The 576716-nt window shown below is 40.7% G+C and overlaps 4 long non-coding RNA genes and 1 pseudogene across 9 annotated transcripts, besides 18 other annotated features; 4 read left to right on the plus strand and 1 right to left on the minus strand.

Annotated features, from left to right (window-relative positions):
* Window positions 9821-10515: an enhancer, noted in NCBI's record as "OCT4-NANOG hESC enhancer chr2:65861277-65861971 (GRCh37/hg19 assembly coordinates)". NCBI's record gives its function as "activates a minimal SCP1, AML or CMV promoter by ChIP-STARR-seq in primed H9 embryonic stem cells {active_cell/tissue: H9 hESC(primed)}" and the evidence as "EXISTENCE:reporter gene assay evidence [ECO:0000049][PMID:30033119]".
* Window positions 33745-34245: an enhancer, noted in NCBI's record as "H3K4me1 hESC enhancer chr2:65885201-65885701 (GRCh37/hg19 assembly coordinates)". NCBI's record gives its function as "activates a minimal SCP1, AML or CMV promoter by ChIP-STARR-seq in naive H9 embryonic stem cells {active_cell/tissue: H9 hESC(naive)}" and the evidence as "EXISTENCE:reporter gene assay evidence [ECO:0000049][PMID:30033119]".
* Window positions 38108-39307: an enhancer, noted in NCBI's record as "P300/CBP strongly-dependent group 1 enhancer chr2:65889564-65890763 (GRCh37/hg19 assembly coordinates)". NCBI's record gives its function as "activates an origin of replication core promoter dependent on BRD2, BRD4, P300/CBP, MED14 and CDK7 cofactors, with strong dependence on P300/CBP, by STARR-seq in HCT116 cells {active_cell/tissue: HCT116}" and the evidence as "EXISTENCE:reporter gene assay evidence [ECO:0000049][PMID:35650434]".
* Window positions 42106-43472, plus strand: KRT18P33 (keratin 18 pseudogene 33; annotated as a pseudogene).
* Window positions 42146-42195: an enhancer, noted in NCBI's record as "active region_15938". NCBI's record gives its function as "activates an Ori minimal core promoter by ATAC-STARR-seq in GM12878 lymphoblastoid cells {active_cell/tissue: GM12878}" and the evidence as "EXISTENCE:reporter gene assay evidence [ECO:0000049][PMID:35858748]".
* Window positions 42286-42335: an enhancer, noted in NCBI's record as "active region_15939". NCBI's record gives its function as "activates an Ori minimal core promoter by ATAC-STARR-seq in GM12878 lymphoblastoid cells {active_cell/tissue: GM12878}" and the evidence as "EXISTENCE:reporter gene assay evidence [ECO:0000049][PMID:35858748]".
* On the plus strand, window positions 46220-56083 carry LOC107985889 (uncharacterized). Its single transcript, XR_001739513.1, has 3 exons — window positions 46220-46892; window positions 48160-48301; window positions 55908-56083. It is a non-coding gene; the product is annotated as an uncharacterized LOC107985889 (long non-coding RNA).
* Window positions 76306-76496: a silencer, noted in NCBI's record as "fragment chr2:65927762-65927952 (GRCh37/hg19 assembly coordinates)". NCBI's record gives its function as "represses an EF-1alpha promoter that drives an FKBP-Casp9 reporter gene in an ReSE screen in K562 erythroleukemia cells {active_cell/tissue: K562}" and the evidence as "EXISTENCE:reporter gene assay evidence [ECO:0000049][PMID:32094911]".
* LOC105369167 (uncharacterized) lies at window positions 101010-130581 on the plus strand. 5 transcript variants are annotated; one of them, XR_940198.2, is made up of 4 exons: window positions 108484-108634; window positions 108841-109067; window positions 109551-109661; window positions 130427-130581. It is a non-coding gene; the product is annotated as an uncharacterized LOC105369167 (long non-coding RNA). The 5 variants fall into 5 exon arrangements; XR_940200.2 differs by having other exon boundaries at window positions 108484-108612; XR_940196.2 differs by lacking the exons at window positions 108484-108634; window positions 108841-109067; window positions 109551-109661 and adding exons at window positions 101010-101443; window positions 102258-102300.
* Window positions 122953-123247: a silencer, noted in NCBI's record as "tiled region #8914; K562 Repressive non-DNase unmatched - State 3:PromF". NCBI's record gives its function as "represses a minimal TATA promoter and a strong SV40 promoter by Sharpr-MPRA in K562 cells {active_cell/tissue: K562}" and the evidence as "EXISTENCE:reporter gene assay evidence [ECO:0000049][PMID:27701403]".
* Window positions 149745-150013: a silencer, noted in NCBI's record as "fragment chr2:66001201-66001469 (GRCh37/hg19 assembly coordinates)". NCBI's record gives its function as "represses an EF-1alpha promoter that drives an FKBP-Casp9 reporter gene in an ReSE screen in HepG2 liver carcinoma cells {active_cell/tissue: HepG2}" and the evidence as "EXISTENCE:reporter gene assay evidence [ECO:0000049][PMID:32094911]".
* Window positions 153919-154119: a silencer, noted in NCBI's record as "peak3734 fragment used in MPRA reporter construct". NCBI's record gives its function as "represses an SCP1 promoter by STARR-seq MPRAs in K562 erythroleukemia cells {active_cell/tissue: K562}" and the evidence as "EXISTENCE:reporter gene assay evidence [ECO:0000049][PMID:32103011]".
* Window positions 165496-165996: an enhancer, noted in NCBI's record as "H3K4me1 hESC enhancer chr2:66016952-66017452 (GRCh37/hg19 assembly coordinates)". NCBI's record gives its function as "activates a minimal SCP1, AML or CMV promoter by ChIP-STARR-seq in naive and primed H9 embryonic stem cells {active_cell/tissue: H9 hESC(naive and primed)}" and the evidence as "EXISTENCE:reporter gene assay evidence [ECO:0000049][PMID:30033119]".
* Window positions 165753-464163, plus strand: LINC02934 (long intergenic non-protein coding RNA 2934). 2 transcript variants are annotated; one of them, NR_187140.1, is made up of 6 exons: window positions 165753-165812; window positions 297616-297747; window positions 347226-347297; window positions 448182-448330; window positions 460188-460372; window positions 460778-464163. It is a non-coding gene; the product is annotated as a long intergenic non-protein coding RNA 2934 (long non-coding RNA). The 2 variants fall into 2 exon arrangements; NR_187141.1 differs by lacking the exon at window positions 297616-297747 and adding an exon at window positions 391947-392087.
* Window positions 210171-211410: an enhancer, noted in NCBI's record as "HHc2:065915". NCBI's record gives its function as "enhancer in forebrain, eye, otic vesicle, larynx, lens, hatching gland" and the evidence as "EXISTENCE:transgenic organism evidence [ECO:0001131][PMID:22448256]".
* Window positions 239833-241496: an enhancer, noted in NCBI's record as "HHc2:065944". NCBI's record gives its function as "enhancer in rhombomere, hindbrain" and the evidence as "EXISTENCE:transgenic organism evidence [ECO:0001131][PMID:22448256]".
* Window positions 305687-306186: an enhancer, noted in NCBI's record as "H3K4me1 hESC enhancer chr2:66157143-66157642 (GRCh37/hg19 assembly coordinates)". NCBI's record gives its function as "activates a minimal SCP1, AML or CMV promoter by ChIP-STARR-seq in naive H9 embryonic stem cells {active_cell/tissue: H9 hESC(naive)}" and the evidence as "EXISTENCE:reporter gene assay evidence [ECO:0000049][PMID:30033119]".
* Window positions 333363-334151: an enhancer, noted in NCBI's record as "OCT4-NANOG hESC enhancer chr2:66184819-66185607 (GRCh37/hg19 assembly coordinates)". NCBI's record gives its function as "activates a minimal SCP1, AML or CMV promoter by ChIP-STARR-seq in naive H9 embryonic stem cells {active_cell/tissue: H9 hESC(naive)}" and the evidence as "EXISTENCE:reporter gene assay evidence [ECO:0000049][PMID:30033119]".
* Window positions 419225-420424: an enhancer, noted in NCBI's record as "MED14-independent group 3 enhancer chr2:66270681-66271880 (GRCh37/hg19 assembly coordinates)". NCBI's record gives its function as "activates an origin of replication core promoter dependent on BRD2, BRD4, P300/CBP and CDK7 cofactors, and independent of MED14, by STARR-seq in HCT116 cells {active_cell/tissue: HCT116}" and the evidence as "EXISTENCE:reporter gene assay evidence [ECO:0000049][PMID:35650434]".
* Window positions 446071-447758: an enhancer, noted in NCBI's record as "VISTA enhancer hs205". NCBI's record gives its function as "enhancer in: genital tubercle[8/9]" and the evidence as "EXISTENCE:transgenic organism evidence [ECO:0001131][PMID:17130149]".
* Window positions 464164-498087: 33924 nt separating the features above from the next.
* LOC107985890 (uncharacterized) lies at window positions 498088-502639 on the minus strand. The gene is made up of 2 exons (XR_001739519.1): window positions 502462-502639; window positions 498088-499313 (listed from the first exon to the last, which is right to left on the minus strand). It is a non-coding gene; the product is annotated as an uncharacterized LOC107985890 (long non-coding RNA).
* Window positions 546205-547404: an enhancer, noted in NCBI's record as "MED14-independent group 3 enhancer chr2:66397659-66398858 (GRCh37/hg19 assembly coordinates)". NCBI's record gives its function as "activates an origin of replication core promoter dependent on BRD2, BRD4, P300/CBP and CDK7 cofactors, and independent of MED14, by STARR-seq in HCT116 cells {active_cell/tissue: HCT116}" and the evidence as "EXISTENCE:reporter gene assay evidence [ECO:0000049][PMID:35650434]".
* Window positions 553135-553743: an enhancer, noted in NCBI's record as "H3K27ac-H3K4me1 hESC enhancer chr2:66404589-66405197 (GRCh37/hg19 assembly coordinates)". NCBI's record gives its function as "activates a minimal SCP1, AML or CMV promoter by ChIP-STARR-seq in naive H9 embryonic stem cells {active_cell/tissue: H9 hESC(naive)}" and the evidence as "EXISTENCE:reporter gene assay evidence [ECO:0000049][PMID:30033119]".

Below are 576716 nucleotides of genomic sequence, written 5' to 3' on the forward strand. Positions count from 1 at the left end.
CAGCTCACCATAGTGTATTTAAGTTCTCAACATCCAAGTTATGTAGAAGACTCCAAGTTGAGGAGTGGGCATTCACACTTGTTCTTGTTGCTCAGGAAAATTAACCTCATTCAGACTGAGGAGAACAGAAATACTTTGAGAAATCTCACAAAATAGGTGGGTACCTTATTCACATGCTAGGGGTTTTCATGTTACTGGAGGAGTTTGGGTGTAGAGTGATCCTTGTGTCCAGATCTTTGGAGCCAGTCAGCAATCGATATTGAGCCATTGGGTTGACTTTGCTACCTAGAATTCAGAGACAGTCCTCAGTTTCTTAGATATGGCTTCAGTCTCAAAAGTCAGGGTTGGCCAGGCGTGGTGGCTCATGCCTGTAATCCCGGCACTTTGGGAAGCTGAGGCGGGCAGATCATGAGGTCAGGGGTTCAAGACGAGCCTGACCAATATGGTGAATCCCTGTCTCTATTAAAAAATACAAAAATTAGATGGGTGTGGTGGGGTGTGCCTGTAATCCCAGCTACTCAGGAGACTGAGGCAGGAGAACTGCTTGAACCCGGGAGGCGGAGGTTGCAGTGAGCCGAGATTATGCCATTGCCCTCCAGCCTGGGTGACACAGTGAGACTCCATCTCAAAAAAAAAAAAAAAAAAAAAAAAAAAAAGTCAGGGTGGCATTTATTTGCTGTTGATACAAAGGTTGCCAAAAAAGCTCATTCTGGCTTCTGGGAGGCTACCTAAAGAGTGAGTGATTGATTGGTAAGATCTGCCACTGGTACAAAGATGGGGCTTGTGCCCATCCTCATTTAGATTCAGATCTTGGAGGCAGAAGCTCCTGAAGGGCACATCAAGGTTAGCCCTACCTTCACATAGACTTACAGGTTTCCCTTGGGCAGATGAAGTAGCCAAGACTTACGTTGCCTCTTTGGAGCCCTCAGTCCAAGCCAAGACTGAGTATAGGCCTTGAATTTTCATTCATTTCTTAGCATGAAATCCCTGTGATTTGAGGGGATCTGACAAACTGTTCTCTGTTATCTCTGTTGTTACTCTACAAAATATTCTTTTTAAAAGACATTTATAAATCAACAATTATAGTTATTTTAAGACACCAGGGTTAGAAACTGATAACTCAAACAAAAGTAAGCAGAGGCATAGATAATTTGACTAATATAATAACAAGCTCATGCTATTAGAATTATGTAGAACACTATGCACAGCAATAGAGAATACATTTTCTTTTGGAGCATGCAAAAAACATTTGTAAAAAGTGGCCACATACCAGGCTGCAAAGGAAGCCTCAATAAATTCCAAGGAATGATAATTATGCAGATTATGTTCTTTGAACATAACACTAGAAGACTAAAAGTTACCTATAAAAATCCCATCTGAATAAAATTAAAAAATGAAAAATCTCATATGTCTGGAAATCAAATAATATTACTAAGAAACTCTTCAATTAAAAGGGAGGCTTACTTGTTAAATTCCTAATGAGTATAAGATAAATTAGTAAAAATAAATAATAATTAACGCTAAATGACAGTAAGAATCCTTCCTATCCAAATAAGCAGGACATAGCTAAAACAGTTGTCAGAGAAGAATCTATTGCTTTAAATCTACTTTTCTGGGAATAAAAAAGTTAATATCAAGTGAGTTAAGAATTCTACCCAAAAGGTTTGAAAAGAATAACAGAACAAATCAAAGTACACAAGAAGGAAAGAAATAATAAATATAAGGACAAGAATCAGTGAAGAATGAACAAATAAATACAAGCAATAGACAAATTAGACAAACACAACTTTTTGGAAATATAAACAGCAGGAACTATCTTACTAATAATTCATAGTTAATGAATATGTGAATCAATAAAGACTAATCAGCAAAAAGATTAATAAACAAGATACTGATGGAAAAGGGAGAAACAGCTATACAATACAGCTGGTAAGATAACTAAATTATGAATAACTTCATCCTGCTAAATTTGGAAACCTTATATGAAATGAAAATATTTAGAGAACATGATTAAATGCCTATATTGGTAAAAGAAGCAATAGAAAACTTAAATAAACCAATAGGCACCAGAACAAAGACCTCCACTCCAAAAAGGCACCTGGCCCAGACAGTTTTACAGTAAAATTCTAGCAATCTCAAGTTAGAAAATAGAGAAATAACAAAAACTACCACTCATTTTTGAGCTGAACATAACATTTGTTCCACAATTAGATAAGGATAAGAATAGAAAATTACTGACCACTTTTGCTTATGATTCCAGATACCAAAACCCTAAAAAAATTGTTGTAGCTTATTAAATGTTAATATTAAGAGTATTAATTTATTGTCATTTGATAAGTTTGTTCAGAAGTAAAAGGATGGTTTAACATAATTCACCACATTAATACACAAAAAGAAAAAATCACATAATTATGTCAGTAAATGTAGAAAATATTTAATAAAGTTAAATACCTATTTATATTGAAAAACCTAGAGCACAAATCATACTTAATGGAGAAAGATGTATTACATTTTAAGACTAGTAGTAGGACAAGGATACCCATTACCCCCCACTATTGTTAGCATAACACTGGACTTTCTAGACAACTGTAAATGAAGAACAAAAAGAGATAGGAATTAAAGGGGAAGGAATGAAACTATCATTATTTGCAGATAATGTGATAATCTACATAGCAAAAACAACAGATCATACTATTAGAGTTAAGCAAGGTTGCCAGATGCAAGATCAGCTTATGTATTGCAACAGAATTTCTCAATACCAGCAAAAACTGATTAGAAAATATAGTTAAAAAATAATATTCATGGAAGCAACAAAAACTATTAAATATTTAGGAAATAAACAAGATCTCTATAGGTAAAATATTAAAAATTAAAAGCTATAAAAAGCATGAATAAATGGAGTAATTTTTACATATTTTAATCAGATGACAATATAAAGTTGTGTTAATTCTCCCTCAATTTTTTTTTTTTTTTGAGACAGAGTCTTGCTCTATTGCCCAGGCTGGAGTCCAGTGGCGTGATCTTGGCTCACTGCAACCTCCTCCTCCTGGGTTCAAGTGACTCTTGTGCCTCAGCCTCCTGAGTAGCTGGGATTACAGATGTGCACTACCACGCCTGGCTAATTTTTCTATTTTTAGCAGAGATGGGGTATCACCATGTTGGCCAAGCTGGTCTCAAACTTCTGACCTCAAGTGATCTGCCTGCCTTGGCCTCCCAAAGTGCTGGGATTACAGGTGTGAGCCACTGCGCCTGGCCACAGTTCTCCCCAAATTAACTTATAATTTCAAGGCAATCTTAACAAAATTCCAGTAGGATTTTTTTAAGGAGCTTGATGATGTGTTTTAGAAGTTGTATGGAAGATTAAGAGGTTCATGAATAACAACTTTGAGAAAGGAAAACACAGAGGAAACTTGCCCTATCAGATGTTAAGACATATTGTGTCAAGATATTAAGACATAGCCTTATTGTGGCAAAATACAAATAGAACAGAGTAACAGAGTAGAGCACTCAGTTGACAGACCCATGTGTGTAAGGAATTTAACAAATGATAAAGATGACCTACTAAGGGAATTGGATCCTGTGGCAGATTCCCTTCCCAAAGAGGATTGCAGCATTATCTCCCTCCCACGTGTGCTTCTTTACAAAGTGACTTTGAGCCCTTCCTGTTAGAGGTGAAATGTATGTTTCCTCGCCCTGATTCTGGGCAGGTTTGTGATGACAGTGGAAGTCATGCTAAATGATTTCTGAAGCTATATATAAAGCTAATATAGCCTAAGCAAGTGTTACTAAGGTTTTATAAAGTCATACAGCCTTTGAATTTTTCTTTATCTTGGAACTCAGCCATCATAATGTGAAGAAGCCGAAGCAGCCTGTGAAGAGGCGCTAGTGGAAAGGAACTCAGGTGCCCCTGCCCTCAGTCCCAGCTGAACTCTCAGCTGACAGCCATCACCAACTTGCCAGCCACAGGAGTGAGCCAACTTGAGAGTGGATCTTTCAGTCCCAGTGGAGCCATCTCAGCTGACACACCATGGTAAAAAGATGAACCATCCTTGCTGATCCTTGCCAGTGCTGCAGATACATAAGCAAAATAAATGTTTTTGTTGTTTTAAGCCACTATATTTTGGAGTGTTTTGTTATACTGGTGTGTTAAACAGGCCTCTATGTCACACCATATACATATATTGGCTCTAAATGTTAAAGATAATACATACAGTTTGTGGAATATTATATAATAGACTATCTTTGTAACATAGAAGTGGGGAAGGATTTCTTAAGCAAAATCCCAAATACACAAATTATGTGCCCAAAATGGATGACTTTGATTAAATAGGAGGTAAGCAATTTTGCCCAATGAGAAATTGATAAAATGAACAGAAAGATAATTGTTTGGGAGACTATAGTTGTAAATATCAACAATCTAATATTTGGAATTTACAAGGAACTGTTGCAAATCAACAAGAAAAAAACAGCAGCCCCTATGAAAAAGCAATCAAAGACTAAAAACTTTCAGTTTACAAGGAAGCTCATATGACTAAAAAGCATATGAAGAAAGTATGCAAACTCACAAATGAGTAGAAAAACAGAAATAAGAATATCAAGATTTTATGTTACACCTAGCAGAGTGGCAGAACTTGGAGAGTAGAGGATATTAGTTTCCTAGGGTTGCCATAGCAAAGTACCAAACACTAGGTGGCTAAAAGTACAGGAACTTATTTTCTTACAGTTTTGGAGGCTAGAAATTCAAAATCGAGGTGTCAGCAGGGTTGGGGTCTTTTAAGAGGTGTGGGAGAGAATCTGTTCCAGGCTTCTCTCCTAGCTTATGGTGTTTTGCTGATGATCTTTGGCCTTCCTTGGCTTGTAGATGCCTCACCCCAGTCTCTGCCTTCATCTTCACATGATATTCTCCTGTGTCTGTCCATATGGTCTTCCCTCTATACGTGACTGTCTTTGCATCCAAATATTTTCCTTTCTACAAGGACACCAGTCATGTTGGATTAGGACCCTCCCTAATGACCTCAACTTGACTGCATTTTCAAACATGATCACATTCTGAGCTACTGGGAGTTATGACTTTAACGTATCTTTCTTGGGGGACATATTTCAATCCATAACACTGAGTATTGTGCGACGTTGGTGGGGATGTGAGCCTTCAAAACCCTCAGGCTATGCTGGTGGCAGGGAGAATGGGAGCAGCCTGGCAGTACTCAGTGAAGCCAAGTATACTGACACCACATGACGCAGCTTTCCTGATCCTGGGAATACATGCTGGAGAATTTCCCATATAGTTTTTTTTTTTGTTTCATTTTTTGGTATTTTTAGTAGAGATGGGGTTTGTCCAGGCTGGTCTCAATCTCCTGAGCTCAAGTGATCCGCTTGCCCTGGCCTCCCAAAGTGCTGGGATTACAGCTGTGAGTATACCGCTCCCATCATAGCCTCCCATACAGATTCATAAGTGACATATATGGGAAGATAATCACAGCATTGTTTGTGGTAGTGAGGAGTTGGGAACATTCTAGTTGTCCATTCTTGGGGGGCTGGATATGTTAAATCTGGTGGGTACAGAATATGGAACAGTATGCAGCATCTAGGAGAAATGACTAGATGCATGTGTGGCAATATGGATAGATCTCAAAAACATCATGCTAGGTGAAAAAAGGAAGAGACCGGATGATACCTAAAACATGAGAACATAACCTTTCTATACATTAAAATATATGCATACAAGACAATAGTCAAAGCACATATACAGATAAGCACAATACAATGCTTGTCAACTGTGGGGAGAGAAACTGGGCTGTAGAATGGAGATGAAAGAGAATTAGTAAAAAGCGGGGCATGTGGAGTTGTGTTTTGACTTCAAACAGTAATGTCTCATGAACAGAAGAATTTGTTCAAATCAACCCTGAGTCCTGAAACACACAAACGCTTACCCATGAAATACTCCACTTCCATTGATTGATTTATTGATTGAGATGGAGTCTCGCTCTGTCACTTAGGCTGGAGTGCAGTGATACTATCTTGGCTCACTGCAACCTCCACCTCCCAGGTTCAAGTGATTCTCTTACCTCAGACTCCCAAGTATCTGGGATTACAGGTGGCTGCCACCATGCCTGGCTAATTTTTTTTTTGTATTTTTAGTAGAGATGGGGTTTCACCATGATGGCCAGGCTGGTCTCAAACTTCTGATTTCAAGTGATCTACCTGCCTTGGCCACTCAAAATGCTGGGACTACAGGCGTGAGCCACCATGTCCGGCCTGAAAATACTTTTATCCTGTGAGAGTTTTAAGATCTTAAGGTTGGTGGAATGGGACATCAGTTTTGCAACGTTAAGAATTAAAAAAGAAAAAAAAAAAGAGATCTTAAGGTTGGAAGAGACCTTCCCTTCAACAGCCCTGTCTTGCCCTGCACTGCTTGTTGAGAGAGATACAAGAGAAGCAAGATGTACTTCCCATCCTCAGGATGATTCATCTAAATGGGGAGAAAACATGCTCAAGAAACAATTCTGTGATGACGCAAGTCAGCACGCAGCTCAGCAAAGGGAGAGGGACTGGGGAAGAGCAGAATGTCTGTTCAAGATAAAAATAGGTAGATGGAATGTATTGACTTCAGAAGAATTTGCTTAAGTACAAAGGACTCCCCAGGCCCTCAGCTTGCTGCCCACTGCCAGAAGCCACAAATTTCATCTGTTTCTACCAGGAAGCTCTGAGGGAGCTGTGACCTGCCGATGGTGAAGAGGCTTTGCAGGAGGGTGGGCTCACCTCCCAGCTTCAATCAGATTACTTTTATACCTAGGGCTCCAGATTAAGATTTTCCTTGGCCAGGTACGGTAGCTCATGCCTGTAATCCTAACATTTTGGGAGGCTGAGGCAGGTGGATCCCTGAGCCAAGGAATTCAAGACCAGCTTGGGCAACATGGTGTAACCTCACATTTACAAAAAATACAAAAATTAGGCATGGTGGTGTGCGCCTATAGTGCCAGCTAGTTGGGAAGCTGGGGTGGGAAGATCACTTGAGGCTGGGAGGTCAAGGGTGCAGTGAGCCATGATTGCACCACTGCACTCCATCCTGGGCGACAGAGTAAGACCCTGTCTCAAAAAAAAAAAAATATTTTCCCTGAGGACAGATTTCTATGTTGAAAAGTTTGAGAACCACAGATCTACAGGACAAAGTCCTAGTGTTGCAGCGGGGTCTTCTGGGCCCTCCCCTCCTCCCAGTCTGGCTCTCGCTGACCTCTTGGACTTCCTCAGATCCCAGGCACTGCCATTTTATGAATACCTCCTCACTCTCTTGTGCCTCTGTCTGCTGAGTGAATTCCTCATCTCCCTCAAGCTTTATCTCCAGCATCTTTTCCTCTTTGGACTCTCTCCTCATCCATCACCTTCCCCTACCTAGAGCTGATACCCCGCTCCTTTATTAAAGCATTCACCACACCCTGTGCTGCAACTTTCTTGCCAGCCAGCTATGAGCATCCTAGAGACCAGCCACACCCTTCTCCATCTTTTTCGCCTCAGCAACCAGCATAGTGCCTGGCACTTAATTTGCGAAGGCATTGTGTGAATTGCTACATGTTTGTTTTTCCGAGTTCCCGTATTCACTTGCATAAAAACATATGACACTTATTTATTCATTTTTATTTTTTACAAAAGTTTATTTTTTATTTTATTTTTTGAGACGGAGTCTCAATCTGTTGCCTAGGCTGGAGTGCAGTGGCACCAATCTTGGCTCACTGCAATCTCTGCCTCCCAGGTTTAGGCAATTCTCCTGCCTCAGCCTCCCGAGTAGCTGGGACTACAGGTGCGTGCCACCACACCCGGCTAATTTTTTTGTATTTTTAGTACAGACAGGGTTTCACTGTGTTAGCCAGGATGGTCTCAATCTCCTGACCTCATGATCCACCCGCCTCAGCCTCCCAAAGTGCTGGGATTACAGGCGTAAGCCACCATGCCCAGCCAAGTTTATTCTTAAATGTGCAATAGGCTCCAAGACAACTCTTTATTCTAGTTATATGTGGTAAAAGATATTATGGTAGAGAATCCAGATGTTTAAATAGGAATGGAATTGAGGGTCATCATCATCTCAGGCACAAGGAGCAGCTTATTTGCCAGATTTCTTTTTTTCCCATTATAATACTTCTAAAAAAATTGGCACATTGTACATATTTATGGGAACAGTTTGATGTTTCCATACATGTGTATGTTGTATAATGATTAAACTAGGGCATTTGGCATATTCATCACCTCATATATTTGTAATTTCTTTCTTTTTTTTTTGAGACAGAGTTTTGCTCTTGTTGCCCAAGCTGGAGTGCAATGGTGTCATCTTGGCTCACTGCAACCTCTGCCTCCCAGGTTCAAGTGATCCTCCTGCCTCAGCCTCCCAAGTAGCTGGGATTACAGGTGCGTGCCACCACGCCCAGCTAATTTTTTATATTTTTAGTAGAAATGGGGTTTCACCATGTTAGCCAGGCTGGTCTTGAACTCCTGACCTCAGATGATCCACCGGCTTCGACCTCCCAAAGTGCTGAGATTACAGGCATGAGCCACCGCGCCTAGCTGCATTTGTAATTTCTTTGTGGTGAGAACATTTAAAATCCTTGCTTCTAGCTATTTTTTTTTTCTTTTCTTTTTCTTTTTTGTTTGAGACAGGGTCTCATTCTGTGGCTCAGGCTGGAGTGTAGTGGCACAATCATGGCTCACTGCAGCCTCGACCTCTTGGGCTCAAGCGATCCTCCTACCTTAACCTCCCAAGCAGCTGGGACCACAGGTGCGCACCACCACGCCTGGCTAATTTTTAATTTTTTTTTTTGTAGAGATGGAGCCTCTCTATGTCGCCCAGGCTGGTCTCAAATTCTTGGGCTTAAGTGATCTCCTGCCTTGGGCTGCAAAGTGCTGGGATTATAGGTGTGAGCTGCTGTGACCAGCCTTCTAGCTATTTTCTAATATGTAATACCTTACTGTTAACCATGATCACCCTAGTGTGCAATAGAACAACAGAATTTATTCCATCTTTCTAATTGTAACTTTGTACCCATTGACCAACCTCTCCCCATCCTCCCTTCTCCCCTTCTCTTCCCAGTCATAACCACTGTTCTGTTCTCTGTTTCTATGACATTAACTATTTTTTTTTTTTTAGAGCCCACATATGAGTGAGATCATACAGTGTTTGCCTTTCTGTGCCTGGCTTATTTCACTTAACATGATGTCTTCCATTTCAACATTCTGTGGAAAATGACAGGATTTCATTCTTTTCTATGGTTGAATAATATTCCGTTGTGTATATTTGCCACATTTTCCTTTTCCATTCATCCACTGATGGATACTTGGTTGATTTTATATGCTGCCTATTGTGAGAAGTTCTGCAATAAAAATGAGAGTGCAGGTATCTCTCCAACATACTGATTTCATTTCCTTTGGATATATACCCAGTAGTGGAATTGCTGGTTCATACGGTAGTTCTAGTTTTAATTTTTTGAGGAACTTCCATACTGTTTTCCACGGTGGGTGTACTAATTTTTTTGCCAGATTTCTTAACTCCACCTGTATCCAGGGCCCCTTCAGCCTCTGTTTGTTTCTGCTTGAAAGCCACATCTTCCTTGTCCATCTCCTTGGCCTGTTCCTTGTGCTGTTTCAGGGGCTGCTTCTTGCCACCTTTGTGTCCAGACATGGCACCTGCTGCCTCTTTAAAAACATATGGCATTTAAAATGGGGCGCTCTCTATCTAGCATGGGGGTTAGTAAACTATGGCCTGTGGGCCAGATCCAGTCTGTGATCTGTTTTAGCCCACAGATTAAGAATGGTTTTTATATTTTTAAAGAGATAACAAATAAAAACTAAGAAAATTATGGGACAGAGACCTGTATGTGGCTTGCAAAGCCTAAAATATTTATCTGACCCTTTACAGAAAAAAATTGCCAACCCAGGGGACACTATCAGAGGACACTATGAAAAGTCATGGGATTCCATAGGCTGTGAGGAGTGGATTTGCACTAGTTAACACTAGCTGACACTTAGCTAACATAATCAATTTTTTTTATGTGCCAGCTGCTGTTCTAAGGACTTTACATATGTTAACTCGTTTAATTCTCCTCCAAACCCTGAAAGATAGGCATTATTGTTAGTCTTATTTTATAAATGAGGAAACAGAGATACAGAACATTTGATGTGGTTAAGGTCCCACAGTGGCTTTCTTTCTGATGGATTTGAGACGCAGCGGGCCATGGTGGTTGAGAACAATGGGCTCTTGTGCCACTCTGCCTAGTTTCAGTCCTGGCTCCACGATTTAAATGAGTCTCTACTTAAAGTGCTTACCTTAGTGCCTGGTATAGCATGGGAACTAGGTAAGTATTCCCTAGTATTATTGGGGTGCTGCAAAGTCACATTCACAAATAGCTTCTGTTATTATAATGGAATAGAGAAGATCACTCACTAGAACTGGAGAAAAACAGTCAGATTGGGAGAACTATGTTTCCTAGCGCACTGTGCATGATGAGGGCAGTCATGGATAGAGAGTGTGGTGTTGACATAAAGGTGTGTGAATTGAATGAGGGAGCAGAATGGTGATGTAGGATGTGTGTGTGTGTGCGCGTGTGTGCATGTGTGCGTGTGTATATGAATGTGGGGGGACAGTGAGGGAATGTGAGAGAAACGTTTGTGTGTTTAGCTATTATCGTAAGTATAAAACTTTGGAGACAGAATGAGAATGTCTAAGGAGGGTTGTTGATTGGGAAGGTTTTGGGGTAAAACACTTGCATAAAACTTTATAAGAAAACCCCAAGACTGATACTGTTTTTCAAAGCTTCTGAAATGTTATACATGTTTTCTTTGAACACATCTTTGAGAGTGGATCACTCAGAGGCCAGGATTTATATGGATTATGTTGTGTATTGACTGAACACAGGAACTAGTATTGGCCTCTCCACCCGTGATCCTAGAAAGTGATTTTTCGCCCAGGAAATTGACAGGCATGTCTGAAAACATTCTAGAAACAGATGGCTGAGAGCAAACTAGAAGAGCTCTATGAACTAGAGTGCCTCTAGAACCGCTGCCGTAGGTCAAAGGTGCTGGGAACATTTAAAAATCTCTGAGATGAGTCCCAGGCATCTGGTGGTGGTGGTGGAACTGGCTTGTACCACCTTGGAGGAGCCAATTGTGCCTAGATATTCCCAACTCCATTGTTCAGCAACATCCATTTGGTAGCTTGAAATTGGCCATGATAAAGGTATTTACATTATAGAAATTGACAAATGCTACACATCAGAGTTTTGTTCCCTCACTTGGGGCTGGTTGTTAAATATTTACCAGTGCACCACCACAGACATCAGGCTTACCTCTCTTATCAGTTCCAAAATCCTAAGAATAAAAGGAGCATGGTAACAAGAGCAGAATCACTAGGAGAAGAAACTTATTTTAGTGGTAACATTTTATTTTTAACAGGATAAATAGCAGTTCTTAGTTTTGAGAGGCTTTTTCAATGCTAATTGATCTAATTTTGTCCTATTTTGACATCAGACATTCTAGGGAAACATGGTGGATGTAAAATGATTGGGTTATGTTTAAACGGTATGTGTGTGTGAGTGTGTGTGTGTGTGTGTGAGAGAGAGAGGGAGGAGACGGAGGGAGGAAGGATGTTTGTGTGGTGGGTGGGTAAGAGTTTTGAGCAGATGCAAGACAAAGAACATAGTATGTGTTGCACGAAATATAACATATTTTAAGATAGTTATATGAAATATGTATATATATTTTTTGGTCAATTGTTTCGTTCAGGTTTTTCTTTGTTTTCTGGTCTTTTTTATAATTGTGCATTGACTTATTGTCTTTTCACTAGGATATTACAGAGAGAGAAGTGGATTTTTAAAAGTATATTTATTTAATGCAAGTCATACCCTAGGAGAATAAAAGATTACTGAGTCATTGTCCATGCAAAGTTGAGTATTATGTTGAGATTTTGAGTTTTCAACAATAGCTAATTTTCAGTGAAGAGATTATGCTGTAAAATTGAAATGAGTTTGGAAAGGAGTCAGTTAAAGTTTCACACAGTTATGATGTAGAAGTTTGTTATTATCAGTGGTTAACGCTAATTAACACAAGAATGTGATTTCAGATGACATTGAAGGGGTATGTAAGTGCCTTTTTTGTGTCTCTTACTGTTTATGGAAGAACCAACTCTTGTGGAAAATGTAGACTTTGCAGCCATTGGAATATAATTATATGTGTTTTGTTTGTTTTTATAGAACAGATGCAAGACAAAGAACATAGTATGAGATATTGGAATGTAATTTCAAAACATATGTTTCCAAAATTATGGAAACGTTCTGGATGGTAAATAAATCCTTTCAGTCTCAGAGGGTACAGGCTGCAAGGCTGAGGGAGAGCTGAGTGTTGGATGGGGAAGAACGTGGTTTAAGTAACAGGCTGAATAGTAAGCACATCAAAGCCATTAAAGCATAAACCCCCAGATTTAAAAACGTGAGAGGCGAAAGATTATGTAGCATGGTCTGGCGGCTTTATAGAACCCGTTTCAAATGAGGTATAGAACAAAAGAATGTGTGATTGAAGCTCTTGAAGAGATTTATTTCAGGAGAGAGGCAAACATTTTGCTCTGATACCAATTAACCAGGAGAAAGCACCACGTCATAAATGCCAATATTAAAAATGTAAATCCTACACCCGAGGGTGTATTGAAGACAGGTCAAAATTCTTTGAAGATGGAATGCATAAAGAGATAACAGGAAGAGAGCCTTCCAGCTGCTCAGGCTACCTGTTTAGTTCTGTGTCCTGTCTGCTGATGAGATTTTCCACGGGGAAGCGGGCTCTTGTTTGGGGTGGTTTGGCTACTTGACCTATTATGCGGGATTTAGATCTCCTTCAAGAGAATTTATTATGGGAACTCTAGAAGATCTTGTTTATAATACTCCTTTATCTGTAATGACTTGGAGATGTTCCAGGGTTTTTCTAGCATAGTTTGGATAGCATAGTTCACATAATGGATGTGTAAAGGTATTTACAAAATGCAGAGTGAAAACCATCAAGTGCTATGTATAGCACTTTTATGCCTTTTAAAGTATGTTTACTTCCATTAACTTGGTTGTTCCTCTCCATAATTCTGTGCAAAAGGAAAGGCATACAGAGTCATAGTCTTTAGAGCTTGGGATGAATTTAGGATGATTTAACCCAGCCCTTTCATAGTAGAAAAGAGGCCCAGGGAAGTTGAGAGATTTCATCCCCATTAGCCTCTTGGGGAAACTAAGCAAGGAGAGATTTAAGCTTCTTGGCCACCAAAAGCATTGCATGTTGAATCCTGGATTTCTGTCATTGGTAATAAGGCAGCCCAGTCTTCTGGGAAAGGAAATACACAAAAAAGTCAAACAAAAAGGTTGTCTGGAATAGAGATGTCTGTTGCTACAAAAATATTCAACTTCTTGTCACTGAACCAGGATAATAAATCTCTTTACCTTCTGTATTTTGGTGCATTGAAACATTATCTTTTATGATCATAGGTGTTGCTTCATTATTTAAAGCATACTTGTTATTGCAGGAAAGACAAGCTTGCATTTGATTTATAATGGAACCATTGTGCTTTGAGTTAAATGAAAGTTCAAAGGAAAATGAATTCTAAATAAGAATAATTGAAGAGATTCAAGGTTCATTTGAGTTTATATTCATCAAGGCAATTGTCTCCGAAATCCTCTTATTTAAAGCAACAGGACAGATCGTAACTTACAAACTTCGCCTTTATGACATCACTTCATTCTATATATCATAATCAGAAATGTTAAGCCTCAGCAGTAATTTATACAAAATGTATTGTTACAGAGTTATAAATGTCATTAAGTGGTAGACTTATGCCTCAGTGTCATGCAAGTTGAATCTTGGATTTAAAAAAATTACCCATAATGCAAGTATTCTATAAAAATATTCTTAGTACTCTCTCCTCCACTGCAGCCTCATATTAAAAGTTCAGTTCCATTTTCCACCTGTACTCTGCTCTGGGAAGTGCAACCTTTATTTCTCCTTCATGTTTTTAAAGTCACCTTCTTAATTCTGGTAGAACATAACTCAAACAACTGAAAATGTTAGGAATGGATTTACAGTCCCTCTGGCTACTCTCTATCTGGGATGGAAAAGAAAGTGAAGCTGGAGATAACTTTTCCTGCCATCAAGGGACATCTATAGAGGAGAGGCAATTAATTGTAATGTGCCAACTAGTTTTGATTATTCAGGGACTTGTGATGGAATTTGTGGATTATTCAGGTCCCTGGTTTTCTGTTTTGGCTAATTTCACTGCTCAGTGGCACCTCCAGAGGTCAGGGACAGCTATTCTCCTATGGAGTGTCCCCAGAGAGACAGTGGCAAAGGAACCACCCCCTTTTGAGCAACTACTCTGTGTCAGACACAGGGAGGATTTTTTTTTAACATTTGTAGTCTTTCATTAATTTCACAACAAACCTCCATTCTATTTTACAGACAGTAAAAACTCAGTGTAATTCATTCATTTCTCAAATCTCTATCAAGTGTATTCTGTGTGCTAGTCCCTGGGATAAAACAGTGAATGAAAGAGATGGGTCCCGGCTTTCTCTGAGCTTAGGATGCAGGAAGGAAAAAAAATAAAGTAGACAAATCATCAAATATATAAAATATAAAATTACAAACAGTGATATATGTAATGAATGAAAATTTTAAGGGATCACAAAATTTGTAAACAGGGGATCTGATCCAGTTGTGGAGTCAGAGATGGCGTCCCTGAGGGCATAAGCCTCTGCACTGGTGATTGAAGAATGGAATAGAAGCTGTCAAAGCTTGCACGGCGAGCCCACAGCAGAGCTGGGATTCAAACTCAGGTCTGCCTGACACCAGACTCTCTCTGTATTGCACTACTACAGACAGTTGAAACTATGCCCTGACAGGGAGACCTTTGACTCCCAGCCCCTAGCCCTGCTCCACCAGCTGCCCCAGAGATGCCGTGTCCGTGGGAGTTGGTGATGGTGGATTGGAAGCTGAAGAGCTCCTGTGGTTTCTCAGCAAGTTTAACTGGCAATATGAAGGAGCCCTCACTCTCTGTGCATTCTTTCCATTTTCTTCATGGTTCTGTCTAGATTGGATTTCGGCACTGGCAGGAGGGGTGTCCTTCTGGCATGACTCCTGATGGGGTTGTGTGGCTAATTTCAAACATTGGGAGGGGCTTGATTAATGACCAGCCCAAACCAGAGTTCAGAAACATTGCCTGGAGCCTCTGTAAAACTCCCCAGATCCTGCCTCCTTGTCTACCTCCCTTTACTCAACCCTGCCTCCCCTGATCTAAAGCCATCTTAGAGATTGGCTACCTGCCTGAAAAACTCCCTGACCTGCTGAGGAACTGCAGCAGGGAGTCCTGTTAGCAGCTGTGGGAGGGTTGGAGTCTGACCAGAACATTCCTCGCTCATGTTTCCACCCACTCCGTGTCTGCAGGGTGAAATGCCCCATTGGATGCGGTGGCCACCCCAGAGCTGCACCTTCTAGCTGGATACAGGGATAGGAGTGGTTGGGATTGAAGGTGAGAAGTCTGGGAAATGAACCATTTTCTTAGGTCTTCTGCTGATTTCCACCCCTCTGACTAATTATATAGCAGGGGCAGTGATTTACCAAAAGGAGGCATTGTATGACTTTTTAAGGACATCTTTCCAAAAAAACAAGCAAAAATTCTCCCCCAAGCAAAACCAACCGCCCCCCCCCAAAAAAACCTAAAAGCCAAAAAACTCAAACATCCAGGGAAAAGACCTTCTCTTTAAGCCTAAATTTCCACCATTTGTGACTTACCTTTTTTTTTTTTTTTTTTTTGAGACGCAGTCTTGCTCTGTCGCCAGGCTGGAGTGCAGTGGCGCGATCTCGGCTCACTGCAACCTCCACCTCCCGGATTCAAGCGATTATCCTGCCTCAGCCTCCTGAGTAGCTGGGACTACAGGCACGCGGCACCACGCCCAGCTACTTTTTGTATTTTTAGTAGAGACGGGGTTTCACCATGTTGGCCAGGATGGTCTCGATCTCTTGACCTCGTGATCCACCCGCCTCGGCCTCCCAAAGTGCTGGGATTACAGGCGTGAGCCACCGCGCCCAGCCTGTGACTTACTTTTTTGAGTTACACAACATTACTTTCTTGCTTCAATGTTTTTGTGCAAATGCACGCCGTCTGGGGAGAAGCAAATTTCTTGAAATTGAAACCACCGAAATGTGAATGAATTTATCATATCCCTTGTTTGTATCTGGTGAACGGGTAGCTAGAGGGCCTGAGGTATCTTGGGGAACAGGTCGTTGAAGTGGGTACAGGACGGGGCAGTCACTTTAATCGCTGGTCCGAGCTCCCCAGCCTCCCTTTTGCAAAAAGCAAAAATACGTTATCGTCACTAGGGGGCGGAAGTAGGCCAGCAATCGGTCTCTAGTACTTGTTTGGTCTGAAAACTAAAGTTGGCAAATCTGCATTATTAGTGTTTTATTTTTCTTAAGAATCCCAAGTCTCTCTGAGATGGTATGAGTGTGAGAGTTAGGCTACTGTAGTGTAAAGAAGCCAATCCCAAGAAAATAAAAGCCCTGTGTAGGTAAAGCAGATACCCGACAGATTCTATCAATGGACTTTGAAATTGTTCTACTGTTTTTATTATGATAATTTACTGAAAATTTCTCAGATCTAAAATTCAAATAAGAATGTTTGAAACCAGCCGGGTTCGGTGGCTCACGCCTGTAATCACAGCACTTTGGGAGGCCGAGGCGGGTGGATCATGAGGTCAGGAGGCGGGTGGATCACGAGGTCAGGAGATCGAGACCATCCTGGCTAACACGGTGAAACCCCGTCTCTACTAAAAATACAAAAAATTAGCCGGGCGTGGTGGCGGGCGCCTGTAGTCCCAGCTACTCGGGAGGCTGAGGCAGGAGAATGGCGTGAACCTGGGAGGCGGAGCTTGCAGTGAGCTGAGATCGCGCCACTGCACTCCAGCCTGGGCGACAGAGCGAGACTCCATCTAAAAAAAAAAAAAAAAAAAGAATGTTTGAAACCAAACTGGTTTGTCAAATGCATAACAGCGCCCTTGATTTCACAAAGGGATGAAAACTTACATGTAGATGTATTTTTTTCTGATTATAAAGAACAAATTCTCTTGAGGAATGGTTAAAAAAAAATCCGCCCCCCCGACAGTAAAATTCGTATTGTACTGTTACGGGTAGCTCTGTTCTTACTGAATAAATCTTGCTTAGCAACTTACCTCCAGAGTAAATAATAAATCACTGCTGAAAGCTTCAGGCATTTAGCTCCGTCTGGGCAGTAAAACTTTGTGATGGTCTTGACAGCATTTTGTAAAATCATAATTGCTTAGGGAAAGTGATTCTGGATGTCTTAAAATGTTCGGAATTAAGGAGGAGCTGTTCCTTTGAGGGAAGTTATTCTAATGCCGTGTGTGTATGTGTGTGTTATTCTTTATACGAATTCTAGATTATAATTTACACACACTCATCATTTCTATTAAGAATATGTAAAAATTCGATTAGAAGCACAGCCACATGTATCACACCAAGGTTTTATAAAAAAAAAAACCTTGAGGCAATTAGGGCAAAGATGCTCAGTTATCTGTGCACAGTATACTATATGCAGGCCTACCTTTATATACACATATAGTTATGGATTGAATTGTAAGCCTCCCCAAGATTCATAGGTTGAGGCCGTAACCCTCAGTATCTCAGAATATGACTGTAATTGGATATAGGGTCTTTAAAGGGGCAAAAGTGAGGCTGGGATTAGAGCCTCTTTAAAGAGGTAAAAATTAGTGGCTTATCCCTGCCATCCCAGCACTTTGGGAGGCCAAGGCGGGAGGATTGCTTGAGCCCTGGAGTTTGAGACCAGCCTGGGTAACATAGCAAGACCCCATCTCTCTAAAAAAAATTAGCTCAGTGTGGTGGTATGCCTGAAGTCCCAGCTATTTGGGAGGCTGACGGGGAGGATTGCTTGAGCCCAGAGGTTGATGCTGTGGTACGCTGTGATTGCACCGCTGCACTCCAGCCTGGGCAACAGAGTGAGACTCCATCTCAAAAAAAAAAAAAAAAATAGATAAAAAAAAATAAAAAAAAAGTGGCTGGCTGGGTGTGGTGGCTCATGCTTGTAATCCCAGCACTTTGGGAGGCCGAGGCAGGTGGATCACGAGGTCAGGAGATCGAGACCATCCTGGCTAACATGGTGAAACCCCGTCTCTATTAAAAAAAAAAAAATTAGCCGGGCTTGGTGGCGGTCACCTGTAGTCCCAGCTGCTTGGGAGGCTGAGACAGGAGAATGGTGTGAACCCGGGAGGTGGAGCTTGCAGTGAGCTGAGTTCGCGCCACTGCACTCAAGCCTGGGCCACAGGGCGAGACTCCGTCTCAGGAAAAAAAAAAAAAAGTGGTAAAATGAGGTCATTAGGGTGGGCCCTAATCCAGTGTGACTGGTGTCCTCCTAAAAGGAAATGATGCCCCAGACATACACAGAGGGAAGACCATATGGAGACCCATGGACCAGGCAACCCTCTACAATTACAAGCCCAAAAGCAAAGCCTCAGAAGGAACCAACCCTGCTGACACCTTGGACTTCCAGCCTCCAGAACTGTTTGATGTGAAATTGTTTTCAAAATAACAAATACAACATTGTTTTCAAAAGTCAATGTGTTAAAATGATATATTGGCATGTTTGAAATAGAGCTTGTGATTTGGTTGTAACAATTTTAATATCAATAATTTTTTTTTTTTTTTTTTGAGACAGGGTCTCATTCTGTCACCCAGGCTGGAGTGCAGTGGTGCCATCTTGGCTCACTTCAACCTCTGTCTCCCAGGTTCGAGTGATTCTTGTGCCTCAGCCTCATGAGTAGCTGGGACTACAGTCACGTGCTACGGCACCCGGCTAATTTTTTGTATTTTTAGGGCATCACCATATTGGCCAGGCTGGTCTCAAACTCTTGGCCTCAAGTGATCCACCCACCTCGGCCTCCCAAAGTGTTGGGATTACAGGCATGAGCCACTGTGCCTGGCCTAATATCAGTAATTTTTAAGTAGAATTGTTGAAAATGAAATAAAATCTTTAAAGAGACTCATATGATTGAACTGATCACCCCCCTGTAAGTTGCCAGTGAACTTAGTATGCGTGTCTGGATTCAACACAATTACATGGCTGTTTCAATTTCTCATCCTTTGGAAGTAGGAAGACGCCTTTTTAGATGTTGTTCTTCTCTATCGTTCCCCAAAATTGTCATAGGACATTTAACCCCAAGTCTTGCATAGTAAGTGAAGTCTCTTCCTTTGTCTTATTTTTCCCAACCAAACAACAGTTTATTGTTTCCAGGTTCACCTCTGGAGTGGGACGTGACCAGGAAGGCTCAGGTCTAGCCCAGCCTGAGTCATGGTAACGTTCTGGAATCTTAGCGTCTTCCTGTAATGTGTAGGCACCTCTCTGAGTTTCCTATAGCACTAACTTTCTCTATAGTAACTAAGTTTTTGAGGCCAGTAAGTGCAGGGCTGGAAATAGTGATGTACTTGACAAAACTGCAAAGTTCAACATTCCCACCCTGGCCCATGGCCTGGTGTCTCCTTTCCAAGGCTGTTTCTGTATCCAGGAGACCCGCTAACTTCACCTGTAGGTATCATAGGCTGATTCTCTAGTATGCTATTCTTTTCCATCTCTCTCCCCTATCAAAACTGGTCCTCCAGAGAGTATTGGATAGGAATCATTTATGATGTAGTGTAAATTCCTCAATAGGTTCCCTTGCCCCATGGCAAGGACACTTAAAATCACATCTCTTATCTTCAGGACTTCCTCCTTCTGAGAGCAGTTCCAAACATCTAGGAGCAGGTGGAGAGGCATCTTTCAGGGGTAGGAGATTTTTCCTATGCATCACATCTGGAAGGCAGTTCCCTTCTTTGTTGGTGGAAAAAGCCAGGTGTGAATAAAAGAACTATGTTAAGTAGTTGCTCTGAACTCATAGTGAACAAACACACGTTTGTGACCAGGATTAGCAGCCTGGGTCTGGCTGACCTCTTTCGTCTTCATCCTCTTAGGAGGGGGTGTGTATTTGGATGTATGTTGCTCACTCTGGGCATGGGAGAAGTAGCTAGTGTTATACACTGGCTGCCTGAGTCCTGTGGGTAGTGAGACAGGACAAGCATGGCAAGCCTCTGAAAGATGCTTTCTTCACCACCTCTGTCTGATGTAGTTTGGGCAACAGAGCCTGGTGTACACAGGGAGATCAATAAAATATTTTTTTGGATGGATCAATGAATGGACAAATGAATGTATGAATGAATGAGTTCTGGGAGCTCACAGGTAAGACCCCACTTTGGATCTTTCCTTTTGCTTTCTTGCTGTCCACTCTAGTTAGCCATCAGTATGATGCCTTGGTACCATCACTGCCGTGCTGGTACCACTACACTTCCTACACTATGTAGTATGTTATACTGTGGAGTATATATTACATATACACATACAAATGCTGTAACCACCATGAGATCTATACAAAAAATTGGAACATTTAAAAGAATGAGAAAATTAAGTGTAAACAAGTTCTAATATTTTTTCCTACACCCCAATGGATATAAATGCACACCCGGGTGGGAGTTGGGCATTACTTTGGAAAGCACTTGCTGAGGGCAGTGGTTTTATGTCTGACTTTGGCTAGAATCTGCATTACATCTACTAGATGAAGTGAGAGCAGGATTCAATTTAAATATTCACTGAGGGCCTGCCTGGTGGTGGATAGTCTGCTAGATGCTGAGGGTGACAGTGACTCCATGCTCTGGATTATTCTAGGCAGACTTGATTTAAAATACTCTCTCCCACTTTCCCACAAGTACACTCATACTGGCTGGTTGCATGCCCAGATTTTTAGTATAGAAAATGTTGGCCAGGTGCAGTGCCTCATGCCTGTAATCCCAGCACTTTGGGAGGCCAAGGCAGGCAGATCACATGATGTCAGGAGTTTGAGACCAGCCTGGTCAACATGGTGAAACCCTGTCTCTACTGAAAAAAACAAAAATTAGCTAGGTGTGATGGCTCATGCCTGTAATCCCAGCTACTCGGGAGGCTGAGGCAGGAGAATGGCTTGAACCTGGGAGGTGGAGGTTGCAGTGAGCCGAGATCAAGCCACTGCACTCCAGCCTGGGTGACAGAGTGAGACTCTGTCTCTTCCAAAAAAAAAAAGTGTTGTGACAAGAGCTTCGGAAGAGATAAAAGATGTAGAAGACCGCTCTTGTTTCTCAGGTCTTATTTTAGGTTATGTTGTTAGGAGAGGCCTCCAAGAAGGGGCACACAGGAGCCTCAAATATCTTTGTAATGCCTGTTTCTGAACCCAAGAGGAGGGTGCTCAGGTTTCCTTTTATTCTTTATTTTTATTTTTTGAGACAAGGTCTCGCTCTGTCACCCAGGCTGGAATTCAGTGGTATGATCTTGGCTCACTGCAGCCTTGACTTCTTGGGTTCAAGTGATCCTCCTGCCTCAGCCTCCTGAGTAGCTGGGATTATAGGTGCATGTCACCACACCCAGCTAATTTTTTTTTTTTTTTTGTATTTTTTGTAGAGATGGGGTTTTGCTAGTTGCTCAGGCTGGTGTCGAACTCCTAGGCTTAAGCGATGGTCCTGCCTCGGCCTCCCAAAGTGCTGGGATTACAGGGGTGAGCCACTGCGCCTGGCTTCCTTTTATTATTCATACCTAATTTATACATGTATGCCATAGGTATGCTTCTGAAAGTTGAAGTATTTTATGAAAAGCAAAAGGAAATAAAAAAGGCATTTAAAAGTGTGGGGCCCTCTGGGACCAAGTGCAAATGGAGTGAAGCAGATAGTACATTACACAGATCAATGGGGCTGGGACGGTCTGGGGAAATTTTGCCAATGAGGTTGTCAACTGCGGGGCCTAGCAGCACAGTGGAACGTGGGCAGGTAGAGAGACACTGGGGACACTTGGGTGACTTGAACAGTGAGAGTTAAGCATGGAGGTGGAGCCTGGCCTGGAAGGTAACATCAGCAGGAGGGCAGCAGCCAGGTGGTCACATTGGGTTACAGTGGGGATCCAGTAGAGAGATGGGCTAAAACTGGTTGGAGCATGTTTTGAAAACCAGATTTAAAAGTTTCAAAATTGTATTGAGGTCACTGAAGAGCCCTTAACCAAAGTGAGTGAACTTTTGGAAAGGTGAATTTGAAGCTATGGTGAAATGACACCTGTTGATGGCGTCTACTTGATACCTCCTGATTCCATTTACTTAGCTGTTTGTACTGCAACAATAGCCTCCTTATTGGCCTCTTTCTCTCCTATCTTAATCTCTGCTCATCCATTTCCTATACTTTTCACTGACAGATCTTTAAAAAACACTGTCTGAACATAATATATCAGTTCCCAGCGCAAAGTCTTTTAATGGTCCCTGCTGTCTTTTGAATGAATCCAAATGCCATCGCAGAACATACAAGGCCCTGTGTGCCTTTGTCCTTGTCCTCCTCTCCAGCATTGCCCCCAACTTCCCTCTCTAACCAAATGGAAGCACCCGTGCTTTCCTGAACTCTCTACACCCTCCCCTTTGAACCTGGGTCAGGAGGCTGCTCCCCAACCCCCAACTTCCTCTTACTCTGACTTCTAGCCATCCTTCAAGAGTCAGCTCAGGTATCAGGTCCTTTAAGACCTTTCCTACTCGAAGGCAGGCCTGTGTATCAGCAGCATCTTAGCATCTCCTGGGAGCTTGTTAGATGTGCAGAATCCCAGGCCTACCTCAGACTTACTGAGCCAGGAATCTGCATTTAACAAGAACTCCAGGGGATTTAGGTGATGATCCAGAAGCCCTGCTGTGGGCAGGCTGGTCTATTCCTCTGCACCACCCACAAGGTCAGGTAGTTGAGCCCCATGTACTCTCTTGAAACCTTCAGGGGAAGGCATTGTTATCTTCTGTTTACTTCCCTGTCTTCCTTACTAGGTCCTGAATTCTGAGGGCTGTGATCATATTTTATTTATCTTTGGTGACTCAGTGACTATTCTAGTGCTAGCATACAGTAGGTGCTCAATAAATGCCTATGCCCATGTGAACAATCAGTAACTGACTTTGGTGACTCAGTGACTATACTAGAGCTAGCATACAGTAGGTGTTCAATAAATGTCTGTTGTGAAAATCAGTAATTGAACTTTGGTGACTCAATGACTATTCTATTGCTAGCATACAGAAGGTGCTCAATAAATGCTTCTTGCCCATGTGAACAATCAGAATAACAGTGGTCTCTTACTCTTGCACCATCAATGACCAGCTTAAGGAGGAACCTGTTTTAGATCCTTTGTTGAGACTTGGTTTAACTTCCTCTTTTCAAGCATCTCTTTACTTCTAAGTGAGCTGCATGGCCAGTCAGGCCCTTGGTACCTGCCAGAGCCCGGAACTAGTACTGGTGATGCTGATGCCCAAGAGACTCTCATGTCTGGGAATGCTTTAAAATGGCCACCCCTTGGGCATGCATCAACTAACTGTGCCTGAAAAGCAGCTTTTTCAATTAAACATTTTCCTTCTGATCAGAGATCCACTTTGAAGACTTTTAAATTTGGCTTAAAGTGAGGATTAAGGGACTAAGTTAGGCATGGAGCACCACCTTTGCCTCTGTACCCTGGAGAGCCCTCATCAGGACCCTTGACTCTGTGAGAAGAATGGGGAAGCCACTCCAGTCCCAGAACTATTTTTTTTTTTTTCCTTTTATCTGGGAAAGGGAGATGAGTGACCCTAATGCCAGAACTTTAGCAGAGAGAAACCTTCCATTCAGCATTAGATTCGAAGGGACATGTTCATGGTCCAGTTGAAAGAGCCTAAAGCACCATCCCATATGGAGGCAGGGAGGAGAGGACTTGAAGGTGGAGGCTTGGCTCAGACATCCTTGGAAGCCTTCTTTACTCTCTGCAGTAGAACAGATTTTTGATTCCTTTTCTTCCTGCCCTACCTTCCTGAATTTCCTATCATATTTGGACTCAGGAAAGTGTACTGTATTTGTGACAAAAATAACGCCTTGCATTGCCAAGGACTTAACTCTTCAATGTGCTTCCCAATCTTTGATTTCATTTGCCTGTCATGAGAGGTGGCAGGACAGTTTTGTTGACATCGTTTTAGACACGTGGGAGTGATGGCACAGGGAGGGGAAGAGACGAACGTAGAGTCCTGCAGGTAGCTGGGGACAGAGCTCAGGCTGGGATTCAGGCTTCTGACTCTTGGTCCAGAGATTTTTGCAGCCTGTTTCAGGTTTTATAAGGTGGGTTCCTGCACATACATACCATGCGCCAGGATTTAAATACGTACTCTCTTAATTCTCCCTTCTCTGAGAGATGGGTGCTCTATCTTTCCCACTCGATAGACGAGGGAGTCAAGCAGACATCCCTGTCTCAATCAGGCGAACTTTCTCTCCTGCAAGACCAAGCTCAAATGTGACTCCTTAAGATTCTCTCTCCTAATTTTCCCCACAGTGATGGCAGCTCCTCCTTCATTCTTCTTTAGAACGTCTTTGTCTCTCCTCAATTGCATGCATCCTATGGGATCATAATTGTTTGGCCTATGAGTGGTTTCAGGGTATCATTTCTTTTTGTGACAGGATTCAACACTGGGTAATGATATTCTTTCTTTTTCCTTTGCAATTTCATCTAAAGTTTTGTTTCCTTGGGGTCCTCTGGAGTAAAAGAAAGCATATGATACATCAGGGCACATTTGACAGATGTAAGTGATTATACTAATAGTGGGATTATTTCCCAACGTGTCTAATGTATTCAGACTTATTTCAAATGAATTGAGTTTAAAACCCATCCCTAAAAATGAAATGAGATCTTTAAGTTGTTCCTACCTACCTCCTTCTTTTATCTGGATTTTAAAACCTTTTTGTTTTTAATATGAGAATATTGTATTGCCTGTAATTTACTTTAAAATACTTTGACACAGATTGCCTTATATATATATTTATATGCATATACATCATATGCATATATACACACACACACATATATATACACACACATATGCAATTCTGTGCATGTACAAATGCAACTCATGTTGGCACATGTGATGTGTGTGTGTTTGTGTGTAGATTTATTTTGCTCTATATCCTAGGGAAAGTCTGTTGCCCTAAAAGGGAACATACACTTTTGGGGTAGGTATTTAGTGTTTTGAAAGCTTCTAATCAGAAACTCACACTTCAGAGATAGACTTTAGCTATCTTTATATCTAACCAATACCAGAGGCTTTGTTATTTTTCACAGGTGAAAAAAGTGGTGTTCAAATCTATTGATTGGCCAGAAATATTGCAGAGGTCCTCTACTCTTGTATATATGGGCCATAGAAATCTGGTCTCGTAGTCTATACCTTTCAGGTATGGTGCCTGAGACTACATTCTGAAATGACCTTAAGCCCAGTCATTGATCAGATAATTTTGGTCTCATAAATCTAATTGTAAGGTCAGCTGAAACCTGCTGCTAGATGATTGTTAGGTTTGCCTTTGGTGAACTTCAGACTTCCTACAAGGGCAGAAAGCTGGAACTTCTTCAAACTTGCAGACTAGATTATATGATTGTTTGGGGGCCTGCTTGCTAAATGAATAAATGTATATGTGGCAGAATTCAGCCTAGACTTAATTTCATTGTTATCAAATGGTGAGGGGAGGGATCTGTAGACTCCAACCACTTCTAACTCTTGGATGCCATCCATGTTTACTAGGAAGAACATAAAAATTGCTAACAGTTATTATGTACCAAATTGGCTTAGGTACAATCACAAGATTATGGAGTAACTGAGTTCCCTCTTTTAGAGTGGGCTTTGACCCATTAGATTACTTTAGTTCCATTTTCATGATATTCAAGGACCAGCCTTCTCAATTTTGCAAGGGAGGCTAATAAAGTGTCTTCTAAGCAAACAACAATAAGAGCTCCACACCTTTAATAATGTCTTTGCTTACTCTCATCATACCTCCTAAATTTAGTTTTAAAAATGCAGTGGGGCCACAGATGAAATGGATGTCCATGTGACAAGCACTTTTCTTTCCAGAGAGGCGGGATCACTAGGCAGTGTGCAAAAACACAGTAACCATGGCGGCACTACTATCAATCCAAGACCACGGGGGAGACTCTTCAACATTTTTTTTTTTTTTTTTAGCACATTTTGCCGCATGAGGCCTGTTAGGATTGAGGGGAAAATGATTGCTGCAGATATTCTGGGACTCATGAGAATCCATGGAGGCTCAGGATGGGACGGTCAGTTGGGCAAATCCTACCTTGCCAAGATAGGGTTTTCTCTCATTTCCAGTTTTGGAGGATACAGTTTTAAAAATACAGTACAATAACAACTTGACAAAAAGAGCTTATACATAGAAGGGAACTCTGGAATGAAATACCCTAACTGTTAATTATATTTGTCTTTGGATGATGGAAATACATATCATATTTTTCACTCAGTTTTTGTTTTTTCCCCAAATCATTTTAGTGTCTGATGCTATTATTTTGGGACATTCAGCATAGCGTTCTTCAGCTTTGAGTGGATTCAGAGTCCTCTATCTGAGCTCTGATCTGACCACAGGATGAGAGCAACCCAGGCTGACCCCTTGGGTATTGGAGGGTCTTTTATAGGAGGGAAGAGCCCAGAGAGAGAAGAAATAGATTTTCTCAGAGAGGTGGAGGCTTGAATCATCTTAATTTCCTGTTGGAAGTGATGTGATCTTGTTTTATACCTGAAGCTTCTAAAACAGGTCATGTTGGTCATGGAGGCATTTTTCCATGTCATTATATACTTTTCATGAATATATATATATGTTAAAGTTCCATCGTGTAAACACAATCACTAAAGTTAAATGTTACATACTATGTCATTTAATAGCTATGTTATTGTTTAATTAATTATATTCCTGTAGCTGGAAACTGAAATCCCTTTCTTTTTTTATTATATATTATGATGAAGATGATTATTCATACAGCTTTTTTGTCTTTGATAATAATAATGTTGGTTAGTACTTATAGAGACCTTTCTATGTGTTGGATTTTGTGCTAAGCATTTTGCATTCTTTTATGTAATCCTTACCACCACTCTATGATTAGATATAATTATTCTGGCCGTTGTACAGATGAGAAAATAAAAACTTACCCCAGGGTTGTAGCCAGCCTTCTTACACTGTAGCCAACACTACGTTGCCATTTATGCAGTCTTCTACCAACACTGGATGTTGTCCATGTTTTTACTTTTGCCTTTTATCAAATATTTTCCCATCTCAACTAACAGACGTCCACAAAAGCATTCCTAATGGAAACACACTATTCTAAAATGGGGTCAACAACTCTCTCATCAGATGTTTAGATCATTTCAATAGTTTGTCATTTAGTCCTTCACAAAACTTAGTTTTATTACTATTTTTCCTCAATTGCTTTTAGGGAAGCAGCACCAGTGTCAACTCCCACCAGCAGTCTAGGAGAATGCAGCTTCTCTATGATTACAATTTTTAAGAATTGACTGCCAGTATGATAGGTGGAAAATGAGATTTCATGATTTAAACAGCATTTCTTTGATCATCAGAAAAGCAGCATGTTTTTCACAGTGTATTGGGCTCGTGTACTTCTTCTTTGTGAATTGCCATAATGGAGTTTGTTCTTTTGCTATTAGTGTGATCATCTTTTTCTTATTGACACATAGGAACTTTTTATATATGAAGAACACACATTTAATTTTAAATAAGTTTATAGTTAAAAGGAAACGTGATTAACATGCAAAGAAAGTACAAACAACAGTGTCTTGGCTGGTCTCTAGTCTTGTTCTTCTCTAACTCCCTGTCTGTGTGGAAGAAAAAAAATGCAAGTCTGATTAAGCCATTCTCCCTTTAATAGCTCCCAGTTACATTTAGGAGCAACTCCCAAAAGGAGGGTATGGAGCTTTTATGATGATCCTGCTTGACTCTCCAGACTCGGTTTTCTAATCCCCTGTATCTAATTCTAAGAGCCATTCATACTGCATTACTTTCAGTTTTCAGGAAGTGCCAAGCTCTCTCTTTGGGGCCTTTAGCATGTGCTGTATCCTCTGCCTGGAACTCTCTTCCAATTCTTTTTTCTTGTAATGACTACTCATACCTCAGGTCTGGATTGGATACCCCTTCCTTTAAACCAGTGGTTCTCAACCAGGGATGATTTTTGTTCCCAGGGGACATTTGGCAATGTCTAGAGACATTTTTGGTCATCATGCTGGAGGCGAGTTATGCTACTAACAGCTGGTAGAGGCCAGGGATGGTGCTGGATGTTCCTCAGCCCCCAGGACAGCCCTCCACAACAAAGAATTATCTGGCCCCAAATGTCAAGAGTGAGAGTTTGAGGAGCCCTGGTCTAGATCTTAACGGTCTTTACCAACCCTCCCATCCACTCCCCACTACGTATACATACACATATTACATATGCTGTAACCACATAGATCCATATGCTATTCTAAGACTGGTTTGGTGTCTCTCCTGGGGCCTCCCAGGACCACCCTATGCTTACAGCTTTCACAGTTCTACTACCCTGTATTATAACTGTCTTCTAGGCTAGAAGCTTCCTGAGAGAAGGAGCGTGTTTTGTAACCCCAGAGCCCAGATTAGGGTCAGAATATATGATTGTCAGAAGCAGTATAGCATAGTATGGACTAAAGAGACAGAGGGCTGAGATGTGAATCCAAGACTCTGCTACTTACTAGCTGTGTGACCTTGGACAAATTACTAACCTCTCTGTGCCTCTATTTGCTCTTCTGTAAAATGAGGATATTAATAGTACCTACCACATAGCATTATTAGGAAGAATACATGGGCTAATATTCATAAGCTGCTTAGAGAACTAAGCTCTATGTAAGAGTTAAATAAAGGAATGATAATGGAATAAGCATTTAATCCATGCTTGTCGATACATGACGGGTGTAGGCCTCACTCTGGGTTCAGCCCTGTCTCACTCAGCATGTGGTAATTTTTGCCAACAATTTAAAAAGTTTCTTCGTAGTTCTTAATTTTCCTTGGCTCACATTATATCTTTAACTATCTCTGTAGTCACCAGCTGTTAATTCTCCTAAAAATATGTCCCTGTTTCTATTGTGTAAAGAGACAAATGAGAGTGAGCCACCCATCCGATCACAAACACACACCCCCCACCTTGGAAACAACTTTCTTTTCAATAAAATGCACCTCTGGTTCCAAGTTTTGTGTGTGGCATACACCATGGAGACACTTGTACAAGTGAATCTCTTTAGAAAGAGAGATTTACGCCAGGTACGTGGAACACAGTCTGAGCAGCACTGCACACCGTATCAAATCAGGGTGTGCTGTTACATATTTCAAGTTAATTTGACGTTGGAGCAAACAAAGTGTGTTTATAGAATAATTAGGCCTTATTCTCAATGCTGTGGCTAAAAAGTTTTGTCACAATTACTGATCAGTGGTTTTCTTTGTTTTTGAAATTCCATAGCAATACACAAAAATAAAGCTGTTGTGACTACACTAGTACTTATGTAATTCCAGTATCCTGTAGGAAGAGTACCTGGGGATGAAATCAACAAGTTCTTAGTGGAATCTTCTCATTTCTTAGAATGTAATGTGGTTGGATGTTTGGAAATTGGTACGAAAGGGGAGAATCCTTTGTAAGCGTGGTCCAGTCTTCTGAAATAGCTGTAAAATGTATGCTCCTGCTCATCCTTTGCATGTAGGTGCATCTGCCTTATATGTTGTGGCTTTGTTTCCTTGCCATGGGGGAGAATTGGTTCAAGGTCTTGTGAAATGAATGCTTCCATCCAGATCAGCAACAGGAAACTTGACATGAGAAAACAAACTGTGGGCATGCCATACTGAGTCAATTTTTTAAAAGAATTTTTTCTTTCAAGGAAGCTCATTAAGCTCCCTAAAATAGTGTACTTAATCATATATACAATAGAGGGGCCCTTTCATGGAGGTGCCACTCAATGCCTGGAAGATATGTCTAGGAGAGGGGGCCTTCAGGAGGCTGAAGGTATGCTGGAGGGGTAGAGGTGGAGAGCCCCTCTGAGCAATCTCCCTGAAGTCGTTCCCACCCACTGGAGAGGCCTTTTTCTTTTTCTTTTTTGAAATTTAACTTTTATTTTAGAAACCATAAAAGTAATTACGTTGTGCTCTTTTGAAGTTCATGAGCATACATGTCAGATCTTTCTCTTGCACATTGCATGTCATTCCCCCTCCTCCTTAGCAAGGCAAAACCTCCCAGCTGTGGTGGTGCAGACCAGGGACCCCATTCTCAACACCTGCCGTGCTAGTAACACAGGTGGGGGCAGAGCAGATGGATGCCAGGATGTCAGGGTCAAAGTGAGGACAAAGGGAGAAGAGCATGGCTGTTGAAGGGATGGAGCAGGATCGGGGTTGGGTACAGGGAGGCAGTACAGCAGACACCAGGTGTCAGCGCTGGTGTCAGATGTTGCTCTTGTAGGAAGCCAGCCTGTGCCTGATTCTCCAAGGCAGGAGCCAGTGCAGGGCCTGGGTAACTCAGAGCATGCAGGGGAGAGTAGGCAGGTGGCTGCCCAGAAGAGTTAGGAGGGCAGGGCCACCACCTGCCAGCCCATAGTGTTCCCACTGAAGAGGTCTTAAGGCTGATCTAATTCTTCTGGGACCCCCGTCTCCTCAGTTACTTTCTTAGGATATTCTGGTGTTTTTGCTGGGTCCTTCTACAAAGAACTTGTGTCCCTCCTGGTCTCCTTTAGAGTGAGGTGTAGATCACAGTCCTTAATTCTTAGAATTAGTGTCAGTTTCATCTCTCTTCCACCTAACCCCAATCCCCCTTGACCTTGGCGTACAGCATCCTGTTTCCCTGTGGTGTCTTGGTATCCTGAACCTCTCACTACTCATTTGATAACCTTGGGTGATAGTGGGCGCTGTGTGGCTGTCAAACTCTGGAGTCTGCTGCTAAGTGTTATTGTAATTTATCTTCATCTAAATTCCTCGTAGCGCAGCTTTTGAAACATGAGATTGTCTTATTAAGAGGTACTTATTGTAAAGTAGAGTGAGCTGCACCTTTGATGAAGACAGAAGAGGCCAAGTTTGATGGGTTGGACATCGCTAGACAAAGACAGTAATTAATGACTTAATTGCCTCTTCACCCTTCCCTTAAAAAAAAAAAAAAAGTTTTTCTTCTTTTCCTTTAAAACTCACCAGGCTGGAAAGTAGAATTCCCAATGCTATTTTATAGTTTGGTTGTTTTTTTAAAAGACAAATGAAAAATAAATCAGAACACAATTTTTCTATTACATTTTCCTGTAACAACTTCCTCACTTTCTAGAATCATTGTCTATTGATTTTACCTTTAGTGGCTTTAGAAGTTGCAGCTATCTGTTTGTGGAGAGTTCAGTACCTCATATGGATTTCCTCGTGTTAGTTTAAATGCTGATAAGATACGTGGCAAATTAATGAAATAAAAATAGCTTTGTCAATAAACAGAAGCGAAACCACTTTCAACATTTGTTCAGTACTCATTGCTTTTCAGGGCCCAGACAAAATTAGTGGGTAGGATTAAAGAATATATTCGTCTTTTATCCCATGTTTGAGTACTTGATCACAGAGGCATGGTTTAATCCAAACATCAATAGCACCTCGTCAATTCCGTCAGAGACAGCTGTCAAAGTGGACTTTGGGTTTGTTAGAGCTTTGTGTTTTATCCTTTTTTAAGGTCATGGAGTATTTTCTTTGATTTTTGATGCTGAAATCTTCCTTAATCTTCTAAACTTGGGAAACATCTGTTAAGATTTAATGGGATGGCTTTTGTCTTAAAATTAGAGCCAATCTTGCAAATCTTTCCACCTCCCTTCTCTTCCCAGCCCCCAATTAGGAAAATGGGGAGTGGGGGCAGAGGAAATGAAGCCCAGGTTCTTCATCGGATGGAAGTTCTCTGGTCAGTGTGTGAGTGTTAGAATGAATCTTAGGCCAGGAATGACGCTTTTGAGGGCTGAATGCTGTGAACCCAGTGTTCAATTTTATTTTGTTTCCTAGTGACATTAGCAATTTCTCTGTAGCGTGTCACTTAGTCTGGGATCTGAGTGGCAGATTTATGGGTCCTATTGAATAATGAAACAAAAATGATGTAAGGAAGAGAAACGGCTGGAAATAGGAATTTTAACCTTTCCCTGTAAACCTCCTTGTTACTGGATTGCATGGTGTCAACAAAATTTAGTAGTTAAAATAGTTGGAGGTACAGTAACAGCCTCTAAAAATACATGCCTCCAAATATGTACAGACAGCTGTCATGTCTGTTGACAGAATATATTAGTCATTATCCTCATCAGTAGACACAAAATCATTGCAGTTTTCCTAATGTAGGTGCTTCAAAGCACATAATTGCTAGTGATTTTGGAGGTCCTTGGATAAAGTCACTGCCATTGTAATCATGGTGTTTTCATTTAGCTTGCTTTTTATATTCTTAACCTGGATGTTAACAACTCAGCCAGAGCTCTTCACAGGGAAGTATTAAAGTATTCCCACTTACTGCTTCAGACACATTCCCACCTACCCTTGGCATGAAAGTCTGGACTAGAAACTTCTATTCTGAATAAAGAAGGCGATCAAGACTGGGCACAGTGGTTCAAGCCTGTAATCCCAGCACTTTGGGAGGCCAAGATGGGTGGATCATCTGAGGTGGGGAGTTTGAAACCAGCCTGACCAATGTGATGAAACCCCATCTCTACTAAAAATACAAAACTTAGCTGGGCTGTGGTGGTGCATGCCTGTAATCCCAGCTACTGGGGAGGCTGAGGCAGGAGAATCACCTGAACCCGGGATGCGGAGGTTGCAGTGAGCCCACTCCAGCCTGAGCAACAGAGGGAGACCCTATCTCCAAAAAAAAAAAAAAAAAAAAAAAGGTGATCAAGACCTTTCACACGAGAGATGCCCATATTCCAATCTGAAGCTTCTATGAATGTAGTATTAGAAAAACGTGTCTAATTCCTGAAAACTGGATGAATACCACCATCTGAGGATTTCTTGTCCTTTTTAAAAAGCAGGAAGGAGCCCCCACTGCAGAGCATGTGGGAGGCAGAGCCTGGACAGGGGTTTTGGGATTCAAAGCCAATTCAATGCCACATTTAGGAGCCAAGCATTTTCTGAGCCTCAGATTTTTAGTGGAAAATGGGAGTGATCATAACTACCTTATAGCATTGTGCAGACATGTCATGAGAGCACCGAAAATGTGCCTGTTATACAATAGGTGATTGAAAAACTTTGGCTTCATTGCTTTCCTTCCCTATTCTCTTTGTATCTTCCCTCCACTGAAGTCTTACCACCCTCCTCTCCCCACCTTCACACAAGCATGCATCCCTGTCTGTTTTCATTTAAAGGCTTCCAGATTTAGTTATGGTACCAAGTAAATCTGGTACCAGATTTACTTATGAAATGGGAATAGAATGACAACCTCAGCTTCTTCTCCCCTATCCTCGGCTGTTCTCCAATTTGGCAAGATCAAGAATTCTCATTGTTATAAACAAGAGCAAAATATTAAAAGTTATGAATACTGTATCAGGCACTGTATGAAGTGTTTATATGTAAAATCACATTTAATCCTCACAATGACCCTCTGAAATAGGTACAATTCTCATCCACATTTCACAGGGGAAGAAACTGAGGCTCAGAAAGGTTGAATCGCTTGCCCACGATCACACAGCTGAGAGTAGTGGAGCCAGGCCTTGACCCAGGCAGCCTGTCCCCAGAAGCAGCAGGAACAGCATGCTCAGAGAGCAAGGCAGCCCCAGGGTCAGGCAGGGGCTGGAGGACCCCTTGGCTGCATCCTTTCTGATGTGGTAGGCAGCATTTCCCAGAGACTCAGTCCTCAAGGCCGGGAGGAAGGCCTCCCACACAGCCGAGGTGGAGCAAGGGCAGCCCTTCTGGGAGGGCATGCTGCTGTTCATAATATGAGAGTGGGGTCCTGTCAAGGGTTGTTGTTTTTCCCCCTCTGCCTCTTCCTCCCACTTCTGACAAGGTTTTCAATTAGCAGCTTGTAGAGGCCCAGCCTGTGGTCCCCATTTCAAGCTACATGCATAACTGAATTCCCCAGGAGGGGATTAAAGGGCAGAGGAAGGTGGGGGGTGGAGGCTGAGGCCCCTTGAATGGGAGGACTGAAATGTGCTGTGGGTATGGGCTGAAAGCAACACCTTGCCTTGTTTAAACTTGAGTGGGGCCAGGGGTCACCTGGGAGGTGACTCTCACAGGGATGAAAGGGGAGATGGCTGCGGCAGCAGGATATAGGGCCCCTGGGCCGGTGGTTGGGCCTCCCTGCCTCGTGTCTGGTTTCTGGTGGGATGGATACAGAAACTGGTGCAGGGAACTGCTCAAGCCTGTTGGTGCTTAGGAAGAAGGAACTTGCTCTCCATTTTGGGAGGTGAATGAAGCTCCCAGCTCCCTGATGGCTTTTCCCCATGGGAGGCCTTGGTCATCTTGAGCCTAGGTTGTGTGTTTAATGCCTGGGCTACTTTGAGCCAGTGCTCTCTCCTCTCTGTCCAGGGCAGGGAGGATACCACTGTTCTGCAGGCGTTTCTGATGGCTGCTTCCTCTTCACTGCCAGGCTAGGTCTACACTTCATCCGGTAGCCACACTGACTTTCTTTTTATCTTTTGAAAGCAGGATCATTGTTTTAAGGAGGGAAAAAGTCAAGATGTTCATGCTCCCCAACACACATGATATGCATTTGCCACCTCCAGCACGGAGCTTGTGATCCACCTGAAAATGAGGGCTTGTCCTGTGGAATGACAGCAATGTGCTGTGGTCCACACTGGAAGGAATGTCTTGTTTGAACTTTTATGGGGCCAGCAGTCATCTGAAAAATATGATGGCTCAAAGCCAAATGCTGTGTTCTATCATAGAGGGGTAAAGAGGATTTCTAAAAGAGGTTGCGAGTGGCCTTTAAATACCCAGTATGGGGTTGATGTCCCTTTCTTGTGATCCCCAGACACAGTTTGCTCTTGAGAGGACTGATGGCCTGGGATATGTTATTGATGGTCCTGAAAGGGATCTGCGTTTGAATAGGTCAGAGAAGATGTTCTGGAAGTCTGGAGACTGGGATACGCTCCCTTCCCTACAGGTTCGAGAGGGCTCTGAGGAGCAGTTATAGACATGTAATGAGGATCCAGGCTCCAGATCTGTTCTGTGGGAGAAAAAAGTGAGGAAAGTGAGTTTCTGGATAAATCATGGTGATCCTTGAATTTGAAGTTGTCCCCAAAGTTTATCCTCCTCATCAGAGCATATGATCATAGCTTCTGTTTTTTCTGTATTTTCCTTTTCTTCCCCTGCCTTGTTTCCCTCCCCACCTCACCACCCACCCCCTCTGCAGCCTCCCTGCCTCCCTCCCGCAAACACATTTTTTTTCCCAGCCAAGTGCTTGTTGAGGGCTGTGTGGGGGAACTAGCTCCCCACAAGACAGAGGAACATGTGAAAACAGGACCCTGATGAAGCTGGACTCAGGGCCACCCACTGCCAACATTTTCTAGGTGAACAAGAGTGAATTACAAATGCAGGCTGGAGGCCGGGCGCGGTGGCTCACGCCTGTAATCCCAGCACTTTGGGAGGCCGAGGCGGGCGGATCACGAGGTCAGGAGATCGAGACCATCCCGGCTAAAAACGGTGAAACCCCGTCTCTACTAAAAATACAAAAAAAATTAGCCGGGCGTAGTGGCGGGCGCCTGTGGTCCCAGCTACTTGGGAGGCTGAGGCAGGAGAATGGCGTGAACCCGGGAGGCGGAGCTTGCAGTGAGCCGAGATCCCGCCACTGCACTCCAGCCTGGGCGACAGAGCGAGACTCCGTCTCAAAAAAAAAAAAAGAAAAAGAAAAAGACAAATGCAGGCTGGACCTCGGTGCTCGGAGCCACACCAGCAAGAATTGCCTGTGTTGAGGACAGCGAGGGGGACACACACACACACACACACACACACAGAGAGAGAGAGAGAGAGAGAGAAACCTGCCTCCCAGGGAAGACTGTGAATCTCAATGGTGTTTCCCTGTACATGGTTTCAGCATTTAAAACATCCTGCAAATGAGGCTTTTCCTGATCTGCACGAGTGGGCTCTCCCCTCCTCCTGCATCTGACATCCCTGCCACCACCCACTGATTGGGTTGAATGATTTGATGGGGCATTCATCAGGAGGTTTGGGTGTCCCCGATGAGTAAATACACTTGCTGTTATGAGCCCCATACATAAAAGGGAAAGTATCACATTTTTCTCTGAATTCTTGAGGAAATTGCTCTCATATACAACACCAACCTTTGGCTGCGTGACAGAGATGGAGTGTTGTTTGCATGCCATTATCAGGCTGTAAAGTCTGGTCAGGGCTGCCTTTTCGGAGTTTCCAATCTTTTGGGATCCTGGGAGGGTCACCCTGCGGGTCAGGTTTGTTTAGTCTGGTCCGTAATGGTGTAAAGTGGCCTTGACTGTTGAGCCTCCCTAAATAATGCCCTATCTGTTTGATACTTCAACAGTCCCTCGGAGTTGTATATATGTTTCACTTTCTAATATTCGAAGCTGAATTGGATTTCATTGTTAATAGATGGGAAATTGTTTCTAAAAACAACCTCATCTTGCTTTGAAAGTTAGCCAGAGTTCAGAGGGCCCCTGCATTTTAACGGGTGATCTATGTTTTCTCTGGGAAAATCATAGAGCACTTCTGTGTTTTTGTATGCATGTTACTCACTCTGCAGCTTTTTAAAGGGATTCATCTGAACATATGCCACTTTAAAAAGCTTTTTATTAAAATATAATGTACATATAGATAAGACAGCACATATAATAAGCATACAGTGAATTTTAATGAACTCAATACATTGTAGCAACTGGCCCCAGATTAAGAAATAGAACATCATCAGCACCCCAAAAGCCCCCTCATGCCTCTCTATGGGAACATATACTATTTTAAATTTCTCTTATTTATAATTTATTCAAGGTTTTCTGTATTGCACCTTATTCTGTTTTTCTCAATGGTGTAACATTCCCTGAATCATCATATACAAATAAGGGAAAAGAACTTGTCTGATCTGCTGGGTCATAATAAACAGTACCTATCTAGAATCCTTCAATATGGCATTGTAATGTCCTATGGAGCTTTGTAAATTCATCAATATCTTGCCAAAATGGAGTTCATTTTTATAAGAATCCCTCTAGGTGCTCAAAGCTTGCTTCTTTATCTATTAGACACAAGAAAAGCCTGGTTTCACAGATGAGTCTAAATAGCATTGGTCTACCTAGCTCACATCCTAGTTTTGTGAAATACTATCTTTATTTAATTTAATTTATTTTATTTTTTTGAGACAAGGTCTCACTCTGTCACCCATGCTGGAGTAGAGCGGCACGATCTTGGCTCACTGCAGGCTCCACCTCCCGGGTTTAAGCAATTCTTCTGCCTCAGCCTCCTGAGTATCTGGGACTACAGGCGTGCACCACCACGCTCAGCTAATTTTTGTATTTTTAATGGATATGGGGTTTGGCCATGTTGGCCAGGCTGGTTTCAAATTCCTGACCTCAAGTGATCTGCCTGCCTTGGCCTCCCAAAGTGCTGGGATTACAGGCATGAGCCGCTGTGCCCAGCCCTTGTTTTGTGAAATACTATCAAACCCACTTTATGAATGTTAAGTAATTAAGTCCTTCGGGGTAGAGAAAATAGTGGTGGAAGAAAGTTATTCATTGCAAACATTTTTGCTCAGAGGCTTTTGGAAGTAAATAGGTTCTCCTCCCCAGTCCAGCTATATTTCAAAAGGAATCTTGTTCGAAGCCCTATAATTGGACTTCTCCCCTCCTTTTTAAAAGTAGTTCAATTTCTTTCTTCCCAAGCTCCTCAGCTCCCAGAGCAGCTTTCATTACGGCAACATAAATAAAAAGTGACATAAAATTATACAGCCCTGTGTAAAGTAGTTTAAGGAAAATGTCTTTTATGGCAGCTTTTATGGTTTCACCAATTAGTTATTAGATTTTCTCCATTTTTAATTCGCTGTCCTGCATGTGCGTTCTGAAAGGTTTCTTCCCCCTTTCATCTCTTAGTAGTAACAGGGCTGGGGGGCGTTGAGCCCCTGTTTAGCTGACTTTCTTGTTTCATGAAGGCTTTCATGACAGCCTGTTGCTAGATGTGGGCAGAGCAAGTCCCTTGGGAGAGAAGCCAGCATTGAGCCATTCTGTGAAGTGAGCAGAGTTTCACCCTCTTCCTGTATGAACACTCAGTGTCCTGTGTCCCGCTGAGGGTAGCGGCAGGCTGGCTGCAGGATCCCGTCACAGCAGGTGGACCTTAAGCTGATAAATCCTGAATTTTTAGTAACTTTCCAAACATTCCTGGGGAGTGAGAATAACAGAGATTTACTCCTGCCAAAATTTAATCATGCAGAAAAAGCAAAATTTAGAACAGCGTATAGATTATTTTTTAATGCGACTGCTTGACAGCGGAGAACAAGGAAGTTGAATACTTGGTGCAGCCGAGTCTAGACCGCTGCAATTTGATTCATTTAGGGGAATTGTATTAGGTTTTCATTTTGGCTTGGGCTGGGCTGTATCTGTTTGGAAGTGCATGATGTCATCGTATCAAGCGTGTCACAGCCAAGGCATTCTGGTATTTATGTTGACTTCAGATCTAGCCCAGAGTACATGGGAGGCTCAATTTATTGCTACTTTAACTTTGTTTAGTCATGGAGAGGCTTTATTTATGTTGGTAAATTTCAAACAGTGGCCAAAATTAACCGCACAATGAAAAGGCCTGCCAGATTCATCATCGATAAATCATCTTGTTGCTGAGTTTCTTTAATTAAGGAAAAACTCCGTCTGTGGATCCCTGTGGTTGCTGGAAGGAAAGGAGGGTGGGGAGTACTTTGATTAATCCATCTATCAGCCTGGCTTTGGAAAGTGAGTCTCCTGTTTTTGATTGTAGCTGGGCAAAGACCTAAATAAAAATTTATCTTGTCAAAACCTATGGGCTAACTGAAAGCAAATAAAGAAATTTTATGGCATCCACATAAAGTTAAATAAATAACGAGAAAGCGTAGTACGTCCTACAGACATTTTTCAGTACAGTACGTGGCTCTGTTCTTTGGGGAGAACTCATTAACTTAAAAAAAATTACCTTTAATGGGCCACTCGTTATCGTCATCATCAAATGCTTCGCTTGTCTAATGTTCCAGTGTTTAATGCCTGATTAAAACTGAAGATGGGGGCTCATGGCTTGGTGCTGTTGGAACTACCCAGGATAGAATGCATGGCAAGTGGGGCTTCTAAAGGGTAAAATATGGACGTTGCAAACAGCACTGCCAGTATCGGGGAGAACTTTTTAAATGGATCCCTCTGGAAGGTAACTGACCTTCCTGCAACATAATGTTGCAGGGGAGGGCAACAGGGTGAAGCTTTTCGTGTCTGAATGAACAAGGGACTTCATCTCTGGTTGAACTTATCTTTCATGTGGGGGCTTCTCTCTGCTGGAAAAAGTCTAGAAAAATATATTGGGATTGAAAACCTCTTTTCATCAAATGTGGTTTAAGCAGACTTCTCTCTGGGTTCGGTCTCATGGTGGAATGCATTTTATTTCTAGGTTAAAAAAAAGTCCTTGAATCAGACAAAAGACAACAGGTAGTGATGGAGAAGGCCCATTCTCATACTAGCACGTGCTTCACAGTATTTGCTTTTTCTTTGTAGGTTATGGAAAGGAGGCTCTCTTGATACCAAGCTTCAGGATCCACCCACAGGAAAAGGTGATTTCTCAAGTGTCGAGTCTTGGCGTACGATGCATTAGGCAATCAGCCCCTGCCTGTTTGATGGAGTTGTACAATAAACATGGGCTTGGGGGAATCAAGAACATTTCGAGAAGCATCTCTGGTGGAATCCTGATGCTGGAGGCCTCTACTTTGGGATGTGACATTTTTGGGTTGGCTGACTAAAGCTGTTCCTGGAGGTCAGCTGGTGGTTTTGCAAGTTCTTGGCTTTTTCCTGCATTCTGTCATTGTGCCTTGACTTTTTTAGTGGGGCGGGATTCCCCATGACTGAGGATGGTGGTTGTGGTGATGGTGTGAACAGTGAGACTGCCCTCTACCTCAGGTTAGGAGATGTGGGAATGAGACAGAGATGGAGGGGTATGTTCTGGCTTAATCAACTGGATCAGCTTCACTAAACTGGGTAGGTTTCAAGCATTCCTAGACACCAAAGCCTACTCCTTAAATCTGCAATGCAATGTTGGTGATTTTAGCCTTCTGGAAGACCTTTCCTTAGGTTAATGAGACAACAATTTGCTTAAATGTGGGACAATTTCAATATAGAAGTCATAATCTGGGCCATGGAATTTGGTCATAGGTTGATAGAAGATTTCTAGCCACTTCATAATAATAACTATATCTTATGCATTTTTTAATCTTCTTCATTAGTTCCAAGATATAGTTTAAGGCTCTCTTGGAGTCACCTTAGTTTGCCTTTAGTGCATCAGAAAGGACACTTTGATTTATCCCAGCATGGAGGTCAGAGGTTAACAACAGGACAACAAGCATATACTAAGCTCTTGCCATGGGTGTAGCAAGTGCGGTGCAGTGTGCAGACTCCATAGAATCCTGTCATGGCCTTTGCCCAGAAGAGGCTTCTGATTTTGCAGAGGTAGGATTTATATAACTGTTAGATTGAAAGTGAGGACTTCTGCAGATGCAGTTGTAAAATGTTGTCATCCTTTCCTTCTAAGCCTGGGCTGTGGGGTTAGCTCTCCATTCCCTGGGTCAGATCTAGAGAAAGTTCCATCACTTTTCTGGCTACTCCAGGATCTTTTGTTTGCAAAAATGTTTGTAATTCAATATTATCACAGTGGTTTTCAACCCAGGTGGCCCATCAGAATTGCCCGGGCAGCTCTTAAAAAATATTGATGCCTAGGCTACCGCCAAGACCAGTGAAATAAGAATCTTTGGTGATTGGAAAAAAAAATCTTTGAGGATGAAGCCCAGACATCAGTATTTTTAAAGCTTCCCAGGAATTCCAGATGGATAGACAGGGTTGAGAACCACAGAAATGGAATGTGCAATTCCAGATAAATCATGAAAAATTCCAATTCTATTTAAAATGAAAACCTCTCCTGTTCTCTTTCTCTTGCCTACAATTCTGAGTTAGGGAGAAAGACTTGGGAAGCCTTGACTTCTCACCTGACCTTACAAGTGTTTTCCTCCTAGCCAGCTTGCTCACCGATGTTGCCGACTGCTCTGAGGTTGGGGTGGGTAGGAAGGGAGGACAGGTAATGGCTGGGAGGGTCTCATGTGACTGGCATCAATGCCACCTGACATGGCTTCTTCTGGCTGTGGGAGAAGTTTGAAGTTGATTTGCTTTGGGGACAGAAGTAAAAATTTGTATATTCTTCGGAGATTGCCTTTCATCTCTGGGAGTCTCTTATCTGCAGTTTCTTTGGTTTTCCAGTAATCTGACTCACACAGAGAGACTCTGCTGTGTCCCAGTGGCCCCCAGGAGGCCATCTTAGACAAAGTCCCTTAAGAGGGTGCCAGGCTGGCTCTCCCTCAGTCATGCAGGCCCTCCTCTCCTCTCTCTGCTTTCAGCCCTGCTACCCACCCTTTCCCTTTAGGCTCATTCATCCAGCGTTCTGGCAGTACCCTCTGGTACCGCACAGACTTCAGGGGACCTTGAACAAGCTCCATTTTGTCTCCTGGAAGCTCATTCCACCAGGTTTGAGGTGAGGGGAAATACCACTTTGGCAGAAACACTAGTTGTCCCCCAATTTTTTTTTCCATTTTTTTTCCTACAGTGATAGAGTGAGTTTCATCTGCAAACGTGGCTTTTCAGAATAAAGACAACATTTCTCAGTTTCCCTTACAGCTACCCACCATGAGACTAAACCCATTGTCATGGTACTAAATTCTGATCAATGGCATATTGGGTACATGCAGTGTAGGCAACTTCCAGGAAATATCTTTAAAAGGAGGTGGCATGGCCTTCTTCTCAACCCGCTTTCCCACTGGATGGAAGGCAGTTGGCTGAGATCTTGGTCGCAGAAGTGGGAGCAGCATGTTGAGGAGGTTGGGCAGTAGGCAGGAAGCAGCCTGGGCCCCTGATGAGTCATACACACACTGACTACTGAAACTTGCATGTGTGAGAGAAATAAACTTCCATCTTGTAAAACCCACTATTTGTCACTGGTAAAGCCTGAGTTCTGTCCTCTCTCTCTCCTCCCTGGACAGTATGAGCTTCACCACTCGCTCCACCTTCTCCACCAACTACCAGTCCCTGGGCTCTGTCCAGGTGCCCAGCTAAGACGCTCGGCCAGTCAGCAGCATGACCAGTATCTCTGCAGGGGCTGGGGGCTCTGGTTCCCAGATCTCCATGTCCCCCTCCACCAGCTTCTGGGGTGGCATGGGGTCTGGGGCCCTGGCCGTGGGGATGGCCAGGGTTCTGGCAGGATGGAAGACATCCAGAACAAGAAGGAGACCATGCAAAGCCTGAATGACTGCCTGGCCTCCTACCTGGACAGAGTGAGGAGACTGGATACCAAGAATCGGAAGCTGGAGAGCAAAATCCGGGAGCACCTGGAGAAGAAGGGACCCCAAGTCAGAGACTGGAGCCATTACTTCAAGACCGTGGAGGACCTGAGGGCTCAGATCTTCGCAAATACTGTGGACAATGCCCGCATCGTTCTGCAAGTCGACAATGCCCATCTTGCTGATGACTTTAGAGTCAAGTATGTGACAGAGCTGGCCATGCGCCAGTCTATGGAGAGCGACATCCATGGGCTCCGCAAGGTCATTGATGACACCAATGTCACTCGGCTGCAGCTGGAAACAGAGATCGAGGCTCTCAAGGAGGAGCTGCTCTTCATGAAGAAGAACGAAGAAGGGGAAATAAAAGGCCTACAAGCCCAGATTGCCAGCTCTGGGTTGACTGTGGAGGTAGATATCCCCAAATCTCAGGACCTTGCCAAGCTCATGGCAGACATCTGGGCCCAATATGATGAGCTGGCTCGGAAGAGCCAAGAGGAGCTGGGCAAGTACTGGTCTCAGCAGATTGAGGAGAGTATCACAGTAGTCACCATGCAGTCCACCGAGGTTGGAGCTGCTGAGATGATGCTCATGGAGCTGCTTGGAGATCAACCTGGACTCCATGAGAAATCTGAAGGCTAGCTTGGAGAATGGCCTGAGGGAGGTGGAGGCCCGCTATGCCCTGCAGATGGAGCAGTTCAACAGGATCCTGCTGCACCTGGAGTCAGAGCTGGCACAGACCTGGGCAGAGGGACAGTGCCAGGCCCAGGAGTACGAGGCCCTGCTGAGCATCAGGGTCAAGCTGGAGGCTGAGATCGCCACCTACCACCACCTGCTGGAAGATGTGAGGACTTCAATCTTAGCGATGCCCTGGACAGCATCAACTCCACGCAAACTATGCAAAAGACCACCACCGGCCGGATAGTGGATGGCAAAGTGGGGTCTGAGACCAACAACACCAAAGTTCTGAGACATTAAGTCAGCAGAACCCGGGGACCCTTTGGGGAGGAGGAGGCCGATGAAAAGTTCAGAGGTTTAAAAAAAAAAAAAAAGCTGGGTGCAGTGGCTCACGCCTGTAATCCCAGCACTTTGGGAGGCCGAGGCTTGTGGATCACGAGGTCAGGAGATCAAGACCACCCTGGCTAGCAAGGTAAAACCCTGTCTCTACTAAAAATACAAAAAAATTAGCTGGGCGTGGCAGCATGTGCCTGTAGTCCCAGCTACTTGGGAGGCTGAGGCAGGAGAATCACTTGAACCAGGGAGGCAGAGGTTGCAGTGAGCCAGGATTGTACCACTGCACTCCAGCCTGGGCCACAGAGTGAGACTCCATCTAAAAAAAAAAAAAAAAAAAAACCCACAAACAAATCCACTGTTGTTATGGGTTGTCTGACACAACTGAACCTAATACTAAATAATTCAGAATTTTGTCTTGAAATGGAGTGCTGAGCATTAGCTTGGGAAGATGATAGGCTGCAGAAACATAGATGTTGCAGAGTAGGAAGAGGGTCACCCCCATTAGATGGTAGCAAAACAGTAGGTCGAATTGCATCTGCTATACCTCAAAAGGCAGACCACGTGTTAGTGAAAATAGTAGAAAAAGGCTAGAATGTTGGTGGTAGGGCAGCTTTTTGCTGCTTTTAGCAAAGTCCTACAGGAGAGAGTTGAATTCAGCTGAGAGCTAGTTAGTCCACAAGCAGATGTGGAAGGAAATGTCACTTTGCTAGGGGAGGCGCTCTGTGATGTAGCCTGCACTCTAATTTGACTGAGAGTCTAGCAATTTGGAGGTGTTTGAAGTATTAATTAAGCTAACTGTGTCTGTACCCCAACTTGAAGCAGCCCCAAGAGGTGGCTGCAAAATGGCAGCCTTGCTAACATGTAGTACTGTGGCCCCAAACCCTCTTCAAGCAATTTATTTTAAGAGTTCTCTGCCATCATGGGAATCAGCTTAGCTGGCTGCAAAAATCAAATCTTAGCAAACCTTTTGTTTCAGTTGCTACTATGTTGAGAGAGAGAGAGGTGTGGCCAAACACTGGCCAGTAAGTAAAAAGCCTGAGACTTTAGGCTTAAAAGCTGTGTCTAGATGACATTGTTGTCTGTGGTTTTTCACACATGGAAACAGATAAACTGGAAGCCTACTAAAATTTTGAGGGAATCATATTGGAAACAAAAAAGCCTGTGAGCAGCAATCTGTAGAGTAATGCCTGTGTTCCAGAAGCTGCATTAGCAGGAAGAGTGTGGGAAAGGAGATTGTGTGTGCCCTCCAAGGCCCTTTTCAGATGTGGTCAAGAGGATGATGGATAAAGGAGAGGGAAAACCAGGGCCAATGGACAAGGGAATTATTCTCAGAAAGGAGAGTGAGAAGCTGCCAGAGTGTCCAACCAAGGAAGCGACTTCACTATCAAGGACAGGAGCCTTTGCTATTCCTGCCCAGTGGGATATGATAATAGTTATGGGCCAGTGACTTCTGGGCATTTCCCCTTCTCCCCATTTCCAAATGGGAGTCTTTAGAAATTGTTATTATCTTGTTTCTTCTCTACCATTTTAATTTTAGGTATGTGATGGGAAGATAACTTACTATTAGCGTATAGATCACCTGACCACTAAGAGCTGCATCTGGGCCTGATGGAGAGGACTGGGCACCAGTCATACACTCTGGATTTAAGCTGAATGCAGTTACTGGTTGGGTCATTGCCTTCTTTTATGGAAAGGATGGGTATGTTCTATGTATTTCAAGATGGGTGCACATGGGTATTTTTAGGGTTAAAGAGGTAGATTGTGGGGCTAGGCACAGTGGCTCATATCTGTAATCTCAGAACTTTGGGAGGTCAAGGAGAGAGGATTGCTTGAGCCCAGGAGTTTGAGACCAGCTTGGGCAGCATAGTGAGATCCCCTCTCTACAAAAAACTAAAAAGTAGCCGAGCATAGTGATGTTAACCTGTAGTTCCAGCTACTTGGGAGTCTGAGGTGGGAGGATTGTTTGAGTCTGAGAGGTTGAGGCTGAAGTGAGCAATGATGATGCAACTGCACTCCACCCTGGGTGACAGAGCGAGACCTTATCTCAAGAAAAAAAAGAGGTGGATTATGGAAGAAACACCTAGTTTCCTCACTGTATCTTCCACAGTGATGTAGCCTTAGACTTTTGGCTGGGCATGTGGCTTTTCAGAATAAAGATTACATTTCCCAGTCCTCCTTGTAACTGGGGTTAGTTATGTTACTCAGTTCTGGCCAGTGGGCTGTAAAGACTGTGTGTGCAGTGTTCAGGAAGTATCCTTAAAAGGTCTTAGACCTTTCTCCTTTCAACTTTCTTACTGGTGGGAATGTGGATAGATTCACCATATCAGCCTTGAGCCATTACTTTAGATATTTACATGAGAGAGGAATACAGTTCTTTCTCTTAGAAGTCATTTGTTTTGTGTTTTCTTTCACTTGCAGTTGAATCCAATCCTGTGAGGGGACATTAAGACAGAAAGCACACTAATAGGAGAATGAAAACATCTATTTCCCAGGTTGCTCAATTTCAACATTTTATACCATTAAGGACAATGGTCACAAAACTGTTTCTCAGACCATTTTTTCCCCATTTTTTAGAAGTTTTATTTTGTTTTTAATTGACGCAATAATTGTGCTTATTTACGGAGCACAGTGTGATGTTTTGATACATGTATACATTGTGTAATGATCAAATCAGGATAATTACCATATCCATCACCTCAAACACATCATTTCTTTGTGGTGAGAACATTCAAAATTGTGAGACCTTTTCCTTGGGATTCTTGCATAGATGGTTTAACATTTTGCTTTGGAAAGTGAGGATAGCTGACACCTATTTTCCAGGTGCCCTAGAGGAGTTAGAAAGAGTTCCATTTTAACATCCTGTTATAATCATGTATATAAACTAATAGTTCCAGAATATGCACACTATAGTTAAATGACAGCATGTGTGTTATAGACTACAAATGCTCAAGGAATACAGAGAATGGATACATTATTGTAGGCTGGCCTAGTTAGAGAAGTTTCTGAGGTGTGACAGACTTGAAATGGAGGGAATGAAGGTCTGTGATAAAAGACAAGAGAGTGTGCCAGGTAGGTGTGTGTGTGTATGTGTGTGTGTGTGTGTAGGGGTGAGGCAGTTCAGACTGCACAGGTAAAAGCACTGAAGTAGGAATGTGCATAGTTCACATGGGGCCCTTTGTTTGGATCTTTATAGTTCTTGGTAAAACTTGATCTCTATCCACTTCCTTGATTTTTCTTCTCCTTTGTCTTTCAGGGTTGATTTATGACTGCAGGATGGTGTCTTGACCACCTACTGCCTTTATTGATGGAAAGTAACACCCCTCAAAGAACCTTCCATGTATTTATGGGTGTTTTTCAGGAATGGAAGACACCACTGTCTGCTTTTCCCAAATTCATTCCCCCATCCAACCCCAACACCAGTACATGTCCCCAAGTCCAGGTATTTTCCTGCTCACAGACCACAGTTTTGTTTGGGTATCAGGCAGCTGCATTGTTCAGGAAGCTTAGACCCCACTCACATAAAGAGAGAGCATCTTATTCCTGTAAGCCAAGCAAGGGAATCTTGTTTCCCTGTTGGTAGAGGAACTTGGCATGTAGTACAATTCTGGCTCATGAGTTGCAAGGAGGACTGGAGAAACAGGGTGCTTCTGGGAAAGTTATCTTTGCCAGGGATACAAGGAAGGGGTGTTCTGTCTTACGTGTTGTGTGAGCTTGTGATGCCTAAAATATCCACAGTCATCTGGCCACAGAAGGGACAGCCTGAGACAAAAGCCAACATGCCTGGGAGAGGAGAGCAGAAAGAAAGTCCCTGGGTCTTTAATGGTGTCATTGGATTGAGAACCACCCAACTCTGAAATTGCTTGACTTCCAGACTCTTTGTTACCTGAAAAAATAACCCCCTTTTATTGATTAAGCCATTTTAGCTTGGTTCATTTTTATTTGGTGGATATGCCAGAGTGTGGCTCCCTGTTCAGAAATAGCCTCAGTTCTTCTCCCATCAAGGGTGCTATTTGGCAGCTTCTGCTCCTCATACCACCTGAACAGAGGTCACCAGGGCTCCTCCTGCTGGGGAGACCTTTGCAACCACTATATTGACCTCAGGGGAAACAGACCCAGCTGTTACTGTTGACACTTCATTATAAGCATGGGATTAGTCTTTCCAGGAATTATCACTTGTAATTCCTGACAATGCAGCAGAGCCTGGGATGTAACTTTTAACAAGACTTCCCAGAAGGTTCGAGGTTGATGGAGGGGAAGTGCATATGCACAGTAGCTCACAGCTGAGGCATGCATGGCTCAGGCCATCTTCAGGGTGTCTTGGCAGCCTAGCTCCCAGTCTTACTACTGCTTTGTCTGGGGCAACTTAGCTAACTCCTCGCCCCCTGCTCCCTGTACCCTGCTTCTGCCCCCAGAGAGAGTAGAAAGATTTCCCTCACACTAGTCCTTGGGCTGTGCAAAGTGTGGTCCAAGGACTGGCAGCATCAGCATCACCTGGGAAGTTATGAGAAATGCAGAATCATAGGCCCTGCCCTAGACCCACTGAAACATAATCTGTATTTTAATAAGGCTTCTAGGCAATTTCTAAGAACATTAAAGTTTAAGAAGTTATCCTAGTCTAAGGCTTGCCTCTCACGCCTTCATTTCCTATTGCAGGTTTCAACTCTAGCTGGGATGACTGACTATGGGGACTTTTTTTTTTTTTTCAGGGGAAACTGCATCCTCATAGTGATTGTGGACTTTTGGGCTCAACAAGACACTCGTGCAACCCCAACACCAGTACATAGTCTCAAATCCAGGCTGGTCAGTTTTAAAAAATGGTCACTATGTGGCATCAAAAGCCCAGTCCAGGTGGGGGTTAAGCCTGTTCCTTTTTTTTTTCAGTTTTCTTAAATTATAAAAGTAACATTAAAATATTAACATTTAAGACAAAGGTGAATTTTATATAAGTTGATATTACCTTCTCTACATACATATATATTTAATTTTTACATATTTGATTTAATATTTAATGATTCAATTTTATATTCTACACTTTCATTCAATATTACACTGAGATAGGCTTCCATTCTGTTATTCATTTTTTCTTTCCCATAGCTTGTATTTGCTCATTCTTACATCCCTGAGATAATTAATGTTAAAAACTTGATTCACATTTTTGCATACCTTTCTCCATCCTCATGCAAATATATGCACACATGTATATGCCATTTTTTTGGGGTCAGTTTCTCTTTTCTTACAAAAGAAATTATATTAAGCATTTATATCAGGTTGGTTTTTTCCCCCTTAACCATTAAATGGTAGTCTCTCCAGGTCAGTAGGCACAGAGATAACTCCTAATAGCTGCATAATATTCCTTAGTATGGATGTATTATAACTGATGCAACCCTTTTCTCTTACTAATGAACATTCAGGTTGCTCTGGTCATATGTTTCCTTACACAAAGGGTCTTATATATTCCATACTTTTACCTCTAAAGACAGATGCCTGTAAGTAATATTGTTGGGTCAAAGGAAATAAGTTAGAGTAAGCTAACTGCTATAACAAATAGACCCTCGAATATATCATATTTCAAACATAATAAAAGTAAAATAGTCCACATTAGTTTCAGGTACTCAGAGGTCTCTGCTACACATAATCACTCCGGGTTCAGGCCACAGGGGCTTTGCCACCTTCAACAAGTGAATGTAGTGTCATACCTGAGCTAGGACTCAGTTGTCTGCTACAGAGGAATCTGGAAAATGTAGTGTAGGTGTGCCCAGAACAAAAGGAAACAATTTTTTGAATAGTTAGTTTCTGCTACAAAGGGTCAATGAATATTTAATTTAAATATATATTACCAAGTTGCTTTTACAAATGGTGGTAACAGTTTGCATTCCCACTAGCAATATATGAAAGAGTCCATAATCTGGAATTCTTGCTGGTGCTGGATGGTATCATTCTTTAAATCTTTCCAAATCTGATGGATGAATAATGGTATTGCTTTAATTTGCATTTTCTTGATTATTACTGGTTAAGTGTCTTTTCACAAGTTTAACAGTCATCTGGTTAATTTGTTTCTTTCCTACCTGTTCTATGTTCCCTTTTGTCTCCTTTCTTGCCTTCTTTTGAATTATTATTATTATTATTATTATTATTATTATTATTACTGTTATTTTTGAGACAGTCTCTGTTCTGTTGCCCAGGCTGGAGTGCAGTGGAACGATCTCAGCTCACTGAAACCTCCTCCCCTCAGGTTCAAGCAATTCTTGTGCCTCAGCCTCTCAAGTAGCTGGAATTACAGGCATGTACCACCCATGCCTTGCTAATTTTTGTATTTTTAGTAGAGACAGGGTTTTGCCATGTTGGCTAGGCTGGTCTCAAACTCCTGGCCTCAAGTGATCCACCCACCTCAGTCTCCCAAAGTGCTGGGATTACAGGCGTGAGCCACCATGCCCGGCCTGGATTATTTTTTATTATTCTACTTTTCCCCTCTCTTAGTTTGCTAATTTTACATTTTGTTTTTGTACTCTTTTAGAGGTTATCCTAGAATGTAAACATATCTCCTAGACTTATGAAAGTCTAATATACTGTTTCAGGTTGGATCTCCCAGGAGACAGACTTTGAGATGTAGTTATTGTTCAGAAAGTTTACTGGGGGAAATGTTCTTGGCTTAACACCAGTGGAAGGGAAGGAAAGGAAGCAGGTTTGTTAAAGAGAGAAGTTGGATTGTGCTGCAATTAGAATGAAAGACTGAAGCTCTCTCCAGGGAACCTTGGAAGTGGGGATGGCTTTTCAGCATTGTCTTGAGTTTGGGTGAGGGGCCAGGCTTTTATATCCACACATTGAGCAGTTATTGGATGTAGGCCGCCTTGGGAAGGGGGCTTGTCACTGGGCAAGGTGGCCCTTTTCAGCTGATGGCAACTCCTAAAGAGAGGTGACAGCTGAGGGAGTAAGTCCCTATGTCTTGAGGGGGAGGTCTGACTGGCAGAGGTTAGATTACACTACATGTAAAACAGTACTTTTACCTCCACCCAAGCAATTCAAGGACCTTAGAACACTTTAACTTCATTTGACTTCTGATTTTTATTACTATTGTCATTTATATTTATTCTGTGTATATTTTAACTGCCATGACATGATTATTACAGTTTTTACATTATATATTCATTTATGTTTACCCACATACCTTTTCTGTGGCTCTTAATTCTTTCTGCATTTCTAAGCTCCATTTGAGATCCTTTTCATCTTCTCCAAGAACCCTCTTTAGAATTTCCTTTGGTACAGATCTACTGGCAATACGTTATTTCAACGTTTCTTTGTCTTAAAACACCTTTATTTCACTCTTTCTTTAGGGATATTTTCACTGGTATAGACTTCCAGGCTGGCAATTATTTCCTTTCCTCTGAAAATGCCATTATATTGCCTTCATTCTTGAAGTTTATTTTCTCTGCATGTGGAATTCTTGGTTGATAGCTTTCTGTTCCAGCACTTTCAGTGTTTTACCGACGTCTCTGTCAGTTTCAAGTGAGAAGTTCGTGATATTTTGAATCATTGTTTAGCCGTGTGTTTTGTGTTCTTTTCTTTTGTTGTTATCAAGATTTTCTCTTTATCTTTGGTATTCAGCAGTTTGAGTCTGATGATATTAATCATTTTGTGTGTGTATGTCCTGCTCATGAATCATTGAGTTTCTTGAGTCTGTAAATTTATGTATTTCGCTAAACTTGGAAAATAATTGGAAATTATTTCTTTATTGTTTATGTCCTATTGTCTCCTTCTTCTTCTTCTGGGATCCAGTTATATGTATGTTGGACATTTTGATATCATCCCACAGGTATTCAAAGCTCATATTCTTAGCTAGAATCTGCCCCGTGGTTGTGTGCTTTGGGCGTTAGCCAGAGATTTGGGCAGTTTAAACACAGAAATTGTGGTCATTCTTTCTGACTGTATCCTTTCTGAGATTTCCCTCTCCCTTCCAGTGGCTGATTATCGTGAACTCTGTCTTCTGCTTTTTTCAAGCTGGTGAGGTAGAGATTTTCTGTTGAAGTTCTATCAGAACCACAGTGTGCAGCACTGACTTTGGCCTACACTCAGGCAAAATGCTGTAAAAATGGGCAACTCACCCTGTGCTGTTCCTTTTTTCCAAGTGTCTACTTTCTTTCACAATTTACCTGTCTTTGTTTACTTTCCAGTGTCATCAGGTTTTTATTTTTTCTAATTTTGTCCAGAGTTTACAGTTGTGATATGTGGGAAATCTGGGTATGGTAGCAGCTACTTTACCATATTGGAAGTGGAAGCCCAGTTGTTCTTTTTTTCAGCAGTTTGCAAGCATCATTCCATTGTCTCCTGGCTTTGTGAAGCATGTTCACTATGTACTTGTTTCAATCTCAAGGAAAGACTCTAAACACTGCACTAGTTTCAATTCACTTGCATGAGTCTGGTAACACAAGAAATTAAGTGAAGCAACTTTTTTACTCATAGATAGGCAGCAGAGGACAATAGAAGCCTAGGATTCATGATGAGCTTGTTCCCTAAGGCTCAGGAAAGCTGCCCAGGGAGGATGAAGTCTCCTATGCATTTATCCCACTTTTCACCACAGCTGAGGGTCCCTGAAAGTGTGTTCCACTTTGGGTTTTGTTTCAGAGGAAACTGGACTCACTGTGCTAAAGTGTTGTAGGAGATCTTATTCTAGGAGGGACTGGAACAGAGCCCAAGCTGTTTTGGCCAGTTCCTCCTTATCTCAAGCTATTGCATTCCCAGCACATTCTATAGTTATTCTTGAGAATTGTAAGTGAGAAAAGAAAGTAAGAATTGGGGGCCGGGCGCGGTGGCTCACGCCTGTAATCCCAGCACTTTGGGAGGCCGAGGCGGGCGGATCACGAGGTCAGGAGATCGAGACCATCCCGGCTAAAACGGTGAAACCCCGTCTCTACTAAAAATACAAAAAATTAGCCGGGCGTAGTGGCAGGCGCCTGTAGTCCCAGCTACTTGGGAGGCTGAGGCAGGAGAATGGCGTGAACCCGGGAGGCGGAGCTTGCAGTGAGCCGAGATCCCGCCACTGCACTCCAGCCTGGGCGACAGAGCGAGACTCCGTCTCAAAAAAAAAAAAAAAAAAAAAAAAAAAAAAAAAAAAGAATTGGTCACCAAGGTCATCTGGGGACATGTCCAGCAGGCTTCAGTTATTTCTGTTGGGAATTCAGCTGTCAGTCTTATTGTCACTCTATTAAAAGTAATGTGTCCTTCCACCCCTGTCCCATCTGCTTTTAGGATTTTCTCTTTTTCTTTGACCTTCAAAATTTTACTGTGTTTATCAAGATTTGGATTTCCCACAGCCTGGCTATTTTCTTCTGGCCTGTCTTCCAGACAACCATTATCTTTTTAGCTGCTGCTAAGCCCCACTCTTGAATTTTTAATTCCAATTGTATTTTTCTGTTCTAGCATTTATACTTGATCCTTTTAAAAAAGCTTACGTTTGAAATTTTCCGTTTCATCATACAATATCTTGAACAAATTAATCTCAGTTACTTTATAATATGTGAAACTCGAATGTCTTGATTTTGTGTTAGTCTGTTTCTATTGTCTGTTCTTTTCTGTTGGTTTTTGGTTATTTGGTCTCATCTCCTAGCATGCTTAGACATGCATGTAAGAGCTGTAGAGCTAATTTGAAGTTCTGTATGATGTTACATTTTTCCAGAGGACCTGTTTTGTGTCTGGCATGAAGTTAACCCAGGGACAGATCACCTTGATCAGACCTGGGATTGCGATGATTTGAAGGTAGGCTTCAGATTTTGTGAGGTCGGATTAATTTTTGTTCACCATTATGCCAGTGGGAGTCCCAACTGAAAGCATAATGTGGTTACCAGGGCACCTTCTCTTTGGTGATCTCGGAACTCCAATTTTTGCTTCCCTCCCCACCTGAGACTGTCAATGCTCTGTCTAGTCTTTCAGCTGCCACTTTCTGCTCAGGCTTTCAACTTTCAGCTATTGCTTTGAAACCTGTGAACAGCGAGAGGGCAAAAGCAGTGATGAATATTGGACTCAATTCTCTGCAGTTTTCTCTCCAGGAATGTGGCTCCTCAAGTCTTCCTTGGCTTGGTAGTTCTCTGAAGCCAATAAATACATTTTAAAAAGTATCTCGTCCAGGTGTTCTAGTTGTTTTCAGTGGGAAGGTAAGCCTTTAACAAGCACTGCCACCATTGCCAGAAGTGGAGATCATCAGTTTTTTTTTTTTTTTTAATCTCAAGGGGTTTAGTGTCATGGAGGGAAATTTTTTTTTTTCTCATGAGGGGTTTTACATGAGAAAAAAAATTTGTTAATTTTCAAAGCTTATTATGAGAACAAAAGAGAATCAAAAGGAGAAGACACAGGATGGTTGTTCCTTGGTATCCTTGGGGGATTGGTTCCAGGACCCCTGCAGATAACCAAAATCTGTGGACGCTCAACTCCCCTACATAAAATGGCATACTATTTGCATGTAGCCTACGTACAAACATCTTTCTGTTTACTTTAAATCATCTCTAGGTTATTTAGAATACCTAGTATAATGTAAATGATGTGTAAATAGTTGCTATACTATATTATTTTACAGTTTGTATTTTAAACAATTATTTTTCTTGAATATTTTTGAGCCTTGATTGGTTGAATGCACAGATGCAGAACTCATGAATATGGAGGGCTGACTGTATACCTTCAATGTCCACTAATAGCATCAACATTTTATTTTATGAAAATATACCTCTGCTTTATATTATTTTTCTGTCAACAAGGTATTGCTGTTTTTATAGCAATGTAAAATACTAAGCATGGGGGAAAGCTCTAGAATCTTACTATTGTATATAAAAGGTGACCAGTTCTCATGGCAGGGCTCCCGTGTGGGAAGAATAAAGCAGCCATCAGGCTAACAGCTTTCCTAGTACGGACTGCCATAACCGCACAGCCAGATCTGATCTGTCATAACAACTCAAGTCACAATGCATCTCCTACAATGGCTGAGTTGTTTAGAGGATTTTAGTTTGAGGTAGCAGAGGTTGTGTTCACGGCAGAGGAAAAGGTCTTATGTATTCCCAGCCCAAGTGGCCTAATTCCTTATCACCAGGCATGAGACTCAGTGATCATGGCAGAGCCACCACCTTCTCTGTGACACCCCATCACACTCTGTCTGCTCATCCTACCCATCCATAATCCCGGACTCCCCTGCTTTTGGCTGCATCTACCTATTTCCTCACCCTTTCATTCTCCCACCTGTTGCCTTTTGCTGCTAAATCCACATCTTCATCCCCTTAGTTCCACTGCACAGACCCATGCCTGTGTCAGGGAGAGAGAAGGGAGCAGGTTCTCAAGAAAAACATAGTGAGTAACAATGAGGTACACAGAGCGCCTGTGCCTGTGATGTCTTCATTAGAAAGAACATAGGGGAAGACCTGAGGGCATAACAAATCTTGGGCTTCCTCACTCCAGCCTGCAACTGACACGACAGTGATCTTGTCGATTGCATCAGCAGCCTTTAGTAAAAGTATAAAAATGTTCTCACCAGCAGATTAATAGCTTCTTCAGCTTCTCTATCCCTCCTCCTGTTTAGAGGTTAGCTGTGAAAAGTTAAGAACCCTTTAGCAGGCTTTTTGGAAAATCCAGACTCTGGGACACTCACAGAACTGTTTGGTTTCTTTAACAAATAAATTGCAAGGGAAAATATTGAGGAAGATCTATAGATGGAAAAAAGACAGAAAAGAAATAAATCAGTTGAAATGTATAGGCATTTGGATTCTTATTAAAACAAATACATGGTTAAAGTAGTATGACATTTATTAGACAAATTAGAAATTTAAACATTAGCTGGACATTTGATATTAAAGAATTGTTATTAAGCTTTTAAGTGTGAGAGTGATATATGGTTATATCTTACAAATGTGAATTCTTTTAGAGACACATAGAAAATATTGATGGGTGAAATGAAATAATTTTGGGGATGGGCTTTGAAATAATAGGATTGGGGAAAGTGGGTGGGGATCTAGATGAAAGAAAAGTGTCCATGAATTGATAGTTGTAGAATCTGAATAAAGAGAACATAGGGGTTTATTATGCTATTTTGTCTACTTTTGCATATCTTTGAAGTTTTTCATAATAAAAAAAATCTCTGTATTTCTGGACAACTTCGTAGAAAGAATCCCAAACAACTAATAATACAGTTCAAAACCCTGTGCATCCCATTTGCATAATAGTCCCCAAATGAGGTCCCTAGCATAAAGAAGCTTCCAGGTCTAAAGAACATAGCACATATTATGGGGTGGATCTTCAATTTTGCAGAAAATGTGTGTTGGCCTGGAGCCTATTCTCTTTTAGGTTTAGTGCTTGCAAGAGATCATCCAGATTATTCTATTTGTGTGTGTATGTAGTTGGGGAGGGGGTGCCTAATAGCCACTTTAGTGCCTTTGAAATGGGGTTTCACCACTTGCTACAATATTATCCCCCTTCTTTATAGAACAGTCCTGGTCCTGAATATTCCAGACAGAGCATGAGTGGATGAAATGGAGTTTCATGGGATTTCTCTTCACATAGATAATATTAGCTGAATCCATACTCGGTCTCAGGTATTAAACTTAGTATTTTACATGCAGTATTTCCTGAAATGTTCACAATTACTCTATAGAGAGGTGTATTCATTACACTATTTTTTTTTGAGACAAGAAAATGGAAGCTTGGAGAGTTGACATAACTTTTCCAAGGTCACAAAAATTGAAATTAAGATACAGAACCAGCTGGGGCTTAAAATCTAGGTTGCTTGACCCCTAAGGCTGAACTCTGCCATGAATTTTATGGTACCTCAGTTTATTTCAGATTAAATTAACTGTAGATCCTGGGAAACATATATTTGAGCAAAGATTAAAAAAAAGGTTAAAATAAAAACAAAAGCCAAATGCCAAAGCTCTGAAGACTTCAGGTTTGCTAGAATTTAAAGGTATCTTATGGGGCTGGGCCAAATGAAGTGGTTGCCATTCTGGGAATGACCTTCCATAAAGCTTTCTGGAATCTTCTTCAGAGCACCTCACAACTGCATGTGGTACAAATATTTTCTTCTCTTTCTTTGCCATTAAAGGCAGAGGAGAGGTGGCTTTCCTAAGCCACAGGAGTTTGCAACCCTGTGATGGGATGACCTGAGACCTTGTTTTCCATGGATGCTGTTACACTGCTATTGGAAGAACACCAGGAGATGCTCAGCTTCTTGACAGACTGTCAGTGTAAGGCTTTCTCCTGGGCATGAGACAGTGGCCAAGGTGAGTTTAGGAGGGAAATAGAGCAGCCTTTTGTGAAGGGCTCCAGTGTCTCCTAGGTTAGCTTCATTTTCCAGATGGTTGGGGAAACATAAGGCCAGGGAAAGACAAAATGCCCTCCATGGTGGAGGTGGGAGAAATTTTGTAATGCAAATAAGGCCCCAAGATGGAGAATAATTTAAATACATCCCATCCTAGAAAATTCTCTAAGGCTTATTTCACAGTGCTCCAAGTATGCTCATATTTTTGAATTATTTCCAAGGGACCTGGTAGAAGACTAAAAGAAGGCTGTAACTATGTGACTATTGCCATAGGATGTTGGTTTGTCTATGAACTTGCAGTCTTGGATAGTGATGCCATTGAGAGGAACTCTAAAATTGGAGCTAGCCAAGCTCAAAAACACTTGGAAATATGTACCATGCTGGAGTGGCTACAGAATAGACATCAGAAGGAGACCTCTATTCCAAAGACCTAGTATGTGAAATCCCTACCATACAGCTTATCAGCTGTTTGTTGCTGTCTTGAGGTCACTGGGCTATAGTCGAGCACCAGGGGTAAAGAGAAGGTCATTTTCTAAGAAATACTCAGATCACTATGAAGAGCAACACTCCTCAGCAAATGGAATTCTATTGCCCCATAAACTATTTGTTGGCAGAGGCTTTTCCTCCAAGGGGTGGGACTAGAGACTCAGAACTATTGTTTACTCTCCTCCATGCTCTTGGTATCCAGCTGTTTGGCAGGGCACCTGTTCACAGGAACCTCAACAATTTCTCTAGAGAGCTAACATTAGGAGGGCAATGGGATTTGCTCTTTTTTTTCCCACCAGAGAGAGGGAGATGAAAAATCTCCTAGGGATTCTTTCAGGATTATTAAGGTGAAAGTTTTAAGCACTGCCTTTACAAGATGGGACTCTACAAAATAGTTCTTTTAGCAACAATGGTTCTGGGTGCTTCTTGGTTCTTCAACTCCCCCGTTAATGTGCTTACTCAGAGGAGAATTCAGAGAGCATATTTCTTCCTTCTTATCACCTTTTAGTTTTAGTTCAATTGCTTATTTTGCCCAATGACTGATACCACAGAAGAATAGAGTTTTAATGAAAACAGAGCTTTTAAGAGAAGTTGTGCATTTCTCTGTTGGTGTGGACTATCCCGTAACTCTGCCTGGGTCTCTTGAATTCATATGCAAATAATTTATCAAGGCAGTGCTCTCAGGAGAACAGGTAAGGAAGTGGAGGAACCAGGACAGGGAACAGGAAGAAGCCATTCATGTTGCTGTGGCTGCATAACAAATTATCCCAAAACTTAATGGCTTAAAACTATGGCATCACTTACTTTGCCTGCAAAGCTGCAATTTGGGCAGAAATCCATGTATACAGCTTGTCTCTGCTCTACTTGGCATCAGCTGGAGTGGCTCAAGGACTAGGGGTGGGGTTGTGTAAGAGACTCATGCACTCGTATATCTGGTGGTGGATTCTGGCTATAGGGTGATGCCTCAGCTGGGGCTGTCAACTGGAACATCAAAATGTGGCCTCTCCACGGAACATAATATTGAGAGAAAACAAACATGGCAAAATGGTACCATTTTCAATATGATACTGCATATAGAAATTTAATAAACAGCCCACTGTTATTTATTTATAAATCCATGTGTAAGTAGTAAAAGTATGAAAATATGACTAGATACACAATAATCTCAAAATAATTATATCTGGGTGATATGGTTTGGGTATGTCGCCACCACCCAAATCTCATCTTGGATTGTAACTACCACAGTTTCCACATGTTGTGGGAGGAACCCGACGGGAGGTGATTGAATTATGGGGGCGGGCCTTTCCTGTCCTATTCTCGTGAAATTGAATATGTCTCATGAGATCTGATGGTTTTATAAAGGGGAGTTTCCCTGCACAAGCTCCCTTCTCTTGTCTGCCACCATGTGAGATGTGCCTTTAACCTTCCACCATGATTGTGAGGCCTCTCCAGCCATGTGGAACTGTAAGTCCAATAAACCTCTTTCTTTCGTGAATTGCCCAGCCTTGGGTATGTCTTTATCAGCAGCATGAAAACAGACAAATACACTGGAGGATTATAGAGGTTTGAACTTAATCTGTGATAGTTATGTGTCTAAGAAAGATCAGAATCAAATATGATAAACTATTAACATCTGTTATGTGTGGATAAAGACTCTTCTACATACTATTTTTTTTCTTTTTTATGATTTTTTTTAAAATATTATAGAGACAGGGTCTTGCTATGTTGCCCAGGCTGGTTTTGAACTCCTGAGCTCAAGTGATCCTCCTGCCTCTACCTCCCAAAATGCTGGGATTACATGTGTGAGCCACCATACTTGGATCAAATTTTTCTTCTTATAAAGGAAAAATTGGGGGAAATAAGAAAAATTTTTAAATTAGGGATGTTTACATTTGTACCACCTAAAAACAGGCAGTAGTGTTGATGTGAAAACAAAACAATGTAGAATGAATTTAAAAAAGATGAAATAATTGAGTGTAAGGAAGTTAGAAATGAGTTGGAGGTTAAAATCTGTAGTGAAGTTATGCAGGGTGGTGCACAGATAGTACAAAATAAAACTTTTCTCAGGATATGGAGGGAAAAAAGACAAAGATTAAAACGATGTGGGGTAGGGTAGAGATGGAGGCCAGAGGAATGAGAAGAGTGAAAACGACAATTGGTGCCATTGAGGAAGAGCTCACCCTCCATGTTGCACAAAAGTGGCCATCGGAGATGTAATAAGCAGAAAGTTTCCTGAGGCAAAGAAAGACTTGAATGTAGATGGAAAGGACTCACAGAGGTCCTGATACGGTCCAAGAAAAGAGGTCTACCCTTAGACTCTTCCTGTGTCTTTTGAATTATGAGGCTAAAGAAAGCTCTTTAAGCATCCGAGTTCAAAATTAGTCTACAAAGGAACAAAAATCAGGCTGGACTCAGAGTTCTCCCTAGAGAACTAAAGAAGCTGATGCCCACCTCCAGAGTTTTGAAGGTTAAGAATTGGGGACGTCACAACCCAGAATTGCCTTAATTTGTGAAGACAATATTAAAAATTCTGCAATATGCCAAGTTGTGCACAACTGGAAAAATGACTCGAAGTTTTACTCCAGCCAATTGAAGGATTAAGGACTTGGAAACCATGATGTAATAAGATTTACAAATAGCTTCTTATTCCGTTTAGATTCCATAATAGAAAATCTAATTATATTAGATATTTTCAAATGGATTTATAACCCACGGGCAAAGCTAGGGTCTATAACACTTCCATTAATTATTGTTGGTTTTTGCTATTTTCCATTAGTTGTTATTGTTGGTTTTTGCTATTTTTTCAAAATCAGGAAAAACTTTTTTTTGGGGTAATATTCCTTACCTCATGGGTCAGATGGAATCACCTTCTACTTAAAACAATACAACCTACTTCTTTTCTAGTCCAAAAAAGGGCCTGCAATATTTAAATGACAGGGCATTGTGTTTGCAGAATTGCTAAACCCAGAAAGTATTTTTTTAATCCCTCCATTGAAACTGATTTTTATTCAGCAATACAAAAACATTGCATTGACAAATAACTTGAGTAATAATTTTATGCTCATTTTGAATGACCTGAGTATATAGGTTTTTTTTTGTAATTATGAAAAATGAATAACCTACCAGTGGCAGATATAATCTGTGATTAAAACCTCCTTTATAACGTCTTCCAACTAGGAATTGTGAATGACTCTTCTTGGGTTAATTGTACTTAAAATCAGAATATGTAATATAATCTTAACCATGTTAAATTATGCATAGAAAAAGAACTTTAAAGAAATAAAATAGTAAATGAGGATATCTGAGTCATGAGATTCTGAGTGATTTTAATTTTCTTTGTGTATTTGTATATTTTTAATAAACTATATTTCTTGTCACAAAAATGAACGCTGTTATGAAAATCAGCATATACTGTTTTACCTATGCCATATGATAAAATGATGTGAATATTACACATGAGGAGAAGATTGAGGGGTACACTGTTGTGTTAAATGGACAGTCTGAAGCCTTTGGATGTTAGAGCTACAAATGATTTATCTTCTTTTTTTTTTTTTAAAGACTTTATGTGTGGCAAGACTATATATTTCTTTCCAACTGAAAAAGTTCTTTATTTTACAAATATACTAAAATAAAATATATTTTATTCAACATAGCAATGCTAAATGGGCATATATAGGAAAGGTATACTATACTTTCTATTTTTAACTCTTTAAAATTGTAGCCCTCTCCAGCCGGGCACGGTGGCTTATGCCTGTAATCCCAGCACTTTGGGAGGCTGAGGCAGGTGGATCGCCTGAGGTCAGGAGTTTGAGACCAGCCTGGCCAACATAGTGAAACCCCATCTCTACTAAAAATACAAAAAATTAGCTGGGAGTGGTGGCGGGCATCTGTAGTCTCAGCTACTAGGGAGGCTGAGGCAGGAGAATCGCTTGAACCCAGAGACGGAGGTTGCAGTGAGCCGAGATCACGCCATTGCCCTCCAGCCTGGGCAACAGGGGCAAAACTCTGTCTAAAAAAAACAAAAAACTGTAGCCCTCTCCTCTTGCCAATAAGTTGCTTTTAAAATCAGTGACAATCCAAACAGTGGGCTAATACATATTTTTAATACAAATAATTATAATAAAGATAATATAATATAAATAAAATATATAATAAAGCAAATTTTAATAAACATTATATTTTAAGTGAAATAACTACAATGAAGTTAATACTTTTAAATACAAGTATTACAATGAAACAGAAGATCTGAATTTTGGACTTGAAATTCTAAACCATAGGGTTTTAGAGAAGAAAAGACTTCTGAGTTGATATCATATTTAACTTCCTTATTTGATGGATAAGGAAACTGAGTGGGGAGAGGCGAAATGAGTAGCTCTGAGTTTCACATTAATTTGCACTGGAACTCAGGGTTCCAGATTCCCTGCACAGCAATTTCTCTTCCCATAACCATGCTCCTAGTGAGGACTGCCTTTGAGTGTGGATACAGAGGAGAGTGACATATGCAAAGGTGAACAGAGACTGTTCACCTGCCCATCTTCCTATGCAAAATAAAATGTGGACTGTTTTTGTGTTTGCAATTATGTGAAGCACCATTTGATTCTCATGTCATAGCTCCATGGCTAAAGCTGCTTGGTGAGCATCTTGAAAGGAGGCAGAAGGTCTCCAATGCTGTCCTGGCTCAGAACGTTACTGTAGAATTTCACTGGAGGAAAATCTATGAACATTCTGCTGAAAGTTAAGTAGCTTCCAGTATTAAACTATCAACATGTATTTAGTTTTTCTTAACTACTTTCTAGATTAAAATCAGTGCAAAATTTACTTCAAAAGATATTTCAGGTTTTACTGAACCCACTAGGCTTGCAAAATGATTTTTAAAAATTGACCAAAGAACCCATCTCTAGGCTTGGCGCGGTGGCTCACGCCTGTAATCCCAGCACTTTGGGAGGCCGAGGCGGGCGGATCACCCGAGGTCAGGAGTTCGAGACCAGCCTCAACATGGAGAAACCCCTTCTCTACTAAAAATACAAAAAATTAGCGGGGTGTGATGGTGCATGCCTGTAATCCCAGCTACTCGGGAGGCTGAGGCAGGAGAATTGCTTGAACCTGGGAGGTGGAGGTTGTGGTGAGCCGAGATCGCGCTATTGCACTCCAGCCTGGGCAACAACAGCAAAACTCCATCTCAAAAAACAAAACAAAACAAAACAAAACAAAACAAAACAAAACAACCCATCTCTAGATTCTAGAGTCTGGAAGACAAGAAAGAGAAGAATGATGATGATGAGGAAAATGATCTTATGGGCATGGCAGTGGTGGGCTGGTGCTAATAATGATTTCATTTGCAGTGGGCAGGCATCCAAGAGTATTCTGGGCAAGTCTTATTTCCCAAGGCAATGTATTCTAGTCTTATGAGAGCACTGCAGCAATTTTTTTGAGATGTATTTGAGACTGGACTCTGGCACGAAGTTTTTCTCAATACGAAGCACCGTAATGACATATTATCTGGAATCTGAGGCTCTCCTTTGATGCAGAAGTGATCAGATTTACCGTTTCCACTAGATGGCATTAGAAACTTCTGAAGCCATGAACTAATTACTAGTCACCTTTGTTAGGCTGTAAATTACACCTGCAGGTTTAAGAGGTAATTGGCAATCGACTATCTGGTGTGTTTTAACTTTGATGCCAGGTACATGGTTAAGACATTGGTATCAGATCTCACCCTTGACATAAATAGCTTCTGGGATTATCAGAATGTCATTCCACATCTCATGTTCCAAGCAAGAGTTTTGAAAGCAACATATAACCCTCCCTCATTGTAAATCAAAACCAAGTAATACTAGCTCCTCTTATCCTAGCTAGGCAATCAGTTTAGGGCAAACATATTAGGTAGAAAGGGTAAATGAAAATGTTTTCCTAGCATGCAGAGATTTGTTTTTTTGGTTTCTTTTGCCATATTTCAAACATGAGGGAGAAAAACAACAACAGAATCTGAAGATTTATCAGCTTCTCCTAGTGGCGGTTTTAAGAAAACTGGGTAGGTTTTTAAATTATACATGAAAACATCCGGGATCTAGAATGGATACATGTCCCAGTGTTTCTGAAAAGTCTTTGCCTCTTCAGATGCTCTATGTAGCTAAGCCAGGAAATGGTAGGTTCGGTGTGTGCATGTGCGTATCATTTTCTTTTCTCAGTGGTGTGTTTCCGCGCCTGCCGCTGTCGCCGCCACCACCATTGCCTGCTCCCTAGCCTGGCTTTCATCATTTCTTCCTGTTGATTGGTGTCACCTCACATGCTTAGAATGTCTGCCTGTCTGTTCAGAGTGTGAACACATTCCTCAGAATGCTGATCTGTTCGTTTCACACCAGTGTCAAAATGACTTATTAAATTCGGCACCTCCTGATACTCAGTGGCTGATGTGTTGCTGTCCAAACAGTAAATGACAATAAGCATATGCAGCTGGTGGGCCTAGCAAACTCATTTAATTTGATAAAAATGTCACCGCAATATGCTTTAAATCGCTGTCCTTTTCATCATTGCTAATTGCTAGCTATAGACCTTTTTTCCTATGCTTAATACAAGTGTTAGAATACTACTCCTTCCAGCCTGATTAAGAATTTAAAAAAAATGTAGAATTCCTTTTCAGTGGCAGCATTATTTCATCAAGAGATGGATTTTGCTCTTAATTAGGCAACATGCCACTAGGGAAGCTTCAGAGTCATGGGTGTGAAACAGCCTCAAGCAGGAGATCAATCTAAAGGAAAAAAATGGTGGCTGGGGAATAATTGGCAGCTCCAGTGAACGTGGGCTGGTTATAACAGTGACAATATGTTCCAGTGGAATATCACAAACCTCTCTCTCCTATTTCCAACTTGGCACATTTCAAGCTCAACAAAAGCTGAACAATATATCCCGTGGTTATTTATCTATTGTTTTATATTTTTTTCTTGCTGCTTCATTGAAGTTTTTTCATGTGTTGGCCTGACAATCTGGACATTTCTCCAGAAAGGATTAGAGGATTAAGAAGGAATACAAATTCAAAAAATAATAATCCTTCAGTAGCTTGGTGCTTAAAAACAGATCTGGAACTGATCCATACACCAGAATCAGGCAAACCTGCATTAATTTGCTAAACCTGAAGTTGATTTAACACCCCCACTACCCGCCACCCACATACTCATACATTGAACTCAAACTTTTTAAAAAGACGTGCACCAGATTGAACAGGGACTATTTTATTATACAGGCAAAATGGAAAAAATTGCAACATAACTGATACTTAAATTGGTTAAAACCTACTTTTTTTTTCTTTTAAAATAAGCTTTGTGGGTGGAGTCTGACTTCTGGAGCGGGTAAGATTATAGCCACTCAGGCCATCAGCCTCTCTGCCCATCCATTTGCACCTCCTCCCAGCAGGAGGCTTTATCTGGGATTTGACTTATGCAAAATGGAATGAACAAAGGAGGGGAAATTTGCCTTTCCTCCTGATATTCTTGCATTTCAGAGCTTGATAGCCTTTGCTAGAAATGGAGCATGGATTCTGGATTAATGTCTACTTTATTTATGTGGTTGAACGTATATTTTTCAAGTTGCTCATTGAAGAAAACATCACAATCATTTTGGTACACATTCCAAGTGATGCCCCCAGTCATCTTCTGTAGTCTTCCTGCTGTGATTGGCCCATCTAAATAAAATAGTCAGTTAAAGACATAGGTAACCTACTTTTAAATACACTTTTGCTTTGACTCCCAGTCTATATCTAAAGTAAGGAGGGACATTCTGAGCACTAGACAATCTCAGGCTGCCAGAGGTCATTTCATTTTCTCTTGTGCTTGTGTGCTAGTGATACCTTTACCTCTGGTGTATAAAAAAGAAATGTCTTCGGGGTATTTCCCGGAAGGCCCATGGAAGCTCTTTTCGCTTAAATTGAGCAATGCTAAAGAGCTCATCAAAATGAATGAGGGCAATGGGAAGTCTGGGTCCTGGCTCTGAACTCTTCCAGATCAACATGTCTCCACCTAGGCAGTTCCAAGTGAGAAGAACCAAAAGTTCTGTGCCTTGTTCAATATGAGGGCGGGGTGGAGGGTACCATCATTCATATTAGTGCTCCCAGTAACTGGTTTGGGGTGTTGATGAGAGTGTGTATCCCATGCCTGGCAGATACATAGTGGATGGCTCGCCAAGAGGCTCTCTGGTTGACATGCTGGGGCAGAGGGGACCCCCCCAAGCTTTCCTCCCACCCAGGGCTCCCCCAGTCTCAGCTGCAACTCCATTTTACATATCTTGCTTTACAAGGTCCATTTCAAGTAGGTTTTGAGCCCAGCTTAGTAAGGTAGCATACTTACATCATCCTGAACCCAGGGGTTCTCCAAGTTTTGGCCTCATCGTAACCCCAGCTCTCATTTATTGACTGGCAGAGACTTTTCTAGAATTACTAAATTTATTCCTGAAACAAGCTAGATGATATTTTTACTGACCACATAAAAGTTTTCTTCTCTCTTGCATAAGCAATATATAAATATATTCTCTTCACTTGCCCTGACCTAGTTCAAACCTGCTTCCAGAAGAGTCCACCCTTGTACCTTGGCCTGTGTGCCTCAGTCTACAGTTTTGTGTACTCTTACACATACAGCCAGGGGCCTGTAGAAATCATCCAGCGTTGTCAGGGTAGGTTATTTTTCCCAAATGTGAATGGTATTACCCAGTGTGTGTCATTCCATGGCTTGCTGTTTGAACTGAATGCTGTGTCTGAGAGCTGGCCATATTGTTCTATTTAGAGACGGGTCATTTCTCTGAAGAACTGCACGGGCTTCCATAAAATAAAAAGAGCAGAGTTTGCTTAGCACTTTCTCTTCATTTCATAGACGATAAAACCGGGGGCCAGGAAGGTTAAGTGACTTATCCAAGGTGTTCTAGCTACTAAGCATTAGAGCGTGGGTGAGAGCCCAGGCTGGGCTGACTCTCCTGCATGCCTGGCTCCTCCCATATCATCAGGTTTCCTTGCCATGCTGCCTTCTTTCTCCTCTCTGCACTATTTTCTTGCCTGCTTTACTCTTGAAGCTACATTGGGCTTGAGGTCCACATTTCAGCCATGAGTGTCCTAATTCCTGGGGCCAGATCTATACTGACCTAGAAAGTACTTGAGGATGAACATTTTGAACAACATTTTACACAGGCAGGGGGTGTCTTTCAGCATTTTTAACATTTTATTTCATTTTTCTAACCAGGTAGTTTTCTAAACGCTTATGCTATTGTAACCTTACAAATCTTCTAAAGATTTTTCCCCCAGCAGGGTCTGCTTCCCATATTTAACAGGAAAGCATGTAGGAGGGATGTGGGAACCAATTGCTTGGGGGAAATATTGCCCTCACAAACATGAATATGGCAGTCACAGTGGTTCCTAAACAAAGGTTTATGGCGGTATTGTGGATCAACAGGAATTTCTGTTTGTGAAATGGCTGCAACATCAGAATGGGAGGATAGGCTGAGTAACTCAGCTGCTTTATAAATGAATGAGCTTTTATCCTCCCCAAAGCCTTTCACAGTATTTGAGACTCAGTGGCTAGTTCTAAAGGGGACCCATTCTTGAAAATGGTCCATTTAGCAGCAGTTTGAGAAGTCATCAGCGAGTACTCATGGATGGACTGACTCAGAAAAAAAGAATATTGTTAATAAAAGCCCTGTTTGTAAATTCTGCTTACCCATGGAATGAACTAATTTTTGCATCTCAGTACCAAGATTTGGAACTTCACATAGATGTATTCGAACATAAAATTTTAAAGCCATTGTTGCCCCAGCTATGTGCTACAGACCCCCCCACCGACCACCTGGTTAGTTTTCTGAGAGTTTCTGCGGGAAAGGTTTACAATGGCTGGTTCCTGGTTTGATGTCACATCGATAAATTATGGTGCTTTAAACAGATGTGATCTCACAGCATAGAATTCTTCAGGGTAAAGCTCGTGAAAAGGTTTTTTCCCCCTCTTGGTTTCACTGTAGTTTTGTTGTTTGGAGGTTTTATGTTGTTCATTTAGTTCCCTGGCTATTGGGGTTTTATAGTCGTATTTCCTTTGTTTAATATAATTTCTTTTTTTTCTTTTAGCTATTTTTTTTAGGGTGCCCAGAGGCTTCAGTTATGAGTGGCTGTAAAGTAAAATATATTATGATTATTACAATGATAAAGTATACGCTTTTAAGAGTCTGCTTATATTGACCCATATATTCTCTTTTTTCCTCTCTCCAAGATACACACACAGGCACATTGGAAACGCAGTAGAAAATGGCTGCCAATTTAAAACCAGAAGTTAAGAAGAGCAAACTCGAATGTACAGCAAGAGAGCTTCAGGCTGGACTGGCTTCCAGCAGAAGTGGGACTGGAAACCTCGGATTCTATTGTCTCTTCTCTGTGAAGTGGGAAAACATGTCAGTATCTGAACTTGAGCTTGGTAATTACTGCTCATTTCTCAACCTTTTCCAAGCCACGTAACTCCCCTAAGGCTTAGTTTTCTTATCTGTGAATTGCGAGATGGTATGTTCTTCATCACGAGGTTGCTATAAAGACTGAATGAGATAATGTGTGTGGAAGCACCAAGCATGGTCCTTGGCATGCAGTAGATGCTCAATAAATATGAACTGGAGTACACATGCACTCTGCTCCCTCCTGCCCCCTCATAGTGCCTGGTCTGGCTCTGGGCTCCCTGGGATATGGCAGGTTACCAAAGCAGGCACTAAGGCATGTCTACCCTTGGTACCTTATTACCTAGGTTTCCTGTGCCACCTGCTTCATTCTAATCGCAGATTTCAGGCTCCATTCAAACAGAACCTCACTTCTGCTAGCTGTCATGCTCAAAAAGGGACTGATGACCACTGAAGCAGGCTATGATAGTGATTTATGAATGTCATTCCTCCAGACAGCATTTGGATTATTACTGGTTTTGCTTTTATTTTATTTGGCGCTAAAAAGGCATTGAGAGCCAAAGGAAAGTCTCTTTAATGGTGGGATTTAGGCACTATAGCATATTTCTTTATGGAGGGGAAGAAGGATTTTCATCCTGAAACCCTCTATGTCCTACCCCATAGGTCGCTGCTGAGTCTCTCTACTCATACTGATCTCTTTTTGCACTGGGTTGAAATAGTGTTTTCCCCAAATTCATGCTGGAACCTGTAAATGTGACCTTATTTGGAAACACGGCTACTGCAGATATAATCAAGTTATGATGAGATCATATTGGAATAGCATGAACCTTAACTTCAATATGACTGATATCCTTATAAGAAGAAGGGTATTAGGCCACAGACATAGACTCACAAGGAGTCAGGCTATTTGAAGACAGCAGAAGAACTAGGAGTGAAGCATCTATAAGCCAAGGAATGACAAAATTTGCTGGCAATCACCAGAAGCTGGAGGAGGCAAGGGAGGATTCTCTCCTAGAGCCTTCAGAGGAGGCATGGCCCAGGCAACACCTTGATTTTGAACTTCTAGCCTCCAGGATTTGGAGAGAATAAACTTCTGCTGTTTTAAGCCACCTAGTGTGTGGTCCTTTTTTTTTTTTTTTGAGACAGAGTCTTGCTCTGTTGCCCAGGCTTGGGTGCAGTGGTGTGGTCTGGGCTCACTGCAACCTCCACCTCTCAGGTTCAAGTGATTCTCCTGCCTCAGCCTCCCAAGTAGCTGGGATTACAGGCTCCTGCCACCATGCCCAGCTAATTCTTTGTATTTTTAGTAGAGACAGGTTTTTACCATGTTGGCCAGGCTGGTCTCAAACTCCTGACTGCAAGTGATCTGCCCAATTCAGCCTCCCAAAATGCTGGGATTACAGGAATGAGCCACCGTGCCCGACCTAGTTTGTGGTGCTTTCTTCTAGCAGTCCTTGGAAATTAACACACTTGACTAAGCAGGATGCTTGCTGGATGGCCTAGTGGGCCCAGCCACAGGGAGGGGTAGAAGGGAGATGTTGGTGGCAGGTAGCTGATGTTGGCTGGGACTGTGCTTGGCGTGGATAGCAGGAGGAATGTGCTCTTCAGGTGGGGCAAAGACGTGTAGGTTTTGTGGTGGACAGTGTTACAGGGGTTTCTGAGAGCCCAGAAAGTGCTGTGGGAAACAAACTGGGTTCAATAGGAGTGTGCCTCATTTTACAAAAGGAATGCACTCCCGGAGTATTTCAGGGGAGCTAAATTTTTCTTGAACTTCTCTAGGAGAAAGTGAAGTTTGAAGAGATCACTGAAATTTCGAGAAAGTAGAAATCTCCTTGTAAAGTGAAAACCCACCCCTGTCCCAACCTGGGTGTTGTTTATTTTGGAAGTTCCATCCCTCTACTTGTGAAACTGAGGCCTTCCTGAAATGCCAGGTCTCTCCTTCTGAGAGTCCAAGAAGATTTGGGAGAGGGAAGGGAGGCCGACTTGCACTCATTTTCTAGAGACAAGAAAAAAAATACCATACAACTCTTCTAATTGAAGAATTTGAGAATGATCTCTTTAAACATTTGATAATTCATTTCTGAATGTTAAGGAATAGAATTTATCAAGAAGAGGATATTGTGTGTCAAAATAGAGGAGGGCCGTACTTGATCATTTGAAATAGCAGAGAAAACCAGTGCTGTTGAACCATCCATTCAACAGACATTTCCAAGGCACTCAGTTGGGTACCTGGGGAGAAAGATATTAATAAGCTTGACCCCTGGCCTCGATGACATGGTTAATGAGATGGTGTGTGGGGGGATAGACAGATTTGTAAACATGTAATAATAGCAATAGCTAACATGTTTGAACACCTACAAAATACTAGGCCCCATGCCAAGTTCTATACATGCAAGACAGCAACATTTATCCCCCCATAACCATATGAAGTGGTTCTGTTACTCATCCCATTTTGCAGATGAGGACACTGAAGCTTGGAGAGAATGAGTAACTTGCCTAGTGTCATTTCACCTAAGTAAGTGGCAGAGCTGAGATTCACACTCTGGTCTGGGGCCCTGAAGACTCTATTATTCTTCATGACAAGTGGTTAAGATGTATCTGCTGTGTGGGTCCAAGAGCCAGACTCTTTGTGTTCAAATAGCATATACCTACCTGCTGTTAATTTGCCCTTGAACAAATTACTACTAGGTTTCTCCAATGAGGTTATAGAGTTGTTGCGAAAATGAAATGGCCTAATGCAGAACAGGTGCTTAATGCAGCACTTGACATGACAAAGACAGTCACAAAATAGCAGCTTTTGTTACTATATGGGCAGGGGCTACTGCAGATGATGCCCAGAGACCTGTGAAGAGTGAGGGGTCCCAGCCGCTCTCAACTGGGACAGCAGGACACAGCTTGCAGATTGGGGTCTGCCCCCTTCTGCATTATACTTTGCTTCTTCTTTAGGCATGGATTAGGACAAAAAGACATCAAAAGGGAAGTTAAAAGGGAGACTTGTGTGTGTATGAGCTTTGGAATGGTGTGCGGCGGGTGCGTGGTGAGGTGAGGAAACAAACATCAGTAGGTTGACTTTTATAGAATCCCATTTTAAAGGGATATTTAATGGCTTCCATGGGTCTCTTTAAATGTATTCCACCATATTATTTGGTAGATAGGCCAAATAATGGGATGGGGATGCAGGTATGCTAGTTAAGTTCCCCTAGCAGAAGTACTTCCATCCCAAGTGGGTTAAGGGAATTAAGAGCTTGTTGAAAATGAAGTGCTGTATGGTAGCTGCCAACAGTTGGAAACACTTTACCTAAAATCATTTGAATGCAAGAATACTAAAACAAAGTTAGTTCTTTGAAAACAGCAATTGTTTCTGAAATGATTCTGATAAAACGGCAGGTAAATTTACACGATAGGACATTTTGCTTGAGACTGAGAATAGTCTAAAGCTGCTGGTTCTGGTGGCATTTTGAAGTGCAGAGCCTTGAACTTGAAGGCAGTGTTTGGCTAACTCCTATATAACCTTAAAAATTGGGCTCAAACATCACCTCCTCTAGGAAGCCTTCCCTGATCTTCCCAGAGCCCCTTATCTATGCTCTCAAAGCACAACCTGAACACCTCTATTGTAATATTCACCATATTTTATTGGAGTGATCTTTTTAGAAATTTTTTCCTCTAATTTCCACTCCTGTCTTATTTCTAGCACCATCGACTTAGCACACAGTAGGTGCCCAAGCTAGTCAAACTGAAGTAGATATGACTAGGTTACCAAGAGAAGAGAAGGGGGAATGAAGACAGAAAGGGAGGACTCTAAGACCGCCGACAATAGTCTCTCATTTCATCATCTTATATCAAACAGACCCTGGCTCTACATATTTGAATTCAAAATCCAATGTATTGTCAATCTGGGCCCCTTTTATAGAATAATTTTTTATTCCCCATCCAGACCTGGAAAAACCACAAACCTCAGGCAGTTCACGTTACTTTCTTGGAAGCAAAGCAAGCATGGCTGGCTTGGGTTCAAGAGAAAGGAGGGAAATTGATCCATCTTTTTTTTCCTACCCTCCAAGAGAAAAAGGAGACCAGTTCAGCTTAGGCAAGATCCCCTGTCAGGCAGAGACCAAAAACGTAGGAAGAGTTTCTATACTCTCCAGGTCAATGGTGCCACCCTTTGTCTCTGTAATCTGCTTCTCCAACATGGTGGGCAATGGGGGAATTTTGCATAAACACTCTCTGATCAGCTGTGTCATCTAGGGGCAGCTCCACCACCTGTGCCTGAAATGTCAAAAATAATTCTTCTAAGTCTCTTCTCAGGCAGCTTTGGGATGATTTCAAACTTGAGAAAAGAAGCTGAGGGTAAAAAATTACATACCATTCCAAATCAGAGCAGACAGGCTGTAAAGTTCTAGATTTTGTTTGAAATTTCTCTTCAGTGTAGAACAGCATCTTTACTCTGTATTGACAGAAGCAGCCCTTTCCTTAATATAAGCCAAGACATAGCCATAAACCAGATCGACAGGTATAATATGTTTGGCATGTATTGTTATTTGTTACCAGGAGGGCTTGTAGCCCACAACTCACCCTAAACAGATGAGCTCTAAATGCTTGGATTACAAACGGCTGTGAATTTAAACATACCCAACTTGTCTTTGTTAGAGTGAACCCAGAGCACATGGCTTTCCACCCGGACTGGTTGGTTACTGCTGCCCTATTCTTTGATGGAGATAAACAAACAAACAAACAAACCTGATTGCAATGGTGCTTTGGAACCCCTAGATCCTGAACTCCTTTGGGAGAGATCTGAGAGTGGGAGCAGGGCCTTCTGCAGCCAAGTTAGCCTCCCAGGCTGGCTAATAGCTGGTGAGTTTCTTCCCTAGGTTTTGGCGGAGGTGACCACTATGGTGTCAAGACTATGGACCTGGGAACAGACAGACTTGGGTTCAGATTCCAGCTCTACCACTTACTAGTTGAGGGACTTCAGCCCTAATCCAGTTCTCTTTTTCATTATTTATTTTCTCTTCTTGAATGGGGAATACTTTGACATGTTTGAAGACTTAAACAATATAAGGATATGTGTGCTCGGAATCTATTCTGTCCTGTCCTTATCCATCATGCTTACCTATACCCTGACCATTGTCCTTAGATTCTCATTGTTTCTTCTGGTGTTTTTTATGCAAACAAAAGCAAATTTATTATATATATTATTATTTTTCTTCCTTCCCTACCCAAAAGGCATCCTATTATGTATACTGTCCTGAACATTGTCTTGTTTTTTTTTCATTCATAATATCAGAACACAAAGATGTTCCTTATTTTTAAAAATTTAAAAATTATTATTATTTTTTGAGATGGGGTCTCATTCTGTCACCCATGACAGTGAACGAACATGGCTGTCTGCAGCCTCCACCTCCTGGGCTCAAATGATCCTCCTGCCTCAGCCTCTGGAGTAGCTGGGACCACAGGGGTGCACCACCATGACTGGCTAATTAAAAAAAATTTTTTTTGTAGAGAGAAGATCTTGCCATGTTGCCCAGACTGTCTTCTTTATGTTTCATATATGCATATTATGCTATAGCATGGATATATCATAGTTTATTCAACCAGTACCCTATTGCATGGATTCTAGTCTTCTGCTATTAGAAACAATGCTACAATGAACATCCTGGGTTGCATGTCCTATGTTTACTGGTGTGCCTTTAGGAATACCTCTGCTGGGAGAAAGGATAAATGCATCTGTAATTTAAGTAGAGCTGGAATCATGTGGTTCTAACTTCTTGAAGAATTTGCTTTAAGAATGGTGGCTGGAATGATGCTATTATCTCATATTAAAGCATACTGTAGCAACAAGTCATCCAAAACTTATTGTATGTACTCCCAGATAGTACCATGCTACTTGATCATGGAGTAAGCATGGACTTGAATCAGATAGTCCTGTGTTTTGAATCTTAGCTCCACCACCTACCAGATGTGCTATGTTGGATGCACCACCACAGGTTTTAAGTCTGTCTGTTTATCTGGAACACAGTTGCCCTCATATTGGGTGTTTAATAAATATTCCTTGATTGAATACCATAGGGACACTGTTGAAGATGCTGTTGCTTGGTTCATTCCATGTCTTCTTCATGAGGAACCCCAGCCAATCTCTTACTAGTCTGTCTCAGGGTTGACTGTACTTCTAAACAACTGGGATTTGATTTTATCCCATGAACACTGTGGATCGTGCAATGGATTCTGTTTTTTTCTTTTCACTTTGGCTGCTAAGAGGCTCAGAACCAAGTTTCCTGTTCTCCTCTAGCCAGCATCCCGTCTTTTAGGGCAGACATTTTATAAACCAGTGTTTCCCAAACTTGGCTGCATGGCTCAATCACCTGGGACACTTGGAAAAATCCCAATGGCTAGATCACACCCCATATTAATTAAGTCAGGACCTGTATGGGTAGGACTTAGGTGTCAGTCCTTTTTTTTTTTTTTTTTTTTTTTTTAGACGGAGTTTTGCTCTTGTCGTCCAGGCTGGAGTGCAATGGTGTGATGTCGGCTCACTGCAACCTCTGCCTCCTGGGTTCAAATGATTCTTCTGCCTCAGCCTCCCAAGTAGCTGGAATTACAGGCACCTGCCACCACTTGGCTAATTTTTGTATTTTTAGTAGAGACAGGGTTTCACCATGTTGGCCAGGCTGGTCTCAAACTCCTGACTGCAGGTGATCTGCCCACCTGGGCCTCCCAAGGTGCTGGGATTACAGGTGTGAGCCATTGTGCCCGGCTGGCATCAGTACTTTTTAAAGCTCCTCAGGAGATTCTAATGCACAGACAAGGTTGACAACAGGTATTCTAAGCTAAATATACCCCTCCTTTTTCTCATTTTTCCTGTTCTTATTTTTCTTTCATAGTAATGTATATTAGTTCTCTTAGCTCCTGCACTGTTCCCATCATCTTCCATGTAGAAAATAAAACATGGCTTCTTATAAGTCAATGGCAACCAGATGCTTGAGAATAAAGCAAGCAAGGGAACAGAGAAGGAAATCAGGTATGTCACTAGGGGAAAATCATTTATTCATTTATGCATGCATCATTCATTTATATTCAACAAATATTTATGACATGCTGTGGGCTCAGCTCCATGTTATGGGGGAGGGAATTACCTCTCTGGTGAAAATCATGTCTAGGAGAGATTCTTTCTAGGGAATATGTTTTTTAGGTGTATGATAATTTCAGATTGTTTAATAGGAGCTGTGTTTCTGACGTTTCTTTTCCCCTCCAGGGAGAACCTTGGCATTTACCCAGGGAAACATCCTAATGTGTACCGTGGCAGGGCGTGGTAAAGAACCTAGAAACATGTCAGTCAGTAGAAGGTGTGTTGGCCCCCGGAAAGCCAAGCATTTGTCTGATGAAGCATAGAGTGAATTCTGGCTTATATGTTTCATCACTTGGCTGGGTCCTTCGTCAGATGAAAAGGTAGCAGCTGAGAGCATTAGCAGAAACAATTGACGGGCTAAGCTCTCTGTGAGAGCAGCAGACTCAATCGAGGAGGGCTGGAAGCCCAGGCGTGGGCTGTCATGAGAAGTCCACTTGCAGCAGTGGCAGTGATCCTCATAAACACGGGCCCACCGTGCTCAGAGCCCCATTTTCCCACTGACATTGGCCAAGATGCATCCTGGCTGTGTGCAGACCCCAGAGAGAACTGCCCGATAGTGGCAACACTGGCACAGTGGCCAGCCAAGGAGGGAAAAGCAAAGCAAAGAGGACTGAGGCAAAGCAAAGAGGACTGAAGATATGAAGACCCGTATCTCTGCTGAGAAGAGCTCATCATAGAACAAGGACAAATGGCCAGCAAGATGCCATGCCTGAAAATATTCAAACATCAAGTCCCACTTCCTGGTCTTACCTATGTCATCGGAAGTGTGTAGATTCTAGGCTGGAGAGCTACTTTTTTTCAATAGGTGGAAACAAAAATTCATGAAGCATCCTGAAATTATTGCTGAATTCAGGGATGAGGGCAGCTTCGATTTCTTCTCTGAACTTGGAATTGTTTGCTAGATTTTGCAGGCTTGACTCCAGCAGTGCAGTTGTAGAAACAAGCCAGCAGCAGCAGCCACACCTAAGCTGGGTTGCGCCTTCCTGGGAGGTGTCCCTGCCAAGATGGGAAAACCTGAGATGCTCCCCAGTGGATGCAAATATGTGGGAGAAAATTGAATAAAATTTCCCCTGGGGTGCCCCCCAGGAAGCATGCTTCCTCCTCCACTTGGTTTGGCTCTCATTTTCAGTTCGTCTGTGTTCAGGCAAAACCTTTATGTTGTTAAAAATGAAATTAGAACCGAAAGGAAGCAGGGAGCAGTTGTGGCCAAAGATGACACTGAGAAAAGGTGGAAATTGGTGGCAGCATCAGGCTTTCCCTGCTGGAGTCTGCACCCCTGAAATAAGCAGGCAGAAAGTTGGGAGGAAAGCCGAGCTGCAGGCCTCTCGGTCACTGGGTCCCACCACGGGGATACCCGGTGCCGCGCTGAGCCCAGAGCAGATCCAGACTCTCCTCCCGACTCCCCCACCCCTTCCTCTCCTTGAGGGGGCCTCACAGCCCCCCCACCCCCAGCACTTACCCATGCAATGCACAGGCCCTTCCCCAGTTCTGGAGGGATTTATGCCTTTTGGAGGAGCAGGTTTTAAAGCCAAAAGGGCTTTTTGGTGATATGCAAGAGCCCAAAGGATGGCACCACAGCCTGGCCACTGGGTGCAGGCTGGTGAGGTTCAGACTCACTGGCCACAGAGGTTGGGGGTTGGGCATGGGGTGGGGGCTTTCCCTGGATCCTAGGTGGACCAAGTCACCTCAGAGGAGTGAGGACCGGAGTGGATGCTCACGCTTCCTTCCTCAAGGGGCAAGCGCTGCAGGGAGAGGCTCCCAGCTGACATCCTTTAGGAGGCCTGGAATTGGGGCGGCTTTTCCTGACAGAGGGCTGTCTGGCTTGCTGAGCTGGGCTCTGCCAAAAAGCCATCTGAGCCCTGACTTTCATGCTAACGTAAGGAAGTGATTATGACTGGAAACTTGAACTTGGAATGTGGTCTCTCCAGGTCCAGGGTACTTCTAGTGTGCCTCGTTGGGTAAAACAGGCTTTCTCAGCTGCCCAGGTGGCCTTGCCATGGAGCGGGAAGAGCCAGTAGCTGCAAGGTGTGAGCTGTGGGCCTGGCCTGGCCTGTTACCCTTGGTGTGAGGGGACAGCACCCTCAGCATCTCTGGGCCTCACAGGAGGGTCTCAGCCCCTTTCTACCTCAAGAAATTTTATGTAATCAAGTGTGTTATTCATTTGGTGTCATTCTTTCCCCGTAGTTTGTGTAGAAAGGAAGTGGAGTTGTGGTAAAAAGAAACCCGGTGCAGCCAAAACACACATACACAAAACCCCCGGGCATCTCTCCGTTGAGTTTCGCTTGTCAGAAAGTGCCGCGAAAGGACAGCTTGATTTTTCTTTATGCAGCTTGTCTGCAAATGGCACTTGAACTAAAATATTCCCTTTCATCTTTGTGACAGAAATATGATTCAGTAATTCTTTGTGAAAATGTAGATGATACGCTGCCGTAGTTACAGTGAGTTACGTTTAAGTGGCAAATGCCTACTGATAAAGACTTAATTAAAGACACAATAGCAGTGGGAGGTCATTATAGTAATTACAGTCCCGGCTTTATTGTTGGGGTCCAGTACTGAATTGTAGCAGCACATTGCCGCTACATAGTGTCTTGGTCTGATGAGGCAGTGCTCCAACTCAGTGTACTTAAGACTTTCACTTGCCATGGGATCAGGCCTTTCTGCAGTTGCCCTGGTTCCACTTTATTTTTGTGTAGGCTTTGCGCCTCATTTAAAATACGTGATAAAATAAATCGGTAATCTCCTAGGGGTGCGTTCTGTTTCATCTTTTTCTGGTTACGTATTAGACTGGCACCAGTGGCATGTGAAGGATTACGAAGGTACCCTGGAACTTCTTTTATGGCAGCACACCAGTATGCCTGATCTTGGGGAATTTTGAAACCTTGGAGACAAAGATCTTGTGAGGCTAGCAACTTTCTCGTTGCCTGGGATAGGACAATGGGTGGTGCTCTGTGGAGGTCTGCAAGGGATTGACTTTGGTTGATTGTGAAGTACATGAAGCTCTTGTCTCTCATTTCTGAGCAAAGAGGTACAGCTCTCGGCACCTCCTGAGGGCCTCTGCTTCCAGGTCTGTCACATCACTTTGAGGGCACTGCTCCAGGCCAGACCGCAGGCAGAGTGCCTTTGTGGATTTAAGGACAAACCTCATGCTTGCAGGACACAGGCAGGGCCTTGAACTGGGTTGTCATGCAGGTTGGAATGTTGGTATCAAAGAACAAGAGTCATTAGCAGTTTGCTAATGTGGTTAAGAATATTGTCAGCATCATTTACAGATGATGGGAACAATAGTCACTGGGGACTCCAAAAGGAGGGAGGGAGAGAGGAGGGGCAAGGGTTAAAAACTACCTATCAGGTACTGTGCTTACTACTTAGGTGACAGGATCATTCATACCCCAAATCTCAGCATCATGCAAGATACCCATGCAACAAACCTGCATATGCATTCCCCGCATCTAAAATAAAAAATTAAAATTAAGAAAGAATATTGTCAGCTTCATTTCAGAGTTATTCCCAATTGAATACCATAAGGGAGGGGTAGGTTAATCATGAAGGTGCATCTAAATGGTGCCTTCTGCCTCTTAGAAGTCTGGGATAAGTAGTTTGTGGGTTATTAGACATCCTGCTTATCCGTTGAAGTTGTAGAAGGTCTTACCTGTTTTCCTAAAATCACTGCCCCTAGACATCACCTTGCCTAATGACTCTTCAACAGGCATTTCTGCCCCTGACCAGCGCTAATGAGATGTCAGATGAGACTCATTTAGAATGATTTTAGAAAATCCAGAGAATACAGCTCAGAAATATCTTTCTCAATGCTTTGTTGCTATGACAGAAATCATCCCAGTAGCAATCCTTTAGGTTATGTTAGAAGTTATGAACACCTTTAAGGTGAATAACAGTATGGCCCAGAAGGTGTTCCTTGACCCTATCATAGGAGTGCTAGGCCATCAAGGATCAGATAAAATTAAATAAGACCCTCACGTGTCCTTCCAAGTCCTGGATCCTGACACTTCTTGAGCTTCTTGGCTAGTTTCTGACTTCATTGTTGATTGAGACTCTGACTATTGGCTATTCCATTTGGCTTTTGACCTCTCCCAGCCTACTGGTTGGAATTAATTTTGGCTTTGCTTGATTGACTCATCTGCTGTCTCCTGGACTGACTTTGATGTGTGGCTGTGTCTCTTCTGGCACCTACCTTCAGCAAGTCTCAGCCTTGGGTTTTACCACATCTTGCCTGTGCTCAGGACCTTGGTGTAAAGTGCCAATAATCCTCAAGGGAGTGGCTCCCCTACTTTAAACCCTTTAAAGGGATTGGCTTCCAAAAGGCAAAGTATTAGATCCTTGGGTAGAGAGTGGGACTGGGATGATAGATGGGGGACAGGATATTGAATAGTTGGGGACTTCAACATTTTACTTTCAGCAATTGATAGAACTAGTAGACAGAAGATCAGCAAGGATACAGAAGAACTGAAAAATATCATCAAACAATAGGATCGAATTGACATTTATAAAATACCTCACCCAACAAGAGTAGAATTTGCATTCTTTTTAAGTACCCACAAAACAGTCACCAAGATAGACTATATCCTGGATCATAAAACCAGCTAAAATGTTTTAAAGGATTGAAATTGTACAGAATATATTCCTGGAGCATAATGAAATCAAACTAGAAATTGATAGTGGAAAGACAATGGGAATCCATAGATCAGAGAAGAAACCTTAAAGGAAATAAAAAATACAACCAAATAAAAAGGAAAAACAACAACAACATAATCAATATTTGTGAGATGCAGTGTTGACAGGAAATTTATAACACCAACTATTTATGTAAAAAAGATAAAAGATTTTGAATCAATAACCTAAGTTCTCATTCCAAGAAACTGGAAAAAGGAGAGCAAAACAAGCCCAAAGCAAATCGAAGGAATGAAATAATAAAGAACAGAAATCAGTAACACTGAAAACTGGAAAACAATACAAAAAAGTAATGAAACAAAAAACTAGTTATTCAAAAGAAATTAATAAAATTGATAAATCTCAAGCAAGATTGACAAAGATTATAAAAGAGAAAATATACAAATAACCAATATCAGGCATGAAACAGAGGCTATCACAACAGATCCTGTAGCTGTTGAAGGGATAATAGGGGAATATTATGAAGAAATTTATGCTCAGAAATGAGAAACTTAGAAGAAATAGACCAATTCCTTAAAAACCACAAGTTACTGAAACTCAGCCAAGATTAAATGGGTAACATAAATTGTTGTATAACTATTTAAAAATTAAATTTGTAATTAAATAACTACTGAAAAAAATTTCCAGGCCTAGATGGAAGGATTTTACTGGAGGATCTTTATCAAATGTTCAAGGAAGAATTAATACCAATTTTATACAGTTTCCCACAGAAAATAGAAGAGGAGGGAACATCATTCAACTCATTTTGTGAGGTGAGTATTAATTACTGTTGTTCCAAAACCAGGCAAACACAACAGAGAAAAAGAAAACTATAGACTAATATCTCTCAGAAACTTAAATGCAAAAATATTCAAAATATTCAACATAATTTTAGCAAATCAAATCCAGCAATGATTAAAAACAGTAATAGACTATGACCAAGTGGGATTTATTCCAGGTATACAAGGTTGATTCAATATTTAAAAATGAATCAACATAATTTACCATTTCAACATCATTGATAATGTCACTTGGGGCAGAAAACAAATTTAACACAATTTTATTCCTATTTATAACAAAGACTCTCAGTACATTATGAATAGATGAGAACTTCCTCAAGCTCATAAACAGCATCTAGAAAAAATGCAGCTAACATTGTATTTAATGTTGAAGAACTAAATGCTTTCCCTCTGAGACTGGGAACAAAGCAAGAATGTCTGCACTCACTGGTCTTATTAACATAGTATTAGTACTTCTAGCCACTGGAACAAGGCAAGAAAAAGAAAGAAAAGGCATTCAGATTGGAAAAGAAGAGAGAAAACTGTATACACACACACACACACACACACACACACACACACAATGCAGGTGTAAGTGGCAAAATCTGAATAAGCTCTATGATTTGTGTTGTGTCAATTTCCTGGTTTTGATATTGCACTGTAGTACAATAGTTCAGCAAGATGTTAACATTGGAATGGTGGCATGGGGGCTAGGTGAAGGGTGCCCAAGACCTGCTTGTACATTTCTTCTATTTTCAGATAACGTAATTGTGTATATAGAAAAGTCCCCCCAAATCTATGAAAAAACTTCTAGAAATAAATGAGTTTAACAACGTTGAAGGATACAAGATCAACACACAAAACTCAATTGCATTGCTATATACTAACAATGAACTAAAATTTAAAAAAGCTATTTACAAATGCTGCAAAAAGAGAGACACTTAGGCACAAAATATGGGCAAGATCTGTACGCTGAAAATGACAAAATGCCGATGAAAGAAATGAAAGACCTAAATATTTGCAGACATGTCACAGATTAGAAGACTCAACATAGTAAAGATGTCAATTCTCTCTAAATTGATCTATAGGTATAATGTTTTTACTATTAAAGCCTGCTAAAATTCACATGAAAAAGGAGAGGCACTGTAATAGCCAGAATAAATTTGAGAAAGAAGAAGAAAGTGGGAGAAATTATTATTTTAATGTTAAGGTTTATTATATAGTTATAATAATCAAGGCAGTGTGGTATTTACAGAAGGATAGACACATGAATCAATGGAACAGAATAGGGAACTCACAAACAAATCCACACAAATATACCCAGTTAATTGCTGACAAAGGAGCCGAAGCAATTTAATCGAGGAGAAATAGCCTTTTCAGTAAATGGTGCTGGGGCAATTGGATATCCACAGGCAAAAAACTGGATGTCAACCAAAATCTCACACCTTGTGCAAAATTGACTCAAAATGGATCATGGATTTAAATGTGAAACCCTGAACTATACAATTTCTAGAAAAAAATAAGAGGAAATCCTTGTGAACTCAGAGTAGACAAAAGGTTTATAGACTTGACACCAAAAGCATAGTCCATAAAATAAAATATTGATAAATTGAACCTCATTGAAATTTAAAACTTTTTGCTTTGCAAAAGACCATTTTAAGAGGATAAAAAGGCAAATTACAGACTGGGAAAACCTTTGCAAATCATGTATCTGACAAAGGACTTGTATCTAGAATATACAAAGAACTCTCAAAATTGAACATTAAAAAACCAACAATCTATTTAGAAAATGGGAAAAAGACATGAACAGACATTTTTGAAGAGGATGTACAGATGATAAGCACATGAAAAATGTTCATCATCATTAGGCATTAGAGAAATGCAATTTTAAACCACAGTGAGATACATCTCTCAGATGTCTAAAATAAAAAATAGTAATAACTTCAAGTGCTGGCCAAGTTGTGGAGAAATGCAATCATTCATACATTGTTAATGGGAATGTAAGATTATACAATCATTCTGGAAAATAGTTTGGCAGTGGCTTAAGAAATTAAACATGCAACTACCATGCAACTCAGCAATTCTTCTCCTTGGGCATTTATCCCAGAGAAAGGAAACTTATATTCACTCGGAAACTTGTATAGTAATGTTCATAGCAGCTTTATTAATAGCCCCAAATGGGAAACCACACAAATGTCCTTCAATGGGTGGCTGGTAAAACAAACTGTGGTACATTATACCATAGAATTCAACTTAAAAAGGAAAGAGCTATTGACACATGCAACAACTTGGATGAATCTCAGGGAAATTATGCTCAAGGAAAAAAGCCATTTGCAAAAGGATACATACTACATAATTCCATTTATAAAACATTTGCGAAATAACATAATTATAGAGATGGAGTGGTTGCCAAGAATTAGAGATATAGTAGGGTCAGGGGGGTGCAGTAGACATGGATATAAAGGGGTAGCACAAAGGAGTCTTGTGGTGATGCAATAATTCTGTATCTTCATTGCATTGGTGGTTATATAAAGCTACCATGTGATAAAATTGCACAGAGCTACACACACACACACACACACACACACACACACACACACACACAGACAGACACAGACACATACAATGCAGGTATAACTGGTGAAATCTGAATGAGCTCTGTGATTTGTGTTGTGTCAATTTCCTGGTTTTGATATTGCACTGTAGTACAATAGTTCAGCAAGATGTTAACATTGGAATGGAGGCATGGGGGGCTAGGTGAAGGGTGTCCAAGACCTGCTTGTACATTTCTCTACAACTTCCTGTGAATCTATAATTATCTTAAAATAAAAAATCATAAGAAAATCCAATAATCCTTGAAGGAGTGACTTCTAAGCCCTAGATGGGAAAGTACTGATTCTTGGGTGGAGAGTAAGGCTGTCATGGTAGGTAGGGGAGATAATATTGAAAAAGGAGAAGGGAGCAGAAGGGTTTCAAAGAAAAATCACATTTCCCATTTATTTGGGGGCCAGGGATTGCCAGGATGTTATACTGAAATAGTTTTGGGGTTGGGGTGGGTGGGAACAGAGCTTTGAAAGGCATAGGGCATGTTTTAAATTTTTATTTATCTAAAGAACTATTTTTTTGAAAAACTGAAAAATACAGGAGAGTAAAATGAAGAAAATTAAAGCCTATTCGTATTCTTAGTACCCAGAATGATCCATTGTTAACAGATGGCATCTTCGTTTGTAGGCTTCTGTTTTTTTTTCTGTTTGCATTTTAAAGAAAAATCACTGTTGTTTTTTCCAGGGAAGTTATATTTTACGGTGAGAAGCAAGGAAATGGGCTAGAGAGATGGGAGGAAGGAAAGAGATAACAAAAGCCAAAGAGACTTCTTGCATCTTCTTACTTTGTTTCTTCACGTCGATCTTTTCTTTTCTGCCTGAGCAAGGGAGGCTGAATTACTTGAAGTGTTGAAGGGCTCTTTAACTGCACTCGGTATTCAAGGGGATGTTTTATGGCACCACGACGATCTGGTTTACTGCTAAGGAGCAGATGCCCATGGCACAAAACTCAGGTAATAACTGAGTTTGGAGGCTCAGGAAAGACAGATAATTTTGAATGAATGTAGTATTTAGTAATGATTAACCACCAGAAAGTCGGGAAATCATTCATTATGAGTATAGTCTGGGAGGTTAATTTTTTTCTGTTTTCTTTCTGGCTATTTAGATATTTTCCACTTCAGTAACTACTTTTTAATTCCAGCTAAGTGAATTTGGAATTCCAAACATTCCTGGAAATATAAACTTTTAGTATCTGAAAATCAAGTAAGAGTGAGTGTTGTACATTCTTTGTGCAACACACATTCCATCTGCGGCTGGGACATCTCTCTGCTTGGAACAAAAGTTGTAAGACGAAAGTTTGATCTCTAACCTTTTCATCCTGGCCCTTTTGGAAGCAGAGTTGCTATCTATCCTTAAGATACTGTAATTTATAAAGCAAAGAGGTTTAATTGATTCACAGTCCACATGACTGGGGAGGCCTCACAATCATGGTGGAAGGTGAGCAAGGAGCAAAGTCATGTCTTACATGGCTGCAGGTAAGAGAGCATGTGCAGGGGAACTCCCCTTTATAAAACCATCAGATTTCATGAGACTTATTCACTATCAGGAGACCAGCATGGGAAAGACCCATCCCCATGATTCAATTACCTCCCACTGGGTCCCTCCCACTACACCTGGGAATAATGAGCTACAATTCAAGATGAGATTTGGGTGTGGACACAGCCAAACCATATCAGATACCAAAAAGTGATCTTGGAAAAAATGATGGAATTCTGGAAAATAAAATGTGTCTTAATGAGGAATGTTAGGGAGAACTGTGCATATACAGGGAATTTGAAAGACCAAAGGCACAAGGTTGCCGATGTGAACTTGACCTGGAGGGTCAGACAGAGTTCTTTCTTGAAGGGAGAAGTGAATTCTTTCTTGAAGAGGCACATTTCCAGGTTTGTCACTGACTGTTTGTCCACAGGAGAACAAAGGTCACCTGTTAATGCCCCAGGCATGATGCTAGTTTCAGACGTTGCTCACTCTATGGGAAGAGGGAGAGAGTAGAATAGACACATTGGATTTGGGAGGTATATCTGTGGTTGTTGGGATGGGGGTATTTTTGAGTGCATTGTGATAAATCTGAGTTCCTTCCGATGAATGTCAGAGACTTTGGGGAAAGAGAGCATAATGAATGGAGAGCAAATTAGAAATTACAGTACTAGGTGAAACTTGAGTCTTGAGAAAAAGCCAGGCTGTAAAAGACCAGGGGAAGAGTGTTCTAGGAAGAGGGAACAGTGTGTACAAAGCTCTTGAGGCAGGAATGAACTTTGTGTGTTCAAGGAACAGAAAGAATGTCAGTGTGCTAGAGAACAGTGAGCAAGGGGGATAATAACATACAATTAATTCAAAGACTGTAGTTGTTCATACTGTCTACAACCTAGCAATTTTACTCTTAGGTATTTATCTAAGAGAGATGAGTGAATATGCCCATGAAAAGACCTGTACAAAAATGTTCACATCATTTTATTTATAATACCCCCAAGCTGGAAACTACCCAAATGTCCATTAACAATGGAATGAAAAAATTAATGTGGTACATTCATACGATGGATACTATCTAGTACTGAAAAAGACTGAACTCATGCTGTATGCAGTGATATGGATGAATCCCACGGGTATAATACTAAGAAAAAAGAGTCAGACATAAAAGAGTACATACTGTGTAATTTCATTTATACGAAGTCCAAGGACAGGTAAAATACTCTATAGTGATAGAAAGAATCATGGTATCTGTGGGGAGGTATTACCTGGGAAAGGACACCAGAGAGCCTTTTGGCATACTAAAAGTGTTTTATATCTTGGTCTGGGTGGTGGTTATATGAGTGTATACATAAAGATAAAAATTCAGCACGCCGTATACTTAAGACTTGTGCATTTTAAAAATGTATGTTATTCTTCAATTAAAAAAAGTAGAAAACATTTAAGTCATTGGTTAGGCAGACACCAGACTATGTAGGACCTTGTAAGCCATGGCAAGAATTTGGGATTTCACTCTAAGTACAATGGGAATTCATTGGACGGTTTCAGCAGGGTAGGAATGTGTGGCTGGATTGCATTTTTAAAAGATACTCTGCTGCCATGTCAGGAGTGATAGCATGAAGAAAAGTTAGAGACCTTTGTGAAGTTCAGGCAAGAGAGGATGACATTGTGAACTAGCATTTCAGCACTAGAAATGGAAAGAAGTAGACAGATTTGAGATTTAATTTAAAGGTAGAGCTGACAGACCCACTGCTGGATTGTGGGTAGACAGAGGTGCTGAGTCCAATGTGACGCGATGCTGGCAGCAATGGAAGGAGTCTGCTGGTGAGGAGCACAGACTGTTGCTTGGCTCCCAGCACCTGCTGTCCTGGGAAGCACATGGCATCCCTGGTAATGAGGACTGTACAGCATTTCTCTGACTTCCTTACAGCTAGGTACGAGCATGTGACTAAATTCTTGTTTGATCATGCCTTTAAAGGATAAGGGCATGGCTGTCCCTTCCTGGTGGCTGGAATGCTGCTCCATGATAATGAGCCATCTGCAATAGGTGGACAAGGAAGACACCTTAGGGATGACGATGCAGCAACATAGAAGGAGCCTGGACCCTTGACTTTACAGAGCTGAGCTCTCAAACAAGCTTAGACTTTTATGTGAGCAAGAAATAAACCTCGGCTAAGCCACTACAATTTTGGGTTTCTTTTGCATGCAGCCAAACCCACGGCAGATCAAGCATTCTCCCCAGGCCTATAAGACATTGAAGTCTTTCAGCAGTTGGATAGGTGAGTCAGAGCCCAAGAATGGGGGTGGAGATGGAAATCTGAGAATCATTAGCATGTGGCACCTAAAGTTCACCTACTTATCTACCTGCTTCTACAAACTTGACTTATTGCCTAGCCTTAGCTATTGGTGCCAGCATTTGTATCAAACTCATTGCTCTCAGGTCTCAGGCCCTTGAGGTCCACTGTAAAAACAGCTTGTGAAGAGCTTCTAGGTCCCCATGTTCCTCTCTCCTGTACTGAATGCCCTGTGCTCTACTGCCAGCTGGTCACACTCATGTTGGCTCTTAACTATGAACAGCTTTGAGTTGTTGTGGAATTGTTCTAAGTACCTATGCCTGTCTCCACCTAGTGGAGAACTAGTCCCGAGAGGCAGGGGGGCATTTTTTGCTTTATTGTGTTCCTTCTGCAGACACCACACTATGCCTGTAGGCACAGCTCAAGAAACATCCCTAATTATGAAACAGATCTTAAAAAGTGCTTGCAGATAGATGAAAATATTTTCAAGGAATCTAGACTAGGGAGCATCAAAATGATTTCTCTGCTCAACCTACCAACGCTAACCTCAGGAGAGGTTAGTGGAAGCGTATTTGCTGGAGTGCACTTAGAGTTAGAGCTATTAAGGGCATAGATGAATACGGTAATGGGGTTATGGATTGATGTGTGTGCAGGCCTGCACATGGGTGTGCACATGGGTGTGCTGGGAAAGAAGGGCAAAACATTAAAATGTGTGGTATGAATGTCAGTTGCCTTCAGAGAGACAAATGCAACCCACCCATTTCTCCTCACGGGGGACACTCACTGATGGGGAGCAAGGATGCATTTAGTTAGGAATCCCAGTGTATGGCATAATTTCATCTTGGAGAAGCTGATTGGGTTGGGGTATCTGTACAACCAACCAACAGCATGCCTAGCATCCAGCACCCAAGAAAACCACCTTGGAGGGAAGGAAGTCACTAGAAAAACATGTGCTCTCAAAATGTTTCCGACTGTAAGTCCAGTTGAAAACATTTCATCTTATTGGTTCTATTGCCCCTGGGTTTCAGCTTGTCTCTTTTCATGTGCCAGGCCCTTTGCTCAGACTCAACAACCCTCGAAATTCTAAGAGAGAGAGAAATAGCTACAAAACATTGGATTCTAGCCTGAACTTCTGAATAGAGAACAGAGGGAATAAATTTCAGAACAAGTATATCTCTCTGAGATAGAGACACTTGATGTTCTCCCAGATATTTATGTTTTTTATACTTTCTATGTTTTCTTTCTTTTCTCTTCCCTCCCTCCTTCCTTCCTTCCTTCTTTCCCTTCCCCTTTTTCCCTTTCCCCTTTTCCCCTTCCCTTCCCTTCCCTTCCCTTCCCTTCCCTTCCCTTCCCCCTCCCCTCCCCTTCCCTCCCCTCCCCTCCCCTCCCATCCCCTTTTCTTTTCTTTTCTTTTCTTTTCTTTTCTTTTCTTTTCTTTTCTTTTCTTTTCTTTTCTTTTCTTTTCTCTTTTCTTTTCTTCTTTTTCAGAGCCTCACCCTGTCACCCAGGCTGGAGAGCAGTGGTGGAGTTTCGGCTCACTGCAACCTCTGCCTCCCAGGTTCAAGCTATTCTTGTGTCTCAGCCTCCCGAATAGCTGGCATTACAGGTGTGCACCACCACGCCTGGCTAATTTTTGTATTTTTAGTAGAGACAGCGTTTTGCCATATTGACCAGGCTGGTCTCAAACTCCTAACCTCATGTGATCCGCCTTCCTTGACTTTCTATGTTTTCTTGAATAATAGCTTGGCCTCTCTTAACAGGCAAGGAAACAATGTTTTCGTGTAATAGAGCAAACAGGGAATCTGGGGGAATAATGTGGGAGGAAGAGCCGATGGAACACGCATGGAAGCTGTGTCCCCATTCTGCATTGTCACAGTTGGCAGTGTGACTTGAGCCAGATAATAACAATAGTGACTATACTATTTTTCTAGAACTTCCATAATAAAATTCCAGATGGCTTAAACAGCAGAAATTTATTTTCTCACAGTTCTGGAGGCTGCAAGTCCAAGATCAAGGTGTTGGCAGATTTGGTTTCTCCTGAAGCATTTCTCCTTGGCTTGTCTTTTTGCTGTGTCCTCACATGGCCTTTTCTCTGTGCACCAGCTTCCCTGGTGTCTCCTGCTCTTCTTGCAAGGACACCAGTCATTTTGGATTGGGGCTCTACCCTTAGGACTTCACTTAACCTCAGTTACCTCTTTAAAGGCCCTATCTCTAAATACAGTCACATTCTGAGGTATACTCGGGGCTAGGACTTTAACATATGAATTTTGGGGGACACAATTCAGTCCATAATGTTGATAGTAATAATAATAATGTTAATAGAAGGCTGCTGGAAATCCCAAGACATAAAAATGATAACTAATAACTAATAACTAGTAATAATAATATAATGACAGAAGGCTTCATTTATTGAGTTCTTACTTAGCTCAGACACTATTATAATTGCTGTCTATGAATTTTCTCACTTAATTCTGAAAGCAACCTGTGAAATAGTTACTATTATTATCTTTCACAGGAGCACAAAAGCTGTCTGAAGAAACACATCCAGTGAATTATAGGGTTAGGATTTTGACTCCAGAGTCTCAGGTCTTATCTCCTAAGCTATACTAACTCCAAACATCTGGGGGCTTCATGTTATCTGTGTGTACAATGGAATAGATATTGCTTAGAATCTTTTTCAGTTCTAACATTCAAGGCTTTATTTGACTACATTTTTCTTGTTTATTGAACATGCTACTTGGAAGGAAGGCCCAGTTTTTGGTGTTTCGGAAGATGATGAAGCAGGACTGGTTTTGTTCTAAATTTTCAAGGACTCGCCCTTTGCTTGGTCTCTTGCATTATTGCTTATGATCAAATCACCTGCTTGGATCCTGGTCTGTGTTTGGGTGTGATATTCCCCTTGCCTGAGTTTTGTTTTGTTTCCTTGTACTCACCATATACGATGGTTTCTAAGGGATTCGAGTTCTGTGTTGCTTTCAGCAGAGTTTCCAGGAACAGGGGACCTGCCCTTGCACCCAAGTCCCTAGTCCTAGTTCCAGGGTCTCTGTTGCCACCTGTGTGCCTGTGCCTCTACCATTCACTTGCCTTAGGCTCCAGAACCCCACTTTCTCAGATGGGGTACTAGTTGGTGACCTGCTTTGCTCCAGGAAGCCTATGCAATGCCTGACCCCCATTTCTCCTGGCCTGAGCCCTTCTTGGCAGCTGTATTGCCCCTTCCTGAGGCTTGTAAGAAATGAGAAAGAGAAACTTGGTAAGATGGGGACCAAATACTTGGCTTTAAACCCACAATACCCTGGGTCATGAAAATAATGGTATTATAATCTAACTTTCAGCTTGTTGCAGGATTACATTTCAGGAGGTGTCCCAGTTGCCTGCCAGTTACCATTTTTATGTCTTGGGATTTCCAGCAGCCTTCAAGTACATGCTGGCATTTCAGATTCACTTGGTGCAATTAAAGAAATTGCATGACTGCTAGTTTCTCCTCTTTTTTTTCTCCCCTCAAGATAAATTGTAGAATTCAACTTGATTAAAACATTTATTAAGTGAGATTTAATAGATTCCAGTAATGCTCTGTGTGTGTGTGTGTGTGTGTGTGTGTGTGTGTGTGCCCTCATTATCCATTTCTTCCACATGTGCCAAGAATGGCCATGTGCATAGAGAATTGTTCATGGAACTTGCTTTATTCTGCAATTTACCAGCAATGTCAAATTACGGGGTTTAATGGATTCCTGCACAAAAATTCCTAGTGTGGTTGTATTAGCAGCACGTTTCATTAAAAAGGGCTATTTTTCTCTACCGGGATTTCAGTAAAGAGACAATGTTTATTTTTTCAGTGGAAAATTGATTGTAACTAAGAGGATACTTGGCTTGAAAGTGGGGAATTATCATATCATATGATTAAATGAAAGCTTACCTTGTTATAAGGTAACTAGACATATCCCAGTAGAATTGAGACAATGTTTGATTAAGCCAGATTTTCCTACTTTATATTCAAGGAACAAATTAAAGAATAATTGAGATCCTTTTCAGATCTTTTATGAGCTGCATATATAAAGCTTCAGCTCCAGGTGGCAAAGCAATTAGCTGATGAATAAAATCAACCCCACTGTCATTTGTCAGATGTTTAAATTCTATAAACCAGATAAATTAATGTGTTCCTTAAGCCAAATAAACGGTCATGCTCTCCATGTTACCACTCAATTCCCTTGGGGAAAGGTTGGATGCATGCTCATGGAGAGGCTAGAATCTACTTAATCAGAAAGGTTGAAATTAAGTTGCCCATTTGATTTTCTGAAATAATGTCCATCTGGCACAAAATGTATTTTCCAGGCAAAGTTGTTAGACATGGTGGTTTGGTTTGTTTAGTAAACTAAGGATAAAGCTGGACTCAGTGCTGCATGCTGCTGGCTTCATTGAAGATCTTTTCATTTCCTTGTACTTGGCATTGAAGTTATTTATAAGCAACTGAAAGTGCTCTGGTTTCATTTATTCCTTGCTCCTGCATATTAATACAGAGAATTAGAATTTCTGTTGCCTTTCTGCTTCCAGATTTATTTCTCTGAGGTGAGTTTCCTGGACAAGTACAACATACTGCCATTGCATGTTGACATGAGCTTTTCTGACGTTGACATCTAGATAAGGTAGACTTAAGTCTCAGAGGACATTATTTAATTAGCTGGTGACTAAGTTTTGTTGGCTGGTTCTGCCCTGCTATTTTCATTATAAGCATTGCTTTTAGGGGCTGTTGACTGGGCTTTTACTCCTAGCCACCTGCTTTGGTTTGCGTGGCTTTGATATTTTGGTCACTGTGAATGGTCCTTTAGAGTCTTTCTACTCAAAATGTGGTACTGTGACAAGCAGCATTAGAATCACCTGGGAGCTAATTGGAAATGCAGAATCTCTGCTCCACTCTGACCTATTTAATGATTGCATGCATTTTGTCAGTGATATGGTTTGGCTCTGTCCCCACCCAAATATCACCTTAAACTGTAATTCCCATAATCCCTATGGGTCAAGAGCCAGACCAGGTGGAGGTAATTGAATCATGGGGGTGGTTTCCTCCATGCTGTTCTTGCGATAATGAGTGAGTCTCGTGAGATCTGATGGTTTTATAAGCGTCTGGCATTTCCCCTACTTGCACTCATTCTCTCTCCTGCCGCACTGGGAAGAGGTGCTTTCTGCCATGATTGTAAGTTTCCTGAGGCCTCCGCAGCCATGTGGAACTGTGAGTCAATTAAACCTCTTTTCTTTATAAATTACCCAGTCTCAGGCATTTCTTAATAGCAGCATGAGAACAGACTAATGCAGTCACATTCATATAATAATCAAGTTTGAGAAGCACTGTGTTAGACTTTGACTGTGGCTAGGGTTGGAGTTATGAAGTAAAAGCATGTAGCCAGTGGGAATATCCACTTTGTAGATTTTCTAAACCTCAAGCCATCTTTTCTTTTTCATATTTTATTCCCGTTAGCCACTAGCACTTTAAAAAAGGATAACAAAAAAGAGCTAGAACTCATTCATTATAATATTGATTATTGGAGCACAGCATTCTTTAGGAACTGTAACAAAAATTGGCAATTATTTATAGAAATTGAATTTAGATCTTGAGGTCATTATCAAGATGACTCTAGGTGAATTTTCATGTTGAACTGCCAGCTTGCTATCTATTAAGTGCAAACTATTGGTCTCCTTGTGGCATAGTAGAGAGACAACTGGATTGAATACTCAAGCACCAACTCATCATCTGATGACGGGCAAGCAGTTTCACTTTGAGCTTGATTCCCCTGTTTGTTAAATGAGGAATTTGGAAGCAGATGATTCTAGGGTCTCCTCAAGAGCTGAATGTTTATAATTTGATGTGACTATGTGGAAGTCTGAGCAAGACATTCTGAATACATCGACTCACAGCTATTCCAGTGTCTGGAAACCAACCCCACACATAGGTTCTCCTGATGCTGTTTGACTAGTATCATCCCTAGTATTCATTTTACAGCAGTTTGGAAATTAGCTCATCACATGAGTTCCCAGGGATCAAGAAGCTGATCTTTGGGTGTGATGCAGGCATGTGCATGAATGCACATTTGTTGCCTATAGTCTAAGTTTTTATTCATGCTACACAGGGACTGGAGAGAATGAAGCAGCAGCATAAATAGGTTTTAATGTAAGGAAGAATATGAAACTCATGAATAGCAGAATGAAGCAAAACTCAACACACTCTTTGCTATAAATGAATATTTGAAATTTTTCCAACCCCTGGTGTGTTGTATGCTGTTATTGTTTTTTTTTTTTTTTAAACCACAATCTGTCTTTTATTTCTTTCTTTTTCTTCCTCAGTGTGTTTTATTCTGGTTTTCATTTGAAGGTTCACTTTGGGTTGTATGTGTGTACTGAAAATGTTAAGGTGATTATTTTTTGATGCAAATAGGCATGGTTTCAAGATTTAAAGAAGTGCTACTGAGAGAAGTCAGGCAGTTAAAGAAAAGCCTTTTCTGTTCTCTTATATTTGGAAAGCAATCCTGTTCAAGGGCTGTGTGGGGAAGAGATGACCTGGGAAGCACCTTCTCCTTGGGCAAATGATTTGCTCACTAATTCCTTCAAAGTTTCCTTTCCTATTTTCTTCTTTCTTAACACAAAACTGGATTTATTACCTACAATAGGTTCAAAACTAGAGATGCAGAGAGGAAAAAAGATATCATCCCAGCCCTTAAAGGCTCAGATCTAGCCAAGGAATGTGTAGTCTATAATTTCTGTCTCCACTGATAGCTCTCACTCCAAATGTTATTGTAATGTGAGCATATAAGAAAAGTCATAATGGTTATTTGAGAGCAATTTCATTTTCTGGTTACACAGTGTTTACTCAAATTCTTGTAGGGATGTGTGTGTGCAGGAGCATGTGTGTTGAGGGCTTTGAGTAACAGCTTAAGTGATATTAATAAAGCAGATTTCCCGTCTCTGAAGGAAGGCAAATTCTCAAGGCAAAGTATGACATATTCTGGTAAGTGAGTTTATGTCTAAAATTGAATATGTTATATATCCAGGGATCTTTTAGGGATCTTCCTGGGAAACTTCTGGCTCTTAAAGTCGATCTTTGTAGTTTCTCTGTGTTGTAATTTGGGGTGGCAAATTTTCTCTTGTCAAATTTTGCAGGCATAAGGCTGTGCTTTGTGGATACAAAAGTGTGCCAATTCTAAGGAAGTAGTTCTCAAGCCTTGGTGGGGAAAAAAATCACCCAGGGAACTTATTCACAATTCAGATGAGCCCCCTGGCTGCTTCTTCACACCCCAAATTCTGACATGGTAGGTAGGAGATGGGACCCAGGAACCTGCATTTAGAAAAGCTTCCCTCAAGTGTTTCTGATTTAGCAGGGCAGAAGACACACTTTGAGAACACTGGCATGGAATTTCTTCATTTGAATCACAGCTAGGCATAAGCCTGTATATGATATACTTTAAAAAGCATTTTAAAGTTCTTTTTTAAAAAAAATTTATTTATTTATTATTATTATACTTTAAGTTCTAGGGTACATGTACGCAAAGTGCAGGTTTGTTACATATGTGTACATGTGCCATGTTGGTGTGCTGCACCCATTAACTCGTCATTTACATTAGGTGTATCTCCTAATGCTATCCCTCCGCCCGCCCCCCACCTCACGACAGGCCCCAGTGTGTGATGTTCCCCTTCTTGTGTCCAAGTGTTCTCATTGTTCAATTCCCACATATGAGTGAGAATAAAAGCATTTTAAAATTCTTGATTGAAAGAATGTTATGCAAATTTATTCATTTCACAATCTGACAAATGAATAGAAGACCCATGAGGCTATCTTACATAATGTTCAAGAATTTAGGCTCTGCTGTCACGCATTTTATTTCCCATTCCTGTGCTTGCTGGAAGCATGGCCTTGGGTAAGTCACTTAACCTCTCTAAGCCTCAGTTTCCTCAGCTGTAAAATCAGGATAATAACAACAATCTAATCAGGCTGTTGTGAGGATTAAATGAAATAATTTATATCAAATGCTTAGCGCAGGACCTGACACAGAGTAAGTGCTCAATAAACTTTGGCTGACACTGCTATTAGTTTGTAATAGGAATAAAAAATTATAGTAAATAAGAGTGTATCCTTTCATTGCACAACTTTCTTCTTAGGTAACTGTGAGCACTTTACAGAGTCCCAAGTTAATCAGCACAGAATCCCTAGGAAACAGTCCAGGATTCTGTAGTTACTTTACACTGTCCCCTTTGAACTGCTTATGCCATTTTTGTGTTAAGTCCGGTTGGTAGTGGCTTTGCTTCATTGATTAGATGTATAAGCCTCTTCCACGCCTCAGCACATAGACTGATTTTACTCAGAAATGAGTCCAGGAAAGTGCATCTTCCTCTTCCCAGGAGTGCACACATTTTCTTTTGATGTGATTGTCATTTACTTGATAAACTGTCATTTACTTGATAATCCTCTCCAACAAGATGATCTCTTGCTGGAAAGCATTAATGCAATTAACAGTCATGGTTAGGAGACCATGGCTGGCATGGTCTCAGGTCAATAACTGCAGAGAACAGACGATTCTTGGAACGGTGGTGCCTCCTCTGGAGACACTTAGCGTTTCGATTTTGTTTAGGTGTCCATATGCTCATATAATTCTCCGGGAAGTGCATCTAGGTTTCACTTCAACCTAAAGCTTGAGATTTGCCTGATTTAACATGGTGTGTTTCCCAATGCTTTGCAAAATCCTAGCACAGTCTGGGCTTTTGGTTTTCTTATTGATTGAAATGCTAAAGTATTATCAGAATCATAAGAGATAAACAGACTTATTGTTACTTCTCTCTCACACTAAGCTCTCCTGCAGTGGCCCACAAACTGCGCATACTGGAATCACCTGGAGAACTCTGCTCAAACCCTAAGGTTCTGATTCAATTGGTCAGGGGGTTCACTTTGAGAATGGGACTTTGAAAGTCTCCTCAGGTGATTCTAAAACTCAGCCAAGATTGAGAACTTCTGCTTTACAGGGTGATTTCACACGCTCTCATCTTTGGATTTTTTTATATACATTGTTGTCTTGTCTGATACGTCAAACTCATCCCTCCAACCTCTTCTGCATAATTTGTGAATTTTCACAAATAGAACTTCAGAATAACCCTTGAGTAGTGGTTCTCAACTAGGGGTGATTTTGCCCCTTCAAGGACATTTGGCAGAGTCTGGAGACATTTTTGATTGCACCAGCCAGGGGTGTGCTACTGGCATCTAGTGGGTAGGGGCCATGGATGCCGCTAAATATCCTACAACATATAGGATAACCCCTACAACAAGGAAGCATTCTACCGCAAATGTCAATAGCACTGAGGTTGAGAAGCACTGCCTTAGCTTAGCCACTCTCATTTTACAAGTGGGAAAATGTGGTCCGGAGATGATAGCTTGATTTGCTCAAGGATTCATGTGTAATTATCAGCAGAATAAAATTTCTAACAATTGTAACATTATAGTGGAACCCTGCCCTTATTCTCCAACTCTCTCCCTTTTAACCTACTGCCCTAGGGACATTAGTTATTCTTCTTGTTTCCTTTCCCTCCTCAAATATCCCTAGGCTCTCAACAGTAGTTATTTGTTTTCTGTATTTTAGTATTTCAAATTTCTTGACTAAAAAACAGAAGCCAAGTCTACTTAAGCTAAATTGCATAGCCTAATAAGCATCACTTTTCTTTGCTCTAGGATGGCATTGTTGCAACTTGTTGCTAGGCCTGGTTTGTTTTGTGCTGATCAGCACCTCTGATTGGAAGTTATATAAATCTTTGGTTAATTTAAAAAATGGGCAAATGAGGTAAGTGTTACTTCATAAATCTAGTTTGGCGAGCAAAATGTTTCTAATTTAAGGACCCACAAAATGAAATTATAAAGGGGCTTCTTGGCGATGAAAAGAACGTCTCCCCAGGCCTTCTCTAGTGCAGTGTGTGTGTGTGTGTGTGTGTGTGTGTGTGTGTCTGTGTGTCTGTGTGTCCAAGCCCCCAGCTGCTTGGACAGAGTTTAGGAAGGTGATGGAGATTTTGAATTAAAGACCTGTGAGTCCACCTTTCTTCATTTATATGTTCCCTGAATACCTCTCATCTTAACCCCAGGAAAGTAATTAACTGGTTATTTCTGGAAGGTAGGATTTGGGATCATGCATGGCTAAAATGTATTTTTTTTAACTTCTTCTCTCTGTTTTTTTTTCCTGTGCACACATTTTTTTTAATAAAATGAAGCCATTTAATCAAATAATATAATTTTATTCTCAACATTCCGTGCACCATAATCTCTTGGGAGCTTAACAAATCGCTTGGGTACCATCTCCAGAGACTCTGATTGAGTTGGCTTGGGGGTGGGGTGGGGGCGTGGGGATGGGTAGCGTTTAGTGACTTCCCAGCTGATTCTTATGTGTGGCTAGAATTAAAAACTCCTGTCTCAGAGAGCAGTTCTCAAACTTGTCTGCATATTGCAATGTCCCGAAGAACTTCAGAACACCTGTGCCTGGGACCACCATAGAGGTTCTGATTTAATTGGTCTGGGGGTGCTGACTGGGTTTTGGGTGTGTTAAGATTTCCCCAGGTGATTCTGAAATGGAAGGGCTGGGTAGTATCTCTGAAGAGTTTTTTGGGGGAGTTCTTAATGTTGCTGTCTTACTAAGGAGGTGTACCAACCTGCCCCTGCTTTCTGTTAAATGAGAGTTAATAAGGTGGGATTGCTCTAAACCTTGAGCACAACTGATCATAATGCTAGAAACAATAGTCCCTCCTCCTCAGGGTGAAATAACAATGTTACAGGGACACCAATTATGAAGATAGGTTGTGTTTTTAATTGTTGAGAAAATGATGAGCTTGAAGGAGATTTTGCTTATTAAGACTGCTTTACCTTTATAAATGACTGTAAGTAGATTCATCAAGAATTGGGAGCTGCCTTGAGCTACAAACAAGCCTATGCAATAGGTACTAATAGTTGTTTTTAGCCTCCAGTTATTTTTGTCTTTTCTTTTTGCCTTTTTAAAAAGAGGGTGGGAGTGAAGAGGGCTCCCTATACTTCTGTCTTAACAGACTGTCACTATGATGATGTCCAAGTTGAATTCTGAATTTTCTTTGGTTAGACTAGCCCTGTAGCTTTTTAGAATTATTTAAAAGGGCTGCCTTCTTTGTTACAACAAAAAGTCTTCTTGGAGGTGTGAGCGGTTGAGCTCCCCCAGTGTGGTGGGTGCTAGGAAGGGCCTCTGGGGCGAGGTCTGCAGGTGGGCTCTTTAGCAGTGAGGCTGCAGCGAGACAGGACCCTGGGTCTGGAGAGCTTTCCAGCTCCAGCCAAGTCTGGCTTCCTACTTCTCCACAGAAGCCACTTGGGAGCAGTGTGGCCTTGCCTATGAGGGAGGCTCAGGGAACCTTCCTGGAACTGACCGGCACAGCCAGGGAGCCTGGAGCCCCTGCCTGATGACAAGTGAAATATTTCACAGAATATAAATCTTTCCTCTTGCAAATGCTCCTTTGGTGAGAAATCAGACAGCAGGTAAGAATTGGGCAGAATCCTTGTCCCAGCAAATAAAATGAAAGGATAGAGCCTCCCATCTTTGTTCTGTGATATGATAGTATGAAGTTTGTGGAAAAGAAGATTTCCTGCTTATGATGGGTCCATTGATCATAACAGGCTCCTGAATGGGAGACAATGGTATCTCCCTTTATCTCACTGACAATAGAAAGAGGTGCGGGGAGAGGGGGAAGGACAGAGAAAGAGAGAGAGAGAGAGAGAGGCTCCCATCAGCCTGATGTGATGATATTTCACCCTGTGACTGTTTCCAGGTTGTAAGCTCTTCTGACAAAAGTCAAACAGAAGAACAAATGACTAAGGCCTTTTCAGTCTAGTTCTTGTAAGCAACTGTATGAACTTTGCAATGTTATGCTTGTTCTAGGTCTTTGAATTAGACCCTTTACCATGCACACTTCTCACATCAAAGAAGACCATATATAAAGTAGTATTTTGCAGTATTATTATGACATGTCTGTGACTGTGTGATTAGCATTGTATCCACATTTTTGGCCCTCTTTACTTTTTCAGGCTTTTAAGATTTACTTAGAAAGGGAGAGAAGAAAGGATATACAGGGAGCTGGGGGTAAAAGTCAAGGGAGCAGTTGGGAAGAGACACAGGAAAGGGAGAAGAATGAGATGACTAGAGGATTCTCCTCCAATTTGCCAAGGTCATAGGGAAGCAGGAGTTGAAGTGTAAGCCTTGTAACTTGATTTTTTGGCTAGCTGTGAACTACCTCTCAGGTAACACCCTTTTCCAGGTATTATCTAATGCCAACATTTGCTCAATTTCATTGCAGTCATCAATCCTTTGCTGAGAATAAACCCAACTTTGGAAGGAGAGTAGGAGGAGTTGTCAGATGGGAGAACAAACAGATCCCACTGGAAGCTTCAGCTTCTCCCTAAAAGCAGGAGTAGATAAGGACCCCTCACTGCCATTTTTACTGTCCTGCATCTGAGGTGGATTTCCAGAGTTTCTGAGATGCATCCAGATCCTGACAATTCGAGGCTCATGGCCAGATTGGACCCAGCACACAAGCTTGCCTATCTCCTCTGCTGTCCCTTCCTCTGAAGATTAGAACCAGCCAGTGCCAGGTGTGCCAACCAAGATGTGTCCTTTCTTGGTGCTCTTGGGAGCTTCTTACACCCCAGGCTAGAGGGTGCCCCTTTGGTCCTAGGGGTGATCTGGTATCTCTCTTGCTTTTGGGATTCTGAGGGGTCCTGACCTCTCTGGGGCAAAATGGAGATTTCTAATCATGTGCTATCTGAATTTAACCTAAAAGTCAGTAAGCCACCACCCCAGCTGTTTCTTCAATGAATCCCTAGGGAGACATGGAAGCAAACAAATTTGGGCTCCATAACTTTGACTAATAAAGGTCAAAAGTCAACTGAAACCAGACTTACAAGAAAGTGCTTCATCATAGGGGTGAGATTCAGGACTTCCATGACAAACTGTTAGGGGCTCTACAAAAACCATGAAACAAGAGCTTGTCCTGGGAACACAGGTTATACATAAATAACCCATTATATATTATGAAACAGAAAGTTCTTCAGGTAAACAGACGGAAGCCAGTACGGTTGGCACAGTGTCTTTGTCCATCGCTTGGTATGGCAGGATTTATAGCGATTCCATCCTTGAGCATGGAGTGATAATGGAGCCCATGATAAATATGCAAGGCACAGTGCTAAGTGCCTTAGGTATATTTTCCCATTTAATCCTCGTAACAACCTTATGAAGTAGGTACTATTACAACTCTATTATGCAGAAAACACTTTGCTCAGAGAGGTTAAGTCATGTGTGCAGGCTTGGCTGGATGGAAGGTGGAGGAGCCTCCAGAGCTCATATTCTTACTGTTCTCCCCTTTAGAGGTTCTTTGCTACTACTGTGGGGGTGGAGGGGATGTTCCAAGGTGTTGAGCCTCATGGATTTTCCTACTACAGGTTAATGGATGTGAGAATAAAATCCTCCCTTTCATTTAGATTAACTGTGCCAACAAATTAATTGGGAGACCACGAGGCTGAGAGACTCCAACTCTTAAAATGTGCTAGGTGAAATGAACAACTCCTTCTTGACTTCACTGTAGTTGCTTTAAATAGCAATGTTGAATCTTCACGTGGGACTTTGAGTCATGGCTTTGGACCAACTTCCTCTTGAAAGTAAGTTGAGAAATCTACAATTCCTAGATAGATGAACAAACTAAATATCCCCTGTACTCTGACAAACAAACAATCATTTACAAAACCAACAAAACTGCAGTAGGGTTTTCTCATTTTGTAGGGGAATATTTTAAGGACTGTTTCTCTACTTACCTTGAAAATTATGGGCATGTTCACCTGGGATTTGGGCAACAAGGTCCTCAGCGGCACCATCGCTGAATGACCAGACTTGATGGCAGGGCAGTTTGAAAGGTGATGCAGGAAACAGCACAGTAGCGTGGAAAATCTGGCTCTGGCTGTGACACCAATCCATCCCATGACTTGAACTAGCCCCCATCACCTTCCCTCAGCTTGCTTCACTGGCTTGGGATGGGAAGAAGAACACCTGCCCTCCCACCTTGCTGATCATAGGCGTTCCTGGAGAACATGTCAAATAATGAAGGTCCACATGCAACTTGTATATTGTGTGACTCATTTTGCTCATTGTAAATACTTGACTCACACTTTCTAGATGCCAGGTACTGTGCTTTATTTTAACTCATTTAATTCTTACAACAGTCCCACAAGGAGAGATTACTTTTATCTGGATTTTGCAGATGAGAAGATGAAGGCACATAGGAAGCAATTTGCTCAGGGTCACTTACAAATAGCACATTGTGTGATATTGTAATACAATGAGAAATATATTTTTAGTCTTTGTCTCTAGTTCCTGAAAGAGAGCTCCTGAAACTCTTGTGCTTTCCTGAGTGATAGGGGTGAAAGGAGCATCTTTTGTTATTCATGATAAGCCATTTTCAAACATACCTGAGTTATATAATGCTAATAATGCTAATAAGGTAACTCTTGGTGAGCCTCAAGATAATCTCGGAATGGGGGCTGGTTGCTAGAGGAACCAATCACTTGATTAGAGAATTGGAATTTTCAGTCCCTCACCCTGACTTCTGGAGAGGGAGAGGGATGGAGATTGAATTCAATCACCAATGGCCAATGATTTAATCAACCATGCCTGTGTCATGGAACACAGGAAACCTAAACAACATAAAAATCCTTAACAACAGGGTTTGGTGAGCTTCTGGATTGGTGAACACATTGAGGTGGTAGAAGGCTAGAGTTCAGGAGATGACATGGGAAGACATGGAAGCTTTGTGTCCCTTCCCATATACCTTGCTCTCTGCATCTCTTCCATTTGGCTCCTCCTGAGTTGTATCCTTTTGTAAAAAACCAGTATTAGTCACTAAACTGCTTTCCTGAATCCTATGAGCTGTTCTTTCAATTTATCAAACCTGAGAAGGGTTCAAAAAAACCCCCAGCTTATAGCTGGTTGGTCAGAAGTATGGGAAGCTTGGGACTTGTGATTAGCATCTGATATGGGGGCTGTCTTATGGGACTGAGGCCTTGTGGGATCTGATGCTAACTCCACATAGATAGCATTAGAAAATGGAATTAAATTGTAGGATTGAATTAAATTGTAGTTGGTGTCTGGGGAGTTGAAAATTAGTTGTTGGTGTGGAAAAACCCACACACTTGGCGTCAGAAGTGTTGTGAGTATAAACAGATTGTAGTAACATGGTACAGCCAGACTAAAACCCAGGCTGTCTGAACACAGTATGTTTCTAATAACTGCTGTAGTCCTCTATCTGACCTCCTTCAAAGTGTATTCAGTTTTGACGTATCTTTTTTCTTCCGGTGGTAGTGAGGGTTCTAATATTTCTGAATAAAGAGGTAATATGTTTGTGCAGCCTGAAGGAGGCCAGAACTACAGCTTAACTGTTGTGAGACCCTGTGGACTTCAGATTTCAGAATCTTGCCTTGTGGAAGATCATGGTTCAGTTTGAGGACTCTGATGTTTTTATTTTATTAGGTATTCCAAATGCACTACTGTTTTTTTCCCCTAGAGAATATTAAATTGTGTCCATATTGTATTTTTATAAATTGTAAAATTACTTCTGTAGCCACATCATTCATTTATATCATTAATATGTGACTTACAGTTGAGTTAGTGCCTCCTTGACAACAGTGATTATTGGCGTGCCTCTCAACATCCAGCAGAATGTGGGAATGTAAGTTACTCAGCACAAATCTTTTGATTTTATTTGTTTTTATTAATTTAAAAAATTACAACAACCTGCGTTCAGTGTGGAACAAATAAAATAATGCCAAAATGCCAACAAAAAGAAAGATAAAACCTCCTATAATCACACCACTCTGTGATAGTTATATAAAAGCAATATCTGTAGAGTTTTGTTTATAAAAGGCTGTGATTCAAGAATTTTATACCCAGCCAGGTTGTCTTTTATGTGTGAAAGTGACAGAAATATATTCTCTGTAGACCACGTTTCAAAAAAATTATATGATAGGCAATTTTCCTGGGCAAGATTTAACATGAATCTCTGTTGAAAAAATGCTTGAAGATAAATTCCAGGTGACCAAGGATGATAGATGCTAGAGTGAAGGATTAAAATAGGAAAGCTAGAGTATAAAAAAGGTTGGGAGTAAACACTGAAGCCAGTTAATGTATATTTATTTATATATCTAGATAATTATAAATATTAGAGACTATATATAAATGCTTTAATTTCTCTTTATTAAAATAAAAGCAAATATAAAAATATCACCTAGAAGATAATATAGTACAATAATAATTATGTGGTAATCTGAATCTATACCTCCAGCTAGCATCATCAAAATCTAAGATGGAAGCTCTGGGAATGGGTAGGGTGAAGGAATGGGTGGAAACAGTATGAGTGGAAATGAGGGCTGGGATGGATTTCAAGGCATCTGACTTGGACTACTAATCATTTGAAACTGGGGTTTGTTTATGCCCTGAAAATGAAATGTTATTAGTCAAGTGAGGATGATTATTATTTTAGGTAATGCTATTCCTTAAAATATTTAGCTAAGTGACTTCATGGCTTTTAGGCAATTACATAATTTCTGCATTTTGTTTGTTTTTGAGCCTGGTTGTCTCTGAGTTCCTGTTTTGGTGCTAATCTTCAGTGTGTGTTTCTGAAAGTAACCATGATGACAGGAAGCATATTTTTCTGTATGCCTATGACTGGTGTCTGACTACCCTACTGGTACTAGAGATTAAAAGACACTTTCCTGTAATTAATATTTTCCCCTGTGTTTTGTCTGAAAGTCGTTAAGTTGAAGCTGGAATTATAGATGTGTGTACATCTCTCTTTAAGGAAACACACAAAACAAATGGGAATTTACCAAATGATATCATTCTCCACTGACTGGATTTATATATGACACTTCTTGAATGTACTTTTCTCATAATGTGGGGGCACACCTGCATTGGAAATAGCTTCTTTGAGAAATGTTAGATGTTGCAATTTGGTAATATCTTAAGTGTGAATTTGTGTGTGTGTGTGGGGGCAGGGGGGAAGGGAGGATAAGGAAGGATTCACAGTGTTCAGAAGAGGACTGATGAGGCTCCCTCCATGAGCAGGCTAGTAGCGCAAAGCCTAATCAACACTTCTGTGAGGAAGTTAGCAGCCTTCCTTCTGACCTGACTGCTTCCGCTTCTGGTGGTGGCAGCGCTGTCAAGCCTCATTACTGGAAAGTTCATCTTGTTAAATTTCCACTTAGAGCAGGGGATGTGTTAGAAGATAGCTCAGACTCTGTGGCCATTATGACATCAAACTCAGACAGTGACATTCCAAGTGGTAGTCAAGGAGTTTTGTTTCTAGCTTCATTGAAAAATGTGAACATTGGCTGGGCACGGTGGCTCACACCTGTAATCCCAGCACTTTGGGAGGCCGAGGTGGCTGGATCATTTGAGGTCAGGAGTTTGAGACCAGCCTGGCCAACATGGTAAAACCCTGTTTCCACTAAAAATAACAAAAACAATTTAGCTGGGCATGGTGGTACATGCCTGTATCCCAGCTACTTGGGAGGCTGAGGCAGGAGAATTGCTTGAACCTGGAAGGTGGAGGTTGAAGTGAGCTGAGATCGCACCACTGTACTCCAGCCTGGGCAGTGGAGTGAGACTTCTTCTCAAAAAAAGAAAGAAAAAAAAAAGAAATGTGAACATTAATAAACAACTTAAGAAGTCACTGTATCTGCATACTACTGGATTAGATTTAACAGACGCAATCTTGGCTGAATAATGAAAGGAGTTTGGCATGAGTTCCAGTGTCAAAGCAGAAGTAAAAGCAAAACCAGTGATGGGCATAGGCTTGAAATATAATATATTAATACACTCACCAGGTAGTGCTGCATTAATAAATAAACTCAGAAATCTTAGGGAGTGAAGGCAACAAAGGCTTATTTCTTGCTTGCATAAAGTCCTATATGGGTTAGGCGATTCTCTGGGCAGCACTCCCTCTGTCTTGTTATGCTGCCATCTCAACAGGTGGCCTCCAGGGTTGCCAAGGCAAAGGACTAGAGGTCACTTCCTTATGCTGTGGCCCAGGAGAAACTCATATGACTTCTGCATACATTTCACTGGCTATGACTAGTCACATAGTCATACCTAACTGCAAGAGACCTGGGGAGTGGAGACTTCCTGAGTGACAGGAGGAGAGAAGGGTATAGGTGAGCACTAGAAGCCTTTACCACACATAGGAAGCGAGTGTGTATGGTCAGCATGGAATCGGGAATGGCCAGAGTCTGATGTTATTAATATTCAGCATGAGATTAATTTATATTGAACCTAATAATATCTTAATACATTTGTAAAAATAAATCAGCCTCTTTGGTTACCTTCCTTGGCCACTGGCCATGCCTTAGTAGGATTATCTACTATTAACATCCGGGTTCCTTATTCCAGTCTGGCCCATCTGCCTAACGTCCTGGCATCCTCCCTGCCTTGCAAGGGTCATCCCTCACTCTGTTTGTGAAACCCATAGCTGCATGGCACAGGCGGTAAGGGTGTGGTGAGACCTTACCAGGGCATGCTTCTCAACACCAGGAAGTACTTTTCTGATGTCATTGTTCTAGACATGCTGACACAGGCCCTACATAAGCAGAGAGGGCCCCCACCTTCCTCTCTGGTGAACGTCTATTGCTTCTCTGTATAGTGTTGTTGGTTGAAAGAGTGGTTTTAGGAGATAGACTGTCTAGGTCCAAATCTCGTCTCTGTCATTAGCAAAGAATGAGACCCTGAGCAAGGGACTTAACTTCACTATGCCTCAGTTTCCTCATCTGTGGATATAATAATAACACCTTCCTGTTAGAGTTGTTGTGATGATTAAGTGAGTTAATACATGAAAAGTGCTTAGAATAGTGCCTGGTGAGTGGAAAGTGATTAAAAAACATCAGCTATGATCACTCTACTTCAAGACTCAGTTCAAATGTAACTGAAACTTCCCTAAACTTGCTTCTTTTCTGGGTGCCTTCAGCACTCAGCAAATGTCTCTGTTATAACATTTATCATGGTATATAATAATTGTTAATTTACCCATTCTTCTCTCTCGTTAGACTGTGATTACTCAAGGGCAATGTACTGCTCACCATTTACTCTAGTCCTTGACAGAGTGTCTGACATAGAAAATACATTACCAAATGTTTTCTGAATTGATGGGCAGAGCCAGGGTGGTAGAAATTGCTACAATTCACCAATATACAGTTCTTTTGTCCTTCCTGTGCACAAAGCAAAGCTATGTTTCCCAGCTCCCTATGCATCTAGATGAACCACATAACTGAGTTCTGGAATGTGAGCAGAAATGATGTGTGCCACTTTTCAGGCTTGTCATAAACTCAATGCACAACCTTCCATGAGCTCCTTCTCTCCCTTTCATTCAATTGGCTGGATATGGTAGCATTTTAAGATAGAACGAGCCCAAATCTCTGAGTCACCGCTTGGAAGAGAGGGACCTAGACTTTAAAATTGTGTCAAGCTTTTGAAATCTGAACCTGTTTGTTATAGCAGTGAGTGTATTTACCTGGCTAATAAAACAAGAATCTGGACACAACATTTTTTTCTGCAGGTTTCATGGCATGATATGGCTCAATCCACAGACAAAGGCTGCTGAGCCCAGAACAGCTTATTGGACGAGCCCCTATGAGAAGCAGAAATGTATAGAAGCAAACTGAACCCAAGGAAAGATTGGTGATACTTTGGGAGGGATGACAGAGGAAGGGGAAACACACTGTCCATCCCTGTCCCAGCAAGGAGCCAGCTCCCATTCGGCAGTCCCTCTGAACATCTAGGTAGCTTCCCCCTTCTTTCTGTCCAGTTGTGAGCAGCCACCAACTATGATGCCCCTCTTCCAGCAGGCTTTGCTTTCACATCACAAAGCATCATCCTGAGAAACAATTACAGTTCTTTTTAGAGTTCTGGTTCCTTCATAGGTACCTATTGTCCTAATAAATGGAATTCCTTGGAACACAAAAGCATTTATTTCCTCTTTTAGCTAATTTAATTTTTACAGCTCTGGTGAAAAAATATTTTATGTTTTTACTCAATGTGATTTTAAGATAGCTTATTCTTGGATTCAATTTTGTTTTCATTTTCTAGAAAATCAATTTAATTCACAGAAGGTTCATTCATTTAGTGGCTTTCCTTGCACATGGTTAATGCTTAAGCATTTGATCAAGCATTCCTCTTAGCAATATCTTTACAAGGTTCAACCGGAGAAGGTGTTAGATGGGGGAAATCCTCTACATTTGGGCAAAGCCTCTTTCCTCTGGACTAATTGAAATGGAAAATCAGTCTGAATTGGTGAAATTGAATTGCAAACTATTTTTCAAGGAGATTCCTGTGTGATTTCAAGTTGCTCAAACTAAACTTAGAAAAGGGCACACTAACAAAGCTTTTTAAGTTATCTCCATCTAGCTTCCTAGTGAAGAGGCTACATTGTCTGGGTAAATACCTGGGGTTCGTCATCTCATGCCAAGAAAATTTAGGACACGGACCCACATGAGGAGTTTAGGAACGGAGATTTAATAGGCGAAAGAAAAGGAAAGGAAAACAGCTCGCTCTCTAGAGTGACAGAGAGGAGACTTCTGAGAGGAAAAGGCCAGCTGGCGGCAGATGAGCCAGGTTTTATAGTCCGGCTTGAGGAGGCGTCGTCTGATTTATGTGGGGCTCACACATTGGTTCAATCAGGTGTGACGTTTACAAAGCATGTGGGTAAGGCTGGTCACCCCACCCTAATCTTACTATGCAAATGAACATTCCCCTTGGCTGGCGGCTTCATTTTGTCTGCTCCTTAATGTACACGTGGCTGGCCAAGAAGGGAAGATGGAGCCGCCATTTTCTAGCTGCCATGTCTAGTCCCAGGTAGTTCTTTCCTGCCGGCATTCACCGTGAAAGCTCCCAGCGTGCTTGTCTATGTCTGCAGCTCAACTTCACAGGCTGCTCTTTGTTAGAAAATGATTTGGGGCAGCTTTTCATTAAAAGAAAAACGTTACCAAGGACTTCTGGACTATCTGCCTAAGTAATTTCTTCTTAACTCCTGTATCACTAGTAGTTAGAATCTATATTTGTACCTATATATATCTTACAAAATTCTCTTGGGTTCTTGAAAACTCTTTGCTCTCAAGTCCTTTAAACATTCCTCTTGTACTTTCGTTTACTAAATTATGAAGAAAGACTATTAGCAAAAGGAAGTCCCTGTCTGTATAATTGTAATTTGTGAATTATAGGCTTTTTTATTTAAAGTCGGGTGACAATTCATGCTTGGAAAGAAATTTGTTGACTAATTGATCATGAGTTTTTTTTTTTTTTTTTGAGACAGGGTCTCACTCTGCCGCCCAGGCTGGAGTGCAGCCGTGCGATCTCAGCTCACTGCAGCCTCTGCCTCCTGGGTTCAAGCAATTCTCCCGCCTTAGCCTCCTGAGTAGCTGGGACTATAGGCGCACACCACCATGCCTGTCTAAGTTTTGTATTTTTTGGTAGAGACGGGGTTTTGCCATGTTGGCCAGGCTGGTATCAAACTCCTGACCTCAAGTGATCCTCCCGCCTCAGCCTCCCAAAGTGCTGGGATTACAGGCGTGAGCCAGTGCGTCTGGCCTAGTCGATCATGTTTTTAGTGTTATAACTAAGGGATTTTTGGATTGAATGATAGGTGTTTTTGATTTGTTGGTGTGGCTTTGGAAAGGAACACTGGCACTTCTGAAGATATCAGTTCTTCCCTGGAAAGCGAAGTCAGAGATATCTATAAGGCAAAACTTGTGCTTTTCAGTGTCAGACATTGCTCCTTTATGTTTAGGGCACTGCTTGTGCTATAGCACAGAGGAGGCATATTGTGGAATGACATGTTTCTCTGAAGTGAACTTTAAAGTTCAATGAATAGATTTTACTTACACATAGGAAAGTATATGGTGGTCATGTAAAATGGAAATATGCCACTCTTGATGTTTTCTTCTTTGTGTTACAGATCTATGCCTTGATAGGTCTTCAGTTACTCATGGTGAAACATGTAAGCCTTGAAAAACTTTTTGGTGAGCTCATAGGTTATCTATAAGATGGTTTATGGCCATCTGTCTTATAGGGTAACAACATAATTTATCCTCCAAGTTTGGACACTTTTGAGAGTAAAAAGGGGAGTTATTAATCATTATGTCAAGGAAATAAGCAAAAATGGGACTTTTCTAAGCAACTTAGACATATGGTCATTCTACTTATGAGAAATATGTGTCTTTTATAGGTTAGATATTAGGTCCCATAAGAGCATGTGGCCAAGATGGCCAGCTCCACCAAAGATTCATACTTCCCCTTCCATAGTATGGAGTTGTGCTGGGAAGCAGTTTTCCCACCAGGGACAACATCTTCTAGTCCTTTTACATCTAAGTAGTACCATGAGACTGGATCATGCCAAAGAAATGTTTTGGAAGTGAGATGTTTCACTTTGGAACCAAGGAACTGAAAAAACAGGTATGCCTCCACCTTCCTCACCTTCCCCTCCACTCATCTCTATCTCCATCTGTAGGCTGAATGTAGACGTCTCCAGGACCCTAATGGAGGGAAGACCTACAAGATAGAATGATTCCGGGTCCCAAATGACCATGTGAAAGGCTGCCCGCTGGTCAGAAACATCCATATTGCAGTCTTTAGGGCACACAAAATTAAAATATATTAAGCCTCTTAGGTTGTCACATTTGTTATAGCAGCTAACATTACCATAGCTAATACTGAATACTTTAATTCAATACATCCAACCACTACTGAGAATCTACTATCTTTCCATTGGGAATACAAAGACATGTAAGATCTGGTCACTGTCCTCAAGAAGCTTAGAGTCTGGGGGAAGTACAGATGTATATATGTTATGGTAATTAAAAGTTCTGAATAAAAGGAGATGAATTTTGAATGCTGATTTGTCTGCAGCATATTCAAATGGCACTGTCTTCTATGTAGATAGAGGGAGCCCAAGCCAAGAAGAGAGGTCTGGTATCAAAGATTTGCTGAATTCACAATTGAAGAGGCTTATGTCAGTCCCTTAGAAAGAATTTGAGGACTCCTCGGAAAGTAAGAAAACTTCCCTCCACATTCCTAAGGATTTTTTATTTATTTTTATTTAAAAATGTTTTTTCTTACTTTATTTTTTTTTAAACTTTTAAGTTTGGGGTACATGTGCAGGTTCGTTACATAGGTAAACCTGTGTCATGGGGTTTGTTGTGCAGATTATTTTATCACCCAGGTATTAAGCCTAGTACCCATTAGTTATTTCTCCTGATCCTCTTCCTTCTCCCACCCTCCACCCTCCGATAGGCCCCAGTGTGTGTTGTTTCCCTCTATGTGTACATGTGTTCTCATCATTTATTTAGTTCCCACTTATAAGTGAAAACATGCGGTATTTGGTTTTCTGTTCCTGTGTTAGTTTGCTAAGGATAATCGCCTCCAGCTCCATCCATGTCCTGCAAAAAAAACATGATCTCATTCTTTTTAATGGCTGCCTGGTATTCTGTGGTGTGTGTTTACCACATTTTTAATGGCTGCCTAGTATTCTGTGGTGTGCGTTTACCACATTTTCTTTATCCAGTCTATCACTGATGGGCATTTAGGTTGATTCCATGTCTTTGCGATTGTGAATAGTGCTGCGATGAACATGTGGGCATGTGTCTTTATGGTAGAATGATTTATATTCCTTTGAGTGTATACCCAGTAATGGGATTGCTAGGTTGAATGGCATTTCTGTCTTTAGGTCTTTGAGGAATTGCCATACTGTCTCCCAAATAGTTGAACTAATTTACACTCCTACTACTACGGGACATAAACATTCCTTTTTCTCCACAACCACACCAATGTCTGTGTTTTTAAATTTTTTTTTTTAATAATAGCTATTCTGACTGGTGTTAGATGGGATCTCATTATGGTTTTGATTTGCATTTCTCAAATGATAATTGCTGTTGAGCTTTTTTTCTTATGATTGTTGGCTGCATGTATGTCTTCTTTTGAAAACTGTTCATGTCCTTTGTCCACTTTTTAAAGGGGTTGTTTGTTTTTTTCTTGTAAATTTGTTTAAGTTCCTTACAGATGCTGGATATTAGACCTTTGTCAGATGCATAGTTTGCAAAAATTTTCTCCCTTTCTGTAGGTTGTCTGTTTACTCTGTTGATAGTTTCTTTTGCTGTGCAGAAGCTCTTTAGTTTAATTAGATCCCATTGATCAATTTTTGCTTTTGTTGCAATTGCTTTTGTTGTCTTTGTCATGAAATCTTTGCCTGTGCCTGTGTCCTGAATGGTATTGCCTAGGTTGTCTTCCAGGGTTTTTATAGTTTTAGGTTTTACATTTAAGTCTTTAACTCATCTTGTGTTAGTTTTTGTATATGGTGTAGGGAAGAGGTCCAGTTTTAATCTTCTGCATATGGCTAGCCAGGTAAGTATTCCAGCACCATCTATTGAATAGGGAATCCTTTCCCCATTGCTTGTTTTTGTCAAGCTGTCAAAGATCAGATAGTTGTAGGTGGGCAGTCTTATTTCCAGGTTCTCTATTCTGTTCCATTGGTCTATATGTCTGTTCTTTTATCAGTACCATGCTGTTTTGGTTACTGGAGACCTGTAGTGTAGTTTGAAATCAGGTAGTGTGATGTCTGCAGCTTTGTTCTTTTTGCTTAGGATTGCCTTGGCTATTTAGGCTCTGTTTTGGTTCCATGTGAACTTTAAAAATAGTTTTATCTTGTTATGTGAAGAATGTCAATGGCAGTTTAATGGGAATAACATTGAATCTATAAATTGCTTTGGGCAGTATGGCCACTTTAACGATATTGATTCTTCCTGTCCATGAGCATGGAATGTTTTTCCATTTGTTTGTATGATAAAGATGCTTTTAGATGCAGCTGCACTGTACCCTATTAGGGCTCACTCCACCAGTGGGATTTGTGCTCTGAAGATCTCTTGGCCACTGACTTCATATTGCGAAAGAAATGTATCTCTAGATCCTTTTTGTAGTTTACACATTACTTTCATGAACATTGCTTAGTTTGAATCTCATATTCACCCTGTGGTGTTGACAGGGGAGTTCCCTTTCCCACTGAATGTCCCCAGGTCTTGGCCACCGTCAAGTAGGGGACATATTTAATATGACCTAATGGCTCAATTCTGAAGGCACTCAGCCCATTCTTCACCTAACTGTGGGACCTCTTGAGCTCTCTTTGGGATTCCTCTATTGTTTCTGGGGTCCCCCAGGGATGCCTCACTTGGGCTCAGGAGCCAGGACTCACATATTCTGTCACATTGTGCTGGCAAATAGTTTTCCACCCATATTCAGGCTGATGATGGGGCTGCTCCCAGTGAGATTAAAGGAACCTTCTACTCTTCTGTTCCTTCTGTCAGACCCATGTTCGCCAACTCCTACTTTTCTAGCGAAGGAACATCTATCGACACCTGCGAATAGATGTCTGGAGGCATGGGTGTCACCCCCACACTAGATGTGTCAAGCCTTAGTTTTGAAGGTACTAGTTTACCCTTGTATGTACACATAATACACACACACACACACACACACACACACACACACACAAATGCACACAGTCTGAGACTCAGAGACATGACTAACACATTCTAGGCCATCCCATTTGTTTTTTTCATAAACTGGATGTAGAACCCAGGACTTCTTACTCCAAATCTAATGTTCTTCCCTTTGCCTATCCTGATTTAAAGAAAAAATGTTCTATAAAAAAGTTGCTCAGATATGCAGAATTACCTGCTAGAAGCTTGAACCAGTACCACAGTAGAAACTCTGCTTTTTGCTTCATTCTGTAGAACTTAGGGAGGCTGCTGTGCCCATCCCTGGGAACTCTCAGGAGAGATGGGTGAATAATGGGGGCTTTGTCATAGGAGCACCCTGAAATCTTCCCCCAGTGTGAGTGGTGTCAATGTTTTCATTATTTTTGACTGTGGTTTGTAACTTGTCATAAGAATTAGTTCTGGCTTAATTGAGGGCCTCATGTTGGGGTGAGAGAAGGAAGTGTTGTGGCCTCTCAAAATGCCTTTTATAGGATCCTGACACTCTAGGGCTTGGCAGATACAGCTGGGAGCAGTAGCACGTGGGAAGGGGATGATCCCCCAAGCGTTCGCGGTCCAGCCCCCTCTTGGTTTCTGACTTGGAGATTGCTTAAAGGTCTCTTGGGGAGTAGAAACAGTTGTTTGTTCCCCCTTCTTTTCTTTACCTCTTAAAAAAAAGTCTTTATTCTGGGATTGTACTGCTTGAAAGGAAGAAGGCCTCTGGGCAGCATGTGATATGTTTCTTCCCCAATTCCCTTGGAAAAAGGTATTCAGTCCTCGGGTGAATTCTAAGCTCTGCTTTGGACCTTTCAAGTCTTCTTGATCAAATCATGCTAATCTTATGTCCATTCTTTCTTCTCTACGCTAATCAGATGCACTAATTCATACTGAACTGTTAGTAGGTTAAAGTGTGATGCTATGTCAATACGCTAAAAATATCCTTACATTTTTCCAGAGACTTTTATTGTCTCAATGTAAAGCTTTCTCCAACCAAGCCATGGAATCCTCCCTTTCCTCTGATTCCCTGGGCAGATTCTCAAACTTTAGTGAGCAGCAGAGCAGCCTTGGCAGATTGCTAGGCCTGCCCCAGAGACACTAGCCCAAACATAGGTGAAGCCGTTGAAGCATGCCACGGTATCACATGAGAAGTAAGCAGTGAACTATGCAGATCTTTCTCAATACCCCTCCCACCATGCCTGGAAATCTCCCTATTAATGCCTTCAAAAAATGTGCACTTCATACTTGCTATGTGGAAGGCTGTAGGCTTGGGGCCAGGAGCCAATCCTGTACTCTAGTGGAGGAATCAGCACACACATTTACAACACACTCTAATAATTACCAATAGGAGGCAGCTGAGAAGGGAAGTGCGAAGAAGAACCCTAGGGCGGTGTTACTCTAAGTGTAGTTCCTGCACTGACAGCAGCAGCATTACCTAGAAGCTAGTTAGAAATGCAAATTCTTAGGTCCCACCCCAGAGCCTTTTGCCTGTGGAAGTCAGGTTAACCTGTGAACACCCTCCATCCTTTGCTTATACCTCAGGTTGCCCCTTTCTGTCTTGGGCACTGACAGGTCACAGCTTGCTGGTGATGACATAAAGAGAAAATGAATGACCTGTAATTCTGTCATCCAGAGATAACCGCTCTCACTATTTAGTGTATACCTTTTCAGATTTATTTCCATGCAATGTAGGTATACATAATGAAAAACAACAGAGAAACAAAATTCTATTATATCACAATACTGCTTTTTGAATTTCTTTTTACCGCAATTAACACTACGGCGGACTATCTTTCCATGTAAGTAAAGTTATGTTTGCCACCTTAATTTTAATAACAGCATGGTATTTCCTTGTATGGACATATTATAAATCACTTAGCTATTCCCTATGGTACAAGTCTTTCCACATTTTTAGAATCTCTAAACAACTTTCAGAAGAATATCCATGCACATACATCTTTGTGCATATTTGAAATAATTCCATTAAAATTAAGTAGGTTCTTTTCTGTAATGTGTACTTCAGATGTAATTTGCAGAACATTTGTGTCAGAGAGACTCATTTAAGAGATGAAGACTTCCCGTTTAATAAGTACTATTAATCACGATGCCAGTCATCCATTTTATAATCAAAAGTACACGAAGATAGAACAAATTGTGCTGAAGTATTTTTATTTTACATAATTAATGGACTTAAGGCCATTGGTAAAGGACCTTGTCAGTTATCATGGGACAAATACACTCCAGCAAATGTAAGCAGTGAGATAAGACTCTATCTTATGTTTTTCAGTTTGCTGCTTGCTGAAATGCATCTTGAATTTTTGGAAACAAAAGTGAGTTTCTAAAATAAGTGGAAGATCTGCTTATACAACTCTGATTTTAAAATAAGTCTATACACAGTATCAGCAGATTGATTAAGAAGTCTGCTGGTGGTGATATTAAAAAGTTTGGCAGATTTTCAATTCAGATTGACACTATTCAAGACAGAGGCATAGCTGATGTTTATTCAAGAATCCTAAGACATATCACAGATTCCGTGGAGAACATCTGATATCTATAGAGAGCTTGAAGTAAAGTCCTGGGAAAAATATGTTCCAGACGGTTACAGATGTTCTCATATCAAATCATATTTCTATGAAAAGTTATGTAGCATGTTCAACTGATGGCACAGCCAATGTGAAGGAACAATTTAAGGTTTTCTTCCTGTTAAAAAATAATTGATTCTATCAACTTTATGGGTAGTGTTAGTCACATATTTTGAGTGTTGCAATGGTAGATTTAGAAGATGTCTGAACCTCCAGTTAATCCCACAAAAATTTGAGTCTGTGGTATCCACTTAGAACAATATGCATGCTGCAAGCCGTGTAGAAACTCCCTGAATCTTAACTGAATGTTTTACCAAATTAAGCACATTTCGTAAGTCCTCAGGTATCACATCACACCAGTGCATACATGATTGTTTCAGATGTTGGTTCTGAGGCATTAGACATGGTGGAAGGCTACAAAGAGTGCCCTGAAAAGGATTAAAAGGGCTTTGTCATTCCCTTGTGGGAACTAATGGAAACTCAGGAGAACATATTCCCACATTGGAGATTTTGGTGTAAACACCAGACCAATGACAAAGACATCCAAAGAATTATCACGGAGGCTTCTTTTTAGATTAACTTGTCTGCAGAAAAATTTGACCTGGAAATGCCACAGTTCAGAATATGGATACTGAAACCATCAAAATGAGATGAAGTCAAGAAGACAGAAAAGGTTTAAGTATTTTATGAGTAAGAGGGGCTCTTAAAGGCAGATGTGAACTATTGATAATACTCTAGAAGGTTCTTCACCTCAACTGTGTTTGTATGTGATTTAAGGATGATTTGAGAAAATAAGTTGCCATTCAATGATATTTTCAGGGTATTTACAGAATCTCAGTGTAGTTACCCACCTGCCTTATGTTTTGCTGAAGCAAACATCTTTTTAAGAAGTATTCCTAATCTGCTGAAATAATTTCTACTGAGATCTAAAACATCCACTTTGCAAAGCAGAGCTCAATTTGACACTGAGAAATTTAAGGAATTATCCAAGTTTGCTGTGGCTTAGGCTATGATAAATTGATGTGTTTACCCTGTGACTGTGCTGGTGAATGTACAGTGATTTAAGGAGCCAGGAAAGGGAGACAAGGAGGTGGCCTTAGTGCTAAAATTAACCCTGGTGCTAGGGTGATCAACCATCCAGGTTTGCATGGGATTGGGGGTGGAGGGTTTCCTAGGATGCACAACTTCCAGTGCTAGAAACAGGTCAGTGCAACAATAATCGCTCTGTGGGTCATCAAGACTGTGACTTTGTGGGAATGGACCCACCTCTCTGTTTCTTTTAATACCTGTTTCCCCTTCTAAAATGCCACTGAGACCCATTTAAACATAACTTCATCTGGATATCACCGTGGGAGGCAGGTACATGCATGTGTCTGCACACAAAAAACATGCCCACCTCTCTCTCTCTCTGTCTTTGATTGTTTGCCTCAGGCTCCGCCTTCAACATCCATGTTAGGAATCACAGAAAAACAGACTCAAGAAAGATTTTTACAATAAGGGCTTTTACAATATATACAATACAATATATATATATATATATTTTTTTGAGACGGAGTCTCACTCTGTTGCCCAGGCTGGAGTGCAGTGGTGTGATCTTGGCTCACTGCAAGCTCCACCTCCCGGGTTCAAGCCATTCTCCTGCCTCAGCCTCCCGAGTAGCTGGGATTACAGATGACCACCACCACGCCCGGCTAATTTTTTTTTTTTTTGTATTTTTAGTAGAGGCGGGGTTTCACTGTGTTAGCCAGGATGGTAGTGATCTCCTGACCTCGTGATCCACCCGCTTGGCCTCCCAAAGTGCTGGGATTACAGGTGTGAGCCACCGCGCCAGGCTGAGTTTGTCTTATATTAAGAAAAATAAAACACGCTGACAAACAGTTACATCAGCAGAAAGAATGTGATAAATGCCCTAAGAAAGATGCCAACAAAGTGCTATAGGAGTTCATAGTCATTAGGGTTTTCATTTATTTAGTTCACAGGTGGGTGGTATTTGTATTGAGTCTTGAAGAGGGTGGCGATGGGCAAAGATTAGGGAAAGCAGGTTTCTGGGGCATGCAAATTGCTTAAGATTTGGGGGGGGTCCCTGCTCTCAAATCACTTACGTTCTAAGTGGGAGATGGAACAGTGAACAGTAGAGCCATGGGAGGTCAGGGAAAGGAAAACATTGATCTGTGTCAGGTAGAGAGGAAAGATGTAGTGGTGGGTGGTGCTGTGAAAAAGGACTAGGTTTTTAGTGAGCAGAGGCAAGCTGGGGGACACCCAGGTAGAGTCTTGGAATGTAAGCAGAAGGCCAGAGGAAGGAGTAAGCACCGCCATATTTTCTGACACCAGGAGGTGCCTGGGGCATGGTACGTGTGTCTGGGAGTGTGGGAAGAGTTGGGCTAAGAGGATGGCCCAGATGACTGAGCTCTAGAAGGCCACAGTGGTAGTATGGGAGCTTGGCTTTAAAGAAATGAAGCCAATTGGAAATTGTAAAGACTTCTTTGGGACGGTTGGGATGACTTGTTAAAAGTACTTGCTTAGAGATTCTTCTGTCAGTTGTGCACAAGATGGCTCAAAATGTGGGAGGGGGAGAACCTTCTTCAAAGGTTCTTTCAACAATCCCAGAATAAGTAAGTGAGCATGCACTGGGTGTGGGGTTCATCTGGATGGAGAGGCAGGAGGAAATGTGGTAGACATTTTGAAGGAGGATGTGACAAGTGGATTTATGGACAAATTGAGTCAAGGGGATGAAAGAAGAGTCAATTTACTTATCTTTAAAGTAAAGGTTTTTCAAGATGATCTGTAACATTCCTTTCTGTACTGGGAATTCATAACTTCCAGGTTTCTAGACTTAGGTACTGGAAAAATGCCAATACTTTACTTCCTACCTCTTTTCCATCACTTAAACCCTTTTATTCAGTACCAGATATTGTAGGGAGTAAGGATGTAGACCTGTCTATGGAACACTTTTCAGTTTAGGAGGAGCTATGGACATTTAAACATATAACTGTAATTTGGTATGATGGGTACTATTGTGGAGTTATAGTCAAAGGACTAGGAGAAAACCAAGGAAGGAAGCACAACCAACTCTGCCTGGAAAAGTGGAGACGAGTTGACAAGGGTGATTAAGGGTTTGTTAGGCTATATATGGGGGTCGGGGGCAAAGAAAAAACATAATGGGAGAAGCATGAATGAGACTGATGTGCAGGACCCTACTGGTGACTTGTCTGGCTGGAACCTAGGGTGGATTGAAGTGAGAGAGGAAGGGAGGAGGGAAATGGGAGATTTGTTAGCAGAGTTAGATTGTGGTCAAATGAAAGAGGACCTCATTCCATGACAGGAATTTGGACCTCATCTTCTTGCTGATTATGAGTTAGTAGAGATCTTTAAGGACAGTAGTAAATGATCCAACTTGTGTCTTAGGAATTAACTCTGATGACCCTGAAGAGGGTGGACTACAATGGGAAGAGGTTGGAGACAAGGAGGCCAATAAGAGATTATTAGAATTCAGGCAAAAGACAATGCATAAATGGGTTACTTGGGAAGGTATTTGGGGAAAGTTGAGTTCAATTTTGAAACTATGTTTTAAGAGGTGGCAGGGCATTCATTTATAGATTCATTTTTTCCCTTGTGCTCAAATCTTTATTAACTTTGCCAGGTACTGAGGGTAAGAAGATAAATAGATCACTACCGTGACCTCCTTCAGCTCATTTGCAGTGATTCTCACTTTTTTTTCTGTGCCAACACTCTTAAGAGACTTGACACTCAATTTTGGGAGTAGGATGGCAGGGGATGAGAAGGGGATAGGAAAGGAGTAAGAATATGGAGGAGGGAGTATGTCCTTAATGGAGAAATAGCAGAATGTGGGGCGGCATGATGTGCAGATATCCCCCTTCCCCAGGGGGATGAAACACCTGCGCCTGTTTCATTTAGGAGACTTTCAGCTTTCAGTAATAGAATACCCTACTCAAAATGGCTTAATCAATAATGGCACTTATTATGATATATAACAAGAAATTCATGGATGGCCATCTCAGTTGCTCAGTAATGTCACTGAGAAACCAGATTCCTTATGCCTTTCCAATCTGCCATCCTTAGCATGTTCCTCTCGGCCTATTTCCTCTCATGGTTATAAGACAGCTGCTGCAGTTCCAGGCATCACAGGCAGAGGTGACTATGTCTAGCAGAAGAAAGAGGCCTCTTTCTTCCTTGTGCATCTTTTTGTTTTCTTATGAGCAAAGAATCCTATCCCAGAATCCCCAGCAGACTTCTCATATCTCAATAGCCAGAACTGGGTTGGAGGCCCACCCTTGAACCTATCACTGGCAAAAGAAAGGGGGAGGCAGGAAACACTGGAAACAAAATTATGGCTATTAGCAGAGAAGAAAGTGAAAATGGCTTTTGAGTAGGCAAACATTCCTTCTGCTGAAATTTGCTGGATGTGGGAAAGAATTTCTTTGCATTTGGAAATAGAGCATTTGTTGCAGATAAGCAGTTTGGGATTAGAGAGATAGATTTGAAATATACTGGAAAAGAGATAGAGTGTTTTTGTTTGTTTTTTAATTTTTTTTAAAAAAACTAACCTGACATAAGTTTTGTGCTTCTTACATCTTAATTCACGGAACCTCATCAGGACACTGACAGTCAGGCCATTTTCACTGAGGAAAATGAAGCTCAGAGAGGTTGAGGAACTGGGGATGGTCACACAGTTAGTAGATGGCAAAGCTGGCAATGGATATGCTCACTTTCATCTAATTATGGAGAATTTTGAACATACACAGAAGTAGACAGAATGGCATGATGAGTGTCCCATGTATCTGTACTTAGTTCCAATCAACAACAGCTCTTTGCTAATCTTCTAGTCACCCCCCTCCTCCCTTCCCTCTGTTATTATTTTGGAGCAAATTCCCCACCATTGTATCATTTCATCACTAATTATTTCAGCATGAATCTCTACAAGATAAGGTCTTTTTTCTTTTAAAGATAATGACAACCATTATACCCAAAATATTTAACAACACTTTTTTAATATTAAATTTTTAGGTAGTGCTTAATTTTCAAATTATCTCATAAATATCATCTTTTTTTACAGTTCATTTGAATTAAGATCCAAGTAAGTTCCACACATTGCAATTGATTAATAATGTTTTAATTCTCAATCTATAAATTCTTCCTCCATGTCTTCCTGTCTCTCTCTCTCTCTCCCTCTTTCTTTTATATAATTAATCTTTGGAAGAAATCAAATTATTTGACTGGAGAGTTTCTTACAGTCTGGATTTTGCTGGTTGTATCCCCATGATGTAGTTTGACATATTCCTCTGTCCTCTATATTTCCTATAAATTGGAGTTGGAGTGACAGGTTTGGTCAGATTCAGGTTGAATTTTTTTGCAAGGATACTTCATAAGTGGTGCCATCTTCTTCCATTATGAGGTTCTCTTTCCCTTGGTGATGTAGCAGCCACTGATGCTCAATGCCTGGATCCCTTAATTTACTAGAGGCTACACAATGGCGATTTCATCATCAATAGTTTCTTCTTTATGGATTTGCCAGAAGAGCTGAGATTTAAAAGCCTGTCTGACTCAAGAAGGTGCCACTGCTATTTGAGAGGAAGTGTCATGCCAGGGGTGGAAAGCAGAAGGGAGGACAATTTCAAAGCAATTGAGACAGTACAGAAGTATACCCTGAAAAATAAGGTTGTCTGGGTTGTTTATACCCACAAATTAGCTAGTCACAAACATATAACCTGGTTAGAATTGTGGAGTATCATACATCAATCACAGTGATCATATCATGGCGTAACCCCAAAACACATGTTGATTATTTACATTTTAGTGTGCTGTGCTTGAATAATATTTTTCCCTTGAAATCTACAAGTCTCTCTGTCAGAGGGACAGAGAGAACACAAGTGATGATGTTTTAGTGTGCCTAAAGCATGATGAAATAATAGAAGGCATTGCACCACGAGCAGGACAGTTTGAAGTCAGTGAGCGTCTCCGGGTAATCCACATAATTTATTTTGCAGTCACAAAATTACAAAGCACTCTAGCAGGCATTGTGAGCCTCATGAAGGAAATAGAAAACTCACAAACCAAGGAGGGGATGGGGCCGATGAAATATACCTCAAGACAACAGTGGCAGAAACATAAATGGGTATAAACACCATCTGCTCTATTGTACCTCATGGCTAGAGCAGGGCTTTCAGAAGGGTAAGAACGAAAGAATTGAGGGAGGTTGGTAGAATTCTTGTAGGAATTGAGGCAGGTGTGGAAGCTCCCCAGACAGGAGAACCCGGAGCCTGTGTGAGGGAGGAGAAGGAACACCTGAGATAGTCTGGAGTTGGGATGCTCCTGAGGGTAACGTCAGAGAGGGAAGAAGCACCCACTCCATCCATAGATGAAAACACATTTCTGAATTATATTTACAAAAATTATACTTCTGTGGAAGAGGAAAGGGGGTGTTTTTCCCCTCAGAATTACATAATGTTGAAATTATTGATTTGATTTCTCCATTAGATTTACTGTCAATTCTTGTTATTCATGGTAGTTTTGTTCTATAAAGTCAGAAGAACACTGAAATAGCAAATACTGAGCTATTGCTCCTAGGCAAAATATAGGGTTAGGTTTCTGCTAGCCTCTGGTCACAATTTTGTCAACTGATCAATACGTAACCTTGCTTTATGTGTGTTTCTGTTTAAAAACATTTAATATATATTGTTGATTCATTAACATTGAATGATGGTCAACAGAACTATAACTCATGCCTGAGTGAAACTTATCTGACACACTTCTGTTCTCTATAAGGCACCTCAGAGCCGTCCTGAACTTAGGAACACTGGGCAGAACTTCAGCCCTACCCTTGAGGGGCATTGTAAAGAGCAAAATCACTAACGAAAAGCACAAAAATGCAAAAAAAAAAAAAAAAACCAAACTGTGGTACTAAATAGAGTGCAAAAAGCACATTTGTTTACAATATGAGAGCTGAAATAAGAAGGTAGAGCATTGTCTTGTTCAAACCTCAGCTGGGCATATGTGCGTGGGCCAGGTTAAATTTTTTGCTGTTCTGCCCATGTCTGCAAGTAACCTCAAGAGTGCCCACTTGGGGATTACAAATAAAGTTTAGTGAGTTGGTGGATTTGTAAATATGGAATCCATGAGACTCAACTATAATTTGAAAACCAGTATTGAAAGATAAACTCGGGTTGGAGGTGGGGTGGAGAATTGCAACAGGTTTTCTGGGCTTCTCCAGCACGATCAGGTTGTATCACTCAGCTAGGCGTCCAAATCCTATTGATAAAGGCCTTTTTGTTGGAGAGGGAAGAAGAGGAAGAGAGGAGGTGTGGCCTTCAGAGAAGTAAGGAGAAACTGAAGGAGTTGTGTGAGGGCTTAGGAATCCAGGAAGTGGGGGCATAAGAGTAATGGAGGAAGTCTCTGGAATCAGGACAGCTGAGTACAAAAAGCTTGGACAGGGGAGAGCAGAAGGAGCAGGAGGAAGGAGACCACCATGAATGCTAGAACCACACTGTGATTTGGGTCAGTGTAGCGAAAGCTCAGTAAGTCAGATTGGTTTTTTGGCGTAGGGCCGCCGTACTTATCCTTTGCTTGGAGCTCTGTGACTGAGTTTTTTTACTTTTCAACCAATTGTGGTACCCCCTGTGGACTGCTGGAGAGGGAGGGACAGCCATGGGTTCTGGTTCCGCCTTTGCTGGCCACATTAGAGATGGCTTGGGTGGAAGCCTCATGCCACAGAGTTATTTGTGGATGATTTAAAGAAGGATGCAGAACTGTTTTTCACTCACAAAGAGAAAATTAATGCTAGAGATTTGATCCTTTAAGAGGTCTTTGAACTTGTAAACCCAGACACATATGTGTCAAGAATGGAAACTGGCAAAGACTGTATTCCATAGTTTGAACTTAATTGCATTTGGTATGTACTTGAAAAGATAAAATATCCCAAGACGTTTAACTTTAGAAAGTCATTCTGTTGTGCTGCACAGTAAGTCATTTTCACAAGGATCTGGCCGAGATATTCAGTATCAACATGCAGGAATGGTTTCAATATGTGGTAGGCCAATAAAAAGAAAGTCACTCTGACCCACACTTTGCAGATCTAAGAAGGACAGAGGAGCAAGTAGTGATAATTCGTTCCAGTTTCAGGGAAATACTGTAACTCTGCAGCCACATGCCTCTGTCCTGCCCGCTGCGCTGTGTGTCTCTCAGGGAGGGGGGCTTAACGTCCCAATCTATGCTTCTCAGGTGGGCACTGCACATGACGTGGTTACGCAGGGAGGCCTGAAAGTGGGTCCTGTGGAGATAGGGAGTGTTGGTTTGATCTGAAATCATGGGACTCACAGAATTGGCCACTGGGTTTGGAAAACCCTCCGTAGGAGCAAGCCTCAGTGAGAGGAAATAGGACCGTCCCACTCCCCCTTGCTTTGCTGCTGGCTAGCACAGGCAGGAATGCTGCCCAGAGCCTTTGACCCACTTCCCTGCTTCTAGGACAGTCAGAGCCCAAGCAGTGGGGGGTCTGCTTACTCTTCCCCCTGGCCTTAATTCATCAGTGTTCCCTTTCTCCTCTCAGCCTGGGGTTGGAGGGGTGGTGGAAAAGAGGGTCTTTCCTTCCTGGTGTTAAAAAACGGATTTAAGCATATGTGTAGGGCAGGGGAGGGAGGAAGGAAGGGTGGGACCTCTGGAATCATACCCATCGTACTCAAATAGTCCTCAAAGTTTTTGCTGTTCTGCTTATATCTGCAAATGACCTCAAGAGTGCCTGTTTGGGGATTTGTAAATATGGAATCCATAGTCTCCAAAATGGAGACTTTATTTATTTATTTATTTATTTATTTATTTAGTAATTGACATGATCTTGCTGTGGGGTTGCTGTTTATACAGAGTAACCCAAAAGAAGTTAAACTTGCCCGTTTAAATAAATTGATCTATTCCGGTTTGAAGCAATATTTTTCAGGCAAGCTCAGATTCTGTAGGCTTAAGCCTTTTCTCCTTCTCTCAACCCCTCTTCTCCTTCTCCCCGGGTGACATCTGGGCACAGGAAAAGGCTTACGTAACATTGTCATGGTTGGGGCAGGATGTTTTCTTTCTTTCTTTCTTTCCTTCCTTCCTTCCTTCCTTCCTTCCTTCCTTCCTTCCTTCCTTCCTTCCTTCCTTCTTTCTTTCTTTTCTTTCTCTTTCTTTCTTTCTTTCTTTCTTTCTTTCTTCCTTCCTTCCTTCCTTCCTTCCTTCCTTCCTTCCTTCCTTCCTTCCTTCCTTCCTTTCTTTTCTTTTCTTTCTTTCTTTCATCTTGAGACAGAGTCTCACTCTGTCACCCAGGCTGGAGTGCGGTGGCACAATCTCAGCTCACTGCAACCTCCGCCTCCCTGGTTCAAAGGATCTCCTGCCTCGGCCACCAGAGTAGCTGGGATTACAGGCATGTGCCACCATGCCCGACTAATTTTTGTGTTTTTAGTAGAGACAGGGTTTCAGCATGTTGGCCAGTCTGGTCTTGAACCCCTGGCCTCAAATGATCTGCCTGCCTCGGCCTCCCAAAGTGCCAGGATTACAGGCATGAGCCACTGCACCCTGCGGGATGTTTTCTGCTTGTGTTGTCCTTCTCTTCTGGCTTCTGTTGACTTCTTTTTGAGGTGCAGCTGATTTTGTCTCCTCTTTGGGAGTTAGCTTCAGCTACCAAGGTGTCTTTGGTTGGTGTGTCTTGTGATTGTCAGCTGGGTGTGGCTGCCCCTAGGTTTAGCATCCTCTGCTTTGCCTCTTGCTGCCGTAGACCCTCTGGGGCTTAGCCAGGAACTTCTACTGGAAACTGGCTTTATGTGGCCTACTTCCCAGCTTCTGCTATAGGATTCTCTTGCCACACACCAGGCAACTTCTTAGCAAATACTCTTACTTTTCAGCTCCCTTCTTCCATGTCTACCACAGGGCTATTTGGGAGCTTCTAGATGTCCCCAGGCCAGGTATATCTCTGGGAACAAGAGAAGGTTATTTTTGGCCCATCTGCTTGGCATTTCTCTCTGCAAATGATGTTCTAGGGCTCCTGAACTCCAGGGGCCATGCGTGTGTGCATGTGGAGCACAGGAGGGTAGTACACATTAAAGCACCAGCCTAAGTAGTTTTGTATTCTTCCTCAACCTATCTGGAATTTTTGTCTTCTTGCTCTCTTTCTTCCAGGGCCATCCCCCGGTAGGTGAGGAGATAGATGGGTAGAAAGTCTTGCCCCTTCTTCTGTTCAACAGGAGTTGCCCCCACATCCCATCCTCTGTCCTCTCTACACAGTAACTCATAGTAAAACTCTGTGCTTAGTCCCCTGGGCTTTGTTCTTAATATGTGCAAAGATAATTTTTGAATAGAAATAACATATTTTTCTCTTTCAACAAAACTCACTTCTAAGACAATAGTTTCTCTCTGACTTGAGAAATCCAATATAAAACACAAGGTAAAAAAAAAAAGAGTTCTTGGTTCAGGGTTGTGCCTCTTCTTTCCCTGAAACAACAAAGGCCATTGATTCAGTGGGCAGAGAGCTGCAGGGCAACATGATTTATGGGTAATGAAAAATACATTAGTGTAATAATTTCAAAAATATGGTAGAAAGAGTTGGGAACTTCTGGATTAGAAGAAATGGATCAAATGAGGCTGCTTACATGCTGGGGTGGCTGACTCAAAGGAAAATGTAGCTGGATCGCCACAGCTGGATATCCTTGGGTTATGTGGTTGCCTTTCTCAGCCTCACTGAGCAGGGTCAGAAGATGTGAGTCACAAAACCAACTGCAGCAGGAAAGACAAACATGGCCTCTCATCTCATGGCGGCACAGAGGGGCAACAGAAGCTCCTGTGAGCTTGTGAATTCTTCTTGCTCAGAAATCCTTTTCTTCTCGTTTACATGGGGCTACCCCATGAGTCTTCAGGGGTCAGCAAACTTTCTATAAAGAGCCAGATGATAAATATTTTTGACCTTTCATGCTATGGGGTGTATGTCACAACTATTCACCTCTGCCACTGTGATGGGAAGGCAGACATAGATAATATATAATGGGAAAGTGGGCTGGAGTTTCAATAAAACTTTATTTAGAAAACCAGGCGGTGGGCCAGATTTGGCCTGAGGGTGGTAGTTTACTGATTCTTAATCTGGAATAAAGTGCTAGGTCAATGTAGAGAAAGAACTGCCTGAACTGACTCCTCTATCCTGTGTCTACCTGTTTGATCCCCTCCCTACCTCCCGTTCCCCCCACCACCCCATGCACATCTGCCTCCAATTGCACATACAGACCAGACCAGGTTTTTAACATTATTGTGACCCAGCCTTTGGCTTCACTCATCAAGTCTCCAGGATGGAGAAACAGAGGCCCTGAATTTTTTTTTTTAAAACACTTGTCAAGCTTAATGACTGTTATTTACAGAGGTAGTTTAAATTTTTTTTATTGTATTATTATCTTTTGCCCCTGGGAAATTTCCAGATTGGCTCACATTTTGATTTCCAGGCTTTCTGGGCAGGGCTGGATGCTCAAGAGGTCAATATGCTGATGAGTAGGGAAGACAAAAGGGCCAAGTGAGCAGATGCTCCTAACTGACCACAAACTGCAGCACAAGTAAGGCATTCCGCCTCTATTTGAGAGCATATAGTAATTTTCTATGGTTGCCATAACACATTACCACACACTTAGTGGGTTGAAACAAGGCAAATATATTATCTTACAGTGCTGGAAGACAGAAGTCTGGCATAGGTTTCATGGAGCTAAAATCAAGATGTTGGTAAGGCTGTGATTCTTTCCAGAGGCTGTAGGAGAGGATCCATTTCTTTGCCTTTTCTGGCTTCTAGAGGCTGCCTACATTCCTTGGTTCATAGCCTCCACCTCCATCTTCAGAGCCAGGAACATTGTGTCTCTCTGACCATTCTTTCAATAGTCCTGTCTCTCTCTGACTACAGCTGGGAAAGTTTTCAAAGATTCAGATGATTAGATTGGGCTCGCTTGAATAATCCAGGATAATCTCGCTATCTCAGCATCCTTAACCTTAATCCCATCTGTAAAGTCTCTTTTGTCATGTAATATAACATATTCACAGCTTCCAGGGATTAAGACAAGGAGATCTTTGGGGCACCATTATTTTGCCCACCACAGAGCAGGATCCTGCCTTGTGTTTTTCTCATAGATACTTTCTGGGCACATAGAGGTGCTGAATAAATTACTTGCATTTACTGGGATCTAAGCCCCTAGGCTAAGGGGAGCTGTTGAGGAGAAGCCCCAGTCTGCTGCGTGAGGAGGGCATGGCCTTCCTTGGGGAAGGGAGGCTGAGTGGTGTAGGACAAGCACTGAGCTCACAGGCTAAGGACTTGGGCTCTTGTCCCAACTCTGCTGCACATCTCACTTGCTATCTCTGGTCCCTCGTGTAATCTTCTATAGCATGAGGAATGTAGATTAGGCAGTGGTTTTCCAAAGCTTTTTAAGCACCAGGGGCCTTTCTTCAAGTCAAGCCTATAGAATTCCAGGTCAGAGTGGAGCTATAGTGTTTGAAGAAGGGCTAAGGCCCAGAGCCTTCCCTGCAGGCCTTTCCCAAGAGCTGCCTGGCAGCTGCAGAGATACAGTTTCTTTCCAGGTCTCCTGGAACGCTATTTGGAGATCGCTGGACTAGATCAGGGTTGGCTAATTGCAGCCAGCAGGCTAAATCAGGTCTGAGGCCTGGTGTTGTTTGATTCCTGAACTAATAATTCTATACATATATATAGTTTATTATGGTAAAATACATGTAACAAAAATTTACCATCTTAACCATTTTTAAGTGTGCAGTTTAGTGACATTACATACATTTACTTTGCTGTGTATCCATCACCACCATCCATCTCCAGAACTCTTTTCATGTTGCCTAAGACTCTGCATCCATTAAATAATAATTCTCTATTTCTCCTTTCCCCAGTCCCTGGAAACCACCATTCTATTTTCTGTCTCTGTGAATTTGACAGAACTGAGACCTCCTATGTGTGTATGAAATTACACCCAGCACAATGTGTCCTAAGGAAATAGTGGAGGCTGTGCACTACGGTGGCAGTATTGCTTATTTCAGATAAAAATTGGAATCAAAAGTCCAACAAAAGGAGATTCTTTGAATCATTTATGCTGTGTCTATAACATGGAATGCTACAAGGCTATTGAAAAGGCATCATAGATAAATATTTGTCCACATCAGAAGATGGATGTGATTTATTAAGAAAGAAAAATAGATTGTAAAGCATATGTCTATATGTGGGTTTTTAAGTTGTTATATATTTGTTTTAATCAGTAGCTTTAATTAAAATATATACATATAATTCAAAATAAGATATACATGAAAATATTAACATTGATTGGCCCTGGGTAGTGGGATCACGGTTGGTTTTCATTTTCTTTTTGCTGACTGAGTTCATTTCTTTCTCTTGCAGACTTTGGGCCTTTCCTCTGGGTGGGGGCCTGCTAATCAGAGTTGGGAATCATCTTTCTTTTTTAAACCAAACCCATCAAGCATTTTCTTCATTTTCTACTTTTGGGTCCTTTAAAGTAGAACGAGGATGTTAAGTATCCTTTTTTTAAGACTTTTACAACATTTTTAAACAGTTGTTTAGCCTACCCCTAATTCCACAGAAACTACTTAAAGCAACTCATTTGACTGTATCATCTCAATGCAATTTAGTTTTCATAGAAACAACACTGTTTTGGTTCTCCTATTTCATCATTTTTATGCATCAAGCAAATTGCATACTTATAATAGCAGGTACACTTGGCATAGACAATTCGGGCCCTTTGTGAGTAAAACTGGTAGAAGTGGAGGTGCTCAGGAATGATAAGAGCAGCCTACTAGCTATAGGCATTCAGTGTGTCCTGGCATTCATCTGTAGTTTTCAGAGAGGGAATGGGGAGCATTTATTGACCTAATGAGTTGGTTAAATGACAGTCAGTTGAGAGAATTTCTACCACATATATTTTCTCTTTTTTTAATTATTATTATACTTAAAGTTCTAGGGTACATGTGCACAATGTGCAGGTTTGTTACATATGTATACATGTGCCATGTTGGTGTGCTGCACCCATTAACTTGTCATTTATATTAGGTATATCTCCTAATGCTATCCCTCCCTCCTCCCCCCACCCCATGACAGGCCCTGGTGTGTGATGTTCCCCTTCCTGTGTCCAAGTGTTCTCATTGTTCAATTCCCACCTATGAGTGAGAACATGCGGTGTTTGGTTTTTTGTCCTTGTGATAGTTTGCTGAGAATGGTGGTTTCCAGCTTCATCCATGTCCCTACAAAGGACATGAACTTATCCTTTTTTATGGCTGCAAACTCATCCTTTTTTATGGCTGCATAGTATTCCATGGTGTATATGTGCCACATTTTCTTAATCCAGTCTATCATTGATGGACATTTGGGTTGGTTCCAAGTCTTTGCTATTGTGAATAGTGCCACAATAAACATATGTGTGCATGTGTCTTTATAGCAGCATGATTTATAATCCTTTGGGTATATACCGAGTAATGGGATGGCTGGGTCAAATGGTATTTCTAGTTCTAGATCCTTGAGGAATCGCCACACTGTCTTCCACAATGGTTGAACTAGTTTACAGTCCCACCAACGGTGTAAAAGTGTTCCTATTTCTCCACATCCTCTCTAGCACCTGTTATTTTCTGACTTTTTAGTGATCACCATTCTAACTGGTATGAGATGGTATCTCATTGTCTACCACATATATTTTCTACCACATTGCCTTCATCATATCCTCCACTTCTGCTCAGATCTGCCACCCTCCCTAGGTGACCTGACTCTGCAGTTTGGGGAACTGATACCCTCAGGCTCATTTCTAATGCACGAGGGTCTCCTCTCCCAGTATGTAGAGGATCTCATGGCAGCCATACTCCTGAAGCTAAAATAAGGAGTACGACAAAGGATGAGCTTGTTTGGATAGACTCAGACTTTGGGTTTTTAAGGCCTATCACTCTTGATCCTACTGACTTTTTCCCAGCAGCCAATGTTAAGGACCCTGCATTTAGGTGCTGGATGCAGCCATTCCTGCCTGATCCCTGCTGCTATCTCATGGCCTCATGCAGCCTTGTTTTGCCTGGGTTTGCCTTTGAGTCTGGGTTTTCTACATAGGATACTACATAATAGGCCTTCAATAAATACTGACAGACTATGGTATGTCTGGGGTATTTCCAGAGTGACCTGCAGTTCCACTGATGATCGTGGAATAAAATCCCTTTCTTAATGTTTTAATTAGTTGTTTATGCATTATTATTATTATTATTTATTCCAGACTTCTTGGCACTTTATATCTTTCTGCCAGCTGGGTTGTTGACCTCTTCAAAACCAGCACTGTGATTACATTTTGTGGACCAGTTTATGAGTCAGTTGGCAGCTGATCAGTTCCTCACTGCCAAATTCACACATTTTCTTTGTTATCACTTGGATGACCCACTGAATTGGATCACATGGGGCTTCATAAACAGAATCTTACTAGGAATTCTAAGAGGAGTGGCTCTTGCATGAGAGAAAATATCTTGGGTTTGATCAGTGGAAACTGTGAATATAAATTCCAAAAATGCCAACACCTGTGTAAGGTTTAGGTGTTGCACTATAAAAGGTCTTCAGTGTCCAGCTGGAATTCAGGGAATCAACCGAACAACTCCAGAGTTACTGATTATTTAGAGTTATATTATTTGTACTTACTCGTCTCCTTATAACTGCATATTGTTTCTTTTTCAGATTGCTGAGTTGAGTAAATATTTCCTTCCATAAAGGTAAATAAGCATCTCAAGAGCAAGTTTCTACATTTTGTATTTCCCTGTTTTATTTCTGTAAAATTGTGCAACCAAGAATTATGACCTACTGATATTAGAATAAAATTTGCAGAAGTTTGACTACATGAGCCAGATGGGTACTTACACCAGTGATTACTGAGCGTTCACCAGTTAACCAGGGCCTTGCTTGCTGCTTCTTAAGAGACAGGAACATTTGTGTTAAAATAATGTATTGCTAGGTGTGATTCCAAGATATCCTAATTTGTATCATCAGAGGTGTGACTTAGGAGTTTTTATTTGAAAGATGCCCTTCATGTGATTCTGAAGTGTTCTGTACTTGCTTGTTTTGGTGAAAATTGTTTAATTCATGTTGTAGTATGTTCTTGCATTGCTGTGAAGAAATACCTGAGGCTGGGTAATTTATATAAAAAAAGAGGTTTAATTGACTCACACTTCTGCAGGCTGTACAGGAACTGTAACAGCTTCTGCTTCTGGGGAGGCCTCAGGAAGCTTCCAATCATGGCAGAAGACAAAGGGGGAATGAAGTGTCCCACCTAAGGGGAGCAAGAGAGAAGCAGGAGGTGCTACACACTTCTAAACAACCAGATCTTGAGAGGGCTCTATCACGAAAACAGCACCAAGGGAGTGGTGCTTGATATGGTTTTGCTGTGTCCCCACCCAAAATTTCATCCTGAATTGTAATCCAAATTGTAATCCCTACATGTTGGGGGAAGGACCCTGTGGGAGGTGATTAGATCATGGGGACGATTCCCATGCACTTCTCTTTTTTGCTGCCATGTGAAGAAGGATGTGTTTGCTTCCCCTTCTACCATGAGTGTAAGTTTCCTGAGGCCTCCCCAGCCATGTGGAACTGTGAGTCAATTAAACCTCTTTCCTTTATAAATTACCCAGTCTCAGGCAGTTCTTTATAGCAGCATGAGAACATACTAATACAGTACTAAACCATTCATGAAGGATCCGCCCCCATGATCCAGTCATCTCCCATCAGGCCCCACTTCCAACACTGAGGATTACAATTTGACAGGAGATTTGATGGGGACACAGATATAAACCGTATCATTCTGCCCCTGGCCCCTGAAATCTCTTGTCCTTCTCACATTGCAAAATACAGTCATGCCTTCCCCACAGTCCCCTGAAGTCATAACTCATTTAGAGCATTAACTCAAAAGTCCTAAATGTCTAAGTCTCATCTGAGACAAGGTTAGTTCCTTCCACCTATGAGCCTGTAAAATCAGAACCAAGTTAGTTAGTTCTAAGATACAATGGGGGCATAAACATTGGATAAATATTCCCCTCCCAAAAGGGAGAAATTAGCCAAAAGAAAGGGGCGACAGGCCCCACAAAAGGGGGGCTGCCAACCCCACAGCAGGGCTATTATGAAATCTAAAGCTTCAAAATAGTTTCTTTCTTTCTTACTTTTTTTTTTTTTTTGAGATGGGGTCTTGCTCTGTCACCCAGGCTGGAGTGCACTGGTGTGATCTTGGCTCACTGCAACCTCCGCCTCCCAGGTTCAAGAGATTTTCTTGCCTCAGCCTCTTGAGTAGCTGGGATTACAGGCACCCACCACCATGCCTGATTAATTTTTCTATTTTTTTTGTAGAGACAGGGTTTCTCCATTTTGGCTAGGCTGGTCTCAAACTCCTGACCTCAAGTAATCCACCTGCCTTGGCCTCCCAAAGTGCAGGGATTACAGGTATAAGCCACTGTGCACAGCCCAAAATAGTTTCTTTTGACTCTATGTCTTACATCCAGGGCACACTGGTGCAAGGAGTGAGCTCCCAAAGCCTTGGGCAGCTCCGCCCCTGTGGGCTTTTCAGGGTTCAGCCCCTATGGCTGCTCTCATTGGCTATTGTTGAGTGCCTGTGGCTTTTCCAGGCTGAAGGTACAAGCTGGTGATGGATCTATTATTCCAGGATCTGGAGGACAGTGGCCCTCTTCTCAAGTTCTACTAGGCTGTGCCCCAGTGGGGACTCTGTGTGGGGGCTCCAACCCCATATTACCCCTGCACACTGCCCTAGTAGATGTCCTCCATGAGGGCTCCACCCCTGCCACAGGCTTCTGCCTAGACACCCAGGCTTTTCTATACAACTTCTGAAATCTAGGTGGAAGCTTCCAAGCCTCAACTCTTATACTCTGTGCACCTGCAGATGTAACATCATGTGGAAGCTGCCAAGGCTTATGGCTTGGACTCTCTGAAACAGCAGCCTGAACTGTATTTGGGTCCCTTTGAGCCATGGCTGGAGCTGGAGCAGCTGGGATGCAGGGACCAGTGTCCCAAGGCTATGCAAGGCAGCAGGGCCTTGGGCCTGGCCCATGAAATCAATCAGTCCTCCTAAGCTTCTGGGCCTGTGGTGAAAGGGGCTGTTGAAAATTTTTCTGAAATGCCTTTTCCTCACTGTCTTGGCTATTAGCACCTGGCTGTTTTTTACTTATGCAAATTTCTGCAGTCTGCTTGAATTTCTCCCCTGAAATTGGCCTTTTCTTTTTTACCACATGGCCAGGCTGCAAATATTCCAAACTTTTATGCTCTGCTTCCTCTTTAAATATAAGTTCCAACTTTAGGTCATTTCCTCACTCATGCATATGAGCCTAGGTTGTTAGAAGCAGTCAGGCTATGTCTTGAATGCTTTGCTGCTTAGAAATCTCTTTTGCCAGCTACCCTAAATCATCACTCTCAAGTTCAAAGTTCCACAAATCCAGAGGGCAGGGGCGCAGTGCTGCCAAGTTCTTTGCTAAGGCATAACAAAAGTGACCTTTGCTTCAGTTCCCAATAAGTTTCTCATCTCCATCTGTGACCTCATCAGACTGGCCTTTTCTGTCCATATCACTATCAGCATTTTGGTCACAATCACTTAACCAGTCTGTAGGAAATTCCAAACTCTCCCTTATCTTCCTGTCTTCTTCTGAGTCCTCCAGACTCTTCCAACCTCCACCTGTTACCCATTTCCAAAGTCGCTTCCACATTTTCAGGTATGTTTATGGCAATGCCCCACTCCTTGGTACCAATTTTCTGTATTATTCCATTCTTGCATTGCTATTAAGAAATACCTAAGACTCAGTATTGTATAAGAAAGGTGGTTTAATTGGCTCACGGTTCCACAGGCTGTACCAGACACATAATGTTGGCATCTGCTTGGCTTCTGAGGAGCCCTCCAGAAACTTACAATCATGGTGGAAGGCAAAGGAGGAGAAAGGCATTTCATATTGGGGAGCGGGAGCAAGAGAGAGCAAGGGGAAGGTGTTACACACTTTTAAACAACCAGATCTTGTGAAAACGCTATCACAAGAACAGCATCAAGGGGACAGTACTAAACCGTTCATTGAGGATCCACCCCATGGTCCAATCATCTCGCACCAGGCCTCACCTGCAATATCGGGGATTGCAATTTGACATGAGATTTGGTGGGGACACAGATCCAAATCATATCAATTCATATACATTTTTACTTTTTCTTCATTATCAAAATGTTCTAGTTTCCTTTTTGAGATCATTTTTTACTATATACAAATTTATTTAAAGTTATAGAGTTACTATGTAGTTGAAGACTAGAAACTATAAAATAAATTGAAATGGGCATGCTAAAGTGTCAGCTAGGTTTCCTTATTAGCTAAATAAGTTCTATTCACTACTGGTCTTTTAATACCCAAAATTCAAATTCATGAACAGCATCCTTGAGAATTACCAAATAGGTTGATAAGGAATAGTTGAAACTAAGATTGTTAAATCCACAAATGCCAAATATTTGTATCATTATTTAGTTATATGTTCTGCCAGTTTCTTTTTTTTAAAAATATGAATCTATTGAGTTGTATAGAGATGACAATATGATTACAGAGTAGAACAAGTAGATGAGAATAATACTAGGTACTACACTGAGCCAACAGCTTCTTGAGGCATTAACTGATTTCCAATCTGTAAATGATATTCTTGTGAAAAAAACTGGAGAAATTGGAAGTGTGGGATTGTTCAGCTAGGCAGATGTATAGAAGGTAGAAGAATCTGAAAGATAGATGGCAGATCGATCAATACAATAAATGAAGCCTCCAGAGGCATACTGCAGAAATTTGACCAGACCTTCCCATGTTTTTGTATGAATTCCATATTTGAGCATGAAACAAAACTAGAAAGACTAGCAAATATTTAAGATGATAGAATCTGGGACAAATGCTCTTAACAGGCTGGATCCAGGAGTTGAATGTTAAAAAAAATCACACTGATAGTAATAAAGGGAAAGTCCTACATTTACATTATCAAAGCCAACCAACCAACCAGCCAACCAACCGATCAACAAATGATATGAGCATGGAGTGTGGAGGAGTGGCTTAACAGAATTTCTTTTGGAAAGGATTTAGAAAGGAAAGGATTTAATTCACTCATTCATTCAGCCAATACTTATTCACCACTTCCTATGTGTCAGACACTATTCTAGAGGTGCATTCTCCAATAAGGGAGTCACTGTCGAACATTTGAAATGCTATAGAACATTTAAAATGTGGCTAGTTCAAATTGTAGGTGCTATAAGTATAAAATACATATTGCATTTCTGAGGCTTGATATGAAGAGAACATAGAATATATCATTTTTTAATAATTACATGTTGAATATATTGGCTATAATAAAATAGTGAAATATATTTAATGTTTCTCTTTTTCTTTAATGTGCCTACTAGGAAATTTAAAATTGCATATGTAACTCACATTCTATTTCTATTGAGCAGTGCTCCTCTAGACTCTGAGTACACGTAATTGAATAAAACAGACAAGATTTCTGTCTTCTTTCATTCATTCAGCTAATATTTACTGAGCACCTATTATGTGCCAGGCACCATTCTTTTAGGGTGATATATTCCAACAGGAGGAAGATAAATCATAAAAAGTAGCCAAATAAATAAAAAAGATCTTTTCATTTAGTATGCAGTGAAGTGATAAAAATACAACAGAGTGGTTGTGGGGAGGGACAGTCATTTATATTGTGAGGTTGGGGAAAGCCTCACTGTTAAAGGTGCCATTTCAGCCGAGACCTGAGTCACCAAGGAGCCACACATTAAGAAAACTGGGGTGAGAGCCTTACACTCACAGGAAACACCAAGTACAAAGGTCCTAAGGTAGGAACAGTGACAGGGCCAGTAGTATGGGGGCATTACAAGCTGTATCAAGGAGTTTGGCTTTTATTTTAAGGCAATGTGAAGTCACTGGAGGCTATAAATCAGGTGAGTGACAGGATCAAATGTAAATTTTTATAAGATTATTCTGTTTAAAGCGGAAAAAGTAAAAGCAAGGGTGCCAGTAATTTAGGCAAGAAGTGATGGTGACCTGGAGTAGGATGACATTAATGAAGTTGGAAAGAACCCAGGGACTCAGTGTTTTGGGAGATAGGGGCACTGAGCTTTATTGAAGGTTTGATTTGGTGTGCGGGGAATGAAGGAATCAGGTGCAAATGCAGCATTCCTCAGAGTGTGGTGTCATTGCCAGAAACAAAGAAAAGCCACCCAACTCCAAAGGCCAATGTGATCTGATGCTGTTCTGGTAGGGTTACCCTTCCCCAGGGTTGGGGACTTCATATCACACATAGGAGCAATAGCTAAAGAAGACATATTAACCAAGGGAGTGCATACCAAAGGATGCATGTGGGGCTCTGCATTTCATTTTTGGTGAGAACCCAAAGGAAGAAGGAGTAGGAAGGCAGATTTGGTCTTTTTCCCTATTGTTCAAATATGATTGGGCTGACTCCTGGGTTGAGCTCTATGTCACAGGAGGCATTCAAACAAGAACCAGATTAGAGGCCACCAACTGGAGGTCTGTGAGCTACATCTGGCTCATCAATTGTTTTCTTTGACTTTCACATTTCCCCCCCTCCTTAATTATTCAACAAACTGTCAGCCTTTCAACAACTTAGCTTAAGAATTCCAGGATTCTTTTTTCTGTTGAGCAGGAGGGAAGGTCTGATGGCTTCAGACCACCTTTCTGCACTGTACCCGTTGGTCAGGTGTGAGAAGCGTCCGTGCCCTGTCGGGGAGAAAAACCTTCTTCGGTTTTCCTCTGTTCTTGCCTGGTCCCATTCATTCTCTTGACCCTGTAGGCATTGAGTTTATGACTCCTAGACTTTTTAGGAATGTCACAGAGGATATTCTAATTGTCTCTGGGAACTGGACAAGAAAGTCAGGATTTTTATTGCTAAAATTGAGATTTCTTATTTTCTTGACCGATACTACCAGAACGGAAGCTTTCATTTACTCTAGGATCTTTCCTCTACCAGCCTGTTCTGGGGTCATGCATGCTATGGTATGGATGGTGGCTTTGAATGCAGTCTTTGAAGTTAGCTTTATCTTAGTTCCAATCCCAACACCAGACAGTTACTATATGACCTCTGTGGGCCTTGTTATTACCATCTGTAAAATTGATTTAAACATTTTAGTGCCTCCCCCAGAGAGTTGCTGTGATTATTAAATGAAATAATGTATTTAAAAAACCTAGCTCATAGGCAGGGTAGTGGGGATGAGGGTGTGGGGATGGTTAATGGGTACAAAAAAATAGAATGAACAAGACCTAGTATTTGCTAGCACAACAGGGTGACTATAGTCAAATAATTTTTATATTTTATCTTCAAAATAATTTTATAGTCAAAAATAATTTAATTATACATTTAAAAGTAACTAAAGGAGTACATAATTGGATTGTTTATAACACAATGGATGAATGCTTGAGGGGATGAATGCCCCATTTACCCTGATGTGATTATTACACATTGCATGCCTGTATCAAAATATCTCATGTAACCCATAAATATATACACTTACTAGGTACCCACAGAAATTAAACATTTTTAAAAATCAAAAAATAAAAGACATAGCCCAAAGCAAGGCTCATAATGGGTACCCAGCAAACTCTATTATTAAATACTTCTTGAGCATCTACTAGCTTCAGGCTTTTTGCAAAATTCTTAGAGTTGTCAGACTGTGAGGTGATCATTACAATTCTAGTTTAATCCTCTCATTTTACAGCTGAGGAAACTGAGGCCCCAAATGGTGAAATGTTTTGCTCAAGGCTACCAAGTTAGGATCTGATTGACAGAGACTTGGAATTTGAGCTTCTCTGTCGACAGTTGGATTCACTCTATTGTTTGCCCATTCATTTCCTGGTCAACTTCTCCTTCAACCTCTCTTCCCACTGGATTCAACAAGTTTTTATTGAGTATCTAATACATTATTGGAGTCAGATATAGAACAGTGGTTCTCAGTTGGAGGGTGAGTTATCCAGGAGACAGTTGGAAATGTCTAATGACGTATTTGTCACAACTGGGTGGGTACTACCAGTATCTAATGGGTAGGTGCCAGGGATACTGCTAAACATCCTATAATGCTCAAGACAGCCCCCAGCAATTATCTGGCCCTAAAAGTCAATAGTGCTGAGGCTGAGAAACCCTGATATAGAGGATGTACAGATAAGTGAAACTTTTTTTTTTTTTGCTTGCAAAGAGTTCCCATTCCAGGGCAGCGGGGGAGGAGGTGGTGGAGGATTACTCTTGATACATTGTGATAAGTGCCCCCCAAGAACATCAGTACCCCTGATGAATGCTCTCTGAATTTTTGGACCTAACTACTTTCCTTTAGACAACACTTACAACAAATCCACGTGGGCAGAGTAATTATTAAATAAAGTGGAGGGGGCCACAGAGCCAAATGAAGATACAGAGCCCTGTATTGAGCCTCCTTTCCTGGAGGCTCAAACTGGGAAGAAAACCTCTTTATTCATTTTAAAAACAAAGCCTTCACTCCATTATTATTATTATAATGTTCATTATGGGAAATTTGGAAAAATATATAAAAGTTGAAGGCATAAATAATTCTTAATATTTTGCTTTATTTCCTTTCAACTTTTTTTTTCTTCCTATGCTTGGTTTTTTACTTTGCATAGTTGTGATCATATAGAATGGATAAACTTGCAGACTGCCTATAAATTGGCATTCTTTCATTGTGTATGTGTTACTGCCATGGACATCTTTGTGCATAAAACTCCTCTTTATTTAGGGTTAAAAAAATAAATTCTCGGAAGTGAAATAATTAGTTTTAAACTATAAGTAATTTAAAGCTTTTGATATATACTGAAAATTGCTTTCGCAAGAGATTATTTCAATTACATTCTCACTGACAATGTATGAAATTGCCCTCAAAAGTTAATCTTAAAAATCATGAGCTGGGTAATATGATTTTAAGATAGTCAATGGTGAGATCAAGTTATGTATTTCTTGGAATAGATGAGATATATAAAAAGAGAACATAGTAATTTTTTAATAAGCTCTTGCTAATTTAACTTTCAATATTGTTCCTTATTGAATTCAGTGTTCACAGTTCACATTTGTTACAGAAAGTTTAAATATCTGTTTTATAATGTTGAAAATACACTCTTCTGCGTTTATAGTATAAAATCCTTACTGTATTTTAAATTTAGTTTTTTTGTGGCTGTGGCATTTCATACATATATACAGTGGTATTAATGTTTGTGATATCTCTGGTTTTGTGTGGCTATTTTATTCTTGTGTGGAGAACTGTGGATGAGAGTTTTATCTCTATTTCTTTTTCTTTCCTTTATTCCTTTTTTTTTAAAAAAAATTTGGAAACTGCCAAGCAAACAACCATCCCTCAATGAATGAGATAAATTAATTTGCCTTTTCCTGTTACAAGTTGAAACACAAAAATGTTATAGCAAAGAAAAAGTATCCGGTTCCAATTTTATGGTTAAATCTCTTTGTCTGAAGGACCAGAAAAAGCTCTTCCTTGAAGTCAGTATAGAAATATGTTTTCACAACTTAGCAATACACTGAAATTCTTTAAGGGAGCTTTTATTTTTCCCTCCTACTTCAATTATAAAATTGGAGATGTAGCCTCATAAAGAGAGGAAAAAATCAATGATAGACTGAGTTGAAAACATTTGACAAGGAAATAATTTAAGACTGGTTCAACAAAGGGCACAGATTGCAGAAGAAGAAATGTAAATGACTAATATAATATAAAAAGGTCAGCTTCACTAATAATGACATGCAGATTGAAATGAAGTACAATTTCCACCTACCAAATTGGCAAAAATAAAGATATTCTTCAATGTTGATAAGGATACAGTGAAACACATTTGCAGACATCGCTGTTTGGGATGTAAATTCACATCAGCATTATAAAAATCAATCTAGCAATATGTATTAAGAACTTAAAAAGAGTTCACATCCTTTTTTACTCAATAATTTTTCTTTTATGGGGCTACTGTAAATTATTCAAAAATCTCTACAAATAGGTATATCCAAAGATGTTCATTGCATTGTTATTTATAATAGCAAACTATTGCAAAGAACCTAAATATCCAACAATAGGAAATTGGTTGAGTACACTATGGTATAGATACCTTGCTACCTGGAGTGTGGTTCAAAGACCAGCCGCATTGCCCCATCCGAGACATAATGAATAAGAACCTGCATTTTAACAAGTCTCCCTGGTGATTGCTGTGCACATTGAAGTTTGAGAAGACTTGTTCAGGTATAGGAGAAAGCAGTTCCCACCTGATATTCATTATAGGGGATTTTTTCTTTTTTTTTTTTTAAACAGAAAACATTCTCAGCTGGGGCACACAGACTCTCTGATGGTAGAGGCAGATTATCTGTAGTTTTAGGAAGCTCACAGGCAATTCTGATTTACAGCCAAACATGAGAACAACAGATATATAATGTGATGCTACTGTTAAATCTGCTAACCTCTCTTTCTACTGCCTTCCACAGCACAAGTTAATTTAATGAATTACCTGATGTCTTACATTGAACAATCATACCAAAGACCACATATAGCATTTGCAATACGGAGGCCACTGAGGGTACTTTGTAGATATTGCCTAAGAGCCAGAATAGCATTACTTCCTCTGAGAGCAATACCTGGCACGTGAAGCTTGTTGAATATTGTTGAAGGAATGAGAAAGTAGGCAGGAACTCCTATGGCTTGCACACCTACACTCTGACATTCTGTTTCTATACTGTTTGTTGTTAGGTAAGAAATATTTTTTAGGTTCCCTAAATCCAGGCTTTACTGGCTTAGAAATTTGTTGTCAGGTATGATTTTGATTGTATTGATGAGGATGCTGGCAGAAAATAAATGGCAAAGTTAAATTAGGAATTCAAGTTGAGTTTAATAAAGGCACTATTTACAAAGGTGCCAGGCAGAGTTAAAGGAAACCAACCACAGGGAAGAAACAGTGGGGGTGGCTGCCACCCTGAGGTCGAGGTAAGGGGTAAAAGCAGGGTGGGGAGATGGGTAATGTCCCTTGGAGAGGGCTGTCTCATATAAGCTGAAGCCTAGTAAAGAAATGCAATGCATTAAGCAGGCATTTATTTTCTGTATTCTGATGCATTGACAGCATGAGGCCTTGTTGACCCTCGAGAGATTCCCTCTCCCAGGGCTAGCAATTCCTGGAGTTGGCAAGCAATTCAACAGGGAGTACATCTTCTCTATGCAAACCAACCCATCCAGAGCCCAAACTCCAACCACCCCCTTTACTGGGCTTTTACACTCCAGGCCACCATCCCCCTCACATGATTACTCTAGGGCCAGGTACCAGACAACTAGGAATGGCTCCTATGCCCCAGAGCCCACTGAAATTATTCAAATGAGCCCATTCTAAACTTGCTCACCTTGCCTCTCCTGAGCCTTCCAGTGGAAACCACAATGAAAACTCTTGCCCATGTGTCCCCAGCTCTCTCTGGCTCCTCAGTGACCCTGGTGCTTTCTCATATAACTCTCCTTTATGGCCTGCCACATCTGTGGTTTCTAGGGAGCTGTGAGTATAAACACTTCTGTCACAACAATTATTTCCGTGCCTGCATGCCTTAACCACACCTGATTAAAATAAATCCCGGGTACCTGATTAGAACACACAGCCAATCCAGAGGCACGTGGCAGGAAGAAGTGGAAGAGAATAACCACTTTGCTTTCCCTCTCCACCTCCTGTTAGTGTCTCTGCAAGCCAAGCCAATCAGAAGCTAGTGGGGCAGGGAGCCCCAAGTGTAGCCCATGTACGTCAGGCTCTTGTGGCACAGAGGAGGGAGGGGAAAGGTGGCGAGTGCATCTGGAGCCATAAGAGACAAAACCCAGCGTAGCAGCAATGGACCCATGACAGCGAGAATAACATGGAAGCAGCTCTTGCTTTCTGGTCTTCCTAGTCTCAACACATTGGCTAAATGTATGAATCCAGTTTCTGGTAACATCTTTATCTTTGTCTTTGACTCACAACACAGACAAGGAGAAGAGAGCAAGCAGCATTTTTCCCCCCATGAGTTTCTTGTCAAAGCATTAAGGTTTTAGGTGGATAATATCTATAAAAGACAAGAATTACAAACCACTTTATCAAAGGAAAACCACATATGGAGTTTTCACTTGCCAATGGATATGTTCTGCTGAAAGCTCCAATTGGATGTGGTTGTCTTTTTTTGGTCTTTTATACCCAGAGACACAGGCAACAGACACTAAGAATGTAGAACCTCATTTTCCTCCTTCATGAGCGTATTGCCTTTAGAAATATCATAGACTCATTCTTGAACTTCTATCTCTTGCTCTTTGAACATAACTCTCAAGTGTTTTGATGATGGGTAGGTCCCTTCATCTCCAGCGTCTACCTCTTTCAATTTGCAGCAATAGTAGAAAGAAGTTCTGAGTGGAAGAAAGCCACAAGAAGAATAAAACGGTTTTTACACAAATGACAGAAGCTGAAATGGAATTGTCATTTCATGCGGGGACTAGATTTACCCAGGGTAATCAGAACTACTTGGGGAAAACTCAAGTCCTTTTTGGGGGGTGGGGTGGGGTGGGGTCTCACTCTGTTGCCCAGGCTGGAGTACAGTGGTATGATCATGGCTCACTGCAGCTTCAACCTCCCTGAACTCAGTGATCCTCCCACCTCAGCCTCCTGGGTAGCTGGGACCACAGGTGCACACCACCACTCCTGGCTAGTGTTTTTGTATTTTTTATGCAGATGGGGTTTTGCCATGTTGCCCAGGCTGGTCTTAAACTCCTAGTCTTAAGGAATCTGCCTGCCTCGGCCTTCCAAAGTGCTGAGATTACAGGCATGAGTCCCCGCATGAAGCCTAAGGTCCTTTAAAGATCACAGTGTGATGCAATAGTGTTTTCAAGCAAGTGGGGGCCATCACTGCAGCTAACAGTAATCTGGATCTTGACTTAGCCTCTGCATCTCAGGTGACCAACTTAATTCCTGGGCTGTGTATAGTGGCTTGGAATGCAGATACACAAAACTACAAGAAGTTTCTAATGAAGTGGTGCTTGAACTCTGCCTTACAGGCACGTGGGGAGTAGTCCATTGGCATGAAGGTGAGAACGCAGAAATAAAAAGCGGGATGGAGGCCATTTTTATGTATTTTAACTTCCAGTGCATCTTGTGCTTTAGATGACTAATGCCCTCTGTGAACTTCTGCGAGTGGAACCAAAACTGTTTAATGAATAAGTGACTTTTAGTGCTTTATTTTTACCTAGAGCTTCATTTGAAATAGATCATCATTAGCTTTATGGTTTTAATTGTATTGGAATTTCTTATTGTAACCTATTGCTTTATTGCATTAGTCCATTAACCTGGGTGCTACGGAGCATAGTTTTAGAGCCTGTATTTATATCTGGACTAATTGCATGGATGCTTCCTTATAGGGTGAGATATTTTTCAGATAATCACAGGAAAAATCATCTGAACCCCTTTCCAAACTTCAGGGTCTAGGAAATAACCAAACCAAATCCAAAAGACCCTGAAGATTATTCTGAACTTTTCTTACTTTGAAATACCTACCACTCTATCAACAAGGAATTGCAAAATAGTAATTCTCACAATATGTGTTGCTCCCACATGTTTTTCATTTGGCAGTGCTGTGGGACGCTTTGGTTGGCTGGCTCCCCAATCAAATCCAGGTGGTTAATGGTCACAAACTGGGGGACCATGAGGGGAACTGTACCTTGTTCATTAGGGCAAATGGAGATGGAGTGTCCAGGCCACTGGCTGAGGGCCTAGAATCTCAGACAAACTAAGAATGACCAAGGCCCAGCTCTCTCTTCCTTTGCTAATAACCTGGAAGGTGGCACAGCTGTTAACACCAAGTTGACCCAAAGCATTTCTTCCCAGGGTGGGAAAGTGACTGATGGAGACTCCAGCATGTTCAGATCACACAGGGTGTTTTTTACTTCTCCTGGAGGAAGAAACACTGAAGTTAGAATTGGGCCCTTTGTAACCTCGCATATGCTCAACAGCAGGAGTGTTTATAATGCCCATCAACCAGGCTTTCCGCTGCACCTGTTGGTGGACCAGCTGCAGAAAGCAGGTGTATCTGGGGACAGAGAGGACGGGTGACTGTGGAGAATGCTGAGGGCTGCCAGATGTGGTCCACATAAACACTGGGCCAACAGCTGGGAGACAGGAAAGATGTGGATTTAATTAAAAATGACGTGCAAATTTGATTATTAATTTCAAGCCACTGTGTGAATGTAACATACATACATACATACATATATACACATATATAATATGTATTTCAAATGACTGAATAGAATGTGTTAATGGAAGCATGAGTTTCACTTTTCACTAATTCCATGCACTTTATATTTTGTTCATTGGTCCACATGATTGTTCATCATATTTCCATGTCCATTAAAAAAACTTTCCCAGGCAGGAAGCTAAAATTCTAGTTTAATTGGAAATGCCTTGCAATCCCAGGAATACAACCTTGTCAACTGAAACAGATAAACTGAATCAGGTGACCTCTGACACTTGCATTTATAACTGGACTAACATGAATACATTCATTGTAGCATGGGAGACTTTGACCACAACTGTGTGCTGTGGACTCTTATGAGATTGAGCTAACTCCTTAGTTTTCATTTGCCATCTTCACCAGAGCTGAGACATAGCAGTGCCTCATGAGAAGGGTGGAACTCACGGGGCTATTGACACGGCCTTGCTAGACTCCGTAGATGGCCCATAGGATATGTAGGAAGCCTGGGGAGAATTTGCTGTGGTTGGCTTTGGAAGACCAGGTGTGTTGTAGGTCTTACCAGTGATGAGTCTGGAGGCATGAGGCATCCATCATTCATTACTTAAAAGAGCTGAGAGTGAGGATAATCTCTACCTTGGAAACAACACCTGATTGGACAGTGTTCCGTGGTATTTAAACTTAAAACTGGTACTGGCCAAGGAAGACAGTCAAAACGTTTTGGCATCAGAGAGGAGGGCAAAATCAGAGGTCTGAAACATACTGTCTCTTGAGGTTTTCAGGGGGTTCTCCCTCCTACCTTAATGTGTCACATTCTCCATATTCTTTTAGGACATTGGTTCTCATCTGAGCGCCCCTTGAAACTGTAGGCAAAATGTTGTGTACACACACACACACACACACACACGTATATATATATATCTACACACACACATTGAATTGCACATTTTTCTCAATGGTGGTTAGTACGTAATTTTCTTTGGATTCTCAAAGTTCTCAAAAGCTTAAGACCTAAGGAGAGCAGTGTTTCTTTTTTTTTATTTATTATACTTTAAGTTCTGGGATACATGTGCAGAATGTACAGGTTTGTTACATATGTATACATGTGCCTATGTGTATACTATGTGTATTGTTGCTGCACCCATCAACCCATCATCTACATTAGATATTTCTCCTAATGCTATCCCTCCCCCAGCCCCCCAGCCCCTGACAGGCCCTGTTGTGTGATGTTCCCCTCCCTGTGCCCATATGTTCTCATTGTTCAACTCCCACTTATGAATGAGAACATGCAGTGTTTGGTTTTCTGTTCCTGTGTTACTTTGCTGAGAATGATGGTTTCCAGCTTCATCCATGTCCCTGCAAAGGACGTGAACTTATCCTTTTTTATGACTGCATAGTATTCCATGGTGTATATGTACCACATTTTCTTTAGTCTATCATTGATGGGCATTTGGGTTGGTTCCAAGTCTTTGCTGTTGTGAACAGTGCTGCAATAAACGTATGTGTGCATGTGTCTTTCTAGTAGAATGATTTATAATCCTTTGGGTATATACCCAGTAATGGGATTGCTGGGTCAAATGGTATTTCTAGTTCTAGATCTTTGAGGAATCGCCACTCTGTCTTCCACAATGGTTGAACTAATTTACACTCCCGCCAACGGTGTAAAAGCATTCCTATTTCTCCACATCCTAGGAGAGTGGTGTTTCTAAGGAGAGCAACTTATTTCTCTTGAGGAAATGTCTTCATGGCAAGAAATAATGATAACAGCAGTAACAACAATAGTAAGTTAATACTTATGGCATTCATGATGTTCCAGGCATCATCTGAGCACTTTACAGATGTTAGCTTGTTTAATAAGGCATCTGTAGTTGTCAAAAAGAAAACAGAGTATTGTGCCATACTTTATAACTACTCTTCCTTGAAGGAATTCCATTTCTCTAGCATGATTCCAATGCCTTCTCTGCTCTGATTTTGAATGTCAACCCTTTTCAATGTTTATTTACCCAATGTATTAGTTTTCTATGCAGCATAAAACATTACCATGAATTTAGTGGCTTGAAAAAACACCCCTTTATTATGTCACAGTTTCTGCGGGCTGGGAGTGCAGGCAAGGCTTATCTGGGTTTTGTGTTAGGGGCTCACCAGACGTTAATACAGGTGTTGGCTGGGGCCATGGTCTCATCCAAGGTTTTGTTGGGGAAATAACTGCTTACGTGCTCCATTTAAGATTGTGGGCAGAATTCATCTTCTTTTCTTGTTGTGGGCAGAATTCATCTTCTTTTCTTCTTTTCTGTTGCCTGGAGGCAGTTCCTTGTGCTACAGCCCTTTTATAACATGGCAGCTTACTTCTTCAAAGCCAGCAAAGGAACCTCTGTCTCCTGTCTGATAATCATAGGCATCAGATGATCATAGGCATATAGGATGATCATAGGTATAATAGCCTATGATAGCCTATCATAGGCATAATAGCCTATGATAGCCTATCATAGGCATAATAGCCTAAGGCATAGGCTTATAGGATGATCATAGGCATAATAGCCTGAGACTTATAATGTAACCTAATAAAGGGAGTGACATCCTGTCACCTGTAGCATATTCTGTGGATCAGAAACAAGTCACAGGTTCCACTCAAACACAAGGAGAGAGAATTTTGCGGGGGTGTGACTCATTGGAGGTCACCTTGGGTGTGTTGCCCACTATTGAGTGCACACTATATGCTCAAAAACTGTTGATTGGGTGCCCACTATGTGCCAGCATAGCTTTAGTTGCTTGCTTGAAATATACATCAGGGAGCATCATTTTCCTTTTTCACTTTTCCTTCTAGTCCAGAGGGAGCATTATCTGCTTCCCAGATGTGCTGTGTCCACCTGCATTGCTGAGTCTTTGCTTCCAGCTGTGCTCCCAGCTTGGGGTGCCCTTCTATGTCCTCTTTCTCAGTTATAATCCTTGTCAGACTAAAAGGCTCAGCTCAATTTCTGTGGCTTTCCCGAAACCTTTCCTGATCCCTAAATCATTGTGGGTGGCATGGGAGCACTTGGTTGTACCTCTCTTGTAGCAAGCATTTAATTCTGAGTTGTATTGTAGTTACTTGTGTAAATATCTATTTACTTCAACAAAGGGATCATGTTCTACACGTTGTTGTCAATTTTTTGGCCTCATTTTCACATGGGAAGTACTAAATAAATGTTTGTTGAATGAACTTCCCCCAGACAGTTGACCCTACTTTTAATTTTTTTCCTTTTTCCAGGAATAAAAATAATCAACAATCCATCTTTAGCATAGGTTTGAGTTTCTGTCTGTAAAATGGGGACAGAAAGGTTGCCTCTAGCTCTTTTCTTTTCTCTTCCCGTTAGCCCCAGTGAACTATAGCAATGGCCCCTGCAGGGCCCACCTAGGACCTGTTAGCTTAGCTTGAAAAGATCCAAAGGTGAAGGCTATGGAACCTCCCAATTTCGCAGTGTTCTAGTTCTTAGTGAGGTCTTATGCCCCTCTTGCCCTGCATTTCCTTCCTGTCATTTTGATGCCTATAGCAGAACTTACTGCTGAACAATCAGTGCTGGTCCTGCTGAAAACGCATCGAGACTGGGTGGCAGACTGGCTTTCCAGCCACTGAAACGAGTTTCTGGTGGGGCCTGTCATCCCAGCAGCAGTTTAGGTGCTTTTGCTCAATGTGAAGTTGCATTTTATTTTCCCTAATTACTGACTGGATGTTAGAAATGGTTTGGCATTCAATTCTTTAGCTCCGTGTAAGGCAATAAACCGCTTCATCATACAATCCATTTAATTAATTACCTTTCATTTTGCGGGTGCTGTTAGTATGACGTCGATAAAATATAATCCAAATGTTTTCTGATGCAGTGTTGCCTTTCTGTCTCCTTACCCTGGGGCTTATTACCTCCTGGAGCAAGATTTAAAAAAAATTAAAAAGCAGAGGAAAGGGAAATTCAGGTAAAGCAGCAAGAAATATTCCTGACATTGGACTCTGCAAAGGCAAAGGGTCTAGCATTGATTTCTTACATTTAATATGATACTAAAGTGAACCAGATATTGCAAAGCTGGAAAAGAAAATAATCTGCGTTGGCAGAATGGTCCTTTATGGATAATGTGGATGTGATGTAGTTACTGTCCACTGCAGGCAGGATTACTGGCTGTCCTTGCAGTTGCTTTCGCTCTCCACCTTCCCCAGGTCATCCATGTCCCTTTCTGAATCTCCCACAAATGAAAGAAACACATATCAAAACAGCTGTTCCTATAAGGCAACATCAGGAAGACTTGGGATTTGCAGTTCATCCAGTGAATAATTCTTTATTGAGGTGGCTCTACAGAGACGGGCCATGCTCCAAGAGAGCCGAAGAAAGAACTGGTCCATATCTGAGCTTGACTCTTTGGCCATTCAAAAGGGTGTCTAGGGATGGGAAAGGCCGATGGGTCATTTGGAAAGCTCTCGGCATAAGTGGGACCATGAACAAGTTCCAAGCTGGGTCTGTGGTAAACCATTTGTTCAATATTAAGAGAGTGATGATGGAAGACCAAAGGAACATGTAGTCTGTGAAGTTAAGGACTGTTCAGTGTCAGGGAACAGATGATGATGGAGATTTCCTCTAGATATCTTGCTTGCATGTCCCTGCGACACATTAATTTTTTCTTCTTTTTTGAGACAGGGTCTTGCTCTATTGCTCAGGCTAGAGTGCAGTGGCATGATCATGACTCACTGCAGCCCTGACCTGCTGGGTTCAAGTGATCCTCCTCCCTCAGCATCCTGAGTAGCTGGGACTATAGGCATTTGCCACCACATCTGGCTAATTAAAAATTTTTTTTTTTGTAGAGATGGGGTCTTACCATGTTGTACAGGCTGGTCTCGTAACTGCTGGGCTCAAGCAGTCCTCTCATCTTGGCCTCCCGAAGTGTTGGGATTACAGGTGTGAGCCACTGCCCTCAGCCATGACACAATTTTTAAAAGCTCCTGGGGCTGATCCAGGGATAACAGTAACATGGGTTTAGTGGGGGAGAAGGGAATAACCTTGACTTTAAGGAATCATCATGAGTTTTCATAGTTAATTCTCATTTAAAGAATTTCCCAAGGTCTCTCTGTGTGTGTTTTTGTTAGAATACCCAGTTAAATAGGGAGAGTCTTAGTATTTGAATAGACTGAGACAAACAGCTGCTTTCTGACATTTGTGTGTGTGGGTCTCATCACTCTCCCATCAACCTCCAAATATTTATAGAACATTCAGTACACACAGGGGCGAGGTGGACCTCCTTTCCTAGAATGACCACTCCATCTTTTCTGACCCTAGATAGCAAGATCACCCCATCTCCACCTCTGAAGTAAAGGCTATAGTAACTTGCAAACGACTAGAATGTCTCAGCACCCCTGAGTTATGGTTCACAATGGGGATATTAATAGTTTTGGAGATTAAATGAAGTAATAGATATTAAGCCCTTAGTTATTTTTATTAAAGTTATTATTTTTATCATTATTGGTAATGGGCCAACTGCCTACTTGGAGCTGACCTTAACCATGTATCTTTCACACCTTCTCTCTTGCCTTCCTGTAGAGCAAGGCTCATTTTTTCTAGTGTAATCATGAATGATATAATATTTTTTCTGTTTAACTATTTCTTTAATATTTTTCAAAATATAAATAACTTTTTTTGCACTATATTTGAATATTAAAATGATTTGACCCAAAAGTTTGAGGTTGAGTATGTATTTATGTCCTAATGGTTAGAAGAGAATATAATCCTGAAAATAAATAAGGCTGGTAGTCGTAGGGAGTGGTTCTCTGGGGGTGATTGCCCCTGTAAACCCCACCTCCCAGGGGGCACTTGGCAATGTCTGGGACATTTTTTTGATTGTCATAACCAGGGGGAGGGTGCTACTGGCATCTAGCAAGTAGAGTCTATGGATGCTTCTAAACACTCTACAATGCACAGGAGAGCCCCGATTCATTTTTAAACACAAGGATGTCTTTAATGATTGCTGCCATAACAAATTACCACACACTTAGTGGCTTACAACAAAACAGGTTTGTTATCTTCTACTTCTATTGGTCAGAAGTCTGACATGGGGCTCACCAGGCTAAAATCAAGGTGTCAGCAAGACTCCCTTTTTTTGGAGGCTCTAGGGGAGGATTCATTCCCTTGCCATTTCCAGCTTCTAGAGACTGCCCGCGTTCCTTGCCTTGGGGCCCCCGCCCCCATATTCAAAACCAGCAATCCTGAGTCCAGTCCCTTTCGTGCTTCAAATCTCTCCTGCCTCTTCCATGATCACATTTCTCTGACCATCTGTTATGCCTCCTTCTTGCATGTCTAAGGGCCACTGTGATTACATTGGGCCAACCCAGGTAATCCAGGATAACTTCCCTATTTTAAGGATTAGCCTCCTTAGTTCCATCTGCAAACTTGAATTTCTTTCGCCATGTGATGTGACATTCACAGATTCCAGGGACAAATTTGTGGGGGCTACTATTCTGTCTAAACAGCCCAAGATAAAAAAATCATTCAGCCCCAAATACCAAGAGTGCCGAGGTTGAGAAACCCTGTCTTAAGAGAAAGCTTTCTAGTCCTTAGAGAAAGCTGGGTCCTTTATTCAATGTGGATAAAAGAAAAAAGCTACCTTTAAACTGACTCACTTTTGAAGTGTTAACATCACAGCACATTTAATAATTTGGACAATTTGCATTAAAAGCCACTGCTGGCCAAGATATGATGATAACTTAGTCTACACAGTGAGGAAGTGAAAAATCTCCTATTAAATAAATGAAGCAGCAGCTTCTGGTAACAAACATATAACAAACAAACATATGAAACAGAATATTCATCTTTTCTTCAATGGGAATAACACATGACAAAAGTGAGGCTTTCTTCACATTGTTTGTTTATAGAAAATTCATCTCCACCGAGGCCTTATGTTAAATTTGCTCTCTGATGTTAGCATTTCCAGGATGCACAGGGCCACTGGAGTATGTTCTTATGATCTTACCATTTATTTACCTTGATACAAAACTCCAATTACTGTCAGAGATGCTTCTTGTTAAATATGGTAAGATCTCCAGCTTCTGAGAGTGTGAATATGTATTTGATTCTCTGGGGCCAGGCTCAGATGGAAGTTAAGGAATGAGTTCTGGGGACGTGGGTGCAAATTAATTAAATATCTGAAGATAACCATGGAGGAAGCTTGGGCTTTAGAGAAAAGGCTGAAACTCAGGGAGAGAAGATTGTATATCAAGAGACTGTGAGGTTGGTTTTTTTCTTCCACTGACGCTTTCTTTCCTGGTCTTGCATGGTGTGTGTGTGTGTTTGTGTGTGTGTGTGTGCGCACACATGCGCGTGCATGTGCTGGTGTCTGTGTGCATGCTCATGCACACATGCTTGCTCATTTACTCTAAGTGTTACTGTGCTTTTGTGTTGCTTTCTTGTATCTTTCAATGCCTAAAGCAACTCTTGGATTATCCAAAATCGGGAATCAGAATATAACATATAATTTCCAAAGACATCAGGGGAGACTGTTCTCCAGATAAAATGTTAGAATTCTCCTGATATATTCAAACTGTCATATTTAGTTACTGGCTTTCTTTGGCAATCCAACTCTATTTTATTCATGGGCTATTCTAAAAATGTAATCAAAGGACACCTACTGGCTACAAGCAACTTTGCTCATGTCTAGTAGGGCTGTGAAGAATGGTTTGAATTTAGTGCAGATGCAGGAAAATATGTGCTGTCATCAAGAGCCTATCACACTTTCAACTTATAAAATATCTTGACTGGAGTCTGGCCAGAGTGAGTATGGGGTGGAGGCTTTAGTGAGGATGAATGTATTGGGTCAGATAAAGTAAGGACCGAAGCGAGTCTTAAGTAGACTATAAATTGAACAGAATGGGATACTATTATTTTTGGCTCAATAAGTAGAAAAATGGTACTATGCTTATCTTTTCTTCCATTTTTTGACTTGCATTTAGTCTCTATTTTAGGGTTATATATATTTTTTATTTCTGGCAGCCACAGAGACCTGCTTTGGGGAAGCACTGGAGTTCTGTGGTTCTGAATGTGAAAAAGAAATGATGCATCATTGTTGTTGCCATGCTGGGGAATTTTCTGGGGAAACATTTCCATTCCTTCATAGAAATCTGTTCTGTGCTTAGGCCTAGGAGAATGATCGTTTCCTAGGTATAAAGCACATGCCTGCAGCAGCTCAGTTATACTTTATAACCCCATAGCATATAAACAATTTGATTTGGAAAGCCAGTTAAGTTCTTCCTTTGCATTCCATCTTATCGGCGGCATCAGTTGTTTTGCTATCCTCCTCTGGTATGGAGAAGATAAAAGCAATGCATTTTTAGTTATAGGGATAATATGTTTTCAGCCTTATCTGAAGAAACGACCTTTTGCTTGATTGTTATTAGCACACAGGGGTTGTAATACGTCAAAACCCCAAAGACATACCAAGACTCAAATGCAAAGTGATAGGGAAGATTTCAAAAACCAGCAGAACCACGGCATGGTGTAGGTAGTTTCAAATCGAAGCATGCATCGGACTCTCCTAGCATGCTTGTTAAAGCACAGATTGCGGGACCTCATCCCCAGAGTTTCCGATTCAGTAGATCTAGGGTGTGGCCCTAGAATGTGCATTTCTAACAAGTTCTCAGGGAATGCTGCTGCTGCTGGCCCAGGACTGCGCTTTGAGAACCAGTGGCATAGTTGGTACACATAGGCTTAATGATTTTGCATCTGGCTTCCACCATTTCCAGCTGTTTAACCTTTGGCAAGTTCCTTAATCCCTTGCTGCTTAATTCCTTGGACCAATATTACCTGGGACCTTGAAGTCCTGGGTTGGTGTCCCATTCATACCTACTGAATCAAAATTTGCATTTTCTTTTTTTAGACAGAGTCTCGCTCTGTCCCTGAGGCTGGAGTGCAGTGGCACGATCTCTGCTCACTGCAACCTCCATCTCCCAGGTTCAAGAGATTCTCATGCCTCAGCCTCCTGAATAGCTGGGATTACAGGCGTGTGCTACCACCTGGCTAATTTTTGTAATTTTAGTAGAGATGGGGTTTCATCATGTTGGCCAGGTTGGTCTGAACTCCTAACTCAAGCAATCTGCTGGCCTAGGCCTCCAAAAGTGCTGGGATTACAGGTGTGAGCCACTATGCCCGACTTCAAAATTTGCATTTTATCAAGATCCTCAGATCATTCATTTACACATTACATTTGATAAGCACGACTTAGTTTCACTTCTTATTTTTATTTTCTGTAAAATGGGAACAATACTTATTTCTTCCCAGGGTGTTGTCAAGTGAAATGCATGTCAAGGGCTTAGCAGTAGTGCCTGGCACAAAACGTGCCCTCAATGAATGTTACCACTTAAAATTATTAAGCTGATTTGGGATGGAAGAGCCAGCAAGTTCTCTCCTATAGTAATGTGTTTGTTAAAGGTAAAATGTGTGTGTTTCTACTTTATTTTCACTTTCTTCCTCCCCCTTTTGCCCTTAAGCTCATCTTTTATGGGTTTCTAGTTTCTTCGGGCCCACAAATGTTGAGTGACTGTTTTGGGTTTGAGGGCAATAGGTTTCCTATTTTACCCACTTTATCATATAAGCCTTCTACTAAAGCATCTTCAATTATCTTGAGGCAGTGTGGGGAAATTCTGAAAGCAAAATTAGTAATAAATTGAAAGATGTGTCTCAGTCTGTTGTGCTCCCATAAAGGAATGCCCGAGGCTGGGTAATTTATAAAGAAAAAAGGTTGATTTGACTCACAATTCTGCTGGCTGGAAGGTTCAAGATTGGGCATCTGGTGAGGCCCTCAGGCTGCTTCCACTCCTGCAGGAAGACAAAGGGGAGCCTGTGTGTGCAGAGACCACAGGGAAAGAGAGGAAGCAGGCAGGGGCCAGTGGCAGGCTCTCTCAACAACCAGTTCTCATGGAAGCGGTGAGTGATAACTCACTCACTCCTGAGAGAAGGGCACTGCAACATTCATGGGGAATCCACCCCCAGTCCCAAACACCTCCTACCAGGCTCCACCTCCAACACTGAGATCGGATTTCACCATGAGACTTGGTGGAGCCAAACAAACCCTATTCAAACCATAGCAGCACATCTGTCCAGCACTTTGGAAAGCACTATGGGAGAAGGTCTTAAAGCCAGGCAGACTTCAATAGGGTGTAGACACCAAAAAAAGTTGGGAATTGCCATTAGACTCTCTCCCCTTCCCCTTTCCCATTCTTTCCCATTCAATTCTAAAATTGTTTTCAGAATTATGTTAAATTATTTTGCCCAACTATGACCTAGAAAAGATTGATGTGCCTTAAGAAGTTTTCTTTGCGATGAAGCATTTCAAGGTTTCTTGGGGAGGCTCAGTACTCTAACTTCTGAAGACCTGGTCTGGCTCAGGGTGGGCCTCCGAATCCTCTTTGTTTGCTCCTGGGATCTGGCTCTAAACAGCAGATGCTCTAGCTTAGAGTGAAGGGTGTCACCTCTGGCACTGTAATTAGTGGGCCTGGTGTCTGGTCTGGGACTAACATACCTTGGGCAGATTCCTCATCTATGCTGAATCCCAGTTTCCTCATCTTTAAAGGGGAATCCTCATATTTTTCCTACCTCTATTCCAAGGTTGTAGTAAATACAATATGGAGAGATGCCTTGAATATCAGCAACATTGTTTTATCATTGTCAGTTTTATCATTGTCCGTTGGGCAGACCCCTGGGATACAAGAGTAGAGCTGGCTTCAGAGAACATTGGAGTGTACTGGTGTCAGAGGTCTGCTCCCTAAACTCAGATTGGTGAGGTTTTATTGAGAATGGTTGTGAAAACATTGGCTCATAAAGGCTGGGAGTACACACACGAAGAAGGTCTGGGCTGTTTCCAATTTCTGCAGTTTGGGGACTGGCAACCTCCTTTCAATGTCCAGCAGGTGAGACACTGCTGAGAGAAGCCTGAGGAAGTGACAGCTGCAGCTGACATTGCAGAGAGCAGAAGCCAACTTTTTCACTGGATGAGCAAGCCACTTTGTCCTCAGTTTCCCTTTGATGGAACCTCTGCCACCTGCCAAGCCCTGTCTGTTTCCTGAATGCCATAGCAGGTTGTCCCATAGGGAGGGCAGGTTGTAAAGGGTTAAAGAAGATGCCATGACTTGAATTAACAAGTCTATGGCTAGGGGTTCAGTTAAGACCACCTCTTGTTTGACCACCAACCAACGTTCCCTGCTTCAGCTTTGGCTCCTTAAAGGATGTGAGGGATCAAACTAGGAAGCTTTTATATGCCCATTTAGATTAACAAACAAACAAACACATGATATTTGACTGCTAGTAAGCCTTTCCTCTTAGGGAGAAATTACAGTTGTTGACTCTATCACATACCCTCCATGCCTGATTCCTGGCTTCTTATGAAAATTCCCATCCTTGATTTTCCCCCCTTGGGCTAGCCCACCTTCTTGGATAAGAACAGGTTTTCTTCTTTCTTGCATATTATCCTTGTTCCTGACTCTCCCTTGCTGTGTTGCTGATTCAGATTTCCAGTATTGACTCCAACCTTCCCATCTGTGATCTCATCATTCTAACCTCTTGTGCTACAGATGCTGGAAAACAAAAAGCTACTTGAAAAAACTCCCTTAGAGTTCAGTTTCTGTGTACTATGTTGGTCCTACCTATGTACAAGACTAGGTTTCAGAGCTGAGCAGGATGGAGTGAGAGGCAGAGTATGAGGCATTCACTTTTTGGTGTAAATCAGGGGTACCATGTTCTACACTCACACCTTCCTGCTGGCTGCAGTGGTGATATTTTCCTCCATTGTGGCAGGACATTGGGAATTATTCCTGGAAGCTCTGCATGGGTGTTTGAAGCTACCTAATGCCTAGTAATGAATCACTTTGTGCTGAAATTAGCTAGAGTGGTTTCTGTTGGCTGAGGCTGAATCTAACTGATATACTGACTGGATACTTGCCATTTTCCCCAATATAATTCACCAGCTTTCACACCTGTATTCTTGGGCCAGCGAGCCAATCTTACCACTAGAACCACAGCACCTGTTATTTTGGTCTGACAGGGGTCTTCCCCCCTTACTTCCAGGTACATTTCCTGGCATGAACTTTGCTGCTACCACTGCCAATCAAGCCATGTCCTGGGGCTTGAACCATCAAAAAGTGGTACTGAACAGAAGTTGCTTAAATTCAGGATGTGAACGGATGAGTTATCTGTGAGTTTACTTAGTTTCCTGGCCTAATCCTGTTCTGATGTTTCAAATGCATTGGTGTGGTGGAAGCTGATCAGAAATTCTCCACCTTTCTTTCTTATTAGATATCCCAAACTTTCAAGACATCTGCAATTATTTACTCATTCATTTATCATATTTTAAAAACATTATCTTTTTAAACAAATGAGAAGGGCACTATGTTAGTCTGTTCTCACGCTGCTAATAAAGACATACTGAGACTGTGTAATTTATGAAGAAAAGAGGTTTAATTGACTCACAGTTCCACGTGGTTGGGGAGGCCTCATAATCATGGCAGAAAGAGAATGAGGAGGAAAGTCACATCTTACATGGTGGCAAGTAAGAGAGCTTGTGTAGGGGAACTCCCATTTATAAAACCATCAGATCTTATGAGACTTATTCACTACCACAAGAACAGTATGCAGGAAACTGCCCCCATGGTTCAATTATCTCCACCTGGCCCCACCCTTGACATGTGGGGATTATTACAATTCAAGGTGAGATTTGGGTGGGGACACAGCCAAACCATATCAGGCACTTTTCATTTCAAAAATGGCTGCATATGCAATTTTCTAGGTATATTAAATAGTATCCCCAAGAGAATCTTTTCTGAAGAATGGAACATATGTGTACAGGAGTAAATAAAGTAAAATTTGAGGAATCAGGCATATCAAGGAACATCCAGAGTCACACTGAAGACTCTGACTTGAACTTTGGAGTTGTGGATTTTTCAGGTGAGCTCTGTTCCACTGGTGCAAACAAAAAATCTCAAAAAAGTTCAGAGCCTGTCCATCAAAGCCTGTTGGAAGAGGGTGCCTGGTGATATGTTTTGATTAGAGAGGGGTTCTACATACGCAAAACACACACACACACACGTGCACATACACACTTGAGTTGTTCCTTTCAAGGGCACAATTAATCTTTGCCTTTCATCACAATCCATTCCTGGAAATTGTGTTGTAAAGCAGTCACATTTTCCCATAAGAACAATATAATAATTGGGCATTGCAATCCTGACCAAAGACTTGCCATTAAATAAACCATAGATGTGGTAAAAATATGTCGTAAAAGCAAAGATGTGACAGCTGTAAACCTTTGTAATAATTTTAGAGAATAAAATTAAGCTCTGTCATATAAATGGGCTCAAATATACTATACACATTGATTATATAAGAAATTTCGATGAACTATAAAGTCTATATAACATAAAAAGTACAAATCTAGTGCATCATAAATTTGACCTAAAACTATTATTCTAGCTATAATAAACATTAAACATTTAATTAAGAATCATTTTTCTTTCCTTCTTGGAAGTGAGGAAGACATTTACTACTGTATGATTCAAATGGCCTAGGTTTCTCAACAAGAGCCAACCATATGCCTTCTTATCTCAGTGAACTTCCCTTAACAAGTAGAGACATTACAGAAAGCCTCCCAATGACCTTTACACCATAGCCCATGGAAACATTTATTGCCACTAGACAGCAGGTTTCAAACTACTGAATGGGGGAAATGTGGGTGTTATAAAGGATGGTATAGTTTTGTTCTAAGGAGTACTGAATGAATGGATAGTTACATTGGAAAAAGTGAGGTCTGAGGGCTGCATTGGTATAGTTTTGAGACTTGAGCTTGCTATAAACTCTAGAGTTTTCCGTTAACAACACATTTCATGTTTATTCAATGCTTTAGTGCTTAATGACTTAGAAAGAACATCTACACCTTCAGTAGCCATATGGTGCTCTTCAGCTTCTCTTTAGAAGAGCAAGTTCAAGAGATGTCAACAGCTCTGCCACTATTTTCTTAATAAAGCAAAATTGAAAAATCACTAAAAATAACACATTAGCTCATTTCTGTTAAATATAACCTTTGAGTATGTGTTGTAATGCCGTGCTTTCTGGTTCATAGCTTCTAGTACCTGGAATAGTGCCTGGCTTGTGATTGGTGCTCAATAGATATTTGTTGAAACAAAGAAAAAAAGACAGAAAGAGAAAGAGAGAGAGAGGGAATGAGGAATAAAAAATTTCTCAAATATGAGCTTTAACTACTACAGGGCTCCCAGGACAAACCTTAGAGTATGCTTACAGAGAGGATGCCTTGAGGAAGTCAGAAAAACTGGACTCCCAGGAGTGGTTCAGGGTGGTCCAACCAGCAGAAGAATAACCAGCCAATTCAAATTCAAATTCAGCAAGGTGAATATACAGGAAATCAGTTGAGTAGAATCCAGGGTCAGGCAGTTTAAGAACCAATATGATTCAAGAAATTAGGTGAGATATACATCATCTGCCCCGTCTTTCTCATTTAGTCTCCCCAGATCTTCTTGTCCAATCCACTTCTTCTCATCCACTTCAACTTGCACCTATAATCCAATAATCCTTAAACCCATCTTTCGAGCCCAACATCTCATCTCAGCCCTAGAGCCTTATATATGAATATCTACTGGATATATCTGTTTGACTCTCCTGAAGATACCTCAAATTCACCTTATTCAGTACTAAATTTGTTTTATCTTTTCTCACTCCAAATATGAATATCTTTCTACTTTTACTTTCTTGGTGACAGGCTAAAACCTTCCTTCATCGGACTTTCTTGAGTTAAAGAGGGGTGTGTCTGAACAAGTTTGAATTCTTTTCACTGCTGTCATCCTGTCTTAGTTTTCAGGTGAAAGGCACTCAGTATCCAGGGTCTTGGCTAGCAGGTTCTGTTGTGTTGATCTGTGTGCTGGAAACAATTTCTTCAGAGCTGTACATATTGGGAATCATACCATTTTGGAAAAAGCCTCTTGCAATGTGTATCAATGTTGCTTTCAACACATTTTAAGAATAGACTTATGGTATTAAAATGGATTAACTCTGGGGAGAGTGGCTGAAGGAAGATTTAGGAAAAGCCTGGGACGGAGGCGTTTCCTGCGATACAGAATGTTCAGTGTTAAAACCAGGACAGGCTTGGGCAAGCTGGGGTGGCTGGTCATCCTATGAAGGAATGTTTTCCTTACTTTAAGAATAGGAAGACAGTCAATAAAAGTGATGTGTAGAAAATCGTTGGTTGATATAAAGTCTTTTTGGCCATATCAACACATAAGAATGACAAAACTATTTTTATATTAACTTGTTTAGATAATGAGACTCAATAGATTTGTAATGCTGTACCATTTAATAGAATTTTCACTGATAGAAGATATAGATTTGTGATAGTATTTACTGTTGAATTAATGAGCTGCTTGCCTATATCCAGATAATTAATACAGAGAATAAAAAGGAATATTTGAAAATATTAACATTCCAAAAATATATTCAGGCAAATATTCCATTCACTACAATGGGCATTTTGAATTACTTAAAAATAGTTGGCTTTTATGGTCAATTGGCTATAGCTATGTTACTGGTAATAAACCATAAATCTTAATGCATCACCTTTTGAGACCAACAGGGATGATATTTTAAGGTAAAGAGAATATGGAAGAATTTATACAGCATGCCAATTTCATTGTAATTCTTATTAATAAATTAGCAAGGAAGAGGTAGCAAAACGATGAATTGCTGGAATTCATTAATTTGAGAATAACTCTCTTTGTGCTTGAGCCAATTATTTCTAAGATAGAGTGCTTGGAGGAGGCAGTAATATCCAGAGCTAAGATATCATAAAAATGGGGGAGAAATCACTAGTGGGATATCATAGCAGTGACTGTTGTCTAGGAATTATAATCCTAGTTAAAGGCTAACTGAAAATGAACTTGACCAATTTCCCAGAAAGCTCACTTTGTATTTTAGTGGTTAAGTGTGAAGATTGCCTGGGTTCTCATTATTTGTGAAACCTTGTGCATTTTAGCTGTACTCTTCAAGCCTTGATTCTTCCATCTGTAAAATTAGAGTAGTTACCTCTTGAGCTGTTGGGTTGAGACAATGAATATAAAATTGTTAACAGAGTGCCTGAAAGAGTGTTAGTTGATTTTATTTCGCATTATACATTATTATATATTAAGTATAATACAATGTATAACATAACTGTTATGTAATATATTTATAATGTATTTGAGCTGCTATAACAGAATACTATAGACAGGGTGGCTTAAACAACAGGCATTTATTTCTCCAGTTCTGGAGGCTTGGAAGTCCAAGATCAAGGTGCCAGCAGTTTTGGTTCTTGGTGAAGGCTCTCTTCCTGGCTGTATTCTCACATAGCAGAAAGAGAGAAGGCTCTGGTGTCTCTTTCTCTTTCTATAAGGGCATAATCCTACCATGGGGCCCCTACCTTCATGATCTCATCTAAATCTACCTCCCAAGGTCCCCATATCCTAATATTATCACACTGGGGATTAGGGCTTCAACATGAATTTTAGAAGGGATAAAAATTAGTCCTGGTTGTATGAAATATATTTACATAACAAAAAATAACAAAACTAATTTATGTTCGTTATTATTATTAAATAAATTTTGGGATTATCAGTGCTGAGATCTGCAATTGAATGAAATGACATCTTGTGTTACATTAGGATAGTTGGCAATGTCTTCTTTTTTTTAAACCGTTATTTTTCCTTTACTTTAAGCATGCCCTGAATTTGGTGGTTTGAAGGATCACACATTACCAAAAATGGGTTAAATGTATACGTAGTGATTAGAAAGACAAAACTTAGACAAACATCTTTTGGGGGAAAATAAAATCTCATAGTAAATGCATTCATTGAGTTCTGGACAGTAAGCCTTGTGAAAGTTTACCGTTCCTTAGCTTAAAAGATTTTATGTCGTCTTTGAGAGCTATCAAATGGGAAACTCTGGGGTAGCCTTGCACTGTGTTTGAAAATGCAAGATCTTTGCAATTTGCATCCTCTTGGTGAAATGTCAGCAGTTCTTCAAAAGATTTAATGACAGGAATAAATTAAAGAGACCTCATTTCAAATCAGTAGCTGATTGCCATTAACAATGGATGCCTAAACATGACTCTGGGCCACTAATTTACCAGTGGTCTCTTTACAGGGGCACACAAGCATTAGTCAAAGATTAAGAGTGGATTGTAAGAAGTGATAAGCTGAATGACTGATAAATATAGGCAATCCTTATGCCAGAAGGGCTTGGTTATATATTTCACAACAGAGAAGAAGAATGAATACATTTGATGAAGTTTGACCCAGGTTGGTGAGATGATCTGTTTCAAGAATTGAAGAAAGGAAAGGAGTCATGTCTGCTCTCAATGGTGGGTGTTTGTTGAATGAATGCATGAATGGTGACCGGTGCAATGGGGGTTCTCCCAGGGGAATACCTAGATTTACACGGATGCTCTTTCTCAGTAGTAGCCTTTGGATGAGGAAAGGAAATTGAGTTGGGAGACACCCCAAATCGAGGTGTTTTAGCCTGAAAGGGTGGAGGGAGCAAGGGAGCACATGAAGCACGTGAACTTGGCCTCTTCACAAGGGTCTTCACAATAGTCGGTAATCACAAGCTCCATTTCCTGATTGGTGGTTCCTGTGGGAGGGCGAGAGGGGGCTTCATTCCCTGCTGATAAAGTTTAATGTCAAGTGTAGACTGATTTGCTTCACCTCCAGGCCCTTTTTTCTCAACTTAGGGATGGCGGCTGTTTTTCTGTCAGACACAAGCTTCACTTAATGACTGTGTAGTTTATTACCCAGTAGGTCATATCCTGTATATTTTAAGAACAAACACCTCGGAGACTGTGACTTGGTAGAAGGAGATGACATGTGTCACTGCTGTTATTTTCACTAGAGCCTGGTGGAAAAACTAATTACCTTTGCATCTGGGCAAATTCAGAGGTCAGTTTACCACTACTATATCACTACATGACAGGGAACATGGGTAATTAGGTGGGATGTGTAACCTGGATATTCCATGGATCTCATTACATCTTATTTAGAAAGGCTATAATTTGATTGGTGGAAAATTAAGGCATCTTCTCATGGGTCATTTTATCTTTCTGCAATAATAATTCTTGGCTTGATTAAAAATTGATCCAGTGTCTTCAAGTGAATTTATTATTGCTGCAATCTATCAATCACCCCCAGACAGATAATCTAGTTCCCATCTTTATCTGATTTGAAAAATCTGTCACTTATTATGTGTTGTTTTTTTCAATCATTTAAATTGATAGCATTCTAGGAAGGCATTTGCAACCACAGGTTTCTTGGAGAAGAGCTTGCAGACAGTGTGGGTACATCCTTTTATGGTAAAGGATTGGATAACCTGTCAATTTTAATAAATCGATTTTGAATTGGTCTATGGCAACATTTTCGTTATTAAAAATGATCAAACCCCATTTTGGGGAGTGTGAACAATTGAAGGATAGTGGAAAGGCAGATTTGCTTCCCCCTTCCTCCATGTCTCTCATAGCTTCTTTTGTTGAATCAGAAGACTTTAGTTCATTTATAGATTCTGAGACTGTAAAACTTACACTGAACTCTGGAGAGTCAACCAAAATATGTTTAATGAGCCTTGAGAAATTGCACAATATCAGTCCATATGCAAGAAAAACATTTTGAGTTGATTCAGGCATTCAAAGAGACGTGATAAATTTAATTATTCACATTTTTATAGGTTCTTTCAGCTCATAGTACAACTCCAAATAAAAGATACAAAACTCTCAAACATCAAATGTATTTTTAAACCTTACCTTAATAATAATAGCATCTTTTATTAAGTGTTTACTGCATGTTGGTAAGAATATAAGTACTTTATGTGGGTTAGTTTATTTAGGTATCATAGCAACTCTATGGGTGGGGTTTAGGCATACAGAGGTTAAGTAATTTCCTGAGGTCACACAGGTGGTAAGTAAGCAGTGACACCAAGATTTGAAACTTGGTAGTCTGATTCCAGAGTGTGTTGAGTTTCATTACTTTGCTGTCTCCTGCCTTAGAATTCTCTCTCTGAGGCCAGATAGAAGGAAGGGTAAAGCCAACAATTTCAATAGACCAATTAATAGATATTTATTGAAGGTTGCTATAAATGGGGCACCATTCCTGGGTACTTGAGAGATACAAGATTTTCACTGATATAAATAATACAAATAAGAAAAGATAACCATGCGACAATCTCCTATAAGTGACATTTATCCCAAACTGACAACAGGATTGGAGCTATAGAGATTCAGAGAATCAACAATTGTATGTCCAGCAATTCTGGAATGCTTCACCGAGGAGGAGGGGTTTGCATTGTGTCTTGACAAAAATTCTTTGCTTGACCAAACATTAGTGAGGCTCTTAAATCTTCTTTCCCTAAGTCCATCTGTACACTTCCTTGTAAAATCAAGTTGAACAAAAACTCTGCTAAATTGGTTTAGCCAAAACCCCCCACCCTCCATATCTAATCCCCTTCCATATCTGATTGGGTTCCTTTACCATCCCCAGGTAATGTCTGATCACCCTGGCATCTATCTTCAGCAAGAGTCTTGTTTAGCCAGAGTCTCCCTTACCCTTGATGTCTCCTCTTAGTCATTTTCCATCCACCAACCCCCACCCTGCTCCTCGGCTATAAATTCTGAGTTGCCCACACTGTGTTCAGAATTGAGCCCAGCTCTATACTGAGCTATCTTTTCCCTATAGTAATAGTCTTGAATGAATTCTTTTAATCACTTTAACTCTGATTTTTCTTTGACAGTCTTGAGGAACACATGGAATCTAGTGAGGCATAGAGAAGGTAAATGGCTTTCCAGACGGGAGGGATGGTGTAAACAAGCATGGGAATGGGAAGGGGTCAGATGATTTGGAGGATGGATGCCTGGAGCAGAAGACATGGTACTCCGTAGGATGAAATGCCGATAGGTCATCAGGGGCCAGATGTGTAAACCCCGAGCACTCAGGTGAGGGGAATGGAATTTGTATAAGAGGCTGGGGCAAGACATTGGAAGCTTTGGCACAAAAGTGGAATGTAAGCAAAGTAGACCCTAAGAGGGTGAGTTGAACATAGAACAGACTGTAGGGCAGACCCATGATGTCGGAGGGCTGCTGGCTGACCACCTGCAAAAGGCAGACAATTTTTAGCCTTGGGGAAAGGTGGAGCGAAGGTCTTCAAAAGCGTCAGACTGAGGCTGATACAATTTGGCCTTACACCATGGCCTGGGAAACTGGTACCCTCTGTTCTGCCTCAGTTCCCCACAACTGCTCAACCCCACCTTCTGTCCATCACCTCCCATTCTGATTTCTCCCTCAGCTCGGATGTGCCTGGTTATCTCCTCACCCAGCCTGATCTCAGCCTCATGACTTGGCATTCCTTTCCTCGGCCACTTCCTTGGCTGGCTTCAGCCTCGACCAGAACCTGCCTCCATCTGTTACTCAGGTTTATTGAGACTCATGGCTCACAAGCCTGGCTGCCTCCCCTGGCTGCGTGCCTCATCAAGCCCAGCAGGAGCCAGGGAGACCAGCGAGGAGGTAATGGCCTTAAAAATAAATCATGAGAGTGTTGTGAGGGGCCTTCAATAGATCTTGATAGTGGGGCTTTAGAGGAAGGAACAGTTGCCATAAGTATGTAAGAAGTTATTTATTAAAAAATTTAAGGCCAGGCACAGTGGCTCATGGCTGTTATCCTAGCACTTTGGGAGGCTGAGGTGGGTGGATCACTTGAGCTCAGGAGTTTGAGACCAGCCTGGGTAACATGGTGAAACCCCATCTCTACAAAACATACACAAATTAGCTGGACGTGGTGGTGTGTGCCTATAATTCCAGCTACTTGGCAGGTTGAGGCAGGAGGATTGCTTGAGCCCAGGAGGTTGAGACTGCTGTGAGCCCAGATTGCGCCACTGCACTCCAGCCTGGGTGACAAAATGAGACCCTGTCTCAAACAAACAAACAAATGTACATCACTATTAGGATCCTAGGTAGATAGAGCTCTCTCTGATTAATGTATACTTTCATCTGATTTATAGTTTTTTTTTTTTTTTTTTTTGAGACAGAGTCTCGCTCTGTAGCCCAGGCTGGAGTGTAGTGGTGCAATCTCAGCTCACTGCAACCTCCGCCTCCCGGGTTCAAGCGATTCTCCTGCCTCAGCCTCCTGAGTAGCTGGGACTACAGGTGTGTGCCACCATGCCTGGCTAACTTTTTGTATTTTTAATATAGACGGTGTTTCACCGTGTTAGCCAGGATGGTCTCGATCTCCTGACCTCATGATCTGCCCACCTTGGCCTCCCAAAGTGCTGGGATTACAGGCGTGAGCCACCATGCACAGCCTATAGCTTTTATTTAAGAAAAAAAGGAAATAAAAGTTACATGCATTCACACGATTATTTAACAAATTATTATTGAGAGCCTAGATTCCAATAATAGGAATTCTACATCTTTACTTCTGGACGACTGAAAAAACAAAACCTTAAGTTTTATAGCATCTTGTACTTTACATAGCGTTTTCAAATATATTCACTCGACGCTGAGGACATCTCTGTTGGTAGGTGCTGTTATTTCATTTTTTTCAAGGGAAGAAAATAAAATTTGAAACAGTTTCCACTCAGAATGCCACCCACTAACGAACGGTGGGGTCTGAAACCTGGGCTTCCGACTTGCTGAGCAGCGCTCTCCACCGTAATACGGCTGCCTGCGGAACCGGCTGACCGGAAGTGTGGCTGTGGGTGGTTTACCGCCAGACTGTGATGGTGGCGGGGCACGGCTGCGTGACTGGTGAGTTGGTGAGGACGGGGCAGTGGACTGGGAGCAAGGCAGGCCCTGCCAGGGGGACTGACAGGCTCCAAGGTGATCTTCCTAGGAATGTCCACAGAGTGTGGGACCTGGCCTTGGCTGGGTTGGGTCCATTGTGTGGCTGCAATATAATCAAGTGGAGGACAGCTGTGATGAGACTGGGGGATGCTGCTGTTGGGGGAGTGTGCCCAGACCCCAGGGCAGCAAGGCCAGCTCTAGTCACACGGATTAATCAGGCAAGGCCCCTCATCTGCTGTTGAACATGGGCGCGTGGAAGCACCGGCTTAGGAACAGGCTGGCGCCGAGACGGATGCTTGAACGCTTCTATGGAGGCTGGAGGGCTGGGCTGGGGACGGCAAGGGCCCGGGTGCTGAGCTGAGCACTGACAGGCTTTGCTTCCCTTTGTGTTTTCTCACTTCTGTGCGCGTTAGGCGGGGTCCGGGCATTTACCTTGTTTTGGTTTGGTGATAATTCCCTCTCACAATCTGCAGCGACTGTTTTCTGTTTCATGGGCTTCCGGGTAAGTTGCTTGGTGGATGACCTGGTGTATTTAATTTACTGGGCTCTGACTCTGCAGAGGGCGCTAAATGCTATGGGCTACGGTGTTCAGAACTGGGTTCTGGAGCCCCCAGGAATCCCAGCAAGTGTGTTGCTACCAGAATTCCTTCTCTTCCTGTTCTTTTTGTTTCTGATTCCTAAGCCCCTTCAAGTCACATAGAGGAGGCTATTTGCCAAATTGTGTGAGCCCATTAGTATGTCAATCATGATACCTTCCAAGTGCTTGCCGCTTTGTACATTCCAAAACACTTTCATGCAAAGCAACCCTTGGAATGGTTTTAGAATTCCTGTTATATAGATTGGAAGATATTTTTATTTCCATTTCATACATTGGGAAACTGAGGCTCAAAGGCCATAACACAGGAGAGGCATAGAAAAAGTCTCGCTCCAGGCCTCTTGACATGTGAGCAAGTGCCCTGCCGGACATATGTGCTTCCTCCCTGGATTTTCATTAATTTTTTTGGAAACTTGGTATTGTCATTGAGTGAGCTGAGGTGGTGAGGGAGGCTTACTCTTGTCCTTTAACATTAGCTTTTCAATAATGCTGAAGATGATGATGATAATGACAAATCGCCTATAAGATATGCCCATTCAGAAGTCTCTTGTGTAGTTCCCAGCATTTCAAGGAATTCATTAAAAACTGACATGAACCCCAGGTGACCTCAGGTCTCCTAATGTGCCAATCATTCATCTAAGGAAACAGAACTAAATTACTTGTACCTGAAAGAAAGCCTTTTGCAAAACAAGAGTATATACGCACTCTCACCGGAGCCCAGCAGTTACATTCAACGGTGGCAGTTATTATAAATGGCTATATTCCTACGGCAACCCTGGAGAAAGAAAGAAAATTGTGCAACCAATTTAATGAGGTGTGTGTGTAAGAGGGATGGTTAGCAATTTGTCTTTAACAATCTTGTTATACAGCAAGAGGCTCTAAGGGGAAAGAGAGAAAGAGAGAGACCGGGAGTCAATGCTCTATTTTCTAACAATTCTCAAGAGAGAGGAGATAAAGACCAAGAGAATTCACTGAGCAAATGTTTTCTTTGTGGCAACAAATGCAGGCTTCGTGCTTGCAGAACCACTAGGCACTATGTAACGAGAAGGGTTATAAATCTGGATGTAACGAAGGTTTCACCCCAGTGGTAATAGAGTTAGAGGGTGAAAGGTTGCATCTTGTTCAACCTTCTCTGGAATCGTTTTCTATAATGCTGGCAAGTAATTTTGTGGCATTTCTGGATGCTTAACTGAATAAAAAGAAATACTTATTTGGTACTGGAACCACTATTAGCAAGGTGGGCAGTTGAGAATCTACCTAAGTATCCAGTAATGTTAAAATGAAATGGCAGAAAACCATTTTAATTGCATCATCTAGTGCCTCTAGACATGTGGGCACTTGTGTTCCCGGTGGTGACACACAATATGGAGAGATATTTAATTGGGCACTTTTGAAAAGAGAGCCCCTCTCAACAGGGACTACATCTTGGGCTTGTGCTTAGAAGACATTCAGCTCAAGAGCTGCCCTGGTGCACATTTCCTCTGCCCCTTTGGTTGCCTTTAGGTTCATCAAGTTCTAATTAGTTATTCTTTAGTTAATTCAGAAATGAAACCTTTATTGAGCAATTACTATGTTTCTGGCCTTATTCTAGATTCAATGATGTTTAGAAAGATTTTTACAACACAGTTTGCTGTTAGTCTAGACTTTTTGCTCCCTAGTGAAAGGGAACTTTTGGCAGCATCAAGAGGTAATTCAGTAGGATTCTATCTCTTCAACTTCATAATCTCCATTGTTTCCCAAAACCAATTCTAATATTAAAAACAATACAATGTTTTATCAACGTTAAGATGCCCTCTATTGTTAAAAAAAACTGTTATTTTATGTACCACTTGCATAAAGAAAAAATATCTAAGATGGGAGGTCTAATAGGAGACCTCTTCATAGGCAGGACACCAAAGAGCTACGCACTCGGTGAAAGGGGTAAGGAAAATTCTCCAGCAGGGCCAGCAAGGAAACTTGCATGTCTCAGCCTTGGGCCTCTGCAGAGGGAAGAAAATACAAGTCTCTGTGAGAATCTGAGCCATAATCTAATACAGATGGAGCATCCTTAATCTGAAAATTCAAAATCCTAAATTCTCCAAAATCCAAAACTTCTTGAGCTCCAACATGATACCACACGAGGCAAATTCTACACCGGACGTCACACAATAGGCTCCAGTCAAAATGTTATCAAAACTGTTTTGTGTACAAAACTATTAAAAATAATGCAGAAAATTACCTTCACACTGTGTGTCTAAGGTGTATAGGAAATGAATTTTATGTTTAGATTTGAGTCCCACTCCCAAGAGATCTCATTATGTATGTACAAATATTCCAGAATCTGAAAAAATCTGCAAAGCAAAACACTCCTGGTCCCAAGCATTTTGGAAAAGGGACACTCAACCTGCCAACCTGTAGTCACACAGGTCTAAAGTCTGAATTTACACCATTGGTGGGGTCCAATAATTCTCAAGCAGAGAAATCAATTTCCAGTGGGCTTAAGTAAGTTTGGCAGAAACAAATGCAGAATCCTTTCTGGAAGAATTCGACTTCATTTCAAGCCCACAGATTATAAAAACGTATTGATTACGTGATACACTCTGATTTTAGGGATTATGAAAATGTGAGAATAATGTGCATCTAAGAATTGATGAACAGTGATAGTAATAATAATGCTTTTCATGACTAGTATATTAATATAATTTTATGTAATTATTATTCTTTCCATTTGCTATGGACAGTGAAATTTTTCTGAATCTTCTGTAAACTGTGAATAAAAGCATTTTAAGAATTTTCTTGGCTGGGTATGGTGGCTCACACCTGTTATCCCAGCATTTTGGGAGGCTGAGGTGGGAGGATTGCTTGAGCTCAGGAGTTCAAGACCAGCCTGGGCAACATAGCAAGACCTCCTCTCTACAAAAAACAAAACACAATAAAACAAAGCCCCCCAATCCCCCAAACTTTCCTATGTTTATTGATCTGTAATCAACAAGCTTGCTATTCATATTCAGTTCTAAGAAAGTCCCATAGTCTCTCCCCAAATTAGATTGCCCTCCAAAGACCTTCCTATAAAGAAATGAGGGTACCCCAGCTGAAACCCAGTTCTAACCGACTTAAACAAAAAAAGGAAATATATGGTTCATGTATCCACATAAGTCCAGGGGTTAGATATGGCTGGATCCAGACACTCAAGTGTTCTCATCCAGACCTTGTAATTGCTCATCTCTTTTTTCTGCTTTCTCCGGTGCTGTGCTGGATTCAGAGCTTGGCTCTACATGAGGCTTTCAGCACCCTTGGGCCTAAATCTTCATCCCTGTTTGCAGTCTCAGGAGAAAGCAAGGTTCTCTTTTCCACTTCCATCAAAGACCTCAGAATTGAGTCTCATTGTTTGGTTGGATCATGTGTCCATCTCTGGTACAGGAAGATCATGAGTTGGATCCTGTGTCCATTTCTGGCATATGAAGAAGGTTTTGGGTACCCCCAAGTCATAGGGACTGAGAGTGGAGAGGAGTGATCCTCACCAGGGGTGCAATAATCAGAACAAGGGGACTTGGATGCTAATCAAGATGGAAGTCATGAGTTGTATGCTGGAAACAGTGGATGTCCTCTACATGTCCTCCTTGTCCTGGAGGAGGTACAGTTCACTTGTGGGCATACCCACAATGAGGTAAAATGACAACTCAAGATGTCAACTGAAATTAAAGATATCTCTGTGAGAGATGTGACAAGGTTCTATGTAACAGATGCCACAAGAAGTACCACTGTAAGAGCTAAAAGAGGAAGAAGTGCCTGGACTAGGGTAACTGGGAACACCTTGTGGAAGAATTTGACAGGAGGAGAGGATGTGGTGAAGGATGAGGGAGAACCAGAAGGAAAAGAGTAAGAACAATGGTGTGCGGAGGGATAAGCAAGATCATGGTATCCTAACTCTGGAAAATTGGTTGACTTTGTGTGTGCCTAGTGTTCTGTGGACTCCTCAGCTTGTGCTCAACCCCTGCTTCTATTCCTGGACAGAGGACATACTCTCCAGTGAACAGAAGAACTCCCTCAGTCTGGAGAAGTCCACTGGGATGAAAAGATTCCTAGATCTAATTCTGATCCTGTCTCAAACTAGCCGTGTGACTGGAGCAAGGCATTTAATTTCTTTTGGCTTCTGCTACCTTATTGGAAAATAGTAATGATTTACCTGTCACATTTGTCTCACAGGGTTGTTGTGAGAACCCAGAGTAGTGTTTGTGAAGGTGATTTGAAACATAAAGTTCTGACGCAAATGTAAAGCATTGTCTATGGCACACAGACTAGTGTTGGTCTAATTGAAAGCTTGTACTCTGCTTGTTTCACCTTTTATTTTTGTTAGGGACTTTCTATAGATTGTGAAAATAAGCAATAAATTTATGTGGGTTACTAGAATTATGAAAATGGAATTTCTGATCCTGAATTAACCAGCTTTCCCCTGAGCCAGTTTATCTACGGCAGGTAGGGTATCTCTATGCTGTAATAAAATTTCCTTCCTTCCTTCCTTCCTTCCTTCCTTCCTTCCTTCCTTCCTTCCTTCCTTCCTTCCATTCATCCAATATTTGTTGAGTTGGGCACATTACTTAGCATATACGTAGAATGGAATTAAGACAATTAACTTAGAATCGCTTTGCATATTATTGCTTTATTTGTTTTCAAAGTCTGAGAACAATCAAAAGCACAGTACATTATCTTATTGTTACAACTAAAAAGAGTCTTGTAGGGCTTGAAGATCACCATCATGGGCAGTAATTATTGTTGCACTACCAGTGCACTACCAATGTAGTGCAATAATAATATGCTAGTTATCAGAGAGTTGTGATTGGTGAACTGCAAGAAAATTACCTTTCCTTGTTAAAAAAAAAACCCAAAACCAAACCCTCGTATCAGAAAATTGGTTTTCCTGAATCTAAGAATCTTGCTTTGGGCTCCCCATTTGATTGGGCACAAGCTTTCAGAGATTTAGTTTCTCCTCCTTCTTCCTTAAGACATAGTCTTTGAAGAAAGGATAAATTTTTAAAATGCCTATTTAGAAAGATCATCCATGCCTAGAACCTTGATGGCATAATAGCAAGGTAATTTTTTTTTTTTTTTTTTTTTGAGACGGAGTCTCGCTCTGTCACCCAGGCTGGAGTGCAGTGGTGCGATCTCGGCTCACTGCAAGCTCACCTCCCAGGTTCATGCCATTCTCCTGCCTCAGCCTCCCAGCTGGGACTACAGGCACCCACCACCACGCCCGGCTAATGTTTTGTATTTTTTAGTAGAGATGGAGTTTCACTGTGTTAGCAAGGTCATATTTACCAAGCTTGTCATGACTGAGGAAATTCTTGGCAGAACAAGTCTCCATAGAAATTGTCTAAATATGGCAAACTCCTAAGGAAATGTCTCCCGTTGGGGAAAAGGAGTGTCTAACTGGTCCCACATGTTTTCCAGGGGATCTCTTTCCCCCTCTGTCACTTTCTCCAGGCAGTTCTTATCTTTTGCGATGTAAAGGAAAGAAACATGATTTTAGGGAGGGCCTAAATATTAAGCATCCTTTCCCCTGATTCATTCTAATGCAATTGTATGCAGATATGAGGGGATTTTTTTGGGTTATATCTGTCACTTGGAATTTCTCCATTAATGGAGTCTCTGAAGACATTTTAGGAATGAATAATATCTTTTATCTCATTGGAATATGCATGGGATTCCCATCAAGTCTGTCCTTGTGTGACTCTGAGTAGACAGCCAGTAAGATTTCCTCTTTCAAGTCTCTGTCAGGAATAAATACTCAGTTCTTCAGTAGTGCCCAGATGAAAACCTGATAGTGGAGGCTTTGCTCTGAAAGCAGACTGTGGCCCAGCTGTTCTGTGGTTTATGAATTTTTTAGCAAGGCTGAGGCTGGTCGCTGAACAAGCATTGGCTGAGTTCAGGCATACGCTGGGGGTCTGATGACTTCAAGTAGGGGTTAGAAAAATCTGGCTGTGTATTCTGGGTTTCCCCTCTGAGGTTCGGAGGTTTGTTCAACTTTGGTTCAAAGTCAAGCTCAGAAAATGGGGAATGGGGGAAGCCACTGGCCCAGCAACTTGCAGTGACTCTCCTGCAAGCAGTGTGGAAAAGGAGCCACACTGAGGTCAGGTCAATGCCCATTTGGAGAGGGATGCTGCTGACTGGGCCACTCTGAAAATCCTCTCTCCAGTGGAAAAACAAGTACCTGGGGCTCTGCCTCCAGCAAAGGCTGGCTTTCTGTGTCAAATCTCACTTCAGCTGTGCTAAAGGAAGGAGTGGGGAGAATCAGAGTTTGGGCCAATGGGGAGAGAATAAGGACCTAACCGTTAAGAGAAGGTGGCACTTCGAAGACCCAAACTTACCCAGAAATTGAATAACTTTTCTTCTCTGTATTTTACCTTCTTGACAAGGCATCTGAGGGTTGAAGGTCATATTTTTTATACCTTGCCTCAATTTCTTTAAGCAGTTGTAACATCATTGGGCCAAAGGGAAATACTCATTGGCTAGATGTCATTACCATTTAGTGGCCATTGGGAAGACAGGCTGGGAGCCAGGAATTAAGATACATTCTTCCTACCAGCGAGTTCTGACATTTGAGTCTGTGGAAAACAAAGTGAAGTGAGAATAACCTCTTCCAATGAGAACACATGGACACAGGGAGGGGAACAACACACACTGGGGCCTGTCGGGGGTCGGGGAAGGAAGGAGAGCATCAGGATAAATAGCTAATGCATGCTGGGCTTAATACCTAGGTGATGGGTTGATAGGTGCAGCAAACCACTATGGCACACGTTTACCTGTGTAACAAACCTGCACGTCCTGCACAGGTTTCCCAGAACTTAAAATGAAATTTTAAAAAATAACGTATTCCTCAATCTAGTGATGATTGGGGAAATAATTGACCTATCTGATTATGTGGATACTCAAAATAAACCATCCCTATCAAATGACCCCTCAGGCCTGGCTGAGTCTGTTTGACTCACAGCATTCAAGCTTCTCCCCTCTGATCTCGGGGAGATTTAATATGCTCATGCTAGCAGCCTAATTCAAGCAGACCAGGTGAATTAGGATCTCAGTGGGTGGGGCCTAGACAGTGACGTCAAAGCTCCCCAGGTGAATCCAGTGAGCAGCCAGTGCTAATAATCATTCATCTACTGTATCCCAATCAGCAAGGTATTGTGGCTGCCACATCATCATTTTGTGTAGGGAGGCCAGGGTGCTGATGCAGGGATGAAAGTTGCTCTTTTTTCTTGGATTGTCAGGAAAGGCCTGGCTGCTCAAGTAACATTTGAACACGGACATGAAGGAAGTGAGCAAGGGGTGGAGGAAAGGGGTGGAGGAAAGGGGTGGAGGAGGAGGGAAGAGGATTCCAGGCAGCGTTACACCCACCCCACAACAGAAGGCTAGTTTCTGAAGGTGTGTGGGTGGGAGACAGGGGAGGCATAATGGTATTTATCTTGCTACCATCACACTGGTTCAGATAGAATCAGACAGGCGCCTTGAATGCCTCATCAATGTGGAAAAAATCTGATGGTTAGAAATAACCCTTCGGTTAAAAATAACCTGAATCCTATGGTAATTATTAAATAATATGAAAGCACAACTACAGTTCCGTTTAGTTTAAACAGAGTGAGGTTTCACAGAATCTAGCATCATAGGTGCATTTAAAAAGACAAGGAAAGAAAATACGTGAGTGTACAAAAAACAGGGTTGCTAGTAGGGAAAGAATAACGTACTCGCTTATTTGTTTGGCTTTGATCTGCGTATGGTAGAAGCCTGGGGAAGGAGCCCATGGGCAGGTCACGGTTATGCTTTTGAAGGTGACCAGTGGTACTGACATGACCCAAGTGTGACTGCTTCATCGTCCTGGGCCTAATTAGGTAAGCAAGGGGTTCACAGTGCAGATTATTTCATTTATTAGGTTCGAATGAAACCTGTGGGAATTGGTAAGATGTGATCTTAAATTAACATACTTCCTGCAGCACCTGCGATGTGGTATTATCAGAATTAATTAAACAGTCTGAAATCGCAGGCGCGGTGTCAGGCTGGGATAACCAGATGCCTGAGAGCCTGCATGTCTGGGCTGGGTCTCCAAACGCTTGAGCAGTGTCTTTCTCTCCCTCTCCCCACATCCTGACGGGTCTCGCTGTGGAGCCTTTGAAGCTTCTGTAGACGTGGTGGGGGATTCTATGGGGATGCATATAAACAAGTAAACCAGTGTTGCTCAAATTTTAATACTTTTCTCGGTATTGCCCGGGATGCCAATGATTTTCTGAAGGGGTAGATGGAAAGCCTCAGAGAGCTGGCTTTGTTTTTCTCTCCTCTGAGGCTTCGATCAGTTTTATTTGGTGGAACAATAGGAATCCATCTTTTAAAGTCTCTTTCTCCCCCATCTGCTTGCAAAAGGCGCTGTTACCCAGATGAAATGCATGTGTAGAAGCATACAGTAAAATGCTGTGTCTCTGTGTGTGTGTGTATGAGCTTGTGTGCTGTTCTTTTCTGGTGGTTGTGCCAATTAGTAACATGTAGATTTCAATAGACCAACAGAATTTGTCACTAGAGTTCTTTTGATCTGTAAGCCAGTTTCCATGGAACATGGACAGTGGCCCAGTTGTGGCCTGGCTTAGTGGCTAAAATGCAACTTACATTGTGTGTAGGCATTTGCCATGAAAAAAGTCCCCTCTATACTTAATTAATGAATCCGATGCATTTCAGCAGCAAGGAAAGGGCTGGGTCAAGGATCAAATGCCTTCAGACAATAGTGTGCAGAGAGGGGCTGGTTTAGAGGCCCCAGTGCGGTTAGTTTTCTCAAGGCATCCAGGAGCAGAGGGAAGTCTGTTGCACCCAGTCAGTTGTAGAAGCATCATAGGCAGAAGGGTGAGGTCTAGAAGGCAACTAAAATAACGATGACTCATACCATATTGACATATTCACCTGTACCTTCATTGAAAAGTTGCTAATTTTTCAAGACCCAAAATTTTAAACAGTCTCTCTCCAGGTAAGTTCACTTGTTTCCCCTTCTCTGCCCTTGAACACAATCCACACTGCTACAACAGCTGTCTTCTCTTTGCATTGCGATTAGTTTCCTCTTCATTGGATTATAATCTCCTTGGACACAGTGTCTTATTCAAGTTTGTAATTCTAGCATTGAATCTGGGACAGTCTTTTGAACATGTGCTTACTGATGGTTAAGTTGTGTTTTTCAAAAAGAAAGTAGTTGAAGGAGGGATGAGAGGGCAGGAATGAAAAAGGCAACTTATACAAGGTTACTACCTAGCCAGGAGTGGGACAGAGAGGCACACCAAGGTCATTAGGCTCTTTTCACTCCATCACATTGCCAAGAAATAATTAGAACCTTAGCATACTGAAAACTTTTTATTTATTTATTTTTTTTAGACAAGATCTTGCTGTGTCACTTGACCACGGCTTGTAATGGTTAATATTGGGTGTCAACTTGACTGGATTGAAGGATACAAAGTGTTGTTCCTGGGTGTGTCTATGAGGGTGTTGCCAAAGGAGATTAACATTTGAGTCAGTGGACTGGGAAAGGCAGATCCACCTTCAATCTTGGTGGGCGCCATCTAATCAGCTGCCAGCATGGCCAGAATAAAAGCAGGCAGAAGAACGTGGAAAGACTAGACTGGCTAAGCCTCCTGGTCTGCATCTTTCTCCCATGCTGGATGCTTCCTGCCCTTGAACATGGGACTCCAAGTTCTACTCTTGGTCCTTCAACTACAGACTGAAGGCTGCACTGTAGGCTTCCCTACTTTTGAGATTTTGGGACTCTGACCGGCTTCTGTGCCCCTCAGCTTGCAGATGGCCTATTGTGGGACCTCACCTTGTGATCATGTGAGTCAACACTCCTTAATAAACTCCCCTTTATATATACATCTATCCTATTAGTTCTGTCACACTAGAGATCCCTGGCTAATACACAGCTTCTTGCAACTTTGAACTCCTGGGCTTAAGTGATCCTCCCACCTCAGCCTCTCCAGTAGCTGCCATGCCCAGCTGATTTTGAATTTTTTGTAGAGATAGTGTCTATGTTGCCCAGGCTGGTCTCATACAACTACCTCAAGTGATCCTCTGGCCCTGGTCTCCTATAAAAACTTTTATGGGAGTGCTATCTTCCTATTCAGTTGGCTCGTACACTTTACAAGTCACTTTACTTGTGAAAGATTGAGCAAAAAATGATTTTGCTTACATTAATGATGAAAAAGGCATTGATTTTTTTTCTATGTAGTTTTGTCTGCTGAAGGAAATGGAGATTATACATTTGCCTATTGTATTTTCTTTTTTATGTTGTTCTTCATAGAGCCACTCATCAGAGACCCCATACACTTAGCTAGTATCTCTAGGCAAGGCCTTATGCCTTATATAATTCCTCCTTTTCCCTTTCCTTCAAAATGGATGAGTCCTGGGTGCCCGTCTCTGAGCACCCTGCCCTCTGCTGGTGAACCTTCCATGCCTTCTTGTTCCACAGATGCATGTTTATGTTCTCAGGCTGCTCTCTTGAGTGTTATGGGGTTGGATGGGGGACCTCAGGCTCCAGAACTCTTTTGGAACTTTCTGAGTACAATTTTTAGGTCCAGTAATTACTAGCAGAGACTCTGAGCTGTCAGTGGTTAGAGTCCAATCATTTTGACAGAAGAAATTGTAAGTCAGAGTCGTTCTGTGAGATTATAATAGAATTGTAGAGCTAGAAGGTAGCTTAGAAATGGTCCAATCTTTTCTTTCATGGTTATAGAAATTGACGCTATAGAAAGTTACACAACACGGGACAGAGACAGGTCTAGAATCGGGCTTTCTGATTGCTAGCTCATTACTTTCTCTACTACATGCACCAAAGGCAAGTTTTCACTCCTTTGTTGCTATTTTCTGTCTTAGTTCCTGATGGGGTCCCTTAACTCCTCACTTCTTTGGGAAAGAAATTCACCCCCCAATTAAAAAAAAGACAACATATAAAAGTAAATATTCATTTTATAAATATGCATATCAATTAAATATACATTTATTTTAAATACATGTGTTAATTATGTTACATCAGATCACAATTAACAGCAAGTGATGATTTGCATATAATCAAGCTTGTATATTAATCAGTTGTCAATCTCAAATGCCATTTTTCTTCATAGAGCACCTTCCATGGAGGCATATCAGGGCCAGGGATTTGAAGCAAGTGATCCCCCTACATATTTGAGAGTGTGCTGCTCTGTAGCTCTGTGCTACTTATCTTCTGTCTTTGGCCCCCTGGAATCCCATTTTTAGTCCTTCAGTTAGGTCTGGTTGTTCTCAGCCTTCCCTCCTAGAATCTTTTTGAAGGAGGAGAGAAGTTTCTGTTTGTCTGGTTGCTCTTGCTCTGTTCTAAAGGATTTTCTAGACCATGGAGGCTGTTTACTAGGTTACAGGTGTCCCACTGAGAGGGACAGGAAAGAAGAGAACTAGTAAGTGTTTCAACTGGAAAGAAACTTATAAATACTAACACAAATCCTTCACTTAGTAGATAAGTAAGCTAAGGCCCACAGATGTTAAGTATCTTCCATAGGAAGTCTAACCAAAGTCTTTTGAATCTCTAACCTCTTCCTGAAGTCATCAGCATCCATTTTGCTCCTGCAGACCTCCGCCTCCCTTACTTGCCTGTAGCACTTATTAAGATGCAACTTACGTGGCATGCTTGTCACGTGTAACTTGCTCCTCTCAAGAGATGGTTTTCTAACTCTTCTGTAACCACCAAAGTATACAGTAAGTGCACCTGGTATGCAGTAAGTGCTCAATACATATAGCCATAAAGAGTTTGTTGATTGGAAGGGTGTGAATTCATTTGGGAAATAAATGGAAATGTCTCTTCTTTATGGATATCATGGTTTAAAGCACCTAAGTGCATTTTTCTTTCAGAAAACCAGTGAATCGTTTCTTGGGAGGGCAGAGGGGACAAAGAGTGGACCTGTCGCTTTATCACTAGGCTCTCCTCTTTCCTTATGCTGGGCCTGGTTCCAAAAGTAATTAATCAACAAGGACAACTTCTTTGTCCCCCTTGCCCTTTGGTCTGCGGTATGAAAAATGTTATTTCAGCTAGAGGAATTGTGATCACTTAGCATTTCCTCTACATTTGGTCCCTGATCTCATTGTAAGACAGCAGGAAAAGGTTTTTCATTTGATTTCTTGACTAATTACAGTTAGACATTTCCCACTTTTACATTATTCTAGTGAAAATATTCCACTTCAGCATGCCCATCTCTGCTCTCAGACGAAACATTTTTCCTTAAGAAGCATTCATTTAAAAAAATAGTTTATAAGGAAGAACCAACATGTTATAAAACAACGGAGAAGATGGTGATATTAATCCTTTAGAGCAACACTGCATATACCTGGGGTGTCACTACCTTTTGCCATATGAAAAATCCACAGGAGAAACGTGTGGCCCTTTGAATATTTATGGCCTATTTACCATTTGCAGGGTAATAAACTAGGCAATGTGATAGATTAGACATAGTTTTTGTCCCTAAGAGTTTGTAGTATACTAGAAAAACTGAAACATGGTGCCTGAAGGCATTTCTGTCTTTTTAGGAAAATGATTTGTATTCATTTATATATTCAGCACACTTTTATTTGGCACCTATTATGAAAGATACAGTACTGGAATTAGCCAGCTAGGGGCCCTGCCCTTGTGATGTATACTTTGTGGTAAGTTGTAAACGTGAGGGTGGGTCCACAGGCCAAGACTTCAGAGGAAGTCTATGCTTTGACCTACCTTCATAACAATTATGTGTATACACATAATAACTGTATATAAACTATAAAGGACAAAACCGAAAAGACATAGCGAATCCCAGAAACAAGACAAGTAATAGAGCAGCTACCTAAGGTGGTGAGCAGAGCTAAATGAAACCCAGGCCTGGTTAGCCCCAGGTTGAGGAGCAAATAGTGTTGGCTGAGAATTAGGCTCCAACCGGGACTAAAAACACTTACTGGGAGGAAGGGAGGTTGGATCTAGGCTTACTGCTTGAAACCAAAGGCAAGGCTGTGGGTCTCTCTACTCCAACACCTAGTTGTAAAAGAAGAATAGAAAAAAACATACCACTTGCTGCTGTTAGGGCTATAGCTTAAAAGGATCTGCAAACTTAGGGAAGATTGGGGTCTAAGACAGAGCCTTGTGATCCTGAACCAAATCAAGCTGCTCTTTGGGTGATTTGGGGGTATCTGTCATCATCAAGGGGCAATGACCTCAAACTGCTTTGATCAAACCAGGTTCTGGACAGTGGCTATAGGAGGCCAGATGCAGGAAAACACAGAGATGGGTAAAGTCAGAGAAGGGGCGTGAAGACAAAGCAATCACAAAAATTCTCTCACTTAAATAAGCCTCAAAAGCTAAATTTCAAACCATATGAAGAAACTAAAGGCTAAGGAAGATAGCCAACAAAACCAACAATCAGAAAATTAACTAATTCAAATAAAATTAACTTTTTATTATAGCTGGTACTGTTTATATAAGTATTTTGGGAAGGCTTACACGTTAATTAGGGGGAAAATAATAGCCATCAAAATTTAAGATATTTTACAAGAAGAATAGGCAGAAACAAAACCATTTGAATATGAAAAAGAATCAGTTCCAAAATTAGAAATAAATCTTAAAAGTAAAAATATTATCATCAGAATAAGACACTCACTAGTTGAGATAAACTCTAGATAAAACAGGTGATGGAATGCTTAGTGTATTGAAAGTCAACACAGAGCTGGTCACCTAGAATGTAGCAAAGAGAAATAAAAAGTTAGTATTAAAATAAAGCAAAAATGGCAAACAGGCATATGGAAAGATGCTCAACATCATTAATTATCAGAGAAATGCAAATCAAAATACAATGAGATATTGTCTCACCCCAGTTACAATGGCTTATATCCAAAAGACAGGCAATAACAAATGCTGGCAAGGATGTGGAGAAAAGGGAGCCCTCATACAATGTTGGTGAGAATGTAAATTAGTACAACCACTATGGTGAACAGTTTGGAGGTTCCTCAAAAAACTAAAAATAGGTATGATCCAGCAATCTCAATGTTGGGTAGATACCCCAAAGAAAGGAAATCACTATATGGAAGAGATAGCTGCACTGCCATGTTTGTTGCAGCACTGTTCACAATAGGTAAGATTTGGAAGCAACCTAAGTGTTCATCGACAGATGAATGGATAAAGAAAATGTGGTACATATACACAATGGAATACTATTCAGCCATAAAAAAGAATGAGGTCCTGTCATTTGCAACAACATGGATGGAAATGAAGATCATTATGTTAAGTGAAATAACCCAGGCACAGAAAGACAAACACTGTATGTTCTTATTTGCGGGATCTAAAAATCAAAACAATCAAACTCATGGAGATAGAGAGTTGAAGGATGGTTACCAGAGGATGGGAAGGGTAGCAGAGGTCTGCGGGGAGGAAGTGGGGATGGCTAATGAGTACAAAAATTACTTAGAATGAATGAATAAGACCTATCACTTGATAGCACAACAGGGTGATTAATAACTTAATTGTACATTTAAAAGTAACTGAAAGAGTATAATTGATTGTTTGTAACACGATGGATAAGTGCTTGAGGAGATAGATACCCCATTCTCTATGGTGTGCTTATTTCACATTGCATACCTGTGTCAAAACAGCTCATGTACTCCATAAATATATACACCTACTATATACCCACAAAAATTAAAAATAAAAAATTAAATAAAGCAGTGAAGAGACAGCCATGAAAAATGGCTGGAGATGTATTAGTTAATACATCTAATAAGACTTCCCAAAGAAGAGAATGGAAGGAATAGCGGAGAAGCAACATTTGAATAGATAATAGCTGATAATTTCCAGTATTGAAAAAAGACAAAAATTCTCAGATCAAAATATACTCTGAGAATGAAACTATATAAATAAATATAAACCCACATCTAGACACATCCTGTTCAATCTGCAGAACATTAAGGATTTAAAGAAGGTTTTAGAACTGAAAACATTATTAAATTTAATGGAAGTATAATCAAGCTAAAGGAACATTTCTCAACAGAAAAATTAGGTGCCGGAATACACATTATATCCAAAGTGCTTGGTGAAAATATCTGTCCTTCTATAATTTTATATACAGCTAAAATATCACTCAAAGTGAAAACAAAACAAAACATTTTCAGATATACAAAGGCTCAGGAAATTTGATACATGGAGACCTACTCAAGGTTGTACTTTAGTATAGTCAAAAGCAAACAAAAACTGAACCAGAGGAAAGACATAGCTTGGAAGACACAGTAATTGTGTTAGACATAGGATGAAAGAAACATTGATATAATATACTGGTAAATTTACTTATCTGTTGGTTAAAATACTCATTTTATGCACATGTGTTTAAAACAAGTCAAAGTAGAATAACAGACAGTAATTAAATATGAGGGTGTTTCAATGGGTAGTTCAGCAAGCTAAGGTCCGTGTGTTTGCGAAGCAGTTAAAAATTGGTTAGAAAGTAATAGATGAGCTTGGAATAAAAACCAACTGAAACAAAACCAATATCCAGATGTTAGAAACCCAAAGTAAAAGCCAAACAGAAATGTTGAAAACAGAGAGATGGGAAAAAGTATATATTAAGCAAATACTAACTAAAAGAAATCTTATATAGCAATATTAATAACAGACAATGTAGAATTTCAGGATACATTAATAAGTGTAATCATGGACACTGAATAATAATAGAAGAAACAATCTACCAAGAAGTCATGATCATCATAAATCCGTATTGCCTAACAATATAGTCTCAAAATATATGAAGCAAAGTCTTTTTTAAAGAACATCAAAGAACTCTTTTATTTTTAAAGAGTCAACCTAAAGAAAGTAGAGTAAATAATATAATAAGGATAAGAGCATAAGTTGATAAAATTGGAAATAAGATCATCAGCAAAATAAAATTATTTGGAGGGTGAACCCAAGCTCAATGGTACCTATAACCTTCTTTGAAGACACCTCTAAAAAAAGAAAGATTAAAAAGTATAAATACATAGTAAAAAGAATTGTTACTACAGATAGAGTAGAAGTTTAAATAAGAGAATACTGTGAATAACTTTATGGTAGTGAATTACAGACTTAGACAAACAATTTTCTAGAAAAATGTAAATAATATTTTATTTAAAAAGTGATAATAAGCCCCAATAAACCAATAACCATTATGAGTATCTCTTCTTCTTTTTTAAAAACAAAGATGCATTTTATTGCTTTTCTGAGCAACTGGGAACTTTCTCATAGAGAGACATCACTGTGTAGTGATGTACCACTTTGTGAATAAAATGAGACCTGCAGGTAAAAGAAGGTAACTTTTATGCACATTGGACTAAATGTAGCTGGGATTAATAGCCCAGATAAAGCAAAACCAAAAGGGAACAATGCAGTTTGATAAAAAATTGCTGGGCATATGTCTCAGGAATACTGTGTAGCATTTTGACTCCCGTCTTCTTTAGAGATAAGATGTCCACTTTTATAAGAAATACCTGGATTTTTCTCCACTCCACCAAACACATTTTGTTAATATGAGTTGAATTTTGAGGCAATGGGTTTGGGTCTTAATGAGATCAAGAATACATCACGGGGTTAAGAAAGCATAGCAAACTGCCTGTTGTTACTAAAATATTTATATAGATGTCATGTGTCCACTCTAAAATATTATAAGGAAATTTTCTATTCCTCTCCCCTTTTACCCATTTCCTCTTTTGGCTCCTTCCTTCTCCTCTCCTAGATTTTGAGTATCTCTTCTTAATAAGTACAAGGCGTAAACAGTTCCAGAGGTGGATATTTACATGCACTTAAGGACTGGATAATCTTTACCTTACACATAGATTTCAGAGGATAATAAATGAAGGAATGCTGTTGAATGCATTTGGAGCTCATTGTTAGCAGCAATGGACAAGGGCATAACAAGGGAAATAATTGTGGAATTTTAGAGCATTTTAGAATAGGAATATAGAAGCATTTCTCCAAATGGAACTTAAGAGTCTTTAAAAAATGATGATTATGATTAGGTAAGGTTTATATTTGATATGAAAATGAGTTAATCATCAGAATATTAATGTAATATATTCTAAGACAAAAGGATAAAGGCATTTAATCTGCTCCATGGATACAGAAAAATTATTCAGTTAATTCAATGCTCATTTATGGTAAGAATTCTAAGATAATTAGCAAAAGAGGGATCCTCCTTAACCTCATAAAGACTATGTTTATAAAACTCACAGCACACCTAATATATAATGGAAAAACTTTAGAAGTAGCTTTATCAACAACGTTAACAAGAAGTCAATGATATCCACTCTCTTGCTTCTATCAACATTGTACTTAAGTCATAGCCAATGCAATAAAGCAAGAAAATTTAAAAAAGATAAAAGAACTGTAAAGGAAGAAATAAAACTAGCTTGTTTCCAGGCAACATGACCGCCTACATCAAAAACTCAAGAAATATGCAGACAATTTTCAGAAATAATACTAGAGTTAAGCAAAGTTGTTGAATCACAGATCGATACACAAAATCAGTAGAATGGAATTTCAGAAGTACACACACGTATGTACAGATATACATGTATACATACATATATAATGTTATATATGTATTAAATTAATAAGTACTTATTCATGATATGTGCTTTCTATTTATAATATGTGCTTTTCCTAAATTCCATTCTTTCCTTATCTTAGAGCTAAGATATTATGGCTTCATTTAAAGGCAATGCAGAAGAAATGTAAGTGCTATAAAACTAAACAAGTACTATGATAGACAGTTCTGGAGTGAAGATCAAAAGTCAAACTATTAGAAGAGGCCATTGCAGAGATCATTACACAGTAGTTTTGTGATCACTAATCACAAAATATAATAGGAAAAAGCTCCCAGTTACAAAAGCAGCATGAATGAGTTAGGAACGTATATAACAACAAAAAAAGACTTCTATGAAGAATTTTACTAAACATTATTTAAGGACATAAGAGACCTGAATAAATGTAGAATTATACCATGTTCCTGAATGAGAAGGTTAAGTACCATAGAGATAGTACTTTACTCCAAGTTAATCTATAAATTCAATGCTAGTACAATAAAAATTTCGTCTGGATTTTGTATGGAACTTGACAATCTGATTTCAAAATTTATAAGGAATAGTGAATTGGCAAAGACAACTGGCAAAGAAAATTTAAAAAGAATAAAGTGGGAAGTCATGGCCTATTGGATGTCAAGAACAAATAGATCAGTGGAATAGAATGAGGAACTCAGAACAGATTCACATGTATAGTTACTTGATGTTTAATAGACATGGTATTTTAAATCACTGGGGAAAGATACTCAGATAATGATGCAAAGGCAAGTGGTCATCCATATTGTAAAAAGTAAAATTAAATCTCTATATCATATATTTAAAAATGTGAAAGACGAATCTGCAAATATTTTAAAAGAAAATACTTGACAATATATTTTTGGCTTTGAGGTTTGGAAGTGTCACTTATACTGGACAGAAAGCACATATCATAAATAAGTACTTACTAATTTAATACATGTATAACATTATGTGTGTATACATGTAAATATTTACGTGTGTGTATTCTTTTAAATAAGGACATATACAATGAATATATTGATAAGGTAAGTTGCAGACTGGAAGAATATATTTGCAATGCATAAGCTTTGAAGAATTTGCATCCTTTGAAACAGATGCAGAAAACTATGATACTCTGGATCTGGATTCCTGGGTCTGAATCTTGGCTCTATCACTTATTAACAGTGTGTGACCTTAGGCATGTTATTTAACCTCTCTTAACCTCAATTTATTTTCACTTTAAAAAATGTGGATAACAACCTTGACTGTGTTGTAGGGTTGTTTTGAGGATTAAATCAGTTAATGTGCATGAAACTGGAGGGTAGTGTCTTGCATTTAGTGAACACCTCCAAAATCTTAGCCATTATTAATAATATTATCCAGAATATATAAAAATTACTTAAATTGGCCAGGCGCGGTGGCTTACGCCTGTAATCCCAGTACTTTGGGAGGCCGAGGTGGGCGGATCACGAGGTCAGGAGATCGAGACCATCATGGCTGACATGGTGAAACCCCATCTCTACTAAAAATACAAAAAATTAGCCGGGCATGGTGGTGGGCGCCTGTAGTCCCAGCTACTTGGGAGGCTGAGGCAGGATAATGGTGTGAACCCGGGAGGCGGAGGTTGCATTGAGCCGAGATTGGGCCACTGCACTCCAGCCCGGGTGACAGAGCAAGACTCCGTCTCAAAAAAAAAAAAAAAAATTACTTAAATTAATAAGACTAACAGTCCAATAGAAAAGGAGTAATAGGTATGAATTAATAATAGAGGAATTTGATATGGCTAATAAACATATAAAAGATGCCCAATGTCCCTGGTAATTACACAAATGCAAACTAAAACAATGGTAAAGTGTAAATTTATACCCATGAGGTGAAAAAATCTAGAAGTGTGACCTTGCAAAGGTGTGGGACCACGTGAACTCTCACACACTATTGGTCTGAGTGTAAATTTTCAAAATGGGTGCCACTAATTAAGAGAGTAATTTGGTGATGTCTAGTAAATCTGAAAATACACATACCTTACAACTCAGAGCTTCCATTGCTGAGAATGTACTATAGAGAATTTCTTGTAAATATACATAAGGATATGTGTAAGAATACTTACTGAAGTTTTGTGTGTAACAGCGAAGAACTCGAAGCAACTTAAATGCCCATCAAGAGGGGACTAGATAAATAAATTGTGTATTCATGAAATAAAACACAGAATTCTTCACTAAAATGAAGTAGTGCTACATTTGTCTCATGAATAAATCTCAAAACTTTAAGATAGATTTTTTAAAAAAGTAAATTAAGCTGGGCTTGGTGGCTCATTCCTGTAATCCCAGCACTTTGGGTGAGCAAGGTGAGAAGATCACTTGAGTCCAGGAGTCTGAGACCAGTCTGAGCAACAGTGAGACCTCATTTCTACAGAAAATAAAAAAACTTACCTGGGCATGGTGGTGTCCATTTGTAGTTCCAGTTACTAGGGAAGTTGAGGTGGGAGGATCGCTTGAGGCCAGGAGGTTGAGGCTGAAGTGAACCATGATCACACCCATGCACTCCAGCCAGGGAAAGAGAGTGAGACCCTGTCTCTGAAAACAAACAAACAAACAAACAAACAAAAAACGAGAAAAACCAAGATAAAGAAAGACATAGACAGTTTTGATACATTTGTATATAATTTTAAAGCATGCAAAACAATATTATATAGTATTTATGGATACATAAATAAGCAGTAAAAGTAAGGAAGAATTTGTGAGAATGATAAACATCAAATTCAAGATACTGGTTTTCTCTTAGGAGGGCAGGAAAGGAATGTGTGGATATGGGTACCCAGGTGGTTTGAAATACATCTATAATTTTTTATTCATTTGAAATAAAATGAAAAATTCTGAAACAAATATGGCAGAGTACAAATGTTTATTCAAGCTGTGGGGAGGGAGTGAGAACTGTGCCATTGTTCTCTACATTTTCCTGTGTGTTTAAAATATTTCATAAAATGAAAATAAAGGAAAAAATATTGGAAATTCACACAAATATATATGTATACATGCACATTTGTTTTTAAAGATTCTTCTCCTTTAAAACTTATAGCATACTCACTAAAGGCTAAATGGTACAAACAGATATGTTTGAGTTTGGTATCTTTACACTCACATAATGTTAAGCTCATATAGAATTTCAGTTGATTAAGAATAAAACTAACAGCTGTTTAAGCATTTTTTTCTTACTTTGAGTCATTATTCCTTTAAAAATAATTAGCCAATCTCACTAATCAGGTTGATCACAAACGAAAAGAAAATGTATTTATTTTGTGATGGTCTTCAGGACCCAGGAACTGAGCCATGAGCTCATGATGTTGTCTTTCAAGGCGATCAAATTGAATGAAGAATAATACATCTTCAGCATTTAATATTTCCATGTTGAAACAGGGAAAGAATTATGAAGAGAGCTGGGGTAAGAGAGAAGGGGCCCCAGTAACCTGGGATGGGGTGAAATGACAAGAACACTGTCCCGGCACCAGTAGGTACCAGGTCCCAAATCTGTTCTTCCCAGTGTGTCCCACTTCTCTTTTCCAAATGGAGGGTTAGCTGTGTGATCTCAGTAGTCCCTCAAGGCTCTCGAATTCTGTGATTTTGCCAACCTAACGTGTTCTTTTCTGTGCCATTTTCAAAGGGAGACATAATTTGATACAATTATATGCCTACCTTTAGTTGTATGTTTAATTTCAGTGTATTTACCTTACTGCTTAAGGTTCTCCTCACTCCTCACTTCTGTCTGCTGTTCATTTTGAACTCAGCCCGGGACACATATGTGACACATTAAACTAAATACATATGTGATTTGTCCTTGGCTAACCTTGGTGTTCTCATAACCCTCCATTTTCCTATGGAGTGAATAAGAGTTGGTGTGATCTTAAAAAAATGGCTGCCAAGTGCACCTGCATTAGCTCTCTAACTACTTGGTTCTTAGTGAGTTAGGATGTAAATTATGTGCATTTTTGAGAACTTAGCTCTATAAATAGACCCCAACCTATTTTACAACCAAAGGTATTTTAGGATAAATGAAGTACATCTCTGAAATTGTTAAAGAGGCTCCTCCTCTATAATAAAAACTAAAAATAAAATCCATCTAATCTAATATTAGGGTTACATTAGAAATGGGCCAACATGCCTAAAATTATATATATAAATGCATATTGATGATGGTGATGATGACCCTTTTGTTCTGAGCTATTAGAAGTAAATGGCATATAAAGTAATTAAAATAACAGAATTCTGGGAAGTGGTGGAATGAGAAATTAAAAACTGATATAATTTTACATCCTTGTGGAAATCCATTGATCATAATTAGCACATAAGCTAAATCAGAATAAATGGGTAGATTCTAAAGTACGAGCATAATATCATAGGTTATGGATAATGTATTTTCTTTTTATTTAATGGATATATGATTGGTTCTCAAATGCTGTTCAACTGGTAATGGAAATGGGTTTCCCTTAAAAGCCTTTTTTCTAAGCTTTCATAGCACCAAGACATTATGGTTTTCTTCAAATGTGATGTAGACCCCATGTACATGCTGTCAACTTAAACAGGTACTAGAATAGACAGCTCTGGGGTGAAGGGCAAGGGTCAAACAATCAGAGGTGGCCATCTATTGCAGAGATCATCAAACAGGCATGGCATCAATGGATTCAGGCAAGAATGTTAGAAATTAATCAGCTCAGCTCTCAGTGTTTAGCCAGGCTGATTATATATGCCCTGGAATGTGAGCATGCGATGACAGGCCTGAGAAACTAAAGTAATAAGAGTCCATTCCCAACAAAGGCCGGGAAGACGGATCAATTTGCAATATTCTTTTCTGCACCCATGCAACAAAGCAGAAACATGAAAGCAGAACACTAAGGGATGCTCCCTATGAACTGGACAAATCAATAAACATCAGTGGTAAAGAAAAAAAGTTTCTCATTCTCTTGGGTACCCTGAGGGCTTTTCCATCTCAGGAAAGTGATGAGTGGTGGTGGCCTCTGTCATGTTCCCTTCACCTACACGGTGTCGTCTCCTGCCGTCTCAAGGTGAACACTGCTAAGCATCGGCAGAAGGAGGATTTTGTGGGAGTGTTTAAGGAAATGACTGCCTCTTGTTAGAGATGCGCTATGCTGGCCAGGAGGTGGATGGACAACTCTGTCTGTGGCCTCGGGGGGATACATTGAAGGGAGGGTCAAATGAAGTAAGATAGTGGGTCTCCCTAGCCCCCCAACCATACTAAATGAACCAGGTGAGTCTTTTCTACTGTCAGTGTTTGAAAGGCTGCATAATATTGAGGGTCCTCTTTATTTTCCTGGACTTAAGTCATCAATGGAGAGCAAGAAAAATAGTCAGCAGACAAAGAATAGCCAGGAAGCAATTTAGAGATAGAAGAATATGCTTAGGTCTAAGACAGACTATTAACAGCTTGATTCCAATTCTGGCATAATGTGGCAGAGACCCAGATCTCAATGCATGTGTGAGCATGCGCAAGTACTTGTGTACATCTGTGCAAGAATGTGTGTGTGTGCATGTACATATATAGGGATGAGAAGAAAGGGGCTGTCAGGGTAAGCACTCTCTGAAACTTATGAGACTGTCAGACTGATTCTTTTCTCTTCTAAATCATTTCCCATAAAACAAGGAGATGATTATCTGACTGCTAGAGGAAAGCGGGGTATTATATTTCATTTGGGGGGAATGTAGATTTATGGCAGATGGAATGGTTTTTCTTTTTTTAAAACCAACAGCCCAGCAATGGCAGAGTTTGTAGCATGAGTTAAAGCACTCACCTATGTTTTGCATTTTAAGCTGATGGGATTTACAGACATTTGTGGTGGTTTTGGGGGCTGTGCCATTGAAGGGACTCTCAAGGAGTGTAAGGAAGGAGAAAGAGGCCATCTTGTACCTATTCAACAAAGACAGTGTTTTTCCAATACTTGCCCACGGTATTCTACAATTAGAGACATCTGTGTGTCAGGACAATGGTTAAAAGGGGTTTTGCAAAGGTGGAGGAAATGAATTTATTGACTAGTAGTGACAAAGCATCTACCTTCAGGCAACTTACAGTCAGTGGTGAAGGTGGGTAAGGACCAAACTCGTCCACTATAAGGTGGTATTTCCCAGTAGAGGTCCATACCAGGCCCCATAACAGCACAGAGGAGGAAGGGCTAAGCCCCCCTGGATGGCCAGCGTGAGACAGTGTGGAAAGAGCAGGAGGCCGAGGAGGGTGATGTGCATCTGAGGATCTGTGAGTGGCTTAGATAGATTGACTGGTGGGTGTACATTGATGAAGGGTGGAGTATGGAAAACAGATAAGTCCCACAGCAAGGGAGGGGAAGAATTCAGTTTTTGAAATTTGGAATTTTAATGGAGTTGGAAATGTGCCACAAGAGAGGGGAGACAGAGAGAGAGAGAGAGAGAGAGAGAGAGAGAGAGAGAGAGAGAGAGAGAGAATTACTTTGGTTGGGGAAATTAAGCTTTCTGACTAAAAGAAAAGGTATCCATCCCCCATCTTTTTTTTAAACTAGAGGAAAAAAGTGCCTTTTAATGACAACTCAGTCCCCGAGATGAGCATCATAAAAACGTGATGCCTGCTGCAGGTGAGTAGCCCTTCTTTCCTCAACAGTTCTTCATAATGAAAGAGCGAGGTTTCAGCCTTCCCCCCGTCTTAGCCTATGCCCTGTGGCACTGACCTGGTTTATCAGAGTTCTGCTGTAGGTGCCACACAGAGCACCAGCACATTCCCAACGTGTGGTGTGATTGTCCCAGGATGCAGGGGACACACATGCTACTTTACTTGCACACTCTGGATTACTCGCCTGTTAATAGTCACATTGCACTGCTTGCTGATCTTAAACCTGCAGGAATTCAAACCTCCTGGCCTTTTACATGTCAATGGCAAGAAGCCATTTTTCTGTCTTTCTCTACAATAGACATATTTGTTTATTTATTTTTAAATTTTAGATTCTGGGGGTACAAGTACAGGTTTGTTACATGGATATGTTTTGTAATGATGAAGTTTGGGCTTCTAGTGAACCCGTCACCTAAATAGTGAACATTTAGGTAATTTTTAACACTCCCCTCCTACCTTCCTGCATTTTGGAGTCTCCAGTGTCTATCATTTCCAGCTTTCTGTGTCCCTAAAACTGACATTTTGGACTTGACAGATAAGAGGTTACCTTTTATGTCTTTATCACTTTTTTGGTCTTTTTGTATACTAATTATGGCTACCACAACTATGAGAAGCCATATTGCATTTAAAAGTGTTTATAACAAAATACTTTCATTTTAATAAGATTGGAAGTAACAATTTAAAAAATAAAAAATACAACTTTCTGGCTGGGCGTGGTAGCTCATGCCTTTAATCCTAGCACTTTGGGAGGCCAAAGTGGGCAGATCACTTGATGTCAGGAGTTCAAGACCAGCCTGGCCAACATGACAAAACCTTGTCTCTATTAAAAGTATAAAAATTAGTCGGGTGTTGTGGTGGGCACCTGTAATCCCAGCTACTCAAGAAGCTGAGACAGGAGAATTGCTTCAACACAGGAGGCAGAGGTTGCAGTGAGCCGAGATCGTGCCACTGCACTCCAGCCTGGGCAACAGAATAAGACTCCGTTTCAGAAAAAAAAACAAAAACCAACCAAACAAACAAACAATAAAAACAAAAACAAAAAACAAAAACAACACACACAAAAAACAACTTTCCTAACAATCTTAATGTTACTGTTATTTCATTTGTCTTGTTCACATACAGAAAAAATCTGTACAGCTTTGCAATCCTAAAATAGACAAAATCTTGCTTTCTGGTTTTGAAGTAACATGCCTTAAACCTTTTTCAGGTTACAACAATCTTCAAAATGAAAATGTAAAATGGTTGCATAATATTCTGTAATGTGTCTATGCCATATTATATGGACATATTCCACTGTTGGACAATCAGGCTGTTTTCTATACATTAACCATATAGAAAGAGCAACAACCTTTTTTACATATTTTCCATTTTTTCTTTTATATTATTTTCCTGGGGTAAATTATAGGGGCCAAATTATGAGGTCAAAGATAAGCAGTGTTTTTATGGTTGTTGAAATGCAATGCCAATTGCTTTCTAAAACCCAGTGCCACCTCTTCCAGAAATGTGACAAACTTTCTAGGATTTCATCCTCATTAGTGATGGCAGAGCCAAGACTAGTTATTGGTTATTGACCAACAATTACAAATTCAACTCAATGGGATGCCATTCTGCCTTCATTTTTTCCGTTTGGTGCTACAAATAGGAGAGCATCTGTGAGATATTTAAAGGCCAGAATCTTGCTTGCTGCCGTATTTCCAGCTTCTCATGCACAGCAAAGGCTCAACAAATATAGTTGAATGAATAAAATGCCTTCTGAATTCTATAACTTTTTTTTTTCTGACATAACATTCATTAACCTCATGAGAAACTGGCTTTGAAGGGAGGATGCTGTCATTCTGTAAGATCAGCTTCTGGCCAACATCTCATGACCTATCCTAGGCTGTGAAGATTTTTTAAGCACTCAGCTCTATTGTGGGTCCTGGGTCCAGTGTTCCAAGTGATATAGTTCTACTGTTGGACCCTGGAAGAAGATTGCAGCTGCAGAGTTCAGGAGCAGGGAGGTGTGTGGGAGGCCAAAGTGTGGGGAATCTGCTTTCCCTGGTTCTCCAGAGACATCCCCCATTTGCTCAGGATGGATCCATATTTACCATCATGCTTGGCCGGCCTCTCTACAGAGATCGCCCTGGAAGGCAACTACTTTGTTGAAATCTTTTTCCTGAAGTCCTTCTCCTTTCTCTTTTTGGATGTATTTATTCACATACATGCTTTGATTGACATGGCTGGCTCCTGCTAGATCTGAGTACCTTGGTAGTACCAGAAGCCAAGTGCTTCACTGTTAGTTGAGTAACAACTGGTTATGAACTAGAGGATCTGTTTATATCTTAATATATCAGTTTATACTAACAAATGAAACAACTGCTATTTTTCCCCTCCATCCCGCTATCAGTTGAGTGTTTATAATGTGCCAGACACAGTGCTAGATGCCTTACATATATTTTCTCTAATCTTTACAACAACCCTGTGAGGTAGGTATCCATATTACTGTCATCTACTGTATCAGTAGGCTCCCAGCAGAAAACAGATGGCCCACTCAAATTAGGATAATTTGCAAAAAGTTCAGTAAAGGGACTCTTTACAAAAGTGTGCTTAGGATGCAGAAAATCTCAAACATAGTGTGCTTGGGGCTAGTACTAGTGGTAGAGCCCCTTTGTTATAAGCCTAAGATTGAAAAGGGCAGAAAGGGAGTGGGTATGGGGTCTGGGGAGGCTGTTTGGGGATGCTGCCAATAGGAGTTGAATCTTTCTGCTGAGGGATAATGTTGGTCCACAGCAATCTTGCAACCCAGTGGAGCAAGGGGAATAAATATCCCAAGGTTATCCTTCTACCTGTCTCCACTCATCCATTGGGAAGCCAGAGGGCCAGGGAGCTTGCTCAGGTGTTCCATACTGTGCAAGGTGGAAAATGGTAATGGCGGGGTGGGGGGAATGAAAAGTATCCAGTACGATCACCAAGCTCAGTGATGGCTCTAGTATTTATCTCATTGTTGTCCTTTTCCTCTCCTAGTCCTATCTCAATTCTTGGTGATGGTGAATTCAATATTCAGGTATTTGATCCATGAACACTGAGGCCTTTCAGTTATTTTACCTCTTCACATCCAAAATCTTTACCTCCTCCAATATCTTTGCCCACTCACATGGTCACACTCATGACTTTGTCATCACCACTAACCTACATTCATTGAGACCTCCAGACCAGGGGTAATTCCTTCTTTTCACTATCTGTTTCTGTCTTCGTGTTCTCACTTTCTGCCTTTCCCAGGTAGGATTCCCAGGTTAATCATTAGTGTCACCTCCCCTGCAGGCTGGGTTACACCCCTGACTCCTTTGCTCCTCTCTGACTCTGTGGTCCTTTTGATAAAACCCAGCTCTGGTTAACACCATCACCTGTCTCCTTCATGTATTCACTTGAGTCAACCCTGTTGGAGAAAATGTACGATTGGGCTAACTGATCTCATTAAAGTTAGGACCAAAATCTCAAACAAGCTCTCATTCAACCAGCCCACCTACTGCATTTCCCTAGAGGAACTGCTCTCTCTCCCTTCAAGTTATTATTTAACATTCCTCTCCTCAAATCTTGTATGCTTTCTCCTCCTGGCTCACTCCCAGATGAGCTTTTCTTTATTACCTAACCCCTACTCCCCACCACCCAAATCCACCAAGCTATCTGTATCTATTAATATGCTGATACCTTACCTCTTCCCTCCTGTCAGGGACATGTTCTGTGCATATTTAAATCCAACCTATCCACTTGTGTTCTAGGTCCTGTCTGCATCCTTTCTCAAGGACTTTGTGCTGCAGATTTCTCCTTTTCTGTATCACCCTTCCTGTAAACTGGATGATTCCCATGGGCATCTAAACATGTTCTAATAGTTTCCATCATAGCATAAACTCACTTGTTCCGCATTCCATTTGTGTTTCTGGCTCATTTCTCTGCTCATCTTCACAGCAGATTGTCTTGATGTTGTTGTCTGTAGATACTCTCCCTGCTTCTTGACCTCACATTCTCTCCTAGTTGACTCCTGATTCTACTTTTCCACCAAAATGGTCCTTGTCAAGGTCACCAATGACTTTTGGGTTTTCAAATCTAATGGTCAGTATTTTGTCTTCATCTTCCTGGCCCTCTCAGCAGTGTTGGATATGGCTGACCACCCTCCTTCTTGAAACAATTTTTCTTATCTTTTCCATGGCAGCTGCTTTCTGGTTTTGCTCCGACCTCACTGGCAGCCCAGACTTAGTTTCCTTTGCTGGCTCCTTATCCTCTGCTTGACCTCTGAATGAGGGCATGAGTCAGGCCTTTCCTTTCTCCCGCTCTACACTACTGCTAGGTAATCTCATCATCTATGCAGTGACTGTGCTGAAATTTTTATCTCTAGTTCAGACCACTCCCTTGCATATTCAAATGCTGCTTGACTTCTCCATTGGATGACTAATAGGTATCTGTAGGAGACACTGCTGGGAGGTCCTGCAAACTCAAATCCTCTTCCTGAATGGGTACCTAGGCTGCATACTTCAGCCTCTCATACCAATAAGTGTGGCCTTGTGACAGATTTCTAGCCATGGTATGAGAACAGAAGTATGTGCACCACTTCTAGGTTTAGCCCATCAAAACCCCCCACAAGAGATCTCCCTTATTCCTTGTCTTTCGTAGACTGATGCATATGAGCTCAGTGACTTTTAAAGCCAAATGTTGAAGATGGAGGGGCCACCACATGGAAGAAACCCGGGTCCCTGCATTGCTATTTGGAGGAGAGCTGCCCACTAAGGAAGGAACCTGGGTCCCTGCATTGCCATTTGGAGGAGAGCTGCCCACTAATCAGGAATAACTGACTTGGATTTCACCAGAGCAAGAAATAAAATCTTATTGTATTAAGCTATTGGATTTTGTTTTTGTCTGTAAGAGCAACTGAAATTACCTAAATTAATACAGCATCTTAACCTTAACCAGCATCTGTCCCTGCAGCTCTTTTGAGTCTCTTTATCCCAAAACTGCCTGTGTCCTGGTCTTGCTCGTATCAGCAAATGGTGCCATCATTCATTGGCTTCTCAGCAGTAGAAGAGTGCCTAGCACACATTAGGTGCTCATCAATGCTTGCTGAATCACTACATCTGACCCTTGATTCATTTATTCCTCTCTCAGTCATCTGATCCATCAGTAAGTCCTGTAAGGTCTATTTCACAATATCCACCTGCTTCTCTCCACCTCTACTAAAACCATCTTAGCTCACATTTCTGCTGCCTGTAACTGGCATTATTGCAGTGACCTTTAACTAGACTCCCCCCTGTGCTCTTTCACCCTTCAATCCAATCTCCTCATAGCAGCTAGACTGATCTTTTGAAAATATAAGTCAGCTCCTATCATTCTCATGGTTCAAGTCCTCCAGTGGTTTCCCATTACATTTTGAATAAATTCTCAGTCCTAATGATGGTCTAAAGGGCTCTCTGTGGCCTGGCTGCTGCTTCCCTCTCTGAGCTCATACTGTTCCACTCACTCTTTGCTCATAAAGCTCTGGCCACACTGGCCTTTTTTCCGCCCAGGAACACCTCAGGCTTACTCCTGCCATTGGACTTTTACTGTAGCTGTTCCTTCTGTCTGAAATGCTCTTCCGTGCTTTCCCCACGGCCAGCTTCTTCTCGTCATTTCAGTTATCAGCTTAGTGCTATCTGCAGAGAGGTCTTCTCTGGTCTAAAGAAGCCCTACACTCACTCCCTTTCACAGTACCTTGTTTTATCTTTATCACCACACTTACAACTATTTGACATTTTCCTAAGAGTGTATTTTATGGTCTTCCCTCTGCCCCGACAAGGGACTTTGCTTACCTTGTTCGACACTGTGTTGCCATCACTAGTAACAGTATCTGGCTTTTAGTGTATGCCTAATACGTGGCTCAGGAAAATTAAGAAATTTACTTAAGCTTCTACAAGTTCAAACACAATGGTGCTTCTTTGATTTATTCAGGGCTCATACATGACTTGGTCAGGCTTGTTGCCAAGATGAGTACTGTGAATTATTGTTATTATTTTTTTAAAGTTTTTAAATTTTACAAAAGTAATGTTTTTATTGAAGAAAATTTAGAAAATGTAAACAAGCAAAAAAAATAAATAATTAAAAGGTAGCTGTAATACAGCATCCCTGTGCTAACCACCATCAATATTTTGGTATGTTTGTTTGTTTATTTCCTTCCTTCCTTCCTTCTTTCCTTTCTTTCTTTCCTTTGTTTCTTCTCTTTTCTAATTCTTTGTACACATGTTAAACAAAAGTGGCATCATTTTCTCACAGTGGAATATTGGACAAATCTCTTCATATAATATTAGTTTTGCTCAATAAGCATCTTCTTAGAGAGCACTTTAACTCAATGCCAAGTTTAGTGGTAGGTGTGTCTGTGAAAAGTTTTATTGGGTCTGCCACATGGATGCAGCCTCTGGTCATGGTATTGTACCTCTGCAGGCATTGGATGATGCCTATTTATCACTGCCGCTGTCCTGCGGGTGGTGGTGAAAGTCAAGTAATGCTATGCTCTCTGTGGTTAATTTTTTTGTTCTTAAAGCTAAAAAGTGAGAGACCTATTGCAGAATTCTGTGACCCAGCTGGTTCAGTGGTGACAGGCTAACGTCTCCCAGAGTGACTGTAGCAGCTTGCAGATTGGCAGTAATGAAGCTGACCTCTATTACATGTAATAAAAATAGGACTCTTAATATAAACCTAAACAAGAGAGGGGCACAGTAAGGGCTGCATTCTTTTTGCCTTAGGTCCTGGCAAATTATCATGTAGTTACTGAAGTCCTAAAAGGCAAGACATTCAGTGATAGTTTAGTTACAATTTACTTTTAAAATGCTGTACATTAATAGAATAATTATACTAATATAAGACATACTAATATAACAGACAAAGGGCAAATGATGTCAAACTTAATATCTTGGAGGTACAAAAAAATTTGGCTTTTTAATGGTGTATTTGGTGGATTGGTCTAGAGCTATATTTTGACACTGATTTTGGTCAAAGGATAACCATTGTGTGTGAATAATTGAAGTGAATCAGTCTCTCAGCTCATGTTGCTATGTACTCAGATGCTATAGATAAATCTTAACAATAGACCTCTTCTGTAGTTCTACAAGGGGATTTTCTATAAGATGTGGTGTGGCAGGCTGAGTTATGTCCCTCCAAAGATATTCACATCCTAATCCCTGGAACCTGTGAATATGTTATCTTACAGGGGAAGAAAGACTACAGATATGATTAAATTAAGGATCTTGCAGTAGGGAGATTATGCTGGATGATTAGGATAAGCCCAATATAATCGCCAAGGTCCTTATGAAAGGAAGGCAGTAAGATCAGTGTCTGAGAGAGAAGATACAAGGATAAAAGTAGAAATCAGAGAGGAGTGAAGATGTTATTCTCCACCCGGTTTTGAAGAGAAAGAAGAGGCCACAAGCCAAGGAATGCAGGTGGCCTCTAGAAGGTGAAGTTAAGCAAACAATTTCTTTCCTAATGCCTCCAGATGGAATGAAGCCCTGTGGACCCATTTTAGATTCTTCACCTCCAGAACTGAGAGATAATAAATTTCTATTGTTTTAAGCCACAAAGATCATGGTAATTTGCTACAGCAGCCATGGGAAATTAATACATATGGTCAATTTATAATTCATGAGAGACTCTAGGCCAGAATGCATGTCAACTCTGATCAATAGGTATGTGATGCCTAGGGCTCTGGGTTAAGAATGATTCTGAGGCTGAGTCTGTTCAGTGAGAGCATTACCACAATCAATCAGCAATGACTGCTAAGGGTTCAGGATGCACTTCTCTGCCTCAGACCTAAGTGTTTTTGGGGTGGGTAGGAGAGCATAACCTGCAGAGCCTAACAACAGGCCATTGCATGCAGCGCTGAAAGATGAGCTCTACACTGGGCCCTGATAGAAACGGAGATTGCCTAGGTATGTGGGTTTCAGTGAATGATGCAGCTGAGCTTTCTTGAAAGGGGAAAGTTGTTGGCTTTACCCAAATATCTGGATATCCTAGAGGCCTTGGTTCCACTTATGTCTGGTGATCCCACTAACTTATAATTTTGGGTCATTTGATATCCTGTTATTCCAGTTTACTAAAAACAAACTAAGCAAAATCTATTTTGGGGTAAAGTATGAAAAATTACCCATTTTAAAAATCACGGAAGTTAGTACATCTTGCTTGTAAAAATCGAGCCACAGAATGGTTAATAAAACCTGGGATATATTATTTTTTTTAAAACTCTCTTTTCATTTGCTTTTAACTTTACCCGCTTTTCCCTATACCTCCCTTTTGGGACATGAATACACAACACCCACGTTCATGGAATCAGAGTCTTCTGGGAACAGTTGTACAAACTTGAAGATGAATCATGACTTGAGTTTTGAGGACTGTCTTGGTGAGTTAGAACCAAGACCTGCTGTTTGTTATTAACAGCCTGGATGCTATTATCTATCCTCTTCTTTCTATGGTACAACTACAATCTGTGAACTCACAGAGGACCCCCTTGGCAGCTGCAGGACATAATTACCACATTCCAGAATACCTTTTAGGCGTTTGGATCTATGGCTACCTCTTTGGATTGCTCCCCTGCTAACTAATATGTTACTGGCTTGACACAATTGACAGCCGGCTGTGCCGGTGGCAAAAGGACTGCCTCTGGGGTTGTCTCAAAATGAGGTTAATGATGGGCTAGATGAGCTCTCTGGGTTTTTTAGACATCATCTACCTGGGAGTGGAATGTGTGTGAGGCTCTGGTATGATGACAGCGGGGGCTCTCACCACACAGTGAGATGTACCAAATGGGCCAATTATTCTTCTAGGTGGATCATGGAAATTGTTTTGCTAATTTTGAATGTAATTAAAACAAAGCAAAGCAAAACAAAGCTAGACCATTCTTGCATCCACAAAAGGCCAGGAGTGATGAGTTGCAGAAGCCAGTGAAGTTGCATTTTCTCCTGGGTGATGGGGGGATGGGTTTCTTCAGCTTGTTCTTCCGTGTTCCCGCATATGACTGGGACAAGCCACAGGGTAATGAGGTTTGGGCTGAAGTTTCAGTCTCTGACTGAAAGGAGACTTTGTCATTATTCTGATCAATTCACACATATTACAGATATGGAAGCAAAGGCCTGTATGGGGAAAATGCTTTCTCAGGGATACTTAGTTTGTTAGCAGAGGAGTCAAAACCAGAATTTATTTCTCCCAAATTCTAGCTGGGGAGGGAGAAATCCTGAGGTTCTGCTGACTACCCATTGGATTGAAAGATTCTCATCCAAATATTGAACATCTTCTGGGCAGGAATTATGATTGCTCATGTCTATACCCCTAACACCTGCTACCTGGACAGTAGGAGGTGCTCAGTGAATGTTTGTTGAATGAATGAATAAATGTATGTACCACAGATAGTTCAGGGAGGTGGGAGAGTTGAAAGTTTCATCCACTCTTAGAAACCAGAATAGGCCTTCTGAAGCAGGGGATTGGCTTTATCTTTATTGTCTTGTTTTTTTCTTAACTTTCATTAATCTTGCAATTATATTAAAGATATCTCATGGAGTCCAAATGTCTAAAAATCTAATTACCTCTATAGAGCTGTGCCATCCAATGTAGTTGCCAATAGCCATTAAGCATTTGAAATGTGGCTAGTTTGAATTGAGATTTGCTATAAGTATGGAATACACACTCAATTTCAAAAACTACAAAAAGGGAATATAAAATATTTCAGTAATTTAAAAAATATTGATTATATGTTGGAAGGATAATGTTTTGGATATATTGAGTTAAACATCTTATTAAAACTAGTTTCTCTATTACTTTTTTTTCCAATTTGGCTACTGGAAAATGTACAATTACACAGGTGGCTCACATTTGTGGTTTGCATTGTTTTCTATTGGAGAGCATTGCCATAGAGCACTCGTTTTTGTGTTTGCTGGCCAAGTGGGTTGGATGGATTAAGAAGTTATTTATTTGATGAAGTATCAATTAGTTAGTGACTTTTATGTAAATATCCAGAGGATTACTACTACGTACCATTTGGTGAAGACATGCCTTCTTAGATCAGTTCCATTAGTAGATCTCACCATGTGTGAGTGAGAGACCAAATCTCAGAGAGGTTAAGTGCCGTGGAGCAGGATTAGAAGATGGACTTGTAGGACTTCAGATTTGTGCTCTGAGCCTCAGCTTTTTCAAACATGGTCCCTAGATGATGGCGTGGTATGTTCAGGACTGAGGGATGCCACTAACACTTTATTACTCATATTAGTTAAAGGATCAAAGTTTGTGATTGCTTTTACTTATAAATTAGAGCAAATTCAAGGCTATCTCTGTGCATTCCTTTCTTACTTATTCCTCTTACTTACTTGAATTCTGACATATTTCCTTCTAAAGGGGGAGCAGGCAGGGAATTGGGTACACTCATAATAGGTTAATGGACACAGTCTCACCCTATACCACTCTCTCTCGATGACTATGTACTAGGCAACAAGTCAAGTGTCTTTTGATATCTGACCCCACCAAATTCTTCCCAACCTCAGGGCTTTTGCACTTGCTCTTTCCTCTCCTTGAATGTAAGTGGAAGTTAATGCCCCCAATTTTAGCACTGTGAGTCTTTTCTCATCCTTTTGGTCTCAGCTTAAATGTTATCTCCTTGGAGAGGCCTTCACTGGGTTCCGAGTCATTCCTACCTGGTAGAAGCTATTTTTGACCTTCTTTGTCTTTTCATGTCACTTTTCCTAATCTGCAATTATTTTTATTCACTTTTGTATGAATATCAGCTTCACAGGAGGAGAGACAGGTTGCTCTTGTTTACCTCTGTATCCCAGTCACCTACCTGCTTTTCCCTATACCTCCCTTGTGTAGGACCTGGTAGAGACCTGGTAGAGAATAGAGGGTCCATACCTATTCGTTGAATAAATGCATGAATGAATGAAACAATTGGCATACCTAGGAACATAGCAGCTGAAATTATATTTCATCTCCAGAATTGGCCACTGTTTCACACAGGCAGTGGTCACCCCTGGGGAGTGAATCTGTTTCTAGATTGCATTCATGTAAGGCATGTTTGGAGAAGGAATACAGAAGGCAATGGTGTAAGTCCTTGAAGGTCTGAGGTCACATCTGGAAAAGAATGGCTGGACTGGGCTGGGTGAGAAAATGTGGTTGGATGCAGCAAAATTTTTTTCTACATACAAAGCAGAATCATCACTTTAAAACCCCTGGGTCTACTACTTCTTTAAAGCTAAGCAGGTCCTTAGTAAATCAGGTGGCCTCAATATTTTTGTCCTATATCCAATATATTAATAGTATCACTTACTATTTTGAAGGACACACTATTAGTAATCCTTTGTTTAATCTTAGCATAATTTACTCTCCATTTTCTCCTAAATTTGGTGCAGAAAACTTTCAAAAATGATGAGAAATGGAATGAGTTTTGTCTTGAGAATTTTATCTAAAAACTTTCAATATACTTCAGATAAGGGAAGCCACCTTGCAGCTTTGCAAATTCGAGATTGGGAAACAGCAGAGTAAGGCAGGGAATGTTTCTGGGTAACCTGGGGTTGGTGTGGGGACATCCCACATAGGCTTTTTTTTTTTTTTTTTTTTGCAAGTGATGACTTTTACAAAGAAACAGATGGGCCCTTTGAGGTTGCTGTTCCTGCCTGAGTTCAGGGAGGTTCCAGGGTAGGATTTAGTAGCAGAGGGCATGGAGCCATCTCAATGTGTTCAGCTCTAGGTTGCTTGACTGGCTGCCATCACTTTTTGCCTCCTGCTGACGTCACACACACATATCTTCCCTGTTGCTCCTGGCTGGCAGGAGAGCTAAGGGCAGCTGCTTCCAGGTGTGACCACTGTTGAGCCAAGCTCCTGTCACAGCCCTTATTGCCATGTAGAAGCAGCTTCTACTGAAGTTAAGCCCAAGGTAACACAGATCAGCCCTCTGTATTACTTCTCCAGGGTTGCCAGCTCATTTTAACCCAGACTGGTCAAAAATTAATATCCCATCATTTCAGCTTGCAAAGCCATTCAACACTAGGTCAATGTGAATTCAATAGAATTTCATATCACTTACAATAAAGACTCTGGCTTTTTTGAAAGTGCATACAGAAAAAAAAAAAGATGAAGAGAGATGAAGCTGCAGATCCCTGGGCCAGTTGTCAAAGGGAAAAAGCCTTTATGCCAGCGACAGGAGCTAAGCCCATCCTTTTTGGTTCTTTTAAAGTGAAGGTGGGTTTGAGCAGAGAAAATCCTATTGTGTTGAATGATTCTGTCGGGAGAGAGGTAGAGACTTTGGAATATAAATGAGTGCTAGCGAGTTGGAGAATTAAAACTCTCCGTCATCCGTGTATTATGGGCTTCATGTGTGATAAACATGCGTGTTTCCAGATTAACCCCAGCCTGCCAGGGCCTGTTTAATGGTATTATTGTTAATAGCATCTTTGATCCCAGTGTGTGTTTACCATACTTGTCTGGGAGACATCTGTGCTGAGTGATGGTGGGGCCTGGCTTGAGCACATGTAGGATCTTGGGAGGGAAGTAGGTGACTTTCAGTCCACAGAGACTTAGGATACCTTATCATGGGGGTGGGGTGGGAGATGAGGTAGGGAAACTTGGGGTGTGAAGAAGGAGAAAGTCTACAGAGGAATTCGCAATTCTTAAGATTACTCTAGGTCCAGGTTCAGTGCTTGGTTTAGAAAAAGCAACTAATTTTGGAAATTGGGTATGAAGGGAAGTAAATGTGGGGAGAGGAAAGAGGGTAGTAGACACAAGAAGAAATATTTGAGAGAGTGAGAGAGAGAGAGCGTGCGAGAAAGAAAGGTTTGGTAGGGGGAACACTGGTTGGTAGAAGGGAAGGTCGTGTGGTGAAAGGAGGGTAGCTATCAACTCTTCTGCCCATGGTCTCCCCCAGGCCCTGTCCCTGCCTATGTTCTCAGTGGCTTATGCAGAAAAAAAGGGGGACAGGAACGGGAAAAGTCTGTAAGGCACTGAGAAGCATTCTTCTCCCTTTATCTTCTCCTCTCCTTTATCTTTCTTTCTCTTTTTGTATCTTTTCTTCCTTCCTTTACTTGCAAGTTCAAACATTTTGGTGAAGTTTAGCCTGAGTGTTGGAACTACCTGTTCATCTTTGGGCAAGTCTTTTAATGCCCCTCGTTCTGAGATTCTCCATCTGCATGGTAGAAATGAATTGCTTGTACATCAGAGACTTTGTTCTTCACAATGTGCACACCAGTCAGAGGTAACTGAAGGTACACATTATTTATGTTGTTAAATAATGTATGTGTGTGTGTGAATAATATTTGAAAAATGGAGCTACAAGAAGTGAAATGTATCTTAAAATGTGCAATACAATAGCAAATGTCCCATGACAGTTTTTCTTCTTTCCTGGTCACTTTGTGAGGATTATTCAACTAATGTCTTGGAAGTGCGGTGTTCTGGGCATGCAGGAAAAGAGGTCTAACCCCCTTGCATCATGCAGGGCTCAAGGAGGATTTTATTTTTCCCAAGAAAAGATGCCAATTGCAGTTATTCTGAGTAACAAACAAAACATTACATCTTACGACTCAACATTGCTTTACGTCTGAAATAATAAATCCTGATATACCATTCTTTGAGGAATCATCTATTCTTGTGGCTTTTTCCCATGGAAGGCCTTGACATCTGGTTACAAGGATGGAAAAGAAGGTGAGTTTAATTGACCAATTGACCAACCAACCAAACATCAACCAAAATAAAGGAATATGGAGATTTCAAATGCACTTTGAAGTATATCTAGTGTTAGGTCAATTGTGAAGGGTTCCAGTTGTTACATTTTCACTCCTTTCATGGCTGGGACATAGGCATATGATCAACCCAGGCACTACAGAAGTTCCAGGTGGTGGAGAAGTTGACAAGATTTCCCCATGCACTTAGACAAGGGCAAGGTGTCCCTTTGCTTACTGGAGCAGATGGCTTTGTACAAGCTCTTTAGGATAGCCCATGTCCTGGTTTCAGCTCAGATCATTGAACTGGAAACATGCGTGTCCATAGAGACACTCACCTTGGACAGTAGTCATCTGTCTTTTTTGCCTTTTACATCTCTCCCCTTTTCTGATGTTTTGCCCTTGAATGAAGCTTCTGAGTGGCCTGGTTGTTGAAGCAGATGGTCTGGTCATTGCCTGGACTCTCCAAACAGTAGGCCTTCTGCTTTAAAACAATTTTTTTAAATAACCAGCTTTAGCTGTAAAATGACTGTCAACTTGTAACCTTACTGTTTACACCACAATGTGCAATAAAGATGGCAGAGGCTGTGAGAATACCTGCCTGGCAATTGTACTTTTGTGTGTCAGGCCAAGAAGTGCTAAAAGCTTTCAGAAATTTCAACATTTCTGACTGTGGGAACCATTTTTACAAGAATCTTTTTACAACGGAGAAGACGTTATTTCAGAGAGAAGTCAGGGATAAGGAAGCAATGCTCATTTTGAGCATGAAGATGCCTCATGTACATGAAAAAGCAGTTGAAATTCTTGCTTCTTTTCCTCCCTCCCTCCTTCCTACCTGCAGTCCCTGACTGCAAATCCCCTTGTAATTATCCTCATCACTAAAGTCTGGAAGGCTCACCTTCCACAACAGGGGATATTAGAAGGGCTAAATGTCTCCCACCGCACAGGGAGAAATATTCCTTTGTTTGAAGAGGAAGTTTTCTCATCCAAAGATTATGTCCCCCTGTGACTGTGCCATGATCGGAAGAGAGAGAGATTTTCACGTCCCCTGTGACTGACTGTTGTGGAAAACACAGTAATATCAGGGTTTAAGGTGGGGAGGTGGGAGTTTCAGAAGATTTTGAGGGGGTCTCTTTGCCATTGAAAGGTAGTATAACCATTTTCCGGGATTAGTGAAGATAGGGGGAGGAAGACACGCTGCCTAGGGGATGCTGCTGTGTTAGGTGCCATCATTCTCGTGTTTGGAAATCCTTCTCTGTCTGTTTTGGACATGTGTTCTGTGAAAGCCAGTCCCTGGGGGAGAAAAATGGTACTAGTACCATAGTTCGTTCCAAATCGGTGTCCAGTTTTGACATTCAGCTGATAAAGTGATGTTTTTCAGGCCTATCCGTTAGGGACATCAGAGTTAGGGTAGAAAACACCTATTGGTTCTGCTTCATTAGGTATTTATATAACCTGAAAGAAGTTCTTTTAACTTGAGGCTTTTAAAAATACAATGAAATGATTGGTGGAAAATGACTAAATATACACTTTGATGCAGATTAAAAACGGTTTACATGTAAGTAATTTAATAGTAAATAAATCATTGGTAAATTACAAATATGTTATTACCACAGTGTAGTTTTGTTGTCAACTACTAAACTCGCCTCACTGGGGTTTTGATAAAGTGTTAGCCAAGAGTGATTTGGGGCTGGATCCAACCTGTAGGCAGTCCAGGGCCTGTGGGTTTACCTTGGGTCCTCTGAGGGTCTTGGGTCTTTGTACACCCTCCTGTATGCCAGGGCAGACAGATCTCATTGACTTTGACTCACACTGAACCAAGTGTGATTTTGGGATGGATCCATTTCTTAGGCAGTACAGGATCCAGGGATTTGCTCCTAAGTCCATGATGGTCTTGAGTCAGACCTAGGGGTGATAGATTAATAGTAAGAGTGTCCCTTCTCCTTGTCCCCAGCCATGGCAGACAGATCTAATTGATTAAGGCCTAGTTAGCCTTGAGTCTAGATGCAGCTTCACCATTCCCAGGCAGCCTCAAGAGTTGAGCTGGGAGATGCAGCCCATTGGTTATCCATAATGCACCACGCCCTGATGTTTGAATTGATGTCCTCATCTCAGGGCTTCTTAGAAATCCTATTTTCAATGGCTTGAAGTTCAGTCCTTAAAGTAAAGACCCTTACTGGTCCACACAGGGTTGGTGTAGTTTTTATTCCTTATTGCTATTCAACAAATCCATGTGATATAAACATGAACATCACATGGTAGAGAAGAGAGAATTGTGTTGTCTTATCTGAGCTTGGATCCTGGTTGTTCCACCTACTAGTGGTGTGATGTTAGGCAATTATCTCTTTGAGCATTGGGCATTTATCCCAATGCTCAAAGATATAATTGTGTAAGATTTGCCTCGCACGGTCATCGTAAGAGTAAGAGATGATATAAATAACCTCGCCTATTTCCTGATACGCTTTAAGCACAAATAAATGGTGGCCATTATTAGCACTACCACAGGAAAAAGAGACTAGTGCAGTGTGTTGTGGACATTCACGAAATGCTACTCTCTCTTTATCCTGTTTATTTCCTTTGTAGGCGTTATCACAGACTATATTTATTTGTGTATGTGTGTTTATTTATTTTTCAGGTCATCTCCACTAGCAAGTTAGCTCCATGAGGAGCTTATTGATTTCTTTCCACAACATAGCTCAATGCTTGATGTGTAGTCGTCACTCAATAGATATTTGCTAAAACACCAAATTTGCTTTATTTTTCTTAATAAAATAATAATCTGCAAGAATGCATAATGCAGCTCTCCTCTATGATCCCCCCTCCCCACCCCACAGAGGCTTGCAGGAGATTGTATGAAAGTGCTGTCTTCTTGGCATTGTAGGGAGTGGAGGGGTTAATAGGCTTCTGGGGCTTTATATCAGGAATGGGAGTCTCTGCAGGGCTGGAGGCTGCCTGGAAACCTTTCTCTCACTTCCAATAGCTGTGGTGTGGATCTCACTGCAACAGTCCTGACTGCAAAGGAGCTGTCTGCCCCAAGGTTGGACTTGGCAGGGCTTTCCTGTTGAAATATTTCAGGCAGACACTGTAAGGCTGTGCTGTCAATAAGTAGCCACATGTGGCTGTGGAGCCCTTGAAATGGGATAGTCCAAACTGAGATGGGCTGAAAGCGTGAAATACACAAGGGATTTTGAAGACTATGTAGGAAAAAAATGTAAAATATTTCATTAATAATTCTTAATATCGATTACATGTTGAAATGATGATATTTTGGATATATTAGGTTAAATAATATCTATGATTAAAACCAGGTTTATTTTTTTCTTCTTGCTTTTTAAAATGTGGCCACTAGAAAATTTAAAGTGACATATGTGGCTCACATTTGTGCTGACCTTATATTTCTCTCTGCCAGCCCTAGAATGGGACACACTCTCAGGGCAAAATAGAGGAAAGAGCTGTGGGCCAAGTGTCCAGAGCTAGTCTCAGTCCTGCTTCTACAAGAATTCGATATGTGATCTTGAATAAGCCACCCAAACATTCTGCACCTTAGGTCTTTCTGGAAAAGTCTATTCAGAGGCTTTGATACTTAAGAAAGAAACAATAGCGTTAAACTACACTACAGTTACAAGATGCTATTGTCTTATTTCCATTATTAAAGCCACTTCGGAAAATGTCTGTGGTGCAGGCAGCCAAACTTTCCTGATTCTGGGAAGAATGTATGGAGGCCTTGTTCCATCTGCACCAGGCAGACTCTTTGAGGGAAGAACCCAAGGCAGGAATCTCTACCTTTTGGAGCTGACTGAATGATAACTGAGACTTTCCAATCATGTGGAAATTCCCTACAAAACCCCAACTTTTATGAAACAGATTGATAAACTGTAAAAGTCTCATCCTTAACACCTTTGCTCCCCTTATGAAGTCAATGTTATTTGTAACTACTGGAGACTCATTCAGGATAAAACCCAGGTCAGTACCTGGACATAGTTGGTGCCCAGTAAAATGTAACAAAATGACCTATTGACCTGGGAAATGAGGACCTTTCCATGTATTAGAATCTCTTGAAAAGCTTCCTCTTCCACAATCCCTGCTGAGAAGGAATCAGAACTCTGTTGATATTGTTTATCTAATTTAGACTGTGTCTATTTAATTTAGCTTGTGTCTTTCTAATTTATATTGTGAGCCCTCTCGACTGAAATTGAGTCTCTCTTAATGTTCTGTATGGTGTCTACTGTGTTTTCTATGCTCAGATAATATGAACAATAAGAAACATTTTAGGTTCTTGATGTGCTTTTTTGTTAATGTCAAATTCTTTGGAGGAGAACCTCCTTCAGAAGTTTGGGATTTTTAGATTGTGTCTGTATGTCTCTCAAACATATGGGAAAAAAGTGGAAAATTCCCAGACCTAGTATTTATAAATATTCGAATATAATTTATAAATAGATGGAGGAATCTTCTTATTTTAAAAATCCAGTTATTTGACATTATGTAGACATAGTCTTGTGCTCTGATATTTCTTTCACCTACCTATATAATTACAAAGTAGTATACATTGAGTGTATCTGTCTTCTGGTAGATAAAACTCAGGTCCCTACTGTCAGTTGCTTGCAATTCCATTCCCTGTGGGTGCACAGAAGAACCTGCATGTTGCATTTCAATGTATCATTTAACTCCCCTTTATTCCTTCCTCCAGTGTGGAGTGAGAGAGCAGGAATGGGCTCTGGAATCTACCTGTACTAGAATCTGTGCTTTCTCAACTTGGTGGCCTTGGGCAAATTATTTATCTATTTAAGCCTTAGTTTCTGTAAGTCGCTTTAGGGTAAATTATATCGAGCTAGCTTAGTTGTTTGAGGATAAAATTTGATCACCTCTATATAATGTGTGGAACTCAGTGATAGGCTTTCTCATAAAAAGCTAGGTCAAAAGGACACATTTGACTTTTTAAAAATTCATAGATATGCAAGACTGCATCTACTCAGTACTTCTCCCCCACCCAAAGGATACCTGTTTTGCAATGAATTAATATCTCTGCAAAATATTACTCACATGTTTATAATTTTCCATGCCTACTTTGCAAATGGAGAAATGGAGTTACTTGAAGATAGAGCCCAATTGCTCTCAGTTTAGGCTGTCATGTTCTTTTGTCAGAGTAACTCAAGTATGAAAATACTGACCTCTCCTCCACAGTGAAGAACCCACTCAACACCATCTACTTTACTTTAATATCCTCCAGGAGAATGGGAAGTCCCAATGCACAGGTCAACCCCTGAACAATTAATGAGCACCAGTGTATGCCAGGCATTGGGAAGGTTTCAAAGAAAACCAAGAGGGTCCCTGTCCTCAAAAAACTTGACATCTGACGGGTGAGTCAGAGCACATAAATGCACATGAAAACAGTAACAAGGCAAGGCAAAGCAAGTCAACATATTTGTTGAATCCCCACTATATGTGAAGGCATATATTAATGTCTTGTTCCTGGCACAGCAATAAGGGGTATAGGCTTCCGGCAAGGGAGGGTTTGCTGAGTGGGGGAGGAGTCAGGGAAGGTTTCTGGGGGCTAATCTAAGGCTGTGGTTCTGAACCTTACTGAGCATCAGGTTACCTGAGCCCTGCCTCCCGAGATCAGCAATCAGCGGGTCTGGGGCAGGGGCTGGGATTCTGCGTTTCTAACAAGCTTTCGGGTGATGCTGCTGCTGCTGTTCCTCGGACCACATTTGAGTTGTGAGGCTAAAGGATGAGTTGTGCCTAGCTCTGGGAGCAGAATTGTGGGGGCACCCCCATTGTGCATTTCTGGCCTTTTCCTTCCTTATGTCCTTTACAGGGGTATGCCTTTGTTGCGCTTGGCCCGTGCCACGAGGTTTCACCCAATGACGGAGCAATGGGCTGCATCTGCTCTTTATTCACAAAGAGGAAATTCCTACTTTGCTGCCATGGCCTTGTTGCTCTGCCTTCTCTTTCTCAAAATATTTGTATTTGAACACGAACTCTGCCTCTCATCTCACCCCGTCCCACCTCCACTCAACCTCAACTCTTATTTTGGCAGCAGTGAAGTTGCTGCGCTTCCCATTTGAAATAACTTTAAAGAGGAATAATCCCACAAATTACAATTACTGGTATTTATCCAAGTAAAACCCAGTATCCTGTTGCTTTGTTGACAGCAGGGCCCAGCCAACTGTTGGGTTAGCGGGGGCTGAGGAAGTTAAAAGGAGGGCCTGGTTGAGTTGCCTCACCATGGGAGGAGAGAGGCATGTACAATCAGATATTTAACACTCCTCAGCAATTATGGGAGTTTTTATTCTCTCCCTGGCAAAGAACATAGCCCTTTACTGCAGTGTTTCAAGTTTGCCTACAAGGCTGTCTGATAGAAGTGCTTTTATCCCCTGAAGATACAGTATAAAATACAAATCATCATTGGTTTTATCTCAGCTGGAGCTGCTGCTTCTCCAAATACATTTACTCTGTTCAACTGCCCATCAGACCCATTTTCATCCTTCACCCCACTCCTTGACGATAGCTGGGTTTAAGGCCTTTCTTCTGTTCTTTGTTCCTTTAGCTCAGCGAAGTAAACAGCAGGATTGATCTTACACTGCATTTTGGTATTGTTCCAAGTACTCATCTATAGACACGGCTGGGAATGCACTGACTGGAAAGGAAGGGCAGATGGAAATGCACTTCTTGTTCTTTGTGCCTTTTAGTGTGCAGCGGAATGTCCCTAATCTGAGGGCTGCTACACTGGCTGCCGATCGACATGCAAATTCATCATCAAATGATGAGTCCCATATTAGTTCTAAGGGAAGTCTTTAAAGATACCAGGGAGGAAGAGGGAGAGAGGGAGGGAGGGAGAGAGAAAGGAAGAGAGAGAGAGAGAAAGGGAGAGAGAGAGAGAGAGAGAGAGAGAGAGAGAGAGAGATATTTAGAGAAAGGGGGCTTTTCTTCATTGCCTCTTACATCCAGGTCATTACAGTGTCTTGGGAAAGAAGAAGGGGGATAAATAGCTGTTACGTTGTTGTGTTTCTCTTTGCATTGCAACTGTTCACAGGTGCACGAAGACGTAAAATGCTGTGCTTGGAAAGTGTTTATTTTAAAAGCAAGGTATTTTAAGTTAGAGATGACTTAAAATCAGAGATGGTGGCCTAAATGAGAAAAAGTATTGCAAAGGATGGTTGTTTTCTTTTTGCTTTGTCATTTTTCTCCTCAGTTATTTGGAAAGCATATCTTAACTGGGCTATTTTCTGTATTATTTTTTAATTAAAAGAAACCAACAGTATTTTGACTTGTAGCTTTAAAAAAGAAACCAATGTGTGGCTTAGTTAAATTGGAGGCTTAAAGATGCTGCTTTTATGGGTAACACATTAGTCAGTTATATTGGAAGATGATAAAAGTGAATTGGCTAAATGAACCTTTGGATTTGTTTTGTTGAAGTTCCACCAGTTATTATAATGCCTTTAGGTATTTTTGAGAGGTAACAGGCTGGAGGAAGAGTTTATAGAATTATCTTGTCTTGTATACTCCTTAACAGCAGGACACATTCCACTGCCTATCAGATGATGGGTGTGGAGATAGCCTGAGCTTACATTGATTATGTGGAAAACATCTCTGCTTTGCAAGAGGTCTGCAATTTTAAGGGGCAATTAGGCAATCTTATACCCTCCCTACCTCAGCTTTAAGAAAGTATAGTTTCTGTTTCATTTCCATTAATAGTCATATCATGACAGTTACTTCTGTGAAGTTTTCCCTCAACACCCACCTTTCCCTACAGTATCCTACCTAATTCTACCTTCCTGTGACACTGGTCATTCCCTCCTTCGTTCTGGAAATATACTTAGTACATGTTTTATCATACACATGTAGTCTGTTTTTGGTTATCTAGGTTTGCATTGACCAGTTTGTGGATTGTGTTTTTTAATATACTTATAAAAATGTTATAGTTACCAAGACTGTGTAGACTTCTCTTGTTTAGAACTATAAGGTAGTAAGGTATTCACTGTAACATAGCCATAGCCCCCACCCCAAATCTTTCCAATTAAAAGTGCAAGTACATCATTGGCAGTCATTTGTATAAAATTTAATAGTGCGGTGTTAGTGAATAGTTATATGTTTAAATACAATGAGGTTACCCAATAACTAAGACATAGAAATGGAAAAAAAAACCCTACACAATACTTTACACACTACAAAAACTTTGAAAAATGTGTAAAAGGGTAGAATATAAAACCAAAACCAAACAAATTAAATTATACATATACAAATGTAAGTGGTTTAAGGTAAAAACAAAGAGATGAATTAATTTATTTTGCATTCTCAGTGAATTGGTGAAGCTGACTGATAAAAAAAGGCAAAACCAGTAAATAGATCCTCTTATAACAACCTTGATAAGGCAGTGCTAGTTTAGTGCCATTGGCAATGGGCAAACAAAACCGTGTCTGGATTGATCTGTGGTGGACAAGGAAAATATTTCTTTGGCACTGTTGGAACAGATGGTATCTTTGATTCATATTTTGGAGATTAAACAATATCAAACGGGGCAGGGGATTCAGAAACTGGCATTTGAGACCCTTAGCAATGGTGACATAGTGGGTGGTATGGGAGATACCTTCTGCCATGAGGAGGGGCTAGCTAAAAAGCAAGATCACACTGGCACATTCGGATCGACTGTTGGCTAACCTCCTTAAGAGATGTGCAAGGGTTTTTCTGCAAATAAGTTTGCTTATGTAAATGAGTTCACATTTAGTTTAAACATCAGTTTACATTAAAACCATTTTAAACTATATTTCAACTAGTTATTTTTAAATTCACATTTTGAGCTTGATGTGACCTTCCTCCCCTGATTTTCTTAAATATTGAAGGTCTCTGGGAAGTAACTGTTTATGAGTTTGCCTGTGAGCATCTGAAGGAAAAAGATCCTTTTATTAATTCAACTCTGTTTTCCTAGTCCATAGCCCAGAGTAAGTGCTCATAAATGTTTATTAAATGAATGTTTGAATGAATAAATAAATAGATGAATTAAGATGTCTTAGCTTAGATGACCTTGGTCAAAGGTATTTATTATAGAACGAGAAAAGAGCTCAAGAATCCAGCCCTTTGCCTCTAACTTGTCCTGAAAATTTCAGGCATCTGTATTGTCCTCCAAACACTGGGACAGTGTGCTTGTTTTGGGATTCCTGGTTCACCCTTAGCCTGCTTTCCCAGGGAACTGCTTGTGCTCCTAATTTTTGTTAAAAGGAACTGAGAATTGGGGTATTGAGAGGCCAAGTTCATTGACAGATGGACAAAACCCAATGGCATTCCTGTAGGAGTCACCTAGTTAGGTAAATAGTGAACAGTAGAATGAAGGTCCAGGTGTATCTGCTAATGAGGGCCCCAGAACCACCCTGAATCTAGAAGCACTCACTGAGCCCAGTTCCTACTGGGTGTACCACCCACAGCTACTCCATGTTCTGCCCTCAGATTTCAGGAGATCTCATTTTCAAATATCTGCTCCCTAGCCACCAAAGCCTACAACTTTAGTTGAGTTAATTTAAATGTTTCTTGCCATAAAATTGTATTTCCATTTATAAAGAAAACTTCTGGGCCATCTCAAAAACCTAATCTGAAAATCCTGCTTTGTAAGGGGGTTCCCCCATAGAGATGCTGTGTTCAAGTGAAAGAAATCTGTGTTCTCCTGAGTTGCTCTCTTCTACTTTCCTCTTTGTCTAAGGAGAAATAGTTTTTGTGAAGCTACAGCCTAGAAAAGAACTTTTCTTCTGTAGTAGGAAACAAGATGTGAGCAGAGTATCAGCTAAGAAACTCAAGAAGCATTAAATTTTAGAGTTGAAAAGCAATAGACAGACAGGTTTCCACTTATTAGGGTCTCTAAGGCCTCATGTTCTGGCTCCTGGAATGTCAGCTCCTCTCATTCAGTGCCACTAACTGGCTTGGTTCCTCTGGTCAGAAGGGTCTGTTGTTAGTGGCCATGTAGCATGAGCAACGTCAAGTCATGTGGAAACTGTGAATATGTGGCAGTGGCCAAGGGAGAATATAGGTAGGTTGTTAACTCAAAGTCCAGACTTGGGCAAATCTTTCTTCCACTGATAGCACTACTTCCACAAACCTGGCCAAGAGCATGCTCATTTAGGCCAGTTAATTTTGCTGGTTTTAAAGGCGACAGTATTATTATCCCTCCTGTATTGCTTAGGGTGCAGACTAAGCTGCTGTATCAAACAGACTCCAACGGATTAACCATGATAGAAGTTTATTTCTCTGTAACACAACAATTAGAGGCCCAGGACTTGGTAGGGTGCCACTGCCACCCTCAACATGTATCTTCCATGTCTGGATTCAAAGTGCATGTTCTAGCTCATGCCATGTCCAGTCCGTGAGAGGTGGGGAGAGTGGAGCAGGAAGGGCCAGAAGAGTGCATGCCCATGATCTACCCTGGAATAAGATGTATCATTTCCACTCAACTTTCATTAGGAGAACATAGTCACATGGCCACACTCAGTTGCAAGAATGTCCAGCTGAATGCAAGTTTAGCTGGAGAGCCATGGACCCAGCAAAAACTTCAGTTTTATTATTCAATAAAAACCCGGAGATGGATGTTGATGGATAATTAGCAGTGTCTGCCACATTCCTCAAACTCATGCCTTTTCCTCACCCTACACACCCCAAATCCACTCAGCAGGAAAATGTGAACCCTTTCTTAGAAGGGTGCAGGAGAAATGAGCTATAGATCTGGCCAGTCAGTAGAAAGCTATAGAAATCCCAAGAAATAATTTGAAATGTGCTTGTGAAAAATTATTTGTGTGTCAATCTACCAGCCACAGACTGGGGTGAGCAGCCAGGGCTCTCACTAGCTGATATGTGAACATTCTCTAGGACTTCTCAGAAAAGCTATCACCGCACCTGTGCTCGAATCCCTATTCTAAGGTTTAGTCTGTGCTTCTAAGCATAAAAAGATTTACACTGTAAAAATAATTGTGAAAACAAAGGTAAGACAATCCTTTTTTACAAGGCTATTTGCCACTCCCATCATACTCCAGAAACAAGAAGAGAGAACGAGAACATGGAAATCGTTTACTCTCTTTTGTATATCATAAGAATTGGAACATAACATATAGAACATTGGATTATACATAAAATTGTTGTACAAGGCATATGCTGAGATGTAAAGCCTTTAAAAATATCTGGAAGTTTGAGTGGAAAAATCTTCACTCAAAATGGATTTTATCCATTTTTAATAAAACTGTCTTAGATTCTTTAGAAAACTCTTGTGTATTTAAAATTTACAATTTTAGGCCAGGCGCAGTGGCTCACGCCTGTAATCCTAGCACTTTGGGAGGCCAAGGCGGGTGGATCACTTGATATCAGGAGTTCGAGACCAGCTGGCCAACATGGTGAAACCCCGTCTCTACTAAAAGTACAAAAATTAGCCTGGCATGGTGGCAGGCGCCACCTGTAATCCTAGCTACTCCAGAGGCTGAGGCAGGAGAATTGCTTGAAATCTAGAGGCAGAGGTTGCAGTGAGCCATCGTTTCATTGCACTCCAGCCTGGGTGACAGAGCTAGACTCTGTCTCAAAATAAATAAAATAAAATTTACAATTTTAAAAGGACCTATGAGTTTCTCATATTGTGATTTCTTATACTTCCTGGTTTCCCTTGTATTTTACCTATGCAGCACAAGTGATTTTTTATTTTAAGGTATAGTGTAGTTTTCTTGAAATGTATATCTTATTTCTTCTATTTGATTACATCTCCTTGAGGAGAATATCCACTTATGCTTCTTCTGTGTGCCCCTCAGCAACCAAACACCATCTCTTCAGTACGACAGGCACATAATAAATACTTTTTTGGATGGAGGAATGAAGTAAACAGGCAGAGATTTAGGCTCAATTCAGGTTGCTACTCAAACATCACCTCCTCAGGGAGGCCTCCCCTGCCCACCCTAGCTAGAATAGTATGTGGATCCCCTCAACCTACATTAATTTTCTTCATAGTACTTTCTTTTTAAAAATTGAATAAAAATTGTATATATTTATCATTTACAATATGTTGTTTTGAAATATGTATACATTGTGGAATGGCTACATTGAGCTATTTAACATATGGATTACCCTATATACTTATTTTTTGTGGTAAGAACACTGAAAATCTTTTCTCTTAGCAATTTTCAGGAATAAAATACATAGTTATTAACTATAGTCACCACATCATACAATAGATCTCTTGAACATATTTCTTCTATTTAATTGAAACGTTGTATTCTTTGACCAACGTCTCCATCCCACCCCACCCCCAACCTCCTGGTGACCGCCCCTCTACTCTCTGCTTCTTCTTCATAGTACTTCCCACTGCTCAGTGTGACCTCATCTACGGGTTTATTGTCAATGTCTGTCTCCCTCCCTAGAGACTACACTCCATGAGGTCAAAGAGTTTCTCTTTTATTCACTGCTGGACCCTAGCCTTTAGAACAGTGACTGGCTCAACGCATACTTACTGAAAAAAAAGTGAACGAATGCTTATAAATCAAACAAAGTGATTTATATGAAATGTCCACACACACACACCCACACACACCCACACACACACCCCAAAGATTTTTTTTTTTTTTTTTTTTTTTTTTTTTGAGACGGAGTCTCGCTCTGTCGCCCAGGCTGGAGTGCAGTGGCGCGATCTCGGCTCACTGCAAGCTCCGCCTCCCGGGTTCACGCCATTCTCCTGCCTCAGCCTCCCAAGTAGCTGGGACTACAGGCGCCTGCCACCACGCCTGGCTAATTTTTTGTATTTTTAGTAGAGACGGGGTTTCACCGTTTTAGCCGGGATGGTCTCGATCTTCTGACCTCGTGATCCGCCCGCCTCGGCCTCCCAAAGTGCTGGGATTACAGGCGTGAGCCACCGCGCCCGGCCACCCCAAAGATTTTTTAAAAAGACATTTATCAGTCACTGGGATGGACTTGAGACACTGAAGAACCTTCTCAAATAGTTGAGCTGCCTTCTAAAGAAGCAATTCTATTTGCTGAAGGGTTCAGTATTTGCCAATAGGGTGAGTAATGCAAGTTCGAGGTTATGAGGTGGTCATAGGTGGCTTTTTCTGAATAGCAAGAAGGGGAGGAACTTGAAACTCTTGAAAGTAATCTGAAAGGAAAAGGGACTAATGGGGTGCTGGCTACTGAGTCAGAGACGAGGAGAAAGAGAGAAGCCCTCTTAGGATGTAACTAAGGAGGGATTTGAGGAGAATAAATGGCCTAATGTAGAGTTTAATAGAATGCCATGTGCAAACCTCTGTAGTACTCCCAGTGAAGTCTTCCTGACCTTCAGAAAAAATAAAACCTACAAAAATCTCCCAATTACAGTTATTGCATTTTTCTTGGAAACTGGTAAGGGAACTGAGTCCTGCATCTGGATATGTGTGGAGCTGAGACAGTTAGTACTCCTGGATAAGGGGATGGGGAGACATCTGGCAGTAGTCTGGATTACAGGGAACATATTCTAAAGGGAGATAGCTCATCAGGTAGGTGTCCTGCTTTCCCTATTATACTGTGAATTTCTAGAGTCAGAGCATGCCTCTTCAACTTTTTTTGAAGCCCCTCCCACCAAAGGGAGTAACATACAGTGTTCTGGAAATAATGAATACTTAGTGATACTAACTGTATGAGTCAGCTACTGCTGCATAACAAACAACCACCAAATCTCAGGGGCATTCGCAGTATGCATTCATTTCTTACACATCTGCAGATTGTCTTGAAAGGCAATAATCTAGGCTGAGCTTGTATGGGTAACTCTGCTTCCAGTTGTAGGTTCATTTGGGCTGAGCATTGTAGCAGGGGCTCTGGTCTGCTCCATGTGTATTTATTTTGGGGTTCACTCTGAAGGGGCAGCATCTGCTTGAGTGGAAGCTTTTAAAATTGTGATAACAGAATTAAAAGAGAACAAACAGAGCATAAGATGCCTCTATAAGATTAGGCTGGGAACTGGGAACTGTAGACATTTTTGTCCACATTCTGATGGCTAAAGTATCAAAAGTCAAGTCTGAAGTCTAGGGATGGCCTCTGCCTTGTGTAGGAGGCACAGCAGAGGTTGTGGATATGGGAGGGGTAAAGAATTAGGACCGATACTTCAATCCATCACATTAACTGACCAACTGACTAGTTGACTGAGATGATTCTGAGAAGCTGGGCCAGAGAGTGAGTTCATTCCCGCAGGTGTTAGTGTGGCTGTGGTTTGAAGGCCTTTGAGAGAGTTCTTTTATTTTTCTTCTTTGTGAAAGTGGCCATTAAAGTTAAAAACCTCATTTTTGTAATAGAATGCACACAACAGTACACATATTGACTTATGTTTTTAGTCAATATCAAGATTTATTGTCTCCAGAGTTAAATAAATCGTGATATTGACCCCATCATAAGCCAATATCTGCCTAATGCGTTTTTTAAAAGTATTTTGTATTCATTTATATTAATAGGACACAAGCAATCACTCAGTGTTACTTTGTTTTCCCTTTTTGCTCTTTCTCCTTTGTTATTTTCTCATCAGTCATAGTAATTAGCCCAGGGTTAATGTAAGAGTTATTGAAATAGGATGCAGTGCAGGAAAGACAGCCATAGTGGGCCCTTCCCCATTGTAGAGAGGGGTATTTGTTTCCATAGAGAACGATGCCTTTCTGATTCCAGATGGTGCCAGTGAATTTTGTTTTCTTCAGAAGTTGTTTTTCCCTGAACTTCCTCTCCTCTGTGATGTTCCTGTATACAATTCCTTTGGGCCAGTAGGGAAATGGGAGGAGGTGGGGGTGGGCAAGCAGGAAGGGACAATAAGGTAGGGGAATCGTCAATTGTCCAGGAATTGTTTTTTTCTGACTTTTTTTTTTTTTTTTTTTTTTGCTGTTCTAGTCTTGATTTCATTGTCCTTTTTCTTTCTTTCCATTTTGTAGCTGGCATTTACATTTTCTGGAGGAGTGGAAAAAATATATTTCTTTAATACTGAATTTCATTTATCTCCATAAATTGGTTAGGGTATATGATCTAAAGGACTCAGCTGTTTTTAAAATAGGTTTATTCCTTTCCTTGAAGATTATTTCCACACAGTATAGACGAGTTAGAAGGAGACTCATTTTGTAGACCTTGGTGAGAGCTCCGCATTTGCAGGGCATCATTTCAGATGTGGAGTTTTTGAACAAAGAAATTAAATTTATATGTATCACCTAAATTATTTCAAATTCATGGTTCAGCAAAGAGTTCAGACTCTAATCAAATATGTAGTTTGCATGGGAGCTACCCGCCTTCTCAATAATAACGTGGCAGTTCTATTTACAGTGTTGACTAGACCAGGGGGTGGTGCAGGGGAGATGGCTTTTGTGGGAATTTACCTTGGTTGTTTGCAGTTGGGCCTGTGTTAAACGTGCAGTTTTACCACATTAAAAATTTTCCAGAAAGGTAGTTGAGAGAAGAGCTTTTCAAACTGTTCTCACTCCTTATAAACAACAGAAGGACTCCCCTACCAATAATCTTTAAAAGCAAATAACCTCTACAAGCTCCTTGTTGTCTTTCTTTTTATCTATCAAAATGCCACCATTGTGCAAGGCCCCCACAGACGCCCCCTCCAACCCCAGGAACCTCCTCCAGCTCTCCTGCCGGCCCCTCCTAGTTTGGACCCCTATAGAACATATGATCTCTATCACATCATCAGCCTCTGACTTGGAGTTGGCTTCATTTTCGTGTTGTTTTTGGTGTCAACCTTGTCTTTACAGCAGATTGTGAACTATAGGACACCAAGAACAGTTTTTCACTTTTTTGAAAATAGAATATGGGCAACGATGATGATGATTGCCTCTAACATTTCTTACGGCTCACTAGGTGCCAGGGATTTTTCTAAATCCTTTAAATAGATTAACTCATTGAATCCCTACAACAACTCTAGCAGTTATTATCCCTGCCTTACATATGAAGAAACTAGGCACAGAGAAGTGAAGCCACTTGCCGAAGGTAAGAGGTAGATCAGCATTCAATAATGGGTTATCAGGTTCTGAAGGTCATGCTCCTAACCACAATGACAGTCTTGTTGATGGTTATTGGAATAAGCCTTGAATGTCTTGCTTGAACATGAAGGAGACTAAGATTGAGCCTGCATTTTTGGTCGATTTTGGAAGTGGGCTGGGTTGCAGAATAAAAGTCTTGACCTGAGGGTATTTAATGAAATTTCTTCTAGTGCCATCCTTTCCAGACTTACGTATAATGCTCAGAAGTGACAGCTCAGGATTTTATAAGTGGTAAAGCTTGAGAGGTATGAACAGTTTTTAACTCCAGACAGCTGCCCCTGTGCAGGAATGCTGCATCCCCATTTCTGTTGTGGAACTTCCTAGCTCACAAGGCAGAATGCTTTGCTAATAAAGAAAACGCACCCTTTTTCAGCCTGGTGCCTACCCATGTGGCATTGGCTCTGTATTCGAGACGGTGGAGAATATACTCTAACCTGTGCCATTGTGAACCTTGTCTGTGCTGGGGGTGGCCGCTCTCCAGACAGAAGAATGGGGAGCTCTGGGGACCACCACTCAGTGCACACGTTTTCAACCTATGTCACATTTCCACACAGATTTATGCCACAACTGGTTCATTTCTTTTCTTTCTTTCACAAAATTAAGATAATACCCTTTGGTCATGTCGTCATTTGGGCTGGACACACACCTCCTATTTGGTTTTCTCATGGCTAAAAACCTGGAATGTATCCATTTTATAGGTTAACTTATGAGAATAGGGGCATGGAGTGGGGAAGAGGAAAAAAGAGGTAGAAATATCCACAGGCCATAATGAGCCCTTAAAGAAACTTTCCTGACTCCACGTTCCAGTAAGTGCTCCTCTCCCTTCTTTCTCTTCCTCCCCCTTTTGGAAAGTGCTCCTCTCTCCTTCCCTTCCCTCCTCACCTGTCTACTCCCCTTCCCACCCATCTACTCCCCTTCCCACCTCTCCCCTACTTCCTGCTCCAGTAGTTCGGGCAGTTGGGCTTCTGATGTCTGTAGATAAATCATCTGGTTCATGGTCACAGCTGGCAAGCAGATGTTTCCCTGTCTATGAGTTCTATAACCAGCAGGCTAGAAAGATTGACTTAGGGACACTCTCCACTCCCCTCACCCCAAATGGCAAATTATTCCTCATTTGAAACATACCAGATCGAGACTGTCACCATTGTTTTCTATGATACTAAGCTACAATTATTAAAGTGGGTAGTGGGAGGCATGGAAATGTGCTCTGTTGTTCGGCCATTGGTCTTTGGTTTAAGTTTAGCATCTGGGTGAAATGAAACCTCTTGATTCAGGCATGTTCTGGTTTTCTTTAGTTTTGTTTCTTGGTTGGGGTGTGAGAGTGTAAAGACCTTGGTAAGAAGGGGCTGGGCAAAGCACTCTCTCAGTCCCTCTGGCAATGGTTTAAAATGGAGCAACTTCCCATCTCCTCATTGGAATGGCTTCATCTGCTTTTAATTCACATTTAGTCTAAATTTCTTGGGTTTCAGTTGGGGCTTTTGAGCCGTTTACCCCCCCAGCTGCTTTAGGAATGAAATTGTTTTCTTAAGTCACTTATTTCTAATGATCTCTTTTCACCCCCTAAAAAATGATGTACATTTTACTAATTCAGATACATAATGATTCTAGAATTCAATTTTTAAGGTTAACCTCAGGACCAAATTTAGTTCTCCTGGGCTGCTGCTCTGCTGTTATTTAACCATAAAATGCCTTTAATGGTGACTTTTGGGAGAGGAAAAAGCAGGTTGCCTGAAAAGAGAGGGGGGGACAGCGGAAATTAGAGAGGGCTGGCAATGTCCCATAGCTCCCTGCCGTTATGCTGGGCTGAGGCACATGGGCATGTTTTGCTGTTTTACTACATGAGCTTTGGGGAGGTGGAGGCACATGGGCACTGTGAGGCGTTTCAGAGGAAACCTGCAACAGAGATGAGTGCAACAGAGATGAATGCAACAGAGTTGGCTGGATTGACTCTTGCTTGAAATATTGCCATCTTTTTCCCCCTCTCAGAGGCTGTTTCTACAAAAAAACTTGATAAATGGAATAAAAGTTTACTGAACTCTACTGTGTGTGTTTATCATAAGCATTGTGCTGGGTCCAGGGAGAGACAGAACAAATATTAGATTGAACTGCATGGAATTGCTGCTATTGGACTGTTTTAATCTACAACAATGTCAGATTCATATAATTCATCCTAATATAAAGAAGCTCCACTTATTCAATGAGTATTTGTTAAAGAAAATAGGGCATGCAAATTGCCTACTGCCCTGCCTGGTACATAATTATGACTCAATAAATGGTAGCTATGTTTATCAATGTGTACTTACCATGGGCAGTGGCTGTGGGTTGGACAGAGTCTGATGACAATTCAGTCAGTTTTCATCAAGGCCTAAAGGTGATCTTTCTATTTTAATTGGTAGATCAAGTGATTTAAGAACTCATTTTTATTCACTGCCTTGCCTGAGATCGTCCCATGACGTGATGGAGGGAAGCAAGTCCTCAGGCTGGCTTGGCAGTGGGGATCGTGTCTGTCTCACTGCTCCACCACATTTCAGTGGAACAGCCAGTACTGCGTGTCAACATCTGGGATAAACTCCAGTGTTTTCTCAGGTCTGCTTGCAATCGAACCTTTTGAGGAATATTAACCTTGTCCGTAATTTGTGAAATCTTCATTTCACTCTGAGTTTTAATTCATAAATGTTTTCATATAAACTGCAACATCGAGAATTATAAGCCAAATTTGATGGAGATGACAAATCACAGTTTTGGATGATTATATCTGATATAACAGCTGGAAAAAGAAAGCTAGAAAGACGAGAGAGGCCAATAAAAAGCTTTCTTTGGCATGAAGTAGCATATTGTCGTAATGTTCCCCCCAAATTGAATTGCCTTAAAAAAACTGTAGGAATATTTGAAGAAACACAAATATTTTTTAAAAAGTTAAAATAAGCCCTTTTTTTCTAAGAGAATGTTTTCAGTACTGTCAGTTTTCAGCCTTCAGAAATTTTCAGAGAGTAGTTCATTCACTAAGGGGGCAAAAAAACTTTCAGGGTTCTAAGAAGCAATTTGCAAAAATACACCATAGACTTCCCACTCCTTTCCTAGGCATTTTTCTGTTCAGAATCAAATTCAGAAGCAAGGGGATTTATGAACTACCTGATATAAATGATAAATCATAGCACTTTGAGTCAATATCCTCCCTGTGTTTTGAAGTCCCCAGGATTTTCAAGCAAAAAGAATAAGAGGTTCTCAAGGAATTCTGAGCTTGTGAGATGGTGGTGGTTATAATGGCAGTGGTAAAAACACACACATCCATTCTACCCATCAGTGTGGTCAACGGTGGTTTCTCCAAGATAGTTACCTTTGAGCAGAATTGGACAGAGTCTTTGAACCTGAGAAAGAAATGAGCTGTGTTATGTTTGAGAACAGAAAAAGGCCGAGTGGTTAGAGCTTAGGGAGCAAGGGAAGGAGAGTGTTATGAGGCGACATGAGAAGGCAGACAGGGTAGAGCTAGGTCTTTTAGAGGGTAGAGCTAGGTCTTGGAGCTCTTAGGAAAGGAAATGGTTTGGGCTTCATCTTGGCTGCTGCACTACTAATAGTGTGACCTTATTATGGAAAAAAGTGGGGATATAATCATACCTACTTTGGAGAGCTGTTTTAGATTAAATAATTTGGTATGTGCAAAGTGCTTAGACCTGTGCCTTCTACTTAATTAAGTGCTCAATAAATTAGAAATATTATTATTATTAATAATGTTATTGGAAGGTATGGGAAAATTTTAGCAGGAGAGTGATATGATTTGCACTTCAGAAAAGGTCACTCTGGTTGTTGTGTGGACACTGTAGGGATAAGGGGATAGGAGAGGGGAGGCAGGGAGACCAGTTAGGAGGCTGTTTAGCTAGAGTCGTGCTGAGAGATGATGACATGGACAGGGTAGGAATAGGAGGAAAGAGATGGTCAGAGTTAAGATATTTATAAGGGGTGTAATCAACAGATCTTACTGATAGATTGAACAGTGGGTGTAAGGAGACAGAAGGCTCAAGATAGTGCTTTGCTTTTAGCAGGAGCAACTGGGTGGACATTGGTACAATTTACCCAGCCAGAGAACACTTTGGGCAAGAAGTGGTGAAATTATCCTATTTGATGCCAAAATAACTGACTACTTTTCCCAAGCACAATTGGTTAAATGAAAAGCAAGTGAACAAATACGTCTGGAGCATCTGGTCTGTTTCTGATGCTGCTCTTGGTGCCCTGAACTGGGTGCTTCATTTGCTCCTCACAAGATCCTGTACATGAAGGTCCTACTTGTCCAGAGGAAGAACTTGAGTAAGGGATGGAAATTGATGGCCTAGGTCCCCTGGCAAATAAGTGGCCGAGCCAGGAGAAGAGCCCAATGCCCATCCACCATGCCACAAGTCCTCTTAGATCAAGTCATTCAGAGGGTGAGTGCATGAATGGGAAGGGGGCAACAAATGTGCTTGTAACAGAAAATAAGTAAATAAATAATCATTGGCCTAGTTTCTCACTTTTTAGGCACAGTTACACAACCTTGGTTAGACTAGGGCATGATATCTAATGAAGTTGGATTTTTTTTTTTTTTGAGAAGGAGTCTCACTCTGTTGCCCAGGCTAGAGTGCAGTGGTGTGATCTCAGCTCACTGCAGCCTCCGTGGTTCAAGTGATTCTCCTGCCTCAGCCTCCCGAGTAGCTGGGAGTACAGGCACGTGCCACCACGCCCAGCTAGTTTTTGTATTTTTAGTAGAGATGGGGTTTCACCATGTTGGCCAGGCTGGTCTTGAACTCCTGACCTCAAGTGATCTGCCCGCCTCAGCCTTCCAAATTGCTGGGAGTACAGGCATGAGCCACTGTGCCTGGCCAGGTGCTTTTTTTTTTTTTTTTTTTTGATAGAGCCTTGCTTTGTTGCTCAGGCAGGAGTGCAGTGGTGCGATTTCAGCTCACTGCAGCCTCCACCTCCCTGGTTCTAGCGATTCTCCTGCCTCAGCCTCCTGAGAAGCTGGGACCACAGGAATGTACCACCATGCCCGGCTAATTTTTGTATTTTCAGTAGAGATGGGTTTTACCATGTTGGCCAGGTTGGTCTCGAACTCCTCACTTCAAGTGATCCACCCACCCTGGCCTCCCAAAGTGCTGGGATTACAGGTGTGAGCCACTGTGCCCAGCCATTGGATGCTTTTTGACTTGCCTGCAAGGCTGTCTGCTCAATATTTCATAGGATTGCATCTATATCTTTGAGCATTTAAAAAAAATGGTATAAAACTATATGAACATTTGAATGCTTTTCAGAAGGTCAGGCAGTTTCCTCTTTGAGGAAAGTATTAGGCATCTCTGGTTTGGGGATGACTTCAGGGCAGACCCACATGGAGACAGAGTGATGTCTATGATGACCTGTCATGAGAATCTCCTTTTGGTTATGATGTATATAGTGAAACAGTTTGAAAATTAAAGGTGAATTAGTGTGATGTGATTTGGGACTCATTGGTACTGCATCCAAATCATAGAGCTACAGTGTAAAGTCCTGACATAAGTAGTTTCTGCAAATGGATTTGAATTACAGACCTTGGAGATTCTAGGCCTGGTAGTGGCTCCTTGAATAACATCTTCTTGTTCAACGTCATTTCCTTCTAACACTGATGAGAAACAATTGACTCCTAGCTGAGGTCACTGTGTGGAGTTTGCACATTCCCTCCCATGTCTGCATGGGTTTTCTCTGGGAACTCCAGTTTCCTCCCACATCCCAGAACTGTTCCCTTTTAGGTGACTCTGTGTGTCTACATGATCCCAGTGTGAGTGAGGGTGAGTACACCCGACAGTGGCATGCCATCTTGTCCAGGACTGGTTCCTGACTTGCACCTTGAGCTGCTGAGACAGGCTTTATCTACCCCCAACCCTGAACTGGAAAAATCTTACTTGTTTTTATTAATGATGTTTCTTAATGTATATATAACTCACGTTCATTTCAATGTTTACTACTAGAAGTGTTTTGGTCTTTATAGAGAAGTTTGGTGATGTTTTTATGACCAGAAATATGCTGTAGGAGCTTATCTCTTGTTTATATCAATGAGTCTATTATAAAACTGGTTTCATTATACCTTGTTTCCCTTACAACTGCAGTTTCCAAGAACCTATTGAGGACATTAAATGAGGACTTACTGTACCTGTCAGTCTAGTCTCTGGTCCTCTGTGGTTTAGGTCTTTGCAAAATCACTTTCCCTGAGTCATGTTTTAATGTTAAGCTCTTAGCATTTAGCAATGGTATATAATCTGAACTGCTTAGGTGGTATTTGTAATACAACTCAAATTAGCCTGAGCACAAAGGTGACTGAATCAGCTCAGGTAACTGGAAATTCAGGGATAACTCTTTCAGATATGGCTGTACCTAGATGCTTTGCAGCACATCAGAAATCTGACCTTTTCTATCTTTCTTCCTCCTGGTTGACTTCAATCTTAGGAATACTCCCCATTCTCCCTGACCAATGCAGCAGCAAAGTGACCACCAGCAACCCAGGATTTCATTCTATTAATTTTGTAACCCCAGTGACAAAAGAAGGCCTCTTTTAAAGTAATTTCTCAATAGGTCACATCAGCCTAGAGGAAGCATCTTTATCTAACTTGTCCGCTCAGAGAGGTGCTTTTTTCTAATTCTTATGAAGCTACTTCTGGCCCTGATGAGGTTGGAAAAGGGTAAAAATAGAAGCAGTCAGATCATTTGCAGTCACCAGGTAAGAGAGGATGGTGGTACATGGATTCATGGGTAGTGAAGATGGAGAGAAGTGGGTAAACTTAGGATATGTCTTCAATTGAATTAAGGGGATTTATTCAACAGACCCAATAAGTGCCTACTCTGAGCCAGTCCCATGTGCTAAGGCAAGAGATACAGTGATGGATAAGACATGCCCCCACTCTAGAATTTTTCATGGTCTATGGGTTAGGTAGATGTGTGAATGGGAGAGTTCCATGCCACAAAGTAAGTGGTTTAATAGAAATGTGAACAAAGTGCTATAAGAGTCCAGAGGAGAGAGCAGTTAAGTCTCTAAAGAAGAGACAGGAAACTTAAGGCAGGTAGCAGTGTTTGGGTTGGACCTTGAAGTACAGGTAGGAATATTCCAGGTGAAGAAAAATGCAAAGTGAACTTCAATGGAAACAGCATGTGCAAGAGCATGAAGACAATGAGATGTGTTGAGGCAAGTGGGTAGATGGGGTTAGATTAAGAAGTACCTTTAATGCCTCTTTAGGGAGTAGGTTTCAATGTAGGAATTCTGAATCTGAGCTGTGGTATATTAATCCGCGGGTACAAATACATCAAATGGAATAAGTTTAAGTGTTTCTTGGCACATTTGAATTTCAAATGTTAGTGTGCAAAAGAATTACTGTACTACGTTTACTGCATAGTATCTTTTGTTTTTTTTCTCATAGTAAATTTTGCTCTTTGTGATTTTTCTCATGTCATGACGTTAAACTGTAAATTATCTTGACTTAAGATGCAACACTATTTACTGAGTGGACACTAGTGACTTAGTGCTAGATGTTGCCTACTACATTCTTCAAGTGCTCTAGAAAATTCAGGGTGCCAGTTAGAATTCTTTTACTTTCAAGAAAAAGAAAACTCAGCTTAAGTGGGCCTAAACAATACAGAGATAAATTGCTGCACATTCTTAGAAGTACAGCTTCAGTATATGGCTCAGGCAGGGCTCTGACTTTCTTTGTCTAAGGTTTCCTCCACTCTCTTTTTTTGTGTGAGGATTGGGTATCATTCTCAGTTCATTTTCAGGTGGTTCCTATCTTGACAGCAAAAGAGTAGAGAGCCATGACTGGAGCCACCTGCTTCCTTGTCTAAATCTGGGAAAGGGGAAAGTCCCCTCCTAGGAGACTCAAACAGGATTCCTGAGCTTCACCTTGATTAGTCTCTGAGCCCCAGGCTGGCTGGTTTAGTCTTAGGTTGACTGAATTTCAAGAGAAATAAGCTTACCATGCCAGCCTGAAACAAATTCCTGGAGCTGGAGGTCTGGTCAGTCCACCCAACCTTCATGGGGAGTATGGAACAGATGTTATGGAGGTGATCACAGGGTCCCTCATGGTCATATGAAAAAATGAAACCCAAAACAACAAAATACAAAGCCTTGAATTATTTAGGTAATTGGAGAAAATGTCATGGCATGTATTATGTAATGAAAATTTTAGTGAACAGTTGAGTATGTGGATGGTGTTGGGAGAAAAGTGCATTAAGCATTTTTGTCTGAATTGAATAGGGGTTGAAATGAAGATAACTTTTGAACTAGTTATGAGGAAAAGGTTTCCTAAATTAATAAATAAGAATACAGAAAGGGTTGAGTTTATGAGAGCAAATTCTTTGCAAATGATCTTAAAAGATGTATTTATACGTAAGTGTCATATGTTGTACACAAAGTACAATGAGAACACTTGGACACAGGGTGGGGAACATCACACACCGGGGCCTGTTGTGGGGTTGGGGGAGGGGGGAGGGATAGCATTAGGAGATACACCCAATGTAAATGACGAGTTAATGGGTGCAGCACACCAACATGGCACATGTATACATATGTAACAAACCTACACGTTGTGCACATGTGCACTAGAACTTAAAAGTATAATAATAAAAAAAACCAGAAAAAAAGTACCATTAACCGTGCATTATGGCACCAACGTCTTCTACTTGACAACATGTGGTTAACCTAGTTCCAAATATAGTCTTACCAGAAAAATATTAAGAACTGAATTTTACTTCAAATGCTGTGTTAAGTAGAACTTTTGTCCATTCAGAGGTCCTCTCTTCAGTAGCTGAAATCAGTAAACTTCCTATGGAAAACTTGGGCTGTGGTCTATTCCTGCTTACCAGATGCCGAGGAATGACGGTAGTGATGTTGCAGTCATCCACACTTGGGTTCAGTTTCCTGCTCTGCCTCTTGCTAGCTGTGTGACCCTGGGCAATTTATTTGGCCTCGCTGCAGTTCAGCTTCCTCATTTGGAAGGTGATGATAACGATCACCTACAATAGATGTAGTTGTGAGGATGAAATGTGGCAGTGCTTGTAAAATGCTAGCACAAAAGGGTGCTCAATAAAAAGTTAGCAAATATTAATATTGAAAACTCATTTATGAGAGTCTTCAGCCCAGATTCTCTTCTCTTGGTTGTTCCAGGCACAATTTATCCATCTGCCATGAGCAATGAAATGAACAAAGAGCTCACTCCTGATTTGCCAATTCTAGAGCTGAATTTTTGGTCGAAAGATGGGTGTTAGATAAAATGGTGTTGTGGGTGGGTAGGTGATGGTGGAGCTCCCATCTGTGGATTCAGGTCTCATGCTTTTGCCTCCCTAGCTATGGAGAATGAAGGGAGCAAATGGATATACATGTTTTGTTCTCTCTCACTCTCCCTCAAATGTCATTTTTCTGTGTTCCTTTGGTTTTTGAAAGGAAACCTGAGACCTTTTGGGGTTGTTATAGGTCTGATGCCCAGATGCTCAGATTCTGGGTTTCCTAGTCTGATGGTGGAGGCAGAGTTCCCCATATTTGAGCCCTACCCCTCCACACCAAAGCCTGCCTCAGCCAAAAGCGGTGGGTGGTCTTACCATTCTCTCAGTGTTTTGGGAACCGCCCCACCTAGGCACACGGAGAGAGTCAGAGACGCTGTTAAATTCTCCCCTTCCCTGGGTATATGTGCTTAAGCTGTTGCCAGAAACTTAATGTTGTTTTAACACATTTTTGTGTGTATGTGAGAATCCATTTTCCAGGACTGCTGATGGAGGGCATGTACCCCTCTATGACTGAAAGCCAGCTGAAGACTCAAATACAAGGTTTATTCTGGAATATGCAATGGTGGTTTCTTCTCTCTCATCCTCCTTCACTTGGGCATCAGTTCTTTTATCTTTGGCTTGAGAAAAGAAAACTAATATACTCTAGATGTTTTTCAAAACTAGGGACACTTCAAAACAAGTTTAAATATAAATGAAATCAGTTTCCAAATGTCTTGTTAAAAAAAAAACACAGATGTTTTATATTTATTTTATCATTTTTGTTTTATCACCTTGCAAAATTTTACAGCATGGAATTTTATTCAATGCAGTGGCATTTTGAACAGCAATATTAGACAGATGTATTTGCACCATATTTGGGGACTTTTTTTTCTCTTTGGCAGGATATTAAAAGTGAAACTAATGTAACCTGGTGTTTTGGGAAATGTGGACGAGGCATTTTGCTTATTGGTAATTGAAAACAACAACCTTCTCCTCTCCAAATGTACCCCTCAAAAAAATAAGCTTTATTGCTTGGATAAGTGATTAAACGTTTTTAGAATGCCAGAAGTTCAAATGAAGCCACTTTAAGGAAGACTTGGCTCCTCAAATGCAGGGACTGTGTCTTTTGACTTTTGCTGGATGGTGCCAGACAGGACCTAACCAATCATCCTGTTGATTTGTTGCTTTTGTTGTTTTAGGATTTTGTAAGGACATATGGCACAGATACAGATCACAATACAGCTAAGAAATGGAATTATTTTCAGGCATAGTATAAATAAGCCAAATCTCACTTTTTTCCTTCTACTTTGTACCCCTTAGCTCCACCCCCACCTCCTTTTAATTTGCTTTTTCAGGATAATCCATTAGTAGCCTTAATGAGGGAATGGGCTGGATATTCACAACTGAATAAAATGCCAGCTTTTTTTTTTTTCCCCACAAAATTTTCCTTCTACAGGCACAGACAGGTTTCTAGCTCTTTCCTAACCAAGCCACAGACTCTCTGTTGGTTCGCCCACCCTCCAGGTCACAACAAAATCCCCTATTAATTAAACTAAAATTATGTCTGAAATAAATCACTCAGTAAAAGAAACCCACTATGGCATTTTTTTTTCCTGAAGATGTTTGCAATAATTAATGAAACATTTGGTGGCTGGTGACATTTTTGATAACTCTTAAAGTGCCAGAAAATGTTGACATATATGTAATCTCCATGGACTCGAGACCAAGAAATCAGATGATTAAACAAGGGCTGAATAATAATTTTTATTTTTTTCTAAAGATCATGTTGCTTTTGGGGGAGATGTAGAGGAAAGGGTGGTGGAAGATATCTTTTGAAGAGAAATCCAATTTTTCATCTCCATGGTATAGTCTTTCTCCTATCTAAAGTATTTCCAGTCCATCCAAAGTTATAAGCTTAGATACTAATAGGTTCACCCAGTGAGTCTCAGCCTGGTGGGAGGTTGTGTGGTACAGAGTTACTGCAATGGTTTGTGAATCTATAACGGCCCCAGGCATTGCAGAGATGCAAAAAATAAATATACTTCCCATACATTCTTTCATTCAATACATGTATCTTGAGGCTCAGCCCACTATATGCCAAGCTCTGTCCTCAGCACTGAGGATTCAGTGGGGGAATAAAACATGCCAAGTTCCTGTCCTTCATGGGGCAAAAAAGCTAGTGTAGGGACAAACAATAGAAACAAAAATACAGAATATAATGTCGGGCAGTGTTGAGAGCCACAAAAAAACCACTGCCAGGCGAAGGGATAGAGAGGTTGCAGACATGTAGAAGGGTCAAGGAAGACCTTTCTCAGAGGTGACATTCGAGCAGAGACCCAGGTGAAGTGAGGAAGAGAATTTTGCCAACAGTGAGGGAAGAGCATTTCTAGCAGAGGGATTGGCCACAACAGAGGCCAAACGTGGGCCAGTCAAGTGTTGGGTGCATCCAGGAATGCCAGGGCTATGTGCCTGGCTGCCCCAGGGAAAGGTTACGAAGATGACAGGTATTCAAATTGGGTGCCATGAGGTGGAGCATGGCTGCTGAAAGTCCCTTCCCACATCCAAGCCCTTAGCATCTAACTGGAGAAGGCAGGACCACTTTGCACATCTTACAGAGGGGAGACTGCAGTAAGCCACTCTAAGCAACTGAGTGACAGATGTGGCCTAGGTCATACAGCTGAGACTGGAGCCCAAAGCCCTGGCTTCCACAAGGTGCTTTTTTTCAAAATGGATTTCTACTTCCTGTTAAGGAGTCAGTCCAAAGGCAGAATGTGATAAAAATGCTCCACTCCCCCTTGAGTACTGGCTGGACTTAGTGTCTTGCTTTGAAAGAATAGAGGGAAAAATCATAAGTTTGCACAGGAGGAAAGTGGTAGAAACTGCCTTAACCAAGTGATGGGGGGAACATCTTCAGTGATGCTGTGTGGATCTCTATCATGTACCTCCTGAGGCAATGGGAGGAGAGGGCACACACCTCTGTGATATTCTTCCCCCAAACCCCAGTCTAATCACAAGGAAACCTAAAGTGAGGGCCATTCTATAAAACACCTGACCAGTACTCAAAAGTAACAAGATCATGGAAAGCCAGGAAACTCAGATAACTTATGCAAGAGGAGACAAAGGAGACAACTCAGTGCAGTCAATTATCCTGGATTGGATCTTGGAACAGAAAAAGGACATTAGGCTGGGTGCGGTGACTCATGCTTGTAATCCCAGCATTTTGGGAGGCCAAGGAAGGTGACTCGCTTGAGTCCAGGTGTTTGAGACCAGCCTGGGCAATGTGGTGAAATCCTGTCTCTACAAATTATACAAAAAAAAAAAATTAGCCGGGTGTGGTGGTTCATTTTGTAGGCCCAACTATTCTGGAGGCTGAGGATCACCTGAGCCTGAGAGGAAGAGGTTGCAGTGAGCCAAGATTATGCCAGTGCATGCCAGCCTGGGTGACAGAGTGAGACCCTGTGTCAAAAAAAAAAAAAAAGATGTTAATGAAGAACTAGTGAAATCCAAATAAGCAATAGTAAAAAAAAAAAAAAAATGGATCACGTTATTTAACACTTTTTTTTTTTTTTTGAGACAGGCTCTCACACTGTCACCCAGGCTGGAGTGCAGTGACAGGATCTTGGCTCACTGCAGCCTCGACCTCCTGGGCTCAAGCAATCCTCCCATCTCAACCTCCCAAGTAGCTAAAACTGCAGGCCCGCACCACCACACCTGGCTAATTTTTTGTTTATTTTTTGTAGAGATGAGGTCTCACTATGTTGCCTAGGCTGGTCTCAAACTCCTGAGCTCAAGTGAAGCACTAACCTCAGCCTCCCAAAGTGTTGAGATTATAGGCGTGAGCCACTGCACTTGGCCCAAAATAATGAATCATGTTATTTAATAAATGTTTCTTCTGTTCAATAGTGGGGAAAAAAAATCCACCAGCCATGGTGGTTTGGAGGTTACCTTAGAACCACAGATAAACTTGTGGTATCCCTTTAGACTGCTGTGGGCTCCAATCCATCTCTGTTGCCATGGTCTGATCCCCAAGAGAGGGGCCTTCGAAGGTGGGTGAGGTGCTGGGCACCTTGAAGGTGCTTTTTAAAATCCTGATGGATTGATTTCAATGTCTGTCGTGTAGCATACAATAGGACTTCTCTTCTTCTTGCCCAGCAGTCTTCTGCTTCCAGAACAATTGGAGAGTGCAGGTAAAAAGGGCCTAATTAATGTACAGGGACTGAGGGAATTAAATATCCTTAAGACTTTTTAGCAGAAATGATTGACAGAAGCAACCCTAAATTACGCCCATCCATCTTGCTAGTCTGCTATGCCTCACACAGTGGACCCAGGTTTCCAAGGGAGGCTGGTGGAGATGTGAGGGGGCAAGAGGCACTGCTGGGAGAGGGGCTTCCCAAGCCTGGACCCCAGCAACCAGGGTTTAGAAACAGATTTTCCCTACCCTACTTCACCATAAAGGCTGGTGTTTGTTGTAGATGTTTGAAAATCACAGTGAGTAGTAGGAAGCAGGCTTTTTATGGGAACAAAAGAAGGGTTTTTCTTTTCTTTCTGAGACAGGGTCTTGCTCTGTTACCCAGTCTGGAGTGCAGTGGTGTGATTATAGCTCACTGCAGCCTCAAACTCCTGGGCTCAAGCGATCCTCCTGCCTCTGTCTCCCAGGTAGCTGGGACTACGAGGGTAAGCCATCACGCCAGGCTGATTTTCAGTTTTTTTGTAGTGACAGGGTCTTGCTATGTTGCCCAGGCTGGTCTTGAACTCCTGGGCCCAAGCAATCCTCCTGCTTTGGCCTCCCTAAATGTTGAGATTACAGGCTTGAGCCACTGTGCTCAGCCAGAGTTATTGTTATTATTTTTTTTAAACCATCAGTGTCTTGTGTGTGATTCTGCTGGGTGAACAGTTTGCTCTTCAAAGGGACTGAATGAAGGCAGTTAGCTGATGGACAGGTGGCTTTCCCCCAAGGGGAAACTCAGGGACCATTCCCGGTCACTCTCCTCCCATCCATCTTCATTTCCTGAAAGAAAGGATCTAAGAGGGCCATTCAGCAGGTAGAGGCTACCCCAGGAGACCAGAAACTTGGCCTGTAGTTTCTGTGTGTGCAGCTCTGCAGCCCTAATTGTCAGCTTTCTAAGGAGCTTCTCTGGGGACAGAGAACTGTGTCTTTTCCAGATGGCCCCTGAAGCTAGAGTGTTGTGGAGACACATAGTCCTACTGGTCAACCTCACTCTGTCTACCCCATTGGAGTGGGAAGTTCCAAACAGCAGTGATGGAAAGATAGTACATCTTGCCTGATCATGTGGCCTGGAGCATCAGGAATGATACCCAGAGGAAGTCTCAGGTTTCCCTCCAGTGCAATCTGCCCTTCTTCTTCTGGCTTTCCCACCTCAGAGCAGTGAGCTGACTATATTCATTCTCTGCTCATTCTCCCACCCTCCCTCCTTCTAGAATCAGCAGTGGGGCTTTGGACCCAGATACTTGAGATCCAATCCTGGCTTTTCTACTTTCCTACTAGGTCACTGAAGAAATTACTTAATCTTTTCAACCTTTATCTGCAAAATGAGGATGAGAAAACCTATTTCATAACTTCTGTGAAGTTTTCAATGGTATAAGGCAGGTTTCTCAGCACTATTTACATTTTTGGTCAAGTAATTCTTTGTTGTGTAGGGGGCTGTCCTGTGCCCCGTGGAATGTTCAGCAGCATCCCTGGCCTCTTCCCATTAAGTGCCAGCGGTAACCCTATCCTCATTTATGACAACCACAAATGGATCCAGGCATTGCCAAATGTTCTGGTGGAGGATGAGGGGGCAAATTGTCCCACAATGAGAAACACTGGCCTAAAAAATTGAATGCAGGTTGCATGGCTTGTAGCACTTAGAGGTTGGTTGAGGCTAACTGCTTACCTTCTCCTAGATGCCATGGGGCTTGGGGAGGAGGTGCATTGCAGAGTTTCTGCTTTCTTGACATTTTAGAGTCAAAGTGGGAAAAGGGACAATGTCAGATGAATAGATACAGAATGCAGATTACGGTTAGGATACTGGTTCCTTGAAACCATGGCATTGAATGCCAAGATTGTTGGATGGTAGGAGGAGAATTTAGAAATAACCTAACAATGGGAGAGATACTTCAAGAAAATTGGAAGTAAAGACCAGGGGGAAAATAGAGCCACAGGAAGAGTGATTCTGCTGTGGTAATAACTTGGCTGTTCATGATCCTGAACATATCTGGCTCCTGATTTAAGGGACAGGCTCAGCCACAAATTCAAGGGCAGGCCTAGATTCAATGACTTCTAACCAGATATTCTATGCTCCTGAAAAAAAGATCACTTTCATTAGAGAAAAATATCTTTTGATAAAAGACTAAAACATTGAAAAATAACATTGCATTTGCATATTATGGGTTCCCCACCTGCAGATTTGACAATGAAGAGTTATTTTTATTGAATCTTTCCCAACTCTTTCCTCTTTATAACCAATAGGGAAAATAATACTGATGTTTGCCTCTAATGACTACTGTGGCTTTTCTATAAAAATATTTCCATGGATACCAAGGTAGAATTAAAAAATGATGCAGAAGAAAGAAAATATATAACTGTGGACTTTAGAATTGGTGTGGACTTAGTGATCATCTTTAACTCTTTTGTTTTAATGATGAAGAAACCAAGCTTTAAGAGGTGTTGTAACTTGGCCAAGGTCACTCAGCTTAGTAGGGTCAGAATCTTCAGTGACTCAGTCTATCTCTCATGCTTCAAATCTTTCTTTTCTGATCTGCTTTCAGTATTTTAAGGAAGAGCTTTAGGCTCTTGATTTAAAAAATTTTTTGTATTGCTTTTAAAAAAAATCCCTGAAGCAAAACCCCATGAAATACTAAATAAACTCTGTTCCCATTCAATAACTCATCACTACCCCTTCCCCAGTCCCCACTTTCTGTCTCCAGGAATCTGACAGTTCTTGGTACCTCCTGTAAGTGGGATCTTAATACTTGTCCTTTTCAGTTTTTGATTTTAAGTTCTTTGGTGTGTTGGTTCTGACTTTTAAGTTTCCGTTCTAAACTTCGTGGTTGTAAAGGAGTCTTCGAGTATTTCCAACTGTGACTGTTGATAATTTTTTCCTCATTGTTACTCTTGTCTCTCTCACAGGATCCTTTTGCAGGGTAAAAGAGTAGCCAGCAGCAAGCAAAAGCAAAGAAGGGGACTTGCTGTCTCTGAATGGGAGGGCAAGGGACCCTCCCTCTGCTTTCCGGATCCCTGAGAGGACCCACGGGGTGACTGTGCTCACCTAGACACTGTAGAATGAACCAGGCCCTTTTTGGTTTTCCAGTAACCACCACAGTCTAAGTAAATCCCTTCCTGCCAGAAGAAAATATGAGTTAAATTGAATGATGAGTTTAGATACTGCTTAGTGTTCTTAATTTTTTTTTAAATTGTGGTTTTCTATCATTTCATGTACACTCTCAGAGGCCGCTCTATGACGGAAGTGTCTTAAATATTAAAAGCAAATAAATAAATAGAGGATTATCTTTTGAGCACCTGGCAGTTTTGTTTAGATTTAAGGAATCTAAGTAGTTAAAATTTCTAGTTTTCCTAGATCCTGTAAATGCAAATGTCAAACAGCTGCCAAAGTCATCAAGCTAGCTAAGGATTTAACCAGTTAGGTTTGTCACATTCATTCAGGGTTAGCCTGAATCTAACTTTGTACATTCTGACAGGTTAATCTTTACTCTCAGAGACCTGAATGGCAAGCATTTCCTCCCTCTGGCCTTCCCAGGATCCCTCTGGGCAGGTTTTGCATGGGCTGCCTTCACTAAACCATGGGGGAAGGCAGTCCTTGTGCTGGTGCTCATGGTTGACCTTGTGCCTTGTGGCATATGCATGTCCTGGCACCAGACAGGAGTGTTTGCCAGTCACTGGTGGTCATCCTGTGGGAACATCTGGCTGCATGCAGTATATTCTGTATCTTGGAAATGGACTACTTTGCCAGCTGGAAAAGCCACCAGGCACATTGTTTCAGCCAAAGCTGTGTCTGCTCATCTATGGGCCATAAATGCTCCAAACTCTCACATCTCAAAGTGGAGCTTCCAGATTCCCATTGCTCTCCGGGTGACCCATATGAAGGCTTTGCCATGTGTCAAGATGCAGGCCTTGTAGCTGGCCATTTATTGTTTCAAATATCATGCATTAGCCTCGAGACTCAACATCAGTGAGTCTCAACCCTGGTAGCACACTGGAATCATGTAAAGAGCTTTAAACAATACCACCTGGGAGATTCTGATCTAATTGGTCCAGGGTTGGGGAATCTGGGGCAGCTGATTTTAATATGTAGCCAGGTTTGAAAACCACTGTTTGAAATTCTTGCAACCTATTTTCAGAGCAAGGCATGCCTGCTTCTTGTCTGTGCTGGTGATTACAATGATGACAATGATGAAGTTGATCAGAGCTAACATTTATTGAAACTTACTATGTGCCAGATCCTATTATGAACACTTTTACATGCCTCATTTCAGATTACCTTTGCCACAATATTATAAAGTGGATGCTATTATTGTCCTTATTCCAGGCATGTGGAAACTGAGGCACAGAGGAGGTAAGTCACTCTCCTAAGGTCACCCTGCTAGTATGTGGCTCAGCCTAGGAAGATCTTATGCTTATAGCCACTGTACCCATGAAGGATGATTAGGCTGTTATCTGGGTACCTCTCTCTGAAAACCCTCAAAGGTTCAGGAACCCCCAGTCTCCTTGGTTACAGCATTGTATGCTATTGTCTCTTTTCCATTGTGGAACTGGATGTGGACATTGCCAGACACAGAGAATGGGCACATCAGAGTGCAGGGCATAGCTCCAAAGGTCTAGAGCTTTACCAGGGGCCTATAGTGTGTCTGTGTTGGTAGCTCCTGCCAGATGGAAATACCTGCAGTGACTTCTGAACTTAAATGAAATGCTGTTAGAAGGAAACATTAGGGAGTGATTGAAGGCAAGGACAATAATGCTGAGGTCTTTTCCTGGCATTGCATTAATAAGAGAATGTGTAAACTCAGCTGGTTCCCTTTAACTCTTCCTTGGCTCTCCTGTGGCTGCTTCTAAGGGTATCAGGCTGGACTTTGCAAACCCGTTCTCTTTGGGGATCACTGCACATCTCATGTTGTTTTGCAAGCTGTTGGGCTGTCCAAAATGCCAAGCATTTTTCCTATGGAAATGTGCTCTGTATGGTTCTGATTAGTGCCCTCTCTTCTGCTTAATGCCTTCTTGGGCTGCTTTTCATTTCCTGCTGCTTCCTACAGCTCTGGTTATTGGTCCAGGCCTACCTCCTCTTGTCCACTTAGTATTATTCTCCAGGTGGGGCCCCCGTTTTCCTGCTCTGTCCCATGATGCTCCCGGTCCCACTGACTCTTACTTACACACTCCTCCTGCACACCCACTTTGCCTGTGAAATCTGTGAAATACAACACAACTTGCCACTACTTTCCTCCAAACCTTAGTCATGCCAGGAGAAACAAAGAAATCACTAACGATACAGTCAGTTCTTCACCATCCTCAGGCTAATTCTTATCTGGTGGTTTTGTGGAGAGTTTTCATTGATTAATTTATTCAGTCATTTGCTTATCTATTTAGGGACCTCACTTGGGTGGGGAGAATGTATTCTTCTTTATGCTGCCTCAAGAACCGTGACACCCCATGCTAAATCCTAATCAGTGTGAAGCCAGTGATCTTTAAGTAGGGGATCTCTACATTCATGACATAGAAATCAGATGCTAAGGTCTTTAAAAACTTGGCATTCTCTTATATCAGAGCCAACCCTTCCTCCTGTGGCTTATGGATTTTTCCAAGCCATTCTTTTCTTCTATCAATTTCATTTATCAAACTGCTTGGTGTCCATAAGGCAGATGACTGGGGGAAGTGCAGCCCTGATTAATCAAATCAGCTGTTTCACAACTCTTGCTATGAGAGGTGATGTCAGACAGGAAGTTCAGCTCTAGGCACACTTGGGTTTGGAGGTCAAATGGGGGTGTCATTTATCTATGCCAACCCCACTGCCCTCTGCCCTCCCACAAGTGCTCTTTGCCCTCACCCAGTAACCTAATTTGCATTTGAAAAAGAGCAGCAGTTGCAACAGTACCTTGAGTTCCAGCCTTCAGCCAGCCTGGAGAGTGCATCAAGAATTTGGGTGGGCATCTGCTGGGATTCAGCAGTGTGCAGAAGATGGCAGGAGGTCAGATCTCCTTCCCAAGCCACCGAAAGTGTTTCTCAGGAGGTCAGAAGCAAGAATGTTGGTGAGAAGGGAAGGCAAGGAAAGGGTGAAAGGAAACAGAGTAGAAGAAAGCAGACTTTCACAAAGGAAAGTTGCTGATTCTGTCTGTGATCAATCACGCTTAACAAAGGGGCCAGTGACACAGCCTTGTTCCCCCCAGAACATCGCCATTCTACCATCCAAAGCCTATCAGAAGATGCTGACATTAATTTCAATGAATGTCCCTGTTCTTGCTGGCAGCTTTTCCCAACATGGATGGTGCTGATGAGCTGACGGCAGTGATTTTTTTTTTTTATTTCCTTGATGTGGTCTTGGGTGGTAGGAACCACCTTTGCAAGAGGCCACCCATTTTCCTACATACATCCCCAAAAATGTCAGCCTCAACTATAAAGCTGAAAAAGACATTTCACATACATAAAATATGTAATTAAAATGATGAATTATTGTAAGATAGAATATTAGCCTTGTGACATTTTAATCTGAACGCAAGAGCGAGGGAGAAAGAGAGCACAATCTGAAGCGCTCAATTAAATTTAGAATTTCCCCCCTCCATTGTTATGAATAAATAGAAAAGATTCTGTAGCAGCCGGTGGAATTATTAATTGCAACTAGTGTAGAAGGTGCATGCACCATATCATGAAATGGAATATCATTGTTAGTGACTATATTTCTTGGTAATTAAGGCCCAGACTAATGATGCAAGTTTTCTCCAGCATGATTTTCATCTGATTATGAGGCTGCTTCATTAAGAGCACTCAGCCTAACGAGCTGTAGCTGTAATAAAGTAATTTTCTGTCTTGTGCTCTGATTGATAAAGAGTTTCTATAGCTAAAAGGAATTGAAAATATAATTATAATTAGAAATGGTTGAATAAAGTTATTACAGGATTGCTGAAGGGTAGTGCAATTGACACCATAATGTTTTTTTTGGAAGTGCGCATCTTAAAATTAGACTTTATAAAGCAACAAAACTCCTTTGCTAATAACTGGGCCGAATGTTGCTGCTTCCATAAAATGAACATTTAGATTAAAGGAAAATGAGACTTTCCCACATTGTTCTCGACAAGAAAAACATATGCAAGAAGAATGCCGTCGCCTTTCTTCCCAGCATTCTTCCCTCGTGAAGTAAAGCTTATGAACATACTTTTTACTCCATTTATAATAATTTTCCTTCTGCCATATGTTGGAAAAAGATCTTTTTGATTAAACTGATGTCTTTTTAAGCATACAGTATAATTTTGGAGTTTCTCCTTGCCAATGTGCAAAGAGTTATGCTGTCTTTTTATATATTTATATTTATGAAGCAGTTGGATTTCATATAATTTTTCAAATTGTGTAGAGGGTTTTTTTTTCTGTCTTTGCCATTCATTGGTTGAAATCAAAATGTAACTGGGGAGGATACAAGATTCTGACCCCCTCCCATGGGAAATGCTAATCAACTTTTTATCCTAGAAACCTTATTTCTTTTTATGATGTTCACATTTATAAACCATGAAAACTCCGTTAGAGCAGTCCTTGGTGTGTATGTCATTAGATATGTCTGCAATATTGACATATAAGTCTATGGCAGTGGTTTTATTTAGAATTAGCTGATAAACTTTGTGCTTCAAATTAGTTTCACATATTTAATTTAGTCTCTTTTGCCTTATTTTAGCTCCCTGCACTGCATGAAAAACATGCATATACTTTAAAGCTATATGGTTATGTAAATCTATTTTATGCAAACTTACCCAGACATTATTAGGTCTGGGCTAAAAGGAGGAGTGGATATTCCTCGATCCACACTTTTGATGGATTATTTCAAAGCTCCATTTTTACACTGATTCTGACAATTGGAAAGACTTTGAGAATTTTTGAGAATCATTTCCAACATATCATAGGGTAATAAAAGCATGTTATTGGAATACCATTAGTAAGATTAGAAAGGAAAAAAAGAGCAGAATTTTATTGGTTGTTCATTGAAAATGTTAGCTGTGATTAGTTACATAATCCTACATTAACCTGTAAATTAAAATTCCTTGGTGCAATTTGATGGCTGATTTAATTTTGTCTTTCTTTGTTTGCCGCAGGCTAATTCCATTATGAATTCTTTATACAGCCTTTTCCCTCAATGATTAGCAGCTTCTACTCAAGTTCTGATTACTATTGTACACTTAGCACTACATAAAGCCGGGGATTAATATTCCCCTGAAGAATTGTTGCTATGGATCTGCTCTATTCCTTCTAAGAGATGTTTCTGCAGCTTCAATTGTCCATAAATTATGATCTCTAGTGAATTATCAGTGGGAGTGAACTGAGCTTAACAAGCTGAAGAGTGCACTCTAGTTCGGAGAGAAAAAAGGCAAGGGAGAAAGAGAAAAAGAGATGCTCAATTATTAATTGTGAGGTTGGATCATTCAGAAGAAGTGATATTTTTTCCCATCTCTATCCTTGCAGACATGTACAAATTAGAATGAGGTTGTGGGTTAAAATAGATGCTTTAAAATCTTTCAATATGTAGTGATTATAACATGCCAGAAGGTCTTAATTACCTGTAAACAGGAAGAGAAAATGCTGGTTCTGCTACCCAGTAACATAGCAGGGTTATAGGGTGGGTTTTATTTTGAGAAGTGGCATAGTCTTAATTTGCAAAGTGTGATTTCTCCATCTATCAGTTTAGGAATATGTATTTGGGTACCATTGTTTTAAAACATCACTGGGAATAGCAGAATGCTCAAATGGAGTCGATACAAGGATTTTTCAAAATGAGAAAAGTTTTTCTCAAGAAGGTGGTATTTCCAGATAAAGTTGATCTGTAGCTTGGGAAGGGTCCCAATTTTGCTGGGACTAAAAATCAGGGTTTAGATCATTCTTGGGTATGCTTCTCCTTGGGAAGGACATCACAGGGGGGCGTGTGCAGTGTGTGTTTTGAACCTCAGCTTGGATAAACCCAGCTATCCGTTGCTTCCACTCTATAGCACTGTTTGCTGGATGGTGCAACATGGGGCAGAAGCCCTTACTGGCTCAGACACTGGGACTGAGTTTAGCCAGAGAAACCCACTGGAATCCGGTGGAGACCACCAAGCTTGCCGAATTGCTTGCTTTTACCCACACGTGTCCCGAGCCAAGAGAAATAAACATTTGAATAATATATCATGTAAAATGATTCTCTTTTCTTTCTTCTCTCTTTTCCTCTCAATTAATTTCCTTCTTCCTTTTTACTTCCTTTCTCTTCTAATTTTCTCTTTCTTCCTTCTATTCCCCATCCTTTCTCTACTTTAGTCTTCAATGTTCTTTTTTGGGTTTCTCTTTTTCTTTTTTTATTCCTCCCCCAGCCACTCTTCCCCAAAGAGCTCCAATACTGAAAATATGCTGGCATTTTAAAGTTAGAGCAAAAAGGTGAATTATATTACTACTTGGAAGCCAGCTAAGGGCAGATTCCTGAGGGAAGTGAGATAAAATAACGGAGTCTGAGAAATGCACTTAACAGAACAGACACAGTGGAAAGAATCTTTTCCAGGAATTATCACTTCCCGGTTTTCCAACTGCAAAGCAACAAATCATATACCAAGTCAAGGCAATGCTGTTATTACGGAAGTGGTTCCTTCGAATCATTCTGAAGTCAGAGTCTCAGATTGTACTGAGTAGTTCCTGGAAGAGGAGGTAATGCCCACTTTATCAGGAGCCTGGTTTCTGCAGCACAATTTGTGACAGTTTGGGTACATTCACACAAAAGTACAGGTATGCACACACTCACACACATATGCATACACACATGCAAATCCATGCAACACTTCTGAGCGTGAAAAGATGTTATTAGTATTTAAGCCAGGACAATAGCCATAGACAAGACCATGCTTGGCAAACAGGTCAATGGTCACCTTAGCTTTAGTGAAGGATTGCAGTCAAGGTCCCTGAAGATGAAGACTCTCCCACAGTCCTGTGTTCCCATGTTTGCCTTTCCTTTTGGCCACTGGGAATCTGAGCTTCCCTTTCATGTTTGAGGAATTCGGCACCTGATGGATCTTGTTAGGAGTCAGGGACTGTTCCCCACTTTTTACTGAAACCCGTTTGCTTCTAGGGTGCAAATATGTGACCGTGGTTTGCCCAGAAGATACATCTCCGTGGGACTTGGGCTTGGGGACTAGTGATGCCAAGAAGGGGTCTCTGAGGAGCTGCCTATAGTTTCTGGGCTCAGCAGGGATGGCAGTCCCACAGCAGGCTCCCGATCCCAGGGTTGGGGTGTGTGGTCCAGGTGGACCAGGACTGTGTGAGATCTTGAATGCAGTTCCTAGGCACATAGTATCCCGGTCTTCTCTTCTCCTACTAGAGATTCTGTGAACATTACTCTCTTATCATCAAGGAGTTGCCATGAGAATTACATATGAGACCATGTGGGAGTCAGTTACAGCATACTGGTCAAAGTACACTTCTGCATTCCACAAACCAGGTACCTGGGGACTTGTATTCCAGGTGCAGGGACCTGGGAGCCAGTGAAGAGTGGCCAGAGAGTGGAGGAGACCACATCTTCTTTATTACATAAAAATTCAGCTACTTTACTCAGTACTGGAGGTAGGAGTGGGGGACCAGGGGCTAGCTAGACTGCCCTCCTCAGAAGGTACAAGATCTCTGGGAGCACTTAATGGTATGTTTCTCAGCAAGACATCCAATGGCATTTTAGACAGAAAATTTCTATTTTGTGCATTCTTGTTCCTGGCCCCACCCATTACATGCTAAATGCCATTTTTGATCTCCCAATAGTTGTGACTACCCAAATCCTTCTCTCCACCCAATTCCAGACATCTCTGGAGAGCATCAAACCCCAGATAGAATCATTGAATTACTACTGTATTCTTCTGATCACATACAATAGTCTTTCCAAAAAGTGTTTTGACAAGCACATTTTTAGCCATTTCATAACATTTTTAGCAACATTCTGTGTTCTGGTGATACTTTAATACACTTTACAAATCAGTCCCTGCAGTCTACCTTCTCTTAATCCACCTCTACTTAAAATGGGTTTGGAGTAGGGTACCAAAGGAGGCTGAGTGATCACAGAGTTCATCTCTACTTGATTTGACAAACAACCCATCTTGAAGCCAAATTTCAAGGAAAAAACCCCACTCAATGCTTATTTTATTTCATGTAGTAGCATTTGCACTTAGTGGAAGTAAGTGCTATTTTGGGAGTGACTCCTCCTCCTAGAACCTTTTTCCCCAGGGACTTGGGCGCAGTCCCCAGGCAGGAATCTGGTCCACTGGAAACCCCCAAGGCAATATCTGCTGAGTGAGGACAACTCTGGCCACCGGAAAGGGTTTGTTTCGTATTAAATGACACCTAGGGTCTCAACTTACAGCATGCTGGAAATCCAGAGCCTTCTCACCCACGTGCTCATGTGACTGTTTTCCCAAGTTATATGGCAAATTATTCATACTTGGTAGGCAGAGTGATAGAAGCTTAAAGATAGAATTACCCGGTTTAGCTGCTTTTCTTTTCCTTAATAAGGGAAAGAAGTCAGAAGTGTTGAAATGACTTATCAGATCATCATCATAATAGCAGCTCACATAATATTCTACTCTACTCATCATTATTTCATTTATATTTGGATAAGGCTGGTTTCCATGCTGGTTTTCTTGTAGTCTGCCTAACACGTTTTTATAACTAATGTATTTTCTAGTTAAAGCATAGCTCACAAATTAAAATTCTTCTAGCTTTTCACCTTGGGGGAAAGAAATGGCCAGGTGTGGTGGCTTATGCCTGCAATCTCAGCACTTTGGGAGGCTGAAGCTTGAGGACTGCTCGAGGCCAGGAGTTTGAGAACAGTGTGGGCGACATAGTGAGACCCCCACTGCTACAAAAGATGAAATGACACTGCTCTAACATTAACCATTCTAAGTATTAGCTCATTTGAGCCTCATGACAGTTTTATCAGGTAGTTATTATCATCATCACTGTTTTACAGATGAGGAAACGGAGGTACAAAGAGATTAAGAAATTAACCAATATAAATCATAGAAATCGCAAGTGGAAGAATCAGGATGTGAACTGTGGACCTTCAGCTCCAGTGCCTCCATGGCTCTCGGCCATTATGCCATTCATCTCGGGAGGTGGAAACAGCATCTGAATCTGAAGTTTGTTTGCTGTGAGGTGTAATAGACTCCTCTGCCTTTCTCTCTCTCCCTCTTTCCTTCCTTCCCCATCAATTACTTATCTCTCTGTAACTGAAGCTCCTCGCCACTGAGACAGCTCCGCGGTGCTTCCTGTCCCTGCTTCCTTCACATCCTCACTTTGACGTTTACATATCCACTGCCTCTCAGTTTTTACTGCTGCCTTTCTTGCCAAATACAAATAATGACTGTTCTTTTTACTGCTCCTTGTTTCTGGTGCGGCGGGACAATGAGGGGAGCATAGATCAATGTTTCTCAGAGCATGGCTATGGCGAACCTTGAAAAGAGGGAGCCCTGGTAACAGGCCCAGAGGTAGAGGCAATTTCCTTGCTCCATTGATGTCTCTCCCAGGGGCGAGATTCTCAGTAGAGGAGCCAGCTCTGGATTCAGAAGAAACAGTGATGGTTTAAATGGTGTGTGTGTGTGTGTGTGTGTGTGTGTGTGTGTGTGTGAATAATACTCATTCAGTGAGGACACAGAGGTCTCAAGCTAGGTGATTTCCTGAATAGCAAGCGCAGGGGCACCAATGAAGGCATAATTTTAAGACATGAGTTAAATATTTTCCTGCTCTCATATTGGCCAGTGTGAGGGAGTGAATGAAAACCCCAAATGAAAGGGACCCACATTCTATGGATGCCTTCTCTGGCCTTTTATTTCCTCTCTATTCTAGCTACAGCTCAAATTTGCGTTTGAGCCAAGGAGGCTGAATAATTTTCCTTTGCCGAAAGACTAGCTGTCAAATTCCATGCAAGTTGATTCTGCTGATTTGCATGAGAGGAAATATAATCTGATGAAGATGTAAATGTACACAATTGTTTTCTTATCTGTAGGCTTTCTGTTTCTTATTTGGAGTCTGATTTAAATAGTCCCATTTCAAGTAACTTAGAAAGGCTTAATGCAGTGCCAAATGATTACATTTTCAGAGACTTGTTGTTGGTTAATTCTGGCTTTCCTTCTCCTATATCAATTCATTTTGTCATGCTTAAAACAAGAACTTTTGAGCATTTATATTAAAAATATTATGGGAGATAGGATGCAAAGGTAAATAAGAAATGGGCCCAACCTTCTAGAGCTTACAGTGAAACACATTTTAAAATGCATTTTGAAGTCATTTGAAATTTGGTATGAATTTGCCATATAAGCAAGGTTCTAACACATTGCAATTGTATAACACTTTATTGTTTACAAAATACTATCATAATCCTAGGCAAGACAACAAAAACTTCTTTAACCCCTTATGTAGTTGAAACAATACAAGTGAAGACCATTTTAAGTATTATTTCTCAGTTCTGTGAAAACCCAGAACTACCATGTGTGAGATCTTGAGCTGCTTCCACTTCGTTCTGCAGTGGAATTACCGAGGCATCAGGACATGAGCCTGAATGTTGGGCGAACAGCATCAGTGAGTCCCAGCTTTTGCAATCTCTCACTTCTGCACATTGTAGTTGATACCCCTAAACTATCTTTTGTGGGTCAAATTTGGGCTTTCTTACAAGAGCCAATAGGAACTTTCAAAATTTTGATGTTGCCTGCCAGCATCTTAACAGTTTCAATCTCTAGCTGTAAATATGTTTGTCTATGCAATTATTTAGATATTTTATCTAATGTTCCCCCTGATTAGTTAAAACAAATGTCAAAAACAGGAGAATGCAAATGTGTGGCTTTTATCGAGTGAATATAAATGAGATGGGTTGAAGCACTTTTGCCATGTTGTAAGTGGAGACCCTACTCTCTCATTCGGCCTATTACATCAGGTAAATGAGCGTGTTCACCTGTGAAAGAAAAGAAGAAAATGGTAAGACACATGGTGTGATAGAATTAGATTGTTAAAGATTGTATATGCAAGACAAAGTAGAGTTAGGATCTTTGTAAGATTATTTTTAGCTTCCTGAGAACAGAACCTGTAGCCAAGTTTACGGTTTTGTTTGCTTACCTTTGACTCTGAGACATATTTCAAAGTCAGTGTGGATGGAATTAAAGATTTCTATGACTGCATGGGTAGAAGGTATTCACTATTTGAAGACGGCAGATGGTGATAGTGGTGGCTGGAGTATTTGGCTACAGAGAAATAGCAGAGTAAGGAAGGGGACAAAGAGGAAGGAGGGCAGTGTGGCCTAGGTCAGCAGCAGTAGTGTACGGGGAGCTTGAGAGGAAGGGGACAGGGAGTGTCCAGCTAAGGGAGGCACTTCTATAAGCGGGAGACATTAGGAAGTCATACAGAATGCTTTACATCCTATTAGTGACAAGGAAGCGATGAGATCATGTTTGATGGTGGATCAGGAAGGCTTCAGGGTATGTATGACATTTAAGCTGAGCCTAGAAGAGTGCATAAGATATTTTTTTCCAGCCAGAAATCTGGGGGAATGATATGATGAGGGCAAATGGGATGAGATGAATGATGAGAACAAAAGTGGAGAGGTGGCTGGGCGTGGTGGCTCACGCCTGTAATCCCAGCACTTTGGGAGGCTGAGGCAGGTGGATTACCTGAGGTCGGGAGTTCGAGACGAGCCTGGTCAACATGGTGAAACCCCATCTCTACTAAAAATGCAAAAATTAGCCAGGCGTGGTGGCAGGCGCCTCTAACCGCAGCTACTCAGGAGGCTGAGGCAGGAGAATTGCTTGAACCCAGGAGGCGGAGGTTGCAGTAAGCCAAGATCATGCCACTGCACTCCAGCCTGGGCAACAGAGCAAAACTCTGTCTTAAAAAAAAAAAAGTAGGGAGGCAGGAAATGTAAGCACCTGTTTGGGGAACAGTGAACTGGTGGGCAGCAGTTATAGGTCGGTTCCAGGTTCACTGAGGAAAGAAGAGAATGATTAAGCTAGAAGGCTAAGTTTTGGCCAGGTCAAGGAGGTTCTGGAATTCCAAGCTAAACTGTGATTTAGATTTAATTTGTTAGCTGCATAATTTGGTGGTGGAATCCCTGAGACTTAGGAGGAAGGGGAAGCAGTGATAAAGCTCTTGTAATCGTTCAAGCAGAAGTTTCTAAGGACCTGATTCACTGAAGTAAAAAGAAGAATAGGATGCAGTGATGGATTCAAGAGTTAGAATAGGTGTGATTTGGCAAGGACAGGAGAAGGGGAAGGAGTCAAGAATGATTGAGTGAATGGGAGATTGGCAGTATTTTAATAGACACAGTTAAGAGAAAGGGTGAGAGGGAGGAACGAGATAAATTTTAAAAGTGTTGAGTTTGAGGTGGCTATGGAATATCCTGATGGAATCCTCTGGAGTATTTGGTGGAATTGTAGGCACGGAATATGGAAACAACTTCTTTGGAAGCAATGGCAAAAGTAATGGGGATAGATGAGGTTTTTCGATGAGGACACAGAGAGCAGAGGTTCAAGGACTGTGGTTCAGAATTGTGGGAATTTACGCTTTTAGGATTTGAAGGAGGAAGGTGAACCAATGAAGAGAGAAACAGGAGAATTAAGTGCAGTGTAAAGGATGACAAGGAAAGAGCAAGCTTCAAGAAGGAAGTGGTAAGCAACAGGACACAGTGCTGAGAAGCTGTTGAAGTGGCTATTAAAAGTCACCAGAGACCCTTAAGTGAGTGGGTCCATTTAGAGCGATGCTGCGATTGATGCTTTCATATTAACTTGAACGCCTCTGCAGTACAGGGGGCAATGCCACTGCTTGGAGTTAGGTTAGGGGGTTAAAAATGGGGCTGTACATGCAAGTTCAGAAGAGCCAAGTGGGGAGATTCATCAGCAGTGAGGGGCCAGTATTGGGAAACATCGTTGAAACTGAATTCAATTAGCATGGTTTGAGAACTTTTTTCTAAAAATGTTTGTTAGATTAAAGTAAATGGTGAGTGTTTCAAGGGTCTGGAGAGTGGCAAGGCAGTTTCAGTGGGCGGTCAAAGAGTCGAGGGACTCTAGGGTGCTTGCAAGGGAGGAGGCTTCAATGCCTGGCATTGGGCCCCGCTGGGCAGTAGGGCAAATGAAACTGGGAAGTGTGTGAGGCCCTTGTCCAGAAGAAATTAAGATCCAGGAGAAAGGATGAATGGTTGGCTGTCATGATAAGGGCAAGGATATATTTAGCAGGAGTGAGCATGCACACAAGCAAGGACTATCCAAAGGAGGGAATTTCAGGGTTTTGGACTTTTTAGCTGGGGTTAGTTTACAGTATTGATTTCCCAGGTACTAAAGTAGAATAGGGATGAAATTTCTGGGGTTCCACAGGTCTGGGAGGTTTTAAGTCAGTGCTGAAAGGATCATCAATATGTATTTCTTTTGACAAAAATATTATTTAAGTCCACTCAGTGTGAAATATTATGCAAAATGGGTAATAATATACCAATTTACAAATGTGGAATTAGTTCCTAGAAGTATTTAATCAACTTGTGTGGAATCATCCATGTAGTGCATGGTGAACACAAACTTGGGAATCTGTCGTTTTTGAAGCCTCTGTTTTTTCCTACCAAATTACATTTCCTCAATAAGTTGATGAATTTTCCAAATTTCTAAAATTTTTCCATTAGACCTGCTATAGAAAATAAGTAACTACTTTCCACAATGGATTTTAAGTTACAATATAAACACCATATACTCTAATTGACCTAGGATCAATGATCAATGTACTTTATTTATGGACATTTTCTTTCCTGAAAATACAATTAAGATACTTAATATTTGTGATAAAGCAGCTATCTGATAATAATCAATATGGATTCTGAACTCCTCAGAGTTAAATGCAAGGGGCAGAAAAGGAAGGAAAGAAACTACTATTTACTGAGGGCCTACTATATGCCAGGCAGTGTGCCACATTTTTTTCATATCTACTCTAGCATTTAATCCTCATAACATTCCTATATTGGTAGGTAATACTGCACCCACTTTATATATGAAGAAGCTGAAGGCTTGTAAAGTGGCCCAAGGTCTTCCAGTGATGACCTGCCAGAAGCAAGCTATGAATCCACGTCTCACCCCAAAGCTGCCTGTGTTCTTTTGTGAGAAGAACAACAAGCTAACAGTTCATGTGATCTTTTGGGTCTCCTAGGGGTCAGTACACAATGGTGACCAGAATAGAGATAGTTTGCTATAAGTAGGGAGAGAAAATATGTTGTTAAGTGGGTGCATTGGGAGAGAGATCTGAAAATGGAAACGTGGAATCAGAGGTATACTGACATCTCACACAAAGATATTGGGATGTGTGAAGGGGTGAGTTTTGAGGGGCTATCATGGGAAATTAGAATCCAATTAAAGGGAAATAGACATATTGGAATGGTTTAGGCTGGTCTCAAGAGGAGGTTTCAACTTCCTTATTGCCTTCCACCCAATACAAATATGACACTTGTTTTCATCCTCTCCATTTCTGCTCTCATGTTTGCCAGGATCAATACCCAAGGATGGGCACTTCTCTAAGAGCTGTGATTGAGCTTGGTAAGTATTTCAGGAGCAATTCAAACAGATTCTTTTGAATCCTGAAATGTGAAGTGATAGCTCTTGCATCTCTCAGTGGAAGGCAAGGGTTTAGAGTTTTGTAGAAAACTGACCTAACACTTAATTCTCCATTTCACATTGGCAGGCCAGGTACAAGGTAACTTTTTTTCTTTCTTTTTTTTTTCAACTTTTATTTTAGATTCAGGGGGTACACGTACAGATTTGTTACCTGGGTATATCGTGTGATACTGACATTTGGGATATGAATGATCCCATCACCCAGGTACTGAGCATAGTATTCAATAGTTTGTTTTTCAACTCTTACCCCTCTTCCTCCCTCCCCTTCTAGAAGTCCCTAGTTTCTATTGTTGGCCTTGTTGACACAGTGGGGGCTGAAGATAACTGCCCTTTGTTATTATTTGTACTATTTTACCTTTTAGATTTCCTAACTAAGAACCACTTGTCCCCCAAGCTGGGCATATTTATTTATGAACCCTTAAAGGGGCTGATGTGAAATTCTGAAGATTTTCTGTTAGTCTTGACACTATGAATGGGGTTATTTCCTGGGCATGAATAAGAAGTGGTTGACATCAGTGAGTGATTAACCGGATCCTTGATGTTATGTTTTCTGGTTTCCAAAGGGCTGTTTCTATGAGGCTGACATCTATAGGGACCAGTTAAGGCCAGCTTCGGTCAAACATTATGAAAAGGGGTTTGGCTATTATTCAGATAGCACTGGATCTGTGTTAGATCTTTTGTTCTTAGTGAATTTTTCCTTATGCAACAAATGTATAAACAGTGGATTCTACTTTAAAAAAAATTGTCCTCTTTCCTCCTAGGGAGAAATTCCTTCGATTTTATAGTTGTTGAACTTAGAACTTCTGGACACATTAAAATCAATTCCACACACTAAGATGCATTTTAAGAGTTATTAAGTAGAATTTTTGATCATGTTTCTTTTCTACAGATACATTAGTGTTAAAGGGAAACATCATTTCTGGCTTTGAGTGGGTGTCCTACTTTGTTTCTGGTGATTCGCTGGGAGATAGGCCACCAAGAAGCATTACTTTGTCCTCTCAGCTAGATGGTAAAGATCAGCCAGGTGTGGAAAGATCCATTCATCTATTCAGGAAACAGGTACTGAGCGGTTGCTACTTGCCAGGTGTGTTCTGGAGCCTGGAATTACAGTAGGCAACAAGCCAGACAGAAGTCCTTGCCCATGAATTTCTGGTGGATGAGGCAGACAATAAAATAACCAACTAAGTATATAAATTATCATGAAGTGTTGGGGAGTTGTAAGCAGTATGAAGAAAAGCAGGTAAAGGTGATAGAGAGGGAGAAGAGCCATAATTTTCACAGAGTGGTCAGGGAAGACCTTTTTGAGGAGATGCCATTTGAACTGAGATCACAGTGATAGAAGGCTGGAGAAATTTGGCATGGGATGCTTTGCATTTGCTTTTTGACACACAGAGTGCTTTGTTGTGGCATTCAGTCCTCCCACAAACCCTGTGAAGAAGATATTAATATCTCTATTTTCAGATGATAGAACTGAAATGGAGGCAGTTAAATGACTAGGAAGAATGTGTAGGGCCGGATCTCTCACTGGACTTAGCCCACATGGAGTATCTGGCCCCACACCTCCAATCTAACCTTCCAGTAAACATGCACCAACGCATTCAAGACAGTCACCGGGGCGGGTGTAAATTCACACAGCAGAGTAGCTAAGCGTTCAGGAGCGGGGTGGGAGCCAGAAAGAATGGGCCCTCAGAGGTGCCTGCCTTGGGGAAAAGTGAGTGCAGCTAGGCACTCATGGTCCTTTCTGGTCCAGCATGCTCAGACAATGAGTAAAGGCCTTGGACACTGTCCTTGAAGTGTCCCAAATAACCTTATTTGAAGCCATTTAAAAAAAATCTGAAAACTTCCTTTAAAATGATATCCACCAATCCCTCCCCACCAACTCACACCCCAGGTATTTAAGAAATGCTGTGAAGTAACTGACAATAAGCAAAATGCACAACGTGCCTTTTTGTTCTTTCTTTTCCATTTCAGTCAGAGAATTCAGGCTTTCTGTAGCTCCCTCTGGTAACAAGACATCTAAACATGTTCAAAACAGTGTTGTTATCTTTCACTTTACCCTTGAGCAATGCAAAGAAAACACTGTGAACTGGCAGACATCATTTTGCTAACACTCTCACATACATGCTAGCTGTGCTTCTCCTAGGAAACCTCCCCTTCTTTCTCTGGAAGAAGATTTTCTGCTTCATACTTTGGGGTCTGTTTCCAGGAAGCATGTGGCTCGACTTGCTCTTTTAATTTCATCCCAGCCCTATTCATTGCATCTTTAAATGAGCATTGTTTAGCAAATCCAGAAGCAGAACTTGTTTCTGGCTTCCTGGAAGGGATTTTACTTGGAATGTAAAGAGGTTGGAGAGCTGGGCTTTTGTTTCTGGCTTTGCAGAGGGAGATATGTGGCACACATACCATCGCTGTACATTCCGCGATCCATGGCAGACATCAATAATCACTCCTGGCATTTTCTCTTGTTACATTTGGACATGGTCCCCAGAGTTCTTCACAATCCATGGCAGTCCTTGCTGACTGCCAGAGCTGACTTATGGATATAACTTCCTTGTCATCTTATCAGAACAGCTTCCTGGTGACAGCTGACTTTACTGTATCCACTATAAACTTACAAATAATTTTAAATGCTCTTATTTTACTCTTAGTATTCTCAGGACAAATATAACAGAAATGTAATAGAATATCTATGGTTTCTGGCATGAAAGGAGGGTTTATTGAAATCTTTGAAGGGGATATGTTTAGGCAGTCAGTCTAGACATGCACATTTTTAATAAGTTTCTTAGGTTTTGCTAATATTTCCACCTCTGTGTTGAGAAACATTACAGCACACATTTCTAGTTTTTGGCACAGGCTTTTAGCTGCCTTCTTAATAGAGCAGGCACTCCTGGGCGAGCCTGGGGAAGGGAGATCTGGAAAGCACCTTTAGTTGTGCAAAACTCTGAGGGCCAATCTGACTGTGGCAAAATCACGTCCTCATCCCAGGGAACTGTAATGGTGGCTGAGTTTCTTGAGAATAGTGAGGCAAGTCTCTCTCTTACCACACAAAGTGTTGGCTGCTGGCTTTGCCCTTTGGAGAAATAACTTCAGGCCTGGAAAGAAGATGGTCTCCCTGGTGGAAAGGAGCCAGCTTCTCCCTTGCTTGCCTGCCGCAGAGTGGCCAGCGTTCCTGTCAGCATGAAGCTGGACTGGCCCACCTGGTCAGGGCAAGAGGCGGCTTTTCTTACAAAGACTCCATTTGTAGTTTCTAAGAAAGAACTTCTTAGAATGTTCAAAACCAAGTCGTGAAAATATTTTTTTGGAGTCACCTCATTAGTTTTAACAATAAATGCTCATAACTGGAAGTAATGATTTGGCAATTATAAGTCAAACTTCAAGTAGGGGTAGGAGACCTATTTCTAGAGAAACAAATAGGGCTGCCTCCCATTGAGCTAAATTGTGCTTTGAACTTTCCTAGAGTTTATTTTCCCCCAGGACCTTTAAGAACTGAGCAAATATCAGTTCATCAATAAAACCTGTGTTTGTAGATGGTTTATGCTGAAGTATTTTCGACTCGGCGTCTGTATTTGAATGTGGGAACTGAGTCAGAGAGACTTGCCCAGATCATCTCTGTCTAACTCTTTGAGTGGTACGCAGGGTGGGTGCAATGAGGCAGGGTGGGGTAGACAGCACTGTGACTTCTGGTCCCCACAGGTGATCTAATGACCTAGGAGTCTGCCTGGTATGTGTTGTTATAGCATGCATATCAGTCTCCTGTTCTGTGCTATAATTCATGCGCTTGCTTATTCATTGAATTATTCAACAAATGCTAATAATTGCCTATGATATCCCAAGCCCTAGGCTTTGTGCTTGGAAACTAAGATAAGTAAAATATTGTCCTGCCCTCATATAACTCTAAGTCTAGTGAAGAAAACAGATCCATGCATAGATGTTTTGAAGCAGTGCAGCAGGCCGTGATAGAGAAATGCCCTGAGCTTTCTGGTGTGTAAGGAAAGTTCTCTAATCCTGATGGGGGAGTGAAGAAGGATGTGTGTGGGAAGCTTCCTTGTGAAGGTGACAACCTGAATTTTAATGGAAATGCAATAGGAGGCAGTTTTCTTTTATTCATTTTTCTTCTTTCCCTAGGTGGGGCCTGACATGTTCCAAAGTTAGACAAACAGAAGGAGCGTTTGATGGTGAAACATAAGGCAGAACAGGGATTCCTTGGGCACAGAAATGTGCAGGTGGTATGCTGAGAGGGGGTCAGTGGTGGTCTCATGAATTGCTCAGTTGGCTTGTTCCTAAAGCCAGTGGCTCTACTCTCAGGTTGGAACAGGGTCTGATTCTGTTTCTCGCTTTCTTTCTCTACCCAATAATTGCAGTTCCTCTGAAAGCTCTGTGCCAAATCTTCCATTCTGTGAGCAGCATCCCTAACCTTTCAGCTCTCCATCCTCATCTAGACCGCTAATTTATTTGTTCCTACCACTTTTTCACTTTTCACCCACTCCCTTTCTCTTAATTACTTCCTTTTTTAGCGCAGATTCCAAGATTCAACATGAAAAACACTCCCTTGTAAAGCCCTTGACCTCTTGGTCTCTCTCTTACTCTGTAACATTCATCTGGCAAAACCCCAACCATGCTTAACACCGTCTATCTGTCTACTCAATACTTGCACCCAAGCAACTGAGCAAGCGAGAGAACAACACACAGCCATGCCTTAGATGTACAAGGACACGCCTGGAATGGGTACTCGACACCGCCCTGCAATCTGCCACACTCCCCTAGTTGTATATACGGGCTCACACTCGCCAACCAGTTATTTCACACATTCATTCATGATCCATCTGGTGGGCATTTCCTTTATGTCTGGCACAGTGACAAGCCCTGGGGACAGAGCGGGAAACATGACACACAAGCACCATCATACTGCTTACTGAGAGCTATGCAGGGAATGTTGGGTGAATTGACGGACGGCCTGGCTGACTGCTTTACATAGATTGCTTTGGGAAAACCTCACTGAGGACATATTCAAGCAAGTATCTCAATACCAAGAAGGAGCCAGCCCATGAAGATCAGAGGAAGGAGCATTCTAAGCATTTGGAACAAATGGAGCAAAGCCCCTGAGATGGGCTTGTCTTGTTCAAGGAACAGGAAGGCCAGTGTGGCCAGACCATAGTGGTCAAAGAAGAGAGTATCATGGAATTAAGAGTAGACATGCAAGAATGTAGAATTGCAGGTGTAGGCAGGTTGGAGATTCAGGAAGTTGCACTGGATGGCTCTGGTTTCCTTGCCCAAGGAGCAGCTAGTCTCCCTTAGAACTCAGGGTGTGTGGTAAGTGTTGTGCAGGTGGCTCAGGAGAGTGGGGGACTTTGTCACAGTCACTTTGGTAAATGGGACAGGGAGCTGACCAAGAATTGGAGTAAGAATTGGAGGTTGGAGATGTGGCATCTCTGTAACTGGGGTCAGAGTTTATAGTGGCTGTGATCATCCTGGCTGTAAATGGGAGCAGGGGAGGTAGATTCTTGCATTGATCTGGGGATGGTGTTTTTCAGAATGGATTTGGGAAAAAAGGATAAGGTGTTAAAGAAATGAGACTGCAGGTGGGCAATAGTTTGAAGATCAAGTACAGGGTTCAAGCTGTTAGAGGAAAGATGCCAAGATAGCTGTTAGAGCCCGGGACTAAACCGAGATCAAGAATCCTTTATGAGATTGAAAAGCAGCTGTAGAATGAGTTTTAAATAGTGTTTAATTATTTATTTATTTTGCAGCCCAGCAATAGCAGCCTGAGTTCTAGCTCAGAGCCTGCTTTTGATAGCAGATTGAGACATCAGCTTTGCACCTGGCAGGCCAGGAGATATTAAGGAGTTCTGTTTGAATGAGTTTGCCTTGTCTAGGCTAAGGTATTTGTTAGGAGGGCCAGAAGCAAGGATCTTGGAGAAAAGAGAGAAGCAAGAAAAGGAGTGAGGGGAAATGGGCCAGAAGAAAGCAAGCTTTCACAAAGGAAAGTTGCTGATTCTGTGTGTGATCAATCATGCTAACAAAGAGGCCAGTGACACAGCCTTGTCCTCCCAGAACATCGTCATTCTACCAACTGAAGCCCCTTTGGGAGATGCCAGTGGTGATTTATAGGAGGTACTCCTGCATGCTGTAGGAGCTTACTCTACTATGCACAGGGTTCTTTGCTGATAGAACACTTCCTTTTAAAATTCCCTTTTGTGGGCAAGCAAATCTCACATCTTAATACAAAGCAAACCTTTGGAAGATAAACACTTTTAAATCTTACATTTTAAAATAAAAAGTTTCCCTAGCCTTGCCTGAGGATTGATAGGCATAAAAACATTCCCCAGCAAGTGTCATTTTACCAAATCTAAATTCTCAAGGCGATCTTGTGTCTTTCACTAGAATCTTTCTTAGACACTCTTGAAAGAACTTAAAGTTTGCATTGATTTTATTAATTTTACTTTATTGGGTGAAGAATACTGCTAATATAATACATGTTCTATTCATTTGCAGTCTTATTTCTAATTAGGCATTTGATGAGGACTTGTTGATGGATTAGTTGCCTGGCCTTTTACTTTTCTGCCCGGGGCAACTGAGGCAATGTACTTTAAGGCCAGTACTACAGGATGTTAATTAGCAAAAAGCCAAAAAGAAAAAAAAATTCAGCAGTCAAAAAGGTTAGAGATACTCTGGAAAAAATAATGTGAAACACATTTTTTTTGTAACTGCTGACTTTCTGGGAGGTTTTAATATGCTAAGGAACATTGAGAGTTTCCAAGAGGGGGATAAAGTATGCGGTATGTCTACATCCTTTTGAGCATAGGGTCTTCTTTTGTTGGAGTGGTTTATGGGACTGATATTCTACAGAAAACCCTTTGAAACCTATAACATTAAGATTTCCAATAGAGGATGCTGGGGGCAGAAAAGGAATGAAACTCAGAATAATACTCTTTATATACGAGAAACCAAATTCTATATTTTCTTTTAGTTTTACTTTAGTAATTGTTTTATTCATTTCCATGTTCCATCTACATGCTATCTGTCTGTCTATCTATCTATCTATCTATCTATCTATCTATCTATCTATCATCTATGTATGTATCTATCTAATCTCTCTCTCTTTCTTTCTATCATCTATCTATCTTCTTACAATAAAACCAGTATTCCTCCAACCAAGAAGGGCTTGTAACTGCGCCAACTAAAAGTTTGGGATGAAAGTGATATGTGTGACTTCCAGACTTCTAATATTAGGTCACAAAAAGGTTATAGCTTCTCTCTTTCTTTTCTTTTTCTTTTCTTTTTTTTTTTTTTTTTGAGATGGAGTCTCGCTCTGTCGCCCAGGCTGGAGTACAGTGGCTCAATCTTGGCTCACTGCAAGCTCCGCCTCCCGGGTTCACGCCATTCTCCTGCCTCAGCCTCCTGAGTAGCTGGGACTACAAGCGCCCACCACCACGCTTGGCGAACTTTTTGTATTTTTAGTAGAGACGGGGTTTCATCATGTTAGCCAGGATGGTCTTGATCTCCTGACCTTGTGATCTGCCCGCCTCAGTCTCCCAAAGTGCTGGGATTACAGGCGTGAGCTACCGTGCCTGGCCGATATAGCTTCTCTCTCTCTCTCTCTCGATATAGATAGATAGATATAGATATATGGTTATCCCTATGTCTTTTAATGCTTTCTATTGGAACTCAGCCACTATACTATAAAGGAGTCTGAGCTAGACCATTTGGAGAGGCCCTTGTGGCGAGCAACTGAGACCCGCAGCCAACAATGAGAATCAGCCTGAAGCATATCAGTGACTGGGACTTCAGATGATTCCAGATCTTAGCTCTCAAACTTCAAGGTCAGCCCCAGACACTGTGGAGCAGAGACAAGCTGTGCCTGCTGTGCCTTGTCTGAATTCCTACCCACAGAAACCGTGAGCACAATAAATGGTTGCCTTATGGTAATAAATTTTGGAGTTATTTGTAACACAGACATCGTCGTTTGAAAAAAAGGGTAAAGCTCCAGATTATTAACCTGACATTAATGGCCTCTCTCCAATGTGGTCCCAAACTATTCTTCCAACTATTCATCTCCAATTATTCCATTATGAATTCACTGCTGAAAATCCAGCTGCTTTTTGTGCCCACAACAAAATCACACTTTCCTTCCTCCACATCTTTGCCTATTAAATTGTGAGTTCCTTGAATAGTTCTTTCAAAAATATTTTCTCAGGACTTAACAAAGTGCTTAGAATGTAATTGATTCTAAGCTATTGATAGATATTGGAATAAAAATCAATGCATAAACAAAGGAGGTCATCCTCCTAGATAGACATATGTTTTCTATTCTTTTCCACATGTTTAAGTCCTGTTCATCCTAAAATATCAAGTTCAAATATCATTGCTTGTTGAAGTGTTCTCTAGTTGTCCCCAAATTAAGCAACTTTCCTACCTTGAGTGCCAATATAAAGCATTGCTTATACTAATTACATAGCCCTTGATATTTACAACCATAATGCTTTGGCGTCTTTCCATGATCTTATATATAATTTCTCCAACTAGTTCTTAAGGTATTTGAGGGCAGTACTGTACCTTATTATTATTTTGCTTCTTATCTTCCTCCTTCTTCTCATTTTTAAATTCTCCTTAAGACCTATACAGTGTGTGTTAGGTACACACTGTGTATTCATAATCTATTTGTTGGTTATTATGAGCCAAAAATAAAATGATAGCTCTCAAAACCAAAAAAAATGCAAAATCTTATCTTAGGCGGTGTGACATCTGTAGTGCATTCAGATCCAGGGTGATCACTCTGAACTCCGCACCATTTATGTTGTAAGCATTGTGCACTATTCCAGGAGGATGTGGTCATGAGAGGATAGAGCTCAGTTTCCCACCCCAACTCTTCAAGAGCAGTTCTACCATATCAGAAGGCTATTATATACAATTTCATTTGGATAAAGTTCTTTAGCTAGGACAAAATTAAAAGGAACATGGACAAAGAAATGAGGAATTCAGAAATTATAACGAGCTTTTAGAGGCACTGGGGGTGTTCAGGGATATCTGAGAAGACATGATGCCCGTCTTCAGTTAATTGAAGTCAGGTATACACAGGATTCATGCTAAATAGCACCTGATAATTGACCTAAAGTGAATTGATGGTTAGATTTTGAGTTAGTCTCAGGAAGACTTTAATAGTAGAGAGTACCGTCAATGGACTGGGCTTTCCTATTAAGTATCATGCTCTGTATCATTGGAATTTTCCAAAGGGAGTCAAACAGGTAGACTTCTGTTATGAAGAATGACTTAATGGCAACAGGTTGAATTTAGTGAATTTGTTCCAATACTTAATTTCTGGGCTGCTTTTAGTCTAAGTTTAGTCAGACAGAAGGAAAGCATTCTAGGTATTCAAACAGAAGGAGTTAAATGCAAGGAATTGGTTATACATTTGTAGGAAGGGCTGGAAGAGCAAAAGGGAGGTAGACAGAGCATGGAAGAGGTAAGAGGAAGAAGGGGTAAAACTGAGATACAAGAGGCTGCCAGTGTCCTAGGGTGAAGCCCATAAAGCTGCCTCTTCTGCTGCTTTGTTGGAGACACTTTTCAGTTATATCTGGATGCAGTGAGGAAGAGCTGCATGAACCAGGCCTACAACTGTGCAGGCTGCTGCAGTTCAGAATCATCTCATCCTGCTGCAACAGCAGCAACCACCTGGGACTGTTGGCAATTGACACTGTCAGAGCCAGAAGCAGGAATATTTTCTAAGTGCTTCCTATTGGCAGAACCTAACAGGAAGCTAGTAGACAAGGGAACCTGGGAACTGTAGTTCACAGACTCACAGTCCAGCAAAAATAGAGCACAGTATACAAAGGCAGGTGGGGTGCTGACAGACAAGAAGTCAGTCGTTGACATTTGGGCCCCTAGGCCCACTCTGGTACAAGCATCCATCTCTCATAGGAACAATCGCAGTGGCTCCAATTAGTCTCCTTCAATCCCCTTGGCCTTTCTTCTATCTGCTGTTTATGATAAAGCTGGAGGGGTCTCTTTAAAACAAACATCTAATTATGTCTCTCCTTTGCTGAAAACCTCCCAGTAGCTTCCCATTACCATTAAGGCAAGAGTCTACTCTTTTGTATACATGTCTAGAAGGCCTTGTGTAGTCTGTTCCTTCTTCATCTTTATAGCTTTCTCTGACATTAGATTTCTTCTTGGTCTTTGTAATGCAGTTATCATGGTTTCTTTCAGTTTCTTGAATGTGCTGTTCTCCTTTTCTGCCATGTGTCTTTTGTACATGCTTCTCCCTCTCTATAGGATATGTTTTGGATTTGTGTCCCCACCCAAATCTCATGTTCAATGGTAATCCCCAGTGTTGGAGGTGGGGCCTTCTGGGAGGTGATAGATCATGGGGATGGATCCTTCATGAATGGTTTAGCACTGCCCCTTTGGTGCTGCTCTCATGATAGAGTTCTCATGAGATCTGGTTGTTTAAACGTGTGGCACCTCCCAGCCTCACTTTCTTGCTGCTCCAGCCATGAGATGTGCCGGCTCCCACTTTACCTTCCTCCATGATTGTAAATTTCTTGAGGCCTCCCCAGAAGCCGAGCAGATGCCAGAATCATGCTTCCTGTACAGCCTGTAGAACTGTGAGCCAATTAAACCTCTTTTCTTTATAAATTACCAAGTCTCAGGTATGTCTTTATAGCAATGTGAGAACAGACTAATACAATATGGTATGTTCTCCCTCCACATAACCCAGACATTCATTCGTTCTTCAGAATTCAACTCAATCAGCCTTCTTTCATAGACACTTTCCTTAGTCTTTCTGACTGGGTCAATTGTACTATTTTAGTATAAATGTTTCCATCTATTACTTACTTACTTCTATGTCTCTCTCTCCTCCCCTGACACACACACACACATTTAATTTCTTTCTTTCTTTCTTTCTTTTTTGAGACAGAGTCTTGCTCTGTCGCCTAGGCTAGAGTGCAGTGGCGTGATCGCGGCTCACTGTAATCTCTGCCTCCCGGGTTCAAGAGATTCTCATGCCTCAGCCTCCCAAGTAGCTGGGATTATGAGCACTCACCACTATGCCCAGCTACTTTTTGTATTTTTAGTAGAGACGGGGTTTCATCATGTTAGCCAGGCTGGTCTGGAACCTCAGGTGATTCGCCTGCCTTGGCCTCCCAAAATGCTGGGATGACAAGCGTGAGCCACCTCACCTGGCCCACACATTTAATTTCTATCTCTTCCTCTCAACTGTAAACTTTTGTGAATTCAGGAATTATGTCTTTTTCTTTGCTCAACAATGCTCACTCAACACCTAGCACAGTGCCTTGTATATAAAGGATGCTTAAAAAGTGAATAAATATACAAAGGCATGGGTATATGATCTGATGATTCATTCTTGCTGAGTGAAAGTTAAAATATCCTGGGAACCAGTGTCAGTTGTCTACTTTTTATTGCACACTTGAAATGCTGGATTCACTGTTGGGCTTATCTTAGGGATCATGTAAATATTAGAAAAATGACAATCATTTTTTTCTCTGACTCTTGTTTGAGAGGTAAGTCTATCTCTATAAAAATATAACATGCTTTTGGAGATATTTTGCCTTTTCTTTGTACTCCTGAGATCCCCTGCTCTCCTTAATGGCTTCAATCTTTATCAAGATCTCTCTCATGGGAGAAGCCCTCTAAGAATGCTGACTTTGTTTGCTGGGTGATTTTGAAGCCTAGTCTATTCTGGGAACAAAAACCCAAGCTGAAATGGTTTGCATTTGCCATTGGGAATTTAAACCACTTGTCTCTAAGACTGTAGCGACAGGAACACAGGGAAAAATAGATGAGGATCTGAGTTGCAAAAATTCCCCAGGACTCATTGGAAAACTACCTAAGGAAGGAGGGGGGGAAAAGGCACCAAACAATCTCTAAAAAGAGCCATATTGGGGTCAGCATCTAGCTAGTTTATTAATTTCTTTGACTGTTGTTTTTTCCTTTAATTTCTGTCCCTGAACCTGGCAAAGAATTGTGGCAGTTAGTCCCCAAGTCAGTTTGCGGGGAGGCCATGTTTAGTAGTGCAGGTGCCATCTGGATTTTGAATTTGCCATGAGAACACCCTCTGCTAGGCTTGAGGTGTTTAGATGATGGTGAGACGGGCAATAAGGGAGAAATATGACATTGCTCATGAGTGATTATTCTTCTTGTTATTTATTCCCTATTCCTTAAACCATAGGTGAAATGTCCTAGTCAAAGACTTTAGCTGACAGGGGACTCCCAGTCTCTTCCAGATGGAGAAAATGTGAACCTGAAGGGATTATTTTTGCAGTGTTTACAGTGCATAGAAGTTTCCTTAAATATATAATCAGAGGTAATTAGACTGTGTGGTGTAAGAAGGGGTATAAACACTATTGACATGCTAGTCTCGAAATAGGCACCATCTGAGTTGATTTGCCTTTGACAGTTCCTGATTTTCAATATTTTTGATATTTTGGGAAGCAGATGTGATGAGGGTGAAGAAGTTTAAGCCCAAGAATAACATCTCTTGGCTCCAAGATAATATTGCTTGTTTGCATCTTCTTATCTTCTTAATCTATGGAGAGACACCAGCACACGGAGGGATATTGTCAATCTAGGGCTTAGTAAATTGGATGATTCAAGATGGCAAGGTTTTACCTGCTGCCAGATGAATAAGCTTCCGTTAAATCTATGGAAATTCTCTGCCACAGGGGTTGACATCTTTTACTCTGGGTCGAATTTTTTAAAGTTACCCCTTCCAGTCTTGAAACAGACTTAATATCAGTATTTTGTTGTGCCTGTCAGAAGTTTTTAAGTCATTCTTTCAGTATTGTGTGAAAATATAAAACACTACAGCAATTCACAATATGATTATTAACAATTCCACTTAGGAATAACTGGTGTTTCCTTGATTTAAGACACATTTGATAATGCCAAATGTGTTTCCCCTTGCATACATAATAAATGTGTCCCAGGGCCATGGCAGCCTGGAGTTAGAATCTTGGTACTAAAAGCTAGCATTGCATTTATTCTAAGGCTCAGTGCCTTCCTACAGAGCCCCATATAAATGCTTCCACATTTCACTGCTTGTGTTGCTGCATAGCAAATTACCTAAAAATTTAGTGGCTAAAAGCAATAAACCCTTAGTATCTCAGAAAATGCAGTTTTTTATGGCTTAGAAATTTGGCAGTGGCTTAGCTGGCTGACTCTCGGTGTCTCCTGAGATTATGATCCACGTGTAAGTTGTGGTGTAGTCATCTGAGAGCTGGACTGGGGCTAGAGAATTAGCTTCTACAATGGCTCACTCACATGGCTGTTGGCAGGAGGCCTCAGTTGCTTGTCGCATTGGGCCCCTCCACATGGCTGCTTGAGTGTACTTATAACATGGCAGCTGGATTTTTCCAGAGCAAGTGATCTTAGAGAGAGCAAGGAGGAGCCTGTAGCCCTTGTGCCCTCATCCCGAGGGTCACATTACTTTACTTCCACCATGTTGTACTCATCAGGTCACCAAGGAAAACTCACACTCAAGGGTACAGGAATTAGTCTCCACCCTTTGAAGCTAAGAGTATCAAAAAACTTGTGGACATACTTGAAAACCACCCTATTGCTGATTGATTGTGACCTGCTCTACTTTGAAATGCTTATTTCTTCTTTGTACCCCAAGATCTTGTCACTTTGGCTGGACCTGATTCACCTGTCCAGGAGCTGCACTTAATTTTATATGTTTTGCCCTTCCCCTCCTGAGCAGAACACCACCAGGCACAACTCTCAGGGAACTTGCCTTAGCTAAACCTAAACCTAAAGACTTCAAAACAAAATTAGTTACTCAAAAGTCAAGTTTCCCTCCTGCTGTGGAACTGGGAGAAGGTGGAACATTTCCTTTTCAAGGATCCTATTATCTTTTTCTCTCAAGTGGCCTTTGTCAGGCCATGTAAATCAATTAAAATTTGTATTCTGGATTCGTGGGCAAGATAGCTGAATAGGAACAGCTCCGGTCTGCCCCTCCCAGTGAGACCAACGCAGAAGGTGGGTGATTTCTGCATTTCCAACTGAGGTGCCTGGCTCATCTCATTGGGACTGGTTACACAGTGGGTGCAGCCCATGGAGGGAGAGCAGAAGCAGGGTGAGATGTCGCCTCACCCGGGAAGTGCAAGGGCTCAGGGAACTCCCTCCCCTTGCCAAGGGAAGCCTTGACGGACTGTGCCATGAGGAACGGTGCATTTGGCCCAGATACTACACTTTTCCCATGGTCTTTGTAGTCCGCAGACCAGGAGATTCCCGCAGGTGCCTGGGTTTCAAGCACAAAGCTGGGCGGCTGTTTGGATAGACAACAAGCTAGCTGCAGGAGTATTTTTTGTGCCCCAGTGGCACCTGGAATGCCAGTGAGACAGAGTCATTCACTCCCCTGGAAAGGGGGCTGGTGCCAGGGGCCTGAGTGGTCTTGCTTAGTGGATCCCAGCAAGCTAAGATCCACTGGCTTGAAATTCTCGCTGCCAGCACAGCAGTCGGAAGTTGACCTGGGATGCTCGAGCTTGGTTGGGGGAGGGGCATCCGCCATTACTGAGGCTTGAGTAGGCAGTTTTCCCCTCACAGTGTAAACAAAGCCGCCAGGAAGTTCAGACTGGGTGGAGCCCACCACAGTCCCACAAAGCCACTGTAGCCAGACTGCCTCTCTAAATTCCTCCTCTCTGGGCAGAGTGTCTCTGAAAGAAAGGCAGCAGCCCCAGTCAGGGGCTTAAAGATAAAACTCCCATCTCTCTGGGACAGAACGCCTGGGGGAAGGGGAAGCTGTGGGTGCAGCTTCAGCAGACTTAAACATTCCTGCCTGCTGGTTCTGAAGAGAGCAGCAGACCTCCCAGCACAGTGCTCAAGCTCTGCTAAGGTACAGACTGCCTTCTCAAGTGGGTCCCTGAACCCCATCCCTCCTGATGGGGAGACGTCTCCCAGCAGGGGTCGACAGACCCCTCATACAGGAGAGCTTCAGCTGGCATCTGGCAGGTGCCCCTTTGGGATGAAGCTTACAGAGGAAGCAGCAGGCAGCAATCTTTGCTGTTCTGCAGCCTCTGCTGGTGATACCCAGGCAAACAGGGTCTGGAGTGGACCTCAAGCAAATGCCAGCAGACCTGCAGAAGACGGACCTGACTGTTAGAAGGAAAACTAACAAACAGGAAGCAATAGCATCAACAGCAACAAAAAGAATGACCACTCAAAAACCCTATCTGAAGGTCACCAACATCAAAGACCAAAGGTAGACAAATCCACGAAGACGGGGAGAAACCAGTGCAAAAAGGCTGAAAATTCCAAAAACCAGAATGCCTCTTCTCCTCCAAAGGATCACAACACCTCGCCAGCAAGGGAACAAAACTGGATGGAGAATGAGTTTGATGAATTCACAGAAGTAGGCTTCAGAAGGTGGGTAATAACAAACTCCTCCGAGCTAAAGGAGCATTTTCTAACCCAATGCAAGGAAGCTAAGAAACTTGATAAAAGATTACAGGAGTGGCTAACTATAATACCCAGTTTAGAGAAGAACATAAATGACCTGATGGAGCTGAAAAACACAGCACGAGAACTTCGTGAAGCGTACACAAGTATCAATAGCCGAATTGATCAAGAAGAAGAAAGGATAGCAGAGATTGAAGATCAAAGTAATGAAATAAAGTGTGAAGACAAGATTCGAGAAAAAAGAATGAAAAGGAACAAACAAAGCCTCCAAGAAATATGGGACTATGTGAAGAGACCAAACCTACATTTGACTGGTGTACCTGAAAGTGATGGGGAGAATGGAACCAAGTTGGAAAACACACTTTAGTTTATTACCCAGGAGAACTTCCCCAACCTAGCAAGACAGGCCAACATTCAAATTCAGGAAATACAGAGAACACCACAAAAATACTCCTGGAGAAGAGCAACCCCAAGACACATTATCATCAGATTTACCAAGGTTGAAATGAAGGAAAAAATGTTAAGGGCAGCCAGAGAGAAAGGTTGGGTTACCCACAAAGGGAAGCCCATCAGACTAACAGCAGATCTCTCTGCAGAAACCCTACAAGTCAGAAGAGAGTGGCAGCCAACATTCAACATTCTTAAAGAAAAGAATTTTCAACCCAGAATTTCATGTCCAGCCAAACTAAGCTTCATAAGTGAGGGAGAAATAAAATCCTTTACAGACAAGCAAATGCTGAGGGTTTTGTCACCACCAGGCCTGCCTTACAAGAGCTCCTGAAGGAAGCACTAAATATGGAAAGGAAAAACCAGTACCAGCCACTGCAAAAACATACAAGAATGTAAAGACCAACAACATTGAAGAAATTGCACTAACTAATGGGCAAAATAACCAGCTAGCATCATAATGACAGGATCAGATTCACACATAACAATATTAACCTTAAATGTAAATGGGCTAAATGCCCCAATTAAAAGACACAGACTGGCATGTTGGATAGAGAGTCAAGACCCGGCTGGGCACAGTGGCTCACACCTGTAATCCCAGAACTTTGGGAGGCCAAGGCAGGTGGATCACGAGGTCTGGAGATTGAGACCATCCTGGCTAACATGGTGAAACCCCGTCTCTACTAAAAATACAAGAAATTAGCCTGGCGTGGTGGCGGGTGCCTGTAGTCCCAGCTACTCGGGACGCTGAGGCAGGAGAATGGCATGAACTGAACGCAGGAGGTGGAGCTTGCAGTGAGCCGAGATCATGCCATTGCACTTCAGCCTGGGAGACAGCGAGACTCCGTCTCAAAAAAAAGAGCCAAGACCCATCGGTGTGCTGTATTCGGGAGACCCATCTCACATGCAAAGACACACATAGGCTCAGAATAAAGGGATGGAGGAAGATTTACCAAGAAAATGGAAAGCAAAAAAAAAAAAAAAAAAAAAAAAGCAGGGGCTGCAATCCTAGTCTCTGATAAAACAGACTTCTTTAAACCAACAAAGATCAAAAAAGATAAAGAAGGGCATTATATAATGGTAAAGGGATTAATGCAACAAGAAGAGCTAACTATCCTAAGTATATATGCACCCAATACAGGAGCACCCAGATTCATAAAGCAAGTTCTTAGAGACCTACAAAGAGACTTAGACTCCCACACAATAATAGTGGGAGACTTTAACACCCCACTGTTAATATTAGACAGAATGATGAGACAGAAAATTAACAAGGATATTCAGGACTTGAACTCAGCTCTGGACCAAGCAGACCTAATAGACATCTACAGAACTCTCCACTCCAAATCAAGAGAATATACATTCTTCTCAGCACCGCATCACACTTATTCTAAAACTGACCACGTAATTGGAAGTAAAACACTACTCAGCAAATGCAAAAGAATGGAAATCTTAATAGTCTCTCAGACCACAGTGCAATCAAATTAGAATGCAGGATTAAGAAGCTCACTAAAAACTGTACAACTACATGGAAACTGGACAACTTGCTCCTGAATGACTACTGGGTAAATAACGAAATTCAGGTAGAAATATATAAGTTCTTTGAAACTAGTGAGAACAAAGACAATGTACCAGAATCTCTGAGACACAGCTAAAGCAGTGTTTAGAGGGAAATTTATAGCACTAAATGCCCATAGGAGAAAGCGGGAAAGATCTAAAGTTGACACCCTAACATCACAATTAAAACTAGAGAAGCAAGAGCAAGCAAATTCAAAAGCTAGCAGAAGACAAGAAATAACTAAGATCAGAGCAGAACTGAAGGAGATAGAGACACGAAAAACCCTTCAAAAAATCAGTGAGTCCAGGAGATGGTTTTTTGAAAAGATTAACAAAATAGATAGACTGCTAGCGAAACTAATAAAGAAGAAAAGAGAGAAGAATCAAATAGACACAATAGAAAATGATAAAGGGGACATCATTACCGATCCCATAGAAATATAAACTACCATCAGAGAAAACTATAAACACCTCTGTGCAAATAAACTAGAAAATCTAGAAGAAATGGATAAATTCCTGGACACAAACACCCTCCCGAGACTAAACCAGGAAGTTGAATCCCTGGATAGACCAATAACAAGTTCTGAAATTGAGGCAGTAATTAATAGCCTACCAACCAAAAAAAAGACCAGCACCAGATGGATTCACAGCTGATTTCTACCAGAAGTACAAAGAGGAGCTGGTATCATTCCTTCTAAAATTATTCCAATCAATAGAAAAAGAGGGACTCCTCCCTAACTCTTTTTATGAGGCCAGCATCATCCTGATACCAATATCTGGCAGAGACACAACAAAAAAAGAAAATTTCAGGCCAATACCTCTGAAGAACATCAATTTGAAAATCCTCAATACAATACTGGCAAACTGAATCCAGCGGCACATCAAAAAGCTTATCCACTACAATCAAGTCGGCTTCATCCGTGGGATGCAAGGCTGGTTCAACATATGCAAATCAACAAATGGAATCCATCACATAAACAGAACCAATGACAAAAACCACATGATTATCTCAATAGATGCAGCAAAGGCCTTTGATAAAATTCAACACCACTTCATGCAAAAAACACTCAATAAACTAAGTATTGATGGAATGTCCCTCAAAATAATAAGAGCTATTCATGACAAACCCACAGCTAATATTATACTGAATGGGCAAAAGCTGGAAGCATTCCCTTTGAAACCTGGCACAAGACAAGGATCTCCCCTCTCACCACTCCAATTCAACATAGTATTGGAAGTTCTGGACAGGGCAATCAGGCAAGAGAAAGGAATGAAGTGTATTCAAATAGGAAGAGAAGAAGTCATATTATCTCTGTTTGCAGATGACATGATTGTGTATTTAGAAAACCCTACCGTCTCAGCTCAAAAACTCCTTAAGCTGATAAGCAACTTCAGCAAAGTCTCAGGATACAAAGTCAATGTGCAAAAATCACAAGCATTCCTAAACAGCAATAACAGACAAACAGAGAGCCAAATCATGAGTGAACCGAGAATAAAATACCTAGGAATCCAACTTACAAGGAATGTGAAAGACCTCTTCAAGGAGAACTACAAACCACTGCTCAAGGAAATAAGAGAGGACACAAATAAATGGAAAAATATTCCATGCTCATGGATAGGAAGAATCAATATCATGACAATGGCCATACTGCCCAAAATAATTTATAGATTCAATGCTATTCCCATCAAGCTACCACTGACTTTCTTCACAGAATTAGAAAAAAAACCACTTTAAATTTCATATGGAACCAAGAAAGAGCCCATATAGCCAAGACAATCCTCAGCAAAAAGAACAAAGCTGGAGGCATCACGCTACCTGACTTCAAACTATACTTCAAGGCTACAGTAACCAAAACAGCTTGGTACTGGTACCAAAACAGATACATAGACCAATGGATAAGAACAGAGGCCTCAGAAATAACCCCACACATGTACAACTGTCTGATCTTTGGCAAACCTGACAAAAAGCAATGGGGAAAGGATTCCCTATTTAATAAATGGTGTTGGGAAAACTGGCTAGCCATATGCAGAAAACTGAAACTGGTTCCCTACCTTACACCTTATACAAAAAGTGACTCAAGATGGACGAAAGATTAAAATGTAAGACCTAAAACCATAAAAACCCTAGAGGAAAACCTAGGCAATACCATTCAGGACATAGGCATGGGCAAATCTTCATGACTAAAACACCAAAAGCAATGGCAACAAAAGCCAAAATTGACAAATGGGATCTAATTAAACTAAAGAGCTTCTGCATAGCAAAAGAAACTATCGTAAGAGTGAACAGGCAACCTACAGAATAGGAGTAAATTTTTGCAATCTATCCACCTGACAAAGGGCTAATATCCAGAATGTGCAAGGAACTTAAACAAATTTACAAGAAAAACCTTATCAAAAAGTGGGCAAAGGATATGAACAGACACTTTTCAAAAGAAGACATTTTTGCAGCCAACTAACATATAAAAAAAGTTCATCATCCTTGGTCATTAGAGAAATGCAGATCAAAACCACAGTGAGATACTATCTCATGCCAGTTAGAATGGCGATCATTAAAAAGTCAGGAAACAACAGATGCTGGAGAGGATGTGGAGAAACAGGAATGCTTTTACACTGTTGGTAGGAGTGTAAATTAGTTTAACCATTGTGGAAGACAGTATGGTGATTCCTCAAAGATCTAGAACTAGAAATACCATTTGACCCAGCAATCCCATTACTGGGTATATACCCAAAGGATTATAAATCATGCTACTGTAAAGACACATGCACATGTATGTTTATTGTGGCACTATTCACAATAGCAAAGACTTGGAAACAACCCAAATGTCCATCAATGATAGACTGGATAAAGAAAATATGTCACATATACACCACGGAATACTATGCAGCCACAAAAAACGGTGAGTTCATGTCCTTTGCAGAGACACGGATGAAGCTGGAAACCATAATTCTCAGCAAGCTAACAAAGGAACAGAAAAACCAAACACTGCGTATTCTCACTCATAACTGGGAATTGAACAATGTGAACATATTGGCACAGGGAGGAGAACATCAACCACTGGGGCCTGTCGAGGGCTGGGGGTCAAGGGGAGGGATAGCATTAGGAGAAGTACCTAATGTAGATGACAGGTTGATGGGTGCAGCAAACCACCATGGCACATGTATACCTATGTAACAAACCTGCATGTTCTGAACATGTATCCCAGAACTTAAGTATAATAAAAAATAAAATAAAATTTGTGTTCTAACGGGAATAGGTCAGAGACTTTTTCTCGGGCGTGGGATGTCTGCAGGAATCTGGAGCCCTGATACAGAATTACCACACCAGGTTGTCCTTAGGAAGGGCTGGCTCTGGACACAACCTGTGAGCAAGGTTTGAGCCCCTCCTGACCCTAACACCCTTGTAAGATCAGCCAAGCCCATTCCTTCTCAGGGCCTTTACACTCGCACTTCCGGGCATAAGCCTCAAATGTTCACACCCACATTGCTGCATGACTGATTCCTTTTTGTTATCTCAGCCCAAAGACCACCTTCTCAGAGAGCTTTTTCAGACTACTCAATCTAATTTCTTTCCTGCTGGTAGGCCGTCTTTAAGAGTCCATCTGACTTTACTTCTTCAAGGCTGCATTACTCTGTGAACTTATTTAGTCTATTTTTTTGTTTCTTTGTCTACCTCACCCCATTAAAACATAAGGAACATGAGAGTAAGGGACCTCACTTTCCTTTTCTCTGCTGTATCCTCAGCATTTACAGCAGAACCTGATGCACAGCAGGTGCTCAAAAATGTTAACTGGCTGAACGAATGAATGAGTGAGTGATGAATACAGATTCTGTTGTGAAATAAAAAAAAAAAAAAAACGCTGAAGACTAACATTATAGACCAAGCAGGCTGTGTGTTCTTAGGCATATCTGGGAAAGAGAAGCACAGCTAATCTGGGCAGGTAGAGCCTCGGCGTCATTACAACTTGAATATCAAAGGAATGTGACTTTCTTGGTATCCCAGTTTATTGAAGCAGGTCATACCTGCTTTACATGGGTTTTCTGTATGTATATTAGGAACCCCAGCCTCATGAGTCTCCCAGTTCATTGGGCAAACATCTGCCGCTGATGGTGAGACTTTGTTAATCCATATCCAACATGAGCTGCACCTCTCTGTCTTCTCTCCTTTGATCCCACCCATGTTTTTCTCCCTTGACCATCTTCCCCTTAGCTCATATGCAGCTCATGAGCCCCATTGCCCCACTCCTGTCCCTTCTAACTGCCTTATATATTTTTCCACTTTTGGAGTTTTTTGTTACACATAATTAAAAATCCAAAGGTGATGAAAAATGGCAAATGATTCAAACCTGGGTAAATCTATTCATGTCAGAAGTCTGTAGTTACTGGTATTTATTTCTTTTGTGTTCCAGTGGTATTTTCATTGTTGCTGGCCCCATCCCTCCTCTTTTTCTCTAGGGAGAAATCTTGGCTGCTGGCTTCTTTAAAGTGTTTCACAGATGAAGGGAATATCAAGGACAGACTTAAAAGAGGGAAGAAGACTATTGTTTGAAGCCAGGTGAGGCCACTTAGGAAATGTGGGTACAATCCTTTCCAAGTCCACCTGTGTTGAAAGCATACAGAAGCCTCTGTACTTTGCTAGCCTGAGCTGTTTGGCAAATGATGTCCCTTTTATTTACTCTCTGTCCCTTTCTTCATCCTGTTCCCAGCCTTCGGAAGGCCTCCCTGTGTGGGCTGGTAGAAGTGGGCTCCTGTGTGCTCTGTTGCTAGTTGGATTTGGCCAGTGGGAGGCACCAGCAGTGAATCAGAGGATGAGAGAAGAGTGGGGTCAGGGTATCTACTCCCGTGCCCTGGCTTGCTCCAGTGGATGCTATACAGGCAGTTTCCTAGATGTAGGGAACGCTCCAGTTTTCAGTAACTTCTACCTCCCTTTGTCCCTTAATTGTAGGGGTAGTAACAGCTCTTCACAGTGGACAGCCTGAGGTGCTGCACTATTGCTTTCTGGTTTTTGTAAATCTTACCCATCTCTTGGAAAGCAGCCCCTTTATTAAATTCTCCTCCAGTAGCAGAGATGCTGCACACATATCCCCTTTCCTCTCGGGGCCCGAGGACCAGCTTGCTCAGCATCCTTGTCCTCAGCAAGTCCTTGTCACTCAGCAAATCCTTGTCACAGCCTCCACAAACGACTATAGCCTAGGCAACTGAGGCATTTGCAGACACTGCTGGCATTGATTACTTCGAAATAAATCATATGGAGACTACATTACTGTGCCCACCAAGAACCAAACCACCCCACCCAACTGACACTACAGGATGCATCTACATATATATATGTTTTTGTTTTTTTTCTTTTGAGATGGCGTGTTGCACTGTCACCCAGGCTGGAGTGCAGTGGCTCGATTTCTGCTCACTGCAAGCTCTGCCTCCTGGGTTCATACCATTCTTCTGCCTCAGCCTCCTGAGTAGCTGGGACTACAGGTGCCTGCCACCATGCCTGGCTAATTTTTTGTATTTTTTGTAGAGACGGGTTTCACTGTGTTAGCCAGGATGGTCTCGATCTCCTGACCTCGTGATCCGCCTGCCTCAGCCTCCCAAAGTGCTGGAATTACAGGCGTGAGCCACATGCCCAGCCAAAAATGTTGTTCCCTACAAAAGCTACTCCATAAAATTGGAACTATTCTACCAGATGCACAGCTATCAATGGAGAGACACACACACACTTAAAACTATGAAAAAGCAGGGAAGTATGACACCTCCAAAGGAACACAACAATTCTCCAATAACATACCCCAAAGAAAAGGAAATCTATGATATACCTCTGTAACTCAACCTCAATCTTTCCTTCTAAGCCTAAAGGCAGAACTCTTCCCTTCTTCTGTCAAAACTTGATACCTGCTAGTAGTTTGATCTTCGGTATTCTAAGAAAGGGAGGTGAGCACATAAACTTGTAGTACAAATTATTTACATTGAAAAAGTGTATATATACAGATGCAAATGAGTTACAAATATTTTGGTCTCATTTCTAGGTGAAGCCTTGATGACTGTGGTTTGAATTCACTGGGAAAAGTGGAATCGTCAAGAGACCCGGGCTAACTAAATCCCTCTGGGAGCCTCAGCAGCTGAGGCCATCACTCAAAATTAAGGGTGGTAGATTCTCCTTTGGACCTGTAGGCCCAATTCAAGAACTAATGGCTGCCCTGATTATTCTGTAGTCTGTGTTGTCTGATGGATCCATATCTTCCTCTTTGGAAAGCTGGGAACTAGAAAGAAGTGTTCTATTTGCTATTACCCAAGGGATAATACTACCAGAATAGCCAGTGGAATTTGCCTATTACTTTTCTTAAAAACAATCTTTGTGTTCTGGAGTAATTTTAGATTTATAGAAAAGTTACCAAGGGAGTAAAAAAAGTTCCTACGTACCCTTCACTCAGCTTCCTCTACCATTAATGTCTCATATAAAGATAATTTGTCAAAGCTAAGAAATTAACATTGGCATATTAATATTAACTAAACTCTGGGTTTCATTTGGATTTCACCAGTTTTCCCACTAGTAACTTTTTTGTGGTGCAGGATTCAATCCAGGATACTATGTTGCATTTGGTCATTGTCTTAGTCCATTTGGGCTGCTATAACAAAATACCTTACACTGGGTAATTTATAAACAACAGAAATTTGTTGCTCACAGTTCTAGAGGTCAGGAAGTACAAGATCAAGGCACCAGCAGATTTGGTGTTTGATGAGGGCTTGTTCTCTGCTTCAAAGAACACCTTCTTGCTATAGTAGAAGGGGAAAAAATAAGTCCTTGGAGCCCATCTTACAAGGGCACTAATCCTATTCATGAGGGTGGAGCCCTTATGGATTAATCACTTTCAAAGGTTCCACCTCTTAATATTATCACATTGAGTATTAGGTTCTAATGTATGACTTTTGGGGGGATACCAACATTCAGATCATAGCAGTTATCATATCTCCTTAATTTCTCCAATCTGTAATACTTCCTCGGATTTTCATTACTTTTCGTGACCTTGATGTTCAGGCGTAACTTTTTAAATTAGTTGAAAGTTCATGAATGCAATTAGGACATGATTAATCTTATTAATCATGAAAAACTATTTTCACATAGCTGTTGCCATCCTATGGATCCCACCCTTTGAGGACAGGTCAGGGCCTTCCCTCTATTTTGCACATCTCTCTCAGCGGCCATGCTGAGTGTGTTATGATTTATGGTGATTATAGCATGATATTGAGGATTTTTTGATCAGTGTCTGCTTATCATAGTAGCCAGCAGCTTTCATCAGGTCCCTGTATGAAGGAAATGAAAAGATCTCTTTTAGGAAACAGGTCCATTTATTTTCCCCTTGGTGTTCCCTTTGAAGCCAATCTATAAACTCCCTTAGATGACAGTCACCTATAATAATTTCGAATAATGCTCCTGAACCTATGCTCCCTAAAAGTCTGTCCCTCTGGTTGGACTTTCTTGTGCTTTAATTGTTGCGTGTTATCACTTTAAGGGTAGTATTCTTTCTCACAAAGCTTTTAAGCATTACTTTGTGAAAGGTGTTAGAAAGGTGAAAATGGTAATTAAATCTTATCTCCAGCGTAATTTTATGATTACATTGTACTATTCCCCAGAACTATGCTTTCAAAATTGTTGTGGGCCCACAAATGCCTCTTGTGTATCACTGTAGAGAAAGTGCTAACACAGGGCTTTGTTGTCCAATTATTTTTATTTCAGCATCTGAATGGATTCTCGATCTAGGCGCCGTTGTTCATGCTCATCCTTCTCACTCATGTTACTAAATGAAAAAGCAGGACTCCACAATCTTGTACTTGGATGATTGTAATGCTGGGGCACCAAAGTTAAGACACTAGAAATAAAGGGATAAACTCCTCCTGATGACATGGACCTGTGAACTGGTGCATCTTACAATCTTCAGAGACTCAGGGACAGATTAGCAGTCTCAATTTTGAATACCTCAACTATCTGGTGGAAGGAGATCTTCAGTTATATCCATTCACTCCTTCAAGCAGTTGTAGAGCACGGACAGTGTGTCAGACATTGTGTCAGTTTCAAGATGGCTGAGAGTTTGTTCCCATCAGTCTGCGAGGGGAGACCTGCAACAAATAATTGCTGCTCAATGTGGCACGTGCCGTGAGGGGAGGAAGCTGAAGGAGCTCTGGAAGCTCGGGATCGTGGGGAGCGACGAGGGAATGAGGGCCACCAGATGTTTTGCTGAGGGGTCCTGAGGACAGTCCCCTAAGAGCTTAGGACTTCCAAAGCGAATACTGCTTTAAATAACACTTTGTGGGAAATTCAGTCATGTGTAGTGAGAATAGAGGAGACAAGGGGATGAGACAGAAAGTGGGAAAATCAGTTAGGAAGCAGTTATTGTAGTCCAGGCAAGGAGATACAGTTTCCCTCCCCCTCTCTTATTTTATTGTAAGAGGAGATCACAGTCTGTAGAAAAAAATGTATAGAACTGGTTTGTAGTTAAAGAAATCCTAGCTCTACCATTTATTGACCATGCAATCCTGAGTAAGTCAGTGGAGTTCTCCAAGTCTCCATTTTTCTCTTGCAGAGTGAAATAAAATGTGAAGAGTAACTGCCTGGTTGCTCTCAGACTCATTCTCTGCCTTCCTTTGCTCTCTTCTGTAATGCAGAAAGCTACATTTCTTTCCCAGACTTTCCAGCTCTTTGGCTTCCAGATGGATTTGACCCAAGAGAGGCAGTGGCAAGATTGCAGAGTAGCAGTGGAGAGTAGCCAGGGCATTTCTCTTCCTCTTTTGGCTTCCTGTGGCATCCTTGACAGCAACTCAGTTTCCTTCATGGCTCCAGCTGCTGCTGTGGGGCCCCAGCTTCTGGACTGTGTTACACCACTGCCTTCTGCTGTCCCTCCAGACCTAGGGCTGATAATGGCTTCCTACTGTTGATAATGCCGGGGTTCACCCTCAATAACCCTGATTGTATTTCTAACTTTTCCCTCACTGATGTAACTGATTTTTCTGTATTAACTTTCTTCTGTTTGTAGAACGAATAATGGTTTCTATTTTCCTGACTAACATGTGAAATAGAGGTACTCTTTAAACTGCAATGTAAGTATAGATATGTGAGGTTTTGCTGTTACTCTTTAGGACTGTTATATCTGAAGAAAATCCTGGAATGCAAAATTCCATGATGGGTGGAGCTTGGTGTAGCTTGTGCTGGTCAGTGGGCATACCTATAGGCTTGGTAGGCAATTTCTTCACTTTTGGGCTCTGTGCCTGTATATCTAGTTCAGAAGCCAACAATTGGTTCTGTGTCAGTGGCTCCTCTGGGGTCCATGCTGTATGCTGAGCAGAGACACAGATACATGAAACATATCCTTGTCCTTGGGGAGCTTATGTCTGTAGAAATTTAGCAAAAAATACCTAATATAGTACTAACACGATTTGGGATTTGTACCTAAAAAACAAAGTACAAATCAAGCCAACTATATTAAAAAGTTTCTTTGATGAGTTGACCAAGTACCAAGAAATGAAGAAATAATTGAGTATGCACTATAGAAGGTATCGTTCTAGATGATGCAGGACATACAAAGGAGGACTATGACATGGCTTTCCTCTCATGAAGAGGTTTACAATGTCCTGAAGGAGACAAAATAAAATTACATGAAACTAATGATCAAAGGAAGTGTATTACAATTGTTTAAGCATTGCAGAAACAATAAGTTTTAAGAACTTTAATATTTTTGACCAGTAAGTAAGTGTGAAGTTATCCTATTCCCAAAAATGTAACAACATGTTTAAATTTCTTTTTTTCTTTCTCTTTTTTTTTGAGATGATGTCTTGCCCTGTCACCCAGGCTGGAGTGCAGTGGCACGATCTTTGCTTACTGCAACCTCCGCCTCCCAGGTTCAAGCGATTCTCCTGCCTCAGCCTCTCGGAGTACCTGGGATAACAGGTGCCCGCCACTGTGACTGGCTAATTTGGTATTTTCAGCAGAGACAGGGTTTCATCATGTTGGCCATGCTGGTCTCGAGCTCCTGGCCTCAAGTGAGCTGCCCGCCTCAGCCTCCCAAAGTGCTGGGATTATAGGTGTAAACCACCACGCTCGGCCTAAATTTCTAACAAAAAAAGAGAGCAAACCTGTTAACCTAGAATTCTTTGCATGGCAAAAAAAATCTTTCAAAACTGGAGTCAAAAATGAGGTTTTTTTTTTTTTTTTTTTTTTTTCAGAATAGCAAAAAGTGAGGAAATATGTTGTCAGCAGACTTTCACTATAGGACATGTAAAAGAAATTCCTTTAGGTGGAAGAAAAATGATGCCAGATGAGACTTATATCTGCATAAAGGAGTGAAGAATACCTGAAATGGGAAATATGTTTGGAATATAAAGCACATTTTTCTTATATTTAAATGTCTTCAAAATGTTTGACTTTTTAAGGCAAAGATAACAATATTGAATTGAGAAGCTTGTAAAGTAGGCAGAAGTAAAATGTATGACAAAATAGTACAAATAATGCGAAGGAGGAAATAAAAGTATTCATCATAAAGTTCTTACATTATACATAAAATGGTACAATACTATTTGAAGGTAGAGCATCTAACTTCTAGATGCCCACTGAAAACCTTAGAGAAACTGTTGGAAAACAAAACAAAACCCATGAACCAAAAACAAAGTGTTTTAGCTAATAAAACAGTAGCGAAGATAAAATGAAATTAAGAACTGCCCAGTCTAAAAGGATACGGGAAGAGGGAAAAGGCAACACAAAACAGATGTAAGAAATAGAAGGGAAATAACAAGACGGTAGATTGAAAGTCAACTGTACTGGGTAAATGAAAGTGATATAAATACCTCAATTAGCATGCAGAGATTTTATGATTGGAGAGAATACTAAGACCCAATTATATGTTGTCTAGAAGAAACACACTCCAAATATAAAAACAGAGAAATGTCACAAATAAAAAGATAATAAAGAGCCAGACACAGTGTCTCACACCTGTGATCGCAGTACTCTGGGAAGCTGAGTGGGGAGGATTGCTTGAGCTGAGGAGTTCGAGACCAGCCTGGGCAAGATGACAAGACCTTATCTCTACCAAAAAAAAAAAAAAAAAAGCTGGTTGTGGTAGCACATTCCTGTAGTCCCAGCTACTCAGGAGGCTGAGGCAGGAGGATTGCTTGATCCTAGGTGATTGAGGTTTCAGTGAGGTAGGATTGCACCACTGCACTCCAGCCTAAGCAACAGAACAAGACCCTGTCTCAAAAAAAAAAAAAAAAGATAGAAAATATATACTATGCAAACTCTAATCATAAGAAAGTTAAGAGTTGTTAATACCAAAGTAGACATCAGAAAATAAATATTGCCAGACATAATGGGACATTTCATAATGAAAGAGGGATCAACACATTAAGAACACATAACAATCATAAAATGAATGCACTCAATAACAAAGCTTCAAAATATGTGAAGCAAAACCTGACAAAACTACAAGGAGAAATAGTTACTTCTTCATCATAGTTGAATATTTTACTCTCAGTAGTTAATAGAACAAGTAGGCAGAAAAATCAGTAAAGTCAGTAAATATATGGAAGACTTGAATGACACCATCAAGCAAATCCACATAATAATGGAATATACATTCTTTTCAAGTGTGTATGAGCACTAACCAACATATGCTAGGCTAAAACAAATCTCAATAAATACAAAAGAATTGAAATGACATAAAATATAGTCTCTCACAACAACATAATTAAACTGGAAATCATTAACAGAAAAATATCTGAAATATTCACAAATATTTGGAAATTAAATAAAACACTTCCCCAAATCAAAGAAAAAAAACACAAGAAAAATTAGAAATTATTTGGAATTAAGTGACAATGAAAAGAGAACATATCACCGTTTACAAGGTAGAGCTAAAGCAGTATTTAGAGGAAAATGTATACCATTAAATATTTATGTTGGAAAAGAAGGTTCAAAATAAATGGCTTAAGTTTTTACCTTAAGAAGTAAAAAAAGAGCAAATTAAACCTCAAATAAGTAGAAATTAGGAAATAATAAGAGTAAGAACATAAATAAAAAACAGAAAAAAGCAATAGAAAATATCAATTAAGCAAAAAAACTGGTTCTATAAAAAGATCAATAAAATGGATAAACTTATAACTAGACTGATCAGGAAAAAGAGGAAATACAAATCACTAATATGAAGAATGAAAAGAGACATATCATTATAAATTTTGATACATTAAGGATAATAAGGAAATAATAGAAATAAATAGATGTCAATAAATTTGACAATTTAGATGAGATGGACAAAGTCCTTGAAAAACACAATTGGCCAAAACTGACTCAGGATGAAGTAGATTATCTGAATAGCTCTATATCTACTAGTTAAATTGAAATTCTAATAAAAAACCTTGTAAAGAAAATCCCAGTCCTAGATAGTTTCACTAAAGAATTCATCAAACATTTTAGAAAGAAATGACATTATTCCAATACAAAGTCTTTTACAAAATAGAAGAGATGGGAACACTTTCCAACTTATTTTGTGTGGCCAGTATTACCTTAATACTAAAATCAGAAAAATTCATTATGAGACAAACTATAGACCAATAATAACCTTTATGAACATACACAAATATTCCTTAACAAAATCTTAGTAAATTGAATTGAGCAGTATATAACTGATTGATTTAGTATATAACTCATGACTGTGTAGGATTTATCCTAAGTAATGCACAAAAGGTTTAACATTTGAAAATCAGATTCCTAAACCTGACAAAGAGCACCTGTGAAATACTTCCAAGTGGTATTATATTTAATAGTAAGAGATTGAGGACTTTGTCCCTAAGATCAGGAACAAGCAAGAATGTCTGTATCCCTTATTTCTGTTTATTGTTGTACTGGAGGTCCTGGTCAGTGCAATAAGGAAAGAAGAAAAATGAAAACACATATAGATTGGAAAGGAAGAAATAAAGCTCTCTTTATTTACAGAGGACGTGGTCATGTCTATAGCAGATCCTTAGGAATTTACAAGAAAGATTCTAGAACTAAAAGTGAGTTTAGCAAAGTTACATGATACAAAGTCACAGTACAAAAGTCAATTTTATTTATCTATAGTAGTAACAAATGGAGATTAAACATTTGAAAATATCATTTGGAATGGCATCAAAAAACATGAAATACCTATTAATCAGTTAAGAAAATATGTGTTAAGACCTATATGCTAAAAAACTATAAAATATTGATGAAAGAAATTAAAGGAGACCCGAAGAAATGGGCAGATCCATCTTGTTCAGTATCAGAAGACTTAATATTGTTAAGATTGTCAATTTTTCCTATATTAAACTACATATTCAATTCAATCCCAATCAAAATCCCAACTGCCTGATTTCAAGACTGACCATAAAGATATACTAACGACAATGGTGTAGTATTGGCATAAGGACAGACGTGGACATTTTCAGAATATAGAACAAAATAGAGATTCTAAAAATAGATCACCACATGTGTGGTCAATTGGTTTTTTTTTTTATAGAGATGTCAAGAAACTTTAACTGAAGAAAGGGAATATTTTTAAAAAATTATGATGAAGTAATTGTAGTTTATCTGGAAAAATGAATATTGACCATTGCCTCACATCACACATGAAAAGTAATTCTGTATGGACTATGGAAGCTGAAAAATGCTAAATCATAAAACTTGTAAAAGAAAACAGGAGAAAATGTTTTTGACTTTTAATTAAGCAGCGATTTCTTATATGGGGAGAAAAAAGTGTAAATAATTTAAAAATGATACATTTGCATCTCATAAAAATTAAAACTTCTGCTTTTTTACTAATACCATTAAATAAATAAAAAGATAAATGAGATATGGCAGAAAACAGTCAAAATACTATGATAAAGTATGTATATATAGAATATAAAAAAACTCTTACAATTCAATAGTAAGAGCACGAAAGGTAAAGAAAAATTAGCAAAACATTTGAACAGACACTTACCAGAGAAGATACATGAATAACTAACATGAATATGAAAAGATACTCTACATCATTAGTCATCAGGGAAATACAAACCCACAATAGGATACCAGCACAAGTCCATAAAAATGACCAAAATTAAAAAGACTGACAATACCAAGTCCTGGTGAGGGCATAGAGCAAGTAGTATAAGAATTTTTGAAAAAAAGAGTGGTGGTTTCTTATAAAAATAAACATATTCTTATGTTGTGACCCCTAAATTTCCACTTATGGATATTTATCGAAGAGATATCCACACAAACACTTGAAATCTTCGCAGTGGTTTCACTTAGGATAGCCTAAAACTGGTAACAACTCAAATGTCCATCAACTGGCCAATGGACAAACAAATCATAACATAAGTAAACAAATCACTGTATAACTAAATGAATGCATTTTACATGCATAAACTGTATCTCAATCAAGTTGGTAAAAACATGGAGATAATATCTACCTTAACTCTGTTGAAAAGGTGGAATGAAAAAAGTCGGAACCATTAGCATGCTTTGAAACAAAATGTGTGTAATCCGTGCACACTTACCAGACCCCAGAGATGATGTGGGGCTTAAGAGAAATTAGGTAAAACCTAAAGAATAAAATCAGAGGCAGAAAAAGAAGACTTTGAAATTGAATCTAGATTTCCCTAGAAGTTTTGAATTTTAAAAAAAAACCCAAAAAACCCAACCTATAAATATGTAACTTGTGGCAAGTGGCCATTTTCATAAGCCCTGTTGCACAGCGGTAGGGGCATCAGAGTCTGAGTGAAATGGAGCTGTCTGACCCACACGAGGTTGTCTGCGATGTCCAGTGACAAAGAAATGCCTTGTCCCTTGAACATGTGATAATGAAACACATATATGTTAACAAATAAAGTGTTAGAACACAAAGTACATTTTAATGACTTTTCTCAGTCTCTTAGCTGGCTGCATTCTTACATTTCCACATTGAGTTTACGATTCTTGGGGAGAGTGGAAAAGGGAGCAATCTCATGATAGCTTGAGCTTAGAACCAATTTGTACTTGTAGAACTCTCTGGTGAGCATTCCAGCTCTAACCCATGTCCAGCTGTACACCCTCTAGCCACTGATCAAGACAGAATGTATTATAGTTGTTATTAAATATTTTTTTATTAATAACAAAGTATTTGAAATGAAATATATGAAATAAAATATTTTCATTTTTACCAGAGATTTTAGAAAATGGTTTGAAATGATGAGTATATTGTCATATTGCTGGTGTGTGTTGGGCTGGTTGCCAAATGGGAATATGATTTTGAGTAAAAGGTCCAGGTCATTCTTCCATTTTCTACGGTTTTCTTTATAACTAAAAATTGCTTTAGTGATGAATACTAGTGAATTTTACCCAACAACTGAGTATATAGCATACTGTGGTGTGTTAGTTAGGGTATGAGTTGGGTTGTTGTTGCAAAGGCATAACTTGATGGATTAGACAAGGTATAAATTAATTTCTCTCTACTTAATTGTTTGAAAGCAGAGAGTTAGTAAGGGCTGGTAGAGTGTCTCTACAATCACCTATATGTGGCTTCCATTTCTGTGTCTAAAGTGGCTGCTCCTGGTCTAGCTATCACTTCTGCATCCCAGTCAATGTGAAGGAGAAAAGAGGAATGCCAGTGCATACCCCTTCCTTTTGAAGACATGGCCTAGAGGTTGCACGTAATACTTCTATTCATTTCATGTTGGCAAGAATTTAGCTGCAGGGGCACACTTTGTTGCAAAAGGAGTCTGGAAAAATGAGTCCTTTATTCAGGTGGCAATGTGCCCAGGTATAATTGAGGGCTTTATTATGAAAAGAAGACAATGGATATTGGAGGACATCTAGCCATGTCTCACAATTGTGGAGGCTGTAGTAACATGAAAGGAGGAGAGGAGGACTTAGACAGGAGACCTTTATTGATTCTACAGCCAGAAAGACTTGAGGACAGCAGGGTTTTAGGATTTGGTTTAAATGTGGTGTGCCCTCTCTATTGCTATGGTAGAGGCCGCAGCCATGGAAACCAGGTGTGACATTGCCTTTGTTGCTTGGGTGTGACTAAGAAGATGGCCATAGAAATGGTAAGAAAGGATTAAACCTGAGGAATAACTCGAGTAGGTGATGAATAAGACCTGGAGACAGATCAAAGTGCAGAGGAGAAGGGAGTTTCAGGGAAGACTTCAAGGTCTGTAGTGTGTGAAAGCCAAAGACTGTAGGTTACGCTGACCCAAACAGGAAACCTGGGAGAGAAAACCAATTGTTGGGAAAGACAATGACCTTGATAGGCATAGTTTTCAGTGGCTCTTGATCATAATTCAGGTCTGGGACAAAAAAAGAGGTTGGTGCTTGGTCCATCCTTGAATCTCTGGGCCAATTCTAAGCTCTCTTAATTTCTCTTTGATTTTTTTTTCCAAGTAAACACACTTACAAACAGCCTGGAACCGGGGAGTTTTGAGATGTGAAGTAGAATGAGATTTAAATAATATGCCCCGTGACTGGGCATATAACCTTCATCACTCTTCATTTCGTTATTTTTAGAAAATAGGCAAAATAAATTAGCCTACTAAATATTGGCAGAAAATGCATAGTACCTATGTTGATACCCAGGTTTTGCTCAAATCTTATCAAGTTCTGAAACCAGACGTTTGTAATGATCAGAGTGTTCCTCTTAGATATTTATTTAGAGACGGGGTATCACTGTGGTGCCCAGGCTAGAGTGCAGTGGCACATTCCTAGCTCACTGCAGCCTTGAGCTCCTGGGCTTAAGTGATCCTTCTGCCTCAGCCTCCTGAATAGCTGAGACTGCAGGTACATGGCACCATGCACAGCTATCTCTTAGATATTTCTTTGTTATTTTACTAGAAACTTCCTTGGACTTATCTTTGAGGTCAGTTAAAGCAATCTACATATCAAAATGATTTTTTTTTCTAGTAATGTCCAGGTAACAATCCCCAAAGAGACTTGTGTTGCAAAAATTATAGATAACTCTTCTACATTCTTTCTAAATGCTGAAAGATGTATAAAAATTGCATCTGGTTAAACAACTAGATATTTTTTAAACTACTGGATGAACTCAGTCAAATAGTTTGTAATTGGTTAGTAAAGAAATAATGAGTAGTTTAACAAAATAATGGGTAGTTTGCCTAAATATAATCTGGATTTACATATTTCATCTCTAAATTTGCTTATTTGTGCTTAAGACTAGAAATTAAGTTTTCAGAGACATGGCTGCCCAGGGAAATTCTGTGTGGGTATTTGTGGTGGGAAGGGGATAAGTGACAATGCGTAGGGAGATTTCTTCCCTTCTCTCTGCTACTCAAGAAATGTTGCAACAATTTGGTCTTTGTGGAGGTTCACCACTTTGGATTTGCTTGACATTTCTGTCCAGTTTCTAAACAACACATTTTAAAATATAAGTGAACAAGTTCTTGTCACCCTGAAGAGGAAGGTGCATTGTTGTCTATGATGAAGGGCTTTCCTTTGCTGTAAAAGACAGTATTTGTTTCCTTCCTTTTAATCAACATTTATTTGAATGGTCAGTAGAGAAGATTCTTAACAAAGAACTTTGGTAATCAGTTGATTCTATTTGAGTCAAGAGATCAATTTTTTTTTTTTTTTTGGTCTGAAAATGCTGGCTAAGAGGATTACACCTTACAAGTAGGAACCAGTGGTTCTTCTGGTTAAAAAAAAATTATTTACAATGTGGGCCAAGATAAAAATGCTGCTATATAAAAGCATACCTCTCTTTCTAAATTCAGTGGTTGTTCCCTGCTTAATTTCTTTTTCCCTTTCAAAATCGTCACAGGTATCAGACAGTATTTTGAGCTAATGGCCTGGAAAAATTCATTATAAAATCATTTTGAATTAGTCAGGGAAAATGCAGAGCCTAACAACTATTGCCTTCTGAATTCCTACAGTTTTGTCCACTGTGGACATTTCTAAAATTTGGAGTATAAATGAAAAGGCTTTGAACTTGCTTCTGCTTGCCACAGTGGAGATCTGAGCCATTGATTTTGGATCAGTTGGCTTCTCATCTCTGAGGGAGGGAAAAGCAATAATAATTGAACACATTTCTTTTCAATAGTAGTAGTTTGGCTATAAGGATATTTGAGGTGGTAGTTTAAAAATTTTTAATGGTAACATGGGTGCACTAAAGTATCATAGTGGGAATGCAGGCAGGCACAGAATTTAGTTCTTAGAAGAATGTATTTTTTGGCTCTCATTCTATATCAGGAAATGACTACAGTATATTGCTCTGCAGGTCTTATACATTTCAGAAGAGTGGTACCATATTTAGCTTAAAACATTAGCTTTCTTTAGAGTGAGTGTATATACATGTGTGTGTACCTGTGAGCAGACAGTAATGTTAAAAATAATCCCTGATCTGAGTGCATGTTGGCCATTCAATTTCTGAACATTGGGCAGACTTTACAAATAACGTTGGGGAGCATTCTGATCTGTTTTACCAAATGAGGAGGAAGTAGCTTACAAATGGCCATCTACAAGTCACCAGCTTATCTATGACATTGGGTTGGGCCTGGCAAGAACTAACAAAGGGAAGCCCAACTATTTCATCAGCTGTATAAGAATGTGGGCACATTTTATTCCAGGCTCCTCACAACGAAGATCTGTAGTTGACAGTACAAGATTGGTGCACATGGACTAACATGTTGGGGAGGTTGAGAAAACGATGTTCATAGACAACCTACCTGGATTAGGTATTAGGCACTTATTCTTAGATATATAAATAAATGCAACTGGACTACGTTTATGAAAACATGTGCCTATTCAGAAGCACCTCGCTCTAAGTGTCACTCTATCGATATATACACTTGCTGAAAGGTTCATGTTTGCATTCATGGAGAATCATGTGGAGTAAATGATGTGCTAGAGCTGTCCCCTTTTGGCTCATGGGAGCCCATTGTTAGATTGTGAGAAATTTTACAAGGTGGTTGTTAAACACAGGCATTATCAAAAATTAAATTATATAAACTTATAATTAAATTATATTAAAAACAAAGGTAATGAATACCTCAAGCTCATTGCTTCCTAATTAACTTACCACATTTTACTACAAGATGATTTTGAGTTTAATTGCAATGACCATGTTTCTATGGTGAAGGCACTATATCATATTGTCTATTGCACATCTCTTCCCAACTCTATGTTCGGTGACATCTACTTGGTAACTTGAAATCAGGTAGATAGAGACTCAGGATACTTCTTTTTTTTGTTTTTGAGGCTTTTGATATATTAAAAAAAATCTCAAGAATGCCAAAATTGGTGAAAAATTATGGTATATTTTAAATATACATGGTACAATGTATTGTGATTCTGCTATTCACAAGATAATTTTAAATTTTAGAAAAAAATGTTAATTCATAGTATATGAAAAGATGTGTCCTAGACTTTAACCAGAGACAAAGGTTAAGCTGTTTACTTTTAATGGTCTTGGTTTCTGTCTGTGAGGTGTCATCTCATTTAGAGATGAAAACAAAGGTCTAAAATGGAGGCCCTTTGTGAATTCAAGCCTGGGGCCCTTGGTATTTCCAGGCACTGCCGTAAGTGGCCTTGCCTCATAATGTCTGATTTTTCATCTGTAAAGTGACTATAATGATAATAATATTCACTGTATAGTTGCAATGAGTACTCAGGAAGATCACATAAGGACATTATGACAGGTCAGGTCATTTATAAATGGCAGCTATTTGAAATTATCATCATCATCATCATTGCTTTATTGAGTACTTATTGTGTGTTGAGCCCTGTTCTAAGAACTTTACAAACATTAGCTCATTTAAACCTTAAACAGCTCCCTAAGCTAGGAAGAGTATAAGCTCCATTTACAGATGAGGACACACAAGTAGCAGTTTAGTCACTTGCCCAAAGTCATACAGCTAGCCTGTGGTGAGTTGAAATTGGAACCCAGGTCTGACTCCACAGTCCATGCTCTATATGTCAATACTTTCTACTTATTGTTTTAGTATCCCTTGCAGGGCATACAGTAGATGTTTAATAAAAACCTTTTTGGTAACACTGTTTATGGTGCTTTTTTTCTAAGATGTTCAGCCTCACTTCTTAGCTCCAGGTCACCAGAAAATTCCATTTCTGTTGTGAGAGGGTTCAAAGAGAATAACTGCTTACGCAGATGTAAAGCCAGCACTTGATAGGAGAATCTTGAGTATTTTGCAATATGTTTACTAAATGAAATGTAAGATAATTAACATACACATTTATGATTTTCTTTCTGAGGACATTTTATTTTCTGGTCTTCATTTGCTATGCTATTAAGAGAAGTTTTGTTTCAGTGGTTTGTTATCTGCTTTTATGAACTTCTCCCAACGAGACTCTGTAATCCAGCACATGGACACTGTTTCCCCTAATAGGATTTACCTTTATGAATATCTGAAAATCCTTCCAGAAGATTAAATTGTTTAGCTCAATATTTAATCTGTTACTTCCTTTCTAAAGACACCCCATGGACGTTGCCATGCATTTGGCTGATATGAGAGGTATTGATCAGTCATAAACAAACACAAAAAAATTGAGAATGACCAGTGCAACATCTCCTAGCTCCACCTTATAATTCAATTTTGATTTGAGCTGCTTTTGATTAATCTTCTTATTTGTGAGTGTGTGAATTCAAGAGGCTTGCTAAGTTTCTAAAGTTGCTGGGCATTGGTCTCTGGCGGATGGCTCAGCTAAAGAACAGTATGATTGCGTTTTTATGGTTTTCAGATATTTAATAGCTTCTTCCTGTCATTTTCTGAATGACTGAATACAGTTCAGCCCTCTGGGAGCAGTGCAGCATCCGAGAGCGGGAAGATGACTGAGGTCTGTGTACTTGACTGATTGCCTTAGTCTTAATTGTTCTCTTAATTAGCTGCAGTAGCAACGGCATCTGGGGAGAGATCACGGTATTGGTAAACAGCTCCACCTTGGAGCTCAGGGTAATGCCTTTTGGAATCCTGACAGTGAGCAGCTCATGCGCTCTCTCCTCAGAGATGGGGACCTGCCAAATCACCAGCCCCCAAGGCCGATGAGCCCCCTCTTGCGATCTGTCACTCTGGCCCCTGAGAAGCAGGTCTCCAACTGTTTGTCCTTAAACAAATACTGTTTTAATATGCAAAAAGTAGGCTTTATTGGGCTGGATGGATGAACATAAAACAAAAGGAAGGGGATAGGATTCACCAAGCAGGGCGTCCAGCTAGAAGGCAGGCTTGGCAGGAGGAGGCCCAGGAGCAGGGCTGCAGCCTGGGAGGGGTGGCTCCTCCCAAGCCATTCTTGTGTTTCCCATGAAGACATCACGAATGGGCTCAGCTTAGCTTGTCTCTGAGGTGTGGCTTGGCCTCTGAAACCTGGCTTGCCTATTCTTACTACCTATTTGGGATTTCTCCTCCTTTGTATTTCTCCACCGAGGTGTGGCACGGAGACATGAAACTTCATCCCTAACTGCCAGAAAAGGAAAAAGGAGAAAGTTCACCTAGTCTGGGGGATTTGGAACCCAAAGAGTGGAAAAACTCAACTTTTTTTTGTGTATATGTAAGTGACAGCGCGTTATTGTCAGGCTGACCCAACCAGCATATTTTAGAGCTTGTAGAACCCGTTCAGGCTCACATTCATGTACAGAATAGAAAGGAAAACAGGTGCTTAGGTGGCAAATTACAAGGTCAGTACTTAATAAATGTTTCAAAAAGCTATGCAAAGCAGTAACAAATTGGCATGGAGAAGCAAAATGATCTCAAAAATGACATGAATCAGTTGTCAATATTTGCAAGAAAATAAGGAGATCTATTGGAGTAGGACTCAAGGACATGGGAGGAACCTGTGAGGTCTCAGGCAAATCATTTACCTTTTCTATGTAGAATTCCCTTTTGATATAAACAGATAGGCCCTACGTGCTCCACACACTTACCACACAGATCAAATATGATCAGAATGAGCTTGCTTTGAAAGGAAAAGGCATTATTGAAAACAGGCTTTAGATAATTGTGGTTATATTTTATAGTGGTTATATTTATATGTGGTTATAATTGTAACACTTTCATGATCATAGGTGTATTTTCATTGCCTTGAAAATAAAGATGCAGCTCAGACATGGTGGCATTTCACATACATGTGTACATAGTTGTATGGTTGGCCATCTCCTTTTCCATCTCTCGTCCAGGAAATAACCTTCTTCGTAATTTAACCAGCCTGTTTTTCCCTACAGGGCAAAACCTAAGAAAAGAACAACTGCAGTGTTCTGAGAGTTGCCTCTGAACCCGAGCTAGTAGAATGTTCACAGAAAAGCAATGTCTGGGAATTTGAATGAGTTAAACTATGAGATCATGTTTTGAAGGCATGTGTCATACTATTTTCAGGACAGTGCTGAAAACCAAAGTGCCAGCTACTTGTGGCTATTAAAATGGCAAGGCTGCCTCTTGTCAAAAATGTATTCAGTAAGTTAACCCTGATATTATGCTAATATTGGAACAACTGCATTCTAGTTATCAAAAATACTCCCTCCCCAGAATCTCAGCTATATGATATGTTTTACCTTTGCCTTGCTATGGTGAGCTGCATTTCGTGACAGCAGAGTGCTAATTATGTTAGCTACCTTTTATACATATATATGATATCTATATTATATATCATATATTTATACATAAGATATCTTATATGTATGCATATATAATATATAACACATTATATAATATATAATGTGTGTGTGTGTGTATGTGTGTCACAGACAGCAAAATCTTTCTTTTGCTGGGCACGGTGGCTCATGCCTGTAATCCCAGCACTTTGGGGGGCCGAGGCGGGCGGATCACCTGAGGTCAGGAGTTCGAGACCAGCCTGACCAACATGGAGAAACCCAGTCTCTACGAGAAATACAAAATTAGCTGGGCGTGGTGACACATGCCTGTAATCCCAGCTACTTGGGAGGCTGAGGCAGGAGAATCGCTTAAACCCGGGAGGCGGAGGTTGCGGTGAGCCAAGATCAAGCCATTGCACTCCAGCCTGGGCAACAACAGCAAAACTCTATCTCAAAAAAAAAAAAAAAATCTTTCTTTTATGCTTTCCTTGGACCAAGGGGAAAGTCACATATTTTGGCAATAGGAACATTTGATTAATAGGCACTTGATCATTATTGATATGAATAAAACACCAATACTAATGAAGTCCATAAGAAGCACCTGTACAATTGTCATTAAGGTTTTTCCTAACAGAGGCATTGTGCAATACCTTCTCATCAAAAATTGCTATTATAGCTCTGTGTTTAGCATGTGCCTGAATATCAGTCCTAGGGTGCATTTATTTCCTACCATCAACACAGTGTCCTGTCTCCAATGTGCTACAGAGGGGTGTAGTTTGGCTGTCTTGGTTTCCATTCCCAATACTTCTTCCCATTGTTCTTCTCTACTCTAGAGGCTACAGAGGTAAATTTTCATCTTTTTTTGCCAATAATGAATGGCCATCCATTTGCCACAGTTCTAGCAGGGGAAGGAAAGAACCCCGGGCCCAAGAAAGCAGCAAGGGAGGGCAAACAAAACAGTAGCAGGAACCACCTAACTGCACTCCTTGTTATATGAAATAATAAATTGACATTTGTGGAAGTCAGCTTAGTTGGTTTTTTGTTATCTATAGCTGCAGCATTTCTAATGGAGGAAAGAGGCTCTATGAATCTGAAGAATCTATGAAGCACTAAATGTTAAATAAGTGGCCTCAATAGAAATCCTGATTTAATACAAACTCCTTTCTCATCTAGAGAAGCCTTGTTATTGATGATGAAGGGCTTGGCAAACTGTGGCCCCTAGGCCAATCCAGCCTTCTGCCTGTTTTTGTAAATAAAGTTTTATTGGCACGCAGCCATGCTCATTTGTTGACATGTAGCTACTTGTGCCCTACAATAGCAGAGTTGAGTAGTTGGGACAGAAGTTGTGAGACACCCTATGACCTATCTAAATGACCTGTCTAAATGACCTGTCCAAAGACATTTGAACTTTGTGCTTAGTGAGAGCAGTTCCTTCTGGCCTTTAATAAATAGCAAAGCTCTTCAGTAAAACCTTTTAAGGCATACCTTTGTTGCAGCGAGGAAGCTCTGGCAGGATGTGCATAAAAATTAGACTTTTGGTTTTCACCAGAGACAAGGATGCAACCTGTCTGGAGGGCTTGTGGGTGTGGGTGTGGGTATGGGAATGTACAGCGTCAGAGCCAGGAGCTGGCGGGCCTGTCCTCAGCCAGCCTTCTCTCCAATATCAGATTCCTACAAAGTGGATTCTAATCGGATGCTTGTGTCTCATTCTCCTTTAAGCAGATACCAGCTATACTCACTTGGAAAAATATATCCCAGTGTTAGAAAAATCTGTTCCAAAAACATCCAGTCTTTCACAGCCCTACAGGGCTGCTTCTGTTTGTGTGTTATCAGAGTACTTGGTTGCCTACCCTTGAGGGCATTTTTTTTTTTTTTTGGCGTTTAATGAAGAAAGGGAGAAAATCTCTCAAAACAACTGACAACTCCAAAAATTACGTATTCATGAAAACTGATGAAAATAAAGTCAGCATAGTTCTTACCAGTCTTCGCATTCTATCACCTTTCTCCACTTCAGGCCTTAGTTCATCATCTATCGTTAGTGAAATACTCATTCTCATTTTATTTGTATTTCAGTGCAGGCAGTAACCAATGCATTACTCTGTCTCCACTTCCCCAAATATGCATTTATGTTTTTGTTTTGGTAAGAGAAACAAAAAGGGCCAAAGTTGTCATAGGTTTTGATATAAGTCTACACCTTATTTTGCTTTTTTCTATCTCTTATCTTATAGACGGGGAGGTAGAAATCCAGTAAAAGTAAAAGAGCAGACTAGGAGAGAAGACAGCAATAGCAATACAAAGATGAATTTGATCCAGGTAGTGTTGGGAGTTAATCAATTTAGAGTTTCAGTCTATTCATGGTTTTGGTTTTTGCTTTAGAGAAAAATAAAAATCCTAAGCTCCCACAGAACATCTGGAAAATGAAACTTCTGCCTGTCATAATAAAACTAGCTGGAGATGTAAGCAAGCCTCCACACTCTGGAAAATACTTAGCCAAGTGAGACCTTGAGTCATTCCCGGCCTCTGAAATGAAAAGGATCAGATTATGTGAATGTTACCCTGAAGCTTGGAATATAAATTTGGTGGAACATCAGTCTCCTAAATTCAGGAATCTGGATTCAAGTTCCATGTGCGATTCTATGACATCCATTGACATGTTAATATACTGATCCTGAAAACCGATGCCCTGCGAGATGAACTAGATACTGAATTTGCAACATGCCTCCTATAGAGGAAGAGATTATTTTTATGATGTGCCTAAGACATTACCAGAAACTCAAGTCTGTGATGGAGGCAGTGAGATTGGAGGGCCCTGTGAAAGGGCACAAAGAGAAGGAGCTATGGAATCTACTGGGCAGGTATGGATACTGCAAGTGAGCTGAGTTCTCTGCCTGAAAAGAGGTGCTTTTCCAATCAGAAGTGGAGATATTCTGTCTTGGTGGAGCATTTATACTGCATCATACCCCTGACCCCAACATATGCCTGCCTCTCCAAGGGCTAGAGGCAGCGGCCCAAGCAATCATCGCTTACAAATGAGAAAAGAGAGACTCAGAGAGGGCAAGAGAGCAGTGAGGGACACCAGAACGAGGACTTGAACCTTAGTCTTCTGAGGGCAATCCTTCCTCTCTTTCTGCTATGTAAACTGCCTCTGATGAGGGAGAAATGAACCACTGGTGTAACCTCCCGGACCTTAACCTACAAAGAAACCAGATAGGCTTACAGGCAAACACCAGTTGAAGTTCACAAATAGTTTATTAGGTTAACCTTGACCCTCCAGTTTACAAGTTTGTGAAGCTTGGAACAGGAAGGGTAGGTGAGAGCTCAGGATGTTTAGATCAAAGCATTGCAATTCCTTGGCTCTGCCACAGAATGTCACCTTTACATCATGTACTTCTCGGCATGTCAGCATTTCCTAGGAGCAGAAAAAGAAGAGTTTTCTTAAAGGAGCTAGTTTCAAAACAGAATTATCTCAACTGGTGCTTGAATAAAGCACTTCTCAAGCTATAGAAATCGTTGGCATTGAAAAAATCCCCTTTCTTCTCTTCTGCCATTTTCCCCCTGGTTTATTATTTGCAGTGTTTAAAGGATTTGTATGCCAACTTTTCTCTATTCCTTCTTTAGTACAAGGTTTTATAAATTACACCTTTCTCCTTTAAAAAGATCTGAACCTTTGTATTTAAATTGTATTTAACCTACAGCCTAAACGATTCAAGTTTAGAGACTCTTAAGTACTTAATTCTAAGGATCCTATTTCATAGAAGGCTCTTTCAGAAAAGAAAGTATAAACATCAGCTATGTGAAGGGTTTAGGTGAAATGAATTTCCACAGACTGAAAATGGAAGACTTACATTGTGGGGAAGAGATGGTTTGTGAGGAGAAGCCAGCTGGAACTGGAGAGTAAGAGAGCATGAAAAGGATAGGACAGGAGGGCCCCTGATGGGAAGGATAGGGCAAATATACCGGTTCACCGCAGGGACAGAGGGAACCGTCAATCACCCAGCCATTCAAACCCCAAGGGTTTTTGAGGTTTGACATAAACAAACACTCCTTTAGTCACCATCTTTCTGGCAACGTGATTGTGCTGCCTTTTGAAGGAGGACTCAAAGAGTCATCAAGTCATGAGGTTTTATTGACCTCAGAGGCACTGGGAGGGGCTGCTGGAGGCATCTTGGGCCTTTGGCTGCCTGGATAAGGTGGCCTAGTCTTTGCTCCTTTTCTTCTATTTTTATTTCACTCTGCGGTGTTGGTTAGGAGGACACAGAACCTAGAGGCAATGTTTGGAAGTGCAGAGTATGGTGCAGGAGTCATTTCCTGACAAACACTCAAGTTTGTCATTTCTCCATTCTTCCTATTTGAAGCACACCTCACCCAACTGCTGCTCAGATTAAGAAGATCCCGCAGCATCCCCATGGCCTTTCATTGCTCCTGGAATTCTTGCTCCTTTTGGGTGTGCTTTGTTCGTTTCATAATTGGACTCTTAATTCAGCAATAGCTCTGGCCAATAGCTATTAATTATCACTTTGCTTGGTCTTCCCATGGCAATTATTAATTAAACTTCCTAGAGAGTCATAAAGACTCTCTAGGAAATTAAAGACTGTAATAATATTTTAGGAAGCAGTGTCCCATGATGTTGGAGGTCTACATTCTGTTCCAAAGGCAGAGCAGAGTTTGTTTGTTTAATTCACAAACATTTACTGAGTCCCCTCTAGGTAGAAGGCCCCATTCCAGGTTCCAGGCATACACTGCAGATGGCTCCTACTCTAGGGAGGAACTGAAGGTCATGGTGTGGAGTGTTTTTTGATCCAACTCTTAATTCCTATTGATTCTCCTTTCTCAACTTATGCCATTCCATTGAGAATCAGGTCCAACTTTCCCTTCTACTTTTATTACCCACTGTTCCCTCCCACAACCTTAAGGAGCACTCAGGTTAATTGCTCCTTTTCTGAGTTCCTATGGTAACTTTGTATAAACCTCTATTATAGAACTAATATTTTTATCATCATTAAAAAAACCTCAGTTGCTTCTCCCACTCTCAGTAAATTTTGCCAGGGTGAAAATTGCGTCCTCTTCAGCTGTGTACTGGATATCACCTAGCCTAGGGCTTAGCTGTTGGTGTTTAGTAAATATTGAAGTTTTGCAATTTCAACTTAAGATCAGCCTCAGAGTGCGGGCTCAGTTCTAAGAAAAACTTTAGAGTGGGAGCGGGGAGAACAAAGAGCAAAGTGGGCAAGGCCACGGAGCTGGCCTTCCATGGAGGTCAAGGTTCTGCTCAATCCAGCCCCTTAAGTAGCGCTGGCCCACCCCACTGCACGCTACAAGGAGCACAACCATTTCTGCTCAATCCACATGGTGTTTCCAGCTTCAACTTAGACTCTGCCCCTTTCTGTGCTCCTTGATCTCATCTTCTCTAGATACTTCTAATCCCTTAGCTTCAAGCTCCAGCTTCAAGGCTTTCTTTCTCTCTAAATTGCTTGGGCATGATTTTCTGGCTCTGACCCATAGCACTCCCCCTTGGACCTGATGTGGCACTTTACCCTCTGCTCTGGCATCTCAGGGCCAAGGTCTTGCCTGTCACAAAGCCCCTACTGACTCATACCCCAGAGTAGCTGGCTGACCCTGTGATAGGATTTTAGGGAAAAGCCACAATGAGCCAATCAGTACTCCATGTCCAAATTTCCTCCCTTAACATATAGCTTTCACAATAGCTCCCAGAAATATTTTCTGCTTTTATTCAAAATGCAAAGGCCCATGGATGGAGTCATTTAAGTCTCTAGCATGTATAGTATGTGCAAAAGAATTGGAAAGAAATTTTTTTGGGAGGAAGATAGATCTTGTGGCTGGTGGGATTCAGTTTTGGAGAAAGGCTCTACTGCAGTGCAGATAAAAGCTGGAAAGACGAGTGCCACCCATACTGCAGAAGGGGTAGACTCTGGGGGGTATCTGTTGTTTTTGCCACCCAATATCCATTCACCTTTCTTCTGGTAAAGGTAATCTGATTCTTCTCTTTGGAACCACTGTTCCAACAACTTCAGCCTATAAAGTTTGAGTGGTGTTGAGTCAACCACTGACTTTGGAAGGGCACATATGAGTCAGGTTGGCCAGTAATACATCCTATCCCTGGCCACTGAGATGGTTCAGGGAGCGTCAAGCCTAAGACTTTCATTCAAACTTACAAGGAAAATAACTGTCCCTTTTCTCCTGTGCTTGCAGTTGTGAGAGTTTCAGCCTGGAGAGGACCACCCTGCTGGAAGGGTGTCCTGGGAATGAAGTCCACGTAGGTGAGAACACACACCAGGGATATGTAGCTGGATGGACTCAGCAGCCCTTGGGGAATAAAGCCAGGTGTGCTTTCTATATTTCTACTAAGATCATTTTTTCTATTTTTTTTTCTACTCCAGTTTCAGTTGCTATTTTTTCTGTCATTTTGCAACCAAAGCTGCCCTGACTAACATAGCACTAGGGGAAGCATCTCTGGGTTTGATCGAGGTCAGAAGGCGTGAGCTTAAACCACACCTGTGTCACTCACCAGCCGTGTACTTAGCTTCCCAGAGTCTTGGTTTCCTTATCTGTAGAACTCAGTGAATAGTGTCTATACTGCAGTGTTTTAGTCAACATTCTTGGTAGTAAGCAGCTGAAATGACTCTGGTTAACTTAAGCAGAAAAGTGCTTCATTGGAGGCGTATCAGGTAATTCACAGAACTGAGGAGAAGGCTGGAACCAGGCTTGCAAAATGGGCAGAGACCAAGAGGAGCTGAGCAGCCAGAACCTCAGCTAAAATGCAGCTAGGACCTGCATTTTACCTCTCCATGCACCCCCAAAGATACACATGGCTCATAGGTCATTCCTCTTGGTGTTACTTGCTCCTTATTCAAAGCTTGCCTGGGGCTGCATATCCTGTTGGTCAGAAGGTAGAGAGTTCCTTTTTTGTTGTTGTTGAAGCAGAGTCTCACTCTGTTGCCCAGGTTGGAATACCTGGTGCAATCATGGCTCACTGTAGCCTGTGCTTCCTGGGCATAAGCAATCCTCCCACCTCAGCCTCCCAAGTAGCTGGAATTAGAGGTGCATACCACCATGCCTGGATAATTTTTGTAGAGATGGGGTTTCACTGTGTTGCCCAGGCTGGTCTTAAACCCCTGGACTCAAGCGACCTGCCAGCCTTGGCCTCCTAAAGTGTTGGGATTACAGGACAGGAGAGAGCCACTGTGCCCAGCCAAGTTTCTTTACAAGGCTTGGGTATTGAGCAACCTGGCATAATGACAAAAGTTCATGACAAATAGCTGCTACGAGAATTATAGGAAGTCACGGCTGTAAAAGCCTGCCGTACTGTTTTATCAAGGCTAGTTCCTCTTTCCTTTCCTCACATTTCTGATCAGGGCTGACCCTACTGATCTTTGTCTTCAGAGAACCAACTCTGCCAAAGCCCCAGATCTAACAGGCCACATGAGGCTGGACAGAATTTTTCCTCCTCTGTACACCAAGACATTTAATGACTTTTCTTCTTGTTGGATATGTCTTCATTCTGTTAAGTTTTCCCAACTTTCCTTTGCTGTTTGTAGTGACAACTACTCCTTTAGTCTGTTAGATTCTTGAGGGCATAGTTAGCATCTATTGCATCAATTTCCTAAAACTGCTTAGGTTATATTCTAACACATGCTGGCTGCTTTTTGGATCAATGTTTATTTACTGATTGGTCCAAAATTAGGACTGGCTGTTTGACCATTTCAGGAAGACCGTGGATGGGTTGTATTTCTTATGCCAATACCTGTGCCTGGCATATATAAGTATCCAATATGTATTTGTTGAATGAATGGGTGGATGGTATATAGTAGGTGGCCTCTAGTACCATGCTACAAAAATATTGAATATAGCTGCAGCAACATTGCTCCAAGACTGCTGCTCGTTCCTGTAAGTGTGTCCTTGTGCTATGACACTTGATAACTATCTCACTCATTGCCACCAGATCAATGTAAATGATATTAGTGACGGCTTACTGAGCACTGCCTAATCTCATGTAAAAGGCAGAGGTGTGCACTGGGGAATTGAATGCCTCATTATATGGTGGACAGAAGGGCTGGGAAGCCATTCCAACAATAGGCATCTAGGAAGACCTATTATGTACTGGGTGCTGATACACAAAGTTGACAGAAATGTAGCCTGTGCCTTTGAGGAACTCAGAGGCTAGTGGGCTCACGAAGTCTGGCTTCTTAGATGCTCAGAAATGAGTCCTTAGCAAAGACTGTATCCTTGGGAAGCATAAATAAAAGGTGGAAAGATTGCCGTATGTTGGTGTAGGTTTTAAGTTCCAGGGAATTCTCTTGGAGAAAAGATTTCTAAACATTTCTTTTCTATAATTCAGGCTTACTCAATATAGTCGTCCTTGTTTCCTGACATCTCCGATATCTCTCAAGATAGCTTATTATCAAAGTTCCAGGACTTAATCTTTTTTTTTATTTTTTATTTTTTATTTTATTATTATTATACTTTAAGCTTTAGGGTACATGTGCACAATGTGCAGGTTAGTTACACATGTATACATGTGCCATGCTGGTGTGCTGCACCCATTAACTCATCATTTAGCATTAGGTATATCTCCTAAAGCTATCCCTCCCCCCTCCCCCCACCCCACAACAGTCCCCAGAGTGTGATGTTCCCCTTCCTGTGTCTATGTGTTCTCATTGTTCAATTCCCACCTATGAGTGAGAATATGTGGTGTTTGGTTTTTTGTTCTTGCTATAGTTTACTGACAATGATGATTTCCAATTTCATCCATGTCCCTACAAAGGACATGAACTCATCATTTTTTATGGCTGCATAGTATTCCATGGTGTATATGTGCCACATTTTCTTAATCCAGTCTATCATTGATGGACATTTGGGTTGGTTCCAAGTCTTTGCTATTGTGAATAGTGCCGCAATAAACATACATGTGCATGTGTCTTTATAGCAGCATGATTTATAGTCCTTTGGGTATATACCCAGTAATGGGATGGCTGGGTCAAATGGTATTTCCAGTTCCAGATCCCTGAGGAATCACCACACCGACTTCCACAAGGGTTGAACTAGTTTACAGTCCCAACAACAGTGTAAAAGTGTTCCTATTTCTCCATATCCTCTCCAGCACCTGTTGTTTCCTGACTTTTTAATGATTGCCATTCTAACTGGTGTGAGATGGTATCTCATTGTGGTTTTGATTTGCATTTCTCTGATGGCCAGTGATGGTGAGCATTTTTTCTGTGTTTTTTGGCTGCATAAATGTCTTCTTTTGAGAAGTGTCTGTTCATGTCCTTTGCCCACTTTTTGATGGGGTTGTTTGTTTTTTTCTTGTAAATTTGTTTGAGTTCATTGTAGATTCTGGATATTAGCCCTTTGTCAGATGAGTAGATTGCAAAAATTTTCTCCCATTTTGTAGGTTGCCTGTTCACTCTGATGGTAGTTTCTTTTGCTGTGCAGAAGCTCTTTAGTTTAATTAGATCCCATTTGTCAATTTTGTCTTTTGTTGCCATTGCTTTTGGTGTTTTAGACATGAAGTCCTTGCCCATGCCTATGTCCTGAATGGTGATGCCTAGGTTTTCTTCTAGGGTTTTTATGGTTTTAGGTCTAACATGTAAGTCTTTAATCCATCTTGAATTAATTTTTGTATAAGGTGTAAGGAAGGGATCCAGTTTCAGCTTTCTACATATGGCTATCCAGTTTTCCCAGCACCATGTATTAAACAGGGAATCCTTTCCCCATTGCTTGTTTTTCTCAGGTTTGTCCAAGATCAGATAGTTGTAGACATGTGGCATTATTTCTGAGGGCTCTGTTCTGTTCCATTGGTCTATATCTCTGTTTTGGTACCAGTACCATGCTGTTTTGGGTTACTGTAGTCTCGTAGTATAGTTTGAAGTCAGGTAGCATGATGCCTCCAGCTTTGTTCTTTTGGCTTAGGATTGGCAATGCACGCTCTTTTTTGGTTGCATATGAACTTTAAAGTAGTTTTTTCCAATTCTGTGAAGAAAGTCATTGGTAGCTTGATGGGGATGGCATTGAATCTATAAATTGCTTTGGGCAGTATGGCCATTTTCATGATATTGATTCTTCCTACCCATGAGCATGGAATGTTGTTCCATTTGTTCATATCCTCTTTTATTTCATTGAGCAGTGGTTTGTAGTTTTCCTTGAAGAGGTCCTTCACGTCCCTTGAAAGTTGGATTCCTAGGTATTTTATTCTCTTTGAAGCAATTGTGAATGAGAGTTCACTCATGATTTGGCTCTCTGTTTGTCTGTTATTGGTGTGTAAGAATGCTTGTGATTTTTGTACATTGATTTTGTATCCTGAGACTTTGCTGAAGTTGCTTATCAGCTTAAGGAGATTTTGGGCTGAGACAATGGGGTTTTCTAGATATACAATCATGTCATCTGCAAACAGGGACAAATTGACCTCCTCTTGTCCTAATTGAATACCCTTTATTTCCTTCTCCTGCCTAATTGCCCTGGCCAGAACTTCCAACACGATGTCGAATAGGAGTGGTGAGAGAGGGCATCCCTGTCTTGTGCCAATTTTCAAAGGGAATGCTTCCAGTTTTTGCCCATTCAGTATGATATTGGCTGTGGGTTTGTCATAGATAGCTCTTATTATTTTGAGATACGTCCCATCAATACCTCATTTATTCAGAGTTTTTAGCATGAAGGGTTGTTGAATTTTGTCAAAGGCCTTTTCTGTATCTATTGAGATAATCATGTGGTTTTTGTCTTTGGTTCTGTTTATATGCTGGCTTACATTTATTGATTTGTGTATATTGAACCAGCGTTGCATCCCAGGGATGAAGCCCACTTGATCATGGTGGATAAGCTTTTTGATGTGCTGCTGGATTCGGTTTGCCAGTATTTTATTGAGGATTTTTGCATCAATGTTCATCAAGGATATTGGTCTAAAATTCTCTTTTTTGGTTGTGTCTCTGGCAGGCTTTGGTATCAGGATGATGCTGGCCTCATAAAATGAGTTAGGGAGGATTCCCTCTTTTTCTATTGATTGGAATAGTTTCAGAAGGAATGGTACCACTTCCTCCTTGTACCTCGGGTAGAATTCGGCTGTGAATCCATCTGATCCTGGACTCTTTTTGGTTGGTAAGCTATTGATTATTGCCACAATTTCAGAGCCTGTTATTGGTCTATTTAGAGAGTCAACTTCTTCCTGGTTTAGTCTTGGGAGGGTGTAAGTGTCGAGGAATTTATCCATTTCTTCTAGATTTTCTAGTTTATTTGCGTAGCGGTGTTTGTAGTATTGTCTGATGGTAGTTTGTATTTCTGTGGGATCGGTGGTGATATCCCCTTTATCATTTTTTATTGTGTCTATTTGATTCTTCTCTCTTTTCTTCTTTATTAGTCTTGCTAGCGGTCTATCAATTTTGTTGATCCTTTCAAAAAACCAGCTCCTGGATTCATTAATTTTTTGAAGGGTTTTTTGTGTCTCTATTTCCTTCAGTTCTGCTCTGATTTTAGTTATTTCTTGCCTTCTGCTAGCTTTTGAATGTGTTTGCTCTTGCTTTTCTAGTTCTTCTAATTGTGATGTTAGGGTGTCAATTTTGGATCTTTCCTGCTTTCTCTTGTGGGCATTTAGTGCTATAAATTTCCCTCTACACATTGCTTTGAATATGTCCCAGAGATTCTGGTGTGTTGTGTCTTTGTTCTCATTGGTTTCAAAGAACATCTTTATTTCTGCCTTCTTTTCGTTATGTACCCAGTAGTCATTCAGGAGCAGGTTGTTCAGTTTCCACGTAGTTGAGTGGTTTTGAGTGTGTTTCTTAATCCTGAGTTCTAGTTTGATTGCCTGTGGTCTGAGAGACAGTTTGTTATAATTTCTGTTCTTTTACATTTGCTGAGGAGAGCTTTACTTCCAAGTATGTGGTCAATTTTGGAATAGGGGTGGTGTGGTGCTGAAAAGAATGTATATTCTGTTGATTTGGGGTGGAGAGTTCTGTAGATGTCTATTATGTCTGCTTGGTGCAGAGCTGAGTTCAATTCCTGGGTATCCTTGTTAACTTTCTGTCTCGTTGATCTGTCTAATGTTGACAGTGGGGTGTTAAAGTCTCCCATTATTAATGTGTGGGAGTCTAAGTCTCTTTGTCGGTCACTCAGGACTTGTTTTATGAATCTGGGTGCTCCTGTATTGGGTGCATATGTATTTAGGATAGTTAGTTCTTCTTGTTGAATTGATCCCTTTACCATTATGTAATGGCCTTCTTTGTCTCTTTTGATCTTTGTTGGTTTAAAGTCTGTTTTATCAGAGACTAGGATTGCAACCCCTGCCTTTTTTTGTTTTCCATTTGCTTGGTAGATCTTCCTCCATCCTTTTACTTTGAGCCTTTGTGTGTCTCTGCATGTGAGATGGGTTTCCTGAATACAGCACACTGATGGGTCTTGACTCTTTATCCAATTTGCCCATCTGTGCCTTTTAATTGGAGCATTTAGTCCATTTACATTTAAAGTTAATATTGTTATGTGTGAATTTGATCCTGTCATTATGATGTTAGGTGGTTATTTTGCTCATTAGTTAATGCAGTTTCTTCCTAGCCTCGATGGTCTTTACAATTTGGCATGATTTTGCAGCGGCTGGTACTGGTTGTTCCTTTCCATGTTTAGTGCTTCCTTCAGGAGCTCTTTTAGGGCAGGCCTGGTGGTGACAAAATCTCTCAGCATTTGCTTGTCTATAAAGTATTTTATTTCTCCTTCACTTATGAAGCTTAGTTTGGCTGGATATGAAATTCTGGGTTGAGAATTCTTTTCTTTAAGAATGTTGAGTATTGGCCCCCACTTTCTTCTGGCTTGTAGAGTTTCTGCCAAGAGATCCACTGTTAGTCTGATGGGCTTCCTTTTGTGGGTAACCTGACCTTTCCATCTGGCTGACCTTAGCATTTTTTCCTTCATTTCAACTTCGGTGAATCTAGCAATTATGTGTCTTGGTGTTGCTCTTCTCAAGGAGTATCTTTGTGGCGTTCTCTGTATTTCCTGAATCTGAATGTTGGCCTGCCTTGCTAGATTGGGGAAGTTCTCCTGGATAATATCCTGCAGAGTGTTTTCCAACTTGGTTCCATTCTCCCCGTCACTTTCAGGTACACCAATCAGACGTAGATTTGGTCTTTTTACATAGTCCGTATTTCTTGGAGGGTTTGTTCATTTCTTTTTATTCTTTTTTTTGTAAACTTCACTGCTCGCTTCATTTCATTCATTTCGTCTTCCATCACTGATTCCCTTTCTTGCAGTTGATCGCATCGGCTCCTGAGGCTTCTACATTCTTCACGTAGTTCTCGAGCCTTGGCTTTCAGCTCCATCAGCTCCTTTAAGCACTTCTCTGTATTGGTTATTCTAGTTATACATTCGTCTAAATTTTTTTCAAAGTTTTCAACTTCTTTGGCTTTGGTTTGAATTTCCTCCTGTAGCTTGGAGTAGTTTGATCGTCTGAAGCCTTCTCCTGTCAACTGGTCAAAGTCGTTCTCCGTCCAGCTTTGTTCCATTGCTGGTGAGGAGCTGCGTTGCTTTGGAGGGGGAGAGGCACTCTGCTTTTTAGAGTTTCCAGTTTTTCTGCTCTGTTTTTTCCCCATCTTTGTGGTTTTATCTACTTTTGGTCTTTGATGATGGTGATGTACAGATGGGTTTTTGGTGTGGATGTCCTTTCTGTTTGTTAGTTTTCCTTCTAACAGACAGGATCCCCAGCTGCAGGTCTGTTGGAGTTTGCTAGAGGTCCACTCCAGACCCTGTTTGCCTGGGTACCAGCAGCGGTAACTGCAGAACAGTGGATTTTCGTGAACCGCGAATGCTGCTGTCTGATCGTTCCTCTGGAAGTTTTGTCTCAGAGGAGTACCTGGCTGTGTGAGGTGTCAGTCTGTCCATACTGGGGGGTGCCTCCCAGTTAGGCTGCTCAGGGGTCAGGGGTCAGGGACCCACTTGAGGAGTCAGTCTGCCCATTCTCAGATCTCCAGCTGCGTGCTGGGAGAACCACTGCTCTCTTCAAAGCTGTCAGACAGGGTCATTTAAGTCTGCAGAGGTTACTGCTGTCTTTTTGTTTGTCTGTGGCCTGCCCCCAGAGGTGGAGCCTACAGAGGCAGGCAGGCCTCTTTGAGCTGTGGTGGGCTCCACCCAGTTCGAGCTTCCTGGCTGCTGTGTTTACCTAAGCAAGACTGGGCAATGGCGGGCGCCCCTCCCCCAGCCTGGCTGCCGCCTTGCAGTTTGATCTCAGACTGCTGTGCTAGCAATCAGCGAGACTCCTTGGGCGTAGGACCCTCCGAGCCATGTGTGGGATATAATCTCCTGGTGCGCCGTTTTTTAAGCCCATGGGAAAAGTGCAGTATTGGGGTGAGAGTGACCCGATTTTCCAGGTGCTGTCTGTCACCCCTTTCTTTGACTAGGAAAGGGAACTCCCTGACCCCTTGCACTTCCCGAGTGAGGCAATGCCTTGCCCTGCTTCGGCTCGTGCATGGTGCGCTGCACCCACTGTCCTGTGCCCACTGTCTGGCACTACCTAGTGAGATGAACCTGGTACCTCAGATGGAAATGCAGAAATCACCCATCTTCTGTGTCGCTCACGCTGGGAGCTGTAGACTGGAGCTGTTCCTATTCGGCCATCTTGGCTCCAGCCCCAGGACTTAATTTTGCCCAAGTCTTTTTGCTACTACAAAATGATAATTCTTTGTATGCATATGTGTGTATCTGTATATGTGTATGTGCATGCACGTGCATCCATGCATGTGTGTATGTGTATATGCATGTGTGCATACATACATACACATGCATGCATGTGTATATGCATGTGTGTGTGTGCTTGCCCATGTTCATGTGTGGAAATGATGAGTACAATGACAGAAGGGTAGAAACCAGAGCTAGATGGAAGACAGAGTAGGAATGATGTGTAACTTAGCTCTTTCTTTCTTTACTCATCATCAGTGACCCTGTTAATGTTTTGTCTGTTTAATGAATTGGTATTAGTTAATTACTTGGGCCATTAAAAGTTCAAGAACCTCCAGTTCTTTTTATTCCCTGAGTTCCTAGAGCCTGGAGGTGGCACAGCCAGGCAGACAGGGGTGAAAGGAGATTTGTTCCCAACTGGCTTCCCCTCTGCAGTCTCTGGCCTGCCTTTAATGATAAACATTTAGAGCCTCCTTTGAGGGCTGCCCATTCATTAAAGGAGTTAACGCAGTTTCCTCTATGGTGACTTTGGGAGGAAATTAATTCTCCCCCAGTGCCTAGTTCAGTGCCCCAGGCTTAGAAGATGCTCAATAACACATTGCTCATCACTGCTGCTCATCTGCCCTGTGCAAGAACTTTGGAAGCTGGCCTTCTGCTCGGTGAATTTGCCATTCTCAGTGTTTCTCCCAAATGCTCTCAGTTGTTCCACAATCCCACAACGGTCATATGGTCCGTGCACCAGGCATGTAATTTGCTAATCTCATGATTAGACATGCACACAAACCTCAGTGCTATTCTAATGAACTCTGCAGTTGGCCTTTGGATTGTTTCTCCCTAAACAAATCTCTAGGCACATGTGAATGGAATTAGTCTTCTGATCACTCTGACCTCCTGCACACTGTTGTTGAATACTTTTAGTCTGTAGTACTTCCTGGGTTGTGGGCAGCCCAGGTTTCTGTGATCAGAGGCACATACCTTGGTTCTGGGTGCTGTCTTTGGGTCGACAATCCCCAGGCGAGAGGGGCCTCACACTTAGTCTTGATGTGCTTTGGATGTAGAAGTTTTGGGAAGATTTCTGGGTTATTTCTTTCTCTGATTTTATTCTTTTGTTGTCTTGGCAACTAGAATAATAGTCTTAAGTGTCTGTGTTTGTATATTCTTTGGAGAATATTTTATCACAAATCTTTTCCAAGAATGCCTATCTCATGATGCATTGATTATTCCTCAATGTCTTCCTTTTTTTTTTTTTTCTGTATATGCTTGTTTTCCACAGTTGGGAGAAAGAAATGTTTGTACGACGTAAACAGCCTCTAGGTTGAGGATTAGGAGTGCTCAGTTAGTACTTTACCTCTCTGGCCTTCAGTTTTCCAGATTAAATGGACCAAATGATTTCTTTAAGCCCTGAACTGCCACGACCCTAAGCCAGAATTAGGTAAGAATGTGCCATTACTTGCTGACATCCTTGCAAGAATCTTCTGCATTATGCATGGGAATTTTCCAATTCTTCACTCTTCATTGACTAGAATTTTTTTTTTTTTTGGTTGAAATATGTTACTTCATTTACCTCAGTCCTCGGTATTTTGCAGAAGGGGTAAATGCTGCCATGTAAACACATGATACTGGCAGAAGGCTGGTGCTGCTTCAAGCCAGTGTTTTACTGTGGTTGGAGTAAATGTCATGGAGGTTTCTTCCTCTTTTCTTTAACAGATCTCTTGTGCTTTTCCCCTTCCTTCTACAGTTGGTACCCCTTATCCCCTCTTTGTCATTTATCAACTTGAGGGCTTCAGGGAAAAACTTCAGACATCCACGAGGAAGTGAATCCTCAAAGAGGACTGCCCTGGAGGCTCTTGGGAGGGTGGAGCATCCAAATGGATTGGCTTGGAATCCCTGACACTCAACTACAGATGCTTCCTTCAATGTTGACTTTGGAGCCAATTGAGTCTGCTTGTGTGTGACAATTGGGGAGGGATCTTTGGTGCCTGTGGCAGGATGGCTTCTCCTTGGCCATACCAGGTACACATTTCAAAGCCAGAACTGGAAATATCAGCTTCACTCAGGATAAATTTTCCTTACATCTTTGGTCAGTAAAAGCAATATACATTGCAATAAAGGAAGGCAGCGTTTTTCCTTTATTGTAGCATTTAGGTAGAAAAGAGAAATATGAAATGATAATAGTGCATGATATGACTTTAAATGATAACTTCATGTTTATCTTTTAAAATGTAATAATATCACTGGTAATGACATACCACTTGTTAAAATGTGGAAACACTTCTCTACTGGGTGGTAAGGAGCTGCTGCCTCACATTTCCTGTGTGGTCATGCTACCACAGCCTCTCTGGTCATTACCTCTGGGCCCCCAGGATGTCCTGATCATCCTGGCATAACAGGTGGCCTCCTGCAAGGCTGCTACAGCTCCAAGACTGCTGTTTGTTCCTGTAGATGGGTGCTCTGACTGTGCCACTTGTTAACTACAGTGCGCCTTACCACTAGATCAATGCAAATGAAAATAATAGTGATGGGCTCCCACTCTGTGTGTAGGACCATTCTGTAAACTCTGGAGGGAAGTGGCCCTGTTTCCATTCTTAGGGCCAGACACACACGAGCACTTGATAAACATTTTCTCAGCAGTCAATGATCTCATGCGATTCCATCAGTGACATTATAAGGCAGGTGTTTTAAATCCAGTTTTGTAATTGCTAAGAAGATGTCCTAAAGAATTCAAATAACATGACCTGAGTCCAGCTGAGAGGGGAAGGAGTGGATAGTTCAACCCAGGAGTGTCATGGCAGGTTAAAAGACTTCACTCTTCTAGGGTGCTTGAGATGTTCTGAAACCTCACAGGTACCTGCTAACTTGAATGGTCTGTGATTCCCGATTTTGAAGGTAACTTGGTTTTAGGTTCCCCGAGAAAGATGGGTGGGAGGAAGGGTACTGTGTATGTGAAATGGAGCAGGAGGGATGGGCTGTGGATCCAGGAAAAGGGGCTCTAAGATCATCCTGAGAGATTACAACACACCTGCCCCCAACTATTGGACCCTATAAACCAAAAAGTCCTTCCCTATAGGAAGAGGAGAAAAAAAAGACAAAATTATGTGAGAGGAAACTATACATCAACCATCATACCACCATACCTGCTCCCCCATTAGCCCTCTGAATATAGAGAACGGAGCGTCAATTTTCCAGAGGTACTAATGGTTTCTAATTAAGGCAGAGACATAGAACTAAGTGTTTAGAGGCCTTTTGCTGTGTTAAATAAGGCCAGAGCAATTGGAGGAAGCTGCTCAGAATAGGGAGACTGGGTGTTTGAAAGCCAAGCCTCTCAAGCTTCTGAGTTTGTGTAGAGCCCCTTGGTAGCTTACCCTGGCTTCCTTGTATCATCAGAATTGCATAGAGACAGAGAACACAAGCCTTGGGCTATGTTTTAGTAATTACAGTTAATAAAATTCATTAAGAGATTATAAATTAATGTCTAACAGTCTCATTTTAACACTTGTGTGTTGATAGGCATAGATATTAGAAAAACTGTTAACCCATAATAATAGCCATCACTTATTTAACTCCTATACTGTCCTGGGCTTTAGATATTTTGGTCTCGTTAATCTTCACAACACCTTTATGAGATAGTTATTTTGACTGTGGTAGTTTGAATCTCAGTTCTTCACTCCCTCTATGGATTTACAAAGGCTTCATGGGGGCAGAGTGCACTTTCTCCCAACTTGGCTTGAGATTTGGTTATGTTACTGCTTTGTCCAATTGGATCTTCAGAGATGTGACTTGCCTTTAGATATGTTTGCACAGCCTGGCTTGCCCCTCTGTGCTCCTGTGGCTTGCCATGAGAAGAGCATCCCTGTGTTGCTGCTGGTCCAAGAAGATCAACCCACAGCCTGGAGCTCAGCCCTGCTGACTCCAGTCAATCCCAGTGGACCTTCAACTACTGGCAAATCTGTGAGCGAGAGAATAACTGCTTTTTAAGGGACTGAGATTTTTGAGATTATTTGTTGTGCAGCAAAAAAGGACAAACACATAATCCTAATCTCCAAGTGCAGACGCTGAGGTTCAAAGAGGTTACATAGTTTGGCCAGAATCACTGAAATATCACAGCACAGGCTGGATTCAAACCATGGGTCATCTCATTTCAAAGCTACATTATTGTTTGGGGAAAAGTGTCCTATATTGGAGCAAGCATAAGGTTAAATATGATGAGTATATTAAAAGTGCCTCTCCAAGCCTTACACCTAGTGGAGGGGAGGGACAGGGCATTAGAGAATGGTTGCCAGAGAATCACCTCTCCTTCCAGGATGGGGCCGTTTAATGTAGGAGTGAGAGCTTGCTGGAAATATTCCAGGATGTGGTGGCACATAGCAACCCTAAACACCACCCAGTGTTACCTGCTTCCCAGCGCCATTAATAATGATGCCCCTCCTGGGCCATAACAGGCTGAGCTTCAGCAAATCCCTTTCCTGAATGTTTAATATACCGGAGGCTTATTTAGATTCTACATGGGGAGCCTCATTTTTCTTTTATTAATTGTAATGAGAGTTATTTTTGTTGCCTTAAGTATAAAACATCCCTCTGGGGAGTTCTGGGCCCATTATAGACATGAAGAACCCAATCATCTTCTGTCCTTATAACAAGCCTAGGAGGGAGGCAAGACAGGAGCCACTTAATCGGAATTGTAATAGGAGAGGAAACCCGAAGGTTTTACAGTGGAAAACTCTAAGAGAAACAAATTAAGAAGCTAAAACTTGGCTGCTGTTGTCAAATCAGCCCCACAGGGAAGAGCCCAGGACACACAGAGGAGAAAAGAGGAAGAGGAAAAGGAACTAAGATGAGACAAAATAGTGGAGGGAAGGAGAGCCAGAAGGACAAAGGCAGGTTGTGAGATCTGGAGACAAGCTCTGCTGGGTGGGCAGTTATTTTCATGGCTTGCCAGCAAGCTGCCCCATTCAGTTGATGCCACATATGTATATCTTTAGAGTTGTAGACGCATCCCTGGGACTGACCCCAATTCAAAGGGATGATGAAAGCTGAAGAAACTTCCCTGTTGAGGAGCAGCCAGCCTTGCATTTGTATCCTCATACCAAGGGCAAATTTACTTTGGAAACTTCTTCCCCAGCTACTTTCCTAATCAAACACTTTTACCTAAAGCATTCTAAATTAACTGCTTTCAGCCTGAATGCAATAATTCTGTATTTCCTGATTTAATCTTGGCTTACATTCCCTCTATGGCTATCCTCTCCCAAGGACACACCAGGCAAAAATCTTCAAGAATAAAGATTGAATAAAGGGTTTTGCTGTCTATATGCTAGGTGAAGTTTCCTAAGACCTTCTTCCACACTCCTGCCGGCAGTTCTGGGGCCATTTTACAGCCTCTTTCCTCTTTAGTAGAAAGCATTCATGAACCATTGATTCATGAAATCAATCCAATAATGGGCTTGTTCACAGGTTTGGGACAAAGCAAGGGTAGTTGGGAAGAAATTTTTGGTAGACAAGAATGCTGAACTTGCTACCAAGGGTCCTAGCATGGCAATGTGGGAAATATCCCCCACGTGTGAAAACCCTTTCCATTATTAACCTGCACAGGATATTGAAGTGGAGCCTACATGATTGTATAGTGAATCTCAAATAGTGGCTTTTAATTTTTCCAGAAAGTATCAACCTGCTCAAACTACCTACCTCTTGCTGCAGCCTGTCTTACTTCCTGAAGCTTTGGTCATAAATCCACAGTGGCAGCTATCTTCTGAGTTTTCTTCAGATCTTCTCAGCATCCTCTGATTTGTATAGGTTGGGGCTGTGAAATAAAATGCCATAATTTAAACTGGCCTGAGAAGCAATTTGAAGAGTTGGTTCTTGGCTTAGAGGCTCTGGGTGTGGGTGGATGTCTCTGTAAGAGAGCTGACTGAGGGGTCATCCCTGGAGAGCAGGGATATCTACCTTGGTGACAGAGCTGTTGATGTTAAGAGACCTTCAGACATTAGGCTGGTCTAAGCAAGTTTGAAAATAAGTCTTTCGCTCTCTCACAGCCACTTTCTGTGCTCCTTTATGATTCCTTGATCCCGTTTTCCTCATGCCCTGAGCATTCAGGTTGCCTCCTGGTTACACTATGTGTCCATTTGACCTATTTCCCCTTAAAGGCCTCACATCGAGAATGGCTTGACTCCTCGCTCCTCCATTCTTCCATTGAAACCCTGTCAATTATTTTAATTAATTGTCTGCAAGGGAGGCTCCTAGCTCCCCCAGCCACACTTTGATTCCACCTCCAAAGAGGAAGAATTTAACTATGCATGGATGGTCAGGCTTGAAGGCATTCATTGGGTCTCATTTTCTAAGAGATAGAGTCTTATCTAGAATGGGGTAAATAAGCCCATTTTGTGGCAACCACTCCCTTAGTCTTTCCGGATACAATTCCTTCCAAGGACCTAGAGGAACAAGGCAGAGGCTGTGTGGAGACTTGGCTGTGCTTGACTATGCATAGAGAGTCCTGGCCTGGTAGAATCTGTCTGCCTATTTCTGTCTCTCCCCATGTATTGCCTACTCTTTCTTTATAAGCTTTGCCCTTTAGGAGGCCAGAGGTAAGAAGTACCCTTTTTCCATGATGAAAGAGGTAGTCCTCTTCCCACTTCCTTTAAAAAGCTAAGTGAAAGCTAAAGTAACGTTCAAGGGAAAGCAAGCACTTCAACCTTCCCAGTCTAGCAAAGGGGAGTTCTGACAGGCAGCAGAGCTAACTAGGGTTAGAGATCTACCTTATGGTTTGGGGCCAAAGCATCAGCTACTAGCAAAGGATGAATGTTCTCGCCATTGTCCTCTGTGTGTATAGATTTCTGGACCACTTGTGGGGTGGTGTGGCTAGCTAAAACCAGAATTCTGGGCTCCTGGGCCTCTCTGAAGAAAGGTCTTAATTTTTGAAGATCAGAGGGTTATGAGACCTGTTCACCTGTAGCTCCCCCTCCTGACCTTCCCATGCTTATCTGGAGTAGGTGTAAGAAATCCAGCAAACTTTTATAACTACCTTAGGCTAAGATGTGATTGATTGAAAGTCTACCTCTCCAAGTAGTACAGGTTGGATATCCCTAGTTCAAAAATCTGAAATCTGAAAATGTTTGAGCACTGACATGATGCCAATAGTATAAAATTACACATCTGACCTCATGTGATGAGTCACAGTCAAAACTTTGTTCCTTGCACAAAATTACTAAAAATAGTACATAAAAGTACCTTTAGGCTATGTGTATAAGGTATATGAAACCTAAATAAATTTCATGTTTAGATGTAGGTGCATCCCCAAGGTATCTCATTATGTATATACAAAAATTCCCAAATCCCCCAAAATCCGAAATTCAGTACACTTCTGGTCCCAAGCAGAAGGAATAAGGAATACTGGATAAGAAATACTCAACCAGTATTTACATTTTAGGTGTCAAGAATTAACTCTAATGTCTTTCTCACAAAGATATTGTGAACTCAGCTGACATGCTCCTGATCAACTGAATGATGAGCTTCCTGCTGTCTTGGATAGCATTTAAAAATAGGCACCCGTGCAAAACCAAACACACCCACACAGCAAAGCATTCAGGGAATTCATTTCTTTAGGTTTGCTCACACCTGGCATAGCATCATGGGCAAAATTATTTAAGCATTTTAAGGGCATTAGTAATTCCCCAACAGCAGCGCAGAGGGTGATATGGCTGAACACATGTCATATAATCAGATTTTTAAAATTTCAACTCATCAATTGATGATGATAATATACTTGGGCATTGCCCATGTTGTTAACCTCAGCAATCAAAATAAAGTAATTATACTAATTAGAAGCCTCTTAAAACCCAGCTCAGTGTCCTTGTGCATGAGAGGCAAGCTGTGCCACAGTCACTTCACAGAGCTCGGAGACCCCATAAAGTCTTAGGAGCTCCTCATGGGGCCAGTAGCCACATTGCCAGGGAAAAGGAGTATTAGAGGTGAGTCTAGAGGGAGATGGATAAACCTTTCACTCAGAAATGGCCTTAGATGCTGGAAAGAGTTGCAAGTGGCCGAATTGGCCTGATGGTCTGGAACCAGAGATTTAAGAAGCACTGAAGCCCAGTGAACTGTGACTGTCCCAAGTGTTCTGGTGGACAGTCAGTCATCTACTTGAGTGGGATTGCTGACAGAGTATTAAAGGAGACCCAATAGATGCACAGTTATTTGGATACCTCTCTATTGGGAATTGAAGTGACCATATGCAGACCTGCAAGGTAGCCACATTTTATTACCAAGTATCTTGAGCTGACAGCCAGGCTAAGTGAGTAAAATGTGGTGAATCTGAAGGTGATCATGGTAAAGAGAAGCCTAGTTATTGAGTCAGAAATGGATATACTATCATGTGAGAGCTCAAATCTGGAACAATGAATGGAAAAGTGGAGAAGGGTAGAGGGCATTGTACAGCTTGAAAAAACGAAGGAGGCTGGGTGCAGTGGCTCATGCCTGTAATCCCAGCACTTTGGGAGGCTGAGGCAGGCAGATCATGAGGTCAGGAGATTGAGACCATCCTGGCTAACATGGCAAAACCCCGTCTCTACTAAAAATACAAAAAATTAGCCAGCGGTGGTGGCAAGTGCCTGTAGTCCCAGCTACTCAGGAAGCTGAGGCAGGAGAATCGCTTGAACCTGTGAGGTGGAGGTTGCAGTGAGCCACGATCACGCCACTGCAGTCCAGCCTGGACGACAGAGCAAGACTCTGTCTTAAAAAAAAAAAAAAAAAAAAAAAAAGAAGGAAAGGTACAAAAATGTAACTAAACTGATTGTTTCTGAAAATCATGGCACCTAACACTTGTTTGCAAGAATTATACTCATTGTGGCCTTGAATATTTTTCATACTCTGACCTGCTTAAAGACATCATGCTTCCAAAATTTCCTACTCTATAGTAATCAAGCTATTATAATAATATGCATTACCTCCATAGACAAATGACATGGCAGGTATAAAATAATATGCATAAAACATTTACTATTAGGTTATTAGAGCAGTAGGAAAAGTGACTTACATTAACTTGCATTATAGGAGTAAATGGGTGAATAGGGTAAAAAACAGTAAAACAAAGGGATGGAAAATTGGGAAAGCCACCAAAAGCCTAGAAAGGCTTATGTGGTATAAAAATAACCACAGATCTTACAGACTAAACAGTAAAATTGCTCAGCTAATTCATATCTTACATTGAGTGACTTAAGTGAAGATAAGTTGATGGGAATAATTGACAAATGCACACAAAAATTAAGTCAGTACTCAAAACATTACAGAAATAGAAGGAAATTCAGGATTTGCAAAATTAAGATAAGTAATTCCAGGAAAACCAACTAAAATGTACTTGGCTTGACAATAACACCATTTAGCTCTCACCAAGAGTGTAACTCAAATATGATGTGTGATTGAATTGTTGGCAAATGTTTGTCAAGTTCCTAATATCTAATGGCTACAGCATTGTGGTTGTGAGAGAATCAACTGGGCAGATGAGCCATGGAATTGTCAACCTATTGTCATCTTAACAGGAGTTTACTGAAGCAATGTAAATAACACTTCACTAGAAAGCTGCAGGTTCTGACTTGCAAATAATATAGTCCAAGAGCTCCCAATAACACGTGACAGTAATGCAAGATGTTCCCTGCGAACACCATGTCAGTCAGACATAAAGGTTGATTCATGACATCTGGAAACAGCTGCCTTTTACTGAAAGACAAAGAAATTTCAAATTGCATTAAATACAGCCTGCTAATATGCTTACCTTCCATCCACAAATCATTGGCAGACATTTGGGGCTGAGATTTCCTCACATTGTCACAAAAATTAGGTCAGAGTAATAAATAGAAAAGATGTTAGAATTTGGACAAGGAGGTAACAAGCAGATCCCCAAATAGGTCAAAAACAGCAAAGCCAATCAAAACCATTTAGGACTGTGACTGTGGTTATCCAAAAGTGACAGGGTCTGGGAGTACATGTGGATGAACTGAACTATAACATTATTCTTGAAAGATTGTCTCCATTCAACAACATCAATATATATCACCCGGAAACCTACTATTAAATTAGTGTACTCCTGTCTCATCTAAATCTAGATCATTGCTAATTATACATGATGCTTTTTTCAGAGCTTAAATGTAGGAGTCAGGAATAACAGGATTCAAATATAGGCCCTTCAATGTGATGTTCCTAAAATACTTTTTTTTTTTCCCCACAAAGTCTACTGTTTGTCATCTTTAGCATGGGAGATGCCAATGGTACCAACATCTTTGGATTATTATAAGGTTTGAATCAGATTAAAATCAGGCAATGCATGTAAAAGGGCTTTTTTTTTGCAGCTAAAATTCAAAGTCTGGCTGAGTAGAGAAATTTGTAGTGTGGTAGATGATGTGAATCCCAAGGTTTGCTTTTAGCAGATCTCTCTACCATTTGATGAGTTGTCTAATAACAGGTTTTTTTTGCCATATAGAGAAGATTATTTGGAGGATTCTTATACCTACCATTCTTGAGGTATCTCCTTCCTAACGCAAGTGTGCTGGCAATTATCTGAAACCTAATCAACTGGCTTTTTGTTTTCCTAGCTGCCACCATGGCAGAGACTGCTAGATGCTCATCAAACCCATTTCCTCCTCCTACTGAGCATACAGTCAAATCCATTTCCCTTTTGTGGTCACGTAACTGTGTTCTAGCCAGAGAAATGTGAGAAGAAGTAGTATGCACTACTTCCAGGCCTGGCCTATAAAATCCTCCTACATGCATCTTCCCAGCTCCCTTCTCCTTTTGGCTTGTTAGAATGCATTGACTTTCATGATGGTTTGAAAGCACATGCTGAATATAATAGAACCTGAACACAGAAGGAGCCTGGGCCCTTGATTCACTCCTTTGAGGCCAGCCACCCAACCAGGAATGCTAAATTGAACTATTACATGACTTTAAGGTTCTAAGCCAATGAAATTTTGGGATTTGTCTGTTATATCAGTTAAGGTTGCCTGAAGTCACATGGCTACCTAATGAAGATGTTGGGTTTGAAGAGCCTGATAGATAACACCTCTCTCCTCCTTGCCTGAATTCAGAGCCAAATGAAAGATCAACATTGGAGCCAGTCATATAGAAATCAAATGGCTGGCTTTAACCATTAAAAATGCAACCAAATGGGCTTGCTGATGTGCTCTGCTCCCTCCTTTACAGTCTTGACTATGGGAATGGCATTTTAAAAGCAGATGCACTCATCTAGGATTGTGGCATTATTCTGGTCCTAAAAAGAGGAGAAGAAAAGAGATCAAATTCTTAGGGTTCCTAAGAATTAATTCTCTCCTAACTACGAAATGTAGACCAATAGCTTTCACCTTCAATTGATGTGAACCATTTGTGAGTAAGGCTCGTGAGACCAGGACTATTACTCTGATAGTTATCTCTCTACATGCTAATGCAGGATTGAAGTTCATGTCTACAAACCAGTCAGTCCATGTCTACATGCCACACATGGTCTAAGGGGCACAATATGCATTTCTTTTGGAAGTCACTTTGCCACCATGGCCTTTCCATGATTACTTTTAAACTATTAGAACCCTGCCCGCCCCCCGCCCCCTGCCCCAGTTTGGAATTCTTCATTTGAGAAAGTCATTCCCTTCAATAAGCAGGCTGTTGCTGGGGGAGGAGGATGTTTGTAGAGCAGTGAGGAAGGGCATATACCTCAGTTTGCCAGACCAGCTGGATTAATCTTCAGAAATTAGGACATGGCACATCCAGGTCTGGCCCTTCATAGCTTGTCATATCTGCACAACCTGGGTGCTGATGGATTTTGTCATTTTCCTGGGGAGAATTTTCAATCATACTTATGATTGATTTGGGTCATCATGCCCATTGCTTGTGTGCAAATTAGCTATTAATAAGGCCCCAAAGTCAGAATAGGTGATGAGATGTGTCACCCAGTCATGTGATAGAATGCAAATGTGATGTCACTCACACTTCTTAGAGGATCTGTCAGTTTTAAATCCTCCAGTTCTTTGTTTTGTTGCCAAATGGAATGAACCATTATTACAGCTTTCAGCTGGGGGAGGTACCTTCAAATTAAAGGCTATCGTCCTAAACTAGTGACTATTTCAGAGACACTTGCATGGTCTATTATAATTCTGCTGGTAGACTGAATCCATAAAGGAGAAAACTAAATAGCACTGACTTTGGCTTTAAGAGCAGACATCAGGACCAATTTAACTTTATAAGCCATTTGGTGTGCATGGGCAACTTTGAGTTCTCTGCCAGCTCAGAAGCACAGTGCTATAGCTATTAAATGGAATAAGAAACTTACAGGTGATGTACAGTTGAATTGGGGTATCAATAAATACAAGTCAATCCAAACAATAAGATCTAAATGATACTCCAGTCTGATGGCTAGATTGTGGTCAGGAAATTCAAATCTTTTGAGCTCAGAGGGAAAATGAGGAACTCATCAACATTTGAAATACCAGTGTTTCAGAAGAGCGAGGCACCCAAAAATAAAATAAAAATTGAATAAAACATTTATTTATTTTTATTATTAATAACAGGCAAAATTTCAAAGCTCATGATATGAAAGGCACCTTAAATTCTAAAAAAGTCTACATGCTAGTTATTATTCTATTACTTCACTTAAGTTTCATAACCATACAGAGAGGGAGAGAGAGAGGGGATATATTTGACATATGCAAGGAACAAAATGTGGGAATGTGTTTCTGTGTGCCAATTCTCACTGGGTATTACTGACACAGGATTTTTCTTGGTCACTTATCAGCTGGAGACCCCCAGCTGGTGACACCCTTGCCCAGGCCTTGCTCAGGCCTGGGTTTGCCACAGGAGATGCCCTGCCCACTAGGCCCAGTGGGCTGTACCTGACCTGCATTCCAGCATGGATCCCGCGGCTGCTGCGACTGCGTGCTTAGCCCCCAGCAAGAGGGGTTGTGTAAGTGAGGGAGTGTGGAGTCTGGCTGGCTGCTCCAAGTGCTGACATAGGGGCAGGCTCTGTGCAGTGCTTGTGGCCAGACCAAGCGTGTTGCAAGCCACTCTTATGGTAGACTCTGGTGTCCAGAAGAGGGGACTGTGGTGGTGCCCAGGCAGGAGTGCCCATGACCCTGAAGCCCCAGAGAGAGTGTTACAGCATGCTAATTAGCTCTTTTAGTCCCGTCATCCACAACCCAGTGGACGGTGGCGTGTTAACAGCTCTGCCCTGTGGCAGAGGGCCATGGTGTTACAGTCTTCTCTATACCCACATTTTGGTAGGTCCCAAGCTCTTGTCCTGTGTCCAAGAAGGAGGAGGATACACTGACAATTAAAGGGTGAGGAGGGCAGAGAATAATTTTATTGAGTGAAGAACAGTTCTCAGGGGAGAGGGGACATGAGGCTGGTCTCCTACTTGACGTCGGGTGACTTCTCTTTCAATGTGGCTGGGTCCAGGGCTTTTATGGGCTTAGAATGGGGAGTGTGTGCTGATTGGTTTGTGAGTATGGAAAAAAGGTTAAAACAAAACTCAAAGGTGGGCATGACAGTATAAAAACCAATTAGGGAAGGGTAGGTATATGTAAAATAGGTGAAGGGTGGGGACCAATCAGAGGAAACTGTGCCAAACCAGAAAAGAGGTTCTCAATCTGGTCCATGGATTTGACTTGTAGCTTAGTTTTCAGGCTTTGAACTATCTTAGGCTTGAAGGTCAGGTTTCACCAGGGAGTTGCTCCTGTCTGCCTTGGATTTGTCTACCTCCTGTCACTATCAGTACAGGAGAGGCCAAAAGGCCCAACACAGGCCTTGAGGTCCCCAAGCAATTCCAGAGATTCCTGGGGAAAGGGTATGATTCTCTGTGAATAAAAATGGCAAGGATCCTCTGTCCTACAGGCAGCAGAGTAAATGAAAGTCTGCAATTTGTTTTCTACACAGATTGCCAAATTGAATGCTTATTAAATTCAAGCATTTAGACATTGACCTGTATACATCACCACAAAACTATGTTCTGGACCTGGAAGTACAAAAGAAGCACTGACCATTTTTCCACAATTTTATAGCTGAGTCAGGTTTAGAGAAGGTGCTCAAATGTTTTCAATTAGCTAAATAAATATTGGTTAAGATGAGCTAAAAATGACAGGCCGTAATGCAATTATGGGAACTCAGAATAGGATGGTGTGGAAAACATTGGGTTGATATACTTGGATACAGGAGTACAGTAGCTAATGAGAACTATGCTTGAAATTGAGAAGTGCATCACTTTTTCTTATTGTTAAAGTGTATAGCTAAAGCTGTATAAGACAGAGTTTTAACTGGGATGGTAAGTGGATAACAGCGCACTAGACCATAAAACAATATTTACAATAGCATAAGGCATGGGGAAACAATATGTTGAAACCATGTTTACATGTTGGGATCAACAGAACACAAGGTCTTTGGTTTATTTATTTTTTAAATGATTAAAGCAGTAGATATTATTGCTATTCAATATGCAGAAGTGTCCCAAGAACATATACAAGAAGATAAGAAAAGAAAGATGGATCAAACTGAGACAAATTTGAAGATCACAGAAGTAAGGTAACTCATCGCTCTGGCCACCACGCTGACCTCCGTGAGCCTTCCGGCCTTGGACACAGATGAGAAAGTCATGCCATGTTGTCTCTTAACCACAGATAAGAGTCAGCCTCTGTTCTTTAAAGCCATGCTTCATGCGTTAATTTAAAGGGCTATAATTCCAGACATCTGAGACAATTGGGAGATAGGATGCTAAAAAACAGTTCAATGTAGTTCATGTCCACTTTGTTATAAAGTGATTCATGAGACCAGCTCAATCTGAAGTATAGAAATATGAAATAATAATAGAACCCAGAATTTATAGGATGCCTTCACTCCCAAGCATATGAAATATCTTCATGTGTACTCTATTTGATTTAGGTTAATATTCTCTCTATTAGCTAATGTATGGACATGGAATAATTCCCGTTTAAGAGAGAGAAGAACAAAGACACAGAGAGATGAGGTGATTTACCCAGCACCTGGGTATCAAAAGTAGAACTAGAATTTTCCATTCACTAGCCACTTCCCATAAATATGGATGGTCCAGATTCTAGTGGATTATCCGAGGGGTATCAAAAACACTGTAAATGGCCCAGTTTTTGTCTACTTCTTCATGATATTGCAATCCCTTTGCCAATGTGTGTCTTTTGACTAGAAACTTTCTTATCTCTAGTGAGAAAAACAGGACATTAAAGAGTTTCTGTGGAAGTCAAGGAAATCATTGGAGTTTTGTGGAAGGGAGGAGAATTAGGCTAATTGCTGCTCTGCCACTTTGGAAATGTTAAAAAATCAGTAGCAAAGGCTTATTTAAAGCTTAAAGGAAATAAAAGCAGGGCAGTAAGCCACCTGCTATGGCTGGGGGTACAAGGGCAGTAAATCCAGGAGGTGCTTTTCATGTACGGTGTATAATTTGGTCCCTGACAGAGCTCGGATGAGGAATAGTCCTATATAACTATTGATCCACAGAGCTATCAGGGACATCATTTAACTTGATGGCTTGTGTTGGTCCCTTAGGATGTGGAGTCAGCTTTAACCTGCAAGGGAAAAAAAATTAAAGGTAAATGAAAAGAATAGAAGGGAAAAACCACGCAGAGTTTTCCGTACTCTCCCTTTTAATAAGATACATTTCCAAGTGACCCTCATTTTCAGCTGCCGTGGTATGTGTTGGTGTATTTCATTCATTTACCTATAGAATTATATTCAGCAACGCCTATCACTCAATATCCTATTAGACATTTACAAATACATCATCGATACCTAGTCTTTGACAGTGATTGCAGCCTAGGAGACAAAGACAAATAGGCCACCCCTGGCCACAATCAGTAGCAATCCCAGGCCAATGTGAGACTCCAAAGGGGGAAAATGGGATGCTGCCACTCAGTGGGAGGAGTCAGTTGCCTGTCAAACGTAGAGATGTCTCCTTTCATTGAGACCTTGCCATTCCTGGAACTGCAGAAGCTGATGTGTTTCAGGCTGTTGATCCAAGCCTGCGAATTCTTAGGTCAGGGGTGTCCAATCTTTTGGCTTCCCTTAATCACATTGGAAGAAGAATTGTCTTGGGCCACACATAAATACACTAACACTAATGATAGCTAATGAGCTAAAAGAAAAAACTTACACAAAAAATCTCATAATATTTTAAGAAAATTTACAAATTTGTGTTGGGCTGCATTCAAAGCTATCCTGGATAGCCTTACTTCATCCTTTTGGCCTAATTGTCTGGTGCTGCTGCTCCAGTTTGGGCCCTTTCCTCCCTTCTTTGACCACAGTTCAGACTGTCCTTCCAGTTATATTGCTTTCAGCTGCCTTTGGTAAATGTTCCATTTGGTCCTGGCCACATTCCGGAAATATAAACCACCACATATGCTTTCAAGGAGGCAATGCCCCCTCTGACTTTACTTCCCACTAAGGGGATCGAACCACATATAATTTAAAGGCTAAAAGGACAAAACACTAATGCCAATTCTTTGCCAGTGTTTTGTTCATTTCTATCATTAACTCAAATACTTTATATGTAATCAACCCACAGTCATTACTCACTGTTGATGAGAAATAAGATGCCTGCGTATCATGTCTATTAACATGTACATCTCCCCAAGACTTAAGGTCCTGCAAGGTCAGGACAGTCTCTTGTAAAATTTTTTATTCCTTGAAGGTACACCTATAACAGATATTTTGGATTATTGAATCCAGAGAATTTGTTTGTTGAAATGAAAAGGTTTATGTCTTGTATCTTCTAAACAGTGAAATCTCTGCTCCTTTAGGTATCTTGACTCAATGCTTTTTCAATTCTTCATCCACTTCTCTGGCCTTCCTCAGCATTCTTCTTGCCCTGTCCTCAGCCTTCATAGTCTGGTGTGCTTCTGGGTCTGGTCTTGGCAGCCTTTTCAGCCCACGTAATTTATCTGATGACACCCATATTTATAGATTGAGCCCGTCCTTTTCTGCTTTTCTATCAAAATGTCTAATGGACCTCTCTACTTGATTGTCATTAAAGAATTTCCAATAAAAATGCCCAAACCTATATTCATCAACTTCTCCCTCCTAAATCTTGTTACCTGCCTATATCCCCACTCTCAAATCAAACCCATCTCTCCCTTCCCACCTTCACCTGATATGGGCTCCTACTGGGTTCCTTGGCTTCAATTTGTTCCTCTTTTCCTCTTATGCTTACTTATGCTTAGAGTGATCATCCCAAAACACCAACAGATTAATTCATTTGTTCAATTCATACTGTTGAGCACCTGCTGTGCAGAAGGCACAAAATAACACAGTGGTGAATTAAGCAGACTTGATCCCTATCTGCCCTTGGGGAGTTCATGCCTCTTTTCTCATTAAACCCTTTGACGGCTTCCTTAGCTATGGGGCCAAAGTCCAACTTTTTACCTGGCCACAAAAGACCTTTCAAAAAGTGAACTTTCTCAATTCATCTTTAGCCACTACCCATTTACCTTCTGCTCTCCAATTATATACAACTACTTGCAGTTTTTCAAACATGTTGTAATATTTCCCCCTCTGTTGACCTTTTAACTCCTCAAGATCCTGTTCATCATCTTCTTAGAGTTGATTTTTCTCTCTTTTTTTAATCATTACTGTACCTTGTAATATTTCTACTTTTAGCACTGCAAAGCAGAATTTGTTTATATTTCTACCTCTCCAACTAAATTGTGACCTACTATGTCTCTTTATCGTATACTTGGCATTTAGCATAATGTCTGGGATATAGTAGGGACATTTTATTTTAGAAAAAAAATTTACTTAAGCTAACTAACTCATGATTGTTCTTCAGAGAACTGCAAGCTTGATCCTAATGAATGAAAAAAAGTTCTAATTTTATCTCATAATAATAATAGACATTAAATATCATGTACTTAATTTATCAACTGGATAATATTCATTAAGTGTCAGCAATCTGATGCTTATGAGACCTGATTTAGAAGTGAATAATGGTTGCCTGTTTTCATCTGAGTCTTTTAACACTATGATTTTCAAGTGTTAAAGATGTCAAACAAGGGCAGTTAATTAGATAAGCTGTTGATTTGAGACTACATGTGTCAGGATTTTCTAAGTTGTTCATCGATGATGGATTTACATCATTTTATCAATAATTTAGGTTCCTACTCTGTATATCTTTCTGTCCAAGACAATAAAGAAGTAAAAAACAGTAGAAAGTATGGCTGCTGCTTGTAATGTATTTGGAGAAACATGATAAACCTAGGTCACAAGTAGATAGCATGATACATGAAATGAGAAATACTATACTTGAAAGCAAAAGACAAGTTCTAGTGGTTCATACTGTAGTAGTGGTCCAAGAGACATGGGGCTCGGCCGGGAAGGCTTCTTAAAAGTTTCTAGTTGGTTCCTGCTCATGGCGCTAGATAGACTAGACATGTTGACAGTGGCTTCTGTTTACCTCTGTATTTTCAGTATCAAGCATAGTGCTCAGTATATAATAGAAGCTCAATGAATGCTGAATGAATGAATGAATGAATTAACATATTAGTGGTAAGTCAAGGACTAAGCCTTGAATATGAACAAAGTGTAAGCATTTAATTTCAACTAGAGATGGCAAGCACATTTCTACTCCCTTGGCAACTAAGATCTAATGGTAGCATTTGTCTGTAGTACCGTATTTTGGGAGTGTCAGACTAATGTTGGGTTCAGCAGGTAAGAGTTCAATGGTCGGCCGGGCGCGGTGGCTCACGCCTGTAATCCCAGCACTTTGGGAGGCCGAGGCGGGTGGATCATGAGGTCAGGAGATCGAGACCATCCTGGCTAACAAGGTGAAACCCCGTCTCTACTAAAAATACAAAAAAAATTAGCCGGGCGCGGTGGCGGGCGCCTGTAGTCCCAGCTACTCGGGAGGCTGAGGCAGGAGAATGGCGTGAACCCGGGAAGCGGAGCTTGCAGTGAGCCGAGATTGCGCCACTGCAGTCCGCAGTCCCGCCTGGGCGACAGAGCGAGACTCCGTCTCAAAAAAAAAAAAAAAAAAAAAAAAAAAAGAGTTCAATGGTCAAATAGGAAGACATGGGAGGAGAGCATGGCAGCCCTTTTGCTGGGAATTTCCCACTTCAACTGTCTAGGCAATGGGATTTCTGATAACTTACAGGGCAATATGAAGAACATGACTTTGAGAAATATCACAGATAAATAGCTGTGATATAGATGTATAGAATGGGCTGTGTTGGAGAAAGACTGGAGCCTCTGTGTGACTATGTGATTATGAGTGTATGTGGTTGTGGGTACAAGCAGAAAGGTTATTTTCACCTTGATTCCTGTAACACATAATTTTCATATTTCTAAAGCCCGATTTTCTCTATTGCTGATAAGTTTCTAAAGAATGGGCACATTAGTTCTGAACACTTTTTGAATAAAAGTTTTGTTGTGTTGTTCGCTTCTCATAGAACCTTAGCAGGTGACTTTAGGATCAATCGATCAGGTGGACTGGCCTGAAGTGGATTCTCCCAAGAACCTTCTAAAGCTGGGAGTCCTCCAGAACTGGCAGAAAGTGAATGTTTGTCATCAGGTATAAACAACAGCCATGAGTGTGTTATTCAGAAGTTATCCATGCATTACTGAGGCCAGAAGTTGTGCTGTGGCAGAAGGAACCTACACTCTGACATATTAGGAAGTATGCACTTTACAGATTCTTACCGTATGCAGAAAGTCATAGCACATTTCATTTACAGGGTAGTCCTGCCAAAGTGTATGAGCTGTGTATAGGCATAGTCATAAAATGTTGCTCAAACAGAAGAGAAATTAAACACAAAGACTTACTTGTTTTTTTTCTCTTTCTCTCTATAGCTTTGACTTTGGAAACAATTTCTTTCCTTCCTAAATGGAATTGCTGCCAATTACACAGCACCATGGAAATTATCTAGTTAATATTAGAGAAAATTAGCAGCCCATGTGATTGAACATAGAGAAGAGAGAAAGGCTGCTGTTCCTAGGGACTTGGGTAACTCTCATCTCTAAGATTTAGAGAACTTTGCACATTTAATATTTAGACAAGAAAATCTACTGAGGAATGACAGCAGTTGCAGGTTGCAGGACTGGGTTATATTGCTGGTTGAAGGTAAAATATTGTGAAACTAAGAACAGTCATCTGAGCATGATAAGGGAGTATACTGGTGACTTGAGGATGTCTGACTACAGAATATGCATGTCTGATTTGAGAAGGTGGTGAGTTTATGCTTGGGCCATATTACTGCGTAGGAGCAGAAGGCTAGATAGCACTGAAGCTGCTCACTGTGGATGAATACAATCCTACACATCAGCGTAATTCTAAGGTGACTATAATTGCAGCAGAAGTTAGGAGATCCAAATTCTAACTCAGAGAGTGCCCTGCTACTAATCTGTTTAGGACAAGTCACTTAACCTCTTAATGCCTCTGTTTCCTTATCTGTGAGATGGACAAAACACCTGCCCTGCATGTTTTACCTGATTTTTGTAAGGATAAGATGAGCTTTGCCTATGAAGGCACAGTACATGTTGAGACAAAGCTGGCCAACAGAACTTCCAAGTATATGGGTGGAAAAGAATAAAATATCTCAGTAGTAAAAATGGAAGACCTCAGGAAATGGAAGCAGCTGGGGAATGCAGTGTGTGAGTATAAGGCATGCAGAATCTGGCACAAACAGGAAATTAACAGGAGGATGCATATGTTTGCATCAACAATATCTCTGTAAGTCGACCCCCCATACACACATACCATACTCTCACTGATCAGCAAAGGGAAGCAGGAGGTACCCAATGTAATCAGTGGCCAGTCTTGCCCAACTTGCTTCCATTTCAGCCCAGTTCATTTGGCTGTTGGCTCGGCTTCTGTGCTCTGGTCTTGGTATTTTAATGTGGCTCTCAGCTGGGCTCTGCATGTCCCTTCCAGGCATCCAGCTTGGGCTCATGGGGACTGGGATGGGTTCAACTTGTCCTCCTAATCAGAGAATTAAAAAGCACTACTGCAGGAATGTAGCTGTATCCCTAAGATTTTGTCATCTGTCTTTTGCTGTGGCAAAGAGGGAGTCCTAGTGGTCATTCATACTGGGTCTTTGAAGATAAAATGTTCTAAAATTGTGGCATGGTGCAAAATGGGAAGGACATAGGGAGCATGGGCAGAGGAAGGAAGCAAAAACATGGAGGCATCCCTTGTTTTTCCGAGTTTTCAGGAAAAGAAAAGCAACATGCAGCTCCTGAGCAGGGAAGAAGCAACAGGAATAAACCTTTGGGGCACATACTGGACCTGAATCTTTGGTCTCTCTCTTGAGGCAAAAAGTAGCTACTCAGGGAAAAACAATGCAGTGTGGGAACTGTAATTATGAATTCAGTGAATGGATGCTATTTATAGTATACCATATTCTGCAGGCAGGGAGTTCAATATGAAGTTCAGAGCCACAGACAAATTGAATTTGGTGTGGAGGTTCTGTCAGGAGAAAAGGACTGCTGGAAGAATGTGGTGGGCTTTAACAGAGCAGGTTAGGGTCAGAGGCTCTGTTCATTCTATTCATAAATGAAAGAGTAAGTACAGAAAACACTATGACTTTGTTTAGGAGGATTTACTTGTGGTACCAGTTCCAGTAAAGCAGCTTGCTTTGAGGTTTGAACTTGGCAATATGAATGGGAAGTTGGGCTGTAGCAATTTGAAGGGTGGCTTCTCTACCTGCTAGGAAGTTTTAGGTTTTTTTTTTAAATTTAAGGTGGAAAAGTGGGTCATAACTGGAATGAAGGTAATCCAAAAGGTAAAAGGTAAAACTGGAAGCTAAGAAATCATTTATGCTTAGTAATGTGCCAGTAAGCCAAGTGGTTTGGTTATGGAAAGCAAGGATACCAGATTACTGAATCTATATAAACATTTGGGAAATAAAGTCTATAAAAAACAATCAAACCTTGTTCAAGAGAAATTTTTAATTACATTGTAAAAAATGAAATTAAGCACCCTTAAATCTTAGTTCAGATAAAAAATTAAAACTCTAGACTATTTAGAGATATATGAAATGAGAACACCACACACAAAAACTGATGGAATGTGGCTACAGTTATAACAAAATAAAAATTTATAATCATAAATGTGTTGATTAGGAGAAGAAAGACTAAAATAATCAAGCTAAGCATTTAGTTCAAGAAATAAAAATGGGCCGGGCATGGTGGCTCATGCCTGTAATCTCAGTACTTTGGGAGGCCGAGGAGGGCAGATCACTTGAGGCTAGGAGTTTGAGACCAGCCTGGTCAACATGGTGAAACCCCGTCTCTACTAAACACACACAAAGTATTAGCTGGGCATGGTGGCACATGCCTGTAATCCTAGCTACCTGGGAGGCTGAGGCATGAGAATCACTTGAACTCAGAAGGCTGAGGTTGTAGTGAGCCGAGATTACGCCACTGCACTCCAGCCTGGGCGGCAGAGCAAGACTCTATCTCAAAAACAACAACAACAACAACAAAACAGTGTAATATTAAAAAGCATAAAAAAGAAAAATAAATCAATAAATATAAAAGGATAATTTAATGAAAAAGAAACAAGAGACTTAGAAGAAGTAGGTAAGTGGAATGAATGACAGGCCTTGCTTCTGCCGTTGGTCTCCAGATTACAACTGATATTCCCTGTCTTTCTCATCTTTCATCCACTCTACCTTCCTCTTAGCCTGGTCTAGCAACTCTTGTAGTACAGGTAGCTCACCTGGTAGGATGACTGAGACCCACACGCTTGGGTGATCAGAGCCCCAGGCTGTCATGTGCTTCTCAGGCAAGAACTGTGTGCTTGTTCATTTACTGTCAAAATTGTACAAGGTTGTACCAAGAGATAGTCCAGTGCATCACCTGGTTTCTAAACATTCTTCTCTGGCCCAGTGCATACCAGCAGGCCTACTTACTCATGACGATTGGCTCAGCTACCCTAGTGACTCCATGCATTGCCTACTGGTGCCTTGGCACAAGGATCCTGAAGTAAACAGATGGAAGTCATAGTTTATAGTTTAATGGGATCTTGCTGTGTCACCTGATGGAAGCTTTCCTCCTCTGGGGTCTACTGCCTCTAAAGCTACAGAGCATAGGGTTCTAGGGAAAGAAATCACAAATTTCCATAAGTGAGTCACTGCGATGATGATAAATGATGTGACTCCTATTTCTGGTCATTTAAAAAAAACCCACATATTTTATCTGTGGAGATTCAGCACTGTGCAATGTTCATCAATTTAGAGCACCTATTACAATCTGGAGAGGCTGCCTTCCTCAGAGTATCATCTCCACACTGGCCCCTCCATTGCACATTCAAAAGGCCACTCTGCTGCTCTGTCAGGCCAACAACTTCTGGCGATGCAGTATGTAACAGGCCTGGTGAATCTAATGACCATGAAGCCACTGTGGTACTTCCTTTGCTGTAAAGTGGGTACCTTGGTCCAATGTTATACTTGTGGAATCCGGGTCAGTGGATCAAATATTCTATTCTTGGGTAGTGGTGCTGGCTGAGGTCTGCAGACAGGAAAGGGAAACCTATATCCAGAGTGTGTTTCAATTCCAATCAAGATGAATCACTGGCTTTTCTAGGATGGAAGGGGTGCAGTGTAATCATTGGTTGGTCTTCTTGAGGAATGGCGCTGTTTCAGAAGCTCAGCATTTATCTCTATTGCTGGTAGGCTTGACATTTAATGGTTGCAGAAGCTAGGTAAGTCTTCGTGACTAGGAGTGTATGCTGTCAGGCCCATGCACAGCCCTGTCCCTGTCTCTGTTCCTGCACCATTGCACCAGCACTGAGGTGGCTGATGCAGGGCCTGGATAACATCAACTGGACAAGTCGTACTGCCTGCCTGGCTGTTCAGTTCCTCTTTTATGGTAGACACTCTCTGGTGGGTTATTTAACATGAGATGTAAAGATCTTCACATTTTACACTTACTTACATAGACTCATCTTCATGCCTCCTCTCTATCTCTCCTTGTGCACACTCTTCTGATCTCTCTTCTTCAGATTCCTGACACACCAGACAAGCCACTCACCATTGCCTTTGGGTCCATATATGTTCTCACTTTAGGCCACTTTTTATTCCATGCAAAGTGCATTATCAAGTGTATCTTCTGAAGCTCTGCCTCTTGGGAGGATTTTTCATACCATTGCCTTTCTAGGCCACCTCTGAGTGGGGCTTTTATGTAGCAGTGGTCCCTTTCATCCTGCATCTACACATTGAGAAGACACATCTATGATCCAAACCCAGCCTTTTGTCTTTTTTATCCTCTGGTCACATGAGGGAATCATGAAGACCCTCCCCACACCACAGATGTGAGCTGAGGGCAAGGCGTTGGCATAAGAGTACTGAATGAAATGGGGTCTGGGGCACCTGCTTGTGCTGCTTGCTTGTGCCTCTGGCCCTGGTTGTTTGATGAGTTGCTGCTGGGCCTGCGTGACCTTATTACTTGATAGGTTTGACAACACCTAATTCATGGTAAGCAGTTACAGTCAAGTGGTCATTAGATGTCCCATGGTCAGATGCTGTATCTATATCAGGAGCCAGCACCCATACAGGAACTGTTTTTCAAAAGATGCCACTTCTCCACTACTGGTGGCATGACTTTGCTTCAGTACCCTTGGGGTCTGCATTGTGGTTCTCCTCAAGTCCAGAGGGCATCTTCTCTCATAGCAGTACCTCTATAACGCAGAGTCTCCCAGGTAATATGGGCCAAGTGGCAGGCTTACTTTCAGCACAGCTTGGTCCTATTTGTAGAGCCCTTTTGTGCTGTAGTCCCCACCTAAACCTGGTAGCTATCATGGCACCCAGTAGGAGGTTAGGGTAGTATCTCCAAATATGGAATATGCTGCTTCCAGAAACTGGCCTGTCAGCATTGTGCTTCCTTCTTATTGATTGGAGGTGTGAGATGCAATAATGTGTCCTTTACTTTGAAAGGGGTGTCCCAACATCCTTGGACATCTAAAACCTTTACTGATATGGCATGTCCCTGAATCTTTATAGGGTTTATTTCTGCCCCCTCCCTCCTCTGGAGATATATATGATCAAGGCTTCCACATACTTGTTACTTGTTATTCCTCTTGTCCAATAAATGTGGTGTCATCAATATCTACAATGTCCAGTAGATTCCAATCCCTTTAAATTGTAGATGCAGGACCACTGCTACAAGTGCCATGAGAGTTAGCATAGCCCAGGAGCAATCATGTAAATGCATTCTGTTGCCTGTTCCATAATGAAAGAGAACTGTTTCTGATCCTTGTTCCTGATAAGGATGTAAAACGCCGCATTCACCAGCTCAATGGCCATGTACTTGAGGCTGTGTTGGTCTACTCTCTAGAAAAGGTACTACACCTGACACAGAAGCTGCAATTGGAGCTAAGTTTGATGTTATCCACTATTATCCTCTAGGATCTGTTTTTATTTTTAAGGAAATAGGAGTGGTGAGTTAAATAGGAATATAATGGGGCCACCACCCTTGTAACCTAGTTCTCAATAAAGCATTTGGAGGTGGGACCAATCTCTTCCATTTTCCCCAGAACATGAGAGTGTATTTTATTTACAATTTTTGACTTGGAAGGCACAGTTTTAGAGACTTTCACCTTGGCCTTCCCGACTTCAATAGCTCTTACTTCAAAAGCTAAGAAGCTCATGGAAGGATTTTGCCAAACAACAAGTATGTATACTCCAATTACATATTTTGGATTCAAGGAAATTCCACTGGGTAGCTCTGTGAACCCAGTGAACCTGTTGTGAGCAAGGTTGGGCCCAGGACTCCATTGATTACTTGTCCCTTATAAGCTCCCACTATAACAGGTAGCCATGAGGACACTTGTGTACCCAGATAGCAGTTCAGCTCCTGTGTTCAACAGTTCTTGAAAAGTTGATTTATTCTACTTTTTCCAGTGTATGATTGCCAGAATAGTGGTCATAGATCTCTTTGGAGAAGAATTAGTGAAATTATTACCATGCAAACTTGCCTTGGTATTGCAGGGTCTTTTCTTCTAGGTATCCAGCTTTTCCTTCAGTCAATGGTTCTGAATTTAAAAACTAGCTCAGGTTCAGAAACTAGACAAAGGATCATGCCTTCTTATTACAGTGTCTGTCCTTAGCCTCCTTATCATCTATCCATGATTTCTTTGGTTTAGACTGAGCAATGGGCTTATTGGCTGTCCACCTATTTTGCCCCTACCGTGCCTTATTGTGTTAACCATCTACCTAGCTCTTCATGAATCAGATACTCCTGGCTGCCACTTGGGCTTTGCAATGTATCACAGTCACTGTGCCTGCAATGGACTGAATATTTGTGTCCCCTCATAATTCATATGTTGAACCCCAATCCCTAATATGATGTATTAGGAGGTGTGGCATTTAGGAGGTTATTAGAAAATGAGGGTGGGGACCTCATGAATGGGATTAGTGCCCTTATCAAAGAGACCCTGGAGAGATCTCTCACCTCTTTCCAACCTGTGAGGATACAGAGAGAAGACAGCTAGCTATGAACCAGAAGGCAGGCCCTTACAAGACATGGAAGGTGCTGACAGCAGCACCTTGATCTTAGACTGTCTAGCCTCCATAACTGTGAGAAATAAATGTTTGTTGTTTAAGTCACCCACTCTATAGTATTTTTGTAATAGCAGTATGAACAAACTAAGACAGTGCCTTCCTTGCTTCTGACAAGTAAGGGCCACCACCAGGGTGATCATCATCTCCTTTCTTACCAGTGAGCCCAGTTCTGCAATAGCATCTCCTTCCCTAAGCTCTAGTTTACAGAGGACAGCCCCTCTCTCTGGCCCATTTCTTATTCCCTTATTGCTTTGCTAAGTGGGGTGTCCTCTGGGCCCTCCTGCAGAACATTGCCACCAGATGAGCTTTCTTGCTCTACATACCATATCCACTCTAGCGTGCCAACTTCCCAAGCTTCTAAGCTCCTCATCCTACCATCTGCTATGGCAGCTTTGGCATTTCTACTTAACTAAGTTTGGGCTCTTTCTTTCTCTCATCTTCAGAGCAATCCTAACCACATGTAAGCAACATTTCCTGGGCCAGGATATTAAATCCTATATTATGAGAGAGTGTTCCCATGTTGATAAACTCTCCCTCCCTCAACTTTATATTCCACACCCACTCTTGCTCCAAGATCCCCAGGACCCAGTTCCATACACACTCTTTCGGCTTCTCTCAGTATAAATTGGCTAGGTTTTCAGAGCATCATGGCAATAGAGTCCCTCTCCTTCCTTTGCCTGCCCAGCATATCATTGGCCAGACTGTGTTGTGACTTGATGCTAGGTCAAGTTACAAACCCCAGCAGGGGTTTGGGTGGGGATCGAACTTGAGGGAGGCTGTGTGTTGCTCTGCAGCACAGGAGTCTCTGAATCATCTTTAAGAAATTGGGGACTATAGACCCAAGGGGTTCAGGGGAATCTGGAGTGTAAAGATTTTCAAGTGCATTGACCCAAATGACCCAGCTCAAGTCTCAGGGTTCCACTCCTCAATTAGGGCCCTAACCCTGGCATAGGAGACTTACCAGGGAAGAGAATCCAACTTTCTCTGGAGCTTTGCTACTCTTATAATTAAGTCTCGGGCTTGATCCTTAACCTTCTCCTCCCCCAGGAGATCAAGGGATCAGAGCCTCTTTACATGCTGCCAAGGAGGTCCTCTGATTTTCACACTTAGCCTTCAATTAGTGATTAATTACCCTTAGCCTTTTCTTGTCTCTCTCCACTGCATCAGTGCCACTCAGCAAGCCATTGGATTCCATTGTCTTTATAATTAGTACTTCTTCAGAACCTCTCGAAAGCTTAAGCTACTGCATCTGCCAGTGCATTTTCTTCCAAGGGTGTTCTATCGCAGGATATCGCTGATAAAAAGCTTTAACAATTGCACTGCTACAGCATGCCTGTAGTTTTCAGCGAGTCACCTACCACTAGGAATGGGGTCCTCACTGCCAGCGGGTTAGTAGGTGATCCAGTTTCAAAACTGCATTTTAGTTCAGTTTTCTTCCTCCTCAGATCACTCCTGGCAACAATTGTTTTAGGTTTGCTTCCTAGGAAAATAGGCTCTGAAATGAAGGCTTCTGTGCAGGATATTTATTGATGAGTACTCTCAGGATCAATACCTCTAGGGGAGAAGAGGGAAATATTGAACTGTGATGCAACTGCCACAAGAACCTCATAACCACTCTCATGGGGAGACCTGGAGCTGGGATGGTTCTTCAGCATTTCCCTGCCATGAAGCAAGGGATTTGGATCTCGATACCCATAACCTACTAGTCACTGGATATGGGCTATCTCGGGGAAAAGTGAGCCCTTGAGCACAGCAGCTCTTTTCTGCTAAAGGGAGTCCCAGAGAGGAAGTCAATTTAAATCTGTCATCCATCAACACCCAGTAGTTGGCGAAATGCTTGCCTAAGCCCAGAGTGAGAGCCTGAGCAGCACATCACAGTGTCCATTGCAGTTCCTATATACTAGCAATAAGCCAGTAAAAATATGATGAATGACAATCCCATTAACAATAGCAACTGGAAACATAAAATGTGTTCAGAGTACCTTAAAGACTCACGTGAAAAAAACAAAAAAAACCTTTATTGAGAAACAATATCTTGACGAATGAAAATATTTACCTTCTTTCTGAATAAGAAGACAATAGGCTGGGCGCGGTGGCTCACGCCAGTAATCCCAGCACTTTGGGAGGCCAAGGTGGGCAGATCACCTGAGGTTAGGAGTTGGAGACTAGCCTGACCAACATGGAGAAACCATATCTCTACTAAAAATACAAAATTAGCTGGGCGTGGTGGTGCATGCCTGTAATCCCAGCTACTCGGGAAGCTGAGGCGGGAGAATTGCTTGAACCCGGGAGGCGGAAGTTGCGGTGAGCTGAGATCACGCCACTGCACTCCAGCCTGGGCAACAAGAGTGAAACTCCGTCTCAAAAAAAAAAAAAAAAAAAAAAAGAAGAAGAAGACAATAGACAATAGCAAAAGTACCAACTCTTTTCAAGTTAACAGAATAAAATAAGCTATAATAGAACTAAGTATAAATATTACTTTGTGTAAGATAAATATGGTACTTAAAATCACTACGGAAAGAAAGGATTATTTAATAAATGTTTTTGAAATAAATGATTAGCAATTTGGAGCAAAAATTAGATTTTCTACTTCATACTATTTACCAAATTACGTCCCATATGAATTCAATGTTTAAATAGGTGAAAATACTAGAAGAAAATATGAGTGATTTGTTAACAATCATCTTTTGGTGGAGAAGATGTTTAAGGCATGATACCACAGGCAGATAGTATATAAGAAAAAGATAATTAATTAAAATTGCTAAAGACTATTTTTTTATAAAAAGTGATAAAAATTTAAAAGCAAGTGAAAAACTAGGAATAAAATATTTATAAGGATAGTTCTACTACTATTCTTGAGGTATAGAGAACTCCTGTGATTTAAGAAAAAGACAAAAATGTATAAAGGACATAGATAATTCACAAAAGCAGGATAAAGTCAATAAATATATAGAAAATATTATTACCTACTATTAATCAAATATATGCAATTGAAAGCAGCAAATAATATCATTTATGACCTAGCAAATTGGATAAAATTTTTTAAAAAATTGTCATACCTACTGTCGTCCTGGAGGTGAGAAGTGCACATGCTCATCTCCAGAGAATAGAAACAGATACATTTATGGAGAATGTAAAGCCCACATGGAAGGTGATTTTATGATCTATATCCCCTAACTTCATTCAGATCCTTTGACCAAGGAGGTCACTTCTAGGAATGAATCCCAAAGAAGCAATTGCTGATACACATGAAGATTTTTGTACAATAATGTTCATTATACAATTATTGTTTCTAATACTAAATGTTAGAGCCAACCTGTCTCACAATAGGCATTTGTTGAATCAATAATAGCTTATCTATATTATGAAATACTAGATAGCCTTTAAAAATGATGTAGACCAATATTTAGTGACACAGAAAAATATGCATAGTAGAATGTAGGTGAACTTAGGAAGCAGCAAAATTGCATACAAAAGCAATCTCATTTTTTGCTAATGCATGGGAGGGGGGGAAAAAAACCCTAAAAGTGTATACTCTAAAATATAAATGGTGATTATTCCTTGTTGGCCAGGTTTTAGATGAATTCAATCTTCTTCTTTTTGATTTCTAGTATTTTATTTTTTCCCTTTTTTTGTAAAGAAATTAAGAATTACTACTCCATAGGCAGAGCAGCCAATTTCCTGTGTTTTCTACAATGTGTTATGAATCAGGCTGCAATGAGTACACTAAAAGTAAATGAAAATGTCCTGTGTTACCCCAGTTCTGATTCCATCCTGATGCTATTCTGATGATTTTAGAGAGATGGATCTAACTGAGAAAGAAAAAAAAAATGAAAGAAACCACAGAATCAGATTGGCTCCATAGGTCCAGCTGTAATGAACATGGATTTTTAAAGATATATACAAATTTAAAAGAATAAACTCAAACCAGGGATGTATAAAGGAAAATGACCAGCAGGTTTTTTTTTTTTTGGTTTTTTAAAAGAAAAGAAATAGAAAATATTTTAAAAAGCTAGAAAAGCCCAAAGTGAACCAAGTCCTTCAAAAATGCTTAGTATAGGGAAAAGGATTTAAAACTAAGCATGGAATAAAGAAGAAAAGAAACAGTTTTGGCTGGGTGCTTGGCAGCACTATGGTACTGTTGATGAATGAGTGTACAGAGCAAACTCCGTCAGTCCTATTTTACATTCATCTTTTCTGCCAAAAGGAATGAGGCTGGGGCTGTAGAAGGAAGAACAAACATCAGTAGGAAGGAACTGTGGCCCAGTGTGAATGAACAGATCCGGGGACCTCCCTGCTCTGGATGAATTCTAATTTCCTGGCTGGAGCAGATGCATTTCTATGTTCTTGCACATGAGAAGGCAAGAAGGCAGATCACTGCCAGTGCTCATGGACCAACTGTGGAGGGGATGAGAGACGGATCAGCACGTGGGAGCTGGGCCAGCACAGTTCCTTGCTTCAAAAAAGAAAGGAAGGTGAGGCCCTTAAATTTCAGCCCGGTGAGCAAGATTCTCAAACAAATTATTAAGGGGAAGATTCCAAGGAAACTCAGAACATGAAGCAGATAATCTTCATAAAATAAAGATGAACTGGCCAGGCATGGTGGCTTATGCCTATAATCCCAGCACTTTGGGAGGCCAAGGTGGACAGATCACGAGGTCAGGAGATCGAGACCATCCTGGCCAACATGGCGAAACCCCGTCTCTCCTAAAAATACGAAAATTAGCTGGGCATGGTGGTGCGTGCCTGTAATCCAAGCTACTCAGGAGGCTGAGGCAGGAGAATCGCTTGAACCCGGGAGGCAGAGATTGCAGTGAACTGAGATTGCGCCACTGCACTCCAGCCTGGCAACAGAGTGAGACTCTGTCAAAAAAAAAAAAAAGAAAAATGAACTACGTGGAGAAAAATAGTACAAGTCAGAGAGCAAGTGAAAGACTTCTATGTCAATGAGGTGCAGGTGATGAGGGATGGAGAAGGTTAAGGAGGAATAATGACGCCACCTACACACATCTGGGAGTATGTTGGGAGATGTGGTAATAAGAGAAGGGGATGTCACAGGAGTCCTTTATGTCATCGTTTTTAGGAAACTCAGGGAAAGGGGCAAGGCTGTGGACTAATTCTGGCATTTCAATCAAGGAGGCAGCCATTAGTGATTCGATGCAGGCCTCCAAGCTTTAGAAATGAGTTGATATCTGGAAGTGCTCCCACAACTGAAGGCTTCACTGCTGTCCTGTATTCTGTGTTAGGTTTGGTGATTGCCTGATCTGTTTCTTGGGAGTTATTTTTCATGGCTAAGAGGAGAAAGATGATAAAAAAAAAAAACAATACGCAAAGAAGATGCCGCAACTTTTAAAGGAAGAAAAGGTGAAAGCCATTATGAACCCCCAAGTTTCATTTTCATCCCTCCCTTTCTCCTTTTCTTCTTCCCTTCCCTCAATCTCAAATATTTATTAGACTACTGCTATACACAAAATATTATGCTAAATGCCAGGAATAGTTACTCATTTAATAAATATTTAAAGTGATTACTAGGCACTAAGGATTTAGCAGTGACAAATACAGGCAAAGTTCCTGTTCTGATGGTGCTTGAAGTATCATGTGCTGGGTGGGTTCTGGAGGGGATGCAGAGAAAATAATAGGCAAATGAGTATATAATCTGTGAACCTGTGACATGTGCTATGAAGAAAAAAGAATCAGAGCAGGAAGATGGAGAGCGATGGTGAGTAAGGTGTGCTGGTTCAGGGAGGGCCTCTCTGGAAAGATGACATTTGAGCAAAGGACTACATGAAGTAAGGCCTGAGCTGTGCTAAGATCTGGGGCAATGGTTTCTAAACTTGATACCCAAATGATGAATAGGAGTTTTCCAGTTATACAAATAACACAGAAGAACAACAATCTTGCAGATAGAGGAAATACCTTGTGCCAAGTCCCCAAGGCAGGAAAGAGCGTGGCTTATCTCATCTAAGGGACTGAAGGAAGGCTGGTTTGAAATGAAATGTGAGGACAGCCAAAAACGAGCTTGAAGATCAGGAAGGTCCAAACACCTGACAGCCTTGAAGTTCTGCTCAGGGTCTGGACTCCTCCTTAATGGCAGGGAGGACTCGTCGATAGTTTTAAGCAGGGTAGTAGCAGGATCACATTTTTTTTTATTATACTTTAAGTTTTAGGGTACATGTGCACAACGTGCAGGTTTGTTACATATGTAAACATGTGCCATATTGGCGTGCTGCACCCATTAACTCATCATTTAGCATTAGGTATATCTCCTAATGCTATCCCTCCCCCCTCCCCCCTCCCCTCACCGCACAACAAGCCCCGGTGTGTGATGTTCCCCTTCCTGTGTCCATGTGTTCTCATTGTTCAATTCCCACCTATGAGTGAGAACATGCGGTGTTTGGTTTTTTGTCCTTGTGATAGTTTGCTGAGAATGATGGTTTCCAGCTTCATCCATGTCCCTACAAAGGACATGAAGTCATCATTTTTTATGGCTGCATAGTATTCCATGGTGTATATGTGCCACATTTTCTTAATCCAGTCTATCATTGTTGGACATTTGGGTTGGTTCCAAGTCTTTACTATTGCGTAATAGTGCTGCAATAAACATACGTGTGCATGTTTCTTTATAGCAGCATGATTTATAATCCTTTGGGTATATACCCAGTAATGGGATGGCTGGGTCAAATGGTATTTCTAGTTCTAGATCCCTGAGGAATCGCCACACCGACTTCCACAATGGTTGAACTAGTTTACAGTCCAACCAACAGTGTAAAAGTGTTCCTATTTCTCTACATCCTCTCCAGCACCTGTTGTTTCCTGACTTTTTAATGATGGCCATTGTAACTGGTGTGAGATGGTATCTCATTGTGGTTTTGATTTGCATTTCTCTGATGGCCAGTGATGATGAGCATTTTTTCATGTGTTTTTTGGCTGCATAAATGTCTTACTTTGAGAAGTGTCTGTTCATGTCTTCGTCCACTTTTTGATGGGGTTGTTTGTTTTTTTCTTGTAAATTTGTTGGAGTTCATTGTAGATTCTGGATATTAGCCCTTTGTCAGATGAGTAGGTTGCAAAAATTTTCTCCCATTTTGTAGGTTGCCTGTTCACTCTGATGGTAGTTTCTTTTGCTGTGCAGAAGCTCTTTAGTTAAATTAGATCCCATTTGTCAATTTTGGCTTTTGTTGCCATTGCTTTTGGTGTTTTAGACATGAAGTCCTTGCCCATGCCATGTCCTGAATGGTATTGCCTAGGTTTTCTTCTAGGGTTTTTATGGTTTTAGGTCTAACATGTAAGTCTTTAATCCATCTTGAATTAATTTTTGTATAAGGTGTAAGGAAGGCATCCAGTTTCAGCTTTCTACATATGGCTAGCCAGTTTTCCCAGCACCATTTATTAAATAGGGAATCCTTTCCCCATTGCTTGTTTTTCTCAGGTTTGTCAAAGATCAGATAGTTGTAGATATGCAACATTATTTCTGAGGGCTGTGTTCTGTTCCATTGATCTATATCTCTGTTTTGGTACCAGTACCATGCTGTTTTGGTTACTGTAGCCTTGTAGTATAGTTTGAAGTCAGGTAGCGTGATGCCTCCAGCTTTGTTCTTTTGGCTTAGGATTGACTTGGCGATGCGGGCTCTTTTTTGGTTCCATATGAACTTGAAAGTCGTTTTTTCCAATTCTGTGAAGAAAGTCATTGGTAGCTTGATGGGGATGGCATTGAATCTATAAATTACCTTGGGCAGTATGGCCATTTTTACGATATTGATTCTTCCTACCCATGAGCATGGAATGTTCTTCCATTTGTTTGTATCCTCTTTTATTTCATTGAGCAGTGGTTTGTAGTTTTCCTTGAAGAGGTCCTTCACGTCCCTTATAAGTTGGATTCCTAGGTATTTTATTCTCTTTGAAGCAATTGTGAATGGGAGTTCACTCATGATTTGGCTCTCTGTTTGTCTGTTATTGGTGTGTAAGAATGCTTGTGATTTTTGCACATTGATTTTGTATCCTGAGACTTTGCTGAAGTTGCTTATCAGCTTAAGGAGATTTTGGGCTGAGATGATGGCGTTTTCTAGATATACAATCATGTCATCTGCAAACAGGGACAACTTGACTTCCTCTTTTCCTAATTGAATGCCCTTTATTTCCTTCTCCTGCCTGATTGCCCTAGCCAGAACTTCCAACACGATGTTGAATAGGAGTGGTGAGAGAGGGCATCCCTGTCTTGTGCCAGTTTTCAAAGGGAATCCTTCCAGTTTTTGTCCATTCAGTATGATATTGGCTGTGGGTTTGTCATAGATAGCTCTTATTATTTTGAGATACGTCCCAACAATACCTCATTTATTGAGAGTTTTTAGCATGAAGGGTTGTTAAATTTTGTCAAAGGCCTTTTCTGCATCTATTGAGATAATCATGTGGTTTTTGTCTTTGGTTCTGTTTATATGCTGGATTACGTTTATTGATTTGCGTATGTTGAACTAGCCTTGCATCCCAGGGATGAAGCCCACTTGATCATGGTGGATAAGCTTTTTGATGTGCTGCTGGATTCGGTTTGCCAGTATTTTATTGAGGATTTTTACATCAATGTTCATCAAGGATATTGGTCTAAAATGCTCTTTCTTGTTGTGTCTCTCCCCGGCTTTGGTATCAGGATGATGCTGGCCTCATAAAATGAGTTAGGGAGGATTCCCTCTTTTTCTATTGATTGGAATAGTTTCAGAAGGAATGGTACCAGCTCCTCCTTGTACCTCTGGTAGAATTTGGCTGTGAATCCATCTAGTCCCGGACTTTTTTTGGTTGGTAAGCTATTAATTATTGCCTCAATTTCAGATCCTGTTATTGGTGTATTCAGAGATTCAACTTCTTCCTGGTTTAGTCTTGGGAGAGTGTATGTGTCGAGGAATTTATCCATTTCTTCCAGATTTTCTAGTTTATTTGTGTAGAGGTGTTTGTAGTATTGTCTGATGGTAGTTTGTATTTCTGTGGGATCGGTGGTGATATCCCCTTTATCATTTTTTATTGCGTCTATTTGATTCTTCTCTCTTTTCTTCTTTATTAGTCTTGCTAGTGGTCTATCAATTTTGTTGATCTTTTCAAAAAACCAGCTCCTGGATTCATTAATTTTTTGAAGGGTTTTTTTTGTGTCTCTATTTCCTTCAGTTCTGCTCTGATCTTAGTTATTTCTTGCCTTCTGCTGGCTTTTGAATGAGTTTGCTCTTGCCTCTCTAGTTCTTTTAATTGTTATATGAGGGTGTCAATTTTAGATCTTTCCTGCTTTCTCTTGTGGGCATTTAGTGCTATAAATTTCCCTCTACACACTGCTTTGAATGTGTCCCAGAGATTCTGGTATGTTGTGTCTTTGTTCTTGTTGGTTTCAAAGAACATCTTTATTTCTGCCTTTATTTCGTTATGTACCCAGTAGTCATTCAGGAGCAGGTTGTTCAGTTTCCATGTAGTTGAGCGGTTTTGAGTGAGTTTCTTAACCTGAGTTCTAGTTTGATTGCACTGTGGTCTGAGAGACAGTTTGTTATAATTTCTGTTCTTTTATGTTTGCTGAGGAGTGCTTTACTTCCAAGTATGTGGTCAATTTTGGAATAGGTGTGGTGAGGTGCTGAAAAGAATGTATATTCTGTTGATTTGGGCTGGAGAGTTCTGTAGATGTCTATTAGGTCTGCTTGGTGCAGAGCTGAGTTCAATTCCTGGATATCCTTTTTAACTTTCTGTCTCATTGATCTGTCTAATGTTGACAGTGGGGTGTTAAAGTCTCCCATTATTAATGTGTGGGAGTCTAAGTCTCTTTGTCGGTCACTCAGGACTTGCTTTATGAATCTGGGTGCTCCTGTATTGGGTGCATATATATTTAGGATAGTTAGTTCTTCTTGTTGAATTGATCTCTTTACCACTATGTAATGGCTTTCTTTGTCTCTTTTGATCTTTGTTGGCTGAAAGTCTGTTTTATCAGAGACTAGGATTGCAACCCCTGCCTTTTTTTTGTTTTCCATTTGCTTGGTAGGTCCTCCTCCATCCTTTTATTTTGAGCCTATGTGTGTCTCTGCACATGAGATGGGTTTCCTGAATACAGCACACTGATGGTCTTGACTCTTTATCCAGTTTGCCTGTCTGTGCCTTTTAATTGGAGCATTTAGCCCATTTACATTTAAGGTTAGTATTGTTATGTGTGAATGTGGTCCTGTCATTATGATGTTGGCTGGTTATTTTGCTCATTAGTTGATGCAGTTTCTTCCTAGCCTTGACGGTCTTTACAATTTGGTGTGTTTTTGCAGTGGCTGGTACCGGTTGTTTCTTTCCATGTTTAGTGCTTCCTTCAGGAGATCTTTTAGGGCAGGCCTGGTGGTGACAAAATCTCTCAGCATTTGCTTGTCTGTAAAGTATTTTATTTCTCCTTCACTTCTGAAGCTTAGTTTGGCTGGATATGTAATTCTGGGTTAAAAATTCTTTTCTTTAAGAATGTTGCATATTGGTCCCCAGTCTCTTCTGGCTTGTAGAGTTTCTGCCAAGAGATCCACTGTTAGTCTGATGGGCTTCCCTTTGTGGGTAACCTGACCTTTCTCTCTGGCTGCCCTTAACATTTTTTCCTTCATTTCAACTTTGGTGAATCTGACAATTATGTGTCTTGGAGTTGCTCTTCTCGAGGAGTATCTTTGTGGCATTCTCTGTATTTCCTGAATTTGAATGTTGGTGTGCCTTGCTAGATTGGGGAAGTTCTCCTGGATAATTTCCTGCAGAGTGTTTTCCAACTTGGTTCCATTCTCTCCATCACTTTCAGGTACACCAATTAGACGTAGATTTGGTCTTTTCACATAGTCCCATATTTCTTGGAGGCTTTGTTCGTTTTTTTTTTATTCTTTTTTCTGTAAACTTCTCTTCACACTTCATTTCACTCATTTCATGTTCCATCGCTGATATCCTTTCTTCCAGTTGATTGCATCGGTTACTGAGGCTTGTGCATTCGTCACGTAGTTCTTGTGCCATGGTTTTCAGCTCCATCAGGTCCTTTAAGGACTTCTCTGCATTGGTTATTCTAGTTATCCATTCGTCTAATTTTTTTTCAAAGTTTTTAACTTCTTTGCCATTGTTTCAAACTTCCTCCTTTAACTCGGAGTAGTTTGATCTTCTGAAGCCTTCTTCTCTCAACTCGTGAAAGTCATTCTCTGTCCAGCTTTGTTCCGTTGTTGATGAGGAGCTGCGTTCCGTTGGAGGAGGAGAGGTGCTCTCATTTTTAGAGTTTCCGGTTTTTCTGCTCTGTTTTTTCCCCATCTTCGTGGTTTTATCTACCTTTGGTCTTTGATGATGGTGACATACAGATGGGTTTTTGTGTGGATGTCCTTTCTGTTTGTTAGTTTTCCTTCTAACAGTCAGGACCCTCAGCTGCAGGTCTGTTGGAGTTTACTGGAGGTCCACTCCAGATCCTGTTTGCCTGGGTATCAGCAGCAGTGGCTGCAGAACAGCGGATATTGGTGAACCGCAAATGCTGTTGTCTGATCGTTCCTCTGGAAGTTTTGTCTCAGAGGAGTATCCGAACTTGTGAGGTGTCAGTCCACCCCTACTGGGGGGTGCCTCCCAGTTAGGCTATTCGGGGGTCAGGGACCCACTTGAGGAGGCAGTCTGCCCGTTCTCAGATCTCAAGCTGTGTGCTGGGAGAACCACTACTCTCTTCAAAGCTGTCAGACAGGGACATTTAAGTCTGCAGAGGTTATTGCTGTCATTCGTTTGGCTGTGCCCTGCCCCCAGAGGTGGAGCCTACAGAGGCAGGCAGGCCTCCTTGAGCTGTGGTGGGCTCCACCGAGTTCGAGCTTCCCGGTGCTTTGTTTACCTACTCAAGCCTGAGCAATGGCAGGTGCCCCTCCCCCAGCCTCACTGCCACCTTGCAGTTTGATCTCAGACTGCTGTGCTAGCAATGAGCAAGGCTCCGTGGGCGTAGGACCCTCTGAGCCATGTGCGGGATATAATCTCCTGGTGTGATGTTTGTTAAGCCTGTTGGAAGAGCGTAGTATTATGGTGGGAGTGACCCGATTTTCCAGGTGCCGTCTGTGACCCCTTTCTTTGACTAGGAAAGGGAATTCCCTGACCCCTTGTGCTTCCCGAGTGAGGCAATGCCTCGCCCTGCTTTGGCTCACTCACGGTGCGCTGCACCCACTCTTCTGCACCCACTGTCCGGCACTCCCCAGTGAGATGAACCCGGTACCTCAGTTGGAAATGCAGAAATCACCTGTCTTCTGCATCACTCACGCTGGGAGCTGTAGACTGGAACTGTTCCTATTTGGCCATCTTGACTCCACCCGGATCACATTTTTATTTTAGAGAACTGTCTGCTGCAAGGAGTAAACTCAGTTACTGAGTTTAAGTGAGTTCAAAATACACACGGGCCACCAGGGGACAATGTCAAGTAATTTATGAGTATGAAAATCAGATGAGAGGTCTGACTGTGCCAGAAATCAATGTCTGTTCCAAAGTCCAAAGGGCTGGTGAGACCTGGGTTAGGATTTCTGTTTACTTGTCTCTAAATGAGAAAGTTAGATTGGATTTCTTAGGTTTCTTTCAGCTTTAAAATCTCATGGGCAAGGGTAGAAAATAAAGGCTGAGTTTGTAAGAAGAAAAATTTTGAAAGAATTCTCTGTACAAATGAGTAATTTTCATTTAGAAGCTGATAGATAAACTCGAGGCTAAACTGAGCATAACTGAGCGTAAACTCCTTGAGGCTGATCTAGAAAGCCAGGACTATCCTAACCTAAGTAGGTTCTTCCTTATCACCATCTCTTGGCTGCTAAGCAGTTGTGGCTGCCATGTGGCATTATTTATGAACAGACCATCAACTTATCTTTGTGGCAACAGAAATAGAAGCAGAGTAGCAAGGGGCAAGGAGGGCCTTGGAGATGATCTACACACAAGTCACAAGAGCAAATGCAAGCACCAAAGGATGCAGCCAAGAGAAGGTGGTTGTGAAGGGAAGACAAACAACATCTGTTTTGAAATATGTGAGCATTATTTGATTAGCGTTTTTGCAGTACAAAGGAGGGAGAAAAAAGAAAGGAAAAAGAGAAAAACGTTGAGACTCATTATCTTATGATTAAAGATCCTTGGAGGCAACAGACTTGCAAACACCTATGTGTATAATACAATGACAACAACAGTAAGAAAGGTTTTAAAGGAAGCAGAATTGATCAGGAGAGAAAAAGAACTGTTGAGTATAGCAAAGAGTGGGACAGTGGATGGAGAGAGAGATTATTTGAGGTTATGAGCAGCTGGTGTTAATGTTTCCAGAAATATTGTTGATTTGCTTGGTGATGCTAAGATGACTGTAAATATACATCACATTTATGGGCTTTATGCCTATGAGTATCAAATGTAATAACAAAGTTGGGAGTACTTGGAAGATTATAAAATTCTATACACACATAAGGAATGATTGCTACTTAAGCTTTTTCAGCTAGAAAAGAAAAATATTCTTTTTGATAAGGATACTTACTTGTTCTTCCCCACTTAAATCCACAAAGGAGTAGATCAGACAGGGAAAGGTGTGTTTTGCTTCTCACACAATTCCCAGAGAAAGAGACGTGTTCATATGCTACAAGTGGGGAAATTGGACAATTTATTCTAGATAATTTAGGACAATGATATTCCAGTTCTTCTGCATGTCTTAGCTAGGTCTATAGGGAACCACCAGATCTGTCAATTCTGTTAAAGTCTCAGTCTGAAGATTGTTTCATTCCTGTGAGTGCCTTTGATAAATCAGCAAGTGCCTTAATACTCTGTAGACATGAACAAATGTAATTTGAAGGGAAACAACATGGGAAGGTAGGGTTTGGAGAAGGTGTCATCCTCCTTTAGGGTTTCCCAGCTGACATTGATTCAGGTCAATCAATTGAGAGAGAGGAAAGAGAGACAAGGAGGGAGAGAGAGAAAGTGAGGGAGGGAGAGAGCACTTGCTATATTCTCTGGAGGGCAAGCACATATCATGTATATAATTTTTATTAGATAATTAATAAGACATTTCTCCTTCACTGAGTATAAACTCCTTGAGGCTGATCTAGAAAGCCTGCATGACTATCCTAACCTAAGTAGGTTCTCCCTTATCACCATCTCATGACTCCTAAGCAGTTGTGGCTGCCATGTGGTGTGATTTATGAAGACAGAAAATCCTATTCTCTCCTTCTAGGTTTTCCAACATAGGTGTCTCCTTGCTTTCACGTTGTTTTCTTCTATGTCTTTTCACCCATATATATTTTTAATAATAGTGATGCCAATGTATTACTTTAAGGACATTTTTTAAAAATCAACACTTTTAGAGAATACACCCCTCACTCCCCAATATGTTTTGGGAGGAAACATCCTTTCTCTCATCTCTTCTTTCTGTGGTTTTGTTTTCTGTTCTCTTTCTTCTTTTTCTTCCCCATGCATAGTTGAATGGTCAATATTGATCTCCACACCTCCTTTGGATCCCTGAGTCAAATGTCTGGGCTATAAGAATTTCTCTGGAGGGGCTGTACTCCCTCCCCAAGGTGGCTGAGTAACATTCTACATATGGCAGGCACATGGCTGCACATTCTCTCATGGTGTGGGATTGGGTGTTGATTGACACAGCACAAATAGAAACTTTATTTTATATTCCCAAAGCTCAACTCAGCTGTACTTCTCACCACGTGGCAAAGGATGGACCAAAGGCTGGGAGCAACTGGGAGTGTCTGGGTGAGTTTGGATATTTAATTTTGCTCTGATCCATTGAGAGACAGAGAGGGAAGAAATTGTGTGGCACAGAGCCTCTGGAGTGTAAGTGACACTCTGAAAGCATTCCCTTCTTCCTCTGCGGCTTCTCCCGGATCTCATAGAAATAGGGGGCCACATAGAAAATGCCTAAATTTAAAGTCTAACTGGTGCATTTAGGGAATTGAGGGAGAAGGGAACTCTTCTAAACTAGTAGAAAGACCCCCAACATAGAAGTAAGAAAAAAACCTTTAAAATACCTGAAGACATATTAAAATAAATAGGGCTGCCTTGCTTTTCCCTTCCTGACAAGATTTTTTATGTAACCACACAAGCACAATCACTGTGTCTGGAAGATTTGGGGACTCCACAAACACATGATGGATTCAAGACAGAGGCTTGGAGGGCTGTGCTGATGGGGGTTGAACCCCAGAGAAAGATTCTTGTGTAGTCCCATGGATTATAACCCCTCCCCATATACCATATTTCATTGTATCTAAGGATCCATCCAGTGTAATAGAGGCCATTATTTTATGTTTCACTAAGAAATACAAGTAGTCACCTATTAAATTATGTTATGCCATTGATTGTAAGATGCATTTTGATTTTACAGATGTTAATACATGAACAACTTAAGAATAGGTGAGGTACAGTAGTCAAAGATCTACAAATCCTAGCAGGCAGCAGAGAGGACCAGCCCTTCATCCAGTTCTCTTTATCAGCACACTAAGATGTATGCCCAGAACTTCCTTGGGCTTCTCTTTAGTGAGCTGAGTAGGCCTTCCTTTATATCTCACCCAGCTGGCGATTAGAGGTGGCTCTGGCCTTCTCCACGTCTCCTATGCGCTTTGGAAAGTTAAAATTGTCTTCAAAGTTCTGAGATGAGCATATTTGTGAAATGGATGGTATATGCTTTTCAGACATCTCCATCTTGCTGAATCCAATTTATTGTTGTGGCACTCCATTGACAATTCTCCCTAATACTGTGTGGCTTCATACCCCATGCTGCCTATCCAGGCTATACTGTGGAACCCAATCACTGTGTTTATGTTGAGAAGGTTCTCCAAACTCCTTTCTTTTTTTAATCTCTCCACATCAAAACTTATCTGTCCGGGTCCTATTCCCTTAAGTCCTTGCTAGGTAACTAGCTAGTTACTCAGGGAAGGAATAGTGATAAGCTAATAAAAACTAAGGGCAGGCTGGGCATGGTGGCTCACACCTGTAATCCCAGCACTTTGGGAGGCCGAGGCGGGTGGATCGCCTGAGGTCAGGGGTTCAAGACCAGCCTGACCAACATGGTGAAACCCTGTCTCTACTAAAAATACAAAAATTAGTCAAGCATGGTGGCCGTTGCCTGTAATCCCAGCTACTCGGGAGGCTGAGGCAGGAGAATTGCTTGAACCTGGGAGGCAGAGGTTGCAGTGAACCGAGATTGCACCATTGCACTTCAGCCTGGGCAACAAGAGCGAAACTGTCTAAAAAAACAACAACAAAAAAACCCCCAAAAAACCCTTAGGTTATTCCTCCAAAGAAACACATTTTAAAGGTAACTGGGATCTTTTTGAAGCTTTTCAATTCTAAAAGTAATGAGTGAGAGATCAAAATAATTAAGAAAACATTTTATCTGAAGAGTCATATTCTTCAAATCAGAGCATATACATAGTAACATGTTCTCAAGATTTTACACAGACTGATGGAAGGATCTAGAGGAGGTGTAACAAATGCCAAAGCTGCTCCCCACCCCTGAGCCCATGGAACACACTATATTTGATCACAACACATTTTCTTATTGAGCTTGGACCCAACCTCAGAATCCCCCCCTAACAGAACCCTTACCACAAGGAACTGGGGTTGACATATGAAATGAAGCCCATTTTCCAGCCCTGATATACGTTTTAATGGGCAGGGATATTTATCAGCTTACATACATTTTCTCAGTTTGAAGCACAGTCAGGTCCTTTCCATTTGGGACCTCTGGATCCATTCAGTTAAGGTGAAGGAAATAGTAAGAAAGTATATGGAGTCATGTTTTCAGAAATATCTCAGTTTAAATGCAGCAAGACATTTGTCGTAACTGTCAACTGGAGAAGGTATTTTTGGGGAATAGCATGTGCTTGTCTTAAGTGGAGCTTCCCCAGGCAACACAGACAGAGAGAACTTGGGAAGGCTCTGGCTCAGGAGATGAATAAAGGGCTAGAGAGTGTCTGTGTGTGGCAATGTTGAAGAATGGATTAGCCTGGAAGGGAAAACCCTGATGGATCACCTGAGACTAGTCATCAAGTGCTAGGAGTATTACTGTGGAAAGGGTGTTTGCCAGTTTTCTCTTCTGTCTTACTGAAGATGAGGAACCTTACATCAGAAGGAAATACAGGTTTGCTTAAAGAAAGAGCTCTCAGGTAAGATCACATACACAACCAAGTGTTTAAAATACACTAGATGCTCTTCTGTTGGGGATGACTATCTGTGATGGAGTTGAGGGGCCACAAATTTCCTGCTACCAAGCAGCTGACAACATGTAGGAGACACCCCCTTAAGAACAAATGCTCCCATAATGCCCGTGTGGAGACTGTAGGCACTGCTGTCCATGCTTTACATATATTGACGTATTGTACCCATTTCACAGATGAGGAATTGAGGCCTGGACAAGTTCTATGAGTAATCTGGAGTCACACCGCTGGCAGAGATTTGTGATTTACTTAGAGCTAGGATTCATACCAGACTGGATTCAGGCTCCAGAATCCATATCCTGAATCATAACCTTATGCTATCTCTCCAGTCACTATTCTACTTGGCAGAATGAATTAATCCCCCAAAAAAGTATAAAGGAGAGAGAACCTTCATGAATTACTTAATCCCACTCACTGGGACACCCTAGTGGCCACTGAGTAATTCTCTGTGATAGATTGAGTGATTCTCTTCTAAACTCTGAGAGCAGCACAGTAGCCTCATCTGATTTGCATTCTAGTAAAAAGCATAGTCATTCCTGATATGAAGACTGAGAGTGAATGAATGAATGATGGTTGTATGTATGTGTGTAGGTATGTTTATTCTTAGCATCAGTCTAGTTTTGGACAATAAAGTAGGAGAGGGAAAAGAGCTGCTTCAGTCAAGGAGGGACATGTTGTTATGCCCATGGTCTTAGGTAGTCTCAGTACAGCCATAGTCAGGATTCAAGACTTTATTCCTGCTAAGGAACTCAAAACTCATGTCTTGTTAAGACCTTACCCATCACTTAACTTTCTCCATAAAGACCTCCCAGACGCACTCCTTCCATACCAAACACTTCTTTCTTTGCTCTCAGCCTTTCTGAATGCACTTCATATAACTTCAACAAGAAATGGCGTCTAATTCTAAGAAATTCTAATAAAGTATCAATTCTGGGAGGTTGCACATGAGCTCTCCAGGAGAAGTGGCATGTCTTATTTCTTTCTGTCCTTGCTCAGAGTTCGGGTTTGGCCCAGAACAGGTGTTTGAGAAATATCATTTGCATTCAACTGAGTTGAATATTTCCTCCCAATATCTAGCAGGTGAAGCAAAGCAGGCCCAGGAAGGGGACTAAAGCACCACACCAGGGTTACTGCAATACCTGATGTTGATTTTCTTTGTTTAGAAAAGAGACCCCTAGATTTTGTGGTCAAGAGATTGATCACCTGTGTAGTAATAATTGCATTTATTAGCTCATTTTATAGCAGGAGAGATGAGGCCATCCAATTTTTTTATTGGCAGCTATGAAAATATAATTCGGCTCTTGTTTCTTAGCCCAGTACTTGTTCCTCTGTAATTCTATTAGAGATAAATCTGAGAAGTTCTGGTAAGTGAGAGAAGTTGCAAATAAACTTATTTGCATCTTACAAGTTAGAGTCTTCAGGAAATAGTATCCAGGGTAGTGGTTCTGATGATATGGTCTGTGGGCCACATGCCATGAGAAGCAGCTTGGGCTCTTATTTAAAGTGCATAACTTGAGGCTGAGGCAGGAGGATTGCCTGAGCTCAAGAGTTTGAGGCCAGCCTGGGCAACCTGGTGAAATCCCATCTCTACTAAAAATACAAAAAAAAAGTAGCCAGGCCTGGTGGCATATGCCTGTAGTCCCAACTACCTGGGAGGCTGAGGAACGAGAATCACTTGAACCCGGGAGGTGGAGGTTGCAGTGAGCCAAGATTTTGCCACTGCACTCCAGCCTGAGCAACAGAGCCAGACTCTGTCTCAAAAAAATAAAATAAAACAAAACAAAATAAAATAAAATAAAATAAAAAGCATAACTCCTGGGCTCCTCCTTGGAACTACTGAATCAAATACCATGCCCCAGCCCAGGAATCTCCATGTTCTGTACATACCCTAGGTCATACTCATATCCATGAATTTAATGGGCCAGCTGGTCAAATGTTTTCCTACAGTAGAAACAGTTTATCAGATAGACTTTTTGCATTAAAAAAAGTTCTTAGGAGATGATTTAGCTCCGCTCCCTTCAGCTACTTTCCTAAGGGGCCTTTCTTTTTGTATGTTCCTTTTCATCTTTCTGGATGTTTAAAATGTCATGAAAAAAGAATAAAAGAACAGTACACTTTTTAAAACACTAGTTTCCATGAACTTACAATCTGGTCTGAATCGTATATATGTACATAAAAATTGTTTTCATATACATATGAATCATTGTTAATTTGCTGGACTCTTACAATTGTGATGGACAAATTTGTGTGTGTTTGTGTTCATGTGTGTATGTTTGTGCACAAAGGGGTCCTCTCTGGCAGCTGGCTCCTCTAAAATGGGTCATCCTGCATAGAAGTAATTTGGGAAAGAATGAGGCTTGGAGTAAACTCTGTCTGACTGAGTTTCCTTTCTAATGATGTTTTAATGCCCTTACTTTCTCCTACAGCCCCTTTTTCTCCCCCAGGTTTTCCCAGACAGCTTTTTTTTTTTTTTTTTTTTTTTTGAGAAAAAGTCTCGCCCTGTCATCCATGCTGGAGTGCAATGGAGCGATCTTGGCTCACTGCAACCTCTGCCTCCTGGGTTCAAGCAATTCTCCTGACCCACCCTCCCAAGTAGCTGGGATTACAGGCATGCACCACCACAGCCAGCTAATTTTTTTTTTTTGATCTTTAGTAAAGAAGGGGTTTCACCATGTTGACCAGGCTGGTCTCGAATTCCTGACCTCGTGATCCACCCAGACAGCTTTTAATAGAATCCTGAGGTAGAATCCACTCAGAGTAGGGTTAACAGAGAGGCACCATAACCGAGTGGCCAGAGGACCGGGACCTGAAGTGCCTGAACCCTTGCATGGGTTTCTTGTTGATTTTCCTGCTCTGGCTCCCTGGGCCATGACACCTTCCTCTTCTTCATTTTCAGACTCTGCCTTGATTTCAGGTGCATGAGAAGCTACTCATGACATCTCTCCAGGTCTGTATTTTGCTATCTATAAAATTTGTACTCTGTCAAAGCATCATCAAAGATGCTCCAAGGTTATTATTATTATTATTTTTTAAGTATACTTAGTTCCCTTGGAGCAAGAGGTCAAATTTCTGCCAGGAAGGTGCTAATCAAGCCTGGCCTGTTGCACTATTGAAACTTAATTTTTTCTCTTAGAGAGAATTTTCAAATAGGATTCATATTGCAATCTTGAAAATTGAGGCCCTAGAATCTGAATATAATTTGATAAATCATCTGGTCTAGTGGGCACATGGAAGCCCAAAGAGATAAGAATTTCCCAAAGTCACACAGCAAGTCAGTGGCAGAGCTGGTGAATCCAGTCTCCAGACTCCTGGCCCAGTATTCATCCCAGAGTGGGACCAGAAAATGGCCTATCTCTTCTATGGCAGATCTTTGGAGCATGCCCATTAGAATGGCTGAGGAGTAGGAGAGGTCCCAAGCATCAGTGATTTAGGTTGAGAGGATGGCATCCCTCAGGCGGAAATGCACTTGAACTCTTTGCTTTTCTTTTCAGGACAGACAAGCATTTCTCACAGCAAAAATCGGTAATTTTACAAATCATATTCACCCAAGGTCTTTGCAAATTGTAATACTGCTAAAAAATTAAAACATAGAAGCAGTTTGTTTTTCACTCATTCACATTGCTGTATGGTACACCAATTGGAAAGAGACTGTGAGCCCTCCTAATATTATCTGTGCAGTGTTGGTACAGCTACCTACTCTCTGTGTGTAACATTGTTTTCTTCTTTAAAATGAGCCTGACAGGATCTGCCTTATGTAACTTCTAAGATAGTTGTATAAAAAATGAGGCTGGGCACAGTGGCTCATGCCTGTAATCCAAGCACTTAGGGAGGCCAAGGCAGATGGATCACTTGAGGCCAGGAGTTCAAGACCAACCTGACCAACATGGTGAAACCCCATCTCTGCTAAAAACACAAAAATTAGCCCAGTTACTGGGAGGCTGAGGGAGGAGAATTGCTTGAACCCAGGAGGCGGAGGTTGCAGTGAGCCAAGATCATTCCACTGCATTCCAGCCAGGGCAACTAAGTGAAACTCTGTCTCAAAAAAAAAAAAAAAAAAAGAAAGAAAGAAATGAGATAACGGTTATAATATTTTAAAAATTAGAATGCTATGTGAGATTGTATTAGTCTGTTTTCACACTGCTATAAAGAACTACCAAAGACTGGGTAATTTATAAAGAAAAGAGGTCTAATTGACTCACAGTTCTTCATGTCTGGGGAGGCCTCAGGAAACTTACAACCATAATGGAAGTCGAAGGGGAAGCAAGGCACGTCTTACATGGTGGCAAGAGAGAGTGAGAGTGAGGGGAAAAGTGCCACACTTTTAGACCATCAGCTCTCATGAGAACTGTATCATGGGAACAGCAAGGGGGAAAAGCATCTCCATGATCCGATCACTTTCCACCAGGCCCCTCCACTGACATGTAGGGACTACAATTCAACATGAGATTTGGGTGGGGACATGGAGCCAAACCATATCAGAGATTTCCTTTGATCTGATAAAACTGTTATGTATTTCAAGAGTACAGCAGCCATTGAAAGAAAAATGAAAAAAATTTTTAAAAGATAGGAATCAGAGAGTGAGACTATCATTCATCCTCACCGTACAGCTTTAACACAGGCTGGCTGGCCACTTGGAGGTTTGCATTTAGGTGAATGAGTCGGTAACCCTGACTGTACCCCATTTTCAGTTATTTGTTGTCCTCTGCTGGTCAGAATTCAAAGTATAACATTTCTCTGGGATATTTTGTTTCCCTCATTCTCTGCATCTTGAGTGGAAAGCTCCGGAAGGGTGCAGTGATTGCCCAATGACATCAAATTCTCCAAAGAGTCAGAGAGCCAAAGTCAGCCTGGTGAGAAAACAAATGAAGCAAATACTAAAATAACACTGAGGGCAGAGCCCCCCGCCAGAACCTGCCAAAAAGATATGAAGTTTGATTAGAATAATTATTTTAATTGAATTATCATTTTAAATCAATTAAAGGGAAGGATTTCAATGGAAGAATGCCAAATCCTACTCATGGGATCCATTCGCTGGGCTGTGTGTTGGGAGCCTAAATGGTCCACATGATGGCTGGGCACACTCATGCCCTCTTTAATAAACACTCTCAAAAGCTCTCACAATTGAGCTTCACACACAGGGCTGCAGACCTGGGCTTTGCTGAGCCCTGTAATGGGATAACTTCGGGTGATTATGTGGTTTAGTAAATATCCATAAATTAAGGATAGTGTTTGAAGACTGCCAATAACGACCTCAGTTTCCCAGTATCCCCCAGAGAAGTGAATTAATTATTTTAAGAGTTCGGGGCAAAGGCAAGCCAGGACAGAGAAGATTATCTCCTATTTCTTCTCTCCCATAATTGGTTACCTTTCTGGTCCCTCCCAGAGCACTGGAAGTGTTTCACACAATCTCTGGGTCTCGACAATAATGTACCTCGAAAAGGAGGCTGATTATGTTGACTGAAATCCATCCTGGCAAAAGGCTTTTGCTGCAGCTGGTTCCATTTACATTTTGTATTTTTGGAGCTTGTGCCTGTTCCAGGGAGGGATGGGATAATTGATTTAAATCAAATTATGAAACGTGATACTTTGAATTCCTAAAAACATGTTTCCTGGCACTGCCTGCAGCAGTGGAGCCCTCGCAGGTACGGTGGAATGGGATGGGCGCGGGAGTGCCTTTCTTGACCCATGTGTGTGTGTGTGTGTGTGTGTGTGTGTGTGTGTTTGACCTCACACTCCTCCTTTAGAGCCTGGGCCAGGGTTTCTTTAGAGCCTGAAGCCATTAACAGAGTATGGTGTCCCCTTGTAGGTGAGGTACAGCTATCACATTGCCGCCATTCCTCATGCCAAGTACAGTCATTGATTTTAATAGTGAGCTTCTCTAGTTTCATCTCTTTGATCACAGAGCTGAAATTAAAGACTGTACATTGTGTAAATGACAAAGGAAATAGATGGAGCTCAGCAAAAAGATGCTAATAACTTTAAGACTTCACTGCATCACACATTCATTTTGATTTGGAAAGACAATTTGCCTCCCAGATTTTAAAAGCTATTTTAGAACGGTTTCAAGATCAAGATCCTTAATGTTGCTTTGCTCCCATCTGTAGCCTAAATTATTTGTAATTAAGTTAAATAGCTTCATATAAATAGTAGACCTATGGAGTTGGGGAATGATTGTTTCACATACATCCCTGCGTTGTGAATTGCCAGTAGCAATGACATCTTTGAAAAGCAGCCCCCACTCTATCTGGTGCAGAACTTTGAGTGGCATTTAGGAAAGTGATTCTTACTTCAAATATTATCACTGACTCATTGTAGGTTCTGGGTCCAGCCAGCTAGTTGGATTTAAACTGCACCTCTGCAACTTACTAGATTTGTAACCTTGGGTAACTTATTTGTAAAATGGAGATCATAATAATACCAACCACATGAGGTCACACATAAAGCAATTAGAGCAGTTCCTAGGGCATAACAAGGCTATTATTTCTTTCTTCAATTATTATTAAAGAAATACTAAGACTCTTCCTAATGATACATATTTCTTAGAGTGTTTCCAGCCATTTATTTGAATGGCATGTTGAGCCTTGCTATTTCCATCCTCCTGGGTTAGCACCCCACAAAGTTTCACTTCTCTTCCCTTCAGTCAACAAAGCCTAGCCCAGGGTGCAGCTTGGGAGGGTGCAGCATGCAAAGGTCACAACCTTGCATGCTACTTTGAGCTCTTTGGTTCTTAGGAGTTTATCCCATTTGAGATGCAGGCCACTGAAAGGATGGATATTTTTGAAACCCTGACTTGAATGATCCATATATTTATTTATGGGTAAACTTATACCCATACCGAGGTTTACCCATGTATTTATTTGTGGGTAAATTTATGAACAAAGATGAAACTCTTAGACCAGGAGTAAATTTCAGAACACCAGTGCTTGCTGTGTTGCCAGACATCATGATCCGTCCAGAAAAGTGTGTTGCTTCTTCCACCTTCTCCCCAGCAACAATTCCAGGTGTGGTTCTGAGAAGGGCTTATCTTTCAGATGAGTCAGACTTGATGCTACTGTTGTGCTCCCAGGGGACCCTGGATGCCTTGGCCAGTCCTTATGTACAGCCCCTTAGCCTTGGGAATCTCAAGGCAATTCAGGAGAGGGCTCAAGAGAGAGGGTGAGAAAGAATATATACAACTCTGCCTTCCATGGTAGGAACTCAATGAAATGGGGAGAAAACCCAACTTAGTGCTCAACTCTTAAGATAGAAATGTCAAATAAAGCTAAGTGTTCAGAATCACTGTTGAGATTCATTTTGATTTAAGTGATACATGCATATAATTAAAATCAATGATACTAGATCACATATAAAGAGAGCAGCTCCTTGCTTCCATTCTCATGACTACCTAGTTCCATTACCCAGAGAAAAAAAATCTCTTTTAATACTCTAAACTGATTCTTTTGGTGTTTATCTCCATACTGCTAAAATAAGAAATCTTTACTGTTTTTTAATTTGTCAACTTTAGGCGTTATCTGTAAGCACTTTTTGATGACAGATAGTGAGTTGGTTCTCTTTGATCACATCCTTACTTCTTCCTCCTCCAACCTCTCACTATAGTCATATACAGATTTTTTATTAAATTAGTAGTCAGAGTTTTCATTACTACAATGATATAAACATTATCAGTGTAGAAGCAGTAGTGTACTATAATTTTTTAAATTTTACTTTAAGTTCTGAGATACATGTGCAGAATGTGCAGGTTTGTTACATAAGTATACATGTGCCATGGTGGTTTGCTGTACCTATCAACCCATCATCTAGGTTTTAAGCCCAGCATGCATTAGATATTTGTCCTAATGATTTTAACTGTTGTCCTATTTTCACACATGGATTTCTATGTACTTGTCAGGATAGGCTAGGTTTTCTTTAGTTAAAAACAACCTTACCATCTTAGTGGCTTAAAACAGCAGAGGTTTATGTCTTGTTCATGTTATATGTCTACTGTAGGTTGACAAAAGGGAATGGAGGAGGGATTCTGTTTATTGTGGTTTCTAAGGGTCCTAGGCTCTTAGAGCAACCATCACCTTGAACCCAGTCAGTTTCCATGCCAGAAAGAAAATGCTCTGGAAAGCAACAAACCAAAATTTTAATGCTGTGTCCCAGAAGTGATATACATCACTTTTACTCACAATTTGTTGGCCAGAACTGGTCAAGTGGCTCCACCCCTTGTAAGGTACCATTGAAGAGCAGTTCTATCATGTGTTTCAAAGGCAGGAGCTAAAAATATTTGGGAGAAGCATTTAAGATTATCATTGAATCTTTTGTTAATTTTTCCCCCCAATTGATCTGTCAGATCTATTATATATCTCTCAGTTTTCTGTTTTCCCCAAATGTGTGATTTTGTCATTTAATAAATTCCATTAAAAAACAAGAACAAAAATTGGTGGCCTCCTGCATAAGAACTGCACAGCTGCCACAAAGAAGACTTCCCTTTGCCATTCCTTTGGTTTGGATCCCCTGCTTTCTGCATCTCCTTAAATCTTTTTCCTTCTTGATTTTTCCTTTTTAATAATGAGGTACCATTCCAGCATGTTCCTACAAAGGGTACAGTCAGCTATAAGATCCAGGGAAGTCGTATCTGAGTTCTTCACAGCAGTCTTCCTTTCCATACCTCCATCTGATTTTTGATTTGGCTGGTGATATGGTTTGGATGTTTGTCCCCTCCGAATTTCATGTTGAAATGTGATTCCTAATGTTGCAGGTTGGGCATAGTTGGAAGTGATTGGATCATGGGGGCAGATCCTCATGAATGGTTTAGCACCACCACCTTGGTGAAGAGTTCTCACTCAGTTCATGTGAGATCTGGTTGTTTAAAAGTCTGGGCCCGTCCCACTTTGCTCCCACTCTTGCCATATGACATGCCTATTCCCTCTTCACCTTCTGTCATGATCATAAGCTTCCTGAGGCCTCACCAGAAGCAGATGCCAGCACTAAGCTTTCTGTACGTCCCACAGGACCATGAGCCAAATAAACCTCTTTTCTTTATAAATTACCCAGCCTTCAGTATTTCTTTATAGCAATGCAAAAATGGCCTAATACAGCTGGATAAAGAATTCTGTGTTAAAAATCACTTCTCATTGAGAATTTTAAAGAGATCATTTCATTGACATTCACAATTTTATTGCTGCTAAGAAGTCTTATGTCATTCTGATTATTATACCTTTGCACATGAACTGAAGTTTTTCAGTAGAATCTTTTTAGAATTTTCACTTTACTCTTAGTCTGAATTTTCACAATAATGTACCTTAGTATGAGTTTTTTAAAAAATGTTTTTTCTTCCTGGATATTCTGTGTTCACTTGGGATTGTGGTATGGTGGTAGGGGGTGGGGTAGCCAAAAGATTTATAACTTTAATTTAGAGAAGTTTCCTTGTATTATATATTTGATAGTTTCCATCTCCTCATTTTTTGGTTTTATTTTTAAGGAACTTCTAATAAATTAGACATTGGAATAATCAGATTGATGCTCTATTATCTCCTTGCTTCTCTCCTATTTCTCACTTCTCCATTGTCTGTTATTTTTTTAAGGAAGTTTCCATGAGCTTTTTTTCCAAATCTTCTACTGAGTTTTTAAAGGTTTATCTAGCATAAATTTAGTTTTCATGAACCCTTTCTTTTTCTCTGATTGTGCTTCCTCTGTGGCATCCAATTTTGTTTTATAGGTGTAATATTCTCTTATCTTTCTGAGACTATTTGTTATAGTTTGTGAAGCTTTCTTTTGTTTGTTTCTACATCATCTGTATTTCAACTGTGTCCCCCTTTCTCTGTTGGTTTGTTCTTATCTCTTTTATTCTGGAGGCCTTCCTCAAGTCTGGTCATTGAATTTCTGTTTCTATTTAAGAATGAGGTTTTTGTGAAAGCTTTGTGGGCCTGTCAAGTGATGGACTTCCCTGTATGGTCACTGGGCAGAGAGTGGCATCCTCATTGGTTAATGCCTCACATGTCACACATGGTAGTCTGGGGATATTTAGTGTCTCCAGCAAAGAGACCTGACGGCGGGGCATGTACTTTGCTGTAGGTGTTCTGGGGAAAGGACAAGTAAAGGAGGCTAGTTGGCAGTCCCACAAAGCTTTCTTAAGCCTCCAGTTTTTATCTTCCTGTGTTATCCTTTTCCTTTGCTATGCCTTGAGCCTCTCATTTTATTCCTTTTAGAAGGACTACAGCCTTCTGCCTGGGGACTATGTGGTGTGAGGGAAGCGATTGAGGGATACAACCACCTTATATGCAGATCTCTACTATCACCCACCAAATCCCTATTGAGACATGAGCCTGACCCCTGCCTTGTGCAATATCCATAACTTTTAGTTCCTGAGTCTCTTAGGGATTCTGTTGGGGATGATCACCCTCTTCCCACTGGTATCTCTTCCTGTAGGCACATTTGGTGCTAATTTTCCTAAGCAGCTAGATTGGTCATTACTCGTTTTTCTTGATTTCTTTTCTTTCTAAGAATGTCTTAAAAATTTTTTATCTGCTCATGCCTCATCTCCTGCTTCTTTAGTTCATGAGAACTTATACCCTTTTATTTCTTTCTCATCATTTTAGTGGACCTAAATAGAAGAAAAGATACATGTCTGTGGTTGGGCTGCCATATTTAACTGGAAGTCTCTTTAATGAAAGAAGTTATCTCATAGTTTTGATGACAGATTCCTCTCCTTCTCATGTGGTTAGTTCTCTCTCTAAGCAGTCTGAGCCCTGAACAAGAAGGGTCAGTTCTTTCTCAGGAAATTCTAGACTTGGGCAATGGAAAACTCCAGCATCCTGGCTTAGGAGCGCCATTGGCTAATGGTTTTAAATCATAGGCTTTTTTTGAGAAGGCTTGAGTAGGTGTTCCAGCTCCATTGCCTTCTACTGATATGAACTTTGGCAAGTTTCTTACTCTTCCTAAGTCTATTTTTCCAGTGATAAGATATGGATGATGAGAGTGCCCATCTCCTAGAGTTGATATAAGAATTAAATAAATTAATAATAACTTGTAAAGTGTGTATCATGGTACCTAATACATAAAACATGTGCAATGATAGTAGTCATTACTATCCTTAACTGAAATATTTAAATATTTCTGGTTATATTCTGCCTAAAAGAAACTTTTGAGTTCATTTCAGAACTCTCAAAAAATTGTAAGCTGAACCTATGACTTTGGATCCCTTCCAGCAGGCACTGCTCTTGAACTTGAATTTAGCATAATTTCTAGAACCTATAGTCTGCCCTATTTAGATAGTTGGCCTATTCTCATTGGAAAGTTTAAATAAAAGCTTAGCAATCTTTCAAGCTCAGAAGGGCCAAGCTATACCCTGGGAAATTGAAGTTAGTTAGGGTCAAAAGTATGTTGGCAAACACTTTTTTTGTAAAGAGCTGAATAATAAATATTTTAGGCTTCATGATCCATACAGTCTCTTTCTCAGCTACTTAGCTTTGCCATTTGAGTGGAAAAGTTGCCATAGTTAATACGTAAATGAGTGGGCCTGGCTGTGTTCCGGTAAAAGTTTATTTAGAAAAAAATGGTATCAGTTGGGCTTGGTCACTCTTTGTAGTTTGCCAACCCCTGGCTCAGGAAATGGGGAAAGAGAGGTCAAAAAAGAAGGGGGAAATGGAAGGAACATAAATATACCTATGGGGAAATAAGTTGTGCCTCTCAAATGCAATTTAGTGATTTAGAGGAGGTTTAAGGATGTTGACTGCCATGAAATCTCCCCCACTTCTCTATCTGGTAATTTTTATAAGAGATGACTCTTGGGAAAAGTAGGATGAAAGAAACATTTTTGAGTCGCAATCTGAGGATCTTAATGTTCTGCTTTTTGCATTGACATTTTTCTTTGATCCTCCTTCCCTTGGCTAGTTAGTGACTTCAAACTTTTTCCCCTAGTTCTTTGAGAGCCCCTTAATACTAAAGGGTAAGTTACCAGTAATGGTTTGGATTTTTTACTCCTCCTGGAAGAATGTTTACTTTGGAAAGAAAAAAAAATAAAAGAACCTGATAGTTCCTCCTAAGAAATATATTTTTGTAATGTATACAATGAACACACCTCATTTCTGAACCTCACCCCATCTGGGGTGTGGTTTAGAGATTGGGTGGGGATTGTGGTTTCTGTTGCAAATATACCTTGGTAATAAAAACAATGCTTCAGCAGTTTGAGTTGTTTTGAAATGGTCTTGTCAAAATGTCTTGTTTCATCAAAAACTCTAGCTTAACTTTATAACAGAGTGATTTGACTGGATAACCCCAGTGGGGTATACTCTAATAGCAAAAAGATCTACAGAAAAAAACCACTTAAACTATTTTGCAGTATTCAAATTTAGTAGTTTCACATCAAATTATTGCTCATAGTGCTGATATTGCTACCTTGCAGTTGTTGTGTGTTTGTATGGGATAATTCAAATGAGTATTTATTTTGGCTTGCTTAGAATTGAGGTTTTCAGAGAGGTTTAAGGAAATAAAGATGAAAGGTCAATGAGATAAAGGAAAAATCCTGTAGTCTTGAATTTAAACGGAAATAATTCATGTGATTTCATAATATTATTTCTTTTAAAAAAGATGTATTTTATATTCTATTCTCAAAAAAGACCTAAATATAATGACTACACCAGTACTAATGTGTACTCTGTCTCTGGTTTCTGTTTACTAAATATTAATGCCATTTCCCATCAAGAGACTACAGCTCCTTGGAGAAAGGGGTAATTCCATGTATGGAGAAAGAAATGTACAAAATGAGTTGAGAACATCTTTTAATAAAGCTCTTGGTCATATGGGGATTATTTCAAAAGGACTCAAGAGATAAATAATTTCCACTTAGAAAATACAGGACTATTTTGGCACAAATAAGAATTGAATATAATGAATTTGAGTATAACAAATATGTTTAAACCCATGGTTCATAATGATACTTTAAAACAAAATGAACAAACAAAAACAAACAAACAAACAAACAAGAAAAAACTCCCCACCCCCCAAAAAAACTCAAAATACCTTATTGGTCACCTTTGGGGAATACTAGGAAACAGCGTCATTTTAAAAACTGATAAGTAGAGGAAAATAATCATTCACCTTTCCTGATTTTCCTACATGTTCTGTGCTTTAGAAAACCAAATAGTTTTATGAAAAGTTTCTTATTATAAGATAAAGTAATATTGGCTTTATATTGATAATTATCGAAGTTGAATGGTGAGTACATGGTGGTTTATTATATAATCTCTCTACTATTATATTTGAGAATTTCCATTATCAAAAGCAATACAATTAAACAAAACAAAGCACTAGCTTAAATAACTTATGTTCTAAAGGTGAAATTCCAGCCATCTTGCAGCAAGAAGTAGAAGAGTTAAATATTTGAGTAACACAGCCTTCCTGACCATCTCAAAAGAATACCGTAAAGATAAACATCCACTTGGCAAGACCAGCACTTCTGCTTAAATTATGATGTTTAGGGTTAATTTTGGGTATTAATTATGTCTAGAAAACTAATGTTAAAATTCATTTTTAAAAAAAACTGATGGATGACATGTTAGCTTATTTTTATCTGTTTTTATATAAGGCACTGCATTGTAAAGCCCTTTCTTTTTCAACTAACTGAAAAGATTTCTGTCAAATCCCTTAGCTATTTTAAATCTCAGCTACCTTGTTGGCATCAAGTGGGAACTTTCATGCTTTACTTAATGATGACATCAGACCTGAGACAAACTAGTGATTCCCATAGGAAGTAGCCAGGGAATAGGCCTTAGGTAGGCAAGTGTCTCAACCCTTGGTCTCATAGAACTGAAAAATACCTAGGTCATTCTCTAAAGAATCTGCCTCTTTCTAGAGAGATAGAAATGGATGATCAGGGAATTTTAGTGATGTGGATACTGTTATGAGGTGAATTATGTCCCCCTTCCCTCATTTATATGCTGAAGTCCTAACCCCTATAGGGCTTTAAAGAGATAATGCAATATGACTGGTATCCTTATAAGAAGAAGAGATCACAACACAGATGCACACAGAGAAGCCCAGGTGAAGACACAGAGAGAGGGAAACCAGTTACAGGTCAAGGAGAGGGGTCTCAGAAGACACCAACCCTGTTGACAGCTTGATCTTGGACTTCTAGCCTCCAGAATTGTGACAAAATATATTTCTGTTGCTGAAGCTACCCAGTCTATGGTACTTTGTTATAGCAGCCCCAGCAAACTCATACAAGAGGCTTACATGAGTCAGCAGAAGAACTTTTCTTGAAGTCTTACCAACCTCAAGAGTTGTGATTCTCAACAAAAGGAAGGCTCTGATGGAATGAGAGTTAAGCCAAGTGATGGTAGGAGCTAGAAGGCAGTGAGAGTCAAACAGAAAGGGCAAAAGCCAAATGAGACAAAAGGAGCAGAGTAGTAAAAATGAAGCCCTGGTACTCATCAGACTTCTTGAGGAAGGTACTGTCACCTTTGACTGAGAGGTAATGTCAAAAATGCAAATGTCACCTTTGTATACCAAGGAGGCTTGAAGGTCTGAACTGTACATTTATATTGCACATGTGGGATGGGAATTGCTTGATATAACCTCAAGAAGTGAGGTTATGGTTACATTATGAGTAATAACAGCTAGCTAATAATCATATCTGAATTAATTGTAGGGTAAGCAACTACAGTCACCCCCCCAATATCCTTGGGTTCTGCATCTGTAGATTCAACCAACTGCAAATAGAAAATATTTGGAAAAACGAGGATGGTTGCATCCATATTGAACATGTACAGAATTCTTTTCTTGGTCATTATTCCCTAAACAATCCAGTATATTAATTATTTACATAGCATTTACATTGTATTATGTATTAGTCTGTTCTCAGGCTGCTAATAAAGACATACCCAGGACTGGGTAATTTACAAAGAAAAAGAGATTTAATGGACTCAGTTTCACATAGCTGGGGAGCCTTCACAATCATGGCAAAAGGTGAAGGAGGAGCAAAGGCACATCTTACATGGTGGCAGGCAAGAGAACATGTGTAGGGGAAATGCTCTTTTATAAAACCATCAGATCTCGAGAGACTTATTCACTATCATGAGAACAGCACAGGAAAAGCTCACCCCCGTGATTCAATTACCTCCCACTGGGTCCCTCTCGTGACATGTGGGGATTGTGGGAGCTACAGTTCAATATGAGATTTGGGTGGGGACACAGGCATATAATACTAGGCATCATAAATATTTTAGAGATGATTTAAAGTATATGGAAGGATGTGCATAGGTTATATGCAAATTCTATATAATTTTATATCGGGCACTTGAGCACCCATGGATTTTGGTATCCAAGAGGGTCCTGGGACCAATCCCCTAGGGATTCTGAGGGATGACTATTTCAGAGAGAAAACTACATGATTGTACTTTTAAAACAAAAATTCTTTAACATGAAAAATATGTGGAGGTATCAATTACTAATATTTAGAGTTTTAAAGGCAATGGGAGCAATCTATGAAGAAATGTGTTGTGACTAGGTAAATTCAGTATCAGTTTTTACTATCTGCACTTATGTTTCTTAACTTACTGTGTCTCTGGAATTAACCTTCGTTGTTGAAATCCTTCTCAAACTTTCAGGTCAAGCTCAAAGTGTCCCTCCCCCATGTAGCATTCCTGGAAGCTCCTTAACTACATAGCAGATACAAATATAACAAACCTGACAGTAAAGTACAGAGAAGAATCTTCTTGCCTTTATGTTTTCTCTTCTAGTTCATTATTCATGTGTTTTTCCTTCTTGGGGGTTGAAAGCTCTTTGAGGTCAAGAACTGTCCTTGATTTTTTGTTTAGCATAAAAATGCTTATTGAGCACCTACTATGTGCTAGTCATCATTCTAAGAGTCCTGGAGTATAATAGTGAACACGACAGGATAGAATTGACTTGGTTTTTGTAGCTCCATATTGCCTAGCAGAGTATATATTGTATGCCAAGCATCAATAAATATTTATTAAATTATATTTTGTCTCACCTTCAGAGGCTTCAGGAATTAAGAAGCAACCCTAGTTTGGTTCTGGTATGGTAAAATTAAAAAGCCCTCAAAAGGATTTAGACTGTTTTATCAGAATGTATCACTACCACCCTTGTATCCCTCTTTCTACAAGCTAGTGATAAAGTTTCTGTCCTTGAACAAATTTTAATCAGGCTCCTCTGAATCTTTTTTCCAATGGATCTTCACTTTTAGGCTTCTGTATTCATCCCTGTATTGTCCAATTTTAGCAAGAATCCTATTAAGTTTAGCCAGAATACCCCATCCTGGATTTCTGACCCCCTCCGTATCTGACCAGGTTCCTCACCCTCCACCGCCTCCCAGGTGATGTCTGGTCACCCTGCCTGCCTTCAGCAAGAGTCCTGTTAGGTTTGTTTAGCCAGAGTCCCCCGTCCCTTCATGTTTGCTCTTAGGAATTTTCCATCCATATCCCCCTGCCTCCCCCAACCCACTCCTTGGCTACAAATTCCCACTTTTCTTTGTTGTGTTGAGAATTGAGCCTAGTTCCGTACTGAGGTCCCTTTTCACTCATTGCAATAATTTTTCTGAATAAAATCTCATTTTAGCGCTTTAACTCCTTCTAGTTCTGTTTTTCCTTTGATGGTATTAGAAGGTATTTAGGGCCTGCTAAGCATGCTGGGTGCTTCCTTCTGTTCCTACCCATCCTATCCCAGGGTGTCCAGCTCATTGCTACCCCTTGCTCTTGCCCTTGGTCAGGTCAGAAAACCCCATCAAACATGGAGCAAAACCAAGTAACATCTTTTTTTCACACCCTGTGATCTCAAGTTTCTACTAATTTATTGCAACTAAGCTAGGAGATACGAACTTCTCCCTTTTACGCTGTTCATTTTTGTTCCTTATTTCTGTTTTTTTTTTTAAAAAAGATGGTTGTCATATCAGTTTGTTTTTCTTTACTGTCCTAAGGTTTTTGCATTTCACCCCTTGCCATAGATTTTAGTATAAAAAAGTCTGACTCTTTTCTTTTTAAAACAATTTTTATATTTTTATGCACATATCTATGAGGTACATGAGATTGACTTTTTTTCTTTGCAAACTTTCTGAAATGTTTCTGATTGTAATGTAATAGACAAGTAATTAAATATGGATTTAAAGAGTGATTTTCTTTTGTCTCATTTCATCATCAGGGGAAGAAAACAGTCATGGCCATCAGTCTGTGGGGCCCTGTGGTGTTAATATAAGGTTTTGACTAGAAACTTTTTATCCTCCATTCTCAAACCATTTTATCAGTCCTTGGAATTTTCTCTAATTTTACCAAGGGTTCCCAGGGGAATCCCCACCAGGTTTTAATGGCTTGGAGACAGACAGGATAATGCTACACTACTCCGTTTCCTAATATCCTCCTCACATGTTCACTCTTTGCATAGCCTCTGGGTCCAGGTAAAGTGCTGGCTCGGTGGCTGGTTTGAAACACGAGCCTCCCACACATCTGCTGAGGACACTGACTATGGCAGGGAAAGTGACTCTCCAAGTTTTATTTGGGTCGTAAAAATTCATGCTGCGCACCGCCTCTTTAGGAATCTGTGCCATTAAATGTGGCTAGGTCTAGAGTACATACACTCTGGAGGAAGCCAGAAAGGACATTAAAATGCTTAGTCTATGACACACTTCCTTATTTTTGTCATTTTGACATTTATGTGTTGTTTCATTAGGGATTTTTAAGAGAAGACCCTTTTTCAGCAAGAAGTTTTCCCCAGATCACCATTAAGAATCAACAGTTTATAATCAAACAGCTGTCTGGTTTGCATTTCAACTGAGCTGGACCACCTGCCGGCTGTTAACCTCTGGAAGGTTATTATGATACAATTGTTGTTGTTGTTTGTTTAAAAAGTTTCAGAGCTCAAGGAAAATATTAGTAATAAGTTACTTAACCTGCAGTGTTTACTGTTCCCACTCAACTTGCAGATGGTGTTCCAGTGGCCAGTGAGAGGGAGGACTCATCTGAGACCCACACTATTTTGTACTTGTTTTGGAGATGAACCGTAAAAATAGGCTTGGCAATGAGGAGCTCTGCCCACGTGGGAGGAGAGGTAGACAGCATTCAAAGGAAACACAACCATTTCTGAGGGCTGAGGTTGCAAGACAATATCTCAACATAACCCTTAGATTCAGCTTGGTAGCTTTCAGCTGAGGTCTGGTAGAGCAGCTCATTTTTTGAGCACGTGTGATTCAGCCATGGTATTTTGCAGCTTGCCTGCCATCTGCTTTCTTCCCTTATCTCTACATCCCCCTGACTAAGGGAAATGATGGCTGCAGGTTCTCTCAAATAGCCATAGGGGTACAATTTTCTAGGCCCTATAAAAATCCAGTCCCTGGACATCATTTGCGGATGCTGTGTTTACAGGGCAGCCTGTCTCTCTTCAGAACCTGGGGGCCAGAGAACACGATTGCCATTTGCAGAGGTGGGAAAGGCTCTATGAGTGTGTGTGTGTGTGTGTGTGTGTGTGTCGAGGATGGGGGGTGGTGGGGGAGGGTACCTGTAACAAGAGTAAGGACCACTGAGGACAGTGACTGGCTGGAATCGGTGTTCCATGAGGAATGAGATTTTTTTCTGTTTTATTTCATTCTTCATCCTCAATGCCCAGAACAGTGACCAGCATATGATGAGCACTCAATAAATATTTGATGAATGAAAGAAAGAAAGAATTAATGATCTTTTCTTTTTTCTATTCACCTCTTTGTTTATCCCCCCAAGTAATAATGAATAGTAGTCAGTTAAGTGTGGCTGGTTGACTGTCAGCACTGGTGTAAAACAAAAACAAAAAAACAAAAACAAAACTGCTAAAATTCTTTCTGGCTATACATTTTAGTATACTTAGGGTTGAAGATTTAGGCAAGAGAACATTCAGGGACTGATTTGGGATGATTTGTGAGGCAGAATAGAATGGGAGAAAGAATTCAGACTTGGGTTTGGAGCTGCAGTGTACCTGTTTCTTGCTCTGGGAACTTGGGTAAATTAATTAGGCTCTCTGATTCTTAGTTTCTTCATGTGTAAAATGGAATAATAATAGGTATTCTACAGGTTTTTATATTAGAGATTGTATAGGTAAAAGCTGCAGAGAATAGAGGGGTAGTAAATTATTATAATTATTAATAGTATATTATTACTGTACTATCAATACTATTATACTATGTAATATCATTATACTATTATAGTATAATAGTATCAACACTATTGTATATCATGTAATTGTATCAATACTATTATACTACATAATGTCATTACTTCTCTCCTTTTTCACACTCACTGCCCACCAAGGAATTAACTTCCTCTGGGCTACAGCATTTTGTAACAGAAACTGTCCAGGATTCTCTGGATTCTAGTTCTATCTCCACGGGTGGCTAACTGTATAACCCACAGCAAGTTGTTTAATTTTTGAACTTCACTTTTTGCATATGTAAAGTGAAGAAAATAATTATGCTGATTCTAACAGGTAGAGAGCATTCAACAAAGTAGAGCTATGCAAATGGTTACTTTGCAAAGTTTGTATAACCCTGGGATATTTAATGTGAAGCTACTTGGTCAACTGTTAAATATCATGCAAATGTGAGTTGTATGGTTCAGTTCATTTCAGCCAACACATTTTTATTGACTATCTACTATGTACCAGATGCTGTGCTAAGTGCAGTGTTAGGTACAGAGAAATAAGGCAGGACACCTATTTCTGAGGTGCTCTTAATCTGGTGGAGGAGATAATCACATAAACAGAGCACAGTTATCCCTGTGATAGTGAAGTTCACGTTTGTTCTCTTTGTTCACTGTTCCATGCTGGCACCTCAAAGAAAGCATCTTGTGGAGATGGAAGTGGGGACACCTGGTATGGGGTTTCACCCTCCTCTTGCATTTGTACGGAGTCAGCAGTAGGTTGTGCTGCCTTGTTTCTTGGATGGCAATAGAATCATTGTAGGATACTCATGTGAAGTCAACACCTTCACCATCTCATGTCTTTGCTTGGGAACCTGACAGTGAACCGTGATCTCTTCTTGAAAGTCTCCCAATAGTCTTTGCTTCCACCATGATGTCATGGGGAGATTACTCTGAAAGAACTCCAATATGGCCTATGATAAATGGATGAAGAGTGCTTTAGGGAGAGAGTCCATATCTTCTCCATTTATAAGTCCTTAGCACCAAATACATGTACGCCAAGGGCTAGAATTCACAACTATTTGTTGAATGAATAAGTGATAGAAACTGAATTGACTCATCCTCTCCAGAATTCCCACTCTCCAAAACCTTTCCACTTTGCCTTCTAGAATCCCCCTTTAGGGATAAGTTCTTTCTTTTATATTCTCAATCTCTTCCCTAAACTGGCATCCGCTTTCTAATCCAGCTAAAAAACCCAGGTTTCCCCTGAACACATGGCTTTCTGCAGCTAGTTTCCACCACCCTCACATGACAGGACTCTGGTCTGGGAGGTACTTTGGCGATGACACTTCCATTATCATTTTATATACAAAATTGCCTTTTCTTCTCTGACAATTATGCCATTCAATTAAACTGCCCTCTGCCTCTCCTTGTTGTAATATTTCACCTTCTGCATGATTCTTTCTGTTTCACTGAAGGCTTCTTTAGTCTTCTCTATCCCCAAGCCAAGATCTTCCATCATCCACAGTGAAAACATCATCTGCGTGATGACCCATTAATACCCTGGCCACTCAGTTCCTTTATCACTTCAGCTCCTAATTTTAGCCTCTTCTTGGTTTTGTCTATGTATCCCATGGTTTTCTCTGATCTTGGTGTCACCCACTGCTGTTTTGCTGATGAAACCACTGCCATGTTACAATCTAACCATGTCTTCCTCTCCATCTGGGGCTCTCAGAGTCCTTGTTATTCAGGTGGCTTAGCATTTTCCAGTCCTCCAGCTCTCTAGTTTCTCTTATCTTCACTTTCTTCCCTAATCATCCTAGTCTCATGGTCCATTTAAAACCACTCTGTTGCAAGCCTCTTCAACTCCTTGGGTTCAATATACTTTGATCACATAGGCTAAGTAAAACTCTCAATTGTGAATTCTCACTATCTGTCATCTCCATGCCAGACTGCTGAGTAAATGGGCTGCCAAAAATTAAAGGTCTACAATCTCAGTGTGCTTGGCAGTTCTTTGTATTTTCCTAATCAGCTGTGTATCTCTTTATCCTATTTTTCATGACATTTATGACAAAGATCCTCCACCTAGCCAACCATCTCCTTCCTCTTAGTAGATGGCATTGTATCTGACTTCCCAGAGAAAATAGAAGGTGCAAGATAGTATCTCTCTATCTTCCTGCCACCAAATCGACTTATCTGCCTGTATCCATGCCTATCTTGCCCCTACCAAGCCAGCCTCCTCTCTGCTGAGGGAAATCTTTCTAAAATTCAAATATGACCACTTTGCTCCCTGCCCAATACTCCAGATCTAAAATGGTTCTTAGTGATCTAGCTCCTGTTTGCCCTTCCAGCTTCATTTATGACTAACTCACTACCTATACCACAGCCTCTACTTTCTAACTGCACAGCTTTTGAAATTATTCATATGCTCTTACCTCCTGGCCATTGTATATGATATGCCTTCTGCCTAGTATTTTTTCCTCTCTTCCTCACCACCCGTGTGCAGCTAACTCCTACTCATCTTTGATGTTTCAAGTAAGATCTCACTTTCTCAAGAAACCTTTCTTGACTGCATCAAGCCACCAAGTATTATGTGCACTTCATCTGCTCCTCTTCTTCTGATTTCAGCACTTATTGTGTATTTTCATTGCCTGCTTGTCTTTCAAATTCAGTAAGATCCTTGAAGGCAAGGGCTGTTACTTACTTTCCTTTGTCTCCCTAGCATATAGAAGAGCACTTACTCCATGTGTGACACTCATTAAATATTTGCAGGACTAAGACTGAATGAATAAGATAATGTGTTAGCTATATCTGGAAAGATTGAAACTTGGAAGATAGCAGCATAAAGAACCATGGAAAGGACATACCTGGCGGAAGGAATTGACTGAGCAAGGTATCTTATGGGGCAATGTCTCAAGAGAGGGCAGAAATTTAATGAGATGGATGAATAGAAGCCTGGAGACTTTTTGAGATTTATAAGGTTTGAGTTTCTGGATGCCACTGAGCAGAATTAAACTAACATTTCAGTGGACCAACAACAGATGGTTGACTGGATTGATGAGTTGTCTAATTAATGGGTCAGTTCAGTGATATAGTACAATTGGCCAGGAACCTTAGATTATAAAACTCAGTGATGGTCCAACAAATGTCCCATCAATATTCTTAAAATAAGGAACAGTTAAGGAGTGGCAGAGTATTAAATCTCTCTCACCAAGTCTTTAATTCTGGAAAATTCTCAGTGATTGTCTCTTCATATTTAGCTTCTATGCCATTTCCTTCCTCCTTTTTGAAACTGGGATATTAGGGCAGAGATCTAAAAACATTTCTGTAAAGGGCTGGATAAATAGGCTGTGTCGCCCATTTAGTTCTTGTAGCAACTATTCAACCCTACCATTGTAGTTTAAAAGTAGTGATAGATCTACTCTCTCGGCTTTGAACTGCACCCCCCACCCCGCCCCCGCCCCCGTCTCTGTACAGGGGAGCTTCTTCTTTCTTTCTTCTCCCTTCTTTCTTGCCTATTAAACTCTCCCTCTCTGCTCCTTAAACCCACCCCAAAAAAAACAAAGTAGTGATAAACAATATGTAAACAGACCAACGTGGTTGTTTAAAGCAGACCAATGTGGTCATTTTATTTATGGTATTCATTATGAGACTAAAGTTTTATTTATGAATACCAAAATTGAATTTTCATATAATTTTCATGTGTCATAACATATTATTCTTTTGATTTTTTCCAACCATTAAAAACTGTAAAAACCACTTAGCTCACAGGCTGTACAAAAACAGGCAGAGGGCTGAGTTTGGCCTGTGAGCCATAGTTCACTAATCCCAGCATTAGAGCATCTCAATCTGTAACCTGTATTTCTTAGCTATTCTCTCCTATTGTTCCCTGGATTTCTCTGGGGTTTGTTCTGGATGAATTCCTCAATAATATCTTCCAGTTCCAGAATTCTACTCTTGATCTTGTCCAGTCTAGATTTTAACTTGCCTTACAAGTTTCTTTTATAATTTCTGTGACTTTATTTTTCATTTCCAAGATTTCTAATTGGTTCTTTTGCAGACTTACATGATCTTATATTATTTCTGCCTGTTCTTGTTTCACAGTTTGTTGTCTCTGATTTTTGTGTGCGTGTGCATTTTTGAGACAGAGTCTTGCTCTGTCACCCAGGCTGGAATGCAGTGGCATGATTATAGCTTACTGCAGCCTAAACCTCCCGGACTCAGGCGATCCTCCCACCTCAGCCTCTCAAGCAGCTGGGACTACAGGCATACACCACCATGCCCGGCTAAGTTTTGTATTTTTTGTAGAGATGTTGCCTAGGCTGGTCTCAAACTCCTGGGCTCAAGCAGTCTACCTGCCTTGGCCTCCCAGAGTGCTAGGATTATAGTCATGAGCCACCATGCCTAGCCTTTTTTCTCTTAAATAAAGGCTATTACTTCGTTTTTAATTGAGTACTTTAAATACGCTTATTTTAAAGTCTTTGTTATGCTGTTCTATAAAATCAATTTTATCTGGCATGAATTCATACTCCTATTGCTAATTTTTAGCTACTTTTCTTAGCACTAGATTATCTAATATATTTTGGAATTTTGTTATAGAGACTCATTTTGAGTGGGCTCCTCCCCCTCCCCTCCCCTCCCTACCACAGACACAGAGACACACACACACACACACACTCACACATACACACTTCTCTCCCTTAGTGATCACCTCTCCTTGTCTAGTGGGTTTGTGGCCTCCGCCTTACCCTCCTCCGTCTGCCCTAAATTTAGGATCAGATCTTGTAATAACAGCATTTTAGTCTTCTCCTTAAGATAATATTAAGAGTGTGGCAAAGCCAGGCACTAAGCCAGTGGATGGATGGCTTAGCTCCTTTCTTGTTTGTGAAGCTGATTATATCTCTGCCTAGCTCCATGGGCCCATATCCCTAATGCTAGGCACAATGTGGTGGTAGTGTCCCTCCCCGACTTTCAGTTTCATTTTGTCTACAGGGCAGCCTCACACTAGTCCCTAGCTTCAACCTCTCATTTAATATGGAGCTGGGTTCCTGGCTCTGATGCTTGCTTCCAGACCTGGAACCCTGTTGGCCAGTTGCTATAGCCAAGCCCACCACTTTGCATTTCTGGCCCAAGAATGTTTATCCTACTACTGAGCTCAGTTATGTCTTTGGATGATTTCTGAAGATTTGGAGAGAGGGATTGCATCAAAGTTTCTCACTCTGTATCATCTTGACCAGAAAAAAATTACTGGTTTAACTGCCAGAACGTAAGCAACTTGAGTGTAGAGCATCTGTCTATCCTCTTGGCCACTATATTGCTGGTATTAAGCATAGAATAGCTACTAAATTAATGTTTCTATAATAGATGACAAAGAAATAATATAGATAATTAATGAACAATCTAGATATGTATTAAAATCAAATCTTATTCTTTATGCAAGTTGCATTTTTTTAATGACAAGCATAATTAGGACCATACTTACTCATCCATTTATCCCATGTATTCAGTGCTTGCAGGAGATATTTGTGGAAGTAGGGCAAGCCCATGTATTCATAAGTTACTCTTCTGCTTCCTATTAGCATTAGTCTTTGCACCTGTGAGAAAAATAAATAGAACAATGTAAATTTAAAAAATGCCAATTATCACTTTCATTACAACATTATTATGCTACCAGTAAGGTAAAAATAAAGGGAGTTGACGCAATGACAGAGGCATTTCTTGATGTTCAATTACCTGCTCTTGCCATATTAGAGGCATGCATCAAGACCTTAAGTGAAGTTCTATCATTTCTGTGCTTTATAAAGTTGCTTCCTGTTTTAGTTCAAAAGCATTTATGTAACATGCATAACCAGGTCTTGAACCCCATGTCAAGACCTCTGTGAGTGTAGCAGTCCTAACTGTCTACTTGGGTAAATGGTCTCCAACTATCCCCATTGGCATACTAGCGTTGATGGATTCTAGAGACTAGAAGCCTGGTAGACTGGCAAGAGAAGACCGCATATTAAGTCTAAACCCTCTGTTCTCCCTTCTTTGTTTAATTTGGCAAGCTTACAGAAACAAATGGTTCTTCTGAATTCTACTCTTATTGGGTCCCAGAGAGTAAGGAGTTGCCACTTATGTTGAGAACTTCTCAACACATTGAGAGACAGCTGCATTTCTTGGGTAAGGGTTACAGTCTGTCTACTGTTTGTGTCTCTGTTAGGTGTGGGTGGAGCTTGTTAAGTCCATCACAGGGGAGATTTATCTAGCAGAGATGCAGCAAATATGTGTTAGGTATTATTATTAAGAGCTAGTTTGCTCCAATTCTAAGCCATGCTAAGTGCTGAAGAACAATTTATATTGCCAGCTACAATAGTAATATTGGGAGCTTACTGAGATGGCAGAGTAATCTTGTTAGCTATACTACTTTTCTATATTGAAAACATAAAGTACTCTGCATCAAATCATACAATCTACATTTTCCCTTTCTCTCTTTGATTATGAACTATTACTATGCTTTGCCATAAAATATGAAAGTTTTACATTTTGATAGTTTTTCAAACACTGATTTTACTTTCTGTGCAAATACTTCATATCTTTCCAGCATAATTATTTAGCAGCCTTTTCGGGTTAATTATTGTCATTAACAATATGAGTCCTATGAGGGAATATCAATTAAAATACGCACAGCTGAACTTTCAAATGAGTAAATAATTTAGTTTTGGAAAATGACTGGAAACAGCAGGGTAACAGTCAAAAGGGGAACAATTATTTTAATGCTTATTTGACAAATGAGTCATTTTTACAGCAAATTAGATTCTTATCATAGCACCCCTACTGGTTACCACAGGAAAGCTGTTAACATGAGTTTTTAAAATAAAAGCTGTTAAGTTATGCATGCAAAGTTAAGGAAATCATTTGTATGACGAAAAGGTGATTAGGATATGCATTGTTAGCTGATGGAATACTGCCACTGGGATCTAATTAGGGCCATAAATCAAGCAAAATGATGTGTGTATATAGGGCTTGAAACATCAGAGTGATGTGTGCCATTGACAGTGAGATGGATGACTTCCCCCACCTCTGACTTTCATGGCTGTCCTTGTCTTTGTGCTGGCCAGACCCTAAAGTCCTACTTGAAGTAGGATGGAGACTGAGCCATGGGAATTTCCCACTTGTAAAGGATGCCATGAAGGTCTCCAGGATGGACTGTCATTTCTTCCCATTAGGAAAAAGCTCAGGAAAACCAGAATGGTGGCCTTTAGGATAAATAGCTTTGAGATGAGTTCCAACTTGTGCTTTGTCAGCTTAACTTACTTTTTAAAATTTATTTTTGACTCAGTAATTTTTAGAAGGGAAGAAGAAAGGAAACAAGGATGAGAGAAAGAAGGATGAAGGAAGGAAGAAGGAAAGGAAGGAAGGAAAGAAGGAAGGAAAGAAGAAAGAAAGGAGAAAAGGAAGGAAGGAAAGAGGAAAGGAAAGAAGAAATGAAGGAAGGAAGGAGGGAAGGAAGGAAGAAAAAAGGCAGGCATTTACAGAACCCATGTATTATTTCCAAGATATAAATAGTACTTACTCTAGGCCTCATATCTTGAGTTCAACCCAGAGTTGAGGCAAAGCCTATCTGTAGAGTTTTTGGAGTTCTGAAAGTAGATGCACACATGCATCATTTTCTAGCTTTTGCTCATGTGTTTGAATTGCTTACCCCATCATGCCATGGACATCATTCTGTGTCAAAGATTGAAATCACTTTTCTCGACCTGTGTGGGAAGTTGAGTGGAGTAAATTGGACAGAGGCTGCCTACTAGTCATAAAAATCAGGCTCCAAGAAATGTTCTAGGGAATCAGACCCCCAGCCAAATTATCTAGGCCAATCCCAGACCTGTAGTGTCAGCATCACCACAGGACTTGTTAGGAATGCATTCTCAGGCCCACCCAGAACTACTGAGTCAGAATCTCTGGGGATGAGGCCCAGCCATCTGTGTTTTCACAGATTCTTTAGTTGATCCTGATGCATGCTCAAGTTTGAGAAGCACTGATCTAGGCTAGTCCCTGGAAGATCTAAACTGACACTAATTCTTTCAGATGATTATAAAAATTATTCCAAGAGCTCATCAGGACTTAAGTGCCCTTATGAGACATCAACCCTAATACACTTCACTTCCCTCTGCTGTTTACTGCTAACTATAGGTGTGACCATACATCTTTAGCTTAATGTTTCAGGGTCTAAACTTTTCATGGGGGAAACAAGGGAGGAAACTTTGCCTACAAGGAGGCAGAGTTTTGGACTGATTAACTTGCAACTCTGTTACAAGTTAAAAGTCCTTGATTTGTCATTTTGAGTATGGCTGGGAAGATTACAACACAGCAAGAATACATATCAAGAGACACTTTCATTACAGTTTTTTTGAACTCTCTAAAAATTGTCACTCTGACTTATTTCCCCCTTGTGAATTTTCTGTAGAGAGACCTTAACTTCAGGCTCTGATCTTTGCTTGGTAAACATCTACACTTCAAGTTTAAAGAGTTTACTTTCAAGGAGGACACACTTATATCAGCTTTTTGAGAGCTCTTAGCCTTGGAACTAAGTAGCTCTGTTCCTCCCTCCTCACATTGCCCCACCCAGTGGGATTTTGACTTCATCCCTTTCTCATCATTGAGAAATATGATGCTTGTGTCTGTCTTGAAATTCGGTCCAAATCACGTTCTTTTATTATGAGCTTTTTGCCTCCCACCTAATGCTAGACTTGAGTAGTTTCTGTTAACTATTTGGTGTTGACGGAATGAACTTCCCCACCCAATAATTTCACTAAACCAGTTCTGCAGAAGCTCCTGGCTCATTGAGATGGGGTTGAGAGATGGGGATGAGGGAATGGAGGGGTCAAGTGAGGTGTATAAAATTTTTAGCAGCTGCTAACCTGGGGGAGGCAGGGATGTAGGAGAGAAAAATTTATCAAGGCCCCAGCAGAAGAAGGTGGACATGGGGTAACATTTTGGAAATGCTTATTTCGGGGAGCAAAGTTTAGGAGTATCTAACTCATGTCTAATTTTGCCTTGAGGAAGGCCATGAAGATCATCTTTATTTGAGCTTCCAAGATGTGTCACTTCTCTCACATGACCTCTCTATAGCTACCACTATTTTCCCCAATGTCTTAAAAAGAAAAAAACAAACTATTTTTCAAAAGAATCAATGTGTTTCTAGTTAGCTAGCACAGCATCAGCTAGTCAAAGACTTTTATTTCACAGATGGGGAACTAGACAAAATGAAGGCCACATGGCTGGGCATAAACTAGGCTGTCTGACTCATGGCTCAGTGTATCACAGGGGCTTCCAGCACCTGGCAAGACCCCATGGTCACCATCTGTATTAGTCAGTGTTCTTCAGAGAAACAGAATCAATGGGATATAGAGAGATACATATTAGAAGAGATCTATTATAAGAATTGGCTCATGCAGTTATGGAGGCTAAGAAACCTCACAATCTGCTGTCTGCAAGCTGGAAAACCAGGAAAGTTGGTAGTGTCATTCAGTCTTAGCTGAATCCCAAAAACCTGAGAACCAGGAATGCCGATTTCTGAGGGCAGGAGGAGATGGGTATCCCAGCTCAAGCAGGGAAAGCAAATTCACCCTTCCTCCTGACTAGTCAGGTCCTGTTTAGTCACGTCCTCACTAGATTGGATGATGCCCACCTATATTGGTGAAAGGAATCTTCTTTACTCTGTCTGCTGATTAAAATGTTGATTTCTTCCAATCACCCTCACAGATATATTTAGAAATAATATTTTACCAGCTATCTAGGCATCCCTTAGCCCAGTCAAGTTGAAACACTGCACCTAACTATCACGCAATCATAGTAAGTATCATTTAGATGATTGAATCCCTAGAACAGCCCTAGAAGGTAGTTCTTACCACACAGAAGAGGGACTGAGGTTTAGCGATCTTATAGAACTCTCCCTTTGTCACACAGCTGGTGGATTATAGAGCCTGGACTTTGACACCCTCTAATGACCCTAAAGCCTGTTCATGGGACTGCGTCATTGTGTGTCCATGTGGATGATGGCTTCTAGATAAAATGAGCATCACAATTCGTTTTCTCAATTTTTCTGTTAATTTCTAGGCCTCATACTTTAGAATATATATGCTCGATCATGACTAGTAGAATGTGAAGGAACAGTTTTAAGGACAAGAGTTGTAGAAATTCATACAATTAAAGATTAGTCCAGTTAGAACTCCTTGTATGTACATAAATAAAGGTAATTTTAAAGACTCAGTTCTTCCTCATCCCCCAGGAGATTTTCCCCACAGAAAGGACCCTTAGAGGTTCCATGTTTCTACATTTGCAGAATTCTTCACTTACTCTGGCTTTCTTTGGAAGGGATCTGACATAGCCACATATATTTAGTATTTTACACAGGATCCTGCTTTGACAGGGAAGTCAGAATTCACAGATAATTCTGGTTTATGTTAAAACATGGACTACTGTTAGAATTGTGTTAATTTTCAGCACCCCAGGCAGACTGAACCACATCCACTCTAAAGACCTTGCAGACAGAGGTAGTGCTCTGGCAGCAGCTCAAGAAACCAATAAACACTGGGAGAGACATGATTTGGATTTGAGGAAGCCATTCAAGCCTAGGGCCTTAGAGTGGCCATGAGAAGGACTGTGTCCCTCAGTGTCGTTCTGCTTCTTGGTTCTTGCTGTCAATTTCTGCTCAACTCAGGCCACACCTCCCCCATGGAGACTTCCAAGATCATATGAACACTATGACCAAAGTATTGGAATTCTTTTTTCCTTTTGTTTCTCCCCTTCCTCCTCTCCTTTCTTCCCTCCTCTCTTCCTTCCTCTCCTCCTTTCCTTCCTTCCTGCCTCCTCCCTTCCTTCCCTCCTCCTTTCCTTCCTTCTCTCCTTCCCTTCCTTCCCTTCCTTCCCTTCCTTTCTACTTCCCTTCCCCTTCTCCTTCCTTCCTTCCTTCCTTTCTTCCCTCCCTCCCTTCCCCTTCCTTCCTTCCCTCCTTCCTTCCTTCCCTCCCTTCTCCTTCCCCTTCCCCTTCTCCTTCTCCTTCCTTGCTTCCTTCCTTCCCTCCCTCCCTCCACCCTTCCTTCCTTCCCTCCTCCTTTCCTTCCTTCTCTCCTCCCTTCCTTCCTCTCTTCCCTCTCCCTTCCTACTGTCTTTCCTTTCCTTTTGCCCAGTTTCTGGTTTTGTCTCTTCTCTTTCTCTTTTTCCCGCTTTCTTAATTTCATTGGGCTTTCAAGAATTTCTTGTTTTTAAAATTCCACACTGAAGAAATAGTTTGTCCCTGCATAAACAGCCCCAGCGATGAGAGTTCAGCCCACGAGAAGTGGAGCTGTTGGTATGGGTCCACTAATGAACAGTTTAATTATGAGAGAACCCATTACACTAAGAGTGTCTCAGTGGTCCGGACGAGTGAATGCTGGCTGATGTTTGGAGTGAAGCAGACATGTCCACTGGGTGAGCCCCATCTGTAGTGGATGGTCTGTGTGTGTGACTTTCTGGAGCTTTACATTGGATGGTCTCTTTTAGATCCTGGAAATTATATTTATAAAACTTCCTAAACATTACTTTCATAATCCCAAACATGGTACATCCGTGTTCCCAGTGCTTTTTAGAACGATGATACCTAGAGTCAGTGTATGTCCCCTTCAGCTCTTAAATCACTTCTTTTTGGCACTTTCCCTTTCCCTCTCTTAGCCCTTTCTGGTTTTCAGCATTTTCATGTCCTAGCCAACCAGAACCTTCCCTGGCATCATTAGCCCTATTGCCCTTGCCGGTGTCTCCCAGTTAATCAAAACTTATCTGTCTTACTTTTTTGTCCTCAAAGTCCTACTGAGTAACTAAAACCAATATGACAAATCAATCACTATGCACTGTGAATGCCTGGTTGCCATTAATTAGCAACACACTACATTTTAAGGAACTGCTACAACAGATTCCTTGGCAATTCAAGAGTAAAGGGATTTTTCAGCATGCAAAAACCTTTATACAATTTCAGGATTATAGAGTATACCATCTGGGCTGCCATATTATTTTACCTAATTGCTAGGATTGACCTCAGTGACATGCTATTGTTTGCTGGTTTTGTTTCCTGCTGGATGGCACCTGTTTCAATGTAAGAGTCAAAGCAATTTCAATTCAGCCTTGTTGGAAAGATTTTTAAAGAACATCAGAGCAGCCTTTGAGGTAGCTGAAAACCTCCATGGAGGTTGGATGTTCATACTGGCAGTGCCCCTGGATTGGCCCCAGGGTTTCCAGTGTATATGACATTAGGATGGGTGAGGGTGCCCTTGATTTTCTGCTCTAGGAAAAGCAAGAGGTCATCCATTATGCTAATGTGTATGGCACCTCTTATTGATTTTGAGTATCAGTGGTTACATTCTCACATGTGGATTCGTGAGACATTTTAGAATTTGTAGCTAACAGGCATACTATGAGTATAGGGGCTAGGAATAGAAGCAGAATGAATATTAATTATTGAATACTGCAGAGGCCATTTCTTACCCTTTGCAGTCAATCAATCAATTAATCAAACAATCCACACATCTTGATAGAACACTCATTTCACAAAACTCAAGGTGATGTAAAGCCATGTGCATACTAGAAACAAGTGTCAGATACTGTTCTTATCCTCAAGGACCTCATAGTATGATGAGTACAGGAATTCCCAAACAAGTATGGTGTGAGGTGGGATTAAAAAGGCAATGGACACTCATTAGAATCACCAGATGTCTTAGTTTGTGTTGCTGTAAAAGAATACCTGCAGCTGGGTAATTCATAAAGAAAAGAGGTTTATTTAGTTCATGGTTCTGCAGGCTATACAAGAAGCATGACACTGGCATCTGTTCAGCTTCTGGTGAGGGCTTCTGTGCTATGTGAAAATAAGGTGGAGAAAGTCAAAGGGGAACAGGTACTCAGAAAGAGAAACTAAAAGCCGTGGGGTGTTCTGGCTTTATAACAACCCACTCTTGTGGGAACTAATTTATTTTGCTGAGAACCAATCCAGTCTCACAAGAATGAGAACTTACTCACTATTGTGAGAAAGCCCCCCAAACCCATTCAAGAGGGATCCATGCCCATGACCCAAAGGCCCCCACTAGATCCCACCATCTCAACATCACCACTCTGGGGATCAAATTTTGACATGAGATTTGGTGAGGACAAACAAACCACATCCAAAACACAGCACCTGAAGAGCTTTTTTCAGACTATAGCTGCCTTGGATAAAATCAACAGAAGCAAAGACTCCCTGACATCTTTACTCTGAAAGCACTTCTCAAGTAATTCTGATGCACACCTCTATTTAAGGCCCATGGGTGAATGACATAAGGTGCACAGTCACGTGAAAGGTTAAATAGCAACATGGATCATAGGACAGACTGCCTGGTGCTCTGTGAAGGTCAGTGAAAGCCCATGGATCCAACTGTCTGAAGGCCTTGGAGACAAGAGGTTTGAGTTGGACTTTGAAGGACAGGTAGGGGTAGGCTTCAAACAGAATCAAGATAGAAGAAATACATTTCTTCCTCTTTATTATTCATTATTATTTCTCAAATTTGTTGAGTCACTAAAATTGACATTTTATATTTTCAAAAAGGCAAATCCCCAGCTCTATCCCAGAGCAATAGGATCAAGTTTTCTCAAAGCAGATTCTGGGAAATTATATTTTAAACAACTGCCCAGGTAATTCCGGTAGTTAAGCAATTTTGCCAAGTACTGCCCTTTATCTTGACTGCAGGAATCTTATTAAGATTTTCAGATTGTGTCTGAGAAGCAGGACGTAAAGCAATATGGTATGAAGACTTCACTCAAGAGTGGTAGGGATCATCATGGGAGGATTATGAGGGCTTACAATATGAGAAGTCTTCCATGACAATTCATAAATTTTGAATTTTGTAGATACAAGAGTGCCTTTAAACTTTGAGCAAGGGAACGTCAAGATAATTTATTATTATGCGGTAGAGTTTGAGTGACTAGTCTGATAGAGACTCCAACTGAAGGGACGGGAAGCAGGAGAAAGAGGCTTGGATACCTCATATCAGTGTGCGAAGATATCTGCTTTAGTGTGGAGTGAAGAGCCCACAAAAGAACTGCAGATGTCCTAAGACACAGGATGGAACTCATAGGCAGAGGGTCAACAATGGAATAAGCACAGTTGCTTTCCTTTCCCATCCTGTGTAGAGCCCTACAGGGAACTGAGCACAGTTGGACACTCTATGGGTCATGCTCCAGGAGAGGAACTCTGATCTCTTGTTTCTTTCCCTTTTTATAGGGATTTTGGGAGTAGAGAGACCCTAACCAAGAGTCTGAGAATGGTTGAAGGTGCCCTGCTAGGGGCATCTTGGAGTTAATATCAGCTGCTTAGAGGAGTGACACACCTGTGTGAATAGCACCTGGAGACTTAGTGGCACGACGAAACTGTTGGGAACATGGGGAGCCACTGGGCTAGCTAGCTCTTTCAGGCAGTCCAGAAAGAGCCGCCAGGGATACCTAATTTTTTGCTCCTTGAGTAGCCACCCAAGTTTGGGAAGGGATGGTGGCTTGGGAATGGAGAGTATACTTTTTCTCTAGTACTTGTCCTTAATCCAAATGTTGTGCAGTTCTGTAAAGGAATAATCAAGAGAGAAAAATTTCCAGGAAATCATTTGATGAAAGTCCCTCTTCCGTCATGGGTATTTCTACAGTTGAGACAATTTCTGAGTGTTTTTAATTACAGGAGTCCACACCTTCAACTAAGCTACTCTTCAAATTCCTTCTCAGGCAAACTCCTCACTTTGTAAATAAACTTGTAGTCACGTTTACATGAAAGTATTTAATATATTGGTGTCATTTCTGAAGATGGCGGCAAAAGAAAATAGACAGGATCTTCTTCTGTCAGTTAGGATTGTGTTCAGTTGCATGCAGCAGAAAGCTGGATTTCAGTGGCTTAAACAAATTAGAAGTTTGATTTTCTCACTCAACAAGAAGGTCAGAAGTGAGTGACTGCTGAAGTTGATTCAGAGGTTCTACAGTGTGAAGGATTATATCTCTGAGGTCCACTTGGTTGGCCTTTCTCTTACGGTCTGCGGCAGGTCCAGCCATACGGTGGTGTTCAAGGCAGGAGTGGGTAAAGGGAGAGGAGACACATTGGCACTATGATCAGAAGAGTAAAAGCAGGAAGGAGCCTCCACCTCCCACATTGAGGGTCCCAACCCTCAGTCCAGACCTGGGCACACAGTCACCCTGCCTTCAGTGAAGGTTGAGGAAATGAGTTCTTTCTCTTTCCAGGCTTCATGGAGGGAAGTGGTAAGGAAGAAGAAATGCGAAATGACTTCTGAGTTGCCAAATATTAGTGTCTGCCTTACCAATCAGGCTCAATAAACTAGAGCCGCAATTCTCAACCTTGGCTGCACATTTGAATCAGCCAAGGGAGCTTTAAAAATCCTAAAGCATTAACCACACCCCAGACAAATTTCATTCCAGTCTCTGGGGTTGGGATACATGCCATTTTTAAAAGCTCCTTAGTGAGTGCAGTGTGCAGTGAAGATTGAGAACCTCTGGTCTAGCTCTCCCGCAAGGGTATTTTTTAACATGTTCTCCAGATAATATTGATGCAGGTGATCCCCTTTTGAAAAAACACTGTTAAACTCTCATTCACTGACAAATTTATTTATTTATTTATTTATTTATTCAGACATATGTACTGAATGCCTTCCACATTTATGGCTACTGGAGAAGAGTAGGAATGGATTTATGCTTTATGCTCTTCAATTACCTCCAATATCTTCAGATTGTATAGGGCTTTAAAATGAAAATAAAACACTTTTTTATGCACTATCTCATTTAAACTGCAGAGCAAGACTATGAGGCATTATGATTTCAGTTTAAGAGCTGAAGAAACTTGATACTTAAGGAGGCGGAGTGAGCTGCTCCAAGTCACTTAGCTTTGACTTTATGTGTGAAAGACGTGTCACTGGGAAAGGGGTTTTCAGACCCCACATTCGATGCTCTATCCACTGGAAGACAAAACCCATGCATATACTACAGCTAAGTCATTGCACAAACTGAAATATATTTTGCAAATGTACCCAAAGTTAATGAGGTAGAAATATGAAAGATAGCAAATCTTGATTGACCAAGTATTAGCTAAAAACAATGTTCTCAGTGCCATATTATATGCATTCACTCATTGGAATTTCATAACAAGTCTAGTGGAGAAGTATTTTATTTTCACTTTGCTCACAAGGAAACTGGATGTTTAATTACTTGTCCAAGGTCACAGTATTAGTAAGAAGAGAAGATAGGATTTGAACCCATGCATCTGGTTTCAAACCTTCACTCTTAACTCAGAGCTGCCTTGTACAGTTGAGCAGGTTTTTCACTGCCTAAAGAGGTTCAGCTTAGAGGGCTAGTGGGAACTGAAATTCAGCCCAAGCTCAGTTCACCAAGTCTCTACTCTGGCGCAGGTATATTTGCTATTACAGGAACAGTGTTTCTGTAATTCCCATGTAGGCAACCTGTGGACTATGTGATTTTCAGGCTTCACCATTACCTATGTTGCCATTCTGTACATGACTTGATTTCATTCATTCCTCAAGTTGCTCATCCACTGACTCATTCACAAATATCTATGGGGAGCTTTCAGGGTTTATGCCCAGTTCTAGGAAATCTTCAGGAGATGGTGACCAACACAGGCTCCAGGCCTTTCCTGCTTATAAATGTGCATCATACTCATTAGATTTTATTAGCCAATGGTCATAAATCACTATCTACACATAGCAAGAAATCAGAGAGTTCAGAATTATGATGAAAAGCAACAATCTCCCACCCTGCACCTGCACCCTCAGCCCTACCATGGAGGTTCCTTTGACTGTGGATTTAGACTTGCTAATTCATAAAACATCCTGTACCTCAAAGATGCTCTCAGTCTGTCTACCCAAGTCCTGTTTGGCCAAGGGAAATCAATGGGGTTTAATCAGAATGCATAGCTCTAGTTTCCCCTGTGCAGGCGGGGCCTCAGAAACTTTAAAAGAGTAAAATACACTATTACTTTCTATCTGTCTTTTTCTTCACCCTATCCTTCCCTCTCTTCTTTTCTCTATCGTTGCCGTATACTTTGCACCTAGGATGGTGTTGAGCACATGGTAGGCATTTAATAAACATTTGTGAATGAGTAGAAGAAGGAGTAAATGCGTGGCTAATTTTTGTAGCACCCAATGTTAAGACCGCTTTTCATATAGCTAATCTCATTCAATCTTAATAACAAGCTATGAACTTAATCGTATCACTAATTTGAATCCATCATATGTATATACGCAAATTGTGTTTCAATCACATAAAATAACTTTTCCAGATGGTAAAATGGTAGACAAGATGCCTGAACTGATCCTCCACTGAAAACAACAAAATATGCAGAATAAAATTTTAAGAAATATTTCTATAATTTTTCCATGAGCTTGCAAGAAAGTAAGGAATACTCAGACCAAAAATTGGGTGAAAATAGGAGCCCAGAGAGGTAGTAAAGTCCAGTTACTGACATGAGGTCACTTTTCTGGGTAAAACTGAGTGTAGTTTTTGAGGCCTCGTGGGGCTTAATAAGATTTGGAAGACAAAGCTCACGACCAACTAGAAGTAGGAATCTAATAGAAGACCCTCTGGAAAGCTGGGGCTCCGTGAGACTATACTCTCAGTGCCAGGATACATTAAAAATAAAACAACCTCTCAGTTCACTCAGGGGACCTCAAAACAAACTGTCACAAACCTTGGCACTGAACTAATAAGGGAAAAAATTTCTTTGAAAATCGATAACCATAAGCCATTTCTCATGAAGCTTTACAGATCAAATTGATATCACCTCAGTGGCCTAAAAACTCTCAAGCTGATGAAATTAAAAAAAAAAATTTCCAGTAGTGGTAATGTTTCCATTCACTGAGAGAACAAATATAAATCATTATTTGAAAATTTCATCTTAATTCTAGGGCTCAAAATTTTTTCACAGGTAAAATTCTGAGAGTAATTAGCTGTTTACAGTCAAAAATCATTAAGTAAAGTTTACAAAGAAGACATTAGCAAGAGCCAGCAGAAACAACAGATAGCACAACAAGACCTTTAAAAAACCTTCAGATTTTGGAAAGATCCACCACAGAATACAGAATAATATCTTTTATAAGATGAAATAAAATATTACTAAAGAGTAAGCAGATTGGTAAAAAGAATTTCTAGAAGTAAGAAATATAGTAATATTCTAATGACCATTTTACACTGAATGTCATCACCGACACATTTTTTATACCATTTCCATTATAAGGTCTTAATTTGTGTGAAACATTCTGTTGATACAATATTTGGTTAAGGCAACTCCATTTTTTTAGCTAACATTTCCATTTAGCTATAAATTCATACAAGAACACGACACTCTCCAACCATGGTGAGAACTTATGCATGGTCTCAGTTAATGACTTGATGATAGTTCCTGGGAGGTAATTCAGGGTGTGAATGTTTATTCACTTACAAGATGGTGGTAGTAATACCATCTTCACAGTTTTGTTCTGAGTAGAGTGCGGTGATTAAGACTTTGCATACTGGAGTCAGACCGACTGGGCTCATATTCTGTCTCTATTACTTACTAGCTGTGTGACCTTCAGCAAGTTTTAAAATCTCTCTGTGCCTTGGTTCCCTCATTTGCAAAAAAGGGGATAATGATAGTACATGCCTCACAATGCTGTTGAAGGGCCAAGTGAGATAATGAATAAAAAGTGCTTTGATGTAGTGATCACACAATAGAAGCTAATGGCTTTTGAGATTATATAGACTATGTAGTGCCTGGTACATAGAGGCAGTCCAAAAATGATATTCTGTTATATATTATTATTCTTAATCAGACATTGTTGGAATTCATTTTGTTAAGGATGTGTCTATTAATTTTAAGCTGGAAGGTTTCTTCCAGTTCAATTAGTCTAATTGTCTAACTTCACAGGCAAAAATACTCCAGAGAGGTTGAGTTTGTATCAGAAACAGCCTTCTTGGCTTCTAGATCTGTGGAAATGGCAATGAAGGAGAGGGAACAAAATGTAAGGATTTTATTGGTGGGTGAATCAAACCTTTATTTCTCTGCAATAAAAAGACAAATTTGTGTCTCAGTTGGGTTTTTCTCTTATGGGGGCAGGACTGTCAATGGGACTGGCTGGAATTGTGGGAAAGAGGCAGGGGTTTTAGAGGTGCTGAATATGTGAGCTGCTGTCAACTGGGAGTATGACTTAAATGTGGCTGGATATTGAGCCCAGTTCAAAGAATTGCAGGCAAGACTGGGCTTTGAGAAAAGATTAAACAGAAAGAAGAAGTTGATGAGAGACTGGGGAAAGGGAGGTAGAGGAGGAAGGGCGAGGTGGTGGAGAAAGAGAATGTAGAAGAGGAATAAAAAGGTTTAGACATTTTATATTAGATGAGGATTACCTCTGTAATTTATTAATATTTAAGTCATCCCATTTTCATTTTCTTCTAGCGGCTGAGCATATAGTTGTTTTGAGTTTGAATGGATTGTAAAATATATCCCAAAGCAATATGGAAAACTCCTCTATCATGACACAATTTAAGTCTCTGCTCAAAAAAATGATATAATTTTTTTTTTGTAGAAGATATCTGCTATGGTTAAGGGATATAAATGCCTCCAGAAAACAGTTTTTGAGGTTTTTGTTTTAAAAAAATATCACTAAGACAGTTCACAAGGCTGAGAGATCTAACCGTATTTTGCTAAGGTAGATGAGAGCTTTATGTAACTAATTAAGTCCTCTATAGAAATTAGTTTTAGCAAGTTCTGCCAGATGCCCTTATTGGATATGGCTGAATGGGGATTAGGAAAGTTAGGACAAAAATGAATAAAGTGAAAACTTAGCTACTTGTAGTTGTAGAGAAACAAAAAAAGCAAGCTTGCATACTCTCTATTGCCACATGAAAAAAAAAAGAAGAGGCTTTGAGCACTGAATTCATTCCATTAGCCTGGATGAGGTGCATAGAATATCTGTTAGTGGTACAGAAAGAGAATATATGGGTGTTAGCAAGACCCACAGGGCTATTTCAATTCAAAGAAACTCAGAAGTTTTCAACAAATTGCTGAGAAGGGATTTTGGTGCCAAGCTTAGCAATTCAGACAAGGCAATTTAAAAAAAGCTAAGAATTTGTGGAGAAGGTACTTAGTTGTACTTTAGATGTTCATTTCTTTAAAAGTTGATATAAAATATAATCTTTGTGATGATTCATTTAAACATGGCTATTCGTGTCTCACATATGGAAGACAATTTTCTTTCTACTTAGAATTTTCATTCTGAAGGAATTTATCTTAGAGGACAAGGAAATGTATTATTAGGTAACTGCAAGTGTAGCTATTTTTGATGTGTCCATGGTAGAGAAAATGAGTTAGTAAAGAGGCCTAATAAGTCTCTAAAGAGAAAGGTGTTAGTAGAGATCTACTTTTGAATGACAGGCAAAGCCAAAGTGTTTATTATTTAGATCAGGTGACTGTAGCAGGACTGCCACTTGGTGGCAGCATGCTTAAAATGTGCCTACAAATTTTTGAGGGGGGTGATGAATAAAGTTCTTTTAAAAGTTGAAACTGTGAAATAAAGGTTATGAAGTGACAAAAACATTGTAGCAGTAGTGCTTGGATGGCTTAAACACAGCCAAGAAAATATAAAGTATCTCTTGTACTACTAAGAAGGAACACAAGGCTGGAAGAGATTTCTTGCTATATTCTGTGTAGATCTTTAAATTGTGTCTGTTTACTTTGGGGTTTTGCCTCAAATTTTTAATTTTGCATATCTATAGGTCTTACATTTGAGTTACTTAAAAAGTTGTCACTTTTCTTCCTTTTTTAGAAGGGTAGGGAGAAAATAAAACTTGAGTTATGATTAATCAACCTTTTGTGGACCAGGGGAAATTATTCTCTCTTTTGGCACTTTAATCACTGAATAGCAGAATTTAAGTGAAGAAAAAACATGAATATTTACTTTACTTTCCTCTAGAGAAGAAAAATATTTCAATGTTGCTTGTTTTTGTTTGTTCTTAACGTGGAAATCCATGAGTTGAACTAAATAAACTATTAGCTTGTTTTAGGCTTAGCTCAAAGCATATTTTGTTGTTTCATACATTTCTGGTTCAATAATATGAGAAAAATATATAAGGTTAATACTGACTGAATCAATTTATGGCACTGGGCCTAAATTTGGTGAAAAAATATTTCAGTTGGTGACTTTACTGAAAATGTTAATATTTGTGTTTGCTGTATTTTATCCTAGCTTGTATTGTTAGTTTGGTAGACTTAAGTCCATTTTACGAAATAACATGAATGTTGAAAATATAAATATAGAGCCATAAAAACACCTTTAATTTACTATGTCCTGAAAAACATGATTTTAGTTTTGCTGGTATTTATCAGAATGTACTTAGTGCCTCTCAGCCTTTTTGTCCACTGTACCACGTGATGCATCTCCAAGTTTACCGGGCTCATTTAGTTCCTCCTCACCCTTTAATGAAGGTGAGCCTGAGGTGCAGAGTATCAGTGCCTGGCTCACAGACAGCCACCTCCTTCCTGGGGCAACAGGGTCGGGTTGACAAATTCTGTTCACAAATCAAGCGTGGAATTATTATCTAGAGCAAGTAGTTGGATGATGATTTGTTATGTCTTGAGAACCTACCATACCACGTAAGTATCTCACAATAGAGTAAAAACCTGAAAACTCTCTCATCTTCTGAGATCAAGACATGGTGCCTTAGTGACAAATGCCCTCTAAAATAGCAGGGAAAAATGATTATTTAAAGCCAATGCTGGCTTTGGCTTCTTCTGTCTTTTGTGTGTGGGGGGGGTGGCTTAATTCCCCTAGCTGAGCCTGATGGGGAGGCAGGAAGAGAGAGGCCTGGAGCAGATTTTACAGTATGTGCAGAGATTTGGGGTCTGACAGGGTCTGGCATGGGGCAGGGGCTACAGACAGTGGAGTTATTCTGCAAAACAAAATGAAAGGATTCTGGGGGTCACTAGAGATGGGGGGAGACTGGAAGGAGAGAGGAGAGTAAAGCATCATGACAGGGTGGCCAAAAAACCTTCAAGCAATGGGGATCTCACGTTCAGCTGTGTAATTTGCAACTCTGAGCTGTAAACATCCATTATCGCTACAGATCTTCAGTAAATTCTGCAATAGATACAAATTCTCTGTGTGCATGCTTTTTGGTTTTGTTTTTTTGTTTAAGCTTTGCGGAAATCAAGAACAGTGCTGAATTCCCTACCAGGGTCGATGCAAAGGGTAGAGAAGGGTTCAGCCATAGACTCAGGGCTGGTGTGATAGTGAGGGTGATCAGCTCACAGGAGAAGGCCCTCAGGCCAGCAGTGCCCATATAAACCCCAGGGAATGTGCAATCCAATCTTGGGGGTGGGAGTGGGGAGACAGGAAATAGAAGCCCTAAGCTTCAGGTTTCTCTCTCTGTGTGTGTGTGTGTGTGTGTGTGTGTGTGTGTGTTTGTGTGCGTGTAGATGGATGGATAGATATGGACAGAAAATTTCCACCAGTATGTGACTGTCACGTGTTAATTAAGAACCCTCACTGTCCTTAGCCCCATGTTAAGTACCGGTAATGGCATAAAAAGTATAATATAATACTTGGGCCTTTCCCTGAAGAGACCATGAGCCAAGATGAGAAAATTGATTTATCACATGTGATATGGTAGCAATATCGCTTTATATTTTCTTGTACAGTAAAAACAGAAAGTGCTGAAACAAAAACAGCTTGAAAAAAAATGGACACAGTACTATCTTTGTGGCTTTCCTCGAAGTAGAATTTGAGTCAGCAAAATGATGGAAAACTTTGTTCAGGGTCATGAATGAGGCTTTGCATCTCTGTAGGACTTGCCTTTTTGCCCGCATTTCCTTAACAAACTCTAGCAAAGAATAATCAGAATTAGCAATCATTTCAGACTGAAGAATGATGACTTAGAGTATCATCTGATACCAACCCAATGATAACAGAGTATCATCTGATACCAACTCAAGTGTATTGGTCACCTTGTTTGGTCAGTCTATGTCCGTGATTCTTAACAGAGGTGGCACCACCCTCTAAGGGACCTTTGGAATTTTGCAGGAACACTTTCTGGTTGTCACAGTGATCAGCAGCCAGGAGCAGCCTGCAATGTGAAGACAGTCCTGTGGGACAGTCCTAGGCTACAGGGAACTGTCCTGCATCCTGCATGTCTTATAAACATCCTACTGGACGTCGATGTTTGTAAGTGAGACATTTGTTCATGATTATATTTGAGTTGCTAACCAATATATCTGTATCACTGCATTTGTTGCTGTCACATCCTCAGCAGTTTGCTCTATGGGGCAAGCATCTGACAACCTCACTGTGTTTTCCTGGGTGGTTGTGTCCCAGCATTTACATGTTGAAATACATATATTTTTAGTATAAAGTACCGATCTTTACTTCTCCTTTATATTATAGCTAGAACATTATATTTAAATTTTTGAATTAGGTATATAGGTAGGTTATGTTATCTTTAAATTTTAGCTTATGATGGGAAGGAAGATGTTTCAAAATATTTGTTAAGAAAGGGGTTGCTACTGATATCTGTGACCAAGTTCACAGTGCCCTGGAGGCCACCACTCTCAGGCGAGAGGTTGCCAACAGATGGCTCCCAAGGCCAATTCAGCCTGTAGACATGCTTGGTGTGGGCTCCAGAATATTTTGAAAGGAATTCAGATGTGCTGCCAACATTCAGAACTAGAGATTCTTCAGAAAATGTCTGCATTTCTGACTTCTTGGAAATTCTGACAACCCAGAAATACAGGGCCTATGAATGGTCTTGGTGGCCCCATCCCCTTTGGAGGGACAACATCTCTCCAATCCAGCATGGTCTTAACCTAGCCAACTTGACTCACTGAAGTGTCTGTCTCGTGCCCATGGATATTTACCTTTTTGACCTTTAGACACAGGGTGACTTGTTAGTAAAGGTGACCTTGCTGCCAGTCATCTCTCTTTGTTCTGCATGGTGTAAGTTGTGCTGAGAAGACTAGAACCCAACTTACTTCATCCACAAGGTAAATGCTCCACTACAAGCCTCTCTCCCCTACCTAATGTACCCAACTACTCCAAGTGGCTTCTGTCCATGGAGATTTGGCCTCACTTGTGGTTCAGGCTTGAGAGGTGTTGCTATTTGTGCCTAGTCTCCTGAGTCATCCTCTCCCCTAGAGCCCCCATAGTTAATACATTTTGTAACTACTTGTCCCCTTTGCTTTTCTTTGTTATACTAATTTGGTGTTTGGGTTTTGAAGTTAACATCAAAAGAAATAAAGCCTAATAGTTAAGAATTACTTTTTAAGCAAGAGGAAAAACACTGCTGAGAAAGGAGGGGGGAGCATGAGAGATACCCTAAAATCATTTGCCATAATTTTCTCCTGCACACGTTTCAGTGAGTGTATTTTCTGGCTGTACAGATGATGAAATAATTAAGGTCTAAAAAGTGGACTGTCTAGAAGGAATTACCAATGTTACCTGTCTGCAATAAAACTAGATGCATTTTGGAATCACATTCGTGGAGTGTAGAGTAATAAGAGGCTCTGAAAGCTTGTGAAGTAAATAATAAGGCAAATTATTTTTTGTTATTTTCTTTCCCAGCCCCCAAACTGGTCTTCGGCCTCTCGTGATGTTTTGTTTCCTTGGAGGCAGGGTTAGTTGGGGGACAGTCCCTCCACTGGTGGAATCCTGCACACAGCAACAGACAGGCTTGGGGAGAGCCTCTCTCTCTGGCCTAAGGAGAGGCCTGGTTGGTGTGGTTGCCAGCACCTCCTGGTTTGCCTATAATAGGTGGCTTAGTCACCTCTGGAGCACACACTCTACCCTACTTGAAAATATAGGAGAGGGGAAAAGCATGCTGTTAGAGAAGAAGTTAAAACTCCATTTCAGTAAATGCCATGGCAGCTCACCACATTCCATGGGATCTTCCTCACTGACCAGGTCTGTTGATCAAGAAATCATTTGTAGTGAGCACACTGTGTCTTCCTAGGGCCTGTACCACCTCAGGGACTTTCATAAAATAAGCACTTGGTAAAATCTGTGCAAGGAATGAATGGCAATTGAATTTTGGTTCACTCTAATCTACTCTCAGGATATTCATTTTTTCACACCTTCATTCACTCACTCATTTATTTATCCATTCAACAAATATATGCTAACCATATAGTCCATGCCAGGTGCTATTCTAGCTGTTGGGGATAGAGTGGTGGATAGGACAGGTTTGTGATCTCACAGATCTATAGTTTAGGGACAGAGACAGACAACAGACCAGGAAGCAAATACAGATAGGGAGAGGTGCACAGAGGAAAGTAAGACAAGGGGTGTGGGAACAAATGACTGGAGATGGTGCTAATTTGGATTGGGGGGTGGGGCTCAGGGAAGGCTGCAGAGGTGATATGAATGAAATTTGAGAAGATTTAAATAAAAAGAAAGGTCCAAGAATGCAAATTTCTGGGTAGAGTGGTCCAGGGAGGAACACCAGGGAGTGTCCTAAGGTAGAAGTGTGTTTGATGTGTTCAAGGAACCCAGAGAAAGCCAGAGAATCAGGGGGACTGGGATGAAATGAGATGAGAGAAAGACAGGGTGGACCACTGGGAAGGGTCTAACTTACTGCAACTGCAGTAGGAAGCAGTGGAGGCTCAAGGCAGGAAGCATGATGGTGAAATTTATCCTTGTTTAAAATCAATCCAGATTTTAAGTGGATAAACAAATTATCATGTATCCATAGAATGGAATATATGATAGAGAAAACAAATGGGCCATAAATCTGTATTCATAGCAATATGGATAAATCTTAAAAACATATCCTCCAGTGAAAGATGCAAGTCACAGAAGAACAAGGCCAGGCACAGTGGCTCATGCCTATAATCCCAGCATTTTGGGAGGCCGAGGCAGGCTTGAGGTCCGGAGTTTGAGACCAGCCTGGCCAATATGGTGAAACCCTGTCTCTACTAAAAATGCAAAAAAAAAAAAAAAAAAAAAAAAAATTAGCCAGGCATGGTGGCGTGTGCCTGTAATTCCAGCTAGTGAAGAGGCTGAGCCCGGAGAATCACTTGAACCCAGGAGGCAGAGGTGGCAGGGAGCCAAGATCACGCCACTGCACTCCAGCCTGAGCAACAGAGTAAGACTCTGTCTCCAAAAAAAAAAAAAAAAAAAAAAAAAATTAAAAAGAAAAGTCACAGAAGAAGATACACAGCATTATCTCATTTATGTAAAGTTCAAAAGCAGACTGAGGTAAACTATACATTTTGGAGGAGCAATTTGGGTTCACTAAAATATGACAATAAGTAGCCTCCTTCTTTAGTATTTCCATGTGATATAAATGGAGAGCGAAAGGACTGTGCTGATAAGAAAATACCTTAAAACTTAGGAGAGTGGACACCCCAGATGAGGGGAATGGAATGAGGTGGGAGGGGAGAAGATGATTGAGAGGTATTTGAATCTCATCTGTGATTTTTCAATTTTACCTTCATAATGCATGTATTAGTTTCCTCTGGCTGCAGTAACAAATTACTACAACTTGTTGGTTTGAAACAGTACGTATTTATTCTCTCTCAGTTCTGGAGGCCAGAGGTCTGAGATCAGTTTCATGGGGCAGAAGTCAAGGTGCTGATAGGGAAATCTGTTCCTTGCCTCCTCCAGCTTCCTGTGGCTGCCAGCATCCTTGACTGGGGTCTGTATTGCCCCAATCTCTACCTCTGTGGTCACACTGCTGCTTCCTCTTATGTGTGTGTAATATCCCCCTGTCTTTCTCTCACCAGGACACTTGTGATGCCATTTCAGGCCCTCCAGGTAATCCAGGGTCATCCCTCCAATACAGGATCCTTTCACATCTGCAAAGACCCTTTTTCCAAATGAGATCACATTTACAGGAGCAGGGCTTAAGACATGGATTATCTTTTGGGGGCTTATTTTCAGACGACCACAGTGCATTTATGTGCTTGTTGTATAATTAAAAAGAAAAGGTACTTTTTGAAGGGTGAGTAGAAAACAATGCCCCTGGCTGCTGGGCAAAGACTGTGTAGAAGGTGATTGGATTTGTCTAGGTGGGATGGGGCAGTAGCCTGGATTAAGGAGGTGGCAACAGAGATGACAAGAGTGAATGGAATCAAGATACAGTCTGGAGATAGTTTTTAGGAGTGGCTGGTGGGTCAAATGTAGAGAAAGAGGGGCATAGGAGGAGACAAGAATGACTTTTAAGTTTATGGCTTGGTAAAGAGAGGTGCTATATGCTGAGTTGAGAAACTCACAGGTAACTTCAGCTACGTCATACTTGCCAAATGCTAAATATATTTTCTGCCTTTTGAAAAATGATCAAAATTACTAAACCAAGAGTGTTTAGAATGTTAATAATTGAGTGGTTTCTCATTTGGAGCTATCAAGATCTGGGAAAGAGATTTAGTAGGATCACAAGGAAGACGAAATGTTTAGCCCATGGTTTGCAGAGCACCTAGCTCCTTCAGCAAATTGTGTGACACAACGAAGCATTAGAGACAATGACTGCCTGAATGACAGCAAATGGAAATGAGCCGAATTGGGTTCTGAGGTCTGGGTACGTGGGTGTAACTCCCCTGCACCTGACCACTGATATTTGCTGTCTCCATAGTGACTGGAGCTCTTATGTGATAGCTTCCACCTGTATACACAACTATAAGACAAAAGAATATTCTATATGCATCTTTTCACTTTTCCCCCAAATAGCAATAACACTCTTTATGGAAAACAAACGGTTTTATTTTACAAATACTGAACTGCTCTTTGGCCTACCAGAGACTTGGAGTCAGAAGACACTGGTTGCAGATCTGCCACTTGCCATGTGACCCTGGGCTTGTTACCCAATCTCTCCAGGTCTGTGTTTCCTCCTGGGATTGTGGTGAAGGTCAGAGTATGTGCTCAGTAAATGTCTGATATTACTACTATTACCAGCTTGGTTTCATAGGCTTTGGATGTCTCCTGGTAGTTTACTTTTATTTGGAAATGTTAAAATATAACATTTCCTTTATAATAAAAACAAGCCAAAAATGATTGTTATCCTTTTTTTCCCCTCTACCCTAGGTAGAGTCTGCCTTTAAAGATTGCTTATAAGTTAACAGTTGTAATATTCTTTCAAAGTCCTTCAAACAGAATTCAACATTTTCTGTTCTAATAGGTATTTTTTTTTACTCTGTTCAGATACACTCAACTATAGTTATCTGGAAAATTATTGCAAAACAACCCACCTGCTTTAGCCAGTGTTCTGTAGATCCCCGAGGCAAAAATGGGGATAATTACTCAGGAGGATTGTCAGGGAACAGTGATATCATCACTTAACTCTTTGCTAGGATTCCTAGTGCAGACTTTGCAAACAAATCAACAGAAAGCCTGTGAAATTCCATCTGGTTTGAGATCTCTTTGTTTCTAAAGCTAAATGATGTCCTGATAATCTCTTTGGCACCCATCCCCATTCCCATCCCTAAAATGTTTGTAAAGAAAGCAAATTCAGCAAACAAATTCCATGCAACCATTGCTGTCATATGAATTAGCAAACAAGATTTGGCCAATGTCTGCAAATGAAGAACATCCAAACTAAATTTGTAAACTTCATTTTTATATCATATTTCTAAAAGTTAAGTGGCTGAAATACATAACTAAGGGTTGTTTAAGGATAAAAGACATGGTCACAGGAAGGGCTTGAGCCAGAGCCATCTTGATTTGTTGTTCCTGTTTTTTATTGTTTGTTGATTTTCTCTCTTCTAGTGAGATGAGATTGTATTTTCCTTATGAATTTGCCGGCTTTAACAATTTGGTGTCTTTAGCTCCCACCCAGGTACTAACTGAGCTTCCAGGCTACTTCCCCTTTCAGTTACGAGCACTATCCTTCCCTTAGCCATGTGGGTTGGGGCTTCACAATGCAAGCAGGCTCCTCTAACAGGATTGCTTCTTTAAATGAACTCTAGATTTGGCCTTGGAGAGACTTAGCGCCGCCCCATTTCCTCCTGAGACTTATCCCAAGACAGCCCTGATGGAGCCTAAGAATTCAAAGTCCTTCAGGTCATAATTTCTTTTTCCTTCTGTCTAAGGAAACAGAAGCCATAGATTTAGCTCATGGGTTCTCTAAATGCAGTCCCTAGACCAGTAGCATCAGTATCACCTGGGAACTTACGAGAAAGGCAAATTGTTGCGTGCACCCTAGATCTCCTGAAATCGAAATTCTGGAGTTGGTGCCGGACGCTCTGTGAGTCTAATGTATAGTGAGGTTTGAGAGCCATATGTCTGGTTCAAGCTTGTCCAACCCACAGCCCATGGGCCACATGCAGGATGGCTTTGAATGCAACCCAACACAAATTTGTAAACTTTCTTAAAATGTGAGGGGTTTTTTTTAGTATTTTTTTTTTCTCATCAGCTGTTTTTAGTGTATTTTATGTGTGGCCCAAGACAATTGTTCTTCTTCCAGTGTGGCCAGGGAAGCCAAAACATTGGACAGCCCTGATCTAGTTCTTCCAAAAATTCAGAGAAATTCAATCAAAAGTTATGTGTTCTCTCACCTCCTCTCAGTTCTATTTTAGAGATGGTTAAATCAGACAAGTTGAGTCAAATGTCGACCAAAATACTTGATTCTGGCAGATACCTGATAAGGCTGTCAGAAATGCCCATCTTGGGGTCTGACCTCAAAACAAGACAAACATCTGGAACCTTTATTTTTGTATCTTCAGCTTGGGGATGTGGGTGGTAGAGGGGAAAGTAACTATCCTTTTTCCGATGGAAAATATTTAGCTTGAGTGATGTGAAGATTTCAGTAGATCTGTGACAAGATCAAAGACCATAAATTACTTAACAGTGGTTCTACTTTCGTGGGATTATTTGAAGTATCATAATTACAATTCAGCTTCCTGGCTTTCATTTTTGAGTCTGGAATTCTGTTGGGAGCTATCATAATCACTGAAGAGTATAATATTACAGACTGGGTATAAAAATATCTTTTTAATGACTAGCAAATTAGTGAAATGCCTCAACTTGGGTGGGGAACAAATAGAAGACGCTGTTTTTATGAAGGAAGGGGCAGAAAACTAAATTGTCACCACGTTGTTATTCTTGTTGAATTCTCCACTCCTTAAATTGTCAGTTGATTAGATAGAATTTGTAACACAGTACATCAGTATAAGTGATGAAGGGCTGTGTGGCAGGCAGAGGTGTCTTGGAACTTCTGCAGTTGTGGTTTGGTTTGAATTTTAGCAGGCACAGGCTGAAAATTAACATCAGGTGAGTCATTATATTGATCCCAGGTGTACAGTTCTACGGGCTCTTCTCACCTGACCAGGACAGTAGCAACAGGGCTTGTAGACCAAAAACATTTAAAAAATTAAAAATAAGCTTTCTAAAACACTAGGTTAGTGGGGCCCCATTACAATATTCCCCTGTAAATCAGACAATTACTTGCTGCACATATTTTCCAGTTTGTTATAACTTCTGTAACAGTTAACCTAAGGAGTTATAAATTCTGCTTGTGGATCAAAATCACAGTCTGCTTGTGTAGATTTATATTTCAAAATAGCATGTGTTCTGTTCACAGCAAAGGCAGAGCAGGTTCTGCCAAGTTTGTAACCTCACAGGTTTAGAGTTTTTGAAACCCCAAATTGAAATTCTTGTGGTATCAAGTCCATTTTCAAAAGCAGCTTAGAGTCTGAAGAGATGGCTCTTGACATCAATTAACTCTTTTTGAACCAAGGCCTTAGTGAATTAATTTTAAACCCAACCGCAGATGTAGCATAGTTCTTTTCTAGTACGCAAGCATTCAAAAGTGCAGGGTCAAACACACCTAATTAACTCATGCAGTGCATTTGAAGGTTTATTGAGTCTGCATTCACTTTATAAAACATCAAAAATAATATATACAAAACATGTCTCATGTTCAGTGAGTCAAGGACAAGCAAGTAAGAATTTATTGTAAAGCTCACACAATGCTGTCTGTATGAACTTTTAACCCACTGTGCCTATGCCTTGTGAATATTTATTCAAGGAAGAGACTCTGTGCTCACAACAAGGACATTCTGTTAATTTCCCCCTCCAAAATCTGATGTTGTTGTGCAAATGGGTAGTTTTCTTTCTTTAACAGTTTAGTGTGTTTAGCTCCCACCCAGATACTAACTGAACTTCCTGGCTACTTCTCCTCTCAGTTAAGAGCACTATCCTTCCTCTAGCCATGTGGGTTGGGGATTTACTGTGCGAGAAGGCTTCTCTAACAGGATTGCCTCTGAAAAGACTGTCCCACTCCTGCCCTGGACCTGCAGACAGCCCTTCTCTGACAATGAAGAAGACCGCACCTCCCTGCCCTTTCAATTCCTTGTTAAGCGAGCATTAACGCCTCTGTTAGCCACAGCTGGCACCAGGAATCCAGACACAGGTGGGTCTTGTTTACCTTGAGTCAGTCACGTGCTTCTCACACCCACATGGGATGATCCTTGGCTCCCAGGAGAGGAGGGGCTTGGTAGTTCACCCAGTTCACTCCGTTCTTTTAAACTGGCTCACAGAGATTATCCAGAGAGCCTTAGAAAGCCTGTGGTGACTCATTCCCAAGGAAGGACTTGCTTTCCCCCCTACCCATTATACAACAGTAGCTCTGTATATGTAAGTAGCTGTGTTGTGATATAAGGCACCCACATCATCTCAATTAATCCTTTTGTTTACATATTTCAACTGGCTAATGGACAACAGATTTAGAACTAGGGACTCTCATTCTGTTTCTCTTCCATGTTCTGCTGCCTCTCAATAGGGCCTTAATAATAACAATTACTGTTTTGAGTGTGCCTCCCAGTTCTGGAGCACTTTCTTGTATATGGAACCTGATGTGACCCTCAGAACAGCCCCATCAGGTAGGTGCACTAACTTTGTTTTATAGATTAGGAATTGGAGGTCTGAGAGGTTGAATTACTTGAATGAGATCACTCAGCTATAGGGTGAATTTAGGATTTGAACCCGGCTTATTCTTGTGGCAATTGCAAAAGCCATTTTTCCTTCTCATGCTTACACAGGTCTCTTGATGCCTATCCCAAAGCTCATCTGCATTATTGTTTATTCTTGTCCTTTCTTGTATGGATTCAAGATGTGCTCAGGATGGAAGCTTTGGGAGCTGAGTGTCCGTCACTTGTTCATTTACTACTTTTATTTCTTAAATGAATGAATTAAATCTATTTAATTATGTATATCAATTCATTAAATATATATTACATGTATAAAATGAGTTCATACATTGTGCTTAGAACAATGCCTGGTGCATAGTATATACTCAATAAATGTGAGTTATTTTCAGCCACTTATACATCATTTCTTGAGTTCTTGCTCTGTGCCCATCACTGAGCAGCCTCTACTGGGGAAACCAAAATAAATAATGCATGTCACCTTCTACTGTCCTAACATTGCACTTGTCCATCTTTGCTGACTAGATTGCAGCCTTTATGGGGTTAGGACATATCTGTATCATTTACCTTTATATCTCCAGTGTTTAGCACAGAGCCTGATGTGTCTTTGGTACAGAAAAAATATTTATTGAACAAATAGATGAATGCTTGGACACTGGAGATTTGGTAAGTTTCCAAAATCATCTCAATTTAGAAATTAAATCATACCATTCAGCTTGGGTTGTCATCATTATTTTCTTTGTTTTGTTGGGTGTCTGGATGACATCTATTCACATGTCTGGTGGACATCCTCTTCCTTCTGTGCTGCAGAGACAAACTCACCCTTGGCAATGCCAGGGAGGTGGCCTCCAGGCTCAAATCTCTTAAAGGCAATGACAGCCATGGGAAATCCACGGGTCCTTGTGTAATTGGGGCCTCAGGAGGTCTACTCCGGGATGGAGGAGTGCCTGGGAGTCATCTGTTTGGAGTTTTCAGCCTCTCCCTAAGAGGAGGACACTGTCCTTCCTTCCCCATTTCTGAGGCTTGAGCTCCATTTTTCAACTCTTCCAACATGTTGCTTTATAACTCTAGGCCAACAACCCAGACCTCCTGGACTTCCCCGTTTGCCCTCTTGGGAGGGGTGGCGGTACTCTCACTCCTTGTAGTTTGGTGGGAAAGTGTAGGGTGTGGAGGGAAGATATATTTCTGACTGCTTTTTCATACTGGGTACCTGACCGAAGGTCAGATTGCTGCTGCTGGTTGGTTGTTGTCAAGGCTAGGGTCTAGCTTGAGCTCATATACTGCAGTCTTTGCCAGCAGTGCTCCAACTTGCATATATAGTGCATTGCTGCATAATTGCCACATAGCACAGATTACAAAGGCCAAAATTCACCTAGGGATTTCTCCCAAAATGCAGCATGGTTTAAGTGAGCAAAGGAGGTGCCAGTCCCCGCTTATAGTCAGGATCTGTGGTACAGGGAGGATGACTTGTCCACCCTGGCTCAGACAAGGGAGGAAGCCCAGGAACACACTCTCTAATCTCATCATTTTAAAAGCTACTATTTTTGAGTACCTAATGCATGCCACGCCCCTTACACTTTTGTGTCATTTAAATTAATCATTTTTGCCAGTCTTGTGGAGTTAAATTAAAAACCCTTCCCCTCTCCCCCATGCATTTTTTAAAGCTCAAGTAATTAAACTTGGTGGAACTAAGTATTTTTCCTGCAGATAATAAAGAAGAGCTGGAATCTGAACCCAGTTTTAACCCCAAAGCATGAGTTCTTAACCACTTTAACATCCCACTTCATTTTCCATGCTGCTCCCCAGTGTACTTTGAAAGCTAATATAGCTTTCAAAGAGTTGAGGACAGACATCTTCATAGCTACCTTATTTTTCCACGACTTCCTTCCTAAAAAAAAAACAAAAAAAACAAACAAAAAAAAAACCCAGAAAACTGATGCTGGCTATGCAACCGATGTTGCACAGACTGCAAATGGCAGAGAGGAGTTGTCATCTTTTATGTTTTCTCTGGATTGGCTTCCAACAGGTCCCGTAGGAACTCTTATTGTGTACATGAGAAACAAAGCTAATACATTTCTCCCCTCCACTACCCCTCAGCCTCCGAAAAGTTAAGATATAAAAGTGAGAGCAGAAACAGTATCAAGCGTGTTTCTCTGGATGGTCCGTGCAAAAACAATGGAATTCCAAGTGGAGACTGAGTGAGTTCTGACAGGAAACTGGGTTTAATGTATAAGGTCTCCAGATTTCCTCATGCCACTCCAGCCAATCAGAAACTGATATCAACTCTCTTCTCATGGTTTAGCTGTTGTGCTGTCATAGTGACAACTTCACCTTCTGCATTTCAAACTCTGAGGAAAATTAGGAAAAACTCAATCTTGCTTTCTTCAAGAAAGAAAATTCTGGTTACGGTTGAGCAGATTGGAAAATGATCACACAACCAGAAGGTAATGTCAAATGTAAAACATCACCTTCTCTTTTTGCAGTTGGTTTAGCTTCCAGGTAGTGTGAATGTATGGAGTTGAATAAAATAAAAATTCAATTACTGGAGCAAGGAATTGAATTTTTATTAGGACAATACAAGACAGAAGAAATTCCAAAATGTCTAGAGCTGATGTGAGACTCCACTCCAAGGGTCAGATGGCACAGTGAGGAAGTGGGGACCATGTAGGTCTTCAGAACCAAGCCTGGGGACAAAGGGACAGAGCTTACTTTTGCTATTTGCTGCCTGCTGCATATTATGAAATTAATTAAATTCTCTGAGCTTCAGTTTCTTCATCTGCAGAATGGAGATGATACCTTCTTTGCAGGGTTTTGATGAGGATCAAATGGTGTAACATAACAATGCAAAACCCTTGAAATAAAGTATGTTTTCAAGCAATGTTAGATCCTTCCTGATATGGTTTGGATCTGTGTCCCTGCCCAAATCTCATGTCAAATTGTAATCCTCAATGTTGGAGGAGGGGCCTTGTGGGAGGTGATTGGATGATGGGGGTGGACTTCTTCATTGGTGCTGTTCTCATGTTAGTGAGTGAGTTCTTGTGAGATCTGTTTGTTTAAAAGTGTGTAGCACCTCCCTTCTCTCTCTCTTCCTCTCGCTTCAGCCATGTAAGATGTGCCTGCTTCCCCTTCATTTTCCGTCATGATCGTAAGTTTCCTGAGGCCTCCCCAGAAACTGATATCACCATGCTCCCTGTACACCCTGCAGAACCGTGAACCAATTCAAACTCTTTTCTTTATAAATTACACCATCTCAATTGTTTCTTCATAGCAACGTGAGAATGGCTTACTACACTTCCCCTCATTGCCTTTCCTCTCTTCTATAAAATAACCCATATCTCTCAGTTAGAGAATAACCCCTCAGAGTGTATTGGTTTGTGAGGGCTGCCATAACAAATATCACAAACTTAATGGCTTAAACACCAGATTTGACTCATGGTTCTGGGGGCTAGAAATCCAAGACCAAGGTGTCAGCAGGGTTGGCTCCTTCTTTAGCCATTTTATCATCACATTGATAACCTCACCTTTCTCGTAGTGAGAAAGAATCTATTCCAGGCCTCTTCCCAAAGTTCTGGTAGTTTGCTGACAATCTTTAGTATTCCTCAACTTATAGAAACATCAACTCGATCTCTATCTTCATCTTTTTTTTTTAAGGTATCAGATTGTTTTTATTTATTTATTATTTTACATTTTTTTTAATTTCAATAGGTTTTGGGAAACAGGTGGTGTTTGGTTACATGAATAAGTTCTTTAGTGGTGATTTCTGAGATTTTGGTGCAGCCATCACCTGAGCAGTATACACTGTATCCAGTGTATAGTCTTTTTTTTTTTTTTTTTTTTTGAGACGCAGACGGGGTTTCACCTTGTTAGCCAGGATGGTCTCGATCTCCTGACCTCATGATCCACCCGCCTCGGCCTCCCAAAGTGCTGGGATTACAGGCGTGAGCCACCGGGCCCGGCCCAGTGTATAGTCTTTTATCCCTCACAATCCCCTGCCCTTTCCCCCTAGTCCCCAAAGTCCATTGTATCATTCTTAGGCCTTTGCATCCTCATAGCTTAGCTCCCACGTAAGAGTGAGAAACAATGTTTGGTTTTTCCATTCCTGAGTTACTTCACTTAGAATAATAATTTCCAGTTCCAACCAGGTTGCTGTGAATGTCATTATTTTGTTCCTTTTTATGGCTGAGTAGTATTCCATGGTTTATATATACTACATTTTCTTTATCCACTCATTGATTGATAGGCATTTGGGCTGGTTCCATATTTTTGCAATTGCAAATTGTGCTGCTATAAACATGTGTGTGCAAGTATCTTTTTCGTATAATGACTTCTTTTCCTTCGGGTAGACACCCATGAGTGGGATTGCTGGATCAAATGGTAGATCTACTTTTAGTTCTTTAAGGAACCTCCACACTGTTTTCCATAGTGGCTGTACTAGTGTACACTCCCACCAACAGTGTAAAAGTGTACCCTTTTCACCACATCTGTGCCAATATCTATTATTTTTTGAATATGGCCATTCTTGTAGGAGTGAGATGGTATCGCATTATGGTTTTGATTTGCATTTCCCTGATAATTAGTGATTTTGAGCATTTTTCCATATGCTTGCTGGCCATTTTTGTATCTTCTTTTGAGAATTGTCTTTTCATGTCCTTAGACCACTTTCTGATGGGGTTGTTTTTTTCTTGCTGATTTGTTTGGGTTCCTTGTAGATTCTGGATATTAGTCTGTTGTTGGATTATAGATTGTTAATATTTTCCCCCACTCTGTGGGTTGTCTGTTAACTCTGCTGATTATTATTATTTTTGCTGTGTGGAAGCTTTTTAGTTTAAGTCCCATCTATTTATCTTTGTTTTTATTGCATTTGCTTTGGGGTTCTTGATCATGAAGTCTTTGCCTAAGCCAATGTCTGGAAGAGTTTTTCCGATGTTATCTTCTAGAATTTCTATGGTTTCAGATCTTAGATTTAAGTCTCTGATCCATCTTGAGCTTATTTTTATATAGGGTGAGAGATGAGGACCCAGTTTCATTCTTCTACACGTGGCTTGCCAATTATCCCAGCACCATTTGTTGAACAGGGTGTTCTTTCCCCACTGTATGTTTTGTTTGCTTTGTCGAAGATCAGTTGGCTGTAAGTATTTGGGTTTATTTCTGGGTTCTCTATTCTGTTCCATTGGTCTGTGTGCCTATTTTTATACCAGCACTATGCTGTTTTGGTAACTCAACTCTGGCCTTGTATTATAGTTTGAAGTCGGGTAATGTGATGCCTACAGATTTGTTCTTTTTGCTTTCTGCCTTCATCTTAATGCTGTGTTCCTCCTGTGTGTCTGTCTCCAAATTTTCACTTTTTATAAGGATGTCATTCATTATTAAATTAGGGCCCACCCTAATGACCACTTTTTAAATTAATCGCCTCTGCATAGATACTATCTCCAAATAAGTTCATTTTCTGAAGTATTGGGAGTTAGTACTTCCACATATGGATTTGGTGGGGGGAGTACAATTCAACCCATAACAGAGGGCAAGTGGGTATGACACTGATTGGGGAAGGAATGATATATAATGGATTGGAATTTGAATGTCCATCTGGGGATTTTGTCTGTTAGCTGCAGGCTGATTTAGCTACATAGTGACTTCCTTTGTATCATGACCCCTTTGGGAAAAATGGAGTTACTGCAACAACAGCAGGAAATAAGTTTCTAGTGAGCCACAGGGACAAGCCTTATCCCTGCAATCAGAGTATTAAGGCTGACTTTATATACACACTGTAAGATGGGGCAGCCAGAATAGATACTGCTTCTATGGCTCAAGGAAAGGGTTGGAGGTACGAAATTATACCTCCAGATAGAGGAGAAGTTGAAAACACTTGGTTTTGGCAGAAATTTTTGGTTGGCATCATAGAGTTATTTCCCATTCAGTAGTAAAATCAAGGCATTTTATAGTTGGTACTTTTTATTGCTCACCATTTGACAATAACATGTATGTTATGTTGTTTGATTCCTAAAACAAGTTGTAAAGTAGCTTTTCATATGCCCACTTTACAAATAATAAAACTGATGCACAGAGAGGTTAGGAGACTTGTAGGTTTTGGGCCTCTGACATCCAGCACTCCTTCTTCTTTCATCTGTGCCCTCATTGAGGGACTTTCCCCCTGAAAGTCCAGGAACAACACACTCAAGCACAGTAGCTCTGGGATGTAGCAGCCACCTCTGCCTTGACAAAAATTACAAGGCCTTTTGCATGTGGCAGTTTAGCCCACTGGAGACCATTCCAGTTGCAACTAAGCCAATCTTATCATCTGTGGTTTGTCTACACAGTAGCACAATTGGCAGAAACACAGGAGTATTGGTTACTGTGCTTACAGTGACTTTGGGAACCATGACTGATCAGTTTAGACCAAAATTCTAACCACAATCGTTCTGGAAACTTGCACTGCCATGGCGAATGTAGAAACAGTCACAGTCAGAAATTGTATCTATCACACAGACGTTTTGTTTACAATTGGAACCTGAATGGACTGGTGGTTTTGACTTTCCGCAGTTATCATTACACCTAAGGCGAGAGTTCCAGCCTGCTGCAGAGTGAAAACATCCCTTTGAGGGCCTTAAAGCCATGGCATGGTCTTGAAATAAGACTATCAGTGACAGGCGTAATAATAGGTCTCCTTTAGATTTCTAATTGAGGTGGTGGAGGAAGAAATCTCCCTTGTCCTAACACCTAGTGAACAAGGTTGCTGCTGCTGAGGACTTTTCCATTGTTCTTTTCTAGAACTTTCTAGATTTCTCCTTTGTTTGGAGACTTAAATGCATGAGGTTTCCTTGAGAAGTCCTTATCATCTTGAAAGGAGAATGCTACAAAGATTGTCAACTGAAGTTTGAGAAACTGAATCACTGAGCACTGCTGTGTTGAATATAGCCCACCTTGTCAGTGTCTCTACATAGAAGAAGAAAGGGTGTTAGACATAATGAAATAGACCTCAAGTCATTTTTCTTTTCTTAGATTTTAAGTTTCAAAAAGAACAATTGCCCCAAAGCTTGGATATAGCCACAGAACTTATTCCGAGTCACAGGGGCAATTTTTTATTGCTTACTTCCCAAACATGGCACTTTGGCATTTTGTGACATAGTTTTGGCTCTGGTGTATATTGTATCCTTTGAGATTTGACAAAGGTATGGGGTAGGAGTGGTCACATGGGGTGGCTCAGGTACACAGAATCCTGCCATTTCTCCTTTGCTTGACTTGATCTCAGAGTTAGGCTGACATTCCTAGCCACATGGGGTCCTTGCAGCAGCTGCAGAGCCCAGATGTCCAGCTGGAGAAATGTGGCCCATGTCCTGTTAATCTGACAGACATGTGAGTCTGGAACAGGGGAAGTTGGCAGCTGGGTTGTCACTCCTCATATTCCTTAGAGTTGGTCAGGAGTGGGTATGTTGGGAGTTTCCAATCTGTTTCTTTCACACCCAGAGAGATGCAATAGGGAAGAAGAGAAATGAATGTTCATACTCAGACATAATTTGAGGTAGTACTCTAGGTGTTTTTTATTGCGGTGATGGTTAAGTGTGAAAAGCAGATATGATGTAACTTCCTCAAAAGTAATTGGCTGTCCAAATGAGAAAGAACAGCATTTGAGTTAGTAAGAAAAACAAATCTAACAAATAAATATGATGTGAGCCAGAAAGGAAAATGTAAGCAGTAAATCTGCATATTTGGAACTGATCAATGATTTAAAATATTTCTTTATGAATGAAGTTAAAGACTTGAACTCTAGTTCATGCAAAAAGAGACTCAGTCCTAGAAACCAAAGTCCCCCAAAGGCTGAAAATGTTTTCAACACTTGAGGCCTAATGGCACCCTTTCACTCTACCACATTTCACTGCCTTTACAGATTTTTATGTGCAGTAAATAAGAGGGCATTTTTCATTTATACAAAATTTTTCCAGATGAATTTTGTAACATATTTTTTAGATCTTTATTGATTTGTGAGTCTGTCCATTTACCTATCAGTTACATTGAAATCTTTTGTCTTTAAACAAGTTTTATTAATGACATAACAAAGAGGAGAATATAAGACTTAAGGTTATGATTTAGAATTGCATTATCCAATATAGCAGCCACTAGAAATATGTGGTTATTTAAATTAAAACTAATTAAAATTAAATTAAATTAAAAATTCAGTTCAGGTGTATTGTACTGCTTGAATATTAAAACTTACCCATCACTGCAGGAAGTTCTATTGGACAGCTCTGCTCTAGAAAGCACCTTTCCTCTTTTGAATGTAGAATCTTTGAAAAAAGCTACCTTCCTTCAGTAGCCAGAATTTTTAAGAACAGTGCTTCCTGCTTTGTCCAGCAGATAACTAAAAAGCAAGTCTGTATTGTCAAATAACCTTTTCTTGTGGAAAACCTGATTCTCCATTGTGATTCAGTGTTTGAATGGTTTGGTGACAATTAGTGTGTGTCAATCTGTACTAATATTGAGAACTGGAGTCTGTGAATCTTTTAGGTGGTCCCTGCTACTCTAAATCAGAGGTCAGTGGACTTTCCTCTAAAGTGGGTAGATAGTAAATATTTTAAGTTTTGTAGGCTATACTAGCTCTGTTGCAACTCGTCAACTTTGCCACTGGAGTCCAAAAGCAGCCATTAACAACAGGTAAACGGATGTAGGTATGCCCCAATAAAACTTTATTTACAAAATAGGTGTAGTGATAGTTTACCCACCCCTGTCTTAGAATACATTTAATGACTCCCTCAAGTCTCAAATTTTGATTAAGGCAATTAATATATTGACTAAGATTAACTAATGCTTTCTCATTATGGTGTTGTGATTATAATGTGGACAGCCAGCTATTTTCAATTTGTCTCCTTTGGGATCTGCCCAGATAAATACATACTGTTAACTTCCTTACAATATTAGATAAACTATTTTATTATTACTTGTGCATATGTCTTAGAATGCCCACCTCAGAATAGCAATAATCATAGAAAAAAATGGGCCTTGGAGAATGTGCATGGGTATCAGGGTGAGGAAGGTTTAAAACATTTATTTTATTTTATTTATTATTATTATTGTTTTTGAGACTGAGTCTCACCCTGTCATCCAGGCTGGAGTGCAGGGGCATGATCTCAGCTCACTGCAGCCTCCATCTCCCAGGTTCAAGCAAATCTCCTGCCCCAGCCTCCCAAGCAGCTGGGATTACAGTCATATGCCACCACACCCAGCTAATTTTTGTATTTTTAGTAGAGATGGAGATGGGGTTTCGCTATGTTGGCCAGGCAGGTCTCGAACTCCTGACCTCAAGTGATCTACCTGCCTTTGCCTCCCAAAAATGCTGGTATTACAGGCATGAGCCACTGCACCCGGCCAGTTGTTTTTATTTTTGGTTTTGGTTTTGTTGTTACATCAAGACCTATGTTACATGATGATGGTACTTCAACTAGTAGGACTAATCCTAATTTAAGATGTTATTTACATAAATGGCTACTGTCCTGCAATAGCCTCTATAATTCTTTTTCATCATTCTCCCTGGGTATCAGCATTACATGGTTCTGGGAGTCATTCCAGAAGGCTTGTCCAGAACCTGCTCCTGCAGCCATTCCAGTGATTTTGAAATCACTTGATTCCTTGTATTATATTTCCTCCTTCTTAAAATACAGAGTATCTGTTTGCTACCCTGAGTCCTGACTAATGCTATGGCATATATTAATTTTTATAAATTCTGAAATGCATGTAAAGTTGTTAGCTTTTTTGGAAGGCTGTGTCTCTAAGTGAGTCCCCAGCTCCATTTTTTTGAACTTTAGATTTACCTTTTCCCCATCTCTTTTGAGTGTCTAGTATGGTGTGACATTGTGCTATAATAAATATATATTATGCTGGGAACTGTGGCTCATGCCTGTAATCCCAGCACTTTGGGAGGCTGAGGTGGATGGATCGCTTGAGCTCATGAGTTTGAGACCAGCTTGGGCAACATGGCAAAACGCCATTTCTACAAAAAATACAAAAGTTAGCTGGGTGTGGTAGTGCATGCCTGTAATCCCAGCTACTTGGGAGGCTGAGGTGGGAGCATAGCTTCAGCTGGGGAGGCAGAGGTTGCAGTGAGCTGAGATCACACCACTGTACTCCAGCCTGGATGATAGAGCCAGACCTTGTCTCAAAAAAGCAAATTAAAAACATATATATAAATGTATGTGTGTATGTGTGTGTGTGTGTGTGTGTGTGTGTGTGTGTGTATGTATGTATGTATGTCTATTTGGTCTTCTCTTTGGTTCCTAACACAAAAACTTTTTTTTTTTAATTATACTTTAAGTTCTGGGGTACATGTGCTGAACGTGCAGGTTTGTTACATAGGTATACATGTGCCTTGGTGGTTTGCTGCACCCATCAACCCACCATCTACATTAAGTATTTCTCCTAATGCTATTCCTCCCTTTGCCCCCCACCCCCTGACAGGCCCCAGCGTGTGATGTTCCCCTCCCTGTGCCCATATGTTCTCATTGTCCAACTCCCACTTATGAGTGAGAACACGCAGTGTTTGGTTTTCAATTCTTGTGTTACTTTGCTGAGAATGATGGTTTCCAGCTTCATCCATGTCCTTGCAAAGGACATGAACTCACCCTTTTGTATGGCTACATAGTATTCCATGGTGTATATGTGCCACATTTTCTTTATCCAGTGAATCATTGATGGGCATTTGGGTTGGTTCCAAGTCTTTGCTCTTGTAAATAGTGCCGCAATAAACATATGTCCTGACACAAAAACTTCTAAAGCCCTTGGAATTTCCTGAGTGATAGAAGTGAGAGGAGTGTCTTTGATTATCCATAATAGGCTCCTTTCAACCATACCTGAGTGTATGCTAATGAGATGAATCTTGGTGGGCCCCTAGATAGCTTCCGGATGGGGGCTGATTGCCAGAGGAACCAACCATGTGATTAGAGGGCTGGAATTTTGAACCCCATCCCCTGACCCCCCCAAGAGGAGAGAGGGGCTAGAGATTGAGTTAATCATCAATGACCAGTGACTTAATCAATCATGGCTAAGTGATAGACCCTACATAGATATTCTAAATAAAGGGGTTGGAAAGCTCCCAGGCTGGCATACACATCAAAGTATAGTAGTATCTTGGTATCCACTGGGGGAGTTGGTGCCAGGACCCTCTTCAGACACCAAAATGTAGAATTCTCAAGTCTTGTATATAAAATGGCACAGTATTTGCCTATAACCTATATACATCCTCTCATGTACTTTAAATCAGCTCTAGATTACTTATAATACCTAATACAGTATAAATGCTATATAAATAATTGTTATGCTGTATTTTAAAAATTTGCATTATTTTTTATTGTTGTATTATTATTTTTAATTGTTTTTTCCCAAATATTTTTATCTGAGTTTGGTTAAATCTGTGGATGCGGGAACCATGGAGGGCTGATTATATTAGGAGAGTGGCATGCCCAGGGAAGGCATGGAATCTCCATGAATCCCCCCATACCTTGTCTTGTGCATCTCTTCTATTGGCTATTTCTGAGTTGTATTCTTTATAATAGGCCAGTAAATGTAAGTAAACTATTTTTCTGAGTTTTATGAGCCAGTTTAGCAAAATCTGAGAGGAGGTCATGGGAACCCCTGATACATAACCAGTTGGTCCTAAGTATGAAAGGCCTGGGACTTGTAATTGATGTCTGAAATGGGAGCAGTCTTGTGGCACTAAGCCCTTAACTTGTGGGATCTAACAGTAACTCCAGGTAGATAGTGTCAAAATTGAGTACAGTTGAATTATAGAACACCCACCTGGTGTCAGGGAAGTAGCTGGTGTGGGGGAAAAATCCCTTATACATTTGGTGTCAGAGTGTTCTGTGGGTAGAAACAAATCATAATAGATAATAATTCTCACTCACTTCCTAGATGGGAAATTTTTCACTGAGGATTGAGAGCCAATCTACTTTCCAGAGAGTCAAGAATGATTACATCCTATGAATACTAGCTCTGGACTAGATAGGAATAATGAAACTGAGTACTAAGGTCATATGATATAAGATGGCCATTAAAACTGAAGAAGGCTGCAATCCACTTAAAGGAAGCACCTATCAATCTTCAGTAACATGTATCCAATACAGTCCCATGGCATAATTATGTGGTGAGCTTCAAAGCCTTTGCTCTGTTTGCAAAATGCATTAAAGAGAAAACCCATCACCTGACTTTTAGGTTTTCAAATTAGATTGTTTCTGTTCACTGGGACCTAGCCAGCGCATGTGTGTTTTTCTTCTGATCTGCTTAACATTTCCTGAAATGCCATCCTGACCCTCTTATTTGGATCCCTAAAAGAACAGAGGTGTTCGACATGCTCCTTGTGCAGCCTTGTCCAGAAAGGATTCCCAGCTTGAAGGTTGAGGTGATATTCACAGTGCATTGTGGATAGCTTTTTCTTTTTAATTGTGATTCAGTGGAATGCCAACCAGAAGTTTAAAAAAAAAGCACATTACAAGGCATAAAGCTTTATGATTAATTATGTTGAGTTCAGATATAATTTAAACATATTGACTTGTCTGAAATAAGTGCCAGACAGTGGGGCTGGGGAGACAGGAAGTGCCTGGTGAGACTGCTGAAACAGGCTGGAAGGGAAGTCAAGGGGGGTACGGACATCATCATTTAACTGTTCTCCACGGCCGGGCAGAAAATGGCCACAACTGCTGATGGTCAGTGGAATCAAAGAGATAAATTATGGCCAAGGCATTCCTTTGAAATGAACAGAATGTTAGTCGATACTTCAACTTTGCACAATCTTAAAAAACTGGTTCGGAGACAATCCATTACAAATGATTTTTTCCCTTCATACATATGACCTGTCTAGAGATTTCTCTGAGGAACCAGAGCTGCTTTGCTGATTCCCAGTCTCGTCATTCTGAACTGGTGGAATTTCAGACTCCCTGCTTTGCGGTGGCTCCCAAGCTGGAGGTAGAATGGCACCAGCAGTGGGGAAAGGCTGCAAATTCTTGCGCGTGAATGAGGTCCAGGCTATCCCGATGGTTTCTGTAGCCGGGCTGAGTAAAAGAATGAAACTGATTTCTATGCAGCAAACTGGGACCAGATGCGTTTCTCTGTGTAGAAAGTTTAAAAATCTGACCAGCTGCTTTCAGTTTTTAATAATGGATTATGTTGTTGAGGGGCCTGCACTTACTTTGATACTTATGCATAGGAAAGCAAAATGTGAGCGTTTGGGCTAACCTCACCGGTGGATTTTGAACACACCCAGGGCATACGTGATTCAGCGTCCCCTTGAAGCTGAGCCTAACTGTTTAATGTCGTCTGAGTGACAGCGACGTCGTCCAAAGAGTCCTGGCCACAGACTCCTATTCATCCCACAGCGTGTCCCCATGATCTTCATGGAGGTTCCTCAACTCAGCTGAATTCTGATTCATATCTCAGAAATTTCTGGAAAGCTTGGGATCCAGCCTGCTGCTCTTCATCCTCACACTCAGGGTCCTTGAAACCTGCAGCTGTGCAAAAATTTTACACATGCTGGGAGAGTAGCAGCAGTTGCCTCTTGGCTAGCTTTTCAGATAAACTCCCTGTCTCATCTCTGATACTGAAACTCAAGCTCCAGGCTGTGGGGGAGAAGGCATGCTTGTAGGTGAAATCACCTTTCCCAAATGAAGCAGCAAAAGAGAAGGAAGGAGGGGTCGTTCTGCTCCTTGAGATCTCTGATGAGGGGTAAGTGTACGTGTGGGCTTCTGCTGCCTCCTCTCATTCAAGACAAAGAGCCCAGAAAACCATGTAAAACTCAGAGAAGACTCTAGGAGGATACCATGAATGGATTAAATAATATCACGTAGGATTTAGCTACCTTATTTGATTTAATTTTGGGGAAGAGGCCTGTATTAGGGTTTTTCAGAAAAACAGAACCAATAGGATGTGTGTATGTGTATATAATATATATCTGTGTGTATATGTGTGTGTGTGTGTGTGTCTGTGTATTTCATGTATATATGCAATTTTGGAGGCTGGCAATTCTGTAATTTACAGGGTAGCCTGGCAGCCTGGAGACCCAGGGAAGAGATGAGGCTGAAGCTGGAGTCTGAAGGCAGCCTGCTAGTAGAATTCCCTCTTTCTCTTTAAGGCCCTCAGCTGATTGGATGAGGCCCATCCACATTATGGAGGGTAATCTGCTTTACTCAAAGTCTACTGATTTCAATGTTAATCTCATGGAAAAAATAACTTCCCAGCAACATCTAGACTTAATCTGGCTACTTTGGTCTAGCCAAGTTAACACGTAAAATTAACCATCACAAAACCTTAGCATAAGAATATTTATATTTGTGTTTTTCCTTGAGGCAAAAGAACTGGGATGCAAAGAAAGAAGTCTCCATATCAGAGGAGGCAGTAGAACTAAATGCATTTATCACACATCTATATATTTACACATACACACGTACATACACACACATGCACACATATACACACACACCCATGTGCCCCAAGCACATCGACCTAAAAGTGCAAATGAGCATCGGGGCAAAAAAGCAATCTGGAAATAAAGGAAATCAGAGGTACACAGCCCCTACGTCTCACACATTTCCTCTGTCTGGCTAAGAAATGGAAAAATTGGCCCTGGAAACTCTTCACAACCTTCTCTCTTTCCTGTTAGAATTTCCTAAGGTGAAAGTCTGATTTTTTAGAAAACTGTTGCAGCTCAAATATCAATATGTCCAGGGAAGAAAACTTTGTACAGTGATACTCCCATCTGTTCATGAGAGTCTTTGAGAATGATGGATCACCATAATGAGAATTTTCTTCAGTGAATCCCAACTTAATGTTAAAGTGCAACAGTGGTCCTCATTCCAATTCCATGATTTTCCAAGGCAGTAAAACTTGGTCTAAGAAATGATGAAGATTGTGTCCTTAAAGACACATATGTCTTTATAGAATTTGATATACTTTATATTAAAAATAATGAATAAAAAAGGCCAGGGGTGGTGGTTTATACCTGTAATCCCAGCACTTTGGGAGGCCAAGACAGCAGATAGCTTGAGCTTAGGAGTTCAAACCAGCCTGGGCAACATGGCATAAACCCTGTCTCTGTAAAAAATACAAAAATTAGCTGGGCATGGTGGCACATGCCTGTAGTCCCAGCTACTCGGGAAGCTGAGGTGGTAGGATTGCTTGAGCCTGGGAGGTGGAGGTTGCAGTGAGCTGAGATCATGCCACTACACTCCAGCCTGGGTGACAGAGTGAGACTCCCTCTCAAAATGAACAAACAGGAAAAAACAAAACACAACAAAACAACAATAATGAATGAAAAGCTTTTTCTTTTTTCCAAGCACCTAGAAGAAAGTACAGCAAACTTTGGTGATGTTGAAAGAAAGTGATCTGACAGGTGTTTTTTCTTCCTCTGACTCTTGGCCAGTGTTGGGACTAGTGTTCTGTATGGTCAGCCTCTGGATATGTCTTCTTTGTCCAGAAACAAGATACATATCCGGGGGACTATGTCCATGCCCTGGAGTGGAGATTTTTTTCCATCTTGTTACAACTAAGCCACCACTTTGGCCATTTCTGTAAGATTCCTTCAGAGTGTGGGATTAGATGGCTTGTAAGGCTCACTTCCAGCCCTAAAGCCACTGATTCTACTCTCAAATGGTTTGACTTCAGCCTCCCTGCATTTCTGATGGTTGCAGTAGCCTGAGGTCTTTACTACCAGAATCAGGCCACTGATGGAGACCCTAAAGTGGGAGGTGACCTCTAGTTTATTTCCTCTACATTAGAAAAAATAAAACTCGGTCAGGCACGGTGGCTCACGCCTGTAATCTCAGCACTTTGGGAGGCTCAGGTGGGTGGATCACCTGAGGTCAGGAGTTCGAGACTAGCCTGGCCTACATGACGAAACCCCATCGCTACTAAAAATACAAAGATTAGCCAGGTGTGGTGGTGGGTGCCTGTAATCCCTGCTACTCAAGAGGCTGAGGCAGGAGAATCATTTGAACCTGGGAGGCGGAGGTTGCAGTGAGCCGAGATCATGCTGTTGCACTCCAGCCTGGGTGACAGAGTGGGACTCCATCTCAAACAAAAATAAATAAATGAAAAGAAAAAAAATAAAACCCACAGGTTGCCACCAATCACTGGTTAGTTGTCCCTTGAGTAGGGTTGCCAGATTTAGCAAATAAAAATCCTTAGCACTAGTTAAATTTGAACTTTAGATTAAGAAGGAATGATTTCTTAGTGTAAGTATATCCTATGCAATACTTGGAACATACTTATGCTAAAAAAGTATTCCTTGGTTATCTGAAATTCAAATTTCACTGGAAATTCTGTATTTTATCTGGCAATCCTATTCTTGAGGAGTCCCATTTTGACTGCACCCCAGGGCAATGTGGATCAGAGATTTCATTTTATTCCCTGTGGGTTTGTCTCCCAAGTCATTCTCCCATGACAACATTTCAGCTTCCTCCTACTCCACAGAGATGCTTGCAGTCACTGCTGTTTCCCTATCTTGACTTGCACTTTCTTGCTTCCCAGTGATTGCCTAGGCTTCACTTCTACCCGAAAGGTTTACATTACCAATTTTTGTTCTTTCTTAGTTTTTCCTGAGTACTGTGAACATTTCAGAGCATCAGAGTTTCTGTGTTGTGAAAAGGGGCTGTACATGCAAATACATTCAGGTGCCATAAGGCAATATTAATGTTTGAAGCAGGCCTGGTGACACTAGACCAACAGCAGAGTACAGGCTCTTCCTAAAGACATTTCCAAATGCTCTGTCAATCACTGTGCTGGCTGAACAAGGCATGTCTGCAGCATATGTGCTGCCATCTTGCATCTTCTGGTTTAGGGCAAAGTGCTTCCCACTTTTCCTTTGGAACACTTGGGTCTTGCAAAATATTGAAATAAGTCTGAGAAACAATGAGTATCGCTCTTGAAAAGTGTCCATGCCACACTCACTAACTAGACCTGAGTAAGCTCCAAGAAGGCAGGAACCATGTCTGTTATGTTCACTGCTTTAACCTCAGAGCTTAGGCTACAGAAGGCTCTTAATCAGTATTTCTTGAGTGAATAAATGAGGAACGAAGCCTTAGTCATTTGCTATCTTCTCTGTCTTACTCATCATGAGAAACCAATATTTTAAATCTGAATTTTGGATGAAAACCAAGCTGCGCAAGATTGTTATCGATTCTTGTGGTTGAGAAATTAATGTAACATAAAACAAGACACCTAAACTTTAAACCTGAGCCTTGCTAGCTGAATCTGGCCCTAGGATGTATTTTATTTGGCTAACACAGTGTTTTGGAAACGTGAACTTTTATGCCTTGAGACAGACATAAGTTGATAGCTCACCAATGTCTTCACTACTCCCTATTGTCTCATTAGCTCTCTCCCCTTACATCACTTACCTTGCCTCTAGAGGCATTTGAGTTTCAGTGTCTGCTAGGGGATGATTCATCAACTTTAAGAACGCAGATTTTGATGTAAGACAGTTTTAGATGTGAATTCTCGATCTTGCACTTACTAACTAAGTAATAACTTTAGACAAGTTAGTAACCTCTTGGAGCCTCAGGTTGTTCATCATTTGTAAGAAAAAAATGCTGATAATAATAGTACTTACTTCTTAGAGCTGTTAAAAGTATCAGATGATACAATAAATGTAAACTGCTTAGCACATACCTGGCACACAGCAAATGTCCAACAAGTGCTAACTATTTAATAATAATAATTGTTGTTGTTACTTCTGTTTTAGTTTCACATGTATGGAGACCAGGTTTTGAAATGAGCAGAGTGGCTTTCAAGAAATTCAGAAATCAGAAAATGTCAATCTCCTCTGTACCAAATCTAGAGAGAGGACAGCTGAGGAATGGATATTTCTCAGTCCATTTGCACTGCTATAATAAAATACCTGAGAGTGGGTGATTTATAAACAACAGAAATTTATTTCACACAGTGCCAGAGGTTGGGAAGTCCAAGATCAAGGTGCCAGCAGAATTGGTGTTTGGAAAGGGCATCCCTCCTACTTTCAAGATGGTGGCTTATTGCTCTGTCCTCACATGATGAACAGGAGAAGGACAAAAAGGGAAGAGTGCTCTCTTCAACCTCTTTATAAGGTCATTAAGTACATTTATGAGGGCCCTGCCCTCATTACTTAATCACCTCCTAAAGGCCCCACATCTGAATATTTTCACATTTGTGATTAAGTTTCAACATACGAATTGTGGGGATACATTCAGACCATAGCAATATACTTGCTTATTATTGTGTTTTGCTCACTGATATGTTTCTAGCACCTAGAAAAGTGCTTCACATACAGTAAAGGCTCCATAAGTATTTAGTCAAATTAATGAATGAACTGTAGACTTCTGGATGGCTCTCATTATGGTCATACCTCATGAATGTAAGCGGCTTGTCTTTTTCTAATGAATCCCTATACTTGGGCAATCAACTGTCTGTGTGAAGATGGTGCACAGCCTCACAACTGGAATTGCAGCCAAGGGCTATCTATAAAATACCCAGTAAAGCCTTTAAGATGATCTCCATGGATTCTTGTGACCCCTTTGTAAACCCTGTACTTTAAATCAGGGCTGGTTGGTGTGACCAATAGAATATGGCAGGTATAACAGTATGTGACTTTCAAGGCCCAGTCCAAACAATAAAAAGAAAATGTATTGGAGTTTACGCCTTGGGGTCTCTTAGATTGCGTGCTCTGGAGGATGCCAGTCACCAAGTTGTGAAGATATCCTTGCAGTTCTGTGGAGAAGCCCATGGGAGAGGAACTGAGGCCTTCTGGCATTAGACATCACCACTTGCCAGCCATGTAGGTGAGTTACCTTGGGATCAAATCCACCAGCCCCAGTTAAGGTAGGCTAGGCCCAGTTAAGCCTAGGCTGATGTCTGATGCAACCTCCAAAGGGATCTTGAGCAGACTTGCTCAGCCAGGCCACACCTGAATTCCTGACCCTCAGAAACTGCGAGCAATGTCCAGAAAAACAATTATTATTTTTGTAAGCCATTAAATTTTGGAATAATTTGTTATGCAGCAATAGATAACTAATACACAAGGAATTTGACTCTGACTGGTGTTTCGGAGTGTATTCCTGATAGATTATCATTTAAGTACAATAAATACTGACATAAAATAGTTTTATGTGCATTATTGACAAGTATTTCATAGACCTTTGCATTTATGATTTATCATAGACCTTCATTTTCACAGACCTTGTTACATTTGTCACTACCCTCAAGAGGTTCTTAGATGCACACGGCTTATAGGGAGCAGCCCGACCATGCCGATCCTAACTCCTCAAGCCTGTTCTTTGGAAAATGAACATATGAAGCATATGAAGGGCTCCAAGGAACAATGAGAACAGAATATTCCTGGGCTGGGCACAGTGGATCACATCTGTAATCCCAGCACTTTGGGAGGCTGAAACGGTGCTTTTGCTTGAATCCAGGAGTTCGAGACCAACCTGGGCAACATAGCAAGACTCTCTATCTACAAAAATTAGAAAAAAAATCAGCCAGGTGTGGTGCCATGTGCCTCTCTAATCCCAGCTACTTGGAGGCTGAGGTGAGAGGATCGTTTGAGCCCAGGAGTTGGTGGCTACAGTGAGCTATAATGGGACCACTACACTTTAGCCTGGACAACAGAGTGAAACTCTCTCCAAAACATAAAGAACATCCCTGAACAAATGAGTCAGATGATCAAGAAATACCAGTGAACACTGAGCATCTTCTATTCACAATTCAGTGTGAAATAAAAAGAGTGATGAGTCATTTAGAATCCAGAATCTCCCAGAATCTTCCAGAATCTGGTGAGGGACATAAGACGTACCTGAGGAGTGAATGAACAATTCATGGTGTTCAGTCAGTGGCCAGCCCACACCTGCAGTACTGTGGTCCATTCTGCCTGTGACATATTTAGAAGGTTATTGACAAGTAAGAAGACAGCCTGAGGATGTTCTCTGTGAGCAAATAGGGTCATTGAACGTGCAGGAGAGAAGCTCAAGCAAAATGGAAATGACTGCCTTCAAATATCTAAAGGCTACCACAAGGAAGATGGATGCACCTGCTCTGACTTGTTCTTGAGCACAGAGCAAAGACCAGTAAATGAATTTACAGGAGGGTCAATCACTGCTGGCCAGCACAGCAGAGAAAGCTGCTATCACTGATGGGTTGCAAGCAGTGGGTGGTGGCCGTGGCTCAGAGATGCTGCAGATGGGTTTGCTATGTGGTGTAAAAGATCATCTCTGCATTTCCTCATCACTCCATGTGAGAAGGCATCATAGAAAAAGAATGGGCTTCAGAGTCAGACAAAAGGGGTGTAGCTCCTGAATCCACCATGAAATGCCTTGTGAACCTAGGTAAGAAACTGAGGACAGTTTCCTCAGTTTCTCCATCTGTAAAATGAGGTATAACAATGCTTGCTCCATTAGCTCACTGTCAAAGCAGAGATAGTGAGATCACACATGTCAAGTATGTAGTACATTTATGGAGCTCACCCAATCCAATCTGAGTGGTGTCCTTTTAAGGAAAGAAAATTTGGACACAAGAGAGGCACTAGGGATGTGAGTGCACAGAGGAAAGACCACATGAGGAAAGAGCAAGAAGACAGCCATCTGCAAAACAAGGAGAGAGGCCTCAGAAGAAACCAATCCTGATGACTACACCTTGATGTCGGACTTCCTGCCTCCAGAACTGTGAGAAAATCACTTTCTGTTATTTACACCTCCCAGTTGGTGGCATTTTGTTCTGGCAGCCTGAGCAGACTAGCACAGGAGGGGATGCGCTTTATGCTCTATCTTAGCTCCAGCTCTCAGGAGCAAGTCTTCTGTGGGTGAAATGGGCATCATCATCCAATCCGGCAGCAGGGTGTGGATGGCAGAAACTTGACCTGCACATGGTAAAGACAAGCCAAGTACAGATCAGAATCTGGGCCAAGTGCACCTGGGCACTCTATTCTTGGGTTGAAAAGACAGTACAGTGGTATAGGAGATGTTGGTGATGAAAGCCCTGAATTTTTTTTCTTGTGTCAAAGTGCTCCTATCTGAGCTGCTTGCCATTGTATCTAGTATTCAGCTGTTATCCTAGAATCCTCCTTCATCGTCCTCCTGAACTTTCTTGTTGGGAGCTTATGGGATCCACTTTCTATCCCTGGTGTTCTGAAATTTTCTAGTGATGTGCCTTGATGTGGACCTGCTTTCCCTCTATGTGCCTGGGACTTAGTGACCCTTTTAGTCTCACAACTCATATCCTGGAGTTACGAATTTTATATTGTGATTATTTTGTTGATGATTTCCTCTCATCTATTTTATTCTTCCTCTCTTTCTGAAACTCATTGTTAACATGTTCAATTCCCAGAATTGGCCTTTTGTCTGTTTTCCAACTCTTGCTCTGTTTTCTGAAAGAGTTCTTCAACTTTATATTCCAGCCTGTACTTTGAATTTTAAAAATTTCTGTTCATATATTTTTAATTTCCAAGAACCTTTGTTAAATTTTATAAATGTTCTTTTTTTATAACTTTCTAGTTTTGCTTCATAGATACAATATACTGTCTTATCTGTCTGAAGATATTATTGATTTTTTTTGAAGGTTCTTCAACATGCTAGTGTGTGTGCCTGTGTGTGTGTGTGTGTATGTGCCTGTGTGTGTGTGTGTCTCACCTTTCATATTACAAGCTTTCTTTAGAAATTTGGTAATTCATGTCTATCTTCCCATGCCTAAGATTGGGGAGCTAAACAGATGATAACAATTCTGAGCATGTGGGTGTGGCTTGTGCACTTTGAGTTTGACTGTAGAGTAATTTGGCCTGTTCTTTGGGGAAAGGCCTGAAGTCAGCATCTTGTAGATCTTTCCTCTTGGGCTGATCCAATTCCCCACAGAGGATTTTCTAATCTCCTGCATGGAGGACAAGAGTTTGGCTACCAGCTTCTGGGATCCAGTAGGGAGGAAGGCTGGGTCTCAGCAGCAGCACTGATGTGTTTCTTTTGGCCCAGCACCCATGTCCTCAGCTGCCATGGCAGCTCACAATCCAGAGACCCTCTGTTACACCTTCCCCAGAAAACTATTGTCTGTGTGTCGCACCAGTTGCGGAAGGGGATCCTTACAGCACCTTGGAGTATTGGAAGGAAATTAGAGATTATAATCTAACTCAAAAAATAAAACAAAAAAAATTTCATCAAACAGCTTTTCCCCAATCTTCCTTACATTAATCTTCTCTTTGTCCTCAGTTCCAGATAGACCTGGAGCTGCACTTTGCTGAATATTTTGACGATTTTGCAGTATAAATAAGGTTGGGTCTCAGCTTTCCCCTCTGCCTGTTTTAGGTCTGTTCGATTGCTGACTGGCTTTCTAGCTTTCAGAGTTTAGTTGTCATTGTCTCCTCTTCCTTTACATCCTTTGCAAAACATATTCCTTTACTATGGTTTAGGGTTTCTGAAAGGAGGGAAGTCAGATGTACATTCAACCCACTATGTGAGCTCAGTAGTCTCCCTGTTTCCTGTCTCTGTTCTCTTCTCACCTGGATTATTTTGCTCTACCTTTGCTCATTAAAATCTCAGCTATTATAAAGGGTCAGCTCCAATGCCATTTCTCCATAAAGTGGTCCAAAGTGTGGGAAATCTTACGATTTTTCTTTTCTCTTGGCACTTACCTTACTCTCTGTGATACCCTCCTCCTGTATGCCAACACACACACACACACACACACACACACACACACACACACACACACCCACTACAAGGTGGTAGGTAAATAAATAATAAATGACATATTAATATTACATTAAGATACATGATCAAGTTGTATATGTTTCTAGATCTTATAGTCACTCTCTGGATTATAAATTCTGGGGCTCATGGGCAGAGCTTGTGAATTGGGTCTGGTTCCCAGCTCTGGCAGTTTCTCTTTGTGAGTCCTTGGGCGTGTCATTTTGTCCTCAAAACAGAATCAGCAAAATTAGGAGATGAACACCAGAACCTATAGAACTAGTCATAATGGTCGAATGCAGCAACACATGGAAGGCATGCCTCCCATATTGTTTACCTACTGCTATTATTATTCCCTTTCTCCCTCACAGTGTTCTTTTGAAGCTCAAGGATTTTATTGAATGTGGCAGTCATCATGTAAATGTAATGTACTGTGAGATATCAGTGGGTATTTTTGTGACTCATCTGGGTGCTCCCTGAAGAGCCCTGCAGAGTGCCTTTCACACAGTAAGTGTCTGAGGAATATCTGTTGAAATGAGCAAAACATGTCAATATTTAGGGAGTTGTACTATATGAAGGCACAGATGCACAGTCATGCATGTGTGTTTTGGTCATTGGAGAGGTGGGTATGCTCCATTTGTTCCAGGATATTGAAAAAATAAAACAATTCTTCTGGCAGGTTAGCCTCCTTCTTTCTGAAGACCCAGTGGCTGTGTGCTTTCGGCTAAATGTTGTCATCCTCCAAACCCAGAGAAAGCAAAAAGCAGGGGTTGGAATAATCATGTGCAAAGAGGGAATGATATGTCGTCTCATTGTTTTAGAAGTTTTATAAGCCTAGAAGCATTAAAGACGAGTTGCAACTTTGAAAACCACCCTGTTGAATCACGATGATCTCAAACTCTTTCTTGGCCTCCCCTTTTCCTGTGTGCATGTGTGTGTAATGCTTAGTATTTATGTTTGCCTGTTTACTTAGGTCATTTATATGAACACAGGCGCTGTGCTGTGTAAGAGCACATCAGCTCTTGCTGCTAACCCTTCACCTGCAATCTTAAGTCTCAGTTTATGAAATCATAGTCATTTGCCAGGGAGGCAATCATGATGTCACAAGCCAAGCACAGTGACTTCAGGTGGGTAATCAACTGAAGGAGCAGACTGACTTCTAAGCAACAAAGATCCCATTATCATGTAAATGTTCTTAGTAACCAAAATTACAGAAGGAGAGACATATAATGTAAGACACTGGCACATCAGCCTCCCCTGTGCTGCTCAATGCGATCATTCTCCAAGCGTTCCAAGAAAGATGTGTCTTGTAAACACAGCTGGTAAGAGGTAGAAGACGAAACCACAACAAAATGATTTTTCTTTTTAAGCAGCGAAATCCAAACACTGTCTTTTAAAGGGTCTGATTAGTGAGTTTGTAAAATATCTAAACCTCTTGAGTTGTCAAATTTTAACACTTGGTTTTGTTTCTCCCTGTAGGGCCTTGAATCAGTGCCTTTCAAACTTAAATGTACATTTGAGTCACCTGGGAATGTTGTTAAAAATACAGATTCTGAGTCAGCAGGTCTGGTGTGGGGCAGCAATCTTTTTTTTTTTGAGACAGGGTGCCACTGTCACCCAGGCTGAAGTGCAGTGGCATGATCATAGCTAACTACAGCCTTGAATTCCTGGGTTTAAGTGATCCTTCTGCCTCAGCCTCCTGAGTAGCTGGGACCACAGGCATGCGCCACCGCACCTAGTGAAAGGATTCTGTATTTCTAACAAGCTGTCAGGCAATGCAAGGCTGTCAGTTCTTGGACTTCACTGAGCGATAGCTTGTTTTGTTTTGTTTTTGAGACAGGGTCTCGTTCTGTCACCGAGGCTGAAGTACAGTGGCACAATCACAGCTCACTGCAGCCGCAACCTCCTGGGCTGAAGCAATCCTCCCATCTCAGCCTCCCAAGTAGCTGAAACTACAGCGCCACCACAGCCAGCTAATGTTTTAATTTTTTTGTAGAGCCAGGGTTTCACCTTGTTGCCTGGGCTATTCTGGAACTCCTGGGCTCAAGCAATCCTCCCGCCTTGGCCTCCCAAAGTGCTGGAATTACAGGGGTGAGTCACTATGCCTGCCAAACTTTTTAAAGTCAGAATCCAAATTTAAAGTTAAAATAAGAATATTATGGCTGAAAAGGTGTCAGGGACATTTACCCTCTGTGTACCAACATTAATACTGCATTTCTCAAATTCTAAGCTATATGTTTCTTTGCATGTTCACTTTTCTGAAATTGGTGTGTAGCAATCATATTAACAAATTGTATAGCTAGTAAGCAAAGATTAATTTGTGACATCTGAGTTGTTGCCTGAAGATGTGTGAAATGTGTGGTCTGTACAACTTGTTTATCCATTTGTCACCTCAGTTGTCTGTACTGGGGTACCACATAGAGGTCAAATTTCCTCACTAATACTTTCATAAAACACTTGTTTCCACATTGAATTCATCTGGAAAGCTTTAAAAACTTTGGTGCCTAAGTCTCAGACCCAGAGATTCTGGTGCAATTGTTCTCCCCAGATGATTCTAATGCACAACAAACTTTGAGAGTCACTGTGTGTCAGTATCTTCACAATGATCATGAATTACAGACCACAGAGAAATGCATTATTGTGTACATATCAGGCAATGTAAAGGAGACATCATCACATGTCTTATGGACATCATAGACTTCTCAAAGCTTGGAAAAGTCATTTAACCAGTTTGTGGGTTGAACAGGAATCTCAGCCAGGTGGCGACTGTCTCTCAGTGAAGAGCTTTCTAACTACACTCCAGAGATGTTGTTTCACGTCCAGTGAGATATCAAAACTATGAGTTTACCCAAGTCACAAATGCAGACGAAATCCTGGTTTCACTTGGTTTGCCTCCAATTCCTGCTAAGCCTGAGGATGCAGAGGTCAAAGGCACTAGCACGGGTTAGGAAAGCCCCATTTCATTGTGATACTAAGCATGGCTGCACGTGGCCAAGAGTGGGTCCCAAAATTTATTTCATTCCTAATGTGAAAAAATCTTGGACTCAAACTTAAATTGCACTACTAAAGTTATGTGTCATTGCCAATAAATATACTAATATTTGTTAATAACATACAGCATTTACTTTTTGTTAAATCAATCATGTGGCTTTAGACCCCTGGAATCTTTGATTTGAGGATACAACAAGGAGCACAACCCAACAACATCATGTATTCTGTATTAGGGACCAAGCTCTAATTTTATATTGCAGTATCTCATTTGATTCTTGTAATATCCCTGCTATGTAGGAAACATCCCCAGTTTATAGAAGCAAAAATTAGGGCTCTGGGGATCCATTTACATTTTCTATTAAGTGTCCAGAAGCAAGCCATGCAAAAAGTGTCTTTCTGGGTGGCTGGGATCTACCAGCTGATAGCAAAGAATCTCTCTGTGATAAAATGACTAAATTAGGGCTCTGCAAATCGTGTTTACCAGAACCCTAAGATTTAGAAGAGGCCTCAAGGACCCAGAGAAAGGGCACATGGAGCAGAGAAGGGCATTGTTGCAGATAGATAGAGGAGAACTTGCTTGCAAACACTTGCAAGGCACTGACTTAAATAACTCCAGTCAGACAGCGATCAATCCTCAAACACCTTTAGGTTTTTTTCAAAATCCAAGGAAATTGATGCCTGGCATCTGTTAGCACTATGATTATTTTGAATAAAACTAGTTAAACTTACTGGGTGTAAGAAAGATAATTGTGGAAAAGGTACTTATAAAATTAATACAAATAATGATTATTGAAAAGTAACCAAAATTTACTTTTAATACAAATAATAAATGATTTTTTTAAAAAATTAACCTTAGAGATTATAGAGTCAAGAGATATTCAAGCTTATATTGAAGTGGAATGCATTTTGCAAACGAATCTGATGTGGCATCCTAATAGACAAAAGACATAAACTTGATAAGATGCACAACTCTGCCAGATTCCCAACCCACTCTCCACTGCCATTTATATTGAAGTGGAATGCATTTTGCAAACGAATCTGATGTGGCATCCTAATAGACAAAAGACATAAACTTGATAAGATGCACAACTCTGCCAGATTCCCAACCCACTCTCCACTGCCATTAAGGAATGGGATCCCTGTCCAAAAACACAAGCCTCCTCTCCTCTTTCTTGCTAGGCTCCTGGTGCTTAAAATCAGAACCATTTTCACTCCTTCATGAAGCAAAGGTAACCCTCCACCCACCTGACAGTCCATGAAAAAGGTTGTATTGTTTTTCACTAAAGAGCCCTTGTTATAAAAGAGATGCTTCGTGAGTCAGCTGGAGACGAGGTTTCAGCTGTCGCAAGCACCCCTGAGCCCTGTCTCTGTGTCCCTGTGACACCATCTTTGACAATCTGACCTCTATCCTCCAGAGAATGGCTGAGAAAAATACATCATAAGCTGGAGTTCTCATGAGATAATGTTCAAAACTAGATTTGCTGATCTCAACAATCACAACTGGTTTCTTTGGGTGGGTCAGGTGTTAGTTCTTACAGAATAGAAATGGCAAACACTAAATGTTTCTTGGCCAAGGATTCCATGGTCAGTCCAAGCCTGTGATACAGGTGCCCTACCAGTCATTAGGCTTGGGCATATATATATATGGCATATATTCATATATTAGGAGGAAACAAACTGGTTTTAGGATCTCATTCTGCACACACACACACCCTTGGAAGGAGGGATAGTTCTGGGAGGGGAGGACATGGAATTAACTTGTTTGCAAGTTAGGCCATGGGAAGAATAAAAGCAGCTTGAGGAGGAGGAGTATTGGGGAGATTCCCCAAAGAAGGGGAGAGCACTTGGTTTGGTCAGATTGGCATCACTGAGGCCCACAGTCAACTCCTCTATCCTGGTTATGACCCAGGGCTGATGGACCTCAAAGTGGAACTGGTACATAGAGAGTAGCAGGGCTGGGCCAGAGATGCAGGGGTTTCAGCCGCAGCAGACTCATATAAGGAGATGCTGTGGATGTACTGCCCCAGATGCCCCCAGCCCACCTCTAGGTTTGCCTGTAGCCACTTTGGACAGTTCACATAAACACTGACAAGCTCCCATCTTAAGTGCCTGACCTCATCTAAGGCTAACTTCTCCTCTTGTACGTTTTATCAGCCATCTCCTCAGAGATTTCAATTCTGCAATTACAGTTGACCTTTAAACAATGCAGAGGTTAGGAGCACAGTCAAAAATCCACATGCAACTTTTGACTTCCCCAAAACTTAACTACAAATAGCCTACTTATCTTAGTCTGTTTTGTGTTGCTGTAAAAGAATACTTGAGACTAGGTAACTTATAAAGAAAAGAGGTTTATTTGGCTCATGGTTCTGAAGGCTTTACAAGAAGCATGGTGCCAGCTTCTGATGAGAGCTTCCAGCTTCTTCCATCCATGGCAGAAGGCAGAGGGGAGCCAGCATGGAGAGAGGGGAAGCAAGGAGAGGGGAGGTGTCAGGTTTTCTTAAACAGCCAGTTCTCATGAGACTAATAGAGTGAGAACTCACTCTCCCTCTTTCTAGGGAGGGCATTAATCTGTTCATGAAGGATGCATCTCCATGACCCAAATACCTTCCACTAGGTCCCCACCTCCAACATTGGGATCAAATTTCAACATGAGGTTCGGGGGACAAACATCCAACTATAGCACTACCATTGACCAGAAGCCTTACCAATAGCATAAACAGTCAATTAACACCTACTTTGTATGTTTCATATATTATATACTGTGTTCTTACAATAAAGCAAGCTAGAGAAAAGAAAATGTCATTAAGAAAATCATAAAGAAGAGAAAATATATTTACTATTCATTAAGTGGAAGTGGCTCATTGTAAAGGTTTTCACCCTCATGGTGTTCATGCTGAGTAGACTGAGGAGGAGGAAGAAGAGAAGGGGTTGGTCTTGCTGTCTCTGGGGTGGCAGAGGCAGAAGAAAATTCATGTATAAGTGGACCCACGCAGTTCAAACCCGTGTTGTTCAAGGGTTGACTGTACTATGATTCACCTTCAGTCATCAATTTCTCTCTATGTATTGGATTATACCCATTAGCATATAAAAGCCTTCACAGGATTAATATTTTTTTTAAAAAGAACACTCCTTTTCACATTAGGTTCACCAATAACTTACTTTTTAAAAAACTAATAATCAGTACCTGTTCTTATTTTAGTCTACTTTTAATACTTTTTGACACAGTAAGCCACACTGTCTCCCTTGAAAGCTTCTCTTCTCTAGATTATCTATATTCCACATTCACCTGGTTTTCCTTCTGCCTCATTGATTTCCTACTCTTTTCATTCCTCCCAAATTCCAAACCTCTTACTATTAAAGTGCTGGATAGCTTTGTCCTTAGTTCTTTTCTCTTCACTGTCTCCTTGGAAATCTTCAATTCCCTCAAGTCCAAATCCCAGCTGTATGTAAATGACTTTCAAATGTAAATCCCTGAGCTTCAAACTCCTATATCTAGTGGCCTATTCAGCATCTCCACTTAGATACCTACTGGGCATCTCAGAATTAATATGGCCCAAATCTTTTGTGACCTCTCTAAATTCTAAAAGTACTCCACCTCATCACACTCCCACTCATGCCTTTTCCATCTTGCTAAATAGAACCACCACACTCTCTAAAATCTCAGACCTAAAATCTAGGTTAATTCCATTATTCTCTCACACCTCCCATAAGTACATCTCATCAGCTTCACCTCAATACATCTCCCAAATCATCATCCCTACTGTTACAAATCTAGCTCAAGGCATCATCATCTTCTTCCTAAATCATTGCAATAGCTTCCTAATTGCTCTCCCTGCCTCTTCCTTTGACCCTGCTTCCCTTTTCTCCTTTTGCAGCCAGAGGGATCTCTCTAAAACGTAAATCAGACCCACATTACTCCTTTCCTTTAAATCCTTCAATGCCTTCCCATGGCCTTAAATCCAAGTTTCTTCTCATAACTTTTAAGACTTTACATAATCTGTTTTTTTTTGTTTTGTTTTGTTTTTTGAGACAGAGTTTCACTCTTGTTGCCCAGGCTGGAGTGCAATGTCATGATCTCGGCTCACTGCAACCTCCAACTTCTGGGTTCAAGCGATTCTCTTGCCTCAGCCTCTCACTGGGATTACAGGTGCCTAGCATCATGCCTCGCTAATTTTTGTATTTTTAGTAGAGACAGGGTTTCCCCATGTTGGCAAGGCTGGTCTCGAACTCCTGACCTCAGGTGATCCATCCGCCTCGGCCTCCCAAAGTGTTGGGATTATAGGTGTGAGCCACTGTGCCCGGCCTAATCTGGTTTGTACCTCTTAGTTTTTGTTCTTTTTCCTCTGTATTTGGAGACTGTTTTTTAAGAAAACCTTCTCCTGTTCTACTTGTAAAATTTTTGCGCCATTGTATTTTAAGTGAGTCTCTTGGAAATAGCATATAACTGGATTTTGTTCTTTTTTAAAAAAAGTCAATCTGACCAAATCTATTAAAAATTGATTCATTTATTCTACTTCTTATCATTATAAATGTATGTGGATTAATTTCTACCATCATATGTTTTGCTTTTTATATGTCCAAATTTTTCTATGCATATTTTTTCTTAGATTGAGTTGTTTTTGCTTGTTTGTTTGTTGGATTTCCCCCATTTTTCTTGTTTGGAAGCTGTCTACTCTATGTCTGGTCACCTTAACAGGTTCTGAAAGTAAGTTTTATTAAGGTACAATTCACTGTTTTTAAGTATACAATTCTATGAATTGTCATATAAAGTCATGTAAGCTCTACCACAATAATGATGTAAACTACAACGAGCTACAACTAATCAGTTTCCTGTACCTATAATTTTGCCTATTCCAAAATATGACTTAAATGGAATCAGAGAGAATGTTACCTTTTCAGTTCAGATTCTTTCACTTAGCATAATACATTCGAGATTTATTAATTCATGCTTTTGCATGTAAGTATTCCATTGTATAGATGTGCTACTGCTATGTCTTGAATCTTTGTGATCCCTCCCCAAATTCATATGTTCACATCCTAAATGCCAAGCTCATGATATTAAGAGGTGGGGCCTTTGGAAGATTATTAGGTGGAGGTTTGAGGGTGGAGCCCTCATGAATGGCATTAATGCTCTTATAAAAGAGGTCTGAGGGAGACCCATTATCCCTTCTTCCATGTGAGAACACAGTGAAAAGTGGGCTTTCCCTAGACACTGAATCTGTCCCTTTCTAGGACTTCCCAGCCTTCAGGACTGTCAAATAAATTTTTGTTGTTTATAAGCTACGTAGTTTATGGTATTTTGTTATAGCAATCTGAACAGACTAAGACAATCACAGTTTGTTTATTCGCTTACCAGCTAATGGACACTTAGGTTGTTTCTGATTTTTAGTGATTATGAATAAAGCTGATAAAAAACATTTTCATACAAATTTATATGTGTACATACATTTTATTTATCCTGGGTAAGTAAATACTTAGGAGTAAGATTGCTGGATTGTATAGTAAGTGCATGTTTAAGGTTATAAGAAACTCTCCAATTGTTTTCCAAAGTGGCTGTAATATTTGCATTCCCACCCCCAAAGACTGAGAGATTCCAATGCTCAGCATACTTGACAACACTTAGTATTTTCAGGACTTTATTTTTTTAGCCATTCCAATAGGTGACTAGGGATGTCTCATTATAGTTTTAACTTGCAAATCCCTGATGGTTAATGATATTGAGCATCTTTTCATGTGCTTCACTGCCATCCTATATCTTTTCTGGTAAAGCACATCTCAGAAATTTTTGTATATTATGTTTTCATTTAATTTAATTCTGAATATTTTCTACTTTCCCTTGTGACTTCCATTTTGAAGCATGAGTATTTATTTATTTATTTATTTATTTATTTATTTATTTATTTTTGAGATGGGGTCTCACTCTGTCACCTAGGCTGGAGTGCAATGGCTTGATCTCAGCTCACCGCAACCTCCGCCTCCTGGGTTCAGGCGATTCTCCTGCCTCAGCCTCCCGAGTAGCTGGGATTCCAGGTGCCTGCCACTACACCTGGCTAATTTTTGTAATTTTAGTAGAGACAGGGTTTCACCATGTTAGTCAGGCTGGTCTCGAGCTCCTGACCTCAGGTGATCTGCCTGCCTTAGCCTCCCAAAGTGCTGGGATTGCAGGCACGAGCCACCATGCCCGGCCAGCATGAGTTATTTAGAAGTGTATTGTTTAATGCTCAAACACTAGGAGTTTTACAAATATCTTTCTTCTGTTGGCCTCTAGTTTAATTTAACTGTGGTCAGAGAATATACATTATACAATTTCAATTGAACAATTAAGTTTATTCAAGTTTGTTTTATTGCCCAGAAAATGGCTTATAATGACAAATGTTTCATATTTCTTTGAAGAGCATGTTTATTCTTCTTATATTTGGAGATTCATTTCTGCCATTAATCTTAGAAAATTTTCTCTTCAAAAATTTATTCTCTCACATCCACTATGATGGCTATAATCAAAAAGTCTGGTAATAATAAGTATTGGCAAGGATTTGGAAAAATTGGAATCCTGCACACTACTGGTGGGAATGTAAATGGTGCAGCCACTTTGGAAAACAGCTGGGCAGTTCCTCAAATGAAACATAGTTAACCACTCCTAAGTATATTGCCAAGAGAAATATAATCATACATCTACACAAAAACTTATGTGTGAATGTTTGTTGGAGCACTATTCATAATAGCTAAAAAATGAAAATAACTGAAATGTCCATCAACTGATGAATAGATAAATGACATCTAGTATATCCAAAGCATAAGATATTATTTGGCCGTAAAAAGGAGTGAATACCAATACATGATACAATGTGAAAGAATTTTGAAAATATACTAATCTATAAAGACGGAAAGTAGATTAATAATTGCTTAGGGTTGGTGGGGAGGTATTAGAGGGATAGGGAGATGATAGCTAAAGAATATGAAGTTTCTTTTTGAGGTGATGAAAGTGTTTTAAAATTGACTGTGATGATGGTTGCATATATCTGTGAATATACTAAAAACAGTTGATTGCATACTTTAAATGAGTGAATTTTATAGTCTGCAAGTTATATCTCTATAAAGCTATTGCAGAAAATTATTCTCCCCTTTTCTCTTTAGTCTCTTCTTCTGGGACTACAAATTGATATATAAAAAATTGGTTACAACATCTTACTGGTTACATCATCCAATAAGAACACTAAGAATAACTTAATGCTTTAATTTGTAGTCATTCTTATTTCATCGATTGTCAGTAACATGTTTTTATAGTGCTTTTTAAAAGCCAGAATCTAATCAAGGTTCTCAAATTGCATTTGGTTATCATCCCTTTTTAGACTCTTTTAATCTAAAACATTCCTCTCTCCTTTTATTGTTTGTTTGTGTGTGTGTGTGTGTGTGTGAGAGAGAGAGAGAGATACTGGCCTTTATTTTTTAATTATCCAGGTGACTTTTTCATGGAAAATCATCCACTGAGTTTTTAATATTAACTATTAACTATTTTTCATTTCCAGAAACTGTTTTTTTTTCAAATTGATCATTTGAAATGCTTGTTCTTTGCTTATGTTTTTCTATTCTATTTTTCCTTGTTTAAATATTTTACACACAGTTAGTGCATATTCTATTTCTAAGAATTCCATCATCTGAAGTTCATGGAAGTCTAAACGTCTGTTGTTTCTGATGGCTCTTTCAGTAACTTACTTTCTTACAAACTCAGTAATTTTTAATCGGGATCTCCTATTTCAGTGAAGTAAGATCCAGATAGACCTGCATAGAAGGTACATCCCTCTAGGAAAATTTGTGTTTCCTTTTATGGGGATCCGAGTACGCAATAGAGGGCCATTTTAGTTTCATTTCTCAGTTTGAAGTTTCCTTACTCTCCGGGATAGAATAACTTTGAACCCCAGACTAGTATTTTCTCCAGCTGGAATTGGAATTGCAGAATACAAGTTTTCATTGTGGCTACCTTTTCTAGCCTGTTGTTTCACTGAATGTGGGGGCCTCATCTTGTGTGTCTTCCCCCAATCTTGTGTGCTCTCAGTGTAGTCTCTCCTGTGCCCCCTGTGACCACTAACCCCCCGAAGCGCTAGACTTCTAACAGTGTTTGCCTCAGGGCAGACCCAGCTTCACCATTAGCTTACCAGGCGAATGCATCAGTTCACCAGGCGGCTCTTGACTCATGTGGATCTCCCCTATTTTTAGGCAACTTCAGCTATGCATTAAAAAATAGGTAGCAATTGATTCTGCACCAGGGGTTCTGCAGCAGGAGGATTTTCAGAGTAACTGATCTGCCACATTACTGGAAGCAAAATCCTCTACCTAACTTTATGACCTCATCTCCCTGGACCCTCACCTTCTTCACTTCATGCCAGCCACACTGGACTATAGCTCAAACATGTAAAAGCTCACAGCTGTCTCAGAGCCTTTTCACCTGTTATTTGTTTTCTTGAAAAGACTCTTTTCTTCAATTCTTCACGTGGTCACGCTTTATCACCATTCAGGTCTTAGCTCAAATGTTCCACCTCCAGATTCTCCCCTGGTCACTCTCAGTTATTAATACGTTCTCTTATCTCAGCTAAATATTTCTGTGTAGTACTTCCCAGAACCTAAGGTTATTTTGTTTATTGATTTGTTTATGTTTTGTTCTCTAGAATGTAACTGTTTAAGGGCAGGGACCCTGTTCTAGAAAAGTGCTTGGCACACATAGACACTCTAAAAGTAAATATTTGTTGATTGGTTGGGTAATATCTCTGTTCTTTATCTCCTGCTGAAATACCTTCCTATTCTCTCTTGCAGGCTGGAAACCAGGGCCATGTTCATAGTCCCAATAGTTAGCTTACTACAGCAAGGTCACCACTAAAATGCCATCCTGTGTGTTCTAACAAGCAAATACTCAACCTGTGTGTATGTGCAAATATGTGTGTGTGTGTGTGTGTCCATTTACATGCATGCACACAACTGTGATGTAAGTTTAGAAAATATATCTAGTTGTACAAGCCACACCCAGACCCCCTGAATTATTTAACAAACAAAAGCCATGATTTAATCCCTCCCTTAGCACCCCAGGGAAACCTTAGGGAAGGGATACAGTGGAATGATCTCTTTTTAAGTGTATAGTTCAATGCCATTAGATAGTTTTTAAAGCATTCTATCAGCATGGCTACAAGGGAATCTCCAAATTTCTTTTTTGTGTGTATGTGTATGTTAAGAAATATTAGTTTTATTTAACCAGTTTTCACAGCTGAATATTTATTCTATAAAAACTTCCCAGATTGTACGGTTTAGATACAGTTCAAACTACTGAATGAAAAGGTAGGTCCCACAGATGCAAAAATACTGTACCAATCAATCCAAGGTAAAGGCAGATTTACACACTGTACAGCTCTCCAGGTGGCTGGGGAGTTGGTCAATTCTAAGTATAAACTTCAAAACTGTAAAAAAATAAGGATTTGGTTTTATTTTGCTCTTCATACATTCAGTATGATTGCAAGCTCAGAAGCCTAACTAATAATAGGCATCTGTAGTCTGGAATCAGTACCCACTCCTGGAAGGAGTGCACATATCTATCCATACAGGGCACTCTTGGAGACCATACTGAACTCAGTATATTGTATAGACATAAAAGCAGAGACCAAGAACATTAAATGTTGAATATAAGGTAGTTCTTTTTTTGTTTTGAAAGGAGTTTTTGCATTTAACAATGTGCCAAAAGAATTTTAACTTATTAAATAAATATATTCTAAGTGAACCTAAATATACTTTATAAACATAAAAATACTTTATTTTGGTGTAATACATCAATCGTATCTGCAAATAGAAAACCAAAACTGTCTATAAAGTAGTATTTCTCACCCAGCAACAAGAAGTACTTATGTAGTTATTTTTCAAAGGGGTCAGAAAAACTTTAAAACCCACTAAAGACTAACTTATAACTTAGATAGTCATACTTAAGCTATTCAGTGATTCACTAATACCGCAAAAAAAAGCTTTCTTCTAGAGACAGTGGTTTCTTCATGTTAACTGGGTAAGAACTGGACATATTTAAAAAAGAAGGGGAAACCAACTGTTTCCCTCTCAATGCTCACAAGGGTCTTTCTGGCTGCAGGGAAGCAATTAATTCACTGATGGAAGTGTCTTTGAAACTTACATGTTTGGTTTTTTACTATGAATGAAAAAATGATTACCCTTTTACTGAAAGTGCTAAATATTTTTGCAGGTTTGTAATATGACAGCAATGATGTTGATGATCAAAGGCCATTTAAGCATCCAAGACTTTCGAGTCAGGATAGATGTGTGATTCATGTCTTAAACAGGGGCGATATTAAAAATATTAAACAACCATCATGGCATAGATGCCAGCCACAGCACAGGACACGGAGCCTCCTGTCGTGCCAGGTCAGGTTGGTGGGGTGGCATCAGTGGACTCAAAGCAGCAGCTGTTCAAAACTGATATGGGAGGACTTCAATATTTTAACAACCAATATGTATTGGCTATGTATCAGCCTTGATCTTATGGGACTGTGGCTGGTCTGAGCTTCCAGAGACCTTAGAAAGCATCTAGTCCTGAAGTTTCCATGTTTATTCTTAACCTACAGAATCTAATAAGCTATAGCTTGTTTGTAAACTAGTCTTAAACTTTTTGAACAATGCCTCTTGGTCCCTTTCCCGTATATTAGGATTGATTTCATCCATATGTAATCATGAATTTCAGCAAGTGTAGCTGTTATAAACAGCTTTCTTAGAAGCCTGTTTGCTTTCAGAAATCTTTGAAAAATGACTTCTCATGGAGAACTATCTCTGCAGAGAATGTCTCATCTATCAAGTGAAGAAATACAACCTTTCTCTTTCCCCATTATCGGGGAACACCTCTTAAGGTTCCATCTCTCAATACTGCCACATGGGGGGTTAAATTTCTTTCTTTTTTTTCTTTTCTTTTTTTTTTTTTTTTTTGAGACAGAGTCTCACTCTGTTGCCCAGGCTGGAGTGCAGAAGCACGATCTCGGCTCACTGCAAGCTCCGCCTCCCAGGTTCACGCCATTCTCCTGCCTCAGCCTCCCGAGTAGCTGGGACTACAGGCGCCCGCCACCACGCCCAGCTAATTTTTTGTATTTTTAGTAGAGATGGGCTTTCACCGTGTTAGCCAGGATGGTCTTGATCTCCTGACCTCGTGATCTGCCTGCCTCGGCCTCCCAAAGTGCTGGGATTACAGGCGTGAGCCACTGCGCCCGGCCTATGGGGGGGTTAAAAAATGCGTTTTGGAGAGGATAAATGTTCAAACTATAGCAGAAGGCATGACTATACATGGTCCTGTTCAGAGTGCGCTATGCCTTATTTTTTAAAAAATTTCTACGTATCTTATAAAAAGCACAATTTAAACACAAATGTATAAAATATATAAAATTTTCTTTAAACTTATTTCAGCATTTCTTCCTTTATGTAATATATTCCAAGCTCCCTACACACCTGCCACCAAAAAAAAAAAAAAAAATACATAAAATAAAGGAAGAAAGAAAGGGAGAAGGAAGGAAGAAAAGAAGGAAAGAAGAAGAACACAGAATACAGAAGAAGAATACAGAAGCAGGTCCTTGTGGATGCACAGTTAATTCAGAAGCCTCATTTTGGCCATAAGTTTCTGTTTGGCCCTAGGCTTCTTCAAGTCTTTTACCAGAACTGCACATAAATTCATGTGAGGGTCACCTTCTTTCTTCCTTCCTCTTGACCACCTGGGACAGGGGTTGCTGTGATATAATGGGAAAAGGCTGACTTTTAGAATCTGGAGACTTTTGGAGAAGACAAATTAGGCAATTCCTAGCAAGTACCTACAATATACAGTAGCTGCTCAAAAATGTCTACTGAACCTGAGGTTTTTAGTGGGCAGGGAATGGTCAGCCAAGAGGAAATTAAAGAAGGCAGGAGAGCCTGCTAATTCACAATCTGGATAATCAGACACAATACTTAACGTCCACAAATTCATTCAGTCTTTCCATGGAATGCAGGCACATAGTAGGCTTACTATCATACCTTATCATACCTTATCTGAATATAAAATTAAGACACCCTTCTTAGGGACCTTCTGGAGATCTTCTCCAAAATATTTTTAACATTTCAATTACAGCTTTTCCAAAATTTTGGCCAACATGGGAATTGTTTAGCAACCACATCAAGGGGAAATATAAATATCTTTTTAATAATTCAACTAGACATTCAGTTTTTTAAAAAATAACCTTTTCACTTCATCAAGTGCAAACTGTAATGAGAAAAAGAGATGGAGATAGATTTGGCATTTTGCAATAGGGAAAAAAAAAACAATGAACAAAAATACTGCATTTGCAGTAAGAGGAACAACAGTTGAAGTTTGGGAATTATTGGGAGGGGGTGTACCAACAAAAGGGCAGGAAAGAAAAACTGTTTTACAAGTGAGATTTCTTAGCTTCCAGAAATAGAGAAAGTAGTTTATATACTCCTGCACATTTGTATAGACTTGCAAGATGTGCTTTGCTTAATTCTTAGGTTATATTGTTTATGCTGTTGGTATGCAGAAGACCAATGCTGTTTTAATATGTATGCTGTTAACAAATTCCTCCAGTCTCAGCCTTTGCTTATGATGGTGGATGGAGACAAGCACTAGAATTTCAAAGATGTTGAGTTTAGAGTCAGAAGGGACATTAAATATCAACTCCTATTCTTTGGGCTAAAAAATGTATGTATTTTTTTTTCTAACTGCAGTGTAAAATGTTTCTTATTTTCTAAGAGATGTCAGTCAGGAATAGGGTCACAAGCCATATTGAAGGGAAATTCTCTATTTGAAACTACAAAATTCTGTGTTGAACTCTGGGCTTAGATATTCAGATTGAAATATATTGCCAGGTTATTGTAAGTATGTTCCATGTGAGAAAATATCTCCTCCCAGATGGAATGTACCTCTTAGATTTTTCCCAACTTGTTTTTGCTATTGTTGGCCTTTTCAAAGTTTCCAAATATTGCAGACTTTTCAAATTCTTATTGTGTTTCTCCCCTCCCTTCTGGATGTCTTGACTGGAGAGTCATGTTCAATTACTTGTACACATTCATCTGTTATTACCTTCTGCTCATTGGAGGGTTCATTGTTACACATCTTTCTTGCTGATCATAAAAAATCCTTTCTCTTGACCTGGAGTTTCTGTGACAGCAAAGCTGGATCACTTGTCCACTGCTCCTGTGCATCCAGGACCCTCCTTGGGAATGAAGACCCTTCCGTGGTCCCTCCTGTCTCCCTATCTCCTTGACCATTCTACCATCCAACCAACTGTACACCTCTCTAAATATGGAATGCTGCATGGGCAATGCAGCCACTCTATTCAAAATGACGACTTTACTCCCTTTTTGTGTTTTCCTGTGATTTCTTATGGTGTAGCTAGAGCTTCCACTTCATTTAAAATTAACTTTTGTTAAAAAGGAAAATATGCTGAACTGCTTAATGCATTTATCAGTTCATTTTAATTTTGATTCAACAATTATCTGCAATAATATAACAAGCCCATATTATCTATTTATAAAGATGTGTGTGTGTACAGTGAAACGTTGTCTCTGGGTGGAAAGAGCTGAGGATCTGAGCAGCACTCATCTGCTCCAGGCTGCATTTGAGGCTGGGGGACCATGTGGGGCCGGAAACACACTCTGCCTCATCTGCATGGCTTGAATTCTATTTCACACATTTTTGAAGGTTGCACATTTCCACAGAGCTCCTCTTCAATCCAGATTCCCTTTTCCCTGTAATCCCCTGTTGGTGCTTTATCTGTGAATAATTTTTTAAATGAATAAGAATAGAAGCAAGGCAAGCAGGTGTTTCTTTTTCTTTTTTCTTTTCTTTTTTTTTTTTTTTTTTTTGAGACAGAGTCTCGGCCCAGGCTGGAGTGCAGTGGTGTGATCTTGACTCAGTGCAACCTCCGCCTCCCAGATTCAAGCAATTCTCCTGCCTCACCCTCCCTAGTAGCTGGGATTACAGGTGCCCACCACCACGCCTGGCTATCTTTTTCCTTTTCTTTCCTCCTCTTCATTCTCTTATCTTGTTTTCCACTCCCTTTGTGATCACCTTCTCTGACATCTTAATTCTTCCTCTGTTCAGAATGGAAAATGCTGTGGTGTAGATAAAGCCCATTCCAGGAGGTCTGGGAGGGAAGCAACAAGCTGAGTTGAGAGGGTCATGTCACTGGCCTTGCATCCCCATAGGGCTCAAGTTCAGAGATTATCCCCAGATGAGGTCATATACATGTCACAGAGCTACACCGAAGGACTGAAAGAAGGTGTCTTAGTTGCTTATAAGGGAATCCCTGAAACTGGGTAATTTATAAATAAAAAGAACTTATTTCTTACAGTCATGGAGGTTGAGAAATCTAAGGTCAAGGGGTCACATCTGATGAAGGCCTTCATGCTGGTGGGGACTCTCTGCAGGGTCCCAGGTGGCACATGGTATCACAGAGCAAGAGGGTTGAGCATGCTAGCTCAGGTCTCACTCCCATTTCTTATAAAGCTACCAGTCCCACTCCATGATAACCCATTAATCCATGAATGGATGAATTCACTCATGATGGTAGAGCCCTTGCAACTGACCCAATCACCTCTTAAAGGTCCCATCTCTCAATACTGCCACATGGGGGGTTAAATTTCAACATGAGTTTTGGAGACGGTAAATGTTCAAACTATAGCAGAAGGCGTGACTACATATGGTCCTGTTCAGAGTGCACTATGCCTTATTTTTAAAAAAATTTCTACGTATCTTATAAAAAGCACAATTTAAATACAAATGTATAAAATATATAAAATTTTATTTAAACTTATTTCAGCATTTCTTCCTTTATATAATATATTCCAAGCTCCCTACAACCCTGCCACCAAAAAAAGAAGAAAATAAAGGAAGAAAGAAATGGAGAAGGAAGGAAGAAAAGAAGGAAAGAATAAAAGAAATAAAGAGAGAAGGGAAGAAGTAGCCATAGACTGGCTCTCTCTCATTCTGAGAGGCTCTAGCTATGGAACAAAAGAAAGAGGAAAGGGTTGGCTGACTCATGGTCCTCCTGGCTCCACCACTGACCAGCCTGGGACCGTGTAGATACTACCCTGTGAGCGTTGCCGTGCTCAGTTCTGTCTGAAGTGACAGACTGGAGGTCTTCATGGTCTTCTCCAGAGGCAGCAATTTTCCACAATTCTGATGGACCCTTTAAATATGCAACATGTTTAAAGTTAGGGCTTTACACTCTAGATTTTTTATGAAGAAGGGGTAAAAAAAGAACCTGAACCTGATTACTTTTCCCTGACTTGCCCTGGAGACCCTTAGAGAGAAAGCACTTGTCAAACATCACTTAGAGCAGCCAGGTTTAGCAATATAGCTAAGTCAGGCTACCAGGAGTGAAGCCAAGCAAGGGATTGAGGACTTAACTAAATTCTCCAGCAGAGGCCTGGGAGACTCAGTCTTTAGAGAAGCAGTGACTGTATCAGGAATGGAAATTAGCTGAAGAGGCTGGTGAAAGCAGGATTTCTCATGACAAATGTAGATGTGACCAGCAAGGGGTTGTGCCTACAGGAAGAATACAGAAGCAGGTCCTTGGGGATGCATCCATCATACCCACAAATACTTCCTTAAAAGCTACCTTTAAATAATGGAAAATGCATTTCAATGTATGGAGACAGTGGGAGCCCGGGATAGGCCTAGCGTATGTAGAGTAGTGAGTGAGCCTCAGTGTCTGTTGAGAGGCCAGATGTCTTCACAGGCTGAAGCTGACTGTGAAATCCGGGCCTGCTTCTCACTTTGTCCATCACAGCAACTCTGATAGTAAATAATTTCCCTTTCCCCTTTCAGAGCTTGCCAATTCTACACTCTTTATACTTTCAACCAGTAGTGGGTTTCAGCATTCTAATAAGTGCTCCATGTGAGTCAACCAGCATGCCCTGGGATCCAGGCTGTGGGAGGCAAACAGGTTTCAGCGAAGGGATATAGCAGTAGATGGGGTGGTATCATCTGAAATGCAAACCCTTGTGCAGCATACTCTAGTAGCATTTATACTGATATTTTACTAAATTAAGTTGAGCAATTTAGTCCATCCAGAAATCTGAAATTCAGAACAAAATGTTGATAAAATAAAAAAAAAAAATTAGCACCTGAGCATGAATGACTGTTGTCATCATTGTGTCATTATAATCACAATAAGGATGATACCCTGCTTGTTTGGAAAGCAAGAGCTGAACCTGAAGATATGTATAGTCCTTTAAGAATGACGATTTAAGCCTTGACCTCTACTCCTTAGGCCAGCCAGTGTAGACAGAGGAAAAATTGTATTTCTGTTTCACTTATCTAGGGCTTTCTATGTACCAGGCACTTCACCCACTTTATCCCCTTCATTCCTTAATATAACTCTATCAGGCATATGCAGTTATTCTCTCCATCTGGCAAGTGACAGTACTGAAGGTTTGTCACTTAGCTGGTAGGGGAAGATGCAGGACTCATATTCAGGCCTGACTACAGAACTCTTGCTCCATCCTTTGTATACTATTACCCCAATCTTGAATCCTGGAAATCCTTCAGAGTTAAAAGATGGTGGATGAGAGGACGTTGGCTGAATTACTGAAGTATATGCTTGTAGAATATAACAAGCAATGAAAGATCTGTTATATTAGAGGTTATTGTGTCAGAAAGTGTTCATATTAGTAGAAGACAAAAGCCTGCATGCGTGTATCCCACTTATCCTGTGTCTTGTAGGATTCTATAATTCTAAGATTTGAAGGAGCTTTTTTTTTTTTTTTTTTTTTTTTGAGACAGGGTCTCCCTCTGTCACCCAGGATGGAGTGAAGTGGTGTGATCTCACCTCACTGCAACTTTCGCCTCCTGGCTTCAAGTGATTCTCCTGCCTCAGCCCCTTAAATAGCTGGGACTACAGGCGTGCACCACCATGCTGGGCTAATTTTTGTATCTTTAGTAGAGATGGGGTTTTGTCATGGTGGCCAGACTGGTCTTGAACTCCTGACCTCAAGTGATCTGCCCGCCTCGGCCTCCCAAAGTGCTGGGATTACAGGCATGAGCCACCACTCCCAGCCTGAAGGAGCATTATAGTATTTAATTGAATGCTCTCATTTTTACCAAGGAGAAAACTAAAACCCAGAGAGGTTGGCTTGCCTCAGTTTACCGTCTCATCACAGCGTAAGTTGCACTTTCTCCTTCCTCACCCATTCTTTCCTCCAGACATCGCCAATGCAGGACCATAGGCTAACAGCATCCTTAACAACCCTGGTTATTTCCTTGATTGAGCTCTCCCTAATCAAGGCACGGCCCTCATAGAAGGGAATTTCCAAAAGGCTGCCTGAGGCTGCTGATCAACAATTCATTTTTAGCGTTTCTTTTTAAATCACTCTAAGTTGTTGCACCTGGGTCACAGTGACAGCTGAATAAGGGGGCTGAGCGGCAACGTTGTTCTGGGCACCAGGTTGGTGAGCCCCCTCCGCCATGTATATGCATGAGTTCTCCATTTGCATAAAGCGCAAAAGCATCACTCCCATTAATCACTGCATTCATCTTAATAATTAGTGGCAATAATGTTGAAGAGTGGTGGTCTCCACATCGATTTCTGAGGCACCATGGGCTATTTCTGTTGCAGATGAATGATCATCAAGAGTGACATGTTGATGTCTTTGGATCGACCACCCCAATTCCACGTGCTTTACAGCCTGGCAGCTGGTCAGGAAGCTCTGGTGATCTGTGGGGCTAATGCTGTCCCTCTAACAAGAACAGTAAAAAGGAGTGATGTGACACCTGGGAGGGGGGTTTAGGAAAAAGCCCCTGACCACTTTAAGGGGTGCTCTCTTAGCCATATGCATAGTAAACTAGCTGTAACTAACTGCAAAGCAAGAGGCTATTTGTCATAGAGATTATGACTCCATGGATAAGTACTTGAAAGGCTACCACTTGCTCTCAGACCTTCTCCATAAAAGATTGTCTTGGGGTCTGTAATTTGCCAATACTTCTGGGTCAAGAGAAAGCCATTTCAGATCAGAAATGTAATAGAAAGTTTTAAGGCCTGTGGTACAGTGCCAAAGAGGATGGAAGTATTAATAATTTTCATGGTTTTTTTAAAAAGGCCCTATCAGGTAAAAAAAAAAAAAAGAAAAAAATAAGTCACAAAGGAATCCACTTGAAGATTTGAAAAGAAACTACAAAGGACTTCATTAATACAAAAGGGAAGAATAGTCAGAGAACAAAAGAATAAGGAAGGAGGAAACGAATGGAAAGGCAGGGAAGGAATTATAATAGTGTCAGACAAGGGAGGCTGGTGAGGAAAAACTAAGGAGGAATTAAAACAAAGACTCCTCAACTTTCTAGATCCACGAGATCATCCTGGATATTTCCCCTTTGAGGAGATGAAGACGAAGTGTGAGTGACAGAGAAATTCGGGTGTGAGGTGTAAATGTTTTAAAATGTGGTAATTTATCTTGCACTCTGGGTTAGCAGAAAGCCATCAGCACAGCTTCAGGTTGATTTAGGAAATTTGATAATACGTATTTTTTTGCCTTCTCACCTTATATTCACCGGTAAATGACAGACCCTACTTTTATGATCTTTCGTTCTGTCTTCTTCAAAAGGTGAGGTTTATGCTTTTATGAAAATTAATAAAAATCTCCTAAAGAGAGTGCAGGTGTTTCCAATGGCTATTTATTTCTCTAGGAGTATATTCAAATACAACTGTCCTTCCCCCGACGTGACATAAAGAGAATTCTCTGCATCCCCTCCACTGCTGTCTGTACTAGCACCTTGTCTAGGAGAAGGACAGCACATTGAATCCAGTTGGTGTCTGCACATAAATCATTCTGAAGAAAAAAAGTTTTAATTTACTTAAACAATTGGGTATTTTGTACACAACTAGTTGATCTCAACAATTATTTTTCCAAGATGTATGTGGGGTGTGTGTGTGTGTGTGTGTGTGTGTAATGAACAGCTTTGTGTGAAACACAGCTGACTAAACTTTTGGGACAAGATAATGACCCTCAAAACTGAGCGCTTTGAGAATTTGTTTGTTGCTATACCTCCTTTTCTCTTCTTTGCAGCATTATCTGTTTTTGGCATCTAGAGAGGCTTTGTTACACCTCCATGCTGGGTTCTGAAGGGAAGGGTACAATTGTAAAACATCGAATAAACATGTGTGCAAATAAACACTAGGGCTGACACTTGTCCTCCTAAATGAAGTCCACAAAGATGAGCTCTTGCGTGATCCTCTGAACCAGTTCCTTCCTGGAGATAAAGGGTGCTGAAAAGAAAGTATGTCTTACATACAGGTTTGGAGACAGGGGAAGGATGCTGGGCTGTGAACAATAGCATCCCCAAGGAGCCCTTGCAATGTGGTAGCTGGAGGGCAAAGGAGGGGTGCTAAGTGATGCAGGATCTGGCCATCTTTGACCCCAGGAATTACAGCATTTGAACCAACAAAGGAGGAGCACAATAGGCCTCTACCTGAGGGTCTGGTGTGCCCATTCTGGCCTTAGAGTAGGTTGACCCTGATCAGCCAAAATGCCACAGGCCTAGGATGTGGAGTCCTTGCAGTGAAGTGTTTGTCTTGTGTCATCTGAGTAAGGTCTGGGCATTTTGCAAAGCTAGATTTTCCCTCTGGACCCTTCTCCCCTCTGTGTCTTGCTGTGTCTGGTTTCTTTGCCCTATCGCTCAGTATCTGGCATGTGTATGGGTGTTTTTAATTGGATCCTCTGAAATGCATTTCTGACACTGATTTGGTTATATTCTATTCTATTCTGTTATCAAACAAATTTGCTGTCAAATAAAAGATCAATGTTATTGTAATGTCCTACTTGATGGATTAAATAGGGTATTATTCAACTCTTATTAAACAATCAAGAAAAACACACTGGGACATGCTTTCATTCTCAGCTGCTAACAAATACAGTGTATCTGATCTGTGATTAAGAAACAAAGCAGGAGTAGTTATTTTCAGATTAATTAAACAAACGAGTAGGATTTAGGGACCAGGATTTTTAAAACCCAGTACAATTCTTTGAAACATGTTTGAAAAAGGACATAATTTACTTTAACTACATGAGTGAACACTTAAGAATATAAAATCTTTCAATGACGCAATTCTGGATTAATTGCCCAGAACTATCGCGGTGCCATAAACAAAACCGTTCCAGGGACAGACCTTTAGGAAGAGTTTTTTTTTTTTTTTTTCTTGTGAGTAAATGTCCATTTAGAGAGCTTTTCTAAATTTAGAAGCAACGTTCATCAATCATTTATAATAAGCACCGAAGAACTGCGCTCGCCTGCCTGAGACGCAGCCCCCTGGTGAAGAGCGGTCCCCGACCAGGGCTGTGTTGCCGGACCGGCACCCACTCCATTACCAGCGTCTGACCTTTGTGTTCCTCCGACTTCACTCTCGAGATGCCCAGAGAAAGCAAATATTAAATCAGTAGAAATCTCCCTCTTATCTCAGGCTGCCTGGCTCTATATTATCTTTAGACTCCCCCTTCCCCACGCCACCACCCGGCTTTACATACAGTTGGCTACATTTTGGCTCCTTCTGTCTGATGCTGTTTCCGCTAATGGCTGAAGAAATGGAACATTACACCATTTAACGTGTGTGGGTCACATTAATCACAGAAAATTCTTTTAATGTCTCAGAAGTAACTGTCAAACTGGACATACTGAATCTATTTAAACTAAAGCATGCCATTTTTTATCTACAGTGATCTTTAATTCCCATAAAAGGGTCAAGAAAATGTGATTAAGTGACAGTTTTAAAATGTACTATAATATTAAATAGCTTGATTAAGTGACAACTATAAAATGTAATACAATATTAAGTATCTGGCTATGTCCCAAAAGAACTTTAAAGTATTTTTGAACGGTTTGGGAATTCACTAACCCATAATGGGTTACGAAGGAATTTTTTTTTCTTTTGGTGGGGGACATAAAAACAGTTGAACTGAAAACACACACTAAAAACAAAACAAAGGGAAAAAGTCCTCAGCATTTACAGAGAATATAGAGTTGCAGAGCCTCTCTTTGGAGGGCCAAAGACTGGGTTTTTGGTAATATGGAGATTAAGATCATTTGAAGATTCTGAATTTGCCAGTGCTTGACCAGACTTGTAATGCCTGTGACACAGAGAATAGAATCAAAGATAGTTGTGGTAGGGGGACCTCACAGCTGAATGGAAAGGCCACAGACTAGTCAGTGACCTCCCGGGTGACCTCCAAGGGGCTGACCATCAGCACCCCAGATTCCTGACTTACCTGTGTATTGCAACTCAGTTCCCATCAGGGACAGCATAGGAAACACCAACCTGGCTTGGTCCTCCAGCTCGGTCTCCAGTAGAGTAAGCCAGTGGAGACACCAAAATACTTCGCAATGTCAGGACTATAATGGGAGTCAGTCATGGGGTCCCCATTAGGGAGCTGAGGTTAGAAGGAGACAATTCTATGGAATTCCGAGGAGAAATGTCTGGATCAGGTGCCCAGGCCAAATAACCAAAGACATTCATGCCACTATTCAGACAGTGTACTAACTCTTCTCCAACAATCATTTGGTCACATTTTAGCCTGGGATCCCCCAGAAAGCATAACTTTAGTCAAAGTTGTTGTGCTATTATTCTGTTAGAAGGTACAGTCTCAGGGAGCAGGGGTGAGGGGACAGGGAAGGAAGGAGAGCCAGTATTAGGATGTCTTACCCCTCTGGCTGCCACTGAAGTCTGACTAATTGCTTGTTCTTGCAGGACTGTGCCCCAAGGAAGCCACACAAACTGTGTAGCCAGACAGTCTGTCTGGGAGGAGAAGGAAGGAATTTATCTACCAGCTCCCATCTCTCATGGACCAAATTCTTCCCCACTGTACATAACTCCATATCACTTTCAGATTGCATAAGGTGGGTGTTTGGTGGGCTCTTGGGCATCCTGCTTCTCTGTAGCAACAGGGAAGCCCTGAGACAGGAGGCCAGGTGGGTCAGGTGGAGTCTGCAGAGTGTTAGGTGGAGCCCAGGCAGAACAGGTTGCTATGGGAGTGCCTGGTACAAGAAGAGTCTGGGAGGAACTGAAGGAGCACATTAAGAACTTCTCTATCCGGGTCAGAATCAGATGGAGGCACTCAGTAGGTAGTATAGTTCACCAGAACATTTCCATATGCCCCTGCTGACAGAACATCAATGGAATCTTGATGTATCCTGGCTTTTCTCCGAAGCATAAGCCACTCTCCATCCCCAGCGAGATTTTGGACTGGGTACCATGGACAAGTGCATTGTCTCCTCTAAAAACTGTAAAGTAGATGATAAGTTTTGGCGATGTTTAGCAAGTGGGTGAGCCTAGAATTGCAGACATGTGCTACGCTCCCTTTAAGAGCCTCTCAGAGCCCCCACAGAGATCTCAGAAAAGGGTTGACTCTGACTTTTAAGGACACTCGTCAAGAGAAAGATAGAAAGCCAAGCTAGGTATCATGACTGGTCCCACAGTGACAGAGATGAATAGCCGTGACACATTTATGTAGGCTCGCCTTTTTCTCTGGGTGAGGATGAAGCCTCATTTGGAAGATTTGCTCATCTGTCTAATAAATCAGTGCAGAAAGTTTCCCTGATATTTACTCAGGACTTTCTTTCCCGTCTTCATTTCATTCCATGCCTCTGATTGCTCATCCTCAGACCAGGCTACATAAATCTCTTCTCTTTCTTCTGCCCTTTTGTCAACCATTAGCCTGCTCCCCCTCTGTCATTGTTTCACCAGACTATAGATGTAACTCTTCTAATCTTCCCTGATAAATCAGGCTCTCAGAATCACTCCTTGTTGCTCCCTCAAACTCCCTAGAGCTGGGATATAGGGCTCTGAGGGCCTGGTGCAGACGTTTCTTTTATAATGGGCCCTGAAAGGTTGTCAGCTGCAGATAATTAGGATCTCACTTGCCGCCATCGAGCTGCATATATCTTCCATGCAAAGAACCCCCATCACCTTCAAAAGAATTAACACATACAGAGGAGATATACGAGGGGCTGGCTGACCGGAGGATGGGGCCAGCTCTTCTGAAGGCCAAAACTCTTCGTGTTTCATGTTGAGAGAGAGGCATTCTCTCAGGAGAGGAACCTCGCCCTCCTCACACTTCTTCATGGTAAAAGCCTCACACTGTGTGTCTGGACTGTGCATCATGGAGTAGTGAGAAGAATATCTTTTTAGCTAAATTATTGAATAATAGTGCTGTCCCTTTATGCTCCACCCTATTCTCTCGGTCTCCCTATTGAGACAAACTTTAGTCTTGCACTGAGAGCTCAAGTATATTTTGTTTGCTGTCTTTATTTTCTAACTCTGATAATAATTGGCTCACATCACTTGTAAACACGATTCAGTCTTTCTTCCTTCCTTCCTTCCTTTCTTTCTTTCCTTCTTTCTTTCCTTCCTTCCCTCCCTCTTTCTTTCTTTCTTCCTTCCTTCCTTCCTTCCTTCCTTCCTTCCTTCCTTCCTTCCTTCCTTCCTTCCTTCCTTCCTTCCTTCCTTCCTTCCTTTCTTTCTTTCTTTCTTTCTTTCTTTCTTTCTTTCTTTCTTTCTCTTTCTTTCTGACAGGATCTCACTCTGTCACCCAGGCTGTAGCGCAGTGGTGCGATCTCGGCTCACTGCAACCTCTGCCTCCCAGGCTTAAGCGATTCTCCTGCCTCAACCTCCCAAGAAGCTGGGATTACAGGCATGTGCCACTACCGTCTGGCTAATTTTTGTATTTTTAGTAGCGACAGGGTTTCACCATGTTGGCCAGGCTGGTCTTGAACTCCTGACCTTGAATGATCCACCTGCCTTGGCCTCCCAAAGTACTGGGATTACAGATGTGAGCCACCATGCCCGGCCCACGATTCAGTTTTTCTTTAGTAGTTTCTCAGAACTAACAGGTATATAGCTTCAGGAAAACTGGGTGGGCTGTCAAATGGATATGACATCAGAATGCAATGTTGCCCCCAAAGTTAGCCTGGCACAGAGAAATTCTTCTCAGGCAAGTGATCCATTAGACCTCAGGGTCCAGCATGGTTGGGGTTGGAGATGATACCCAGAGGGAGGGAGAAAAGTGGCATGGGTTGGAGATTCTCCCTCCACAAGGAGAAGAGCAGTTTTATTTTTACTCATATTATATATTAAGATTCCATCTAAGATTTTATATTTTTTAAAAGGGGAAAACAAGCTTGAAAACTACTAATGCTATCACCTTGTACCTGAGGAAAGAGGCCCAGAGATAGGAAGGACACATGGCTTGCTAGTGCCAAGCCAAATTTAGAATCCACAATCTCCAGTACCTTGGTTTTTCATTGTTCTTCACCGACCAGCTGCAACATAATCTTCATAATAATGTTCTTGAGTATTGCCTTGGAATCATTAGGAAACAGACAGGCCTATATATTCCCAGGGACTAGCGTTGATGATAAAGTGCTCTTTGTGGTCTGAGATGCTCCTGCTGACCTGTGCACTTGGAGTGATTTTTCTGGTGGTGGAGACAGATGGGCACTGAGTCACCGTCACGATCGCCATCCTTTAGGAGGTAATTGGTGAGTCTCAGGGGTGTGATATTTGACCATGAACCTCAGCAAAGGGAACTGACACCTTAAGGGAGAAAGTGCAATGTGGCCTGGATCTCATTGGGGTCACTGTGGGGGCTAACCATAGAATTTCAGACCTAGATTGGGTCATAGCTGTCTCCCAGCCTAACTCCCTTTTTTTTAAAAAGCTGAAGACATCAAGGCCCACAAAGGTCAAGTGATTTTCCCACACAGAGGAGGAGGGAATTCAGAACTAGTGGGCAGCAGGCATTGGTTCTTGTTTCTTGGCTGGATGGAGCCTAATTAGTCTACTCTCCTATTGCCCTTTCCACCCGGTCCAGTTTAAGACAGGGTTGTGGATAAAGGTGTCTGCTCTGCAGACTAAAATTTCCTTGAGTCAACTGTTCCTGGGTCTAAATAGGAGAGAGAAAGGGACATTGAGGAAGTTATCAAAGGTGCTCGGTTCTCACCCTAAAGTATGTCCTTCTCCTGGGTCTTTTCATCAATGAGGATGGTCGTTGAGCCTCCAAATATTAACTGGTTTTTCTTATTTCATTTGATTCAGCACTTGGGGGAGGAAGAAAAATATTATTTATTGGGTGCCCTCATATTCAAGTCTCAACATTCTACTTTCTGGAACTTATATTAACAGCAGCTGCCTGCTGGAATCTCCAGGAATCTTAGTCCATTTCCCCGCAGAGAATGGAGCCTGTTGGAGTTGTTCTTAATAAGAATCCTAGTGGTCGGCATCATTCCTTGAAATGGGTGAACGCCAAAGTCATAGTGGGTTTTGACTGAGATTCCTTTTCTAAGATGGGTCTTTATAAACATTTTTAAAGAATAAAACTTGAAACAAATGGAAGGCCTCATTCCCACCAGGACTTCAAATACCAACATATGTATCAAGGAATCTATTCTATTTGATAAGTCAGTTCAAAGTGACCAGGAAATAGCAACAAGGAGCCAGGCATGGAAACCAGCATTTGGTGTTTAGTGAATATTACACACCATCTGTATGTGGGTTGCTCTCCAAAATCCTTGAGTTCTGAAACATCTCTCTTCCTTTTCTGGGTTTTTTTTTTTTTTAAATCAGACATTTGTCTATTTTTAGAGATTCAGAGGGCTTTCCCTGATTAGGTCAAAGTATCACAGGAAAAAAAAATAATAAAACACTGAAAGGAATCCACCTATCAAGAAAGCATCTTGGCCAAAGATAGGAGAGACGAGGGAAGGAGGTCCTGGAGGTCATGAGAAGAGTGAGCAATTAATCAGAAGGTCAAAGGTCTCTCTGAGAACACCATGGTGCTGTGCACAGAGAGTCACTTATTATTGAGAAAGGCAATGATTTAAAATAAGCTTCCTCATCTGGAAGGATGAGAATAATATCCACCTCATAGAGTATTATCTCGGGGTAACATGAGATAATTACGTTTAATGCTCATGAACTGGAAAACGCTTTGAAAATACAACATAGGATTAAGAGAGGTTGTTCGAAACCCTGAAAACTGCACAGCCTCCTGAAAGAGTGGAAACTAGATGCATGGCCTGTTGTAGGGTATTCTGTTAACTGATTTGCAAGAGGCTTCTTGGTCTGCCTTCCTCTTTATAACTTCACAGAAGGTACAAAGCACCAGTACAGCCCCCTCTAAGAGCAGGCATCAGTTCTGACTGGCTCTGTTATCTTAAAACAAAAACAAAAACAAAAACCTTTCTGGCTGGGTGTGGTGGCTCATGCCTGTAATCCCAGCACTTTGGGAGGCCAAGATGGGCAGATCACCTGAGGTTGGGAGTTCGAGACCAGCCTGACCAACATGGAGAAGCCCCGTCTCTACTAAAAATACAAAATTAGCCGGGCGTGGTGGCCCATGTTTGTAATCCCAGCTATTCAGCAGGCTGAGGCAGGAGAACTGCTTGAACCCGGGAGGCGGAGGTTGTGGTGAGCCGAGATCGGGCCATTGCATTTCAGCCTGGCCAACAAGAGTGAAACTCCATCTCAAAAAACAAACAACCAAACAAACAAAACTTTCTAAGAGCAAATAATGTAAATAATGTATCTGTCACCCATTGCACAGTGCCTAACCTTCCACCACCCTCTAAGGAGCATCTCCTTAGGGCCCTTGAAGATGGGAAGGATTCTTCACAAGTGCAAATGACTGGAAGGCAGCCAGTATCTACAGTGTTGAGGTTTCTGTCCAGCTAAAAAAAATCTAGAGGAAAAGCACTGAGTGTTGGAGGAAATGGGTGGTGAAGATTTCCCTTGAATGGTTCTCACATCAGATCAGAGGGGTGTTGGGGAGGAATGTTAATTTTTTGCCTACAGACTAAAAATAATGGCAATTATTAGTGAATTAAAATATTCTTAACCTTTAACAGAAAGGGAACCTCCCAGAATGCAGATGTTTTTTCACTCCACCAACATTTATTGAGCATCTAGTATGTGTTGATCTCTATGATGGGAGCTGGGAAGACATAGCTGTGAAGAAGGGCAAGCATCTCTGTGGACCTATTTCCTAGTAGGATGACAAGAAGGCAGGCATTGTCTCAAACCAGGGCATGACTCTCCCACAAACTCTAAAGGAAGCTGGTCAGTGGTTCTCCTTTTAATTTGCATAATCTGTATGGTTTGATTCTGACATCTGAGGCAGGTAAGATTTTTCATTTTTTGCCTGTCATGCCACTTGTTCTTTGTGTTTATTATTATTTTTTAATAAAAAAATTGTTGCTGGGCATGATGGCTCACGCCTGTAATCCCAGCATTTTGGGAGGCCGACCACGGCAGGCGGACCACGTGAGGTCAGGAGTTCAAGACCAGCCTAGCCAACATGGTGAAACACTGTCTTTACTAAAAATACAAAAAGAAAAAATTAGCCGGGCATGGTGGCAGGTGCCTGTAATCCCAGCTACTCAGGAGGCTGAGGCAGGAGAATTGCTTGAACCTGGGAGATGGAGGTTGCAGTGAGCTGAGATCACGCCACTGTACTCCAGCCTGGGTGAAAGAGCAAGATGTCGTCTCAAAAAAAAAAATTGTTTACTTTCCAGTGTCATTTTAACTTGTTACTAGTGAGCATCTGGCCTGGGTGTTTTCCATTAGCATGAAAATTCAGAAGGCTACAGAAGGAAATACCTATAATTGAGCAGCGAGAGAGCCACTTCATTCTGTGGCCAGGCAATATGTCTTGCATTTCTCTAGTGTAAATAAAATGATGATTCAAAGAATGGTCCCCATTAATGAGTATCTGATTTAGAATAAAACAAAATCCATGCTGGGAAGTTGATGAGCTTGATTTTGCTGAATTGCTTTGAGCTTGCAGCTTATATTTATTGGTTCTTTCCTTTCGACAATTGTCACCAGTTGTCTGCTGTTCTTTCGGGAGAGGGCTTGAAGGTTGATTTTAGTTCCCTGTAACTGGAGGTGACATGTGAAAGCTCAAAGCTATTGAAAAGGTAGGTGATTATTAAAATGTAATGTGTTTCTGTTTTCCTGATTATGACCTCCCAGTCTTGCAATTTGCTGCCAAGCACGTGCCAAAGCTGGAGCACAGGTGGCGAGGTGTCTTTCAGGCTTTGGGAGAGTTTTAGATCATATTAACTATTGACTTATTCCTTTTTCCTAATCCTTTTCAATAGTAGACATGCTGAAAAATTAATATACAGGGAGAAAGAGATGCATGGTTATCTACGAGGCTGTCTGTGAAGAGAGAGAAGGAAACGGAGTGAGAGAAGGAGAAAAAAAAGAGAAAGGGAGAGAGAAAAACATGGAGCGGGGGTCGGGGGGAGAGAGAGACGACAGCACATAATTAAGCAGAAATAACACTTAAAAACAATTGGTGCAGAAGGGTATTTTCCAGAAAAGCAATAGAGCCCTGTTTGAGCACATGCTCCACTTGCATTAACCATGCATTAAAATTAGAGGCAATTCACTTCTGCACATTCTCTGTTGGTTCCTTGTTAGGCTCCAACTCACCACTCCAATGTGCTTGATCAGATGAGAATGACTGGAGTAGGGGGCTCTGGAAACTCTAAATGCCTGTCTTATAAAAAGCAGGAATCACAGTCAAGTGAGAAAACAGTTTTATTGGAGGTAAATGCTGGGTGCCCTACACAGGGGACTGGGACTCATGATCATTAGGGCACAGACATGATGCCTTCAAGAGAGCTGATGGAAAAGAGCGGTTAGTTTTCCAGCACGACTGTTAGAATTAGGCAAGCTGGGTCAATTAAAAGAGCAGGTGCTCTGTAGCTAGTTAGCTGTGTGAAGGATTTTTTTGGCTTGCGGGAGCCTCTGTTTTCTCATCTATCAAGTGGGACTAATACCTATGTCTAAGGAATAAGCAATGTCCCTATGCACCCACAATAATTCCTAGCATACTGCGTGTATCAGTTATGGAAAACTGGGACTTCATCAATAGATAATATAGATATTTAAATTAGGGTAGACTCCAAGAGGGAACATATTCTGTTACATGTAGGCTGTGTCCATAGGGACAAAACAAAAGAATTCATATCCCAAGCCTCCTGCCTTTATGACTGTTTTCTATTCTTATTCATGTGATGACTAATTTATGTTCATAAATCTCAGACCCACCTCCCCTTTTCTACACCCCCTGCAAAGCAATATTGAACTAAAAGCTACCAAATCATTATCCCTTCTTCTGAACTGGGGAAGGTATACAAAAATATAGTCTCTTTACTTAAATGCACACAGAGACTGTGGTGAAAATGACACGACACTTAATCCATATTACTTCCTCCCATTTCAGGGGCAGAAGTTCTCCTCACACACAAAGGACACTGGTCCCTTAGGAGGTTCTTGTGCAGATCTGGATGGGGAGTGTGGGGTCCTCACAGTTTTCATGGGCATCTGCCTGGACTGCTCAGCCCTCCCCTGCTACACACTGTGATCATGCAGCAGGCTGGGTCGGGAATCCCTGGAAAGGAGCATCACGTGGAGCTCCAGGAGGGAACAGGCTTACAACAAAAGCCACCCTCTCCGTGAAATCAGATCCATCTCTGCCCCTGGGGGGCCCAGTGGCAGTTGAGCATGCTTATAGATGGCATAAATCACTTGCAGAACCTCAAGAAACAATTAACTCAGATTGAAAGTAGCTGATAAGGTTTCACTGCCTTGCGTGTTTATGTCCTTTGTTTCAGCTTTTGGTCTTGAGACGGGGAGGATTAAAATTGTTTCAAGGGCCAGGTTGCAAGGAAGGACCAGTAGTTAAGTCAGCTACACTTAGCTGTACTGGCCCTTAGATGTGGCATCTGTTTCACATTCTAAGCAATTTGAATACTCACAGGTTTGCCTTCTTAAAATAAATGTACACACCCACCCTACCCCACTTCCCCCTCAAGAAACACCAGAAATTAATTGATCTTTCTGAGAAGTCAACCTGACAATTTAGAGTGGGTCAATAGACTTAGATGTAGAGAAAATGACAATTCTGTAGTTAGATAGATAAATAGGTAAGTGAGTAGATGGGTGGGTGGATGGATGGATGGATGGATGGATAGATAGATATATAGATATCCTAAAAATGTCTTGCAGAAAGAAACCAGGCTACCAACAGAGAAGACTTTGTATGTCTGTTTAGACCCACCTTGTTTTTCAGAGATGGAATCCTGCCATGTTGCTCAGGGCAGTTTCAAACTCCTGGGCTCAAATGATCATCCCGCCTTGGCCTCCCAAGTAGCTGGGACTACAGGCATGAACCACCAAGCCCAGCTCAGCTCCTTCACTTTAGATTTGATAAGGCATCACTCCATCACTCAACCATTGCCCAATGCAGGAAGAGCTCATGGAAATGCTGAGGGCTGGAGAACACTTCCATTTGTAAAGAACTATGCTAAGAGCCGTTGCCTTCATTTTGGGAAGAGTACTTATGTATTTTTCTAATTATAAAACCAATATAAGTTTATGGAAAAAATTTGGAAAATATGAGAAGTATTCTACAACATTAAAATTATCACTAGCTCTACTCTCTGATATTTTAATGCATTTCTTTCCAGTTGCAAAGGCTTCCACACACAACTGCAGTAGGGAGGGCGCAGGAAGTGGGTCAACGCTTTTGGAGGACTGGGTGAAGTTCAGGATCCTGAGGCCCTACTTTTTGGTCGCCCAGGTGAGACGTTTCAAGGCTGGACCTAGGGGAGACCTCTGTTCTGTGCATTTTTTCATCCAGAGGAGGATGCTTAGACCACATTCTTCCCATAGTTTCAGTCCTCAAGTTCTGCAAGTTTTTATAAGCAGCTGCAATGGTCTTTAGTCCAAGGTCTTCATAAGCAGTTGCAATTGCCCCAGAGGTAGGGGAAAGCTAAATCAATATTTAATCTTTTTTGTTTCTTTGTTTTCCTCTCTTAGAACCCTGCAGACAGCTCTTTATTCTCTTTTTTTTTTTCCTTTTTGAGACAGAGTCTTGCTCTGTCACCCAGGCTGGAGTGCAGTGGTGCAATCTTGGCTCACTGCAACCTCCGCCTCCCGGGTTCAAGCAATTTTCCTGCCTCAGCCTCCCAAGTAACTGGGATTACAGGTGCGCACCACCACACCTGGCTAATTTTTTATTTTTGGTAGAGACAGGGTTTGGTATTTATATGTTTTTGGTAGAGACAGGGTTTCTCCATGTTGGCCAGGATGGTCTTGAACTTCTGACCTCAAGTGATCTGCCCACCTTGGCCTCCCCAAGTGCCGGGATTACAGGCATGAGCCACTGCGCCTGGCTCTAATATAATAGTTGTACATATTTAGTGGGATACATGCGATATTTTGATAGCTGTATACAAGGTTTAATGACCAAATCAGTAACTGGTATACCCATCATTTCAAACATTTATCTTTGCTTTGAGAGAATTACAAATCTTTTCTTCTAGCTATTTTGAAATATAAATAAATTATTGTTAGCTCTAATTTACCTACTGTACTATCAAATACTAGAACTCATTCCATTTCTCTAAATGTATTTTTGTACCCCTTAACTTACTTCTCTTCATCCCTCCTCCACCCTTCCCTTCCTAGCCTCTGGTATCCACCCTTTTGCTCTCTACCTCCATGAGATCCACTTTTTAGCTTTCACGTATGAGTGAGAACATGCAATATTTGTCTATTTGGCATTACTAAAAGCCCCTGTCTTACAATGGGAGAAATGCTTTGGCAGAAAAAGCACAGAGCTGAGATTCAGGGGTCCTGGGTTCCTCCTACCCCATACTTGGTTGTGTGATCTTGGGCAAATTGTATCCTTTCTGGAGATGGGGATTGGGGCAGCAGGGAGAAACTAAGTCAATGGCTTTTGCGTGGGAATGGGAGGACAGCTGCACACTATAATCACCTTGGGAGCTTTTTCCAAATTGAAAAGACAAGATCTGTAAAAATTCTCCCTAGTCAAGCCCTTTGTGACTCACTAGGGATGTAGAGGGAGTGAAGAGGGTTGGTAGCAGCAGGTGGGGGCATGGCTGTGGGGACCAGGAGGCCACAAGCTTCAGGGGAGGAGGCTCTTTCTTCTGTTTCTGTTGAGCAGCTGTGTCACCCAGGCAACATTCAGCACCAGCCATCTGAGAGATCACCGCAGTTGGGGAGAGGGGGTAGGGGAGAAAAAGAGCAAAGATGCTGCTATGAACCAATTAGGTGGGGAAAAAAAGCCAACTCTTACTCTGTCTTCTGTTGCTGTGCTATGTTTTGCCTAGAGACATTGACCATGAAGGAAGAAAGGCGTCCTTTTCTTTTTCCTCTGGCTTTAGTGTCCATCAAGACAAATTATTTCTCTATTCTAGTTTTTTAATTTTCTAGAAAGGAAGGAAAGCCTGTCTCTGGAGTTAGATTATTACTGTTCTTATCATTTCCCTGTGCTCTTCTAACTTTTTTAGTTATCCATCTTCTTTCCCTCTTCAATAGAGTTGGCAGGACCTAAGTTGTAGGGACCCTCCATAGTAAGCCAGAAAAAAACCTACTGATAGCACATGGGGACCCTCCATAGTAAACCAAATAAAAACCCATTGATAGCATGTGAGATGCAAGAAAACCAGGAACAAATGCACCTTTTCCCACATTATTTTGGGGCCCTGTTATAAAAGTCTAGACCAGTTTGGGTTTAGCAGTTAGTTTTCCACTCAAAAAATATGAAATGCATTCTATGTTCTTGCAAGACATAACCCTGTTACTTCCACTAAAATAAGACTGTGTTAAATAACTTTACCATGTAGGAGGTTGGTAAAGAGGGGGAAAAGCTTTTGGAACTTGTCACAGTTACTTGGGTTAAATGCAGGAAAGAATAACTGAGGAAATAGAGCTTAAAGATTATTTTGATTTTCATGAGCATTTACACTTTTTCTTCTCTGAATGAGAAGAGTTTTTATTCTTTGGCCTCCTCAATAAGAAATTGGGCACCTAGTGGCTGCTTAGTAATATTTATATCCTGAAGTTTTATATTTAAATCAGAAATCTTTGATGTAGTTACTCAATTATGCCTCATGCAATTGAAAAGCCCCAAACCAGCAATTGGCAGCAACACTTGTACAGATTTGGACATCAAATTGTGATGGAAACCTGTGAGTGACTTCAAGCTCACTGTGAGCCAAGGTGTCAAGGCAACATGAATGGGTCCAGTGGATAAATAAATGAATGAGTCCTAACTTTGGATTCAGCAGAGTATTGACTTGAAAACTGCATTACTAAATCCTTTATCAGGTTACAGCATCAGATAGTCCAAAAACATGGAGGAGGTGTAATTAATCAAAGAACAGTCAATAGAGTACTGGGACTCCAAGCCTATGTGAACCTGAGCAGGTTATCCATTTTTCTGGAGACTTTTACACTTCCTATAAAGTGGTAATACTTACATTAAGAATTGTCCTGAAGGTAAAATGATATGACCAATCTTCTGCATTTAGCATCAAGGCTGGTCAATGAATGCTTAAGCAAGGTGACTATTATTACTGCTGTTGCTGTTACTGATATCAGTGCAGCTGACATTCCGTATTCCCAAAGTAGTTACTAATCATGATAGACTTACTTCAGAGAACTGTAAGAGCTTCAAGGCTTCCAAGGGTGATACAGTTTTCACCCTGCATTTTCATCTACAAACGCAACCCCTCCACAGACTTCTAAAAACCAAATTCAAGTAAGTCGCAGATGCTGTGCTTTCCAGCAGGATAATGTCAAGTAGGTATTGACTTCTGAGTCTGTGTGAGTACATTATGGCATGCCTAAACCCCTCATTTTTATCATTTTATTTTACAGGGTGAGAGCTGAATGTAGGCTCCAACAGGAAGACGGCATTGAAGCCTGGTTGCTTGTTACTACTCAGAATGCCATCTACAAAAGGAAATTATGTAAAAAGCAATAAAGAACCCCTTTTGTTCTTGCAGGAGTCAGTGTTTCATAACTCTTTCTGTGATATCGTCTGTATAAGTTGAACCTCTAAAGTAAGTTTTTGTCTTTTTCCTTTTTGTTTGTTTTATTTGTTTGGGTGTTTTGACTTAAGAAAACTTGCCTTTTTGATTATTATCACCACATGTTGGATGGTTAGGGGTCTCTTGGTCATTAATAAACTTTACTTTAGTCACATCTGTAGTTAATTGGAATGGACACATGGTTGTTCTTATAAATTTCAAATACATTTAAGAGAAATGAATAAGAAATCTACTTCAAGTATCCGTATTAGTTCTTCAAGGTACCCTGGGAAAAATATTTTTATTGTAAAGTTCCTTTATAGAATGGCTTAAAAAGCTTTTAGTTGCTTCACATTTGGCCTGGAATAGACTTTTGCTCAAGCTAGATTTGCATTTATGTCATAAATTAGAAATTTGCATTTATGTCGTTGGGTTTAGGAACCTTATCTAAGTTGCCACGACCTTACTCATTACCCTCAAGAAAGATGAACAATTTAAAGGGGGAAAAAAGGAAGTGAAAAAAATGGCGGATACGAGGCAGAACTAACCTGCAGCTTCCACTCGAAGGGACAGAGCAGAGTGTGGAGACCCACAACTGGAACTTTTTCTCCAAGAACTACCACAGGAACATACCAAGAAAGCCAAGAGAATCCACAGAACCTTTGGAGGAAGTGGTTTGTCACTGCAGGCTCTGTGGGACAGCTGAGGAACTGTGAGTCTGTTTGCTTTCTCAGTTGGGAGGCTTGTAGCCAGCTGGGAGGCTTGTAGCCTGGGGCAAGTTCTCAGCCCTGCTCACCAGCTGCTTGGAGATAAACTTGGGGTCTGGGGGACTGAGACCAGCCTTTTGGGCTGCGGGCTCTGGCAGAGTGGGGTGGGGGGCGGGCGGGGGAGGCATGGGGACTGAGACCAGCCTCTTTTGGGCTGCGGGCTTTGAGGGAGCTGGGTAAGTCCTGTGGCTGCCCGCTTTCTCCCACTTCCCTGGTGACCTGTGTGAGCAGTAGAGGCAGCCATAATCCCTTGGGAGCATAACTCCATTGGCCTAGGAACCACCCCCATCCCCCACAGCAGCCACAGCAAGCCCTGCCTGAGGAAAGTCTGAGCTCAGACATGCCTATCCCTGCCTGCACCTGGTGGTCTTTCCCTACCCACCCTGGTAGTCAAAACAAAGGTCATAATCTCTCGGGAGCTCTATGGCTCTGCCCACTGCCTGAGAAACTTGAATACTTATCCAAAGGCGACCCTAGGACAAGCTTGTATCCTCCCTATATGACCACCACTAAAGCGCTCTTAAAAGTGCCACCTCCTGGCTGGAGGCCAACCAACACAAAACCAGCACACTTAACAAAAATACAACAAAGGACCCTCACAGAGTCCACTTCACTCCCTAGCTACTTCCACCAGAGTGGGTGCTGGTATCCACAGCTGAGAGACCTAAAGACAGACCACAGCACAGAACTCTTTGCAGACACATCCCAGTACTAGCCCAGAGCCTGGTAGCTCCGCCGGGTGGCTAGACCGAGAAGAGAAATGACAATCACAGCAGTTTTGCTCTCAGGAAGCCCCATCCCTAGGGGGAAAGAGAGAGCACCACATCAAGGGAGCACCCCCGGGACAAAAGAATCCAAACAGCAGCCCTTGAGTCCCAGGTCTTTCCTCTGACATAGTCTACCCAAATGAGAAGGAACCAGAAAAACAATTCTGGTAATATGACAAAATGAGGTTCTTTAACTCCAAAAGATCGCACTAGCTCACCAACAATGGATCCAAACCAAGATGAAATCTCTGAATTGCCAGAAAAAAATTCAGAAGGTTGATTATTAAGCCAATCAAGGAGGCACCAGAGAAAGGGGAAGTCCAACATAAAGAGAAAAAAAAATGATACAGGATATGAATGGCAAAATGTCTAGGGAAATAGATAGCATAAATAAAAAACAGTCACAACTTCTGGAAACCAAGGACACACTTAGAGAAATGCAAAATGAACTGGAAAGTCTCAGCAATAGAATTGAACAAGTAGAAGAAAGAACTTCAGAGTTTGAAGACAAGGCTTTTGAATTAACTCAATCCAACAAAGACCCCCCAAAAATGTTTTTAAATGAACAAAGCCTCCAAGAAGTTTAGGATTATGTAAAATGATAAAACCTAAGAGTAATTAATGTTCCTGAGGAAGAATAGAAATGTAAAAGTTTGGAAAATATATTTGAGGGAATAATTGAGGAAAACTTCCCTGGCCTTGCTAGAGATCTAGACATTCAAATACAAGAAGTTCAAAGAACAACTAGGAAATTCGTCACAAAAAGATCATCACTTATGTACATAGTCATCAGGTTATCTAAAATCAAGATGAAGGAAAGAATCTTAAGAGCTATGAGGCAAAAGCATCAGGTAACCTATAAAGGAAAACCTATCAGATTAACAGCAGATTTCTCAGCAGAAACCCTACAAGATAGAAGGGATTGAGGTATTATATTTAGCCTCCTTAAACAAAACAATTATCAGCTAAGAATTTTGTATCCAGCAAAACTAAGCTTCAGAAATGAAGAACATATACAGTCTTTTTCAGACAAAAGCTGAGAAAATCTGCCACTACCAAGCCATCACTACAAGAACTGCTTAAAGGAGCTCTAAATCCTAAAACAAATCCTCATAATACACCAAGATAGAATCTCCTTAGAGCATAAATTTTGCAGGCCCTATAAAACAATAATACAATGAAAAAAAAGGTATTCAGGCAACAGATAGCACAATGAATAGAATAGTACCTCACATCTCAATACTAATGTTGAATGTAAATGGCCTAAATGCTCCACTTAAAAGATATAGAATGGATAAGAACTCACCAACCAAGTGACTGCTGTCTTTAAGAGACTCACCTGACACATAAGGACTCATATAAATTTAAGGTAAATGGGTGGAAAAAGATGCTCCATGCAAATGGACACCCAAACTAAGCAGGAGTAGCTATTCTTATATCAGACACAACAAACTTTAAAGCAACAGCATTTTAAAAAGACAGAGGGACATTGTATAACGATAAAAGGACTAGTCCAACAGGAAAATATCACCATCCTAAGTATATATGCACTTAACAGTGGAGCTCCCAAATTTATAAAACAATTATTATTAGACCAAATAAATGAGGTAGACAGCAACAAAATAATAGTGGGGGACCCCAATACTCCACTGACAGCACTAGACAGGTCAAGACAGAAAGTCAACAAGGAAACAATGGACTAAAACTATACCCTAGAACAAATGGACTTAACAGATATTTACAGAACATTCTACCCAACAATTGGAGAATGTACATTCTATTTATCAGCACATAAAATATTCTCCAAGATAGACCATATGATAGGCCACAAAACAAGTCCCAAAAAATTTAAGAAAATTGAAATTATATCAACTACTCTCTTAGACCACAGTGGAATAAATTGGAAATTAACTCCAAAAGGAACCCTCAAAACCATGCAAATACATGGAAATTAAATAATCTGCTCCTGAATGATCATTGGTAATCAATATGGAAATTTAAAAATTCTTTTAACTGAATGATAATAGTGACAAAACCTATCAAAACCTCTGGGATACAGCAAAAGCAGTGCTAAGAGGAAAGTTCATAGCATTAGATGCCTACATCAAGAAGTCTGAAAGAGTACAAATAGACAATCTAAGGTCACACCTCAAGGAACTAGAGAAACAAGAACAAACCAAATCCAAATACAGCAGCAGAAAAAAAAAAAAAAAAAAAAACAAGATCAGAGCGGAACTAAATGAAATTGAAACAAACAAACAAAAAATACAAAAGATAAATGAAACAAAAAGCTGGTTGTTTGAAAAGATAAATAAAATTGATAGACCATTAGTGAGATTAACCAAGAAAAGATCCAAATAAGCTCAATTAGAAGTGAAACAGTAGATATTACAATTGATACCACAAAAATACAAAAGATCATTCAAGGCTACTATGAACACCATTATGTACATAAATTAGAAAACCTAGAGGAGACGGATAAATTCCTGGAAATACACAACCCTCCTAGATTAAACCAGGAAGAATTAGAAACTCTAAAGAGACCAATAACAAGCAGTGAGATTGAAATGGTAATTTAAAAGTTACCAACAAAAAAAAGTCCAGGACCAGTCAATTCACAGCTGAATTCTATAAGACATTCAAAGAAGAATTGGTACCAATCCTACTGACAGTATTCCAAAAGATAGAGGAAGAGGAAATCCTCACTAAATCTCTCTATGAAGCCAATATCACCCAAATACCAAAACCAGGAAAGGACACGACAAAAAAGGAAAGCTACAGGCCAATATCCCTAATGCACATAGATGCAAAATCTTCAAGTAGCTAACAGAATCCAACAGCATATCAAAAAGATAATACACCATGATCAAGTGGGTTTCATACCAGGGATGCAGGGATGGTTTAATATCCACAAGTCAATAAATGACACACCATATAAACAATTAAAAACAAAAATCACATGATCATCTCAGTAGTTGCAGAACCAGCATTTGACAAAATCCAGCATTGCTTTATGATTAAAACCTCATCAAAATTGGCATAGAAGGAACATACCTTAAGGTAATAAAAGCCACCTATGACAAACCCACTGCCAACACTATACTGAGCAGGGAAAAGTTGAAAGCATTCCCCCTGAGAACTGGAACAAGACAAGGATACCCACTTTCACCACCTCTATTCAACATAGTACTCTCGAAGTCCTAGCCAGAGCATTCAGACAAGGGAAAGAAATAAGGGGCATCCAAATTGGTGATGAGGAAGTCAAACTGTCACTGTTTGCTGATGACATGATTGTATATTTAGAAAACCCTGAAGACTCCTCCAGAAAGCTACTAGAACTGGTAAATGAATCCAGCAAAGTTTCAGAATACATAATTAATGTACACAAATCAGTAGCTTTGCTATATACCACCAGCAACCAGGCTGAGAATCAAATCAAGAACTCCATCTCTTTTAGAATACATGCAAAAAATAATAATAAAATACTTAGGAATATACTTAACCAAGGAGGTGAAAGACCTCTACAAGGAAAACTTCAAAACACTGCTGAACGAAATCATAGACAACACAAACAAATGGAAACACATTTTATGCTGATGGATGGGTAGAATCAATATTATGAAAATGACCCTCCTGTCAAAGGCAATCTACAAATTCAATGCAATTCCCACCAAAATACCACCATAATTCTTCACAGAACTAGAAAAACAATCCTAAAACTCATATGGAACCAAAAAAGAGCCCACATCGCCAAAGCAACACTCATCAAAAAGAACAACTCTAGAGGCATTACATTACCCGACTTCAAACTATACTACAAGGCCATAGCCACCAAAACAGCTTGGTAGTGGTATAAAAATGGCATACAGACCAATGGAACAGAATAGAGAACCCAGAAAAGAAAAAAGCCAAATACTTACAGTCAACTGATCTTTGACAAAGCAAAGAAAAACATGGGGGAAAGGACACCGTAGTCGACACATGGTGCTGGGATAATTGGCAAGCCACAGGTAAAAGAATGAAACTGGGTCCTCATCTCTCATCCTATACCAAAATCAACTCAAGATGGATTGAAGACTTAAATCTAAGACCTGAAACCATATACGTTCTAGAAGATAACATTGGAAAAACCCTTCTAGACACGGGCTTAGAGAACCCAAAAGCAAATGAAACAAAAACAAAGATAAATAGGTGGAACTTAATTAAATTCAAAAGCTTCTGCACAGCAAAAGAAACAATCAGCAGAGTAAACAGACAACCCACAGAGTGGGAGAAAATCTTCACCATCTGTACATCCAACAAAGAACTAATATCCAGAATCTACAAGGAACTCAAGCAAATCAGCAAGAACAAAACAAAGCATGCCATCAAAAAGTGAGCCAAGTACATTGACCCAGCCATCCCATTACTGGGTATATACCCAAAGGATTATAAATCATGCTGCTATAAAGACACATGCACATGTATGTTTATTGTGGCACTATTCACAATAGCAAAGACTTGGAACCAACCCAGATGTCTATCAATGATAGACTGGATTAAGAAAATGTGGCACATATACACCATGGAATACTATGCAGCCATAAAAAATGATGAGTTCATGTCCTTTGTAGGGACATGGATGAAGCTGGAAACCACCATTCTCAGCAAACTATCGCAAGGACAAAAAACCAAACACCGCATGTTCTCACTCATAGGTGGGAATTGAACAATGAGAACACTTGGACACAGGAAGGGGAACATCACACACCCGGGCCTGTTGTGGGGTGGGGGGAGTGGGAGGGATAGTGTTAGGAGATATACCTAGTGTAAATGATGAATTAATGGGTGCAGCACACCAGCATGGCACATGTATACATATGTAACAAACCTGCACATTGTGCACGTGTACCCTAAAACTTCAAGTATAATTAAAAAAAAAAGAAAAAGACAATTTTCAAAAGAAGATATATAAATGGCCAACAAACATATGGAAAAATGCTCAACATCACTAATCATCAGGGAAATGCAAATCAAAACCACAATGTGATGTCACCTCACTCCTGCAAGAATGGCCATGAAAAGAATAATAATGATAGGTGCTGGTGTGGGTGTGGTGAAAAGGAAATACTTCTGTATTGTTGGTGGGAATATAAACTAGTACAACCACTATGAAAATCAGCGTGGAGATTAAAGAACTAAAAGTAGATCTACCATTTGATTCACCAATTCCACTCCTGGGTATCTACTCAGAGGAAAAGACGTCATTATATGAAAAAGATACTTGCACATGCATGTTTATAGCAGCACAATTCGCAATTGCAAAAATGTGGAACCAGCCCAAATGCCCATCTGCCCATCAATCAAAGAGTGGATAAAGAAATTGTGATATATACACACACACACACACACACACACACACACACACACACCATGGAATACTACTCAGTCATAAAAAGGAACAAAATAATGGCATTTGCAGCAACCTGGATAGAGTTGAAGACCATTATTCTAAGTGAAGTGACTCAGGAATGGAAAATCAAACATCGTTGTGTCCTCACTCATAAGTGGGGGCTAAGCTAGGAGGGCACAAAGGCCTAAGAATGATACAGTGGACTTTGGGGCCTTGGGGAAAAGGGTGGGAGGAGGGTGAGGGATAAAAGAGTATACACTGGATACAGTGTACACTTCTCCGGTGATGGGTGTTTCAAAATCTCAGAAAGCACCACTAAATAACTTGTTTATGTAACCAAACACCACCTGTTCCCCAAAAACCTATTGAAATAAAACAATAAAAATAATTTTTTAAGTGAAGGGTAAAAAGACAATTAGGTCCCAAAGTAGAGAGAATCTGATAAAAAAATTTTGCCCAGTTTTTTGTCACCCAACATTCAAGTTTCCATGAAAGAAATCAGCTCTGCTGAATTAACACTGGAGACATATTTCATGACGTCCTTTAACCATCTCTCACCAGATAAGATGAGGATTCGATAAGCAAGAGAAATGTTTTTTAGGACTGTTTTGACTTCGTGTTTGTGTATTTAAACAAAACAAAACAAAACAAAACAAAACATCACTAATCTATCAGACCAAGGTGGGTTTTGCCATTAGGAAATGACGGTCTGAGCCATGTTGGGTTGAGAGAGCAGATTGGGTGGTGTGGCTTGTTCCCGCTGATCACCAACAAACATGCTTCTCCCAAGGTTAGAGGGCAACCACAAAGCCATTAAAGGCCACTCCTCTAGAGCCAACTGCCATGGCTTATGCAGCTATCCCCCCTGCTATCTCTCCAGGGTCACAAAGAAAAGGAAACAGGAATTCTGACCTGACCTCCACAAATGCTCAAATGCCATCACCTGCTATTTTGACACCAATTTGTCAAGTAGTTCTCAACCTAAAAGTGCATCACAATTGCCTGGGTTGCACTTTATAAAGGAGATTCAGAATAGGTTTTGACTGAGCAAGTCTGGGGTAGGGCCTAGAAGTCTGCAATTTTAGTAACAACCAGGAATAGTGTTGATGCATGTGGTATCTGAACTAGACTTTTGGAAACATCAGCCCAGCACAGTGGTTCACAAACCTGAACATGCATGAGAACCACTTGACTGGCTTGTTAAAAACCCAGATTACTGAGTCCAATCTCCAGAGTTTCTCATTCAGTAGGTCAGAGGTAGGGCCCAGGAATTTGCATTTCTAGCAAGTTCCCAGGTGATCTTGCTGCTGCTGCTGACAGGGGCCATGCTTTGAGAACCAATGTCCTACTAAAACCCAGAAAGAATGCCTCTTTAAAGCACTGTCGACTAAGAAGGTGGGATACTCCTTGAGAAAAGAAAAAAGCAAATGGACACTTACTGAGTATCTGCTAGGAGAAGGTAACTGGAACAGTGAAATCATATTTATTTTCCTGGTCACTATTTTTTTAATGTTTTTTGCAAATGAGAAATCCAAAGGTTGGACCAGTTATGTGACATCTTTAAAGGTCACATAGCCAACTAAAATGTTTTAAACTATTTTTTTCTTTGAGTTTTTGTAGTTGTACATGCAGCAATTTCAGGTAGCTTTTTGCCCAGTGAGGTTGCTTTTTATTGCTTCCCAACTCAGCGTAGACTTACCTAGTTTTGCCCTGTGGAAGGAAAATGGCATTCCTGCCACACATTCTGTCTGATAGAGGAACATCTCTTCTGGAAAGATGGCTGGATTTCCTCGCTTACATTTACCATTGCAGGGGCCAAGAAGTTTATCCAGAAGGAGAAACCATCATACAATTAGCAAGTCAAGTCATAAGGCACTGATTTCATTTGTTTATTTATTTATTCATTTATTAGTTCAGTTAAATATTTACTGAGAACAACTGTATTTGCTGGGTATTGTGCAAGGCACTAATAATAACAGAAAGACTCCTGGAGTGAAGCCAGGAAATCAGAACTGTGTGCTGTCTTCTCCATGTGCAAGCTTTGCTCCTGGGTAAGTCCCTTCAGCTTTTGGGGTGTCAATCATCTCCCTATTAGCAAATGCAGGGAGGGAGATGAGCCTTGGTGATTTCCAAGGCTCCTTTATTTTTGTACACTCCTGAGTTTATAGTTCAACTCTCACAATGTACCTAACCTTTGTGCTGTGGAGTGAGTGTGTGGAAGGAAAGCTTGGGGGATGTAGAAAGAACAAGAGGCAGAAGGAAGAGTCCTTGTCTTTGGAAACAGAGAAGATCAAAATATGCACATATGACATCACTGGAGAAACTTACAATTCAGCATCTAACCCCAAAGGAGCTCAGGTAGTACAGCTTCTTATGGGAGGAGCGGTCAAGGATGGGGGAATATAAATGAGGGAGTGAGGAATGGTGAGGGGTGGACTAAAGGAATGGAGAGAGGAGTGAATTCAGCAAATGTGACCTCAGAAGCAGAAACTTTTCTGATTTCACTCCCCTTCACAGGCCAGCGTCCTCTTTCCTGTGTTGGTCACATCCTCAAATGCCTTTGGGGCTGGATGAACAGTCGGCTTGTGGGTAAGTATGCCAGGTTTAGCACATAAAAATATAGGAAGCCCAGTGAAATTTGAATTTCAGATCAACAACATAATTTTTTAAAGGATCAATAAGTCCCAAATATTGCATGGGACATACTTATACTTTAAAATTATGCCTTGTTGATCTGACATTCAAATTTAACTGAGTGTCCTGTATTCTTTTTTTTCAAAATGGTTTTATTCCTCAAACCTCTGCATATGCCAGTCCCTTGTTTTGTATCACCGGATCTTATCAGGTTGCTTCTTATAAGAAAAGCTCAGCTAGACTCCTAATTAGACTAGATATCCTCCTTTTTGCTCCCACTTTGCATTTCTTTTATATATATATATATATATATATATATATATATATATATACTTTAAGTTCTAGGGTACATGAGCAAAATGTGCAGGTTTGATACATAGGTATACATGTGCCATGTTGGTGTGCTGCACCCATCAACTCATCAATTACATTAGGTATTTCTCCCAGTGCTATCCCTCCCCCAGCTCCCCACCCCAGGACAGGCCCTGGTGTGTGATGTTACTTGCCCTGTGTCCAAGTGTTCTCATTGTTCAATTCCCACCTATGAGTGAGAATATGCAGTGTTTGGTTTTCTGTCCTTGTGATAGTTTGCTGAGAATGATGGTTTCCAGGTTCATCCATGTCCCTGAAAAGGACATGAACTCATCCTTTTTTATGGCTGCATAGTATTCCATGGTGTATATGTGCCACATTTTCTTAATCCAGTCTATCGTTGATGGACATTTGGGTTGGTTCCAAGTCTTTGCTATTGTGAATAGTGCCACAATAAACATACATGTGCATGTGTCTTTACAGTAGCATGATTTATAATCCTTTGGGTATATATGCAGTAATGGGATCGCTGGGTCAAATAGTAATTCTAGTTCTAGATCCTTGAGGAATTGCCACACTGTCTTCCACAATGGTTGAACCAATTTACACTCCCACCAACAGTGTAAAAGCGTTCCTATTTCTCCACATCCTCTCCAGCATCTATTGTTTCCTGACTTTTTAATGATTGCCATTCTAACTGGCGTGAGATGGTATCTCATTGTGGTTTTGATTTGCATTTTTCTGATGATCAGTGATGATGAGCATTTTTTCATGTGTCTGTTGGATGCATAGATGTCTTCTTTTGAGAAGCGTCTGTTCATTTCCTTTGTCCACTTTTTGATGGGGTTGTTTTTTTCTTGTAAATTTGTATGAGTTCTTTGTAGATTCTGGATATTAGCCCTTTGTCAGATGGGTAGATTGCAAAAATTTTCTCCCGTTCTGTAGGTTGCCTGTTCACTCTGATGGTAGTTTCTTTTGCCATGCAGAAGCTCTTTAATTAGACCCCATTTGTCTATTTTGGTTTGTGTTGCCATTGCTTTTGGTGTTTTAGACATGAAGTCCTTGCCCATGCCTATGTCCTGAATGGTAATGCCTAGGTTTTCTTCTAGGGTTTTTATGGTTTTAGGTATAACATTTAAGTCTTTAATCCATCTTGAATTAATTTTTGTATAAAGTGAAAGGAAGGGATCCAGTTTCAGCTTTCTATCTGGAAACTCTATGCTGTGGGGGAACATCTCAGGACCTGGGCATAGACAATAAGGGGACAGGAGCCCCATTTTATTACACTTTGGCTGTTCCCTGCTTCTTAACCAATGGCTTACTTAGAATGCCTAATTTTTTTTTTTTTTTTTTTTTTTTTTGTGGCCAGAGAGTAGAAAGAACCCAGCTTCCCTTTCGTCTGCTGTGCACCCTTTCCTCAGGCTGGGATTAAAAGCAGAGAAACCCTTGGCATCCTCTTCTGTCATAAACCTGCTCACCACCAGGGTTAACCTGAAGTCATCCGGCAGCATTAGATTCCTCTGGAGCTTCCTTCCCCTGGTCTGGGAAGCTCCTCGCTACATACCCGAAATCTCTCTGCTTGCTCTCTCTTGCCTCAGCTGTATTCTCATCATTCTGCAGCTCAGTGGTGTAGAAACAGCAGAAAGAGTGAGAACAGCTGGAAGAGGAGCTTTCTGACACCAGTGGGGTAGGGACTGGCTGGGTTATTTTTTTCTAGTTCTGTTTTTGTTTTCTTAAGAAAAACGGTCTCTCGCTTTCCCTCCTTCCAAGCCTACACACCAGGTCTTTGGGTTGATTTTTGTCTTTATTCCTCCCATCTTCCTGTGTAGTCATTTTTGCCCTCACCTTGAGATCCTTGAGTTTATTGCCAGAAGGAATTTGGCTTTGCCTGCTGGGTGGGCTGTCTTCAAGGATGCCTGCAATCCAGAGGCTGACTGGGGACCCTGTGTTAGTCAGGGTTCTCCAGAGAGAGAGAGAACCAATAGGATAGACAGAGAGACATATAAAATGATATTAGTTATAGGAATTGGCTCAGGCAATTATAGAGGCTGCAAAGTTGCACAGTCTGCTGTCTGAAGACTGGAGACCCAGGAAAGCCAGTGGCATAATTCAGTCTGAGCCTGAATGCCCAAGAACCAGGGTGGCTGATGGTGTAATTCCCACTCCAAAACCAAAGGCCTGAGAACCAGGAGCTCTGATGTCTGAGGTCAGAAACAGATGTATGTCCCAGCTCAAGAAGAGAGAGAAAGAGAGCACGTTCACCCTTCTTCTATCTTTTTGTTCACTTCAGGCCCACCTTGGTGAGGGCAGACCTTCTTTACTCAGTCTACCCAATTCAAATGCTAATCTCTTCTGGGAAGACCCTACAGACACACCCAGAAATAATGTTTTACCAGCTGTTTGGGCATACTTTAATCCTGATGAGTTGACATACAATTGTCCATCACAGGGCCTGAGCAGTGCAATCCCTGTATGCATTCCAGGCCATCTTATTCTGTGTAATGCAAGTTAAAAAAGATTTTGGGGACACAAAGTAGTATCTGCACTTTCTTCCTTATGTGATTAGGAGCTTCAGATGGGCAGACAAGCTCCATTCATTAATTTATTCCACCAATACCTCTTCAGTGCCTACTTTGTGCCACAACAAATGTTTTCAAATGCAGCTCTGTGTATGATTACTCAGGAGATATCAACTCAAGCTTATTGTAATTAGTCTGTTCTCATGCTGCTATGAAGAAATACCCAAGACTTGTTATTTATTAAAAAAAAAAAAAAAGAGGTTGAATTGACTCATAGCTCTGCATGATTGGGGAGGCTTCAGGAAATTTAAAATCATGGTAGAAGGGGAAGGAAACACGTTCTTCTTTACATGGTGGCAGGAGAGAGAAGTGCTGAGCAAAGGGGAAAAGCCCGTTATAACCATCATCTCAGGAGAACTCACTCACTGTCAGGAGAACAGCATAAGGGTAACTCTCCCATGATTCAATTACCCCCCCACAAGGTCCCTCTCATGACACATCGAGTTTATGGGAACTACAATTCAAGATAAGATTTGGGTGAAGGCACAGCCAAACCATATCACCTATAATCTGCTGTCATGTGCATGATATGGTGGGGTGTGACCCAACTTACAGCAACCTGATAGCCAGCCTGGAAAATGCCAGGACTGAACTTTGGCCTTCCTACCAGAAGGGACCAGGTGCTAGGAAGTACAGGTTGGTGGGTAAAATATGGCATCAGAAGAACAAGGTAACAGAGAACAAGGTAACAAGGTAACAGAAGAACAAGGTAACAGTTATGGCAAGATGTCAGGTGGAGGAGGCCCCACAATCCAGGGAAGTCTGTTAGCAACTCAAGCCTTAGCTGTAGACCAGGTCAGGAGCAGGAACTTTCCTGAGAGGAAGAAGAGAAGCCCACAGAGGAGGGCAGGAGGGCAGCCCTAGAGGGCCTGGGAACAACTCAGGTTTTAGGCTGAGGCTTGGGTGTAAGGATCAAGACAGAGGCTGTTACCTGGTTTATGGCAAAAGAAGGGGCTGGGTCTCAGAAACAAGAAAAATGTCCTCCCTTGGCAAAACAGGAACAAAAGTTGGGAGCCACAGAAGCAGCAAGTGATTGCAAGTAATCAAAATCTGAAGTTAAAATTGCTTAAAGTCTACTTTTCCAAAATCAGAATTGTTCCTTTGGGTTCCATGAAGCTGAGCCTGCATGTGTGGATTAAGCGGCTTTAGTAGGGGGCCTGGTGGGATGGATGGGTGCTGGACAGAGCCTACCATCGCTATCAACCCTTGTGGGTTTTTGTGATCACAGATATTTGATGAGTGTTTCAGGCATTGAAAAGAATTTCTATTTGGTGAACCAACCCAATCAGACTAGATTCTTGGAAAATCTATATGGCAACAACTTTAAAACTTCATCCAGACTGGAGAAGCAGATAGAAGGCACTGATTTTCTCTAGAAACGGGGGCTTGAGCTTGGTCCCTGGGGATGGAAGAAAACCCTGGAAGAAGCCATCAAAACCTGATATAAGCTGAGTTATGATACACAGTGGTGTTTGCCAACCTGTTGTGGAAACAGCTCTCCCTGGAAGGCCATGCAACGGTCTTTGCACGGCCAAGGGCTGGAGACCCACCATGGATGTGGCCCTGGAGATGAGTGAAGGGGAGATATTCCTGGCACAGGCCTTTAGGCCAAGCAGGCAAGGCCCTCAAGTAGTGATGGAGTGAAATGCCAGCAGGCGCTTCTCTCCTCTGAGCTTCTGGATTCAGCGCATGACAAAGCCAGCTGTATCTCTGGTGATACATGACTGTTACCAAGCTGTCAGGTACATGGAGCCATCTGAGCAGAAAGATCCATCTACGGTCGAGTGCAGGTGAAGCAGAAATGCTGGGTGCCCAGCACTAGCTAGAAGGGCTGGGTTGAAGACGTGGAGGAGGCATGTGGAGGGAGTATCTGCAGCTTCCTCTAACAGGAGAGAGGCCAACGGTGCAGGAGGAATCTCCACAGATTCAGGGGCCATCGACAGTGAGAGTGCTCCCCAGCATCTTCCCTGAGAGCAAGAATTTGTGGCAGCGACTAATCTTCCTTTGCCCTGCCTTCTTTATCCCAGAAAAGCCATACAGCCAGCCCTGGGTTGAAAGAAGGTCTAAGCTATTACACACTCTCAGAACTTGGGTCAATATTTTTAAAGGTCCTGGAATAGAGATTTATAGGTGAGGCTTCCCTTTGGGGCTGTGAATACAACTTATCTGGCTTCTAAAGATTCTAAAAATGTATCTTAAGTGTGCCATATACTTACCCACATTCTGGGACAAACAGCTCTACCAGGTAGACATCCTGGCCTAGCCCACAGCATGCTGATGGCTGGCTTCAGCAGCTCTGGGATTTGAAGGCAACAGACATCAGTGTAAAATTCTGGAAGGCAGCATCACTGTTCTTTATCCTCTCATGCTGGACTATCTTAGTGCTCCAGATTGGAAAGTTAATGCAATGTCAAAAGAAGCCTGGACTAGGAAAGGATAGTAAGGTAATAATTCTAAATGGCTGCCTATATCTTTTGACTTTTTAGAAGTATTAGGATAGCCAATCGCTCCACTTGAATATCACAATAATCTTATGGAAGTCAGTTCATTTTTATTATCTGAATCATCTCAATGAAGAAACTGAGGCCCAGAGGGGTTAAGTGGCTGCCCTGAGTCCACACAGCTAAAACAGTCCAGGGCTCTTTTGGCTCCCAAAATCAAGGGCATGTTTCAGATGCTTGATGGGTTCGTTGGTTGTTCAAATTGTGCTTTGCATTCTCTCCTATGATCATTAAAAAGAGGCGAGCATGGTTATTTGCCTCGTTGCAACATTGAAACCTTCATGTTGATTATCTCCAAGAATTTCGGTCTCTGGTTGCTTCAACCCAAGGATTTTGGTTCCTGGGTCTTTTCTTCACCCTTTCTCATTTCACTCACAGCTTTAATCCTAGGCAAGAACCTTAATTTTTATTTAGGCTTTTGCTTTATATAAGGTACTGTAATTAGTTCCTTACTAATTTAAATCATTTATTCCTTATAATAACCCTATGAAGGGAAAACTACTATCATCTCCACTTTACCAGTATTGTAAACCAAGGCCAGGAACATTAAGCAATTGTCCAAGACCACACAGCTAGGAAGTGGAAGACGTAAGAGTTGAACTTGAGTTGGTAGCCTTGAGAGTCTGCCATCTTAATCACTGTGCTATGTCACCTCTTTTAATCTAGAGCAGTGGTTCTCCAACCACAGTGAGCCTCATGAGGGTCCCTGGGGAGCTTGTTAAATCATGGCTTCCTCTCAGAGATTCTGATTCAGTAGGTTTGGGGCTGGGCCTGAGAATTTGCCTTTCTAATAAGTGATGATGCCCATGCTTTGAGAGCCACCAATCCGGGAGCTCCCAGTGTAGTCACTTGAGAATCAGCTGGGAGAGCTTTTGAATAATGAAGACTCCAGGGCCCCATTCCTAGATATATTTTGATTCAACAGATTTTAGAGGAGGGTGTAGGAATCTGTAGCTTTACAAACTCTACTGGAGATTCCAGTGTGTAACTGGATACAGAGACTTCTGAATTAATCTCCTCATGACTCAGTTTCTCATCTAGAAATGGAAAATTAACCTAAGAATTAATCTGTCTATACAAGACTGTTGACTAGTGCAAATGAGGAAACAGATGTAAATGTACTTTGCAAAGATAAAAGATCTATTTAGAAATAATTTTTTGGTCCACTCTGGTGGCTCACACTTGTAATCCCAGTACTTTAGGAGGCCAAGGTAGGAGGATCATTTGAGGACAGGAGTTTGAGAACAGCCTGGGCAAAATAACCAGATGCTATCTCTACAAAAAATAAAAAATTAGATAAGCATGGTGGTGTGTACCTCCCAGCTACTGGGGAGGCCGAGGTAGGAGGTTCCCTTGAGCTCAGGAGGTCAAGGTTGCAGTGGGCCATGATCGTACTACTGCATTCCAGCCTGAATGATACAGCAAGACCCTGTCTCAAAAAAAAAAGAGAGGCAGTTTACTGTGGTTGCTAAGCAGTTTACTGTGAGTTTTGGAGTAGGACCAGCCTGATTTGTGTTCCGACTCCTCCCTTTTCACCTTTAAATCCTAAAATGGAAATAATGATAGTCTTGTCATAGCAGTTGTGAGGATTAGGTGAAACAATTATTCTACTGTGTTTAGCACATAGTAAGTACTCAGTAGAGTATTATTTTATGTGTTTTATGCATTGTTTTTATTGTCCTTTCTTCCTTGCTGACAGCTGTATGTATACAGCTTGTGTGATTAATGCACCTTAATAGGCCTCTTCCTCTCTTCTTAAGGGCCCATCTGTTCCTTGGGTGAGTCCAGCTTTCTTTATTTGCCTTCTTATATGCTGGCCAATTCTCTTTTAAACATCTGTACACATCCATGTAGTCTATGACCTTAGAGTCTTATTCTTTATTTTGCTTGTCTAATTTTGGATAAAATGGTAAAGAACAATAGCTAACATTTGTGTCTCTGTTTAGAGTTTTACAAAACACTTTAATATACGTTGTCTTATTGGATACCAAGGAATAAAATGATGATGATGATGATAACGATAATGACTATAAATGATCATTGCTTTTTACAAGTGGGACAAACAAATCATACAGAGAAAAAGTTATTGCATTATATCCCCAAAATTTAAGTGTTAGAGACAGGACTCGTCCTGTCTATGCTCCAATCCTATACTAGACTAAAGAGAGAAATATTTCATCTGTTGTATGTTTTTTCTTTAGATGCATATTGGCTTTTTACCCCTACTCATCTCCCCTCAAAAAAGTACTGTTGAAATTTTTAGTTTGAATTCCAGTAAGCTGATTAATTAATTTTTGCAATATTAAAACTTTCTACCCAAGAACATAGTTTGCCCCACCAGTTCCCATCTTCTATATCCTTTGGTCAAGCTCTGCAGTTTTCTTTATGTGTGGTATACATATTTCTTATTAAGCTTATTTTAGGTATTCTATACTTTTACATTAATTTGGATGAGCTCATTTTTTTCTTTTTTTTCTAGTTGATTATTGCTGACATTTAGGACATCTATTTATCTTATAAATCTGTTGATTTTGATTACTATTTTATAGTAGTTACTCCAGCTAAACTTGGTTAGAAGTAATCATTTTTTTCAGTAAATAATCTTCTTGGGTTTTAAAAGCAGAAAAAATATATAATTATCAATGATAATTGATAATTGATAATTTTTTATTCTTTCCAACAAATTAATGTAAACTATTTTTTGTTAATATTGCTTTGGCATGGATACTTTTGTAGAATTAGAGACAGTGAGGAAGTTGGCTTAGGTTTACTCTTTATTGTCACAACTAAATATGCTCTGAAGATTAAGCCACTTGAATAAAGTTAAGCTTCATCTCCTGTGACTATCTCTAGAATAAGAACTTTTGAAAGGTTTGCTTGCTTTGATAGGTTTCTTAAAATATAGTTAGGTATATCCTTTAAGCTTGTTCAATATTAAATAGGAAACAAAGAGGATGCAATTTTCACATTTAAGTAGCCAGTCGTTCACTGGCTTGATTGCAAGAAAGCAAGCAAAATTATTTCTGGAGCGCCGACATAAAATTCACTGACTGAAATTAATTTACTAACTGAAAATAAATTCACTGACAGTGAATATGATCAAGCTTACCTACGTTTTGCATTGATAATAATTGGTATGTTTTTTTTTGCAGCATAATAAAGTATCAAGCAATAGTACATTTTTTCATAAAATATAAAGGGAATGACTGTGTTGCACTTTGTTTTCTGTGTTCCCTGGGACAGGACATATGATTGTCAAACAGAAATAATAATTATTTATATTGATAAATATTTAAATATTTAAAGTATAGAAAAGTAGAACTTTAAAACTTCAAAGAAGGTCAGAGTTTAAATAAGGAAACAGATCTAGAGATCTGAAACAACCTATAGAATTCACCTATGCAGCAGTGGTTCTAGTTCTAGTTCTTCTAGTTCTAGAAAAGAACTAGAAGCCAGATTTCTTGACTCTACATTCATCTGTATTCAGACAATTTTAAAAACATGCCTGATAGATAATTACCATTTGGTTTATTTAAAATACAATACAATACTTGCCATTTTGTTTATTTAAAATATGATTAATTGCATTAATGGTTACTGATGGTCCCCAGTCTTGCCAAATCATCATGACTTCAAATAGCCAGTACTTCATAGATCATTGTACTTTGGACGTACATTTGAAGTTTCCAGGGTCATTCTTCCAGGAGCAAACCTCAGCCCAGGTCCTGCCAGATCACATTTGTCTGCATCTACTCTATGGATGGAGAAGATGCAGGAAGAATTGTCCCCATTGTTCTACACAGGGCAATGTACAATGGTGGAAGAGGAGCCATGTCTTCTTTTCAAGTCAAAATCAGAGAACCAGCTATTAGATAGGTTCATCTTGCCTATCTTTCGTTGAAACACAGTAGCATTACAAGGGTAATTATTAGTTATCTTTAGAAACTTCGAATTAAACTCTGAAAAACAAACCAAAGGTTTTTCATCTCTACCTTAGTAGATCAAACAGGGGCTGCCAGACCTATATTTTATTTAATAATCCTTATAGCTGACAGCGTTGGTTGGCTCAATCAATACCCACTCCAATTTATTTAGCTGTTTCTTCCTACTATACACGTTGGAAAGCTAAAAACTACATTTCCCAGACTCCCTTACAGCTAGGATCTAGACAGAAAGCCTTGGTTCCACCAATTAGAGCCATCCCATTTGTGACTTGGAGAAATAAAAGCAAGTAGCTGTGCAAAGAAAAATGGGATCTTCTGGATAAGAAGATTTTTTTGTGAGACAGCAGTGGCAAAGCGCTTGGAGTCCAATCTCAAAGGTGATCAGTGCCCAGAGATGGGCAGTGGTATTTCACTATAACAGCCCTGGATTCCTGGATGCTTTGGTTCTGCCTGTCTGATGAACAAACCTGGGTCTTTGATTATCCTAGAGAGTCTATGTTCTTCCTAATATCCTTTAATATTCCTTTCTGCTTAAATTGTCCAGACTTGACTTCCTTATTGAACTAAGAGCAATAATTTATATAACCTTAGTACTTCTACTTATAATCATAGCTAATCATAACATTACAATGTATCTATGTAACATTTTTACATATACAAAATAGTAGTGACACTATTGTGATGTTTTAACCTACTATGTAACAGGTAGTTTTCTAAGCACTTTACACATATTAACTTATCTAATCCTCCATTTTAATGATGAGGAAACACAAATGTGGAGAGGATAAGATGCCTGAGATCACAAAGCAAGCAAGAGAGGGAAGCTCAAATGTAAACCTAGGCAATTCAGCTCTGTAACTCCCCGAGCTCTACTGCCTGACAATCTTATGAAAAAAGTATTATTATTATTATTACTATTTTATAGAAGCAGAGGTGAAGTACATTCAGAGACATTCAATGACAGGAGTAGTTCAGCTGTTAAGTGACAAGGCATAGTGGACCCAAGATCTCCAGAATCCACATCCAAGGGTCTTTCTGCTACATGCCACTGCTGGTCAGACTTTCACCCTATTGCTTATTTATCCATTCATTTATTCAGACTGTCCATTATTTATGCATCTCTCTATTCATTCAACTGTATCTTTCTTTGAGAGTACTATGGCTTTTCCATTTGTGGAAGACTATGGAGTTTGCAGTCCCAGGGCCTCTTTCTGTAATATGCTGAGACCCACACCTCATTTCCTTTGGGGTCCTGTAGAGGTGTAGCATGGCCCATAAAAAACACCATCTCTGCTCATATCTCATGATTTTTGCAAATTAATCATCTAAGTAAAATGGACCATTGCCTTTAAAAGTGTGCAATATAAAATGATAATAAATGCCAGGCTCAGGATCATAATGGAAAAACAACTGTTTGGGGTATTTTGCTATGGTACAGTTCTCCAGCCTGAGTGCTTTAAGTAGAGCGGGCTGGGTTTTTTTTTGCGGGGGGAGGTGCGGGTGGGTTCCACATTCAATGCCTTGAGTCTTCACACATGGCTGGGTGCAGAAAGAGAACTGCCTGTGAAGTCAGGAGGGGCTTAAATCCGAGTCCTGCCAATAGGCGTATCAATTAGACAGTGACCCAGAAATTCTTGGAAGAGTGATTTTGAGCTTCCTTCTATCTCCTTAAAGGCTCCTTTTCTTCCATAATTTCTTGGTAGAAAGCTGGAAGAGCTGGGATTTTTGCCAAGGAAGGTTTAGGAAAACAAAAGTTAACTGCTGTAGCTTTGAGAAATAAATTGCTCTGTGAGGCAAAGGAAAATTCAAAGATCTTGGGAGAAAAATGAAGCCACAGTTTCAATTATAACTGTTACCAGGTTTAGACCCAACTTTAGGCCAAGTGTCATCCAGACAGATGTTCTTGCAATTTGGTTTCCATAATAAATGTTGTACTTGTGAAAATATTTTAATGACATCTCGGCACTTTACTAGCCCTCAAATTCTAGGAGATTTTCCAGGTCAGGCGAGGACCATTTGCACCATCTCACCCAGTGACCTCTCTCATTCTGCTGGGGCTCATGGAGAACATTAAACTTGCAGATGCAATTATTGCATAATAAAGTATTGATTTCCTAAGAAACACTATAACATTTTCTTCTTCATAATTAGCATTTACAAGGAATGCATCCAAGAACTTTTATAAAGCGTTAAGCACCTATTGCCACTTGAATGAGACAGTACTTTAGTAAAAGAATAAACAACATTAGAAAATAGCTTCAATTTGCAGAACTACAAATTAGATGCACATCACATATAAGGTTTCTTACAATGTCCTAGTTTAGATTTTAGAAGAGAGTTTTGATATATGATGTAAGCCATTCTGAAAATGTCATTTGAAGGCAAATCGAATATCTTCTCACAGCTGATACAGATGTTAGTTTTGCTTGGTGATGGGACAACTTACTGACTCTTCTCCTATGGACAGTTTTCACCCATTAAAGCATCAGAAGTAAGAACAATGTGCAATTATAAAATGAAAGTTTACTTAAAGTCAAAGAAATGTTCAAGTACAATTTAAAGATAATTTCTGAGCTGGGTTCAGTGGCTCATGCTTATTATCCCAGCACTTTGGGAAGCCAAGATAGAAGGATTGCTTGAGGTCATGAGGTCACTACTAGCCTGGGCATCATAGTGAGACCCCCATATCTATAAAAATTTTAAAAACCAACCATCTGTGGTGGTACATGCCTGCAGCTACTAGGGAAGCTGAGATGGGAGGATCACTGAGCTTAGGAGTTTGAGGTTACAGTGAGTTGCCACCACTATAGCTGAAGACACTGTCTCAAAAAAAAAAAGATAATTTTTGCTATGTAGAACTGAGGTTATTTAATACTCCAAGTGAACAAAGGCTACGATGACTTTGAATATCTTCAGGGGAGGAAAGAGAGGATTTATAAATAAGTTATCAATACAAGGTGGTTTTTTCACGTATTTCTGGTTTGCTCCTGGAAGTTAGAGGAGTGTTTTCATATCCTTTATATGTTCTGTTGAAGTTTTCTCCTGAACATGTTGACATTAGCTCTGGGGAAACTTTAGACACAAGGGCTACTAGATCTTACAAAATGGTATGCTACCTAACAGAGTTCCAGCCAATCTGCACTCCATTTCCAGTCACACCACTGATGAGCTCTGCCACTTGAAAATATTCCTATCTTCAGCTCTGTGCTTCAACTCTGCTGACTGGGAAGCAACTTGGCATTGGCCTTGAAATCAGAGAGGCATGGTATCACTTATTCTTTCTGTATCTCTCAGGAAGAGACATTCACTCACTCAATCAAAAGATATTGTTGAGTTCCTGCTATGTCCTCAGTACTATGTTGAAGGGAATGTGGAGGCAAGATTAGAAAGGAGATATAGCTCTTGTTCTCAGGTCACTGACAATGACAGTATGTCAAATACATGTGCACAATGACCAATCGTATGTAACTGTGCCAGTAAAGCTTTTGCCCATGTTGTTCTCTGTGCCTAGAAGGCCCTCCCTTTTTTCAACCAACCAACTCTAATCATCTTTCAAGATGTAGCTAAAATCCTCTTCCTCCCAGGAAGCTTTCTCTAAACTTAAAGTTCATAGCTTCAGTATTTTTCAGATTATGTTAAAACTATCTTTTCATGGTTCTGGCTTAGTTATTAGAATCTGGTTCCTCCAAACAAGAATTAGTTATGTTACACTTCATATCCTAGGGCCTCTCTTTTTGCTCACTTTTCTCATCTCCTACTGGTCATTCTAGTTGGCCAACCCCACCTGGAGGTCAGAACATAAGGGAGTCTCAGATGCCTTGTGTGGAAGTCACCATCTGGAGCACAGAGCAGGGCAGAGGAAAACAGTGATTGGATCTGGGGAGGAGGAAATGGAGAATAATCAGCATACAGCTCTCTGACCTGCCTGCCAAATTACAAAATATATGTTCTCTGGGCAGATACAGTTTTAAGAATGAGTAACTTTGTTAATGTACCCAGCTAGGGAACAACATACTCAGCCTAGGGGCACATGACTTTCTGAGCAGAGAGTAGGCTGGATTTCAAACCCTACTCACCTCCTAGGCTGGGTGCCTTGGTGTCAAGGTAAGCCTCACAATAGTATGCAGGAGTCCTGCCTATACCAATCCTGACCCTCCATATATGACTATTAGCATAGAAAGCATATGACCCCAAATATAGTTGTGATAGGAAGTTGGTAAAGTGGGTCTTCAAGGAATCCTTGAAATAACTGAGTTTTTGTCACTAGCAGAGTGAAATAACTTTGCTGTCTTGCCTCCATCTATTGAAGCTCATTTCCCCAGACAAGACTCTGCTGCCTTGGACTTCTCTGGAACCTGTGTGGCTCCTCAAATGATGGCCAAAATTCCTGCATACTGCCTGGGACCAGACCCTCTATTTCTACCACAGATCACAGCTCCAGGCACCTCCAGCCACTGCATGTGGATAGACATCAGGGAGGAGTCTTCATCTGTCCCTACTAGTTTTATACCTAAATCACATATAAATTTTCCATAATCTGGAAATAAACAAATGCATCTTTCTTCTGCTATTATAGGGTCATTTGTTTAAGAGGTTTAAAGAGGGAGGAGCCAAGTTCACACGTACAGAATGATCGTTTCCAATAGCTTTAAATTTTCAGTAATCTGCACAAACAAGACAGCCTTGCTGTTCCGGGAGTGACTGCATGCTTGCCTGTGTTCTCAGGCTCCCAAGCCCTTTGAAAGGTAGGAGTGTCCCTACCTCCCTACCTCTCTCTCTTTTTCTCACTGTTTCTGAAAGCTCTGTTCTTCGCTGGGCCCCTTTGGTATGCAGAACTATCTGGCTGAATTTTATTCTTTGCCTCCTGCCCCCTGCAAAAAGCCCCTGAAAACCCAAAACATTAATTGGGTAGCTGCACTGTGGGCTATTTGCAAGAATATATATTTTGAGCATTATAATTACGCTTATTTAATTATGTATTCAACCCAGTGTGAATGCGTCTCTACCATATACCGAATACTGAGGTTACTGAAATAAAAATCAAGATCTCTGCCCTCAGGAACACTCAAAAAAATACACCTTAAATTCCAGATCTTTGAGCTGAGGAGAATTTAAGAGTTCTACTAAGTTAGGCTCGCTCTTCTCAGCAGCTAGGCTGTTATCTCCACCTTATAAATGACCCGTGGAAGGGTCAGTGATATGGTTTGGTTGTGTTCCTACCCAAATCTCATCTAGAATTGTAGTTTCTACAATCCCCACCTGTCATAGGAGGGACCCGGTGGGAGGTAATTTAATCATGGGGGTGGTTACCCTCATGCTGTTCTTATGACAGTGAGTGAGTTCTCATGAGATCTGATGGTTTTATAAGGGGCTTTCCCCACTTCTACTCACTTCTCTTCCTGCCACCATGTGAAGAAGGACATGTTTGCTTTCCCTTGTGCCATGATTATAAGTTTCCTGAGGCCTCCCCAACCATGCTGAGCTGTGAATCAGTTAAACCTCTTTCTTTATAAATTACCCAATCTCAGGTATGTCTTTATTAGCATCATGAGAACAGACTAATACAGAGAGTTAATATTTAACTTCCCCAGTGCCTCATAGCTGTTTAAAGGTAGAGAGGAAGCTAGAACACCATCCTTTCTGCCTTGTACAGTGTCTTGGTTAACAGAGGAAGATATTACCCTTGGACGTGCTGAGAAATTCCCATTACCTGGCTGGTGGTTACTAGAGGCTGTGTCACCTCATTCACAAGTGGAACCATAAACAGGCTGTTCTTGTTAGACGTTGCATTGGTTTGTAACACTTCAATATTTAATGGGAAAATCAGAGAATATAAACTGGATAGTGACTTCATTTTCAAAGCCAGCCCTAAGGCCTGCAGTGCAAGGTTTCTGGCTTAGTTATATTTCATAAACCTCAATCTTTGGACTGGAGGGAAAATGGCTTTTGGTTCACTTAGTAGACCAGCTGTTGCTGGGCAGCTGGGCTTGGTTTACTTTCTGGTCAGGGGAAAGCACTTGACAGTCTCTGGCCCAGAATGAGGTCCTGAGTGCAATGATTCAGTCCTTACTAAAGATGACCAAGAGGGCCTGGCCTCCCCACCTCACAGCCACGTGCTTGTATCTTGGTGCCTCTGAAACAAGAACAGAATCCTACTCCACAATCGTGTGGTTATACTTAGTTACATAGCAGTGTAATTAATGCCACTTAATGTAAAGTGAAAACAGAATTTCTGCAGCTGCCAACTTCCTCTGGCTCAGCCAGTAATATATGTTGACTTCATTTATAAGCATTATTTTCTTTTTCATCATGCTGATTGCAGAAAGAAAATCACTCCAAGAAAGAGAAACAGACATCAAACTTCAGCTGACAACACACCAAATAAAAAATTTAGATTGCAGGTATTGATTTCCATCTAGCATCATGCCAATTGCTCCATAAAATTGAAGACCTCCTGACATCTTAGTCAATGGTCAATTTGAATGCATCAAGCCCACAACCTCTGGCGGATCCCAGGTCAGGATCTTAGCTGGTGTCACATTTCCTGTTTCTTCAATTCATTCATTCCCTACCATCACCTCTGGATTATCTGCTAAATGTATGAAAAAAGCATCATACAAATAGACTTTTAGTTTCTAGTTATTTAGTCATTGCTGTAATTTCATTAGCAAGGGCCTGGCTGCCCCTGTAGGCATTTTCGTACATTCCATCTACTATGCTTGGTTGTGGGATCCATGAGTCAGAAGACATGGATGGAGCATGCTCTGTTGGGCCATAGTGGAAGGCACCGCTGTCTACAGAAATCTTTAGAGTAAAAGCAAAGACATTTAATGCTTGGAAAATAAGGGTTTTCTTAAATGTTCCTTAATAATAATGGAGAAGATATGAATTTTTATGCAAGGTTATGATAAGGGTGAATTTGATTTTTCTTCTCAGCCAAGCTTCTAACTAGTGTGTATGGGTTGGTACTGGAGAGGCGACAGGGAGAGGATTGTAAATCTGTAACAGTGCGCATGTTAATTGAAGTCAATACTGTCTCAGAAAATAGATGAAATCTGATGAGACATCTTGTTTAACTATGAAACACCCCTGCCAGTTAAAATTCCAGGTCCCACTCTAGCTCTTTTGAACAATTCTTAATATGTCAATTGCCCAGAAGCAACTTGCTTTCTGCAGTGATGACACAGACTTAGGGAGGATGGAAAAAAAAAATCACCGTGAATCATATCTAACTCCACCTTTCAGCATCTTTGCACTATTCTTTGTTCCCTTTGAAGCTAGTGGGTGCTTCCACAGCAGAGCAAGTACATCAGGGTGGGAGGGTGGATTGGAAATCAGGCCATCCCTGGAAACGAAACAGTACCACTAATTAAATTAAGCCCTTTGTCAATGCACATTTTCCAAAAGTACTGGAAATCTCTGAACAGTGTAATTAGAGAATTTTGCTCTCCAACAATTGAATTTCCCACATGTTGCTTTAACTTTCAAGACATATGAAAATGCTAATGTCTATTGTTATAGAGAGAATGCTGGGAAAATGCCAAAGCAGCCTGCAGAAAACAGCAACAAAAAATGGCCTCCGCCCTCTCCCCCAGCCCTCTGCACCCTAATTAGAGCGTCATTAGAGTTGTACAGTTTACAGCGTTGGTAATCAATTACATTATATCCTTCATCCTCTGGGGCCCCCACACCCCGGCAGGGCAGAGCCAAAGCAGACTTCTAGAGCAGCTGAGATTCACACAGGGTGAGGCACAGATGTCCTTGCTAGCTATGGCCACATCAAAGGAGGATTTTCCTTGTCCTCTTAAATGGGTGCTGTATGATAGGATTCAATTCCACTCATGCAAAATCTAAAACAATATCCTGCTCTAGGCAAAACAGACACATTTCCTCTGCACACTCTCTCATCCTCTCGTATATCATTCGTCCTTTCTTTCCCCACTGTCCCTCCAGCTTTGTTTTGTTGGATTTTGTCTCATCCATATATTACTTCTCCAAAAACTTTCTCTCTGTGCTTCCTCCCTGGCCTTCTCTACCCCAACAAAACATGTTTTTTCTTCTGTTTACTTGGTTTTTCTCTTTCAACTCATCTGATTAACTGACCTAAGCTAAAGTATTAATGGCTGAAAGTGACTTAAAGTGGTAATTCAGCCAGATAACATACGTGTAAGTTAGTGAAAATTTTATCATTTTAGATACTAGCATAATCTCTCTTCTAGGATAAGGAACTGTCATTGTTTGGGGGAAATAACTTTTTTAGCCATTTGGGATAGAAAGTGAGACTCAGAGGATAACAGTTTCAACAGAATCACGTGGTTTGGTTTGGTTTTGTTTTTGAGACAGTTTCACTCTTATTGCCCGGGCTGGAGTGCAATGGTGAGATCTCAGCTCACCACAACCTCCGCCACCTGGGTTCGAGCGATTCTCCTACCTCAGCCTCCCAAATAGCTGGGATTACAGGTGCCCACCACAATGCCCAGCTAATTTTTTGTACTTTTAGTAGAGATGGGCTTTCCCCATGTTGGCCAGGCTGGTCTCGAACTCCTGACCTCAGGTGATCCATCTGCCTCGGCCTCCCAAAGTACTGGGATTACAGGTATGAGCCACCCCGCACGGTCAAATCACATGGTTTTTAACAGATCCTTTAAGTGCTTTTCATGGGAGACTAAAAGAAATGTGCTTTGTTCCTGAGAGGATAGGGAGAGAAGACAATAGATGGATAGAAAGGTACAATGGGGGGAAGAAGGAATGGCATGAACTTGAGCTCTTTGTGAGATAAACAACTAGTGAACTTTCCACATGGGAATGGGCAAAGCAGATTTTAAGAATGAGAATGTCTAGTATTTAAAATTGTGCTCATTGTTGCAATGCAAACTGTATTTTCCAACTCCTAAGCTTTCCTTTATATCTACTAGATGCACAAGTGCTTTTTGTGAGCGGATTTTTGTGTGCATTTGTAGCATTTTATATACTACAAGAACAGTAAGATTACAAGAGCAGAGGCTTTCTCTAGAGTGGGGGTGTATGACTTGGAGGCTGTGGATCACTAAGAGGCCTAGTGATAAACTTATGGACATGAGACACCCTGAAATTGTGCACAAACATTGTGTATATGAACAAAAATGCTCTAATTTCCCTCTTACTCTCAAAGGGGTAATCACTTCTCAAAAATTAGGAACTCTGCTTCTAGAGCTCTTGAGGGCGTGGAAGTATAGACAATCAGCACTGAGAACAGTGAGATTCCTCCATCTAGGTGTAGACCTCAGGCCTTTTCTCTTCTGAGATTATTCTTTTTTCTTAAATGACTCTAGATCCGTGGCTCCTTGTGTGATCTAGGCACTTACTCCCATGATCCAGAGCCTACAGCCAATGCCCTCCTTTGAAACACCACTTGAATGTGTCAACTCAGCTGGCACCAAGAGGAAACTTTGGATCTTTCCCTCACACCCAATCCTTTTCAGGATCGCAGTGTTCTTAGCTGTGCATAGTAAACAAAGGAATCATCCTTGATGTTTCACTCTCCACTATCATTCTTCCCCATATCCATTTCTTTACCAGATTTTATTACGTTTTCACTTCCTAAATGTCTTCTGAATCTGCTCACTCTCCCCATGTCTCTCTCCATCATTCTAGACCCAGCTACTGCTGTCTTTGGTTTACTACTATATAGCCACTTACTTAGGTTACCATGACCACCACTGGCCCCTCTTTGGATCATTCTTCATGTTACTTTCAGACTGTCACAGGTTGGGTTTCCCAGGAAGCAGACTTGAGATGGAGATTAGCAAGCAAGAAGTTGATGAGGGAGTGTTTCTTGTGAAAGGAAGGGAAGTAAGCTTGGGCAGAGGGAGAAGCTGAGCAGCAATAAAGTCTCAACTGCAGCTTCATCCAACACTGTGAGGGTTTCTGAAGGTGGGGTGACCTTTCAGAGCTGTCTCAAGGTGGAAAGTGCAGGGTAGGCCTTTCCACTCCTGCACTGATTGATTAAGATAGGACTCTGGAAAGGAGCGCAATCTTGGGCCTGGTGGCTCTGCAGTTTAGGCAATTCCTAAAGGTATTTTACAGGTAAGGCTTTCTTCTGGCAGAACTCCCAGCAGCTGGCATAATGGGGTTTTCTTTTTCTTTTCTTTTTTTCTTTTAGAGACATGGTCTCACTCTGTTGCCCAGGCTGGAGTGCAGTGGTGCAAACATAGCTCACTGTAGCCTTGAACTCCTAGGCTCAAGCAATCCTCTTGCCTCAGCCTCCCAAATAGCTGGGACTATAGGCATGCATTACCATGCCCAGCTAATTTTTAAAATTTTTTTGTAGCAGTGGAGTCTTGCTGTGCTGATCAGGCTGGTCTCGAACTCCTGGTCTCAAGCAATCCTCCCAACTCAGTGTCCCAAAGTGCTGGATTACAGGTGTGAACCACTGTGCCTGGCCATATTTTTGATTTCTGAAACAATCTGGTGGCACAGTAACCTTTTCAATTCTGATTGTGTCATCCCTTTGTTTAAAACTCCTCAATGACCTTCCTGTGGCTCTTAGGAGAAGCCAGAACATAATCCTACAAACTGTGCATGGTCTGACCCCTACTTGACCTTTCCAACTTCACCTCTAGTCTACTCACCTTTGCTCTCTGGACTCAGCCACATTGGGTGTTTACAGTCTTTCATATTTATCTTGCTTCTTCCTACCACCAGGTCTTCGCATGTGCTATTTCCTCTTTTACAATGGTTCCCCCTACCTCCACTTCACCTAGTAGAGCCTTTAGATCTCACCTCAACTCTTCTTCCTAACCTCCGTGACTGGGTCACTCCCTCATTATAGACTCTCACAGCACATGTTTCTTTGTGCAGCAGCACATGTGTTGGCTGTAAGTTTTGTATTTGTTTATGTGGTTATTTCCTAGTAATCCACATGCCCCTCTAGAGGACAGAGGAGTGTCTATTTTACCCACCATTGATTTCCTAGGACCTTTTACAGCTCCTGATCCATAGTGAGGGCTCAGAGAATATTGGTTGAGTGGAAAGTGAATGAATGCCCTTATTTTATGGCTCAGGTCACCAAAGATTGAAGAGATTGCATGGAGTTGTCTAGGGTCAAACAGCTGCTTACTGTCAGGGAAGGATATTTCAAGTCATAGTGTATTTGCATGTTATTTGGAGATTTTTCTGGCCTATTCATAGTTAAGTTTACAGCTAAAATTTGACTGCTGCTTCTGCCTTTTGACCCCCTCTTGAACTGGACCATTGATTTTTCTTTCCTAGTACTTACCCACCTTGATTGTTATCTTCACTCAAATAGTCACCAATTTAAATTTCAAAGAAAAACTTCGAAGGGATTGGTGGTTTAAATACAACCAGACGAGACTTTAAAAAAATTCTACATGACACTAAATACTCAGTTTGACCAATTCTTTTGCTTTTCATCCAGTTGCTTTAAAATGATAGAGCAGCAGTCTTTATTTCAGCCAGATGCCCCGCCCCCTGCTCCATCCACACTGCATGGAAAAGAGAGTGAGAGAAACAAGGAGAAGGAGGTTGGACCACAGGTATATTTCTGGGCTCAAGTTTAGAGAACAATGATTTGGAATCTAGGGCATAATTCACCAATCAGGCTACACATGTAAATGAGAACATCATGACTTGTTCAAAGGAGTTCCGTAAATAATATTACTCATCTCCTAGAAGCAAGCCATATTTTTACCGGACTTTTTACTTCAGCCTTGCATTGCTAATGAGAATATATATTTTTAAAACTCTGTTATTTATTTCCCTTCTGCTTAATATTTCAATCAAACATACATTTACTGTATTAATCACAGGACATGATAGTTTTAAAACCTCAGAAATCATTTTAATTGAATACCTCATGTCTGTTTAATCTAAAGTTAATAAAACCTTTTTTTTTTTACATCATTGTATCCAATTTTAATTTCTTGCTGTAGGACATTCACCTCTCCCCTCTCTGAATTATTTTTAAAGTCAGGCTTCTAAAAAAATTCCTATTTTATTTTGAAATCAAAGTTAGATTTTTATGTTAATATGCTAACTTATTATTTACTAAAATCAGTGCAATAACCAATAAAGTGGAGAATTGTGTCTCAATGATAAAAATGTGTAACATATTTACTCAAAGTACATTGTGAAATAAGAAAATCTCTCAGCGATATCAGTCATCTTCAGATATGAACAGAATTGGGTGAAGAGGAAATTTCTGTTATATAACATTTAAGTATCTATGCATTGGTGGGAGTTCTAGATGGGAGACATAGGGGGTTGCACATGGCACCAAGTGGCATTTCTTAAATTACTTTGACTGGAAATTGCACGGGCACAACAATTACGGATTTGGATATTGAAGCCATAGAATTCATTGTTCCACAAATCTGCAGTGTTTCCAGTTTTTCCCATTTACTTCAGAGTTGCATGTTGTTCTTTATCTACATATAATAGGTAAAGAATGATACTTCAGCTCTTCCTTTGATTAGAATTATCTGGCCCCATGTTCCTGTTGTAAAATGAAGAGAAATCTGAGTTGAGAAAATTTGTCTCAGAAACATTTGGAACCTATTCCTTTAGGGTTTCATTTATTGGGGACCAATTAGCTGGGCAAGTATTGACTCTTTTTATATTTTGTATCCAGTGTCGTCTAGCAGAGGGCTTCACTATGGCTCTTCTTACATGAACACATGCTTTGCCTGACCAATCCTGTGCAAGGTCAACAAACCCATTGCTGTTGGAAAGTAATAGTCAAATATCATATAGCTAGGGTGACCATAGAATTCTTCTGCCAAACTAGGAAATATTTTAATATGAAAGGGGAAGCACTATTGAGTCAGGGCAACAGGTGCAAATCTCAAGCATCCATGGAAAAACAGTACATATGGTTACTCTGTAGTATATCTGGAGCACCAACCTCTTTCTCCTCCAGAATAACTTAGTTTCTTTTTATTATTATTATACTTTAAGTTTTAGGGTACATGTGCACAATGTGCAGGTTAGTTACATATGTATACATGTGCCATGCTGGTGCGCTGCACCCACTAACTCGTCATCTAGCATTAGGTATATCCCCCAATGCTATCCCCCGCCTCCCCCCACCCCACAACAGTCCCCAGAGTGTGATGTTCCCCTTCCTGTGTCCATGTGTTCTCATTGTTCAATTCCCACCTATGAGTGAGAATATGCGGTGTTTGGTTTTTTGTTCTTGTGATAGTTTACTGAGAATGATGATTTCCAATTTCATCCATGTCCCTACAAAGGACATGAACTCATCATTTTTTATGGCTGCATAGTATTCCATGGTGTATATGTGCCACATTTTCTTAATCCAGTCTATCATTGTTGGACATTTGGGTTGGTTCCAAGTCTTTGCTATTGTGAATAATGCCGCATAAACATACATGTGCATGTGTCTTTATAGCAGCATGATTTATAGTCCTTTGGGTATATACCCAGTAATGGGATGGCTGGGTCAAATGGTATTTCTAGTTCTAGATCCCTGAGGAATCGCCACACTGACTTCCACAAGGGTTGAACTAGTTTACATTCCCACCAACAGTGTAAAAGTGTTCCTATTTCTCCACATCCTCTCCAGCACCTGTTGTTTCCTGACTTTTTAATGATTGGCATTCTAACTGGTGTGAGATGGTATCTCATTGTGGTTTTGATTTGCATTTCTCTGATGGCCAGTGATGGTGAGCATTTTTTCATGTGTTTTTTGGCTGCATAAATGTCTTCTTTTGAGAAGTGTCTGTTCATGTCCTTCGCCCACTTTTTGATGGGGTTGTTTGTTTTTTTCTTGTAAATTTGTTTGAGTTCATTGTAGATTCTGGATATTAGCCCTTTGTAAGATGAGTAGGTTGCGAAAATTTTCTCCCATTTTGTGGGTTGTCTGTTCACTCTGATGGTAGTTTCTTTTGCTGTGCAGAAGCTCTTTAGTTTAATTTGATCCCATTTGTCAATTTTGGCTTTTGTTGCCATTGCTTTTGGTGTTTTAGACATGAAGTCCTTGCCCATGCCTATGTCCTGAATGGTAATGCCTAGGTTTTCTTCTAGGGTTTTTATGGTTTCAGGTCTAACATTTAAGTCTTTAATCCATCTTGAATTGATTTTTGTATAATGTGTAAGGAAGGGATCCAGTTTCAGCTTTTTACATATGGCTAGCCAGTTTTCCCAGCACCATTTATTAAATAGGGAATCCTTTCCCCATTGCTTGTTTTTCTCAGGTTTGTCAAAGATCAGATAGTTGTAGATATGCGGCGTGATTTCTGAGGGCTCCGTTCTGTTCCATTGATCTATATCTCTGTTTTGGTACCAGTACCATGCTGTTTTGGTTACTGTAGCCTTGTAGTACAGTTTGAAGTCAGGTAGTGTGATGCCTCCAGCTTTGTTCTTTTGGCTTAGGATTGACTTGGCGATGCGGGCTCTTTTTTGGTTCCATATGAACTTTAAAGTAGTTTTTTCCAATTCTGTGAAGAAAGTCATTGGTAGCTTGATGGGGATGGCATTGAATCTATAAATTACCTTGGGCAGTATGGCCATTTTGACGATACTGATTCTTCCTACCCATGAGCATGGAATGTTCTTCCATTTGTTTGTATCCTCTTTTATTTCATTGAGCAGTGGTTTGTAGTTCTCCTTGAAGAGGTCTTTCACGTCCCTTGTAAGAATAACTTACTTTCTATGAAACTTCCTTGCAAAAAGTTTAATTCATGTTTTGTGCCTCATAAACACAGCCTGATGCAGGATTCTTAAAATCATTTGAATCTATCACGTCATAGATCTGCTACAGGGGGAAATTCTCAAACTCCAAGAAATGACCTGATCTATATTAGACACTGAGTCCACGTTAAAGTCCCTCTGGCATAGTTCTTTTTCATGTTTTTATAATCCCGAGATCCCCAGCCCCAGGCCATAATGACAAAGGGTAATCAACTTTCTGCATGACTACAGAGCTCATTCAAGAACTAGATCAGTATTTAATTAGTCACAATCCTATCCTTGCCCATTCTAGGTTGTTTTCTGTTTTCCTGAGCCTGGGGTACCATCTCCAAGGATGCAAGGGTCCCAAGGAAGGATATCATAGAAAACTGCCAGATTTTTAATATTCTGACCCTTACTCCCTAAGAGAGTAACTATAAGCCCATTTAAGGAAGAATACAGCCAGTGGAGTTTGGGCATTACTCACCACATTGTAGACCATTCTGTTTTTGAAGAGACAGATTGAAGACAAACAGACCTGCTCATTGCTGCCTTTCCTCGAGTTACACAATCTTGGTATCATACCCAGAGGTCAAATAAGAGAGTCTTGATTTTTTTTTCTGAGGGAAATATTGTTTAGAAATTTCTCTTCCTGAGAGAATTTTTTGTTTCGAAGTGACCAGAAAGGATGAGTTATTGAACAACTCTTGTGTCATGATCCAATGAGCAAAGAAAAAGCAGTGCTCCAATTACCTATGAACATTCACGAAGACAAGTGCAATCAGTTGCAGATGATTAACCTGTTCATAATCCAGATATAAGAAACAAATCTTATCATTCTGGAGCCCTGGGGCAAAGGAATTACATTTTCCAAACTAAGCTATGAATAAAAAAGATGATTAGAGAGGAAACATCTTGGCCAGTATTTTACATGATTCTTAACTCAAGGAAACACAACCCTCAAAAGGCTTTCTTCTTGTGATGCAGATTTATTCCGAGAGGAATAACAGAACCTTTGCAATATTGAATATTAGGTAATTAATTTGGTATGTCCCTACACTACTTTTGAGCAATGAGTGCCAGGCGTGAGCTTAATGGTGTTACATAGGAGGTGATATGGTGCAATGCAATGGGTGACCTTTTTCAGCTGGTACTTCAAGCAGCAAAAAATTCATTGCATGAAAAAAGACTTAAAATGCTCCTCTCAGTATCACATAGCAAAGAGGACACTGAATGAGGTAGAAAGAAGACAGATTTAAAAAGGGTTTGAGAAATAAAGTATTTTGCTGCCATTTTTATTAACACATAGTCAAGCTGTCACTAATCATTTGCAGAATGCATTGGAGGGAAAGGGAATTTTTCATAGGTGTAAATTGGTAAAGTTTTTGTTCCTCGAAAGTGGCAAGTGTAGATAGACCATTATTTTTTCTGTGATTAATAAGAGACTTGTAGTTAAAATCAGCCATCTCAATGCAGAAGGCTTGAAACTGTAAGATCTGGACATGGAGAGGGGGCTAGAAGATAATTCCATTAATCATATTCTTTAAAAGTTACCACTAGTTCCTTAATGAATAGGAAGTAGAGACTAGATTCAGGATTCTTTTTAGTACATTCAATGTAAATATTAACATCATTGTAAATATATATCATCAATATAATATTATCATCATTGGATATTATTTAATTATTCTCAGATAACTTTATTTTATTTTTAAGACATGATTTTTTAGAGCACTAGAGCACTTTTAGGTTTACAGCAAAATCAAGATGAAGTTACAGAGATTTCCTATATACCCCCTGCCCTCCCGTGCATAACATTTCCCATTATCCACATCCCCACCAAAGTGGTGCATTTGTTAGAATTGATAAACTTACACTGACACATCACAATCACCCAAAGTCTATAGTTTACTTTAGGGTTCACTCTGGTGTTGTATAGTCTTTGGGTTTGGAAAAAATGTATAATGGCCATCAGTATACTATCATACAGAGTATTTTTACTCCCTAAAAAATTCTCTGAGGTCCACCTATTTTTCTCTTCCCCATCCCTAACCCCTGGTAGTCGTTGATCTTTTTACTGTCTCTATAATTTCACCTTTTCCAAAATGTTATATAGTTGGAATCGTACAGTATGTGGCCTTTTCAGATTGGCTTCTTTCACTTTGTAATATGCATTCAAGGCTCCTCCATGTTTTTTCATGACTTGAAATGTAAAGTTTTCATTAGTAAATCCATTGTCTGGATGTACTAGTTTATCCCATTCACTTACTGAAGGACATCTTGGTTGTTCTCAAGTTTTTGAAATTATACACAAAACTGCTATAATCATCTGTGTGCAGGTTTTTGTGTGAACGTTTTCTACTTCTTTGGGTAAATACCAAGGAATTTGATTATTGGATCATATGGTAAAGATGTATTTCGTTTTGTGAAAGAAACTACTGAACTTTCTCCCAAAGTGGCTGTACCATTTTTCATTTCTACCAGCAATGAATGAGAACTCCTGTTGCTCCACATTCTGGCCAGCATTTGGTGTTGTCAATGTTCTAGGTTTTGGCCATTCTGATAAGTGTGTACTGGTAGATGATTTTATTTTTATCTTCACTGAGTTCTATATTAAATTATTGCCTTAGTCTATTTTCTGCTTCTATAACAGATTGCCTGAGTCTGAGTAATTTATAATGAACAGAAGTTTATTTGGTTCATGGTTCTGGAGACTGAGAAATCCAAGAGCATGGCACTGGCATCTGGGGAGTACCTTCATGCTGAGCCATCCTATGGAAGAAGGTGGAAGGGCAAGCAAGCATACCAGACAGAGGGAGTTGGCCAAACTCACCTGGGAAACCACCCCCACAATAACCAACCCACTTTCACAATAATGTCATTAATACATTTGTGAGGATGGGACCTCATGGTCTAACTGTCTCTTAATGGTCCCATCTCTTAATACCATCACAACGGCAATTAGATTTCAACGTGAATTTATGAGAGGACGTTCAAACCATAGCAACTATCAATCTAGATATTTCTGTTTTTCTGCAGATACCAGAAATGGAGAAATCCTATCTGGTTTTGTGCCCAGAATATGCATAACTGGGTAGATAGTAGTGCTTAGAAAATTGAGTCTATGTATACATTACAAAGGCATCAAGTCCCTGAAATGTAAGGTAGTATCTTATATCCTTCTGCATTCCCATCTACACTCTCCATCCCACAGGCACAGAATTATAACGTGTGTGCTTACAGACACACAGAAATATAATTCAAATATGTTTGATCCAGGATAGCCATTGAGAAGTTTCTTTACTCTCCCCCAGCTTCCACCACAAACACACACCACACACACACACACTTTATGCTAGCAGGGATTCTAAAAAGACTTGGTAATATTTACATTAATATAGAGTTTAATTCTTTTCAAATCCTTCACATATTTTGTGCTAACCTCAACCCTCTGAGGTCCAAAAAAGCATTGCAATCCCTGTAGAGTAGAAAAGTAAGGCCTGTGGTGGCATATTGCCTTGTCCAACATTTCATGTCAAAGTAATGGCAGAATCAACACAAGAATTCAGGTCTCTTCACTCTCAGACTTCTCTGTGTATCACACTGCTTATCCTGGTGCAATGGCCAGGTTTCTCTTTTGTTCCTGCTGCTGGAAGAAAGAGGTATGCAAAGCTATCATTAGCAATATGGAAAGCAAAGGAACTGATTGGCAAATACTGGTAGCCACATTAGATGAGCTTATGAAGATAAGACCTTCTGAATCACATAACACGTTGCTTAGTGAGATTGTAAAACATTTCAAAAAAACAAAAGAAAAAAATATTGGCACAGAAAATTATTCAGAGAATTGGTAAAGGGCAATTTAAGATAGACATCAACAGCGAGTGGTGACAATGAGGTGGGGTATAGCAGGGCAGAGCAGAGAAGACTGGAATGGGCTTGAGAAAACCTGGATTGTATTTGTAACTACATCACTTACTGTCTTCGAGATCTTGAGCAAGGTATTTAGCAAGGTATTTAATCTCTGCATGCATCAGTTTCCTTGTATGTTAACCTGCTTGTCCTCATCACAAGGTTCTGTCAGAATGAAATGATAAAATCAACATAACTTTTACAATTCTGAAGTGCTGGACAAAGGTAAGAAATAATACAGCAGTACACATAGTAGGTACTTAGCAAACATTTATTGAACTAAAAATTCTATTTCAACTGGAATTGAACACCGCAATGCATGGTGATTTCTAAGATTATATGCCAATAATTATTGCTTTAATGGAAGTGGCTAAGTGAATTAACCTACTGCCAGAATTATGGATCCAATGACATTGTGGAAAATTGTTATTATTCCTCTGCCTGAGATATCTGGGTATGTACTGCAGTAACAAACATGCAAATTCTGGCCAACAGCCTGGGTGTTTTTGCTACTTGATAAAACTGGAATGCTTGAATACGGTTTTTCCATTTGAAAGACACATTACAAAAATCCACCAAGACAAGTTAAGTAAGTGTCTCTGGCAGAGGAATTAAACAAATGTAGAGAGTGAGAAACATCAGTGCAATGCTAGCTATTTTAGTGCTCTATTATCACCCATGGAGATTCTTAATGTAGTACGAAAATTCCATGATTATAAATTCCAAATAAATGGCTTGCTAATAGGCTATCAGTGTCCATATTGTTAAGAATAGATTAATCTGAATTTTGAAAACTTACTAACCAGTCATCACAAAACTTCAGGTACTATGTGTTATATACATATATATTAATAAGAAGCAACCACTATAGGAAAGAATAGTATTGCTCTTTGTGTAATCTTATAATTTCACCAACAATGAAGTCTGTGCCAGAGAACATCTTGTCTGTAAGTGTCTTCCTGTGGGTGCCAAATTGCTTTAACTTTAACCTCTGTGCTTTAACTTTAATCTCTCTGTAGAAAAGAACCACCAGTTCTTTCCTACTTTACTCTATTGCTTTGTCAAGAAAAAAACAGGTGTCACCTATAATTTCTGCCCACTTAGATAATCTTTAGGGTCTTCTTGAAAACTTTCTTGGGAGCAACATCCACTAAACATCTTTGCTCATAAAAAGTATCAAACACTTTAATGTACAAGTTGACCCCTGGCCTGAGGTATGTCTATGTTTGAGAGATTGTTTCGTTTCTCCAAGGGCATGGCTGTTTGTTTGTTGGTTTGTTTAGTAATCTCGAAGTGCATTTTCATCATCTAGCATGAGTTAGGTTGTTGCAGCCTCTCTGGAGCAGTTTAGAGGCTTTCTGATGAACGGATCCTGGGTAACTGGACTCAGTCACCTAGGCTGCATCCACAGGCCTTCCTTCCTCTATCTAAGACATCGGAGATTACTTCATTCTGAGCAGTGGCTTTCAAATGTCAATCTGCACAACAAAATTAGAGAATAAAAGCAAAGTTGTAATTGTTTTATTGGGGCAAAATATACATAACATGAAATGTATCGTTAAGTATACAGTTCAGTGGCACTAAGTGTATTGACACTGTTGCGTGACCATCACTACCATCCTTCTCCAGAACTCTTTCATCATCCCATACGGAAACTGTGCCCATTAAATGCTCCCTCCTCATTCCTCATCCCCTCCATCCCTGGCAACCACTATTCTATTTTCTCTATGAGTTTAACTACTCCAGGACACTCACGTAAGTGGAATCATTTAATATTTGGACTTTCATGACTGACTTATTTCACTTAGCATAAAAATGTCCTGAAGTTTCATCCATGTTATATAGCATGTCACAGAATTTCCTTCCTTTTTAAGAATGAATAGTAGTGCATTTTATGTATATACCACATTTGGCCTATCCGTTCATCTTAATGGGCTGTTTCCACCTTTGAGGTGTTGTGAATAAGCTGCTATGGATAAGGTTGTGGCAACATGGTAATTTTTTTTTTTTTTTTTTTTTTTTTTGAGACAGAGTCTCACTCTGTCGTCCAGGCTAGAGTGCAGTGGCATGGTCTCGGTTCACTGCAATGCAACCTCCGCCTCCTGGATTCAAGTGATTCTCCTGCCTCAGCCACCTGAGTAGCTGGGCTTACAGGTGTGCACCACCATGCCTGGCTAATTTTTGTATTTTTAGTAGAGACAGGATTTCACCATGTTGGCCAGGCTGGTCTCGAACTCCTGACCTCAAGTGATCCGCCTCCTTGGCCTCCCAAAGTACTGGGATTACAGGCGTAAGCCACTGCACCCGCCCAGCATGGTGAATTTTTTTTTATAAAGCTAAATGTGTTTAAAGATCTGTACTTCCAGTTTTTTCCTTGGTATGAATCCACCTTTTTGTTTATGAAATAATGTTGACAAAAGGTGCTATGTCTGAACGCTTGCGTCTCCCCAAAATTGATATGTTGAAATATAATCCCCAATGAGATAGGATTAAGAGGTAGGGCCCTTAGGAGGTGATTAGGTCACCTATTGAGGGCAAAGCCCTCAAGAATGAGATTAGTTCTCCTATAAAGAGGCTCAGGGGAGCTTGTTTGTCCTTCAGCTGTGTGAGGACACAGCTAGAAGGTATCAACTATGAGGAATGGGCCCTTATCAGACCCCAAATCTACCAGCACCTTGATCTTGGACTTCTCAGACTCTGAGACTTTGAGAAAAACATTTGTGTTGTTTATAAGTTACCCAGTTTACCTACTATTCTGGTTGGAGCAGCCCAAGCCGACCAAGACAGCAGGTGCTAGTTCCTTCCCCCTTACTTGGCAAAGTAAAATGTTGACAGCCCTAAGTCAAGCTCCTATTTAGAAATTTAACTCGTCTGTGAAATACCAAAGTCTGGAAAACACAGAAATTCTTCTTAAACCTAGATGAGCTCCAGAATCATCTAAAAAGCATTAGGAAATGGAGTTCTCAGGAGCCCGCACTAAACTAATTGAAACCAAATCTCCGGAGGTGAAGGTTAGGCCACAATGCCGCAATATTATTTTAAAGCTCCTGAAGTCATTCTGGTTTATGGCTAAGTTGAAGAATTATTTATGGCTTTTCAGAACTACCCTACATGTCAAGCAAGATGTATCAGTTTGGTCAGTGGCTACCCCTCTGTCATCACCAAACCTATCAGGTGAGCACGACCAAATTTCAAGCATGTCCGGGACTACTAACAAGATTGCCAGGTGGAATTGAGACTGCTTAAAGATTTAATCAATTGTCTGCAGTGCAGCTTCTATTTCCAAATCAAAGCTGGAATTTGTTTGTGTGGTTCCTCCACAGCTGTCTGCACCTGTTCCTTAGGGAAAGGAAGAATCAGTTTCCATGATTTCTGTCTTTTCCTCCACCTCCTCAGAGTTCTTGAACTTGGCCAGGCCATGCTTCCAAACTACATTTGGCCCAAATCTTACAGTATCTAGTCTCCCTGCTTTTGCTCTTTTCTGAAATGATAACCCAGATTGAGCTGGGTTTGGTTTCATTCCCACATTTATTGATTTTCTTTCCATAAATAAATAGCTATGGGGTCTATTATGTGTCCAAAGAGTCAATAAAGCACATAGGGAAGCATGTCAAAAATGACGAAGAAAGTTGAATCCAGCAAGAATCTTTCCAGTGCCACCCATGGAGCGAAATCATCCACATTTGCCGTTCACCTTCACTGCCTCCCAAATACCAAACATCAGTCGCTGGCATGTGATTAGTGAGGGAGCTCTGAGTTGATTAAGTGCGGTGACATTTTGAAAAAAGCAGGACATTCCTCATTATCCGCAAATCCGTGGGTATGAGAGAGCTCTCTCGTTCACATATTAGCATTTCCACATCCGTCTCCTCTTCTCTGCAACCTCTAGCAAGGCAGCCTGCCTTATTAGTAACATGTTTGGGATTAACAGCTTTGCTATTGTGTTAGCATCTCTGTCATTACCCAGGGAGGGAAATTGGCAAGTGCTAAGCCGGTTACTAACAGACCTAAACAGTGCCCAGGATGGAATTCACACATGGAAACCAACCTCAAAGCCAAAATGTCCCCAACTACAAGAGAGGTGTATGCATCTTTAACAAAAATGGGCCTCATAATTAGCATAGGACAATTTTTAAGCATGCTAAAACTCTCATGTTGCATTAGAAAGAAATGCCATTTAGGCATTTACAAAGTAATGGAATCTCATTTCCATCTGCTCCAGCCTCCTTTCAACACCTCTCCCCATAGCAGTGCCAAAAGGAGAACAATTCTAGGCTAGCAGCATGTACTATTTGAGAGCCATCTTGGAGTCATGGATTGGGAGGGGCTAGACCCTGAAAATGGCTGGAAATATTAAAGTGTCTGGTGGTGCAGAGTGGGCCCATAGGCTCAAGGGTTTGTGACCTGGCTTTCTACAGCCATGAACTCTGGCCAAAGTCCCTGGCCAGCACAGGGTCCAATGGAGGGAGCTCAAGAGTAGGAGGTGGGCCAGATGTGTGTGCACCTCCAGTCCTTCTGATGGGATGCAACCATTATGGGAACAGTCCCATCCCTGGGTCACTTTCCCTTAAGCCACCTTAGACTGGAGTTGTAAGCAGGAGACACAGGTGCTCTAGAGAAACTCACCCATTATTGTGGGCACATGCACATAGTCCCCATCTGGCTTATCACATGGTGCTGCTCTGGAGTGGATGCAAAGAATAGAATGAACACCTCTCACTGATAACTCTCTTCCTCTCTTAATGACGACCAGCTCCAAGTCACAGAGGCAGACACTGAAAGTCTGGCAAAAAAAAAAAAAAAAAGAAAAGAAGGTTTCCTAGACCACTCTGAGACTAAACTCAAGAATCAAGCAAGGGGTGTGCTCTATTTCTAGCTGAAGGTTCCAGCTTCAAACAAGTCTTCCTCCAGCCAGGGTTCTCAGGACCTTCCCAGCTGTTGCTGGAACGGGTGCTCATTCTGGGTCATGATTTCTCGTGGGGCTGTGGACCTTTTGGCCCCCAGTTTCTTCCACCACTTTCTCCATAGAGCAAAACATCCTTCTATTGTTAGAAATAGGGCTTACATCCAACACCCCAATTTTAAAACCAAGAGGAAACCCTGGATGACCTCAAACACCTGTGTCAGAGAGCCTGCCATGAGGCTGGGATTCTCAGGGGTCAGAATGATCAGGAAAGCAAGGAAAAGAAAGGCCGGGCGCATGACTTAAAAAGCAAACTATGTTTACTTCAGAATTTTGCCTGGGGCAGGTCCTATTTCCAGTTTCCAGATCTGGTAACTGAACTTCGTGAAGCAGAAATTTCAGCACTGGGTTTGGCAGGATTTTCTCTGATTTGTGGGCTTTCTTGGCTGAAAAGTCTTACAAAGCAGTAATAACCTAGCTTCACCATGCAAAATATTTAACAAATCACTTTGGTAAAAAGATTAAAAATGTATGACATGGGGGCCAAACCCCCAATTCTAGGACATCCCTTTGTACTTTGGAACATGAGGTGTGTGTCCAAGTGTGCGGGGTCTCAGATTCACTCTCAGTTTACAGCCAGGCCTGAAGGCAACTCACCTAGTGCTTCCCTAGCTCTCACTCTTTCCACACTCTCTGTCCCTTCCCTGAGTGCTTTCCCTTGGGAAAGGGTGAGAGGCGGTCCTTTCTGCGGTTGGGTGGATGTGGGTCAATTTCAACACAGCCCCTCTGGGTGTCACCCGACTGCTTCCGGAAGTACATGCATCCCCCACCAACCCCACCACCAGCTTTAATTTGCCTGGTTGGTACATCCATTTCTGAGTCCCAGAAAGTCACGCTTTGTCCTATCTCCCTGCAGTGTAACTAGATGAGAAATCCCCAAATAGGTGGCTTCCTGCAGTTTGCAAACAGTGACCTGGCCTCTAGCCTGAGCACACCTGCTGTCCAGGCCCTTCTCTGGACCCTTCCTCCTGTGCTTGAGAAGACAAAGAACTGAAAATCCCTCTGCGGTCAGAAGTCCAGGACAAGTAACAATCCCGGCCTTCTCAGTTCTAAACTCACCTTTCTAAACTCTGAATATTCATCTCATTAAAATATTTTTTCCTGTCAGAATTCGGTTTCAGAGAAAGACAGTTAAGTAGATCAAAAACATTAATAAATCAGAGGAGGCTCGAGTTAAAAAATCGCTGAATTGAAGCTACATTGGGTCTCATCCACCATGCTGCCCACCTGCCTGCCTTTCTTCCCTCCCTCCCTCCCTCCTTTCCTCCCTCCCTTCCTTCCTTCCTTCTTTCCTTTTTCTTTCTTTCCTTCATGTGTGTCCGCCACCTACATTTTACCTAAGGTATGAAATGTGTCTTACAAACAAGTGTGTACGTGTGTGTGTATGTGTGTGTTTCCGTATGCGTTCACCTGTCCCCTGGAATCTTCCCACAGGTGGAAGCTGGCACGATTTAAGGCTGACATTAGTGGGCTTTAACATACAGACCACTCAGACCACAGTGTCTGGGGGCATGGGAGGATGCAGATTGGAAGCTGCTTACGCTGCTCTCCAAACCCCACTGGGAAGAATGACTGTGGCTCCAGCCCATCCTCTCAGGGTTCCTTCATTCCCCTTCTTTAGTGCTGGATGGAAGAATTACAAGGGCAAAGGGTTCCAGGCAAAGAACTGAACCCTCCGAGAAGTTGCTCACTTCTCCAAAGTGGTGTATTTCTTCTTCCCAGAAGATCATTGTCTCATGTCACCATCATCTAGGAGTAGGCCTCTCTGTGCAACCTTTCATCTTCCACTGAGGAAAAGAAAATGTTTTGACTCTGGGAGAAAGAGGGTAGAGATGGTCGGGGCTCCCCTAGGGCCCCTCTGACATCCAGGTCCCATCAGCTGGTTTGGGGAAGCAGTGCCTGCCAGAGGGCAACTCATGAGCAGGACGAGGTACCCACAGATCACAGCCGCTAAAACACTGGTTGAGTCTGGTCTGTGAATTGAACCTCTTATACTAAAAATATTATTTGTTGTCTATCTGAAATCTAAATTTAACTGAGCATCCTGTGTTTTTATTTATTAAATTTGACACTAATTGGATGTCTGCAGGAAAAACAGAGAGGACATTTACACCTGTGGAGCAATACTATTCTGCGCTGTTAGGGGCCAGGAATGGCAGGAATACCGAAACCATGTCTAAAGAGCATTGAAGAACCTTCTTGGAGCTATCAACAATACTGCTATTGTGCCTTGCTAGGGAAGACAATCATAGCCAAGAAAAAAATTGAGAAGTCTTCTCTCTTCTTTTCTCCTCACATCTGGTGAATACATCTTTAAGTGTTCAAACAGGGACTTTTTTTTTTTTTTCAGTAATAAGTATACTGGGGCAAAAGGTGTAAACCAGGACAGTTCCAGGCAAACTAGGCTGGCTGTTTGTTCACTCTAATTAACCACCAAATTCAGTATATGATGATCCATTGTCTTTTTGAGCTATCAACTCCCTCAAGATGGGGATCTCTGAATAATTCTTTGTTAAACTAAATTGAAAATTACTTAACTCCCTCCCTTTTCCCACCATATGTCCTCCCGGGTTTTTGGATAGCCGGAGGTTTATCTGTCCCTATGCAACTGAACTGTAAGCCAAACTTCCTTCATGCCTGTAAGGAAAGCTGAGAAGAATAGGACCAGAAGGAATCCACACTAGCTTACCGAGTTTGGAGGCTTCTGTATCTGGAAACCAATTTGTGACACACACAAATGCATCTGAGGAACTGAGCATTTTAAAGCAGGGCAGCACTTCTCAAGGCTGAGTTGTGTTAACTAGCCAGTGGTTCTGAGGGCAGAGAAACACACACCCAAACAGCAGCAGGTGGTTGCACTGAGCCAAAAACTCACCCCTTCTGGAGAGGGTGGGGGAAAGGAACCAGCTCAAGTCTGTCAATAAATGCTGTGTGACCACCTTCCCTAGCCCTGATCTGCAGTAATTTGATTTTTACTCCCAAACCACTTGTTTTGTCTCCATAAATTTAATGTATTTAATGATCCAGTCCCTACAAAGTTCTCTCTGGTGGGGATTTTGAGGAGGAAGTGGCAAGGAGTCATCACTGGCCTCCAATTCTGTTTTTGTCAACCTCCATCATCCATTCTGCAGCGGAGAGCTCTCCTGCACCGTGGGGCAGGCTAGTTTCTCATGCAGACAGCCCCAGGGCCCTGCTGATGTCCCAAAAGAGCATCATCAGCTTCCAGTTACACACATGTGGCAGTTACACACGTGGACTGTTTTTTTTTTTTTTTTTTTTTTTTTTTTTTTTTTTTAGCACTTTTCAGATAGACTGCATTTCCCTGTGGATCTGTAAATAAAACCTGTAGGGCCAAGCACCTTGTCATCAGGTACCCAATGGAGTGGGAAATTCACCTTTCCTTTTACAGTTTGTTTGAGACGTAAGATCAGTGTAGGATCAACAATCAAAAGACTCAGTTGGACCAAGTTATTGAACCCATTCTAGCTTGGAGGAGTGAGTTGCTGTAAGAAGGATAAAGTTGCTAAGTTTCAACGTGAAAATCTGAGCAGGCAGAACAGAGACACCCCGAATGCTGATGAAGGCTGTAACTTGAAAGATGGATTCACCCTCGCCGATTTTTTTCAGGTGTTTTAAACTCTAAAGATGTTATAGTCTATGGCGGAAAATTGTGTGTTTTGAAAAAGTCTGAATTTGATAATAATTTTATCATTTTTTTCCTCTGGTATAGTTCAGCTTTTTAAAGTAGTGATATCAGAAGTCACTAAGTTATATTGCACATTAAAGGTGATAGTAACAGCTGTTCATGGCTGAGAAGCAACCCTTTCTCAGGCTAGCCAGAATTCATTTTATTGAAAATGAGTCTATGCTTATCTCCTTGAAGGTTTTCATGGTGATTTCAACTAATATGTGGAAGGGAAGGAGGGGAAGAGGAAAGACTCGGTGATGGCTACAGCAGGCAAACCATATGCCACCGCATGGGCCTGAGGACAATCTCGGACGTCTTGCAAACAATCACCCACACAAGGTTTTGTTGTTGTTGTTGTTGTTGTTTGATCTTGTTTTCTTTTTCTTTTTTTTTCTGTTTGAGATGGAGTCTTGCTCTGTCATCCAGGCTGGAGTGCAGTGATGCGATATCGGCTCACTGCAACCTCTGCCTCCCGGGTTCAAGCGATTTTTCTGCCTCAGCCTCCTGAGTAGCTGGGTCTACAGGAGCGCACCAACACACCTGGATAATTTTTGCATTTTTAGTAGAGACAGGTTTTCACCATGTTGGCCAGGCTGGTCTTGAACTCCTGACCTCAGGTGATCCACCCGCCTCGGCCTCCCAAAATGTTGGGATTACAGGCATGCGCCACTGCGCCTGGCCTGTTCTTGTTTTTTTAATGAGTTAGTGGCTAACATGGAAGGGGGAATGCATTTTTGCATAAAAATCCACATTTCTGGTACTTCCCTTGAAAATACAAAAGATCTATTCACTGGCACTAGGTAGGGGCTGTGTCTTTTTAATTGCTTCCTCCTCTTGTTGCAAACTGACCTAAGCTATTTGCTGTCCACAAATGTTAAGTTTGGCTGAGTCCCTTCCACTCTCTATTACTTCTTAATGCTGACACCAAATACCAGTTGCCAGTGATCATACTTGAGGTAGTGGTTTTCTTAGGCTCAGAAGCTTCAACCATTTATGTTTCCTGCCTGGGCCCTCCATCTCCAGTGAAGAGTGATTGGATTTGTCCCCAAATATCTGCCTCAGGTATGCCTGAAATTTCCCCATTACTACTCATCGCTTTGGGCTATTTAACTCCTTATGTCATCCATCCTCTATGAAAATCAACGCAAATACTTCTGAAAGAGGAAATATAGTGTTACTTTTCTAACATTAAATTGGTATGGATTTAATGAGATCACTCTTTGCCTACTTGTGTCCAAAAAGAAACATTTCTCTTGTAGAAAACTGGGTTGGATGGCAGGGCACCGCCCAGAGTTATTCCAGGCCTGTGGAATAACTCTTCACCTGTTTTTAGGGAAAGTGCCTCCAAGTAAATGCTACAGGAGGCAGACCTGGAGCATGGTGGGGAGGGGTGGAGTAGGTACCACCTAGAGCATAGAAAGTGTCAAAGTGCTTGTGATTTAGGGGACCCAAAGAATAACAGTCTTCTTCCTTGCCAGAATTCAGAATGAGATAAGAGGTAGTAGGCACAGAATTTGGACAAGTAAAGATCTGACTAACAGCTTTTTACTTATTAGAACTGAATTAAAGAACATGGCTTAGATGTGGGGACCAGATGGGCTTGCTAACACTCTGCTGCTGTGAATCTGATGTCCCCCATGAAATCAGCGGCCTCACTCCCAGGGTGAGGCCTTTTCTCCATGGCCCACAAACAGACACCTATATCTGTGGGCAGGTGTGTGAAGAGAAAAGGAAGAAGAGGGGCCTGAGCCAAGCATGACCATTTCTTCTTTCAAACTCCTGGTCAGTTAACTCACCACTTTTCAGGAGGCAAGTGCTGGGGTGATCAATGAATGAGGAGGGGGAAGAAAACCACAGTACCCCATGGATTTACTATTGTGGGAAATGAGTAGGTGCTTCTAATGACAACCTATGGGTTGTGCAGTTCTGGAGCCAGAGAAATAGATTCTTTGCCATCTGAATGTTCCTCTTGGCAAATGGAAGCCCAGAGCACTGGTCCAGGTGAGGTTCTAGAATAGGGAGAGTAAGAAGTGCTGGACCATGGCTGTGGCATTTAGAGCCATGAGATTGAGAGAGTCCAGATGGAAAAGAAGACTTGGGAAAGAATATGAGCATAAAATGTCTCCATGGATACAGGCCACAGGAACAGCAGGGAAGATCCAGAGGGTTCTGGAGGGCGAGGAGGAGCAGGATGGAGCCTGTTACCAGAAGTACTTGAAACCTCTTACTGAGACCCTTCAACCTCTCCTCTGAGGAGCTGTCAAGGGGAAGAGGACAGCATCTGTTTTTATAACTTCCAAGTGAACATAGTCCTCTATTTTACACCTAATAGGTGCTCATTAAATTATTTGGTAGTTGAATTGAAGAGACTCTTCTAAAAATTAGTAAAGCAAAGAAAAGTAGGCAAAAAATGAATAATCCATAGGCTTAACCCTTCTAAGGAATGTATGTAGTTTAAAAGAGGATCTGGTTGTAGTAAATTCATGTGTAACTGATAGAATATGCAGACATGTTTGGACTCAAAGGTCTTATGAGAAGTTTGAATTTCTTCCCAACATACACACATTCCCTAGAAGTCCAAGGTTAGCAATTTGGTGCCATACTTAGTCAAATCCCTTCCATTGTTTGAATTTTATGGCTTCTTCTAGGGAAGATCAGCTTTCCTCTCATTTTTGGCATTGGTCTGCATATTAAGATCTATAGATCTTATTAGGTCTTAGAAATACATATTCATGACAGCAATTCCTATCTGGAGGATTTATTAGGATATTTAATGTTTGCCATAGTAATAGAGATTAAAAGTAGGGCCACCACCTCAAAACTCAAATCTCCTTACAGAATTATAGAATTCACATACATCACAGAATCCACATAAATTGCAGAATAACTGCCATATATGACAATTGTGAAGCCAATGGAATGTGATGCAGTGAAGTTAGATTTTATGTTTATTTTGCCTTTTTATCAAGTAAGTGGAGAGTTGCTGATGTCAGGAAAGTTTCTAATTGAGAATCCCTAATGCACAGTGTCCTGATGAGTGGCGACCTTCTCAGCGAGGACTGACAACCACACGGGTTCCTACTTCATGACCAGACCAGGGTCACCATGGAGACATTTCTCATTGGATCAGCTTATTGTAAGTATTAGGTTTCAGCCTTTGAGCATATATTGCTGGTTTTCAGTTACTTATAGCTTTAGAACATCTGCTTTTTCATAGCAAAGAAAAAAAAAAAGCAAGAAGACGAAAGAAGAAGGAAAAAATCTCTTAAGGAAGCGTTTAAAAGTTGAACTGATAGATTTGGCAATTTTCATTTGTGGCAGCAGTAACAGGCTTTACAGGGGCAGTATGACTCCAATATTAAAGAATAAACGCTTTAATATTGTTAAATACATCATAGCAGGTTTTATAGCAAACTTCACAATAAAGTCAGATGTTTCAGTATCAAAAAGTCACACACATTGCTTTAATGGTATCTACATGTTATGGATCGTAACGGCCTGTTATGACATCATCTGTTAGGAATTTACTATGAATGCATGAGGAGGTGGTTCAAAAAAGCTCCTTCTAATAAGATGCCATGGAGTGTAACTACATCTAATGACAATTGGTCAATTGTGAATAAAGTATTTTCAAAGAGGACTATTGCTTTAAGCTCTATTAAGACGTTAATGGGGCTTAGCAAGAAGTCTCCTTTCTTGCCTACTATTCTCTCATCTGAAAAGCCACAGTCCTATGAGACTCTCCCCAGCTCCCAGAGACTACATTGTTTGGAAGGCAGTTGGAGATCATTTTGGCTGCAGACAAGGTTTTCAATTTAGCAGCACAACAAACTTTGAAATTAATGCTGCACCTAGAGGTGATTCAGATGGGCTGTAAGTTTTTAAGCTCCTTCCTGTGAATTCTATCCTCTTTGTCTCTCTGCTTTTAGATGCCATAGGAAACATCTGATTGAAATGGAACTCACTGACCTAAAGCTCCTAAAAAAAAATTTTCTAGGTCAGTGACAGACAAGTTGGCTGCTTCAAAAAAGGTATTTACTGTAATTCTGGAGATCATATTGGGTCGCAAACTTGCTGCCTGTGAGTGCAATCCAGCCCACAGGTTCATTCTGTGTGACAGGCACTGTGTTTAAAAGGTAAGAATTGGAGGGCCTTTAGGTGGGAAGTGCCCTCTCCAGTTTACAGCGAGCCTCATCATTTCCTATTGTCCTAGACTTAGCCGCATGACACATTACATGTCACCTGCCAGGCCTCTAAAAACGTGAAAATCATGACCTTCAGGCATTCTGTTCATGGTCCATCCATGTGCCCTGTGCCCTAGGTTTGACTTGAGGTTTCTCACCGATGCTTCCCACAGCTGGGCCTTGTTCCTCACAAAGAGTTTCTGGTGAAACCAGAGTCATAAAGACTGGATTAAGAGGAAAGTCCAAGGAATCCCAGGATCTAAGAGCTTGCAGGAAAACTTAAGAATTTGGGATCCTGCAACCCCTGATGAGCAACCTGAGACACAGAAAAGGGAAATGCCTTGGAAAGGTCAGCCCCAGAAGGAAGAGAGCAGAGAGGGAAACCCAGGACTAGTGATTCCCCATCCTGTATGCTTCACCCACCACCCCACGCAGCTGGCCTGAATGATTGGTGTAGCCCTTCCCCACATTCCTAGAGAGTGTGTCTTTTACAAAGCCACCGTCCACACATACAGAGTGGCACCAGCTATGCAACCAACCCCTCTTACACTAGACCGCTGTGTCTGGTGACTTGAAAGTCAAGGCCAATGTGGTCACACTAAGGCCACTAAGTCTTAAAGAAAAGTACTTCTCTATCATTGGCAGAGAACTTTAGGCTGGAGACAGATTAAAGTTTAAAACAAATCCAAGGAGTCAACTTTGTAGACAACACAGGTTATTTAAGCCTCTGTTCCTTCTTTGTTAGAGTACACTGAAACTTTTCTTCAGAGCTGACCCTGGAAGTAGGCAGAAAGGTTGCTGTCTCTTTAAGTTGCCTTAAACTACCTCAGGAGAGCTTCCATCAGCCAAAAATCCCCTTGTAGAGCAGCCCTTCCATTCTCAACCAAGGCAAAAATACTTGAAATTCAGTTAATAGCAATTCATTCATATGAGCTAAATGTTGCCCCCTTGAAGCATTGTGCTTTGTGAAAAAAAAATTCCTGGAAGGGGAGAGGTCTGGATTGGTTGGCTCAATTAGCTTTTCTTGTGAGTGGAAGGTATTGAGGGCAGGGAGAACCCTGAGAATTAGTGAGAGGCAGAAGAGCAGAACAAAGAGGTGTTGAGATAGGGACATTGGCAAACAAAGAAGCTAGAGGTAAAGGGGTTAACGAAAGAGATATCCAAAGGAAACCACTGGTGTCATAAAACAGTGGGGGCATCTACGGGCAGGAGAGCATGATCGGGCCACTGAGGCTGCTCTACGAGGGGTTGGCTATAGCCTCCCACCCACTACCCTTGAAATTCTTAGTCCCCAACTCCCACCAAGATTTTCAGCAAATACCTCCAAGGAGCTGAAAGAACACAAGAACCTGAAGTAGTAACTCAGTGGCTGGTCCATGAGCTTAATAAGTATCTGTTGAATGAATAAATCGAATATTTCCAGTGCGTCCCTCTGAAGCCATCTTGATTGTTAAAGCCTTCTTGCTTGGTCTCTAGAGCATTTGATCAAGGGTGTGGTGCCTATGAAATAGGTTCTAATTCCATGAGGTGTGGAGTGGAATGGACCTGGAATCCGTACTTTGCATTTTGTGGGATTATCCTTGGTTGAAGTTGTTTCTCACGCCAGTGGAACAGAGGCTTCATTCATAATTCATGCATTTGACATCTCTGTCAAGTATTGCTTACCAGATGGGATTCTCAACAGTAACAGAAACAGAAAGCAGGTTGCTGCATAGAGTTGGAGTGAAATCACAGGTGGAGGTATGGTATGAACTGAAGTTTTCTAGTTAAGGCAGAGACCTTTGAGAGGTCACTGAGTTGCAACCTCTGTTGGTTCTACAAGGTAATGAGAGGCGAAGATGAAGCAATAAGACAGAAATGCTACCTCTGGAAGCTGATGGCCACTGCTGTCTTCTGGGAGGGAAAACAAGGCCTAGAATGACTAAGAGGCTGCTTATTGTTACAGGTTAACCCTGGAGTAGAATAGGCCCAAACCAATATTGCAAGGAAAATGGGAAGGAATAGACACAGGAAGTGTATTTGTGTGTGTGTGTGTGTGTGTGTGTGTGTGTGTGTGTGTGTGTGTGTCGGAGACGGAAGCAGGGCTAACCCATCAGCTAATCATTTGGCTGCAGTAGAAGGGAGATGAGAACTGCTTAAAAGATTTGAGGCTTACAAAACTGAGATAACTATTATATTAGCAGCAAAAACTAGGCAATTCTGGGAAGGAGAGAGTGAGCTGAAACTGTCTTTGGATAATTTAGAACAGAACGAGCATATCTTGTTTGATTTTTCATTTTACTTTGGTCTTTTGCCATGGTAGAATATTATATACATTCAATGGAATTTTGTATTAGGAAAGTGTTAAATGCATCAAAATTTCCATGTAGACCAACGTCTCATGCATTAGGGCATTTATGGGGTGAGGGTCAGAAATATGTATCCAAAAAATGCCTATTTCTTAGTTCACAGTTTTATCTTCCTCATCATTTCTGCTATGAAGCCAACATTTTCTCAGATTTGGAATACTTTTCTCACTCGTGTACTCATATACATACATACATATATATATAAATAAATCTCTTTCCAGACACATAATTCCAGGAACTTTATAATGCCTTTGTTATTAGTCTTTTGATAAAATTTTCTAATTAAGTCAGTGTGACACTCGGCCAAAGAACAGAATTACTTCAGAATATCCTCATGTTTCTTTTTTGGTAGAGTTTACCCTGAAAGCAAGACAAAGAAATCAATTTCAGCTGCCATTAGAGAGATTTAGGTTGGACTGGGAGAAGAACTCCCAGACTGCAAGAACCTGGCAGAAGCGCTATGTGGGGAACTTAAAATCCTCATCTCTAGGGAATTCTAGAGAGAAGTGAAACCACCACTCACATACAGAATTGCCTTAGTGAAAATAATCGTGTCCAGGAAAATCCTCTTTGTTTCAAAAATTTTAACGACCTTCAATTCTATATTGCCACACTATCTCATGACTTGGCTCAGAAAGCATAAGCATTTTCATAGTGAAATGTGGAAGACATTGTTAGTACCCGTCCAATCTGCATTCCCCAATCCCTGAAAACTGATTTCTCCCCCACCATAATGGGTCCTAAAATTCATGTGGTGCCATGTGGCCCTGTTGGGGTCCCATCACCACCCACGGAAGGGCTGATTGGAGTGGGATAGCCATTCAATCCAAGAGGTATTATTCAAGCAGATATAAGCCAATTCTATTCTCTCTTCCGGGGTGTGGCATCAGGACTGAGCAAGCAGACCAGCAATGGTTAAGAGCACAGACTCTCGAGCCAGGCTGCCTGGGTTTGACGTCCAAATCTACTACTCATTTGCTATGGGAATTTAGACGTGTCACTTAGCTTCTCTGCCTCAATTTTATCTGTAAAATGGGGATAAACATTATAGTTTAGATGAGAGGATTAAATAAGTTAATACAACATGTAAACTGCTTGGAGTAGAGTCTGAACTGTGGCATCCACTATCTATCTGAGGGTTGGCTAATTTGTGACCTTGGCTGGTCACATGAATTAAAGAGCTGTAGGTCTGGGAATTGAAGACACTGTGGAATGATCAACTTCAGGCTTGGACCTGAATAAGGAGGGAAAGACAGTCTTCAGGACAAGATGAAAAAAAAGAATGGAGTGAAAAGGCAAATCAGGAGACCAGGAAGGCCTACAGATAGAGCAGGTGCTTTGATTTTTCATGGTTTTCTGGCTCCTGGTTCTGGTCTGTCCTAAGTCTGAACTCACTTTAGCCTGTTCAGTTCCATGAGATACCTATCTGTCCTTATAAGAAATGCTACTCTTTTGGCTTACACTAGTTTGAGAGAGTGTCTATTACTTGAAACTAAGAATCCTTGGTGAGGAGAGTTAGATTTACACTCAATTGCCCTTGAACACAAATTTTAAAGCAACCAGAACAGAAAGAGTACTTCAGGGGAAAGACACTGCAGATTCCATTTTATTTTTTTTGTTATTATACTTTAAGTTTTAGGGTACATGTGCACAATGTGCAGGTTAGTTACATATGTATACATGTGCCCTGCTGGTGTGCTGCACCCACTAACTCCTCATCTAGCATTAGGTATATCTCCCAATGCTATCCCTCCCCCCACCCCCCACCCCACAACAGTCCCCAGAGTGTGATGTTCCTCTTCCTGTGTCCATGTGCTCTCATTGTTCAATTCCCACTTGTGAGTGAGAATATGCAGTGTTTGGTTTTTTGTTCTTGTGATAGTTTACTGAGAATGATGATTTCCAGTTTCATCCATGTCCCTACAAAGGACATGAACTCATCATTTTTTATGGCTGCATAGTATTCCATGGTGTATATATGCCACATTTTCTTAATCCAGTCTATCATTGTTGGACATTTGGGTTGGTTCCAAGTCTTTGCTATTGTGAATAATGCCGCATAAACATACGTGTGCATGTGTCTTTATAGCAGCATGATTTATAGTCCTTTGGGTATATACCCAGTAATGGGATGGCTGGGTCAAGTGGTATTTCTAGTTCTAGATCCCTGAGGAATCGCCACACTGACTTCCGCAATGGTTGAACTAGTTTACATTCCCACCAACAGTGTAAAAGTGTTCCTATTTCTCCACATCCTCTCCAGCACCTGTTGTTTCCTGACTTTTTAATGATTGGCATTCTAACTGGTGTGAGATGGTATCTCATTGTGGTTTTGATTTGCATTTCTCTGATGGCCAGTGATGGTGAGCATTTTTTCATGTGTTTTTTGGCTGCATAAATGTCTTCTTTTGAGAAGTGTCTTTTCATGTCCTTTGCCCACTTTTTGATGGGGTTGTTTTTTTCTTGTAAATTTGTTTGAGTTCATTGTAGATTCTGGATATTAGCCCTTTGTCAGATGAGTAGATCGCAAAAATTTTCTCCCATTTTGTAGGTTGCCTGTTCACTCTGATGGTAGTTTCTTTTGCTGTGCAGAAGCTCTTTAGTTTAATTCGATCCCATTTGTCAATTTTGTCTTTTGTTGCCATTGCTTTTGGTGTTTTTGACATGAAGTCCTTGCCCATGCCTATGTCCTGAATGGTAACACCTAGGTTTTCTTCTAGGGTTTTTATGGTTTCAGGTCTAACGTTTAAGTCTTTAATCCATCTTGAATTGATTTTTGTATAAGGTGTAAGGAAGGGATCCAGTTTCAGCTTTCTACATATGGCTAGCCAGTTTTCCCAGCACCATTTATTAAATAGGGAATCCTTTCCCCATTGCTTGTTTTTCTCAGGTTTGTCAAAGATCAGATAGTTGTAGATATACGATGTTATTTCTGAGGGCTCCGTTCTGTTCCATTGATCTATATCTCTGTTTTGGTACCAGTACCATGCTGTTTTGGTTACTGTAGCCTTGTAGTATAGTTTGAAGTCAGGTAGTGTGATGCCTCCAGCTTTGTTCTTTTGGCTTATGATTGACTTGGCAATGCGGGCTCTTTTTTGGTTCCATATGAACTTTAAAGTAGTTTTTCCAATTCTGTGAAGAAAGTCATTGGTAGCTTGGTGGGGATGGCAATGAATCTGTAAATTACCTTGGGCAGTATGGCCATTTTCACGATATTGATTCTTCCTACCCATGAGCATGGAATGTTCTTCCATTTGTTTGTATCCTCTTTTATTTCCTTGAGCAGTGGTTTGTAGTTCTCCTTGAAGAGGTCCTTCACGTCCCTTGTAAGTTGGATTCCTAGGTATTTTATTCTCTTTGAAGCAATTGTGAATGGGAGTTCACTCATGATTTGGCTCTCTGTTTGTTATTGGTGTATAAGAATGCTTGTGATTTTTGTACATTGATTTTGTATCCTGAGACTTTGCTGAAGTTGCTTATCAGCTTAAGGAGATTTTGGGCTGAGACAATGGGGTTTTCTAGATATACAATCATGTCACATCTGCAAACAGGGACAATTTGACTTCCTCTTTCCCTAATTGAATATCCTTTATTTCCTTCTCCTGCCTAATTGCCCTGGCCAGAACTTCCAACACTATGTTGAATAGGAGTGGTGAGAGAGGGCATCCCTGTCTTGTGCCAGTTTTCAAAGGGAATGCTTCCAGTTTTTGCCCATTCAGTATGATATTGGCTGTGGGTTTGTCATAGATAGCTCTTATTATTTTGAAATACGTCCCATCAATACCTCATTTATTGAGAGTTTTTAGCATGAAGGGTTGCTGAATTTTGTCAAAGGTCTTTTCTGCATCTATTGAGATAATCATGTGGTTTTTGTCTTTGGTTCTGTTTATATGCTGGATTACATTTATTGATTTGCGTATATTGAACCAGCCTTGCATCCCAGGGATGAAGCCCACTTGATCATGGTGGATAAGCATTTTGATGTGCTGCTGGATTCGGTTTGCCAGTATTTTATTGAGGATTTTTGCATCAATGTTCATCAAGGATATTGGTCTAAAATTCTCTTTTTTGGTTGTGTCTCTGGCAGGCTTTGGTATCAGGATGATGCTGGCCTCATAAAATGAGTTAGGGAGGATTCCCTCTTTTTCTATTGATTGGAATAGTTTCAGAAGGAATGGTACCAGTTCCTCCTTGTACCTCTGGTAGAATTCAGCTGTGAATCCATCTGGTCCTGGACTCTTTCTGGTTGGTAAGCTATTGATTATTGCCACAATTTCAGATCCTGTTATTGGTCTATTCAGAGATTCAACTTCTTCCTGGTTTAGTCTTGGGAGAGTGTATGTGTTGAGGAATTTATCCATTTCATCTAGATTTTCTAGTTTATTTGCGTAGAGGTGTTTGTAGTATTGTCTGATGGTAGTTTGTATTTCTGTGGGATCGGTGGTGATATCCCCTTTATCATTTTTATTGCCTCTATTTGATTCTTCTCTGTTTTTTTCTTTACTAGTCTTGCTAGCAGTTTATCAATTTTGTTGATCCTTTCAAAAAACCAGCTCTTGGATTCTTTAATTTTTAAAGGGTTTTTTGTGTCTCTATTTCCTTCAGTTCTGCTCTGATTTTAGTTATTTCTTGCCTTCTGCTAGCTTTTGAATATGTTTGCTCTTGCCTCTCTAGTTCTTTTAATTCTGATGTTAGGGTGTCAATTTTGGATCTTTCCTGTTTTCTCTTGTGGGCATTTAGTGCTATAAATTTCCCTCTACACACTGCTTTGAATGCATCCCAGAGATTCTGGTATGTTGTGTCTTTGTTCTCGTTGGTTTCAAAGAACATCTTTATTTCTGCCTTCATTTCGTTATGTACCCAGTAGTCATTCAGGAGCAGGTTGTTCAGTTTCCATGTAGTTGAGCGGTTTTGAGTGAGATTCTTAATCCTGAGTTCTAGTTTGATTGCACTGTGGTCTGAGAGATAGTTTGTTATAATTTCTGTTCTTTTACATTTGCTGAGGATAGCTTTACTTCCAAGTATGTGGTCAATTTTGGAATAGGTGTGGTGTGGTGCTGAAAAAAATGTATATTCTGTTGATTTGGGGTGGAGAGTTCTGTAGATGTCTATTAGGTCCGCTTGGTGCAGAGCTGAGTTCAATTCCTGGGTATCCTTGTTGACTTTCTGTCTCGTTGATCTGTCTAATGTTGACAGTGGGGTGTTAAAGTCTCCCATTATTAATGTGTGGGAGTCTAAGTCTCTCTGTAGGTCACTCAGGACTTGCTGTATGAATCTGGGTGCTCCTGTATTGGGTGCATATATATTTAGGATAGTTAGCTCTTCTTGTTGAATTGATCCCTTTACCATTATGTAATGGCCTTCTTTGTCTCTTTTGATCTTTGTTGGTTTAAAGCCTGTTTTATCAGAGACTAGGATTGCAACCCCTGCCTTTTTTTGTTTTCCATTTGCTTGGTAGATCTTCCTCCATCCTTTTATTTTGAGCCTATGTGTGTCTCTGCACGTGATATGGGTTTCCTGAATACAGCACACTGATGGGTCTTGACTCTTTATCCAATTTGCCAGTCTGTGTCTTTTAATTGGAGCATTTAGTCCATTTACATGTAAAGTTAATATTGTTATGTGTGAATTTCATCCTGTCATGATGATGTTAGCTGGTTATTTTGCTCGTTAGTTGATGCAGTTTCTTCCTAGTCTCAATGGTCTTTACATTTTGGCATGATTTTGCAGCGGCTGGTACTGGTTGTTCCTTTCCATGTTTAGCGCTTCCTTCAGGAGCTCTTTTAGGGCAGGCCTGGTGGTGACAAAATCTCTCAGCATTTGCTTGTCTGTAAAGTATTTTATTTCTCCTTCACTTATGAAGCTTAGTTTGGCTGGATATGAAATTCTGGGTTGAGAATTCTTTTCTTTAAGAATGTTGAATATTGGTCCCCACTCTCTTCTGGCTTGTAGAGTTTCTGCTGAGAGATCTGCTGTTAGTCTGATGGGCTTCCCTTTGAGGGTAACCCTACCTTTCCCTCTGGTTGCCCTTAACATTTCTTCCTTCATTTCAACTTTGGTGAATCTGACAATTATGTGTCTTGGAGTTGCTCTTCTCGAGGAGTATCTTTGTGGCGTTCTCTGTATTTCCTGAATCTGAATGTTGGCCTGCCTTGCTAGGTTGGGGAAGTTCTCCTGGATAATATCCTGCAGAGTGTTTTCCAACTTGGTTCCATTCTCCCCGTCACTTTCAGGTACACCAATCAGACGTAGATTTGGTCTTTTCACATAGTCCCATATTTCTTGGAGGCTTTGCTCATTTCTTTTTATTCTTTTTTCTCTAAACTTCCCTTCTCACTTCATTTCATTCATTTCATCTTCTATCACTGTTACCCTTTCTTGCAGTTGATCGCATCGGCTCCTGAGGCTTCTGGATTCTTCACGTAGTTCTTGAGCCTTGGTTTTCAGCTCCATCAGCTCCTTTAAGCACTTCTCTGTATTGGTTATTCTAGTTATACATTCTTCTAAATTTTTTTCAAAGTTTTCAACTTCTTTGCCTTTGGTTTGAATGTCCTCCCGTAGCTCGGAGTAATTTGATCGTCTGAAGCCTTCTTCTCTCAGCTCGTCAAAGTCATTCTCTGTCTAGCTTTGTTCCATTGCTGGTGAGGAACTGCGTTCCTTTGGAGGAGGAGAGGCGCTCTGCTTTTTAGAGTTTCCAGTTTTTCTGCTCTGTTTTTTCCCCATCTTTGTGGTTTTATCTACTTTTGGTCTTTGATGATGGTGATGTACAGATGGGTTTTTGGTGTGGATGTCCTTTCTGTTTGTTAGTTTTCCTTCTAACAGACAGTACCCTCAGCTGCAGGTCTGTTGGAATACCCTGCCGTGTGAGGTGTCAGTGTGCCCCTGCTGGGGGGTGCCTCCCAGTTAGGCTGCTCAGGGGTCAGGGGTCAGGGACCCACTTGAGGAGGCAGTCTGCCTGTTCTCAGATCTCCAGCTGCGTGCCGGGAGAACCACTGCTCTCTTCAAAGCTGTCAGACAGGGACATTTAAGTCTGCAGAGGTTACTGCTGTCTTTGTGTTTGTCTGTGCCCTGCCCCCAGAGGTGGAGCCTACAGAGGCAGGCAGGCCTCCTTGAGCTGTGGTGGGCTCCACCCAGTTTGAGCTTCCCAGCTGCTTTGTTTACTTAAGCAAGCCTGGGCAATGGCGGGTGCCCCTCCCCCAGCCTCACTGCAGCCTTGCAGTTTGATCTCAGACTGCTGTGCTAGCAATCAGCGAGACTCCATGGGCGTAGGACCCTCCGAGCCAGGTGCGGGATATAATCTCCTGGTGCACCGTTTTTTAAGCCCCTTGGAAAAGCGCAGTATTTGGGTGGGAGTGACCCAACTTTCCAGGTGCTGTCTGTCACCCCTTTCTTTGACTAGGAAAGGGAACTCCCTGACTCCTTGCACTTCCCGAGTGAGGTAATGCCTCGCCGTGCGTGCACCCACTGACCTGCGCCCACTGTCTGGCACTCCCTAGTGAGACAAACCCGGTACCTCAGATGGAAATGCAGAAATCACCCGTCTTCTGCGTTGCTCATGCTGGGAGCTGTAGACCAGAGCTGTTCCTATTCGGCCATCTTCACATTCCATTTTTTTAAGTGTTACTTCTGTCTCAGAACAAGAGATGCCTCCTTTGTGAAATATTTTAGAACATTCACATTCTTCATTAACAGCTTCTAAACTGAGGAACTTTTTCTGCAACTGAAACTCACTTTCCTATATAAAAATAAATTTAAAGTTGGGTGAGCCAAATTTCCCCTCTTCCACTTGATTATATTCTGCAGTCCAAAAAGTTGTGCCCTCTTCCTCCCTCTTTGATGGTATGAAAGTCAAGCTGACACATTATCTGATAATTTCCATTCCAACTTCAAGTCCACAGACTCAACCTGCTAAATCCTTTGACTTAAGTCATGACAAATGACACACATTACTGTGCCTCATAACACATCTTCTAAAACCTTTCCAAATAACCAGCCGGCAGGCAGCACTGCCAGCCTCGCCACAGACACCATCATTTTTTCCCCTTCCCTGTCTGGCTCTGCGTTTTTGGAACCAAGATGAAACTTAACCTTCCCAAACAAAGACCGTTTACTAGGCAACTTAGGGCCAGTAATTAGCTCACACACCATAAGGTGCTACAGAGCTATTTGCAGATCTTTTCCAAGTTTAGGCTTTTTTTTTCTTCTTCCAGAAATTACCCCTTTTCTCTAAGAACCCACAATCATTTACCACTGAATGAAGGAACTACACTTATTATAAGAGTAAAACATTAAAAACCTCTTTCAAGGATGGTCAGACAACCTCATAAATCATATTCTCCACACTGGTGAGTTTGGGATGGGAAGGGATGTGTTGACATATTTAGAAGCCGTTGGGGTGCTGTGGTTTCACAGCTAGGAGGGAAACTCGAGCTTGTTGAAGTTGGACCTTACTTGTATTTTTATTTATTGAATTAATGAAATCTTGGCAACAAACTATGTTTTACTTTAGACAAGATGGGATATTTTTTCATTGCCCCCACCTACCTTGTCTCCCTTTCTGCCCCTCTCAAATAGACAATTTTTATAAATGTTTCAAATGCTAGAAAAGCTTCCTGGGCAGCCAAACTGAACCTTAAAAAAATCAAGATGAACCAATCAATACATGGAGATGTGGCTTCCATTAAAATTGACATTTGGGTGTTAGAAGAAGAAAGAAACAGCATGAAAGTAAATATTTTGAATGCATTTACAAGGCTGCTTGATTCTAAGAGTTTGCACATTTAGCAATCTATAGGTCAGCCTGAATGGTAGTTTGCAAAAACCATAGATCACCAGAATTCAGCCAACATAGCTCATGATATTTCCTCACATTTGAAGCCTCTACCATTCTAACAGTGAATGTGAATGTGTATGTGTGTGTGTGTGTGTGTACACTAGTGACTTAATAACAAAAATTATCATCATTGTTTAGTATAGAGGTTTTCAACTCCAACTATAAACTAGAATCATCCGGGCAGCTTTTGAAAGCCCCCAGGCATTTATACTTCTTAAAAGCTCTGCAGTTATGGTCCCAACAGGAAATCAATGACAGATTCAAACTGGGTAAGCTGAAGAAAGTTTAATAAAGGGACTCTTTACAAAGGTGCCAGCAGAGTACAGGGAAACTAGAAGGAATAGTGCAGTACTTTCAGTCTAGGAGCAGTAGGGTGTTATTATCACCCCTAGTTTAGAAAAGGAAAGGGTGGAAATAGTCATCAGAACCCAGAGAAAGGGGAAGCCCCCCTGGGGAGAGTCACCTGACAGGAGCTATATGACCTTAAGTCTAAGGATGCAGCCAACCCTGGGTAATTTCATATGAAGGCAGCCAGGGAAGCTATATCCCAACCACATTTTCATCTTCCCCCTCCATCTGCTACTTGTCCTCCTCATGACAGAACCCAGCTAGAAGCGGGAAGATAAGGGAGCCTTTTGTTGCTGTCCTTAAAGGTCAACCCTCCTCTGCCCCTTCTTGAGACAACACAGGATGAAAGGGAGTGGAGAGTGGATCTATGAAATAAACAGGAGGTGTTCAGCCCATCAGGAGATTCTCCTGCAACCAGATTTTCTGGTCTGCTGTGGAATTGGCATTGCTATGGAAATCAGAAGTCGGAGGTCTTAGTTCTGGTTATATGTGACATTGAGCAACATACTCTACTTGTTTGAGTCTGTTTTCTTAGAAATAAAGGGCGTTGGCTTAGCTCAGTGTTTTCAAAAGTGTGGTGCTAGAACTCTGCTCATGTATCTCAGGTGCCTCTTGGGGTGGGAAGATAGAGAGGCCAAAAGGTGGATTCTAGCCTCATTCCCCATTGCAGTCCCTAGTAAGTAAATAAGTAATGTGCTAAATTATTCTAGGGAGTGTCAAATTATTTATCTCAGGTTTACTGTATTTTTGAGACACTGACTGTCTAGACCAATATATATGATCACGACAAAGGAAGAAATTATATGTATGTTTCTAATTAATTTAAATACAAATGTAGGGTGTGTGTGTGTGTACTTATAAGTATATTAGTGATGAAAAAGAGGTATTTTTAGAGTTGAGAAAATGAAAGCTTAAAAAGATTAGCTCTAACTTGCTCATGTTTAAGAGGGCAAATATATGGTGGAGTCATGGTTCAAACTTAGGTTTGTCTTATTCCAAAAACAATGCCACCAAAGAACACAAAAACTGAAGAAAAAAAAAGTATACCTACTTAGACACACACATTTACATATTTACATATTCTTTTAGTATGTTTCAGGTTTACTGCATCTTCATTAGCTTTTCCCAGGTTTAAAGGTCTGCCCTTCTGCAGGCTGCACTTGCCAGGGTCCACTTCATCATCTGATGTCTTTCAACAGAGTACAAAAGACAGATCACATGGCAGATGAGCAAAAATTATGATCGTTGGATTTATGCAACATTTGAAATAGCTATCTGTCCAAATTTTTCCTCCAACCTACAAAAGAGAGTTTTATGTTATCAGTAGGTAAAGATTCAGTTTTTGAAGATTTATTCTGTTACCCCATGACTGCCTGGTTTTTCTCAATGGGAAATTGGGCTTTTGAAAGTTTATATGTTCACAGTTCAGAGAAAACAAAGGTCAGTGAGGCTGAGCAGTCACAGAGCCTTGGGAACTTCAGGGGGTTTTGTAGGGTGGATATGAGAATTTTCACATCCATTCTGTGTAAAGTTCTGTCAAGCAGGCCCTTGTCCCTCTAGGAAAATATCAAATATAATCTTAGAAATTGAGTGTTTAGGGGGTGTTTTCCTGTGTCTTTAAATTCCTGGACCCAAAATGTCTCATTCAACAAATATTGATACATTAATAAATATGTGCTATGCTAGGTGACAATGATGGGTGATAATGATGAAAAATACATTTTATAAACAAATGATGGTTATTAAAATATAATGAAATAATCGACACAGTATGGACTTGGTATAAAGAACAGTGGGAGTGGAGAATGAATTCTTATTTCTGCCTGGGATAATGAGTGACATTTCCATAAGGAGGAATAATTTGACCTGAGACTTGAAAGATAAATATGTTTTTACCTGATAGACAACGAAGAGGGGTATTTCAGGCAAAGGAAACTGTATATGCAAAGTTACAGAGGTATGAAATAGGACAGGTGATGAAAAGACTAACAAGAAGTTTGATATGCTTACGATATAGGATGCAAGTAAGGCAGTAATAGAAGTGAAGCTGGGTTGGTAGGTAGCCAGATCACGATGGGTTTTAAGTAGTAAGTTGAGGAGTTTCTATTTTATCCTACCTTGTTTATGATTTTAAAACAAATCTGCACATATGCTCAGAGATACACACATGCAGGGTGTATACATGATATTATGCTAAACAGAACATATCTTCCTGGAGCACCAATTTTATTAGAAATATTAGAAGAGACATTTTCAAATTAATTAATTGATGCATAATAATTGTACATATTTATGGGGTGCATGTGATATTTTGATATAAGCATATAATGTGAAATGATCAAATCAGGGTGCTTAGGATGTCCATCATCTCAAATAATTATCATTTCTTTTTGTTGGGAACATTTCTACTTTTCCAGCTATTTTGAAATAAATAATACTTTATTGTTAACTATAGTCACCCTACTGTGCTGTCAAACACTAGAACTTGTCTTGCTATCTGACTGTATATTGGTACCCAATAAACAATCTCTATTCATTTCCCTCCCCTTCTTTCCAGCTTCTGGTAGCCATCATTCTACTCCCTTCCTCCATGAAATCAACTATTTTAGCTCCCACATGTGAGTGAGAACATGCAATATTTATTTTTCTACACCTGGCTTATTTCACTTAATATAATGACCTCCAGTTCTACCTACATTGCTGCAAATGACAGAATTTTATTCATTTTATGGCTGAATAATATTCCATTGTGTATATATACCACATTTTCTTTATCCATTCTTCTGTCAGTGGCCATGTATGTTGATTCCATATCTTAGCTATTGTGAATAGTGTCACAATAAACATGTGAGTGCAGGTATCTCTTTGATATACAATTTTTTTTCCTTTGGATAAATACCTTGTAGTGATATTGCTGGATCATACGGTAGTTCTATTTTTAGTTTTTTGAGAAATCTCTATATTGTTTTCCGTAGTAGTTGTGCTAATTTATATTTCCATCAACAGAGTATAAGAATTTCCTCTTCTCTGTACCTCACCAGCATCTATTATTTTTTGTGTTTTTAATAGTAGCCATTCTAATTGGGATAAAATGATATTTCATTGTGGTTTCAATTTGCATTTCCTTGATGATTAGTGATGCTGAATATTTTTCATGTACCTGTTTGTAAGTCTTTTGAGAAATGTCTATTCATGTCCTTAGCCTACTTTTTAATGAGATTTTTTTATTATTGTTGAGTTCTTTGAGCTCCTTATATATTCTGGATACTAGTGCCTTTTAAAGGTATAGTTTGCAAATATTTTATCCAATTCAATGAATTTTCTCTTCACCCCATTCATTGCTTCCTTTCTTGTGAAGAAGTTTTTAGTTTAATATAATCCCATTTGTCTTTTGGGGTTATAGTTATCTGTGCTTTTGAAGTCTTAACCATGAAATCATTGACTAGACCAGTATCCTGAATATTTCCCCTATTTTTCTTCTAGTAGTTTTATAGTTTTGGGTCTTACATTTAAATCTTTAATCCATTTTAAGTTGATTTGTATGTAGGATGAGAGATAGGGGTCTAGTTTTATTCTTCTGCATATGGATATACACTTTTCCCAGGACATTTATTAAAGAGGGTGTTCTTTCCCCAGTGAATGTTTTTGGCACCTTTGTCAAAAATCAGTTGGCTTTAAATACATGCATTTATTTCTGGGTGGTTCTCTATTCTGTTCCATTGGCATATGTGTTTGTTTTTAAACAAATACCATGCTGGTTTGGTTACCATAGCTTTGTAGTATATTTTGATGTCAGGTAGTGTGATGGCTCTAGCTTTGTTCTTTTTGCTCAGGATTGCTTTGGCTATTCTGGCTCTTTCTCATATGTTCCAGATGAATTTTAGAATTGTTTTTTCTATTTATGTGAAAAATTACATTGGTATTTTGGTAGATATTGCATTAAATTTGTAGGTTGCTTTGGGTACTATGGTCGTTTTAGCAATATTAATACTTCCAACCCATGAGCATGGGATGTTTTTCCATTTGCTTGTGTCTTTTTCAATTTTTTCATCAGTTTTTTCTAGTTTCTGTTGTGGAGGTAGGCTTTTCACCTCCTTGGTTAAATTTGTTTCTAGGAATTTTATTTTTTGTAGCTATTGTAAATGGGATTGGTTTCTTGATTTCTTTTTCAACTAGATCATTTTGGTATATAAAAACACTATTGAGGCCGGGCGCGGTGGCTCACGCCTGTAATCCCAGCACTTTGGGAGGCCGAGGCGGGCGGATCACGAGGTCAGGAGATCGAGACCATCCCGGCTAAAACGGTGAAACCCCGTCTCTACTAAAAATACAAAAAATTAGCCGGGCGTAGTGGCGGGCGCCTGTAGTCCCAGCTACTTGGGAGGCTGAGGCAGGAGAATGGCGTGAACCCAGGAGGCGGAGCTTGCAGTGAGCCGAGATCCCGCCACTGCACTCCAGCCTGGGCGACAGAGCGAGACTCCGTCTCAAAAAAAAAAAAAAAAAAAAAAAAAAAAAACAAAAACAACAAAAAAAACACTATTGATTTTTGTATGTGTAAGAGTTTTTTGGTAGAGTCTTTAGATTTTTCTGTATATAATATTATATCATCTGCATAGAGGAAATTTGACTTCCTTTTTCCCAATTTGAATGCTTTTTATTTCTTTCTCTTGTCTGTCTGATTGCTCTGGATAGAACTTCCATTACAATGCTGGATAAAAGTAGTGAAAGTAGGCATCATTACCTTGTTCCAGTTCTTAGAGAAAAGGCTTTAAGCTTTTCCCCATTTAGTACGATGTTAGCTGTGAAATTGTCATATATGGTCTTAATTATATTAAGGTGATTTCCTTCTATGCCTAATTTGTTGACAGTTTTTTATCAAGAAGCAATATTGAATTTTATCAAATGCTTTTTCAGCATCTATTGAGATGCTCATATGTTTTTTGTCCTTCATTCTGTTGATGTGGTGTTTTGTGTTTATTGATTTGCATATATTGAACCATTCTTGCATCCCTGAGATAAATGCCACTTGATCATGGTGTATAGTCTTTTTGATGTGTTGTTGGATTCAGTTTGCTAGCATTTTAGTGAGCATTTTTGCATCTGTGTTCATCAAGGATATTGGCCTGTAGTTTTCTCTTTTTGTTGTGTCTGGTTTTGGTATCAGGGTAATGTTAGCCTCATTTGAGTTAGGAAGAGTTTCCTTTTCTTCAATTGTTTAGAATAGTTTGAGAAGAACTAGTGTTAGTTCTTCCTTAAGTTTGGTAGTATTTCGCAGTAAAGCCTTTCACTCTTGAGCTTTCCTTTGTTGGGAGACTTGATTGCTGTTTCAATCTCATTACTAGTTATTGGTCTATTCAGCTTTTCTGTCTTTTCATGGTTCATTCTTGGTATGTTGTATGTTTTTAGGAATTTATCCGCTTTTTCTAGGTTTTCTCATTTGTTAGCATATAGTTGTTCATGATAGCTAATGATTCTTTGTATTTTTGCATTATCAGTTGTAATATCTCCATTTTTGTTTCTGATTTTATTTATTTGGGTCTTTTTTTTTCTTGGCTAGTCTAGCTAGCAGTTTATCAATTTTGTTTATCTATTCAAAAATCAATCTTTTGTTTTGTTGATCCTTTCTATTGCTTTTGTAGTCTCTATTTCATTGAGTTCTGCTCTGATTTTTCTTTTCCTTCTACTAATTTTAAATTTGGTTTGTTCTTACTTTTTTAGTTACCTGAGTTGCATCATTAGGTTATTTGAAATCTTCCTGATGTAGGCATTTATTGCTATAAACCCCCCTCTCAGCACTGCTTTTGCTGTGTGTCCTAGGCTTTGGTATGTTGTGTTTCTATTTTCATTTATTTCAATACATTTTTGGCTTTTTTCTTAATTTCTTCATTGATCCAGTGGTCATTCAGGAGCATGTTGTTTAATTTTTGTATGTTTGTATAGTTCCCAAAGTTCCTCTTGGTATTAATTTCTAGTTTTATTCCATTGTGGTATTAGATTTTGGTTTTTTAAAATCTGTTAAGACTTGTTTTGTGGCCTAACATATATTCTATCCTGGAGAATGTTCCATGTGCTGATAAGAAGAATGTGTATTCTACATTTGTTAAATAATATGTTCTGTAAATATCTATTATATCCGATTGGTCTAACATGCAGTTTAAATTCAATGTTTCTTTATTGATTTTCTGTCTATATAACCAACCTATTCAGTGCTGAGAGTTTTGGTGTTGAAGTCCCTAATTATTATTGTAATGAAGCCTATCTCTCCCTTTGAATCTAATAATATTTGCTTTATATAACTGAGTGTTTGGTGTTGGGTGCATATAAAATTAGAATTGTTATATTATCTTTCTGAATTGATCCTTTTATCATTAAATAATGACCTTCTTTGTCTTTTTGTTTTTTAGTTTTTGACTTAAAGTCTGTTTTATTTGATGTAATTCCTACTTGCTTTTGGTTTCCATTTGCATGGCACATCTTTATCCATTCCTTCACTTTCAGTCCATATGTGTCTTTACAGATGAAATGAGTTTATTGTAGGCAGCATATAGTTGGGTCAAAGGACAGAAACCCAAACACTGCATGTTCTCCCTCATAGGTGGGAGGTGAACAATGAGAACACTTGGACAAAGGAAGGGGAACATCACACAGCTGTGTATGTGGATGGTGTTGGGAGAAATGTGCATTAAGCATTTTTGTCTGCATTGAAGAGGGGTTGAAATGAAGATCACTTTTGAACTAGTTATGAGGAAAAGGTTTCCTAAATTAATTAATAAATAAGAATACAGAAAGGGTTGAGTTTATGAGAGCAGATTCTTTGCAAATGATCTTAAAAGATGTATTTATATGTAAGTGTCATATGTTGTACACAAAGTACAATGAGAACACTTAGACACAGGGTGGGGAACATCACATACTGGGGCCTGTCGTGGGGTGAGGGGAGGAGGGAGGGATAGCATTAGGAGATATACCTACTGTAAATGACGAGTTAATGGGTGCAGCACACCAACATGGCACATGGATACATATGTAACAAACCTGCATGTTATACACATGTACCCTAGAACTTAAAGTATAATAATAATAATAATAAGTAAATAAAATAAAAAAATCCATTCAGTTAGTCTATATCTTTTAAGTGGGGAATTTAATCCATTTACATTCAAAGCTATTATCGATAGGTAAGGACTTATTCCTGTCATTTTGTTAATTGTTTTCTGGATGTTTTAAGGAAATCCCATGTTTATTTCTTCCTCTCATATGGTTTATCTTTGCAGTTTGGTGTTTTTATTTAGTATAACATTTGGCTCCTTTTTATTTCCCATTTGTGTGTCTGTTCTGCCAGTGAGTTTTATCCCTTCATGTGTTTTCATGATAGTAGATATCATCCTTTTGCTTTTAGATGTAGAGCTCCCTTAAGCATTTCTTGTAGGACTTGTCTGGTAGTGATTAATTCTCTCAGTTTCTACGTGTCTGTAAAAGATTTTATGTCTCCTTTATTTTTGAAGGATATATTTGGTGAGTATAGTATTCTTCATTGATATGTTTCTTTTTGCTTTCCTTCAATACATTGAATATATCATCCCATTTTCTCCTGGCCTGTAAGGTTTCTGCTGAGAAATCTGCTGTTAGTCTTATGGGGATTCCCTTATGTGTGACTTGACATTTTTCTCTTGCTGTTTTTAGAATTCTCTCTTAATCTATGACTTTTGACAGTTTGCCTATAACATTCCTTGGAGAAGACCTTTTTGGGTTGAATCTGTTTGGGGATCTGTGAGCTTCCTCTATCTGGAAGTCTACATCTCTTGCAAGATTTGGGAACTTACCAGCTATTATTTCATTACATAGCTTTTCTAAGCCTTTGGTTTACTCTTCATCTTCTGGGACACCAAAATTTGAATCCTTGTCACTTTATAATGTCCCATATGTCGTGCAGGCATTCTTCATTCTTTTTCATTCTTTTCTCCTTTGTGTTCTAACTAGGTTTTTAAAAAATTTTTATTTTAGGTTTGGGGGTACATAAGAAGGTTTGTTATACAGGTAAACTTGTGTCACAGGGGTCTGTTGTACAGATTATTTCATCACTCTGGTATTAAGCCTAATACTCAATAGTTATTTCTTCTGGTCCTCTCCCTCCATCCACCCTTCACCCTCAAGTATATCCCAATGTCTGTTGTTCCCTTCTTTGTGTTCCTGAGTTCTCATCATTTAGTTCCCACTTATTAGTGAGAACATGCAGTATTTGGTTTTCTGTTATTTTAAAAGACCTGTCCTCAAGTTCAGACATTTTTTTCTTCTGCTTGATCTATTCTATTGCAGATTCTCTTGGTTGTATTTCTTATTTCATTAATTGAATTCTTCAGTTCCAACATTTCTATTTGGTTCTTTTTTATGATATTTATCTTTTTGTTGAATTTCGCATTCAGATCACAAATTGTTTTCCTGATTCATTTATATTGTTTATCTGAGTTCTCCTGTATCTTACTGAGTTCTTTAATATCATTATTTTGGACACTTTATAAATTTCCTTTCCTTTGGGTTCTATTACCAGACAGACAATTATTGTGTTCCTTTGGAGATATCATGTTTCCTTGTCTTTTTTTTTCATGTTTCTTGTGTTCTCATGTTGATATCTGAACATCTGGTGTAATAGTTACTTCTTCTAATTTCACAGATTGGCTTTCACAGGAAAAGATTTTTTCCTATACATGTATTTATAGAATTGATTGGATGGGGTATTTTGGTTTTGATTCTGAATGGGTGCAGTAGTGTATTCTCCATAAGATTTCTTTGGACATAATCAGTGTCAGTGATGTCTGTGAGTTACTCAGTAGCTTAGACTGCAGTTGTTAATAAAGGCTATGGTGAGGCTTTGCTGAGAATGGGGATACCAGCTGGGCTGGTCCTCAGGCATCAGTGATGGTGGTGCCAAGCAGGGCAGCCCTGTCCTCAGGCCCTTGGATAGCATGCTCAGGCACAGGTGTCAGTGGCAGTGAGCAGGGCAGGTGGATCCCCAGACTCCCAGAAAACATGTTTGGAGTTTAATTATGTTTATACTATGATATTATTGATACATGTTCCATCTTTTTAAAAAAGTAAAACTGAGAGAGAATACATATAGATGTGTTCATTTATATGTGGTGGTTAATTAGGAAATGTCATACTTTTATGTCATGAGGAACCCAGTAGGATTAGTGCTACAGTTGAATCATTGCAACCAGGGGAAAAAAATGTAGTACATAGTCATCCCTTGGTATTCATAGGGGATTGGTTCCAGGACCCCCTGCCCCAATACCAAATTCTGCAGTGCTCAAGTCCCTTATATAAAATGATTTAGTGTTTGCATATACTACATATATGTAGGTTTAACCTGTGCATATCCTCCCATATGCTTTAAATCATGTCTAGATTATTTATAGTACCTAATAAAATACCTACACATCACTTCATTCATTTGAATTCAGTGTAGTACTTTGCACATGACAAATACAAGTTTTGCTTTTTGGAACTTTGTGGAAGTTTTCTTCTGAATATTTTTGACCTGTGGTTGGTTGAATTCATGAATGCAGAACCAATGGATACAGGAGGCCAACTGTACTAATGTCTGTCTGTTGATTCAGAAATGTGGTTTGGAATTTCTTGGTGAACAGCAGACACTGGCAAAGATAGTCTGTTCATTTAAGAATTATTAGTTTTAAAAAGAAGAATTTTTGATTAAAAAATAAGCTTTTACAAATCTATCCAACTTCTCAGTTTATATTTCACCAAGTATTTTCTCAAAATTTAACTACTCATAGTTTCACTTGAAATGACTTCACCCAAAATTCAGAAGACCCTAAAATTGAGGAAGAGGAAGTTGTGGGCAATTTTAGTCACACTCTTTCTTTATTTACATTTGTAAAGTATGATACTTTCTGTTTATATTTTTCATCAGAAAGCATAAGCTTGAATAAAGGAAACATGTGTAAAATAATGAGAGAAATTCAAAACAACCTAAAATCACAGAGAATTATGAGAGACTCTGAAGCTCTACACGAAGAATTTGACAATGAAGAATGTAATAGCAATCCAAAAGTAAAATATGTACTTACATAATTTTTTTTGAGATGGCGTTTCATTCTTGTTGCCCAGGCTGGAGTGCAATAGCATGATCTCAGCTCACTGCAACCTATGCCTCCTAGGTTCAAGCGATTCTTCTGCCTCAGCCTCCCGAGTAGCTGGGATTACAGGCATCTGCCACCACGCCCAGCTAATTTTTTGTATTTTTAGTAGAGACAGGATTTCACCATGTTGGCCAGGCTCGTCTTGAACTCCTGACCTCAGGTGATCCACCTGCCTCGGCTTCCCAAAGTGCTGGGATTACAGACATGAGCCACCGCGCCTGGCCTAAGTCTTTAAATGATGAATTTATTGTTACTAAGATGAAAACTAAAAAAAACTTGACATTTCTGAAAAAAGAAAGATATTGATTACAATATCAGGACAAAATAATTCTCAGGAAATATCAAAAAGAGATGCTATAGTACATCAAAAGATATCAACAAGGAGTGTATGTGTATCAAACGAAATATATATTTGTTTATACAAATGGTAAGAGATAGAACTGTATAAGAATTAGATTCAATAGTACTTAGAGATTTCAAACTCATCATTCTTAGCTATATCTACATCAAGCATATTAAAGATAACTAAAGATATTAAAAATAGTAATAACATGATCCAATAAATTCCAATTTCATATCTGCATCTATTTCTATATGTATATCTTTATACAAAATGCGTAGCGAAATCACATTCTCTTTGTGGAATAGTCACATGAAACATTCACTAAACAGAATCTCTACAAAAATTGGCCAAATGCTGAGGCACATACAAACACGCAAACCTCAATCAATTCCACAAGATTAACATCACAGTGGTTGTCTTCTAAATTCACAATCTACTATATTCAGGAATCAATAATGAACAACAAAAAGGTATTTTAAAAAAAAAAAAAAAACTCTCATATACCTGGAAAATAGAACACATACTTCTGAATAGCCCTTGAGAAAAATAGATAATCAGATTATAAGGAAAATTGTGGAATACTTAAAACTGAATAAATATGAATACAATACATACACATTAAGGGTCATAGTTAACTAATATTTGAAATAAAATGTATAGCTTTAAACATCTTTGTAGAATTCCAAGAAAAAATAAGACCAAATGAGAAAACCATTTAACTTAGGAAGGTAGAAAATCCAGTTTATGCAATTCATGAAAAACACAGAATATAAAAATTGGAGCAAAAAAGAGGAATCTATGTATAGATGTATAGCCACAAAATAAATTGAAATAGTAATTAGAGATTTATAATTCCCAAAGTTTTTCTAAGCATAAATACCTGTAAAGAAAATTTCTTCCAAATTTTTGGGAAACAGGTCACTCTCTCTTTTTTTTGTTCTATATCATAAGTCATCAAGCAAAGATAGCTCTCATTTTTAAAATATTGTTTCACAAAACAAGGAGGGAAGAAAAACTGCCCAACTCATTTTAGGTGTTAGCGTAATCTTAGTTTCACAAGAATATTATGAAAGCATTACTTGAAACTATATGTGAAAATTTTATCAAAAATATTAGTCAATTAAATCCAAGCATGCATTAAAAATAATTCATTGTGATCAAGTAAGTAAGTTCATTTCACAGACAATGGTTTAGCATTAAAAAAACTATCAATGTAATATATCAATTAATTATAAGAAAACATGCATGCTTATCTTATTTTTTAAATGCATTTACTAAAGTTTGACGCCATATTCATTTTTTTTTTTTGATGAAGTCTCGATCTGTCACCCAGGCTGGAGTGCAGCGGTGCAATCTCGGCACACTGCAACCTCTGCCTCCCAGGTTCAAGGGATTCTCCTGCCTCACCCTCCTGAGTAGCTGGGACTAGAGGCACAAGCCACCATGCCTGGCTGATTTTTTTGTATTTTTTTGTAGAGACAGGGTTTCACCATGCTGACCAGGCTGGTCTTGAACTCCTGTCCTCATGATCCGCCCACCTCAGCCTCCCAAAGTGCTGGGATTACAGGCGTGAATCACCGCACCCAGCCTCATGGTTATTTTTAATTAAAACTCTCAAAAAAAAAAAAAAAAAAAGAAAAGAAAAAGAACAGTATCTCCTACACTCAGTCAAAATAGAGTAAGAAGAATTGTAGTTCCCCTTCCTACTTTAAAGAACTAGTAAAATAAAACAAAATACATAAAAGATGGGTTTTTCAGATATTAGAAAATGAGCAGCGCATACTTCTGCTCTCAGAGAGAAGAGAAACAAACAGAAACAAACATAGCCTTCCCATGAGGTAAGTTTCAGACACAACTATAGGGAGGTGAAATTCAAACACAGCCCATTAGTCTTACTGAGTTGAAGAGACCAGAAATCATAGTTTGGGGAGGCTAAGGTGTCTGGAATTTGCATGGCAGAATACTGAAGACAAGAGAGTTGCACAGACAGAGAGGAAAAGGGACAGGGAATGAGAGAGCGAGAGAGAGAGAGAGTTTCCCACAGGTCTTTTGCAGACTGTTGACCTGTACATGTATGAGGAGGGACTAAGTGTGAGGCCAGGGAAGGAGTCACTAGAAATTGTAAATAAGACTATCTCCAAAGCTTTGACAGAGCTAGGAATAGTTTGTGTATCTAACTGAAGGATGGAAATATCTCAAAATACACAGACTATTGGGTAGACTCCTCAATAGACTATTGCTCTAGTAATAGGGTTAAATTAACCTGAGACTAAAGAGTGCTTTGGATATGCCTTATTAAAATTTTGAGGCAAGCCTCAAAATAACCCAACAGATTTCAATTAACTGCACACAAGGAGAAAACCCAACATTATCTAAAAGAAGTCAACAGAATGAAGCAACTAACAATGTAAAATGCACAATGTTTGGAACTAACAAAAATTTACCTAGTATGTATTTACCCAAGAGAAATTTAAACATATGCCCACACAAATCATGTACTCAAATAATCAATGAGCTTTAGTCATGATAGCACAAAAATGGGGGATAAAAAGACCCAAACATCCATTGACATAGTAAATGGATAAACAGAAGGTGGTATATCCATACAATGGACTAGTACTCCGCAATGAAAAGAAACACAGTATTGATATAAGCAACAACAGTGGACAAATCTCAAAAACATTGTGATAAATGAAGTAGCCAGACATAAAAGTCTACACACTGTATGATTTCATTTATGTGAAATTCCAGGAGAAGCAAAACCATAGTAATAAAGGTCATGACAGTGATTTCCAGGGCTTGAGGGTTGAGGAAATGGGTTGAATACAGAGGATACTAGAAAACTTTTGGGGGTAAAGAAAAGGTTATCACAATTGAGTTGATAGATAACATTGCTGTACACATTTTTCAAAACTTGTCAAAATGTGCACTTAAAAACTTACCAGGTATAAAAAGAAGCAGAGGGAGGCTGAGGCAGGTGGATCACAAGGTCAGGAGATCAAGACCATCCTGGCTAACACGGTGAAACCCTGTCTCTACTAAAAATACAGAAAAATTAGCTGGGCATGGTGGCAGGTGCCTGTAGTCCCAGCTACTTGGGAGGCTGAGGCAGGAGAATGACGTGAACCCGGGAGGCGGAGCTTGCAGTGAGCCAAGATCGTGCCACTGCACTCCAGCCTGGGTGACAAAGCGAGACTCCGTCTCAAAAAAAAAAAAAAAAGGCACAAAAATATGATCCATAACCAGAAAAAAATCCATAAATATACAGATCCAATAGTAATACAGGTGGTAGAAGTAGCCAACAAGAATTTTTAAACAGCTATTAAAAAAAAAAGCATGGGCCAGACATGGTGGCTCACGCCTGTAATCCCAGCACTTTGGGAGGCTGAGGCAGGTGGATTACTTGAGCTCAAGAGTTCAAGACCAGCCTGGGCAACATGGTGAAACCTTGTCTCTACAAAAAATACAAAAATTAGCCCAGCATGATGGTGGATACCTGTGGTCTCAGCTACTTCGGAGGCTGAGAGAGGAGGATTGCTTCAGCCCAGGAGGTCAAAGCTGCAGTGAGCCGAAATTGTGCCGCTGCACACCAGCCTGGGTGACGGAGCTAGAACCTGTCTCAAATACACACACACACACACACACGCACACACACACACACACACACACACACAGATACATACGTATAATATATATTTAAGGAAGTAGAGAAAAATATGACCATGATGCAGAAAGAAATGGAAGATATAAATAATATAAACAAGATGCAAATAAAACTTCTATAGATGAATGTTAAAATATTTACAATGATAACTACACTGGATAGAATGTACAGCAAATTAGACACTGCAGAAGAAAAGAGCAGTGAACTCGAGTCCATCTTTAACTATTCAAAATAAAGAAATGGGAGCAAAAAGGAATAAAAATAATGAACAGGGTTCCAGTGATAGGTAGAAAACTATTGAGTGGCCTAAATGTGATTAAAGTCCTGGAAAGAGAGAAAATGTATATACAGAAAAAAATTAAAAGACATAGTGACTAAAAATTTTCAACTATGATGAAATCTATAAACCCATAGAGACAGAAGCTAGCAAATATTTGTATTCCATTCAGAATAAATATAAAGAAAACTATGTCAATGTACCTCCTAATAAAATTTCTATAACCAGTGACAAAGAGGACATCCTGAAAATAGCCAGAAATAAAAGATACAGTATGTACAGAGAAGAAGAACAACAAAAAGAATGGTAGCAGACTTCTCATAAAAAACAAGGAAGTCAGAAGACAATATAAGACATGATGAGGTACAAGAAGGAACTGTCAATCTAGAATTGTTTACCCCGTAAAAATATCTTTCACAATTGAATAAAAAACAGAGTTTAAACAGTTTTGCCAGCAGATCTGCACTATAAGAAATGTTAAAGGAAGTTCTTCATGAAAAAGTAAAAGGACACTAGACAGAAATTTTGATCTACACAAAGAAATAAAGAGCTCTAGAAATGGTAAATATGTCAGTAAATCTAAAAGTTATTTTCCCAAAATTTGAAACTCTTTAAAAGCAAATACTCTTTAAAAGATAATATATGACTGTTTAAAGCAAAATGGATAACCATGTATTAAGGGCTTGTAGCTATGTACAGAAAAAAAGGTATGAAAACATTAACACAAATGAAAGGAAAGCAGAAGTGAGAATACATTGTGTAAAATTCTTACACTCTACTTGAAGTATAATATTACTTGAAGGTAGAAGTTGATGAGTTAAAGGTATATAACAGCTAGAACAACCCATGAAACCAAAAACAGAAGTACAGATAATTAACCAATACTACAGATAACATAAAATTATTTAAAAGGTCAATTAATTTAAAAGAATTCAGGAAAAGATAAAACAGCAGAATTGGTGGGACAAATAGAAAAAGAATAATAAGATGATATATTTTGATGCAATATATCAATACCTACATTAAATATAAACCATCTAGATACATTAGCTAATAGGCTGTGATTGTCAGTTTGTATGAAAAGACAAGAACCAACTACACACTGCTACAAAAATGTACTTTAAATACAAATGCAAAGGTTGAAAGTAAATAAATAGAAAAAGTCATACCTACTGAAAACTAAACATAAGCAAGCTATCGTGGCTAAACTAGTATCAGATAGATTAGACTTTAAAAGAGAAAAAGAGGGATATTTCATATTGATTAAAAGATTAGCTTATAAAGATGTTTAAAAACCTAAATGTGATTGTATGTAATAACATTAAAACACATAAAAACCAAAAGAATTGAAAAGAAATATACAAATCCACAATTACATTTGGAGATTTAAACATTTCTTTCTCAGTTACTGATAAAACAGGTAGACAGAATATCAGTAGACATTCAGGAGATGTGAACAGCTTTATCAACCAATTTGACCTAATTGATATCTACAGAATAATTCATCCAGCAACAGCAGATTATAGATTCTCCTCAAGTGCACCTGGAATGTTCACTAAAGTAGACCATATTTTGGGTCATAAAACAAGTCTCAATAAGTTTAAGAGAAATGAAATTACACAAAATACATTTTGTGACCACAACCTGGATTGTGTAAAAATATGTGGAAAACCCCCAAATGTTTGAAAATTATGCAACATCATTCTAAATAGTCCATGTGCCAAAAAAGAAATAAATTAGAAACTATTTTTAATGAATAAAAATGAAGACATCATATCCAAATGCGTGGGATGGAGTTAAAGCAGAAAGAAATTGACAGCATTAAATGCTTATATTAGAAAAGAATGAAGATCTCAAATCAGACATCCAATTATTGATCTTAGGAATCTAGACAAATAAAAGCAAATTAAAACTAAAGCAAGTAGAAGGAAGAAAAATGAAAAGATAAACAGAAATCAGTGATATTTTTAAAATTTGAAAACCAATAAAAAATCAATAAAATCAATACAACAACAAAATTATTTTTGAAAATGTTAATAATATTGATCAATCTTTAGCCTGACTTACCAAGAAAGAGATAACACAAACCAACCAATATCAGGAATGAAAGATAGGACATTATTATAGATATCACATTATTATAGACATTAAAAGGATAAAAAGGAAATATTATGAGCAACTATGCCTATAAATTGATGTCTTAGATGAAGTAGAAAAAAGTCTTTGAAAGATACAAACTTCCAAAACTCACTCAAGAAGAGAGATATCCTAATATTCCTATATCTATTACAAGGGAATTGAAGCCACAATTAAAAGCCTTCTGAGAAAGAAAAAAGCCCAAATGGCTTCTCTGAATTCTACCAACATTGAAGGAATAAATAGTACCATATTCTACAAAGATTTTCAGAGACAGAAGTGGAGAAAATGCTTTCCAAGTCATTTCATAGGACCAAAATTACTCAAGTAGTAAGTCAGACAGAGAAAAGAAATCTATAGACCAATATGCCTCAGGGACATAGTGGCAAAATTATTAATAAACTAACAAATTATATTCAGGAATATGTAAAGGAGGATAAAACATGGTGACTAATTTGCAAGACTGGTTCCATATTTGACAATCAATCAATTAATGTAATTCACCCTATCAACAAACTATTGAATTTTAAAAAAATTATCATCACAAGCAATACAGAAAAAGCATTTAACAGCATTCAATGTCTATTCATGATAAGATCTCTCAGCAAAATACACACAGAAGGAAACTTCTTAAGCATGATAAAGAACACCTACTGAAAAAAGAAATCTACAGCTAGCATCATGCTTTATGGCAAAAAAATTGATAGCTTGCTCCCTCAGGTTGGGAACAAGACACCTATTTCCTTGTCATAACTTTATTTATGTGTATAATAGAGGTTCTAGTTAGTGCAATAAGGAAAGAAAATTAATTGAAAGGTACACAGGTTGGAGACGAAGAAGTGAAATTATCTTTATCAGTAAACGACATGGTAATCAATGTAGAAAATTCTCAAGAATCTATAAAAATGCTCTAGAACTAATAAGTAAGTGTACAAAGGTCACAGGATACAAAATCAATGTACAATAAATCAATTAGTGTTTTTTATACACTCACAATGAAAAATCAGAAATTGAAATTGATAAAACAGAACCATTTAAGGTTAAAATATTATAAATTAACATTTATAACAGTTGCTCTGATTACTACTTATATATGCACATCTGGGTCCACATTTATAATTATTTCCTTAAATTAGATTTACAAAAAATATCAGTGTATTAAAGTAACAAATTTTTTAAAATAACTTATTTTCCCCTTTAACAAATGTCACATTGCTTTATTCTGTGCAAAACTTAAAAAACTTTAGCTGTGCAACAAGAAAATAGCAATGGGAAATATCTACTAATAAAATTTTATTGTATAAATACTTGAAATTTATTTAATTGTAAGAATAACATTTTCCAGAGTTCAAAAAATAGGGATGTATTTTACAATTGATTCTTCCCTTGAATGTGTACTTTTCTCCACTTCCTCCAAAGTAAGTGGATGCTGATCTTAACGATGGGTACAGCCTAACCACGGAAAGATAATTTTATCTGTAATTCAAATAACAGTGAGTTAGATGACATCACTGTAGTCTGAGCAAAAGATGAACTGCATTAGTTAAACTGCAATTAATGATGTGGATGAGGTGCCCAACTGGTCAAATCCAGCATCTGTTTTGAAGATAGAGTTGACACGACTCACTGTTAGATGGATGTGGGGTGTGTGGAAAAGATGAGTCGCTGGTTTTGGTGCAGAGAAACTAAAGGTGTAATGAAAGTAGTTACTAAGATGGCAAAGACTGGGAGAAGGGCATCTTAGAGTAGAACATCTAGTGTTCTTTTTGGACAAGTTATGTTCGAGGCCCAGATGAAGCCGTTGAACTCAGGAGAGCTCTCTGGGGCTTGAGAGAGAAAGGCTTGTGTTAGAGATGTAAACTTGTAAATTATCAGTGTAGAGATGGTATTCAAACCTATGACTAGTGAGTAGATGAGCTCACTCAGGGAGTGACATGGCCAAGAGGACCAAGGAGTAAACTCTGATACTCTCCAAATTTTAGAGTATATAAAATGAAGAACAGAGAAATTAAGAAGTTGTAGTCAGTATGATAAAAGGAAAAGAAGGAGGTATAGTATATTGGAAGTCAATTGCAAAAATGTTTCAAGAAGGAGGGAGTGGCCTACTGCTTTGTATTCTAAAATGCTTTTGGAAGTGGAGTAACAGGAGGAATAAGTCCTGACCACTGGATTTGGCAAGAACCATTTCAGTGGGATGTTCATGACAGCAGCCTAGTATAGACGACTGCTGGGGTGTTTTGCGCTAAAGAGAATCAGATAATTAGGGTGGTAGATTGAGGGAGATGTGGGGAGATTCATTTTAAGTTGGGATATAACATAGAATATTTGTGAGCTAATCAGAATAATCTGGTAAAAAGAGAGAAATGTATGATGTAGGAGAGAAGGGGATAATTTCAACATTGATAACTGTGAAAGGCTGAGGAGGAATGAGATTCCATATCCAAAGAGAGCTTGACAAAAGACAGGAGGGGGCCACTTCTTGCATTGCGGTGGAAGAGAAGCAGAGAATTTGGGAGTATCAATGCAGATAAATGGTGGATTTGATGTTAGTTCTTTCAGGGAATTCTTTTCTGATTACTTTTATTTTTCATTAGTGTATTAGGGTTCTCCAGAGAAGCAAAACCAATAGAAGATATATGTGTAGATATAAATAAAAAGAGATTTATTATGGAGATTGGCACACATGATTATGGAGGCTGAGAAGCGACATCTCTAAGCTGCAGAACCAGGAAAGCCAGTGGGTATGATTCAGTCTGAGGCTGAAGGCCCACGAACCAGGAGCTCCAATGTCCTAGGGCGGGAAAAAATGGATATCCCTGCTTAAAAAGAAAGAGAGAGAATTCCTCCTCTCTCTTCTTTTTCGTTCTATTTGAGACCTCAAGGAACTGGACGATGCCTGTCCATGTTGCGGAGGGCCAAGCACTGATTCAAATGCTAATCTCTTCTGGAAACACCTTCATGGACATGCCCAGAATTAATGTTTTACCAGCTATCTGGACATCTCGTAGCCTAGTCAACTTGATATGTAAAATTAACCATCACATTCGGAGAAAGAAGAAATAAGTTTATCAGATGGGAGGAGGGAGAGAGAAAAAGTGTTAGACATTTGAGAACAGACCAAAAAAGCATGAAATAGTCACGTATGAAATACCTACACATCATATGCACATCAAATATGTATACTCCAAAAGTGTAAATATACATACATTTGTCAGAATTTAATCATATAGTACAACTATATGTTTGATAAAGTTTTTTTATCTTAACAAGTTTTATGCATCTTTTTATAGAGTATAAATACTTAAAAGCCATTTGGTACACATTGTCAAATTGCCTTCCAGAAGGTTGTTCAAATTTACTCTCTCATCAGCAGTACATGAAAATATAAATCCCGTTGCATATTCAATTCACTAACATGGACTTTTAAGATGATATTTCACATTAAAATGGTAATATGGGAATATTATGAACAATTTTATGCCAATAAATTCCAGAACTTAGATGAAATAGACAAATTCCTTGAAAAGAAAGACACAATGTATCAAAACTTACACAGAAGAAAGTAAAAATTCTGAATTTCCCTAAGTCTATTTAATAAATTGAAATTGTTACTAAAAATTCTACCTCAAAGAAAACTCAGTTTAGATGGCTCCACTGAATTCTGTCAAACTTTTAAGGAAGAAATAATACCAAAGTTACACAAACTCTTTTTGAAAGTAGACTAGAAATGGACAATGAAGGAATACTTCTCAATTTCTCTGATGCCAAAACCTAATGAAGACATTACAGTAAAAGAAAATCACAGACCAATATTGTTCATGATCATGAACAAAAAGATCCTTAACAAAGCATTCATAAATTGAATTCAACAATATACGAAAAAAGTCTAATACATTATGACCAACTGTACTTTATCCCAAGAATGCAAGGTTGTTTTAACATTCAAAAGTTAATTAATGTAATTAATAATATTAGCAAACTAAAGAAGAAAATAGTTATTATCACAATAAAGGCGGACAAGAAAACATTTGACAACATTAAACAACCATTCATAATAGACACTCAGCAAACTAGAAAAGAACTTCCTAAAATGTTGTCTCATTAAAATTTTCATTTTTATTTGAAATACTGAGGTTATACAATCCCTTTATATGTTCATTAGCTTTTCTATTTTCTCTTCTATGAGTAAGCTATTCAGGGCCTATAAGGGATATGGTGTTTATCTTATCAATTTATATCATCTAGTAATATGTCATAAAGACTGCTAATGTTCACCATCTTGTTCTACTTTCTCATAGTTAAGCTATATGGTGGGAAGGGGGCACATAGTTAAGCTACTTTTTCCAGCCCCCTTCCCACCATCTTTGTATCAAGATGAGACCATGTACCTGAGTTTTGGTCAAAGAAAGATGAGCAAAAATATGTATGCCACTTATAAGCCTGCCCCATGCAATACAGGTATTCTATGTAAAACTTCATGAAATCACTCTCTATCTGCCTCTGTCTCTTGTTTGGTATAAGTCAAATATTCTGAGGACATAGATAAAGATACATATAAATAGTTTAGATCTCTGAGTTACTACTTGTAGGAGAGACATCCAGAAGACATGCACAACCAGGAGCCATCTACAGTGGGCTTTGGTACAAATGAGAAATAAACTTTTGCATGAAGGCATTAGGATTTAGAGATGTTTGTCACAGCTGTTAGCATTACATATAAACTGCCTTGCACAGCACTGACCTGTCATACATATCTTTCTCTCCTAAATATTATCTTATGTGAATAAAAAGATATGTAAATGTTTTTCTCTTTCTTTTAAAAAATGTTGTCTACATTCCAGGCACTATTCCAGGCACTGAGGTTATAGCAGTGGAGAACTGAGAAAAGAATCTCTATCTTCACTGTGTTTACTTTTTAGCAGGAAGACATTGACAGTAAATCATTAAGTAAAGTTATAATTTCACGTAAAGTAAGTGCTATGGAGAAAAAGAAAGCAGAGAAACGAATAGGGGATATCATGGTGAGTGTTCAAATTTCAAATAAGGTGGTCTGTGAAAGGCTCATTGAGAAGGTGTCATTTAAACAAAGACTTAAGGGAGATGAGTGAGTTAGCCACGCAGATATCTGGAGGAAGAATCATTCATGCATAGGACAAAATAAATAGAAAAAAATTCCCAAGGTAGAGCATGCCTAACATGTTTTTAAAAACACATTCAGAAGTCCAATGTAGCTAGAGCAGAATGAGCAGGGCAGAGGTGACTATGAGATGGTGTCAAAGAGGTAAGGTGTGGGTGGGAGATCAGTAAGGTCTTCTGGCTATTGTGAGGATCTGGGCTTTCCCTCTGAAAGACATAGAAGCCACTGTTGAAGGTCTGGCATGACAGACTCTGGCTAATGTGATAATCATGGGCAGTAGGTGTCAAGAGCAAAGTTGAGGAGGTCACTTAGAGACCATGACAATCATTGAGATGAGAGATGATGGGGGCTTGAATCAGGGGAGTTGCAGTGTAAGTGGTAAGAAGTGGCCAGATTTTGGATATATTTTGAAGGTAATAGCCAACAGGATTTCCTTCTCAGAGGTGGGATGAGAAAAAGAGAGGACTGAGTGACTGAAAGAATGGAATTGCTACCTTTTTGAGATAGGGAAGGCATGCTTATATGGGGAAATCAGGAGTTTCATGAAAGTCTGTTTCTTAAACTTTCAAGAGGAGATGTCAAGTAGGCAGTTGAATCTGATATATGCATCTGGAGTTCAGGGGAGAGGTCTGGGCTGGAGATGTAACATTTCCAAGTATCCAGCATTTTCTGGTATTTAAAGTCATATTTCAGAAAGAGATCACCAGGGAGTTAGCAGAGATAGAGAACAAGATGAAGGACTGAGTCTCCTTGGGCTTACAGTGAATGGGATACTGTTCAGATGTTAATTTTGTCCCATGTTCTGAGTGCTCTACTATGCTCTTAGTCAATGGAATCTCGTGTGGTGGATTATATCTTATACTCTGGGCACCATACTGCAAACTCCCTCAGCTAACTCCTGCTCTAAGTTCTCACCAAATCCAGGGTATTTTGCAGAGGTGTGGCTTTATCTGCTGTATTCTGTCTGCCATTTATTGTATTTTGCACACCTTTTGATCTTTTGTGGCTGATAAAGGCACGCAGATACTGACACTGGGCCCACAACAAAGAAACAAAGGCAGGTTGTCATTCTGGGCATTAAATGCAAATTTTGAAGTCACTGTAAGTGCCTTCACTGATTGAGGAAATGAAGATAAAGGTTAGCAGAGGAAACTAGAGTCCCTTTGATATTATGAATATCAAATATTGCTATAAATATCGCTGCAGACAATGCTAAGTGCTGGCCTGCTGGTTTTTTTTTTTTTTTTTTTTTTTTTTTTTTTGAGATGGAGTCTCACTCTGTCACCCAGGCTGGAGTGCAGTGGTGTGATCTTGGCTCACTGCAAGCTCCGCCTGCCAGTTTCATGCCATTCTCCTGCCTCAGCCTCCCGAGTAGCTGGGACTACAGGCGACTGCCACAACACCCGGCTAATTTTTTGTATTTTTAATAGAGATGGGGTTTCACCATGTTAGCCAGGATGGTCTGAATCTCCTGACCTTGTTATCTGCCCGCCTCAGCCTCCCAAAGTGCTGGGATTACAGGTGTGAGCCACCATGCCCGGCCTGGCCTGCTGTTTCTTGAAGGAGTCCTTGACCCTCTCATCCTTAAAGATACAGGCAGAAGACAGACATTCCACCAACACCCCAGGAGGTAATTCCTACCCAGGGACCAAAGCTTTGTCTTATAGGATACCCCTCCTCAACTATTGCTTCTGCTGAAAATTGATCCATTAACCCTGACTTCATTACCCCCAAATCCAATAAAACAATTACCCCCCGAAAAATAACAATGATGAAATAAAGCGGGTGTGAATACATAAGCACTTCTATAAGCAACCCAAAGCAAAACCTTTAAATAATCCCTTATACATATATGCAAAAACTAGATTTTTATGAACATTTCTTCTCTAGATATACTTTTTAAAGAAAGTGATACATATACTTTAAGGCCAGAATAAATAGAAAAATACTGCCTCACCGCTGCACTCCAACTTGGGTGACAGAGCGAGACTCCGTCTCAAATAAAGAAAAATACTATCTCAATGTCTTCAGTGAGAAACAAAAACCTTTATGGTCTTAACATTTTATTCATAAGGAGATGTTTATAGTTGTTTGATCTGCTGACTCAAGGTTCATATTTGAAACTAATTTATGATAATTTCTCAGATTTCTATAGACCTTTGAGAACTAAGGCTGACGATGCAAAGACTACCTATAAGCAGAAGGGCCGAAAAAAACTAATCCTCTCCTACATTTTCTGGACCAACTCTGAAGTAGACATTAAAAGAGGCCTTTGGGCCAGGTGCGGTGGCTCACACTTGTAATCCCAGCACTTTGGGAGGCCAAGGCAGGAGTATCATGAGGTCAGGAGATAGAGACCATCCTGGCTAACATGGTGAAACCCTGTCTCTACTAAAAATACAAAAAATTAGCTGGGTGTGGTGGTGCACGCCTGTAGTCCCAGCTGCTCAGGAGGCTGAGGCAGGAGAATGGCTTGAACCTGGGAGGTGGAGGTTACAGTGAACTGAGATCACGCCACTGCACTCCAGCCTGGGTGACAGAGCAAGACTCTGTCTCAAAAAAACAAAAAAAAAAAAGAGGCCTTTGATGAACAACTGGGGACCGGAACAAGAGGCCCAATTTCAGTTTCAACAGGTCATCAAATACTATATGAGTCAATTACATAAACACTGGAATTTCCCAACATCTGATTCCAATAGCAAGAGAGCAGCCCAGGTTCACAATGGAGATTTCTCAATAGGCAATGCCATTTTCCAGGTAATTAAAACTGTTTGTATAGGAGAGTAGATTTATCTTCTGAAACCATTTTAGCACTAGTGCTCTCCTGAGTGGTATCAGTTGACACACTGCATAATCTAGAACAGACTAATTGCCGCATGATTTCTAATTTTTCTGCAGCCATGTAAATGAGCTGAAGTCTGCACAGGTGGAGCCCATTAGAGTGAATGATTTCCCTCTCATGTTGTTATCTTCATTTGCCGTTGTCTTATCAACTCCAAGTAGGAAATCCGCTGTCATGAAAAGCAGGTGAGGGAACAATGTCTGGCTGAAAAGTCTTGTTTCATTATTTTTTAATTCGTACAGTCCTACCTGCTTAATGCAGTTTTCTGATTAGCATGCTAGGCATACAGTAATGCAGTTTTATTCAAATAAGGAGGAAGGGCTTTAATTTAAACTAAGAAATCATCTCCATTTCTTATCAGGGAACAAGGATTCGTGATTCAATAATACATGAATTTAATAATGCATAATGGTAGACTTCACAGGTACTAAATAGCAATACCAGAGTGGGTTAGTATGCTCCATGGGTTGCCATCTGAAACTCCCAATCTGGTTTATCCACATCCCCTCCCTTCATCTCTTTCTTTATTTCCTTTCAGCAAAAGAGTTGTGCTGTTTGCCTTATTCCTCTGACGCTGCCAAGAGCCCAACTCACAGGCTGCATCTTCACTTTACGACCGTGTTTAATAGCTGTTAAGCTGCTGGACTTTAGCCTTTGCAAGAATTCCCAAATTGGACCCAAGGGAGATTTGAAAGGATTGGGAGGGAGAGAATGGGGAAAGAAAAGTACGGAACTTCATTCCCTACTACTAATTGCTTTTTCCACTGAGGTATCTATCCATGGCCTCATTTTAGTGAGGGAAAACAGTGTATAACGTATTTGCAATATCCAGGGCCATATAATCTCTTTATAACTCTATTTGGGTTTCACAGCTCCCAGATACCTAAGCCTGGCATTCCAATGATAGCTGGAGTCAGCATTCCTTCATTTTATGGTTTGCATGGTTCCCTTTGCCCTGGGTTGCCCAGTGAATGGCTTGCCATTCTGCCTGATGTTGAAATTCAAATGTGCAAAGAATTACAGGGGACCCAACTGAATGACCTGAGTGGCTTGACCAACAGCAAAGCCAAGGGAATCAGACATACCTTGCTTTTCATCATCCCTTTATTTGTTTTTCATTTTATTCAATTTGGAAAATTAGATAAAGCTGGCCCACTTCGTTTTCTACTTCTTTCATCTGAACACAATGAGTTAAGATTTTTTTAAAAAAGAATTTGGAGAATTTTATTTAGGGGAAAATTAAAATGCACATGTGGAATCTTGTTGGCACAAGTACATGAGCACAAAATGTGCTAAGTTTCCAAGAATAATTAAGCTTTTAGAGTTTTTTCATATGCTACAAAATGTTTCTCAATAAGCACAAATGTGTGCTATTGGATGGCCTAAAGAAAACTACTTAACTGGCTTCAGTGAGTTTGCAAAATCAAATGTGTAATGTTGGTATTGATACTATGGGTTAATTTCATTCTTCTTGCTCAGATAAGTAAGTACTGATACCACAAAACCTCCTTGCAGCCAAGATAGTAGCTGAGATCTCATTTGCACACCTCACAGAATTATTTATTTAAAAAACCCCAAACAACTGAGAACTATTTTGTGTCAGTCATTGCAGAAAACACTGGGTATTAAAAAGATAAATAAAACACAGGTCTACCCTCAGGAGGCTCACAGTTTGTCAGGACAAATGAAAATATACACAAATATTATATAATAATATAGAAGATTGAGATTTGTATGTAGGCGATGTTGCAAGAGCAAAGAGTAATACTCAAAGAACTAGACACTGAGTAGTTCCTAAAATGATATGAAATTGTAATTTCAAGGATCTCTTCTCTAAGTCATTATTGGATTGGTGGTGCTATATTTGAGTTAATAATTTTTACTTTCTAGTCAGTTGTGCCGGCAGCAATTGACATATTTATATGGCCCCTTTGGCCAAAATAGCTGTATAAACTGGGCAAAGAAAGGCTTAGTAAACATAATTTTCAATGTTTTAAAAATCTAATTCATTCTTCGTTAGAGTTTATGGGTTTGCAAATATATGCGTGAAAGGAGATTATTCCATGTTTATTTTTATGTCTTTATAATCTATATCCCACAAGCAGCCTTAAGGTGAATTATAATAAACATACACACATGCAAAAGAACTCAAGCACTAGGGTAGTAAAATAGAAATTTTAAAAAAAGGAACCCATCAGAGAATGGGATATTATACCAGGATTAAGTTATGAGATAATTATGATAACTAACCTTGAATCAGCTTCCTAAAAGTTGAACATATTTCTATGTAAATATTTGAGGAAATGCAATTTAAAGTACAGTTCTTTTCACTGGTCTTTGGCCTATTCCTCCTGTCTGGGTGAGGTGGGAGGGAAGGGGGCAGTAGGAGAGAACACCTATAAATCAACTCTAATCTCTAATGGCATTTTCCAGCAGAGGCTTGGAGAAGGTCATACAATAGATTTTTTACCCTCAACAGAATTTTGCTCCCTATATTACCCCCACTTAAGAAGATTGTATCTTGGGAATTTTTTCAAGGGAGTCCGAAAGGATGTTAAATTCGTTATCCTGCACCATGCTTGGAGCACTAGATTTCTTTGCTACAGAAACTTGCTTCACAGGTGGTTGCTAAAGTTATAGTATTTTTCTTTATATTTAAAGTTAATCCAGTTCAGTGTCAATAGCAAATCCTCTTAAAACATGTACATAGAAGGCCAAGCCAGTATTTTGACATTCCTGGCTGGGAACTATGCCATTAACACCTTCAATTAATCTCCATGCAAGGTCATTTGGCGGCTCACATTCAAGACCATATGTTAAGAGGTTATTAGTTTTCCTGCAAAGGGGATGTTTGGCCAGTTACAACTAGAAACAGATGCCCACCAATAGGATCAGAAGGGAATAGTTGCCTTAGTTACAACACCTCACACCTCACTTGTTACTGGGATAGGGCAGGAAGCTCCCTAACTAATAATCAAACTGGGAATTCAACAATTTTAAGGCTTATGAAATTTATTATGATCAATTATCAACAAAAGAAAAGAGAGAAAAAATAAAGTTCCATAGAGGTAACTGATCTGGTTGTAAATTCATGTCTCAGGAAATGGCCTAATATATTCATCAGAAAAAAAAAGCAGTGAACTAGGTACCAAGGAGAACCGGATTCCAATATTCATTCTGCAACTATCTTTATATGTGATCTAGGAAAATTTACCTAACCCTTCCGTTCTTGATTTTGTACTCCTAAATATAGGAAGGGAAAGTTATGTGGGGGTGTCAGATTAAGATGGCAGCATTATCACACGAGAAGATACTACATGCAAAACATGTTTTGAAAACCGAAAATCACTCTTTAAGTTCACTATTTCTCTAAGGACAAATAATTTCTTTAGAATAGCTATTTTTGGGGTGTAATTCCATTGCAACAGTTTGGCTACTGGCCAAATCCATTAAAACAATCTATTATAGGGATCAAAATCTCTTGACTCGAAGCCATTTGTCTAGAAGAACCACCATTTGAATTGTTTCCAATGTATGATAGAGTTCCCTGCAATGCTGCTAAAGTGTATTGAATGGAAGAGAACCACTCCCAAGACAGGGTGTGTACCGCAGAAACTCCTTGGGATGTGTGAAGGGCTATCCTTGCCATCTATTGAAGCTGCATTGTATTAAATGAGCTTGAAATATTCACTGAAAGGCCCTTGGGGGACTGGTTCTCAAACTTCAGTGAGCGTGCATCGGAATCATCTGGAGTAATTGTTAAAGCAGAGACTCCTGGATTCTGCCTCCAGTCGGTCTGGGGTGGGCCCAAAAATTTGAATTTCTAACAAGCTCTGGGGTGAAGCTGATACTGTACCCAGGATACCATACTTTAAGATAGAACTGGCTTGTCATCTTCTCCTAATAGGCGAAAATTAAATTAGACAAATGTGGTCTTCAAAGGTGTTTCAGATCCCAGAGGTATCTCAGGGATTCTCTTCCCTCCCTCCACTGCAATGCGCGTAACTGCAGTTTTATCAATTGCTTTAATTGGTGTCCTGCTCAGGAATTTATTTAATAAAACCTGTTTTGCACTCATCCCAAATAAGTTAAAAGCCAAGCTACTAAATTTACGGATTTCTATGAATCTTTCAAACTCTAACCTTCCATCTTTGACTTGGTGGCCCCAAGGAACCTTGCAGACCCTTTTCCTGGTGTGGTGCAGACCCAGTGAAATGCCATCAACACTCCCCAAATTACAAACTTACCTCAAGTGTAAGAGTGGCTTAAAAGTAATGGAGGTTTCATAGGCCAAAGGGGTCCAAACTCAGGGTCATATGTAATTTCAATAACTTGAACATGAACAGTGCTCTGTGGAAGGAAAGGACTCAGGTCCAAGAAAGGAGCGTATGCTTCTCAAGATTTAAGTAGCCTCGGCAAGACATTTCCCCCAGTACTGTGAAGTTAATTAAGCATTTGCTATTCAGAGTCTCCATGCATTTTCTCCTTAACTACATCCTTCATTGGAAGCAAAGCAATCTCTTTGGGACTTTCCGTACCACTGACTCACGGGAGGCATAGAGAGAGTTTTCAAGTCTAGTGAGCCTGAAGACAACCGCTGTAAAGGAGGAGCAGGCGGTGGCCTGCTGAACTGCAAATGTCCCCCAGAATATAGTATAGGTATCTGAAATTCTCATAGCCTTTCCCCGAGAAAATTGCTAGTGGCCTGAATGTGGATACTTTTTTGACTAGTAATCATTGTTGCTATTATTGATATCATTGTTCATCAGCTACTAGTGCCAAGCACTCTGCTAGCATCATTTGTCATTTTCCTAACATACATTTCTTCATATACTTCATTATCATTCTCTCCATGACACCCAATGTAGACTTTTTTCCCCAGAAGAAACTGAGGTCAGAGTGGTTAAGTGTTATTCCTGAGACCTCTCAATTCGAAGTGTTTATAGTTGGAACTTGGACCCAAGTGAGTCTTGCTTTAAGGATCCACTCCCTGCAATGGTTTTCAGTTTGCAAACTGTCCACTGGTCCGTTCCTTCAGTAATAACAATAGTTCCCTCATCTTCTGGGAGTCGGAAAATTTGTACCGTGAAGAACTGCTGGTCATATTTCACATTTTTAAATGGCTGTCTTAGACAAGCTTCTAGTAGGCCTGTCCTAATTTCTTTCAGACTTCAGATCCAGGGTCCCCAGGTTGTGCCAGGCTATGGAGCCTTTCAAAGTAAGTCCAGCTGGATCTAGTCTAATAGACTGTTGCTGAGCAAAGACATACCTTTTCATAGTCCATGGCACTCAGAAGCAGGAATCAATTAATTTTTAGGACAGGAAAAATAGATCACTTGGATTGCTGAAGCAGGAAGAGCTTCTACAGCAGCTAAGAGAAACGAGTCCAGAGAGTGAACTCTGCCTCCATGGCTCAGGAGTCTGAGGATTTGCTGAGTAGAGAGTGCTTTTAATAACCAAGGCTTGGGGTGTTTATTGACAGGCCTAGCCCATGCAGAACGCTATTCAGAACACTGGGCCTTGTTCATAATGCTTGAAAAGATGAGCTAGAAAACATCAGAAGATATCCATTTAATTCTTTGGGCAATTCCTTAATGGCATTAAGAATACAAAAGAATATCCCTGTGAGCTATACTTGTATTTTCTCAAAATACTGACTATACTGCAGGGGGAGAAAAAGAGAAGCTCATCTTTCTTGTTGTTCCATAGAAGAACCCAAGAAAACATCTGGGGACTTCATTTTCAATTAGTACTGAGTGATGTTAGACTATGAGGTAGATGGTGTAAGCATCATTTACTAATGTATTCCTGAATATGCTAAAACCCCAATCCAAACCTGGTGGTAAGCATGGGAGTCAGAAATGCCCTCTCCCATCAAGAATGCCATGCTGATATACTGATGCATTCTACCAGATGCCCTGAAGACAGATGGCACATTTAGGCAATGTGGAAATCAAGGACCATTTTATGCAGGTTTTGCTGCAAAATGTGGGATGCAGTATGTGTTTCCATCTTATTGTAAATCCTCACAAGAAGCTGCTTCATTCTAAATTGTGGCCCCAATCCCCAGGCTAGAAATAAGAATTTTTAGAGGGAGGAGCCAAGATGGCCGAATAGGAACAGCTCCGGTCTACAGCTACCGGCGTGAGCGACGCAGAAGACGGGTGATTTCTGCATTTCCATCTGAGGTACCAGGTTCATCTCACTAGGGAGTGCCAGACAGTGGGTTCAGGTCAGTGGGTGCACGCACCGTGTGCGAGCCAAAGCAGGGCGAGGCATTGCCTCACTCGGGAAGCGCAGGCGGTCAGGGAGTTCCCTTTCCTAGTCAAAGAAATGGGTGACAGACGGCACCTGGAAAATCGGGTCACTCCCACCCGAATACTGCGCTTTTCCTACAGGCTTAAAAAACGGCACACCACGAGATTATATCCTGCACCTGGCTCGGAGGGTCCTACACCCACGGAGACTTGCTGATTGCTAGCACAGCAGTCTGAGATCAAACAACAAGGCGGCAGTGAGGCTGGGGGAGGGGCGCCCGCCATTGCCCAGGCTTGCTTACTTAAACAAAGCAGCCTGGAAGCTCGAACTGGGGGGAGCCCACCACAGCTCAAGGAGGCCTGCCTGCCTCTGTAGGCTCCACCTCTGGGGGCAGGGCACAGATAAACAAAAAGACAGCAGTAACCTCTGCAGACTTAAATGTGCCTGTCTGACAGCTTTGAAGAGAGAAGTGGTTCTCCCAGCACGCAGCTGGAGATCTGAGAACGGGCAGACTGCCTCCTCAAGTGGGTCCCTGACCCCTAACCCCCAAGCAGCCTAACTGGGAGGCAACCCCCCAGCAGGGGCACACTGACACCTCACACGGCAGGGTATTCCAACAGACCTGCAGCTGAGGGTACTGTCTGTTAGAAGGAAAACTAACAAACAGAAAGGACATCCACACCAAAAACCCATCTGTACATCACCATCATCAAAGACCAAAAGTAGATAAAACCACAAAGATGGGGAGAAAACAGAGCAGAAAAACTGGAAACTCTAAAAAGCACAGCGCCTCTCCTCCTCCAAAGGAATGCAGTTCCTCACCAGCAATGGAACAAAGCTGGATGGAGAATGACTTTGACGAGCTGAGAGAAGAAGGCTTCAGACGATCAAATTACTCCGAGCTACGGGAGGACATTCAAACCAAAGGCAAAGAAGTTGAAAACTTTGAAAAAAATTTAGAAGAATGTATAACTAGAATAACCAATACAGAGAAGTGCTTAAAGGAGCTGATGGAGCTGAAAACCAAGACTCGAGAACTACGTGAAGAATGCAGAAGTCTCAGGAGCCGATGCGATCAACTGGAAGAAAGGGTATCAGCGATGGAAGATGAAATGAATGAAATGAAGCGAGAAGGGAAGTTTAGAGAAAACAGAATAAAAAGAAATGAGCAAAGCCTCCAAGAAATATGGGACTATGTGAAAACACCAAATCTACGTCTCATTGGTGTACCTGAAAGTGACGGGGAGAATGGAACCAAGTTGGAAAACACTCTGCAGGATACTATCCAGGAGAACTTCCCCAATCTAGCAAGCCAGGCCAACATTCAGATTCAGGAAATACAGAGAATGCCACAAAGATACTCCTTGAGAAGAACAACTCCAAGACACATAATTGTCAGATTCACCAAAGTTGAAATGAAGGAAAAAAATGTTAAGGGCAGCCAGAGAGAAAGGTCAGGTTACCCACAAAGGGAAGCCCATCAGACTAACAGCAGATCTCTCAGCAGAAACCCTACAAGCCAGAAGAGAGTGGGGGCCAATATTCAACATTCTTAAAGAAAAGAATTTTCAACCCAGAATTTCATATCCAGCCAAACTAAGCTTCATAAGTGAAGGAGAAATAAAATACTTTACAGACAAGCAAATGCTGAGAGATTTTGTCACCACCAGGCCTGCCCTAAAAGAGCTCCTGAAGGAAGCACTAAACATGGAAAGGAACAACCAGTACCAGCCGCTGCAAAATCATGCCAAAATGTAAAGACCATCAAGACTAGGAAGAAACTGCATCAACTAACGAGCAAAATAACCAGCTAACATCATAATGACAGGATGAAATTCACACATAACAATATTAACTTTAAATGTAAATGGACTAAATGCTCCAATTAAAAGACACAGACTGGCAAATTGGATAAAGAGTCAAGACCCATCAGTGTGCTGTATTCAGGAAACCCATCTCACATGCAGAGACACACACAGGCTCAAAGTAAAAGGATGGAGGAAGATCTACCAAGCAAATGGAAAACAAAAAAAGGCAGGGGTTGCAATCCTAGTCTCTGATAAAACAGGCTTTAAACCAACAAGGATCAAAAGAGACAAAGAAGGCCATTACATAATGGTAAAGGGATCAATTCAACAAGAAGAGCTAACTATCCTAAATATATATGCACCCAATACAGGAGCACCCAGATTCATACAGCAAGTCCTGAGTGACCTACAGAGAGACTTAGACTCCCACACATTAATAATGGGAGACTTTAACACCCCACTGTCAACATTAGACAGATCAACGAGACAGAAAGTCAACAAGGATACCCAGGAATTGAACTCAGCTCTGCACCAAGCGGACCTAATAGACATCTACAGAACTCTCCACCCCAAATCAACAGAATATACATTTTTTTCAGCACCACACCACACCTATTCCAAAATTGACCACATACTTGGAAGTAAAGCTATCCTCAGCAAATGTAAAAGAACAGAAATTATAACAAACTATCTCTCAGACCACAGTGCAATCAAACTAGAACTCAGGATTAAGAATCTCACTCAAAACCGCTCAACTGCATGGAAACTGAACAACCTGCTCCTGAATGACTACTGGGTACATAACGAAAAGAAGGCAGAAATAAACATGTTCTTTGAAACCAATGAGAACAAAGACACAACATACCAGAATCTCTGGGACACATTCAAAGCAGTGTGTAGAGGGAAATTTATAGCACTAAATGCCCACAAGAGAAAGCAGGAAAGATCCAAAATTGACACCCTAACATGACAATTAAAAGAACTAGAAAAGCAAGAGCAAACACATTCAAAAGCTAGCAGAAGGCAAGAAATAACTAAAATCAGAGCAGAACTGAAGGAAATAGAGACACAAAAAACCCTTCAAAAAATTAATGAATCCAGGAGCTGGTTTTTTGAAAGGATCAACAAAATTGATAGACCGCTAGCAAGACTAATAAAGAAAAAAAGAGAGAAGAATCAAATAGATGCAATAAAAAATGATAAAGGGGATATCACCACCGATCCCACAGAAATACAAACTACCATCAGACAATACTACAAACACCTCTACACAAATAAACTAGAAAATCTAGAAGAAATGGATAAATTCCTCGACACATACACTCTCCCAAGACTAAACCAGGAAGAAGTTGAATCTCTGAATAGACCAATAACAGGAGCTGAAATTGTGGCAATAATCAATAGCTTACCAACTAAAAAGAGTCCAGGACCAGATGGATTCACAGCTGAATTCTACCAGAGGTACAAGGAGGAACTGGTACCATTCCTTCTGAAACTATTCCAATCAATAGAAAAAGAGGGAATCCTCCCTAACTCTTTTTATGAGGCCAGCATCATTCTGATACCAAAGCCAGTCAGAGACACAACAAAAAAAGAGAATTTTAGACCAATATCCTTGATGAACATTGATGCAAAAATCCTCAATAAAATACTGGCAAAACGAATCCAGCAGCACATCAAACAGCTTATTCACCATGATCAAGTGGGCTTCATCCCTGGGATGCAAGGCTGGTTCAATATATGCAAATCAATAAATGTAATCCAGCATATAAACAGAGCCAACGACAAAAACCACATGATTATCTCAATAGATGCAGAAAAAGCCTTTGACAAAATTCAACAACCCTTCATGCTAAAAACTCTCAATAAATGAGGTATTGATGGGACGTATTTCAAAATAATAAGAGCTATCTATGACAAACCCACAGCCAATATCATACTGAATGGGCAAAAACTGGAAGCATTCCCCTTGAAAACTGGCACAAGACAGGGATGCCCTCTCTCACCACTCCTATTCAACATAGTGTTGGAACTTCTGGCCAGGGCAATTAGGCAGGAGAAGGAAATAAAGGGTATTCAATTAGGGAAAGAGGAAGTCAAATTGTCCCTGTTTGCAGATGACATGATTGTATATCTAGAAAACCCCATTGTCCCAGCCCAAAATCCCTTAAGCTGATAAGCAACTTCAGCAAAGTCTCAGGATACAAAATCAATGTACAAAAATCACAAGCATTCTTATACACCAACAACAGACAAACAGAGAGCCAAATCATGAGTGAACTCCCATTCACAATTGCTTCAAAGAGAATAAAATACCTAGGAATCCAACTTACAAGGGACGTGAAGGACCTCTTCAAGGAGAACTACAAACCACTGCTCAATGAAATAAAAGAGGATACAAACAAATGGAAGAACATTCCATGCTCATGGGTAGGAAGAATCAATATCGTGAAAATGACCATACTGCCCAAGGTAATTTACAGATTCAATGCCATCCCCATCAAGCTACCAGTGACTTTCTTCACAGAATTGGAAAAACTACTTTAAAGTTCATATGGAACCAAAAAAGAGCCCGCACCGCCAAGTCAATCCTAAGCCAAAAGAACAAAGCTGGAGGCATCACACTACCTGACTTCAAACTATACTACAATGCTACAGTAACCAAAACAGCATGGTACTGGTACCAAAACAGAGATATAGATCAATGGAACAGAACGGAGCCCTCAGAAATAATGCCGCACATCTACAACTATCTGATCTTTGACAAACCTGAGAAAAACAAGCAATGGGGAAAGGATTCCCTATTTAATAAATGGTGCTGGGAAAACTGGCTAGCCATATGTAGAAAGCTGAAACTGGATCCCTTCCTTACACCTTATACAAAAATCAATTCAAGATGGATTAAAGACTTAAACGTTAGACCTAAAACCATAAAAACCCTAGAAGAAAACCTAGGCATTACCATTCAGGACATAGGCATGGGCAAGGACTTCATGTCTAAAACACCAAAAGCAATGGCAACAAAGCCAAAATTGACAAATGGGATCTAATTAAACTAAAGAGCTTCTGCACAGCAAAAGAAACTACCATCAGAGTGAACAGGCAACCTCCAAAATGGGAGAGAATTTTCGCAACCTACTCATCTTACAAAGGGCTAATATCCAGAATCTACAATGAACTCAAACAAATTTACAAGAAAAAAACAAACAACCCCATCAAAAAGTGGGCAAAGGACATGAACAGACACTTCTCAAAAGAAGACATTTATGCAGCCAAAAAACACATGAAAAAATGCTCACCATCACTGGCCATCAGAGAAATGCAAATCAAAACCACAATGAGATACCATCTCACACCAGTTAGAATGGCAATCATTATAAAGTCAGGAAACAACAGGTGCTGGAGAGGATGTGGAGAAATAGGAACACTTTTACACTGTTGGTGGGACTGTAAACTAGTTCAACCATTGTGGAAGTCGGTGTGGCGACTCCTCAGGGATCTAAAACTGGAAATACCATTTGACCCAGCCATCCCATTACTGGGTATATACCCAAAGGACTATAAATCATGCTGCTATAAAGACACATGCACACGTATGTTTATTGCGGCATTATTCACAATAGCAAAGACTTGGAACCAACCCAAATGTCCAACAATGATAGACTGGATTAAGAAAATGTGGCACATATACACCATGGAATACTATGCAGCCATAAAAAATGATGAGTTCATGTCCTTTGTAGGGACACGGATGAAATTGGAAATCATCATTCTCAGTAAACTATCACAAGAACAAAAAACCAAACACCGCATATTCTCACTCATAGGTGGGAATTGAACAATGAGATCACATGGACACAGGGAGGGGAATATCACACTCTGGGGACTGTTGTGGGGTGGGGGGAGGGGGGAGGGATAGCATTGGGATATATACCTAATGCTAGATGACAAGTTACTGGGTGCAGCGCACCAGCATGGCACATGTATACATATGTAACTAACCTGCAGAATGTGCACATGTACCCTAGAACTTAAAGTATAATAAAAAAAAAAAAATAAGAATTTTTAAATGATGTTCAAGTACAGAGCTCATTGTGCATCATTGTCAGGCCAGGCAGCACTTTAAACAATTAAAAATGATCATCGATAGCAATGAGAATGAGTCAGGTGGCTCTCCACATGCAAACAGGGAAACATCTCCAGGATAGAACATTAAATGAAAAGCACATGGTGCATATATATGTAGGTATGTTGTTTACATTTTCTGAAAGGCTGCACAAGAAGCTATTGCAATTATTACCATGGTGGAGAGGGACTAGAGGGCAGAGAAAGGTGACTTCCATTTTTCATTTCACACATTTTTATATTTTGTCACATGTGTATATTATTTTTACTTTCAAATTTTAAAAATAAACTGTTCTCATCTATCATCGGTTCATAACAGAAAGGATATTTTTTAAGTAGAAAAGACATAGTCTTATAATAAAGGGCTGTCCATCCAATTAAGTTTTAATTAGCAAAAGCAAAATGAAACAACACAAAAACATAAAAGAATAGGACCTTACTGTAATGCATATAGTGAAGTGTTTAAAGACACATGTATAAAAGATGACTCTGAGAGTGCTATGTGAAAAAAGAAATAATAACAGGCATGTTCCCCCAAAAAGTCATCTTAGTGCTGGTTTGCATAGCTCTGATTTTTCACTCCAAGAGAGCTATGGATTTGCAGCCTGGCTGGGTATGGAAACAGGGGATAGATGTGGATAGAAAACAATACTGGGATATGATTTTCATTTGCTGGCCATGCACCACCTTCCTTTGCTGGGAGAGATAGGTGGCCAATCGTCCACCCCAGAGGCAGTGCCCCACTAGTGAGCCTCCTGAGAAAGGCAGTTACCCTCCCTGTTTTAGTAAGACTCTCTACCTTCCTTAGCACATAATTACTAGAGTGATATGGTGTGTGTGTGTGTGTGTGTGTGTGTGTGTGTGTGTGTGTGTGTGCGCGCGCGCGCCCGCGCGCATATGCATGCTTGCGTGCACATGTGCGTCTGCTAATTTCAGGAGAATCTTGCCAGAAAAAGGAGCATCAAAGGATGAGAAGGGATATGGAGATGCAGAATCAGAGATAAAAGGGACCAAATTTTACTAGCAATTACGGCAAATATCTAACTTGCATAAATGAAGCCAATTACTGTATTATTGCCTCCTTTTGCTCTGTGCACAGTAGGGATGTCACTGGATAATGGTTTGCATGTAGAGTTAATCACTTTGATGCATTTCTGACTGATCCCAGCAAATTATGTTTTGGTTCCACTATATTAAACACAAGAGCTGGGGATTATCATTAATAAATCTAAGGCACAGCATGCATAAATCTTGAATAAATCAAATATCAATTACATAGGCAGTATCTGCTGACATCTGCTTTCATCAAATAATATATTTGAAATAGGTGTTATTTCAATTTGTTGAAGTCAAAGGGATCTTCATACAGGGAACACAGCCCCTGGACCCCAAAGGAAAAAGCAGCTGAGCCATTGCTGAAGAGCCCCTTAGTGGTGTTCGATTTTAATCTGTGAAGGCTACATTTAGATGGCTACCCAGAGATCCAGAGGAAAGGCTGTCTTGCTGTGGAAAGGGCTTCCAGCTAAATGTCATTTTCATGTAGGTATTTTTAAAAGGAAGCAGGAGAGATTGAGGTGAGAAAGGAGGAAAACTTTTTAAACATCTGACTATCAAGGAGAGGAGCAGGCAATTGAGGGAATGTATGTGACTCTTCCAGTACAAGAAGTCAGAATCCATTCAGATGCAAGGAAAGAAGTTCAGTTCATGATAGGAAGACCTCTGAAAATGAGTGGCTATGAGGATAGCTTATAGGATTTACTCAAGGAGAAACAAAAGCAGGAGGTGAGGGGAAGGTAGATTTGCATTTACTAAGCACCAGGCATTGGGCCAAACTCTAGATCGGAAACTTTATCTCCTCTTTTAATCCCCACAGCATCCCATATGAGAGAGATATTAGTGTTTATTCTTATCATTGGAGGAAGCTGAGGCATGGGAAGTTAAATAATGTGAATAAAGCCATACAGCTCTCAAATGGCACAACAGGATGTAAATCTGGATCTTTATGAATGTGCTACATGGCACCAGTGGTGGTAGTGGTTATGGTATTGGGGTGTGTGTTTATATAAAAAAGAGAGAAGAAAATGTAAGCACATGGGGACAGGGAGAGGAAAGAGGGTGTGGAGAATATGTGTTCATTTAAAAAACTGCATTAAATGCCCTTAAGTCCAACATCAAGAGGGATGGGTGACTTTTTTACATTGCATTCCTTCTGACTTTCCTATATCACATCCCTTCTGCGTGGCCTGCCATCCATAAGTTAGAATCTTTTCTCTCTGGGGTGGATGATTAGGATTTCTTTGAGACCTCTTCAAGGAATTTTCTGGGGTTAAACTCACTCTCAGGCAGGGTGGAGCTGGGTTAGGAAATGTTCTCTAGGGCACTGGCTCATCATGAGAGGTAGAAAACGATTGCCTCATATATACTCTCCGGGCAAAGCAGGAGTGGAGACCAGAAATGAAATAAGCCAAAGTCGCTCACCTGAAGCAGTCCTGAGGCCTCTGCTAAGGGTGGAGATGGTGCTTCGGAGGGGCGGGTGGAGTATTCCACGCAGTGCTTGTCCCAACCTGAATAGGCGAGCCTCATAAAGAAACCAGAGTTCGTTTACCATTTATTTTATCACGCTTGGCATCAAAAGAAAGAAAACCAAAAAGCAGACTCCCAAATCTGGGCCATGCAGGAACCCCTTAGGTTTACATTTTCTAAGCAGGGGTAGGTGGGAGTCAGGGCCATCTCCTTTTGGACCAAGGATCCCAAAGGAAGCACTTCAACGAAGCTGAGTAGAAACAGCTCTCGGCTTTCATTAGGCCACAGCTCCCCTGCATGCTGAGCTACACCACATCAGACCTGCCTGGGCCTCTCACCACATAATTCCCCTTTCTGCACTCTGCCTTCTATATGCAAACCTGCACTGGGATATTGAGAACACCGATTGTCGACAGATAAGTGAAAACTGATGTGACATCACCATAGAGATGAGATACATTTTCAGAGTTTCAGACACACTTACATTCGTGTGATATATCCCACAACTTATATTACGAATAGGTACAGATTCTGAATAGTTAAATTTAAAATATTTTTAGAATTTCAAATCTAACCTTTGGATTATGTTTTTTTGGTATCCACAGGGATGACAGATTTTTCTGTTGTTCTTGGGTTTTCTAATCAGCATCACAGAGTATCACAAGGACATGTTCAGTTAGTGCATCTGATTCAGATTGGATAGAATGTATCATCTTGTTGGTAAAAGACTTTCAGGCTGCAAAATTACTTTCCAAAAACCATGCAAATCTGGCCATTAGCAAATGTCAATGAATGAAGAATAAGCTCAAGTCTCCCTCCCTTTTGCTTTAACCTCCATCGCTACAAATATACACACACACACACACACCCCCCCAGAGGCACGTGAGCTAATGTGTAAACGAGGAAGACAGAGACTTTGATCTCCATGGTGCCCACTCTTCATATAGTTTTATTTTGCTCAGTTTGAAGTAGCACAGGCCCTGAGCCAATAGGAAGCCAAAGGAAACTCAGGGACAGCCAGAGTTTCCAGTTCAATTCAGAACAAGCTGGATTAACCTGGAAACAGTGAGAAAGGCTGGAGACATCTGTTTCTACATTTGCCCCACAGTCCTGATGCTGCTACTCTGAGCTCAAAAGAAAAGAAACTGTGTTAATTAAATTTATATCTTAAAATTCGGCCTATGCACACCCACTGGTGAGGAAAATAAGGTACATTCTGTGCTATGAGGTAGCCAGTACTAGCAGATAATAACCAGGAACACTAGAAAGACAACTGAACAAGAGGCAGAAAATAATCATTTAGGGTTAAAATAATGCATCACATTTGAGGAGAAGGGAAACAGAAATCAGAAAATGAATTAGAAAACACAGAGGCATGGTTTGTGCTCTGTGTGTGTGTGTATGCGTGTGTGTGACCAGGATGGGAGACACAGTAGATATCACATAATTAGTGGTTGCTGATTTTTTCTTGCAATGGAAGGTTTTTTATTTTTTTGATAATTTCAACTTCTATTTTAGATTCAGGGGGTACATGTGCAGATTTGTACCTGAGTATATTGCATTATGCTGAGGTTTAGGATATGATTGATCCTGTCACTGAGGGAGTGATCATAGTACCCAACAGTTAGTTTTTCCACCTTTGTCCCCCTCCTTTCTTCCCATTCTCTTCTAGTTGTCTCCGGTGTCTATTGTTGTCATATTTACGTCCATGAGTATCCAGTGATTAGCTCCAACTTCTACATGAGAACATGTGGTATTTGTTTTTCTAGTCCTGCATTAATATGCTTAGGAAAAGGGCCTCCAACTGCCTCCATGTTGCAGCAAAGGACACAATCTCCTTTTTTATGGCTGTGTAATACCATGGTGTATATGTACCACATTTTCTTTGTCCAATCCACCATTGATGGGCGACTAGGTTGATTCCATGTCTTTGCTACTGTGACTAGTGCTGTGATGAACATATGAGTACCTGCGTCTTTTTGGTAGAATGATTTATATTCTCTTAGATATATACCCAGTAATGGGATTGCTGGATTGAATGGTAGTTCTGTTTAAGTTATTTGAGAAATCTCCAAACTGCTTATCATAGTGGCTGAACTAATTTATATTCCCACCAACAGTGTGTGAGCATTCCCTTTTCTAAGCAGCTTTGCTAGCATCTGTTGTTTTTTGACTTTTTAATAGCTATTCTGACTAGTATGAGATTGTATCTCATTGTGGTTTAGATTTGTATTTCTCTGATAATTAGTGATGTGGAGCATTTTGTCATGTGTTTGTTGGCTGCTTGTATGTTTTATTTTAAAAAGTGTCTGTTCATGTCTTTTGCCCACTTTTTAACAGGGTTATTTGTTTTTGCTTGTTGAATTGTTTAAGTTCCTTATAGATTCTGGATATTAGATCTTTGTCAGATGTATAGTTTGTGAGTATGTTCTCCCAGTCTGTAAGTTGTCTTTTATAGTTTCTTTTGTTGTGCAGAAGCTTTTTAGTTTAATTGGGTCCCACTTGTCAACTTTTGGTTTTGTTGCAATTTCTTTTGATAACTTAGTCATAAATTCTTTCCCAAGGCTGATATCTAGAATGGTGTTTTCTAGGTTTTCTTCTAGGATTCTTACAGTTTACAATCTTACATTTAAATCTTTAATCCATCTTGAGTTAATTTTTGTATATGATGAAAGGTAGGGGTCCAGTTTCATTCTTCTGCATATAGCTAGCCAGCTTTCCCAGCATATCATTGCTGATTTTAACCACAGCTTTAGCCATTGCTAATAATCCAACCAGGAAGACTACTTTTGGAGAAAATGGATTATAAAATGTCTATATAAGTATTGCCTCCGGAGGCATTACTTATCAATTGTAATTGGCCCTCCTGAGAAGCTGACCCTTGGAATGTGAAACTGAATTTGAATGGTTTTGATGGTAGTCTCTGTTGGCATTAAGAATGTGTCATCATGATGGTGCTAGTGGTAGAGCCATAGCTGATTGCAGTGTATGTAAAAGAAGTTTAAATGACAGTTTATATTTTTCAAAATGAGTTTATAGTGAAAAGAATACATTGATATAAGAATTTACTGAGAATCTGAAAAGATAACTGACATACAAAGACTCATTTATTCACTCATTCATTCTCCAAATATTGTAAGAAATTTGTTCTGATCATTTATTTTTTTCCAGGCTAGGGGCTGAGGATGTAGGAGATGCAGCTTGGAAATCTGTCATCTGAATAAATGTGTCAAGGTTAATTAAATGGGGTGACACAAATTCTGCATACTCTTGTACATAGATGATGGGGATGGCTAGAGCCAATGTAGGAGGTGTCAATTTAGAGCCTTATCCCCAACTTTCCTGACCTGCATTCCACTAACTGTATGTAACTTTCAAATAGGCCACTTAACCTTAGCTTTTGAGTAATCTTAGCTGTAAGAGTTGGGGTGTATTGTCCCAGGGAAATCCTTTCTTAAAAAGCCTATTGATTCTCATAAGAGCAAGGACTATCAGTTAGTCTGAAGAAAAGAGATGAAGCCACAGCCACGAATCAAGGGGGCAAAGCTGGGCCCATTTTGGTTGTTTCCATCTGTGTCTTGTTACAAAAGTCTCCATGTCATCGTATGTTGTTATGTCTCTATGCAACGCTGAATATTTGTCTGCTTTGCAAAGGTCAAAGGATGGTTGTCCCAATAACCCCTTTGATCCTCTATCACCATATCCAATCATCATGCCTCATCTATGAGGATCTGGGAGTGGATATGCTACACACTCTGCTGATGTGTAGATGTGCATATCATTTATCAAAGATTGCCATAAGCACATCTGTATTTTGCAGTAATTTTCCTAGCCATTTTATTTTCAAACATTACTGGCACATTGCCTGATATCCTGATAGCATGAGTCACATTGTTCCAACACATAGTCAGCACAGAAATGCACACACACACAATCCACATTGAAAATGTGTGTCTCCTTGGTGTTTCTCCCTAAGGCAGCATAGATTTCCTTTCATCATCTTACCACAGCCTTAGCAAGCTTTCAACACAACAAGGTCATTTCATAATAATTATGCAAGCATGTGTGAGTGAGCCAAGAGCTCTGGCAATACACACATAGTATTAGAATAGGAAAATTCACATTCTGCCCATTCCCTGTACCTAGTATATGCTTGAGCTCTGTGGAATTTTGCCTGTTTGAGCGGAAAGCAAACTGGATTATGGGTTTCCTGAGAAATATTTATGGCAGAAATTCTACTCACCTTTCAACATCTCAAGAACTCAAGAAATCAACATGGAAGCGTCTTTGGTCTCAGCTCCTTTATGCAGAGAGTACATCTCTCACTAACTCTTCCTTCCCTGGAAGAGTTCTCCCTAATCCTTACAGGTAACACTTGGACAGTTTATTTCCAGGGCTTAGTTAAGAACATTGACCTCACTTACTTTTTCCCTTCACATCCTATGGGAAGAAGACATATTGGGAAAACAGAGCTGTGAGTTCATGGTTTTAGTGTATTTTCAAATGTGACTAAGTTTCTTCTGGCTTCTAAGGGAGTTGGATGATTTTCTAATTGTCCAGATTAAAACAAGAGTGCTACTAACTTGGCATGGGCCTTGTAGCATCATCCTATTTTATGAAGATACTATTTGTTAAGAGGCAGAACACAGGTGCACTGGCCCAGCAAATCCAATGATCAGTGGTATCCATATGTCCACTACATTGTTTGCTCTCTGAATATATTATTTATTGAAGTTTTCTTGTAATCAAAGCATATAGACTATATTCTCCAGTCAGGGAGGCATTCTTGGGGCATGTCCTGGTTGCTATGACAGAGTAGTTTGACTTAACAGTGTCAATCTGAGCCTTCATTACTAAACCCTACAAAATATGGTCACCATTTAGTTGACATCCTTCACTCTGATGATTAAGAATGATGAGCTGTGTAGAAAACTGGTGTTTCCACTTAACTTATTCATTCCAGGCAGTGTTTCCCAAAGCCTGAGCCAAAGGCCATCTGCATCAAAATCATATGTGGGGACACACGTGTTACAAAAATCAAATTTCGGCTGGGCACGGTGGCTCACACCTGTGATCCCAGCACTGTGGGAGGCCGAGGTGGGTGGATCATGAGGTCAGTAGTTCAAGACCAGCCTGGCCAATATGGTTAAACCCTGTCTCTACTAGAAATACAAAAAAATTAGCCAGGCATGGTGGCAGGTGCATGTAGTCCCAGCTACTCTGGCGGCTGAGGTAGAGAATTGCTTGAACCCGGGAGGCAGAGGTTGCAGTGAGCTGAGATTGCACCACTGCACTCCAGCCTGGGTAACAGAGTGAGACTCTGTCTCAAAAAAAAAAAAAAAAAAAAAAAAGAAATGCAACCCTACCAAATCAGCGTATCCAGAAAGGACCAGCAATCTGAATGTTAAAAGAATTCCCCCACAGGACTGTTTATACCCATTAAAGTTTGAGAAAGCCTGCTGTGAGTGAAGTGAATAAACTAGAGTTCTTGCATAAGGAGGGGTGCTAGTTTCATGGAAAATGCCAGGATCAGGAGAATTATTGCAAATGCACAGTCTCACACCTTCTTAAGTTCCAGTTCTTTGTTTCTCAAAGTGTGGTTGCTGGACCAACTGTATCAGCATCAGTCGGGACCTATTTGAAATTTGGAATCTCAGATAGTATGTCAGAACAACTGTCAAAATCTACATTTTAACAATTCCCAGGAGATTTGTGTGCATGTTAAACTTAAATTTTGAGACACATCAGTCTATGTGATTTACAGATCTTATTGTCATGTCTGCCTGTCTTGCCTTTTTTTAGAAGTCTCATCAGTCTATGTGATTTACAGATCTTTTGTCATGTCTGCCTTTTTTTAGAAGTCTCATCCTCCTCTTTTCTAGGTCCTGAAAACTCAAGACAATGGAACAATGCCAAGCAGTAAGATATGGATACAATGAGTAAAATCTAAAGATTGGTTCCTTTAAGACAAAGGGATCAACATGTAATAACTTGGAAATATATAGCAAAGAGAGAGCCAAAGACGTCTTCTAGCCCTGCACTTTGCCTCCTACTAGAACCAGTGGGAAGATGCTCCAGGAAGTTAGCAGAGTCAGTTACAGTTAACTGCAGCTCAGTGTAAGGAAGAAACTCAACAGTGGAGTCATTTTGAGAGGGAATAGGTTATTCTGAAAAGTAGGGAGTTTCCCTTCCCTATGGGAGTTGAATCCAAGGTTGGATCTTTTTTTTTTTTTTTTTTTTTTGAGATGTGGTTTTCCTATGTTGCCCAGGCTGGAGTGTACTGGCTATTCACAGGCATAATCACAGCATAGCACACCCTTGAACTCCTGGGCTCAAGGATCCTCCCACCTCAGCATCCTGAGTAGGTGGGACTACAGGTACACGCCACTGCACCTGGCCTGGATGATCATTATTAATGAATGTTTTGTAGAAGGGATATAAACATGAGATTGGTAGATGATCTGAATGACTTTTATGTTTGAGAGTATTTTATTCCATACTCACTGTAGCCTTATGTTCCCAATTTTAAATACATATATATATACACACATATATATACACACACAGTTATATATGCTAATATGTTACTTATGACTAAATAGTATTTATTTTTTATGTTTCTCTAATATCATTTATATTAAGAAATTAATTAATCAAAAAATCAATCTTTTGTCAGACCAAAAGCTTGAAAACAAAATATGGCCTGTATAACTATATTTCATGGAAAAAATAATAATCCAAACCATTTCTCAGTGGCGTTTGTTCCTGGTTCCTTTTCCAGTACATTCATTCACTCATGAAAAATCATTTTTGGGCTCAAATGGTAGAGAAAACAAAGCCAAAATTCTGAGCAGCAGTCCCAACCCTAGGAAGCTGTGTGGTTATATTATCTAACATCTAAAGGGCTATTTAACCATTCTAGGACTTGGTTTTGTCATTTGTAAAAGGAGTGAAATAACAGAAGCTGCCTTACAGGATCGTTGTAAAGATTAATGTGTGAATATACGTGAGCCACTTAGAACAATGGCTGGTACATAGTAAGTACTATTTGAGTGATAGCTTTCATTATCATCATCATTCAACAACAATATTGTTATTCCAGGCTTGGGGAGCATAAACACGAATAGGACAGGACCTCTTTTTCTCTAAAGATGCATAGTCCGGCTAGAGAAAGCATGTAGGTAAACAGTGCAGGAAGGGGAGAGAATCACTGTAATGGGGAAATGTGCTAGCAACTCCAAATGGGAGATTGCAGAGAAGGCTGTCAGAGAAATAGGCTGTTGAGCTGGGTTTTGATGACTGACAAGGCATTTTCCAGGTAGAGGAGGGAAAAGTGATCTGGGCTGAAGGATGTCACTTTGTGTTTAGCAATCCTGAGGTTGCCTTAAATCAGCCTCAATCACTTCTGTTGAGTAGAAGCCTATGCTTTCTGTCCTGCCCTGGTTCTTGGCTGCAGGTCACAAAACATTTCAGTCCATTCAAGAATCCTTGAGAGCTCTCCTGGGGACCTCCTGGGCAATGCAGAGGTCAGACAGCAGAGCCACATTCTCAGGGAGAGTGGCACAGTCAAGGGAGAAGACAGGTGAAGAGAATGTTTTCCTGTGAAGGTGGTGAGCTGATTGCCTTAGAGAGCGTGAGCTCCTGCCTTAGAGAGCAGGTGAACTCTCTCCAAGAAAGCAAATGGAAACAAGCAAGCAAAACACGTTTCTTTCTCTTGTGTCTACACCCCCAGCCCCCACCACCCATGAGTAAAGTGTCTTATCTAGGTCTTACAATCAGCCTTCCTATCCAATATTCAGATTTATCTGAACATGAGACCCAACGGTAACTCTTGTCCCCCACGGCTCACGTGATGTAAAGGCTTACCTGGAGGATCTCGCCTATTCATAGCATCTTTGTCTCCATGTCCTTATCATCATGTCCTCTTTCGGGAAGCAAAAGAAAAGACCTTTTGCTCATTTCACTTACTTGAGGAGACTGTTTCAAATTGCTATTTCTATATGGCAAATTTTACCTCCACCCTGACTTAACTAGGTGAGGGTAGAAAATGAGACCTGTGGAACAGAGGAAAAGCGAATGCAAGGGGATGAGCGGCAGCAGCAAGAACATCCTGGACCATTGGGGTGAGATCAATGAAACCCACACTGGAGCCCAGGCCCTGATGTCCCCTGAGCTCCTCCTCCACAGCCTGTCAACTCCTGTGTCTCTGCAGTCCTAAATAAACAAGAAGCAGCAGGTAATTTTATTTCCAATCCATGTTCACAAGAGGCTTCCTTTACTGGCATCTTGCTGACAGGACCTTGCCTTACAATGTGGAGTCACTTTTGCCCAGTTTAGCTCAGACAACTTCCTAGCAGGGAAGTAGGGAGTGGATGGCTGGCTGGAGGTCTGGAAGGGGGACACACATGGAAGGGGGTTGTTGTTTCTATTAAAAATGGACAGTGCCGCAGCTGTGGTCTGGCCTCCTACTCTCTCTCAAGCTGTAATCCAAGGGTTGTCCAGTGCCACGGGTTGGCTATTGAAAACCTAAGTTGTTGAATCACCTTTGAAAACAGACTCAAATTCAGACTGATCAGCCCAGAGCAGAATTCTGTTGGGCATGTTCCCCAGGCAAAACTGTTGAGTAGAGATGTAAAAAAAAAAAATTCTAGAAACTGAAACATCATGAGAGCCACTTTACAGCAAATCTAATTACTTCCCATTGTTTACAATCACTGTCACAAATGATTATCATTTGTTAAATATTTGCTGAATTCACTTCTCACTTCTCTCTTAGGAGTTGATTTGGGTTTAGTCATGGATGGCTCCCTACTCTCTCTTCGTATTGAAGCTCATTTTATCCAAGATGTTATACAGATGAGGGACTTACTGCTAACCTTGTTCTCAGGGAAGCTCCAAACTAAAGAATCAAAAAATATGATAAACTTGGGCCAAAAATCCCATCCACAGTTATGGGAATACCATGACTGGGCATATGAGACACCTGATTTTCAGCCTAAGGAAGCACCATCGGCGAGACATACAGTATCACAATCTGGCTATATTTTATGCTCCCTTTCCATCAGTCTGGGATAAATTGTGTGTGTCAAGTTCGGCAAGCATGGGTGAGCTAAATGGAGCTGTTAGCTGTCTTTTCAACATATTTATCTGTTTCATTGCCTACTCTAGGATGTCTTTGTGATCATTATATAGGGATCACAGATAATAGACTATTTGAAATCTTACTTCAATTAAAACTTAATCCTCAGATGTCAATAACAGTGTTTTATACATAAGGTTACAATAAAAACAATGTCTTTTGTGCATATCATTAAAACAACAACAGAAAATCAAGAATAAGAAATGGCCTGAACATTTTCTAAAACAAGATGCTCTACTATGTCGTGTACCTTGTCACTGTGATAAAATTATGGTTATTTCAATATCTATGCAACTTGACAAAGTCACACAGGATTTATAAGAAAAAAAATCACATAAAATATATCATCTCTCAATTTAAATCCATTCACAATTAGAGGTTTTCATTGTATATAAGAGAAGTGATTGCAAAAGATGCTTTTATTTTATAAAATTAAGAATACAGGCCGGGTGCAGTGCCTCACGTCTGTAATACCAGCACTTTGGGATGCCAAGGCGGGTGGATCACTTGAGGCCAGGAGTTCAAGACCAGCCTGGCCAACATGGCAAAACCCTGTCTCTACTAAAAATACACAAAATTAGCTGGATATGGTGGTGAAGGCCTGTAATCTCAGCTACTCAGGAGGGTGACGCATGAGAATCTCTTGAACATGAGAGGTGGAGGTTGCAGTGAGCTGAAAACGCACCACTACACTACAGTCTGGGTGACAGAGTGAGACTCTGTCTCAAAAATAAATAAATATATATATAAAGAATACAACCCAGGTTTAAAAGAGATTAATACTTTCATTCATGTAGTGTATAAGGACATCCAAAATAGTTCAGGAAATACAAAATAATGGAATGTGTTCATTGAGGAGAGGCTGTTGAAGAGTAAGAGATTGGAGTGAAATTTGTTTTAGCAAGCCATTAGCTTGGAGGAAACCCTCTGTCCCTTGCTGTGCATCAGGTAAACCATTTCACCAAAACATTTTGTAAAGGTGAAGGTGATGATGAAATTTCTTCTCCCTCTGCCCATTTTACAGCGTCATCAGGACTCAAGATGTTTGCTATAGTTTATTCACCAATAGAGCACTTTTGCTATGTTTTGGCATCCATTGTCCTTTTCTCTTGTTATAGTGCCTCAATTCTTGTTTGGCTTTCTATTTCTCCACCGTGAAATTCTAGTGTTCCAATGCAAACTGACTTCACCTCCAGTCGAAGAATGATAAATTATTAGCTTATGCCAATCAATACATTTCATACATCCCATCTCAGAGGCCACAGTGATTGATTCAGGATGGGCATGTGACCCAATTTTCCCAGGAAATGTCAGAGTTCTTGCTTCTAGGTAAGAACCTCCTCTGGCTTCCATGGAAGCACTTAAAGAAAACCTCTCATTCTGGGTGATGTGCAGTGTGGCTGTGAGGCCAAGTTTATTGCAATCACCATACTATCATGAAGAATGAAGTCCCTGGAGGGAGGAAAGATATAGAAAATCGCAGAAAAACATGACCAGAATTTTTATCAATACATGTTTAAATCATACCTTGCCTCTGAAATTTTCAGTTACACGAACCAATAAATCCCCATTTATAATTTAAGTCAATTTGAGTTGAGTTTTCTGTTATTTGCAACTAGATCTTAACTAGGAACACATAGCATTAATTGTGCCCTTTCCATAAGCCAATCACTATTAGAAGGGCTTTATATTATTTTATTTCATCTTCACAATAGCCCTTTGAGGTAGGTGTGGTTATCTCCATTCTAAAGAAAGGAAATAGAATCACAGAGATGTTAAATAGTTTGCATAAAATTATAAACAGATGATAAGAGTTAAAACCATATTCAAATCCAGAGAATCTGAATCAAAACCCACGCTCTTAACATTTATGGTACAGCACTTCACTCATCTCCCCCAACGTTAGGCAAAACTATAGCAAAACAGCCTAGAGATCTTCGTCTGAAAGATTCCAATGGAGGGGACATGATACTGATCATTGATAATATGCTGTCCTTCTTGCCTGTGGCTAATTCATCCACTCAACATTTATTTTAAAAATATATATCCAGTGCTTACTATGTGCCAGCCACTATTCTAAATACTGAAGATGTAGTAACTACTCTTATGGAACCTACATGTAGTGGTGGAAACAAGCAATAAACAAACAAATATAAAATTTAGTATCAGGTAGTGATAATTGCTATTAAGAAAATTAAGACAGGGTAAAGAGGGCCAAAGCACACTGGAATAAAAATGATCGGGAACATTTCACATAAATTTATCAGTATAATCAAGTTGAAATTTCTAGGGGCAAACAACTAAAGATGAGAGGTGGGCAGGTGTAGAATCACTCCATTCTAATCCACAACCCGATATTACAAGTTCAAGCATATCAGTAGCATCACGTCACTTGATATAGTTTCTGTCTCTGTCACACCCAAGTGTGGATATCAGGAAAACCAGATTCTCATAATGGCATGAGGGAATTTTAGAAGAGTGCAATCAATCAAGGATGTAAGCATTCAGACAGTCATGGCAAAAGGCCCACAAATAATCAGTTATCTTCTTGGTAGGATGGGTTTTGATCCAGACACCAAATATCAACAACCAAAGCTAAGGATCAGCAGATGACCTTGTCTAGGAACTGTTAGAGAAACAGGAGATACCCAGGGTGAAGGGCGGAGGGAGACTGAGTGTATATTATCCCAGAAAAGTCATTTTTAGAAAGGCAATTGTTTTCTCATTAAAAAATCAAAAATTAGATGTTGGTGAGGTTGCAGAGAAAATGGAACTCGTGGGCTGTTGGTGGGAATGTAAATTAGTTCAGCCACGTGAAGAGAAGTTTGGAGATTTCTCAAAGAACTGAGAGTTGAACTACCATTCAACTCAGCATTCCCACTACTGGGTATAAACCCAGAGGAAAATAAATCATTCTACCAAAAAGACCACATGTGCCCACATGTTCACAGCAGCACTATTCATAATAGCAGAGACATGAGATCACTCCAGGTGCCTATGAAGGGTGGACTGGATAAGGAAACTGTGGTACACATGCACCATGGAATACTATACAACCATAAAAAATAATAAAATCATGTTCTTTGCAGCAACATGGATGCAACTAGAAACCATTATCCTAAGTAAAGTAATGCAGAAACAGAAAACCAAATACTGCCATGTTCTCACTTACAAGTGGGAGCTAAATACTGGGTACTCATAGTCATAAAATGGGAAAAATAGACACTGGGGAATACAAGATGGGAGGGGTAAAGGTTGTGAAAAACTACCTGTTGGGTACTATGCTCATTACTTGGGTGACCAATTTATTTATACTCCAGACCTCAGCATCATGCAATACAGCTTTGTAACAAACCTGCACATGTACCCTCTGTCTCTGATTCTAAAATAAAAGTTTTAAAAAAGGGAAAAACAATGGCCAATACTAAATTCAGTATAATTTTAAGCAAGAAAATATATATACTTTCGATCTATTTTATGCCATTGGGATATGGAACTAGCATCTCAACCTATAAAAGGTTGTTGCCATCAATTGGAGTTAAAGAAAAATAGCTGGTGGAAGAGCTTTTGATTCTGTTTAGATATGAACAATGAGTTGAAAGAAGTGTTCTATTTAAACCGTTTGTATTAAGCAACAATTAGTATAAGCCACTGAGTAAACAATTAGCAAACAGTTTACTAGCAAGTAGAATTTCATCTTTACATCTTGTAATTGAACACACCTTAAAAGAGATTAATAATTGTAGTTACTAATAGACTATTTAACTAGATTAGTAAGACTATTAAAAATGAAGCATGATCAGTTCTCTTCCAATTAACCATGTATTTGATACACTTGACTGTTGAAAGCATGAGTCCATAACCAAGGCACCAAAGCAGATTGTCTCCGTTGAAAGTACCCAAAGGGACATGGAAAATCTGCCAAAATCGGCAACAATGACACTCCTAGGAAGTCTAAGTGATCCCACTGCCTTCCTTTACACTAAGGAGTGAGGTTCAGTTGCTATCCCAATCTTTGTGCTTTTTTTTTTTTCAGTTAAAAATTGGCTTGAAACACTATAATGCATGTTGAACCATCCACTTGAATTGGATGCCTCACCCATCATAAACATTCCCCTTTTTATGCCTGGGGTTATTTACATTGACCTACATAAGTCATGGACTTGAATAATAGGTTCCAGGGCTCTCACAACCAGGCTCTAATCTGCCACTGCTTATTAAGAATGGCCTTGCTTGCAAAGTAAATTTGTGGTTCCTTTTCTTTTATTTTCATTCCTCAGGTGCCTTTTAAGTTGCCTTTTGGGTCAACAATAACCCACCAACTTTGGAGCAACCAAAGCCATAACACAGGAGACAGAAGGAAGAAAAGATCTCTGGGGAAATCTGCAGATTAATCAAGAAAAGTCAGAGAAAGGGACTCTTCAGTAGGTAGAGCTTAAGGACCACAAGTCCGCCTCTCCCAGCCTAGCATGTTGAACACGGAACAGGGAATAGCCAAATAAGGTGTGAAAGCAGGTCCCATTAGGTGCCCATTTCCTGCTTCCACTGCTTCCACGTAAAACCACCCTTGTTTAGGGGTGATAGGGAAGGTGGGTGGAGAAGAGAATTATTGTACATATACTTTGGTCATCCAGGGTCACTTTCCTCCCCTCCAACTGAAGCTGCAGCAGCAGGGAGCTCAGGAACTTCATTCTACCCAATTCTGTGCATGTGCAGGAGGAATAGTCACTGTCTTCAGTGTCTTCAGCCCCATCCCTGAGCCACAAAGGATGAGACTGGTACAATTTGTCAGTTTCGGACAGTAGCAGAAAAGCCACCCAGGGTGTGGGCTATGTCATTGGCAGGGGCAGAATGGGCCTTGATAAAAAGCACTTGTGGATTCTGGTGTGTTCAAATCTCAGCTCCATCACGTCCCAGCAATAAGACCTTGGGCCAATCAGCAAACCACATTTGGCCTATCCTAGAATGGATATAATCCTTGTGTGTAGCTACCTCAAAGCACTATTATAAGGAATAAATGAGATAAGTTTAAAATGCTACAGCAGTAACAACTCAGTTCATTGTAACTATTGTCACTATTAAGAAAAAGTACGGGGCTCTCTGCTGAGACAGCAGTGGTCTCTGTGCTCACCCTCATGCATATGTCCTAGTGTGTTCCTTAAATCACACAAGCCTACTCTTCTGATTGTCTGAAACTTCAGGATGACAATTTCACTTTATGAGCACAGAACATATTTACACAATGCTGCTTCACTCATCAATTAATTAGGTTCTTGTCCCAACAAGATTGCAAGGTCCTCCTCAGAGAAGGTCATGAGTCTTGCCTCTGCTGGACCAGTCCCTCCCTGCACAGCACATAACTGAACTTATAGCACTTTCCACACTGTATTCTAATGGTCTGTTTTCATGTCTGTTTTCCCACTGACTTGCCATCTCTTTAAGAATAAAGATTGGGTCTTACAGACTAGTTTTGTCTCTAATAACTAGCATGATGTCCATAGCATATTCAATAAATATTAAATAAATGTTTTTGAGGTAAGAATGTAAATAAATAAAGAGTAGATGCTATTATTGCATAAGATACATGTCTTAGGATGTGTTTATAGATGACCCGTGTGCATCCTGATGCTTTGGACAGGGGTAGCCTGAGAATGCACAAGGAAATCAACCCCAAAAAAAATACTAGAGTTGAAGTCTCCCTCCTTCTCTCTCTCTCTCTCTAACTTATTCTCCCCTCACATCTCCCCTGTTATTTATCTCTTTCTTTGTGTGTGTGTGTGTGTGTGTGTGTGTGTGTGTGTGTGTGTGTGTGTGTGTATGAGACCTTTCCAGAGGGTTGAGAGGTTTCTGTAGAAGGTGCAGGTGACTCGGTAGGATAAGGTACAGGTGACTGATTTTGGCGAGCCATATCTATCTCACATTAATTATTACAAATGCCTAAGGGTGCTTCTCTAAACATGGACTGTGCAACTGGATAGAAATCACCAGACCCTGTACTTTGGCTGGGCTGGAGAATAAGGAGAGTCCCTGTCCAAGGCCATTTTGATACCAAGATCTATTCTAGGCCAGGCAAAGTAGGACAGCATACTTACCCTTGGAGAAAGA

This window comes from Homo sapiens, chromosome 2, assembly GCF_000001405.40.
Source record: "Homo sapiens chromosome 2, GRCh38.p14 Primary Assembly".
Taxonomy (NCBI): domain Eukaryota; kingdom Metazoa; phylum Chordata; class Mammalia; order Primates; family Hominidae; genus Homo; species Homo sapiens.